At 43.3% G+C, this 502,764-nt stretch overlaps 3 protein-coding genes across 13 annotated transcripts; 2 read left to right on the top strand and 1 right to left on the bottom strand.

Annotated features, from left to right (window-relative positions):
- Positions 1-10,603: 10,603 nt before the first annotated feature.
- AARS2 (alanyl-tRNA synthetase 2, mitochondrial) lies at positions 10,604-130,265 on the bottom strand. 7 transcript variants are annotated; one of them, XM_033939983.1, is made up of 23 exons: positions 120,760-120,984; positions 118,534-118,821; positions 112,396-112,584; positions 100,160-100,305; positions 99,834-100,025; positions 98,832-98,976; positions 91,024-91,169; positions 89,550-89,658; positions 89,185-89,223; positions 87,878-87,989; positions 79,796-79,923; positions 79,240-79,387; positions 78,004-78,173; positions 69,129-69,242; positions 58,917-59,057; positions 58,344-58,481; positions 50,844-50,953; positions 39,480-39,588; positions 18,611-18,733; positions 18,183-18,293; positions 14,604-14,687; positions 12,036-12,146; positions 11,352-11,531 (listed from the first exon to the last, which is right to left on the bottom strand). In XM_033939983.1, exons 2-23 carry the CDS (start codon positions 118,747-118,749, stop codon positions 11,367-11,369), a joined length of 2,946 nt encoding a protein of 981 aa, XP_033795874.1. In that variant the 5' UTR covers positions 118,750-118,821; positions 120,760-120,984; the 3' UTR covers positions 11,352-11,366. The 7 variants fall into 7 exon arrangements, with proteins under 7 accessions (XP_033795876.1, XP_033795874.1, XP_033795877.1 ...); XM_033939985.1 differs by lacking the exon at positions 120,760-120,984 and having other exon boundaries at positions 10,604-11,531; positions 118,534-119,395; XM_033939986.1 differs by lacking the exons at positions 118,534-118,821; positions 120,760-120,984 and adding an exon at positions 130,136-130,265.
- A 104-nt stretch (positions 130,266-130,369) lies between these two features.
- RNF8 (ring finger protein 8) lies at positions 130,370-177,091 on the top strand. Of its 4 annotated transcripts, XR_004538984.1 has the most exons (9): positions 130,370-130,501; positions 139,451-139,579; positions 140,877-141,620; positions 143,056-143,118; positions 148,753-148,842; positions 150,504-150,611; positions 156,816-157,020; positions 174,854-175,752; positions 175,921-177,091. XR_004538984.1 is itself a non-coding variant. In XM_033939993.1 (8 exons), exons 1-8 carry the CDS (start codon positions 130,397-130,399, stop codon positions 174,882-174,884), a joined length of 1,470 nt encoding a protein of 489 aa, XP_033795884.1. In that variant the 5' UTR covers positions 130,370-130,396; the 3' UTR covers positions 174,885-177,091. The 4 variants fall into 4 exon arrangements, 3 of the variants coding, with proteins under 3 accessions (XP_033795884.1, XP_033795882.1, XP_033795883.1); XM_033939993.1 differs by having other exon boundaries at positions 174,859-177,091; XM_033939991.1 differs by having other exon boundaries at positions 174,854-177,091.
- A 35,324-nt stretch (positions 177,092-212,415) lies between these two features.
- CMTR1 (cap methyltransferase 1) lies at positions 212,416-502,393 on the top strand. 2 transcript variants are annotated; one of them, XM_033935381.1, is made up of 25 exons: positions 212,416-212,776; positions 237,812-237,901; positions 248,671-248,805; positions 260,278-260,426; positions 262,346-262,504; positions 293,685-293,777; positions 296,947-297,018; positions 315,137-315,231; positions 337,952-338,024; positions 354,832-355,030; positions 358,789-358,907; positions 359,066-359,162; positions 376,744-376,876; positions 399,414-399,593; positions 407,835-407,891; positions 408,963-409,020; positions 422,057-422,125; positions 436,359-436,490; positions 438,099-438,221; positions 441,280-441,371; positions 461,961-462,029; positions 469,086-469,133; positions 482,759-482,871; positions 493,699-493,807; positions 501,121-502,393. In XM_033935381.1, exons 3-25 carry the CDS (start codon positions 248,676-248,678, stop codon positions 501,251-501,253), a joined length of 2,502 nt encoding a protein of 833 aa, XP_033791272.1. In that variant the 5' UTR covers positions 212,416-212,776; positions 237,812-237,901; positions 248,671-248,675; the 3' UTR covers positions 501,254-502,393. The 2 variants fall into 2 exon arrangements, with proteins under 2 accessions (XP_033791272.1, XP_033791273.1); XM_033935382.1 differs by lacking the exon at positions 237,812-237,901.
- Positions 502,394-502,764: the final 371 nt, after the last annotated feature.

The following is a 502,764-nucleotide window of genomic DNA, read 5'->3' as shown; positions in this document are numbered from 1 at the left end:
CCAAGTGGCAAAACAAGATATACAAACTCGCTGAATCTGGTTAGTGCATTCTATCCCATCCAACAGAAGGGAAATGGCTCATCCCATCCCACTGGGTAAGCTCTCCTGAGATGTGGATAAAACTCATCCTGTCCAATGGGTCTTGCACATCCCAGCCTACAGACCAAGCAGTGGAAAGATATAAGCCTATCCTATCCAATGAGGAGGGCGCATGCTCTCCCATAGGATAAGGGATGTGGGTACAGTGAACCCCATTCTAGCAGTTAAGCTCTACTGAGACACATAGCAAATATCTCATTCCCTAATGCAGTACTGTTGGCAGGCATGTAGGCTATATCCCATCTCATGAGGGTGGAGGGGCTAAGCGAAATGAAATTACAGCACTAGAGGTCAAAAAGCACAGTTACTTACCGTAACAGGTGTTATCCAGGGACAGCAGGCAGATATTCTTAACGCATGGGTGACGTCACCGACGGAGCCCCGGTACGGACACTTTTAACTAGAAAGTTCTAGTTGGCCGCACCGCGCATGCGCGAGTGCCTTCCCGCCCGACGGAGGAGAGCGTGGTCCCCAGTTAAGATAAGCCAGCTAAGAAGCCAACCCGGGGAGGTGGGTGGGACGTAAGAATATCTGCCTGCTGTCTCTGGATAACACCTGTTACGGTAAGTAACTGTGCTTTATCCCAGGACAAGCAGGCAGCATATTCTTAATGCATGGGTGACCTCTAAGCTAACAGAGAGGGAGGAGGGATGGTTGGCCATTAGGAAAATAAATTATGTAACACAGATTGGCCGAAGTGTCCATCCCGTCTGGAGAAGGTATCCAGACAGTAGCGAGTAGTGAACGTGTGAACTGAGGACCAAGTGGCAGCCTTGCAGATTTCCTCGATGGGCGTGGAACGGAGGAAAGCCACAGAAGCAGCCATAGCTCGGACCCTGTGAGCCTTGACAGCACCTTCCAGTGAGAGACCGGCCCGAGCATAACAGAACGCAATGCAGGCAGCAAGCCAGTTGGAAAGCGTCCGTTTAGAGACAGGGCGACCTAGACGGTTAGGGTCGAAGGACAAAAAGATCTGAGGGGACGAGCGGTGAGCCCTGGTACGGTCAAGGTAGTATGCAAGGGCACGCTTACAGTCCAGCGTGTGCAACGCCTGTTCCCCAGGATGAGAATGGGGCTTAGGGAAAAAGACAGGCAACACAATGGATTGGTTGAGGTGGAAGTCCGAGACCACTTTGGGAAGGAATTTAGGATGGGTACGCAGAACCACCTTGTCATGGTGAAAAACAGTGAAAGGTGGGTCGGCAACCAGTGCATGTAGCTCACTAACCCTCCTGACAGAGGTGATGGCAATGAGGAAAAGCACCTTCCATGTCAGAAATTTGAGTGAAGCAGTGGCAAGAGGCTCAAACGGAGGTTTCATGAGGGCTGATAAAACCACATTCAGGTCCCAGACGACTGGAGGAGGTTTCAAAGGTGGTTTGACATTGAAGAGGCCTCTCATGAACCAGGAAACCAGGGGATGAACCGTAAGCGGTTTTCCGAGGATAGGCTCATGAAACGCAGTGATGGCACTGAGGTGGACTCTGATTGAGGTGGACTTGAGGCCAGCATCGGATAGAGAGAGCAAATAGTCCAGTACAGTTTCCACCGCTAAAGAGGTGGGATCGTGGTGATGCAGTAGACACCAAGAGGAGAACCTGGTCCACTTCTGATGGTAACATTGGAGGGTGGCCGGTTTCCTGGAGGCATCCAAAATGCGACGGACAGGCTGAGACAGATTCTCTAGGGAGGTCAGTCCGAGAGAAACCAAGCTGTCAGGTGGAGCGAGGACAGATTGGGATGTAGTAGAGACTGATGCTGCTGCTTAAGTAGAGTAGGAAACACAGGAAGAGGAATGGGCTCCCTGGAGCTGAGCTGGAGCAGGAGGGAGAACCTGTGTTGGCGAGGCCACCGAGGAGCGATGAGAATCATGGTGGCTCTGTCCCTGCGGAGTTTGAATAGCGTCCGCAACATTAGAGGCAGTGGAGGAAAGGCATAGAGGAACCGATCCGTCCAATCGAGCAGGAATGCATCCGGGGTCAGACGATGAGGAGAGAAGAGTCTGGAACAGAACTGGGGCAGCTGATGGTTGTGAGGAGCTGCAAAGAGGTCCACCTGAGGAGTGCCCCAGAGAGCAAAGATGGAGTGGAGTGTGGGAGGATCCAGGGTCCACTCGTGAGGTTGAAGGATGCGGCTGAGATTGTCGGCCAGGGAGTTCTGTTCGCCCTGGATATAGACAGCCTTGAGGAAGAGACTGTGGGCCGTGGCCCAGGTCCAGATGCGGATGGCCTCCTGACAGAGGAGGGGCGATCCGGTGCCGCCTTGCTTGTTTATGTAGTACATGGCGACTTGGTTGTCTGTGCATAGGAGAAGAACCTGAGGGTAGAGAAGGTGCTGGAAGGCCTTGAGAGCATAGAACATGGCCCTGAGTTCCAGGAAATTGATGTGATGTTGACGCTCCTGAGGGGTCCAGAGTCCCTGGGTGCGGAGATCTCCCAGGTGAGCGCCCCATGCATAGGGGGAGGCATCTGTGGTTATGATCATGGAGTGAGGGGGTAGATGAAAGAGTAGACCCCTGGAAAGATTGGAGGAGTTCAACCACCATTGAAGAGATTGCTGAAGAGACGATGTCACAGAGATGGGATGAGAAAGAGGATCCGTGGTCTGTGACCATTGGTTGGCCAGAGTCCATTGGGGTGTCCTGAGATGGAGTCGTGCCAGAGGAAGCACATGGATCGTCGAGGCCATGTGGCCCAGGAGGACCATCATTTGCCGAGCTGGAATGGAGCGACGAAGGAGCAGCCGACGGCAGAGGTGGAGCAGGGTCCGTTGGCGGTCTGAGGGGAGAAACGCCCTCATCAGGGTGGTGTCGAGGATGGCTCCAATAAACTGAAGTCGCTGTGTGGGAAGCAGATGCGACTTGGGGTAGTTGATCTCGAACCCCAGGAGGTGGAGGAAGGAGATGGTGTGCTGAGTGGCTTGTAGCACAAGAGGAGACGTAGGTGCTTTCACTAACCAATCGTCCAAGTAGGGGAACACCTGGAGGTTGTGGGACCTGAGAAAGGCCGCCACCACAATGAGGCACTTGGTGAACACCCTGGGTGATGATGCGAGGCCAAAGGGTAGCACTTTGTACTGATAGTGACGGTGCTGAACCTGAAATCGAAGGTAGCGACGTGACGTCGGATGGATTGGAATGTGAGTGTAGGCCTCTTTGAGGTCTAGGGAGCATAGCCAGTCGTGTTGAGAGAGAAGAGGGTAAAGCGTGGCCAGGGAGAGCATTATGAAGTTTTCCTTGACCAGACACTTGTTGAGGTTTCTGAGATCGAGGATGGGACGGAGGTCTCCAGTCTTCTTGGGAACCAAGAAGTAGCGGGAGTAGAAGCCCTGACCCCTTTGGTCTGGAGGTACCTCTTCGATGGCATTGAGAAGAAGGAGGGATTGGGAGGAGTGAGAAACAGACTCTATGGGAGGATTGTCTGGTGGAAGAGTCTGGAAGTTGAGAGAGTAGCCGTGGTGAATGATGTTGAGGACCCACAGGTCTGATGTGATGACTTCCCAACGGCTGAGGAAGAGTCGAAGGCGTCCTCCGATCGGCTGAGGAAGAGGCAATGATGGTGGGAGGCTGGCTATGCCCTGGAGAAAAGAGTCAAAAGGGCTGAGATGGTTTTGACGGAGGGAGAGGCTTGGCAGGTTGGTGAGACTGTGAGCGCACCTGAGTTTGGTGCTGTTGACGAGGTCGGCGAGGCTGTTGTTGAGGAGGGTTGAGAGGTCTGGCCGAGAACCTGCGTTGGTAGGAAGACTGCTGTCTGTAGGTGCGAGCAGGTGGAGTCTTCTTCTTGGGTTTGATCAGGGTATCCCACCTGGTCTCGTGTGCTGAGAGTTTCTGGGTAGTTGAGTCCAGGGACTCCACAAAGAGTTCATCACCAAGACAAGGTGCGTTAGCCAGGCGGTCTTAGTGATTAATGTCGAGGTCAGAAACTCTCAGCCAGGCCAGGCGCCTCATGGCAACAGCCATGGCAGATGCTCGAGAGGTCAGCTCAAAAGAGTCATAAATGGAGCGCACCATGAATTTCCGGAGTTGGAGTAAACTGGAAATTTGTTGTTGAAAAACCGGGACCTTACGCTCAGGGATGTACTTTTGTAAGGAGGAGAGTTGTTGCACCAAATGCTTCATGTAGAAGGAGAAGTGGAAGGTGTAATTATTAGCCCTGTTGGCAAGCATGGAATTCTGATAAAGGCGCTTGCCAAATTTATCCATCGTTCTGCCCTCTCTGCCAGGAGGGGTGGAGGCATAAACACTGGAGCCCTGGGTTTTCTTTAAGGTGGACTCCACTAGAAGGGATTCATGGGGTAGTTGAGGTTTGTCGAACCCCGGGATAGGAATGACCCTGTATAAACTATCCAGTTTTCGAAGGGCTCCCGGTACCGTGAGAGGGTTTTCCCAATTTTTGTAAAAAGTTTCCCGTAAGATGTCGTGAACGGGTAACTTCAAAAATTCTTTGGGGGGTTGTTCGAAGTCCAAGGCGTCAAGGAAAGCCTGGGACTTCTTAGAGTCGGATTCCAACGGGATAGAAAGAGCCGCCGACATTTCCCTTAGAAATTTTGTGAATGAGGACTGTTCAGGTTTGGAACTGGTATCGACCATCGAGGGTTCCTCGTCCGTTGATGAAGCCTCATCATCGGTACCGGGTGGGGATTCTTCCCATAAGTCCGGGTCCCTGACGTCGGTGTGCGCAGGACGGGACAGTGGTGTGGATGGCTCAGTGTGGCGAGTCTTAGAGAGAGATTTGCCAGAGCGCATCGAGACGGTACTGGGGGAGGAAGACCGGTGTCGGTCCCGGTCTTGGGGGGACTGGTGTCGGTCTTGATGTCGGGGAGGGTCGGTGTCAGAGCGTGGTTGCATGGGAGGATTGAGTGGTTCAGCCACAAGTACCGGCATGGACGTGTTCAACGGTACCGATGGTGTCGACACCGGTGGTATGGTGCGAGGCTCGGGCCGGTCCAGTACCGGAAGGAGCAGGGCCAACATTGCTGGCAACAAGTGTTGGAGTTGTTGTTGTAGTTGCTCCTGCAATTGGCTTTGGAGTATGGCCGCAATGCGGTCGTCCAGAGGAGGCACCGGTACCGCTTTTTTCTTTTTCGGTACCATAGGTGCCGCTCCATGCCCCGGCGATGAGGAGGCCGATGACGAGGCACTCACCGAAATCAGGGCAGAGCGCTTACGGGGTCGGCGTGATGCCGGGAGAACCGGCGTCGCCGCTGTGGCAGGAGGGCGCTCAAGGGAAGTGGAAGGCTTCTTAGCCGGCTTACCTGGTGCCAGCGACCCCGAGGAAGGATCAGGCGTCGTCAAAGTAGTCGGTGCCAACTTTTGCGGTGCCGTTGACGGCGCGGCCGATTCCATGGCAGATCCGGTACCGAAAAGGATATTCTGTTGGATCTGTCTATTTTTTAATGTACGTTTTTTAAGAGTAGCACAGCGGGTGCAGGTGTCAGCCCGTTGCTCTGGACCCAGGCACTATAGGCACCAATTGTGCGGGTCAGTGAGAGAGATCGGGCGTGCACACCGCTGGCACTTCTTAAAGCCCGGCTGAGGGGGCATGAAGGGAAACACGGCCTCCCCAAAATCAATACCAGAGGCCTGTATGGTGGCAACAGGCCCCGCCGGGGCCGGCCTGAAAAATAAAGAAAAAAGAAAAAGCAAAGTTTTTTTTTTTTTAAGAACGGAAAAGAAACCCGAAGGGAAAGGAACAAAAAGGAAGACAATTTCGCGAGCGGGAAGGCAAAAATCAGATTTTTCAACAGCCATTAAAAACACATGCGTCTTCTTCGCTCCGCGGAAACAAAGAAACTGGGGACCACGCTCTCCTCCGTCGGGCGGGAAGGCACTCGCGCATGCGCGGTAACAGTAACAGGATTCAGCAGTGTGGTACGGTGAAATGGTTTTTGAGGGTGCCCCGAGACAATTTCTGTCCTCAGTTCGACTCTCTCTCTCGTATGAAATTGTCTCCCTTTTTCCTTTCCTCTGACTCTTGCAACATTAACTCCCCATGTTTCTTTGCCAGTCTCCTCCAGGAGCTGTACGATTGTAATAGTCTGTAGTATCACTGGTCAGAAAGTCAATACTTTGGGTCTTGATTGGTCTGGTGCACTGTCCAAGGAGAGCTAACCTCAAGTCTTAGCTCGGCGAAGGACATCCGTGCCAAGATCCTCTCCCAGCGGATCTCTCTAAGTCAGGGGTGTCAAAGTCCCTCCTCGAGGGCCGCAATCCAGTCGGGTTTTCAGGATTTCCCCAATGAATATGCATGAGATCTATTTGCATGCACTGCTATCATTGTATGCTAATAGATCTCATGCATATTCATTGGGGAAATCCTGAAAACCCGACTGGATTGTGGCCCTTGAGGAGGGACTTTGACACCCCTGCTCTAAGTGAAACATAGAACATGACAGCAGAAAAGGGCCACGGCCCATCTAGTCTGCCCACACTAATGGCCCACCCCCTAACTACCTCCATGAAGAGATCCCACATGCCAATCCCATCTTTTCTTAAAATCTGGCACGCTGCTGGCCTCAATTACCTGTTGTGGAAGATTATTCCAGTGATCAACCACCCTTTCGGTGAAGAAATATTTTCTGGTGTCGCCATGAAATTTTCCGCCCCTGATTTTCAACAGATGCCCTCTTGTTGCTGTGGGTCCTTTACGGAAAAAGAGACCCTCTTCCACCTCAATACGGCCTGTGACACATTTGAACAACTCGATCATGTCTCCCCTCTCTCTGCGTTCCTCGAGTGAGTACAGCTGCAACTTACCCAGTCGTTCCTCAGACGGGAGATCCTTGAGTCCTGAGACCATCCTGGTGGCCATTCGCTGAACCAACTCAACTCGGATGTGTATGAAACCCTTATTTCACCTGCTGGTTTTCCAAGTTTATTATAACTTTGATATACCGTCTATCAAAATTATCTAGACAGTTTACAGTTATTAAAAGAATTTAAAAACAAAACCGATAGAAAAAAAAAATCCACCACATAATCTGTAAATGTGGAGGGGGATATAACATTTAAGAGGTGGTAAAAAATAGAGAGAGATATAAAGGAGGGAGGGGGGTGGATAGAAAAGAGTTAATTCTTATTTTCACTGTTCAATGTTTCCAGCTTATTGTCAATAAACCTTTTCCTTGCTTAACTTCGTCAGCAACCCAAAGTAATTTTATGTTTATTTCTAGGAACTACTGTATATGATCTTTGTTTAAAAAAAACCTCTCAGGTGCCCTGGAAACCACCAGGAAATAATTTGTAGTGTAGATGCTTGCTCAGAAATGGGAACACAGTTGGCAGGCAAGTGCTGAGGTAAAGGTGAGGTAATGCACTCGATATGCCGCCTTTCCATAATACAATCAAAGCAGTTTACATATAGCTACTCTCTTTGTCCCTAGTAGGCGCAGAATCTAAGTTTTGTATCCGGGGCAATGGAGAATTGAGTGACTTGCCGTAATGAGACTTGAACCCATCTTCCCCCCCCCCCCCCCCAGTTCTCAGTCACTGTATTAATTTAGATTGCACCTCCACAGAGGACCTCTAGTGGCAAGATGATGGAAATGCAGCACTAGAGTAACCTACATGGTACAGCGGTTACAACCCTAAAAGGTTTGGGTGAGGGAATCCAGGGCCGAGGGGGACTGGATAGTGAGTTCCAGATGGAAATTTGTATGCATGTTGAAGTAAAAGGCTGCTTACTTTACCTCACTGGGGATCTGTCGTGAAGAAAACTCCCCCCCCCAAAAAAAATAAAAATAAAACCCACAAAATTACCTTGTATATTCCAAAGCAAATAACTTTTTATTCTGTAATAAGTATTTTAGCAGGATTTGTCAAATCAGAAATAAATCAGTTTGGACATATACAATGGAGAGAAAAAAAACCCTCATACAAGCAGTGCCAGTATATTTCTGTAAGTATGGCGCGGCTTCTCTCAAGAAACTCTACCAAAGCATGGAGGTTTTATACAGAAAGTGTCTTTGTCTTAGACCATTCCCCTGGCTGTGAATATGTATCACCCTATTGGAGCAGATAAGCTTCCTATCTAACCCTCTCCTATCCACGCCTTCATTCTTCCCTGGCCTTTAGCTATTGCAATTTTATCACCGTACTATGATATGCAGGAAGGGCACAACCTATTCCACAGGTGGAACTTTCTTCTTGAAGTTTCCATTCTTCACACGAGTACGAGTACATGCCTCAGCGCATTAGCCTGGCATCACTTTATCAGTTCTTAGGTTCCCGGATGGCGTGTCCTGCTCACTTGCATTTGCTTTCAGCACTGTCAAATAGCTCATTGTCTTTCCAGCACTGGTTGGTGTCCTTGAGAAACTTCACAGCAAGAAATTTACACACTCACATGCCACACATTAGCATCTCAGCAGCTGAACTGAAACCAGTTTGTACAAGCCCGTGACTTCAACAACTCCAGCAAAACGCAGGAATAGATCTCTCACAACCTGTAAAAGTCTCCCATGGGCTCCTGTCATCTATCTCAATGTCTACCCAAATTATCCTAATTACTGCAGGGCAGACTGGAGAGGCCTCACTGGCCTTTCTCTATTGCAATTTTATCACCGTACTATGATATGCCGGAAGGGCACAACCTATTCCACAGGTGAGCTCTGCATTCCGACTCAAGAATGCCTATGTATGAGCTCTCTGGCTGCCTCCTCGACTTCCGCAGAGACAAAATAAAGAGCCATTCTCAGGCAAGGAACAGCAGGAGTGTCGATTTGTTAATATAGAAGAAATTTTTCTAAGCCACTTAAGTGACTAGAAAGCACTTGGCCTGTGGTTAATTGGCTGTCTATAAACTGCCCCCTGTCAAAGCTTGAAAACTGCTTCCACTATCATCAGCCTTGAGATTCTGCACACAGTTCTCTGGCTAAATAAAAGCAGAACCAGTTATCTAGCAGCAGCCTGAAAAGTACCAGGGAATGCTATAGAAAGCTAAAAGCAGACTGCAAACCAAACTAAACTAAACTAAACCTTAGGTTTATATACCGCATCATCTCCGTAGACGCAGAGCTCAGCACGGTTTACAGGAATTAGGATGAGAAAGGAACTCCGGTGGAGGTTTAAGGATTAGGTGTAAGAGGGTGGGGATGGGTGGGAGAGGCCAAAGAAGAGGAAGTGTTACAGTTTTGAGAATAGCCAGGTTTTTAGGTGTTTGCGGAAGAATTGGAGGGAGCTTGAGGTTCGGAGCGGGGAGGTAAGGTTATTCCAGAGCTCAGTGATTCTAAAGGGGAGGGATGACCCTAGTTTGCCTGCATGCGAAATACCTTTTGTGAAAGGGAAAGATAGTTTAAGAGTTTGGGAGGATCTGGAGGAGGTAGGAGTTGCGGAGTTCCAGGAAAGGGGAATAACGGCAGGAAGGATGCCATGTAGTATCTTGAAAGCTAGGCATGCACATTTGAAGTGGATCCTGTGGATTATTGGGAGCCAATGGAGCTTAGACAGGAGTGGCGAGACGTGATCAAATTTGCTTTTTGCGAAAATAAGCTTAGCCGCGGCGTTCTGAATCCGCTGAAGTCTATGGAGACTTTTCTTGGTTAGGCTGAGGTAGATAGAATTGCAATAGTCTAATCTGGAAAGGATGATGGATTGTACTAGGACGGCAAAGTGTTTTTGATGAAAGTAGGGTCTGACTTTCCTTAGCATATGAAGGCTGAAGAAGCATTTTTTTTACCAAGGAGTGGAGATGGTCATTGAAGGATAGAGAGGAGTCCAAGGTGACACCCAGAACTTTGCTTGAGAACTTGAGCTGTAGTGAGGAGCCGGAGGACAATGGGATGGAGGAGGGTAAATGGTCTAATTTTGGGCCGAGCCAAAGGAGTTTTGTTTTGGATTCGTTCAATTTCATTTGTACTGTGAGTGCCCAGGATTGGAGGTTTGTTATGCATGAGGATAAGTTTGTAGAGAGGTTAGTGAGGTTCGAGTCGGTCTCAAGGAGGACAAGGATGTCATCAGCATAAGTGTAAAGTGTTTCAAGGGGGGATAGTTGGAGGAGTTTCAGGGAGGACATGTAAATGTTAAAAAGGATTGGAGAGAGAGGTGAGCCTTGCAGGACATCACAAGTCGGGATCCAGGGGGAGGATGAGGTGCCATGTAGGAGCGGGAACGTAAGAATTTGGAGAAAGGATTTTAGTCTTTTCTCACTGCGCAACAAAAGTTGTGAAAGCTTTTAATACAACTGGCTTTAAAACTTTTACCAGGTAGACTTGGAAAAGGCACCACATGTCTTTCGGTAGGATTCCTGTCTCTGAAAGTGGCCAGTTCAGCTCCCACTCCTTACGATTCATACCTTCTTATGCATTAGTTGGGGGCCTCCCACCCCACCTCTTGCTCTGATCTTCCACTGTCCAACCGTTCATCGAACTTCATCCTCCACTGGGGATCTTTGTAGAAGCCTTACTCCTTGCAGCTCACAGCACATTTTAACTAGAACAGCCTCCTCTCTGTATGTTTTGTCTCTATTAGACTGTAAGCTTGAAGAAGCCAGGACCATCTGGTACATAAGCCTGTGAAGTGCTGAGTAATGGTTTATTTAACAACAGGGCAGTAAACAAAATGAATAAAACCATATCATTTAGAAAAAAAAGTAAATCTCAAAAAGAAAAAAATTGTAGAGAGCATAAAGTAAAAAAAAATTAAATTAAAATTAAAACTCAAGGCAAAGGAAGACCGTGTGCAGCTGCTGTTCTTATCACAAAGAAGAACCAGAAATTCAAGAGATCGATGGGAAAACTACATTTATAATAATAGGAATAGTCACAGTGCTATATAAAGAGGCACGCTGCCACCTCTGGGAATTATGAGACGATTACACAGACAAGTGCGTAAATGAAGGACTAAGGCCATGACAGAGGTTTCTATTGTGGCCCGGGGCGCTAAATGCTCCGACGCTCATAGAAATTCTAGGAGAGTGGGAGCATTTAGATACCTCTATCGCAGTTTTGTAATAGGGAGGAGGGGGGCTAGTTCATAAAAGTGAAATTAAAACTCAAGGGGTCCAGGATTTCTTCCGATTCTCAGGTGCAAGACTTTCCTCAAATGTCCTAGGCCGGCAGGGCAATGTATCTCTTAGTCACAGCCGCTGCTTAGGCCACTCACTTGAGAGGCTAAGCCCCAGGTGGAACGCTGGCTTCCGATCTCGTTATCTGTATCAGCTTCTGTGATTTCGCTGTTGGAAGTGCTCCCTGACCACCGGGCTGCTCAGCGTCCACAGTCTGCATCCGAGGCTCATGACTGGAGCGTTGCACAGATGTCTAAACAATGCCTCTCAGAGTTTAGTCCTTGCAAATGTGGAAGCCGCGGTCAGGACTTTGTCCAGATCAGCGGCACTCCCAGTTCCTTTGGCCACCACGCTTGAACCCCCTGCATTGCCTCCCATCTCAGCACAGACGGCCAGGGCCCAGTCAGCAGCCGACAGCGTCTCTGTGGAAGTCTGAAAATGGAAGACATGAGAGATCTTTTATATTAAGGAAAACTCGTACTGCAGACCCTGAGAAACAGAGACCAGCACTTCCCATTCTAAGAGCAGGACAGGAGGGGAAACACAATTAAGTGTGGAGACATTTTACAGCATTGGCAGTTTTTGACTTTTAAGTACTGGGAAAGCTAGGTTACGATGAAGTCACTGAGGATCACAGAGTCATTGCAGAGCTAGCGTGAGAAATGTGGTGACTCGCACACATTCAGAGTCAGCGACAAATGTCAGCAAAGGGTCTTCATCCTCGTGCACCATTCATTCACACTTAAAGAGTTTATTTCTCTGAGCAGTAGACCAGCCAACCTCTAAAAAATAATAATAATAATAATGTACCAAGAAAAATGTTTACGTTTAAGAGGCAACACTGCTAACATCTTCCAACCTGAATTTGCGGAAAGGACAATGAAAGGAGCAGGTTAGGATGATGAACTGAAGGTCTCTTCCCGAGACAAACTGTACCTTTGCCACCTGACATGCACAAAAGACTTTCCCAGAGTCTTGCTGGCTGAGGAGCATGACAGATGTGCCCGGAGACTTCTCACACAGCTGGTTCACCATCTTCATGAGAACCTGAAAGAAAGGGAAAGGAGCTCCTGAAGTCACAGCTGTTTAGCGGATTCACTACCTACGCCATTCAAATACTAATACTAATTTATTTTCTTATATACCGCCCCACCAGCAGTTCTGGGCGGTTCACAACAAGAATAAAACTGAGCAGTTCAGCGAATAATAAACAATTCCACAGTGGTAATATATCGTAAACAATCAATACAGCAATAGCTAATATACAACTCTTTGCTAGGCTGGTATCTCAATGCATTCTGCTTCATTTTCTCAATCAAGTTCCTTACATTCAACTTGATTTATTTGATCTGTTCTATGTATTACTTCTTTCCCTGTCATGCCGGTATTTTCTGCATTATATTGTAAATGCTTTCTGTCTTTATCTGTTTTTAAGTCCATTATTCTAATTTGCATTTTATCTGTATCCCATGTATTAGCTCACCTTGTTGTGAACCGCCTAGAACTTTTTCGGGATGGCGGTATATAAGAATAAAATTATTATTATAATCTAATAGAAAAGATGCATAACATAAAAAACAGCCTATAACAAGTTCTACTAAAGACTGGTTCAACTCTAGTTAAAAAAAATTTAGAAAATTTTAAAATTTGAAGGTAAAGAAATACTAATTAAACACATCGCAGTTAAAATCATCATTCTAATTTATCAAATAAATACATTTTTAAACATTTTCTATATGTTAAATAGGAATAAGTTTGAGCAATCAGTGGGTGTAACCAGAAATTCAACTTCCCGGCCTGATACTCCAATGTCCTATCTAAAAAAGTTTTATAACGGCAGGACCTTGGGGTAGGGAGGACGAAAATGGCTGAATTTCTGGTATCTTCTACTGAGCGAGACAATTTCAGGTATGAAACCAAATAAGATGGCAATGTTCCAAAAAGTGTCTTATAACATATACACCCAAACTTGAAAAACACTCTGTCTAAACCCAGGAGAGATCCAAGATCTAAATAGTAAATTTAACCAAATCAGTCAATGGCTAAGTCAAGACATGCTCGCCCTAAATACTGAAAAACACCAAAGGTGTCCTGTTCCCTTGTACTGACAAGGAAGATCTTACCTCTCCAATAAACCTATCAAAATGGATTCTAGGATAAAACTACTCAAAGTCATTCTCCATAATAAACTTTCCTATCACGACCAGATCAGTTCTGTCATCAAGAAATCCTTCTATAAACTAAAAGTGATCCGCTTTGTCTCCACGCTTCTAGACGCCCCTTCTCTAAACATCCTTATTCATTCCCTTGGTATCTCACAGATAGATTACTGCAACTCCCTATACCAAGGTTTGACCCAAAACAAATCCACAGACTTCAAATTCTCCCAAACATTGCCATTAAGCTTCTAAATAAAGCTAAAAAACATGACCATGTGACCCCTCTCCTGCAAAAAGCTCACTGGTTACCCATCTCTTATCGGCTCACCTACAAGCTGCTTCTCCTCACCTTTAAAACAAAACTCACAAATTCTCTGGCTTTCATTGACAAACTTATAATTCCTTACTCCTCTTCTGGAAATTTGCAATGTAACTCTCAAAACCTTGTTGCTACCCTTGAGGATGAGCACTAACCTCCAGACTCTCCACCAGATCTAAACTTGCCTCTGGAGAAGAGAACACCTCAGATTCTGGGGTTTCCCCACCCCTGGGAGAGCTGGTAACCTGAGGCTGCGGGGGCGGGGCCCTGACATCGGGGCTAGGAGTAGTATCAGGCCCAAGAGGATCCACTAGGGGTTCGCCTCCCTGTGTCCTCAGCGGGCTGCCATCCGATGGGACCGAGACCTCCTGCATTCGCCTCAGGAGTTCTTCAATGTTGCCGAGACCTGGAACTCTGGGGCGTTGCGAGGCAGAAGCAGCGCTCCGGCCTCTTCTCTTCGGCATCGCGGTAAGTAATTACCGCTAAGAAAATTCCTTTGTAAGAATCGCTATCCTGATGCAAACAACTCAGCACGTCCAGCTTGCAGCAGCCATCTTGGATCGATTAAATCAAATTTTAAATAAAACTTGAACTTGGAAACTTGCTTAGAAAAATAACAAATAGAGAAATGATGGGAGGGGAGGGTGGTAATTTTATGTATTGTAAGATAAATTAGAAAGATTGTCAAGTGATGTGTTTAATTGTATTGTTTTATTGTTTAAGCACTTGATGTAAGATTGAAAATGAATAAAGAATTTAAAAAAGAAAAAAGAAAAATAACAACAAAGGCCCCCTGAGCAGCATTTGGAGCAACACTGACATCTTGTGGCGACAGAGTGAAATGTAACCCAGCAGAGTACAGAGACATGCCCCCATCCCTTTAACTCCCATAAATGCCAGGTATACTTTAGGTACGAGGGCTGCTGTGGCAGAAACCAAGATAAAATGTAGTCCATCAGAGGTCATCCCTAGTCCAGGTGCCCTTTGACAGGAAGCCCTGGGAAACATACTAAGTTGAAAACTCACCGAGGCAGAGTCAGTGGAGACTGTGTCAACTACCAGCGTCTTCTTACTGTGTTTTTCCAGCAGGTTTTGGGCCATCCGTGCAGCCTGCAGAGAAAGAAGAGATGGTGTCAGCCTGGGACTGGAGCAGTGCAAACCTGCTGTGTAGTGGTTGCAGAGACCACTTTCCTGGGCAGAATGTACAGTGCGTCTGGAATATAGGTTTTACATCCGACATAAAGGAATCAGAATTGCAGGTACAGCGGAACCTTGGTTTACGAGCATAATTCGTTCCAGAAGCATGCTCGTAAACCAAATTACTCCTATATCAAAGCGAGTTTCCCCATAGAAAGTAAGGGAAATTCGCTTTATACGTACCCACCCATCCCTATCCCCAAGGCCAGCGGCGCTGCTCCAACCCCTCGAGAACTGGCATTGCTCCCCCCCCCCCCCCCCCACCCGAACAACATTCAGTCTTACCCCCCCATCTGGCACCAGCACGCTGCCCACAGGACGTGCCAGTGCAAGAAGTTCCTGCCTCTTGCCTGGGCCTTGAGCATCTGCGCATGCTCAAGGCCTTCTGGTTCTCGCTCAAGGCCCAGGCAAGAGGCAGGAAATTCTTTCACCGGCACTGTGGACTGCATGCCGGTGCCAGTTGGGGGGTAAGACTGAATGCTGTTCGGGCGGGGGTGCCGGCTCACGAGCAGGGGGGGAGTAATGTCAGTTTTCGGAGGGGGGGTGCTCACAAATTTGAGTCAACGCTTGGTTTGCGAGACAAGATTTGCGAGAATGTTTTGATTGTCTTGCAAAACAGTCGCAGACTGTGTTACTCGCAAACTGAGGTTTGACCGTACTCTAATTAGAGCTGCAAATTCCATCTTTAAAAGAGCTGAGGCTAACAATGTCTAGGGATAGTATATTCCGTTGTAGAGGGCCTAGGGAATGGAACAGTCTCCCGAAATACATTGGTCAGCAACAGAATATACAGAATTTTAGAAGATTTCTGAAACAGCATCTTTTTTGCCAGATGAAATACTGTGTTGTTTATAAGGAAGAGATGATGACAGTAAGGTGCTGGTCGCCTATCTATTTCATGGTTTGTATTTGTGCTGTTAATTGATGAGCCTTTTGCTGTATATCCTATAGTTCCCTATTAAAGGCAACCTTTTCATGCTGTAAAAGTCATTCTAGAATCCAGTCTAGTCTACTTAAAAGAATATAATTTTGAAAGAAAAGCAACTCCAAATCAGACCCAAGGAATTAATGGGAGAGAAAGTGGCACAGTGATTAAAGCTACAGCCTCAGTACCCTGAGGTTTTGGGTTCAAACCCTCCCTGTGACCTGTAGGTCCATTACATAGATTGTGAGCCCACCAGGACAGACGGGGGGGAAATGCCTGAGTACCTGAATAAATTCATGTAAACTGTTCTGAACTCCCTTGGGAAAATGGTTTAGAAAATTGAATAAATAAACAGTGTGAAGAGTTTCAGCCTCTGATAACCAGAGCTGGTGTTGTGACGTCATAATGCCTCATTCCACCAATAAGAGCCAACTTCATCAGTGATATCACAATGGCTGGATTGTCCTCCACTTTGATTTCTAGAGCGGTACAGTGGTTAAAGCTCCAGCCTCAACACCCTGAGGTTGTGGGTTCAAACCCACGCTGCTCCTTGTGATCCTGGGCAAATCACTTAATCCCCCCATTGCCCCAGGTCCATTAGATAGATTGTGAGTCCACTGGGACAAGGAAAAATGCTTGAATACCTGAATAAACTCATGTAAACTGTTCTGAGCTACCCTTGGAGAATGGGATAGAAAACTGAATAAATAAATAACCCTCAATCTAGTGTTTCAGTCCCAATTTGGCCCCTTCATCAGTCTGCAGTTCTCTGAGGTGAATGTGTCTTTTTCTTCACATTTTCTGCATTTAAGAGCAATTCTCTTGCCATAACCTGACAGTTTTTTCCATTTCTTCTAAATTTGTGAAGCTCAGACATGACGTCTCATATCCAGACTCAGAGCTCAGCCTGCCCCTTAAAAGGGATACATCCCAATATACAAATCAACTAATCAATCCATATGGATAAACTCCAAGATCAAAATTGGCGGAGCTCAAATCCTTTGGAAGAACTGGATTATTGCAGGCATTAGATCTATAGACGATGTTATTTCAGAAGGTAAACTGCTGGATTTTTCACAATTGCAACATAGATTTGGTCTTAATAAAACACAAAGTTTTAAATGGTTGCAATTGAAGCAGGCCATTCAGGTTGGGTTCCCTGAATGGAAATCATTAAACAATCAATATAGTTTAAAGTTCTTATGCTTTAAAGCAGACTTCCTAGGACATCAAGCCGCATTGTGGTATAAATTAATATCTGGATATCTAAATAAAAAACCAAAAAATGGTCTAAGAGACATTTGGAGCATTGAGATTGGACATCAAATTAATGCATCTCAATGGCCACTAATTTGGTCTTGGAGAATGGGATGTACAGTGTCAGCGTCTATGAGACAAACATGGTTCTTTTTATTACATAGAGCTTTTTGGACCCCTACTCGTTTGCAAAAATTAGACAGTTCTAAGTCTAATAGATGCTGGCACTGTAATCTAGAACCAGGGACATTAGATCATTTATTATATCATTGTCCTTATATTAAAATTTTTTGGAATTCAATTTGGCCACAAATTAATAAATTAATGGAAAATCATATTGCAATATCATATGATACAATTTTATTTGGAACAATGATGAGAAAAAAAAGTCAAATTTCACCAGAAAATAATAAGCTTTTATTAATTATGACAGGGGTTGCCATTCAACATATAACTAATAATTGGAAAAATTACAACAACCTAAATTACACATTTTGGTGGAATACAATATGTCATATTTTTAAAATGGAAAGAACAATAGCAATACAAAAGGGGACATATAATAAATTTATAAAAATATGGGGGCCATTGACAAAATACTGTAATGAATAAATAATATGATGTTTTCTTCTTCTTTTCTTCTTTTAAGGATTTTTTTTTTTTTTTTTTTTTTATGACACACATAAAGGGGGGGTAAGAAAAATTAATTTATATAAAGTATGTTATAATATATTATACAAAATGTAACGTATGAATAAAAGGTAATAAAAGGGTGAGAGGAGGGAAATGGGACAAAAATTGTTTTGATTATATTATATTAGATATAAAAAAGTTATTGAATATTTATCAATTGTATTCTAATATGTTGTATACTTTTTATAAAAATTTGAAAATTAAAATATTATATTAAAATAATGAAAGGGAGGGGGGAGGGGGAGGGGGAAAATCAAATTCAGATATATAATGTATTAGATATAAAAGTGATAATATGCATTTATCAATTGTAATTTATTATTATGTACACTTTATGAAAAATAAGAAAATAAAAAATAATGGAAAAAAAAAAAAAAAAAAGGGATACACCCAATAACTGCTGTGTTTTTCATAATTGTAATATTTGGCTTCCTTCTCCTTCAGCTTTGGTTCCGATAGGTATAAAAAGATTAATTTTTATCTACCCCAGGATGAAAATAACAACATCCCTACAGCCCCCATTCTGCTCTCACCTGGCTAGTTTCCAGTTTGCGTATAGCTGTATTAGCCGAGCGCTGCAAGAATTTTAGGGTATCCTGTAATTCCTTTCTCAACCACTGGGGCATTGGAGTGCCATCCACAACCTACAGCTCAAAAAAAGAAATTCCAAAGACACTGGGTTAGAGCTTGTATGCTCAAAGGAAAACCTACAGAACGTTACAGCCCAAGGCCCCCTTCACTAGTTTCCTTAAAAACAACCCTATGTGCCCTCTGCTCAAGCAGTGATTTTCAAACTGGTTTTCAGGGTCTCGCTTTCCCCCCTAGCCAACACAGTTTCCTTGATGAATATGCATAAGACAGATACAAGAAGGAGAAGCTCATACTCAAGTGGACACGGTAGTGACTATGAACAGACTTCTGAGAATAACCCAATTATGGGAGGCATGCAAATTCTACTCACATCTGACAGCACCCCCACTTCTTTGGACAGTCTGTGAGCATCAGAGAGGGAGGAGTTTCCCATCTTCAGCCGAACAGAGATGGACTCTACCTCTGCAGCTAAGGACTGCCCTGTCTCACGAGCCTGGAGAGAAAGCAGAGTAAGGCGACAGACTGAACCCACTCCAGAAATAAGTACTTACAAACTAAGGAGAAATGAGGTCTTACTTGATAATTTTCTTTCCATTAGTCCTTCACACTATTCCAGACCAGTGAAATAGTTATGTCCATTGACCAGCAGGAGGAGATGGAATACACAAGAGATGTATAGGTCCTAACCATCCCCACATCTCCTCACTATTAACATAGACAAGCTGAGTGAAATCCAGAATCAAGAGTCTAGCAACCACTCTAAGAACTTTTTTTTTTTTAATGTGAAGGCAAACAAACCCCCAAAGGGCCAAACAGAAAGGCTGCACCATAGCTCTAAACAGCAGAAAACCAGAAGAGGGAGGGCTTCTGGAATAGTGTGTTTCAAGTTTATTAGTTTTTAATATACCGACCATCAACAAATATCTGGCCGGTTAACAATAAAATTTAAAAGGTAAAAAAGATAAGAAAAAAAAATAAAATAATTGGCGTTTTAAAATAAATAGTGCGAACATAAATGTTATCGACAAGACAAACTTAAGAGTGAGGTGAGGGTAAAAGGGAGGGGAGGGGAAAAGTTACATGTTTAAGAAGAAAAGGAAAAAGTAGGAATAGGGTAACACGTATAGGGTAGGGTCGCTTTATTAAAGCGGTTGGATGCTTGAAGAGAAAATAGAAGTAAGTAAAAGAATAGAGGAAGGAAAAAAAAAGGAAGAAAGGAAAAAACAAAAAAAAAAAAGAAAAACAGAAGATAAATCTAAGCACAGCCAAATGCGTCACAAAATAAAAAAGTCTTTAGGCCTGTCTTGAATTTGTCTAGATGTTGTTCATCACGGAGTTGCTGTGGCAAAGAATTCCATAGAGTTGGAGCAGCTACAGCAAAATTTATTTTCCGTGTATAGTCGAAGTCCTTTATGGAGGGAATATAGAGAAGTTTTTGATCAGTTGACTTTAGAGTGCATGGGGAACATTGGGGGATGAGAAGTTTATCAAGGAATGAGGTCTGGTGAGAGAGTTTTATTTTGAAGGAAAGTAAGATGATTTTATAGGTGATACGGTGAGTGATGGGGAGCCAGTGTGCCTCTTTTAGAAGAGGAGTGACATGGTCGAATTTGCCTATTTAATAAATGAGCTTTATTGCAGTGTTTTGTATTAATTGTAGGCGTCGGATTTCTTTTTGAGGGAGACCGTTGAGCAGCGAAAGCACAGTTACTTACCGTAACAGGTGTTATCCAGGGACAGCAGGCAGATATTCTTAACGTATGGGTGATGTCACCGACGGAGCCCCGGCACGGACACTTTTAACTAGAAAGTTCTAGTTGGCCACACCGCGCATGCGCGGGTGCCTTCCCGCTTGACGGAAGAGAGCGTGGTCCCCAGTTAAGATAAGCCAGCTAAGAAGCCAACCCGGGGAGGTGGGTGGGTCGTAAGAATATCTGCCTGCTGTCCCTGGATAACACCTGTTACGGTAAGTAACTGTGCTTTATCCCAGGACAAGCAGGCAGCATATTCTTAACGCATGGGTGACCTCCAAGCTAACAGAGAGGGAGGAGGGATGGTTGGCCATTAGGAAAATAAATTTTGTAACACAGATTGGCCGAAGTGTCCATCCCGTCTGGAGAAGGCATCCAGACAGTAGTGAGTAGTGAACGTGTGAACTGAGGACCAAGTGGCAGCCTTGCAGATTTCCTCGATGGGCGTGGAACGGAGGAAAGCCACAGAAGCAGCCATAGCTCTGACCCTGTGGGCCGTGACAGCACCTTCCAGTGAGAGACCGGCCCGAGCATAACAGAACGCAATGCAGGCAGCAAGCCAGTTGGAAAGCGTTCGTTTAGAGACAGGACGACCTAAACGGTTAGGGTCGAAGGACAGAAAGAGCTGAGGTGACGTGCGGTGAGCTCTGGTACGGTCAAGATAGTATGCCAGGGCACGTTTACAGTCCAGCGTGTGTAACGTCTGTTCCCCAGGATGAGAGTGGGGTTTAGGGAAAAAGACAGGCAATACAATGGACTGGTTGAGGTGGAAGTCCGAGACCACCTTGGGAAGAAATTTAGGATGGGTACGCAGAACCACCTTGTCATGGTGAAAAACCGTGCATGTGCATGTAGCTCACTAACCCTCCTGGCAGAGGTGATGGCAATGAGGAAAAGCACCTTCCATGTCAGAAATTTGAGTGAAGTTGTGGTAAGAGGCTCAAATGGAGGTTTCATGAGGGCTGAGAGGACCACATTCAGGTCCCAGACGACTGGAGGAGGCTTCAGCGGTGGTTTGACATTGAAGAGGCCTCTCATGAACCGGGAAACCAGGGGATGAGCCGTGAGAGGTTTTCCGAGGACAGGCTCATGAAACGCAGTGATGGCACTGAGGTGGACTCTGATTGAGGTAGACTTGAGGCCAGCGTCGGAGAGAGAAAGCAAATAGTCCAGTACAGTTTCCACCGCCAATGAGGTGGGATTGTGATGATGAAGTAGACACCAAGAGGAGAACCGGGTCCACTTCTGATGGTAACATTGGAGGGTGGCCAGTTTCCTGGAGGCATCCAAAATACGATGGACAGGCTGAGACAGATTCTCTGGAGTGGTCAGCCCGAGAGAAACCAAGCTGTCAGGTGGAGCGAGGACAGATTGGGATGTAGTAGAGACTGATGCTGCTGTGTAAGTAGAGTAGGAAATACAGGAAGAGGAATGGGCTCCCTGGAGATGAGCTGGAGCAGGAGGGAGAACCAGTGTTGGCGAGGCCACCGAGGAGCGATGAGAATCATGGTGGCTCTGTCCCTGCGGAGTTTGAATAGCGTCCGCAACATTAGAGGCAGTGGAGGAAAGGCATAGAGGAACCGATCCGTCCAGTCGAGCAGGAATGCATCCGGGGTCAGACGATGAGGAGAGTAGAGTCTGGAGCAGAACTGGGGCAGCTGATGGTTGTGAGGAGCTGCAAAGAGGTCCACCTGAGGAGTGCCCCAGAGAGCAAAGATGGAGTGGAGTGTGGGAGGATCCAAGATCCACTCGTGAGGTTGAAGGATGCGGCTGAGGTTGTCGGCCAGGGAGTTCTGTTCGCCCTGGATATAGACAGCCTTGAGGAAGAGACTGCGGGCCGTGGCCCAGGTCCAGATGCGGATGGCCTCCTGACAAAGGAGGGGAGATCCGGTGCCGCCTTGCTTGTTTATGTAGTACATGGCGACTTGGTTGTCTGTGCACAGGAGAAGAACCTGAGGATAGAGAAGGTGCTGGAAGGCCTTGAGAGCATAGAACATGGCCCTGAGTTCCAGGAAATTGATGTGATGTTGACGCTCCTGAGGGGTCCAGAGTCCCTGGGTGCGGAGATCTCCCATGTGAGCTCCCCATGCATAGGGGGAGGCATCTGTGGTTATGATCATGGAGTGAGGGGGTAGATGAAAGAGTAGACCCCTGGAAAGATTTGAGGAGTTCAACCACCATTGAAGAGATTGCTGAAGAGACGATGTCAGAGAGATGGGATGAGAAAGAGGATCCGTGGTCTGTGACCATTGGTTGGCTAGAGTCCATTGAGGTGTCCTGAAGTGGAGTCGTGCCAGAGGAAGCACATGGACTGTCGAGGCCATGTGGCCCAGGAGGACCATCATTTGCCGAGCCGGAATAGAGCGACAAAGGAGCACCTGACGGCAGAGATGGAGCAGGGTTCGTTGGCGGTCTGAGGGGAGAAACGCCCTCATCAGAGTGGTGTCGAGGACGGCACCAATGAACTGAAGTCGCTGTGTGGGGAGGAGATGTGATTTGGGGTAGTTGATCTCGAACCCCAGGAGATGGAGGAAAGAGATGGTGTGTTGAGTGGCTTGTAGCAGAAGCGGAGACGTAGGAGCTTTCACCAACCAATCGTCCAAGTATGGGAACACCTGGAGGTTGTGAGACCTGAGGAAGGCCGCCACCACAATAAGGCACTTGGTAAACACCCTGGGCGATGATGCGAGGCCAAAGGGTAGCACTTTGTACTGATAGTGGTGGTGCTGTACCTGAAATCAGAGGTAGCGACGTGAAGTCAGATGGATTGGAATGTGAGTGTAGGCCTCTTTGAGGTCTAGGGAACATAGCCAGTCGTGATGAGAGAGAAGAGGGTAAAGCGTGGCAAGGGAGAGCATCCTGAATTTTTCCTTGACCAGACACTTGTTGAGGTTCCGAAGATCGAGGATGGGTCGGAGGTCTCCTGTCTTCTTGGGAACCAGGAAGTAGCGGGAGTAGAATCCCTGACCCCTTTGGTCTGGGGGTACCTCTTCGATGGCATTGAGAAGAAGAAGGGATTGGACCTCCCTCAGGAGGAGGGGGGATTGAGAGGAGTGAGAAACAGACTCTATGGGAGGATTGTCTGGTGGAAGAGTCTGGAAGTTGAGAGAGTAGCCGTGGCGAATGATGTTGAGGACCCACAGGTCTGATGTAATGACCTCCCAACGGTTGAGGAAGAGTTGAAGGCGGCCTCCTATCGGCTGAGGAAGAGGCAATGATGGTGGGAGACTGGCTATGCCCTGGAGAAAAGAGTCAAAAGGGCTGAGATGGTTTTGACGGAGGGAGAGGCTTGGCAGGTTGGTGAGACTGTAAACTGTGAGTTTGGTGCTGCTGACGAGGCCGGCGAGGCTGTTGTTGCTGAGGCGGGTTGAGAGGTCTGGCCGAGAACCTGCGTTGGTAGGAAGACTGCTGTTTGTAGGGGCGAGCAGGTGGAGTCTTCTTTTTAGGTTTGATTAAGGTATCCCACCTGGTCTCGTGTGCTGATAGTTTCTGGGTAGTTGAGTCCAGGGACTCCCCGAATAGTTCATCATCAAGACAAGGTGCGTTAGCCAGGCAGTCTTGGTGATTAATGTCGAGGTCAGAAACTCTCAGCCAGGCCAAGCGCCTCATGGCAACAGCCATGGCAGATGCTCGAGAGGTCAGCTCAAAAGAGTCATAAATGGATCGCACCATAAATTTCCGGAGTTGGAGCAAACTGGAGATTTGTTGTTGGAAAACTGGGATCTTACGCTCAGGGATGTACTTTTGTAAGGAGGAGAGTTGTTGCACCAAATGCTTCATATAGAAGGAGAAGTGGAAGGTGTAATTATTAGCCCTGTTGGCAAGCATGGAATTCTGATAAAGGCGCTTGCCAAATTTATCCATTGTTCTGCCCTCTCTGCCAGGAGGGGTGGAGGCATAAACACTGGAGCCCTGGGTTTTCTTCAAGGTGGACTCCACTAGAAGGGATTCATGGGGTAGTTGAGGTTTGTCGAACCCCGGGATAGGAATGACCCTGTATAAACTATCCAGTTTTCGAGGGGCACCCAGTACCGTGAGAGGATTTTCCTAGTTTTTGTAAAAAGTTTCCCGTAAGATGTCATGGACGGGTAACTTTAAAAATTCTTTGGGAGGTTGTTCGAAGTCCAGGGCTTCCAGGAAAGCCTGGGACTTCTTAGAGTCGGATTCCAAAGGGATCGACAGAGCCGCCGACATTTCCCTTAGAAATTTTGTGAATGAGGACTGTTCAGGTTTGGAACTGGTATCGACCATCGATGGTTCCTCGTCCGTTGAGGAAGCCTCATCATCGGTACCGGGTGGGGATTCTTCCCATAAGTCCGGGTCCCTCACGTCGGTGTGCGCAGGACGGGACGGTGGTGCGGACGGCTCAGTGTGGCGAGTCTTAGAGAGAGATATGCCAGAGCGAATCGAGATGGTACCGGGGGAGGAAGATCGATGTCGGTCCTGGTCTCGGGGGGACTGGTGTCGGTCTCGATGTCGGGGAGGGTCGGCATCAGAGCGTGTTTGTACTGGAGGATTAAGTGGTTCAGCCGCGAGTACCGGCATGGAGGTGTTCAACGGTACCGATGGTGTCGACACCGGCGGTATGGTGCGAGGCTCGGGCCGGTCTGGTACCGGAAGGAGTGGGGCCAAAATTGCGGGCAACAAGTGCTGGAGTTGCTGTTGCAGTTGCTCTTGCAATTGGCTTTGGAGTATGGCCGCAATGCGGTCGTCCAGAGGGGGCACCGGTACCGCTTTTTTCTTTGTCGGTACCATAGGTGCCGCTCCATGCCCCGGCGATGAGGATGCCGATGACGAGGCACTCACCGAAATTGGGGCGGAGCGTTTGCGGGGTCGGCGTGATGCCGGGATGACCGGCGTCGCCGGTGTGGCAGGAGGGCGCTCAAGGGAAGTGGAAGGCTTCTTAGCCGGCTTACCTGGTGCCAGCGACCCCGAGGAAGGATCAGGCGTCGTCGAAGTAGTCAGTGCCGACTTTTGCGGCGCCGTTGATGGCGCGGCCAATTCCATGGCAGATCCGGTACCGAAAAGGATATTCTGTTGGATCTGTCTATTTTTCAAAGTACGTTTTTTAAGAGTAGCACAGCGGGTGCAGGTGTCAGCCCGATGCTCTGGACTCAGGCACTGTAGGCACCAATTGTGCGGGTCAGTGAGAGATATCGGGCGTGCACACCGCTGACACTTCTTAAAGCCCGGCTGAGGGGGCATGAAGGGGAACACGGCCTCCGCAAAATCAAAACCGGAGGCCTGTATGGTGGCAACAGGCCCCGCCGGGGCCGGCCCGAAAAATAAAGAAAAAACAAAGTTTTTTGTTTGTTTTTTTTTTGCAAGTTAGAACGAAAAACGAAATCCGAGGGAAAAAGAACAAAAAAAAGGAAGAAAATAGCGCGAGCGGGAAGGCAAAAACAGAGATTTCAACAGCCGTTGAAAACACATGCATCTTCTTCGCTCCGCGGAAACGAAGAAACTGGGGACATCGCTCTCCTCCGTCGAGCGGGAAGGCACCCGCGCATGCGCGGTGCGGCCAACTAGAACTTTCTAGTTAAAAGTGTCTGTGCCGGGGCTCCGTCGGTGACGTCACCCATACGTTAAGAATATGCTGCCTGCTTGTCCTGGGATAATTGCAATAATCTAAATGGGAGATAACTAAGGAGTGAATTAGGATATTGATTGAATCGGTCTCGAGGATTGGAATTAGCGACCGAATGATGCGGAGTTTGTAGAAACAGATTTTTGCGACCGAACTAATATGGTCATGGAAGGTAAGATCCCTATCAATGATGACGCCTAATAGTTTTATTTTTGTTTCCATTTGTAGTGGAGTGGATTTGATAGAAATTTTTTCCAATAAGGATTCGCATGTTTTGATTGGAAGTAGAAGGCCTTGGGATTTATCTATATTAAGGGAAAGTTTATTTGAATAGAGCCAATCATTTATGATGTCCAGTTTGTTGTTTATGTCTTTTATGTCTGAGATGTTTGAAGTGTTGACTGGGTGAAGAAGTTGTATGTCATCTGCATAAGCAAAGATTGTGAATCCGATAGATTGAGCCAATGTAAGAAGAGGGGAAAGAAAGATATTAAATAGTAATGGGGATAGAATCGAACCTTGTGGGACTCCATAGGATTGTGATATAGCTGCAGAGGTTTCATTATTTACATAGACTTTAAAGTTGCGTTCGTTAAAATAAGATATGAACCATGAAAGAGCTGGACCTGTAATACCACAGTCTTTGAGTCTATTAATAAGAAGAGAGTGGTCGATAGTATCAAAGGCTGCTGATAGGTCAAGAGAAATAAGGATGACAGATTTTTGATGGTCGTGGTAATAATGTATGGTAGAGATAAGGCCTAGCAGTGACAATTCTGTTGAATGTGAAGAACGGAAACCAGTTTGGCATGGATGTAAGGCATGGGTTTTTTCAATAAACTCTGTGAGTTGGGAGTGAATGATTTTTTCAGTTAATTTGGAAATCAAGGGTAGATTAGCAATAGGATGGTAATTTCTAGGTAGAGAGGGATCTAGGTTGTGTTGTTTGAGTTTCGGAAGAACAAGGGATGTTTTCCAAGCAGTAGGTACTATACTATCGGAGAGAGACTTGGATATCATTTCCCAAATAAATGGGCCGAAGAAGGAGAAAAATTTTTTAAGAAGCGAAGGGGGAATACTCTCCAAAAGATTATTGGAAATGTTTAAAGATTGTAAAATAAGAAGGAGATTTGTTAATGAGGGCATTTTAAAATTTGAACAAGAGCTAAATGATAGTTGAGTAGAATCATTAAGAGTGTGAGGAGAGAAAGCTAGAAGTGAAGGTCCAAGTTGTAATCTTATGTCCTTGATTTTAGTATCAAAGAATAGTGATAGTTCGTCAGCAGAAGGTTGAGTAGTAAGGGGTAGGTTTTTTTTCTTAGAATATCTTGAGAGTGATTGAGTAATGTTAAAAAGGGTAGAGGAATTACGGGTGGTAAAAATGAGTTTAGAATAGTATTCTTTTTTAGTTTGTTGAATAACTTTTTTATAATGAGAAACTTTTTCCTTGAACGTAATGAGGAAATTATTGAGGCGGGTTTTACGCCATTTATGCTCTACAGAACGAAGTTGTCTACGGAGGAGGGCGAGATTTTCGTTATACCAAGGTTGTTGTTTTTTATGGGTCTGATTTGGGGTGGGTTTTTTTCCTAATTGAGGTGCCAGAGAGTCTAATAAAGATTTTGTGGAAGTTTCCCAGAGGGAGTACTGTTCTGAAATGGGGAGGGAAGAGAAGTCTTTGAGGTTTAAGTCAAAGGAAGTTTGGATGGCAGAAAGGGTTAGATTATTAGTGTTACGGGCGATATAATTATTCTTTTGTTGGTCTTGCCTGAATGGTGCTGGGAGATCTAGTTGCCAGGTAATTAAAGTGTGATCCGACCATGGTAAAGCATGAAATTGAAAGTTTTGAAAGAGAGGTTTAATAGAGGTAGAACAGAAAACCATGTCGAGGGTATTACCGGCAGTGTGTGTAGGCATAGAAGTGAAGGACTAATGGAAAGAAAATTATCAGGTAAGACTTAATTTCTTTTTCCACAGTGCCCTTCCTATTATTCCAGACCAGTAAGATGTTCAAAATCAGACCCTATCGAGGGAGGGTAACTGGAGCTGCCGATTGCAAAACCGTGGCCCTGAATCTGACATCCAAGCACAGCGCTACATCCACCTGGTAATGCCTAACAAAGGAATGGAGAGAAGACCATGTTGCCGCCCTACAGATATCCATCAGTGACAACAAGATGGGCTCTGCTGATCATGAGGAAATGTGCCTTGTCGAATGAGCCCGCAGGAGGCCCGGTGGCTGCTTCCCCGACCACAAGTATGCTAAGGCAACCACCTCTTTCAGCCATCTCGCTATCATGGACTGCCAAACCTCGTCTGTGCCCACCCAACAGCAAAAACAACTGATCTGGTCACCGAAATTCATTGCTAATCTCCAAATACCTAAGAAGCAGGAGCCGTGGGTTCTCAAACTGATCCCCAGAATCTTGCTTCCGAAAGGAGAGGAGTCCTACCACCTGATTAAGGTGGAACTCGGCTATAAAACTCATTTCCAAGGATAAGAAATTCAATCATATGACCCTATTATTTAAAGCTCATTGGTTACCCATCAAAGAGGATTTCCTATAAAATCGCCCTATTAACCTTTAAAATACTGCTAACAAAATCTCCCGAATTTATAGAAAAATACTTAATCCCCTACGAACCATCCCGTCTTCTAAGATCTGCGGACCATAAACTACTAACCGTGCCATCTTTACGTATTATAGGCACCAAGTGTCAGGGCATCTTTTCAGTGGTAGCCGGGGGGGCTGCTTTGGAACACTATTCCCACCGCTGTCAGAGAAGAAAAGCTCTTCTTAAAACTTACTTATTTAAAGATGCCTTTAATACTTAAATCCTCTCATAGGGATGTTCCTGCTTTCCTTTCAATAGACTCTCACTCTACTTCTAAAAGAATCAGATCTTGTACCCCCATCCCTTTTGTTTTGCTCCTTCTATATCGATTGTATTTCTACCCCAATTCCTTCTGTATCTTGTTAGTTCTCGTTAATTGTGCTTTTTTGTAACGCCATTTACTGAAGTTGTTTTATTCTTTTAAATTGTACTGTCACAGGCAGTTTTTATTTTAGTTTTGTTTTCTCGTCTTTATCTATAAATCGCTTAGAAATTGTATAAGCGATAGCATCAAATTTTAATAGAAACTTGAACGCTGAAACTAGAGAATGACACGGGGAAAAAAATCTAACTCCGTCTTCGCCCCATCCCCATCTCTGCCCCCGTGAACTTGGTCCCCGTCCCATCCCCGCAAGCCTTGAATAGTTGTCATTTTATATTGAACTTATTTTTTTTAAAGTATAAAAAGAAACAATATTCTATACAATTGTCATTTTATAAACACAAATAATATAGAGCAAGGATCAACAAAACCCCTGTCTTGCCTCCCCTTCCCAAAAATCCCCTCCACTATTGAGAAATCTGAATAAGCCAAATTATTACAGAATGCTACACAGAAATATCATGCTAACAGAATACCGCAGTCGCACAAGACAGGAATAGTGTTAGGAGAGTGCAACAAGGGCAACTGCCCCCTGATCAGAGAGAGCCCTAAGCCAGCTGGAAGCTAAAGAAGCACAGTCTGGGCTTTGCAGTCCCCAGTTATGTCTAACACCAGCTCTAGCAGGATACATATTTCAAATCTGATATATAAAAACTTTTTTAATAAAGGAGATCTATAACCATCAGATCTAAGGACTACATAGTCTCAACGCCCTTTTCTTTCAGTCTTTTCTCACAGATGGGATTGCGCCTCACGTGTTAACCTTTATTGTCTTAACATAGCATCATATTTCTATACTGCATAACCTTAAGATCAATTTGGTTTACAAAAATTACATAATGACAGAAAAAAAGAACGTTGGGGGATCTAATCAACCAAAAATTTTGAAAAAAGATAAGTCTAATTGTTTTCTGAAATTTTCATAGGAGTAAGATGTGGACAACAGCGGTGGGAAATCCTTATCATGAAAAGCTGCTTGAAATGAAAGCGTATGCTCGTGATGTTTCTTGCCTTTACAACCCTTGACATAAGGAAATACAAAGAGGGCATGCGACTTTCTACTATTCTTTTGAGATGCTACTAGAAATCTATCGGCTAAATATAGAGGAGCTAAACCATAAGCAACCTTGTAACATCGACAACCAAGTTTAAAGAACATTGTACGTGCCTCCACAGGGAGCCAATGCAGCTCATGGTAAAAAGGGGTTACGTGATCGAACTTTTTCAGACCATAGATCAATCTCACCGCGGTATTCTGAATCTTTGTATATCTTTATTAATTTTTCATTCTAAACACAGTGCATAAAAGCATACATACAAATAATTTTAAAACAGCACTTACATCCATCAATAAATACATGAGAAACCATTTTCTCCCCCCTCACCCACCCTAATTCCAATGTATACATTAAAACCATACAACAGTACATACATGTAATTAATAAACAAATCCTAACATACTATCCCTCTCCCTCCCCCCTTCCCTGGATGTGCAAATCAAACCGATAATAGGGGAATAATCCATTTAATTAAAATTAATAAAATTGGTCAATGGACCCCACGTCAGTTTAAACAACTTATTATTACCTATTTGTTCAGAATTCATTTTCTCAGATTTATAATACAAGTACAGTGGAACCTTGGCTTACGAGCATAATTCGTTCCAGAAGCATGCTCGTAAACCAAATTGCTCGTATATCAAAGCAAGTTTCCCCATAGGAAGTAAGGGAAACTGCTTTGATTGGTTCCACTTTCTCCCCCCCCCGAGGCTACCGGCGCTGCTCCATTCTCCCCCCCCTTGAGGAATCCGATGCTATTCCAACCCCCCCCCCAGCGATCCGGCATCTCCCCCCCGCTCGCATTGCCCCCCCCCCACCGTGATCCTACTTCTCCCCCCCCCCCCCGAGCAGTCAATGATACCCTTTACCCGACTTGGCACCAGTGCCGGAAGATCCTCCCTCTTCTGGCTCGGCTGGGCGGTGCGTCGGAGATCCTCCTTCTTCTGGTCTGGGCTGGGCTGGACTGGCTTTGAGCATTTGCGCATGCTCAAAGCCTTCTGGTCTCACTCTCAATCTCGGAGAGAGCGAGACCAGAAGGCTTTGAGCATGCGCAAATGCTCAAAGCCAGTCCAGCCCAGCCCAGACCAGAAGAAGGAGGATCTCCAACGCACCGCACAGCCCAGGCCGCACCAGAAGAGGGAGGATCTTCGGGCACTGGTGCCAAGTCGGGTAAAGGGTGTCATTGACTGCTCGGGGGGGAGGGAAAGTAGGATCGCGGTGGAGGGGGGCAACGCAAGCGGGGGGGGGGGGGGGCTCGTACAGCGAGGCAAGCTCGGTTTACGAGGCACCAAGTTTGCGAATGTTTTGCTCGTCTTGCAAAACACTCGCAAACTGGTGCACTCGTAAACCGAGGTACCACTGTATAATGAATTCCACCAAAAAGTGAAATTTAATCTATCAAAATTCTTCCAATTTTTAGTAACCATTTGCATGGCTACCCCAGTCACTATATCAAGTAATCTGCTTTGATGTCTATCCATTGGAGGTGTAGGAGATAACAATGTCCCACAGATTACTGCTCCATACAACAGCGGAACCAAAGTCTCCAGAATCAAATTAATATGTCATCATATAGATCTCCTAAAGTTGAGTATCAAAGGACAATAGAACAACAAATGATCCAGTGTCCCTACATCAAGGTGACAGTGCCAGCATCTATTAGACTTGGAACAGTCCAACTTTTGTAAACGAACAGGGCTGACGCTGTACATCTCATCCTCCAAGTCCAAATCCGTGGCCATTGAGTAGCAGAAATCTGCTGCTTAATCTCAATGCTCCAAATGTCTCTCAAGCTTGTTTTTGGTTTTTTATTCATATAGTCAGATATGAATTTATACCACTTGGCTGCCTGATGCCCTAGCAAATCTGTCTGGAAGCACTGGCCCAGCAAGCTATACTGATTATTTAAATTACGCATCTCAGGGAACCCCTTCTGAATGGCCTGCTTCAACTGCAACCACTTATATGCTTGAGACTTTGCAATGCCAAATGATTGTTGCAGTTTTGAAAAATCCAGCATTTTCCTATTTGATAAGACATCATCCAAAGTATGTATACCTGTCTACAGCCAATGCTTCCAGAGGATCTTAGACTTGCCAATTTGAACCTTGGAGTTCAACCATAAGGATTGACACGTGGATTGTTGTACTGATACAGATGTTAAATTATCAATAAATTTTAAGGTTTTCCAGGTGGCCAAAAGAATGCTATTGTCCTTATAAATTCTGGGTAACTTGATATTCAATATATGACCTAACAGTAATGCTCCAAGACTAGGAAGGATCCAATACATATCCTGACGCAATATGAAAGCTTGATGGTATCTATAAAAATTTGGCAAATTTACCCCACCCACCGAAATGAGTTTTTGCTAAGATACTAAAAGCTATTCTAGCCGTTTTACCTAGCCAAATAAATTTAGTGAGAATTCCATTCAATTTTTTAATAAAAAGGACCCCTGAAAATAAACTGGTAGCAAACTACAGACAAAATCATCATCTTGACAGTCTGGACTCTCCCCCACCAAGAGAGATGTAATGGGTTCCAATGCTCACACATTTCTTTGACTTTCAGCAATAAAGATTTTTCATTTAATGTCATTGTGTCTTCCACAGTTTTTTGAATCACGATACCTAGGTATTTTATACCCTCTTCCTTCCAAAGGAATTGATCAAATAATCATTTTACACTGTGCACATTTAATGGAAGAACCTCCGATTTGCTCCAATTTATTTTATATCCAGAAAATTTTCCAAATTTATCAATCAATTCCAGTAAATGCAGAATGGTAGATTCAGGATTCTTCAAATGAAGCAAAATATCATCTGCATAAGCAGAGACCTTATACAGTATTCCTGACCTGCATAAGGAATTCCCTGTATCTCCTTTGCCTGCTGAATGGCCAGTAACAAGGGTTCCAAAACAATATCAAAAAGCAAAGGAGACAAGGGACACCCTTGTCTAACTCCCCTCTTCAGACAGAAACGCTACAAAAATGAATCCATTTCAGTCTGGTAATGTTTTTCTTGGTACTTGTTAAATAAACAATATTACAGTAGTCCAGCAGATTCAATAATAATGACTGGACCAAAATTCTAAATGCAGAGATCTCAAAGTAAGGTCTAATAAGTTTGTAATATTTATAAAATGGAGAGAGTGCTTGCTATACAGCAAGGAAATTATAATAGTTTCAAAATGATTTGGGGGCCATTGATTGCATATTCTAATGATTAGACACCTTGGATACCTTTTTATTACATAGGACTATATTTAATGTGGGGATGGGGAGGTGTGTTATGTGATTTAATGGATTTATTCATGATGAATGGGATGGGCGGGGGAGGGGTCTTTTTTATATGCATTTGACAATAATTGTTAGAATGTCAAGTGATTTGTACGAATTATATGATTGAATTTTGTACACTTGTTGCAAGAGTTAAAACTGAATAAAGAATTAAAAAAAAAAAAAAAAAAAAAGTAAGGTCTAATAGTCTGTAACTTCCATAGTGTATAGTACCCCCTTTTGGACTATGGCATCGATCTGGTTTTTCATTGTTAAAATTCTGGTCAAAAATGATTCCCAATATTTTAATAGACGAACAAATCTGGTATTGAGTTGTATTTACCACGATAGAAGGTTCATGGGAATTCTTATGGGAAGAAGCGAAAAAGAACTTAGTTTTGTCATGATTCAATTTCAGTTTAAATTCTGACATCCATGAATCCTTCAAGTTCAGAACTAGTTTGTTAATGTGAGTGATATGGGCCAGTGTTGAATTGCAAGGAATGATGATTATGATGTCATCAGTGTAACTGAATATTTTTATTCCTAGGTTGCTCAATTTGCAACCCAGAGAAGATATACATTAAACAATGTAGGTGAGAGTGGTGAGCCCTGAAGGACTCCACAGGGATTCTTCCAAATAGTGAACAAAACATTGTTGAATCTAACCTGATATAAATGAGATTCAAGGAATCCCTTGAGCCATGAGAATACTTTACCATGGATCCCAATGGCATCCAGACATTCCAGCAATTTAGTGAGGTCGACCAAGTCGAAGGCGCTCCTCAAATTAAATTGGAGAACAAGTGCATTACTGCCTTTGCTCAGTAAATTATTTTGATGATCCAACAATCTAGCTAATACTGTTTCTGTAAATGAGATCTAAAGACTGATTGTGAATCATGTAATAGAGAGTGTTGCTCCAGATATTTTGTTAACTGTATTTGGACCAAGCCCTCCATGATTTTTACGAAAAAAAGGAATGGATGCAACTGGTCTATTATTGGATGGTAGGGAAGGTGATTCTTTAGTATTTTTAATTATTGGGGTAGTGATTATACTGCCTTTGTCTTGTGGGAACTTTCCCTTACTTAAAGAATCGGATATGCATTCTAAAACTTCCAGTTTGAAACTTTGGGGTGCTTTTGCCATAAGATCTGGAGGGCTGGAGTCTAAAATGCAATATGATTTTGCATATTTATGGAATAGCTTGGAAAAATCTTTCCAGTCAGAAAGTCCAAACTAAGTCCACCTTGATATCATCTCGGTTTTTACTTGGACCGTGTTCTATACCCTTTGATTGAGGTGGACAGGAGATCTTAGTCCCACAACCTTGGAACTGAAAAAGTTGCTAGGTCATTTGAAGTAGGTGTTAAAATGTGGGATGATTGTGTACATGTATTTACATTAAATATGTTGTTAACCAATTGGAATAGCTTCTTTGTATTTGTATTAATTGTACCAACTTTGGCAGAATAATAAACCTTTTGTTTCTCTTTTAGCATACCATATTTTTCGCTCCATAAGACGCACCAGAATATAAGACGCACCCTAGATTTAGAGTAGGAAAACAAGAAAAAACCATTCTGAACCAAATTGTGTACTAATATATATCATGCTCTGCACCCAGCCCACCTCACTCCATGTCAGGCTCTGCCCCAACCCCACACTCCTCGCCAAGCTCTGCACCTTGTCCCCCCTTCCCTGCCAGGCTGTCACCCCACCCTCCCAAACCCTATACACCCCAAATATGTGAAAACTATTACCCCCATCAGGGACCTGAACTCTTATGGTCCCTGAGGAAGAACCCCCTCCACCCCCTCCCAAGGGGCATTAGCAATAAGATCTCCCACTTTATTCCATTGAAGCAAAAGATAATTTAATCCACAACAAATTTCATCTCTGTGTCGTTAACCACGAACCATCCTTTGTTTTTAGTTTTATCATGACCAGGTTTGGTCTATTATTCAAGCTCTCTGGTTGCAATTTTGACTATGCCTGACACCTTCCCGTGCATATGCATCCCTGTTACGTCACTACATGTATTCATTTTAATAAAGTCACCGTGCACAAGTTTCCCTTTTTCCCGTGATTTGTAGCGGTTCACAGCGGCAATAAAGGTACGTGAGCCCTCAGTTCCCTTATGAAAGCTCCCAGGATCGCATTGCAGCCCCCCACGTCTCTGCAGAACCCACATCACATTGGTCTCGGGCTCTAGTTTCTGTTTCCATCTGTGTACTCTTAACTCACTTGCCAGGGTCTCCTGACCATCTGACATTTCTTCTTTCTCCATGCTCACCATTCATCGTCCATCTCATGGAAACATAGAAAATGATGACAGAAAAGGGCCACGGCCCATCAAGTCTGCCCACTCTAATGACCCACCCCCCTAACTTCTTCCCCTAAGAGATCCCACATACCTATCCCATTTTTTCTTAAAATCTGGCACGCTGCTGGCCTCAATTACCTGCAGTGGAAGATCAATCCAATGATCAACCACCCTTTGATGAAGAAATACTTCCTGGTGTCGCCATGAAATTTCCCACCCCTGATTTTCAGTGGATGCCCTCTTGTGGCCGTGGGTCCTTTAAGAAAAAAGATATCATCTTCCACCTCGATACGGCCCGTGAAATATTTGAACGTCTCAATCATGTCTCCCCTCTCTCTACGTTCCTCGAGTGAGTATAGCTACAATTTACTCAGTCTTTCCTCATACGGGAGATCCTTGAGTCCTGGTGGCCATTCACTGAACCGATTCAGCTTTCAGCACATCTTTTCGGTAATGTGGCCTCCAGAATTGTACACAATATTCCAGATGAGGTCTCACCATGGATCTGTACAACGGCATTATGACTTCGGGCTTCCGGCTGATGAAACTTCTACGGATACAACCCAAAATTTGTCTAGCCTTGGATGAAGCTTTCTCCACTTGATTGGCAGTTTTCATGTCTTCACTAATGATCACTCCTAAATCTCGTTCTGCTGCAGTCCTAGCTAAGGTCTCACCATTTAGGGTGTAAGTTCTGCACGGATTTCTGCTGCCAAGGTGCATGACCTTACACTTTTTGGCATTGAAGCTTAGTTGCCAAGTCGAGGACCAATGTTCCAGTAAGAGTAGGTCCCGCGTCATACTGTCGGGCAATGTGCTTTTGTCTACTACTGTGTATGTTTTTTTCCCCCCCATGTTCAGCAAGCATCTCCCTTCTCTGTCTCCATCTCCCTGTCTTCATTATCTCACTATTCTATGATTTCCTCCTCCTGGGTACAGTATCACCCCTCTATATCCCTATGCCCTTTGTGTTCAGTGTCTTCCTTCTAAATTCTTATTCTGCCCCATGTCAAGTCATCTCTCTGTGGCCATATACCTTCCCCATGCAGATACAGCATTCCCCTTTTTGTCCCTGTTACCAATGCACCCATCCATGTCAACCATCTTCCCTCTTTTTGTATATTTCCTTGTGTCCAGCTTCTTTCCTCTCTTACATCAATATGTCTCAAACTCTCTCTTTCCTCCCTCCATCTGCTATTCAATGTCCCTTGGTTCAGCTTTTCTGTTTCCCTTTCCTCTCTTCCTCCCTGCAGGTCCTGCACCTCTCCCTCTTCCCTCTAGTTCCCTTCCCTTGGGTCCATCACCTCTATCCCCTCTCTTCAGCACCGAAGTGTGGATCTGGTACCTCTCCCTTCCCTCACCACATGGGCCCAACACCTGTTTCCCTTCCCCCCCAATCCCCAGACTAGATCCAGCAACTATCTCCCTTCCCTTCAGCTCCAGTCAATCCACGTCCAGCTGCCCAAGCAACTCCCTCCCCCCTTCGTGGGTGCAGCAGCAGCCCCATCCTCGTGAGTCCAGCATCCCCCCACCCTATCGCCGGTCCAACAGCCCCCTGGACCCTTGAACCCTCTCTCCCGATGGCAGATGGAATAAAAATACCCTGCCAGAAGTTACATCAGAAGGGATTCAGCGGCAAGAAGGTTAGAGTCCGAGCAGCCCTGCGTCACCGGGAGGTGTGAAGGGGCTGACCCAGGAATTGCACTTGCAGGTTTTTATTTCTGTCCGCCATCAGGCAGGAAGGTACGAGGGGGCAACTCGCAGCAGATACTTCACTGCGGGGACAAGGCCATTCACCGCTCCATGGGGCAGTGAATGGCCTTGTCCCCATACCCGCGACAACCAGCTGTCCTCCCCTCCCCCGTTCCTGCGGGTTACCATATTATTCTCTAACCCCCAGTGCCAACAGGGTCGCAAAGGTAACTGGATTCATAGATCCCTTGTTAACCAAGTATATGTGACACATCCCATTAATAAAATCAGGGAGAAACCCATGCCCCAGAGGAGCAGATGACCCCTTTGGATCCTGTTTGAGCTTTTGCGGGATTTTGGTGCCAAACTGCAGCTGAGCTTTGCTGGGGACGTACCTGTGCTGTTCCCTTGCTCCAACTTGGACTTTTTTGGATTGTCCTCAGATGGACTGTGAACCAGACGGGGTGGGCTAAAAAAGAAACTACCGCCTCCCCTCACACACCGTGCAGCATGTGGAAAATGGATGTGCCTCCAAAAGCCATCTATCGCAAATAGAGCATTAATCCAAAGTATCTTGACTGAGAAGTCCATTTTACCTGTTTTCTTTCAAAAATGAGGTGTTTTGAGGCAGATAAAAAGCTGTTAAATTCAAATTGGGAAATCTAAGATAGCTACCACAAGAGCAATTTTAGCGCTAAAATGGCCTGGGAAATCCACAGTGAAAAATTTTTAAAACGGCGATTTTAGGATAATTGGGGTGGGGGGACCTTGGACTAACCTCCAAACTACTCAAAAACCTGATTTTGGAGACCCCAAAAAAATCGATCTCACAGGCTATCAGCCTGTTACTCACTGTGCCATGCTGTGTGCTGGAAGCTGCAAGATGGAAGCTGTAACAGCTTACAGGGAGATCCTCTGCCTCAAGAAGCCTGGAACCTGGACTGTCTATTTCTTCTCACTGCCTCTTGGGCCCAACGTACCGGCCGGAGACCTCCACCCCTCCTGGAATCTGCGCATACTAACAGGTGAAAGACACATTCGGCCCCATTCCTGGATAAACTGCCAAGGAGCCTGCACCAAAACCCACTAGCAGATGAACCTGGGGTGAGCTATGCTCCCAAGGGAACAATCCCCAAGCTCCCGAACTATAAAATGTAGGCTGACCACGTGGGTGCACTGTAAAACAGCCAACCCCCTGGAAACAGACTACATCTCAGAGTCTGCAATCTTCACAGCCAGAGCTGTCCTCCAAAGGGATCCTCTGCAGCACAAAAAAGAAATCACATCAACTCGCAAAAAATACTGAAGTTAAATAAAAATAAACACAAGCAGAAAAACCTAGATCCTACTGTCTCGCTTGTAGGAAGACAACTGAAAGTTGGAGGGCAGTCCATAGGTAGAAGAGGTGGAGCAAAACTATGCAAATGAAGCATCCTACAAGAGATCTCACAAGATGGGTTGACTATCCGTTTGTTCAGGAATAGTGTGAGGTTGGACAAGAAATGCATCTTGCTTTTTTTGGAGAGGCTGAAGAGTCAAGAGCACACCAGGAGTGGAGTTGGGAGAGCATTCTCGGAGAGAACGAGAAGCCAGAAGGTAAGTCGGAGAGGCACGATCTTCGGGCACCGGCACCTCCTATGACTTGGTGCTGCGTGCTGGTGTCACATTGGGGGGGTAAACTTGCAGTTTGGGCAGGCGGGCGGGGGATGCCAGTTCGCGCAAGGGGGGGGGGCGATGACGGTTAGCGGGCGGGGGGGACTCGCAAATCGAATCAATGCTCGGTTTGCGAGAATGTTTTGCTCGTCTTGAAAAACAAACAAACACTCGCATACCGGTGCACTCGTAAACTGAGGTTTGACTGTATTTCCTAGCCATCCCCACAGCTCCTCAGTATTTTCTATCTCCAACTGCTGGTTGAGGGACATAACTATCGCACTGGTCTGAAAGAGTGGGAAGGATGATAAGGAAGAACAAATTCCTGCAATAAACTCAATTCAAGAGGATGATTATCCAGAAATTAGAGAAGAAGGGTCAGCCACCAAGTTATAGGTGATAATTTTTCTTTGACTGTCACCTACAACTTAGTTGATGACCCTTTTTTCACATATTCAAGTGGACCAACACGGTAATCACAATTCTCACCTCAGAAATAAGGGGAAATCTAACTCAGTTCTAGCAATTCCAGTTCTGCATTTCCCACTACTCTGGTCCTCAGAGGCATGCCCATCTTATGATGCTGGTTATCCAATGCTTTCTCCCCTCATTATGTGACCCTCACCATAGTAACAAAACCTGTCAAAGCCATATACCTGAGAAACATTAATAGGGTTCAAAAGCAAACAACAGATGATTACCTACACCCAAAACACATTCTAGCTAATAAAAGAACTCAAACATGGGTCCTTCCCTTCTGTATAGCAGAGCGCCTCACAGGAGATGTTCTCATATCAGGGTGGATCTTGGAGTTTGTGGCAGGTGATGTTCTTATTCTGAAGTGAATCTAAGTATGTCATTTGGAAGACAGCTAGAGTAGCTACTGACCTGTTTGGCTTCCTCCCCTGTGATGGCAATGAGACGAGTCACTCCTTTCACCAGTTGTCGCTCTGAGATTATCAACAGATCCTGTATGGCTCCAGTGCGCAGCAAGTGTCTAAGAAAACAAAGCATTACTGAATCCTGTAGTAAAATAATGCAGACATGTTTTTAAACCTCAAGTCGGTACACCAAACCTTCATTTCAGATTCCTGCTGATATTAGGCTTTACTTTTTTTTTTTTTTTTGTCCTGGATCTAAAATACTGATAAATATAAAACTTAGTATTTTACCAGAACTTTAGATCTGATATATCTACTCTATATCTATATTATCTTTGTCTTGAATCTAACTTCAGGCCAATAACAGAGTGGATGAGTGTATTTACTTATGGGCAGACTGGATGAATTGTTCAGGTCTTTATCTGCTGTCATTTACTATGTTACTATGTATCTATATAGCACAGTTACTTACCATAACAGGTGTTATCCAGGGACAGCAGGCAGATATTCTTGACTGATGGGTGACGGCACCGACGGAGCCCCGGTACGGACAATTTTAGAGTGATTGCACTCTAAGAACTTGGAAAGTTCTGGTAGGCCGCACCGCGCACGTGCGAGTGCCTTCCCGCCCGACAGAGGCGCGCGGTCCCCAGTTATGATAAGCCAGCTAAGAAGCCATCCCGGGGAGGTGGGAGGGACGCAAGAATATCTGCCTGCTGTCCCTGGATAACACCTGTTACGGTAAGTAACTGTGCTTTATCCCAGGACAAGCAGGCAGCATATTCTTGACTGATGGGTGACCTCCAAGCTAACAAAAAGAGGGATGGAGGGAAGGTTGGCCATTAGGAAAACAAATTTTGCAAAACAGATTGGCCGAAGTGTCCATCCCGTCTGGAAAAAGCATCCAGACAATAATGCGATGTAAAAGTATGAACTGAGGACCAAGTAGCAGCCTTGCAGATTTCCTCAATAGGAGTTGAACGGAGGAAAGCTACAGATGCTGCCATAGCTCGAACTCTATGGGCCATGACAGAACCTTCCAGTGTCAGTCCGGCCTGAGCATAACAGAATGAAATGCACGCTGCAAGCCAATTTGACAGCGTACGTTTAGAAACAGGACGTCCCAATTTATTCGGATCAAAGGACAGAAAAAGTTGGGGTGACGATCTGTGGGGCTTAGTACGGTCTAAATAGTAAGCCAAAGCCCGCTTACAGTCCAAAGTATGCAGAGCCTGTTCTCCAGAATGAGAGTGAGGTTTCGGAAAGAAGACAGGCAGAACAATAGATTGGTTGAGATGGAATTCAGAGACAACCTTAGGGAGAAACTTTGGATGTGTACGCAGAACCACCTTGTCATGATGAAAGACTGTAAAAGGTGGATCAGCAACTAGTGCATGTAGCTCACTGACCCTCCTGGCAGAGGTAAGAGCAATAAGGAAAAGTACCTTCCAAGTGAGAAACTTGAAAGGAGTGGTAGCCAAAGGTTCAAATGGAGGTTTCATTAAGGCGGAAAGAACCACATTAAGATCCCAGATTACAGGAGGGGCTTTGAGAGGCGGTTTCACATTGAAAAGACCCCGCATGAATCTGGACACCAAGGGATGAGCCGAGAGAAGTTTTCCATGAACTGGCTCATGAAAAGCAGCAATAGCGCTGAGGTGGACTCTGATGGAAGTAGACTTGAGGCCAGAGTCAGACAAAGAAAGAAGATAATCCAACAAGGTCTCCACTGCAAGGGAAGTGGTATCATGATGACGAAGAAGACACCAGGAAGAAAACCGTGTCCACTTCTGATGGTAACATTGCAGAGTGGCCGGTTTCCTGGAGGCATCCAGAATGGAACGAACGGGCTGAGACAAAAGAGCATCATGAGAGGTCAGTCCGAGAGAAACCAAGCTGTCAGGTGCAGAGACTGAAGGTTGGGATGCAGAAGGGTCTCCTGATGTTGTGTAAGCAGAGAAGGAAACAGTGGAAGAAGAAAAGGCTCCCTGGAACTGAGTTGAAGTAGAAGGGAGAACCAATGTTGCCTGGGGCACCGTGGAGCAATCAGAATCATGGTGGCTCGTTCCCTCTTGAGCTTGAACAAGGTTCTTAACATGAGAGGCAGAGGAGGGAAAGCGTACAGGAACAGATTGGACCAATCGAGGAGAAATGCATCCACTGCCAGACGGTGAGGAGAGTAGAGTCTGGAGCAGAATAGGGGCAGCTGGTGATTGTGGGGAGCTGCAAAGAGGTCTATCTGAGGGGTGCCCCACTGAGCGAAGATGGACTGTAGAGTTAAAGGATCGAGTGTCCACTCGTGAGGTTGGAGAATTCTGCTGAGCTTGTCCGCTAAGGAATTCTGTTCTCCCTGAATGTAGATAGCTTTCAGGAATAGTTGGTGATCTGTGGCCCAAGTCCAAATTATCTGGGCTTCCTGGCACAAGAGGCGAGAGCCTGTCCCACCCTGCTTGTTGATGTAGTACATTGCAACTTGATTGTCTGTGCACAGCAGGAGGACTTGAGGAAAGAGAAGATGTTGGAAGGCCTTGAGGGCATAAAACATCGCTCTGAGTTCCAGGAAATTGATGTGATGCTTCATTTCCTGGGCTGTCCAAAGTCCTTGCGTTTGGAACTCGTTTAAATGAGCTCCCCAGGCATAAGGGGAGGCGTCGGTGGTGATGATAAGTTGATGAGGAGGTAGATGGAACAGAAGACCTCTGGAGAGATTCGAGGATATCAACCACCATTGTAGAGACTGACGAAGAGATGATGTCACAGATATGTGTCGTGAGCAAGGATCCGTTGCTTGGGACCACTGGGTAGCTAGGGTCCACTGAGGAATGCGCAGGTGAAGATGTGCGAAGGGTGTGACATGAACTGTGGAGGCCATGTGACCCAAGAGTATCATCATTTGCTTGGCAGAGATGGAACATTGTGGAAGCACCTGCTGACATAGAGACTGAAGAGTTTGAAGACGGTTGGACGGCAGGAACGCTCTCATGAGGACTGTGTCCAGCACCGCTCCAATGAATTGAAGTCTCTGAGTGGGGATGAGATGAGACTTGGGTAGATTGATCTTGAACCCCAGAAGTTGTAGAAACAGGATGGTTTGGTTGGTGGCCAGGAGTACTGTCTGAGATAAATTGGTCTTTATCAACCAATCGTCCAGGTAAGGAAACACCTGAAGGTGGTGGGAACGTAGAAAGGCAGCCACCACAATCAGACATTTGGTGAACACTCTCGGAGAGGAGGCAAGACCGAAGGGCAACACCTTGTATTGGTAATGACAATGATTGATCATGAAGCGGAGGTACTGTCTGGAGGCCAGATTGACGGGTACATGAGTGTATGCCTCTTTGAGATCGAGGGAGCATAGCCAGTCGCCTTAATGGAGAAGAGTATAAAGAGTTGCCAGAGAAAGCATCTTGAATTTCTCCTTGACCAAGCATTTGTTGAGATCGCGAAGATCTAGTATGGGTCTGAGATCCCCTGTTTTTTTGGGAACCAGAAAATAACGGGAGTAGAATCCCTGCCCCTTCTGATCTAGAGGAACTTCCTCTATGGCGGTCAGAAGGAGGAGGGATTGAACCTCTTGAAGAAGGAGAGAAGACTGAGAGATGTTCAAAGCAGACTCTCTTGGCAGACTTTGTGCAGGAAGTGTCTGAAAGTTGAGAGAGTAGCCGTGGCGGATGATGTTGAGGACCCACTGATCCGATGTGATGTTCTCCCAACGGCTGATGTAACAAGAAAGACGTCCTCCTATGGGTCGAGGGAGATGGGTAGATGGTGGAATACTGGCTATGCTTTGGAGAACCATGTCAAAAGGGTTGGGTAGACTTTTGTGGTGGAGGAGGCTTCACCTGTTGCTGCTGGGCTGGCCTAGCAGGTTGTCGCTGTTGTTGGCGCTGACGTCTAGGCTGTTGAGTAGCCAGTGGCAAGGGACGAGCAGCATAGCGGCGCTGGTAGGCGGATTGTTGGCGAAAAGGCCGAGCAGGTGGAGTCTTTTTCTTAGTCTTCAGGAGAGTATCCCACCGAGTCTCATGGGCAGACAGTTTTTGTGTAGTGGAATCCATGGACTCTCCAAAGAGCTCATCACCTAAACAGGGAGCATTTGCTAGGCGGTCTTGATGATTTATATCGAGCTCCGAGACTCTGAGCCATGCCAACCGACGCATGGCAACAGACATAGCCGTGGCTCTAGACGTCAATTCAAAAGTGTCATAAATTGACCTAACTAGGAATTTTCGTAACTGGAGAAGAGAGGAAGAACAGGCATGAAAAGCAGATTTTTTGCGGTCAGGGAGATACTTTTCAAACGCAGCCATGTTTTGTATGAGGTGCTTTAAATAAAAGGAAAAATGAAAAGCATAATTCCCTGACCTATTGGCTAACATGGCATTTTGATATAAACGTTTGCCAATTTTGTCCATGGCTTTTCCTTCTCTGCCAGGAGGGACTGAGGCATACACACTAGCTCCCGCTGATTTCTTAAGAGTGGATTCTACCAAAAGAGACTCATGCGGGAGCTGAGGTTTGTCAAAACCAGGAATGGGGATAACTTTGTACAAGGAGTCCAATTTACGAGGAGCTCCTGGTACAGTCAGGGGAGTCTCCAGATTTTTATAAAAGGTCTCCCGTAAGATGTCATGGAGAGGAAGTTTGAGAAATTCCCTTGGAGGCTGGTCAAAGTCCAGAGCATCAAGGAATGCCTTGGATTTCTTAGACTCAGCCTCCAAGGGAATAGAAAGAGATTCACACATCTCTTTTAAGAAAGAGGTAAAGGATGTGGAATCCTGTTTAGAAGAGGGATCTGCAACAAGTTGATCCTCTTCATCAGAGGAACACTCACCCTCAGACAGAAAAGGCTCTTCGGAGTCACCCCACAAATCAGGGTCCCTAATATGAGAGCTACGGTCTCGAGACTCCGGAGTGGAGGGTTCCAGGTGTCGGGATTTGCGCACCGACTTACCCGACCTCATAGACACGGTACCGGGAGATGTTACATGCTGCGTCGGCACTGAAGTCTGGACCGCCTGGTGTTGAGCTCTCGGTTCCGGTGCTAAGATTGGCATCGAAGTCGATGAAGCAGTGTGGACCGGTACCGACAAAGTGGATGCCGATAAAAGAGGGCGCTCCACTGTCGGTACCGGTGGCTCAGACCGGACCGGGACTGGAAGGCTCGGTGTCAAAAGTGCGGGAAGGAGTTGTTGTAACTGCTCCTTAAGTTGCACTTGCAGGACAGCAGCAATCCGCTCGTCCAGCGAAGGCACCGGTACCGCCTTTTTCTTCTGCGGTACCTGCGGTGCCGTTCTACGCCCCGAGGATGAGGAACCCGATGTCGAGGGGCTCATCTCAATAGGGGCGGAGCGCTTCCGTGGGCGCCTTGAGGTCGGCAGGACTGGACTCGCTGCTACTGAGACCGGAGGACGCTCCAACGGGGAAGGCTTCTTAGCCGGCTTACCTGCGGGATGCGACGCCGGCGTGGTATCGCGCGGTGTCGACGAAGTAGGTGCCGACTGAGATGGGGCCGATGTTGGTGCCGGTGCTGCGGAATCAGACATCTCGGCGCCAAATAACAACCACTGTTGGATCTGGCGGTTTTTTAGAGTTCTCTTTTTTAAAGTCGCACAGCGGGTGCAGGTGGACGCTCGGTGGTCAGGACCAAGACACTGCAGACACCAGTTGTGCGAGTCTGTGAGTGAAATTGGTCGAGCGCACCGCTGGCACTTCTTAAACCCGGGTTGAGGGGGCATGAAGGTAAAAACGGCTTCTGCCAAATCGAAGGCTGAGGCCTCGATGGTGGCAACAGGCCCCGCCGGGGCGAAACCGAAAAAATGAAAAAGAAAACAAAATTATTATTATTTTTTTTTTTTTTTTAAACAAAGAAAAGAAAGCAAAAGAAGGAAATAATATTTCCGAACAAGTTTACGCGAGCGGGAAGGCGATAAGGAACAAAAGTTTTCAACAGCCGTTGAAACGTGCGTCTTCTTAGCTCCGCGGAAACTAAGAAACTGGGGACCGCGTGCCTCCGTCGGGCGGGAAGGCACTCGCGCGTGCGCGGTGCAGTCTACTAGAACTTTCCAAGTTCTTAGAGTGCAATCACTCTAAAATTGTCCGTACCGGGGCTCCGTCGGTGCCGTCACCCATCAGTCAAGAATATGCTGCCTGCTTGTCCTGGGATAAATCTATATATAGGAAGATTAGGTTCTTACCTCAATAAACTTCTTTCTAGTAGAAAGGCATGTGAGACAAACAACTGTGTTTTATTCTCCATTCGTCACAAAACCTTGCAGAAGGCATCAAATCACATTCTTTTCTCCGCCTCCTCCCAGTTCCACAGTTCATACCAAAGCAAAGCCAAACTCAGTAAGAATAAACATAATAAGAAGGGGTACAGGAAACTTCCCCATCTACATCCACTCTGTTCTGCTCTGTAAAGATTAGTGAACAAAACACATCAATTTCAAAATGATTGGTAAATAAGGTGGAAATACTAACAGGCCACATAGCTAAGCGCAAGATGCACTAAACTATGGAGCTTTACACTCCCTCATTTGTTTCTTAGAAACTTAATTTCATCTGGAACTTCAAACCAGCTTGACAGTGAAAAAGCAACCATCTGGCAATATATGCACATTCAAGGCAGTAAGCAAGCTATTGAAAAACTGACAGGGTGGGCCTTCAAGACTCATATACTATTCTACTAGAAAGATTGAGGTAAGAACCTATTCTTCCCTTCTAGTGTAAAAGGAATACGAGTCTTGAACAACTGGGACGTACCAAAGCAGTCCCTTGAGTCTAGGGCGGGGCAGATGAGCATGCTGATAGCACAGAGGAACCAAAAGCAGCGTCCAATCATGCTGCCAGATCTACCCTATAAAACTGTGAAAGTATGAAGAGTGGACCATGTGGCTGCCCTACAGATGTCTTTGGGCACCACAGCCTAGCCTCTGCCCAGGAAGAGGCCACACCCCTAGTCAAACACACTCGCAATGAAACCAGCGATGGTTTCCCACACCCGATATACAAGACAAGATTGCCATGCAAATTCATCAGGAAATGGTAGCTTTAGAAGTCGGTCTACACCCGCGACTTGGATTCGTTAGCACAAAGATGATCAGACAAATGAGACAGCACAGAAACAGATGAGATAGCACAGAAAAGTTCTTCTGACATTCAGTCTCTTCAGTCTTGTCCTTTCTCTCTGAGCCTGTAGAATTAAAAGAAGTCAGATGAATTTCCACATTGACATGGAAGCCCAAAATCACTTTCAGGAGGAAGGAAGGGAGCGCCACGTCAGCCTCCATGAATCTGAGAAAAGGCTCTCTGAGATAAGGCCTGCAGCTCTGAAACTGTTCTTGCTGAAGCTGTAGTGATCAGGAACACTGTCTTGACCATAAGATCCATGAGTGAAGCTCTTTCAAAGGTCCATCAGGAGCTTTGCCGAGAGCTTGCAGCACAATGTTGAGGTTCCACATTGGAAAGAACTAGCACATCAGGAGATGGCAGCTGTAAAGCTCTCTTCAGAAATCTGGACACATCAGAATAAGATACCAAAGAAAATTTCTCCACTCAAACCTGCGACTTTAACTTTGATAAAAAAGGGTTCCCTGATTGGAAGAATCTTAACACTCAATATAGTTTACCAATCCTTTGTTTTCAAGCGGATTTTCTAGGACACCAAGCCGCAAAATGGTATAAGAAAATAAACGAATTTTTAAACAAAAAAAAGAGATCAGGACTTAGGGATATTTGGAGTATTGAGATAGGACAGATAATTTTTCCATCTCAATGGCAAAAATTTTGGTCCTGGAGAATACATACTACAAGATCAGCATCTATGAGTCAAACATGGTTGTTTTTATTACATAGAGTTTTATGGACCCCTACGAGATTACAAAAATTAGATAGTAATATATCTAATAGATGCTGGCATTGTAGGATAGAAGTGGGGACATTGGACCATTTACTATTCTTTTGTCCCTGCATTAATTCCTTTTGGAAATTAATTTGGCCCCAAATTAATAATTTATTAGAAAATCATGTTGGACTATCATATGATACAATATTATTTGGAACAGCAATGAGAACACAAAGTCCGATTTCAGCTAATAATAATAAACTTTTATTAATTTTAACAGGGGTCGCCATACAGCAAATTACTCAGAACTGGAAGGATTACACTAAATTGAATTACACTTTTTGGTGGAATTCAATTTGTCATATATATAAAATGGAAAAAGTATTGGCATTACAACAAGGTTATATTAAAAAATTTAATAAAATATGGGGACCATTGACAAATTATTCTACTGATCAGATATAACAACACATGTATAGAACATATAGAAGGGGTAGGGAGGGAAAACTATTGTAATATTAATATGATATAAAATTCTGATAAAGGGTTTATTTAATTCACATTGTAAGAACATTTAATAATAATTTCAAGTGTTTTTTCATAATTGAATGTATTACATGTATTTCACTTGATGTAAGAATTTAAAAAAAGAATAAAAAATATTAAAAAAAAAAAAAAAAAGAACTGACGGCCAACCCCAAAAGGAATCCTCATTCCATATATTGCACCAGTCCGTGAAGTTCTATGTGGTTTACAATGATTAAAAATAGTATAAATTGAGTGGAATTGAGAAGTTAATACTAGTGAATCTTGGTTCTAGGGATCAGTTAAGTGGGAAAGATTGTACAAATCAGTTGCCGAAGTAGTTCAGGAACAGATATGTTTTTAGGTGTCTCCTAAATTCCCCATAAGTATTAGCGAGCATAAGTAATTGTTCCAGATCTTTACCCCATAATACTGCTTGATATGAGAGAAGATGTTGGTGGTGATTTTTGAATTTACATCCTTTAACCGGTGGAGATACAAAATTCACTAGTTAAGCCATATTAATTTAAGAATGCAGCACAACGATAAAGTTTGTTGAATTAAAAAACAGAAAACTAAAAAACCAAATGATATACTCGTATATATGAAAATAATGAGGATCAATGAAGAGTGGGGCTATAAGGAGAAATTAGAACATAAGAATTGCCGCTGCTGGGTCAGACCAGTGGTCCGTCGTGCCCAGCAGTCCGCTCATGCAGCGGCCCTTAGGTCAAAGACCAATGCCCTATTTGAGTCTAGCCCTACCTGCATACATTCTGGCTCAGCAGGAACTTATCTAACCCTTTCTTGAATCCCTGGAGGGTGCTTTCCCCTAGAACAGCCTCTGGAAGAGCGTTCCAGATTTCTACCACTCTCTGGGTTCTTACCTGCCAATCTACTTTCTTAATAGCAATCATATATTTATAAAGTCTGTCACATAGTGATATTTTGATCTAGGTAGCCTTACTAAGTGCAGTACAGTTTGACTCTACCATGGGAGCAGGCATCGCCAGAGCTGTCTCATGACTGCTGGGAACCTCTGTTAATGCCGATAGCCTCGAAATTCAGATCAAACCCCCCCCCAAATAAAAAAGATGATCTCAGAGCAGATCAGACCTTCAGTCTCGCTTGAGAAGGAAAAGACTGAGGAGCTGGGGTATATAGCCCACTCAGAAAGGAGGTGGAGAAAATAAATGTGACAGATGTTTTCTGCAGGGTCTTACACCCAATGGAAGATAAAAACCAGTTGTTCAAGACTCATATGCCTTTTGCACTACAAAGATATATATTGAACCTGGAGTCACTTTTTTACTGATTCCAACTCTAACTCCAACACCCTCGTTAATAAACAAGCCCCCCAAAAAAGAATGAAATTTCAAAATCTAAATGAGAAGAGAGTATGAAGATGTAGGTGGTGATGGCAGTGAAAGTCGTCCAGAAGGATGACATGCATCAGGCCCAAAACAGTGTTCTTCAACCGCCGGTCCACGGTGCAATCGATGCGGCGTTATCTTCGAGCCAGCTCCCTCTTCCTAACTGATTCAGTGCACAAAGCCACGGGCAGTGGCTCCTACGGGCGTCCTGCGCCTGAATCGGAACCCTTCTCTCTGACGTTGCAACGTCAGAGGGAAGGCTTCCAGAAGAGGCAAGGGATGTGCAAGGTGCAATTAGTACTATTATGGGGGTGGGGTCTGGGGTGGAGATTGGGTAGAGATGGGCAGGGTCTGGCCCATGACTTAGCCCAGTGTTCTTCAACCGCCAGTCCACGGACCAATGACGGTCCACAGAATAATTATTTTATTTCTGCCGGTCCATAGGTGTAAAAAGGATGAAAAACACTGATGTAGAGGACACCCCCAGAGAGAGAACACAATATAAGAAATGATCTACAAAAATTAAGCTTTAATGCAAAGAAAGATGACCTTGAGGATCCCAGTGGACATGATAGCTTGTCGGTTTGTTTGAAGACTTGCAATTATTTTTCTCAAGTCGTCTTCCCTGATCTTTTGATACTTTCTTTCTGACGACTGGGTTGGAGAGCTTGGGAAAATGTTCTGATCTGATAGATATTCCAGCAACTGCTGCCAGCTTAGGCCTCAGAGGTTGCCGAAAGACAAGCAGAGGGTGTTTAAGGTCAGATCCAAGCAAGGAGGTTTATGAATGCATTGTGTTATCTGGGCAAGAACTCTCAGCTCAGGAGTCCTGATTTTTAGGCAAGTTGCAGGTGATACAAGAGGCTTTGCATTTTCCATGGCTGCCAGAGATCAATAATGGGCAAAAGGGTCCTTCACTGAGCAAGCAGAATGATTCAGTGGGTGCTCAATGTCAAAAGGAGGTTAAGCCCTGCAATTTTCCTACCATATCACTGGCACCTTTTTATTAGCTCCCCCTGTGAGCCCTGATGAAGAAAGTGGCAGCAGAGGCCATGTTGGAACAGTTTCCTAAGTCTGGCAGCAGTGATTTCGTATAACAAGGGAAGAATGGGGCAAGGGCACTTACTCATTTCCCTTGTGGCTCCAAAAAAGGAGGGTTCTTTCTGAACCATTAAAGACGTGAAGTGCATGAATTTAGCACTGCCCATCCTGCACCCCCAGATGGAAACTCTGTGCATATGCTTATTGTGGCTGTGGGATAGGGAGAGTTTCTCTCGAGGACTATTTCCATATTCCCGTTTGGAAGGAACACCAAAGATTTCCTGAGATTTGTGGTTTTGGGTTATCACCGTCAGATGGGGCACACTCCATCTGATGCAAGAAGGGCCCAACCAAGATCCCTAAACCTGCTACTTCTGTCTGTGCAAATTCCTACAGTATTGCATTTCCTTCTCTCTGCCCTGAAAATGGGTCTCATCTGCTCTCAGCAGCTCAGTCGCCACATCTTTATATTTCAGCCCAATAAAAGGTAGCACAACTGACAACGATTTCTAAGGAACACAAGAAAGAGCAGCACCAAAGAAAAGCCTCAACTGTTCCCTGAGTTACGAGTGTAGAAGGAGCTTATTACGTTCCACAGCAGAGCTCCACAGAAGTCAGTGTTCCTGCTGCTGAGTCTGGTTCCAGTAAACTGCTCACAGGGACTCCAACTGACACCACTCTCACAGGGTCTGGGTACACCTGTAGGAGAGAGGGAGGAATAAAGGTGTGTCAACAGTCCCGAAAGACCACATGGCAGCTATCTAGTACAGTAGAATCTCAGTTATCCGGCACCCATGGGGATTGGTGGATGCCTGATAACTGGTTTTCTGGTTGATTGACAGTGCTGTGTTAGAAACCTTGTCTAACACAGATCTCAATTCCCAACCCTCCCTCATGCCCTGAAAGCACCAGAACGGCAGCGGTCCTGAGCCACGAACCCTTTCACTCCCTCTATCCCTTCCTTAACTGAAGTGGCAGCTGGTCAGCAGGAGGCAGCGCTTGTGGCTGCTTGTGGCCAACCCCGGCAGAGCCTTTCCTCTGATGTGTCACTTCTGATGTGACAGAAGAAAGGCCCTGCTGGGGCTGGCTGCGAGCAGCCTGTTTTCAGCACTGCCTCTGCTGACCAGCTGCCACTACTGCTTTGGTGAGGGGGGAGAGGGTCTAGGCGGCCAGTCCTGTGTGGAGAAAGGACAGACAGGGAGTGGGGGGGGAGGGTCCAGCAGGGGAGGGGAGATAGATGAATGCTGGACCCATAAGTGGGGGAAGAAGGGAGGTGGAGAAAGTGATCCAGAAAGAAGGGAAGACCAGATGCTGGAGCTACAAGTGGGGTTGGGGGAGATGATAGAGTGAGGTGGGAAGGGAAACAAAACTATTTGTACAGTAACTTTCAAGCAACCAGAAACTACAGTCATCCAGCATCCACCAATCCCCATGGGTACCGGATAACTGAGAGTTTACTGTACAAGGGGTTCAGAAGTGGTTTAGTTGTGTAAATTAACTGCATAGAAATTGCCTTCCAGTTACATTTTTTGTGCTGGGACTGCGTTTAGGTTCAGGAAAGAAAAAACACAGATGTAAACTTCATTTATAACTCTGTGTGCTTATTTTTCCAGCAAAATTCCACCCACTAAAAAAGGCAGTTGACACGTTTCAGTGGAGAAACACCTGTATTTTCACTCTGAAATGTGGGGACATGAGGTGCTGTAAAACAGTGAAGAGGAGGAGCTGGCAGCAAGCATTTCTTCTTTTAAAAGACAGGAAGAGGGGAATAGGAACACATAAGGCAGAGTGAGGTAAGAGGCAACATTTTTTCAGGTGCTAAGAAAGCACAGTTACTTACCGTAACAGGTGTTATCCAGGGACAGCAGGCATATATTCTCACATGTGGGTGACGTCATCTACGGAGCCCCAGCGCGGACAGCTTTTCAAGCAAACTTGATTGAAGTTTCAAGTTTGCACACTGCACCACGCATGTGCTAGCCTTCTTGCCCACTAGAGGGCGCATCCCCACCTCGTGGTCCTCAGTTCCATATCATAGCAAAGAAGCCATCCCCGGGGAGGTGGGCGGGTTGTGAGAATATATGCCTGCTGTCCCTGGATAACACCTGTTACGGTAAGTAACTGTGCTTTATCCCAGGACAAGCAGGCATGATATTCTCACATGTGGGTGACCTCCAAGCCAACCAAAAAAGGGCAGGTGGGAGGATGGCAAATTAAGAAAACAGGTTACGTAACACCGACTGGCCAAACCGGCCGTCGCTTCTGGACAAAGTGTCCAGACAGTAGTGGGAGGTGAACGTATGAACCGAAGACCAAGTGGCAGCTTTACAGATATCCTCCATAGGCGTGGATCGGAGGAAAGCCACGGAAGCTGCCATCGCTCGGACTTTATGACCCGTAACTCGACCCGAAAGCGGGAGATCAGCCTGAGCGTAGCAAAAGGAAACACAAGCAGCTAACCAGTTTGACAAGGTGCGCTTTGAAACCGGGTGTCCCAACCGATTCGGATCAAAGGACTAAAACAATTGAGGAACCTTCCGATAAGACTTGGTGCGTTGAAGATAAAAAGCCAACGCCCTCTTACAGTCAAGCGTATGAAGCGCCACTTCACCAGGATGAGAATGGGGCTTCGGAAAAAACACCGGAAGGACAATAGACTGATTGAGGTGGAAATCAGACACAACTTTAGGTAAAAATTTTGGATGGGTGCGAAGAACCACCTTATCATGATGAAACACCGTGAAAGGAGGATCCGCCACCAAGGACTGCAGTTCACTAATCCGACGAGCAGACGTGAGCGCAATCAAAAAGACCACTTTCCAAGTGAGAAATTTTAGATGCGACTTGTCAATGGGCTCAAAGGGAGGCTTCATCAGCTGAGCCAAGACCACATTAAGATCCCACACCACCGGAGGAGGTTTCAGAGGAGGATGGACATTCACTAAACCCTTCATGAAACGAGTCACCAGAGGATGAAGAGAGAGAGAACGACCCTCAAGGTGCCGATGGAATGCAGCAATGGCACTGAGATGCACCCGAATAGAAGTCGTCTTCAGGCCAGACTCAGATAAATGCAATAGATAGTCCAGAACCGAAGACACAGGCACCGAACTCGGTTCCAGACGATTCAAAGAACACCAGGACGTAAACCTGGTCCACTTCTGGGCATAACAAAGCCGAGTCGAGACTTTGCGCGAGGCCTCCAAAATCTCCCTCACGGACCGAGACACTGGAATCGAAGTCAGGGGGAGAGAAACCAAGCAGTCAGATGTAAAGACTGAAGATTGGGATGTAACAGCGAACCCCGACTCTGAGACAGCAGAGAGGGAAACACCGGCAGAAGTAGAGGTTCCCTGGTACTGAGTTGAAGAAGCAGGGAGAACCAGGGCTGCCTGGGCCAACGAGGCGCAATGAGGATCATGGAGGCTCCGGTCGATCTGAGATGAACCAGCGTTCTCAAAATCAGAGGAAACGGCGGAAACGCATAAAGGAACCTCCCCTCCCATTCGAGAAGGAAGGCATCCGCCTCGAGACGATCCGGAGAGTAAATCCGAGAGCAATAGAGGGGCAGTTTGCGAGTCTCCGGAGAGGCAAACAGATCCACCTGAGGAGTCCCCCAGCGGTCGAAGACCTCGCGAAGTACTCGGGAGTTCAGAGACCATTCGTGCGGCTGGAGAAGACGACTGAGTTTGTCTGCCAGCTGGTTCTGCTCTCCCTGAATGTACACCGCCCGCAGGAATATGTTCTGGGAGATCGCCCATTCCCAAAGGCGAAGAGACTCCTGGCACAGAGGCCAAGAGCCCGTACCCCCTTGTTTGTTGACATAGTACATCGCCACTTGGTTGTCGGTCCGCACGAGCACCACCTGGTCTCGCAGCAGGTGGACAAAAGCTCGTGCGGCCAGAAAAATGGCGCGAAGCTCCAGCACATTGATGTGACATCGGCGGTCCTCTGCCGACCACAGACCCTGCGTCCTCAGGCCGTCCAGATGGGCTCCCCACGCGTACTCGGAGGAGTCCGTGGTCAGGACCTTGCTGTGAGGTGGAACGAGAAACAGCAAACCCCCGGACAGATTGGAAGAGCCGGTCCACCAACGGAGCGATCGACGTAAACAAGGAGTCACTGATATCCTGGAAGACACCGGATCGCGATCCTGCCGCCACTGCGACGCCAGAGTCCACTGCGCGAGCCGTAGGTGCAAGCGAGCGAAAGGCGTGACGTGAACCGTCGACGCCATGTGACCCAGCAAAATCATCATGCTCTGGGCCGACACCTCCGACTGCCCTTGACAGTGGCGGCTCCACCGAAGCAGAGCCTCCCGCCGAAGCGGGGGGAGAAAGGCGCGGAGGCGAACCGTGTCCAGCACGGCTCCAATGAATTGAAGAGACTGTGCCGGGTACAATTGAGACTTGGGAAAGTTCACTTCGAACCCCAGGTTCTGCAGGAGACTGATAGTCTGTTGGGTCGCTAAGATAACCCCCTCCCTGGACGAGGCCTTGATCAGCCAATCGTCCAGGTAGGGAAAGACCTGTAGACCCCGCGAGCGCAGGGCCGCCGCAACCACTACCATACACTTGGTGAACACCCGAGGGGACGACGCCAACCCGAAGGGAAGAACCCGATACTGCAGGTGCAAATCCCCGACTTGAAAACGCAAGAACCTGCGGCAAGCGGGATGCACCGGAACATGGGTGTACGCTTCCTTCAAGTCCAGGGAGCACATCCAATCCCCCTCCTCCAATAGTGGATAGAGAACCGGAAGCGATAACATACGGAACTTCTCCCGGACCAGGAACTTGTTGAGCTTCCGGAGGTCCAAAATGGGGCGCAAGTCCCCGGTCTTTTTTGGGACTAAAAAGTAACGGGAGTAAAACCCCTGGCTCATCTGTTCGCGAGGTACCACCTCGACCGCTCGGAGGCTCAACAGGGCCCTGGCTTCCTCCAGGAGAAGGGCCAACTGGCTCCGATTGGGAGGGCAAGCTCCAGGAGGCAAGTCCGGAGGCGGACTGGAGAAGTTGAGCGAATAGCCCTCTGAGATTGTCCGGAGCACCCATGCGTCTGACGTAATCGCAGACCAGGCCCCGGCAAAAGCCGTCAGCCGACCCCCGATGGGAAGGGGGTGGCACGATGTCGCGGCGGGGGCCCGCCCCCGACCGCCCATCCCGTCAAAAGGACGGCGCGGCCTTGGCCGCCCCCTGCGCAACGGGCTTAGAGGGGCCACCTCTATTCTGTTGGGGTGGACGCCGTGGCGGCGGTCTGGAAAAGGCCGGCGTAGACTTCTGAGGGTACCTTCTCGGGGGCTGCCGGAAGGGACGCTGGGTAGGGGCCTTAGGCTTCGGGCGCACCAGAGATGCCAGAGAGCGCTCCTGTTCGGAAAGCCTCTTGGTCGCCGCATCCAAAGATTCGTCGAACAATTCCGACCCAACGCACGGCAAGTTAGCCAGGCGTTCCTGCAAATGCGCCTCCATCTCGAGGGTACGGAGCCACGCCAACCGGCGCATGGCCACCGCACAGGCCGATACCCTCGAGGCAAGTTCAAATGCATCGTAAACTGCGTGGAACAAATATAGGCGCAGCTGGGCCAGATTAGAGCTGAAGGTGGCAAACCTGTCCCTATGCGACTCAGGTATCACCTCACGAAAAGAGGGGAGATCCTTGACCATCGTACGTAGGAAGGACGAGTACGAAAAGGCGTAGTTCAGGACCCTCGTCGCCATGAGAGAGTTCGCATAGAGACGACGCCCGAATTTGTCTAAGGTCCGGCCCTCCCTACTCGGCGGGACCGCGGCAGAGACCCTGGAGGGCTGCGATTTCTTAACCGCCGATTCCACTAGGAGCGAATTGTGAGAAAGTTGGCCCTTCTCAAAACCCTTGATGGGGAGGGTGCGATACTTCGACTCCATTTTTGAGGGGACCACAGCGACCGTTAAGGGAGCCTCAAGATTCCTCAGGAAGGTCTGGCATAGGACCTTGTTAACCGGAAGGCGCGGGGATTCCCGAGGTGGGGCAGGAAGATCCTGCTCCTCCAAAAACTCCTTGGTGTAAGTGGACCCTTCAGACAAGTCGACACCCAAAGCCGCCGCCATCTCCTGCACGAACCTCGTAAAAGAGGAAGGTTTAGCAGGAGGAGAGGGAGATCGAGACTTCCCGGCGGAGCCGAAGGGAGAGGCCTCGTGAGAATATCTGGGCTCCCTACCAGACCCCGACCCCAACGAGGCACAGGCCTGCGACCTCGACGGAGTCGGAGACCGGGTGTGTCTAAAGGAACCCCTCGGGGATCCCCCCGGGGTCCTAGGCACCGAAGCCCGACCCTTCGGTCCCGGCGAGGAGGCCCGGGAGCTCTCCCTGGCCGGAGACCGGAATAAGACAGGGTTATCCACCCGCAGGTCTCTCACCTGCAAGGCCTCGGCCCCGGCCGGTGACGAGCGACCGCGCCGCCGAGGCGAGGCTCGAGACCTCTTGGCCTTCCTCGGCCGGCGCCTCGCCCGAGACCTGCCCGAGGGCGACGACCCCCGTGAGGACTCCGAGGACGAAGACGAGATCCTCCGCACCCGGCGCACCTTGTCTTTCGGGCGCACACTACGCTCCGGCGGATCCCGCGAAGCCGGGTCCGAGGGTACTGCCGAGGTCGAGGCCGTGGGCGCCTCGGGAGCCGAAGCCCCGGTACCCGAGGCCGAGGTCGTCAACTGCGGGGGCACCGAGGCCGGAGCCGCCGAGGCCGAAGCCTGCTGCAGATGTTCAATGGCCCCGGTGAGCTCCGAGGCGATTAACGCCCGGAGCAAGTCTTGAAACACGGGGATTGACATTCCCTGTGGCAAGACCTGCCGCTGCTCCTCGGAGGGCGACCTCGGTCTCGAGTATTCCCTCGGGGCGGCGGACGCGGGCATCTTGGGCTTAACAGAGGAGGACCCTCCCGCCGAAGAGCCCGAGGATGGCTTCTTGGATGATCCAGGAGCTGAGGAGGGAAGTGGAGACTTACCCGAGGCCTTGGATGAGGCCGGCTGCTTCGATGGCAACGAGGCCCGAGGCGAAGCCGATGGTCCCGAAGCTGAGGTCGAGGCCGATGTTGAGGCCGAGGTCAAGGCCGGGGCCGAAGCCGAGGCCGAACTCGAGGCCTTCCCGGGTGGGGACTCGACCGAGAAAAGTTCTGCCATGCGGGCTTTGCGGCGTTTGAGTGCCCGCTTCTGGAAGGTGGCACACTTCTCGCAGGACGCTGTAGGGTGTTGGGGCCCCAAGCACCTCAGACAGCACCTGTGTGGATCAGTGATCGATAAGAGCCGTTCACAGCGCCCGCACTTTTTAAAGCCCGTTACGGGCCGGGACATGGGCCCAAGGGAGGCCGGGAACAAGCGAGGTTCCTCGGCCACGGCTACCGGGAGCCCCCGGTAGCGATAAAAATCGAAATTTTTTTTTTTTTTTTTTTTAAACGCAAGGAAAAAAAGAATAAAGAATAAAGAAGACAAAAAAAACGCAGCGACCGCGCGAAATACCCTACACAGCCGCGGCGACAGAAGGCACAAGAGCACAATTTTTTCCACAGGGCTTCTGGCTCCGCGGATGAAATTGAACTGAGGACCACGAGGTGGGGATGCGCCCTCTAGTGGGCAAGAAGGCTAGCACATGCGTGGTGCAGTGTGCAAACTTGAAACTTCAATCAAGTTTGCTTGAAAAGCTGTCCGCGCTGGGGCTCCGTAGATGACGTCACCCACATGTGAGAATATCATGCCTGCTTGTCCTGGGATAAAGTCATATTAACATGAACACCTTTGTTTTCTACAAGTAAAAGGGACCTCTCAAGTGGAAGGCAGTGACAAGTACAGGGATTAAAACTGAAGCAAAAGAATAAAGGAACAGATAAGTAATTTATCTTACATTATTGTGTGTGTTTTTTGTTATTTTTTTATTGTATTTTATGTATGCATTTCTGTAGGTTTTAAGCAGGATATAAGTTTATTTAATTTAATTTATTTATTTAACAATGTTACTAAGTGTGTGGCATAAGAAAATTTTTTGTTAAATTTTCTCCTGTACCACATTTCACTGCCTAATCTGCTCCCCATGAAGCCCTGATATGAAACATCTCTATCACCTCATCCACCATCCTGAGACCCTGTATGATGCTGGCCAATCTGAGAGACACCTCTGCCGTGTGGACATCCTCATCCTTCCCAATCACTTCCTGGATTACACACTCCACTTCGCGGAGCTGTTGAGGAGTCAGTGGAGCCTAGAAAAAGGAGCATTTTCAGTGAAGCAGGAGCATATGCTATTCCCAGATTTTTCTTCAGAAAGGAGACCCATTACTTTGTTACCATGGTAACATAGTAGATGACGGTAGATAAAGACCCGAATGGTCCATCCAGTCTCTAAATTACTGATTCAATTTTAATTTTTTTCTTTCCTTCTTAGCTATTTCTGGGCAAGAATCCAAAGCTCTGTCCGGTACTGTGCTTAGGTTCCAACTACTGAAGTCTCTGTCAAAGCTCACTCGAGCCCATCTAAACCATCCCAGCCATCGAAGCCCTCCCCAGCCCATCCTCAACCAAACAGCCATATACGGACACAGACCGTGCATGTCTGCCCAGTACTGGCCTTAGTTCTTCAATATTTACTATTATTTCCTGATTCTAGATCCTCTGTGTTCATCCCACAGTGTGCTTACCCTGACACTGCAGTCAAAGCGTAGACGAGTGGCAGCAACGTGGGACCCTCGCTGCTCAGTCCCCTTCCCCAGCACTCGCCTCAAGGCAAAACTCAGCAAGTGGGTGGCTGTATGTCTCACCATGCAGGCCAGCCGCTGCGCCTGGAAAGAATGTGGTAAAAGCAGTTAACTTAGCAGGGTTTAAAAAAGATTTGGATAATTTTCTAAAAGAAAAGTCCACCAAGTGAACTGACCCTTTTAACTCTAGGGCACACATAAACCAACTACCCTGAAGTGGGTACCATTAAACTGCATATGGCTGGTGGCCATCAAGAACCTTTTGGGTTTACAGTTAAACACAGAAATCAAAAACAGGATCCAAGTCATTTTATCCGACTTCAGAAAGCTATGGCCAACCTCATGGGAAAGTATATCACAGATAAACTGTGCCGATAGGATGCCACCCATAGTGAAACAATCACCTCAACTAATGGAGCACAAAAGAACATAAACTTCACAAATACCAAGAGAAACTTTAAAAAGCCATCACTTGCGATAAATCTGAATCCCACCCAACAATAATATCCATATCATGCGGCTACACAATTGCAAGATCCATATGCAACAAATCTGACCTGATTAAAAGGCATGATAGTGGAGTCCGAACTAGGAATAATGTTTATCACAGAGACATGACTAAAAAATAAAACTGATCCTGTAACACTAGAGATCTGCCTATCAGGCTATAATTTTATACAGGTCAACAAAGACAGAAAAAAGGGAAGGACAGAAGCAATGATGTATAAAGGTTTTCTGGAAATCGAAAGAGTCAGCACCCTATGAGGAAAGGCTAAAGCGGCTAAGGCTCTTCAGCTTGGAGAAGAGATGGCTTATGGGTGATATGATAGTGGTCTATAAAATACTGCCACATTCCTGCAAGCTCCGCCCTCATGTGCACAAGCCTCAAACAAACACTTTACAATCATAAGTGTTCAAGGCTTGTGCAGTTAAGGCAGAGCTTACAGGAATGGGGCAGGGACAGGGACAAAACTCATGGGGATGGGTGGGGAAATTGAGTTCCTGCGGGGCAGGGAAAAATTTGTCCCCATGTCATTCTCTAGTGGAAAAGGGTAGATGTGAATCGCTTGCTCACTCTTTCCAAAAAAAAAATTAGGACTAGGGGGGCATGCGATGAAACTACAAAGTAGTAGATTTAAACAAACTAGAGAAAATATTTCTTCCACACACAACATGTAATTAAACTCTGGAATTCATTGCCAGAGAATGTGGTGAAATCAGTTAGCTTAGCAGGACTTAAAAAAGGTTTAGATAATTTCCTAAAAGAGAAGTCCAGAGGCCATTATTGAGATGGCCTTTAGCACTATATAAGTGATTAGTAGTAGTTATTCCTAGGATAAGCAGAATAAAATATGTTTTACCACTTGGAACTTGGTTTGGCTACTGTTGGAAACAAGACACTGGGATTGATGGAACTTTTGTCTGTCCCAGTTTGGCAATTCTTATGCCCTTAGGTTACTTTTGAATTTTCAAAACTGTATACTGGAAAAAGCATTCTCAAAACAGGAGGTTCAAGTGGCTGAGGTTCTCTTTCTTTCAGCAACGTCCAAAGTGGAGGAAGACAGGCACTTTCACTTTAAATACTGATGCAATGTGCACAAGTGAATAGTAACCAGGGGCTTTGCACCTATGTAGGAAATCAAAATTGCCCCCATATATCAAAACACAAAATGAACCCAAGCCACTAATTTCACTAACAAGAAAGAATACATATGACTAACTATAGAACCTGTATGTGTTAAGAGCATAAGAATTCAAAACAAAGAGAAATCTAACGGATCTGCAGTAAAAAACAAACACCCAAAACAAAAAGGGAAACTGCAGATGGAAATGTACAAGGATGGGAATCTTTATTGAAAAAACATGTAAATTTGTAATCCTTTGAATATAACTCTCATATGCATGGACTGCGGACCCTACATGGTCTGTGTTTTGGAGAAGCACTCTTTTCTCAGGGGTCCAAGATGTCCAATCTTTCACATATAGAGAGTGATGCAAAAAACAACGTAGTGATGTGATCATCAAAATTTTCAAAACTGATGCCAAAGGGGCGTGGCTTGGACGCGAACTCGGATGGTTGGATAAACGAGTAGCTCCACATAGACAAGCATATATATAAGAAATACTACCAATATTTTTTAAGAAATTACAAAAATATAATACAACATGACTTCTACTAAACAAAATAAAGCTGATTTGGGAGCCGGAATATCGGGAAGCAACAAGAGGTCGAAACCAGAGCCAGGTACACCCTCTAAAACCCCGCTGCCAACAGAAAAAAACCTCGACGTTATGGAAGAACTGAGACAAATCAAAGAAATTGTCTTAGATAGTAACAAAAAACTACAAAAAGTGATAGAAGAAGCTGCAATACTTACAAAAAGAGTGGACATGACAGAAAACAGAATTTCAACATTAGAAGATAACACAGAACAATTAAACATAGATATGAATTACAGCAAAATCATATGGAAAGAAGTGACAGAAATAAAAAAAAATCTTGAAGACAGCAGGAATCGCGAACGAAGGAATAATTTGAGAATAATTGGATTACCGGAAGGAGTGGAAAAAAATGATCCGATTGCCTTTCTGGAGAAATTTCTACCTAAAATATTGCCACTAAAATTCAAAACAGAACTAGAAATAGAAAGAGCACACAGGATTCCAACACAAAGAAATAACACTCAAACGGGACCGAGAACTTTAATATTTAAACTTTTAAGACATCAACAAGCAATTGAAATATGTCAACTTGCCAAGGAAAACAAAAATCTAAAATGTCAGGACTCAAAAATACACATTGTCCCAGATTTCGCGAAAGAAACAGCAACGAGAAGAAAACAATTTTTGGACATGAGACCACAACTAAGATCATTAGGAGCTAGATTTGGGCTCCTTTACCCAGCAGTAATGAAAGTTACTATCGCTAACAAAACTCAAAACTTTAATGACCCCAAAAAACTACAGGAATTTTTAAATCAACATGAGCAACCAATGACAACATAAGGATAAGATGACTATTTTATAAAAATTACAAATATATATATACAAATATATATATACTTATATGAATGACAAAACTTTAATAAGGAAATTAAAAACTTCGGTTGAAAATTGGAACTTTCAGAGCAACGGAAGAAGAATACACGAGGATCAAATTAATATTTGAACAACAAATAACATTCTAGTTAAGAAGCAGAAAAGAAATAAAAATCCGAAGAAATACACAAGATTCAATTCTAGAATTTTAAACGGAACAGACTTACATGCAGAGAAGCGAAGTGGACAGAGATCCGTCTTGAATGATGACGAAGGAGGATTTCCTATACAAAAGACTAAGAGACATGCTGATTGGACAGAAAATGCTAGGGGTGGAGAAAAGAAGGAAACGAGAGATTGGTTCAATCAAGCTATTTCCTGTGGAAGGCGGTACTTCCGGCTAAACTTGCGTTTCAAATATATAATATTGCGTTTCAAACACGATAAACTAGGAAAAATAAATAAAAAGATCTTAATTTGAGACGCAAGTTTGCCTAATAAGTTTTAAATATGTTTTGTTTTGAGGATTCTATTGGGCCCATGTTTATTCTTCATATAGAAAAATTGCAACAGAGGATAAAGAAAAATTCTGATGATTTAGAAGAATTATAATGATATATAAAAAGAATCTTTTTGATCTCAAATATTTTTAAATATTTTTAAAATAGGAATATATGAAAAAAAAAAAATATTAGAGAATATTTAAATATTGATCTTAATAGATTGTTTCATCATATATAATAATATATACAAACATTTATATAATATGATGATATATTATATATTAGATGATATATATATTAACCAAAGTTTTTAATAAGCTCCTCTGATTTAAAAAAAAAAAGGTAGTAATTTAGATAAATTATTAATAGCTTGGGGGAGTTATTTAAATCTAACCTCAATCTGCGTATCCAAGTTTTCGTAATTAATAAGGGAGGGAAGGGAGGGATGGGAGGGAATAGAGGGGAATTATATAAGAAAATAAGGGATTTAGGGAAGGGAAAAGATATAAAATATATAAAAGATTGGGAAATTTTTATTTTTATTAAAATTATTTATTGTATATTATCCAAAAAAAAAAAAAAATTTTAATAAAATAAATGGATTTTAAAATAATGTCCTTAATGGTCTAAATCATATGATAAAAAGGAAAAAAGCTCTATCATTTTTAAAGAGACAAAATTCAGATATATGCTTTATACAAGAGACCCACCTTTCACATATTGAATCTAATAAGCTGGAAGGAGGTTGGGTCAAACACTGTTTTTTCTCACCAGCTATAGGGAAAAAAGCAGGTGTTGCTATTCTAGTTAGTAAAAAATGTTCTGCTTCATTCAAATTAAAAGCTTCAGATACTCATGGAAGATGGGTAATAGTGGAAATGAATATGGGAAATACTACCATGATGTTGATTAATATATATGCCCCTAATTCGAACCAAAATGAATTTTTTAAAACCCTTCAACAACTGATCTTACCACTAGCTACTTCAAATCTAATAGTAGCAGGGGATTTCAATGCTGTAATGGATCCTTTATTAGATAAAAACCCAAGTAGAGTTATGAAATCTATGGGATTAGAAAATTTGATACAATCTTGTGATTTAACAGATATTTGGAGAATACTGTACTTCATTTTAATGATCGGGAATTTTCTTTTTGTTCTCATGTTCACAATTCTTTTTCAAGAATAGATTATATATTTATTTCAAATCATCTAGCACAGCAAGTGACACAAGCAGCCATTGATCCTATTATTTTATCTGATCATGGTGGAGTATGGATAAAAATTAAAATTATAGATCAAAATAATAATAGACCAATTTGGAAGTTCGATAATACATTGTTGGCTGATCCAATTTTTTGTGAAAATCTTTTAATAAAAATGAAAGAATTTTTTCAAATGAATGATAAAGATGAGATTAATAGAGAAATTTTATGGGATGCTTTTAAAGCATCAATTAGAGGACAAATAATTTCCTATTCGGCTTTTCTCAAAAAACAAAATAAAAAACAATTTTTAATTTTAGAAAAAGAGATTAAAAATTTAGAAATAAAATTAATAGAAAAATGGGAATATTCAATTCAACAAGAATTATTAAAACTAAAAGTTAAATATAATGAAATCTCATCTAAAATGATTAGGAAAGAATTATTCTCTCAGCAAACGTTGTATTATGGTAACTCAAATAAGTCGGGAAGAATATTAGCAAACTATCTTAAAACAAAAAAAAGAAAAACAAAATTAATAGCTATAAAAGATGAAAATGGAGACACATTTACACAAATTGAACCTATATTAAAACAATTCCTAAAATTTTATAAATCTCTTTATTCTTCCGAGACTTATATAAATAAAGAAAAAGATGGTTTAGAATTTTTGAAAATGTTAGAGGGTCCAAAAATTCCTGAACATATAAAACGAAGTTTAGAAGAACCAATATCAATAAAATAATTAGGAACAGCTTTGAAATCCCTTAGAGTTGGATCCGCTCCAGGTGGTGATGGATATACAGTTGAATTCTATAAAACATTTCAAAATTTTTTACTACCCTATTTACTAAATCTTTATCAATATCAACTTAATAAAGGTTGTATTAAAGGCACTATATCAGAATCTTTAACTATTGTTTTGCCAAAACCTAATAAAGATCCCACTTTGGTCTCAAACTATAGGCCAATATCTTTAATAAATGTAGACGGAAAATTATTAGCAAAAATACTTGCGTTAAGATTGGCTAATGCTCTCCCCCACATTATAGGTATGCATCAAACAGGATTCGTTGCTCAAAGACATTCATCTCACAATACCAGATTAGCATTCTATATGCTATATTTAACAAAAAAAATGAATGAACCTACTTTTGCTATTTCATTGGATGCAGAAAAGGCTTTCGATAGAGTAGAATGGCCTTTTATGTATCAGGCAATGGAATGGTTTGGTATAGGTCCTGGATTCATACAAATGATACAAACATTGTATAGCTCCCCTTCTGCAAGATTATATATCAATAATACTTTTTCAGAAAAATTTAATCTACAGAGAGGAGTTAGACAAGGATGTCCCTTGTCTCCTTTGCTGTTTGATATTGTTTTAGAACCCTTAATATTAGCTATCCAACAAGCAAAGGAGATACAAGGTATACCTCATTCAGACAGAGAATATAAAATATCTGCTTATGCAGACGATTTATTATTATATTTGAGGAATCCAGAATCTACCATTCCATATCTACTTGAACTAATTGAGAAATTTGGAAGTTTTTCAGGATATAAAATTAACTGGAATAAATCAGAAGTTCTTCCTCTAAATGTATATTGTACAAAAGGTTTATTTGATACATTCTCTTTTGTTTGGAAGGAAGAATCTATTAAATATCTTGGAATTTGGATAACAAAAACAGTAGATGAAACAATGAAAATTAATGAAAAATGTCTAATACAGAAAGTGACAGAATTGTGTGAACAATGGAATCCTTTACATTTATCTTGGTGGGGAAGAGTACAAACCGTTAAAATGATGATTTTGCCTATAGTTTGCTACCAAATGGGGATGATACCAATTTTCTTTCAAGAATCTTTTTATACAAAATTAAATAGAATTTTGACAAAATTTATTTGGCTTAATAAAAAACCAAGAATTGCTTTAGTGTCGTTGCAAAAACCAATTAAGGAGGGAGGGGTAAATTTTCCCAACTTTTATAGGTATCATCAAGCCTATATTTTACATCATGGTATGTATTGGATCCTCCCAGAGCCCACTGATAATATTCCAGACTGGTTCTGGCTGGAATGGAGACTTATATTTCCATTACGTCTTAGTCATGTAATTAGTATCAAAATGCCAAAGTTATACAAAGATCATAAAATATTTATGGATACCTGGAAAACTCTAAGATACATAAGTAATCTAACTAAAATTCCAATTAGTAAATCAACTACTCAAACAATATGGCTAAACCCCAAGATCAAAATTGGCGGTTTTAAAGTCATCTGGAAACATTGGATGACAGCAGGTATTCGTATTTTGGATGATGTAATAAAAAATGACAAGTTGCTGGAGTTTTCACAATTGCAACATAAATTTGGTCTTAATAAAACACAATATTTTAAATGGTTGCAATTGAAGCAATCTATTCAGGAAGGGTTCCCTGAATGGAAAAACCTTGCTAAATATCACAGTTTAGAATTCTTATGTTTCCAGATGGACTCAATAGGACATAAAGCCGCACAGTGGTATAAAATAATATCTGGATTTATAAATAAAAAACCAAAAAATGCTCTTAGAGACATTTGGAGCATTGAGATAAAACACCAAATTAGTGCATCTCAATGGCCACGACTTTGGTCTTGGAGGCTAAAATGTACGGTATCAGCATCTATGAGACAAACTTGGTTTTTTCTTCTTCACAGAGCATTTTGGACCCCTGTTCGTTTGCAAAAAATAGATAGCTCAAGGTCTAATAGATGCTGGCATTGTCATATAGAAATTGGGACATTAGATCATCTTTTATTCTTTTGTCCATTTATCTTATCATTCTGGAAATCAATTTGGCCCCAAATTAATAGAATATTAGAAAATCCAGTAGCCTTGACATATGATACTATATTATTTGGAACAACCATGAGAACAAAAAGCCAAATTTCATCAAGTAATAACAAACTTTTATTTATCCTAACTGGAATAGCAATACAACAAATCACATTCAATTGGAAACAACATGATAGATTGAATTATATGTTCTGGTGGAATTCTGTATGCCATATATATAAAATGGAACTCGCTATTGCAACACATAAAGGATATATGAATAAATTTCAAAACATATGGGGACCATTAAAAGATTTTTGTAAAGAATGATAAATTTTCTCATGAATAGAATTTGGAAAAATCTGAAGACCGTTAACAGATTTCTTTAATGGATGATTAACTTTTCCCAAGATAAGATATTTGAATAGAGGGGAATAGGGTGGGCTTTTAATTCTGATTATTATATATTAATTTAATATTTGAATGAATTTACAATAAAATTGATTTATGTATTAATGATTGGGAGGGAGGGAGGGAAAGGGGATTATTATATCCAATAAGAATTATATAAATTTTGATTTCTTGCATAATATTATAACTTTATATAATATTAAATTTCTAATGAAATGTTAAATTCGATATTAGTATATGAGTTAATCAAGTGTGTATATTCAAATTTCTAATGAGTTTATTGAAACACTTGTTGTAACATAAGAAAATGAATAAAGATTTATAAACAAAAAAAAAAAACTGATGCCAAAAAAATCTCCTTCTGAGCTGACGCACTTGGTGAGTCCGGCTGCTGAAACTCTCGGACCCCTGAGGAAGGAGTGTTTCTCCAAAACACGGACCCTATAGGGTCCGCACTCCATGTATATTCAAAGGATTACAAATTTACATGTTTTTTCAATAAAGATTCCCGTCCTTGTACATTTCCATCTGCAGTTTCCCTTTTTGTTTTTAAGAGCATAAGAATTACCAAACTGGGACAGACCCCTACGTTTTTCAGTTTTTGCACACAAGTATCAGTCTTGCAGGAAAACATTATTTTGGTCTGAAGATTTCAACTACCTGACCTGAATGTTTGGTTGCTGTAGAGCAGTGATCTCAAACCTGCGGCCCACCAGGTACTAATTTGAGGCCCTCAGTATGTTTATCATAATCCCAAAAGTAAAATAAAACAGTTTGTTGATCAAATGTCTCTTTAGCTATAAATTACAATATTATTATTAAGACGTAGCTAAAAGGAAAGATTTATAAACTTTTTATAAAGAGTTTTACCTCATGCAAAATTGTCATTTCTTTAAGAAGACATTAACTCTTTTTTATGAGGCCCTCCAAGTATCTACAAATCCACAATGTGGCCCTGAAAAGGGTTTGAATGAGGAGATACTGAACCTGATATTCGGCGTTTTAATGACCACCACTTGCGATATACTCAGAAATTCAATGCTGGGCCATGTCTGGACTTCAGTACTGAATTTCCAGGTTTGTAGAGCTGGTTAACGCATATCTGGTTAAGTGCAATATTAGGTAGGGAGAACGAGAGGGCACTCTCGTTAAAAGGGAATAGATTCCATACAAACATAAGGAAGTTCTTCTTCACCCAGAGAATGGTGGAGAGCTGGAACGCTCTTCCGGAGTCTGTTATGGGGGAAAACACCCTCCAGGGATTCAAGGCAAAGTTGGACAAGTTCCTGCTAAACTGAAACATACACAAGTGAGGCTGGACTTTGACCTGGGGGCCACCGCGTGAGCGGACTGCTGGACATGATGGACCACTGGTCTGACCAACAGTGGCAATTCTTATTCAACATTTAACCTGTTATGAAAGACTGACTTGTTTGCAATCTGACTAAGTGCTGAATGTCAAGTGCTGACTCTGCCCCAGCTTTCAGTATTTAATGGCACTTAACCAGTTAGCCCTGAACAGGCAATTTAACCGGCTAAGAGCCATTTCTGGCTGATTACATTGTTTTGAATATCAACCTAAATATGTAAGTTATATTTGGAAGAAAGCAGTAATTTAATTTAGTAAATGTAATTTAGATTCAAAACAGAAACTAGAAAACAATCTGAAGGGCAGAAAATGCTAAGAAATTGTCCATAAAAGTAGAGTTATGTATAAAGACAAAGCCTTTCGGGATGGCAGGGTTTTATGCAGCACCTTCAAAGTGCAGTTCTGAAAGCCACATAAGTGCCACTTTCTCCCTGGTTTGTAACTTCAGCAGCAGTTGCTTCCTGATCACAGCTACAGATGTTTGTTTATTCAATTTTCTATACCGCTCTCCCAGGAGAGCTCAGAATGGTTTACATGAGTTTATTCAGGTACTCAAGCATTTTCCCCTGTCTGTCCCAGTGGACTCACAGTCTGTCTAATGTACCTGGGGGCAATGGGGGGATTAAGTGACTTGCCCAGGGTCACAAGGTGCAGCGTGGGTTTGAACCCACAACCCCAGGGTTCTGAAGCTGGAGCTTTAACCACTGCGCCACACTCTCCTCTATCATTCACAAGTTCCATCCAAAGGGAGAGTAAAATCCACAGGATTAAGTCACAGATCCCTACGACCTTATCACCCATCACACCTCATCAATGAAGAGCTGGACCTGGTCCCCAACCTGCAGCGGTGCTGGAGTTACAACCTCATGGACTACATATCCTCCACATTTTTGTACCATCTCCACTGGAAACATGATGTCCTGCAGTCAAAGACCAAACAAATTAATTAGCTCTCTACTTGCCCACAGCCAATGAGAGTCACTAACAGGAAAAAGGAAAGGTTCGTTTCTTACCTTGTTAATCTTCTTTCTTGTAAACAGGAATGGTAGTCTTGACCATTGGGTTAAACCCCCATTAGATGGAAGGGTTGCAGAGAGCCCATTGTTTGTTTTCCTGCCCCACCTCCCATCACTCTGGGATGAGCTCCTCCCCCTCAGTTGGTGCCAAAGCTTCTAGTGAGTCCTAGACTGCAAACAGAAGAGAGGAGTGCGGGGAAACTCCCCAAAACTACAGAAGTCTGTTCTGCTCAGAATACAAACATTGAACAACAACAGTTGTAAAACCACTTCTAAATGAGACCTAGAAGGTGGTAATAAAAGGAACCACCTACCTGTGGGCCCTCTGCAACAATAGTTCTATAACTCATATGAGCAAATTCTTCTTCATTCCTGACCCTACCGGGCAGGTGACAGAAACAAGACATCTGACTAAGCAGACATGTCTGAAACAGAAAGCAGGCTAGTATATATCAGGCAGGGTGGGCATCAAGACTACTAGTTAGAGAATGACACAGGGAAAAATGTTTCCCTGTCCCCACGGGAACTCATTTTTCCGTCCCAGCAAGTTCTTTTCCTGTCCCTGTCCCATTCCTGAAAGCTCAATCCTTATTTGCACAAGCCTCAAACGCTTTAAAATCATAAGTGTTCAAGGCTTGTGTGGTTAAGGCAGAGCTTACAGGAATGGGACAGGGACAACAACAAAATTCACGGGGACGGGATGAGGAAATTGAATTCCTGCGGGGACGGGGGGACAAATTTGTCCCAGTGTCATTCTCTACTACCAATCCTGGTTACAAGAAAGAAGATTAACAAGCTAAGAACCTAATCTTTCCTTCTTGTGCAATATGACTGGTAGTATTGTCCATCGGGACATAGAGCAGTCCCCGGTTCCTATGGTGGGATATATGAGCCTGCTACCAACATGGAGAACCCAAAAGCGGTGCCCAATCTGGCTGCCACATCCACCCTGTAAAACTTAGGTAATGTGTGGAGATTGGACCAACTGGCCAACCTACAAATCTCTGCAGGAGAGACTGCTCTACTCTGCCAAAGATGATGCGATGCTACGAGTGGAGTGCACCTTCACTGTCACTGAAAAACATAAGAATTGCCGCTGCTGAATCAGACCAGTGGTCCATCATGCCCAGCAGTCTGCTCACGCGGCGGACCCTAGGTCAAAGACCAGTGCCCTAAGACTAGCCCTACCTGCATACGTTCCAGTTTAGCAGGAACTTGTCTAACTTTGTCTTGAATCCCTGGAGGGTGTTTTCTCCTATACCAGCCACAGGAAGAGCGTTCCAGCTTTCCACCACTCTCTGGGTAAAGAAGAACTTCCTTACATTTGTACGGAATCTATCCCCTTTTAACTTTAGAGAGTGCCCTCTTGTTCTACCTTGGAGACCTCTTTGTGCTCCCAATGTAGGCAGAAAATATGGCCAACCTGATCCACCTGGATATGGTCACTTAGACGTCAGCCTCCTCTGTCGTGCTGCATTCATAAGCACAAAGAAGTGATCAGGCAGATGGAATTTGTTGGTCACCTCCCAAGTAACAAATCAAAATTTGTCACATATCCAGAACTTTCAACAGTTTATCTGTATTCTTCACTCCCATAGGTGTGAAAGCTGGGAATCGCACCTCCTGGTTTAAGTGAAAACTGGACATAACCTTTGGTAGGAAGGAAGAGACCATTCAAATTGAGATACTAGCCTCTGAGATGAAATGAACGGGTTCCCTGTAGGACAGAGCATGCAGCTCTGACACCATTCTTGCTGACATCACAGCCACTAAGAAAACTGTCTTAACTGTTCAGAAACGCCTCCTCTAAAAGGTTCATATGGGGCCTTCAGAAGTGCCCACAGTATCAGATTAAGGTTCCAAGACAGAAAATGCTGTCACACTGAAAGGCGAAGACACAAGGCTTCCTTCAAAAATCTGGATACATCCGGATGAGATGCCAAATTGGGTTATTGAACTGTACTCTGAAGCAGGAAAGACCAGCTATCTGTACCGTGATAGAGCCAACCACCAGGCCCTTCTTCAAACCTTCCTGCACGAAGTCAAGCACTACCGAAACTGGTGTGGTCACTGGGTCCCGAGCAATGTTACTTGCACCAGGTACTGAAGCACTTCCAGGCCTTCACCAAGGACACTAAATAAGAAATTAAAGGCATGGACTTTGAACCTTCGTCCTTGAGTCCACCAGAGCTTGGGTCCCCGAGAAATCAACATGGCTCCTTGAGGTGGATCCTGCACCTTTAACTAAAAATTCTGATACTACCTCCGCTGAAGCCCCCATGGGGGTTAGGTCGGCTTTTAAAATCTAAAAAGGCTTCATACATCGTGTGTATGAATTTTAGAGCGAACCACGGCGTAGGTTGCCCCAAGAGTCCTGGCAGGGTCTCCCGCAGTGGCTTCTTGCATTTATCCACCGATATGCAGCTGTGCTTTGCCAGGAACACCAAGTCTGCTTTCTCTGGCTTCAGATAGGCATCCACTGCAAATATGACATGAATCCGAAGTATTTCCACCTGAGAAGTCCATCAATACTATTTTCAGTCAAAATAAGGGGGTATTGAGGAAGATAGAGACTTAAAAAAAAAAAGAAATAATTCAGAAATCCAAGATGGCTGCCATAATAGCGATTCTCATGCCTTAAACAGCCCAGCCCGTGGAGAAAAAAATACAACTCAAAAAATGCAAGGAAGGGAGAACCTGAGCCCTATCCTCATAAACCTTCAAAAATGAGTTTTAAAGGACCCCCCCCCGAATTTTTCCCATAGGCTGCAATAGCCTTACTCACTGTGCCATGCTGTTGTACTGTGCTGGAGATAGGAAAGTCTCTGATCAGAGATTAGAGAAGATTTCTGCCTCAGACAAGCCTGAAGTCCAACAAATGGCTTGTTTTTTCGGACTGCCGTCCAGTCCCCGACATGGAACTGGACCTCAGACTCCCATTGGTGCAGGGCAACATCATGGGGGGAGGGGAGGGGGAGAAACACAGTTGGCTGTGATCCTGGATAAACCGCCACAGGACCCGCTCAGTCTGTGCTCAAGCTCACTGTGGACAGAACCTGGAGATTGCTCCCAAGGGTATGGACCCCGAGCTTTGGAAACTACTGATGCAGAGTGGCCACATAGAAATCATGCGAGGCATGTGCATTTGGGCTACTGACCTCAGCCCCTGAATGGCTAATAAAAATCTAAAAAAATAAAGATCGAACTCAAGCAGAACAGCCTGGCTCCCTATGCCTCGCTTGTAGAGAGTAAGACTGAGGGGGGTGGAGCGCTTCCCAGAGTGATGGGAGGTGGAGCAGGAAAACAAAACAGTGGGGGTTAAAACCCAATGGTCAAGACTACCAGTCCTGCTGCACAAAAAAATAATCCTTCACACAAACATAAACATCAAAGTCTTCCATGGAAACTGTAGAGACAAGGACCATTATCTGAACTCAAGAGAGCACAGGGCAATTGCAGAAGAGAGTATGCACAGATGGTACGGATGGCTTCTGTTTCAGCGTTTCTATCTGTGAAATGTCAGCAGATTCTATTAGACCAGTGTATCGCAAACTGTGTGCCACCCCCCACTGGCGGCTCAGGGCCCTATCTGGAGGGCCTCTGTGCATGTGCTTAATGTCAACATCCACGCACATCTGGGTGCCCTCGAGCCGCGGCCACCGGTTTAGTGTGCTGCAGCTTGCAAAGTTTGCCAAACACTGTATTAGACCATGGAGTGCAATTCAGCTCATAAAATAGTGCTACCAGAGGAAACTGACAGGTACAAAACTGAAAACATAACATAACATAATACTTATAAGACCGCATTACCAAAAAGTTCTATGAGGTTTACAAAAGATTATAAACATTAAACACAATCGTATATTTGAATGAGTCAGCTAGTCAGGTATTTGGAGAAAAGATAGGTTTTCAGCTGTTTTCTAAAATGTCTGTAAGAAACAGCTGTGAGCAACAATGATCGAAATTTTTTTTCATGAGAAGCTGCCTGAGATGCTAAAGAGTGATTTAGGAACTTCTTGCTTTTACAACTTTTTACAGAAGGGAAATTGAACAGAGCATGAGTTTTTCTACTGGGGGACAACTGGGGACAATGAGGAGCAGGAAGAGGAAAGAGATGGATCCAGGCCCCTTTGAGCACTGTCTCAATCTTTTCCTAACTACATATCCCTTATCTCTACACCTGCACCTAGAGAAAAATAAAGACCATTTGCCCCAAGGAAACAAAGGGGTACAGCTATCAGAGCGTGATGCTCTGCTCTATCTTCAGCACCAGGGAAAGAAACATAGAGTATGATGGCAGAAAAGGGCCGTCGGCCCAACAAGTCTGCCCACTCAAAGAACCCTCCCCCTAAGCATTTCCCCGGAGTGAACCCACATGTTTATCCCATCATCCCTTGAAGTTGAGCACGTTACTGGCCTCAACTACCTGACGTGGAAGTTACTCCCTGTCCTCCCACCACCACAGAGACCTACAGCATCGGGGAAGCACCAGTCACAGAGTTAGTGGCATGCGCATAAAGTTATTTGAGTCTAGGCTAGTGCTGCCCGATTCATGAAAAAACATTTCATTTCGATTCAATTCGATTCAGCCTATTGAATTGGTTTTTCAATTCGATTTTCCTGTCCAATTGGGTGTTTGTTTGTTGTTTTTTTTTTTATTGATTTTTTTTCATTTAACAACAAGTGTCATAAATTTTCATACAATTATCTTAATAATACACTTGATATTTCTATAATGTATTTTATACATAACATTTCTTATCTTATATTTCTTATGATTTTATATATCATATAACTGTAATTATTTTTCTTATAAAGTTATACAACATATATATTGTAATGATTTTATCAATTATTTTTTAAATTATTAACCTTTTTCCCTTCCCTTTATTACATTGTTTTCATGTAAGAATACCATCTATTAATAATATTTTATTTATAATTTATAATAAAGAGTATAAACCCCCCTCCCATATCCCCTCCCTCCCTTTCTTCTTTAACTATTTTCTTATTATGGGAAAATGAAATTCAATTATTACAATATTTTGTTAATGGTCCCCAAATCTTTTTGAATTTATCCATATATCCTTTTTGTGTTGCAAATGTATGTTCCATTTTATATATATGGCAAACTGAGTTCCACCAAAAATTATAGTTCTTTTTTTCAAACATCCTGGTGGGTTTATTTTATAGCCTCTTCACCCCCTTTACCTTCTCCTAACCACACTGGCGCTGTGGTGTAAACAAAATAAACAAATAAAAAAGACTTTTCCTCTCTCTGTTAAATCCTAACTCATGTTCGCGGTCTAACACCAGCTCTGGCAGAATGCACATTTCAAATATGACATATTGTAATCACAAAATGGATAATAAAATTAGTTTTTCTACCTTTTGTTGTCTGGTCATTATTCAAATCTTGTTGGTCCCAGGCTCTGGTTGTCTTCTGATAACTTGCTTGCCAGGGTCTCCTTTCTCCGTGCTAACCATCCATCTGCCAACTCTGTCCTCCCTTTCCATTTCCCTTCCCTCCCCAGGAAGTCTGGTATCTTTCCTTTTTTTCATCTCCCTCCACAGATCCACCTTTTTTTAACTACCCTTTCATCCAGCATCTCTCCCTCCTTCCCCACCAACCCAGGGTCCACCATCTCTCCTTTTCTTTTCCCAACTACCCTCCTATGCAGTATCTCTATCCCCCCTCCACACCATCCCTTGTGTCCAACTTCTCTCCCTTTCTGTTCCTTCCCTCCCTAAATCCCATGGTCCATCATCTCTCTCCCTCTGCTTTATTTTCAGACCCATTATTTCTTCCCCTCCAAAGTCCTGCATATGCACGTCTCTTTGAACCCCCCTTCCCTCCCTTCGTTTACTTCTACACCAGGGCCCCCCTCTCCTGAAGGCCTGTTCCCCCTTAAAGGTCTGCATCCCACCCCTGAAGGCCTGTCCTCCCCCTTGAAAGCCTGCACCCCCCCTGAAGGCCTGTATCTACCCCCTTGAAGGCCTGCCTGCCTTTACCCCCTGAAGGCCTGTCTCCCCCCATGAAGGCTTCTCCCCCCCCATGAAGGCCTGTTCCCCCCTTGAAGGCCTGCATCCCTTGAAGGCCTGCCTGCCTGTCCCCCCTGAAGGCCTGTTCCCCCCCTGAAAGCTTGTCCCCTCCCTTGAAGGCCTGCCTGCTGTCCCCCTTGAAGGCCTGCCCCCCCCCCAAGGACTACTCACTCCCCCTCGGGAAGGCCTGTGTGTTCCCCCTGGCCTCCCCGCACCGTTTACCGTATAGAAGCAGCCTGCAGCAAGATCGGGATGCCAGCGATCTTTGCGCTGCTTCGGTGCTGTTTCCTCCGTCGCGGTCCCAACCCTCCTCTGCGTCAAAGGAGGGGCGGGACCACGGCAGAGGAAACAGCACCGAAGCAGCGCAAAGATCGCTGGCATCGCGATTTTGCTGCAGGCTGCTTCTATATGGTAAACGGTGCAAGGCGGCCAGGGGGGAAGCGAGATGCCGGGGGGAGGGAAGCCAGACACCAGGGGGGAGAACCGGCGCCGGGGGGGAACCGGACAGCAGCACTAACCGGCTGACAGCGGCCGGCCAGCTTGAGCAGTGCTGCCGCTGCCTGCTTTAGGGGGCGAGGGTTAGCCAAATCAGGAAGCCGATTTTTTTTTTGTTTGTTTTGAATCGATTTGAATCGATTCACCCGAAGTGAATCGGTGAACCAATTTGAATCGTGAATCGGGCAGCACTAGTCTAGGCCCCCATAAGTCCTCTCTGGCATCTTTTCTGGCTCCCTATTCCATTCAGAGAACATAAGAACATAAGAACATAAGCAGTGCCTCCGCTGGGTCAGACCACAGGTCCATCTTGCCCAGCAGTCCGCTCCCGCGGCGGCCCGAACAGGTCACGGCCTGTCTGAGACACCAGAAGGGGCCCCCTTGCCACCTTGGTTTCCCATTGAGTTTTATCTTCCCATCGAAGTCCTAACCCTCCGGTCTTGCACATGCACTACCTGGTTGGGTTTCTATACTTATTACCTGGTTAGCTTTCTATACCTGTGTTACATCCCAGCACCTCTCTCAGTATCCCACGATCCCTTTATCCCTCAGGAATCCGTCCAATCCCTGTTTGAATCCCTGTACCGTACTCTGCCTGATCACTTCCTCCGGTAGCGCATTCCAAGTGTCCACGACCCTTTGGGTGAAAAAAAACTTCCTTGCATTTGTTTTGAACCTATCTCCCTTCAGTTTCTCCGAATGCCCCCTCGTACTTGTTGTCCCTTTCAGTCTGAAGAATCTGTCCCTATCCACCCTCTCTATGCCCCTCATGATCTTGAAGGTCTCTATCATATCTCCCCTGAGCCTCCTTTTTTCCAGAGAGAAGAGCCCCAGCCTATCCAACCTCTCGGCGTATGGGCAGTGTTCCAGCCCTCTTACCAGTTTCGTTGCTCTCCTTTGGACTCTCTCAAGCACTGCCATGTCCTTCTTGAGGTACGGCGACCAATATTGAACGCAGTATTCCAGATGTGGACGCACCATAGCTCTATACAATGGCATGATGACTTCCCGCGTCCTGGTTGTTATGCCCCTCTTTATGATGCCCAGCATCCTGTTGGCTTTTTTCGAGGCTGCTGCGCACTGAGCAGATGGCTTCAGTGATGCATCTACCAGCACACCCAAGTCTCTCTCAAGACTGCTGTCTCCCAATAATGCCCCCCCCAATTTGTATTTGAACAACGGGTTCTTTTTACCTATATGCATGACCTTGCATTTTTCCACGTTCCACTCATCACAAAGGCCGAGTAGATATCAAAACTGAAGGGGAGAGGTGGAAGAGCTGCTCGAGGTGCTGTTGGTAGCAGACTGGAATGAATTGAGAGAGAGTGGTGGGAAGTGAAGGAGGCCTTTTCTTGAGGGAGAGAGGAGGTTCTCCAGTACTGTAAATTCTGGTTTTGTGGCTCTTTGTATGTGAGAGATTTCCACTTCTGTCACAAACTGTCTGGCAATTTATACATGAGGTGATGGGGCAGTTGCAGGAGGATAGGTTCTGGAAGTAGAGGCCATTTGTGGGGCGGTGGGGCAGTTATTAGGTGATAGTTTCATTTGTAGGATGGTGGCTCATTTGTCCTGTTTGTCTGTTTTAATCAGCCTGTAAGCTCTACTGAGCATGTGGCCTCATCTGTAGTATTGCGTTCAGTTCTGGTATCCTTATCTCAAGAAAGATATAGTGGCGCTAGAAAAGGTTCAAAGAAGAGTGACCAAGATGGTAAAGGGGATGGAACTCCTCTCGTGAGAAGAAAGACTAAAACGGTTAAGGCTCTTCAGCTTGGAAAAGACACGGCTGAGGGGAGATATGATTGAAGTCTACAAAATCCTGAGTGGAGTAGAACGGGTACAAGTGGATCGATTTTTCACTCCATTAAAAATTTCAAAGACATGGGGACATGCGATGAAGTTACAGGGATATACAGTGCTCCCCTGCAAATTCGCGGTCAGCAGTTTGCAGTCCCGGTCATTCACGGTATTTTCCAACCGCAAATGACCGAGCAGGGGAGGCAGGAGAGGGCAGCTGGAGAGGCAGGAAAGGGCAGCAGGAGCGCCGGCGAGTGAAGGAAATCACTCACTGTATGCTCCGACCGCCTCTTCCTGTACTAAAGTCTGGCCTTACCAATCAGGAGCTGCTCACCTGTTGACCAATTCGGATGAAGTAGCCCTGATCATAGCACTGTCCACCCTCCTCTGCATAGAAGCTGGTCTGGTCCAGGACAACACCACAGCGCTGCCCCTCAGGAACCTCCGACAGTAGCAACTGGTCTTTATATAGCATAAGGATGGTGGCCTGGCAAGGACCGAAGACTGATGGCAAATAAAACACAGGCTTTCAAAATACGCACTCTTTTTCTAGCCCTCTTGCTATTCACTTGCTTTCCCTTTCTTTAGGACGGGAAGGAAAAAGGGGACCATCAGAAAGACCCAACCCCACCTCCTGGACAGAATCTTTAGGTCTAAACATCAGAGGAAACACACAATTTAGAGGGCTACATTTCTACCCAGACAAATGCCCTTTTGGATTATAAGGGTTTAAAAAATAAAGTACTGGACAAGTTCCTGGAAGAAAACTTTGCAAGTCATTATTAAGGCTGATGTGGAAGTAAACTACTATTTATTTCTAGTATGAGTAGCATGGAATTTTTGGGATTCTGCCAAGGACTTGTGACCTGGACTCGCCACAGAAACAAGATGGACTGATTGTCTAGCTCAGTAGAGCAGTTCTTATGTGGTTGGGGCTTTAATTACATAACACCACACTGGTATGAAATCTTCATTTTACATATCAGATCCCTCCTTTTTTGGTTTCATACCATTTCCCCCTTTCTGTCTATAGATCTTATATTTATTAGTCCCCAGAGAATGACACGGTGACAGAATTTGTCCCCATAGGAAACCATCCCGTGTCCTTCTTTAGTGTCTATCTCAACCTCAGTCCTTCTACACCAACATTCTTCAATGCAAGGCTTGAGGGTCAGTGGCTGAGCCCATTCATACTCTGATTCTTATGTGAGCTAAATAAAGGATAATGAAGCCATTGTGACATCACTGATGAGGTTGGCTCTTAGGCATTGGTGGAATGTGGTATTATGACATCACAATATCTGCTCTGGATACCAGAGACTGACATTCTTACGTGTCTATCTCAGCCTCAATCCTTCTATACCAACATTCTTCAATGCAAGGCTTGAGGGTTAGTGGCTGGGCCCATTCATATTCTGATTCTTCCCTCTCTCCTTAAAGAATGATACAGGGATGGTTTCCTGAAGTTAACAGTGGGGAAGTGGATGAACCTCATACAGAAAAGCAGTAAATCACCATAACTATATAGTAAAGCTGGTTTACCCCCCAGAGTCCACAGCAGCCCTCTCACCATATCTGCCATCTACTCCCAGGGTGTAGGCATATTTTGGAGACTCATCAGTGGTGGGAATGGCTCGTCTCTGCAGTTCAGCCAGGGAGTGAACATCAAGCTGCAAACCTCTGCCTAAACCTTCCCTCTGCTGGTTCTCACCTTTCTTCTACACAAACACATATTAGGGCAATGTTAGAACATGTTTTGCTTATTAAAAATACATTTTGTTCACTCAGTACAAAGACACTCATAGTACTGATATCACCCACCACCAGGAGCCTCCTTCAACCACTGACCTCACTCACACAGAAAAAGCATCTTCCGTGGTCCTCATACTACCTCACACCAAGAACAAATTGACTTGGCATAAAAGAGTGACTGAAATTTGTTTTAAAAATGATTGTGCGTATATTTCACAGTCAACATGTCATATACTGCTTAGGGTCCTTGAAAGTGGCCGAGATCAAGCAGCGTAGCAGATTTTAGCCACTTAACTATAAAACAAAATTTGCTATTGGACTCAGGCAGCCCCACTCACACCCTTACATGCACAACTTCTCTCCCACTCACTTGCCTGAGCCTCCTCCTCTGCCAATTGATCCAGCGCTGTTAAATTGAGTCCTATGTCCTTCTCTTTCAGCATGAGATTGATCAGATCCAAGGGGAAGCCCAAGTTTCTATGTAAAGACCATGCCACATCCACTATATCATGAAAGAAAAAGACACGTGCATTAGAGCCATCCCCCAAATTGACCCAACACACACAGGATCTCTGTACCAGGAAGAATTCAGGTTTAACATGTGTCCGGTTTCTACCTTATTGCAGTAAACCTCTCTTTGGCAGATTAGTCTTTCCTGTCCTCCTGCCCCTCCATTCTACCTCTTCCTCTATCATCTTATGTGGGCGTTCTTCTCCTCCAACCTCTGTCCCCTAGATAGATAATTCCCCTCGCCTAATGGTTTATTAAGAAATTTACTATACCACCTTTAGTGTTACAACAATAAAGCAAGTTATAGGCTAAAATAGAGAAGGGAAGGGAAAGAAATGGCCAGGTACTAGTGACCTAGATTGGCCACCGTGAGAATGGGCTACTGGGCTTGATGGACCATTGGTCTGACCTAGTAAGGCTATTCTTATGTTCTTATCAGATAGGAAAGAAGCGTAAAGACATACACTAAACACAAAAAAAGGCTTAATACTATGAATACCTTCCTTCTTCCCATCTTCTCCCACTTGATCTACTCTTTGGAAATGGTCTGTGATCTTACTTTGTAACCCTCCTTCTATAACTCTTTTGTAATCCACCTTGAAAAATGCAAGGTAATGGCGAAATAGAAATCTCTAATGTAATAATAACTTTATTCTTGTATCCCGCAATACCATGGAAGTTCAATGCGGTTAACAATAGAAGAGACTGTACATTTACAGCGATGATACATATTACAGTGTTATTACATTTACAAAGATGTTACATAAATAGCAGTAATAAAAAGGCATATACTAAAGAAGAGACTGTACGTATACAGCGATGTTCCATGTTAAAGCGGTGGTACATTTACAGTGAAGTTAAATGTGAGGCAATGAAAAGGCAGGGCAATTAGATAAAACAGAGCTTGAGAAAGAGAGGCCGTAGTGGCTTGGGAGGGGGGCGTAGTCAGAGGGAATGGAGGCATGTCGAGGTCAGGAGGGTGCAGGGAAGGGGGGAAGGCAGCGTTAGCGGAATTTGTCGAAGAGGTAGGTTTTTAGTGACTTCCTGAACAGGTGGTAGGGCGGGGAGTTGGAGATGAGGGCGGTAAGGCAATTGTTCCATTTGCCCGCTTGGAATGCTAGGGTTCTATCAGTGAATCTCTTGTAGAGGCAGCCTTTTAGGGAGGGAAAGGTGAATAGGTGGGCGTTTCGTGTGCGAGAGGGGCCTGCTATTTCAAGGTGCTCAGACAAGTAGATTGGGGAAGATCCTGTTAGAGTTTTGAAACAGAGGCAGGCGAACTTAAAGATGATCCTTGCCTCTACTGGGAGCCAATGGAGTTTGGTGTAGTAGGGGCTAACATGGTCGTATTTTTTGAGATCATAGATGAGGCGGACGGCCGCATTTTGGACTGTTCTAAGACGTTTGATGGTAATGTAATGTAAAACAGTCTAAAAGTATAAGATAAGTCAGTTGATAAAAACAAAGAGTATTACAGAGACAAAAATAAACCAGGTGGCAGAACCTGAGCGTCACAAATCCTGTCATTGAAATAGAGGGGCCTTACTTAATCCAGCTTTGCTTTGAACTGTGTCGCATGCCTCATACTCTGCCAATGTCGCTATGCCCACATTATCCCTCTCCTCAAGTCACTTCATTGGCTCTTTCTGTTTCCACATACAGTTAAAACTCATCTTAATGACATGCAAAAGTGTATTCGCTTTGCAGCTCTTCAGTATTTCAACTCTCTCGTCTCTCCCCCCACTTTCCTCGAGCACTCCACTCATCAGGTAACTCTCTCTTATCTATACCCTTCTCCTCTACGGCCAACTCCAGACTCCGTCCCTTCTACTTTGCTGCACCGTCTGCCTGGAACAAACTGCCTGACTGGGTACGTCAAGCTCCATCTCTTATTCAAATCCAGACTCAAAACCCACTTCTTTGAAGCTGCTTTCAATTGCAAACTCCAACCCATCTTAGCACCAATATCTGTCTTATCGTTCCCTCTGTAAATTTCTCCACCTGAGCACTGTGTATAGATGCACCTTCTTGTCCAGTTTGTCTGTCTTGACTAGATTGTAAGCTCTTTTGAGCAGGGACTGTCTCTTATGTATTGATGTACAGCGCTGCATATGTAAAGTAGCATTACAGAAATAATGAGTAGTCTTTATCTGCCGTCATTTACTATGTTATTATGTTTTAGTAGGAACTTCACATCTATTACTCCCAGGTAATCCAGGATGAACATTTCCCTGGAGAAGCGAATGAGGCTTTAATCATGTTGATATTGAAGCCTGGCAAAGACAGTTCTGCTCCCGAGTCCTATCGTCCAATTTCTTTGCTGAATGTAGACATCAAAATTCTGTCCAAAATCTTAGCTGATAGATTAGCGACCCTTCTCCCCGATGTGATTGCATCCACACAAGTCGGCTTTGTACAGGGTAGACAAGCAGTACACAACGTATGTAAAGCATTGATAGCCTTAGCGCACATGCAATTCCATCACACTCTTATGCTTCTACTCAGTTTGAATGCGGCACAGGCGTTCGACCAGGTCAATTGGACGTACCTCTTTGAAGTGTTAAATTGTATGGGGATATCTGGCTGGTTCGCCTCGGCATTACACACTTTACATTCCACTCCAACAGCAAGACTAAATGACATTATTACTGACCCAATACCTATTGAGAGGGGAACTCGACAGGGCTGTCCCCTGTCACCCCTCTTATTTCTATTGTACCTCGAACCCTTTCTTCGCACAGTGTCTCAGGACCCCGACATAGTGGGTGTGGACTTCGGGACTCATTCACTCAAAGTGTTGGCCTTTGCAGATGACCTATTATTTTTGCTAACTGACCCCGTTCACTCTGTTCGATATTTATTGCAAGCGTTTAACGAATTCAAATTTTATTCGGGATTTACGTTGAACTACCAGAAATCTATGGCCCTAGTTAGCCCCCTGACACTACAACAGACTTGGAGCGGTCACTTCCCATTTACGTGGGCTCAGACTTCAATTCGCTATTTGGGGGTACAGATCCCCCGAGACCTTACGACCCTGTACACCAGCAATATCACCCCATTGCTTCAAGACACCTCACAACATCTACAGAATTGGTCCACTTTTCCCTTATCGGTGCCAGGCCGGGTAGCCCTTTTTAATATGGTGCTCTTTCCCAAATGGTTATATCGCTTTCAGGTTTTACCTCTGCTGCTGTCCCATGCCCATAACATTCGTTTAACGAAAGAGCTATAGCGTTTTCTATGGGGTGGTAAGCGACCACGTATGCCCTTGCTACGGATGTGTCTGCCCAGGGATAGGGGGGGGCTATGGTTTATTAAATGTACGTTGGTATGCTATGGCTTATCAGATGAGACATATTAATGATTGGTTTAGAGGAACATCTGATTTTTCTGCTACACCACTGGAGTTATCTTTGCTGGCTCCGTTCCATGTGAGCTATTTTCTACATGTGGCGGATCCGAGGATGCGTCCTTTGGTGTCTCACTACCCCATTTTTACGCCAGCCAGAAGGACATGGAGATGGGTCTGTAAAACAGCCAAATTGTCTTCTAGGGTGTCTTTATATTTGCCTATACAGGGCAATGGAGATTTCCAGCCAGGCATGCAAAATGCCACCTTTCTTAGGTGGCAAGCACAAGGTCTACAATATCTTTTTCACCTGTTTTCAGAGGAGGGGAGCCTGGTCACATTTGCCGAGCTGCAACGAACTTTTGATCTACAGGCTAATGATCTCTTTGCCTATTACCAGATCCGTCACTATGTTCAGTCCCTCCCAGTGGCTACCCTTACTGATGTCTGCAGGGAGGCGCTTTCGGAACTCTTCAGCCTTTCAGCCCAACAGAGGATTCCTCTACGATTTCATATTGTGGGGATCCGGGATTGCCAACCAAGTACGAATTTGGATATATTAGCGACAGCGTGGGCTGAGGACTTGCATTGCCAGTTGATGGCTCAACAGTTACAACGGGTCCTGAAGAACATTCAGAAGGTGTCACCCAATATTACTCACTGGGAAATGCAATTGAAAATTGTTCTTAGACTTTACATTCCACCGGAACGTGCAGCCCGGATGGGGATTACTGCGTCGCATTCTTGCCCGAAATACAATCAGGCTCGCGCATCTTTGAGTCACATGTTTTGGGCCTGCCCCGCAATCCAACAGTTTTGGAGACATCTGGGCCTATATACCACATCGCTTTGGGGAAGGCAATGGCTTCCGCAACCAAGGGCGTTATTTGGATTTTATAATATAGCCTCGCCCAAACCCAGGAGAATGTCAGCATTTATCTCCAGAGCCCTTTTGATGGGAAAAAAAGCCATCTTCACCAACTGGCTCTCCCGTGATCCCCCGTCATATGCACAATGGAGATCCCTAATGATAGTGCACGCAACACTGGAGAGACGCATGGTGGGAGACTTGACTCTTGGCCCGGGTCGCAAATTTTGTCAGGTGTGGGAGCACTTCTGGCAGGACCTCACACTGCGTTCTCGCAGTAGACTTCTGAATCTTTAAGATTTTATTCCCACATGGATTCTTGGGGAGGAGAGGGGAGGGGGGGGATGGGAGGGGAACTGATTATATTGTTGAAAATGTTATTTCCTGAATGGTACTACTGTTTGTATTTGCTTCTTACTGCTGGAATAATAAAAATCATTTAAACATAACTTCACATAAGAAAATACAGATCTTAATACTAGAGGCAAAGAGTTTCATAGTTTGTGGGCCAATAAAAAGAATTCAGCACCTTTCGTTGAATCTAAGAAGGCAAAACAAGAAGACATTGAGTAGAGTAACAGAGATGTTGAGTAGGACAATAATTAGTAATAGTTATGGTCAGGTATACAGGAGAACCCACTTGCAATGCCCTGTGGGCTAAATACTGCTTAGAGCTACAGCCTCAGCACCCTGAGGCTATGGGTTCAAACCCTGCACTGCCCCTGGTAACCCTGGGCAAGTCATTTAATTCTCCACTGTTCCAGGTACATTTGACAGACTGTGAGGCCACCTGGAACTCATTGCCAGAGAATGTGGTGAAATCAGTTAGCTTAGAGGGGTTTAATAAAGGTTTGGATAATTTCCTGAAAGAGAAGTCCATAGGCCATTATTGAGATGGTTACTTATTCCTAGGATAAACAGCATAGAATCTGTTTTGCTACTTGGGATCTAGCTAGGTCTTTGTGACCTGGGTTGATCACTGTTGGAAACAGGATACTGGGCTTGATGGACCTTTGGTCTGTCCTAATATGACAATTCTTATGCTTGAGTACCTGATTTGTAACCCATTCTGAACTCCTTTGGGAGAATGGGCTAAAAAAAAAAAAAAATCAAATAAAGTCAGACAATCAAATTGAATGTAGTTGATAAAGAAGAGGTGAAATATGCCATGTTCAAAAATGTGATCCAAACAACCTACTGTAATTGCTGCTTGCAAATGAGAAAGATCCAATTCAAAATCAAAGAGTGATACGCCAAGAGAACCTACACCATGTTCATCCTTCACTATAAGATTCTATTTGTGGCTTGGCAGCTGCCAGGTCAATGAGAACAATCCCTTACTGCAGGGGTAGGGAACGCCGGTCCTCGAGAGCCATATTCCAGTCGGGTTTTTAGGATTTCCCCAATGACTATGCATTGAAAGCAGTGCATGCAAATAGATCTCCTGCATATTCATTGGGGAAATCCTGAAAACCCAACTGGAATATGGCTCTCGAGGACCAGAGTTCCCTACTGGCTACCTGGGGATTCTCATTAGTAATCCCTTTCCATATATCCCAACATGAAGACTGCCAATCAAGTGGAGCAAGCTTCATCCAAGGCAAGACAAATCATAGGTTGCATACGCAGGATTTCGTCAGCCGTAAGCCTGAAGTCATTATGCCATTGTATAGATCCATGGTGAGGCCCCACCTGGAATACTGTGTGCAATTCTGGAGGCCGCATTACCGTAAGGATGTGCTGAGACTGGAGTCGGTCCAGAGAATGGCCACCCGGATGGTCTCAGGACTCAAGGATCTCCTGTACGAGGAACGGCTGGATAAGTTGCAGCTGTACTCACTCGAGGAACACAGAGAGAGAGGTGACATGATCGAGACATTCAAGTATCTCAAGGGCCGCATCGAGGTGGAAGAAGATATCTTCTTTTTTCAAGGGTCCCGCGGCAACAAGGGGGCATCCGTGGAAAATCAGGGGCGGGAAACTGCACGGGGACACCGGAAATTCTTTTTCACCGAAAGGGTGGTTGATCGCTGGAATAATCTTCCACTTCAGGTTATTGAGGCCAGCAGCGTGCCTGATTTTAAGGCCAAATGGGATAGACACGTGGGATCTATTCACAGAGAAAGGTAGGGGAGGGTCATTGGGGTGGGCAGACTAGATGGGCCGTGGCCCTTATCTGCCGTCTATTTCTATGTTTCTATGTAATCTTTCTCTGACCAGAAGTGAACGAACCACATGTGCCTCTGGCAACCAGTTGAAGGTGCTGTGAACACCAACTCTCTTAACAAGAACTGTCGCAGAACGAGACATGGGTGTAATCATTAGTGAAGATATGAAAACTGCCAATCAGGTGGAGAAAGCTTCATCTAAGGCTAGACAAATGCTGAGTTGCATCCAAAGAAATTTTATCAGCCGAAAGCCTGAAGTTATAATGCCATTGTACAGGTCCATGGTGAGACCTCATCTGAAGTACTGTGTTCAGTTTTGGAGGCCATATTATCAAAAGGATGTGAAGAGAATGGAGTCGGTTCAGCGTATAGCCACCAAGATGGTCTCAGGACTTAAGGATCTCCCATATGAAGACCGTCTAAGCAGGTTGCAGTTATATTCTCTCGAAGAACGCAGAGAAAGGGGTGACATGATATAGACATTCAAATATCTTACGGGAAATAATTGAATTTATCCCCATTTAGTATGTATAGGGTGGGAGGGTGGATGGGTGGGTTTTATGACATTAGGATGAGTAGTTACAAAAATATTTGGAAAGGGAGGGAGGGAAGGTAATTTATGGTATAAGATGATTGTAAAGTTTCAAGTGAAGAATGTATAGTATGACTTGATTTATTGTACACTTGTTTGTATAATGTAAAAAGGAATAAAGATATATAAAAAAAAAAAATTTAAGAAAGAAAAAAACAAAACAAAACAAAAAAAACCCCAAATATCTTACGAGCCGTATTGAGGTGGAGGAAGATATCTTTTTCCTTACGGGTCCCACGGCAACAAGAGAGCATCTGCTCAAACTCAAGGGTGGGAGATTTCATGGTGACATCAGGAAATACTTCTTCACCGAAAGGGTGGTTGATCGATGGAATGGTCATCCATGTCAGGTAGTTGAGGCCAGTAACGCACTCGACTTCAAGGGACGATGGGATAAACATGTGGGTTCGCTCTGGGGAAATATTTAGAAGGAGGGTTCTTGTTGAGGGAGGGTTCTTTGAGTGGGCAGACTTGTTGGGCCGACAGCCCTTTTCTGCCGTCATACTCTATGTTTCTACTCCCTCCTCCCAAGCCTTGACTAGTCAAGCAACAGATGCTGGACTCAGGAATCAAACTGGTCTCTAGCCCATGGTCCTGCTGCCAAATCACAAGGCTTACCCACAGAGCTCCTTTTGGCCAAAAGCCAGAAAGAATGGCTGTCTCCTGAGCCCAATACATATACATCCCCAGTCTGGTCAAGAAGGGATGCTACTGAACAGCGGCTGGGACTCTCACTTTCTCCCCTCACATCATCCTGGCTGGGCCCAGGAAATGAATCTGGGTTTCCCCAAATACTCTGCCACTGAGACAACAGAACCCCTAGAAGTATGAGACTTTCTGAGACAGTGACAGGGAATGGATAGCCATCTAATGTTTTCTCTGTTGAGTCAAGCTAAATTGGGTTGATGAGGCCTTCCCTCAAATTTCCCCCATTTGCTACCACTGGTTATATGCTGCACACAGCCTCACCTGGGAACTCCTGAGCATGTGGTGCCTGCTGCAAAGTGTGGTCAATGATTCGGCATCCGCGCTGCAGCGAGGCCAGGAAGTCAGCCTCATTCTCATTAATAATGTTCACAATCTGCAAAGAAAAAGCATAATCAAATCACTGCAGAAGGCAACGTCTGAAGCCCCCTTCATTCTGCACTAGATGCAAAAGTCACCACCACCACAACGGAACGTGAGAAGGGCAATCACACATGAGTACGCACCGTAACAGATATGTTATATTTCACCATGGAAGCCCACTGGCTCCAGCTTCCCCACATTCCTGACCCTCTCTCTTGATGCTAGTTGCTAATCACCTCCTCTTTCGATCTCAACCTCCCAACTGCTATAGACCTGCACTTCTTCCCCACCCCCACAGCCTCTCCCTCCTGTTTCCATGATATCCTTGTGGAGAGTTAATGTCCAAGATGATGGCTTTATTAGAGCAATTAGATAATCCACATAAAAATGTCTAGGGCCTAGACCACTGGAAACACGGTCCATGTTTTGACACTACTGTCTTCCTCAGGGGTTCCTATAGGTCCTATAAGCAAGCTTGTGGATTAAATACTGAGTGCATCTCACCAGCGCTGGAGTTATCATTTTTATTATTATGTAATCCACAAGCCTGCTTATAGGACCTATAGGAACCTCTGAGGAAGACAGTAGTGTCGAAACACGGACCATGTTGGGTCCCTATGTTTGCAGTGGTCTAGGCCCTACACATTTTTATGTGGATTATCTAATTACTCTAATAAAGCCATCATCTTGGACATCAACTCTCCACAAGTCTTTTCTTTTTGGTTGCATTCCCTTTTGTGGAGGGATCAGGGTCAACTTTCTTGTTGTTTCATGATATCCTTGCCACCACCATCTGCATTTTATCTCCCAGATCAACTTGCTTCTCCCTTGTCTCTGATCCTTTCATGGCCTATGTTTCCCACCTTAGTCACCATCTCTCTACCTGTCTCATATGTACCTGGTTGGTTTCTCCATCTTTCTGTTTTCCTTCCCACCACACTGAAGCCTTCACCTTCATATATGTTGCATTCACCCTCCTCCTCTCCCCACACACATGCACTGTGCTCAGTATCCCCTGCCCACCCCCACCACACCTCTGATCCCTTTCACTCAACTACAGGAAGCTCTTTGCAAACATCTGTGTATGAAGTAAAGTCTCAAGTGTGAGCACAAGTCAGGATTAGAGGCAGATATGCACATCGGCCACAGTTATAGCTGCAAATCCAAGCACCTGTCTAGCAGAAGATCCCAGTATGATCATGGCTCACCCTGTCTGTGTTTTGCTTCAGCTCCGGGTAGGCAGGACCCTGTGGAAACAGTGACAATCAATGAAGATTTTTACAAGCCAGTCCACCCCATAACATTCAGCTTTTGTCTGGACATCAGTATACACAGCCTCCTTCCATTCAGCTCTCCTTAAAGGCCACCACCACACTCATCCTCTCTCCTTATTCCAGGGAACATTATACAGAAATCTGCCAGAAACTGCAAGAACTACAGAGATTGGTATCTCACTCATTTGGCATAATCACTGCTGTTCGACTGGTGTGCGACAGGAGCCCCCAGGCCTAAGGAATAAGAGGGGAAGCCAAGTTCCCTGCAAGTAAGTGGCTACCACATTAGAGACTCTTACCAGAATTTCAGCCACAGTGGGGACAAGGCTGGCCAGAAACCCTGGAGGTGCCTGCAGGACTTCAGAGGCAAACCTCACTGCCCTGCGCAGAATACGACGCAGCACCAGTCTGCAATAAATCATTTTATAATTCACAACAAGTGTACAGTAAATATCAAACAATTAGAATACAATATCACTTGAAAATCTTCCATATCATACAACAAAAAGATATATCCCCCACCCCCTCCCACTTCCATATACAACAAAAAATATACCACGTGAATATAATATCTTATCATTCATATATTATTAATAGAAATCCAACCCCCCCCTCCGATCCACATGTAAGGGAATCAAGGCCGATATTTACTGGCAGGGTCTGAGCACTGATTGGCTCAGGCACTGACAGGAAAATAAAGCAGCTCAGACCTGCCACCAGCCCTGATTCTTGTAGCCTAGTGCCCCACTCGCCATTGCCATCCTCCGCTGATGCCTCCCCCCCACCCCATGTGGAAGATCAGCAGGAGGGCTGCCCACTCCCTCCTGCCACAGGCTTTTTTTTTTTTTAAATGGGCACAGCTGTTGTGTGTGCACAGCACACACGAGCTACACAATTAACCCTACCCCCACCACACTAACCTGTTGGTCTAGCAGGCCATACCCCCCCAAAACCTTTTTAGAAGACTGGCAGGAGGAAAGCTCATTCCCTTCCACCAGCAGGCTTGCCTCTTCAAAATGGTGGGCCTTCCCCTTCTCAGAACTTCCTGGGATGCACTGGGAGGCCTAAGACTACAATTGGCCCTGGCACATAAGGCCCCTCAAATGGGTGAGGTCGGATGCTTGAGCCAATCAAGGCCTTAGGCCCCTCCCCATATGCACCGGGAAGGGGAAGGTTTTCTATTTTGAAGAAGTGGGCTTGCCGGCAGGAGTGAGCTCCCCTCCTGCTGGTCTTCCTTTTTAGACCAACAGGAGGGGAGCTCATTCTCTCTTGCTGGCAGGCCTGCCTCATACCTTCTAAAAAAAAATATGAGGGGAGGATTGGGAGTGTTTTGTGTTGGGTTTTTTTTTTTTGGGGGGGGGGACAACCCACTAGACCACCAGGCTTGTGTGGTGATGGACTGTGGGAGACCTATTAGTAGTAAGAACTCTCGTATACCATAAAAAACAATGTTCACAGCAGCTAGGGACTTTAACTAATGGGAAGGTTTTTCCATGTGGTTCTGCAAATGAATCAGGGATTACTGTCCAACTCCTACACCAGGTGGGAAAAGTATCAAATCAACATTCTGGAATGTCTAGACTTTATTTCAACAACAAAAAAGTCCAAGGCGGCAAACGGCATGGCCCTGCTAAAGCCAGCACTAGATCGCCCTACCCAATGTGTCAGGGTCAGCTGCCATACCTTCCAAGAGCATCCCCACTCAACCATAATACAACATAAGCATTACACTAACTCCCTGTATTTTATAACAGGCCCAGACCACCTACTTACTCCGCTCCAGACATGCCTGGATATGCGCCATCAGCAATACACACAGCCAGGGTGCGCACGTGATCTGCCACAACACGGTACGCCATGTCCATGTGTCCTGTGTCTGCATTCCCCAGCAGACCTTGGTATGGAGGAGCACCAGAGCTCTGCAGAAAGGGTGGCATAAGGAGAGAAAGTATCAGTGCAGGCAAGCATGGGAACACAAATCTGATATTCTAAAAGGTTACTGCTGCTATTTCTCATTCCTATAGCGCTACTGGAAACACACAGTGCTATATATATACACAGAAGACACTGTCCTCAACTCCATGGTGGCTGCTTTCAGAGGGAGACCTACAAGCACTGGGGATGAAGACTTCAGTCTAATAGGGCCAGCAGACTTGTAAACCCTGATTTCCTGCAATGATGCTTTTGCATTCCACCCTGCAAAACACGGATGTACAAGAGCAGGGGTGCCCAACACGTCGATCGCGATCGACCAGTAGCTCAGGAAGGCAACGTGAGTCGATCGCAGACTCGTGTTGCCGTCCTGATCTACGGGCCGATCAGCCTTCCTCTCCAGTGTTCTCCCTAGGGCCTTTTAGCTGGGCGGTCCGCCCAGCTGTCATCTGCTGCTGCTGAACATAAACACCCCCCAAAAAAAAAAACGGCTTGGAGATTTCAGCCCATAGCGAACTTATGCTCCGGGCTCTAAAGTGTGTGTGCCGGCTTCTCTTCTCTCTGAAACCGGAAGTTATGTCCGGGGGGAGGGGAGAAGGGATGCTGACACGCACATGTTGAGAGCCCTGAAGCAAGCGTTCACTACGGGCTAAGGCGGGAGACAAGTAAATGAAGCATTTCCTCTTCTTGCTGCCGGGTCCTGTCTACTTTCAGTTTCCGCGAAGGCAGGACCCGGCAGCATTTCCCCAATAGATTGATCACGATCTTGGGCTGATCAGCCTTCCTCTTCCCGACGGCAGAATTGACGTAGGGGAGAGGAATGCTGGTTTGCCGAAGCAGGGAGAGCTTGGGGCCTGTTATTGGTGGCGTTTGGGTCCTGGTCCCCGATGGCAATGGCAGTGGCAGTGGCTTGGGGGAGGGCAGGGAGAAAGAAAGAAAAAGGGCAGGCAGGGAGACAGAAGGAAAGAAGAGAAACAGAAAAAAAAAGAAAGCGAGGCAGAGAGAAAGAAAGGGCAGGGAAGAGGAAGGAAAAGTTGGGGGAAGGAATGAGGTCTGGAGGAGAGGAAGCATACAGGCTGAAAGAAGGGAAGAAAGATTTGATGTACAGTCAGAAGAAGAAAGTGCAACCAGAGACTCATGAAATCACCAGACAAGGTAGGAAAAATGATTTTATTTTAAATTTAGTGATCAAAATGTGTCTGAATTTATATCTGCTGTCTATATTTTACACTAAGGTTCCCTTTTACTAAACTGCAATAGAGGTTTTTAGCTCAGGGAGCCTATGAGTGTCGAGAGCAGCGCTGGGCATTCAGCGCAGCTCCCTGCGCTAAAAACTGCTATCGTGGTTTAGTAAAAAGGGAGGGGGGTATATTTGTCTATTTTTGTATGGTTGTTACTGAGGTGATAGTGCATAGAGTCATCTGCTTTGACCTCTTTGAAAAACCCTGGAATAGGAATGATAATTAACATTTTCTCTGCGTACAGTGTGCTTTGTGTTTTTTTTAAATTTTATTGTTGGTAGATCATTTTGACTTGGTCATTTAAAAAGTAGCTCGCAAGCCCAAAAAGTGTGGGCACCCCTGTACAAGAGGATTAAAAGATACAACAATCCTCACATTCCCTCCAGTGCTGCCTATGGTCTTCAGCGTTTGATCCCACTTCAGCTCCTTGTGACCCTGGGCAAGTCACTTAATCCTCTACTGCCCCAGGTAAGAAAAAACACCTTAAGATTGTGAGCTCACTAGGGCTGAAAAAGTACCTGCATATAGTATATGTATATGGCTTTGATTGTACCCACAGAAGGGGTAATCAAATTCATGACCCTTGACCCTTTTGTCCTGCAGACCAGGCAAGAACACATGCATCATGCCTGTCAGACATAGACCTTTGAGCTCTGACAGCTCCCCAGTAAGAATACTCAAGCAGATAGTGATGGGCATTCTATATGGCAGCCATAGGTTGATCTGGTGAGCAAGCTCTTGGGCCCTGTTGATCAATCAGATGAGCAACCTTGTTAAAGGTAGATCCAGAGTCCTGCCAAGCGATCCCTAGAAGAGTCCAGGCACTGAATCTAGTACCCTTCTTCCTCAATTTCCACCCCCTCCTTTTTCTGTTTAATTTTTTAAAAAAGAGAGTCTCCTTGGTTTTTACCATTGTCTGTAGCATTTGGTTATGTGTTTTAGATCAGCATGGTACAGTGGTGGGAGTGAGCTCCTTGACTCATGCGTCATCTTCCCTCCCAGTGGGAAACTACCAGGTCCAGAGCAGTGAGACAGCTTCAGATTGGAATGATCAACAGGTTCAAGGCAGATCAGAAGTAGGAGTATCCCATGTTTTTTTCCCCAACCTTCCCTCTTCTCCCCCACTACAGCTTGTTTGCGCCAGAAAAGGGCTGCTGAGTTGGTGTTTTTGATTGGCTTTGCAGCAGGCCTGATTGGTCATGGTTGCTGCTCACTGGCTGCTATAGGTTGATACAACATGTTGTTCCTGTTGCTTAAACAATTCAGGACAATGTAGTGTTTGACAGGGGTGTGGTGCTCTGTATTGGCATCCAGAGAGGCAGCTTTTAGGAGGCAGCTGCTTCTTCAAGGCTTGCCCAGGGTCATGTAGTCTCAGGAGAATCGGCCATCTTGTCCCCTCAGCAGCTGGTGACTCAGGGACCTGTTTCACATTCCAGCATGGGCCTGAAGGGAGCTAAAGCTTCCTCTGCAAGATTTCCCAGGATCTTTATTGAAGGGGGCAGATTCTCAGGGGCAAGTCAGGGATTTTGCCCTGAATTTGCATTTTTGCTACATAAGACCTTTTTAATCAAAGCAGATTAAAGGAGCCAAAATAGGTCAAGGAGCAACCTAGGCAAACAGGGATGTTTTTGTTGCGCTCAGCTCCAGAAGGATGATACAGAGGAAGACAAATGGAGCCCTAAGAAGTTAGCTTGCTTTATGTGGTAGATACCATTTATGAACTTAATAGAGAATCTTGCCCAGGACCACAGCAGTGTTCATCTCAACTAGGCAGCTTCTGTGGTTTAGAAATTATAAGAACATAAGAATTGCCATATTGGGACAGACTGAAGGTCTATCAAGCCCAGTATCCTGTTTCCAACAGTGGCCAACCCAGGTCCCAAGTACCTGACAGAAACCCAAAGAGTAGCAACATTCCGGAGCTGAGATTCTGATATCACAATGCCTCATTCCACCAATGCCTGAGAGCTAACCTCAGCAGTGATGTCACAATGGCTTAACTGTCCAATACTTGGCTCACATACATAGGAACATCAGAATTTTCATACTGGGACAGAGCAAAGGTCCATCAAGCCCAGTATCCTGTTTCCAACAGTGGCCAACCTAGGTCCCAAGTACCTGACAGAAACCCAAAGAGTAGCAACATTCCAGAGCTGAGATTCTGATGTCACAATGGCTCATTCCACCAATGCCTGAGAGCTAACCTCAGCAGTGATGTCACAATGGCTTAACTGTCCAATACTTGGCTCACATACATAAGATCATCAGAATTGTCATACTGGGACAGAGCAAAGGTCCATCAAGCCCAGTATCCTGTTTCCAACAGTGGCCAACCCAGGTCCCAAGTACCTGACAGAAACCCAAAGAGTAGCAACATTCCAGAGCTGAGATTCTGATGTCACAATGCCTCATTCCACCAATGCCTGAGAACCAAACTCATCAGTGATGTCACAATGGCTTGAATGTTCTATATTTGGCTCACATAAGAATTGTGATACTGGGACAGACAAGGTCCATCAATCCCAGTATCCTGTTTCCAACAGTGGCCAACCCAGGTCCCAAGAACTTAGCTAAATCCCAAGTAGTAGCTAGATCCCAAGCTGTTTATCCTAGGAATAAAACAGTGGATTCCCTCAAGACATCTCAATAATGGCCTATAGACTTCTCTTTTAGGAAATTATCCAAACCTTTTTTATTTATTTATTTGTTCATTTTTATAGCCCGCCCTCCCCAGGAACCCAGAACCGATTACAATAAAATAAAATTAGGTACTTGGAACTTCCCTAACTGTCCCGAAGGCTCACAATCTAGCTAAAATACCTGAGAAAACAATTATTAAATAGTAAAGATATAACAATTCAAATAATAAAAAATAAAAAGAATAATATTAAAGTAAATCAAAACCACAAAGACCCAAAGCCGTCCAAGCAAGACAGAGTAGAAGTCCAATTGGGCTCTAATCAGTGTAAAGGCAACAGCAGGATACAATGGCCAAGAAGAACCCTCGATGATAGTTTATCACTGGCCGAAGATGATCTCTAGATCCCAACCATGGGCGAGGGCTAACGGCCGAAGTTTGCAGGTAGATAGGAGGAGGCAGGTCACAGCTGATATTGAAATCCGCCATCAAAATCACTGCGGAGCAGGGACAGCCGCAGGCCCAATGGACATCAGGGCAATTCGCCGGGCTCTCTGGCTGTGTGATGTCTCAAGGCCACACAGATATCCTTCCTCATCAAACCAGCCTTCTTGTCTTCAGCGTTCGATCTTGGCCCTCTCGCTCCACATGGCCTGAACTTGCTGCTGTTATTTCTTGTTGACTGAATTGGGCAGAGTCTACTTCAGCGGAGCCGGAAGACCTGATGTCAGGAAATTGCTGGTGGAGCCGTGAGGCATTCTGGAGAATCAGCCAGAGAGCCCGACGAATTGGCCCTTCCAAAGGAAACTTGAAAATAAATTCAAAAATAAAAAAATAAGGAAGGGAGACAGCACAGCTGATAACTGGCTGCCATCTTGAAAAAACAAAAACAAACCCTGGTCTGGTTTTTAAATCCTGATAAGCTGATTTCCATGTTGGAGAAGTTGGACTGGAAGACTAGCAGTGACACACTCAGGGAACAGGGTCCTGCACATCTTTCTTGATGGTTTTCCTGCTGCTACCATCACCAGGATTACTGTGGGCAAGAGGACACAGGTCATGGTTGGGGGGCTGAAGAATCAGCAATCCAGCAGTGGTGGTGACAGTAGAAGAGAGAAAGGTCACAGTTGGGGCTGGGGAGATGCTCTGCATCCCTTGTTGATCTCTCTCATACCCTAATGTGTTGAAAAACTGTACCCTACAGAACACAGTGGACTCCCTCCCCACCCCATCGTCATAAGAATAGCCTTATTGGGTCAGACCAAAGGTCCATCTAGCCCAGTATTCCATTTTCATGATAGTCAATCCAGATCACAAGTACCTGGCAAAAACCCAAATAGTAGCAACATTCCATGCTACCAATTCAGGGCAAGCAGGGCTCCCCCCATGTCTGTCTTAATAACAGACTATGGACTTTTCCTCCAGAATGTGTCCAACCAGCTACACTATCCGCTCTTACCACATCCTCTGGCAAGGCATTCCAGAGCTTAAATATTCTGAGTGAAAAAATATTTCCTCCTATTGGTTTTAAAAGTATTTCCCTGTAATTCCATTGAGTGTCTCCTAATTTTTGTAATCTTTAGTCTTTTCTCATATGAGAGGAGTTCCATCCTCTTTATCATCTTGGTCGCTCTTCTTTGAACCTTTTCCAGTTCCGTCATATTTTTTTGGAAATAATGCAAGCAGGATTGAACACAATACTCAGGTGAAGTCACACCATGGGGCAATACAAAGGCATTATAACATTCTTAACATAAGAACATAAGCATTGCCTCTGCCGGGTCAGACCAGGGGTCCATCCTGCCCGGCAGTCTGCTCCCGTGGCGGCCCCCCAGGTCCATGACCTGTAAGTGTTCCCTACCTAACCTAAAACGTCCATACCCTGTTCGCTTAATGTCCTGTATGGTAAACCTCTATCTGTACCCTGTAATCCCCTTCGCTTCCAGGAAGTCATCCAGTCCCTTTTTGAACCCCAGAATTGTACTCTGTCTTATCACCTCTCCAGGAAGCGCATTCCAGGTGTCATTGAGTGAAGAAGAACTTCCTTGCATTCGTTATGAATCTGTCTCCTCTCAGTTTTTCTGAATGACCTCTTGTTTTTGTTGTCCCCGCTAGTCTAAAGAATCTGTCCCTCTCCACCTTCTCTATGCCTTTCATGATTTTATAAGTCTCTATCATGACCCCTCTCAGTCTCCGCTTTTCCAGGGTAAAGAGCCCCAGCTTGTCCAACCATTCGGCATATGAAAGGTTCTCCATGCCCTTTATCATCCTCGTTGCTCTCCTCTGGACCCTCTCGAGTATTGCCATGTCCTTCTTGAGGTATGGCGACCAGTATTGGACGCAGTATTCCAGATGTGGGCGCACCATTGCTCGATACAGTGGCAGGATAACTTCCTTCGTTCTGGTAGTGATACCTTTTTTGATAATGCCCAACATTCTGCTCGCTTTCTTTGAGGCCGCTGCACTTTGCGCCGCCGGCTTCATTGTGTTATCCACCAATACCCCCAGATCTTTTTCTTGGTTGCCTTCCCCCAGTTTGGGCCCCCCCACCCTCCAACACAGGCTTTTAGCTATTCCTTAAATCTTACATAGAACTGGCCCTAAACATGATAATGAGCAGCAATGCAGCACAACAAAGAAAAAGAAGACCCAATGATCCACAGTGAAAACAATCCACTGATAAAAACAAAAAACTGTGGATACAGATGTTCTGGAATGGATTTATTGTATGCTGTCATATAAAACCATAAAACTACATTTTATTTAGTGGTAGAATAGCTTGCTGAGGAAACTTAAGTACATCCATTAAATATTTTTTGAAGAAATCATAAGGGTTTAATAATAATAATAAGAACAGTTTATATACCGCAGTACCGTTAAGTTCTATGCGGTTTACAAAAGATTAGTGAAGTACAAGTTGAGAGAACTTAAGGGAAGAGAGAACAAGTGGGGGAGAGGTTAATGATTTAGGAAAGTTCAGTACTCGAATATTTAATCTTCTGTTATGATTTTCAAATTGTTCTAGCTTTCGATGGACCACGATCTTATCCTTAATCAAGGTTGTTGTTGTTTCTTTTAGGTCTTTTATATCAGTTTTAACCTGCAGCATTTGCTATGTGGAATCTTGTTTAGATTTCTCAAAGTTTTTAGAAAGATTATCTACTTTTACAGATGTTTTGAAATGTTTTTTCATATACATAATGTACTCTTTAAGTTTTTCTGCAACAAGTGTATTACTTGTATATTACTGGAAATTCAATAAATAAAGGGAGCCCCCCACCCCCTAAAAATACAATGATAAAAATCCAAACGGACCCTACACGGTCCGTGTTTCAGCAAACACGCCTTCCTCAGGGGTCCAATGGTTTGCAAACGCATATATAAAGAATTGGACTGAAAACAGTCTATGATCTTTAAACGTGTGAGCAAAGAACATCGTAGACAAGCTAAAGTAGCATTAAACACGCTATGAGCAGCAATGAACAGAATCCAAATGGACCAGAAGAGTGAAAGGGACTGGTATGAACTGTTTACTCATCGTGAACCAAGAATTCACAATGGAGATTAAGGACTTATGCCCCATCAGTGAAGTCAGACCTGTGACAGCTCAGTAGTGCTGGGCACCTCTAGAAGCGCACTAGAAAAAAGTAATAAGGCCAGGGCTAACTCAGCATCATCCTTCCCTATGCATTGGGTGAGCAGAGCACTCGGTGATGAGAAATAGAAGGAAGTCTCACGGTTTAAGTTAGTGGCCCTAAGCCAGCGCTTACCTGCTGAATGGCAGTCAGGATGGGGCTGAAGAGGTCTGTGTCGTAGTTGGACTGTTTTCCTTCCAAGACTGTTAGCAGTCTTTCCAAGCCCATGCCCGTGTCCACATGACGCTGGGGCAGAGGACGTAGGCTCCCATCCCCTTCTCTGCTTCCACATGTAAGAAGGAGAGAAAAATAAATGTCAGCCTGCTGTCCCAAAGGCTCAATGCTAAGACATGCTAAGGACCAAATAAATTCCTTGGTCAAGAAATGCTTCTTTAGTTTGTGAGGAAGGTTAGACATCACCATCATTTTTCCATCTTAGTTCAATCAATTATATTATCTCGTCTTGATTACTGTAACACTATCTACCTCGGCATAACAAAAATTTGTTTTCATAGATTACAATTAATTCAGAATACTGCTGTGAAGCCAATCTTTGGAAACGTAAATTTGACCATGTGACCCCTTTGCTTCAGAGTCTTCATTGGCTCCCGGTTTAGTTTAGAATTCAATTTCTTTTAGAATTCTACATGGTATCTTTAATCCTCTCATTCCTTTATTTTGGAACGTTTACCGATTCTCCTTTGCAAGAGGTATCCAACCATTGAAACTCTCCCTTCCTTCTAAAAAAGGGACTAAAGGAGTCAAGATCTTCAGTCAATCTTTGGTCTTCAAACTCTCCCAACTCTGGAATGATCTCCCCCTTTTCTTAAGGAATTCCAGTTCGTTTCAATTTTTCCGTAAATCTTTAAAAACTACTCTATCTGCCAAATATTTTGAAAATTAATTCTTTTGAAATTTTGCTATTATCTTCTATTTATCATTTCTAAATCATTCCCTGTTTATTTAATTGCTGTAAACCGAGTCGAGCCTTCTCAGAATGATGACTCGGTAGACAAAGTTAAGCTTTAGTTTAGTTTACCATGTGTGAAAGCAAGATTCCAACCCCCAACTCCCCCCCCCCCCCGGGAGATAACTGTTTAAAAGCAGGAGGATAGAGCTCTGGATTCTCACAGTCACCTGTCATACTGCATGAAGACAAGGTTCCAAACCTCCACCACATCTGGGCTGTCCTGGTTTACTAATGCAGATGCATTTCGCCCACCCATGTGATCGTAGTGAATCTCTGTGCAGGGGCCACAGGGGCCTGTCTCACCCATCTCCCAGAAGTTCTCTTTCATACCGAATGGCAGCAGGTGGCCAGCAGGCACCCTGGAAAAGAGATCAGTGCCCTGTTACCGACTCTTCAGTTATTTGGGATGTGCCACTGGGTCTCAGCGTGTAAAACAGAGGTTGGGCCTGTCAGGAAACGATGAATCTCCATTCACTGATTACCAAAAACTTACCCCAAACTGAGCCATATCTCTCTGCTGACATCATCCGCTTCCAGTCCTAATGCCAGATCCCCCCCAAAATATGTCACATAAAGACGGTCCCTAGGGATCCCGTACACCTGGGTAAGAAGCTCCCATGCCATGCTGCAGGCTTCTTCCTGGGGGAAGAGGGTAGAGAAAGGGCATCACAGCCATCCATCTAAATCCAGCAACCCTTGCTAGAGAACGCTGTTTAAACCCACATTCATACAGCCACGTGCTCAGTGTGGCTCTTACCATTAAGAGAACAGAGTAAAGTAAGACAGCAAGAACACTGAATACAAACAGACAGCCCTAACCTACACAACAACCCCTCCTCACCCACCCTTGTCTTACACCCAAATCCAGTGAAGCAACATGAGCCTTAGATATAGTAAAAAAAAACAAACCAAACCTGGTTAAACGTACTTCTTTAGAAAAATTACTATTTTATAGCATCATTCATAGTACAAGACCAAACAGTCTGCCTGTCCCTTCTTCTCTCCAAAATCCTCTATATTTGTCCCATGTTATCTCGACCATGTTAACTTGGAGGCTTTTCCACGTATTCACTACCCTTTCCACAAAAAATATTTTTGTGATATAAATGCATATTTCCTCTTTCCCTTCTCTCCACCAGGGCATACATGTTTAGGTCTTTTAAGTCCATCCCATTTGATGTATAGCAAAGATCATGAGCTGTTTTAGTAACTGCCCTCTGGTTTATATTCTTTTAGAGTATGATCTCTGTAATTACACACAATGCTCCAAAATAAGGGTTCATCAGAGACTTATAGCCAGCAGGAAAAAGGGGGGCGATGGTGTCTCCAAATCCCCTCCTAGGCACCCAAACATCTTTCTTGCTTTTGCCATCACCTAATGGTTAGAGCAGTGGGCCTAGAACCAGGAATGCCAGGCTGAAATCCGACAGCAGCTTCTTGGGACCTTGGGCAAGTCTCTTAACTCTCAGATACAAACTTAGATTGTAAATCCTCCCAGGCAATGGTGTAGTGGGGAGGGGGGTGTGCCCCTTTGCTTCCCTCGTACCTCTTTAATTTTTCCGACACAAGTCATCACAAACTTGCTGCCTGTGTCAGCTCTCTACAACATCACTTCCGGGTCCCGTGCCTAGGAAGTGACATCAGAGTGAGAGCTGACACGACGAGAGCAGCAAGTTTGTGATGCTGCTCACGCTGGGAAAATAGAAGAAGTATGGGGGAAGCCAAGGGGGGGGGGGCGGGGAGGCGGAGAAGAGGGCAGGGAAGGGCACTACCATCCTGGGCGCCACTCAGCCTTGCTATGCCACTGCTCCCAAGATAAGGAAATATCTAAAGCAGGAGTGTCAAAGTCCCTCCTCGAGGGCCGCAATCCAGTCGGGTTTTCAGGATTTCCCCAATGCATATGCATGAAATATATGTACATGCACTGCTTTCAATGCATATGCATTGGGGAAATCCTGAAAATCTGACTGGATTGCGGCCCTCAAGGAGGGACTTTGAGATCCCTGATCTAAAGTAACCTATTAAACTGTAACTAGAAAAAGCACGAGCTAACTCCAAGATCCCTTCCTTCCCACTTTTCCAACTCTTTGGCCACCTTAAACTTATCTTATATCAGGGGTGTCAAAGTCCCTCCTTGAGGGCTACAATCCAGTCGGGCTTTCAGGATTTCCCCAATGAATATGCATGAGATCTATTAGCATATAATGAAAGCAGTGCATGCAAATAGATCTCATGCATATTCATTGGGGAAATCCTGAAAACCCGACTGGATTGTGGCCCTCAAGGAGGGACTTTGACACCCATGTCTTAAAGGATCACTCCCAGATCCCACTCTTTTTTTTTTTTTTGTGCATGCAACTATTTCATCCCCTATACCAGGGTGCCCAATACGTCGATCGCGATCGACAGGTCGCTCGCTCAGGCGACCCCAGTCGATCGCAGAGCGGGTTCCCTTCTTCCCTTCTCTTTTTTCCCCTCCTGACTGGCCCGCTCCTGAATTCTGCTGCTGCCGCCGCTGCTCAACATTAAAAAAAACAAAAAACAGCTTGGAGAACTTATGCTCCGGGGGCTAACGTGTGCTTGTACCAGCTTCCCTTCTCTCTGAAACCGTAAGTTATGTCGGGGGGGGGGGGGGGGGGCTCGAGGAAGTGACGTCGTCACGGAATATGGCCGCTTAAACTTGGAGCTCTGTCGGGGCTCGCGGTTGAAAGTACAATATTTGCTTATTGGGGTGAAGTGAGCGCTATCTTTTGGAGCCAGAGACCGCGGATTGTATGGCGAGTCGGAAGAAGTTGGAGAAATTTCACTTTTCTAGCGCTACGAGTGTGAAAACTCAATCGCTCGTTCCCGGCTCCCAGACGGCGCCTCCCAAGATGGCGGAGCCGATCGCGCCTTTACAAATAGCGTCTTCTCAGACCAGCGCCTTACCGAATGATTGCCACATGGAAGGGAAAATTGAATCGTGGTTCCAAGATCTTAAGGCAGAAATGGTGGGGCTGAGATCTGATGTGAAGGCAGCGCTGGGAGAGCTTAGGGCGGAAGTGGGAGATCTGAGCGGCAGAGTTCTTGTAGCTGAGAAGAGGTTGGGCCACATGGAAGTGTTGGCGGAGGAACGCTCAGCTGCTATGGACACAGCAGTGGCACAATTGGATGATCTTAAGAGACAGGTCGAGGACCTGGAGAATCGCTCCAGGCGAAATAATTTACGTTTCAAGGGAGTGCCTGATTTGGATCGCTATAAGGATGCCAGGGAAGTGGTGTCTGACTTTTGCAAAGCCCTACTTGCTGAAGAAGGTCAGACAATAACATCAGTGATTGACTTGCAGAGGGCACACAGAAGCCTGGGTCAGACAAGGGGGCCTGGCAACCGCGATATTGTAGCCTGTTTTGGTGATTTCCAATTGAAAGAAAAAGTTTTACAGGCTGCACGGCGTCGCCCTGATTTTGTATGGCAGGGGTTGAAAGTGGGGGTTTATCAAGATCTGGCCCTTGCAATACTCCAGAAATGCAGATCTTTTCGGGAAGTCACCCAACTATTGCGTGCTGAGGGTTACAGATACAGGTGGCTTTTCCCCTTTGGCTTGCACTTTACCATCAATGGGACACACAGGAAGGTGGATAATGTAATAGACGCATGGCTGGCACTGAAAGACCTCGGATGTCGGATGCCGCCGGATCCCTCTGCTCGAGCTCAGTCTGGCCCAGTATCGGAGATCAGAGCTGGTGATTCTCAGAACAATGTTGCAGCTAGCCAACCTTCTACTTCAGCTACCTGATCCGGATTTCCAGAAAGAACTTTAGCTTTTATTTTTTGCTTGCCACTGTATCGTTTGGGGCTATGACCCCTATGTTGAACTCTGCCAGTGTTTTTTTGCTATCCTCTGACTACAGCATGTTGGGTTGATGATTGAGGGAATAGCTGTTTAAATTATTCTGAGTGGTTCTATTTTACAGATAATGTTGGTCATTTGTGTGTACAGGTTTGGATGGGGTGCTTATTGAGTGTGGGTTTTCTTTTCTTTTGTATAATTGAGAGCATGGCAGTGTGAGTGATGAGATTAAGCATTGCAGGGTGCTTTCTATGGGCCTTTTCAGTATGACTCATTTCTTATCATGGCTGATTCGAAACTTGGAGAATCAGCTAATTGGAGGGGGGGGAGGGGGGAGGGGAGGGGATGTTCGTAAGGGGTCTAGCAGACAGCGGAATATAGGTACTGGGAGGTCTCCAGGGAAGGATCCAGAATTGATCATAGGCTCCTGGAACGTAAATGGGCTTAATAGCCCGGGCAAAAGGAGCATAGTCTTTCGTGATCTTCATCTTATGAAGTGGGACATTTGTCTCCTGCAGGAGACGCACTTAAGGCCTCGGGATGTTTCCTTGCTCCAACGGCCACAGTTTGATATGCTCTGGACCCATCAGGGAGAGGGGGCTACTAAAAGGGCAGGAGGATTGGCTATATTGGCACGTAAGGGCCTGGGACTGCAGGTGGAACAGGTATACAGGGATGGAGAGGGTAGGTGTTTAGCGGTAAAAGGTGTTCTTCAGGGTCGCCCTCTGACTGTTATCAATATTTATGGTCCTAATGCAGGTCAGGAAGCTTACTACCGGAATTTAAGGGTGGCTTTGAGTACTTTTGTAAAAGGGGCGATCTATCTGGGAGGGACTTTAACGTCCCTCCAGAACCTGCTGTTGACCATTCAGGGGGAGGGCGTAGATCATTACGGAAGTCAGCTGCTGCATTTCGGGCTCTAATGGGTTCGGTTGGCGTCTGCTACACGGTACTCAAAGATCTTATACTTTTTATTCCCATGCTCAAAACACTTACACTAGATTGGATGGGTTATGGATTCACAGGAACCAAGCAGGGGGACTGCGAGAGGCGGAGATAGAACCGATGCATGTCTCGGATCACGCGCCGGTTTGGTTATCATATACAGGCATGTTAGATCCAGGGGGTTGTACATATTGGAGACTTAATGAATCCCTGCTGAGTTCCCCCCAGGTGGTTTCCGCGGTGGAAAATACTATGAGAGATTATTTGACATTGAACGATAATGGGGAAGTATCTGATGCTATTTTATGGGATGCTCTTAAAGCGGTAGTCCGGGGAGAATTTATTAAGTGGGGGGCTAGATTTAAAAAACAGAGAGCCCGAGCCTTTCTTCAATTGAGAACCCGCCTAATCCAGTTGGAATTACACCACCAGAATACGAGGGACTCCCGGACATTGACTCAGTTGCACAGAGTCAGGGACGAATTATATCAGCTTCAGGTAGAGGAAACAGAGCGAATGCGCGAGAGATTTCGACTTAATATCTATGAACATAGCAATAAAGCTAGTGCACAATTTGCCAGATATATTCGTATTAAACAAACTCGGACCACTATTACTCGTATTAAGGGAGATGTAGGGGGGAATTACATGTTACGGACTCTACTATTCAGCGGGAGTTCAAAGCTTTCTATTCTGGGCTCTATGGACACCCGGGGCCCTTGGATGAGGGAGCGCAAACTGGTTTTCTGGATTCGCTGCAGATACCTGCGCTGTCCGAGTCGGATCAGGAGTATTTAAGGGAACCGATACAACTCTCCGAGATCCTAGGGGTGATTGCGGGGTTGAAGAAGGCAAGTCCCCAGGGTTAGACGGGTATACTAGCCGATATTACAAACAGTTCTCGACGCAATTGGGGCCTCTCCTGGTCAGAGTAGCTAATGGAATTTCTACTGGTGGTCGGTTGCCGCCTACGATGGGAGAGGCTGGGGTGGTTATATTGCCCAAGCCGGGCCGCGACCCTTTACTATGTGGGTCTTATCGACCCATATCATTGCTAAATTTAGATGCAAAAATTTTGGCTAAGGTTCTAGCTCAATGCTTGGGGAAGGTATTACCGTCCTTGATCCATCAAGACCAAGCGGGGTTTATACAGCGGAGACAGGTGAGCGATAATATCAGACGAACCCTTAATTTACTTTGGGAAGCGGGTACTGGTCGAGACAAGGTGGTTTTGATTTCGGTCGATGCCGAGAAGGCATTCGATCGGGTTCTTTGGGGGGTTTTATGGGACGTGATGGACCGGATGGGGCTGGGGGGCACGTTTGGAGATTGGGTTCGGGCTATGTATGTTGATCCGAGGGCTTGTTTGCGGATTAATCAATCGTACACTGATTTCTTTTCCATCTTCAGGGGAACTCGGCAGGGATGCCCACTCTCTCCATTATTGTTTGCGGTGTCACTTGAACCCCTTGCTTTAGCCATTAGACATCATATATCGCTGGTTGGGATTGTCAGTGGAGGGGTAGAGCATCGAATAGCGATGTTTGCGGATGATATCCTTTTATATGTGGGAAGACCTGAGCTTTCTATACCCCATCTCTTACAGCTATTTGACACTTATGGGAAGGTTTCTGGGTTTAAAATAAATCTAGCAAAAACAGAAATCTTGAATCTGAAACTGATAGAGGGAGGTGGATAGACTACGGGACACTTTCCCCTTTAGATGGGCTGAACATGGGATCAAATATCTGGGAATCCATATTCCTTCGGATCTTAAGAGAATTTACGAGAAAAACTATTTGCCTATTTATCGCCGTATACGAGCTGACTTACAGCGTTGGCATGGACTGTGGTTGTCATGGTGGGGCAAGATAGCGATCATTAAAATGAATGTACTTCCTAGGTTGCTATTCCTGTTTCAGACATTGCCTATACCGGTTCCTTTGGGGGATTTGCGGAGATTGGGCAGGGAAATCCGTACTTTTATTTGGCATCGTAAATCCCCAAGACTCTCCCAATCCCTATTGTGGGCTCCTCGGGAAGTGGGGGGCAGGGGGTTGCCTAATCTGGTGTGGTATTATCAAGCGGCACAGCTGAAGTTAGTGCTTGATTGGGAATTGGGGGAACACAAAAGTGGGGTACAGCTAGAACAGCGTCATAGTAGCATGGAGCCTTTGAAATACAAATTGTGGTCTTCTGGGTCGCAGCGTTTATGGATACAGAGCATATCTAACCCTTTTGTGCAATATTTGGCATGACTATGGAATCTAGCGCGTACTCAGATGGGTGGTGGGGCTTTGGTTTCCTCCCTGGCTAATATACAGACTGAACCTCTGTTTCCTGCAGGCCGAGATAATTGGGTCTTTCAACGTTGGTCTCAAAGGGGGCTACGAGTGTTTCGAGATCTAGTTGGGACGACTGGGCTCATTCCATTTCAAACACTCCAACAGAAATATGATTTACCCGATGGTGACTATTTTGCCTATTTTCAAATCCGACATTTCATGCTAGCCCAGGGTTGGGGATCTGGATTGCTGCTTGATAAGGAACCTCTGGAAAATCTGTGGTTGTTATTGAAGAAGGTTCCTAAATCACTGTCGGTATTATATCAATATAGGAGGGGATGTTCACCTGCTATTTATTCTTTTCAAAAGCAATGGGAGAGGGACCTAGAATCACGGTTGTCTGCTAAAGACTGGGAGGTAGTTTGCAGGGAGGTTTATAAAGCTTCTTCCTGTGCTTTGGTTCAGGAAAACGCCTATAAGGTGCTCACACGGTGGTATTATACCCCAGAACGTCTGCATAGAATGTTTCCTGGAGTGTCTGATCAATGTTGGAGATGTGGCTTACATGTGGGGTCTTTTCTACATATCTGGTGGGAATGCGTGATCCTTCAATCCTTCTGGAAAGCGGTGATTGGCACACTATCTGAGTGTCTGGGTGAATGTGTTATTCTGTCCCCTCAGAGTTGCCTTCTGGGCTTATATAATAACAGGGAGCATACTTGGCAAACGAAGTTTATTAGATGGGGTTTGGCGGCTGCAAAATGCCTCATTGCCAACCACTGGAAAAATAAAGAGGCTCCCTCTCATACTGCATGGGTAAACCGATTGTTATCGATGGGGAGGATGGAGATAGCAGTGGCTAAGAGGCGCCACACCTATATCACTTACTTTCCTTCTTGGAGTAAGTTGGAAGAACTGTTGGACACTCTTTAGGGGATCTCCTAGTATTAGTTGCTTTGTTGTCTGCTAGGTGAATGGGGTGGGGGGGGATTGTGGAGTGTTATCAGTTGGGGAATTTGTACTTGGGTGGGAGCATGGGATGGGGGGGATAGACCAGAGGAGATTGGCTGGTTCTGCTTTGGGGCTTGGTTTTATTGATTTCTTACTGTATTATCTAAATTATGCTTGTATTTGATACTATTTGTTCTATGTGGTATTGCTGTTATTGTATAACACCTGGACAAACAAAATTTTTCAATAAACATTTATATATGAAAAAAAAAGTTATGTCGGGGGGGGGGGAGAGAAGGGAAGCCAGCACGCACATGTTAGAACCCCGTTCGCGGGCTAAAGCTGGAGACAGGTCAGTGAAGCTTGCGATTTGCTCTTCTTGCTGCCAGGTCCTGCCTACTTTCTGTTTCCTCAAAGGCAGGACCCGGCAGCATTTCTTCCAATAGGTCGATCTTGGGCCGATCAGCCTTCCTCTCCCCAATGTCAATTCTGCCGTCGGAGAGGAAGTTCTGGCCAGCGGAACTTCCTCTCCGACGGCAGAATTGACGTCGGGGAGAGGAATGCTGGTGGGCCCGAAGCAGGGAGAGCTTGGCCGGCGGCGGACGGCTTTGGGGGCCTGTTATCCGATGGCAGTGGCAGTGGCTTGGGGGAGGGCAGGGAGGGAGAAAGAGGGCAGGCAGGGAGACAGAAGGAAAGAAGAGAAACAGAAAAAAAGAAAGGGGGCATGAAGAGAGAAAGAAAGAGAGGGCAAGGAGAGAGGAAGAAAACGTTGGGGGGGGAGAATGAGGTCAGGAGAAGAGGAAGCATACAGGCTAAAAGAAGGGAAGAAAGATTGGATGCACAGTCAGAAGAAGAAAGTGCAACCAGAGACTCATGAAATCACCAGACAAGGTAGGAAAAATGATTTTATTTTAAATTTAGTGATCAAAATGTATCTGAATTTATATCTGCTGTCTATATTTTACACTATGGTCCCCTTTTACTAAACCGCAATAGAGGTTTTTAGTGCAGGGAGCTTATGAGCGTCAAGAGCAGCGCTGGGCATTCAGCGCAGCTCCCTGCGCTAAAAACTGCTATCATGGTTTAGTAAAAAGGGAGGGGGTGTTTGTCTGTTTTTGTATGGTTGTTAGTGAGGTGACAGTGCATAGAGTCATCTGCTTTGACCTCTTTGAAAACCCCTGGAATAGGAATGATGATTAACATTTTCTATGCGTACAGTGTGCTTTGTGTTTTTTTTAAATTTTATTGTTGGTAGATCATTTTGACTTGGTCATTTTAAAAGTAGCTCGCAAGCCGAAAAAGTGTGGGCACCCCTGCTCTATACTGTACCTCTTCCTTGGAATTTTGTAGCTCAAATGCATAACCCTGCATCTTGTAGCATTAAGTCATTCCTCCTCCTGTTTTCCATACCTTTCAGGATGTCTGTCTTGTTTGTCTTCTTGTGCACAATATCCAAGATTCCTGCAATGTTATTTACAAAACTAATGAAAAGGACACTCCCTGAAACACGCCATGATAAACGCCATTATTCTCAGAGTGAACTCCATTAGTTGTTTTATTTCATCACCTCCTACTCAACCTGTTTCTAACCCAGTCAGCCACTTCTGAGCCCATTCTAAGGGTGCTCAGATTATTTTATGTCATCTATGTCTACCATGCACCCAAAACTCTAACAAATGGGATAGACTCCCAACAGAAACTGCTCTTCCACATCTGCAAACGGGCACTCTGGATCCACAGAAATTCCTAACAACTGGAACCGAAGTAAGGATTTTCCCTCCATATATGTCTCTAGTGAGGCTTCATTTGGAGTACTGTGGACCTTTAAAAGGATACAAGCTGTATCGAGTTGATCCAGATGGCAGCTACTAAAGCAAACAGGTACAAAGATCTACTTTGGAGGTGAGGCGAGATGGAAGTACAATCCTCGCCCGTTGAGATCTCAGTCTAAACAACTACTAGTTGTTCCATCTATTCGATCTACTGGTTAAGGCAACCAGTCGTTCTAGTGTTTTTGGTGTGGTGGGCCTTCAAGTTATGGAACTCTCTCCCCAATTCAGTTTGCCAGAGTTCTGCCATTTTATTTTTCTGTAAGAATTTGAAGACGTATGTTTTTTGTTTATATAAGAACTAGTCTTATAGCTCGTTACATTAATGAGTGCTAGAATATATGTGTGTGTGTGTGTCTTTATTTCTTTCTCTCTCTCTCTCTCCTTAGCCGCTTTCTGTATTTCTTTCTTTCTTTTTCCTTGGCTGTCCACCACCACCCCTTGCCTGCTCCCCCTGTCCATTCTCCCTTCCTTTTACCTCCCCTGTGTCCACCACCATCCCTTCACTGCTCCCCTTATCCAGCAGCAGCCCTTCTCCCTTTGTTTTACCTCCCCCCGTCCATCATCACCTCTTTCCTGCTTCCCCTGTCCAGAGCATGGCAAGGCCGCGAAGCAGCATCTTTAGTGTGATGCGGCCGCTGCTGGAGCCAGGAAGTTTGTGCGTTTAGCGGGACAGCCTGGACTCGAGGGGGTCACAGCACACCAAGCGACGTATTAGAGGCAGATCTTTCTTGAACTTCCACGTTTCCCCCCACCCCACCCTCGACTTAGCGCTCCTAATAATTAAATCTCGCCACCTCAACTTGTTCCAGACGGAAAGTTTACTTTAAAGATTATATATAATTTAAAAAAAAAAAAAGAGTGAAAGCGAGTTGCCATGTTGAGGGGCAGAGGCCTGAGGCGGGCAGGAAGGAGGAGACTGACGGTTGAGGCTCAGGAAGGCGACGGCAGGACTCCGCGTTTGCTCCCTCCGCCACCATCCGCATCTCCTCGCGGCCCGATGGCATCTCGCGAGCTGGACTGCGACATGTCTCAAGAAGGTAAGGTGCAGGCCGTTTATGGCTGTTGTGTGGTGCTGTATTAAGCGCGCATGCGCACTCTTGCCGGCCACAGCCCGACAGATTAGGGATCAGGGAACACAGGGTAAGAGTGCGCATGCACGCTTAGCATTTTATTATAGTAGATGATTCTTGGGGCTCCTTTTACATAGGTGCACTAGCGTTTTTAGCGCAAGCGCTACCTGAAAAACTACTGCTTGCTCAAGAGGAGGTGGTAGCGGCTAGTGCTCGTGCTATTCCGCATGTTAAGGCCCTAATGTACCTTTGTAAAAGGAGCCCTTGGTTTTAAACGATCTGCATGTTGTTTGTATTAAGACATTGGAAATGTGTTATTCAGGACATCTGTCAAGACAAACTAAAGCTATACCTAATAATTCCTGATCCTGAATAAGTCACAGACCTGTAATTAGTTCCTGATCATGTAATTCACCTGGATATGTCCACACTACCTTTTGTAATCTGCCTAGAACTGCAAGGTTAAGGCAGAATAAAAGAAACTAATGTAATTTTAGTATGCTGAGATATGTTTGTACAATTTGATTTATGAATCTTATTTTTTGTAACCCGCATAGATCAACCGGAGTCCAATCAGGTTTTCAGGATTTCCCCAATGAATATGCATGAGATCCATGTGCATGCACTGCTTTCAATGCATATTCATTGGGAAAATCCTGAAAACCCGACTGGATTGTGACCCCTGCTCTATTACAAAAGCCAGATAGGAAGTGGTGAAATGAAACACCTGTGAATAAGAACATAATAGCCTCATTGGGTCAGACCAATGGTCCATCAAGCCCAGTAATCGTTCTCATCGGGGCCAATCCAGGTCCCTAGTACCTGGCCAAAACCCAAGGAGTAGCAACATTCCACATAGAATCTCAAAGAATAGCAAGATTTCAGAATCCCCAGAGAGTAACAAGATTCTAGAATCCCCAAAGAGTGCAACATTCCATGCAAAATCCCCAAAGAGTAGCAACATTCCATTATCGCAGAGTAAGCAAGATTCCAGAACCCCCAAAGAGTGCAACATTCCATTATCTCAGAGTAAGCAAGATTCCAGAACCCCCAAAGAGTGCAACATTCCATGCAAAATCCCCAAAGAGTAGCAACATTCCATTATCTCAGAGTAAGCAACATTCCGGAACCCCAAAGAGTGCAACATTTCATGCAAAATCCCCAAAGAGTGCAACATTCCATTACCTCAGAGTAAGCAAGATTCCAGAACCCCCAAAGAGTGCAACATTCCATGCAAAATCCCCAAAGAGTAGCAACATTCCATTATCTCAGAGTAAGCAAGATTCCAGAACCCCCAAAGAGTGCAACATTCCATTATCTCAGAGTAAGCAAGATTCCAGAACCCCCAAAGAGTGCAACATTCCATGCAAAATCCCCAAAGAGTGCAACATTCCATTACCTCAGAGTAAGCAAGATTCCAGAACCCCCAAAGAGTGCAACATTCCATTATCTCAGAGTAAACAAGATTCCGGAACCCCAAAGAGTGCAACATTCCATGCAGAATCCCCAAAGAGTAGCAACATCCCATGCTACCGATCCAGGGCTCCTGAAAGCCAGACAAAAAAACCCCACTACAGAATGAAAAGCATCCTTGTAGGAGATAATAACAGAAAAAGAAACTAAAGGTACTGAAAATACAGAATGACCCACCCCAATGCAATGAAATTCTTAGGGCTCCATGAGAAATCTTTGGGATAGTAGCCCAATTTTTATATCTTTGGAAGAGGGGAGTTAGTGTTATTGAAACAGTGTGAAGGACTGGTGTTCTCTGAAGTCTCACAAAACATGCAGACAGCTCTGTGGAAAGAGCCTTTACCTTAAAGTAATCTCCGAAGGACCAGTTTCCCAGCATCTCAAAGAAGGTGTGATGGTAGACATCTCTGCCCACATCCTCCAAATCATTGTGCTTCCCTCCAGCACGCACACACTTCTGGCTGTTTACCACCCGGCGGTACTGTGCCATTTCACTGCGTGGATCCACCGTTCCAAGAAAGATTGGTTTAAACTAAGGAAAAGCAGATTCAGCCAATATCCTAAATAGATATTACTCTCTACATTAAATAATTCATATAAACAGCAAATTATACTCACTTATTTTTCTTTCAGTTATTTTTATCCAATTGAATGCAAATTATACAGACAATCACTCTAATCTTAATTTATCCTGTATAACTAGAAATGAGAGAGCTGCATGGGAATGGGGATTGCGGGAATCTTGCAGATCCTGCAGGAGTCCTACATGGATAATAATAATAATAACTTTATTTTTCTATACCGCCATAGTCAAACTGACTTCTAGGCGGTTCACATAGAAAGAAGGCTGGACGATCAGGATGGAAGAAGTTGTCAGGGATTCCCATGGGAATATAATGAATATTTCTGCTGACTCCAGAAAAAACGAGGCAGTTAGAGCACCAGAATGAGGCTTGGAAGGAACAGACAGAGGTAGATGTAACGACAGAATAAGAGTTAGAACATTCAGAGAAGTAGCTGGAACATCTTCCACACAAAAATAAACCATGGAAAACCCTCTGAAGAGACACCACTTTGTAGTGGTTGAAGGGCTTGTGTGTTTCAGTGACTTGCGGGGCTATGCTGTAGGGTCACCCAAATCAGATAGGCCTCCGAGGAGAAACCAGACACCAAGAGGGGCATAATCGAAAAAAAATGTCTAAGTCCCTTTTTGGTCTAAGGCGCTAGATGCCCAAAGTAGGCAACAAGGAAATGTCCAATCTCAAAACGTCCAAAATGTGATTTTTTTTTTTTTAAACGAGAATGGCCTACCTGTACGTTCAGCTGTTTAATCATCCAGACCAAAAACAACCACACTCTCAAAATGTTTGCAGCACAGTAAGCCACCATGTTTTTTTGACTCGGAGCTTCACTAAGAGATTGGTTACCTGTACGTCCTGAGGCAGCTTTTTTGAAGTGAAATGCTGGCCATCGTCAACGGGTGGTACATCTCTTTCAGACACAATCAGTATTGCTCTGATGAAGCATTAGCTGCTTAATCATTATAGTCTCTCAATGTAGTTTAAACAACTTAGGGATTCTACTACATTGCATAAGGCTTTTATATAGTGAAAGATTATAGAGGAGGTTTTTTATGCCAGTGATTATATTAACCCCTACAAGGTGCAGGTGATCGAGGCAAACAGCGTGCAAGAATTTAAGAGCAAATGGGATGCCCATGTGGGATCCCTTAGAGGGTTAAGCCAAGGGAACCTGTCACCAGGAGTGGGATCCCTAGGATAGTAGACTTTGGGGTGGGTCAGTAGAGTGGGCAGACCTGATGGGCTATTGCCCTTATCTGCCGTCATCTTCTATGTTTCGGCCTCCTATTTATCTACAATTTTAACATATTGTTGGGTTGGAGGAGGGGATATGAGGCTTTTTCCTACCTTGTGATAATTTTCACAATATTAAGCCATTTAGTTAATGCTTGCTAATCCCTATTTTGTTTCTATGTAGACTCTTGGGAAACTATTTGTGGATCACTCCTTAGCATTTATGTGGTGTGTGTGTTTACTGTGCTGCAAACATTTTGAGAGTGTGATTGTTTTTGATTTTCTAATTTTGTCTCATATAGGCTTGTGTGTGTTGAGCTAATCATCCAGACTGCCATAATAATTCGCCCAAGTCCCAAACGCCCAAAACAAAACCTTTTTAGGCATGGGAGGGACCAATTCTTCGCCTAAAACCACGATTCTCTAACCGGCATCTGTCATAAACGCCTGTTAGAGAATTGTGGAACCACCCTCCCTCCCCTCAACGATTGCGGCAGGAGGGATGCCCAGTCCCTCCTACCCACTGCGACCTCCCCGCAACAATCACCGGCAAGAGAGGTGCCCAATCTCCCCCCCCCCCCCCGAAAGTTTGCCAGCAGGAGGGATGCCCAGTTCCTCCTGCCACAAGCAGCTAGAAGAGCTGGAGTAGTCTGAGGTCCGAGGCTGTTGGTGACTGGCAAGTGACCGGCAGAGGGACCAGTGGTGATCGGTGGAGAGTCCAGTAAATGGTACTGGGAGCTGCCAGAAGACCCAAGAGGAAGAAGCCTGTAGACCCTGAGAACAATGACCAAAGGTGACCAGCGTGACCAATGACAACTGGCGGAGAGACCAGTAAATGGTACCGGGAGCTGCCGAAAGACCCGGAGGGTCAATGAGGGTCAGGGAGTTCCCAGAGATGACCATGAAGGATCTGGTCATGTTTTTTAACAGTGTCTATTATTGTTTCAGCAGAGCCTGAAGAAGGAAGGCCAGAAGTACTTCGGAATAGGTATGTGTCGGGTAATGATCGCGCAGCCCAATCATACATAGTGTTGTGTCCCTTATAGGGCAATTTGGTATAGGATGGGCTAAGGAGGACATTGATGGGAATTCCAGTAATTTGGAACACGGGGACATTGTTGGGCAGACTTTACAGTATGTAGTTAGAATATAAGCACAGAACTGGGTGAATTTTGCAGTCTATGGCCCAGAAATATCAAAGAAAAAAGACATTTAAATTTATTCATGCATGTAACTAATGGGCAGACTCAGTGGACCGTTCAGGTCTTTTTATCTGCTTTCATATACTATGTAACAAAAAAAAACCCCAACAACAACAAACCCCCCCAACATGGGAGGCTGTTGAAGTTGGAAGGAAACAGAGGGTTGCAAGCAAATGAATAATGGTGTCAACTCCTGTGGGTATGGGTGGGAATGGAATAGGAGCTAGCAGGTACGGGTGGGTATGGTAGATTCCATTGGGAAGGGGTGAAATTTCTTCCCCTGTGCAGGTCTCTACTAGAAATACTTACTGATTTAACTGATTCATTTACAGGCTATGCCCAAGTTTAAATACAGCTTTAAAACTTAAAAACAGAACTTTGGCATTAACTAAATCAAAACTATATTTAAGCCATTTCAAAAATGATGCAGGGAGTGAAACAGACATTCAACTAGATGTCACTTCCGAGATTAACTAACATTCCAACAGACAACTTTCAATATAGTCACAGCAAAGGAATTAAGACCGATAGTAAACAGACTAACTAGACCCTTGCCCACTACAGAATGACACGGGGAAAAACTTTCTCCCCGCAAACTCGGTCCCTGTCCCTGTGAGCTTGGTTCCTCATCCCCGCGAGCTCGATCCCAACGAGCTCAATCCCCGTCCCAACCCCGAGAGCTTGATCCCTGTCTCCGACCTGTCCCCGCGAGCTCAGTCCCTGTCTCCTCCCCATCCCCGAGAGCTCGGTCCCTGTTTCCTCTCTTAAACATGTCATAAAAACTAAACTACTACAGTTCAGGTTACAGACACATTTGATTTCACCATCTATCACAATGACATATGGAATCCATTGCAACACTGAGAAATCCTCCAGTCTTGGGAGTCATCCTACACAGTTTGTTGACATTTGAAAATCACATCAACAACCTAGTATGAAAGTCCTTTGCCACACTACAACAGCTCAGAAGGATTAGACCTTATTTTCTCCACCAACACTATAGAATATTAATGCAGTAGACAACCTTGTCACTACTAAACGCTTGAAAAAATTAACAAAGAAACTTCAACTAGCACAGAACACAACAACAAGATTTAATATTCTACAAATCAAGATTCGATCCCAGTTGACAAACGGATCGACTTCAAACTCTGCTGCAAACATTCAAAATCCTACATGGAGAAATTCCCAATAATTTCCCCAGATTTGCGGAACTATTAGCAAGATACACCAGACAACATAACACAAACTGCCTAATACTATCCTTTCCATTCCTGAAAGTATACAAAGGTTTCACTCTTTCAACTATCAAACTACAAAAACATGGAACTCACTATCCACAGAGATTCGCACCTCCACAACGTACATCCTGTTCCATAAATACCTGAAAACACGGCTCTTCCAAAAATCATGCTTAGGAGTCTAGCTTGACCTAAATCTTGATCGTGTACCAAATACACTAACTTCATGATATCAATAGCCCAATTCAAACTAAACTTGACTATAAATTAAATACACTAATTCACAAATTTCACTATATTAATAACTTAAATTAAAAGTACAACTAGACTTTTTCCTGCCCTGTGTATGTATATTATGCTACTATAACTGCCACTGTACCTGTGATGTACTAATTGATGGTGTAAGGATGTTTGAGATCATGCTATCATAACAGATGTTGTAATGTTTGTGATGCATGAATAGATATTGTAACCCACCTTGAGCTCCATCTTGGAGGATATAAGACCACCAGTAACAAAACATAACATAACTTCTGCATTCATCTGCCACTTTGATCCTACTTTCCCCTCCTGAGCCTCAAGAGTAGAGAATGACATGGGGACAAATTGGTTTCTGTGGAGGTTGTAGCTCCATTTTCATCTGCACAAGTGTTCAAGGCTTGTGTAGATGAGAACAAAGTTTGCAGGAATGGGGAAGGGACCGGGATAGAGACAGATCCCATAGGGATGAGGACAAATTTGGACCCATATCATTCTCTACTCAAATAACCCCTCACCTCCTCCACTTCTATCTTTGGGTCCATGATCCTTCCAACACTCTCCCCTCCCCCATGTGCGTGTTCCTAATATTATAAATTGACTCCAGATTTGCCCGACAGGGTTTAACTAGCCCAGACTTTGCCACTTTGCATGCAGGGATTTCTGGTTTTGCTTATCTGCGGCAAACAGACTTGAGACTTCAAAACTACAAATCCCTGCATGCACTGGGATAAACCCAGGACTGGATTACAGCCTAGCGGATAAGCGAACTGTCAATACAACTAAGGCCAGTACTGGGAAGACTTGCACCATGGGCTGGGGAGGGTGTGGATGGGCTGGAGTGGATGGAGACTTCGGCAGTTGGAACCCAAGCACAGTACCGGGTAGAGCTTTGGATTTTTGCCCAGAAATAGCTAAGAAGAAAAAATTTAACTTATAACATTTTTATTGAAGGAATCAAATCAATATACAATAATAAGATACAAAAAGATATTCATTGCAATTAAATTAATAATAATATTTGCATACATATTTTTATCATTCCTCCAAAATATATTTCTATATACCTAATCCATTCTTTTCTATATCCCACTCCCCTTCTCCCCCCTTCATTCTATTTATTTCATTTATAATATTTTAAAGAATTACTTTAGTACTGTGTCCAACACTGGTCTCCCTACCTAAAGAAGGATATAACCCTACTGGAGAGGGTGCAAAGGTGAGCCACGAAGCTAGTTAAAGGTATCGAGAATTTGAGCTACAAAAAGCGCCTCGGAAAACTGGGATTGTTCACCCTCAAAGACTGCGAAGGGACATGATAGAGACTTTTAAAATACTAAAAGGATTTGACAAAATAGAGCAAGAAACATCGTTATTCACATTGTCAAATGCGACTTGGACAAGAGGTCATGGACTGAAACTGAGGGGCACCAGGCCCAGGACAAATATCAGGAAATTCTGTTTCGCACGAGTGGTAGACGCTTGGAACGCTCTCCCGGAGGAGGTCGTGAGGGAGACCAACATTCTGGGATTCAAGGGCAAGTTGGATGCACACCTTCTTGCAAATCACATTGGGGGATATGAGTAAACAAGGTCGCCGGACTGGATGGACCTAGGGTCTGATCCGGCGAAGCCATTTCTTATGTTCTTTGATTGTTGTTGGTTTTTTTTATATTATAATAAATTAATTAAACAGAAATACAGTTCAAGTAATTTCACATATATTAAAATCATCTTTCCTATTTCCCCCTACCCTGGAATGACAGGTGACATGAAATACTAAATATATAAAAAAACAAAGAACATTTACTTAAATTTAATATAAAGTATTAAGAATCACACTTCTTGCTTTCGAGGATAAAAAACGTAAATGGGCAGACTGGACGGGCCATCCGGGTCTTTATCTGCCGTCATCTACTACGTTCCAAGAACGTAGCGCCTCCCACTCCCCCCCCCCCCCCCATACCTGATTCATGCCGGCGTTGACGAAGAGCAAGCTGGGGTCTCCCCGCGGCCGCACGGAGGAGGAGGGCAGGCGCAGGTGCCCGCCGCGGCCCTCGAAGAAACGCAGGAAGGTCTCTCGGACCTGGGTGGAGAGCGGGCGGCGAGCAGCGCACCGAAGGAACGCGCGAGCCCTCCGCAGTCTCCGCCACCCGAGGCGCCCAGCCAGGAGCGCCGCCATCTTGCGATTGGCGCGGCGGCCCTACGACTTCCGCTCGGGACGCCGATCGTTTGGAACAGGGGGCGGGACTTCCTGGCAGGAAAGAGAAGGGCTTGAAGGGTTAGGTCAGGGCAGCCCCCTGCTTTGAGGGATAGGTTGCAGCGCTTTGCTTTGCTTTCCTATGTTTCTTCTAGAGCTGGACAGTTCTTCTGATCCAACTCCTCAGCCTAACACTGTCCCTGATGCCTTCAAACATGCATAGGGTTACAAGATTTCCTCTTTAAAAAAATACAGAGGGCACATGGCCCCAGCCCCCTTCCCCCAACAAAACTTCCCCAAATTCGGGGCCGCATCTGGAGGGCCTCTGCACACACACGGATGTCAACGTGGTAATGCGCGCATGCATGCAATGTTATCCCGTTGACACGTGCATGTGTAGGATGTCATCACATTGATGTCTGCACATGCGCAGAGGCCCTCCTGACGCGACCCCAAGACAATTAGAGAATGACCTTGTGACGGAATTTCTCACTGTCTCCGTTCCCATGGATAACCACAGGAAACCATCCCGTGTCATACTTATGTGGCTACAACCACCTCATTCCTTCTACACCAGGGGTGTCAAAGTCCTTCCTTTGAAGGAGTCTGGGACTGGTTTTCCAAGTACTGAAGGAGTCTGGGACTGGTTTTCCTAAGTGTTGAACTAAGTTTTCTCTTTAATAAAATGCTGAATTATGTTTGGCTGCAGACCTAACTTATCTCATGTTCTAGCCTGCCTGTACTGGGTGTTAGCTTAGACCAGTGATTCCCAACCCTGTCCTGGAGGAACACCAGGCCAATCGGGTTTTCAGGCTAGCCCTAATGAATATGCATGAGAGAGATTTGCATATGAGGGAAGTGATAGGCATGCAAATTTGCTTCATGCATATTCATTAGGGCTAGCCTGAAAACCCAATTGGCCTGGTGTTCCTCCAGGACAGGGTTGGGAACCACTGGCTTAGACATTCTAACTTCTTATGGCTATCTCAGCATAAACGACATGCAACAGAAAGACTGCAGGGCCTAGATAAGTGACTTGCTAGTGACCTGCTAGTGTGAGCTGAGGACCAATGATTGTTAAGAAAAGTAACACGTGAAAAGTTTTTTCTAGAATTCAGTTGTATAGCCAGAAGAATGTATAAATATCTCTGTAACGTCCTGTTTTCGGCACTTCTGAAGCCAGCTTGGAGCTCGGGAGTCGCATACGTATGCTAATAAACTATCTGTGCCTTCTTCAAGTTTCTAGGTTTTTTGGCTGCCCAAAGTGACCTTTCACCTTGAGGGCCGCAATCCAGGCGGGTTTTCAGGATTTCCCCAATGAATATGCATGAGATCTAGTAGCATGCAATGAAAGCAGTGCATGCAAATAGATCGCATGCATATTCATTGGGGAAATCCTGAAAACTCGACTGGATTGCGGCCCTCCAGGAGGGACTTTGATACCCCTGTTCTACACCAATATTCTTCAATGCAAGGCTTGAGGGTCAGTGGCTGTGTGCATTCATACTCTGATTCTTCCCTCTCTCCTTAAAGAATGACACGGAGATGGTTTCCCATGATTATCTGCGAGAATGGGGGTGGTGACAAATTCTGTCACTGTGTCATTCTTTACGTTGGGGCTTTCCAAAAGCCAGACAAACTGCTGCATTTTGGAAATCCCTCTGGGCACCCAGACAGTCCTCTAAAAAGAGGATATGTCTGAGTTTTCGCAGGCATCTGGTAACCTTAAACATGCAGTAATTACAAAACTCCCCCAAAAAACTTCCTTGGACCCTACCTGCCCTTCCACCTATTGTCCCATGACTCCCATCTCCCTCCTCCCCTTCTTATCCAAACTACTTTAACCTGTTGTTCAGCACCATTGCTTTGACACTCTGTCATCCCTAGGTATTCTTGGCCCAATCCCAGTAGTGTAGTATGGGGTGGCAGACCGCCCTGGGTGCTATCTCTGCAGGGGGCATCGATGCCTCTCCTTTCTGCTCTCCCACATACCTCTATAAATATTTGGTGGTACAAGCAGCATTTTCCATTTGCTGCTTGCACTGGCCTCTGCTCCCCTCTGATGTCACTTCCAAGGTTATACACTGGATATTGTTACTGTAAATGAGCATAACTTATTATCTTTCATCAAATGGTCAACATTAATCTCGATAGGTCATTACTATGCAATTTCACACTAAACTGCAGATCACTTTAACAAACCCCCAAGCCAATGAGAAAGATCAATATTTAGTCATTCTGGGAAAGAATAAAAACAACCCTACAAACACCAAATCAGAACACCAACTTAAACCATGCAGAATGGCAAAAATCCATTCAAATTACACTAAACTCCATAGTGCCTCTCACTGAAAAGAAAATATCTAGGAATGAGAAAACCCCCTGGCTCACATCCAAACTAAACATAAAAAAAGAATGCCGAAAACTAGAAAGAGCCTGGAGAAAAGCAGAGGACCAACAGCTTCAAGATAAACAGAGAAAAGCCTATTAACAATATAACACTCAGATTAAAGATCACAAATGCAAACACTTCTCTGAAATAAAAGGAACTGATAAACCAGATCAGAGAAACTTATCTGACTATTAAATATATTAATTGACTGCACTCATATGTGCTACAAACACAAATTCCCTTACATCCAGTACACTAGAAAATCTAATTCGTTGCCCTTTATTCTTGCGGATGGGCAGACTAGATGGGCCATTTGGCCTTTATGTGCCATCATATTTCTATGTTTAAGATGGTTCAGCTTTAGTACATCTGCACTTTCTAAATTCCAGGCCCATTGCTATCCTTCCCCTGAATTTGGGTCAGGTTAGAGGCTTTTTTGTTTTTGCAATGGAGGTAAAACTAAAAGAGGCTCCCTTTTCTATTAAAATTTTAATCTGGAGCAGTTTTAAACCTAAATGACAATAAATATAGAGATACCAAGTCTCATGCATTAGGAGTGTGTCACATTCAACTGAAATCTTCCTTACTCTCACACTCTTAACCTATGTCTCGCTCATCAGAAGTTTACTACCAGTGCATTGATCTTGATCACTGTTTTCATGAAGCTTTTTAGAGTAATAAACCAAATGATCCAACCAGCAGGCAGAAATCTAAGCACACCTTCCTGCCTACTGCTTCCCCTTGCACTGTCCCTTTTCCTTTTATTTCAAATACATGTGCTTCGAAACTGAAGTACATAATTTTCTCTACTTTTATTTATTTTATGCTTAATAAACCATTGAAACTGTACTATACAGGCCTAAGCAGTTTACAAACTAAAGGGAAATCAGAAAGGAATGCCAATATTTTAATAGGAAAGTGTATCAGTCATACAGAGGTAGGGGTTGAAGCGCAAGAAGAAGGGACTGGATGTACATCAGTCACATAAAGACAAAGGGAAAAAGCATGGGATGAGGGAATTGGATGTGCAGAATATCTACAGGAATAGTCAGATCCTGCTGGAATCTCAAAGCTAGAGGTTGTGGTAAGAGCGGATAGTGTAGCTGGTTTTAAGAAAGGTTTGGACAAGTTCCTGGAGGAAAAGTCCATAGTCTGTTATTGAGAAAGACATGGGGGAAGACACTGCTTCTGACCTGGATTGGCCAACGTGATAGCAGGCTACTGGGCTTGATGGACTAATGGTCTGACCCAGTGAAGCTATTCTTATCCCAGGACAAGCAGGCAGATATTCTTGACTGATGGGTGACGGCACCGACGGAGCCCCGGTACGGACAATTTTAGAGTGATTGCACTCTAAGAACTTTAGAAAGTTCTAGCTAGGCCGCACCGCGCGTGCGCGAGTGCCTTCCCGCCCGACAGAGGCGCGCGGTCAGGCTACTGGGCTTGATGGACTATTGGTCTGACCCAGTGAAGCTATTCTTATGTTCTTATGCTATGCTAACCAGTGGAAAAGACCTGGGAGAACAACCAAGTTTTCAATGCTACTTTTAATTATTTGAGAGAGGGAATGTTACAGATGGGGAGAGGAAGGGAATTCCAGGTTGAAGAATACTTGGTGCCGTGTTGATTCTAATTGGGCCTGTTGTGGTCCTAGCAGCCAGGTGGAAGACAATTTTCAGCTAAAAAAATATATCCAATTTGCGCTCCACTTTGTCTGAATTCTTTCAGAGGCTTCGAATAAAAGTCAATATCATTTAATGCTGCCTTGATTCAGTTGCAAAGCAAAACTGCACTTTTAGGTCATGCTGGCTTTATACTGAGATAGATGACAGGAGCCTGTGGGAGACTTTTACAGGTTGTGAGACCTATTCCTGCATTTTGCTGGAGTTGCTGAAATCACAGACTTGTACAAGCTGGTTTTAATTCAGATGCTGAAATGCTAATGTGTGACATGTGAGTGTGTAGATTTCTTGTTGTGAAGTTTCTCAAGGACACCAACCAGTGCTGGAAAGACAATGAGCTATTTGACAGTGCTGAAAGCAAATGCAAGTCAGCAGGACACGCCATCCGGGAACCTAAGAACTGATAAAAGTGATGCCAGGCTAATGCACTGATACTGATATACCCATGTGAAGAATGGAAACTTCAAGAAGAAGAAAATTCCAGAAGCTATGCCTGTCCAGGGCCCCCAGGAAAGAATGGAGGCGTGGACTAGGAGATGGTTAGATAGGAAGCTTATCTGCTCCAATAGGGTGATACATATTCACAGCCAGGGGAATGGTCTAAGACAAAGACACTTTCTGTATAAAACCTCCATGCTTTGGTAGAGTTTCTTGAGAGAAGCCGCGCCATACTTACAGAAATATACTGGCACTGCTTGTATGAGGGGTTTTTTTTTCTCTTCATTGTATATGTCCAAACTGATTTATTTATGATTTGACAAATGCTGCTATAATACTTATTACTAGAATAAAAAGTTATTTGCTTTGGAATTTACAATGTAATCTTGTGGGTTTTATTTTTCCTTCACTACAGATCCCCAGTGAGGTAAAGTAAGCAGCCTTTTAATTCAATACCCTGAATGCACCATTTGAAAAATCTTACTTTGGAATGATTCATCCCTAGCCACTCTGTACATGTATACATATTCTTAATTTGTAGGGTTGCCAAATGTCCAGATTTACCCAGACATGTCCTCTTTTTAGACAAAAATAAGGTGGAGGTGTTTAGACAGCCTTCTTTTTAGCCACAGGGAGAGAGAGAAACACCATCATATGAGGGAGGGGGGGTATGGAGGGAGAGAGAAAGAAAAGCATCCATGAGGAGGGTTACCAGACATCCAGCAAAATCCGGACATGTCCTCATTTTAGAGGACATGTCAGGGTGCCCAGAGGGTTTCCCAAAACTGTCTGCCAATAGCCAAATGTTGCGTCTTCAAGGGCCTGATGCTAGTGTTCAAATCCTTGCATGACATGGCGCCAGGCCACATGACCAAGCCTCCTCCGTACGTGCCGAACAGGTCCTTCCACTCCATGGATGAAATATGCCTCAAAACTCCCACTGACAAAGGGCAAAGGGGGAGGGAACTGTGTAAACAGTTGAGTGGGAGGAGTATAAAGACGCCGGGGTTAGAGCTGCCGCCATCTTTCTCTCATATTTTGGAGTCGGATGACGACAGCACACTCGGTGAGTTATTTTGTAACAACTTTTGAAATGTGTAGGATAGGCAGCTGTGTATGAAAGGGTTTTCACAGCACTTTTCCTTATATTGTTTTACTATAGGGGGATCCTTGATAAAGCATTGCATGCGAAACATGTCAGGTCAGATTCCTGAGTTTTGGCTGTGATTCAAGCTGAATAATACAAGCTAAGTAACATACAAACAAATGCATAAGCATAAGCACTTTATATTTATTGAACTACTTATATTTATTGAAGTATTTATTCGAATGATAATATAATATAACAGAGCATTATAAAATAAGGATGGCCAATGATGAAGCGCCACATAAAGCTTCTCGCAATGAGATAGTACTTTTGCGGTGGAGTGGTGGGGCTGAGGCTTCCTTTTGAAAGCAGATTACCACGCATAGTCTAGGTTGGAGCACATTTATATAGATGGTATTTGTGCATACAAATCAAAACTCCCACTGGTCATGCAAACTGCCAAACGACATTCCTACTCCCACTTCATACTGACTCACTGGAATCAACTACCCCTGCAGATTAGATCCCTTGAAGGACTCCAATTTTAGAAAGCAATAAAAACATACTTGTTCACCTAACTCCTCAGCCCACGACCGATAGATTACAAAGAAATGTACATTGATACAAGATTGCATTAGGATAAAAACTTGGATTGAAATATCTTGCACTGTAACCACTGTTCCCTCTAAGCTGTGCGCATGTGCGCGCGCACACAACTTGCCGAACCCGCGCACACAAATTAAAATAGCGCGCACAAAAAACTAAATTTTTGCCTAAAATGATTTTCACTGCTAAAATGAAATGTTGCAGAAGACCAGCTGTTCCGATTTCCCATTTATCACATTTATTGAAGCGCTATAATATAAATTTTAAGTCATTCACGTGATTCCGTTATATTTGGCAGTTGAACTTGATACGTTACGTGCCCCATAGGGCCATAGCCTATGGCCCATAGGATATGAAACACTTCCGATTCTTTGACTTCCTGAAGTTCCGCCATATTGTTTATTTCGTGGAATCGTAGTGTGCAACGTGGTACTGCAGTTGTATAACTGTATTCGTTTATTAAATTGCAACCAGATATAACTCTTAAAATGTCTAAACCGCGAATGGTGAAAAGTGTAAAACGCAAGAGAGCTGCAACAGCTTTTAGGTCTGAATGGCTTGAAGAAATTGTTGAAACGGAGACACCGGAATCTCGAAATACAATACGTGTTCGACTGTGTGAAATATTTACCTATGACGAAGACGATGGAGTTGTGTGTTGTTATTGTCAAGATGCCAAAGCAATTGGAAAATTCTCTACTGGAAAAATATGGGATGATGTTTGGAAACTGGATTTTCTGAAACGCCATCTATCAAGTAAATCTCATACCGACGGTATTAGGAAACTCAGAAGTAAAAATCCGAATTTAAGAGGGAGACTGGTTAACATGTTGCTTGAAAGCCCAACCAAAAAAGAAAACAGGCAAATTAGTAATGAACGGAAGCGTTCCAGTCCTGATGAAATTAAGGTTCTTGTCGACAGTGTTGTGCTGGCCATTAAGATGAATATCTCAATGCGCTCTGTTCAAGATATCAATGAGCACATGGCGAAGTATGTTAGTATACCTGATAGCTGGAGAAGCAAAAACTATATGTTTGAATTTCTTGGAATTATCAATGGCATCGTGCAAGATGATCGTATGGCAGACATTAAATTAGCAACGTATCATACGTAAACTGTTACTATTATTATTATACGTTAACTGTTGATGAAAGCACAGACATTTCTGTCAACAAGTACTTAATACTCTACTTTAAGTATTGGCCAGTCAATTCAAATGAGTATAGGACATCATTTGGTGGGATGCTACAGTTGGAAGCATGTGATGCTACATCAATAGTAACAGCAATTAGGGAATTCTATTACAGTGATTCCCAACCCTGTCCTGGAGGAACACCAGGCCAATCGGGTTTTCAGGCTAGCCCTAATGAATATGCATGAGAGAGATTTGCATATGATGGAAGTGATAGGCATGCAAATTTGCTTCATGCATATTCATTAGGGCTAGCCTGAAAACCCAATTGGCCTGGTGTTCCTCCAGGACAGGGTTGGGAACCACTGCTATAGGAAACATGAACTTGACCTGAATAAAATGGTTATGTTCACCTCTGATGGTGCCTCTGTTATGTTGGGCAAAATAGATGGTGTTGCAGCACAGCTGAGAAAAGACATTCCACATTTAGTGCAGCAACATTGTGTTGCACATCGGGAAGATTTGGGACTTTCTGATTCATGGAAAGAAGTAAAATTGATGAAAGAAGTAGAAACTGTAATGAGAACTGTGTACACGGTGTTCTGTCGGTCTTCTAAACGATGCAAATTCAAGAAATAGCAGATGCATCTGAATGTGAATCAATTGCTTTCAAACCTCTGAATGAAGTGTGCTGGTTTTCTACACACTTTGCACTTGACGCAATTATTCGAAATTATGATCCCCTGTTAAAATATTTTGAAGAAGACAAAGATAATGATCCTATTGCAAAGTACTACTATAAGAAGCTGAACAGTGAACAATTTCATATTACACTTGAAGTTTTGAATGATGTCTTATCAGAACTAGCTTCCTTAACCATGGCATTTCAAAAACGTGGTTTGACACCATTGGAAGCTTATCATCTTGCACAGGGTAAATTGAACAAACTTCGAATGCAATACTTAGGTGACAAGGTTAAGTGGAGTGATAAAGTCAACAGTCTTCTTGACAACAGGATGAGGTCTGGAGAAAAAGTTTCAGTGGATACTAATTCCATATTAACCTTCATCAACATCCTATGTTTGCATCTGGGTGAAAGATTTCCTGAAAATGAAGTTGAGGAATGGTCTGCTTTTGACTGTACAGCAATATCACAATGTGACTTTGACTTCGGAAATGGACATATCAAATGTCTTTGTTTAAAGTATAAACAATTTCTTCCGGAGGAAAGTGTTATTATTCAGCAATACAACTTTAAATTCCTTGTTGCAGAAAAAATCAAAAGCAATCTGATAAACAGCTTTCCAGATGACGAAATTTGCATTTCAGAATGATCAATTTGCAGATTTAGCAAAATTAATGGACATTGGTGCCACATTTTTAGCATCTAGTTCAGATTGTGAGCGTGGTTTTAGTCTAATGAACAATTTGAAGACTAAACAAAGGAATTGTTTACATTTAGAGCATTTGGAAATGCTGATGCGTGTTAAGAGTCACCTTCAAGATGGAGGCTCAACAGATCTTGACAGAATTTATTCGGACTGGATAAATATGAAAGATCGCAGGGAAAAACTTTGAAAACTAAATTGCTGTTATTTTCTAAATTTTAAGTATAAAGTACAATGATACCTTATTTATAGGTAGCGCTCAATGAAACATTTCAATGAAACATAATTTATGTTTATTGAAATGAGACTTTATGTTACATAAAGTGTAACTAAAATTACATTGTGTTTTAGTTAATTCAGACTAAGCTCAAAGACCTGCCCATAACTGAACTCCGGGCCCTCTGGCAATCATTTTTATAGTGCACACAAATTTAGTTTTTCTTTAAATTGCGCACAGATGAATTTTTTTGCACACACAGCCTATGAAAAATTAGAGGGAACATTGACTGTAACTATGGCAAATTGTAACCTGTTAACTGTATATTATGTATGTTAACCTGTAACCCATCCTGAGTTCTGTAGGGAGGATGGGATAGAAAATGAATTAAATAAATAGTTTGTCCAGGTTTTGGAAGTCTCCGAGCTTGGGGCTGCATATGGAGGCGCTTTGCATGCATGGACGTTGACACAATGATGTCATATACGCAAGCGCATGCACATAACTTCATTGTGTCAACATCCGCGCATCACAGACGCCCTCCAAACCTCGTGGAAGGAGACAGGAGGTTCGTTTGGTGGTGGTGCCAGGTGTCCATTTTAAAAAAAAAATGAGATCTGGCAACTCTAGGAAGAGGGGAGGGAGGGAGAGAAGCACTAAAAGAGTACAGAGGATGGGAAGGGGGCCTAAAGAAATGAGTGAAAGATGGGGCGGGAGTGAGACTGGTGAAAGGTAGGGGTAGGATTTTCAGATGTCCGAATTTCCCCAGACAGCTTTTCAAGACCTGGCTGAGAGCAGGCAACGGGGGCGGGGCTAGGTCAGGTGTAATGGGTCTGGGATGCGTGGGGTGGGGTGTAATGCGGTCGGGATGCATGGAACTGAGCAGGCCAGAGGGGCAGGTTTAGGGCTCTGGATTTTATAAAGTAAAATCTGGTAACCCTAGGTAGGGGGTGGGGTAGAAGTGAGACTGGTGGGAAGCTGGATCATAAGTCCTCTTTTTTTGACTTAACAAATACAGTAACTAGTGGCGTACCAAGGGGCGGGGGGTGCACTCCATAGGAGGGGGCACAGCCGTCTGGGACCGGAACCTCCCACCCTACTGTGCAACAGGACCTGCACCTCAGCACGGTTGCCGATCCACCCCATCCGATGTACTTGCTCTGGAGCAGAGTTGGCAGCCGCGCTGAGGTGCAGGAAGGTCACACGATGGCTACATCTGCCGGCTCTGCTCCGGAAGAAGTAAGCTATGTCGGAGGGGGTGGACCGGCAGATGCAGGGAGTTGCGGCAAGGTCCCAAGATGACTGCGTCTACCGGGTCCACCCCCTCCGATATCAGGTACTTCTTTCAGAGCAGAGCTGGTAGACGTAGTCATTGCGGGACCTTCCTGCACTTCTGCGCAGCTGATGATTCTGCTTCAGAGCAAGTACGTTGGAGTGGAGTGGACCAGCAGCTGGCAGCTACAGTCATCACGGGACCTTGATGAATGAAGGGAGAGAAAAGAGCAGGACTGCTGGTATGGAAGAGTGGTGGAGGGAGAGAAAGGTGGCAGGGTGGTATGGAAGTGTGCTGATGGAATTGGTATGCAGGGAAAAGGGAGAGAGACATAAGGGGGAAGGATACTGGAAGGAATTAGATTGTAGGGAAAGGGGACAGATGCTGATGGAAGTGGGGGGGGGGAGAGACAAGGGGTAGATGCTGATTGAAAAGGGGTGGATGGAGGGAAAGAAAGGGCAGGCATTGGATGGTAGTGGGGAGGGTAGAGGGGGAGCCTATGCTGGATGGAAGTGCGGATGGGAGAGATAAGGGAGCAGATGCAGGAAGGAAATGGGGAGGAGAGAAAGAGGGGAGCCGACGCTGGATGTAAGTGGACAGAGAGAGAAGGTACTGGATGGAAGGGGTAGAGAAAGAGGGCACATGATGGAAGGAGGGCATAAATAAAAGGAGGGCACATGATGGGGGGAAAAGGATTGAGTTAGTGAAATACTGGAGAAGGTGAGGGAAAGAGGTGACGAGCTATAGGTAGACAGTGAAAAAGGAAATTGATGACAGGGTAGTAAGAACATAATCTAGACAGATGCAGAAAATAAATTGAAAAGGAAAATGAGGGAAAAAGGGAGAGAGATGTAAGAGGAGAGATGGGGCTGATGGGAGAAATGGAAGGGAGAGGCATAAAGTATCTGGAAGGGACATAGAAGGAGAGAAGATGCCATATAGTGGCTGAGAGAGAGAGAGGGCAGACAATGGAAGAAAGAGAGTAACAAGATGAGAAAAGCAGAAACCAGAGAAGACAAAGGTAGAAAAAAAATTTCTATTTATTTATTTTTTGCTTTTGTCACTGTTTCTGTGGTGTTGCATTGTATGCAGAGTCCAGCTTTGTCTATGTATTTCTATTTGATTTCTCTGTTAGGATTGCTCTGTACTAGCCTGGCTTGTTTAGTTGCGGCCAATCCTGGGGTGTCACATCGAACCGATTTCCTCAATGCAACCAAAAGCCGCTCCCTCGCCCCTCTTCAGCTTAGAGCGCAGAGGCTCCGCCCCCTTCCCGGGAGCTGGGCGGGGCTGGCTGGGCCGCGCGTGCGGCGGTGGATTGCTCAGGCCTGGCTGCGGGGAAGGCGCCGCGGGCGATTGCTTCGGCCTGACGCTTAACCATGGCGGCGGCCGAGGAAGCCCGGGCCGCGGCCTGAAATGCGCGCGAAGCCCGCGGGGGCGATGGCTGCGAGCGGCAAGTGCTGGTGCCTGCGGCGCCTGGGGCTGAGCGGCGAGTGGCTCCTGCTCGAGAACGACGCGGAGGTGAGCGGGGCTTCGGGGACCCTCAGGGCGCCTTCCTAGACGCTTCCACTGCGCGTCGCCGGCCTCGGAGCCAAGGGCCCCTCAGGCGCTGCCCGGGTTTATAGGCCCCGCCCAGTGCATCCCAGGATGCACCGGGCAGGAGGCAGAGCACGGCCATTTTGAGGAGGTGGGCTTAGAAATGATGGGGAGGGGTTAATTAGCTGCTGCCCTGCCAGCTGGCCCACCCACCTGGGGGGGGGGGGGTGAGGCCACACTGCTACACCACCAGGGATAATGGGGGGGGGGGGGTTCGCTGGCCTACCAGTGATTTTTTTTTGAGGGGGGGCGCTGGCCTACCAGTGATTTTGAGGTTTTTAGGGCAGCCGAGAGGTCAGGGAGGGGGTCCTATTTTGGTGGGGAAGATTAGGGTTCCCTGTACATGCACACCAGAGTTGTACCTACTACCCATCTCTTGTAGGCATGTCCCAGGAAGTTCTGACTCCCTTAGGTGCCGCTTCTCTGTCTCAATCATAAGTTTTCCTGTAGCAGCAATTGACACAGCCGCAAATATTTGTACCTGGCTGCACCTTCTACGTTGGAACATCTTTTGGTAGACCGTTTACAAAGGGGCACTGAAAAGTTCTGAGCCAATTTGCAGAATCATAATGCTGTGTTTTGACATTGTTTCAGGTCATTGATTGAACCATGTCAATGAAAAGTATAGAATTTTCAAGTGTGGAACTCCGAGCCATCATGAAGCTCCTATTATTGCTGAAGAAAACGCCAAAGGAAATCCATGAATGTATGACACAAACATTGAGTGACAACTGCCCATCATATTCCACAGTGAAGAAGTGGTGTGCAAACTTTCAGTGTGGAGATTTTGAGACCGAAGAGGCAGCGAGGCCTGGGAGGCCTCAAACGAGGTTAACTGAGCTACTGGAATCAACTGCTTCCTTGAACGACTCATTGACTTTAAGAAAGCAATAAAAACATACTTGTTCACCTAACTCCCCCACCCACAACCAATAGATTACAAAGAAATGTATATTGATACAAGAGTCTCGGTATGTGTCATGTTAGGATAAAAACTTATATTGAAAAATCTGCACTGTAACTATGACAGATTTAACCTGTAAACTGTATATTATGGATATTGGTATTAGATCCCTAGTATGTGTCAAGTTAGGATGAAAACTTGCATTAGAAAAAACTTGTATTGTTAACTATGGCAAATTGTAACCAGTTAACTGTATATTGTGCATGTTCACTTGTAACCCGTCCTGGGCTCTTTGGGGAGGATGGGATAGAAAACAAATAAATACATAAATTGTTGACCTGATTTTGGCAGATCAGCAAATTTCAGTTAAAACAATTGAGAGACTAGAGATACCCAGGGAACGTGTTGGGTGTATAATTCACAAGCAGCTGGGTATGCATAAGCTGTCAGCCAGGTTGTTTGAATGCCGATGAGAAACGACATTGAGTGGACACTTCCAAGTTGATTTTGCAGCACTTTCAGTGAGCTGGTGCCAACGTTTTGATGAAACATGGTTACATCACTGTGATCCAGAGACAAAACAACAGTCCATGCAATAGTGCTACTCAGATTTTCAAAGGCCAAGGAAATTCAAGATCCAAAAGTCAGCAGGAAAGTCCATGGCCACAGTGTTTTGGGAAGGTAAACAAACAAACCACAGTGGAGATTTAAAGAGATGTTGGTGTGCAGTTTATTCAATAATCATAAAAGTCTGTGTGATGGCTCAACACACACGTGTTTCGGCCAATAGGGCCTGCTTCAGGAGCCTATAACATACAGTCGACTCCACCTAAGTGCATGTCGGTTAAGCAAGCTCTTTGGTTATCCGCAGCCTACCACCATGGTCCTGTTTTTTTTTTTTTTTTACATTAAAATCAATGGACGTAAACTCTGGCTAATTGCAATTCTGATAAGCACACAATCCGCTTATGCTCACTGATGTTATAGGTCCCACCTCTATTCGTTTACGTTACGTTCACTCCGGTTAAAAGCAATGACGTTCTCATGTGACTGAGCCACATATTTCGGATCAGAAGTCTAGGCCTGGTCTGGTGTTCGAACTTTCGGAACTGCACCATGGCGTTGCATGGAGAAAAATCTTTGTCTTTGGCTGAATGTGTTGATGTCTTAAAGAGACTTGGCCAACGGAAGAGTCAGGTCTCTATTGCAAAACATTACAGTGTTCATCCTAGCTAGATTTCTCAGATTCACAAAAAAAAAAAAGCAAGCCATATTGAAAGACTGGCAAAATAACAGCAATCCTACCAGAAAACAGAAAAGAACTGGGAAGGCTGGAGACATTGAACGGGTGTTGCTGCGATGGTTTGCTGAAACTACAAGTCGTCAACTGCCATTCAGTGGGCATCTGCTGATGGAGAAAGCAGCACAGCTATCCGAAGAACTTGGTGTAGAAGACTTCAAAGCAACAAATGGTTAGAGAGGTAGAAAGTTCGTAACGGCATAAAATTTAAGAAGCAGCATGGTGAAAAACAAGATGTGGATGAGTTTGGTGCAGAAAGATGGGTCATGGAAGTGTTGCCATCAGTTATTGGTGGATATGAACCATGCAATTTTTTTCAACGCTGATGAGATGGGCCTGTACTGGCATGCCATCCCTAATGGAACATTGGCTTTCAAACGCAGCAAAACTGTTGGCTTCAAGGTGCCAAAGGAACGATTGACATTGCTGCTTAGTTGCAATATGGACAGTAGTGAAAAGCTCGAGGCACTGGTGATTGGGAAGAATCGAAATCCTTGATGCTTCAAAAACATTTAACGCCTACCTGTTGAATATGAAAGCATGGATGACGGTGACACTGTGGATTGAATGTTTGCAGAAGCTTGACAATCTGATGAGAAGGTGTAGGAGGCACATTGTTATGCTGTGTGATAACTGTGCAGCACACAGCAATGACTTAAGACTAACCAACATCAGACTTATGTTTCTGCCACCAAACACGACCTCTTTGATCCAACTGATGGGCCAGGGGATAATCACCAACTTCAAAACATCATTACAGGTAGCTCGTCTTAAGATATGTGATGGCAGTGATTGATTGCAAGCACGGAATCCAGCCTCTGAGCTGCTTAGCTTGCGAGAAAAATGACGGTGCTTGACTTTCTTCACATGGTACAGGAGGCATGGAGTCAAGTCTCATCATCAATGATTTCAAATTGCTATCGACGGGCGAGCTTCGTTCACGCATCTGATGAGACAACTGAAGCTGACACTTCATCCATTGAATTCCCGGTTGGACTTTTGCCACAATAGTTTGAGCAGTATGTCATCGTTGACAATGATATGTCCACATCATCTGATAGCACTAATTCTGATATATGGGTCTGTGGCAGTCAGTTATAAGTTTAACACCTTGCTTGGTCATTATTAACTCTCCAAATTTAAGTTTTTCCCATGAATGACACAGCCGTTAATGATGAGTGGGTGTATTGACCCATTGCTTTAGATCAGGGGTGTCAAAGTCCCTCCTCAAGAGCCTCAATCCAGTCGGGTTTTCAGGATTTCCCCAATGAATATGCATGAGATCTATCTGCATGTATTGCTTTCATTGTATGCTAATAGATCTCACATATTCATTGGGGAAATCCTGAAAACCCGACTGGATTGCGGCCCTCGAGGAGGGACTTTGACATCCCTGCTTTGGATTGAGGACTGTTAGTTAGGACAAGAAGAATTTTCCTTGTGAGTGATTTGGGTCATTGATGTGAATATTAAAGTCTCTGAAAATGGTTAGGGAAACCTATGGATGCATCCGCAATAGCTTGTAGGCAGGAGTCCCAGGTATATGTTGGGAGGGCCAGAGGGCAGTAGAATAGCAGAATGTGTAGTGGCTCATGCCAGTCAACTTTCAAGATGAACAAGATAATTAAAGGGGGCGGGATCTCTTTGACAGGCAGGGTGTTTTGAGTAAATGACTGCAACTCCACCCCCTGCTTTGAATGAACATGAGATGGAGATGGCTTGATATCCTTCTGCATCAAATCATGCACTCCACTAAGGACTAGGTCTGGAGTTGTTTTGCCTCTTGTTGATTCCTTAATCAGTTGCTCCATAAAGCAGTCCTGAATTTCATCAAGGAATTTTATCTCCCTAGCATGCCCTGATCATACATTTACCCAGTCAATATCAGGGTAATTGAAATCACCCATTATTATTGTGTTACCAAGCTTGTTAGCCTCCCTAATGTCTGATAACATTTCTGCATCTGTCCTTCCTAGCCTATACACTTATCGCTATCCTTTTTCCTTTACACATGGAATTTCCACTCATAAGGATTCCAATGTGTGTAACCTATCACTTTCCAACCATATCTCTCAAGTAGTGCTGCCCGATTCATGATTTGAATCGATTCACCGATTCGAATCGATTCAATTTGGGAAAAAAATCGGCCTCCCGATTCAATGGCCAACCCTTCCCCCGTGCCTTCCTAAAGCAGGAGCTGCAGCTCTTGCTGGCCGTCCGCTGCTGCTCCTGCTTGAGGGGGGAGGGTCGGCCAGAAAGGCCTCCCCCAGCTTCCCTGCTCTTGCCTCCCCCAGCTTCCCCGCTCTTACCTCCTTATGCTACACAAGGGATAGGAGGGAAGGATAGAAACTGGGCAAGGGTTATGCTGCACAGGGGGACGGGAGGGGAGGAAAGATGCTGCACATGTGGGAGAGAGAAAGGAAAGAGGAAGAATTGGGGTGAAGGAGAGGAAGGGAAAGATGGTCATGTCCATACCCCGAAAATAAGACCTAGTGCCTTTTTTGGGCCCCAAATGAATATAAGACACTGTCTTATTTTTGGGGAAACACGGTAGACAGCTGGGACCCAGCATTCCAGCACATAGGCTGATGATATTATATTTGGGGGGGGAATTTTTGGTATCTTTGTTGGTTAATCTGAAGTGGGTGCTGCATATTTCTTTGTCTCACTCATTTCCATGTGAAATCTGTTTTTTTGAACTTTGAAAATACTCAAGACCACGATTTATGTAGCACAGAAAATATTATGCATACCAATACACTGAATCGTCCAAGTAATTTTAGTTTAATAAGTCCCCTGCTCCCCCGAAAAAAAAATTTACTTCCACAAATAAAATGGGAGAAAAAGCAATAAACATAATTATCCCTGGAACTGTAACCAAAAATACAGGAAGTAAGGGTCTATGTTCTTATACCTCCTGTCAATTAAGGTGGATAATCCACTAAACCATCTCTGTCCCCTTCAATCTGTTCATAACTCTGCTGCACACCTCATATTCTGCCAATGTTGCTAAGCCCACATTATCCTCTCCTCAAGTCGCTTCATTGGCTCCCTATACATTTCCACATACAGTTAAAACTCCTCTTACTGACCTACAAGTGTACTTGCTCCGCAGTGCCTCAGAATCTCTTCTCTCTCTCCCCCCTCCCGGGCACTCTGCTCATCAGTACCCTTCTCCTCTACGGCCAACTCCAGACTCCATCCCTTCTACTTTGCTGCACCGTCTGCCTGGAACAAACTGCCTGACTGGGTACGTCAAGCTCCATCTCTGTATTCAAATCCAGACTCAAAACCCACTTCTTTGAAGCTGCTTTCAATTGCAAACTCCAACCCATCTTAGCACCAATATCTGTCTTATCGTTCCCTACCTGAGCACATTGTATTGATGTACTTTCTTGTCCAGTTTGTCTGTCTTGATTAGCTTGTAAGCTCTTTTGAGCAGATATGCCTCTAGGGTTTGATGTACAGCACTGCATATGTCTAGTAGCACTATAGAAAAGTAGTACTCGTATAATCAGTAGGAATAGTATTTATTTTTTTAAAATTTTTCTATACTGCTTAAGAACTAAACGGTTCACATGAGTTAAAACAAACATAATTATGACAAACTAAAGTCTTAAAATCAGCAGGGGAAAACTATTTTTTCTTTTCCAAAGGACTGTTAAGTCATAAGAATGTGGTGACAAAATTGGGTTTTTTAGCTGTTTCTTTTTAAAAAAAAATTCTTTATTCAATTTTAAAATTTACAATAAGTGGATACCTGGAATGCGCTGCCAGAGAGCGTAATAGGGCAGAGTACGGTACTGGGGTTCAAGAACGGATTGGACAATTTCCTGCTGGAAAAGGGGATAGAGGGATAGACCTGTTGGGCTGCCGCGTGAGCGGACTGCTGGGCACGATGGACCTCAGGTCTGACCCAGCAGAGGCATTGCTTATGTTCTTATGTTAACCATTTTACACTTTAAAATCACTTAAAATTCCATCAAAGTCTCATTCAGACCAAATATCCCTCCCCCCCCCGACTTGGAAACCGATCAATACATTGTTGCAACGGACCCACCAAAGCATTCCACGTCTTAACATCAGCTATTCATTGCTCTGGTGTCTTCATAGTAATCTGCGTTCATTTTTATTTTCAGATCGTAATGATCAGCTTGGTTTATAGTTCGCAATGACGTGTTGAAAATACCACGGTGTTTGACGAAAAACAGTTTGATGGACCACGGAAATAACCTGGTAACCAGTGTCATTTCTTCAAAATTGGTGTCATATGTGGCATCCTATCTACACCCGCAGCATTTTGTATCGATTGTAACGCTCTTCCTCTTGTCTTGGAAACTCCAAGACAGAGTGCGTTGTAATAGTCCAACCTCGACAAAACCATCCCTTGTACAACAGTTTTAAAATCATAGGTTGAGATCAATGGTTTAAGGCGATGCAGCCTATGACGTTGACCAAAACATGCCTTCTTCCAACTGTGTCTACACATGATCTCTCTTTCCCACAGCTTAACACCAAAGCAACACAAATCAGACAGACTTAACAAATTAGAAAAAAACAAACCCTTAGTGGAAGGGCAGCATGGGGACTCCATCCATGTTAAAAACTGAACTGTTTGTGAAGGCTTTTTTGAGTTGAAATTTTATATTCAAACTGGATTTGAAGATTTATAATGTTTTTCAACCATTTTTAAGTGTTGTTTTTTAACAACTGAACTATGTATGTTTGTTTAACATTATGCTTATTACTATGGAAACCATGTAGGTAATATATGGTATATAAATTTTTAAATAAATATCTGTTAAAACACAAAATGAATTAAGAATTAGGTTGCGTGTCTTCTGAGGTAAGGTTTGTGTATATAGATATATTTCCCAAACTGGTGAGAATGGCTTTTTCCATTTAATAGAGGATTTAACTTGATGTTCCAGAAGCATTTGTCTCAATCATTTTTAAGTACAGTTTGATTTTGAGGTTTAGGTGACTGCCCAAGATCACAAGGAGCAGCATTGGGATTTGAACCGGGATCCCTAGATGCCAAGCTCAATGCACTAAGCACTAATGCTGCTCCTCCACTTCGTGTGTTTCTTTTCAAGGATATTTCATAAGGTGGGTATTAATTGAGGGCTCAGGATTGCAAAGAATTTGGGGTATTGGCTCTTGTAGTTGGATAGAGTGCAATCAGTTGAAAATTGAAAACCACTTCTACATTCTCAACTTTTTCTGTTGCTGTATTTGTAATATTTAAATTATCTTCTTAATCTATTTGTTTCTGTTTGTGCATAGATTTCAAATAGTTTCTAGTGCAATCAGTGTGTATATATATATATATATACATATATCTCCTATATAATAAAACACTAGCCACGCATGTGCACTCCTATCTACGTGTTCCGTATGTCTGTGGCTGCAGGAGTGTGCATGCGCGCTTAACAGACCCCACGCTCGTGACAGCAGAAAACACTCCTTTGCTGGCTCCCCACTCGTAAAGGTTTTTTCGCCGGTCTGACCCTCCCATCCCTTTCCGACATCTGGCGGCTCACTTAGTCCTTTGCCGCCCCCACTTCCCTTCCCGCGGTCCTGACTACGAACCTGGCGATTCCAGCAGCGTGTGCAGCAGTCTTCACACGCTGCTTCAGGCCCTTCTACTGCCCTGATTTGCTCTGCCGCATCTCTGATGATGTCATCAGGGACATGCCAGAGTAAATCAGGGCAGTAGAAGGTCCCAAAGCAGTGTGTGAAGACTGCTGCACATGCAGCTGGAATCGCCAGGTTCGTAGTTGGGACCACGGGAAGGAAAGGGGGGGGGGCCATAAGGGACTAAGGGAGCCGGACAGACCGTGGGAAGGGAAAGGGGGGTAGAAGAAACGCTATTGCTGCTGCACAGGGAAGTGGTGTGGGGGGAGGGAAATGGAGGGGGAGGGAATGCTGCTTTGGCTGCTGCACAGGGAAGTGGTGGGAGAGAAATGCTGCTGCATAGGAGGCAGGGAGAGAGACAGATAGATAGAAAGACAGACAGACAGACAGACAGTGGGAGGAAGGGAGACATAAAGAAAAGAAGAAAGACACAGGGGCAGGGAGATACACAGAAACACAGACAGACAAAGGGGTCCAGGGACAGAGACAGACAGAAAGAAAGACAGCGGGAGGGAGAGAAAGACAGAAATAAAGACAGACAGACATATATTCTAGCACCCGTTAATGTAACGGGCTAAAATACTAGTATATATATATAACATTTATAGCCCGTTTTAATTTCTAAACAAATTCTAGGTGAATAAAAATATTTAAAAATAATATATCAAATTTCTCAGCAAATTTACAATAAATCTATTAAAATAATTAGTTTAAAAAATTTGTCAAAACATATAATATGAAGAAACTTTCCTTAATTTAGTACAAAGATCATTCCAAAGTTTGGTTCTTACATATTCGAAGATTTACTCATCAAGAGCTTCAAATGAATATATTTACTTGTTAAATAACTGAGCTTCAAAGAATGTTGGAAACGAGAAGCAATCCTATTTAGTGGAAAGGATAAATATCTTAATAAACCTTCAGGTCCCATACCATATAAGAGATGTTAGGCAGAATGTTATAATAGAGCCTCGAATAGATTGGATTTTAAATTAACTGAACCCTGCTGACAATTTTTTTTCTGCACTCTTAGGTGACCATAGGCCGAGGATTTGGTGTGACGTACCAGCTAATATCAAAACTATGTCCTCTCATGATTTCTCGCTACCATTGCACCTTCAAGCAGAATGCAGAGGGCCAGTGGACAGTTAAGGATAACAAGGTATAACAGACGCTTGCTGCAGTGTCTCCTATCTACATATCTTTAAGCTAAATTTGGAGAGAGATCCTAGAAATACAAATGATGATGGAGTCCATACAATCGTTATAATGCTAAGACAACACAGAATTTTCAAAGAGGGAGCAAGCCCTTTGTGTAGGCCAAACCATTCATTGGTGGTATTGGTGCTTCATAGCTGTGGTAGTTGCGTAGCGAGGGTAGGAGGCACCTGGGTGGTGGCACCCTCCCCACCTCGTTAAATCTTCACCAGCATGAGGAGCTTCTCCGGCCTGCTGCTCGTGCTAGCATTAGCTTTCCCTCTGATGTCACTTCCTGGCCCCGTGAACTGGAAGTGATTTCAGAGCCAGACCAGCGCAAGCAGTGGACCAGAGTAGTTGCTAGCGCTGGCAAAGATTTAAAGAGGTACAGGGAGCGGGGAAAGGAGGACACGAGCATGGCGTTGGGGGGGGGGGTCTGTCTCTTCCCTTTACTATGCCACTGAGCTGTAGAGAGGGATTATCACTTTTACACCAATAACAACTAATTTAGTGTATTGCCAGTAGGAGCCAGAAGCTTGTTCCAAATAGGGCAGATGTATGAGGATGTGAAACTACACATTCTTTAGTGTCTCTCCAGACCGGCACAGCTTACCACGACCAGCAGGTGGAGACTGAGACATACACTTTTGGCAGTAGTACAAGTGGGCTGTGCAGTCCCTAATACACTCAGTCTGCTGTGTGTCCAGCAGGTGGTGGTAAGCTGTTGCACTCTTCCATGGTTTAGTGTTGGGCTGTTGGAATTTGTTTAGTGGCCTTCTGGTCCCCATCTCTGGTACCGGGCTGAGCTTGGGGGGACCCTTTCGGGGGTCTCCTTGCTTTTCCTCCTGGTTAAGCAAAATAAGCAGTATTAATTCTGGGTATATAGTAGTACAGTTATTATATAGTTTTGTATGTAATATTTGTGTTGATTCTATGAATGCTTTATCGTATTCAGGTGAAATATAAGTTGCTTAAATAAATAAATCATGTAGGTAATAATATTGGGCCCATTATCATGGCAGTATCTTCCTCCATTATTAACACTTTCTTTTAGTCCATAACCTCATATACAGTGTTTTTTAAAAAAACTCTTTTGTGAAAGCTGTTTGTTTTCAGAGTTGGTTATAGCCCTCAATTTTCCATTGAACTCATACAATTATTTTACAGATAAGAAGTTTACCTTCCATTTTTTCCTCTTGGATATATTTTCCATATTTGCTTGTAAACTCAGAGCACTCTTTCTCTCTCTTTCCCTTTACCAGAGTCTTAACGGAGTATGGCTGAACAAGGAGCGATTAGAGTCTTTGAAAGAATACCCTGTCATGGAAGGGGACTTCATTCAGCTTGGAGTGCCATTGGAAGACTCGGAGAAAGCAGAGTATGAGTATGAGCTGATTCATAAAGAACTGGAGGTGATCTGTCCATTTCTGAGTATACAGTCATCAGACAAAGTGAAAGGCCCAAGAGCAAAGCGGAAATTCAGCATGGAAGATTCGGATGCATCTGGAGCTGAGGGTCCCTCTTATTCCAAATCCAAAGTTCATCGCTTTTCCTTGGATAATGAGAAGGCCAACAAGTCTTCATGCAAGGCACAGTTGGCTAAACAAGCAACAGAGAAAATGGATCCTAAGTTGCCATCTGCAGGGCCAAGCAGGGAGAGGACGGTCTTTGAGAGCTGCACCCAGGATTGCAGGGAACTTGTGTCTGACTCAGAAAGCCAAGCAGTGCGCAGCCAGACACAGTCTCTTAGCACAAGGGAGCTGGTCAAAATGCGTGAGACCATGCTGGAGATTAAGAGACTGAATCAACTGGTACAGGAGAAGCAAACCGCAATCCTGAGCATCAAGCAGCAAAGCAAGAAGAGCACACAGGTGACGGCCCTGGAGCAGGAACTACAGAAACTACAAGAACAGCTGCGAGCAGAGCAAGAGGAGCAATTGCTACGGGTGAGGCAACTGGAGAGGACTTTCCATGAGGAAGAGGACCAGGAGCAGCAGCAGGAAGAGGTAAGCAAAGGCCTTGTCAAGTACAGGGGCCTAGAATGCTGCTTTCATGCCTTATACAACATCCCCTAATTCCCCCCCCCTCATATCCAACCCTTCCCACCCGACACCAAAACTCACTGTCCCCGCTACGACAAAAATGCAGGTTATACAGTGATAAAGGGCCTCTGCCACACGAAACCAAGGGGAGATGTGGCACAGTGGTTAAAGCTACAGCCTCAGCACCCTGAGGTTGTGGGTTCAAACCCAAAGTTATGTAATTTTAGTTACACTTTATGTAACATAAAGTCTCATTTCAAGAAACATAAATTATGTTTCATTGAAATGTTTCATTGAGCGCTACCTATAAATAAGGCTCCTTTCACATAACTTTGGGAGTCGGATGACAGATACAGCCCCGGGAGCCCCTTGACAAAGCACTAAGTGTGCGAAACATGTTGGGGCACAACTCCCATTCTAAGGCTGAGCTAAGTGCTTTATATTAATATTTATCAATACAAGTATATTTTGTTATACTATTTCATGCTATTTATACTCTATAAATGACCTAAACAACAAAGCTATATTTACATGTTGGGACCAATGATGAAAGGCACCACGTGATTCTTCCCGCTTTTGAATGATCTACAGCGATGGAGTGGTGGGGCTGAGGTCTCCTCATAGTGAGATATTGGATACTACTAGTGGTGATAAGATTACATTTGGAGCTTCGGGTTAGAGACAGACATATAAATTGGTGACAGTAGGGGCTATGCCTATATCTACCCCCTGAGTCTGCAGAAATAAATGACCACCAAATGAAAAATAATTATGGGGAGGGGGGAAGGGGGTATCTCTTTTGTTTGGTTTTATTCCCTGTTTGAAAATGTTGGAAGGGAGAGGGTGTTTATTCTTTCTATATTGTTACTGATTGATCATAAGTGCTTATGATTATTTATATATATATGTATGTATATTGTTATGCACTTTTTGTTAGCTTTGATTATGGGACAATATCAACGGAGACAACTGCATTACAAATATTCTAGTACAAGTACTCTAATTGGCATAGATCTCTTGTGTAGGATGTTCACAATGTCTAAGGCAGTTTGTTGTGGAATGTTGTGTAACTCCTAGAAGATGTGCAAGAAATGTGTAACGTCTCATACAAGAGATTTGGTTTGACTAATGGCTTAAAAAATCAATTTGTGATTTTGTATGTGATTTTGTTCCTCGCTTAGATTTGTGGATAAGCGGGTTATAAATAATTTTAAAGAAAAAAATTAATAATCCACAAATCGTGACAATAGTTCCAAAATTGTACCCCTCAAAGACACAATTGGGTGCCCAGGGTGGGTTTTTTCCCCAATCAAAAGAATTGTAGACAATCAAAAACTGAGTATTGTTGCATGCTGTCCATTCTTTCTTGCTAACATGATGGTGCATTGTTTTTCTCCAGGATGGAAGATGGCCAAGTGGTGAGGAGAATCTGAAGGAGCAACTGGCACAGGCTCTGCGGGAGGTACAGTATTTGATCTCAGTGCATTACTGTCCCATCAGTTTTGCTGTTGGCACCTTTGACAAGTGCTGATCTATCAGTTAATGATACAAGCCACATTGGAGCTACTGATTAGCAATTCCTTGTCATCAGCAGCAGATGAATCCAGAGACAAGTGGGTTATGACGATCTACCAGCAGGTGGAGATAGAGAGAACAAACTGAGCTCTGTCTTATAGGATGCTAAGCTCACTGGTTAGCCAGTATTCTCTGTCTTCAGCAGGTGGCTGGATTGTTTCTCCAAAGTTCCTGGTTTCTTCTTTGTTTTGGGTTTACTAGTTCAGTTAGACTGGGGGCATTTAGGCTAGATGTCTGTCTATGCTAGGGGAACATCTAGTGGTGCCAGATCCAGTGGTGCCTCTCAATTTCCCCATCTCATGTTGCATCCTTCTCCCTCTACAAAAAAAAAAAAAAAAAAGAAAGAGCAGTTCTACTGCTTCATTAAGTGGGAGTGGGGACTCTCTTGCATGTGTGGTGCTTTATTCAGCTAGTGTATTATGGCATGCTAAGGAGATCCTATACATTTGTGAGTATGCCTTAGCTTAGAAACCCCCCCAAAAAGAAATGAGCACAATGGCAGGTACTAGGGAGTCTCCACATATTGCCAATGCTTCTTAACAGCTTTCTCGTGTCTCAGGTGCTGCTCTGGCTGCATTCTCCTGGTTCAGATCCTTCTCTCTCATATCTCGGGTGTTGCTGTTCTGATGGCACTCTCATGTCTTCGGTAATGTTTCTGATGCTGCTGTGGTGGTGCTCTTGTTCCCGAGTGCTGCTCTCGCTCCTTCATGTCGGGCAGCTCTTGTATCTCTGGTATGTCCATGTTCTATCATTGTGGCTTTCTGGGATCTTTGTCCCTTGGCTCTTTTTCTAATCTCTAGTGGTGGATGGAGTTCATTTCTTGCTTCAGATCTTTCCCTTTCTACATGGCAGCAGCCTCTTGTTCCCAGGGGCAAGGCTGGTTAACAGGAAGTTGACTGCAGATTTATGAGCCAGCAGTTTGGTGTGCTTTCTAGGGAGTTGGGTGGTCTCCTATTTTTCCTTTGATCTGTGGGGCTTCACAGTTCCATTGTTCAGGGCCTTATGGAAGTGGTGGGCTTTTGTAGTACTGCCTTTGGCTCTGCCGGTGGCCTCCATCTCTCTGCAATGACCATTTTGTCTGCAACTGGGTGATTTGATGCACTGGCCTGTCTTTCTGCAACTTTTGGTCTCTAGGGGGCTTCAGTCCCCTCTGCCTTTATGGGTGTCTCTTGTCAATGCAGAGTTTATAATGTTGGTGGGACCTTGGTTGATGAGGCTTTTTTTGTTTTTCCTCTGCCTTAGGGAAATTTGTTTCCTGGATGGTCACTGCTAGTGTCTCTGTCATTACTTTTTAGTCTGGTTGATAGTCCTGGGCAGGGGCGGCTTATTGTGCCACTGTGGAGGCTCTTTGTTGGCTCTGGCTCTATGAGAGGTCCACGGATCATGTGATGGTCCTCTTGTGTGGGGTACCTGTCCTCTCATGGAGGAGCTGATATTGCTTCCATTATATATGGTATTTTTTGGAGCCTTTTAATTGCCATGAGGCATGGTTGCCTCACTGACTGTAGCACACGTTCACTCAGATGGTAATCACTAGCTTGCATGGGATTCACTCCATCTCTATAAGTCCTGAGATTGAATCTGTGTTGGACATTAATGGGTCCTTTCCTTGACCCCAAGACATGTCTGCTGCTGTGTCTGTTGTATACTTTCCACATTGGGTTGTCAATGCAGCTACATTTCTGCACGTCAAACACATTTCAATCTCTGTTAAGTATAGCTGCACCTCTGGCTGTTGGGTGTGGCCCCATCTCTGGCATAGGGTTGGTGGCTTCTCTGTCTTTGGATGCTATGTACCTGAATTTAGTTTAATTCCACATTTATAGCCCGCTTAACCATAAAGTTCCAAGTGGTTTACAAGTTAAAATATATAACATCTAACATTTTCTTATAACAAAGTATGCCATCAACATGAAGTATACATTTAAAATGTCATTAACATCAATCTTAATCAAAGTACATCTAAAATAACTATCAGCAGATAATATACATTTATAATGTCAATCAAGGTACTTCTGAAATAACCATGTCTTTACTGTCTTTTCTAAATAACCCAATGTTGGATAGATTTCTGATTTCATTGGGTAAAATGTCCCATAGTTCTGCAGCTCTACCCAGAAGCAGTTTCCAGAGGAGAATAATCTACAATCTTTAATGGATGTTATTGCAAACCTGAGGAATGCAAATCTGTTGATTTGCATACAATTATCAAGTCTGTCAAATAATTAAGACATAACCCATATAAAATCTAAAAAATCAAAATCAAACTTTTAAAATCTATTCTTGCTGCAATTGGCAGCCAGTGTAGTTCTTGTAACAACGGAGTAGCATGATCACATCCGTTTCCCCTTAAAACTAATTTAGCTGCAACATTCTGCATAATTTGCAGTCGTTTCATCTGTTTAGCAGGAATACATAACAAGCAATTACAGTAATCCATGGAAGAAAGTACAAGAGACTGGACAATAACCTGTAAATAATTTCTCTCTAAGAAATGTTTCATTCTATACAACAATTTTAACTTAAACCAGACGCTCCCGCATGTTGGGTGCATGGTTGGTGGCTTTGGACGCAGTGCACCTGCTTTCCTCTTTGTTGGTGCAAAGGACTCGGTTGATTCATATGGCGTGCCCTTTTTTTGGTTGGCCTTTGGCTCTCTTGTATGCCAGTCTTTAGTCTCTTCTCGGGTGAGGGGGTGGACTGGTTTCAGATGGGCCTCTGTTTCCTCGAGGAGCCACCTGGCCTGGTGGCTTGGTCTTTGGTCCCCTGTGGGACTGTTCATCGATTTCCTTAGAGGGCGGCCTGACTTAGTGGCTTGGTCTTTTCAGAATTCTTTTTTTTTTGCCCTGTCCTGTTTTGCTACATCCCACTCCTCTTTAGATTCATCTGCTGCTGATGACAAGTAAGGAAAAATCAAGTCTTACCTGATAATTGTCTTTCCTTTGGTCACAGCAGATGAATCCAGAGTCCCATCCTTTCTGACTGACTTACTTTCTCTTTTTGTTCATAGGTGGTGGGCCATCTGGCTGCTTGATGTTGGACTGATTGTTAGCCTTCTGTTTCTGAACTGTGAGCAGGGTGTTCAATGCCTATTTGGGCTCAATTGTTGCCCTTCTGCTTTGTTTTGAGAAGTTCTGACTGACCAGGGAGCTTACCATCCTATAAGACAGAACTCAGTTTGGTTCTCTGCTGTGACTAAGGAAAATAAAATTATCAGGTAAGACATCATTTTTTCCAGAAGATGGTCAAGGAGCCCCCATTTTCATTTTTAATCAGTTGGTTTTTCTGAGGTATCGTGACATAAGTTAAAACTGTGCAGGGTAAACATGGCTCCCAATTAAGTCATTTGAGCTGTCCTTCAGCTTCATGGTTTATGCCTGATTTTCCTAATTGTTTTCCCAATGTAGTAAGAAATGATGTTTAGTGCCTGAAAATGCTGCATACAGAATTGTCCTCCAAGGGTGGAGGGGAAAACGATGCTAAAATCTTTCATGTCTTTCCCTTTATAACACTGAATCTTTATTCCAGCTCAGGTCTTTAGTAAAAATGCAGAGCAGGAGCAAAAGGGTCATCTGAGGTAAAGCATAAAACTTCAGATTACCCAAGGTCCCTGATGCCCCCCCCCCACCCCATGTCTAACTCTCTCTCTTCTCCCCCCCTCAGGTCCAACTCTCTCTATCTCCCCTTACCCCTAGGTCCAACTCTCCCCCCCCAAACCCCAGGTCCAACTCTCTCTTCCCTCCCACTACCCCCAGAGAGGAAGGGTGATAGGAGACCACAAGGAAGGGGAGGAATGATAGAATAAAAGCCCTTGGTTTTTATTCGACTTACCATTTTTCCCCTAAAATGGTATCTCAGTTTATATTTGGATGGGTTTATATTCAAATATATGCAGTAATGAACATATGACATATTACATATAAGTTAAAACATTAAAAACAGAAGTACATTAAGTTCTTTCTTTGGAGGACAATGCTTATTAAATACTGGGTAACATCCTGTTTAATATGTGTTAAGATGTTATACAATAGTATTCTTGTTGCTGTTACTTGGCCTGTTTGTAATCTGTTAATAAAAAACTCTATAAATAAATAATCGCAGGTGGCCCAGTAGGCCATGCACCCTGCTTCCCACCCAACAACCATTCCCTGCCCCTTAAGGACTATAGCTATATAGTCCAAGGTAGTCCAGGACAGGCACCTTGGCAGAGAGCAGCTGTTGACCACAGAACCTCCAGTGCCGGACTAGACCAATGATACTTACCTGATCCAAGGTGGACCAGAGGGTAGGGAGAGAGAGAGTTGAACCTGGGGGTAGGGGAAAAGAGAGAGTTGCACCTGGGGGTAGAGGGGAGAAAGAACTTGGGGGTAGGGGGAGGAAGAGAGTGAGTGAGTTGGACCTGGGATGGGGGAAAAGACAGAGTTGGACCTGGGGGTAGGGAGGGAGAGAGTTGGACCATTACATATTCCATGTTTATAGAAATGTTTGTGTCTGTCTCATCAACATTGAATACCATTTCTGGCACTGGTATCTCCCCAACTTCTTCCTTGGTGAAAACTGAAGCAAATAATTAATTCTCTCCACTGTGGCCTTAGTCATCTAGCAGTCTACCGGCTTCTTACTTCTAATATACCTAAAATTGTTGTTATTCTTTGTTTTTGCTCCAAGACAATTTCTTTTTCAAAGTCTTTTGGCCTTCTTTATCGATGCATTGCGTTTGACTTGCCATTCCTTATTCTATATGCTATTATTTTCATTTGGATCCCTATATTTTCTAAAGGATGTTCTTTTTAGCTCACTTTTTAACCATGCCTGCTGTCATTTTTCCACTTTTTTTTTAATTATGTTATATTTATCTGAAAATATATTCGAGTATTCCAGTGGACTGACACAGCAACAGCATTGTGCCATGTTTTTGTCATCTTTTTAAATGGGTTGTCTATACTGTATATTCCAGTTTTAAATAATTAATCATAAGGACTGTCCAGAATGAGATGTCCAGTAAATGTCCCTTCATCTTTATAGCTTTCCGTGCTTTTAGGGGTCCTTTTATCAAGCCGCACTAGCGGGATTAGCGCGTCGGACATTTAATCACGTGCTAACCCCCGCGGCCAGCTAAAAAACTAACGCCTACTTAATGCAGGCATTAGCGGCTAACGCGGCAGGCGGTTTAACGCGCGGTATTACGTGTGTTAAACCCCTACCGCAGCTTGATAAAAGGACCCCTTAATGTAGTCTAGAACAATTTTAATTTTAAGGATTTTGTTTCACCTTGCAGACTGTGGATAAGAAAAAGTTAGATATGCCTTCTAGAATCTCTTTGAATAACCTGCATTCAAGAAAATCATCCAAAAGTGAGCCCATGCTTTTGACACAGTGCTGACATTGAGAGACTCCAACATTTTCTGTTTAAAATCCCTTCCTTTGGCTCCTGTAGCTATCAGGAATAATTCTGATTTGTATTTATAAATATCTCTTCTGTGCTAATCTAACTTTGAAGACCTTTCTTTTAATCTTGCAGCATATGCTGTTAATGGAAGAGCTAAATCAGAGCAAGAAGGACTTTGAACAGATCATTAAGGCCAAGAATAAAGAGCTCCAGGAGACTAAGGTACTATATTTCAAAGTAGCAGTCATTTACCTTTGAACTGGTTATACTGACTCAAACTATCGATAGAGTATGAATTGGCAGGTGTACCTAAGCAGAAATGAGTGCTACAGAGCACAATCCCAGTCATGCATATGGAGCTAGTCACACCTAGTGGCTGTAATCATAGCTTTTGATTACATTGTGTTTTAAGATAGCAGGATATGTTCTCTTAGGCTTCCGTGGCTGGTGTCATGATTGCTGCAGTTGTCCAATGAAATTTCCCTCCAAAATTCAAATTTGTGACTGCTGAACTTTCCTGTCAAAACCTTCTTTCCTTTCTGAGGAAACCACCCACCTCAAACCCCAGCCAATCAGGTTTGAGAAACCACAATATATAAAGACTAAGTGCAGACCTCATAGCATACTCTGAAGAAAGCCACACACAGCACAATGGCTGAAATGGTGGTTCCACTTACTAGGGCATGGCAAGACCATAGCAGAATATGCACTAAGTCAGACATGGGCAACTCCAGTCCTCGAGGGCCGGAATCCAGTTGGGTTTTCAGGATTTCCCCAGTGAATGTGCATTGAAAGCAGTGTATGCAAATAGATCTCATGCATATTCATTGGGGCAATCCTGAAAACCCGATTGGATTCCGGCCCTCGAGGACCGGAGTTGCCCATGTCTGCCTTGTACAGCAAATGGAATTTTTAGGAGCTCAGAATGCTTTATTTAGCTACAAGGCACATTTTAGTAAACTTGAGTGTTCATGCTTTCACTGTGAAAGGACCTGAAATAAGTTATTTGATTTGCCACTGGATATCCTTCACAGCTAGAACATAAGAATTGCCGCTGCTGGATCAGACCAGCAGTCTGCTCCCGCGACGGCCCTTAGGTCAGAGACCAGCGCCCTAACTGAGTCTAGCCTTACCTGCGTACGCATGTGTAACTTTGTCTTGAATCCCTGCAGGGTGTTTTCCCCTATAACAGCCTCCAGAAGAGCATTCCAGTTTTCTACCAACTTTTCCTCTGTCCGCATGTGTCATTTTAGGATTCAAACTGAATTTGAGTTGTTGACTGAAAAATTGCTCTTCTAGTCGTTCACATTTTTTTACAGCTCTCCTGTACACATTCTGTTCATAGCCTGGAAGACTAAGTGACACGGGCAATTAATTTTCATATGTATTAAGGAATTAGGGAGATAATTTAAAAAAGGGTTAAAGTGCATTTTTTATTTATCTGAACTTTCATTTTTGAGCTGGAAAGCATTTCACAGTACAGAAGGGAAAGTGTTTCTTATTTTTCTTAAGCAGAAAGGCTTTACAGAGCAGAGGGTATTTATAGTACAGGAGGCATTTTATAACCTTTGCTTATGGCCATTCACTTATATGTAGAGGTCAAGGGCCTAAAGTCTCCTTTTTCCATATCTGATTCAGTCCATTTAGAGAATTGCTTGCACAGCCAGCTTGCAGTGTATCTAGAAAATTATCTTTTCATAGCTTGAGTTGTAGTATTGTACTTATGGTTCAGGCGGAGAACAGGCATGACATTTATTCAGCTGTTTTCTTGGGCTGCCGCCAGATGCTAGCAGTTTGGTTCTTCAGCAGGTTTCTCTTCATCTTCCATACTTCCAAACCTGCAGAGAGCTTTCTATGCCTGATTGCCCATCTTCTGTCTGCAGGAGGAAAAGGAGAAAGTGAGAGCACAGAAGGAGGAGTTCCTTAGTCAGATGAATGATGTGCTAGAGAATGAGCTGCAGTGTATCATCTGCTCGGAGTATTTTATTGAGGTAAGAATGGGCTGTGGCATCTAAGGGAACTTACTGCATGTACAATGAACTAGGGGCTACATTTTGTGTTAATAATTTTGGCATCTCGCCTTCCCATAAAAGAAAAGGAAACTTCTGCAGTAAGTTGCCCCTTCGATATGGTGTGGGAAGAGATCCTGACTGGAGCTGAGAATACAAACCTCACATCTCACCTGACCCCAGAAGACATCTATTCTTGATTGCATGAAATGAACTATTCTCATGGAATTGAGATGAAATTAGCTTTTTGAATCCCAAAGAATAGTGGTAATTAACCCTCCTTTATCTTTGGGGAGTTCAAGTATTTTAGAGGTGATTCTGGGGGTTTTGTTACTCCATAGAAATTGAAACAGCAGTTCTTAAGCACTCTCTAGACTGGTATAGGCTCTTACAAGCGGGTATATATCTCATCATGACCAGCAGGTGGAGACTGAAACAAAACTGCAGCTCGCGAGCCGCATGCAGCTCTTTAGCTACTTGAGTGCGGCTCGTGCCCAACCTGCTTCCCTTCCTCACTGCCCCCCCCAAGCCACCGCCATTGGGAAATAGGCTGCCACCACCACCATCCGGGAACAGACCGCCGGGAGTTCTCCCTGCTTCCCCGCAGAAGTGCAGGGCCGACCAACTCTCGCCACCCGATGTCAATTCTGACTTCGGAAAGGAAGTTCTGGGCCAGCCAATCGCTGCCTGGCTGGCCCGGAACTTCCTCTCCAATGCTAGAATTGACGTTGGGTGACGAGAGTTGGTCGACTCTGCGCTTCATCGGGGAAGCAGGGAGAGATTTTTATAAACAGACTACCTTTGCTAACAGATTAAAAAAAAGGACTTCAGTTTTGGGATTCACCTTTTCAATTAGACATGCAACACTATACTTGTGCCTTTGAGAAAGTCTGTTTTGTAGAGATGACAGTCACCATAGATATATTTTCCAAAGCCAAGCTAAAAGTGAGTTGTTTTAATGACAGGTTATCCCAGGACAAGCAGGCAGCATATTCTCTACATGTGGGTGACATCACCGACGGAGCCCCCTAGCGGACATTTTCACAAGCAGACTTGCTTGAAGACCTTCAAGCTTGTGAATGGACCGCGCATGCATGAGTGCCCCTCCTGCCTGACCTAGGGCATGCGTCTCCTCAGCGTGGCCTCAGTTCTGTTTTCCGCGGAGCCAGAAGCACTGCTCCCTTGCTGCGCGCGATCTCGTCCCTCTTGCACCGCGGCTTTCTTTATTCTTTTCATTTGAGTCGCTGTGCTTGCGTCTTTGTTTTTTCTTATTTTCTTTCGTATCTTTTTGACCAGGTCTCCGGGGCTGCAGCCGTGTTTTTTCTTATGTCCCAGCCTTGCACCGGGTTCAAGAACTGCACTAAGTGCAACCGGGTTATCTCTATCACCGATCCTTATCGTTGGTGTGTGGAGTGCCTGGGTGCGGAGCACCGCACTGAGTCGTGTCCGCGTTGTGTGACTTTGCAACCGCGGGCTCTTTGTCAGAGGGTGGCCAAGATTCTTCAACTTTTTGGCCCGATGGATCCTGAGGGAATGGCCTCGAGCTCAGCCTCAGCAACAGTGTTGGGTGCTTCAGCCTCGAAGTCCCCCTCGACCTCCAAGGCTCCAGCATCAGCTCCTCCTGCTACTCCAGCCTAGGGTAAGTCTCCTCTTTCCTCCTCAGGTGTGCCGGCAAAGAAGCCTCCCTCTGAGTCTCATGCGAGTGCCGCCTCGTCGGCATCTTCGAGACCTCATACTAAGCATGCCTCCTCATATAGGGAATACTCTTCCTCGAGGTCGCCCCCGAAGGAGTGCACTGCTGCACCTGTGACCCAACATCCTTTGGTCTCGGTGCCTAAGTTCGAGGACATGTTTAAGGCTATCCTTATATCACATTTTTCCTCGTTGGTGAGCCAACTGGGCCCGACCTCGACATCTATATATACCCGCTTGTAAGATCCTATACCGATCTGGAGAAGCTAAAAGAAAGTAAATTAGCAGATAAGAACCTAATTTCTCCTTCTTCAATATTTTTGTAATAGTGCTTGAGGAATCGAAGGGGTAACATATGTAATTAATGTTGGGGATTAGGGTAACTTTAGTAGTTTCAAGTCTACCCCATCAACTGAGGAAAAGAGGTTACCAGTTAGAAAGAGAGTGCTTTTTTTATTGTCAGTTGTTTCTGTTATGGATTCCCAAACGATAAAAGAAGTTTGTGATTTAAAGGGAAAGGAAATCAAATCCTGAGTATTAATTGACTCTGTGGGAGGCATTCAGTTTTGTGTCAATTTACTTTGTACATGAAGGATAAAATATGTGGAATGGATTCAGTTAGTATGTAATAAGAAGAGATCATCTGTGTAGACTGGAAGTTTAATTTGGACTGAGCAAATTTAAAACCAGAAATATGAGGCTGCTGTCGAGAGAGGACAGCCTTGCCATGTTCCTCTGGCTGCAGACAGGATGCCATTAACCAAAGATTTTGCACTAGAGTATAAATATAAAATCTTTAGCATGTTTATGAACATTGGGCCAAAATAAAAATGATGTAATACCTGGAAAAGATAATAATAATAATAAAAACAACAGTTTATATGCCGCAGTACCGTGAAGTTCTATGCGGTTTACAAAAGATTAAACGAAGGTACAAATTGATTGGACTTAAGAGAGGTGGAAGAAAGTGATTAATAGGTCAAGAAAATCATTATTGAGGAGAAAGATGTACGGGTCAGCTGTCTAGATACTTCAGGAACAGGTGTGTTTTTAGGCGCTTCCTGAATTCCTCATAAGTAGTGGGCGAGAGCAATTGTTCTAGGTCTTTACCCCATAATGCTGCTTGATGTGAGAGAAGGTGTTCATGGTGTTTTTTTCAGTTTACAGCCTCTAACTGTGGGGAAACGAAGTTCGAATGTGAGCTTCTCTTGTGTCTGTTGGCTGAAAAGGAGAAAAGGTCAGTTATGTATTTAGGGGCTAGTCCGTATAGTACTTTAAAGCAGAGGCAGGCGAACTTAAACTTTACGCCTGCTTCCATCGGTAGCCAATGCAACTGTCGGTAGTAGGGTGTCACGTGATCAAATTTCTTTAGCCCGAAGATTAGTCTGACCGCTGCATTTTGCATTAATTGTAAACGTCGCATATTCTTTTGGGAAATTGCTCCATTCAGACCTATTGAACGCCTTCTCTATGTCCAAAGAGCAATTAAAGGTTGTTTAGATACTTGAGTAATTGAGAGTATATTGCAAAATAACCTACGTAGCGTTATCGGTTGTTGCTTGGCTAGAAATGAAGCCATTTTGATCTGGGTGAATTGGGTAAGGAGGAAAGTATTTAATAATAATAATAATAATAACAGTTTATTTATATACTGTAAAGCCGTAAAATTCTATCATTTAAAATAAGTTGGAGAAGATTAGAGAGTTATGAACCAATAGCTTAAAAACCCTAAAAATCTAATAATTACATAGTCTAAAATTTAACTACCTAAGTACTTCAAAAATAAATCTGTTTTTAGATGTTTCCTAAATTCCCCATAAATTTCGGTAAAAAGGAGCAATTGATTTAAGGGCTCCTTTTACTAAGCTGCGTTAGCGTTTTTAGCGCGTGCGCTAAACTCACTTTAAGTGTCTAGAACTAACATCAGCTCAATGCTGGCATTAGCGTCTAGCATGCGCTATTCCGCGTGTTAATGCCCTAACGTAGCTTAGTAAAAGTCTTTGCCCCATGCTGCTGCTTGATATGAGAGAAGATGCTGATGATGTTTTTCAAGTTTGCATCCTTCAACAGGCGGAAAAGCAAAATTCAAATGTGAGCTTCTTTTATGTTTATTGGTTGTAAAAGAGAAAAGTTCATTTATATATTTAGGAGTCAAACCAAATAGAACCTTAAAACAAAAGCAGCGGAATTTAAATTTCACGCGCGCCTCCTCTGGCAAACAATGCAACACCCGAGAAAAGGGTGTCACATGGTCATATTTCTTTAACCCCCAAATTAGCCTGACCGCTGTATTTTGCACCATCCGCAATCGTCGCATATTTTTCTGAGAGCTATTAGTTTAGTGTAAATTTTACTATCCAAATTAATCAAAGAGATGGGACTATAATTGGCCACCTTTATAGAGTCTATACCTGGTTTAATTATAACTACTACTTTGGACTCAACAAAGGTTGGTCAGTTGATATGTTATAAAATATCTGTAATAAAGAGGCAAGGTCTGTACAAAAGGAGTCTTGTTAAGTGGAAATGATTTAATAGCCATTAATATTTCTGAAACTGTAACAGGAGACTCAAGAGTCATAATTTGTTTATTAGAGAGGGTTGGTAAACTTAGTATAGATAGTAACATAGTAGATGACAGCAGATCAAGACCCGAATGGTCCATCCAGTCTGCCCAACCTGATTCAATTTAAATTTTTTAATTTTTTTTCTTAGCTATTTCTGGGCAAGCTCTACCCGGTACTGTGCTTGGGTTCCTACTGCCGAAATCTCTGTTAAAACCTACTCCAGCCCATCTATACCCTCCTAGCCACTGAAGCCCTCCCCAGCCTATCTCCCACCAAACGGCCATACAGAGACACAGACTGTGCAAGTCTGCCCAGTACTGGCCTTAGTTCAATATTTAATATTATCTATATACTACTACTGCTTATCACTTATATAGCGCTGAAAGGCTGCTTCAGATTGTCACACAAGACGATGTCATCCACTTGATTAAAAAAAACCTTCAAATCACTCACCAAAAGAGTCTCTCTTCAATTCCCTCCAGAGGACTGTCCTTCACCAAGAACTCTTAGCAATTCAGCTAAATGCAATAGAACCTATTCCTCTGCAGGAGAGGGGCCGGCAGTTTTACTCAGTATTTCCTGATACTGAAAAAGACCAGAGGCCTTTGCCCTATTTTAAACCTCCCAAGACCTAAACAAATGCTTGCTGAAGGAGAAATTTAGCATGATCTTTCTGGGAACCCTTCTACCTCTGCTACAAAAAGGTGACTGGATCTGCTCTCTAGATCTCAAAGAGGCCTACACTCACATATCCATTCTGTCTACTCACAGAAAGAATCTTTGTTTCCACATAGATCTCCAACACTTCCAGTACAAGGTTTGCCCTTTGGGCTGGCTTCTGCTCCTTATGTCTTCACAAAATGCCTAGTGGTAGTGGCTGCAGCCCTTCACACATAGGGGTTTCACGTATCTACTATTATAGTAATCTATTGATTATTTCTAGAGCGCTACCAGATGTACGCAGCACTGTACAGTCACAAAGAAGAAAAGTATTTACCTACTAGACGACTGGTTCATCAAGACTTCATCATCACAAGTAGCTCAGCATGCCATCAACTCAACAGTTCATCTTCTAGAACTGCTTGGGTTTACTATAAACTACCAAAAGTCACATCTACTTCCCTCTTGGACACTAGAATTTGTAGGAGCTCTCTTGCACACTACTTAGGGTTGAGCTTTTCTACTGAAGCAGAAAGTCCACACAATCTCAAATAGTCTCCACCCTGAATGCACTTCTGCACGCCAGATGTTTCTTCTTGCATCTGTCTTTTTCATGGCCATTTTGTTCCTCTGTTCTCACATCAATGTTCCCTAATTCAGAATGTAATGGAAAAACAGTTCTCCTTCCCACAAACACATCTACAGTGTTGGTATCAGTTGATAGCAGCTGCTTCAATTCTGTGCAGGTGCATGTCTGTTAGTGCTGGTTCTAGACTTTCATAATCTCCTTTCTAAATTCTAAAGGATTCAAAGCACAGAGGAGTGGCTGTAGACTCCAACTAACCTCTTCAGGCTCATTATGTCCTGCTGAAACTCTATCTTCTGTTCTCAGGCAGTTTCCCAGATACACCAACCATCGGCTGGGTTGCTAAGTCACATACCCGTCTTTCACAGTTTGGGATTTTCTTACAAATAATATAGCTTAGTGGGACATCCTCAGCAGTAGACTCTGTCATTACCTAATGCAGTGACTATAGCATTTCATCAGAGACATAGTACAACCATTTCACATTCATGTGTTTTCATCTGACACCCAGCCTCAGATGTACTACAGCTGGTGTGAAAATGAAGTCCGTGGTAGGTTCTAAAAGTTTCTTGCTTACCAGAATCATTCTGGGCTTCCTTGCCCTCTGTTGAGGTTCCTAAATGTGGGTGATGGATTGCAAGCTGAAATTAAAAGATGCTTTGCCCTTTTCTTCCCTTACAGGCTGTCACTCTGAGCTGTGCACATAGCTTCTGTTCTTACTGCATAAAGGAGTGGATGAAACGTAAAGTGGAGTGTCCCATCTGCCGGCAAGAAATTTTCTCTCAGACACGTTCTCTTGTCCTGGACAATTGCATCGACCGGATGGTGGAGAATCTGAGTCCGGAAACGAAGCAGCGCCGTGATGCCCTCATCCAGGCACGCAAAGGTGAGAGGTGGGTGGCCATGTCGGGATTGAGTGATTCTCTTCATAAAGGCAGTTAAGAAATCCCAATAAAAATAAATGAGGCAGGCCATCTTCTAGGTGCAGGCTAGCCACTGGCAAACTGGTGCTACAACATCTTTACACAGTAGAATATTGGCATCTGAAACACATCAGTGCATTCTTCCTGCTGAGTAAATTGGTCTTGAAGAAGAATTAGTCTTAGCCGATGCAAGGAGCAGGTTTTTAGTGTGCAGTATGTAGATTGTAGGTGAAGGCAAAGTGGGCAGGTCTTGCTTCTTTTCCAAAGCCTGCTTTTAATCCACTTGGAAGCATAGTTCTGCAGACATTGTTTTTGGGCTTGCTGATTCTTCTGGTCTCTTATTTAGGCTGCAGTATTTAATTGGGGTAGCTCTGTTAGAAAAATATGAGGTGTAAATGTAAGAGGTAAAACAAAGCCCAAAACCTTGCAAATTGTTCTTTTTCCTATCAAAGAAACAGAGAAAAATGAATCCAGATAAAGACCTATGACCTTTTCAGTCTGTCCATCCATGCAATCTATTCTCTCTTAATAATAATAATAATAACTTTATTTTTGTATACCGCCATACCCAGGGAGTTCTAGGCGGTTCACATCAATTAAACAAAACTTTTTTATTTTTATAATTCTTTATTAATTTTAAAACTTTCATCAAGTGTACAAAAATTGCAACACAATAACATAGATTTAACCACTTGTACATCTTATCTTTATAACTTATAGTTGTAAATATAACCCTCCCTCTCCCATCCTGAAATCCTTTTAGTAATTTTTATTTTTCATATAATAGAAACCCTCCCCCCACCCCACCCTTATCTTACATATTAAATATAGAAATATTAGGAAAATGGCATCAATCATGACAAAAGGACGTTAATGGTTCCCAAATTTTAATGAAGTTTTTATAATTTCCATTTTGCACCGCTATTGATCTTTCCATTCTGTATATGTGGCAAACTGAATTCCACCAAAATTTAAAATTGAGCCTACTATGGTCTTTCCAGTTATTAGTAATATGTTGAATGGCTACTCCGGTCAAAATCAATAAAAGTTTGTTATTACACATTGATATCTGACTCTTTTTTCTCATAAAAAATAAATAGAACCAAGAGAGGCTGTCAAATAAGTCTATATCCACATAGCACAACCTCAAGAGTATAGGATAACAAGTCCAAGTGTTACTCTTAAGGGAGAAAAGACCTCAGTGTCTAATAGGGAAAATCAAAGCAACCCATATAGACAGGCTAGTTGCAAATATCACTTGCAGCCAGCAGACACATCCTCGGTCAAAAACTCCCAAAAAGTTGAGGACACAATTTCACAGTGAATTTCAACAGTCTTAATTCTAAGTCTCAAAAAGTTTTCAAAAAAACACTTATCAGAAAATTGTTGTCTTCTCAATCAAATTGCAAACACAAGAACTTGATCCTGGAGCTTGGAAGCAGGAGAAAATCACTCCATAGGAGACAAACTCAGAGCATAGCAGCTACTAAATATCACCACTAGCATAATGGAGTTTTTGACCGAGGATGTGTCTGCTGGCTGCAAGTGATATTTGCAACTAGCCTGCCTATATGGGTTGCTTTGATTTTCCCTATTAGACACTGAGGTCTTTTCTCCCTTAAGAGTAACACTTGGACTTGTTATCCTATACTCTTGAGGTTGTGCTATGTGGATATAGTCTCTTTTCTCATAGACATACCAAAAAGTACAGTATCATAAGTTAATGCTACGTGATTTTCCAATAAACAATTTACTTGAACCCAGATTGAGTTCCAAAAGGCTAAGATATGGGGACAATAGAACAAAAGATGATCTAAAGTCCCTATATCCAGATTACAATGCCAGCATCTATTAGACAAAGAACTATTTAACTTTTGCAATCTAACTGGGGTCCAAAAAGCTCTATGTAACAAAAAAAACCAAGTTTGTTTCATAGACGCCGACATTGTACATCTCATTCTCCAAGACCAAATTTGTGGCCATTGAGATGCTGAAATATCATGCTTAATCTCAATGCTCAAAATATCCCTAAGAGTATTTTTAGTTTTTTTTTAACCAATTCACTAATAGTTTTATACCAGTGTGCGGCCTGATGTCCCAGAAAGTCCGCCTGAAAACATAAAAATTCTATGCTAGGTTGATTATTCAAATTTTTCCATTCAGGGAACCCTGCCTGAATGGCCTGCTTCAATTGCAACCAACGAAAAAATTGCGATTTGTGAAGCCCAAATTTATGTTGCAATTGTGTAAAATCCAGCAGCTTACCATTAGTAATTATATCATTTAAAGTTCTGATACCTGCAATTATCCAATGTTTCCAGACGATCTTAAAACCGCCAATTTGAATCTTGGAGTTTAGCCATATGGATTGATTCGTTGAATTATTAATAGTAATTGCTGTTAAATTACTGACAAACCGTAATGTTTTCCAAGTATCCATTAGAATTCTATTTTCTTTGTACAATCTGGGCATCTTGATACTGAGCACATGAGAAAGATGTAAAGGAAACATGAGTCGCCATTCCAAATATAACCAATCAGGAGTATACTCAATGAGATCCGGGAGGACCCAATACATACCTTGAAGTAAAATAGAGGCTTGATGGTACCTATAAAAGTTTGGAAAATTTACCCTGCCCTCCTTAATTGGTCTTTGCAAAGATGCTATAGCAATTCTAGGAGTTTTACCAAGCCAAATAAATTTTATAATAATCGAGTTCAATTTTTTATAAAAAGATCCATGAAAAAATACTGGTATCATACCCATTTGATAGCAAACTACAGGTAGAATCATCATTTTAACCGTTTGAACTCTCCCCCACCAAGATAAATGTAATGGATTCCAATGCTCACATAATTCCGTAACCTTTTATAACAGCCTTTTTTAATTTTCTTTTACAGTCTCATCTACTGTATTTTTAATCCATATTCCTAAATATTTTAAACCATCATCCTTCCAAACGAAAGAAAAGGACTCAAACATACTTTTTAAACAATGTACATTGAGTGGAAGAAGTTCAGACTTATTCCAATTTATTTTATATCCTGAAAATTTACCGAACTTGTCTATCAAGTCTAACAAACAAGGAATGGAGGAAACAGGATTTCTCAAATATAATAAAATATCGTCTGCATAAGCAGAGAACTTATATTCCCAATCGTTACGAGGAATACCCTGTATCCCCTTTGCTTGATTAATAGCTAATAATAGGGGTTCTAATACTATATCAAAAAGCAAAGGAGATAGTGGACAACCCTGTCTAACTCCCCTATGTAAATGAAAACGAACTGACATTTTATTATTGATATATAATCTTGCCATAGGGGAGCTATACAAAGTCTGAACCATTTGAATAAATCCAGAACCTATACCAAACCATTCCAATGCTTGATACATGAAATCCCATTCCACTCTGTCAAATGCTTTTTCTGCATCTAAAGATATGGCAAAAGCCGGATCATTCATATTTTTAGTTAAATTTAAAGTGTGGAATGTCAATCTTGTGTTACTAGAAGAATGTCTATTCGCAATGAATCCAGTTTGATGTACATCAATTATATAAGGGAGAGCCTTAGCCAATCTCATAGCCAAAGTTTTAGCCAGTAATTTTCCATCTACATTAATTAAAGATATCGGCCTATAGTTTGATACCGAAGTAGGATCTCTGTTTGGCTTAGGTAAAACAATAGTTAAAGATTCTGCCATAGTACCTGTAATACAACCTTTATTTAGTTGATATTGATATAAATTTAATAAATGAGGGAGTAACGCATTTTGAAATGTTTTATAAAATTCTACTGTAAAACCATCCCCACCTGGAGCGGATCCAACTCTAAGAGACTTCAATGCAGTTTCTACTTCTTTTAATGATATAGGCTCATCTAATCTTCTTTTTATATGATCAGGAAGTTTTGGACCCACTAATAAATTTAAAAATTCCACACCACTTTGAAGTTTATCAGCATAAGACTCGGAAGAATACAAATCTTTATAAAAATTAAGAAATTGATTTAAAATATCATTAATCTGAGTATGCAAATTTCCATTACTATCTTTAATTGCTATTATTTTTACTTTTCTTTTTTTTGCTTTAAGATAATTTGCAAGTAATCTTCCCGCCTTATTGGAACTTCCATAATACAAAGTTTGCTGGGAAAATAAATCTTTCCTCGCCAATCTTGAAGAAATCTCATTATATTTCCCTTTTACTTTTAAGAGTTCTTGTAAAGTATCTTTCTGCCAATTACTAATTAATTTAGATTCTAGAAATTTAATTTCATTTTCCAGATCAGTGAATTGTTTAACCAATAATTTCCTAGTATGTGCCGAATAAGAAATGATATGACCTCTCATAGTAGCTTTAAAAGCATCCCACAATATTTCATTGTGATATTCCACTGTATTATTGATTTGGAAAAATTCAGATATCTTTTCCTTAAATTCTTCAAGAAAAACTGAATCTGCAATCAGTGTATTATCAAATCTCCAAACTGATCTATTTATTTCCTGTTTATCTAAACTACATTTAATCCATACCCCTCCATGATCTGACAAAATAATTGGATCAATGGAAGCTTGTAGCACCTGTTTTACCAATGAATTTGAAACAAAAACATAATCAATTCTTGAAAAAGATTTATGAACTTGTGAAAAAAAAGAAAATTCCTGATCATTATAATGAAGAATTCGCCATATATCTTTTAAATCACAAGAATTTACCAGATTTTCTAACCCTAAAGATTTTATATTTTTACTTGGTTTTTTATCCATAAAAGGATCCATCACAGCATTGAAATCTCCAGCTACAACTAAATTAGAAGCAGCCAGTGGGAGTATTAATTGTTGTAAAGATTTAAAATAATCATTTTGATTCGAATTAGGGGCGTAGACATTAATCAAGGTCAAGATATTATTTCCCATTCTCATTGCCACCTTAATCCATCTTCCTAAGGGATCAAACTCCAACATTTTAAATGAAGCTGAACATTTATTACTTATTAAAATAGCAATCCCCGCTTTTTTCCTAACTGCAGGGGCGAAAAAACAGTGCTTTATCCATTCGCCTTTGAGTCTTTTTGATTCAACATCTGAAAGATGCGTCTCTTGGATGAAGTATATATCAGCTTTCTGTTTTTTCAAGAAAGTAAGCATTTTTTTCCTTTTTACAGGATGATTGAGACCATTAACATTAAGGGAAAAAATTTTAGTCTCCATTATATTTAATAATTATCAAAAATCTCTTCTCAAATGTAAAGAATAAATAACAAATTAATTCATGATTAGATGCCATTTTCCAAACCCTCTTCATTAGAATATAACACTTCCCCCAGTTATTATCAATCCCTTTGTTAATCCCATTCCCACCCATCCCCCCTAAATAATGACATATATAACTTGGAATCACACATATAAGTACAGATGAGTCCAGAAAGTTCCCCAACAGACCACAATATTAAGACAATATTATAATATATTCATCTTTTTATATAATTCTCTTGTTATTATTATAATCATTCCATAAATATCCATCAAAAACCTCAACAACCAATTCCCAAGCTGTATAGATCTAATTGATCTAATGTGAAGATAATATTAAGATTATCTTGCTTGGGTAATCAATAACTAATTATTCTTAATATCCTTTAACATATAATATTAATATGTATAAAAGGAGACAAATTATAAATCTATAATTTACTCATAATGAAATCAAATCACTTCTGCTCATATATGCACAGTAACCATCCTCTTTAGAAGTGTACAGATGTTAATTAATAAATTTTCCATCACTAAAGACATATGAATTTGATTCATATTAGAATTAGATATTCCCTATTGAAAATATATTCTATAGCTATCAATGAGATTCAATGAAAAGCAATTAAAATTTAAATTAAATATATTGAAATATTAATTCTTATACAGAATGAGTTCAGCACTAGATCAAACATAAGATCATTTTTGAAAGAATATTCCTCAGTGAAAGATCCTAGTGCGTCACATTCCCTGCGCACAAATTTACTTCCAATTGATCCCGAAATCATAGTTATAAACAGTAATGGAGTCATAAAACTCAATATTCCAGTTCTTCTTTCTCCTTTTATCTTATATCTTCCTAGTCATACTATGATAATATATTAAGGTTAGAATTTCAGGAGCTATAAGGAATGAGCAATGAGACACAAGGAATGCAATCCATCTCCTAATATGCAATAAGCACGAGACATGCCAGTTAATTATTTATATTAAATAACCGTCTTCCGGCGAGAGCTAAGTCAGGCACGCTGTGCCTTTAGACCACGGAGTCTTTCATTTAGTAGAACTGTTGCTAATCTAAATAGTGTTAAAGTTTACACTTTTCCTGATGAAGCTCTGTTAAAATTTATAAGAGCGAAACGGAGATCTTCCGTCGTCATCACACCATCAAGCTAAGTACTCCATCATTTATACAGTGGAAAATAGGAGCACTGGCTGTTAACTGGAAATCAGAATAATTAATAAGTCTTTCAATATATTTACAAAGAGAATTAAAATAATTTATAGTAAAGATATTTAGAGAGAATTTAAAAGGACCGATGATAGCTCACCCTGTGGTTATCAGCTCGTAAGACACATTGGGCTTTTAACTGTGAGCGCTTGAGATCCACATAACTTCTCTATTAGATCCAGTTTGGATTTTTCTGTCTTGTGGTTTGCCTTGTTTAAGGATTTAGTGAGTTAATTATTTATCCCAGGACAAGCAGGCAGCATATTCTTAACGCATGGGTGACGTCACCGACGGAGCCCCGGTACGGACCTTTTTAACTAGAAAGTTCTAGTTGGCCACACCGCGCATGCGCGAATGCCTTCCCGCCCGACGGAGGAGAGCGTGGTCCCCAGTTTCTTCGTTTCCGCGGAGCGAAGAAGACGCATGTGTTTTCAACAGCCGTTGAAAAATCAATTCTTGCCTTCCCGCTCGCGTAATTTTTCGTTGTTTTTCTCTTTTTTTCCCTTCGGGTTACTTTCCTTTTTATTTTCAAAAAAAAAAAAAAAATTGTCGGATTTTCTTTAATATGCAATATGCACGAGACATGCCAGTTAATTATATATGTCCTTCCCTTGCACAATAACCACTGTTCAGTCCGAAGATGATATCTGCGATGAAGATTCAAATCAATAAACAAATAGTTCCAAGAATTCCATTTTCGATGCTGGTGTCTTTTCTAAATAAAGATTCTCGTTTCACCATACCAATCGTATCTGGAAATCAGTCTCTTTCTTTCTTGAAAAGAAAGGTGAACTCCTCAGTTCAAAAGTTTTAGTATGAATGGCATATCCCCTATGCATTTCGATATGCAAGTGATCATACAACTTGGCAATGTAGTGAGCATAATATTCCACCATATTCCTGTTAATCCTGCTGTAGAATTATTCTTAGTTTCGTACTCATCTTCTATAATTCAGTCATTGTGATGAAAAAAAAAAAAAAATTCTTTCTTCTTCGAGTCAGAAAAATGTCCAACATGTGGTATCATGTACAAAGGATCCATTTTTTTAGTTTATATAAAAGGCATATCTCATAGCCCAGCACATTATACATAAAATATATATTGCATGCTTACTGCAGCTAATAATTAAAAGTTACTCCTGCAATATTTGACTAGACCTTTGTTAGAATCTTACTGCAATAAGAAAAGGCAGATAAGAATATTTTGTAAGTTGTAAATCTTCCAGAGAGGAATGTTCAGTACAATATATTACCTCATGCATTGCAATTCAAATCTTCACTGTAAACTGGGAAGATTCTTTTACCGGTACATATTAAAATAAACTTTAAAATATAAAAACAATTCTTTATATTGTATATACTATAAAGCATATAAAACAACTGGAATAAACCACTCAGATTCATTCATTCATAGGCTGCTCTCTTTGATTTAAAAATTCTTTAAGCTTCTCAGGGTTATCAAAGCTGAATGTTTTATTGCCCATTGTAACTTTCATAACTGCTGGGTACAACAACCCATATTTAGCTCCAATTTCTCTGAGTGATGGACGCAAATCTAAAAACTGCTTTCTCCTCTGTGCTGTGGATTTTGCAAAATCTGGGACAATGTGAATCTTGGCATCTTGACAGCGCAGATTTTGATTTTCTTTTGCAAGTCTAATGATTTCTAGGGCATGCTGAAATCTTAACACCTTAAAAATTATCGGTCTAGGTCCAACAAATTTATCAGGTCTTCTGGTTGGGACTCTGTGTGCCCTTTCTATTTCAATAGGGTGTTTTGCTTTAAAAGGCAGGACTTTAATAATGAAGTTTTCTAAGAAGGATATCATGTTCCCTTTCTCCACCCCTTCCGGTATCCCTATCACTCTCAAATTCGACCTCCTCATCCTGTTCGAGCAGTCCTCCAGCTCCCTGGTAAGCAAGTCTATTTTCTCTCCGTCCTCTTTAAGTTTTTTCTTTAGAAATTCAAACCCTTCAACATTCTTTTCCAGTTGGTTAACTTTATTTTCTAAGACCTCTGTTCTTCTATTTAATGTGGATACTTCATCCTGTAACTCGTTCAGCTTTTTTGAGTTTGACAAGACAATTTGGTTTCGATCGCTTTACGCTGCCAGCGTTTGTTATTGCCGCGTCATTTTTTGTTTGTTTACCGGAGGCCATCCTGATTTACTAATTTGAAAAAATTCAAAACTTTCTATTTTTCCTGACACTAGTTTATTTAATATAATGTCTGTTAATAGCAAGAGCTCCTTCCTCACCCGACCATTCGTGCGAGGTTCCAAGCCACGCCCCAATTAAACAAAACTTAATAAGAAATTACAATCAACTATATTTACAAGTAAAGAAGATATTGGAACAAAATTAACAAGAAATTACAATTGATCATAATTACAAGCAATGAGGTGATGAAGGTGAGCATGCGAGGGGGGGAATGAGTAGGTCATTGGAGTTAGTGAGAAGGGGGAGATTAAAAAAAGGGGGAGGGGACCGGGAGAGTTGGGTCGTTTGAGGGAGGGGAGAGAGAGAGATGGAAGAGCGGGGGGATTAGGGATATTGAGCGTGGAATAAATGAGTTTTGAGTATTTTTTCGGAAATCAAGGTAGGTGTGGACCTTGAGCAACATTTGGGCTAGCCAAGGGTTCTGTTTGGCTGCCTGGAAGGCAAAGGTTTTGTCAAAGAACCTTTTGAGGTGGCATAGTTTTAGGGAGGGGTAGGTGAAAAGATTGATTCTGCGGGAGTTTCTTTTTGTTGCAGTTCAGGTTGAAATGAGGGGTGAGGTAGCTCGGAGATAGCCCAAAGACAGTTTTGTAGCAGAAGCACGCGAACTTGAATAGGATTCTAGATTCAAGGGGTAGCCAATGTAGTTTGTGGTAAAAAGGGGTGTATGTGGTCCCATTTGTTTAAGCCAAATATAAGGCGAACGGCGGTGTTCTGGATAAGTTTCAGTCTCCTGATGGTTTTCTTCGTGGAGGCCAGATAAATGATGATCTTAGAGATCCTATGTACTTGTCTCAAGCTTTATTAAATTCAGATATAATTTTCGTCTCCACCACCTCCACTGGGAAGGCTGTTCCATGAATTTACAAGCCTTTCCTTGAAGAAGTATTTCCTCTGATTACTTCTGAGACTGTCCCCTTGCACCTTCATCATATGTCTCCTCGTTCCAGAGCTTTCTTTCAGTTAAAAGAGACTTGCCTCCTGTATATTTGTCACATAGGTATTTAAACATCTCTATCATATCTCCACTCTCCTGATTTTTTTTCCAAAGTATACATATTGAGATCTTTGTCTGTCCCTATATGCTTTATGATAGAGACCATTGGCCATTTTAGTAGCCACCCTCTGGAGGCTGGCAGCGAGAGCCTCGGCACTCTGGTTCATCCCTAGCCGAGGGAGGGTATTCTGTATGTCTTCCCTCCATGACCCATGATAGGCCAGCTGTTGAGAAGAATAGTGACCCACTGGGGTCAGGTGATTTTTATCGTGCCTGACTGGCAAAGGCACCTGTGGTATGCCAACTTGGCAAAGCTGTAGCTCGACCAGGGACTCGGATTTTGTCATCCTTGTTTCCTCACGCAGGGCCTGTTTGCGCTTCAGGATCCAGACCGCTTTGGTCTTACGTCCTGGCTATTGAGCACGTGGTCTTAGTTTGCAGTGGCTATTCCTTGGCTGTGTTTGCCACCCTAGCAAGAAGAAGTCCATGGTGGCAGCCTGTGCAAAATTTAGAAATGTTATCAGGCATGGTGTATCTGAAAACTCGAGGATCTGTCTGTTCCGTCGGTTCCCCAGATTCTGGAGTTCCTCCGGGACAGCCTGGCAAAAGGCCTGGCCTTGGCTTCTCTCAAGATACAGCTTGCTGGCCTTTCCTGTCGAGGCTCTTTAGCCTCTCATCCGGATGTCGTCCATTTTCTGAGGGGTATGTTGAGGCTTCGGCTTCCCCTGTGGCTGTGTTGTCTGTCATGGAATCTCAACCTAGTCCTTTGTTCTTTGGCTTGTGCACCTTATGAGCCTCTGGAATGTGCATCCTTAATGGATCTCACAGTCAAGTTTGTGTTTCTGGTGGCCATTATGTCCACCTGCAGGGTTTCTGAGCTTCAGCCTCTTTCCTGACTGGCAACCATTTCCAGGCTGGATACGTATGGCTATTTCCTGGTAAGAAGCCCCCCCTTTTTTTTGGGTGCGGCACATGTTGCCAGAGGCGTGTCTTTCTCTTGAGCAGAACCGTCGGCGATATCTTTGGAGGAAATTTGCAGGGCTGCTACCTAGTCCTCTTTGCATACTTTCACCAAGATTTACAGGATTCATGTGGCGGCCAAGCAGGATGCTGCTTTTAGTTCCTCTGTATCTGCAGCAAGCTCATCGGTCCCCACCCTGATTCTACAGGACTGCTCAGTTATGTCCCACTAGTCCAGGAATAGAGCGGTATTAGACAAGAACAAAAGATTAGGTTCTTACCTTTGCTAATCTTCTTTCTTGTAAATCCATGCTCTGTTCCTGGAACCCACCCTGTGAGGTGCTGATTCGCCGATTGTCTGCCTTTACAAGTATTGGTATAGTGGATTTCTGATTTATTGACCAGCCTTTCTAAGAGTTCCATCTTGTATGGGTTTAGCACTTTGTCTTGGGGGTTCCTAGTCTCAGCGCCCCCTTCCGTCAGTGCAGGCTGTGTCTCCTTATAGCACTGTTATTTTTATTGTTTCAGGTTCATTATGTTTTAATGACCTGTTTCAATAGTTCAGAAATTGTTCTGGTTTCATTTATGAGCAGATTAGACTTATTGGTCGGGGAGTATCCCCATATCCTCACTCTTTTGCCTTTGTCCTCTAAAGGTTTTTTCTGGCTGTTTTGTCACAATACTGGATTCCTGGAGGGCAATCCTAAGGAAGGGGGAGGGGCTAAAGACTCTATATAACGAGTTGTCTGGTGACCATAGGAAAATAACCCACTAGTGCAGGAACACAGCATGGATTTACAAGAAAGAAGCTTAGCAAAGGTAAGAACCTAATCTTTTTGTTCTTTTTGTTTCCCATTCCTTTCCTAATAATTCCTAACATTCTATTTGCTGCTGCACACTGAGCAGAGGATTTCAGTGTATCATCAATGTTTTTGTTTTTTGTTTTTAAATTCTTTATTCATTTTTGCACATTACAAACAAGTGTAGCAGATAAACTCATATGAACTTATAAATACATAACTTGATTAATTCTCAATATAACACTTTAAGTATAACATTTCATTACAAATTAATCTTCTATAATATTTTGAATATTATGTAATAAACCTAATATTTAAACTATTCTTATTAAATAGAAAATCCTCCTCTCCCATCACAATATTACATACAAGTACCATTACAATGAAACTATTGATATAATCACATATTATGAAATACTAAAAATAACCCTTCTCCCCCCCATATTTCCCCTCTAAACAAATATCTTATCTTGGGAAAAGTTTATCATTCAATTACAAAAATCTGTTAATGGTCCCCATATCTTCTGAAATTTACCAAAATATCCTTTTTGTGTTGCTATTGTACGTTCCATTTTGTATATATGACATAACAGAATTCCACCAAAATGTTGGACACCTAGATCCTTTTCCTGGATGGTGACCCACGTAGCTATAGTTTGGGTTTCTCTTTCCTACTTGTATCAGTTTGCACTTGCTCACATTAAAATGTCATTTGGATGCCCAGTCTAGTAAGGTCCTCTTGCAATTTTTCATTTTTCTTGCAATTTAACAACTTTGAATATACTGCGTCATCAACAAATTTAATTATTTCACTAATTATTTCCATCTCTAAAAGCAGCAGTTCCAGTGCAGACCCCTGGGGAATTCAAACTATTTACTCTTCTCCATTGAGAATATTGACCATTTAAACCCTATTCTATGTTTTTCTAACTTTTAACCAATTCTTAATTCACAACAGGACATTGCCTTCTATCCCATGACTTTCTGATTTCCTCAGGAGTCATTCTTTAGGAATTTTATCAAATACCTTTGAAAAATCCAAAATACAACAATATCATCTGGCTCACCTTTATCCACTTATTTATTCACCCCTTCAAAGACATGCAGCAGATTGGTGAGGCAAGATTTCTCTTGCTGAATCCGTGTTGACTTTGTTTCATTACTCTATTCCTATGTATACGAGATCTGACAATTTAAGTTTTGCAAACTTGCCTCCGTGCACTTGGCAGCACTTTACAAACAACTTGGTAAGGTTTCATAACCTAGGTATAATCAGTGTCCTCACAGCTGTGTTCGTGTCAATGGTATCTTGCTTAGTGGTGTTCATTATTGTGGTTGTGTGTTTTTGTGTGCTGTTGCAAGAATGTTAGAGCTTTAATTAGAGCAATGAACAAACATTAAGGCCCTGATTCTCCAAAGTGCCGTCCCGATTTTAGGCAGCTGTAGGCGTCCTACAGCTGTCTAAATCATGCCAATCGGGATGCACGTTTTTAAAAAAAATTCTCCCCAGGCAGGCCTGAAGGCGCCTCCGGTAGCCTAGGGAGACCAGCAAGATGCCTAAGCTCGCCTAAGGGCCCTTAGGCGAACCTAGGGTGGCCCTACGCATCTCCCTAGTAGAGGAGAAGCTTAAAATGTAGGCCAGCAAAATGCTGGTCTACATTGTAAGTCGATGCGGCCGCTATACTTATCGCGGCAAGGGATCTCTCTGCCGCTATCAGTATAGCAGGCCGCGGCCTATCTGATCGCTGGCAGGAGGGTGCCCAATCCCTCATGCCCGAAGACGCACCCTCCCCCCCCTCCCGAACAATATCGATCGCTGGCAGGAGGGTGCCCAATCCCTCCTGCCCGAAGACGCACCCTCTCCCCTCGAACAATATCGATCGCTGGCAGGAGGGTGCCCAATCCCTCCTGCCCGAAGACGCACCCTTCCCCCCCCCCGACAATATCGATCGCTGGCAGGAGGGTGCCCAATCCCTCCTGCCCGAAGACGCACCCTCCCCCCCCAACGCTAACAACCCCCAAACCTCCACCCCACCAAACTAACCTGTTCTTACGGCCAGATGGGTCTTGCCCGTCCAGCTGGCAGGCACGCCTGGTCGAAATGAGGCGGGCCCCGCCCCTTCCCGGCCCATCCCGCCGAAGTCTAAGACCTGATTGGCCCAGGCTCTAGAAGCGGGTCTGCCCATCCCCACTTAATCTAAGGCCTGATTGGCCTTAGACTTAGTGGGGATGGGCGGACCCGCTATGCCTAAGGCCTGATTGGTCCAGGCTTCTAGAGCCTGGGCCAATCAGGCCTTAGGCTTCGGCGGGAAGGGGCGGGCCTGCCTCATTTCGACCAGGCGTGCCTGCCGGCTGGACGGGCAAGACCCATCTGGCCGTAAGAACAGGTTAGTTTGGTGGGGTGGAGGTTTGGGGGTTGTTAGCGCCGGGGGGGGAGGGTGCGTCTTCGGGCAGGAGGGATTGGGCACCCTCCTGCCAGCGATCGATATTGGGGGGGGGGACATCTTCTGGCAGGAGGGTTTGGGCACCCTCCTGCCAGCGATCAGTAGTGTCGGGGTTGGAGGGAGATCGGTAATGTCGGGGGGGGGGGCGGTCGGTAGTGTCGGGGGGGGGGGCATCTTCTGGCAGGAGGGTTTGGGCACCCTCCTGCCAGCGATCGGTCAGGGGGGTCGCGGCCCGCTATACTTATAGCGGCAGAGAGATCCCTTGCCGCGATAAGTGTAGCGGGCCGTGTCTAATCTAACCCGATTCTCTAACCAGCGTCTGTAACATGGACACCGGTTACAGAATCGGGGTTTAGTGCAGGCCGATTCTGAATAGGACGCCTCTCCCGGGCGTCCTATACAGAATCAGGGCCTAGGTGTCTTGCGGGCCTCGCCTTCAATATAGGCGGCCTGCCTGGGGAGCATTTTTTTAAAAAAACGTGCATCCCGATTGGCTGATTAGACAGCTGTAGGACGCCTACAGCTGCCTAAAATCGGGACGCACTTTGGAGAATCAGGCCCTAAATTTCTTCTTAAACTTGGTGAGACTGAAAGTGAAATCAGGGATATGTTAGTCCAAGTTATGGGGATAATTCCATGAAGAAAATGGCATTGTACAAATGGATTAACCGTTTTTCTGAAGGGAGAGAAAGCATCACCGATGAAGGTCAGGGCGGCCAGTAACGAGCAGAACTGATGAAAACATTGCAAATATTTGTCAAATTGTGCATCAAAATCGTCGGCTGACTATGTGAAGCATAGCAGACCAAGTAAACATCAATAGAGAAACAGGAAAATCTTGGCATGAGAAAGGTGTGTGCAAAAATGGTCCCGAAGGAGCTCACCGATAACAAAAGCAAAGAGTCAAAGTTTGCCAAGACCTTTTGGAGAGGCAAGACGATGTTTTGGGCCGTGCTATCACTGTTGTTGAAACATGGGTGTACCAATACGACCCTGAAACAAAGTGTCAAAGTGCACGATGGAAGTAAGCCAATTCTCCACGACCAAAAAAGTTCTGCCAGTCCAAATCAAAAGTCAAAATGATGTTGCTAACCTTTTTTTGATATCAGAGGTATTGTTCATTATGAATTTGTACCAACTGGACAAACAGTTAACCAAGTTTACTCTCTGGAAGTACTGAAAAGGCTGCATGAAAAAGTTAGATTAAAATGACCTGAACTTTTCACCAACAATTCATGGCTCTTGCATCACGACAATGCACCAGCTCACACAGCACTGTCTGTGAGGGAGTTTTTAGCCAGAAAATAAATAACTATATTGGAACACCCTCCCTACTCACCTGATTTGGCCCCCAATAACTTTTTTAATTGAAAGGAAGACATTTTGATGACATTCATGACATCAATTCATGACATCAAGGGGAATATGACGACAGATCTGATTGGTATTCCAGAAAAAGAGTTTCAAAATTGCTTTGAAGGGTGGACCAAGCACTGGCATCAGTTCATAGCTTTCCAAGGGGAGTACTTTGAAGGTGACCATAGTAATATTCAGCAATGAGGTATGTATCACTTTTTCTAGGATGAGTTTGCAAACCTAATTGTCAGGCCTTGTATATTCAATAATTTTGTTCTTTTTAATAGCCTCTTCCATTTTGCCTGGTACCAGCATCTGGCTTGCTGATCTGTAATTTCCCAGGGCACCTCTGAGAACCTTTTTTAAAAATTGGATGGTGGATGCCAATCCTACCTCTTATATTTGGAGGTAGTACCAGTCTGGCAGGAAAGATAACAATCTGGCGGACTGAGCAGGGTGATGCAACCACTTGAGTCTCTCAATATGGATTTAGCCCGCAAGATCATCCGAGAATGGGGTACCCCCTTAGTAGATTTCTTTGTCACTCATCTCAACAACTAAGTCCCTCAGTTCTGCTTCAGACTTGGATCAAACTAGACTAGCATTGGATGCTTTTCTTTTCCAGTAGGGAGAGGGTCTTCTATATGCATATCCTTCAAGCCTTCTAATAGGGAACTATGGTTCTCATTGTATTTTATTGGCCATGATAGATTTGGTCCTCTCTTCTTCTGTAGTTGTCCTCCAAAAGACCTTGGAGATTGGCGTGTTTTCCACCCCTCATCACAAAGAGCTAGGTCATCTTCTGCATACTAACCTTTGATCCCTGGCCGTATGACTTGATTGTTGATAGTGTAGAATTTGCATCCTATTAGCTGCCTGTGAGGGTTGTCTCCAATGTCTTGCTGACTTCCAGAAAGATTGCACTTAGAGGTGTTACACTTTCAAACAGAGGAGGTTTGTTGTCTAGTGTGAGGGCAAAGCCCTAGATTTTTCACTTGCTTGAATATCTTCTACACCTGTCTGATGATGGGTTGAAAAACAGTTCTATAAGGGTTCACCTTGGCACGATTAGCACTTACCGTTCTCAAGTAGAAAGTAAGCATATCTCTGTAGAGCCTTTAATTATTCACAAGCATAGAGGAGAGGGTCAGGCGAGGGCTATTCCACAGTGACACACACTCTGCTTGCTTGTTTATGTGTGTCTCACTGTGGAACAGCCCTTGCCTGCTCCCCTTCCTCTCTGCTTGCTTGTTTGTATGTCTGTGTGTGTCACTGTGGAGCAGCCCTCGTCTGCTTCCTCTTTCTCTGCTTGCTTGTGTATGTGTATGTTACATGACTGATTTACTGTTATTACCACAGCAATTGTTGTAACCAGACTGATGGATGTATACCAAGATTGGTATCTCATTATGTATTAATGAATATTGTAACCCACAAACTCCACTTAGGAGGATTTGGTGGAATATAATACCACAAATTACATAACATGTGCCACTGTGGATCAGCCCTGGTCTGCTCCCTCTTTTCTCTCTGCTCGCTTGCATGTGTGTATCACTGGGGAACATCCTAGTGTGCTCCCGACTAAGAAAGCAAGTAGAATATTAGGAATTATCAGGAAAGGAATGGAGAACAAAGATTAGAATTTTATAATGACTTTGTCTCACTCCAGTGTGCAGCCACACCTCAAATACTGTGTGTAGTTCTGGTCGCTACATCTCAAAAAATATAGGGTGCAATTAGAAAAGGTACAGAGAAGGACAACAAAAATGATAAAGAGAATGGGAAGATTTCCCTATGAGGAAAGGCTAAAGCGACTAGAACTCTTCAGCTTGGAGAAAAGACAGCTCAGGGGAGATATGATAGAGGTCTATAAAATACTGAGTGGAGTGGAATAGGTAGACGTGAGTTACTTGTTCATTCTTTCCAAAAATACTAGGACTAGGGGCTTGCAATGAAGCTACTAAGTAGCAGATCTAAACAACCCACAGAAAATATTCCTTCACTCAACTTATAATTAAACTTTGGAATTCATTGCTAGAGAATGTGGTGGAAGCAGGTAGCTTAATAGGGTTTTAAAAAGGTTTGGATAATTTCCTAAAAGTCCATAAGCCGTTATTCACATGGACTTGGTAAATCCACTGCTCATTTCTAGGATAAGCAGCATAAAATCTGTTTTGCCTCTTGGGATCTTGCCAGATACTTGTGACTTGGAATCACTTTATTAGACATTGCAACATCACATTCATTAAATTGTCATCCATAGGACCCCTGTTGAAACACGGACTGTGTTGAGTCCATACCTTCTCCAGAGTTTTTTGTTTTTGACCACTGTTGGAACAGGATACTGGGCTTTGTGTTTGTGTCAACTGTAATTTAGCCCTGGTCTGATCCCTCTCTTCTCTGCTTTCTTGCTTATGTGTGTGTCACTGTGGCATGGCCCTGATCTGTTCCCTCTCCTTTTGTGTGTGTATATATATGTCGCTATGGAGCAGTCCTCACTGGCTCACTTGACTGTATTGTTTCTTTCACTGCAGAGCAGCTGAAGGTCACAGCAAGCCCTACTAAATCAGACAGCGAAGACAGTATCCTTTCTTTCATCTCTTCCATCCTATCCATTAGCAGCTTTGACAGTGATGAGGATGACGACTCCTCATCTGATACCTGAATCCACCACTGAACACAGGGTGCTTGTAGGAGCGTTTGAGACCTGAGTGTTTCCACCAAATAAATGGGAAAGTCTTTGGCCTTTTATTGAGTCTAGTTTCTGGGGGGTGGCACATTAGTGATCTCTTTTGAAGTGTCTGGTTCTGTGCACGTTCTCAGTCACAGTATTGGATGCTTGGGACTTTGGAGCAGTTGTGCCACTCTAAATGTATTAGCCAGCAGTAAGGCATGAGAGAGGAGCTTTTTTTCCATCAAAGCCTTAGCTGTGTGCTGCTGATGAAAGTGAAGATGATAGCTGTTCTCCATTGGTAGCAAGTGCCAGGACCCTCACATTACACTGATGATACTTTGCAAGGAAACAGAAGTGAAAGAACCTGGCGAGCGCTCTTAATTCCTGTCCCTTCCCTTGCTCTGTCAGCCCCTTTAGATGCCCCAAAATGTCATGGGAAGCAGAAGATCAAGACTGTGTGAAAGTACCTTCTGCACCCTCCTCCCATATGTAATGTTGGATGAGTGGGAAGGGAGCTCACGTCTCTCCCCTGAGGACAGTCTGCAAAGCTTCCAGTTACCATGCACTCTCCTCTGAGAATTAACAGAGCAGTAACCAGTAGCATCAGTTGGGCACAGCAAACCTTTCAGCCCCAGTCCTGCCCTCCAATCCCTTTGCTGTTTCACAAAGTGATGCCACTGGAATGCGAAAGTTGGCAACAACAGCAGTCATTGCTGCTTCCTCTGGGTCTGGAGTTTCTTGAAACCCAAGCAAAGTAAGGTAAGAAGAGAGGAAAAATTAGCAGCAGAGTAACTGAGCAGCATTTTGTCATTCTTAGCTGGCAGGATTGGGGTATATTAAACACATTTTATTCTTGATATTATCTTGAAATCCAGTGTGCAGAGCTGTGGGGCTAAATGAGTTTGCCATAATTGCATTTTTCCACAGGAGAGACGGTAGCACCAGAACAGCAGCTACTTCAAAAACACTGGCCACCACATCCCTCCTTTCAAAGGGGACCAATACAGAAGTGTTCTGTCAATCTCATCTACAGCTGTCTGGGCATAAGAAATGAGATTCAGAGGTTCCATAGCAGGAGTGGTTTGATTAATGTTGGCAGCAGCTAGAATATGGAAAATGCCACAGCACTCAGTTGCAGCCCATGGACCAATCCTTTTTTTCTCTCTTTGCATATTTCTACCGCTGCAGCAAAGAAGTAAAATGGGTCAGCCTTGTATTTATTCTTTTTCAGCATGTTCCCATATTTAATGAGATTTAATTTATAATGCAAAGCTTTTGCAAACTGATGGTGCAGCTTGGGATACATTGTTGGGGTTCAAACACTTTTGCAGCTAGCGCAAAGGAACCAGGAAAAACTATGAGAACTAAAAATTCCTGTGTGATGTCAATTTTTCAGCCTTTTCATTGTCCCTCTAAGTAGTGACCTAGATCGGAGGTTTTCAATCCAGTCCTCACAGACCACCTGACCAGTTGAGTTTTCAGGATATACACAATGAATTTGCAAAAAATAAATTTGCATGCACCGCCATCCTGCTATACAAATCTCTCTCGTGTATATTTAGTGTGGATATCCTGAAATCCCAACTGGCTAGATTGTCCCTGAGGACTGGCTTGAAAAGTACTGATCTAGAGAATCATCATCACACTTGCCACACAGTTTCTTTATCCACAATTCTTGGATCATTTACAGGGTCTGTAACTGGAGAGAAATGTGCCAGAGCCCTCTCAGTAACGAATCCAAAGCCACAGCTGTTCTATGAACCTGCTGCTTCTTGCCATTTACAGATGTTTAGCTCAAAGACCAAAAGGCTGCTGTTTCTGTTGTGTTCCTTTTTAGTGGGACCAGTTGTCTGTTTCTGTCTGTGCCCTCTATATAGGAGCCTCTGGGGATACTTTGCATCTGCCTTTGGATAGCAATCGATAGAAGGACACATACAGAGGACTCCAAGCTTTTCGGGGGGGGTGGGGTGTGATAATTTTTATCAGAAGGGATTGTTGACTTTTTGGAAAATAAGAGTTTTGCAGTAGTGCAAGAATAATGTTGATCATCTTGTATTGTTCTGAGCGTTTTGACTTTATTAAATCTATTTGTCCTCTTTGTGTGGTGTCTGTCTCTTACATGCACTTAAGCCAGAGCAGAGCTTATGGCCATCCTTGGGCTCTTGGGTCTGCTGCAGTCTATGCGCTGAGGATTGAATAGGGGAAGATAGTATACATTGCTGCAGCAGGGATGTAGGAATGGCCTAGGCACCCTTGAGGAGTTAAGTCTCTTAAAGCCTCCTGAGAGAACCTTAGAACTTTGGGAGCATGACTTGACACTATCCTCCTGTTGAGTCCTTAAAGAGCCTAAGAGAGGGCTGCCATCTTGTATTTATTAACTCTTAAATGTTTCAGCTGTATATCCTAAGAGGTTCTTCTGAGTTTGCTGCGTTGGGATTAATATTAGAAATCTTGAGCAGATAAAAATTGAGTTGCATATTTCCTTCTCAGGGTTGAAGTGGCATTGTTCACTTTAGATCAAGGGTGAACAACCTCGGTCTTTGAGGGCACAACCTAGTTGGGTTTTCAAGTGTGGTGTAGCAGTTAGAGCTACAGCCTCAGCACCCTGAGGTTGTGGGTTCAAATACCACGCTGCTTCTTTTGACCCTGGGCAAGTTACTTAATCCCCCACTGCCCAGATACATTTAGGTAGAGTGTGAGCCCACTGGGACAGATAGGGAAAATGCTTGAGTACCTGAATGTAAACCACTTAGGCTATAAGTGGTAAATACTAAAAATAAATAAAATAAAAATTAGATCTGTTTGTATATAATGGAAACAGTACATGCAAATCAATCTCATGCACATTTTTTTTTTGTTAAATCTTTATTCATTTTAAAACCAGCACAAAGTGCAACACATTATCAATTAACACAATAGACTGCACTCAATTCCTTCAAATGATACAATAAATACATAACCCCCTCCCTATCCCCACCCACCCTTCCTAAAAGTGTAAAAACACTTAATATAATGCAAATGATCAAGATAAACAACCTTGCAATCAAATAATAAATTAATTACATACCCCCCTTCCCATCCTGGATGTACAGAATCAAAGGGCAAAACTAAATAATAAATTCATACAAAATTTTGTTAATGGGCCTCAAATTTTCTTGAACTTCTTATAATGTCCCAAATGCATTGAGACATCATACGTTCAAACTTATAATAATAATAATTTAATAATAGTTTATTTTTATATACCGCCATACCCAGGAGTTCTAGGCGGTTCACATCAATCAATCATTATATATACAGTACAAATAGATATTTAGAATTGAAATCATCTAAAATTTTGGCAAAGTTAAAAGCTTACAGTGGAAGATACAAATAATTTAAAATAAGATAAAAATTATAAGTAAGTAATAAGATACATTAGGTTGCCAGTCTATTGAATAATTGAGTTTTTATCTGTTTTCTAAAATCAAGATAAGAGGAAGACTTCTAATGCAATTTTGGCAAAGCCATGTATTCAGTGTGTCCACCTGAAAAAGAAAAGGTTCTGTCGAGGAACCTTTTGTAATGACAGGATTTTATTGAGGGCTATGCAAACAAGTGGTCCTCTTCGAGAGCTCTTATTAATGTAACTCAGGGTAAAATGAGGGGTAAGAAAGCCTGGTAGCAGATACGTGAGAACTTCAATAAGACTCTGGATTCCAATGGCAGCCAATGAAGCTTTTGATAGAATGGAGTAATATGCTCCCATTTTTTTAAACCAAAAATAAGAAAAACAGCCGTATTCTGAACTACTCTCAATGTATCCCACCAAAAACTATAGTTTTAAACCTGCCCCGATTTTTCCAGTTCTTCATAATAAGCTGTATGACAACTCCTGTCATGCACATTAATTTTGAAAATCTGACCGTTGTGGCCCTGGAGGACTGTGGCTGTCCACCCCTACTTTAGCTGCTGTTGACATGATCATAACAAGATTATGAAAAAATTTGAAAAACTGATTTATTAATATCATGGAGCAGGTTTAAAGCGGCTATAGAAAATAGGGCCAGTACACACACTACTTAATATAACATGTTCAGTGATGGCTAGAAATTGAAAATGCTCACATCTTGTTGTATACCTTTCCTCTGGTTTATTACTGTCAGTGACTGGATGTGGGCTCAAATGGACCTTTGATCAGAATTATTTTGATCTGTATGTGTGCCCTGAGTATGAATAGCTCCAAAGTGGGATACAGTGCTGTAGAGAGCATGTTGATAGTATCCAGCAAGTGCAGTGTGAGATACTTTGGGTTCCACTTGTTTCTGATGTATATACTGATTGATTATTGTATACAGCAGTGTTTTTCAAAGCCGCGAGATGTTGCCTGGTGTGCCGTACGGTGCAGACACTGATTAGGCCTCAGGCCGGGTCCCGCACGCGCTCCCATGAGACTCCCCCGGTCCCCGCTGCTGTTCAGTTTCGATTTTCTGCTCTGACGCAACCGGAAACAGGAAGTTGCAGCAGAGCAGAAGATTGAACACTGAGCAGCCGCACGTGCGCGGCTCTTTGGGAAAGTGTGCATGTCGCCGAAAAACAAAACCTACAAACTAAGGTGAGGCGAAGGGAGAGAGCTGGCTAAACAGTAGGATCGATTGGGCAGGCGAGTGGTAGCTGCGGGGACCGTGCGATCGCTCGTGTTCCCGGCTCAAATTGGAAGGAGGGAGTGAAAGAGAAAAGGATTCTGGGCCAAGGGGATGAAGACGGAAAGAAAAACCCACAGCAGGAAAGAAAGGGAAGGACAGGCAGGTGAGCCAGATGCTAGAAGCAGGGGGGGGGGGAAGAAAGAGGGAAAAAAGCTAGATGGGGTTGAAAAGAAGAGACACACTGGTATGGAAGAGGAAGATAGGGGAAATCTGGACACAGGAAGGTAACAGAAAGAGGGGAAATTATGTGCATGGGGCATAGGGACAGAGACATAAAGGGGACATGCCATGGGGATGATATATGGACATGGGGGGGCAATGACAGATACATAGGGGAGATATTAGAAATGGAGAAAATAGGAGCACAGAAGCGAGATGGTTTGTGGGGATGGGACAGGGACCGAGCTCGCAGGCTCCAGTGGCTTGCACAAATTACATTGTAACGTGCCATGAAAATAAGAGGGAGGAAGGTAGATAGATAGGCCATGCGAGAGGAGTTGAAGGGTGGTAGAAAGGAACAGATGATAAAGGAGGGAGGGAAGGGTGGTGGTGGAAAGGAATAGGACAGACATTGAAGGAGAGTGGAGAGGAACAGACCCCGAAGGGAAATGTGGAAGACAGAGTGGGAAGAAGACAGATGCCAGACTATGGGGGAGCGGAGGGAAGAAGATGGGTGCATAGACCAATTGGGGGAGGGGGGGGTGAAGGGAGAGGCACAGTAACAGCAAATGGAAGACGTAGAGAGAAGACACACAGTGGATGGAAAGAATTGAATGAGAAGATGTGGAAAGCAGAAACCAGACAACAAAGGTAGAAAAAAAAATTATATTTATTTATTTATTTTTTTGCTTTAGGATAAAATAGTATATTAGTTGTGTTGATAAAAATTTATAAACAAAGCCCTGCCAGCTGAACATCTCTTTCTCTAGTTCAGCAGCAGGAACTTTGATTTATAAGAAAGGAATAAGCTAAATATTACAGTACTAAGGCTTATATGGATGCAGCGGGGACGGTGACGGGGCGGTGAATGGGATGGCAGTGGCGGTGACGGGGCGGTGAAAGGGATGGCGGTAACGGTGACGGGGCGGTGAAGGGAACGGCTGTTGACGAAGAGCTATGTGTGTGTCTTTCTTCGATTCCAGCCAGAATATCAGCTTTGTGTTCAGCCAAACAGGCCCAGGTTTCGCACTGAATAAAGTATTTTATAATTTTTCACTATTCTGTTTACTTAATATTTCATAATAAAGTAATTATAAAATACTTTCTTTGTGTTTATTTGATTCCTATTCAAGAGAATTACTTTATATATAGTCAATATAGGCACAGAGTTAAATTTTTTAACATTTTCTAATGGTGTGCCCTCATGATTTTTTTCATGAAACAAGTGTGCCTTTGCCCAAAAAGGTTGAAAAACACTGGTATACAGGATACGAAGCCCCATATCCTACAAGCTGAGCTGTAACTTAGTACTGATAAAATGCCTTTGCCAGAACTTGTCCTGAAGTGATCAAGCTCCATCCTAAGTCAGGACCAAGGTCCATTAAGTACAGCTTCCTATCTTCCAAAAGTGGCTAGTATAGATCACAAGTAACATACAGATCCCCAAAACTAGATTTTTTTCTCATAGTTTAATTTCTAGAGATGAACAAGGGCATCTCACAAAGTATAATGTTTTCTATAGGAACCTGGGCCAAACCTCTCATGAATCCCACTGTGTTGATTGTCTTGACCATATCTGGCAATGGATTGTTCAGCTTTAATTTTCTCCAGAACAGTAGAGGTTAATCTTACAAGCAGGTATATAATCTCATCATGACCAGCAGGTGGAGACTGAAAACAAAACTGTGGAATAGTACATAAGAGGTACCTTCCCCTATCCAATCAGTCTTCTTTCAGTTTCCAGCAGGTTGTGAGTGAGCTGTACCCATCTCCCTTGATAGAGCTGATGGAATTTGTTTAGGGTTTCTTAGTCCCCGTTTTGGCCGGATTGAGCTTGGATGGGCCCTGTTTGGGGGTCCGTCCGACCTTGGGGGTGTCAAACCCAGCGGGCCTCATGCTGGGTGCTTCCCCCCATTTCCTCCACATCCCCCCATTTTTTAGAGGAGCCTCAGCAGTACGCCTTGCTCCCTAATTCAAGCAAGGCATATTGCTTTGAGAGCCTGCAGAGTCTATTCTGTAAAAAAAAAAAAAATCCTGAAGTAGTGCCGGTCTGAAGGGTTGCTTTCCCTTTAACTTTGCTGTATTTTACTGTATTTTTTTTGTTAACACGGCACTTTTGTTATAGCTAGGTCACGTATGGAGCAATGAGCACTTCACAGGGGAAAAAGTACTTATTGTGCTCCAGACGCGAGGCACTCGTGGCCGGCTTATGCAAGTGGTGTATTGGCTGATGCGGTAGTAGAGCTCCGTTGGCAGTGACTGCAGGCGCACAGAGCTCCCTGCTGCTAGTGCCTTGTGAGTTGGCTGGAAGCAGTGGGGAAGCCCGGTCTTCCCCCCACTGCCCACGGAGAGTTTTCCTCAGCCGCCAACGGTAAGGGTACAAAGGATTCCCTTTCTGCCGGTTCTGCTCAGGACTCCCTCTCAGCTGAATTTTTAACAGCTGATGCTGGCTTGCCTGCATTAGAGGCTGGGACATGTTCAGGCTTCCCAGCCGCTATAGCCCTGGAGGAGTTGATTTGGGCGGGAACTTTGCCATTTTCTCAGTCTGACCCCTCCATTTTGTCTGCAACCTCAGGTGACCTTCCCCCTGTATTGAAAAAACAAGGGCAGGTTTCAGCTGGGTTCCCTGCTGTGGCAGGGAGTCCCTTGAGACACCAGGGTTTTTTTCCCCCAATTTAATTTTTGCATTGTGCAGAGCCTATTTACAGGCGCTGGCTCGCGCCATGTTTCGGTGGCCGACCGTGTCCTGGATCGTGAGTCTGATGACTGGTCCTTGGTGGATCAGGAGGTTGGCTAAGATTGAGATGGCTGCCTCGTTCCTCTCAGATGCTCTCTATGATTTAGTGCCGATGCCGGCCTAGTCTATGCTTTTGGAGTGGCTGTGCGACGTACCTTGTAGCTTCGTGCTTGGTCGGTGGATGCTGTGCCAAAACTAAGCTTACCAAATTTCCCTTTACGAGGGTCTTTTTTGTTTGGAGAAGAATTAGATAAGTTGATTCAGACTCTGACAGACTCTAAGGTGCCCCGCCTGCCTGAGGACTGTGCCTGCCCGGCATCTCGGGGTGGCACTGCCCGCAGGCATTCCTCAAGTAATCTCCCTGGGCATGGGCTGCTACTTTCCAGGCTTCAGAGTTTTCCCGGGGTCGGTTTTATCAGCACATGCAGTCCTTTCGGGGGGCAAGTCTGGGGGCTGGGAATCCTCCGCCAGTTCCCCCGCTGCCCATCCTGCCCAATGATTCTTTGCCAATGCCCCCTTTGGTTCTGGTGGGGGCCCAGCTGCGTGACTTTTTTCTCAAGTGGGCCGAGATCATGTTCAGTCAGTGGATCCTGGAGGTGGTGGACGGTTATGCTCTGGAGTTTGCCCGCGCTCTGCCAGATCATTTTGTAGCTTCTCCGTGTCAGGCGGCATGGAAGACGCAGGTCTTTCGCCAGACTCTTCAACGCTTGCTAGATCTCAAAGCAGTTGTTCCGGTGCCCCTCAGGAGAGCGGCACCAGCAGGTACTCTATTTACTTTGTGGTGCCCAAGGAAGGGGACCTTACGGCCCAACCTAGATTTAAAAGGGGTCAACAGGGCTCTCAGAATTCCCTCTTTTCGCATGTACCGGGCCATGGTGCATCCTCACCTGGAGTACTGCGTCCAGCACTGGTCACCATACATGAAGAAGGACACAGTACTACTCGAAAGGGTCCAGAGAAGAGTGACTAAAATGGTTAATGGGCTGTAGGAGTTGCCGTATAGTGAGAAATTGGAGAAACTGGGCCTCTTGTCCCTTGAAAAGAGGAGTGAGAGGGGACATGATCGAAACATTCAAGATAATGAAGGGAATAGACAGTAGATAAAGACAGGTTGTTCACAAGGTAGAGAGAACGAGAGGGCACTCTCTAAAGTTAAAAGGGGATAGATTCCGTACAAATGTAAGGAAGTTCTTCTTCACCCAGAGAGTAGTGGAAAGCTGGAACGCTCTTCCTGAGGCTGTTAAAGGGGAAAACACCCTCCAGGGATTCAAGACAAAGTTAGAGAAGTCCACCCGAAAGCTTGCCCTGTAGAACGGTACAGCAGATCTGCGTTCTTTTCCAGGCATAGAATCCCCATGAATGGGGTCTCAGGGCACAGAAGCCTCAGTAAAAAATTAACTTTAAATGCAAGGCAAAAAGGTAAGCAGATCAGAAACCCCTCTGCACAGTTTGAATACAGAGAAAAAACTGAGGGTGTGGACTGGTGCTCTGCCTCTATTGGGGAGGTGCTGAAAGCTGTAAGTATTCTCACTCTGCAAGTCTAGCTCGTGGGAAGGGATAAATCACCACACGTATGGAATCTGGAGTAGATTGTACTGGGTTTGACATGATTTGAATAATAAAATGACCAATCAAAAGATAGAACAAATAATTTTATTTTCTATTTTGTGATTACAATGTAAGATTTGAAATGTGTATCCTCTAGAGCTGGTGTTAAACAGTGAGCACAAATTAGGATCTAATCAGTGTTTATTTTGTTTACACATGATGGTGCCAACGTGAGGTTGGTAAGAAGTAAATGCCACTTAGTTTACCTCATTGGAATGACTACGAGACAGCATTGTATGTTCCAAAAGCAGACAATATTTGTTTATTGCTAGTATAAAAGGTTACAAAAATGGCAGTAGCAAAAGCGTAGTAAATAATATATTGTCAGTTCAGAATATGCAATGGAGAGCAGAACTAACACTTATATGCTTAGCAGGGGGCTAGCAGTTCCCTACAGCATAAGTAAGCAAGTCTCTCTCCCTCTACCTAGAATACACGTGTTTTTTATACAGAGCAAATCTTCCTTTGTTCCAAGAAAGTCCATCCCCGAATTCTGGTTATGTAATTCCCTATTGGTACATAAAATAATGTAAAGCTAGCTCCTCCCTTCTGTCCACGCCTCTCTCACCTCCACCGGGGGCCTTGCAGAAACAGAGAACTGTTGTTGAACTTTCTTCTTTCAGCACGGAGACATGCAGCTGCTAATTAGAGGTTTTACAATTCTGTGCATATTCGAGCTGGTGTCCTTGTAAGATGAAAAGTTGGCAAAGATGACCTTTCAACAATCCAGCTGTCTGGTTCCCATAGCTTGGTTGGGAGACAGGAAACCCATGGTTTGTACCAAGTTCTTTCATCTCGTTACACCCACATGAGCAGAGCTCCTTGCTCATTATAAAAGTTTTATGGCTTTCTAGGGTGTCTGGCATATGAAGTCTATGAAGTCATACAGCACTGATAACAGTTCAGCAGAGCACTGATAACAGTTCAGCAGAACCTTGAAGGGATATCCTCCCAGCAGGGAAACAAGAACATCATTGTTAGCATTGCAAAAACTGAAGATGTTTACAGATAGCAAGGTACAGGCTGGGCCTGGCTATGGGAAAAGATGTCTGTAGTTTCCAGCATACACAAGTGAAAAGATAGGTCTGTAGAGTCCAGTTGAATCATCTGTATGTCCAGGATATACATGTCATTGGAGAGGGCAAAAGAGGGTTGGAGTGGGTGAAGAGGCTGCAAAATAAACCCGCCTGCAAGTTTTAAAGCTATATCATAGAATGCAAATTGAATCGTATCAAATTGAAACATCGATTCAATTGGCAAAAACATTTTTTTCCCTGAATCATACAACTCTAGTTCAAACCACTGGGGAAGGAGGTGGAGCTTAAAGATGTGATTTGACATCCTGCTAGTTTGTGGGAGGAGGAAGATAACCTATTGTCCGGAATCCTTTGTCCTTTATTTACCGTAGTTCATTTTCTAAACCTAAATGTATTTTCCTTGGTGTACTTATGGAAATCAGTTTTGTAACACTATATAAGATATTGCGCTAAGCTGTGTCGTTCAGAGAGTCTGAATACTGAATTCCTAATCTCTCAGTGCTAACACAAAAAGACTTTCCTATAAAGCTATGAAGGTTCATAATCGAAACAGAAATACATCTAAAAACCCGCTCAATATTGGCACTTGAATGTCCTAAAAGACAGGTTGTCCAAGAGCCGATAATCAACGTATCTAGAGGCATTTTAGGCCTCTGACTGCCGCTGTGTGTCCAGAGTGAAAAAGGGCATTTTTCAAGGAGTGGTTAGGGCGGGAGGTAGGTGGAATGTGGGCCGACCAAACTTAGTTGTCCTGGAGTGATAATCGAAGGTTTGATGAGATTTCCTGGATGGAACTTATACATTGTGACTTAGGCGATCTAAAAACAGATCTAAGTGCCCAGAAGGTATTCAAAGTGACCAGATAACCAGTTGACACAAAGTACAGACCCCCTCACACTCCTCCAGTGATCACTGACCCCCCTCCACACCGCCATACAAACCGGAATATAAACGTACTTACCTGCCTCCAGAACATCAGCACCTGGCATGGAAATGCCAAGTAGAGCTGCACAGAGGTGGGCTTAAGTAGTCTGAGGGGGTGGGCTAATGAACCATAGAGAGGAGGACCCAGGCATTCATGGTGAAAAAATGTGAGTCTACCACTGCAGTCATGGTGAAAAATGTGAGTCTACCAAAACCCTACTGTATAGATGCCACCTGCAGCCATAAGAGCTATTGGGGTGAAAAACAGGTGGGTATAGTAGGTTGTCAGGGTGTTTTGGGGGGCCCACCATGACCTGCAAGGGAGTTATGAGATGTTTATGTTGCACCCTTTTTGTGAAGTTCACAGCAGTGCCCTGTTGCCATGTCTGGGTGGCCAGTCCATCAATTTGCTAGCCCCTCCAAGTGGACTCCTTGATCAGAAAGGGTTTTTTCACTCTCTGAAAACTTCGATCCATTAGAGCATATTTTGATATGTCAGCATTTAGAATTCTGGTACAATCCCTTATACTGAGTCAACTTGATTACTGTAACATCGCCTATTTAGCAATTTCCCAAAAGAATATGCGACAATTACAACTTATACAAAATGCGGCGGTAAACTGATTTTTGGACTGAGGAAGTTCGACCATGTGACACCTTACTACCAATAGCTGCATTGGCTACCGATGGAGGCACACGTAAAGTTTAAGTTTGCCTGTTTCTGCTTTAAAGCACTATATGATCTAGCCCCCAAATGCATAACTGACCTTTTTTCCTTCTCAGCCAACAGACATAAGAGAAGCACACACTTGAACTTCCTTTCCCTCCCCCCCCCAGTTAGAGGATGTAAACTCAAAAGACACCACCAATACCTTCTCTTGCACCAAGCAGCATTATGGGTAAAGATCTAGAACAATTGGCTTATGCCTTCCACTTATGGGGAATTTAGGAAACGCCTAAAAACATATCATCTGTTCCTGAAGTATCTAGACAGCTGACCCGTTCAATTCTTTCTCTTCAATAACGGTTCCCTTGAACATGTTAACCCACTATCTTTCACCTCTGTTAAGTTCATTCAATTTGTACCATCTTTTAATCTTTGTAAACCGCATAGAACTTCAATGGTCCTGCGGTATATAATTATTATATAAAATGTCTGGTTCTAGGCGTTTCAGATTTGGATGATTTTTTGGACGAGAATGTGGTATAAAGATAGATGACTTGGCGGTCTGGACAATCACGAGGCTGGACTTAGAAGTAGACAAAATTTTTATTTAATTATTTTAGATGTATTTATTGAAAATGAGCTTTAGATGCTTCTGACTTTGGGCAACTAGTGCCCTAGGCCCAAAATGGACTTATATGTATTTTTTGATTATGCCTGTCATGAAGTCTAGATATTGAATTGTCTACCAGTGTAGCCCAAAAATTCAGTGATCAGAACTTGTTAGGCTGGGGAGACAATGAACACATGACAGAATGCTATGTGAGCTTGTACTGGCTGAGGCTGATGGATAGGATTCGCTTTACTACTACTACTGTTTAAAATTTCTATAGCGCTACTTGATGCACGCAGCCGCAGAGAGTCACAAAGAGTAAGAAAACAGTCCATGCTCAAAAGAGCTTACAATCTAATTGGCAAGACAGACAAACAGGATGTCATGGATACAGTTAAGGGGATTGAAAGCTATATCAAAAACGTTTTCAGTCTGCTTTTAAACAAGGGAAGGGAAGGGGCTTGGCGGACAAACTCAGGTCATTTATTCCAGGCATAGGGGCAGCTAGATGAAAGGAATGAAGTCTGGAATTGGCAGTGGAGGAGAAGGGTAACGCTAAGAGCGACTTATCTGAGGAACGGAGTTCTCTGGGAGGTGTATAAGGAGAGAGAAGCGAGGAGAGATATTGAGGGGCAGCAGAATGAACACACTAATACTAATGTCTATATGTGCTTACACAATCTGGCTCCTATACATCTTGTTGAGAGCATTCTGCCACACCCCCTTCAATCTGCAGAACAACTGGAGCTACAAATTTCATCTGTGAGGAACCTGAAACTGACAGAGTCTAGGGACAGTATATTCCATTGTATAGGGCTTAGGGAATAGAATAATCTTCCTGAGTATATTAAATGGCAGCAAAACATACAAAACTTCAAAAAACAGTTGAAATGGTATCTTTTCTGCCAGATGAAATATAAGGTCTGAGACTATCCCCCTCTTTTACTAAGGTGTGCTAGTCATTTTAGTGTGTCTTAGTAAAAGGACTTAAGAACATAAGAATCGCCTTACTGGGTCAGACCAATGGTCCATCAAGCCCAGTAGCTCCTTCTCACGGTGGCCAAGCCAGGTCACTAGTACCTGGCCAAAACCCAAAGAGTAGCAGAACAAAACACAAAAAAAAACCCTCTCATCAATACTGGGCAAGTTTCTCAAATAGTATCTTCATATAACATTTAAAGGCTTTTAAATATTTAAATGTGCTCATAAGCTCTTCAGCAAGGCGCCACAGCAGCGGTACAATGTCGCTGGAAAGGTGCTTGAATTTTAATCATAACACATTGGATGGAGCAAGGATACTTGCTTCTATTGGAGTGGCAAATGTTATGGCTCTACAAAAGTTGTTTAACAGTAGACCACTTATCTGAAAAGGTCAGTTCATGGCTCCAACACAGTCTGGAAGGATACGCTTTTTATATTGATTTTATTTGCTGTGTGCAGTGCCTGAGTCCTTTGGTCTACACACTATGGAGTAAATTCTCTATTACTGCGTTTAACTTAGGCGTGCTTTGGACGTCCGATGTAAGTGAATAATTATGGAGTTAAGGGTCTTAATTAATGTTAATTGGGAAATACACAACACATAGACGTCCCTAAGAGGTAGTTGACGGACTGACGTCTACAGAAAGCATAGTCCTGTCTCCAGCTCTGGACGTGGGCGTTCCGTGGGCGTGCCAAATGGGGACGCTAGATAGGCGCTACCTGAGCGAACGCCTGCGTCTAAATATCGTGTATTATGTAGACGTAAGAAACCCTGGTCTAACTTGGATTTCAATGCCGTTTCAACTTTCGTAATTGCGGCTCTTTGTTAGACGCGAGGCAGACATTCGCTGTGTTTTTCATCAATAATTCCAATAGTGAGTTTGAATAGGTAATTTTCATCTTTTCTCTGTCCTAATAAATATAATGTCAATGGAACACATTATATTGCATGGATAACAAACCACATTTCTGCCCAAACAATAATATAATTTACACATGGCTTTTACAACCCCCTTTTTTTTCTCAACAAACAGCACTGCAATCGGCTCTCTTTTGAAAGCAAAGAAAAATCAGCACACATTATCAGCACTTAAAAAGAGAATAAACAGATACACACCTTAACATTCAGCTTCCCTCATTGCAAAATGGAGGTCTTCAGTTGCACAAAACTGACCTCATTGTGACCTCATCAATCTGCACCTTCAAAGTAGTATGCCACAATTAAAAGATGTGCTGGGTGTAGAACTCACAACATCTGGATGTTAGGAGCACAGGCTGGCTCCTAACACATAGAGCTACAGCTGCTTCTACTTAGGTCCATCTCACCACCCTTTCATATCATACTTGACTGAGCTGTCTATGCTCATTAGCTATCATATCAGGATGAACTCAAATAAGTTTAAGCAAAGGAATGCCTAAAGATTTGGAAGGTTTTCAAGTAGAAAACAAATATCAAATATGTATTAAAGAATTGCAGCACAAATGACGCTGATCGGTAAGGGCAAAAAAAACACCACTTTTCCGGTATGACGCCTAAACGGAACAGATTACTTACAGTCATATATCCATTAGTACAGTGCTTAGAATGAAGATTAGCGTGTGAGAAAAATGGAGCTCCACCTCACATGCATTCAAGCACACTTGGGAATATGGGTTTGGGGCTCAGTGAAAGCAGCGCTTTTAACCATTGAGCTACCACTCTTTTGTCTCAGCCTTTTGCTGTAGCTTAATGAGGAAAGGCACTCTCTACCAATCTTCCGGGCTTTGAGGGTTCAAATCCCAGCCTGTATTTTACTTGTGGCATATCTACCTTCCGGTGCACTTTGATGATGCTTTCCACTTCTTATAGGAGTTGAATATAACATTACTGTACAACTTTGCTGTGTAGCAGAAAAATAAACTTTTCCCCCTTCCATGCTAAGAATTTGAGTTCAACTCATCTTATATTTCTCCTTTTAAACATGGCATACTTTGTTAGTTTTTATCATGGTAAAGTATACATTTCTGAAATGGTGAAGAAACAATAATATACAACTGCAGTGTTTTGTCTCTTAGCAGAATTAACGGCCTATAAGAAGCGGTATAAGCAAATCCAAACTGCTATATGCACAAGAAAGCATTTCTAGCTCAACATGGTAATGCTCCTGTTCTGAGCTCTGACCTCTGAAACTCTCTGGTTCGACTCCCAACTTTGCTCATTTTAATAAGGTCCTAGTTTTTTCCTATTAGCTCTTATAACAGGGTCTACATGGTGGACTTTGCCATTTGTAAGGTGCACATTTCCCTTTCCAGGCAAACCTATTTTCAACTTACCATGGCTCGGACATCCTAAGCAGTGATGAGAGCACATTAACCAGGTGATCCACAAATGTCATCTTGCTGTCAGAGGAAAGGTTTCCTCTCATCACTGCTTAGGATGTCCGAGCCATGGTAAGTTGAAAATAGGTTTGCCTGGAAAGGGAAATGTGCACCTTACAAATGGCAAAGTCCACCATGTAGACCCTGTTATAAGAGCTAATAGGAAAAAAAACTAGGACCTTATTAAAATGAGCAAAGGTGGGAGTCAAACCAGGGAGTTTCAGAGGTCAGAGCTCAGAACAGGAGCATTACCATGTTGAGCTAGAAATGCTTTCTTGTGCTTATAGCAGTTTGGATTTGCTTATACCGCTTCTTATAGGCCGTTAATTCTGCTAAGAGACAAAACACTGCAGTTGTATATTATTGTTTCTTCACCATTTCAGAAATGTATACTTTACCATGATAAAAACTAACAAAGTATGCCATGTTTAAAAGGAGAAATATAAGATGAGTTGAACACAAATTCTTAGCATGGAAGGGGGAAAAGTTTATTTTTCTGCTACACAGCAAAGTTGTACAGTAATGTTATATTCAACTCCTATAAGAAGTGGAAAGCATCATCAAAGTGCACCTGGAAGGTAAATATGCCACAAGTAAAATACAGGCTGGGATTTGAACCCTCAAAGCCCGGAATATTGGAAGAGAGTGCCTTTCCTCACTGAGCTACAGCAACTTTTGCTCCAATGTCTCTGGCTCCCTTGTCATATCATATCTTAGTGAAGTGCTAAGGGAAAAGGAGTTTAGCTATAATGTCATAGTAGGCTGAGACAAAAGAGTGGTAGCTCAATGGTTAAAAACGCTGCTTTCACTGAGCTCCAAACCCATATTCCCAAGTGTGCTTGAATGCATGTGAGGTGGAGTTCCATTTTTCTCACACGCTAATCTTCATTCTAAGCACTGTACTAATGGATATATGACTGTAAGTAATCTGTTCCGTTTAGGCGTCATACCGGAAAAGTGGTGTTTTTTTTGCCCTTACCGATCAGCGTCATTTGTGCTGCAATTCTTTAATACATATTTGATATTTGTTTTCTACTTGAAAACCTTCCAAATCTTTAGGCATTCCTTTGCTTAAACTTATTTGAGTTCATCCTGATATGATAGCTAATGAGCATAGACAGCTCAGTCAAGTATGATATGAAAGGGTGGTGAGATGGACCTAAGTAGAAGCAGCTGTAGCTCTATGTGTTAGGAGCCAGCCTGTGCTCCTAACATCCAGAGGTTGTGAGTTCTACACCCAGCACGTCTTTTAATTGTGGCATACTACTTTGAAGGTGCAGATTGATGAGGTCACAATGAGGTCAGTTTTGTGCAACTGAAGACCTCCATTTTGCAATGAGGGAAGCTGAATGTTAAGGTGTGTATCTGTTTATTCTCTTTTTAAGTGCTGATAATGTGTGCTGATTTTTCTTTGCTTTCAAAAGAGAGCCGATTGCAGTGCTGTTTGTTGAGAAAAAAAAGGGGGTTGTAAAAGCCATGTGTAAATTATATTATTGTTTGGGCAGAAATGTGGTTTGTTATCCACATTTTTCTAATGTCCAACCCAGACCATGCTCACACCTAATCTTCATTCTAAGCACCTTCACTTTTGTTTCCTTGCATCCTAACAGTTCTCAGAAGTGGTGGAATTTGCTGTTTCTCCTCAGCATTCTGCAGCCACAAGTACATGAGATACTTTCATTTGCTCCTAACTGCAAGCCATTCTAGTAGGAATGTGTTTCTTTTGATGCAATATAGGCATTGGCCAACAGCTATGAGTTAAATCAAACTTCAGAGGGCTTGGACAGGTGTTGAAGAATGATCCAGTTAGGGGGGGATGTTTTTGGTGGGGGGAGGGTGTTCAGCATGAGAGAGAACAGGTTGCATTAAATATTAGACAATGGGCTGCACATAATAAAAGCTGAAGCAAAATATTGATATGTAAAGGCAAGGCTAAAGAGTTACCAGGTGTCCTGGCTGAGAAATGAATATAAACTATTTGCTAACCTTACTCAAGACTTGAACCCCCTGATGTATGGAAGATGAAAAAGCAATGCCTTAAGGCATAGAGCTATAGAGGTAACTTTGTTTAGAACATAGAGCTTCGTATCAAAGCTTAGAGATGTGAAGGAAATGACTACAACGTCACTACAGCTGTATATGGCAAAACGACATCCAATGCACATCCAATTAGATTTGAATCCTAACGGTTCCTATGACGTCAGCCGCTAATTAGGCGTGCTTAGTATATAGAAAGCTTTGGCACGGCCATTTTTCCTATATAAGACCCCCTCATGTGAGTTGGTGTTTGTGGTTTTCCGTTTCCTCAATGATGAAACTTTGTGCTATGACTTGGCTGTTCTCCTTTATACTCCCTTCTACCTTTGACACTCCTCCCCACCCCCATTATCTGTATTTCTTTAGTTTATGGATTTTTCTGGGTGTTGGTGTGAGGGATTGTTGAGGACTTAGGTTTTGTGTTAAGTGTGGAGGGGAGTCAATTGTTAGGGAAAAGAAGGGGCCGGGCCAGGCCAGGTTACACACAGATGCCCACACCCACCACTCTCCCTGCTTTCATAATGTCATGGTCTGCCCCACCTCCATTTTCCATATCTGCAACTCTCCATGCAAGAAATTGGATTTCCGTTTTGGAGCCATGTTGCAAGGTGAAGACATCTTTTCAGGCTACTTGTAGAACACGTTCAAACACACCCCCATAGGACAGCCAATGAGGTGTGATGGGCGTGGTTAGGAAGCGGGACAAGCAACCGCACCTGAACGGCGCCCAATAGGCATTGAGAAAGTTTTCTCGCCCTACTGACGTCAGACGCTACATAGGCGTGCATGGGTATAAGAAGGTCCAGGTGAGCAGTGTTTCCTTTCTATTCTGTCCTATTGCTTATGCAGATGTTTGAGACTTTACTCTGTCTTAGTCTTTTACATTTTTTTTCCTATCTCTGCCTCCCATTTCTCTCTATTCCACAGAGCCATTAACAAGCTACATGTCATTCTAATATGTTGTTTTATCTTTTCTAGAAGCAGCTCAGATAGTAAGTCCAGGTGAGAATGATATTTTGTAAGCTACTTAGGTGTCCTTATGATAGAACTAAAGAAACCAACCAGCAAAAACTGACTTCTCTTTATGGGCTTTCATTGTGTGCTATTGTTTATAATAGTTATTTTATTTCTGATATCTCTTACTCTCCATTCCACAGGGCTGACAAAAATGACTGAGAAGACTGATAAAGACCATGCTGGTAGAAATTTTGCTGGTAGAAATATGGATATGTAAGTAAAATGGATGTGTTCATACATCTGAGAGGGTTTACTCATAGATCTAAAGTTAATTCTTTGTAGAATCAAATTACAGGCAAGTTAAAATCAGGTGAGGAATGGTTCTGTGTACTAACTCATTGATAAGAATAGGTCGGGTGTGTTGGGGGGGGGGGGGAAACTGCCATTCAGTGGACATCTAATCAGTGTACATGGTTCAGGTGGAAAACTCCTAATGAGTGCCTAATGGCTGCCATTTTTAATAAGGAGTCTAAAGGTATGTTAGCAGCTCTGTTACTTCTAGGTGTGTGTTCTGCCACAACTTCAGTGTTTAATTTTGGAGAGGTAGGTCTTTGTTAACAGTTTCTCTCTATTCTTCATTTCAGGTTAACTCTGCTCATCACCTATGTGTTTGCCAGAGAGAGACCAGACGAGCAGCTCAGCACACCAGCTTGCACCTAGCCAAACAGTTGTAGGTGAGAATGATATATAGTAACCTTTATTTGCTTACTCTACTATTCTTCACTTGAGTCACTCTTCTGATGAGTGAAATAAATGTTTCACACTTCTATTGTTCTCTTCACACAGGTATCCTTGATGACTTTCAGGAACAATAGTAAATTGATAATGTTGGCCTCATAGAACACCATGGCACGCATTCCTGCTGTTATATGCACACAAACTTTTTGTTTTCAGTTAGTCTATTCCCTCACATGAGTTCTAAACAGTAGCAGTGGAGGATTACAGGTGATATTAACTCACACCATCAGCGAGTTAAGGCTATTGCTTTAACAACTATACCACGGTGACATCTAAGCAGCTCAACATAAATGAGGTTAACACATTGCTTCAGGGAAGGGAGGACAGATATGGACCTTGGTGGTTGAACCCCCTGTTTGTGAACCTTGTGTAAACCAGCTTCTCCTCTTTTCTGTTTTCAGGTGTCTTAGACAGGCAACTGCAGTATTGTCAGATGGAGTTTTGTATTACTGAGAGCAGTGCAGCTGTGAGCATCTTTGTGGTTTCCACACCTGCTTAACCAAAATAGTGCAGCTCAAGAACCAGGAGGATAGATTGAGGTATCTGGCCTTTACTTCCATCACCTTCCGTGAAAGGAAGAAAAACCCACATGTCTCATTTGGATTCTCCTGGTGTGGAGCCAACTCTTACTAGCAGTAACCCTATTCCTTAACAACAAATCTACCACAGTGACTTATATTCTCTTCCTTATGTAGCCATTTACTTTGGAACATGGACTGGCTTACTTTGCACATCATAGCTGAGATGTCGTCATCTACCTACAGTTGCATATACCCTTGCATTCACTTGCTTTTTTCCTAGATTCTGCAATGATTTGACATCAGAGTGGCTAGCAGGTAATAGAATGAATGACAGACCCCAATAAAGATTGTCAAACTTTCTATATGTCACCTTGTTGTTATATTGAAAAGGGCCCATTCAGCAGTCCCTCCTGAACCCCTATCTACCTTGGACTCTGTCCACTAAACTGATGATGCTACAAGGTTAAAACCACACAGGCATGTTTAAACTATAAACAATTTTTTTATTAAAATATAAAACTTTTAAAAACTTAAACTTCTTTTTAAAAAACTATTTACATATATAACATATAACGCAGGGAAAGAGGGTGGGTGCCCCCCAAGAGCAGCTTGAGCTACCTCAGGCGAGGGGGGGCGGAAGAGGTGCAGTCATTGAGAGGGTGTATGGCTGCTGGCACCATGCCCTCTTTCGGCTACCAGCCGCAAGAGGGCATGTTCCATCCTCTCCACACACCCTCTCAATACCTGCACCTCCTCCAAGATGGCAGAGTAGGCCTCCATCTCCCTGCCCGCCCCCTCCTGAGGCTGGTCGGGCTGCTCCTGGGGGGGAACAGAAAGGAAAGGAGGTGGGATGGGATCAGGAACAGGAAGGGCAGGAGAGTGATGGGAAGGGCTATGGGTGGGGGAAGGGGAAGGTCCAACAGGGGATGGTGGTGGGGGTCCTGGAGGTAGTGGTGGGGCAGGCAGTCCAGGGGGCAGTAGTGGGGCAGGCGGTGGAGGTCCAGGGGGCAGTGGTGGGGCAGGCGGTGTGGGTGGTCGTGAGGGCTCCCAGGGAGAATAATCCCCCTCCTCCTCCTCCCCTTCTTCCCTCTCCTCCTCTTCCTCCTCCTCCGCTGAGGAACAGGGTGGGGCTCCCTCCATCACCTGCGGTGCCTCCTGAGGGGGTGCCTGCGCTGCTGCTTGACAAGAGGGAAACAGGATCCAGTCAGATATGTCCACAACACTTTTGAACATAACATTCTTTACTACGTTATTTTCTTCAAATGCTAATAACAGGATGCAAAGCACCTACTCCACTGTAAACATCAAAATGTAGCATAAGTAAGTAAGGCAAGTAGAACACCATAAAGCCATTGTGACATGATATCACAATAGCAGCTTTACTGCAGATTTTATGATTAAGAATGGTTTACAGCTACTCAAGCATTTTCATCTATTTATTCTGGTAGGCTGATCACAAAGAAACACACGCTGGACTCATTACTCACCGGCTTCAGCGCGCAATTCCTCCCTCACCCCCTCAAGGAAGGCCCGCTCCTGGCGCCTCAGCAGCCGACCCCGTTTCCTGAGATCCTCAACCTGGATAATAGAGAGAGACAGAGAGAAAGAACGGAGAGGGAGGGATATGATGAGTGCCATCTAGCACTGTGGCATAACATGTTTACTTAAGTATTGACCTCTATAAGCACATAAACATGGAGTATGCTGCCCTCCAAGAGCCCCTATCCACTTTGCTGCCTGCCTCCACCCCCTTCTGCCACATGTTTTACATGAATGTATTCACGTACTCCAGCATTTTCCCCTTTCTGTGCTGGAGGCATCGCTATCTCTCTACTGTACCTGGGACAGTGGGGGGGGGGGGGGTTTGAGGTGACATGGCCAGCATCACAAGGAGGAGTGTGAGATTGAACTCACAACCCCAGGGTGCTGAGGCTGTAGCCTATCAACACTGCCCCACATTACAGCATGTCCTGGTGAGTTTACAATCATGCAGCAGGGGCAATAAAATAGTTTGGTCAGAAGGAGCAGCGTGGCTTGAAACCCCTGACGTCAGGGTACTGACGCTGTCACTTTAAACGTCATGCCACTATCTCCCTAGACCAGCAGATTGATACAGGAAAGTTGTAGGTACTTGAAATGACATAGCAGCACTTTAATATATTTGTTTTCCTTTGGCAAAGTTGATTTCAAGATGTTTCTATTACAAATGCGATGCTCGTGACACAAAAATTAATTGTGTGCATGTTGTGAATGGAATAGATGCCTTGTAGGAGCTGAATTTGTCTTTGAAATCCTACTACTGCTCCTTTGGGATGTGCTTTAATTTTAGTATTCAATGTAAAAGATTTATTATGCACAATTGTAGTTTTAAAAAGGAATCACAAAAAACATGACCGATTTGATCGAGATAGGTTTCCATCATAATTACTTTTTACATGATTAATTGTGAGGGCCTGACTTGGAATACTTACTTCCCTGGGACAGGAGGCTCTACGATTGTACCGCCGGGTCAGGCGGGTCCATGAGTCCCTGAATTGCAGGTATGACCTGCGATGGCCAGGCACTACAAAATAGTGGTGCTCCCGGGAGAGAAACAGCCTGGCCAGCAGCCTGGAGTCCTGGGTGGAAAAGTTTGGCTGTCTCCTGGCAGCCATTTTAGGAGAAATAACTGCGTATGAAGAACGGGTGATTTTATGACATCACAACGCAAAAAAACACGATGACGTTTTTGTGCCGCTTGGGCGTGCTTGCAGTGGCCGCTCCGTGCTACATCAACACTGTTGATTACATCCTAAAGCACGCCGATATCGCTGTTATACAAAAAAGTATAGCAGAACGCTTAGAAGCTTACCATGTAAACCTAATGAAACTTCATCTCCCCCAAACACAATGACAAGTTATAAATTAAATAAATGAAGATTGGGAAGTGAGGTTCACATATTTTAGCTTAGCTATGCATGTTTGGGTGGGTGGAAAATAAAAAGAATATTATGTCTTTGGTAACCTTAATCAGGACTTGAACCCCTGACCTTTGGAAGATACATGCAGTGCTTTTAAGCACTGAGCTATGTTGGGGATTTGGGAATGGGAGTCTCCAGAAATGACTTTAGATACAAGCTTACCATGTAAACCTAATGAAACTTCACCTCCCCCAAACACAATGACAAGTTATAAATTAAATAAATGAAGATTGGGAAGTGAGGTTCACATATTTTAGCTTAGCTATGCATGTTTGGGTGGGTGGAAAATAAAAAGAATATTATGTCTTTGGTAACCTTAATCAGGACTTGAACCCCTGACCTTCGGAAGATACATGCAGTGCTTTTAAGCACTGAGCTATGTTGGGAATTTGGGCATGGGAGTTTCCAGAAATGGCTTTAGGTACAAGCTTTGACAAGGGGTAATCATTGCAAGTATCTACAGGTGTATTTGATCTGAGAACACCCAATGAACGTCCAAAACGATTTCAAAATTCTAACGGCTTCTATGATGTCAGATGCTACTTTATGGTTAGGGTTAGGGCTACAGTTAAGTAGCTTGGTAGCTCAGTGAGTAAACGCGCTGTACCAATCATCCATAGATTGTGAGTTCAACTCCCGGCTTGTCTTTTACTTGATTATAACTTTTACTTGATTATGCTGCAGGAGTGTGTTGTTGGGGTGTTGCAGGGGTGTCTAGGATGACAGAGAATAGTCACTTGCATTTTCAACAATGCATTTGAATTTCTTAAGATGAAACCTTAGTGAGCCGGGGGAGGAAGGTCACCGCAGCCTCGCGCCTCAGATGAAAAGGTTAATTTTTTAGGGACTGTGTAAGCTGATCTGGGACAGTCTTCAGCGACTCGGAGCCCTCCTCCTGGCTGGGCAGGAGGAGGCTTTGGCGGTGGTGGTTTTGGTGGTGAGTGAGGGCGGGAGGGGGGAGTCGCCTGGCTGCTGCATCTGCACTCCTGCTGGCCACAGACCTACTGATCACAGAGCAGAGATCACAGAAGCACGCAGGTATGTGCGCATGCGCGGCTAGGGTTTTATTATATAGGATATACACCTATCGCATCTCATTTTCATCACAAACGCATTAGCGAGACTATACACAATACATTACAAATTTGAGCTTGGGCTTGATAAAATAAACAGCATAATTTTGACTCTGTATTACATTTATTGAACCATACTTAAGAATATGGGTGTTGTATCTGTGACAATGGTGCTTTACACCATTGAGCTACCAGTCTTTTGCCTCAACTAACTGTGATATGATAGCTAAGTAGAGTATACTTTAGCACATCACTAAGGTATGCTATGACAGGGGAACCAGAGACACAGGTGTAGTTCAACTCCCGGCTTGTCTTTTACTTGTGGCATATCTACCTTCCAGGTGCACCTTGATGATGTCACAATGAGGTCAGCATTGTGCTGCTTGCTACTTCCTCTTCCTGTGAACTAGAAGCCACATTCAGGTCTAATCTGTGTTTTGATTCTGTTTCTTTTTTTGTAACTGTTTATTTATAACAAGAGAAAAACATCTCAGCAAAACATCAGGAATATCCAACTACAATACAGGCAGGCAATCTGCAAATCAACAAATCTCCTGATGTCACCCCCCCACCCCCTCCCCCCCTAGTGACAGCCCCCTGCTCCCCCCAAAAACCCAAGAACACCACCAATAGGCACAATTACATCCCACCGTGAGGAAAAGTAGAAAAATCAGAAAAGAAGTGGTCCTAAGGTCACAGACCCCCAGTAAGAACCCCAAGAAGACACATCCCCACAAAACCCCTCCGGCCGAAGCCAATAACTCAGCTGACAACAGAACTATTCATCCCCAAACCTTCCATTGCCAGGTATCTCCCCCAAATATCGTGATATTGCTGCCATTTTCTAGTCAACAGGGCCGATAGCCGATATTTCTCACACACCCATCCCAATTTCTCTCGCACCAGAGCCAAAGTAGGTGAAGCATTACTGCGCCAGTGTTGAGCCACAGTCAGCCTAGCCGCTGTAAAAGCCAAGCGCACCAATCTATCCTGGGTGTCATCTACCCCTCCAGAGGGAAACCCCAACAAGGCCACCTCAGCTCTTTTCGCGAGAGGCACTTGAAGGAGAGCCCCCACATACTTAAACACCTGGCTCCAGAAGTCTTGAATGGAGGGGCAACTCCACCACATATGAAAGAATGTTCCCCGCTGCCCACATCCCCTCCAACAGAAGGCTGTGCCCGTGGCGGACATCTTGCTCAGAGTCACTGGAGTGAGATACCAGCGCACCAGCATTTTAAGCGCATTCTCCACCAACATAGGGGCCACAGCTAAATGATGTATCCTATACGAAATAGTTTCCCACAGAGATGCCTCAAACACCTGCCCCAAGTCCCCTTCCCAAGCCAGTAAATACGCAGGCTTCCGGCCTTTATCCTGATGCACCCATTTATACAGCAGCGAAATGCAACCTCTACGCACTGGGGACCCCAAAAGCTGCTCAAAGTCAGAACAGCTATAAGCTGCAACATCTGCCCTTTTAGCCTTCTGCAAATAACTTTTCACTTGTAGATACGGGAAGAGGTCCTTAGAATCAAGCTGATAAAGCTTTTGGATCTCTGGAAAAGCACGAATGGACTCTCCCTCTATAAATTGGCCAAAGTACTGCAACCCTTTCCTTGCCCACCGCACAAATATCCCCCCATCTCTGCCCGGTACAAAATCAGAGGCAGTGCACAATGGTAAATGATGTAACCCCTTACTACGACCCAAGAGTTTGCCCACCTCTCCCTTCCACACCCTCATTGTCCAATTAGTAAACGGGTTAGAAATGCTTCCCAACTCCCGTGCCCCCAAGTCCCCCCACATAAGCGACCCTAGGGTACGAGCCCCACCCGAGCCACTCAAAACTCCCTGCTCTACCTGCACCCACAACTTCAAAGATGGCGCATGCCACTCCACTCCCGCTCGGAGTTGAGCCGCGCGGTAGTAATGCTCCAAATGGGGGAGTCCCAGACCCCCTTCCGCTTTAAACTTGAACATGGCCCATTGAGCCACCCTGGGTCGTCTACCTCCCCACACGAATCGTAAAAGGTTCCGCTGCCATCGGAGAAGATACTGTCTAGGGACCTCAATAGGTAAAACCTGAAAAAAATACAAGAACTTTGGCAGTACCAACATCCTAATAACCTCCATGCGCCCCATCCAAGACACATATAATGAGGCCCACCGATCCATATCCCTAGCTAGGGATGCTACCAAAGGAATATAGTTAAGCTGGAATAGGGATGTCCAATCCACCCCCAACTGAATACCCAGATATCGTATAGGGCCCTTAACCCATCGAAAGGGCACCACCCTCTGAATACCCGGAATATCCACTACCGGGACCGATATATTAAGGATCTCCGTTTTTGTCATATTGGCTTTAAAGCCTGATAAAGCCCCATAGTCTGTCATAAGATCCTGAAGGGATCTAAGGGACTCCGCCGAGCCCTCCACAATTGCTAAAATATCGTCAGCAAATAAGGACAATTTATGCTCACCCCCTTGAACCCGTACGCCCTTCACCCCAGAGGCTAGTCGGATCTTTTGCGCAAGAGGCTCAATCACCAGAGCAAAAAGCAAAGGTGAGAGCGGACAACCCTGTCTCGTTCCCCGCCTGAGCTCAAAAGGAGCAGAGTATACCCCATTAATTTTCACACACGCCAGAGGTCCGTTATACAAAGACAGAATCCAAGACACATATCTGGCCCCCAGACCTACATGGTGAAGAACTGCCTCCAGAAAACGCCAATCCACGCGGTCAAAGGCCTTCTCGGCATCCACCGCCACTGCTACCCAAGGACCTCCACTGCGTCGGGCCTGCCAAATCAAATTCAAGACTTTGCGGATTCCATCTGCCGCCTGCCTTCCCCCTATGAATCCCACCTGATCTGGGTGAATAAGTGTCGGCATGTGAGGGGATAAACGATCAGCCAGCACTCGAGCCAGAATTTTGGTATCAATACCCAACAGTGAGATAGGCCTGTAGCTCCCACACTGAGTGGCATCCTTCCCTGGCTTTGGTAAAATCGTGATCCCAGCCAGCCGCATATAAAAGGGCAATTGGGCTCCCTCTCTCAGATTATTGTATAACCGCACCAACAGCGGAGCCACCAATGTAGACATCTTCTTATAAAACAACCCCGTGAACCCATCTAAGCCCGGTGATTTCCCCGGTCTCAATTGTCTAATCACAGTATGTACCTCCTCCAGCGTAATGTCCTCATCCAGCCCCTGCGCTTCACAGGCCGTAAGGGATGCCAAGCCCAAATCCTGAAGATACTTCCCAATTTCTTCCCCCGACCCCTGACTCTCTGGCGTATAAAGCTGCTGATAGAATTCACGAAATCGTGCATGAATAGCCCCCTCAGCTGTCAATGTTTGTCCCGAGCCATCCTTAATAGCCATAATATTAGACTGCGTCTGCTGCAGGCGCAGACGATGAGCCAGCAATTTCCCCGCTCTATTACCAGATTCAAAGAACCTTAAACGAAGACGTTCAAGATTGAATTGAATCTCCTCATCCTCCATCTTCCCCAATTCCGCCCGAACTTCCCTTATCCGAAGCCCAAGGGGAGCTCCCCCCTGGCCCCTCTTATGTTGATCTACCAGTTGACGTAAAGTCTCTCTCAGACTCCGTTCCTTTTGCAATTGAAGCCTCTTTTTATGAGCGGCCATAGAAATAAGCTCCCCCCGCAGTACGGCCTTCAAACTTTCCCATATTGTTATCGGAGAGTAGGAATCAACATTATTATGCTCCAAAAAGTCCTCAATAACCTGTTCCACCTTGCGGACCATCTGCGGATCTTTCAATAAACTATCATTCAATCTCCAGTAGTGATCCCCTACTCTCGAAGCTCCCCATCGCACATCCATCCAAATGGGAGCATGATCTGACCAGCCAATGTCCCCAATGGAGGACCCCATTAGTCTACCCCCCCATCCCTTATCCAGATACAGCATGTCAATTCTAGTATAGACCCCATGAACAGGGGAATAGTACGTATAATCTTTATCCATGCAATGCTGAGATCTCCACCCATCTACAATATTGAGTACGTCAACCAAGTGTTTAAGGCGTTTCCTATCGGACTTAAGCCGGTCCCCTCCAACCCCCGTAGAGTCCCACCTGGGATCCATAACTAAATTAAAATCCCCTCCCACAATCACCGACCCCTTTTTAACCTGCAGTACCTTGGCCAATACCTCATCGAAAAAAGAACCCTGTTTAGAATTCGGGGCATATACATTCACCAGGGTGACTACCTCCCCATTTATCTGCCCCACCCAAATCACCCAGCGCCCCCGCTCATCCCTCCATTCCCGTTCAGGCACGATCTTAAGACGTTTAGCAAACAAAATGCCCACCCCTGCCTTTTTCCTTTCTATCCTATTAGAGGCCCAGACCCTTCCCGGATATTCTCTATACTGTACCAGCTTCTCCCCAGGACGCACAAAATGCGTTTCCTGAATGAAGCTGATATCAATACGCAGCCTTTTCAACTCCTTCAACAAAAGCTGGCGTTTACGTGGCATATTGAGGCCCTTAACATTGAAACTGCCCAATCTCAAAGAATCAGGTCCCATGACCCAAGAATCCTGCCCCACACCCTGCATCTCTCTTCCCCTTCCCCCCACTCCAGATCCAAAAGCCCATGCTGTCACCTACCCATCCCCCTATCCCCACCCCCCACCAGCCCCACCCCCCTCCCAACCCTACCCATATCCACCTGCTCCTCAGCCCTTCCATGACTCCGGGTGACCCCCCCCCAGCTCATGAACCCCTCATCCATTCCCCCTCCCCTCCCCAGCCCCCCAACAAGCATTCATCCTCAGTCTCACTCCCATAGGCACCCTCTCACACTCACCCCCATGAAGAAAGCCCCTCACATCCAACCCCCCACACAGTCCCAGCCACACATCTGCCCAGTCAAGGCATTGACAGTCCCAATTGTCCAAGTGCAGCCAAGCAGGATCCGCCATCGTTCACTCGCCACCGCTCACTCGCCAGTGCCATTGGAAGGTCCCGCTCCGCCTCTTCCACATGGTTCCTCCACCGCTCGACCACCAGCACCCGGCTTTCGGGACCTGGTCACCCGCTCTCTCCAGCGAAATTTCTCTGACTGCTGGGTCCCTTGCCGGTCCGACATCAGGACCTCTCCAGTAAGGATCCCCTCCTTCCGCAACAGTTTGCCAGCCTCCGCTACAGTGGTCACTTTCTTATGGACACCGTTGATAGTGAAAAGGAGCCCAAAGGGGAACAGCCATCTATATCTGAGGTTGTTCTGCTTCAGGATCATCACGATCGGGCGAAACTCTCTCCTGCGTTGCAAAGTAATAGCAGAAAGGTCCTGAAACACCTCCACTTTATGGGTCTTCCACTCAAACGACCCCAGATCACGGGCCTTGCGCACCATCCGCTCCTTGTCTGCATAATTGTGGAGACATGCAATAATGTCCCTTGGATAGTCATCTCGCTTGGGTCCCAGTGTGCGATGAGCCCGATCCACTTTCAAGACCCCATTGGGCTCTCCGCCGTCGTCAGCCAGGGAGAAGAGAGAGTGATATATCTCCTGCACCACCTTCACCGCATCTGCAAAATTCGCCGATTCTGGTACACCGCGGATGCGGACATTATTCCGGCGGGACCGGTTTTCCAAATCCTCCACCCGGTGGTAACAGTCCTGCCAGTCCTTTTGGGCTGCCTCAAATGCCCCACTCAAATTTTGTACCACCTCCTCCTGCTCCCCCATTCTCCTTTCAGTCTCCTCCACTCTCCCCATGAGGTCGGCTATGTCCCTCTTGATTTCTTTCACTGCATCCCGGATTTTCCCTTTGACTCCAGCAACTTCCTGCTTAATGTCGCAGACCCATTGCTGGAGGTCTGCTTTAGTCACAGCTGCGGATGATGATTCCATTCTCCGCAGTCTCGGAGAAGACCCCCTCTCCGACTCTTCATCGGACCCGCTCTCCCCGGACTCACGCTGGGACGCGCACGAGGCTCCGCGCGACTGACGCAGGCCGCTCTTTTCTGGCGCCTTCTCGTGCGGTCTCCCTTCGTCGGGTTTCTTTTTAGACGGCATATTCTGAAGCCGCTCCGCTGCACTCGCACTGCTCACCGGGTACCCCGCTCGCTACCGCGGCTTGCCTGCTCCTGATCGGGGGAACGTTCGCTCGAGGATCAGAGCTCCGGCTCTAACCCGCCATTCAGGGTGGTGACGTCACCGGAAGTCCCTTGATTCTGTTTCTAAGTTGGGCCAGTGTAAGTTATGGGATTTACCTTTGTTCTTAAGAATGAGCTGATTGTTGCAATGTTTTAAGACCAGGAGAGTGTTCTTTTGAGCAAGATATCACTTCTAAACTATCCTCTCTGAAATAATGTCTCTGGGAAATCGAGAGAAAGCTTATTGGATGACTTAGGGTGCCTTTCCTGCCAGTCTTTGTGGAACTTAAATGAAGTTTATATGGTGTTCAAAGTCTTTCCACTTCTAATAGGAGGTGAGTATGACATTTCTGTACAGCTTTCTGTGTAGCATACATCTCCCGGTTCCCACCTTCCATACTGATAACGTAAGTTCAACACCCACTCGGTACGTTTCTTCTTCTAGTTCTCCTTTGAAACATAACATATTTTTTTTCCTTGTATTAATGGTAAACTGTACAATTCTGATATCCTAGAGGAAAAAGATACAACACAGCAGTGTTCTCTGTCTGCCATTCCCTACCTCACTGATATTGCTAGATCAACTAATATATAGTTTACAAAATGGTATACTGTGTTTTGGTTATGTTTTTCATCATCCTATACTTACAATGCTGAATGAGTGATAATAAAGAGTATAAATAAAGTATAATCTAAAAAAAAAACAAAAAACCGTACTCATGTCTATCACGGGTCCATTGGAGACGTCTTAATGACGTTTCAGAAACCTGCGTCTATCTTGTGCCACGCGGTTCTCGAGACGTCTGCCGCCCGCCTAAGTAGCGTTTGATTGACACTTGCGTTTGCCAGACGTCTAAAGCACGCCTATGTTAGACGTACTAATAGAGAATTTACCCCTATATGTTGAAAAAAGACGCCCTGAAAAGGACTCAGACACTGCACACTGCAAATAAAATCAATATAAAAAGCTCATCCTTCCGGCTTCCTGATGTAGTGTAGCGAAACACAGATTGTGTTGGAGCCGTGAACTGACCTTTTCAGATAAGTGGTCTACTGTTAAACAACTTTTGTAGAGCCATAACATTTGCCACTCCAATAGAAGCAAGTATCCTTGCTCCATCCAATGTGTTATGATTAAAATTCAAGCACCTTTCCAGCGACATTGTACCGCTGCTGTGGCGCCTTGCTGAAGAGCTTATGAGCACATTTAAATATTTAAAAGCCTTTAAATGTTATATGAAGATACTTCAAGTTTCAAGTTTATTAGGTGACTTGATTAATCGCTTAATCAAATTTCTAAGCGATGTACACATTAAAATTTACATTTGTTAGGGGACAATACAATACATACAAATACTTAAATAAGACTAAATTGCACTCAGTTTAACATATTCTAAACATTGGGTAAGGAGGAATGAAATACAATTCATAAAGTAAAGAAGAAACATTAAGGGAAAATACAAAAGGGTAATAAATAACAAAGGTATAATAAAGTAAAGTGGAGTAATAAGATAATAAAATTAGGTTGCAAAGGCATCTTTAAAAAGGAAAGTTTTTAAGTTACTTTTAAATTTCCCAAATTCCTTCTCCTCCCTTAAAGAAATAGGGAGGGCATTCCAAGTCTGTGGTGCTGTACATGAAAAAATAAATTGTCGTCTCGTGTTAATAATTTTCAGTGAGGGAATAGACAGTAAGTTTTTTTCGTTAGATCTTAAAATTCTCCTTGCAGAATATGGAATAAGTAACTTAAATAAAAATGTGGGGGTCATATTATATAGGGTTTTAAAGATGATTATACACAGTTTATAAGTAATTCTGTGAATAACTGGGAGCCAGTGAGCATTTTTGAGAAGTGGTGATACATGGTGAAATTTTTTGGACTTGGTTATTAGTTTAATTGATGCATTTTGTATAATTTGTAGCCGTTTTATTTCATGTAAAGCAATTCCTTTAAATAGAGAATTCCAGTAGTCGATTTTAGACATCACCAAAGAGTGAATCAGTATATTAAGTGCTTTGGGACATAGAAATTTAGAGATGGAGTGAATTTTACGTAACCTATAAAAGGTAGTTTTCACAATGTTACTAATGTCATGGAAATTAAGCTTATTATCGAAGATTACCCCTAAAATTTTAATATTTTTGACTGATTGTAGGGGAACGTTTTGAATTGAATACTATTTGAGAAACTTGCCCAGTATTGATGAGAGGGTTTTTTTTTGTGTTTTGTTCTATTTTGAAAGTATTGCTCCCTCAAGTGGACTGTAATTTAAAATCCCCGGTCTGTTTGGATCAAACCAATACAGGGCAAGCAGTGACTTCTCCCATGTCTTACTCAATAACAGACTATGGACTTTTCCTCCAGGAACTTGTCCAAACCTTTCTTAAAACCAGCTACGCTATCCGCTCTTACCACTGCCTCTGGCAATGCATTCCAGAGGTTAACTATTTTCTGAGTGGAAAAAAAATTTCCTCCTATTGGTTTTGAAAGTATTTCCCTGTAACTTCATCAAGTGTTCCCTAATTTTTGACAGAGTGAAAAATCGATCCACTTGTACCCGTTCTACTCCACTCAGGATTTTGTAGACTTCAATCATATCTCCCCTCGGCCGTCTCTTTTCCAAGCTGAAGAGCCCTAACCGTTTTAGTCTTTCCTCATACGAGAGGAGTTCCATCCCCTTTACCATCTTGGTCGCTCTTCTTTGAACCTTTTCTAGTGCCGCTCTATCTTTCTTAAGACAATGAGGCCAGAATTGAACACAATACTCCAGTTGAGGTCGCACCATAGAGTGATGCAGGGGCATTATAACATTCTTAGTCTTGTTCAGGGGTCCCCAAAGTCCCTCCTTGAGTTTCAAGTTTCAAGTTTCAAGTTTATTAAAAATTTGATTAATCGCTTAATCTACATTCTAAGCGATGTACATGTTATTAAAAATTACAATAAAAAAGGGGAATAATATACTAAATGAGACTGAACACATTATTGACAAAAAAAATACAAAACGAAACAAAACATAATACATAAGGAAAAGGAGGGGTAAAAGTTACAATATATGTTAAAGAAGGAAAAAACAGGTAAGGAAAATACATGAGGAAGGGAAAAAACTGAGTATTTCAGTAAAAGAATTGTTATTAATTTGTGTAGAAAGGGTTAAATAGAAAAGGCATCTTTAAAGAGAAAACTCTTCAGGTTACCTTTGAATTTTTCTATGTTTGTTTCTTCCCTTAGATAGATAGGGAGAGAATTCCAGATTTGGGGAGCTGAAACAGAAAAGATAACTTGTCGTCGAGTATTAATGAATTTAAGAGAGGGGACCGATAGCAGATTTTGTTCTGTGGATCTTAATGTTCGATTAGTAGTATATGGAATCAAATATTTGTGAATGAATGCTGGGGTTTTGAAAAGAAGAGTTTTGTATGTAAGCAGGCATATTTTATAAGATACTCGGTGGGTGACTGGTAACCAATGTGCTTCCCTAAGAAGAGGTGTCACATGGTCAAATTTCCTTGCTTTTGTAATCAATTTTATAGATGTGTTTTGAATAATCTGAAGGCGTTTAAGTTCCTTTTGGGCAATACCATTATACAGAGAATTACAATAATCTATTCTGGATAAAACGAAAGAATGGATAAGAATTTTAAGAGACTTTTCACAAAGAAATTGGGAAATAGAACGAATTTGTCTGAGCCTAAAAAAAGATAACTTAACGACACTGCTGATATGATCGTGAAAAGTGAGTTTATTATCGAATATAATCCCTAAGATTTTTATTTTTTTGACTTCTTGTAACGGGATGCCCTTGATAGTGATTGGGGAATTAATACTTAAATTATCTTTCCAGGGAAAGAGCATTATATTTGATTTATTTATGTTCAACGCAAGCCGATTGATATTTAACCAATCTGATATTTTTTCTAGTTTCGTGGTTATTGTTGAAATATCCAAAGGGTTATTAGTATCGATGGGATGTAATAATTGGATGTCATCGGCATAAGCAAAGACATTAAAACCGATGGACTGACATAGAGTAAGAAGTGATGCAAGAAAAATATTGAATAGTAGTGGAGATAATATTGAACCTTGCGGAACACCGTATGTTAGAGAGACATTATTAGAAATTTCATTATTGAATAACACGGAAGATGTACGATCGGAAAAGTAAGATTGAAACCAGGAAAAAACCTGGTCTGAAACACCAATAGATTGAAGCCTGTTTAATAGAAGCTCGTGATCGATAGTGTCGAAAGCGGCTGAAAGGTCTAGTGAAATTAATAGAACTGACTGGTGGTGATCTAAGAAATAATGTATGGATGTGGTCATACCTAGTAATGAATATTCTGTTGAGTGGTGTTGCCTAAAGCCTGTCTGATTTGGGTGTAAAATATTGGTTTTTTCGATGAAATCTGATAACTGATTAAAAACTATCTTCTCAGTTAATTTTGATAGAAAAGAAATGTTTGCTATTGGTCTATAGTTTGACATGTCATTAATACTAGTTTTTTGATCTTTAATGATGGGGCGAATAGTTGAGTTTTTCCAGAGTTTTGGCATATAGCTTTGTTTTAAGCTTTCACTAATAAGTGTAAGAATTGCTGGACCAAATATCCTGAAATAACGCTTGAGAATAAACGGTGGTATTGAGTCAGCTGAGGAGCCTTTAATGTTAATAGAATTAAAGAGTGTTTCGATCTCAGTTAAATTTGGAATTTTGAAATGGGAGCATTTCGACGAAAATGGGCTGGGTTCTGTTTGTTCATAAGTAGATAAGAGTGATTGGTGTGCGTTAAAAGTTGCCCTAATGTTAGTAGTAATTTTATTAATAAAATACGTAGAAAGATCTTGGGCAGTAAGAGTGGATTGTTCTTCATGATTTTTCCGTTTGCTTGAATAAGTAATTGAATTCAAAATTCGATAGAGTACTGAGGAATTATTAGCTTTCAAAATTTTAGTTGAATAATACTTAGTTTTGGCATCATTAATTTTTAATTTATAGAATTTAGAGTGTTCTTTAAATGATTCAGTATTAACTGGTGATCTATTTTTCCTCCATTTACGTTCAAGTGATCTTAATTGTTTTTTAATAAGAGAAAGTTCTGAATTGAACCAGGGATTTGTAGATTTCTTTGATGAGATAATTTTGGTTTGTAAAGGAGCTAGAGAATCTAATAATAAAAGAGTATTGGTAGACCAATGATTTAGAGATTCATCCAATGAAGAAGTATTAAAGTCAAAGAAATTTGGTGAGAGAGTTGCTAAAATAGCTTCAAAGGAGAGAGTATTAAAATCTCTAAATTTAACTGTTTTATTTTTTGAAGAGTGGGAATTAGTATGTGTTGTTTTATATGATAATGAGATCAAATAATGATCCGACCAGGGAACTGGCAAACAAAAGTTTAGTGAGAAATTATCGACTGAAGAAGTTGAAATAAGGGCCATATCTATTGTATGACCTAATCGATGTGTGGGTTCTGATATTAAAGGATGAATATCTAATTGTTTGATGTATGATAAGATATTTTTGGTGAAAGAGTTATCAGGGTTATCAAAATGGATGTTAAAATCACCCAAAATAAATGGATTCAAAGAAGAAGAACCAAAATCAAAAAGGAGTGACTGAAGTAGAGTTAAATTTTCACTCGTGATAGGGGGGGGCAAGTAAAGAAGTAGAACATCTAATTTTGGTTTAAATTGAAAAGAAAATTGTAAAAATTCAATAGGAAAGTTAGGGGGGGAATAATCGATATTTGTTAGTAATTGATTACGGGAAATAATGGCTAATCCTCCTCCGCGTTTTAGTCGGCGGTGATTAAAAAAGTATGAATAACCGGGGGGACAAATGTAAGATAAATACGCTTCGTCAGGTTTTCAGGATTTCCCCAATGAATATGCATGCACTGCTTTCAATGCATATTCATTGGGGAAATCCTGAAAACCCGACTGGATTCGGCCCTCAAGGAGGGACTTTGGGGACCCCTGGTCTTGTTAACCACCCCTTTTAAAATAATTCCTGTTATTAATGAAAAGGTGATGATGAGAATAAGGTGCTGGTTGCCTGTGTATTTTATGGTTGTATTTCTTGTTTTGTATGGTGGGAGCATTTATTGTTGACGATGTATGTATTTTTTGATGTTGTGTTATAGTTTTGTATATAAGTTTGTAACCCACCCTGGGTAAGGGCAGGATATAAATAAATAAACAAACAGTGTTGGTGGATGTGAATCTAGAGACCTTGAATTGGACTTTGTCAGGTTTCCGAGGGCTATTGGTTACTAGTTAGCGGTAAGAAATGTATTGTTACTCCAGTGCTGTGTAGAACGTTTTTTTTTTTTTTTGGGGGGGGGGAACCTTTCAAAGGCTACGGATCTCTCACTTTTCTTGTCTTCTGCTAGTCTACAGCCAATCTAGCATTACTGAAATGTTGAAAGTAGTTTACACTTATCCCTCCGTATTTGCGGTTTCGATTATTCAGTTTTTAGCTTGCTGGCTCCTCCTCCCCAAATTACGTCAGCTTGCATAGAGAAATTGCTGATTCCAAGCGTTTACAGAGAAAATCGTCGATTCCTGGCATTTTCTTCACCGTGTTTTGCCTCTCCTTCAGGAACAGACCAGGTCTCCCACCATGTTATTTGCGGTTTCACCATATTCACAATGCTTTTTAATAGAAAACAGTGAATAACATATGAAAAAGTTATTTGTGGTTCTGTTAATCCCCTATCACAGCTAATACCGAGGGAGAAGTGTATTTGACGGTCTGAAGGATGCTCGAGCTCACTGGATGGAAGGGCTTCGAGGTCTGTTCCATCATAGGCCACTTTTGGCAAAGTAGCAGATTAATGTTTCCAGATGACCAGCTCCGATGTGGAAAGAAATCGAAGCTAAAAGACCAACCCCAAGCAACTGCTCTTGGTTCTTTGTGCTCTCCCGCGCTCTCCAAACCCCCCCCCCACCCCCGCCTGAGCACGTGGCAGGTCACGCGACGCGGTGAAGGCGCGGCCACCGTGGCGTGACGTCAGCGAGCTCAGGCCCCCGCCGCCTGATAGCTACGAGCGACTGCACGGCTACCTCCTTCTGGTAGCCCCCCCCCCCGTCCAGCGCCAATCGAGGCAGAATTAATTGACCACCCCCACGCCCTCCCCGCGCTTCACTGCCAAAACTCATGACCAAACGAGCCGTCAGGCAGGGGGGCGGGCACGCCGCCACGTCATCGGAGCGCGCGCGATAAACCGAAAGGACCGCTGGCAGCTGCGGCCGTCGAAAGACTGGGCGGGAGCGCTTGTTTTTCTAGCCGAAACGAAAGCGGCGGTGGGGAGGGGGGGGGAAAGCGGGAGCTAGGGTGGTTAGCGGGCGCCTCCGAGATCCCGGCGGAAAAGAGGCTGGCTGCCGTTGGTCGCGAGGCTCTGCCGTGCCCTCGCGCGCCTCCTCCCTCCCCCTCCCTGTGACGCAGAAGGGCCCGGGTTCTCGCCGGGGGAAGTTGCTGGCCTGAGCAGGGGGGAGTCCCCCCTCCCCCACCGCCGCGCTCATTGTAAGTGCTTTTGGGGAGCTTTGGCCGGTTTCCTCTCCAGCCACTCAATTTCTCGCCTGGCGCAGTCTTTTCATTCCCCCTCTGATCCCTTTCCTTGCCCGGGCTCTCCAGATTTCGCTTGATATCTTTCTTCCACTCCATGCCGTGCCTGTCACATTTCATGTATCTCTTTTATTGTCCCACAGTGCTCTCAGGTTGACATTAAGGTCAGACATTTAAACTAAGACATGGGGGAAAGGTTTGGGTGATTTAGCCGTAGTTGGCTGCCTAGAATGGCTTCCCTTACTTTGCCACCCTGCTTATATTTTCTGGCGAAAAAAAGCCATGAAATCTTCCTGCTTAATAATTAAAGTAGAAACTGTTGAATGAAAATTGCTTGCTTACAGAAGCGATTCTCTTTTAATAGAATAAGAGTAGGACAAGCCATTCTGGGTCAGGCCACAGGTCTATCCTATCTGACCATGGTCAGCCCAGGTTACAAGTACTAGGCAGCTTCTTAAGGCATAATTCATTATTCCTTGTTGCTCATACCTAGATATAGGCACTGGTATTACCAAGTCTAGATAGATAACGGTGGTTTACGGGCTTGTCTAAAAGCTCCAGGAAGTCATCTAAATACTGTTTAAATCAAACTGTATTAACTGCCTTGACCACATCTGGCAACAAATTCTACAGTGTAAATTGTGTGATGGGTGAAAACATATTTTCTACAACTTGAAGCGTACAACCTATTAGTTTCATGATGTGTCCTGAGTCTTGGTACTGTTTGAAAGGGTAAACAGTAACACACATTTTTTCACCTCACTTTTGATTCTGTAAACCTGTTGTATTTCCCTCAACCATTTGTTATCCAAGCTAAAGAACCCTAATTTAGTTTTTGTTTTCCTTCATAAAAAGGTCATCATAACATAGTAAATGAGCAGGTAAAGACCTGAACAGTCCATCCAATCTGCCCAATATTCAAAAGTTATATACGTTCATGGTTAAATTGTCATTTTTTCTTTAATATTTCTGTGCCATAGTCTGTAGAAGTCCGCCTAGTACAGTCTAGGTTTCCTCTACCGGAGTTACCGTCAAAACTCATTCCAGCCTATCCTAGCAATCCTGTTTGTGGGAAACAGAGTATAAAGGCTGCCCAGCATTGTCCTCATGTTCCAAATCACTGTAACTTCTGTCAAAGCCCTCCCCTGCCCATCCTAAACCAAATTGCCATATAAGGGACACAGACAGTACAAGACTGCCTATTCTATCATTTTTTTGTTCCTTTTTAAATCTTCTAGTTTTGTTGTATCTTTTTTGGGACTGGGAAACTAGAACCATGCACAGCACCATGGACCTATCCAAAGGCATTATAATGGTCTCTTATTTTCCATCCATTTATACATAATTCTTAACATTCTGTTTGCTTGCAAGTTTGAAACAAGGTATAAACCAAAAATCGTAGCACACCACATCTCGCTTGTCTAAGGATTTCAATCTATTGTCCACAATTGACTCAAAGATCCTTTTTCATGGGGTGACTCATACTGTAGAACCCACCCTACCTATAGTTAAAATTAGTTTTCTATCTGTGCATCATTTTCCACTTGACAACATTTGTTTTTTTTGTAATCCCCTTTATATAAATGTTTTTAAATTGGTGAGAGATATAACTGTTGAAATGAATACATAGAATAAATGTATCTGCCATTTTGATGCTCACTTGTCCAGTCACACAAGATCTTTCCTGAAGTCCCTAACAATTTGTTTAACAAAGCTGAATAATTTGGTCTCCAAATCTGATTAGCACACCGATTGCTCCCTTTTTCAAGTCATCTGTAAACATAAAAAAGCACTGGTTGTAATACAGATCCCAGGGCACATCAGTATTTCTGCATAAATATTTAACCAGTTTCCAATCCACAATAGTACATTGTCTTCAACATTTATTTATTAACACCTTCAAAATAATTTAATATAAGGGTGTGCAATGTGTTGGCCAAATGTAGCCATCCTGATCTTGGGATGTGGCCCACCTGAGATCTATAGTACAGAATGACACTAGGATAAATTGTACCTATCCGTCTATCCCCCTATCCTGTCTCTGCCATATTCCTGCAAGATCTCATCTCATCTGCACAAGCCTTGAACACATAAGTGTTTGAGGCTTGTGTGGTTAAGGCAGAGTTTGCAGAAATGGGACAGGGTCAGAACTTAAGGGGATGGGGCTATTGAGATTTATGGGGACAAATTTGTCCCTGTGTCATTCTTTAAATTTCCCTAATTAGATAGCACACAAGGTCTTGAAGAGTTGCAAAGCAATGTGGTAGATATGAAGTCACAATTTCAGAAGAAATTCGTGTATTTTGATGATTGGTTATGTTGTAGTGAACTAAGATATACATATGGCCTGAACTCACATGGATTTCTTATCATGTGGCCCATTGTTGAAAAAAACTTGGATGCCCTTGACTTAAGAGATAGTAAGAGAAGTGTTGCCCTTTGCCATTTCCCTCCAGTATCTGATTTTAATGATAGGCTACAGATTACTAGTAGCAATTCATGCTCATGGCTTTTGAAGAGCAGTTTTTGTGCCATCCATTCTGGAAGATTGCTCAAGACAGTAGTATTTGAGGTGAATTGATGACCAAGTTGAAAGTTTGCAGATATCGGAGATGATGATGACTAGATTGGTTATGGAAGTTAATGTTGCTTGTAGCTGATTCTCTCAGGACCTAATATATGTTTATCCCAGGACAAGCAGGCATGATATTCTCACATGTGGGTGACGTCATCTACGGAGCCCCGATGCGGAAGCATTTTCAAGCAAACTTGATTGAAGATTTAAGTTTGCTCTGCTGCTCCACGCATGCGTGCCTTCCTGCTCCACTAGGGGGTGCATCCCCTCGTGGTCTCCAGTTCAAAATTTTCCGCGAGCCTAGAAGACGTGTTTTTCAGGCTCTGCCCCAACTGCCTTCTAGCACCGCGATTTTTTCTTGTTTTTACACGATTAAGTCGCTGTGCGCGAATTCTTTACTCCTTTACTTGATTCCTGCTTCGTTTTCGACAACCCGGAGGCTTCCGGGTCCCCGTGGCCACGTGGCTAATCGAGCCGCGGCTACTTTCGATTTAATGTCCCGGCCTCTGACCGGCTTTAAAAAGTGCACCCGGTGCGAGCGGCTTCTTTCTCTCACAGATCCGCATCGCCGGTGCATCCTCTGTCTGGGGGCGGCTCATCCAACCGACTCCTGCCCCCAGTGCGCTATTTTCCAAAACCGGGCCCTCCGCCGAAGAAAAGCACGCATGGCGGATCTCTTCACCCCGGACCAACCCTCCACCTCGGCCTCGAGGTCGGCCCCGGCCTCGGCCTCGGCCCCGGAAACCTCAGCATCGCCTCGAGACTCGACCCCGAAGTCCTCGGGACAACAAAAAGCCTCGGCTCCGGGTAAGTCCCCTCTTCCCTCTTCAGGTTCTGTAACAGCGAAGAAGCCAACCTCGGGGACAACGGCGACGCATGGCGGAAGCCCCATGCTTACAGCCCCGTCTAAGCCCTCCAAGCCTTCGGGCCGTGCCTCCACCACACGGGAATACTCTAATACGAGGTCGCCCCCGGTGGAGCGCACCGAGGCAGTGGACATGCCTTCGATGCTGTCCGTGCCCGTCTTCCAGGACCTACTCCGAGCGATGATCACGTCGGAGCTGTCCGCTGCAATCGCCCAGTTTCAATCGGCCTCGACCTCGAATGTGCCAGACCAGCCTGAGCCTCACACCGAACAACCTCGAGGAAAGGTGCGCAATCCTCGCCGCATCCCATCCTCCTCGGACTCCTCGCCGAGACGCCCGAGACGTTCCCCCTCCGCAGACCGCAGAGGGGCAAAACGTCGGGTTAGAACTACAGAAACCTCGAACCGCCGTACCTCCAAGAGGGCACGAGGTTCACCAACTCTACGAGGCCGTTCTCCCACACCTCGTACGGGACCACTAAGGGTGGCTGAGTTATCACTCTCCAACCCGCGCATCCTCCGAACTCCCCCTCGGACGCATTCTCCGAGGGAGTCCGGATCAAGGTCACCAATCCGACATCGATCGGTACCCCTAACCCCGGCATCGTCTCCGAGGGGCTCCTCGAGACGCCGCAGATCGACAACCCCGGAACACTCTCACAGTGCTTCCCCAGTCTCGGAGCATGGATCAGAGCATGAACCTCGATACTCGAGGGAAGCCTCCTTATCCTTCTCCACCCGACGAAGGTCTCGTTCCCCGACCCCGCACGGGGCCCCGGGGACATCTCGCCCATCCTTCACTCGCTTTGTCCAAGACATGGGCCACGCATTGGACTTAGACCTCCAGTCCGACTCCAGATACTCTAAGGAATACCTGGCGGAGCTGGATATGCCATCACTGCCCAGAGAGTCCCTTCGCTTACCACCTAACCCGGTACTCCAACAGGCCTTCTTCAGGAACCTGGAGACCCCCTACATGGTCACGGCCGTACCCTCCAAAATGGAGGCCAAGTACCGCACAGTACCTTACCCGGGATTCGAGCAACCACAGCTCTCCCACCAATCGCTGCTAGTAGAATCCTCCTTGAAAAAGGCTCACCCGTCCCGGGTCTCAGCAGCGGTCCCCCCAGGCCGAGAAGGCCGAACCCTGGACAAGTTCGGCAGGAGGCTATACCAAAACGCAATGATGGCCTCTAGGGTGCAAAGCTACACTTTCACCTTCACATCATACCTCAAACACCTCATTGGACTATTGAGAGCCTTTGAGACTGACCTACCGGCCTCCCGGCAGGGAACGTTCGGCCTGCTCTTAGAGTCCCTCTCCAACCTGCGCCTTCATCTATTCCACGCGGCCTACGATGGCTTCGAACTCTCCTCCAGAGAAGCAGCCTTCGCTATCGCCATGCGCCGACTAGCTTGGCTGCGCCTGGTCGACATGGACCCCAACTTACAGGACCGGTTGGCTAACCTCCCCTGCGTGGGAAAGGAATTGTTCGATGACACTATCGAGGCGGCGACAAAACGCCTCTCCGAACATGAACGCTCGTTTGCCTCCCTTGTCCGGCAAAAGCCCAAACCGCCAGCGTCCAGGCCATACAGGGCCCCTCCGCGCCGCTACCCACAAAAGTCCACCCCTGCTTTCTCGTGGCCCCCACCCAGACGTCCGCAAGCCCACCACAGGGCCATGCCCAAGTCTCAACCGCCCGCGAACACCAAACCATCCCCGTCCTTTTGACGGGACACGCGGAAGGGGGCGGGCCCCCTCCGCCATAGTCCCAGGCCTCCTTCCCATCGGGGGTCGACTCAAAGCCTTTTACCCTCGCTGGGAACAAATCACGTCGGACGCATGGGTCCTTGGCGTGATCTCATCAGGGTACTCTCTCAACTTTCGGGCCATTCCCCCAGACAATCCACCAAGGAATTGCCCTCCCAACCGGACTCAGCTACCTCTACTCCTCTCCGAGGCTCGAGACCTGCTCCGCCTGAGAGCAGTGGAGAAGGTCCCCCCTGACCAACGGGGGAAGGGCTTCTACTCCCGTTACTTCCTGGTACCGAAAAAAACGGGAGACCTACGCCCAATACTAGACTTGAGACGCCTCAACAAATTCCTGGTACGGGAAAAGTTTCGGATGCTCTCACTACCAACACTCTACCCCCTGATCGACGAGGGCGACTGGCTCTGCTCCCTCGATCTCAAGGAGGCGTACACACATGTCCCAGTGCACCCCGCTCACTGCAAGTTCTTGCGTTTCCAGGTAGGGGACTGGCACCTACAATACCGAGTCCTCCCCTTCGGACTAGCATCATCACCTCGGGTCTTCACCAAGTGCCTCGTGGTGGTAGCAGCAACCTTACGTTCCCAGGGCCTCCAGGTATTCCCCTACCTGGACGACTGGCTAATCAAAGCCCCGTCCAAGGAAGGGGTTATCTCAGCGACCCAACAGACTATTACCTACCTACAAAGTCTGGGGTTCGAAATAAACTTCCCAAAATCTCAACTACGCCCCTCGCAGTCCCTACAGTTCATCGGGGCCACGCTGGACACGGTTCGCCTCCGTTCCTTCCACCCCCTCCGCGCCTGGAGGCGTTAGTAAGTCTGAGCCGAAGGATCTCTCGGCTGACCTCAGTATCAGCTCGACAGATGATGACCCTCCTGGGCCACATGGCCTCCACCGTCCATGTCACACCCTTCGCCCGCCTCCATCTGAGAATCCCTCAATGGACCCTGGCGTCTCAATGGCGTCAAGACCGGGACCCGATCGACCACTCCGTGACAGTGACTCCTTCATTGCAACGATCGCTCCGCTGGTGGGCCGACTCTTCAAATCTTTCCAAAGGTTTGCTCTTCCTCACCCCACCCCACAGCAAGGTACTCACCACGGACTCGTCGGAGTACGCTTGGGGAGCCCATCTGGACGGCCTACGCACCCAAGGAATGTGGTCAGCACAAGACCGTCGCTGCCACATCAACGTGCTAGAACTTCGGGCCATCTACCTCGCAACTGTAGCCTTTCAACATCTGCTCCGCGACCGAGTGGTTCTCATCCGAACCGACAACCAGGTAGCGATGTACTACATAAACAAACAAGGGGGCACAGGGTCTTGGCCCCTTTGTCGGGAAGCCCTGCGCCTCTGGAAATGGGCAATCTCCAACAACACCTTCCTTCGGGCGGTGTACATACAAGGAGAACAAAACTGCCTGGCGGACAGACTCAGCCGCCTCCTCCAGCCACACGAGTGGTCACTACACTCTCAGGCACTACGAGGAGTGTTCGAACGGTGGGGGACGCCTCAAATAGACCTGTTCGCGTCCCCTCACAATCACAAGCTGCCTCTCTTCTGCTCCCGGATATACTCCCCGGACCGGCTCGAGGCCGACGCCTTCCTCCTCAACTGGGAGGGAAGGTTCTTGTACGCGTTCCCGCCGTTTCCTCTGATACTGCGGACGCTTGTCCACCTGAAAACAGTACAAGCCACCCTGATCCTGATTGCCCCTCGCTGGCCACGCCAGCCGTGGTTTTCCCTGCTACTTCAACTCAGTGTCAGAGATCCACTGCCTCTGCCTCTGTTTCCCTCTCTACTGTCACAGGGTCAGGGTTCACTGTTACATCCCAATCTTCAATCTCTTCATCTGAATGCTTGGTTTCTCTCCCCCTGACTGCTCTCCCCGTGTCTCAATCAGTCAAGGAGATATTGGAGGCCTCCAGAAAAACCTCAACGAGAACCTGCTACTCACAAAAGTGGACCAGATTCTCAACCTGGTACTCCTCCCACAGCCAGGACCCGGTGTCGGTCCCCGTCCCCCTGGTCCTTGACTATCTACTTCAACTATCTCATTCAGGCCTAAAGACCAACTCCATTCGAGTACACCTCAGTGCAATTGCGGCCTTTCATCAGCCCCTGGAAGGGAAAGCCCTCTCGCTCCATCCCTTAGTCACTCGCTTCATGAAGGGTCTGCTAAACGTCCACCCCCCTCTCAAACCTCCCCCGGTGGTTTGGGACCTTAACATGGTTCTGGCTCAACTAATGAAACCTCCATTTGAGCCACTAGACAAATGCCATCCAAAATTCCTCACTTGGAAGGTAATTTTCTTACTCGCGCTCACGTCCGCACGGCGGGTTAGTGAGCTACAAGCGCTGGTAGCGGACCCACCCTTCACGGTATTCCATCACGACAAGGTGGTACTCCGCACCCATCCAAAGTTCCTACCTAAAGTAGTGTCTGATTTCCATCTAAATCAGTCCATCGTCTTACCCGTGTTTTTTCCCAAGCCCCACTCTCACCCAGGAGAAGTGGCGCTCCACACTCTTGACTGCAAAAGAGCGTTGGCCTTTTACCTCCAACGCACTCAGCCACACCGGAAAGTCCCACAACTGTTTCTGTCCTTCGACCCAAACCGGCTAGGCCACCCAGTTTCCAAACGCACCTTACCCAACTGGTTGGCCGATTGCATCTCCTTTTGCTACGCTCAGACTGGTCTCGCGCTGCATGGTCGAGTAACGGGACACAAAGTCCGAGCGATGGCAGCCTCCGTAGCCTTCCTCAGGTCCACACCTATCGAGGAAATCTGCAAGGCTGCCACGTGGTCTTCGGTTCATACCTTCACCTCCCACTACTGTCTGGACTCCCTGTCCAGAAGCGATGGCCGGTTCGGCCAATCGGTATTGCGAAATCTATTTGCTTAAATTGCCAACTTCCCTCCATCCCTCTTCAGTAAGCTTGGAGGTCACCCACATGTGAGAATATCATGCCTGCTTGTCCTGGGATAAAGCACAGTTACTTACCGTAACAGGTGTTATCCAGGGACAGCAGGCATATATTCTCACAACCCACCCACCTCCCCGAGGTTGGCTTCTTGGCTAGTTAAGTGAACTGGAGACCACGAGGGGATGCACCCCCTAGTGGAGCAGGAAGGCACGCATGCGTGGAGCAGCAGAGCAAACTTAAATCTTCAATCAAGTTTGCTTGAAAATGCTTCCGCATCGGGGCTCCGTAGATGACGTCACCCACATGTGAGAATATATGCCTGCTGTCCCTGGATAACACCTGTTACGGTAAGTAACTGTGCTGTCTGGCTGCAATACCAACAAGGCAGATAGTTTGATACAAAGCATGCCACCTTCCTGTTGAGGTCAAGTGATAGAAACCATTGGGAGCATTTTCTGTGCTCCTTGATAGAAGAAATATAGGGGCCCTTTACTAAGGCGCACTAGCCGTTTTAGCGCATGCTAAATACTAACGCGTCCATAGACTATAATGGACGTGTTAGCGTTTAGCGTGCGCTAAAACAACTAGCGTGCCTTATTAAAAAGACTCCATAGTGAATCTTGTTTAAGAGTATGGAGAGCTGTTTCATCACTGTATATGGTTCTGGAACAAAGTGGCCAATGGAGTCTACCTGTGACAGAAATCCTGAATTGAGTTGAATGGTATGTAGAGTGGATTGTGTCCTTGCTCATTCTTCTGACAGATATGGTGGCGATGAGAGAGGATCTTCCATAAGAACTACTTGAGATGTCTAGGAGCTTGCAAGGTGTCTTCATGATTTGTAAATAAAGTTGTATGATCTAAGGATTGAAGTTATGGTTTTCTAAAGCTAGTTAAAAAAGGTATTAAGCCAGATAAGTTTTAAGTTTTTATTTATTTATTTGCTATCTCGCCCATTGGGAATCCTTCTAGGCAGCTTACAATTGTAATGTAATTAAATATACGAAATGACAAGGGCAATACAGAGACATGCTTTTTGAGGAAGGAGGGTGGAACTGCAATAAATTATAGTAAAGTAGGGTAGAATAGTACAAAAGGGGAATGCTGCTGTCAGATCTTGGTATTGTCTTCTGAATTCTGACTTGGCTGAGTGTCCAGGAGTGGGAAAGATTTTAGTTTAAAAGTATGCATCATGGAAGAGATATATTTTTAGGTCAGATTTAAATGTTTCTAAGGAGGTGTGAAGATGTATGAGTTCCAAAGTGTAGGTCTGGTTACAGAAGAAATGGATTCAAGGGGTGGGGGGTGGTGTTTTCCTTCTGGCAGGGGGGCTTGGGCTCCCTCCTGCCGGTTGGGAGGTTTGGGGTGGAGTTGCCTTCTGGCAGGGGTGTTGGAGCTCCCTCCTGCCAGTGTTCAGGGTGGGGTGGGAGGTTGGCCAGCAGGAGGGCTTGGGCTCCCTCCTGCCGGTAATCACCAGGTTTAGGGGGGATCACGGGCAGCAGAGGTTAGGCATCTCTCTTGCCGTGATCGTTACCAGTGCGGGGTGGGGGGACAGGTTGCCTGGGCTGCTGAGCTGATTGCGGCTGCCCCTATTCGGAACTTATACATGTTTTGACTTGGTCTAAGTCAGGACGCATGGGTTCCATTTAACAACCTGTCAAACCTTTTTGTTTATGGCTGCCAGACGACTAAGTCTAGGTTGGCCCACCTCCCGCCCTTTCCTCCCAAAGCACCCCTTTTCGCTCTAGGCGTACAGAGGCAGGGTAAAGGCCTAAGCTGGTGTTAGATACGTCTAAAACCAGCTTTGATTATCGATACTTGGGCGATCTGTCTTTTTGATCATCCAAGTACTGACTTAAGCCACTTTTTGCACGGTTTAAAAAATTTTTTTTTTATGATGAGCCACTTAAGCTCTGGAACTTGTTGCCAGAGGTTGTGATAAAAACAGATAGTGTAGCTGGTTTTAAGAAAGGTTTGGACAATTTCCTGGAGGATAAGTCCTTAGTTATTGAGAAAGACATGGGGGAAGCCACTGCTTGCCCTGGATTAGTAGCATGGAATGTTGCTACTCTTTGGGGATTCTACATGAAATGTTGCTATTTTTTGGAGTTCCGGAATCTTGTTTACTCTTTGAGATTCTGGAATGTTGCTACTCTTTGGGTTTTGGCCAGGTACTAGTGATCTGGATTGGCCACCGTGAGAATGGGCTACTGGGCTTGATGGACCATTGGTCTGACCCACCAAAAGAATAGCCTTATTCTTTTGAACAATTTCTCTATAAGTAGGAATTACTAAGTGATTATGTTCTGTGAGATATAGTGTATAAGGAGTCATGTGAGGTAGGATAGTTAATTTGATTATAATGTTTTGAAAACTAGTAGTATTTTATAAGTGATATGATGAGTAATTGGTAACCAATGTGACTTTTTTTTTGCAGTGGAGTAATGTCAAATTTTCATGCATTGTATATGAGTCATATAGTGGTGTTTTGAATATTTTGTAGTCTTTGAAGATCTTTGGTTCTTATGCCCTTGAATAGAGAGAATTGCAGTAATCTAGTTACTGAATTATTAGTGACTTGGGTGTGATAGTATGTGATGAGCTAAAGGTGGCCAAATAGGTTGAAAAGGTGATGGCGAAAGCTAGAAGGATACTGGGATGCATAGGGAGAGGTATAGCCAGTAGGAAAAAAAAGGATTTATTGATGCTGCTGTATAAGACTCTGGTGAGACCTCCATTTAGAATATTCTGTGCAGTTCTTAAGGATGGAGTAGGTCCAGAGGAAGGCTACTAAAATGGTTGGTGATCATCATAAGATGTATGGGGGCAGACTTAAAGATCTCTATATGTATACTTTGGAGGAAAGGCAGGAGAGGGGAGATATGATAGACGTTAAAACTAAACCTTAAGCTTATATACCACATCCTCTCTATAAAGATAGAGCGCGGCATGGACTTACATGAACTTTAAATTAAGGAATAAAACATAATAAGAATAAGTGGTTATAAAGTGAGCAGCAAAATTTACTTTTTTGAGAATAGCCAAGTTTTCAGATGTTTTCAGAATAATTGGAAGGAGCCCAGATTCTGCAGCTGGGTAGGAAGGTTATTCCAAAGTTCAATGATTTTGAAGGAAAGAGATTTCCCTAATTTTCCAGCATAGATAACGCCTTTTAGCAAGGGGAAATATAGTTTAAGTTTTTGGTTGGATCTGGAAGCATCAGGTCTCGCAGAATTCCAAGATAGTGGAATTAGAGGAGGAAGAGTGCCATGCAAGATATTGAATGTTAGGCAGGCACATTTAAAGTGAACCCTAGAAATTTCTGGAAGCCAGTGAAGTTTTGACAGAAGCAGGGAGACATGATCAAATTTGGTTTTTGCGAAGATCAATCTAGCCACAGTATTCTGGATCTGCTGAAGTCTTTGGAGACTTTTCTTGGTTAGACTTAGACCAAATTACAATAGTCCAGTCTAGAAGGAATGATTGATTGGACAAGGACAGCAAAATGTTGTTGGTGGAAACAGGATCTCACTTTTCTCAACATGTGGAGACTAAATTTTTTTTTAACTAGAGAGTTAAGATGGTCATTAAATGAAAGTGTAGAGTCTATAATACCACCCAAGACTTTGCTTGAGAATTCAATCTGCAGTGTGGGTCCAGAAGATAAGAAAATGAGCGACGGTAGCCAAGCCAAAGTAGTTTTGTTTTGGACTCATTCAGCTTCATTTGTACAATGAGGGCCCAGGATTGGAGTTTAGTTATACATGCTATTATATTCTCAGTGAGGTTAGTAAGATTCAAATCTATATCGAGAAGGACAAAGATGTCATCTGCATATGTATATAGGGGGGACCCGTAAAGGAGGTGGTAGTACTAGAGCCACTAGGAAACAGCGATCACAACATGATCCATTGCAAGCTAGAAATAGGAACACCAAAAGTAAAGAAAACCACATCGACAGCACTCAATTACAGAAAAGGGAACTACGAGGCCATGAGGAAAATGGTAGGAAAGAAACTCAGCAAGAGCTCAGGGAAGATGGAGACCGTAGAAGAAGCCTGGTCCCTGCTCAAGGACACGGTACACGAAGCACAGAACCTGTAGGTCCCCAGGTTTAGGAAAGGGTGCAAGAAGAATCGAACAAAGAACCCGGTGTGGATAACAAATGCAGTAAGAAAGGCGATAAGTGACAAGAAAGCATCGTTCAGAAAATGGAAAAAGGACCAAACCAAGGACAAACAAGATGAACACAAAAGGTACCAAAAGGAATGTCACCGAGTGGTAAAGAAAGCAAAAAGAGAATATGAGGAGAGACTAGCAGAGAAAGCAGGAAATTTCAAACCATTCTTCAAGTATGTGAAAGGGAGACAACCGGCCAGGGAGGAAGTGGGACCATTGGATGATGGAGACAAGAAGGGAGTGGTAAAGGAAGAAACAGAGATAGCTGAAAGATTAAACAAGTTCTTCTCATCAGTCTTCACGAGAGAGGACACATCCAATATTCCAGAACCCGAAGAGATCTTACATGAAGACCAGGATGGGAAACTGGTCAAACTAGAAGTAAGCCGGGAGGAAGTCCTCCGTCAGATAGACAGACTAAAAAGCGACAAATCACCAGGTCCGGACGGCATCCACCCAAGGGTACTAAAAGAGCTGAGAAACGAAATAGCAGAAACTTTTCGCAAAATATGTAACCTTTCCTTAGAAACAGGGGAGATCCCAGAGGACTGGAAAATAGCAAATGTCACGCCCATCTTCAAGAAAGGATCAAGGGGTGACCCGGGAAACTACAGGCCGGTGAGTTTGACCTCGGTTCCGGGAAAGATGATGGAAGCACTGATTAAGGACACCATCTGCGGCCACATAGAAAAAAATGGGCAGCTGAAGGCAAGCCAGCACGGCTTCTGCAAGGGAAGGTCATGCCTCACGAACTTGCTGTACTTCTTTGAGGGAATAAACAGACAGATGGATAAAGGGGAATCCATTGACATCATTTACCTTGACTTCCAAAAAGCTTTCGACAAGGTACCCCATGAACGGCTGCTTAAGAAGCTGTGGAATCACGGGGTGCAAGGGGATATCCACCGATGGATCAAACATTGGTTGGCAGGCAGGAAACAAAGGGTTGGAGTAAAGGGCCATTACTCAGAATGGCAATGGGTCACGAGTGGAGTCCCACAGGGGTCGGTGCTGGGACCGCTCCTGTTCAATATATTTATTAACGACTTGGAGACAGGGACGAACTGTGAGGTCATTAAATTTGCGGACGACACCAAACTCTACAGCAAGGTTAGAACCAAGGAAGACTGTGAAAACCTGCAAAGGGACTTAACGAGATTGGAAGACTGGGCAAAAAAATGGCAAATGAGTTTTAACACTGAGAAATGCAAAGTCATGCATGTAGGGAAAAAGAACCCGATGTTCAACTATAAAATGGGGGGATCGTTGCTGGGGGTGAGCAAACTTGAAAGAGACCTGGGAGTGATGGTAGACACAACATTGAAAGCATCAGCACAGTGTGCGACAGCCTCAAAGAAAGCGAACAGAATGTTGGGTATCATCAAAAAGGGTATCACGACCAGGACGAAGGAAGTCATTTTGCCGCTATATCGGACGATGGTGCGCCCACATCTGGAGTACTGTGTCCAGTACTGGTCGCCATACCTCAAAAAGGACATGGCGGTACTTGAGGGAGTCCAGAGAAGAGCGACAAAGTTGATAAAGGGTATGGAAAACTTCTCATATGCGGACAGATTGGAAATGCTGGGGCTATTCTCTCTGGAAAAGCGGAGACTTAGGGGAGATATGATAGAAACCTTCAAAATCATGAAGGGTATAGAGAAGGTAGACAGGGACAAATTCTTCAGGCTGTGGGGAGCCACAAGCACAAGGGGGCACTCGGAGAAATTGAAAAAGGACAGGTTTAGAACAAATGTTAGGAGGTTCTTTTTCACTCAGAGGGTGGTGGACACATGGAACGCGCTCCCGGAGGCTGTAATAGGCCAGAGCACGCTACAGGGGTTCAAGGAAGGTCTAGATAAGTTCCTAAAAGATAAGGGGATTGAGGGGTACAGAAAGAAGTAGAGGTAGGTTATAGGATTAGACAGAAACCACTTCACAGGTCACGGACCTGATGGACCGCCGCGGGAGCGGGCCGCTGGGCGCGATGGACCTCTGGTCTGACCCAGTGGAGGCAACTTCTTATGTTTCAAAGGGAGATAGTTGGAAGTTTCAAAGTAGATGTTGAAGAGACTAGGGGACAGAAGTGATCCTGCGGGACTCTGCATAATGGCTTCCAAGGAGATGACATGGCACCATTCATATTAACAGTATGAGCGAGATCGTAGGAATTTCGAGAACCAGTCTAAGACTGGAATCAGTGCTTATCTCAGAGAGTTGGTAAATTAGAATATCGTGGTGGATGACATCAAAGGCCACAGATAGATCAAATTGTAATAGAATTGCAAACTTATTACAAGAATGTAATCACTGAACCTTTGAAATTAATGAGGTCAGTAGGGATTCGGTACTGAAATTGGGTCTGAAGCCATATTGGCAAGGTAGAAGAATGGAAAATCTCTCTAGATAAGATGAGAGCTGAGTAGATATGTTAGACTAGCATTTTGGTCAGGAGAGCAATATTCGCTATAGGACAATAGCTAGATGGTGAAGATGGGTCTAGATCAGCTTTTTTTAGTAATGGGGTCAGAGCAATGTGTCCCATTTCTATAGAAAATAGGCCTGATAGTAAGGCAGAATTTATAAGTCTGGTGAGAGATGAAATAGCCTATGTGGGAATATTCTTATATAGGTATGAAGGAAACGGATCCAGGGCACATTTGCAAGATCTTACTTTGTGGCACAATTTTGAAACCTGGGCCTCGGATACATACTCAAAGACTGTCCAGGTTCTGTCTACTTAGATAAGGTTAGTGTCGCTGGACACCAGAGAATTGCAAGAGACTAATGATGGGAAAGAGCTTCTTATAGTAGCAACCTTTTCATTGAAAAATTTTGCTAGGTTGTCCGCTACTGGGGAAGAAGAGAGTATAGAGGAGTCATTATTAGAGGTTAAGGAGCGCCAGATGTTAAATAATGTACTGCTTTGGTTGTTGGATCTGATGATTTTATCACTGTTTAAATACCTTCTTGGCATAAACGCACATGAGGCAAATCTTTCATTTGAAAGGGAGCTCTGGAATGAGAGGACGTAGGATGAAGTTGAGGTGATAGGCTCAGGAATAATCTAAGAAAGCATGGTAAATTTGTGGAATAGTCTCCTGGTAGAGGCTGTGGGGATGAAGAAAGCGTGGAACAGGTACGTGGGATCTCTTAGGGAGAGGATGGGCACACTGGATGGCCATTTGGCCTTTTATCTGCCTTCATGTTTCTATGTCTATTGAACTAGTATATTTAATGTGGATGGACAGAGTAGCGGCCAGATTGAGTGTATCCGACAAAGTTTAAAAAAAGAGCTTTTGATAGTATTTGATATGTGTGTATTAAAGGAAATTTGTGAGTCAAGGGTTGCTCCAAGTATGTGTGTTGAGGTTACTTGTGGTATGGGAATATTATCTAGGACTGTTGGGATGGGTCGTTCAATTTTTTCTTTCTGGCTAAAAACAATTATTTTGAATTTCTCTGGGTAGTATCTCTTTATTTAATTTAATTATATAAGCACATACACAAAAGGATCTGAACTCTAAACATTGGAATTATTCTTACATTCAATCAATATTAACTTTATTACAAATTATCAAACCATGGTTAACTTCAACTACATATGCCCTTTTTGTCCTGGTTGGTTTTTTTTCTTAAAACCTCTCTACCCAATACATTTCTTAAACCTCTCTCCCCTAACAAGTAGCTGCACATCCTTTTGTATAAACTGCTGCTTACAAGTGGTACCTTCTGTTCCAGGTCTATTTCCCGCCATCTTCCACTATGTAGAGAATGAAACGGGATAACGTTTGTCCTCGTCCCCCGTGGACTCTGTCCTCATTTGCATAAACCTTAAACACTAAACAACTATTTATAAATCACAAATGGAGCCTTCCATTATGATCTGGTTTTGGTACAACCTTCCCAAGGATTCAGTTTCCTATGTTTTTATATCATCTGGGAAAATAAGGGCTGGATTCTTGAATATCGCCAGTAAAATCTAACAGGTCACTAGTGATCGTTTCTTGTACAATCCTACTCTATTACTAGACAAGTGAGCCATGTATCCCATCTTTTGAGATCTCTTGTAGGAAGCTTCATTTACATATTTTTGATCCTCTGCTCTTACCATTGTTATAGTAACATAGTAACATAGTAGATGACGGCAGATAAAGACCCGAATGGTCCATCCAGTCTGCCCAACCTGATTCAATTTAAAAATTTTTTTTTTTTTTTTTTTTCTTCTTCTTAGCTATTTCTGGGCGAGAATCCAAAGCTTTACCCGGTACTGTGCTTGGGTTCCAACTGCCGAAATCTCAGTTAAGACTTACTCCAGCCCATCTACACCCTCCCGGCCATTGAAGCCCTCCCCTGCCCATCCTCCTCCAAACGGCCATACACAGACACAGACCGTACAAGTCTGCCCAGTAACTGGCCTAGTTCAATCTTTAATATTATTTTCTGATTCTAAATCTTCTGTGTTCATCCCACGCTTCTTTGAACTCAGTCACAGTTTTACTCTCCACCACCTCTCTCGGGAGCGCATTCCAGGCATCCACCACCCTCTCCGTAAAGTAGAATTTCCTAACATTGCCCCTGAATCTACCACCCCTCAACCTCAAATTATGTCCTCTGGTTTTACCATTTTCCTTTCTCTGGAAAAGATTTTGTTCTACGTTAATACCCTTTAAGTATTTGAACGTCTGAATCATATCTCCCCTGCCTCTCCTTTCCTCTAGGGTATACATATTCAGGGCTTCCAGTCTCTCCTCATACGTCTTCTGGCGCAAGCCTCCTATCATTTTCGTCGCCCTCCTCTGGACCGCCTCAAGTCTTCTTACGTCTTTCGCCAGATACGGTCTCCAAAACTGAACACAATACTCCAAGTGGGGCCTCACCAATGACCTGTACAGGGGCATCAACACCTTCTTTCTTCTACTGACTACGCCTCTCTTTATACAGCCCAGAATCCTTCTGGCAGCAGCCACTGCCTTGTCACACTGTTTTTTCGCCTTTAGATCTTCGGACACTATCACCCCAAGGTCCCTCTCCCCGTCCGTGCATATCAGCTTCTCTCCTCCCAGCATATACGGTTCCTTCCTATTATTAATCCCCAAATGCATTACTCTGCATTTCTTTGCATTGAATTTTAGTTGCCAGGCATTAGACCATTCCTCTAACTTTTGCAGATCCTTTTTCATATTTTCCACTCCCTCTTCGGTGTCTACTCTGTTACAAATCTTGGTATCATCTGCAAAAAGGCACACTTTTCCTTCTAACCCTTCAGCAATGTCACTTACATACATATTGAACAGGATTGGCCCCAGCACCGAACCCTGAGGGACTCCACTAGTCACCTTTCCTTCCTTCGAGCGACTTCCATTAACCACCACCCTCTGGCGTCTGTCCGACAGCCAGTTTCTGACCCAGTTCACCACTTTGGGTCCTAACTTCAGCCCTTCAAGTTTGTTCAACAGCCTCCTATGAGGAACTGTATCAAAGGCTTTGCTGAAATCCAAGTAAATTACATCTAGCATATGTCCTCGATCCAGCTCTCTGGTCACCCAATCAAAAAATTCAATCAGGTTCGTTTGGCACGATTTACCTTTTGTAAAGCCATGTTGCCTCGGATCCTGTAACCCATTAGATTCAAGGAAATACACTATCCTTTCTTTCAGCAACACTTCCATTATTTTTCCAACAACTGAAGTGAGGCTCACCGGCCTGTAGTTTCCTGCTTCATCCCTGTGACCACTTTTATGAATAGGGACCACATCCGCTCTCCTCCAATCCCCAGGAATCACTCCCGTCTCCAGAGATTTGTTGAACAAGTCTTTAATAGGACTCGCCAGAACCTCTCTGAGTTCCCTTAGTATCCTGGGATGGATCCCGTCTGCTCCCATCGCTTTGTCCACCTTCAGTTTTTCAAGTTGCTTATAAACACCCTCCTCCGTGAACGGCGCAGAATCTACTCCATTTTCTCGTGTAACTTTGCCGGACAATCTCGGTCCTTCTCCAGGATTTTCTTCTGTGAACACAGAACAGAAGTATTTGTTTAGCACATTTGCTTTCTCCTCATCACTCTCCACATATTTGTTCCCAGCATCTTTTAGCCTAGCAATTCCATTTTTTATCTTCCTCCTTTCACTAATATATCTGAAAAAATTTTTATCTCCCTTTTTTACATTTTTAGCCATTTGTTCTTCCGCCTGTGCCTTCGCCAAACGTATCTCTCTCTTGGCTTCTTTCAGTTTCACCCTGTAGTCCTTTCTGCTCTCCTCTTCTTGGGTTTTTTTATATTTCATGAACGCCAACTCTTTCGCCTTTATTTTCTCAGCCACTAGGTTGGAGAACCATATCGGCTTCCTTTTTCTTTTGTTTTTATTGATTTTCTTCACATAAAGGTCTGTAGCCATTTTTATCGCTCCTTTCAGCTTAGACCACTGTCTTTCCACTTCTCTTATGTCCTCCCATCCTAACAGCTCTTTCTTCAGGTACTTTCCCATTGCATTAAAGTCCGTACGTTTGAAATCTAGGACTTTAAGTATCGTGCGGCCGCTCTCCACTTTAGCCGTTATATCAAACCAAACCGTTTGATGATCGCTACTACCCAGGTGAGCACCCACTCGAACATTAGAGATACTCTCTCCATTTGTGAGGACCAGATCCAATATCGCTTTTTCCCTTGTGGGTTCCGTCACCATTTGTCTGAGCAGAGCCTCTTGAAAGGCATCCACAATCTCCCTACTTCTTTCCGATTCCGCAGACGGAACATTCCAGTCCGCATCCGGCAGGTTGAAATCTCCCAACAGCAGAACCTCCTCTTTCCTTCCAAACTTTTGGATATCCACAATCAGATCCTTATCAATTTGCTGCGATTGAGTCGGAGGTCTGTAGACTACACCCACGTAGATAGAAGTTCCATCTTCTCTTTTCAGAGCAATCCATATCGCTTCTTCCTCTCCCCTAAGTATTTATTAAATGTTGGACATGTTCCTTGATGTTAGCAATGATAGATGTATCTATTGCAGTAATAGTAAGCAGCTGGGCACATGATGGAAGGATGTTGCAGATGGTAGGAGTCTGATCATTGGACAAGACTCTTGTTGCCACTTCAAAGGCAGACAAGACACAAATGATGTCATTTAACAGTAGTTCATTTAAATCCAAAAGCAGCTTCTGCAGGTTTTTTTTTTTTAATATTTATTAGAAATTTTTTGTTTGAGATTCCAGAGAGAGACCGGTGAACCCCCTCAGTCAACACGCTTGAAAACCAACTCAATACTGTTATAAGAAAAATCAAATAAAAATCCCAGCTTCTGCAGTTTTTTTAATCATTGAATTCAGTTGCCAATTGTCTAAGATGTGTTAGGTTTTTTTCATATTGACACTGGTCTCAAGTTTTTAGAAAATGATGTGAGGATAAAGTATGTCCTTGTCACTGCCCCACGCTTAACTGTGGGTACCTGTTCCTGTGTCATTCTCTGTTCAGACTTTAATTGTGTAACCTGTTCTATTACCCTGAGAGCTATAACCTGCAGATTCCTTAGACCCACACACTCCAGGAAAGAATGCAATAGTGTGTTTGCCTAGTAATAAATTCCCTCTTCATTTTTGTTCCCCTGTCCCATATTTTAAAAGCTTTATGCATCAAATTGTACTTTATTTCATGGTGGTATAGATATAACTGAAAACCTGCTCAAATTCTTTCTCTTCTTTTTCAAATTCATCTTTCCATATCTTGCCCCTTCTCCTGCTCCACTATCTCCAAGCCATCCAAAAAGGTAATGAGAACTGTCATTTCTTTCTTTAGTATGCCCCCATGAAGGTTCTTGGTGCATGCCACCCATCCAACAATTTTGCCGAGGAGAATTTAAACAGTCTGAAGTAATCTTTGTACACCCATTTCATTAGGACTGTTATTTCACAGGTCCTCAGATATGGTAACCCTAGCCTCACTCCTTTCCCTATCTGATATCAGGTTTGCCTACCTAATCTATGAACTCTTAGGAAACATGATGACAGATAAGGGCCAAATGGCCCATTTAGTCTGCCCTTCCACAGTAACCATTATCTTTCTCTCTCCGAGAGATCCCACGTGCCTGACCCAAGCCCTTTGATGGCAGCCTTGTAAAGAGATCAGATCTTTTTATCCAATTGGCAGCATTTGCAGTGGATATAACACCTTAGGCAATATTATCATTTTCAGTAATGCTTTTCTTCCAAATAGCAAAAGGGGAAGGTTTTCCCAGGTCATCTCTATTTTCCCCATAACTGATATTTAAACTCCTGCTTATATATATCCCCCAAGTAATTTTTACTATCTTTTACCAACCATACCTCGGACTCTCTCACCCCAGTCCCAATTCTCTACTGTAACGCCAGATCAGCCCAAAACAAAACCCAAATACTAAAAGACTTACTCAGAGATTTTGACCCTGGTTTCCTGTGCATCACAGAAACATGGATCGAAAGAGATGACTCTTTCACAGAAAACGAACTCTGCCCCCCTGGCTACTAAGGTCTCTTCTCACCCAGAACCAACCGGAGGGGAGGAGGCCTGGCCCTGCTTTACAAATCATTTTTCAATGTCCAGCTCCTTAAAAAGGGCAGCCATACATCACTAGAATTCTTGCTAGCCTCAATAAACGACGAACTCCATCCCTACCCATTAGGTATTCTGCTACTTTACCGCCCACCCACCCCCTGGAACAAATCCTCCGAACTCGTCCTAGAGACCATAACAAGGGCCTTCCTAAAATTCCAGAGACTATTGATCATTGGCGATATTAACCTCCACCTAGACGATATCACCAACAAGGATGCAACCGATTTCAACGACTTCCTCACCTCCCTCGGTTTCACTGCCCCTCCGCCCACCCCTACCCATGATAAGGCGCATACTCTAGATATCATCAGCTTCCTCGATCTGACGGAACACAAAACTTCTGTTGAAGAAGCGCGTTGGGAACATGTCGCCTGGTCTGATCACCTTCTTGGCTCCGTCTGCCTTCCCATTTTCATGTCCCATCTGGGCACTCCTCCCCGAGCCACAAACTATATCACCTACCGCAAAAAAATCACGAGTGAACAGTTCTGGTCCCAATTTCTCACCCAACTCCCTCCTTCTCCTGACCATACCGACCCTGACTCCAACTGGCACAACTGGGTAACCCTTTCTGAATCCACTTACCGTGCTCTGTACTAAACCTCTGTACTAAACCTGATATCTTCCATATCATAGGGAATTGAAGCAGAAATGTCGAGCACTGGAGCGTAAATGGAAAAAATCGAAATCCCCTTCTGACAGACAATCCTGGAGAGACAATATCAAGTTCTACAACACGGTATTGACAAAAGCAAGAAAAAATTTCTATGGTGACAAAATCACCAGATCAAAAAACCAAACTAGTACACTGTTCAACATCTGGCATAATTTAACCTCAAAAAATGACTCCACCTCCCCCCTCTCTCTACCATCTGCTAACGACCTAGCCACATTTTTTAACGATAAGATAATTACCATAAGAAGCTCTTTCTCCCCAACTATCTCCTACAATTCTCTACCTCCCAACGACTCCAACCCTATCCCTGCTGATAGATCCTGGACTGCCTTCGAAATAGCCTCCGAATCCCAGATCTCTAAACTTTGTCTCAAATTGAAATCATGCAAATGTATCCTAGATTCTTTCCCATCCTACCTTTATGATAACATTCCTGCGCAGGCCATCTCCTCCCTCACCAATCTTGTAAACACTGCCCTACTATCTGGCCTGTTCTCTACAGAAATGGGACACATTGCCTTATCCCCTCTTTTGAAAAAAGCTGATCTCGACCCCTCCTCACCATCGAACTACCGCCCCATAGCAAATATCCCCCTCCTAACCAAACTGCTTGAGTCCATAGTCGCTACCCAGCTATCTTCTTATCTAGAGAGATTCTCCATTCTCTCCCCCTATCAACATGGCTTTAGACCCAGCTTCAGCACCGAGTCCCTCCTTGTCTCCCTAATATCAAAGGTGCAACAACTACATTCTCGAAACAAATTCGCTGTTCTGTTACAATTCGACCTCTCTGCTGCTTTTGATGTCGTCCACCACGACATACTACTTTATCAACTTTCCGAGATAGGAATTGATTCCACCGTTCTTAATTGGTTTTCAAACTTCCTTCGCTCTCGCTCCTACACTGTCAACTCTAATGGCACCATGTCCACTCCTTGGTCTCCTTCTTGCGGTATCCCTCAGGGATCACCCCTTTCCCCTATCCTTTTTAATATCTATATGTCCTCATTGAAGCTCTTCCAGCTTTCCCCCCTTGAAACAATCTACAAATACGCCGATGATATCCTTGTCCTTCTTGAAGCAGACCAGAACCTCACCAACCTCCACGATAACATAACATCCTGCATAATGAGACTCCACTCCTGGTCCCTCTCAGTACAGATGAAACTAAATGAATCAAAAACAAAATTACTCTGGCTCGGCCCAAAGTTAGAACACCTGCCCACCCTCTTCGCACTGCCCTCAGGCACTGCCTTACACCTTGAGTTCTCAAGCAAGGTCCTTGGCATCATTATCGATTCCTCTCTCTCTCTCTCTCTCAACGACCACCTCAACTCCTTGACAAAATCATGCTTTTTCAGCCTCCACATGCTAAGGAAAGCAAGACCCTTCTTCCGCAAAAAACATTTCGCCGTCCTTGTCCAATCCATCATCCTCTCCATACTTGACTATTGTAATGCCATTTACCTATGCTTAACAAAAAAAAGCCTCCAAAGACTCCAGCTTATTCAGAACACGGCAGCCAAGCTGATTTTTGCAAAACGTAAATCTGACCACGTCTCCCCACTCCTGGCCAATCTTCATTGGCTCTCAGTGATTTTCAGAGTCCAATTCAAATGCTCTTGCCTGGCTTTTAAGATTATTCATGGCATCCTTCCTTCCCTAATCCCACTTTCTTTCAACTCCTCGTGCCCTGACTCCACCAGGACCGCCCATAAATTAAAACTATCCTTCCCCTCCCTACATGGTATTCTCCACGCAGGTAAACTGGGAAAATCACTTCTTTTCAAAATCACAGGTCTCTGGAATGACCTTACTATCCCGCTGCGGAACCTGAGCTCCCTCCATTTATTCCGCAAGCAACTAAAAACCTGGCTCTTCTCTAACATGTAATTTCTTTTCCCTTACTTTTCCACTCGATTTATAAACTTATGTAAACCTTTTCCTACCCTTTCTCATTTTTAAGTTCTTGTAAACCGTGCCAAGCTCTACTTCCATGGAGATCATGCGGTATATAAACTTAAGGTTTAGTTTAGTTTACACATTTTAACGGATTTGATCCTGTCTTGGGACCCTTGTATTTACCAGTGCCAGGTTCTCAGGTTTAGTATAATTATTTTGAGCCCTGAAGAACTGCCAAATTGATCAATTACCTACACCATTTTTGGTAGGGATTCATTGGCCTTTCTAACAGCAGCAGCATCTGCAAACATGTTAATGTGATATAGCCTTACTGGCCTTAATTGTTATTGCCAAGGACTTCTATGTAAATAAAAAAATAATAAAGGAAGTTCATTTCTGATACAGTTGATCATCTGGCATTCAATGATTACTAGAGGGTGAGATTCATTGTTAAGACACACATGGAGAGTGTCTATTCAAAATTGAGTTCTAGACTTCAAAGAAAACTATCTTTGGCAAGAATACTATTCAAATTCTACTGTCTATTATTTAAAACCATAAACGGCGACAGCCCAACCTACCTGAACAACCACCTTATCCAAACAACATCAATTAGACACAGGAAAACCCACACTCCATTCACGCACCCTCCAATCAAAGAAGTCAAACGGAAAAAAAACTATATGATGGCCTCCTAGCCACACAAGCAGCAAAACTCGACAACCAAATCTCCAATCTACTACTTATGACCCCAGACTACAAAACATTCAGAAAAGAAGTAAAGATGCTACTTTTCAAGAAATTCCTGCAAACGACTTAATACACTAGCTCTTTCCCACTTCCCAATACCTTCCTGATTCCCCAAAGCAACCTCATCTACTCTTTATCTCCTCTAGAAATTACCAGATATCTTCCTCTTGTAATATGTTTTTTTTGTAATTCTTTTGTAATCCGCCTTGAACCACAAGGCAATGGCGGAATAGAAATCTCTAATGTAATGTATTGATGGATACATCAAGGCATTAGCTGGATGGACACATCTTGTGGAAGTAGAAAAGCAGTGGCAAAACTGAAAGGAACTATTTCAAGAGCAACAAACCTTTCTTGTTGGGAAAGTAAATAAAAGTAAGAGGAAAAAAAGGCTGCTCTAATTCTTAAAAGTAGCTACAAATGTAAGAAAAGAGAGATTAGCCTTCATAAACTACAAGAGATTGCAGATGGTTTTTATTGTAAGCTGCCTAGGTTTTAGGTGGATAATAAATATTTTAAGTAAATAAACATCTGGAAAAGCTAAGAGAAAATGGCAGAGTAGTCAGGAAAGCAAGATGCAGAAGGAAGAACAAATAGCCAGCATGATAAGTGGGGGGGGGGAGGGGTATTTTTTTTAGATAGGAGGAAATGCAAAAGTGGCATTGTGAGGTCAAAGGGGAGGAATATGTAGAAGCTAATAAGGATAAAGTGGAATTGCTCAACAAATATTTCTGTTCTGTGTTCACAGATGAAAGGCTGGGATTAGAACCAAAGAAGACAAACACAAATAAGAATGGAGATGTGGTAGACCTTGAACAACTTTTAGAAGGAGCTAAAGGTAGGGAAAGTGATGAGGCCGGATGGGGGATATATCCGAGGGTATCGAAGGAACTTGGGAGATTCTGGTGGCTCCATTGTCTGATCTTTTCAATGCTTCCTTAGAGTTGGGAGTGGCCCTAGAGGACTGAAGAAGGGCAGATGTGGTCCCTCTCCACCACAATGGAAGTAAGGAGGAGGTTGGGAACTACTGGGAGATTTGATATAAGGAGACTATGATAACATGAGGAGAATAGAAAAAAGCAACTTGGAGCAGCTGCAAAAGTCAATGTTATTCAAAAATACCATCCTGGAAGTCCAGACCAGATATGTTCCATGTATTAAAGAGTAAGGAAGACCAAAAAACACCTGTCATGGTTAACAACTGAGGTGAAGGAAGCTATTAGAGCTAAAAGAAAATGGAAGAAGGATCTGCCTGAAAATAATGGGAAACAGCATAAAGAATGGCAAGTCAAAAGCAAGGTGCTGATAAGGAAGGCAAAGAGAAACCTTTGAAAGAAGATTGCATAGTAAAAACTTTTATAGGTATATTAAAAGCAAGAAGTAGGGAAAAGAATCAGTTGGGCTGCTAGACGACTGAGGGGTAAAGGGTGCTCAGGGAAAACAAGGCCATAGCAGAGAGATTAAATGAATTCTTTGCTTTAGTCTTTACCAAGGATGATGTGGGGGATGTACTAGAAATGGTATTCAGTGTTGATGAGTCTGAGAAACTGAAACAAATCTTTAACACTGGAAGATATAATGGGGCAATTTGACAAATTGAAGAGTAACAAATCACCTGGACCTGATGGTATATGAGGGTACTGATAGAAGTGAAACAATGATCTTGAAGAGCTATTAGTAATTTATCTTTAAAATCCAACATGATACCGGAAGACTGGAGGGTGGCCAACTTAATACCAGTTTTTTTAAATGGTTCCAGAGATGATTTCTTGAAATCAGAGACTGGTGAGCATATACATAAGCATAGAGTAATGAGGCAAAGCCAACATGGATTTAATTAAGGAAAATCTTGCCTCGTTAATCTACTATTTTTTCGAAGGTGTGAATAAACGTTGGATAAAGGTGAGCTGATCAACACTGTGTATCGGTGTGATTTTTAAAGGCATTTGACAAAGTACCTCATGAACGACTTCTGAGGAAATTAGAAAATCATAGGATAGGAGGTAATACCCTATTGTGGATTAAGAAGGGGAAATAAAAAGGGCTGGTTAAAAGATAGAAAACAGAGAGTAGGGTTAAATAGTATTTTGAAAAAAGTATAGAGAGTGGGGTTCCCCAAGGGTCTGCATTGGGACCACTGCTTTTCAACATACGTGATCTAGAGATGGCAACTAGTGAGTTAATTAAATTTGCTGATGACACAAAGTTGTTAAATTGAAAGAGGACCTTGTGAGACTAGGAAACTGGGAATCAAAATGGCAGATGACATAGGCCATATGATCTATATCTGCCTTTATATTTCTTTGTTTCTATCTAGTCTGCGCAACCATGATATCCACTATCCCCTCTTCTCCCTTAGAGATCCAACGTACTTGTCCCAAGCTTTCTTATATTCAGATACACTCTCTTCAACACTGGGAGGCAGTTTTAAGAATTCACTACCCTTTCGGTGAAAAAATATTTTCTGAGGTTACTTCTGAATCTATCCCATTACACCTTCATCCTATACCCCCTCATTCCAGAGCTTCCTTTCAATTGAAAGAGACTTGCCTCATGCACATTTATGCTGTGTAAGTTTTTAAACATGTGTCATATCTCCCCTCTTCTGCCTTTCTTCCAAAGTAAACATTCTGAGATCTTTAAGTCTGTCCACGTATTCCTTATTCCAAAGACCACAAACCATTTTAATAACCTTCCTCTGGACCAATTCCATCCTGTTTATATCTTTCTGAAGGTACTATCTCCAGAATCGTACACAATATTCTAAAGAGTCTTATACAGGGGCATCAATACCTCCTTTTTCCTACTAATCTTTCTTCTCCCTATGCACCCAAGCATCTTTTTAGCTTTTGCCGTCACCTTTTCAACCTGTTTGGCTACCTTAAAATCATCACTCACTATCACATTCAAGTCTCGCTCCTCTTTCGTGCACTAAAGTTCTTCACCATCTAAACTGTATCATTCACTTGGATCTTTGCAGCCCAAATGCGTAATCTTTCATTTCTTATCATTAAATTCTAGCTGCCAAATTTCAGACCATTCCTCACTTCACTATGTCCTTCCTTATGTTATCCACACCATCAGGAGTGTTTACTCTAGTCTATTACATATTTTGACATCATTTGCAAAGAGGGAAATCTTACTAGACAGCCCTTCAGCAATATCGCTTACAAAAATGTTAAAATGAACAGGCCCAAGAGCTGAGATTTGTGGCACGCCACTGGTAACATCCCTTTCCTCAGAGTGATCTCTGTTGGCCACTACCTTCAGTCGCTTTCTTCTCAACCAGTTCCTGACCCATTCCGTTACTTTGGGGCCCATACTGGAGGCGATCTGTTTATTTATTGGACATCTATGTTATGTGCAATCTTCTATCCCGCTGAATCCTCGCCAGTGGAGTTCTAGGAGGGTATAAGTAGCATATTGCTATATAGAAACTAAACATAGACTCATGCACATTCTATCTAGTTATTCAATGCATCTAAATCTGCAAACTATTTAAAAAATATTATCGTTCTATAGTGTGAGTATTTGTTAGAGTTTAAGTCTCCTTAAGCCCATAACAGGGACTTTTTGAAAACCCATGTTTTCAGACTATGTGGAACAGTGTCAAAGCTCTGCTAAAATCTAATTCTGTTGGAAAGATGGGATTCTGTACCATAGCTGTTTCTTCTCCCTAGTCGTGAACTTTGCAGAAGGGTGTTACTAAATCTTCCAACTCCTCCCCTTCTGCAATGGAGACCAGCTCCCTCTTTAGTTTTTGTATTTTGCAAGCAAACTCAGAAGGTGTGTTCTGCTGTGCTCCTCCAGAGACTTGGTTGGATAGTCAACTTCAGGGAGTTCAATTCGACACAGTGCAGGGCCATGTTTTTCTTCCCGAGCCACGCAAACAGAAGCTCCGAAAACAGATCTTGGAGATCCTGGCCCTACCGAGCCCCACAGCCTAGCATTACCTGCTGGTGCTGGACTCGAAGGTGGCCTTCTTGGAAGTTGTCCTCTGGACGAGAGCACATATGTGGCCTCTCCAGGTAGTCTGCAACACCACTACCTACAGACACAGCTTCCCTGGTCTTCGGGAGGCAAAATGCAGCTTGCTTGGTGGCTGCAGGGGTATGCCTCAGAATCACCTCATGGGTGACCCTTATGACTGATGCTAGCCTGATAGGCTGGGAATCCCACTGCTGCGGTCTCCTTCTTCAGGGCAAATGGACCTAGCTAGAGAGCAAGTGGTCAATACACCCTCTGGAATTGAGAGCCATTCATTTGGCACTGAATAAGTTGCAATCTTTCCTGAAAGAGAAAGCAGCCAGGTGGTTCTCGGACAATACCATAGTGGTGGCTTATGTGAACAGACAAGGAGGCACCAGAAGTGCTCCTCTTCGCCTGGAGGCATAGATGTTATTCCATGGACCATTTTTGCCACAAATTTTCTGGTGTCGGGCCATCTTGTAAGTTCACTTACAAACCTTCTCAGCTGCCCATGTGGCAGGGATAGAGAATGTCCAGACTGACTTTCTAAGCAGACAGGATCCAGGTGAGTGGTCTTTGTCCCAGAGATCATTCTCCCTCATTGTATAGTGTTGGGGAAAACTGGACATGGATCTTATGGCCACATCCAAGAACATGAAGTCAGATTGCTTCTACAGTCGAAGAGCCAAGCTGGGAAGGGCAGGACTGGATGCTGTCATTCAGCCCTGGCCCACCAAGTTCCTCCTTCCATGTGTTCCCACCGTGGGTCATGTTGGGCCGGATCATCCACAGAATAGCGAGCCACAAGGGGCTGGTAATCCTGGTAGCTCTGGACTGGCCTTGTTATGTGGATTTGGTGCACCTCCAAAGAGGCAGATTTCTCAGACTGCTGGTTCATCCTGGTCTACTCAGCCTGGGCCTAGTCCCCATGGAGAATCCAGAGCACTTTGGTCTTATGGGCATGGCTCTTGAGCATATGGCCCTGATTTGGAAGGGGTTTTTGGAGGTAGTTATTTCGACCTTCCTGAGAGCAAAGAAGTCTGTGATGTTTGCTGCATATGGTAAGACCTGAAAGGCTTTCCAGTTATGGTGCACCAAGGAGCAGGTAGAGCCTGAGAGGGCTTGCATTTTGTTCATTCTATTATTCTTGCAGGCCAGTCTAGAAAAAAGCCTACTGGTCTCTTCTTTCAATGTGCAAGCAGCCAGTCTCTCGTGCTTTAGGTCCTGGAGAGGTATGCAGTCACTGGCATCTCATCTAAACATCATTTGGTTTTTGAGGGGGGACATTCAGATTGCAAACCCCGCTGTGTAGGCTGTTTCTGTTCTGGGACTTGAATGTTGTTCTGAAGAATCTCTGTCGTGCTCTGTATGAGCCTCAACCAGAAGTGTCTCTCTTGGAACTTAGTAAAGACCGTGATCTTGGTTGCTATAGTCTTGGCAAGGTGGATCTCAGAGTTACAGGCTCTCTCCTGTAGAAAACTGTTCCTCAGGTTTACGGTGTAGTGTTTCTCTGCAGATGGTCCCTTCCTTTCTACTGAAGGTGGTTTCTCCCTTACACATCAATCAGATCTGCCTATCTGCCTTTCTCCCCACTGGTTCAGCAAAGCAGGATAAGATTTTGTGGAGACTGGATGTGCGCAGAGACCTGCTTCACTACCTGGAGAGGACTAATGATTCATGCCTCTTTGTCCATCTCGTTATGCTGACCAATTAATTGAAATGGGCAATTTCTTCTTCTTACATTGCTTGTGGAAAACAGCCTCCTATCTCCTTCAAGTTTCAAGTTTATTAGGATTTTATATACCGCCTATCAAGGTTATCTAAGCGGTTTTTACAATCAGGTACTCAAGCATTTTCCCTCTCTGTCCCGGTGGGCTCACAATCTATCTAACGTACCTTCATAGCTTATTTGACTAGAGGTGTGACTGTTTCTCGGGTGGAATCCAAGGCTGTTTCGCCTGATGAAATCTGTAGAGCAGCTACTTAGTCTATTCTCCATACCTTTATGAGGTTCTACCGAATTGATGTGGCGGCTCGGGAGGATGCCTCTTTTGGGTCCTTGGTTTTGCGGGCAGGCCCATCTGTCCCTCCCTAGATGTCTGCCACAGCTCTAGAACAGAATAGAAGATTAGGTTATTACCTCATTAATCTTTCTGTTATAAGACATAGAATTTTGTATGGTCTTCCCTGTACAGACATTTGATATGCCTGGTTTCTGTCTTGGACAATGCCAGTGTCTTATCACAGAACTTCTAATCCTATCTTTAAGATTCATTAGTGACTAAACTACAAGAGCATGGGGAAAGGTGCCCCCATGCTCCTGTATTTAGTCACTAATGAATCTTAGACAGGAAAAGATGCTCCATGTCAGACAAATCAAATGTCTACACAGGGAGGGCCGTACAGAATCTTATGTCTTATAACAGAAGATTAATTGATGTGGAAGGGAGAAACCACCTTTGGCAGAAAAAAAAGGTACCATCCGTAGAGAAACGGCAGACACCGTAAACCTGAGGCATGGTTCTCTACAGGAGAGAGCCTGTAACTCTGAGATCCACCTTGCCAAGACTATGGCAACAAGAACATTGTCTTAACTGTAAGATCCATGTTAATTGTGATTCATATGTTGCTTTTTATGACTTAAGAATGAAAAGATGAAAATTCTGTGTTTTCACTTTACTTATATCGCAAAATTTGACTGTCCTCATCACAAAAGCAAAGTTTTATGGAAATAACAAACATTTTCTATACATTTTAGGCATGAGAAGTTAGGAAATTACATGTACTGCCCAGGAACAAAAATCATGTTACATAGTGTAATTTCTGATGATACATGCATTCAAATAAGAACCTCCAGAGATGTAGTTGTGTTTTTTTTTTGGGGGGGGGGTTTCAGAACTACATAAAAATGGTTTTGTGTGGCAGTAGCTGCTGTTTAAAAGGTCCTTACAGCTCCTGTCTTAGTCATTTGGCAATCTGAACTTTTTTTTTTCTTCTATTTTTAAAATCTTTATTCATTTAATTTTTAACATCAAGTGTACAAAAAGTCAACAATATAATATCACATCACTTGAAACATTTCAATAATATTCAAAATATACTTTATCTCCCCACCCTTCCAACTCATCCAATTTCCCAAATATTAACATATGATAACAATTCCCCAATTTTAGTTTTTTAAATTATCATAACCCACCCTACCCCCCATTTTTTTCATTAATATCTCATAAGGAAAAGAAATAAATAAACATTAATCATTAATCATTACAATAACTTATTAATGGTTTCCATACATTCTTAAATTTATCAAAATAACCATTTTGTATTGCAAGTACTCTCTCCATTTTATATAAGTGACATACTGAGTTCCACCAGAAACTATAATTTAATCTAGAACAATTTTTTCAATTATATTTTTGATAAACGAGCATTGTATTATGGTAATTCAAATAAGGCGGGAAGATTATTGGCAAATTATTTAAAGGCAAAGAAAAGAAAGGAAAAAATATGTATAATTAAAGATGAGTTAGGAAACTCTCATTCTCAGATTGGAGCGATATTAAAACAATTTCTGAAATATTATAAAAACCTTTATTCTTCTGAGTCTTATTTAGGAAAAGAAAAAGATGGATTGGAATTTTTAAGTTTAATTGAAGGGCCTAAAGTTCCGGATCATATAAAAAGAAGTTTAGAAGAACCTATATCACTAAAAGAATTACAAACGGCAATCTGATCTTTTAACAATAACACCACAAGACTACCACCAAGGGACAGGTGATTCCATTTTAGACATTCCTCTGGACAAGTACAAATGGGGATCACTTCTGCTACTTATAGGCATCTTAGAGTTATGTCAAGGTCCTAGGGAGAGGGAGGAATAAACAGTAGGGCCATTTCTCAGATTTTTATATTTTTAAGGGATGAGGCTTCATAGGGAGGGGGGTTTCTTTATACATTTATATCTTCTGTCAGGGATGGAGGTTGACATGGTTATAGGAGCAGAAGACCCTGAGGTGGGGTTGGGAGTAGGTGTCTAGGGGAGCCTCCAGAGTGGGTCGTGAAGGTTTTTTCAAATAGAAACAGCATACCTTTGATTTTTTTTCCATGTTGCTGTAGCTGAAAATGTGCAATATTCTGGTCATGGTAAAATGAACAATTACTTGTGAAATTTAGATATATGATGCAGATGAACCAGGATCTCATTGCTAAAGTTTGCAAAAAAAAAAAAAGTGTCCTAATCCATGAAAATTTGTGAGTTTATAGCAAATTTATGACCATCTCTGGGGAAAAGGTGACTAAAATTTCAGATCTAAAATGTTGAGCATGGATGATTTTTCTTGTCATGGGTCCATAAGCAGTCTGAAAAGGTTACATTTGAACTTGTTACTTTTTTTTTGTAATTTTTTCATATAAAAGGATATTGTGTTACAAATTCTTGTACAGTAACCTCTGGAATCTACACTAGTGAGTCATTTACCTTTTCCAGCCTGGAAACTAGGGAACTTGAAACCAATCTCTAGTCCCTCCCTCTGTAGGCATCTGCTGTTACTTACTCCTGGACATTCAGTTTCGTTCACTACATGCCTAGGCTGTAGGTGCTTATTTTTTCTGCTTATGTTATATTTTCTAAAAGTTTTAGTCACATGGTTGATTGTTGGCGCGAGTCTTGCCCTGGTGCTGCGGATTCACCCCGCAGGGTAGTCCTTCGGCGGGAGATCGCAGATTTCTGTGAAAGTCTACTTCTAGGGGGTGCCCTGTTAGTAGAACTCCGGTAAGTAGGCTGAAAGCTACCCTTGACCCGATGGAGAGGCACCAGAGGCCTGGTGTCAGAACTGCTTCTTAGAGGGGGCAGGACATTTGTTGGAGGACTACTTTTTTTTTTTAATAATTTTTATTAAGCTGAAAACACTGAACAGCCGGACCTCTGAAGTGAGGTCTGGATGGAGTTCCAAAGCGTTGACCTGTCGCCCAATGTGTGGCGGCGGCCAAAAAACCAAACGGGAAGCTAGAAATTGTTAAAAAAAGGGATGGTTAACAAGACTAAGAATGTTATAATGCCCCTGTAATCACTCCATGGTGTGACCTCATCGGGAGTATTGCGTTCAATTCTGGTCTCCTTATCTCAAGGAAGATATAGTGGCGCTAGAAAAGGTTCAAAGGAGAGAGACCAAGATGATAAAGGGGATAGAACTCCTCTCATATGAGAAAAGACTAAAACGGTTAGGGCTCTTCAGCTTGGAAAAGAGACGGCTGAGGGGAGATATGATTGAAGTCTACAAAATCCTGAGTGGAGTAGAACGGGTCAAGTGGATCGATTTTTCACTGTCAAAAATGACAAAGACTAGGAGACATTCGATGAAGTTACAGGGAAATACTTTTAAAACCAATAGGAGGAATTTTTTTTTCATTCGGAGAATAGTTAAGCTCTGCAATGCGTTGCCAGAGGATGTGGTAAAAGCGGATAGCGTAGCTGGTTTTAAGAAAGGTTTGGACAAGTTCCTGGAGGAAAAGTCCATAGTCTGTTATTGAGAAAGACATGGGGGAAGCCACTGCTTGCCCTGTATCGGTAGCATGGAATATTGCTACTTCTTGGGTTTTGGCCAGGTACTATTGACCTGGCTTGGCCTCCGTGAGAATGGGCTACTGGGCTTGATGGACATGATGTGCTGGGACTGCTTTGGTGGTGTAGATTCCAGACGTTATTGTGCAAGAATGAAAGATTAGATTACTTACCTCTGCTAATCTTCTTTCTTGTAAATAGCCTCTGGAATCTACACACCCACCCAGACTTGTCTGTCCGATTCTCAGGTCGCCTGCCGAGTAACTGGTAAGCTGGATTTCTGTCCTTGACCAGCCTCACTAAGAATTCTATTCTTGTTCCCTTATGTAAGGTGGGGGGTCCCAAGGTGGTTGCCCCCTTCTGAACCATAGGCTGTGACTCCTTTCTCTGAATTTATGCTGTTTTCAAATTTCAGGTTTGTGTTATGCAATGTTTAGCCTTAGGGCCTTTTTTGCCTGCAATTGTTGTTCATGAGCGGATTTAATACGTGTAGCGGGGAGTTCCCTGTGCCCCCTCTCTTCTTTTGATTCCTGTTTTGTGCTATAGATCTCTGGCTTGTGTACTGACTGAATGTCCAGGGGTAAGAAATAAACAATAAACTGAACATCATAAGCGACTGGTTATATTTAAACAAACTCTCACTTAATATCGATAAATCTTGCGGGCTTCTTCTTCCAATCAAAACATCTGAATCATTATTAGGAACAATCTCAATCAAATCTTTACCAATACAAATGCTAACCAAAATAAAACTTCTTGGCGTCACCTTCGATAGAGAGCTTACTTTTCATGACCACATAAGTTCGGTCGTAAAAATCTGCTTTTTTAAACTTCGTATTATTCGATCACTCTGTCCCATCCTAGATACTGACTCAATCAACATCTTAACTCATTCCCTAGTTATTTCCCACCTAGACTACTGTAACTCCCTTTTAAACGGACTCCCTCAAAAAGAACTACAACGACTGCAATTAATACAAAACTCTGCTATAAAACTAATATACAAAAAAGGTAAATTTGAACATGTTACTCCTCTTCTTAAAGAGGCCCATTGGCTCCCCATCACCCATCGCATCACTTATAAAATCATCTTACTTTCCTTTAAAATTAAACTTTTCCATCAACCACTATTCCTTGATAAACTATTAATTCCACAATGTTCTCCTCGTACGTTAAGATCCACTGACCAAAAACTCCTTTTTATCCCTTCTCTAAAAGAATTCTACTACACCCGAAAAACTAATTTTGCAGTAACTGCACCTACTTTATGGAACTCTCTTCCACAATATTTACGCGACGAACAAAATTTAATCAAATTCAAGACTAGCTTAAAGACTTTTTTATTTCAAGATGCCTTCGAATGAACCTAAATCACTCTTTTGCTTCTCCCAAATCTTCCTCTTTTTTTTTTTCCTTTTTCTTTCTTTCTCTCTCTTTTTTCTGCATCTTACCGCGAGTAAGTATTTGCCTCAACAAAGCTACCCTATCCTTCATGTTCTATCCCCTCCCCATCTTCTCTTTCCTTACTAAATTATGTAATTTCTCCCCTCCTTCCCATACTTTCCTCACTTTCCAGTTCGTCTAGTCTGTCATTTACGTTCACTTCATTTTATAAATTTTTTAGCCTTTACAAAACATTGTTAACCGGCCAGACATTTGCTTTATGGTCGGGATATTAAAAACTAATAAACTTGGAAACTTGGAAACTTGGTAAGTAACAGCAGATGCCTACAGAGGGAGGGGCTAGAAATTGGTTTCAAGTTCCCCACAGTTTCCAGGCTGGAAAAGGTAAATGACCCACTTGTATAGATTCCAGAGGCTATCTTTGTTACTCTACCAGAATTCATTAGAACCTTTTTTTTTTTTTCTGGAGACTTTAGTCACCTTTTTCCAGAGATATCACATCACATTTGATCTTAAACTGAAGCAAACAGGTTAGATTTTCAGAATATCTGACTTGTATATTTAATGCTTAATGTGTTTAACTTGCATATAATGCGTTTGAATAAAAGCAATTTTTATATTTCTCAGTGTTGAAATAGGATATTCATTGAATGTTACTATTTATTTTTCTTTAGTAACAATGAAGCGGAGATTAGATTCTGAGCCCCAAAGTAATCAGAACAATATGAAGAAAAGATTTGAAGAGCTAGGACTGAATCTAAGTTCTACATCTGATGACGATATCCAGTGCAATAATCATACTACTCAAGGTAAAGATTATTTTAAATAAAACCACATAGGGTGAGTGGCTCTTATCTGAGGGCTGAAATGAAACACACTTTGATTTTACTCTGAATTTGCTTTGTTTTACTGGACCTTCTGTTTGAAGAAAGATAGCTAAAGACTCTGTGGTTGCATCTTCTTGGATCATAGAACCTCTTATACAAATTTGAGAGAGGGATAGAATATCTTCACGGACAGATTGCTAATTTGATAAATTAGTGAGAGAGACTGTAAAGCCATTGACAATCCAGTCTATAGAAGATGTAGCTGGAGAATACAGGAAAGATTCAAGGATTGGGCTGAAGTTCATACAGTCTATCTCATTTTGATGGTCAAGTTTTGAAACTGAATGTCTTTATAGAACATCATTTGTTCTTGTCTTTGATTTTAGCATTTTTTTTATCATAAGTTCAGAAAGTGCAGGTAATATTTATTTCTCAACAAAGTACTTTACTGAAACATTAATAGAATAAATAACAATTGAGCAGTGATGAGATATACATTGCCAGAAATTGCCATAGAGCAAAACCACTCCACTGTATTATTCATACCATGCAGAAAAGCTAACAGTGTGAACAAAACAGAGCATAAAGAAAGTTTTATCCCAGACCCCATATAAAGAATACAAAATGACAAGGCTGCTGCAACGTCTGGTCAATGAGGACAGGAGGGATCTATTCAGGCTGAGTGTCCCCTCCAAAGGGTGAAGATTCTCAGCCTGCAGTTACAAATAATTAGACACAAAGACTATGATATCAGATTTAGTATCAAATTTATTAATCAAAGATGGTAAATAAAATTTAGTTTTTGTGTCGGGAACACAGTTTGCCCTTCTCTCGCTATCTACTGTACTCCAAATCCAATATTCAACTCATTACATTTATAGTATTTTTTTTTACAACACATATGCACGCTTCCTCTCCTCCAGACCTCATTCCCTTCCCCAACCAGCATCCCTCTGTCCCTCCATGAGTCCAACTTTTTACTCCCTGCCCTCTTTCCCTTACCCTTCTTCCCTCCTTTCTGCCCTGCACATCCATCTCTCTCCCTCTCTCCATGAGTCCAACACTTTCTGCCTCCTGCATGCTTTTTCTTTCTCCTCGCCCCTTCCCTCAAGCATGACATCCTCCTTCCCACCCCTCATGCACCATTTATTTATCCCTCTCTCATCATTCTCACTCATCCTGTAGCAATTTTCCTTCCTTCCTTCCCTACCCCAACCCCACTCACAACTAATATGTTCTCTCCTCATGCACCATCTCACCCTCCCCTCCAGCGTGCTGCACCTTTCCTTCCCCTCCCCTCCCCTTCTGTCAGGTTCTACAGCACCTCTTCTCCCTTCCCCCAGCCTTTCCCCGTGTCCAGCAGTATCCCTCTGTGTGCTTTTAACTTCCCCACACAACTGCGGCTAGCATTAGTTTAGCCATGGTTCCATCAGGCAGCCTCGGGGTCTTTGGTAGGCCGGTCTGCCTCTGATGATGCAACTTTCTCTTATGTCAGAGGCGGGCCTGAGGCTGCCTGATGGAATTGCTGGCTAAACTAAAGCTAGCGGCAGCTGTGTTGTGGGGAAGTTAAAAGCACACAGTAAGCTGCCGCTGCTGGTCCGGGAGTGGGGGAGGCAGGTTGGAAAGAGAAGACGAGAAAGGCGGGAGATACGCAATGGCAGAAGGAAATTGTAAGACATACAGCGCTGGCGCCGCATACCCCCTGGGGTACACATACCGTGTGTTGAGAACCTCTGATCTAAAGCTTTTCAAGAAAATCATGCTTTTGTTTGATTATGAAATTCCTTTCCGTTTTCATTCATATTTACTCAGGGACATAACTGGTTTCAACTACTCATTTGGTTGGCTGCTCCATATGGGTGCATTAGACAGTAGTCCTTTCTTATTTGCTTCTTGAATCTTTTTGGCATCTCCATCACCTATACAGTGGTACCTCGGAATCCGAGTGCCCCAGAACTCGATTGCTTTGGAATCTGAACTTTTTTTTGTAGTAAATTTTGCCCCAGAATCCGAACTCTGCTTTGGAATCCAAACGTCCTGCACATTGTATATGTATGTTTGTGTCCCAGAATCTGAATGCTGCTTTGGAATATTTGTTAATAACTTAATTTGTTAAAGATTTAAAATGAATAAAGATTTAAAAAAATATATATTTTACCTTAAAATTTGTTAATACCTTAATATATTTGTTAATATTTTATCTTTCTTTTCTTTTTAATTCTTTATTCATTTTATGTTTTACATCAAGTGCACAGAAAGTAACAACAATTTAGCTTAATACATCACTTAAAATTCCACAAACTTTTTCATTAAATAAAATTTATCCCCTTCTTTCCCACCATACTAATATCAAATATCAAATAATACATATAATATATAAATTCTTCCTTCCCTTCATAACAAATAATGAAATCCAAAAACCCACTTACCCTCCCCACTCTTTCATTTATGTTAATCAGGGAAAAATGATATCTGTTCATTACAATAATTTATTAATGGCCTCCACACATCCTTAAATTTATTAAAATATCCTTTTTGAACAGCTAATGTTCTTTCCATTTTATATATATTATATTACATTACATTAGGGATTTCTATTCCGCCATTACCTTGCAGTTCAAGGCGGATTACAAAAGAATTATCCAAGATGTATTACAACAAGAACTTACAAAAAAAAAAAAAAAATTGGTCATTTTCAAAAGGAGTAAGAAATGGGTAAGGTTATTTGTTTGGGGTAGTTGGCTTTAGTGAGAGGTGGAGTTTGAGACTTGCGGTATTATTTCTTTTTTCAGAGTTTTCTTGAAGAGTATGGTCTTTATTTCTTTTCTAAAAGTCTTGTAGTCGAGGGATGCCATCAGTAGATTGGCGATTTGGTTGTCTAGTTTGGCTGCTTGAGTGGCCAGGAGGCCATCATATAGTTTTTTCCGTTTGACCTCCTTAATTGGGGTATGAGAATCGGGTGTGTTTTCCTATGTCTGGTTGCGGTGTTGTGGATGAGGCGGTTATTCAGGTAGTTTGGACTGTCTCCGTATAAAGTCTTAAATAGTAGGCAGTAGAATTTAAATTGTATTCTTGCTGGGATCGGAAGCCAGTGCGATTGGAGATATGCTTCTGTAATGTGATCATGTTTCTTTAATGAGTAGTTGAGTCTTAGTGCTGTGTTTTGGATAGTTTGTAGTTGTTTTGTTATGGTTGTAGGGCATGGGAGGTAGAGGATATTACAGTAGTCAAGTAGGCCTAGTATTAAGGACTGAACTATGAGCTGGAATTGAGTTTTCTCGAAGAATTTCCGAACTTGTCTTAAGTTTCTCATGACTAAGAATGACTTTTGTATTGTTTTATTAATTTGCGGTTGCATAGTGTAGCATCTGTCGATAGTTATTCCTAGCAGTTTTAGGGTGGTTTGTATGGGGTAGTTGATTGTGTTGATTTCAATGTTGGTTATGGTTGGTATTTTGTTGTTTTCTAGGAGGATGAATTTCATTTTATCTGGATTCAATTTCAGTTTGTGATCTTTCATCCAGATTGCTATTGATTTTAGTGTTTGGTATATTGTGTTCGTCATGGAGAGTTCAGGTTGATCGAAGGGTATGAGAATGGTAATGTCATCGGCATAGCTGTAGGAGGTTATGCCTTGTTTGTCCAGGTGAGAGCTGAGGGAGGCTTTATAGAGATTGAAGAGAGTTGGGGATAGAGGAGATCCTTGAGGAACTCCGCAGGAGTTTGACCAAGGTTCAGATTTTTGTTTGTCTGATTTTACTCTATAGGTTCTTGATTTAAGGAATCCTTCAAACCATGTGTATACTTTATCTGTGATACCTATTGTATCCAGGATTTGTAGTAGAATGTTATGGTCCACCAAGTCGAATGCAGCGGTAAGGTCTAGTTGTTTGAGCATCATTTTTTTTCCTGTGCTGAGATGTTGTCTGGCTGTGTTCAAGAGAGATCCTAGTAGTGTTTCCGTGCTGAAGTTGTTTCTGTAGCCGGATTGTGTGGGATGGAGTATGTTATGGTTTTCTAGGTAATTGGAGAGGAATTTGGCAACTAGTCCTTCTATTATTTTGACAGAGTGGAACAGAGGCAATGGGTCTATAGTTGGCTCTTTAGTCTTTCGGTCCTTTGGGGTCTTTGAGGATCGGGGTGATGATGATTTCGCTGAGGTTGGTAGGATAGTGGCCGTTTATTAGCGAGATTTGTATCCAGTTTAGAAGAAGAGCGTGGAATTTTGTGCTTGATGTTTTTAGGAGATATGGTGGACAGTTGTTGAGGTCACAGGATGCATGGCTGTATTTTTTGTAGTATTTGTTGAATTCAGGCCATTGTATGTTGGGGAATTGAGACCATATTCTATCTGCTGCAGTAGAATCTCTATCTATGGGGAGAATTGTGAATTTGTTAGGATGGGTAGAGATGTCATTGAGGGTAGCGCTTGCATTGGTAATTTTATTTTGGAAGTGTTCTGCTAATAGAGTGGCTGAGGGGGGGTAGTATTGTTAGTGGTCAGGTAGGGTTTGGTGTCGGTTAGGGTTTTTAGAATTTGGAATAGTTTTTTGGTGTCTTGGGTTTCAGTGCCTATTAGGTTGGTGTAGTGTGCTTTTCTCTTGTCCTTTAATTGTGATTTGTATTGTTTGTTGATTTTTTTCCAGGCGGATTTTGTATGATCCGAGTTCGATTTTCTCCATTTTCTCTCTAGTCGTCTACATTGTCTTTTGAGTTGTAGCAGTTCGGAGTTGAACCATTTATCTGATATCTCCTGCTTGGTCTGGATTTGGTTTGCAGTGGGGCTAAATCATCAAGGGTGTTGGAGCAAAGTCTTTCCCAATGTAAGATGAAGTCCTCGGGGTTGTTTTCTAGAATAGTTTCATCTATTTTAGACCAGAATACGGAGGGTTCGATGTGTTTGCGTGAGGTGTATGTTACTTTATTGAGTTTTGTTATAGTTTTTTTGTTGTTTTTGGTCCAGTTGATGTTGAAAGTGTAGGTGTAGTGGTCTGACCAGATGGATCTGGACCATGTTCCGTTAGATGTATGAATTTCTGTTAAGGATGGTTGGTGGGTCATGAAGGCTGCAATATCAAGTTGGTGGCCTTTTTCATGAGTTGTTTGTGGATTTAGCATTTGGAAGGCTAAGGCTTTGAGAAATGAGAGAAAGTTGTCTACTTGTTTGGATGATTGATCATCTAGGTGTAGATTTAGGTCTCCTAGGAATAGGTTGTAGGTTGCTATTAGTGAGTTTTGGTATATGAAGTCTTCCACTTCGGTTCTTGCTAAAGACTAATTTCCCGGCGCTATGTAACAGAGCATGCAGTTTAGTGTGTCTTTTAGTGTGATGCTTGAGAGTTGGCAAGCTAAAAGGTCCATGTACGGGTTAGATGTTTTCTCAATTATATTAAGGGTTAGATCTTGCTTGATTAAGATTGCTAGTCCTCCGCCTCTTTTTTTTTCTCTCTGCAGACCACCGTTATTTTGTATCCTTGTGGGCAGACTTCGGTTAATCTGGGGTCTGTGTTTGAAGTTAGCCAGGTTTCTGTGAGGAAAAGACACACTGATCTCCACCAAAAACTATAATTCAATGTGTTCCAATTTTTCCAATTATACGTTATTTGTTGAATGGCAACTCCTGTCAGAATCAGTAAAAGTTTATTATTATCTTAAAATTTGAGTTTGTGGGACCCAGGAACGAATTAATCCAGTTTCTATTATTTTCAATGGGAAAAATTGTCTTGGAACTCGAATGGGGTTCTGGAACAGATTAAGTTCGGATTCCAAGGTATCACTGTATTTAGATTCACTTACCTTTAGGAGGTTGTTGATTAGTTTTTCAATCTCCATGCATATAGTTTTTTTTCAGAATCCTCCTTTTATCTTTAGTAGATCATGGAGTTCCTCTATCCTTCCCTTGCCTCTGTATTCTTGTATCAGACATTATGTCTAGGATTTTGCGAGGCAACTCGAAATTTGAGTTTCTTGGGCCCCCAACTCTCCCTCTATCCCTTTTATTGAAACTAGGGAGTCCCATGTGTGAGAATATGCTGCCTGCTTACCAGGCAGATATTCTCACATCCCCCATGAGCTGGCATTGGACAGGAAAGCACTTGCACAAGCATGTTGTGTGCAGTCTTAAAGCTTTTGAATTCTTAAAGTGCCAGTGCACTTTTTCACTGTCCGTTCCAGGGCTCCGTGGATGACGTCGCCCACATTTGAGAATAAGCAGCCTGCTGTCTCCAGATAACACCTGTTACGGTAAGTAACTGTGCATTCTGGAAGATAGGCTCTTGTAGTGACCATGTTGAGATGTGTCCCAATAAACATGAGACAATGAACTGGTTGGAGCTTTGACTTGTTGAAATTGATTATGAAACCCAGCGCTTGCAGAGAATGCACTGTGGTCTGAATGGTAAGAAGCAACTGCTCCCTGAAGTGTGCTACTTAGGAGCCAGTCGTCTAGGTGGAGGTGTCTCCTCGGATTGGCTACTACCACCACCAAACACAGTGAAAACTCATGTTGCTGATAAGCCGAAAGGTAGAACTTTGTATTGGTAATGGTTGTTAAGAAGCATAAATCGTGGACATTTCCAGTGGGAGGGATGAATGGGGATGTGAATATATGCATCTTTGAGGTCCAAGGCGGCTAAACAGTCATCTTTTCTGAGAAGTGAGAGTATTGCTGGGAGTGAAATCATCTGGAATTTCTCTGTTTTGAGGTAAGCATTTAAGGGATGATGGTCGAGTATAGGTTGAAGACCTTGCGTTATCTTGGGAATGAGGAAAAAATCTGGAATATTTATTTTTAGTATTTATATCATAACCTAAGTGGTGTATATTCAGGTACTCGAGCATTTTTCCCTATCTTTCCTGGCAGGCTCTCACACTATCATTCAGTAGTTCGACAAAGCCAAACTACTGAATGAAAACTTCTGCTCAGTCTTTACCTGCGAGGCGCCTGGACACAGACCTCAGCTGGTAGCAAAACCAAGCGTGGAAGACCCATTTCAGAACTTTGAGTTCACACCAGCTGATGTTTATAGCGAACTGGCAAGACTCAAGGTGAGCAAAGCCATGGGACCAGACAAAGTGCACCCAAGAGTGCTCAGAGAGCTGTGCGGCGTCCTGGCAGAGCCATTAGCCATGCTCTTCAATCTTTCCCTACAGACGGGGAGAGTCCCCCTGGACTGGAAAACAGCTAACGTCGTTCCTCTGCACAAGAAGGGTTGCAGAGCAGAGGCTGCGAATTACAGACCAGTGAGTTTCACATCGATAGTGTGTAAACTCATGGAAACACTACTTAAACGTATGTTAGACATGATCTTGGAGGAGGGGAATCTGAGGGATCCCAATCAACATGGATTCACTAGGGGTAGGTCATGCCAATCTAATCTCATCGGCTTCTTTGATTGGGTAACAAGGAAGTTGGACTCCGGAGAGTCTCTGGACATAGTGTACTTGGATTTTAGTAAAGCTTTTGACAGTGTCCCACACCGCAGGCTTTTAAGCAAGATGAAATCAATGGGGATAGGTGAAACACTAACTACTTGGGTCAAAGATTGGCTGAGTGGTAGACTTCAAAGGGTGGTGGTCAACGGCACCTTCTCTGATGCATCAGAGGTGACCAGCGGAGTCCCGCAGGGCTCGGTCCTGGGTCCACTCCTTTTTAACATATTCATAAGGGACTTGACAGGAGGGCTTCAGGGTAAGGTAACATTATTCGCCAATGACGCCAAAATATGCAATATAGTAAGGGAAAATAATTTGCAGGATTTTATGACGCAGGACCTGCTTACGTTGGAGAGCTGGTCCTCAACATGGCAGCTGGGCTTCAACGCCAAGAAATGTAAGGTCATGCACCTCGGTAGCAGGAAAACGTGCAAAACTTACACCTTAAATGGAGAAACGTTGGCTAGGACGACAGTAGAGCGAGACTTGGGAGTGATCATCAGTGCAGACATGAAGGTTGCAAAACAGGTGGAGAAAGCATCATCCAAGGCAAGACAAATGATGGGATGTATCAATAGAAGTTTCGTAAGCAGGAAACCTGAGGTCATAATGCCACTGTACAGAACCATGGTGAGACCTCACCTGGAATACTGTGTGCAGTTCTGGAGGCCACATTACCGCAAAGATGTGCTTAGAGTCGAGTCGGTTCAGCGGATGGCCACTAGGAATATCTCGGGGCTCAAGGGTCTTTCGTACGAAGAGAGACTGAACAAATTGCAGCTCTACACTCTGGAGGAACGCAGGGAGAGGGGAGACATGATTGAAACGTTTAAATACATCACGGGTCGTGTCGAGGTAGAAGATGACATCTTCCTACTCAGGGGTCCCTCGGCCACAAGAGGGCATCCGCTCAAACTCAGAGGAGGGAAATTTAGGGGTGACACCAGGAAGTATTTCTTCACGAAAAGAGTGGTGGGGTACTGGAATAAGCTTCCGGAGCAGGTGGCCAAGGCCAACAGCGTGCTTGACTTTAAGAACAAATGGGACATCTACGTGGGATCCCTACAGAGGCCTAGTAAGGCACTCAGACTTGATGGGGTGGGTCAGTAGAGTGGGCAGACTTGGTGGGCTATAGCCCTTTTCTGCCGTCATCTTTCTATGTTTATCTAATGTACCTCAGGCAATGGGGGATTAAGTGACTTGTCCAGGGTCACAAGGAGCAGTGTGGGATTTGAACCCAGATCCTCAAGGTGCTGAGGCTGTGGGTTCAAATCCCACATTGCTCCTTGTGATCCTGGGCAAGTCACTTAATCCCCTCAGGGTGCTGAGGCTGTGTCTCTAACCACTGCACCCACAATCCATGATAATGTTGCTGTTTGGGAACCTATTTGATAGTGTTCCGGAGCAACAGGGAAATCTCTTCTGCCAGCTGAGGAATGTGATGATTTGGGATGGTGGAGGAAGATGAGCGTAGGGGTGGTGAGGAAGGGAGTTGAGGGAGTATCCTTGAGAAATGATAGTTAGAACCCAGTTGTCTGTGGTGGTTTTCTGCTATGCTGAGAAAAAATAGGTTAGCCACCCCCCACAGTTGAGGGTCAAAAACTAGGAGCAGAGGGAGTTGAGGACCCGAAGGCTGCGTGCAGTCTCTTGAACGTTGTTTCTGCGCATATGAGGAAGGTTGGGATCTCGGAGAAATAGTTCTGGTATAAGGAGTAAAACACCTCCGAGGATGATATTGTTGAAAAAAATCATTGATGGTATGATCTACAATAAGACGAAGCAGTGGAAGATCTGCGAAAAGGCTAGGACTGATTCTGAGGATGTGCTGAGAGCTTGCACATGGCTGTGAAATATTCCATGAGCTGTGAGACCATAGCTTTCACTTTCTCACCAAAAGGATGGGAGGCATCTGGCATGAAGATCTACTCTAAGGTCTGAGGCTTTGAGCCAGGCTGTGCGGCAACTGTTACAGTTCTAGAACTCATGTTATAGGCATCATAGTTAGTTTTGATTAAATGGTAAGTGGACTCTTATAATGCAATGTGGAGATTGGAAATTTCATTAGGAGAGTCAGTGGTCCAATTGTTGCAAAATGGAGTATTGAAAATGCAGAATTTGCAGTTGATTGGCCATGATTTTTGATGTTAGCATGGAGCCTTGATAGACTTTGCATCTGATCGAGTCCAGGAAATGATAATCTTTCTCTGGAGGTGAATTGTATTGAGACTTTGAGGATTTAGACTTATGAATAGCTGACTCGGATACCATGGAGTAATGTGGTAGTTGTTGTAAATCACATCCAGGTGCCTTTTGATCCCTGTATTCTAGCTTTAGGTGCCTGAAAGCAGTGGAATCTGAGGCTTCTGCCAGTTAGCAAACTCCTCAGATAGACCTGTTTGTGTCCCCCCCCCACAACCACAAGCTGCCCCAGTTTTGCTTCCGGCAGTACTCTCCTCACCGTCTGGAAGTGGATGCTTTTCTGCTGGATTGGATTGACAAGTTTCTTTATGCCAGGGCTGCCCAAATCTGATCTTTGAGATCTACTGGCAGGCCAGGTTTTCAGGATATCCACAATGAATATGCATGAGAGAGATTTGCCTGTACTTCCTTCTTGGTATGCAAATCTCTCTCATGCATGTTCATTGTGGATATCCTGAAAATCTGGCCTGCCAGTAGATCTCAAAGACCAGACTTGGGCAGCCCTGCTCTATGCTGTTCCTCCAATCCCTCTCATTCTCAAAACGTTTGTCAAGCTCCGGCAGGAGTCTGCCACCATGATCCTTATAGCTCCTCGGTGGCCCAGACAGCCCTGGTTTTCCCTTCTACTTCAACTCAGTGTGACGGAACCAATACCTCTTCAAATTTTCCCGTTTTTTCTCACACAGAATCATGGATCTCTTCTGCATCCCAATCTTTCAGCATTGCTCCTAACAGCTTGGTACCTCTCAGCCTAACATCAACTGATCTTTTATCTTTCTCAGCCTAATCTTGGAAGTATCCAGAAAACTGTCCACGCATCAGTGTTACCAGCAAAAATGGACATGGTTTTCCAACTGGTGTGCTCTTCATCAGCATGAGGCTAAATCCATCTTTATTGTACTTCAAGTATTCTTTCCTAAGCCTCACTCTCATCCAGGGGAAACGGCTCTTCACACTCTGGGTTTCAAACAAGAATTGGCCTACTATTTGCAGAAAACTCAACCGCATAGAACATCTCATCAACTTTTTGTCTCCTTTGATCCTAACAAGTTGGGACGTCCAGTATCCGATTGCTACATGGTTGGCCTCTTGTTTCTCCTTCTGTTATGCTCAGGCTGGGCTACAACTGGGGAGACGCGTCACAGCCCACAAAGGCAGAGCTATGGCAGCTTCAGTTGCTTTTCTTCGCTCCACTCTTATTGATGAAATCTGTAAAGCTGCTGCTTGGTCCTCAGTTCACACATTCACATCACACTACTTTCTGGAATCTTATTTCAGACAGGATGGTCACTTTGGCCAAGCAGTATTGCAAAATTTATTTTCCTAATGGCCAACTCTCCCTCAATCCCATTCTAGTAAGCTAGGGAGTCCCACACGTGTGAATATGTTGCCTGCTTGTCCTGGGATAAAGCACAGTTGCTTACTGTAACTGGTGCTATCCAGGGAGAGAAGGCAGATATTCTCACAACCCACCCACCCACCTCCCTTGGTTGACTTTTTAGCTTGCTTAACTAACTGAGGAGCCACGAGCGGTATCTGGCGGGAAGGCATTCGTGCATGCGCAGTGCGGGCAGTTCACGAACTTTCTCAAGTTCTTAAAGTGGCGATGCGCTTTTAAAGCTGTCTGTACCAGGGCTCCGTGGATGACATCACCCACATGTGAGAATATCTGCCTGCTGTCCCTGGATAACACCTGTTACGGTAAGTAACTGTGCTTTTTCTTGTACTGTTCATTGATGAGGTGCTGTATAAGTTTAACTGAACACTAGTAACATGTATAGTTCTGACCTTATGAATTTATTGATTGACATTTTTGTGTAGGGTCTTCCACAAGTGAGAGCGGTTCTGATAGTGAGAATGAGAAGAGGCCTGTATTTGGTACTTCCCGCAATGAGGCCAATGTGGACTCGCTTGTGGAGGGGACTTCCTCCCGATATTCCATGTATAACAGCGTCTCCCAGAAGCTTATGGTAAGTAGAGGGTTTCTTGTTAAATATATGTAGAGATTTTTTATGGGTAATGAAGTTTTAGTTGTAGAATCACAGAAATGCTGGTTAACAAATAAAACTGTTCGTATATGCTTAGTGGAGAATTGGTTTTACATAAAATATTTTGTGACTCATAGTAGCATAAAATATGTTAACCTTATGCAGTTATATAGATGGTCAGAAGCCTCTTTATTCACTATCAACTTTGTCATGAAGAACTTTCCCTCACCAACCCAGCTTATAGTATTGCTGTTATTGAATGATTTAGTATTAAGAATGGAAAAATGCCAAACCTTGACATCTGCAGTACAAAAAAAGCTTGATTTTCAGGATGCCCAAGTCAATATTTGTGGGCCACATTTGCATACATTAGTAAATACCATACCTTTGTGTGATTACACTTCACTCAAATGCTTGTCCTTTTTTTTTTTTTTTAATTCATTTTTCATATAACAACATGTGTATCATAAAAATTCATACAATTGCATTAAGTATACACTTGATATTTCCTTAACTTACTGTAAATACAACATATCATTATATAGTCCTTACTATAATTTTAGACATCATATAATATTTAATAATTATATCAACTATTATTCAATTATAATCCCTTTCCCTCCCCTTATTTTGATAGTTGCATACAATATAACAAATATTATGATAATTTATTTATATTTTGAAAATCAAATGCTTGTCCTGCCCCAGCTGGATTATTGCAACTCCCTCTATGCGGGTCTAAAATGTACTCTCCTGAACAAACTATTGATGATACAAAACATGGCAATCAGACTAATATTCAAACAAAAAAAATTTGACACTGTCTCGCCTTACTATAAGAACTTAAACTGACTTCCCATCAAAACTCGTATTGCCTTACAAATTCTGTATGCAAAAACTGCAGAGCTACTCATTCATCTATTTCTTGTCAACGTCACCCAGAAAACTGGAGTTGTTTCAACTACTCCTTATTATAATGGTATGGTAGGATTTCTTTATAAGGCCTAATTGAGTTTTTTAGGGTTTGTATTGCTTCACAATATGTCTGGTGCTGGATTTTGGATTTAGAATGCCTTTTTCAGTTGTAGCTTAGTATGAGATACAATCTGGTACAGTCTAAATTTGTATGTGAGGCAGTGAAGGGTTACGTGACTTCTCTAAGATCTCAAGAAGTAGAAGTGGGGTTTGAACCCTGGTTTTCCTGGTTCTCAGCCTGCTGCTCTAACCATTAGGTGGAGTTAATACAGATAATACGTATTCCAAACGTGTTTGGTAACTCAGAGGTTAACTAAAGGCCAGCAGATCTGAAGCCTGGTGGCAAATCATTTTATAATTGCCAGTAATTTGAAGTACCTGTGCATATTTTCAGGATAATGTAAATATGATGAACCAACAATGACTTGAACTTGTAACTATGACCTAATTGTATGTATGTATGTGTCAAACTGTCCATTGTAACTTCCTGGATAACTGACCCAACCTCTTGTAATCTAATCTGTCCTTGAACTGAATAGGTAAATGCAGAATAGAAAACCTGATTAATATAACATAACATATATTTTAATGTATGGTTTTATGCTAGTGCATTTTTAAAAATTTTCTTGGCACATAATTCCTTGAGAGTATTCCGTGTGTATATTATTAAGGGGAGACATTTGGTGCAACTGCACCAGAGCCACATAGCGAGGGACTCCTTCCTTGCTCTGTTTAAAATGCCTCACTATCCCTTCACTACTGCCCTCTCCATACCAAAAATCTTAGCTTTCCCTGCCCTACCCCACCCAAACCTGCCCCACATTAGCCTGCCCCAAACATCAGTGTCACTGACTGCCTATTGTAAATTTTAACCAAAGTAATTTTTATTTTGTGGCATCTAACATGGTTTTGTTTTTCTTTTGTAGGCCAAGATGGGTTACCGAGAAGGAGAAGGCCTGGGAAAGTTTAACCAAGGACGGAAGGACATTGTCGAAACCTCTACTCAGAAGGGACGGAGAGGACTGGGACTAACGCTAAAAGGATTTGAGAGAGATTTGAACATCAATTGGCAGGATAAACCTGAGGTAACTGTTTGGTTTGCCATTATTCAACAAGAGAGCACTGTCAAAAGTACCTTGTGTAAGAAAATGAAAGAGAAAATAAATGGTGGTTGCTTCTGAATTTCCTACCTTAAGGGACTGCGAGTGACCATTAGTGTTTTACGTGTGTTTCATGTTGGGACTTGCAGGATCAGATTGTGTTTTAAGCACCCATAGGCAAGAGGGGGAGGGAGGGATTCCCCTTTTCTTGTCCCTCTCCTCCTGGGCATCAATGTCTCTCTCATGTTGGTGCTGTTTATTTTCCTGTGCCAGTTCCAGCAGTAGGAGCAAGCTCAAAGTGAAAATACAACATGGAGCCTGCTTGCGTTCTTGCTTTAACAAGCCCTGTTGTGTTCTGCTTTCTCTTCCTATGTAGGTTTCTTCTAACTAAACAAACTCATGGGAAAGATGGGGATCTGCAAGGCCTGTTAGAGCAAAAATGTAGGTTCAGGCTTGCTGGTACTGCTGCAGCCAATACAGGGAGACATCATACGAAAATGTGGCGTCTACCACTCCTCCATTCCTTTTCATGTTTGTCTTCTGTGGTCCCGCTTCCTGTGCTTCAGCATGCAGATTGTGAAAAACTGTAGGCAGACCTTAGGAAATTGGAAGCCTGGGAGCCCAAGCGGCAGATTACATTACATAGTAACATAGTAACATAGTAGATGACGGCAGATAAAGACCCGAATGGTCCATCCAGTCTGCCCAACCTGATTCAATTTAAAATTTTTTTTTTTTTTTTTTTTTTCTTCTTAGCTATTTCTGGGCGAGAATCCAAAGCTTTACCCGGTACTGTGCTTGGGTTCCAACTGCCGAAATCTCTGTTAAGACTTACTCCAGCCCATCTACACCCTCCCAGCCATTGAAGCCCTCCCCTGCCCATCCTCCTCCAAACGGCCATACACAGACACAGACCGTACAAGTCTGCCCAGTAACTGGCCTAGTTCAATCTTTAATATTATTTTCTGATTCTAAATCTTCTGTGTTCATCCCACGCTTCTTTGAACTCAGTCACAGTTTTACTCTCCACCACCTCTCTCGGGAGCGCATTCCAGGCATCCACCACCCTCTCCGTAAAGTAGAATTTCCTAACATTGCCCCTGAATCTACCACCCCTCAACCTCAAATTATGTCCTCTGGTTTTACCATTTTCCTTTCTCTGGAAAAGATTTTGTTCTACGTTAATACCCTTTAAGTATTTGAACGTCTGAATCATATCTCCCCTGTCTCTCCTTTCCTCTAGGGTATACATATTCAGGGCTTCCAGTCTCTCCTCATATGTCTTCTGGCGCAAGCCTCCTATCATTTTCGTCGCCCTCCTCTGGACCGCCTCAAGTCTTCTTACGTCTTTCGCCAGATACGGTCTCCAAAACTGAACACAATACTCCAAGTGGGGCCTCACCAATGACCTGTACAGGGGCATCAACACCTTCTTTCTTCTACTGACTACGCCTCTCTTTATACAGCCCAGAATCCTTCTGGCAGCAGCCACTGCCTTGTCACACTGTTTTTTCGCCTTTAGATCTTCGGACACTATCACCCCAAGGTCCCTCTCCCCGTCCGTGCATATCAGCTTCTCTCCTCCCAGCATATACGGTTCCTTCCTATTATTAATCCCCAAATGCATTACTCTGCATTTCTTTGCATTGAATTTTAGTTGCCAGGCATTAGACCATTCCTCTAACTTTTGCAGATCCTTTTTCATATTTTCCACTCCCTCTTCGGTGTCTACTCTGTTACAAATCTTGGTATCATCTGCAAAAAGGCACACTTTTCCTTCTAACCCTTCAGCAATGTCACTTACATACATATTGAACAGGATTGGCCCCAGCACCGAACCCTGAGGGACTCCACTAGTCACCTTTCCTTCCTTCGAGCGACTTCCATTAACCACCACCCTCTGGCGTCTGTCCGACAGCCAGTTTCTGACCCAGTTCACCACTTTGGGTCCTAACTTCAGCCCTTCAAGTTTGTTCAACAGCCTCCTATGAGGAACTGTATCAAAGGCTTTGCTGAAATCCAAATAAATTACATCTAGCATATGTCCTCGATCCAGCTCTCTGGTCACCCAATCAAAAAATTCAATCAGGTTCGTTTGGCACGATTTACCTTTTGTAAAGCCATGTTGCCTCGGATCCTGTAACCCATTAGATTCAAGGAAATACACTATCCTTTCTTTCAGCAACACTTCCATTATTTTTCCAACAACTGAAGTGAGGCTCACCGGCCTGTAGTTTCCTGCTTCATCCCTGTGACCACTTTTATGAATAGGGACCACATCCGCTCTCCTCCAATCCCCAGGAATCACTCCCGTCTCCAGAGATTTGTTGAACAAGTCTTTAATAGGACTCGCCAGAACCTCTCTGAGTTCCCTTAGTATCCTGGGATGGATCCCGTCTGGTCCCATCGCTTTGTCCACCTTCAGTTTTTCAAGTTGCTCATAAACACCCTCCTCCGTGAACGGCGCAGAATCTACTCCATTTTCTCGTGTAACTTTGCCGGACAATCTCGGTCCTTCTCCAGGATTTTCTTCTGTGAACACAGAACAGAAGTATTTGTTTAGCACATTTGCTTTCTCCTCATCACTCTCCACATATTTGTTCCCAGCATCTTTTAGCCTAGCAATTCCATTTTTTATCTTCCTCCTTTCACTAATATATCTGAAAAAATTTTTATCTCCCTTTTTTACATTTTTAGCCATTTGTTCTTCCGCCTGTGCCTTCGCCAAACGTATCTCTCTCTTGGCTTCTTTCAGTTTCACCATGTAGTCTTTTCTGCTCTCCTCTTCTTGGGTTTTTTTATATTTCATGAAAACCAACTCTTTCGCCTTTATTTTCTCAGCCACTAGGTTGGAGAACCATATCGGCTTCCTTTTTCTTTTGTTTTTATTGATTTTCTTCACATAAAGGTCCGTAGCCATTTTTATCACTCCTTTCAGCTTAGACCACTGTCTTTCCACTTCTCTTATGTCCTCCCATCCTAACAGCTCTTTCTTCAGGTACTTTCCCATTGCATTAAAGTCCGTACGTTTGAAATCTAGGACTTTAAGTATCGTGCGGCCGCTCTCCACTTTAGCCGTTATATCAAACCAAACCGTTTGATGATCGCTACTACCCAGGTGAGCACCCACTCGAACATTAGAGATACTCTCTCCATTTGTGAGGACCAGATCCAATATCGCTTTTTCCCTTGTGGGTTCCGTCACCATTTGTCTGAGCAGAGCCTCTTGAAAGGCATCCACAATCTCCCTACTTCTTTCCGATTCTGCAGACGGAACATTCCAGTCCGCATCCGGCAGGTTGAAATCTCCCAACAGCAGAACCTCCTCTTTCCTTCCAAACTTTTGGATATCCACAATCAGATCCTTATCAATTTGCTGCGATTGAGTCGGAGGTCTGTAGACTACACCCACGTAGATAGAAGTTCCATCTTCTCTTTTCAGAGCAATCCATATCGCTTCTTCCTCTCCCCAGGTCCCTTGCATTTCGGTCGCTTGGATATTGATCTTTACATAGAGAGCTACTCCTCCACCTTTATGACCATCTCTGTCCTTCCTAAAAAGATTATATCCCGGTATGTTTGCATCCCATCCATGTGATTCACTGAACCATGTCTCTGTGATAGCAACAATATCTAGATCTGCCTCTAATATCAGGGCTTGCAGATCATGAACTTTGTTGCTTAGACTGCGAGCATTTGTGGTCATCGCTTTCCAGCTATTTTTCAGCAATAATCTCCTTTTTCTTATGGATTTTTGTGTCGTTTCACTTTCCGTTGCAATACTAAGAAATGAGTTGCTGATATTGCTTTTGTTGCAGCCTTTACTACTATCACATCTTTTCTTTTGCCGGGGGTGGTCTCTATAATTGTCCTTCGTACATACACCACCCCCACCTTCTAGTTTAAATGCCTGGAAAAATATTGTCTAAATTTCTCTGCAAGGTTTCTTTTTCCTGCTGTAGTAATATGTAGCCCATCAGTGCAATATAGCTTCTTGTCCTTCCATGTATTTCCCCATCCTCCTATGTACCTGAAGCCTTCTTGATGACACCAGGCTCTGAGCCATCTATTAAAGTCCTCTGTGTTTTTCACTCTTTGCTCTCCTTTTCCATATGCAGGCAGTATTTCAGAAAAAGCTAAAGTCTTTACAAAAGGTTTCACGCCCTCACCAAGCTCCCGAAAAGCTTTCTGTGCTGCAAGTGTGGAGTTGTTGGCCAGGTCATTTGTTCCCAGATGGATAACAACATCAGTGTTAAAATCCTTAGTTTCTTCCTTAATTATAGTCAGTATTTGCCTGGAACTCCTGGTAGCTGAGGATCCTGGAAGACATTTCACTATTTTGGACTCCTCGCCCTGTGTTCCAAGGTTAATGCCTCTGATGATGGAATCCCCCAACAGTAATAGTTTTCTGTTTTTGGCTTTTTTATTTGTACTTAGGGTGCTCTTGTTCTCTTGAGTTTCCTTCATTGGTTCCAGTCCCACCTCCCTTCTGTTTTCCTGAGTATCGCAGTGCACTAGTGGAGCGAAGGAATTCTGTAGAGGTAATATTAGTGAAGGTGGATGTTTCTGTGTTACATGTCGCAGTCTTCCTGAGCCTACTGTGACCCATTTATTCCTGGGCTGTTTTATTCTTTGAGGTAGAAGTGGTAAGTTGGTATGATTTTGTGGAGTGATGGAAGCTGCTTTAATTGTATTCAATTCCTGTTTAAGTTTGCAGAGCTCCTCCTTAATACTGGCAAGTTGAAGACAGATGGGGCAAGCCTTAAGCCTCCAAATAGTATGTCTTGGAATTAAAGCACCACAGTGATTGCATAGAATAAAGGTCATCTTGATTGGTTGTGAAGTCCTGATTATATGGGTCTCTATATATGAATAGTGGTCCCTGGGGTTGGTGGGACTATAAGTAAGACTACTAGTAAGGCAGAAATATAGGCTCTATACCACCTAAAACACAGTATTTTAAACAAAACTGCAGGAAGAAGAAATAAGATTTAACAGAGGAAAGAGAAGGATTTTTTTGTGCTTTTTTATATTTTTTTTTAGTAAGAAACAGGGAGGAGAAGAGAAATTAAGCAGATATAATGCTGAAAACCAGTGAAAAGAGCAGAATATGAAATGGTGAGTAACTTAGCTTTTAGAAGTTCACAGGGCAGCCTTGTTTCAGCAATGTCCCAAAGATAATTACATTACATTAGGGATTTCTATTCCGCCATTATCTTGCAGTTCAAGGCGGATTACAAAAGAATTATCAAGGAAGTATTACAACAAGAACTTACAAAAAAAAAAAAAATTGGGGGGACATATTCAAAGAGAGTAAGAAATGAGTATGGTTATTTGTTTGGAGTAGTTGGCTTTAGTGAGAGGTGGTGTTTGAAACTTGCGGTGTTATTTCTTTTTTTCAGGGCTTTCTTGAAGAGTATGGTCTTTATTTTTTTTCTAAAAGTCTTGTAGTCGAGGGATGCCGTCAGTAGATTGGCGATTTGGTTGTCTAGTTTGGCTGCTTGAGTGGCTAGTAGGCCATCATATAGTTTTTTCCGTTTGATTTCCTTAATTGGGGGGTATGAGAATGGGGTGTGAGTTTTCCTATGTCTGGTTGAGGTGTTGTGGATGAGGCGGTTGTTCAGGTAGCTTGGACTGTCGCCGTATAAAGTCTTAAATAGTAGACAGTAGAATTTGAATTTTATTCTTGCTGGGATTGGAAGCAGTGCGATTTGAGATATGCTTCTGTAATGTGGTCATGTTTCTTCAATGAGTAGATGAGTCTTAGTGCTGTGTTTTGGATTGTTTGTAGTTTTGTTGTTGTTGCAGGGCAGGGAAGATAGAGGATATTACAGTAGTCTAGTAGGCCTAGTATTAGGGACTGTACTATAAGCTGGAATTGTGATTTTTCGAAGAATTTCCACACTTGCCTTAAGTTTCTCATGATTGAGAATGGTTTTTGTATTGTTTTATTGATTTGCGGTTGCATGGTGCAGCATCTGTCGATTGTTATTCCTAGTAATTTTAGAGTGGGTTGTATGGGGTAGTTGATTGCATTGATTTCAGTGTTGGTTATGGTTGGTATTTTGTTTTCGAGGAGGATGAATTTAGTTTTGTCTGGGTTCAATTTCAGCTTGTGATCTTTCATCCAGGTTGCTACTGATTTTAGTGTTTGGTGTATTGTCTGTCATGGAGGGTTTTGGTTGATCGAAGGGTACGAGAATGGTGATGTCATCTGCATAGCTGTATGAGGTTATGCCTTGTTTGTCCAGGTGGGAGCTGAGGGAGGCTGTATAGAGGTTGAAGAGTGTAGGAGATAGAGGGGATCCCTGGGGAATTCCGCAGGGGTTTGACCAAGGTTCAGATTTTTCTTTGTCTGATTTAACTCTAGGTTCTTGATTTTAGGAATCCTTCAAACCACGAGTATACTTTATCTTCGATACCTATTGTATCTAGGATTTGTAGTAGGATGCTATGGTCCACCAGGTCGAATGCAGCGGTCAGGTCTAGTTGTATGAGCATCATTTTTTTCCTGTGCTAAAACGTTGTCTGGCTGTGTCTAAGAGAGATCCTAGTAGTGTTTTTGTGCTAAAGTTGGTTCTGAAGCCGGATTGTGTGGGATGGAGTATGTTTTGGTTTTCTAGGTAATTGGTGAGGAATTTGGCAACTACTCCTTCTATTATTTTGACATAGAGTGGAATAGAGGCAATGGGTCTGTAGTTGAATGTTTGGTTTATTGGTCCTTTAGGGTCTTTGAGGATCGGGGTGATGATGATTTCGCTGAGGTTAGTTGGGTAGTAGCCGATAATGAGCGTGATTTGTATCCATTTTAGAAGAGAAGCGAAGCACAGAATTTTGTGCTGGATGTTTTTAGGAGATATGGTGGACAGTTGTTGAGGTCACAGGATGCATGGCTTTATTTTTTGTATTATTTGTTGAATTCGGACCATTGAATGTTGGGGAATTGAGACCATATTCTGTCTGCTGCAGTTGAATCTCTATCTGTGGGGGGAATTGAGAGTTCGATAAGAGAGGTAGGGTTGTCATTGAGGGTAGCTCTTGCATTTGTAATTTTATTTTGGAAGTATTCTGCTAATAGAGTGGCTGAGGGGGGAGTGGTATTGTTAGTGGTCAGGTAAGGTTTGGTGTCGGTTAGGTTTTTTAGAATTTGGAATAGTTTTTTGGTGTCTTGGGTTTCAGTACTGTTCCGCCACTTATTTCTGTTAGATGGGATGATCAGTGACACTCAGAAAAGCACACAGACAATATAAAAGCATAGACAATAACCCTTTATTATACTTATATATATATGAATATATATATGAATATAAAAATAGAATAACTTCACCATGATCCCAGGCATCACCATCCTTCACAATCGGGAATCCCTGTCAATTGATAGGTGGGTAGGGCACAGGACGGCCCGTGGTTGCAACGAGATGGATTCTAATTTGGGGGGAAAAGTCCTGGTTCTTATATAGGATGAAAACTGATGAGTTCATTGTTATACAAGCCGAACCTGCAGTAACCAGCTTCCTTCACTACGACTCAGGCACACCCAGTCCTGTTCTTTTGTTCTTTGTTTTGGCAACACCCAGGTCACGGTGGTCAAGAGGTCAGGATAACAGATAAGCAGGCTTGTTGCAGAAACCAGCTTTCTTCACTAGGACACCTGGTCAACCTGGTTTTACTGTTCTTTTGTTCTTTGTTTTTGCAACACCTAGGTCACATTCGGTCAGGATAGCAGATAAGCAGGCTTGAGGAGACATGTCGCGTAGTATGCTGATTTTCAGTACCCCCTGGCCATAGGCATAACAAGTACCTATTAGGTTGATGTAGTGTGCTTTTCTGTTGTCCTTTAATTGTGATTTGTATTGTTTGTTGATTTTTTTCCAGGCGGATTTTGTATGATCCGAGTTCGATTTTCTCCATTTTCTTTCTAGTCGTCTACATTGTCTTTTGAGTTGTAGCAGTTCAGAGTCGAACCATTGATCTGATCTTTTGCTGGTTCTGGTTTTGATTTGCAATGGGGCTAGTTCATCAAGGGTGTTGATGCATAATCTTTCCCATTGTGAGATGAAGTCCTCGTGGTTGTTTTCTTGAATTGTTTCATCTATTTTAGTCCAGAATTTGGAGGGTTCGATGTGTTTACGTGAGGTGTATGTTACTTTATTGAGTTTTGTTATGGTTTTTTTGTTTTTGGTCCAGTTGATGTTGAAGGTGTAAGTGTAGTGGTCTGACCAGATGGATCTGGACCATGTTCCGTTGGATGTATGAATTTCTGTTAGGGATGGTTGGTGGGTCATAAAGGCTGCGATATCAAGTTGGTGGCCTTTTTCATGAGTTTGTGGATTTAGCATTTGGAAGGCTAAGGCTTTGAGAAATGAGAGAAAGTTGTCTACTTGTTTGGATGTTTGGTCTTCTAGGTGTAGGTTTAGGTCTCCTAGGAGTAGGTTGTAGGTTGTTATTAGTGAGTTTTGATATTTGAAGTCTTTCACTTCAGTTCTTGCTATAGATCAATTTCCCGGCGCTATGTAACAGAGCATGCAGTTTAGTGTGTCTTTTAGTGTGGTGCTTGAGATTTGGCAAGCTAATAGGTCCATGTGTGGGTTAGATGTTTTTTTCAATTATATTAAGGGTTAGATCTTGCTTGATTAAGATTGCTAGTCCTCCGCCTCTTTTTTTTTCTCTCTGCAGACCACCATTATTTTGTATTCTTGTGGGCAGAATCTGGGGTCTGTGTTTGAAGTTAGCCAGGTTTCTGTGAGGAAAAGACAATCCAGGTTTTCATGTGCTATCCAGGTTTTTATACATTCTGTTTTTGGGCCTAGCGCTCTGATGTTTAAGGAGGCGCATTTGAGTGTGGTTATCTCTGTGTGATAGTTATGAGTTGTATTTGGGTATATAAGTGAGTTAGGGTGCTGACGTGGTTTAGTCTTAGTGTGAGTTGGTCTTCTTCCCCAAGCTGTGGTAATGGAATGTTGAGTGTTAGATTGTAAGTTAGAATTTCTGTCAATTGAAGTTCTCCTATTTGGGAGGAGGGTTTTGTTATCCTGTAGTGGGTGTTGGGAGGAGGTTATTTGCTGTTGTCTTCCAGCTGGTTAAAAGAAGAATTATCAGTAGGAAGTGCTGGGCATGTGATGTTAGCTTCATTTTTGGTGATTGGAGGTAGGTAATAGATGGTAGGGGGGTCTTTGGTGATTTGTCTGTTGTTTTACAGTTGGCTTTAATTTGGCAATGCTGTGGGGATGGGTTGCTTCTTGATCGCTTCGCAAAGGTGCTCGCTAAGGCGCCTTTGACACGTGCCTTTGACAGCGCGCCGAACGTCTGTGCACTGTTAGGCGCTGAGCCTTTTATTGGCTCAGTGAAGTCACGTCGGGTTAGGGGAGGGGCGGAGTGTGCTCCCATGCCGGCAAGCCTCCCTGTCTGCTCCCGGTTTCAGGCGGCAAGGCCAATGAAAACAAAATTAAATTAAATTTAAAAAAAAAAAATTAATGAAATTTAATGTGGATAAATGCAAAGTGAATTTGAAACTTGAGGTATAGGTTGATGATAAGGCTGATAATAGGAGAGATGGTGATTAGTAGACGGGAAGGGATGAGATCGGAGGAACAGGTGGTGAATTTGGAGAAAGTAAGAAAAATGTGCAGTTTTCCTCCATGATTTCAGAGAAGGAAGAAAAGACAGCATGGGTTGGCGGAAGGTTGGTGAGGTGGACAGGAGGAGGGAGAGGCAGAGACGATTCAGTTGAGAACTCTTGGTTAATCTTTTTTACCTTGTCGTGGAAGTACTCAGCTATGGTCTGGAGAGAAAGTGAAGGAGTTCAAGGTTAGGACACTGAGTAGAGAGTTAAGTGTGGTAAAGAGATGGTGAGAATTGGATCCAAGAGAATCAGTCAAGCAGGCATAGTAGTCTAGTTTCATAAGCGAAAGAGTGGATTTGGAAGGAGGTCATCAGAAATTTGAAGTGAACAAAGTCAGCATCAGTATGGGATTTTAGCCAGTGACGTTTCACAGATTGGGCACAGGAATGTAAGTAGCGGATCTTAGAGGGGGTTTGGCGTGTCTTACAGGATGTGAAATGGGAGGAGCAAAGGCTTCAAGGGCAGAAGAGATTGCTTCATTGGCAGATTTTCATAGATTGCATAGTTTGAGAAAAGGGGGTGGGGGAGAGATAATGGTGGAGAGAGAACACGAGTTAATAGCCTGAAGATTCCTGAATGTGTTTGTGAGGATCAATAATGTCTGGTGGAGAGGGTATCGAGCTGTGAAGGTTAGAACATAAGAATAGCTTTTCTGGGTCAGAACAATGGTTCATCTAGCTCAATAGCCTATCCTTATGGTGGCCAATCCAAGTCATTAGTACCTGGCAAAAACTCAAAGAATAGCAACATTCCATGCTATAGAAAGCGGGAGAATTGAGGTGTAGAAATTGGCATCTGAGGAGTTAGAGAAGAGGACAAGGTCACGGCATTGGCCATTCTGACGTATAGGAGTAGTGGAGCATAGCTGAAGACTGAATGATGATATTAGAGCAAGAAACTTTGAGGTGTAGGAGTCGGAGATGCCTTCAGTATGAATGTTGAAATTACCAAGGTTAAGGGAAGGAGATGGTTTAAGAAAGATGGAGAGCCAGGAGTCAAGGTCAGTGAGAAAGGAAGATAGGGATTTGTCAGGCGGTTGATAAATAACTGCTATTCAGAGAGGGAAGGGCGCAAATAGATGGATGGAATGGACTTTGAAGGAGGAGAAGGAATGAGACTGAGGTAGGAGAAAAAGTTGAAATTTACAGGTGGGTAAAAGTAGCAGCCCAGCCCCTCTTCTGTGACCTACTGGGCGAGGCGTATAAGAGAAGTGGTAGTTTCTGTGACCTAGGCCAGCGACTAAGACAAGTTTTCAGGGCCGAGCCGGGTTTCAGTTAGTGCAAGTAGGTGGAAAGAATGAGAGATAAAGAGGTCATGAATGTAAGCTATCTTGTTGGAGAAGGAGCGGGCATTCCACAGGGCACATGAGAGGTAAAGAAGAAGGGGAGAGGAACAGATAAGGATGGAGATGTTGGTGAGGTTTACATGAATAGGGTGAGAGTTGATTAGGAGGACCAGGATTGGGGTTGATATGTAATGTAATGTAATGTAATTTATTTCTTATATACCGCTACATCCGTTAGGTTCTAAGCGGTTTACAGAAAATATACATTAAGATTAGAAATATCCCCTGCAATGAGTTAAAGTAGGAATAGAAGACTGTGGAGTAGAGTAAGAGGTGTGATGCTGGCAAGATGCTATCAGATAGGATGGGGAAGGTTGAATGAGGTGGAGAAACTGTTGAAGCCTTAGAGCTGTGAAGAAGGTGAGTACTAGAAGGGATGGTGAGATTACATGAGGACTTGAAAAATGCAGTGGTTTGGGGTGGAGGGGGAGATTGGGTAAGGTCAGTAATGAGATAAGAAGGTATAATGGAGCCATAGAGTAGGAGAGGGAAATGATATCTAGAGTGAGGTAAATTTTAGATGGGTCAGGGATTATCCTGGGGGAGATGACTGCTTGGTGAGGAGGGTGGATGTGGTATAGAGGTTACTTTGAAGTAGCAGTTATAAGTAAAGAGGAGAGGGAATGGGAGTTGTGTGTTGTATACTTGTGGTTACATATTCAAGATAGAGGGCAATGGAGGATTAAGAGACTTGTTGAGGGTCACAAGTAGAAGTGCTATGATTTGATTTCACAACCTCTGGGTGCAGAGGCAGTGGTTATACCACTAGACCAGTGTTCTTCAACCACCGGTCCATGGACCAGTGCCAGTCCACAGAAATTTCCTGACGGTCCACAGGGCCAGCACATGCATCAGGCCCAAAACAGTGTTCTTCAACCACCGGTCCACGGTGCGATTGATGCAGCGTTATCTTCGAGCCAGCTCCCTGTTCCTAACTGATTCAGTGCACAAAGCCACGGGCAGTAGCTCTTATGGGCATCCTGCGCCTGAACCGGAAGCCTTCTCTCTGACGTTGCAACGTCAGAGGGAAGGCTTCCAGATGAGGCAAGGGTCGTGCAAGGTGCAATTAGTACTATTATGGGGGCGGGGTCTGGGGTGGAGATTAGGTAGATATGGGCGGGGTCCGGCCCACGACTTAGCACAGTGTTCTTCAACCGCTGGTCCACAGACCGATGCCGGTCCACAGAATAATTTTTTTTATTTCTGCCGGTCCATAGGTGTATAAAAAGGTTGAAAAACACTGCTCTAGACCACTTAGTTTCTAAGTACAGTGGAACCTTGGTTTACGAGCATAATTCGTTCCAGAAGCATGCTCGTAAATCAAGTTACTCGTATATCAAAGCGAGTTTCCCCATAGGAATGAATGGAAACTCGCTTTGATTCATTCCACCAAACCCCCTCCCTCCCCCCCACCCAAGGCTACTGGCGCTGCTCCATCACCCCCTCCCCCCCCCCGCTCTAACCGGCATCGCATCCCCTGAACTGCCATCGCAACCCCCCCCCCGCGAGAACCGCATCGCACCCCCGTGCTGAAAGCGGCATCTGCCCACCCTTCCTCTCAAACGCACTCCTTACCCCTTCTGCTGGTTGTGAGAGTGAAAGCAAGCTCCTGCCTCTTGCCTGGGCCGGGCCTTGAGCATCTGTGCATGCTCAAGGCCTTCTGGCTCTCGAGAGAACGAGAGCCAGAAGGCCTTGAGCATATCGGAACATGCTCGGTTTGCGAGGCAAAAGTTTGCTGAGTGTTTTGCTCGTCTTGCAAAACACTCGCAAACCGGGTTACTCGCAAACCGAGGTTCCACTGTATAAGAAAAGGGGTGAATTGGTGATAGTCAAGGTGGTCACCTGATAGAGGTTTGAAAGTAGGATCTAAATTAGTTATGATTTTCACTTCTCAGGATCAGCTGGAGGACTGTTGAGATTGATTAATAGGAGTATACATGTAATATGAGCCTAGGGGGCAGGGTGGGAGGGCCTAAGCAATAGGGATGTGTATACAGTGGAGCTATGGAATCAATCTCTAATGATGTCACTAGAAGCATATTTACCAGGCTGAGAGAAATGGCTATATTGATTGTGAGCAAGGAGAAATAGTGTGGTGGCTATGTTAATCCACTCTTCAACGTAATATGTAGAAATAAAAGAAAAATATAAAGGATTAAAAAACCCTTTTTTTATTGGACTAACTTAATGTAGTTTATGATTAGCTTTCGAAGGAGCAAGAAGAGAGTCCTCACAGATTGAAGTTCCTTATTAAGCAATCAGGTTTTTAGGAGGAGTCACTTGGAAGTAGTGAGTTGCTGGTGGCAAGAGTGTGTTGAATAGACTTTTAGGAGACGGGAAGCAGGTCTTGGGAGTCCTGAAGAAGGACAGACAAGAGGATATGCAAAGCCTATGGTTAGTAAAGAGCTGAAAATGGAGCTGTAATACAGTGTACACTAAAAGCATTTGCAGGATTTATATACTGTACATTTTCAAAAACATATTTACCAGGCAAAGAGAAATGGCTACATTGATTAGTGAGAAAGGAGAAAGTCCTCACAGATGCAAGGAAGACTGTCAGTCCTACTCCTATTGATACTAGGCTTTACATTTTTGTTCAGCCTCTAAATTACTGGTAAATATAATTTTAGACCCAGTTCAAGAATATGTATATATGTTTAAATTGATAACACTATCAGATATTATAATATGTTTTCAGTCTGTATTTGGAATCGTAGTTGGTACACGTTTTCCAATTCCATGAGGTTCTTCTGACTCATTCTGACATCACAGTCCTGGAAAGAAAAAGGGCTACAAAAAAGATCAGTAGGCCACTTCTGGAAAATTAAACTACAATGTGAGCTTGAAACCCAAATATCCCATCCAAACAACCATAAAACTACTAGGCATGACCATAGACAGATGCTGCACAATGCAGCCGCAAATAAACAAAACAACTCAAAAATCATTCGCAATCATGAGAAACCTGAGACAAGTCAGAAAATTCTTTGAAAGCACACAATTCCTACTTATAGTACAATCCCTAATACTGGGAATACTGGACTACTGTAACATTCTCTTCCTCCCATGTCCGGCAACTACGATAAGACAACTCCAAACAATCCAAAATACAGCCTTAAGACTCGTCTATTCATTGAAAAAACACGACCACATCACAGAGGCCTTCATCAACTCACACTGGCTCCCAATCCAAGAAAGAATCCAATTCAAATTCTACTGCATATTATTTAAAACCCTACACGGAGACAGTCCATCATACCTGAACAATCGCCTCATCCAAGCAACCAGCACCAGACACAGAAAAACGCACTCCCCATTCATACCCCCCCCATCCAAAGAAGTAAAAAGAACAAAACTACACGACGGCCTCCTAGCCACACAAGCTGCAAGACTAGACAACCAAATCTCCAACCTTCTGATGACCACCCTAGACTATAAGACGTTCAGAAAAGAAATAAAAACCACACTTTTCAAGAAATTCCTAAAACAGAAATAACAACACGACCTCTAAAAGCCCTTAAGATCTTAATATTACCTCTCTAGCCATTCACTACAATTCACATAATTCTGTTATTCTGTAATTCGGAAATTCTGTAATTCAATGTAATTCTGTCCTTAAACTAACCTTTTGTAATTCTGTAATTCGGTAATTCTGTAATTCAATGTAATTCTGTCCTTAAACTAACCTTTTGTAATCCGCCTTGAACCGCAAGGTAATGGCGGAATAGAAATCCCTAATGTAATGTAATGTAATAATGTCACGCAAATGGACATGTCAAGTTATGTGGGACAGAAAATGTTCACTGAGATTTAGGTCACTGTCTATTGAGTAAAGTGAGGACTTCTGTTTATGTATCACTGGAATGTTTTATTTATGTGATGTGTTTACTTTTGTATTTACAACTTAATTGAGCTGCCTTGGGTCAAAGTTATTTTCTGGAGGGCAATAGAAAGTATACAGTGTCTTATTCCTGCAATCTGGTATTTCTCTCTCCACGCCTTCCCTCTCAGCTTGTGACTCAGTATCTCTATCTCTCGCTCAACTTCCCCTCTTCTGCTGGACTAGGTGAGGCACTGGCTCAAGGTGCTGGTGATAAAGGGCACCAAAATCCCAGTCTGGCTTCTATCCCTTTAGGAATTTAAAAGTAGATTGAACTAAGATCGTGGCACTTTTAATCACTGATACTCTGAGCCAGTGCCTCACCTAGTCCATAGGGTTGAATCGGCCCTAACAATAACATAACAGATGTATATAGAAAATTTTGGGGCCATAGAAGTGCTGCTAGTTGTCTGTAAGGAATGAAGTCAATAATCCGTTATCAGGTCAAAAGCGCGCCGGGACAAAGGCACGAGCAGACAACTGAGCACAGCGCGGAGGTGTGCGCCGAAGAAAAAGACTGTTTTTAGGGGCTACGAAGGGGTGTGTGCGGGGAACCCCCCCACTTTTACTTTATACAGATCACGCCACGTTGTGAGGGGGTTGTAACCCCCCACATTTTACTGAAAACTTAACTTTTTCCCTGTTTTTAGGGAAAAAGTTACGTTTTCACTAAAATGTGGAGGTTACAACCCCCCAAACCCCCCACAACGCCGCTGCGATCTGTATTAAGTAAAGTGGGGGGGGGCTCCCCAACAAAACCCCCCCGTCGCAGCCCCTAAAAACAGTCTTTTTCTTTGGCGCGCGCCTCCGTCTTGCGCTCAGTTGTCGGCGTGCGCCTTTGTCTTCCGCGTTACTGTCTATGAACCCAATAACCCCAACTATAGCACAATGGTACTTCAAAAGACATTAAACGTGCTATAAGGGAAAACAGGATGGGGCAGAATTCCCTGGTGCTACACACTTAAGTGCACTAAATATAAAGAAAATAATTAAATGTTACTTTTAATAGTAAAAGCAGGACCTTCAGTGTGAGGTGATGAGCTTTATGGAATGGATCAAAAAGAATTGAGAACTAACAGGAGAAACTGCCTTCACACCAATGAACAGCAAACAACACAACAAAGGTGACCAATTGGTGCTCAGTCTCTTTAATTGTGATTGACTCGACACGATCGTGTTTCGGCTCACAAGGGCCTGCCTCAGGAGTCTTGTCGTGAAATCTTATGAAACACCACTCCTTTGTAAACCAAAATGTGCTGTTGGCTGTGAAAATAAAACCAAAACTGCTGCTCAAAAAACCAGCTATGTTACTACCCGTAGCTGAATGAAAAAAAAGTGGTGTTTCATAAGATGATTGGAATGATTTTGTGAATTTGCATGTCTTAACTGTCATGATTTCACAACAAGACTCCTGAGGCAGGCCCTTGTGGGCTGAAACACGATCATGTCGAGTCAATCACAATTAAAGAGACTGAGCACCAATTGGTCACCTTTGTTGTTGTGTTTGCTGTTCACGGATCAAAAAGACTCATTCGATAGCTTAAACAAGAAGGCTAAAACTTAGTTTTCAGCCGCACACCATCATAGGAGCCCTGCTTATGTGCTATAACCTTGTGATATAATAAATAATACTATTTTAATAATTTAAATCAAGCCAAAAGGAAATTTTTACCCCAACCTGTGAGCCTGATGGAAAAAAAACAAATAGTGGCAATCTCGGGGAAGAATAAAAAATCATACATCGAAGTACAGCTGCAAAATCTACTTAGCTGAATATTGTGTAGAATCCAGGGATAATCGTTCCTCCAATCGAGAACTGTCCGATGTTCACAAGCTGAGAGTCAAAATAGCTAAACGTGTCCAATCAGGCTCAGTTTCAAGGCTCAACACCCCTTCATCAGGGACTGCTGAACTTCAGCCAACTACAGCTGATACGTGCTGAGAACGCTGTCAGGCTACAGAAAAGGGGAGGAGCCAAAGTGTCCATGGGAACTTTAAGCTAAAGACAGAACGTAAAACGTGCACTCAGCTGGGGAGAAACATCACCAAATTACTAACCCCAGGCTACACGTTGATTACAATATGTAAGAATGAAAGGAAATATTAAAATAGAAAATGCAAAAACAATGCAAAAATCAGGAGGGAGACCTGATGATTTACATAAAAGAGACAAAAAAAGGATTCATATGTAGGAGAGAACTCATAAGATGGAATTCTATTCAATCATGTCATTCAAACCGAGGTTTAACTGCATTCAGTTCAAAAATCCAATGTTGTTCACAAAGATGTATCTGTGCCAATCTGTCCCCTCTATAGTTTGCAGGGGATGTTCCATAATGAACCACCGCAGATCCTTAAATGTATGCTTCTTTTCTGTACAGTGGGTGGCCTTAGGAGCTGACATGGTGACAGTGTTCAATCTGCTCTTGTGTTCAGCCAGTCTGACTTTAACTTGCTGTATTGTTCGGCCCACATAAATCAGCTGACATGGGCAGATGATGACCCATTCAGATGTGCATGGAGTATCTGAAGTTATAAATCTTAGAGGATTTGGGGTGCGTCCAATGTGTACACGTTCCACAAGGTTAATGACCCCCCTGCAAACCCTGCCCCTGGCTAATATTGTTTGTCAAATTATTTGCCAGATTTTTAGGACAGGAATATGCTATGCAAGGACCATCATCAAAGATCTTATGCAAATTATAGATGGTTACAACTGAAGCAGGCCATTCAGGCGGGGTTCCCTGAATGGAAAAATTTTAATAATGAATATAGTTTAGAATTCTTGTGCTTTCAGGCGGACTTTCTGGGACACCAGGCCGCACAGTGGTATAAATTAATTTATCCCAGGACAAGCAGGCAGCTATTCTTGACTGATGGGTGACGGCACCGACGGAGCCCCGGTACGGACAATTTTAGAGTGATTGCACTCTAAGAACTTGGAAAGTTCTGGCATGCCGCACCGCGCACGCGCGAGTGCCTTCCCGCCCGACAGAGGCGCGCGGTCCCCAGTTTCTTAGTTTCCGCGGAGCTAAGAAGACGCGTTTTTTCAACGGCTGTTGAAAATTTTTTTGACTTGCCTTCCCGCTCGCGTAAACCTTTTTGGCTTTTGCCTCTTTCTTTTTTCTTTCATTTTTGTAAAAAAAAAAAAAAAACAAACTTTTGTTTTTGATTCAATTTGGCTTTTCCCCTGCGGGGCCTTCTGCCACCATCGAAGCCTCGGCCTTCGATTTGGCTGAAGCGGTATTAACGTTCATGCCCCCTCAGCCAGGTTTTAAAAAGTGCCAGCGGTGTGCTCGGCCCATATCTCTCACGGACCCACACAACTGGTGCTTACAGTGTTTGGGTCCTGAGCATCAGGCCTCCACCTGCACCCACTGTGCCACACTGAAAAAGAGAACATTAAAAAATCGCCAAATACAACAGCGATTACTTTTCGGTGCCGAGATGTCCGATCCCGTTCCATCGACTCCGACTTTGGCACCGGTTCAGTCGGCACCCTCTTCTTCGACGCTGCGAGATTCCGCACCGGCGTCCCAACATGCAGGTAAGCCGGCTAAGAAGCCTTCCCCGCTGGAACGTCCTCCGGTCTCGAGTGCAGTGAGTCCAATCCTGCCGACTGTGAGGCGCCAGCGGAAGCGCTCCGCCCCTATTGAGGTGAGTCCCTCGACATCGGGCTCCTCATCTCCGGGGCGTCGAGTGGCACCGCAGGTACCGCAGAAGAAAAAAGCGGTACCGGTGCCATCCCTTGATGACCGTATTACGGCCATTCTCCAGGAACAGCTCAAGCAGCAATTGCAACAGCTTCTTCCAACGATCCTGGCACCGAACCTTCCGGTGCCGGTCCGTACTGAGCCGGTACCGATAGTGGAGCAACCTATATTGTCGGTATCCACTCCCTCGGTGCCGATTCACTCCACCTCATCGACATCTATGCCAGTCCTTGCGCCGGAGCCGAGAGCTCAGCATCAATCGGTGCAGACTTCGGCTCCGGTACAACCGATTGCATCGCCTGGGTCGATGTCGATGAGATCGGGTAAGTCGGTGCGCAAGACCCGGCATGTAGACCCGACTACCCCTGAGTCTCGGGATCGTTCTCCCCATGTCAGGGATCCTGATCTGTGGGGAGATTCAGAAGAGCCTTTTCTCTCTGAAGGAGAATGTTCCTCAGATGAGGAGGAGTCTGCTGTACATGACCCGTCCTCTAAGCATGACACTTCATCTTTCTCCAGTTTCCTGAAAGATATGTGTGATTCTCTGTCTATTCCTTTGGAGGCTGAATCCAAAAAGTCTAAAGCTTTTCTGGACGCCCTAGACTTTGACCAACCTCCAAAGGAATATTTGAAGCTCCCTCTTCACGACATCTTGAGGGAGACTTTTTACAAGAATTTAGAGACTCCCTTAACGGTTCCAGGGGCCCCACGTAAGTTAGACTCTCTGTACAAAGTAATTCCCATTCCTGGGTTCGACAAACCACAACTTCCTCATGAATCTTTACTTGTCGAATCCACCCTTAAAAAATCTGCAGGAGCCAGTGTATATGCTTCTGTTCCTCCTGGCAGAGAGGGCAAAGTCATGGATAAATTTGGTAAGAGGCTCTACCAAAATGCAATGTTGGCAAATAGAGCTGGAAATTATGGCTTTCATTTTTCTTTCTATTTGAAACATCTCCTTACCACCATGGCTTCCTTTGAGAAATACCTTCCTCAATGGAAACAACAATCTTTCCACCATTGCTTGTCTTCTCTGTTTCAGTTGCGTAAGTTCATGGTTAGATCCATTTATGACACCTTCGAACTTACATCCAGAGCGACAGCAATGTCTGTGGCAATGCGTCGCCTGGCCTGGCTTCGGGTGTCTGAACTTGATGTTAATCATCAAGATCGGTTAGCCAACACCCCATGTCTAGGGGATGAGCTTTTCGGAGAATCCATGGATTCGACTACTCAAAAGCTGTCGGCTCATGAAACACGTTGGGATACCCTTCTTAAAAATAAGAAAAAGCCTCCCCCAACAAGGCCTTTTAGACAACAGTCAGCCTATCAATGCCGTTTCACAGCTCGGCCATTGCCAACAACTGCTCAGCAACCCAGGCGTCAACGGCAGCAACAGCGTCAGCCTCCCAGGCAACAACAGCAACAGCAGCCTGTTAAGCCAACTCCACAGCAGAAGACACAGCCCTTTTGACTTACTTCTCCAAAGTATAGCCAGTACTCCTATATCTGCTCTCCTGCCTCAACCTATAGGAGGTCGTCTCTCTCTATTCCTCAGCCGGTGGGAAGTTATCACTTCGGACCAATGGGTCCTCAACATCATCCGCCACGGCTACTCTCTCAACTTTCAGACTCTTCCATCCCAAAACCTGCCAAAAGAGTCTGCTTTGAACAGTCCTCAATCTGCCCTCCTCATTCAGGAAGTTCAATCCCTTCTTCTTCTAAACGCTATAGAAGAAGTGCCTCTAGATCAAAAGGGTCAGGGATTCTACTCCCGTTATTTTCTAGTTCCCAAAAAAACAGGAGATCTCAGACCAATTCTAGATCTTCGCGATCTCAACAAACATCTGGTAAAGGAAAAATTCAAGATGCTTTCCTTAGCCATTCTTTATCCTCTTCTCAACCAAGACGACTGGCTATGCTCCCTCGATCTCAAAGAAGCATACACTCACATTCCAATCAATGTAACCTCCAGACAGTATCTCCGTTTCATGATCAATCAGTGTCATTACCAGTACAAGGTGCTGCCCTTCGGTCTTGCTTCCTCTCCAAGGGTGTTCACCAAATGTCTCATCGTGGTAGCTGCTTTTCTGCGCTCTCACCACCTTCAGGTATTTCCTTACCTGGACGACTGGTTAATCAAGGCCACATCCGCTCCAGCAGTTCTCCTGGCCACCAACCAAACCATCCAGTTTCTACAAATATTGGGATTTGAGATCAATCTACCCAAGTCTCATCTCATTCCCACTCAAAGACTCCAATTCATTGGAGCGATATTGGACACACTCCTCATGAGAGCATTTCTACCATCCAACCGTCTTCAGACTCTTCAGTCTCTATGTCAGCAGGTACTTCCACAACATGCCATCTCTGCCAAACAAATGATGATACTCTTGGGTCACATGGCATCCACAGTTCATGTCGCACCCCTCGTACGTCTTCACCTGCGAACTCCTCAATGGACCCTTGCTACTCAGTGGTCCCAAGCGACGGATCCTTGCTCACGACACATCTCTGTGACATCATCTCTTCGTCACTCTCTACAATGGTGGTTGGTATCCTCAAATCTATCCAGAGGTCTTCTGTTCCATCAGCCTCCTCATCAACTAGTCATCACCACCGACGCCTCTCCTTATGCATGGGGAGCTCATTTGAACGAGTTCCAAACTCAAGGTCTTTGGACAGCCCAGGAAAAGAAGCATCACATCAATTTCCTGGAACTCAGAGCGATGTTTTATGCCCTCAAGGCCTTCCAACATCTTCTCTTTCCTCAGGTCCTTCTGCTGTGCACGGACAATCAAGTGGCCATGTACTACATCAACAAGCAAGGGGGGACAGGCTCTCGCCTCTTGTGCCAGGAAGCACAGAAGATCTGGACTTGGGCCATAGATCACCATCTCTTCCTGAAAGCTATCTACATTCAGGGAGAACAGAATTCCTTAGCGGACAAGCTCAGCAGAATTCTCCAACCTCACGAGTGGACACTCGATCCTGTAACTCTACAGTCTATCTTCGCTCAATGGGGCACTCCTCAGATAGACCTCTTTGCAGCTCCTCACAATCACCAGCTGCCCCTATTCTGCTCCAGACTCTACTCTCCTCACCGTCTGGCAGCGGATGCATTTCTCCTCGATTGGTCAAATCTGTTCCTGTACGCTTTCCCTCCTCTGCCTCTCATGTTGAGAACCTTATTCAAGCTCAAGAGGGAACGAGCCACCATGATTCTGATTGCTCCGAGGTGGCCCAGGCAACATTGGTTCTCCCTTCTACTTCAACTCAGTTCCAGGGAACCTTTTCTTCTTCCACTGTATCCTTCTCTGCTTACACAGCATCAGGAGACCCTTCTACATCCCAACCTCCAGTCTCTGCACCTGACGGCTTGGTATCTCTCGGGCTGACTTCTCATGATACGCTTTTGTCTCAGCCTGTTCGTTCCATTCTAGATGCCTCCAGGAAGCCAGCCACTCTGCAATGTTACCATCAGAAGTGGACGAGATTTTCTTCCTGGTGCCTTCTTCATCATCTTGATCCGACTTCCCTGGCAGTGGAGACGTTGTTGGATTATTTGCTTTCTTTGTCTGACTCTGGCCTTAAGTCTTCTTCCATCAGAGTCCACCTCAGTGCCATTGCTGCTTTTCATGAGCCGATCCATGGAAAACTTCTATCAGCTCATCCCCTGGTATCCAGGTTCATGCAGGGCCTTTTTAATGTGAAACCACCTCTTAAAGCCCCTCCTGTTATCTGGGATCTCAATGTGGTTCTTTCCGCCTTGATGAAGCCTCCATTTGAACCTTTGGCTACCGCTTCTTTCAAGTTTCTCACTTGGAAGGTACTTTTTCTTATTGCTCTTACCTCTGCCAGGAGAGTCAGTGAGCTTCATGCACTGGTTGCAGATCCACCTTTTACGGTCTTTCACCATGACAAGGTGGTTCTGCGTACGCATCCAAAGTTTCTCCCTAAGGTTGTCTCTGAATTCCATCTCAACCAATCCATTGTTTTGCCTGTTTTCTTTCCAAAACCTCATTCTCATTCTGGGGAACAAGCTCTGCATACTTTGGATTGTAAGAGGGCTCTAGCTTACTATCTAGAGCGTACGAAACCCCACAGATCAGTTCCCCAACTCTTTCTGTCCTTTGATCCGAATAAATTGGGACGTCCTGTTTCTAAACGTACGTTGTCTAATTGGCTGGCAGCGTGCATTTCATTTTGTTATGCTCAGACCGGACTGACACTATTGAGGAAATCTGCAAGGCTGCTACTTGGTCCTCAGTTCATACTTTTACATCTCATTATTGTCTGGATGCTTTCTCCAGACGGGATGGACACTTCGGCCAATCTGTTTTGCAAAATTTGTTTTCATAATGGCCAACCTTCCCTCCATCCCTCTTTTTGTTAGCTTGGAGGTCACCCATCAGTCAAGAATAGCTGCCTGCTTGTCCTGGGATAAAGCACAGTTACTTACCGTAACAGGTGTTATCCAGGGACAGCAGGCAGATATTCTTGCGTCCCTCCCACCTCCCCGGGTTGGCTTCTTAGCTGGCTTATCTTAACTGGGGACCGCGCGCCTCTGTCGGGCGGGAAGGCACTCGCGCGTGCGCGGTGCGGCATGCCAGAACTTTCCAAGTTCTTAGAGTGCAATCACTCTAAAATTGTCCGTACCGGGGCTCCGTCGGTGCCGTCACCCATCAGTCAAGAATATCTGCCTGCTGTCCCTGGATAACACCTGTTACGGTAAGTAACTGTGCTATCTGGATATATGAATAAAAAACCCAAAGACTGGTCTTGGAGACATTTGGAGCATTGAGATTAAGCATCAAATTACTGCTTCTCAATGGCCACGAATTTGGTCTTGGAAGATGAGATGTACATTGTCCACATCTGTGAGGCAAACATGGTTTTTCCTGTTGCATAGAGCATTCTGGACCCCTGTTCGTTTGTAAAAATTAGATTGCTTTAAGTCTAATAAATGTTGGAATTGTAATCTCGAAGCAGGAACTTTAGATCATTTATTGTTCTATTACTCTTTTATTTTGAATTTTTGGAAATCAATATGGGGCCAAGTAAATTGTTTGTTAGAAAATCATATGGCCTTATATGATACAGTTTTATTTGGCATGTTTATGAAGAGCCAAATTTCATCCAATAATAATAAGCTTTTACTTATCCTAACAGGAGTTGCCATACAACAAATAACATTTAATTGGAAAAATTGGAGTAGATTGAATTATAGTTTTTGGTAACATAGTAACATAGTAGATGATGGCAGATAAAGACCCGAATGGTCCATCCAGTCTGCCCAACCTGATTCAATTTAAATTTTTAAATTTTTTCTTCTTAGCTATTTCTGGGCAAGAATCCAAAGCTTTACCCGGTTCTGTGCTTGGGTTCCAACTGCCAAAATCTCTGTTAAGACTTACTCCAGCCCATCTACACCCTCCCAGCCATTGAAGCCCTCCCCTGCCCATCTTCCACCAAACAGCCATACACAGACACAGACCGTGCAAGTCTGCCCAGTAACTGGCCTAGTTCAATATTTAATATTATTTTCTTATTCTAAATCTTCTGTATTCATCCCACGCTTCTTTGAACTCAGTGTGTCATATTTATAAGATGGAAAGAATAATGTATATTGAGAAAGAAAATTTCAAGATGTGTAGGGGCCATTAACAACTTATTGTAATGAGTAAGAATCATTTTTCTCAAAATAGTGCAAATGAAAGGAAGGGAAGGGGGATAGTTTTTGATTTTTCATTATTTGAATTGAATAGAATGAAGAACCTTGATGTATATGTTATGTGATATATGAAAGGAGGGGGGTGGGGGGATTTCTGATTTTTTTATATAATATATTTTGAATGGATAGAGTATGATAGGGATGGGAGGGTGGGGGTTAAATGTGATTACTTTATCTGCATTTTGATAGAAAATCAAGTGATGTTTTTAAGTTCAATTATTAATTTGTGATACACTTGTTGTAAGTTGTAAAATGAATAAAGAATTATAAAAAAAAAAAAAGATCTTATGCATAGCCAAAACTTTCCAATGTTGTTTAATTATATTAGGCACAGATTTGACACGGTCAGAATAAATCAGAACAAACGCCTGTTTGTCCATTATTTCTCTAGGAGAGAGGTGTAGTAACAAATTAGGGTTGGCATATTTTGCCCAATGGTAAGCCTGCTTGATTGGCCATTCCGGGTACCACCTGTCTTTGAAATTCCTCAGAGGAACAAATTCTTCGGATTCTCAAAAATTGGCTGCGGTGGTTCATTATGGAACATATCCCTGCAAACTATAGAGGAGACAGATTGGTTCAGATACAGCTTTTACGTTCTGGCTTTAGCTTAAAGTTCCCATGTCCACTTTGGCTCCTCCCCCTTTCTATAGCCTGACGGTCAGTGACAGCGTTCTCAGCACATATCAGCCGCTATTTGATTTTTCCGTCGGGCTCACGGGTTGGGGTAAAAATTTCCTTTTGGCTTGATTGAAATTATTAAAATAGTATTGTTTATTATCCTAGGACAAGCAGGCAGCATATTCTCAATATGTGGGTGATGTCATCGACGGAGCCCCCTAGCGGACGTTTTCGCAAGCAGACTTGCTTGAAGACCTTCAAGCTTGCGATTGCCTCGTGCATGCGCTTGTGCCTCTCCCGCCCGACCTAGGGCATGCGTCTCCTCAGCATCGCCTCAGTTCTATGTTTTCCGCGGAGCCAGAAGCACTGCTCCTTTGCTGCGCGCGATCTCGTCGTTCCTCTTGCACTGCGGCTTTCTTCGTTATTTTCATTTGAGTCGCTGTGCTCGCGTCTTTGTTATTCTTCTTTTCTTTTGTGTCTTTTTGACTGGGTCTCCGGTCTTGCTCTGGCCGCCTGGCCTCGCGGGGTTGCGGCCGTCTTTTTTCTAATGTCCCAGCCTTGCACCGGGTTCTAGAACTGCACTAAGTGCAACCGGGTTATCTCCATCACTGATCCCCATCATTGGTGTGTGGAGCACCGCGCTGAGTCATGTCCGTGTTGTGCGACTCTGCAACCGCGGGCTCTTCGTCGGAGGGTGGCCATGATTCTTCAGCTTTTTGACCCGATGGATCCTGCAGGACAGGCTTCGTGCTCGGCCTCAGCACCTATGTTGGGTGTCTCGGCCTCGAAGTCCCCCTCATCCTCCAAGGCTCCGGCCTCAGCTCCTCCTGCTACTCCGGCCTCGGGTAAGTCTGCTGTTTCCTCCTCAGGTGTTCCGGCAAAGAAGCCTACCTCTGAGTCTCGTGCGAGTGCTGCCTCGTCAGCATCTTCGAGACTTCATTCTAAGCGTGCCTCCTCACATAGGGAATACTCCTTCCTCGAGGTCACCCCTGAAGGAGCATGCTGCTGCACCCGTGACCCAACATCCTTTGATCTCGGTGCCTGTGTTCGAGGACATGCTTAAGGCTATTCTTACATCACAGCTTTCCTCAGTGGTGAGCCAACCTCGACGTCTCTGACCTCTGTCTCGACCCAGCCCCGATCTGACCAGCCTGAGCGTCCTCCTCTTGTGTCTCGGGGCCATGCCCGCAAGACTCGCAGGGTTCCCTCGAGCGATTCTTCATCTCCGGAATCGGGGCCTGTGACGTTCCGGGGACCCATGACATGGGCCCGCTTTTCACCCGCTACTTTGCCGAGGTTTGTCCCTTCTAATAAGCTGCGGTCTTCTCTGCCCCTGCGGGGCAGGTCTCCGACTGCGAAACCTTCCAGGCACACCCTTGTCCTCAAGTTGGACTCTACTGTGCATTCCCCCTCGGTGCTGATGACCACCTCTCAGGGGTCTTCTTCAAAACTGGTGGAGGAGTCTTCTCCGAGGCTCCACAAGATGTTCCCTCAGACTCTGGGATCCTCCCCGACCCACCCTATACGGGGTCGTTCCTCGACGCCCCCGAGGCGATTTAGTCGAGCCTCCTTGATCTCTCATTCGTGGGACTCCAAGGCTCCGGCATGCTATTTGAGGGAAATTTCTCCCTCTTTCTCTGCTGCCCCCAGATCATGCTCGAGGTCTCCTCAGGAGGATGAGTCTTCTTCTCGAAACTCCTCCTTCACTCGTTTCATTTCTGACATGGTCAGGGTCTTGAACCTGGACCTCCAGTCAGAGTCCCGTTATACCCAGGAATTCTTGGCGGAAATGGGTGTTGCTCATTCGCCCCATGAGGCACTGCGCTTGCCGTTGCACCAGGTTCTTCGGCAAACATTTCTCCGGTACCTGGAGACCCCTTATGCGGTCCCGGCTATTCCCTCCAAATTGGAGTCCCGTTACCGGACGATCCCTGTCAAGGGGTTTGAAAGTTCTCAGCTTTTGCACCAATCCTTGGTGGTTGAATCTTCCTTGAAGAAATCCAATCCCTCGAAGGTATACGCAGCTGTCCCTCCAGGTTGGGAGGGCCGTACGATGGACAAGTTTGGTCGCCGTCTTTATCAAAACGCAATGATGGCGAACCGTGTCCTCAATTATAACTTTATCTTCACGTCCTATCTCCGGTTCTGTGTGGAAGCCCTCCACTCGTTCTGGGCGGACGTGCTGGATTCTCGATGTCAGGAGTTTCGTCTCCTTGAGGAGACGCCCTCCCAGCTCCGCCTCTATATGTTTCAGGTGGCCTATGATGCCTTCGAGTTATCCTCGAGGGTCACGGCCTTTGCTATCGCCATGCGTCGCCTCACTTGGCTGAGGATTGTGGATATGGATCCAAATCTCCAGGATCATCTAGCCAATCTCCCTTGCGTGGGTCATGAGCTGTTTGATGATTCCATAGAGGCGGCCACTAAGCATCTCTCAGAACACGAACGGTCCTTTGCCTCTCTGGTGAGACTTAAGCCGAAGACCCCTCCGTCTCGGCAATACAAAATTCCTCCCCGGAGGTATCCGCAGAAATCTACCCCTGCGTTCTCTTGGCCTCCTTCAAAGCGGCCGCAGCAACAGCAGCAGCGTCAGGCTAAGGCCCAGGTTCCGGCGAAGCCTGGGCCGTCTTTTTGACAATTCCAGTCTGAGCCTTTGGGCTCCCTTCCTCCTGGAGCCTTCCCCCCTCCCCATCGGGGGTCATCTCCATCATTTCTATACCCAGTGGGAAAGTCTTACCACCGACAGTTGGGTGCTTTCCATCATCTGGGAGGGATACTCCCTTCACTTCAGTCACGTGCCTCCGGACCTTCCTCCAAGAGAGTTTCCTTCTGCCCGGTCTCAGCTGCCTCTCCTTCTGCAGGAAGCTCAGGCCCTTCTTCACCTTCGGGTGGTCGAGGAGGTTCCTCCGGACCAGTGGAATACCGGATTTTATTCCCGGTACTTTCTGGTACCCAAGAAGACGGGGGATCTGCGTCCTATCTTGGACCTCTGTGCTCTGAACAAGTTTCTGGTCAAGGAACGGTTCAGAATGCTCACCCTTTCTACGTTGTACTCCTTCTTAGACGAGGGGGACTGGCTGTGCTCGCTGGACCTCAAAGAGGCATACACGCACATTTCGATACACCCGGTCTCTCGCTGGTATCTGAGATTCCGGGTGGGGAATCTCCATCTCCAATATCGTGTTCTTCCCTTTGGCCTGGCGGCCTCTCCGAGGGTGTTCACAAAATGTCTCGTAGTAGCTGCAGCCCAGCGTCTCCGCGGCCTGCAGGTGTTTCCCTACCTCGATGACTGGTTGATCAAAGCATCCTCTCACCATGAAGTTGTGCGAGCGCTGAATCAAACCATCTTGCTACTTCAAAGTCCCCAAGTCTCACCTCTGTCCGTCTCAGTCCTGGACATGGTTCGTCTCCGCTCCTTCTTGCCTCGGCCTCGTCTGGAGGCCCTTGTTCGTTTATGACGGAGGGAGGCCCATCTGTCTTCAGCCCCAGCTTGGCTCCTGATGGTCCTCCTAGGACACATGGTCTCCACGGTTCATGTGACTCCTTTTGCCAGACTTCACCTCCGTATTCCTCAATGGACTATAGCATCCCAATGGAACCAGGATCGGGACCCTGTCTCTCGACTCATTGTTGTGACTCCTTTGTTGAAGCAGTCTCTCCGTTAGTGGATGCTCTCTTTCAATCTTTCCAGAGGTTTTCTGTTTCATGCTCCTCCTCCGCAGAAGGTCCTGATGACAGACTCGTTGGCCTATGCTTGGGGGCCTCATTAGGACAGTCTTCGCACTCAGGGTCTTTGGTCCAGTGCCAACTGCCTTTGTCACATCAGTCTGTTGGAGCTTCGAGCGATTTTCCTCGCCCTGAAAGCTTTTTGTCACCTGCTTCGCGACCGAGTGGTGCTGGTCCGCATGGACAACCAGATCGCCATGTATTATATCAACAAACAAGGGGACACGGGGTCCCTGTCCCTGTTCCAAGAGGCGATGCGGCTCTGGGATTGGGCCATCCGCCGCAACATATTTCTTTGAGCGGTCTACATTCAGGGCCAGTACAATTGTCTGGAGGACAAGTTGAGTCGTCTTCTGCAGCCTCACGAGTGGTCCATCCATTCCTTGACCCTGCGTCAGGTGTTTGCTCGTTGGGGGACTCCGGATGTCGATCTGTTAGCGTCCCCTCTCAATCACAAGTTGCCCCGCTTCTGCTCCAGGGTTTACACCCCTCTTAGGCTTGAAGCGGATGCTTTTCTGCTGGATTGGACGAACCTGTTTCTGTATGCGTTCCCACCATTCCCTCTGATTCTGAAGAGTTATCAGGCTCAAGTCCACAAGTGCCACCATGATTCTGATAGCTCCTTGGTGGCCCCGACAGTCGTGGTTCTCCCTTCTGTTGCAACTCGGTTCCAGGGAGCCTCTTCTTCTGCCTGTTTTTCCTTCTCTGCTTACGCAGGGTCGAGGTTCTCTACTTCATCCCAACCTACAGTCTCTGCACTTGACGGCTTGGTTCCTCGAGACTTAATGCCCTCGTTCCAGTTTTCACAGTCTGTGCTGGACGTCCTGGAGGCATCTCGGAATGAGTCCACTCGCCAATGTTACCATCAGAAGTGGACCCTTTTTTCTTCCTGGTGTGCTACTCGGCAGCTGGAGCCACTATCTGCCTCCTTATCTGCTGTCCTGGATTATCTGTTACACTTATCTGGCGCTGGACTCAAGCCCACCTTAGTGCCATTGCTGCTTTTCATCAGCCGATTTGACGGGAAGCCTATCTCTGTTCATCCTGTGGTTTCCCGCTTCATGAAAGGCCGTTCATCTGCCCCTTAAACCTCCTCCTGTGGTTTGGGATCTTAACATGGTCCTTGCTCGCTTGTTGAAACCTCCGTTTGAGCCACTAGCGCGGGATCACTTGAAGTATCTTACCTGGAAGTTTGTGTTTCTGAGTGCTCTCACTTCTGCCCGTCGAGTCAGTGAGCTTTCAAGCCTTGGTAGCGGACCCACCTTTCAGTTTTCCATTATGATAAGGTGGTTCTCTGTACCCATCCTAAGTTCTTGCCTAAGGTTGTTCCTGAGTTTCACATCAACCAATCCATTGTTCTTCCTGTGTTTTTTCCGAAGCCCCTGGAGAAGTGGCTCTGCATTCTCTTGATTGTAAGCGTGCGCTGGCCTTCTACTTGAAGCGTACCGCTCCTCATCGTTCTGCTCCCCAGCTGTTCCTCTCTTTCGATCCAAATCGCTTGGGTCACTCTGTTTCTAAGCGGACCATTTCTAACTGGTTGGCCGCTTGTATCTCTTTCTGTTACACTCAGGCTGGTCTCTCCCTGCCTGGTCGAGTCACAGGCCACAAGGTCAGAGTGATGGCGGCGTCTGTTGCTTTCCTCCGCTCAACTCCGCTTTAGGAAATCTGTAAAGCTGCCAATTGGTCCTCGGTTCATACGTTTATCTCGCATTACTGTCTGGATACTTTCTCCAGGCGTGATGGCCATTTTGGCCAGTCTGTTTTGCAAAATCTGTTCTCCTAAATTGCCAACTCTCCCTCCATCCCGTTCTGGTTAGCTTGGAGGTCTCCCACATGTTGAGAATATGCTGCCTGCTTGTCCTGAGATAAAGCACAGTTACTTACCGTAACAGGTGTTATCCAGGGACAGCAGGTAGATATTCTCGCAACTCACCCATCTCCTCGTGGTTGGCTTCTTTGCTTGCTATATGAACTGAGGCCACGCTGAGGAGACGCATGCACGGGACAATCGCAAGCTTGAAGGTCTTAAAGCAAGTCTGCTTATGAAAATGTCCGCTAGGGGGCTCCGTCGGTGACGTCACCCACATGTTAAGAATATCTGCCTGCTGTCCTTGGATAACACCTGTTACGGTAAGTAACTGTGCTTTATATCCCAAAGCTATCACACTTTATAGCACACAAGTAGGGCTCCTATGATAGTGTGCGGCTGAAAATATTGAGTTTTAACTTTCTTGTTTAAGCTATTGAATGGGTCTTTTTGATCCGTTCCATAAAGCTTATGACCTCACACTGAGGGCCCTGCTTTCACTAATTATTAAAGTAACATTAAATTATTTTTTTTTATATTTAGTGCACTTAAATGTGTAGCGTCAAGGAATTTTTGCACCTATCCAGTTTTCCCTTAAAGCAAGTTTTTTTGATATATAGAATGAAGAGCATTTTAAAAACTTTTTTGACTGGAGGGCTATTGATCAGTTTGAGAGACAGAATATTTTCTCTCATTTTTCTGACCTTATATTCTCAGGCTAAAGCCTATGAACAGGTGGATTGGTTCCCAGATTGCACCACAAGAATCCCTGATGCTGAAGAACTAAAAGATTGGATGACTGTGGGAAAGGTATTCCATCTATGAATTTGTTTTTCACTAGTTACTTTTAGCTGTAAAGATATGCAACGTTTCAGTCTTCTGTTCAATCACTGTTTTGAGCCAAACAATTTTTTTTACAGTTAATCTTTAGTCTTCTATTTGGAACGACTAAATCCCTTAGAAAATTCATGCAACTTTGCTGATGGCAGCCACATAACAGTTTAATTGGCTAGCAGACTGCATTTCCTTTGCTTTATACCTAGGCAGATTTGATTCTTAAAGGTCATGTCAGGGCTCAAAGCGCGACTCATGGTTGTGTTGGTAGTTCCATGGAAGACATTTACAGAGCTGTGACATGGGCATCTGTCCATGTATTTGCAACCCAATACTATTTGGAAAAGCACTCCTAACATTTCAGTACATTTGGCAAGTCCTCCTTAATGTCTTTGGGATAAGAATCTAACTCTACTCTCCAGGCCCATTTTCTTTTGTACTCTAGGCTGCCTTAAAAAAAAAAAAAATATATATATATATACACACACACAAAAGGCTAGTTTTCCCTTTTATTTATTGAAGTCAGCCTTTAGCTAGGGAGTTCCATGGTCTTAAGTTTTTGATATTCTGCTTGGCCTCACAATAAAATAAGTTACTTACCTGTAGCAGGTGTTCTTCATGGACAGCCCAAGTCCTCGTATGCCTTTCCACCTCCCCCTGGGGCCATATTCTGCTCAGACTTTATAAGCAGACTGAGGCAATCTTGAAGAACAGCAGCAGGTGAGAAGTGGCAATCATACATGATGAAGTAGCTCAAAGCATTCTAGTAAATATACTAAACTGAATTAGCTTTTCTGGACAAGCTCCAACAATGATATCACATTCTGTGAGGACTTGTATCCCGCTGTTCATGGAGAACACCTAGTAAGGTATGTTGGTTTTCTCTGATTAATTGTTTTTACATTTTTCTCAAGACTATGAAGCATATTTTCAAAGCACTTATACAAAGTTCCATAGTAATCTATGGAACTTAGTAAGTCTAAGGGCTCCTTTTACAAAGCTGCATTAGCGGTTTTAGCGCACGCAGCTTTTTAGCACGAGATAAACCCACACTACATGGCTAGAAATAACGCCAGCTCAATGCTGGCATTTGCGTTTAGCGTGGCCAGCAGTTTAGTGCGCACTATTACGTGCATTAAACTGCTAACACGGCTTCGTAAAAGGAGTCCTAAGTGCTTTGAAAATGAGCCCCTATGTGTTCACAGCATTAGCCTTCTGTCTAGAGTAGAATGAAGCCCTTAGAAAATCCATCCAGTATTTTGTTTCTTAACAGCCCAGCACATATGCTATAATTCTATAATCTGTTGCACAAAAATGTCCAACTGGTATATAACTGCACTATTCTATATACAGACAGTCCCTGGGTTAAGAACGAGTTTTGTTTTTAAAACCGTTCTTAAGTTGAATTTTTATGTAACTCGGATCTTATGAGAATCTGTGTGTATTTATGTTCTCCTGTACAGTACAGTCTATAAAAACATTAAACAGTCTTCAAAATAAAGTACTGTAGTTTAAATAGAAAGAAAAGATAGGATGTTTACACTTACACACTTGTTTCTCTTCACAGAGCCGCGGGCAGCGTTTCCTATATGCTGCCTGCGGATGACTCTCAGAGCATAGAGTAGTGAAAAACTTTTTTTCTCTCCCAAAGTCTGATCCTAGTAATCTTCCCACCTTCTCTACCTCCTTGAGGCCCCTCTTGCATCCCTTTCCATCCATTCCATTGTTTCCTCTCCACCACCACATTGAACATTTCTCCTCCTCATCTCTCTCTTCCCAATGCATCTCTACCTTACTCCTCTCCCACCTCCATATCCTATAATTTTCTCTCCCTCCCTATGCCCAATAATTCTCCTCTTTCTTCATTTCCCCTTGTGCACCATCGCTTTCCCTCTGACACTCATGCCCAACAATTCTCCCTTTCTATTCCCTCCCCCACCCTTAGCCTCTCTTTCCCTTACTCCCTCCATTCTTCAATCATGCCCAACAATTCTCCCTTTCTATTCCCTCCCCCACCTTTAGCCTCTCTTTCCCTCACTCCCTCCATTCTTCCATCCTATGTCCCAAGTTTATGCTCCCCCTGGCTCCTTCCATTTTGTGTCCCAAGTTCATGCCCCTTCCCTCCTTCCTTCTTTCATCTTAAGTTTGTGCTCCCTCCCTTCCTTCTGTGTCCCAATGCGCACCTCTCCCTCCATCCATTCTGTGTCCCAAGTTCATGCCCCCTCCCTCCTTCCTTCTTTCATCTTAAGTTTGTGTTCCCTCCCTTTCTTCTGTGTCCCAAAGTGCCCCTCTTCCTTCCTTCTGTGTCCCAATGCGCACCTCTCCCTCCATCCCTTCCTCCATCCATTCTGTGTCCCAGGTTTGTGCCTCCCTCCCGCGGATGTTTATTCTGGCTGACTCCCTCATTCTCCTTTCTTCCAGCTGCATTTGTTTCTCTTCACAAAGCCATGGGCAGCTGCTCCTACATGTGGCCCGTGGCTGTCCTAGAAGCCTTTCCTCTGAGGGACCAGGGGCAAATGGTTGTGCTTAAATGTTGGGTCATAAATGCAGACTTATTCCATAATGGAATCTGGCTGTACACGTGCTGTTAGAGAATAGTACTTAGTGCCCACTGATTTGTTCACATTAGGGGCCTATGAGGGGTGTTCAATAATTTATCTAACTGAATATGAAAGAAAGTAGCAAGAGTGTTGAAAATAAATATTTGCATGTTGTGGCATGTCTCAAGGTTATGTTTCTCCCAAAAAACCCACTGTATATATAGTGGCTGTGCATATATAACCAAAACTTTCAAAATTTATTCTTCATAGTCTAACAAATATCTGCAAGCAACTGACAGCTAAAAGGCAGACCTGGAAGGAGGAAAAGCCTTAGAAATTATCAGGGTTAATTATTTGTATCCAGTACCCCTTCGTTCGATCATCGGCATTAAAACCTCCTTCCTTCCACTTTAAATGTTTAAATGCCTTTTCTGTCCCCAAGAAATCTTACATATCTTCATTCAAGCTTGGTTCAGTGACATCACCCATGTTTGCAGACTAGTATTTTGATTTCCTCTGAGAATACTATGACACATAGGCAGTTTTGTTTTGGATGTCAGTTTCTTGGGAGCATTTGTTTTCATCTCTCCTGTACTTTCTTATAGAGGAAGATGGTGATAGAAGATGAGACAGAGTTTTGTAGAGAACATCTTCTTCATAGTGTCCTCCAATGTAAGGTGAGGTTTTGTAATTTGGACCTGTCTTGTGTTAGTTAAATAAGAGCTGGCAAATAGCAAAAGGTTTGCATGCTAGAGAACTGAATGAAAATCTATTTTTATGCTTAAATACTATCTTTTTCCTCCAGAAAGGGAACCATGAGCAGTTTACATCAAGAACATAAAGGTGAAAATCTAAATGTTATAGTAAATTACCTCCCAAGTGAGATTCAGTAGGGAGAGTATTACAAAATTTATTCTCCTAAGTTCCCAACGCTCCCACCATCCCATTCTGGTTAGTTTGGAGGTCACACATATGTGAGAATAGGCTGCCTGCTTGTCCTGGGATAAAGCACAGTTACTTAGCGTAACAGTTGTTATCCAGGGACAGCAGGCAGCTATTCTCACAACCCACCCTGGTTGGCTTCTCTGCTAGCTATCTGAACTAAGGAGATTCACCCTGTGCTGGGCGGGAAGGCACTCACGCATACGCGGTACGGCTGACTTGAAACTTCTATGTTTCTACAAGCAACTCTGCTTGCGAGGTTGTCACCCATATGTGAGGATAGCTACCTGCTGTCCCTGGATAACAACTGTTACGGTAAGTTACTGTGCTGTATAGGTAAGATGAATTTTGACCTCGTTGAAGGAGTTTAAGGATATATGGTCTCACCCTAGATTTCTGGGACTGCTTTTATACGTTCCTACTGTCCAGAATGACACACCTATTGCATAAGAAAAAGAGATTAGGTTCTTACCTTGCTAATATCTTTTCTAGTAGATAGGTGTGTCATTCTAGAACTCCGAACTGTCAGTATTCTCCGCCTGTCTACTGTTTCAGTCAGGAAGTTTGAGTCAAAACTGGGATTTTTATGTCAGTCAGACCTCAAGGGTATAAAGAATAATGTATTGCTATAACACATTGGGGAATGTTTGAGCTCCATAAATATTTCTGATTGGTATGGTTATTTTGATGTTTTGATCATTTTAGTTATACTTTCAGAGCAGAACAGATTTGTAGTTTAGGGATTCTCCATGTACCTCTCCTTTTTATGTGTTCCTAGATAGGGCTATCACCTGTTTTAGTACAAATTGAAGTGGGCAGCAGAGCCCTCTGGTGAAGGAGGATGAGTTGAAAAGCTGGGATGGATTCCTTTTGCAAGGCTCGTGAGCATGCGGAGAAATGCCCTACTGTCCAGAATGACACACCTATCTACTAGAAAATATATTAAAGAACCTAATCTCTCTTTCTAGTGCAATAGGTGTATTATTCTGGACTGTAGGGTATTCTCCATGGTTGTGAGCCGTGCAGAAGGAATTCACTCCAGCTCCTTCACCATAGGGCTCTGCTGCCCCCTTCAGTTTTTCCTTTTGTATGCAAGCCAGAGGGAGTCTTTCTGATCTTCTCTGTATTTTTCAGTGGTGCATGTAGCATGAGTGGACAATGTCCAGGCTGATTACCTCAGCAGACAGACACTGGATCTAAGAGAATGGATGCTATCTGCCACAATCTTCCATCCATCATTTTTCACTGGGGTCTCCCAATGTCTGATCTGATGATGACAGCGAGAGACAAGAAGGCGGGCTTCTTAAGTTGAAGATCTGAGCCTGGAAGTGCAGGTCTTGGCACTCTGGTCCAGCTAAGGCCAAAGAATGATCTCTTGTTTGTGTTTCCTCCGTGACCCATGATAGGGTGGATACTCCACAGGATTGCAAACCATCTGGGGAAAGTCATTCTTGTGCACTAGATTAGCCATGTGGATCTAGCGCATTGGTATGTGGATCTAGAGCATCTGTTGAGGGGCACAAATCTCAGCTTGCAGGTGCAACCAATCCTTCTTTTTCAGGGGCAAGTGGTCATTGAAGATCTGGATAGCTTTGCTCTTATGGCATGGCTCTTGAGCGTGTGGCATTAGGGCGCAAATGATACTCAGAGGTAGTGATTGCTACACTCATCAGAGCTAAAAAGCATATGACTGTCTGCTTATGCTAAAGCATTGGAGACATTTCAGCACTGGTGCATTAAGAAGACAGAGCCATTCCTTGTTCTGATCTCGGTGGTGTTAGGTTTTTTTCCAAGTTGGCTTTGACTAGGATCTTGCAGTGGCGTTGCTCAGGGTCCATGTGATGGGATACTGTTGTTTCAGGGCCCAAGAACGTAAAGCTTCCCTGGTGTCTTATCTGGACATTGCCAGATTCCTAAAAGGGGCATTAAGGCTCAGACCACCGGTAAAGCAACTATTTCAATCATGGAACTTTACCATGGTTTTGCAAGGCCACAGTAGGGCTTCACTCTTATGATCCACTTAAGGAAGTATCTTTGATGGATCTTGCAATTAAGACTGCTTTCCCCGTGGCTATTACATCAGCGAGAAGAGTCTGGGAACTACAAGACTATTGTGCAGAGAGCCTTTCCTCAAAATCACAGAGACGGGAGTTTTTATGTGCACGGTTCCGTCCTTTTTGCCGAAGATTGTTTTGGTCTTGCATGTCAATGAAGAAGAAAGATTGCCAGCGTTCCAGTCCACAGGATCAAAGAAGGATTGGATTCTGAAAAAGTTGGATGTGAGAAGAGTCCTCCTATGATATCTAGAGGTTACTAATGTATTCTGAATGTCTGACCTTCAGATCTCAATCCAAGGCCACAATTTCCAGATGGATCTGCCTGGCTATTTCATCAACATATATTGCTTGTGGAAAGCAGTTGCCAGTCTTCGTGAAGGCACATTCGACTAGAAGCATGGCGTCTTTATGGGTAGAAGCTTGGGCAATTTTGCCCAAGGAGATTTGTAGGGCAGTGACCTGGTCCACTCTAAATACATTTTCCAAGTTTTACAGAGTGCATATGGCAGCAAGGGAGGATACCACTTTTGGGTCCTCAGTGTTACGTGCCGGTGCAGAGGTCCCGCTGTAGATTTCTGAGACTGCTTTTGTAGGTTCCTATAGTCCAGAATGACACACCTGTTGCATTAGAAAAAGAAATTAGGTTCTTACCTTTTTAATATCTTTTCTTGTAGATAGGTGTGTCATTCTGGAGCCCTGCCCTGTCAGTTATCTCCTGAGACTGCCTTCTGTTTCTATCTGAAAGTTCGAGTCCACCTGAAATTTTTGATGTCGGTCTGACCTCAAGGGTATTAACTATGAAGAATAATCTTTTGCTATAACCCATTGGGGGAATGTTTGAGCTCTATGAATGTTTCAGTCTAGCTCAGTATTCTGTTTCCAACAGTGGCCAATAACAGTTTATGGACTTTACCTTCAGGAATTTTTCAAAACCTTTTTAAACACAGCTTCCTTAACTGCTTTTACCCCACATCCTATGGCAACGAGTTCCAGAGCTTAACTGTGTGTTGAGTGAAAAATATTTCTGCCTTTTTTTTTTTAATGTACTATTTAGCAACTACATAGTGGAGGACGCATGATGTGCATTCATTCATCAACTCCTGGCTTTGTGATCTCTCTGGGGTGGGGGGTTGGAGGAGGATAAAGGAGAGCTACTAAAGCCTGCACCTATGCAAGAATTTTGTTCATGTAGGGAATTTTGCCCACATTCTTTATTGTGTAGTTACAATTCCCCCAGGAGCATGTCTGTTATACTGTACATGTATACTTAGGGGAGTGTGTGGCGCAGCCTCAGCACCCTGGACAGATAGGGAAAAATGTTTGAGTACCTGAATGTTCACCACTTAGGTTATAAGTGGTATATAAATACTTAAATTTAAATTTTTTTTTAAAAAACCCCAAAATTATGAAATTATACAATGGTGTATGTGTGTGTATATATATGTATATATATGTTGTGACACACTTATCCCTTTTCTCTAACCAGCAGAGGGACTAAGTGTGTTGAGTTTTGGCCTGTCAGCGTGGCCTCCTCAGGTTGGAGGAAGGCTTTTCAGGGTAGAACAGACCTAGGCGCCTGCCACACTGAGAGTCACTTATAAAGAGAAGACCACACAGGTAAGTCTTGTTACAAAAGAATGTTCTTGAGCTTTATTGAACCCGGGGGTCTGAATACCATCAGCCACCCGTATGTCATGGCAAAAAATTATAAAATACAAAATAACTTGCAGTTGTCAGAATGGCTTGCTATAAATGCCACATACAGTTCAATACCCTGGACTTTCCAGTTTAACTACAGTCCTCTTCACCAGGGAAAAAGGCAAATGAACAATATCAGGAAAATAAAACTTTCAAACTTTGCACACCTTGTGACTACAGCCAGAGTAATTACAGTTTCAAAACCTAGCACTGCCTTTCTTAAACATTTCAGCTTACCTAGCTGAGACATGGACAGGTTTGCAGAGCAGGCTTCACAGCTCGTTATTATCAGCTGGGCTTCCTGGCCGAAGGAACACAGCAAGGCATTATGTAAGCTGTGAACTTTACTTGGGTTTTTCCCACGGAGCTTTCACACCCCTACAGATAAAAGTTCCTTGAACAAACAAAGCTCTCCGGGCAGTCATACAGAGTAGCGGAGAGATTTTCCTGCCCTTCGCCTAGTCTCTGTCAGCTGGGCTTGGGTTACGGGAGACAGCACAATCACAGCCTTGCTTCCTTCCCCTTAACAACTAACCTCCATGTCAGTGGGGAAATGGCTAGCTTCCAGCAATGGCTCAGCTACGTCCATAGCCTCTGTCTGCTCAGCAGCCTCTGGGGTGGAGTTGAGGTAGTCCTCTGTCATCTCCACGTCCTCACTGCTGCGGGCTGGAGGAGAGAGACTTCTCCCCTCATCTGCCTCCAAGCTCTGCTGTCTCTCCTGCCGCTGCCTGAGCTCGTTAGCCCCTGCTCCGTCCCGGCTTTCCCTGCCCCCCATACTGAGATTCCATACTCTGTTTTTATGTTGGTTAAAGCCCCACCCCTCTCTCCTCAGAGCAGCTGTGTTAGGCAGGAAATCCCTAGGGACATAACTCAGGTTTCTCCTAGGCTGGTAATGAGCATACCTTCCAGCCCTAGGACTCCACTTCTCAATAAGAGTCCTCCCAGGCTTTCTAGGGTACCTGTCCTGAGATGGCGCTCTCTGCTGGATGTATCTACAGTCTCTACGCAGACAGAGGAGCTAGGAAACTTAGGTGAGGATATCTTGCAGGAACTACTGAGCCTCAGGGAGGAGGTAAAGCGCCTGAGGGGCATCAGGGATAACGAGGCCTTCATCGACGACGCCATCCTGGAACTGTCACACATCACAGAGAGAACCCACGACAGGTCCATCCTTGACACGCCCAAACCTACAGCACTAAACACAACGATTGGAGTAAAGGAGATGATTGGAGATGCTGGCCCCTGGCAACTAGTAACATCCTCTACGGGCAAGCTAAGTAAACCCACCTCATTTTCACTCTCTTCTTCTTCTTTTTCTCTTCAACAGGATAGCCGTTCATCAATACCACAGCTAACTCTCAGAAATAGATTTCAGATCTTACAGGATGGAACCACCGAGGAAATAGCAGAAGGGACTCATGAGGATACCCAGCTCACAATGTCAAATCCAGAGCACGCAGACCGGCCCCCTCGGAATGAACGAAGAGTGGTAGTCATTGGTGACTCCATGCTAAGGGGCACCGAGGGACCAATTTGCAGGCCTAATTTGCAGTCAAGAGAGGTCTGCTGTCTCCCTGGAGCCAGGATCCAGGATATTACCACTAGCCTAGACAAAATTTTAAAACCTAATGATCATTTTCCCATGTTTCTCATCCATGTAGGCACAAACGACACTGCTAGGAATGCCACAGAGAACATCCCCAGAGATTTTGGAGCGCTGGGAAAGAAGTTGAAGCAGATAGGAGCACAGGTGGTATTTTCATCAATTCTTCCAGTAAGAAACAAAGGCAGAGCTAGAGAAGAGCATATTCAACGGACTAACGAATGGCTCCGAGAATGGTGCATAGAAATGAACTTTGGATTCCTAAACCACGGCGAGACGCTTCAGGGACTACAAGGACCAGACGGACTCCACCTAACCAGAAGAGGTAGAAACGTATTTGGACTTCGATTGGCCCGCCTACTCCATAGGGCTTTAAACTAGGTAAGTTGGGGGAGGGTACATACTTATATCCCAGAGCAGTAAGAAACCACCCTGAGGAGGCAAGTCGCACTCACACTACCAAGTCTAAGGTAAGTACCAATGATATCCACAATAATTCAGGGAAAAATATCACTGATAATTTAGGAGCCACACTAGCTCGTAAAGGAATCTCTTCACAGATATGGAGGGCTATGTATGTTAATGCACACAGCTTGGGCAATAAAATTCTAGCATTAGAGACTGAGATAACAAACGTCGATCTTGACGTGATAGCGATATCCGAAACCTGGTTCACAGACTCGCATGGGTGGGATATGGTTATACCAGGGTACAACCTACTTCGTTGCGACCGAGAGGGTAAATTGGGAGGAGGAGTAGCGCTATACACTAAGGAAAGCATCAAAACCACCAGAATCACAGATGTTAGATACATCGGGGAATCCCTCTGGGTGAACCTGGCCAGAGGGAATGAAAAATGCTTATACCTTGGGGTGATATATAGACCTCCCAGGCAACAGGAGGACAAAGACATGGAATTAATCGAGGACATAGAGAACATCACACTGCGCGGGGACACAGTAATGCTAGGAGACTTCAACATGCCAGATGCAGATTGGAACACACTCTCCGCGACTACGGACTCCATAAAGGGTGCACGTCTCAAGCAATTGGTATTGGAGCCCACCAGGGACCAGGCGTTACTAGACCTAGTTCTCACCAACGGAAATAGCGTCACGGAAGTCTCAGTAGGAGACACACTGGCCTCCAGCGACCATAATATGGTATGGCTCAACCTCAAGAAAGGTTTCCCTAAGAAAAACACAGCAACAAGGGTTCTCAACTTTAGAGGCACAGACTTCAACCGCATGGGAGATTTTGTCCATCAGGAGTTACACAAACAAGCAATATCTGACAATGTGGAGGATATGTGGTCGTCTCTGAAGTCCATCCTACACGAAGCAACAGACCGATACATAAAGACAGTAAGTAAATGCAGGAGAAACAAAAGACCCCAATGGTTCAGTAAAGAAATTTCAGACCTAGTTAAACAGAAAAAAGACGCATTTATCACCTACAAACATTTAGGCAGAGAGGGGGCGAAAGAGGACTATCTAGACAGATCTAAAGCTGTCAAAACAGCAGTCAGAGAATCCAAACTCCGAATGGAGGAAGAGCTAGCACGGAAAATTAAGAAAGGGGATAAATCTTTCTTCAGCTATATTAGTGACAGGAAAAGAAACAAAGATGGGATAGTACGCCTGAAGCAATCGGACGGTAACTTTGCGGAATCAGATTCTGAGAAGGCAGAACTACTAAACAAATACTTCTGTTCAGTGTTCACCCGCGAAGCACCGGGAGCTGGTCCACAGCTGCAGACGGGAGATAACCAGAAAGACCCGTTTCAAGATTTTGAATTTACGCCCAGTAGCGTCTATGACGAACTATCAAGACTCAAAGTAAACAAAGCCATGAGACCGGATAACCTAAACCCCAGAATGCTCAGGGAGTTAAGGGAAGTCCTGGCAGAACCATTATCTGTTCTTTTCAATCTTTCCCTAAGCACAGAAAGGGTCCCCTTGGACTGGAAAACTGCCAACGTAATCCTACTCCACAAAAAGGGCTGCAGGACAGAGACAGCAAACTACAGACCAGTGAGTCTCACGTCTATAGTGTGTAAACTCATGGAAACACTGATCAAACAGAATCTTGACACAATCCTAGACGAAGAAAAACTGCGTGATCCACACCAACACGGGTTCACCCAGGGTAGATCCTGCCAATCTAATCTGATTAGCTTTTTTGACTGGGTTACTAGACAACTGGACGCCGGAGAGTCACTGGACGTGGTATATTTGGACTTCAGTAAAGCATTTGATAGCGTCCCTCATCGAAGATTACTGAACAAGCTGAAATCGATAGGATTAGGAGACACTCTAACTACATGGGTTGGGGATTGGCTGAGCGGTAGACTTCAGAAGGTGGTGGTGAACGGTACCCCATCCGAAGCATCGGACGTGATCAGTGGAGTGCCGCAGAGCTCGGTCCTGGGCCCGATTCTATTTAACTTATTCATAAGAGATATGACGCAAGGACTTAGAGGAAGGGTATCACTGTTCGCCGACGCCGCCAAACTTTGCAACATAATAGGCAAAAGCTTATTACCTGATAATATGACACACGACCTACTGTTGCTGGAACAATGGTCAACTACTTGGCAGCTAGGCTTCAATGCTAAAAAATGCAAGATAATGCACCTGGGTAAGAGAAACCCGCGTAGAACTTATGTACTAAATGGTGAGACCTTGGTTAGGACCACAGCGGAACGCGACCTAGGGGTGATCATTAGCGAGGACATGAAGGTTGCCAATCAAGTGGAAAAGGCTTCCTCCAGGGCAAGACAAATGATGGGGTGTATCCGCAGAGGTTTCATCAGCAGGAGACCTGAAGTTATGATGCCGTTGTACAGAGCCATGGTGAGGCCTCACTTGGAGTACTGTGTTCAGTTTTGGAGACCACACTACCGAAAGGACGTGCTGAGGATCGAGTTGGTTCAGCGAACGGCCACCAGGATGGTCTTGGGGCTCAAGGATCTCACGTATGAAGAAAGATTAAAAAAATTGTGGCTGTACTCACTTGAGGAAAGAAGAGAACGGGGAGATATGATTGAAACGTATAAGTACATCACGGGACGCATCGAGTCAGAAGATGATATCTTCTGGCTCATGGGACCCTCGACCACCAGAGGGCATCCGCTGAAGATCAGGGGAGGGAAGTTTCATGGCGAGTCCAGGTAGTACTTCTTCACCGAAAGAGTAGTGGATCATTGGAACAGACTCCCACTCCAGGTGATAAAGGCCAGCAGCGTGACGGATTTTAAGAGAAAATGGGATACTCATGTGGGATCTTTAAGGGAGTAAATTCAGGGGAGGGGATACTTGGAATGGGCAGACTTGGTGGGCTATAGCTCTTTTCTGCTGCTTTTTTCTATGTTTCTACCTATGTTCCTGCCTCTCCTGCTCTACCTCACTGTCTGAGGGGTAGTCAGCCAAAACCAAACTTTTACTTTTAACCTGGTCAGCCCTTCTGACCAGGGACCGTGTTTTGCTTTTATCCCTTATAGGGACAAAGCTGGCCACAGGTTTGTCACAATGTGTGTGTATGTATATATATGTGTGTATGTATATATCTATATATCTATATCCACACACACACACACACGTGTATAATTTCATAATAGTATATATATATTTTTTTAATTTAAGTATTTATATACCACTTATAACCTAAGTGGTGAACATTCAGGTACTCAAGCATTTTTCCCCAGCTCAGATAGCATATATATGCAACCTTAGCCCGCCCTCCGCATTACAATGTAATTGGGCAACTTGTTAAAGCCCTGGGTAGGAAATAAATGGCTTTGGTGGGTGGTGGGCTTTTGAGCAACTTCTGGTCAAATGCTGTTTTTTATTGACTGGCTTTTTGGAGCAGATGCAGATGGTCGAAGTACATCTGTACTCGGACTACAGGGAAGATTCATATGTGCCGACACTTGGAGCCCTGATTGAGATTCAGAGCAAACGAATCCAGATCTATGCAGCCCAGCTCAAATGGGCTATTTTTTTGGGCGGGTGTTTGATGCCCCCAGGTCTCTGTTCCTTCCTTCAGCTGTGACCGCTCCAGGGGATGGGAGGGGCGCTCGAGCGTGTGTACTTGCACACGAACAGCGAGCAGGGACCTCCTGCTTCAAGTGTCAATGAGCTGGTCCACCTCCCTTGACTGAGATAAAATGTGGGGGTGGACAGATCTAACATTTCCAGCTTGCCGGCGTTCACGTTGGGGGGCAGGGACAGCAACAGTAGAGGCTTGTCTGGCATTTTCTAGTCAATCAGCTATAATCTAACTAGAGAAACTATCTTTATTTTTGTAATAGGAGGGGTTTGTTTGTTTTTGTCTTTTAAAAATATTTGTTGAAAGTGCATGTCAATAGGGTTTTTGAAGGGGTAAAAGGCCAGTGGGTAAGGTTTTTCTTGCAGGACCCCAGCTATGTCTAATGCTTGCTCTGGAAGATATACGTTTCAAAAATAAGAATCCCCTTTTCTGTCTTCATCACCTGGTCATTTAATTTTTTTCATCCTTGAGTCCCCAGGATGGTCTCGGGACTCAAGGAGCTCCCATACGAGGAGCGGTTAGGGAAGTTGCAGCTCTACTCACTCGAGGAACGTAGAGAGAGGGGAGATATGATCGAGACATTCAAGTACCTCACAGGTCGCATCGAGGTGGAAGAGGATATCTTCTTTTTCAAGGGTCCCGCGGCAACAAGGGGGCATCAGTGGAAAATCAGGGGCAGGAAACTGCACGGTGACACTAGGAAGTTCTTCTTCACCGAAAGGGTGGTTGATCGCTGGAATAGTCTTCCACTTCAGGTTATTGAGGCCAGCAGCGTGCCAGATTTTAAGGCCAAATGGGACAGACATGTGGGATCTATCCGCAAAGATAGATAGGGAGGGACATTGGAGTGGGCAGACTTGATGGGCCGTGGCCCTTATCTGCCGTCTATTTCTATGATCCTAGTCTCTGTTTTTGTTTTACTTTTCCCTGTCTTCTTTTAGCTCTCTGGCCAGGGTATATTTGGCATTTCTTCTTTCTCCATGGCTGCCATTTATCTTGCTTCTGCATTGCAATCACTCTAGCATTGTCCCTTGGCAATGGCGCCCTCTTCTCTCCCAACCCACACCACATGTGCGCTTTCCTCCCCCTTCCCTCCCATACCTCTCTGGCTATTTGCTGACACAAGCTGCATCTCCAACCTGTTGCCTGAATTGGCCTCGGCTCTTTCTCTGATGTCGCTTGCTGACCCTGCGACCAGTGTTGCCAGTTTGGTGGTTTTCCCTCCCAATTTGGCTACTTGTTAAAGCCCTGCAATAAACATGCTGCCTGGAAGCTTTCCCTTTGCTACTGTCCCCATTTAGGAACGAAGCAATAGCAGAAGGAAAAATTCCAGGCCGTCAAAGATAGTGTGCTTACTTTATTCTGACGGTGGCCTGAAAAATGCAAGTACATAAAAACATAATTGCCATACTGGGATAGATCAAAGGTCCATCAAGCTCAGCATCCTGTTTCCAAAGGTGGCCAACACCTAGCTAGATTGAGAGTAACAAAACAGATTCTATGCTGCTTATCCTAGGAATAAGCAGTGGATTTCACCAAGTCATCTCAATAATAGGTCCTCGACAAGTGGCGGTCACAGCACGGAAGATGACATCTCTCGCAGGGTGCAGGAAGCAGCAGAGGTAAGGCCCTGCCTGTCGCAAGGTCCCTGACAGGATGGTGATTGCCATAGAGACGCTTTAAAAGGACCTTGAGGAGGGGTGGGAAGTTTCAAGTTTCATTTAAAATTTGATAAATCGTTAATCAAACTTCTAAGTGATGAACATAAATAAAAATTCAAAGGGTATAATATATCAGACAACAGTGTTCTCCCTAGGGCCTTTCAGCTGGGCGGTCTGCCCGGGTAATTTAGATGACCGACCAGCTAAATTCTGCTGCCTCCGCTGCTGCTCAACATTAAAAAAAAAAAAAGCTGGCTTGATGATTTCATCTTAGCCTGTAGCGAACTTATGCTCCGGGGCTTTAATGTGTGTGTGCCGGCTTCCCTTCTCTTTCCTCTGAAACAGGAAGTTATGTCCGGGGGGGGGGGAGGGAAGAGAAGGGAAGCCGGCACGCACATGTTAGATCCCCGAAGCATAAATTCACTACGGGCTAAGGCGGGAGACAGGTCAGTGAGGCTTTCCATTTGCTCTTCTTGCTGCTGGGTCCTGCTTACTTTCAGTTTCCGCGAAGGCAGGACCCGGCAGCATTTCCCCCAATCGATTGTGATCTTGGGCCGATCAGCCTTCTTCTCCGACGGCAGAATTGACATCGGGGAGAAGAATGCTGGTCGGCCCGAAGTAGGGAGAGCTTGGGGGGGGGGGTGCGGCGGCCAGCGGCTTTGGGGCCTGTTCCCCGATGGCAGTGACATTAGCAGTGGCTTGGAGGAGGGCAAGGAGAAAGAAAGTAAGAGGGCAGGAAGAGAAACAGAAAAAAAGAAAGGGGGCATGAAGAGAGAAAGAAAGAAAGGGCAGGAAGAGAGGAAGAAAAAGTTGGGGGGGGGGAGGGGAATGAGGTCAGGAGGAGAGGAAGCATACAGGCTGAAAGAAGGGAAGAAAGATTTGATGCACAGTCAGAAGAAGAAAGTGCAACCAGAGACTCATGAAATCACCAGACAATAAGGTAGGAAAAATGATTTTATTTTAAATTTACTGATCAAAATGTGTCTGAATTTATATCTGCTGTCTATATTTTACACTATGGTCTCCTTTTACTAAACCACAATAGCAGTTTTTAGCGCAGGGAGCCTATGAGCGTCAAAAGCAGCGCTGGGCATTCAGTGCAGTTCCCTGCGCTAAAAACTGCTATCGTGGTTTAGTAAAAACGGAGGGGGTATATTTGTCTATTTTTGTATGGTTGTTAGTGAGGTGACAGTGCATAGAGTCATCTGCTTTGACATCTTTGAGAAAACCCTGGAATAGGAATGATTATTAACATTTTCTCTGCGTATAGTGTGCTTAGTGGTTTTTAAAAAAAATTTTATTATTGGTAGATCATTTTGACTTGGTCATTTTAAAAGTAGCTCGCAAGCCCAAAAAATAGCCAATGGTAGACTTCAGAGGGTGGTGGTTAACGGTACCCTCTCTAAAACGTCAGAAGTGACAAGTGGAGTACCGCAGGGCTCAATCTTGGGCCTGCTCCTTTTCAACTTATTCATAGGGGACCTGACTCAGGGGCTTCAAGGTAAAATAACACTATTCGCCGACAACACCAAACTATGTAACATAGTGAGCGGCTCCGATTTACACGATAGTATGACGCAGGACCTGTTTTTGTTGGAACGTTGGTCATCTACCTGGCAGCTGGGCTTCAGCGCCAAGAAATGCAAGGTATCCATATTCAAGTTTCATCACGGTGCTCTGGTTTTGGCTCCAGTATTTGTCACTTCCGTTCACCAGGTCCGTTACCATCTCATATTTTAAAGACTCCCTCGTTATAATTAGTGGTGATCCACATGTCTCTTCGTAATGGACATGTCCGATTTTAGCATTTGGATCTTAGTACTATGGGTTTGGTCTTTTCTGATTTCCTTTCTATAGTATGCTTTTCGTCTGGAGTCTTTTGAGTTTAGAATTACATTTTATGACGTATTTTTGTGGTTATAATTGTATGATATGTCTAAAATCGGTCAAGTTATCCATTCTTTCTATTATTTTTTGTCCCCTCATACAGTGGTAGACCGCCCCGGGTGCCAGCCCTAGGGGGGTACACAGCCGGCTGGATCCAGAACCTTCCAAGCTGCTCTAAATAGCACCTGCACCTCAGCACGGCTGCCGTACTTATTCTGAAGCAGAGTCGGCAGCCGCACTGAAGTGCAGGAAGGTCCCACGATGACTGCATTTGCTATCTCTGCCTCCGGAAGACGTAAGTGACGTCGGAAGGCGAGGACCGGCAGCTGCAGTCATTGTGGAACCTTGCTGCAATTCCCTGTGTCTGCCGGCCCACCCCTTCCAATGTCACTTACATCTTGCAGAGGCAACAGAAGCAGTCATCATGGGACTTTGCTGGTTTGGAGGGAGAGAGGAGCATAGAAGGGTGGTGGAAGGAGAAAAAGGAGGTCAGGGTGGTATGGAAGGGTGGTGGAGGGAGAGAAAGGGGGCAGATGCTGATGGAATTGGTGTGCACGGAAAGGAGAGAGAGACATAAGGGGGAAGGATACTGGATGGAATTGGGTTGGAGAGAAAGAAAGGGGGCAGATGCTGATGGAAGTGGGGGGAAGGGAGAGGAGATTGAAATGCCAGACCATGGGGGTGTGGGAGAGGGAAGGGAAGAAGAGGAGAGAGATGCCAGACCATTGAAGGAGGGAAGGGAAGAAGATGGATGCCAGAATAATAGGGGTGAAGGGAGAGATGGAAGGGGAATACAAGGAGAGAAGATGCCATATAGAAGGGGCAGAGAGAGGGTAGACAGTGGAAGAAAGGAAGAGAGTGTCAAGACTATGAGGAAAGCAGAAACCAGAGAAGACAATGTAGAAAAAAATTATATTTATTTATTTTTTTTGCTTTAGGGAAGATGCATCGCTGTTTCTGTGGTGTTGCATTGTATGCAGAGTCCAGCTTCTTGGTAGTTCAATTTAACCTTTGTTTACATTTTTCTATTTTATCCCCCCTTTTACAAAACTGTAGAGCTTTTTTTTTAGCACTGGCCATGATGGTAATTTCTCAGAATTCTATGAGAGTCTGAACTGTTACCACCATGGCTAAAAACCACATTACAGATTTGTAAAAGGGAGAGGGGTTAGTTTGTGATTACCGTATTTTCTCGCATATAACGCGCGCGTTATACGTGGTTTTTACAAACCGCGCATACCCTTGCGCGTTATATGTGTGAGCGTGTTGTACAAAAATTTTTTTACATAGTTCCCCCCCCCCCCGACGCCCGATTCATCACCCGGAAGGAGCGCTCGCACTCCCACCCCAAAGGACCGCTCGCACCCCCACCTGAAGGACCGCTCGCACCCCCACAGCCTCCCCCCCTCCCCCATGGAGAAGCTGTCTACCTTGTTTCCGAATGCCAGCCCAGCTGCTTCCTCTGCCGGCGGTCCTGCCCCTTCTCAGAGCCCTGTGCTGCGCTGCTTCCTCTACAGGCGGTCCCGCCCTTTCTCTGATGTCAGAGAAAGGGCGGGACCGCCGGAAGAAAAAGCAGCACAGCAGGGCTCAGAGAAGGGGTGGGACCGCCGGCAAAGGAAACAGCTGGGCTCGCTGGCATCCGGAAACAAGGTAGACAGCTTCTCCATGGGGGAGGGGGGTGAGGCTGTGGGGGTGCGAGCGGTTCTTCGGGTGGGGGTGCGAGCGGTCCTTCGGGGTGGGAGTGCGAGCGCTCCTTCGGGGTGGGGGTGCGAGCGGTCCTTCGGGGTGGGGGTGCGAGCGGTCCTGCGGGGGGGTGAATCGGACGTCGGGGGGGGGGCATCAGGCTTTCAGGGTAGGGACAGGACTTCAAGGAGGAAAGGAGAGTCGGGGCGGGCGAAAACAGAGTCAGGGTCTCCAGAGGAGAGTCGGGGCGGGCGAAAGGAGAGTCGGGCAGCATGCGCGGTATAGGGTGTGTGCAGTATATAAAAATTTATGTACATAAATATGTGTTTTTTGCGCGCTATACCCGTGTGCGCGTTTTACACGGGTGTGTGTTATCTATGTGAAAATACAGTACATATTCCATACTAGGCGAAGGTGTGTTCGAAAGACATGGTTTTCAGTTAGGATTGACTGTGCAGAATGGATCTGTACTAGTCTGGGTTGTTTAGTTTTACAATGGGTGTATTGATATACTGCTCACTGCAATATGCAAGATGCTGCCTTTTCCTAGGTACACTCTTGTGTGATGTGTGGATTCTTACTAAAAATCATGTTTTTCATACAGATGGGGGGGTGTCAAAAAATGATGGGCAAATGATTTGCTAGGTACCCCACTGCCTTCATAGTTTATATATAATCTGCAAGCCTGCTTTTAGGACGTACAGGGTATATATCCCTCTGATTCATGACAATTTCACTTCTCATGTTATCTTATCCATTCTTTTTATTATACAACTGCCCAGATAAGCATCAGTCTTTGACGTGATTGAACCTTGAAAACTAAGGGCATCGGTGTTCTCCCCAGAAATTTTTTCCAGCCATGAAAAACATTTGCTGCATTTAGTGTGCCACAAAAAACATTTGCTCTGTTTATTGTGCCGGAGTTAAAAAAAGTTTGAGAGATGCTGCTCTATACCATTTGAAAGAGGGCAAATATCTAATTATTCACTTCTAGAATTGAATACTTCTTAAATTTAATAAAAAATTATGGAACAAGTGTCAAACCTTAAGAAAGGCCGTCATATTGAGCATTGGAAAATAACTAATAATAATTAACTAATACAAATAGTACACATTTAGGGCTCCTTTTACTAAGCTGCGATAGCGGTTTTACCGCGTGCTTAGCTCGCGCAGAATTGCCGCACATGCTAGACACTAACACCAACATTGAGCTTGCGTTAGTTCTAACCGTGTAGTGTAGCAATTCTGCACGCGCTAAAAACGCTATTGCAGCTTAGTAAAAGGAGTCCTTAATTTTCCCCACCACCAAATTTCCCTGTCCCGCCCCACCCGGCTACTTTTTCATGCCATCCGGCTGGAAAAAATTTCTGGGGAGAACACTGGACAAATAATGGACCTACAAGACTTACTGTGCCAAAAGGGAAAGAGGTTTAGAAATACAATATTTCAGTGTTTTTCAACCTTTTTTGGGCAAAGGCACACTTGTTTCATGAAAAAAATCACGAGGCACACCACCATTAGAAAATGTTAAAAAATTTAACTCTGTGCCTATATTGACTATATATAAAGTAATTCTCTTGAATAGGAATCAAATAAACACAAAGAAAGTATTTTATAATGCTGCCACCGCCAACAACACCGTTGGCGGCGGTGGCACTCAAGTGGCTAAAGAGCCGCAGTTTGCCGGCCTAGGGACAACACTGGAGGGTGGCCAGCTGTGCACCCCCTTGGGACGTAAACCGCCCCCCCCCACCCTGGTATGCCACTATCTGTACCTCACTCCCTCCCTATGACCAAAAATTCTCCTTTCTTCTATTCCCCGTGTACACAACCATCTCTTTCCCTCCCTTCCTCTCTCCAAAGTCCATGCCTTCTGTGTCCAAACACTCATTCCCTCCCCCACCTCAGCATCTCTTTCCCTCCCTTCCTCTCTCCCAAGTCCATTTCTTCTGTGTCCAAAAACGCATTCCCTCCCCCACCTCAGTATCTCTTTCCCTCCCTTCCTCTCTCCCAAGTCCATTTCTTCTGTGTCCAAAAACGCATTCCCTCCCCCACCTCAGCATCTCTTTCCCTCCCTTCCTCTCTCCCAAGTCCATTTCTTCTGTGTCCAAAAACGCATTCCCTCCCCCACCTCAGCATCTCTTTCCCTCCCTTCCTCTCTCCCGTCCATGCCTTCTGTGTCCAAAAACCCATTCCCTCCCCCACCTCAGCATCTCTTTCCCTCCCTTCCTCTCTCCCAAGTTCATGCCTTGTGTCCAAAATGCACTCCCTCCCCCCTTTTGTGTTCCGTGTTTGCCTACCAGCCCATCTTTGCAACTTTCTCAGCAAAACGAAGCTCAAGCCGCGAGGCTTGTCTTCTGCTTCCTGTCTGCCCTGCCGCACACAAATAGCCGAACGGAAGTATTCTCCGACGTCAGCGCTGACGTCGGAGGGCAGGCTTTGCTTAAGCCCTCCCTCCGACGTCAGCGCTGACATCGGGGAACGCTTGCGATCGGCTATATGTTAGCTGCAGGGCAGGCAGGAACAGAAGACGAGCCTCGCGGCTCAAGATGTATTGAACTCTGCGGGTCCCCCGTCCAGCTCTCTCCTGTCCACGTGGGGCGGACCGCCCCTCTCCCTAGACTGGTGGTACTGCCCTGATGGCGGCCCTGACCGTACGGCACACCAGGCAACATCTCGCGGCACACTAGTGTGCCGCGGAACAGCGGTTGAAAAACACTGCAATATTTGATAGGAAAGAAAACAAATGGGGAAAAACAACTGGATGGGGGAATAGAAACCAAAGAAAAGCAGAGAGAACAGTGATTAGGAAAGGAAAGAGATTGGGAGGCGGAATAAAAGAAAGGATGAGAAGAGCCAAGGAGAGTGATTCTGTAGAAAGAATGGAAGTCAAGTGGAATGGTGGAGATCTATCAAGCAGAGCTAAAGGTCAAAGGCATCTCTGAAAAGAAAGGTTTTTAGGTTGCTTTTAAATCTATCCAGAAAGCAGACTTGAACCAAAAGACCAGGCAGATGCTAGATTAATAGTGATATTTTTTTGCAGGTAAATATCTTTTCACTTGTAAAATGCTTTGTAAAATTAGTATCTCCGCAAATATCATGAAAAGTAAATATCAGATGGACACTAGTTTTTGTGTACTCTGATGCTGCTCCCTGTTGAATGTTCAGAGACTTGCTATCCTACTATATCTGACAAGTGTTTTTAAATCTGCAGAGTGTGTTTGATGAGCTGGATGGGGAGGAGATGCGACGAGCTCGAACAAGATCCAATCCATATGAGACAATTCGTGGAGTTTTCTTCCTGAACAGGTCTGAATGGTACTTAGTTTGACTGCCTCTAGTGCTTCTTAATGGAACTACAACATTAGCTTATATCCAGAGATTGAACTAATAAAGCTGTGTTCTCCCTAAGATCTCTGGATTTACCTGGACATGTCCTCTTTTTTAGAGGACTATCCGGATGGATTTAGAAAACCTGGCATTTTGGGTATTTGGATGGCCCCTGCTCTGCTAGAGCTTGGGGCCACGTCTGGAGGGCCCCGAGCATGTGCGGATGTGACAAATGACATCACATACATGCAATTATATTTGTTTAATTTCTAGACTATAAAGAGAACAATAATTATGTTACTTGAAAACTGCTCTAAGGATTTTGATGAAATGGGAAGAGGTTACATTTTAGGGTACCAGAAAGTGATTTAGTCAAGTTTGGGAAAATTAATTGGGGGGTCTTTTGGGGATTTGAAAAGACATTTGGAGCACCTCCAGAATGCACTGAGAAGGACTGTTGGAATGCCAGAGTGAGGTTTGGAATGCACTGAGAAAATCTATTGGAACACCAGAATGAGGCTTGGATTGCATAAGACTGCTGGAGCATTAGATCAGTGTTTTTCAACCTTTTTACACCTATGGACCGGCAGAAATAAAATAATTATTCTGTGGACTGGCATTGGTCTGTGGACCGGCGGTTGAAGAACACTGGGCTAAGTTGTGGGCTAGACCCCACCCATCTCTACCCAATCTCCACCCCAGACCCCGTGCCCATAATAGTACTAATTGCACCTTGCATGTCCCGTGCCTCATCTGGAAGCCTTCCCTCTGACATTGCAACGTCAGAGAGAAGGCTTCTGGTTCAGGCGCAGGATGCCCATAGGAGCCACTGCCCGTGGCTTTGTGCACTGAATCAGTTAGGAAGAGGGAGCCGGCGGTTGAAGAACACTGTTTTGGGCCTGATGCATGTGCTGGCCCTGTGGACCGGCAGGAAATTTCTGTAGAACGGCACTGGTCCATGGACCGGTGGTTGAAGAGCACTGAACTAGATTGAGATCTGAAAGGCTATTGAAGCACTAGAACAAGGCTTAGAACATACTGAGAAAAATTTCAACACTCAGCTTGAAGAAAAGGCAGGAGGGAAGTTTAGCTGATAAAACCATGAAGTTGGGTACTTCACACAAAACATACAGTTCACAAACACACAAGAAGGAAGTTAGGCTGATAAGAAAAGACAGGAGGGAAGTTTGGCTTATAAAACTATGAGGTTAAGCACTTCACTGAAAACACACAGGAGGGAACCACAAACACACAATTCACAAACACTGGGGAGTTGGGCTGATAAAATCATGATTTCAACACATCCTGTGAAAAATTAAACAATGAGGTTGGGCAAATCAGATAGGAGGGAAGTCGGGCTGATAAAATCATGATTTCAACACACAACCTGAGGAAAAATAAACAGATAATGACACAGCACCATACTACAGCATATATGTGCCCACATCACAGTTCACAGGAAATATCATCTTTTCAGTATCAGCTGCAAATATACATCTTGTAAAGGAAACAATTTACTAATCAAGCCTTAAGAAACAATACAAATACACATATTCCAGAAAAAAATTGACAAAAACTTTTTTCAAACACATACATGAAAAATTGTCTTTCGTATGTAAAAATATCATAATTAACTATAAACAAACATTGTTACCATTAGCACATAGCAATTGTGTCAGATTATCACATGTGTACTTACCAGTAGGCAGTACTATTACTGTTTATCATTTCTATAATGCTGAAAAGTGTACATTTAACATTTAGTAGAATGCTCCCTATTCAGAAGAGCTTACAATCTAATTTGGATTCTGGAAATCACTGGGAACCAGTGGAGATTGGTCAGGAGTGGAGAGACATGGTCAGATTTGCGTTTTGCAAAGATCAGCTTGGCTGCAGTATTCTGGATAAGCTGGAGTCTTTGAAGACTTTTTTTTGTTAGGCATAAGTAAATGGCATTACAGTAGTCAAGCTTGGAGAGGACGATGGATTGGATGAGGATGGCGAAATGTTTTTGTCGAAAGTAGGATCTTACTTTCCTCAGCATGTGGAGGCTGAAAAAGCATGATTTTGCCAAGGAGTTGAGGTGGTCGTTGAGGGAGAGAGAAGAATCAGCAATGATGCCAAGGACCTTGCTTGAGAACTCAAGGTGCAGAGCAGTGCCTGTGGGTAGTGCGAAAAGGGTGGGCAAGTGTTCTAACTTTGGGCCGAGCCAGAGTAATTTTGTTTTTGATTCATTCAGTTTCATCTGTACCAAGAGGGACCAGGAGTGGAGTCTCATTACGCAAGATGTAAAGTTCTCATGGAGGTTGGTGAGGTTCTGGTCTGTTTCAAGAAGGACAAAGATGTCATCAGTCTCCTGAACCTCGATCGCGGCATCACTCGAGGCATTCTACTTCCAAGCGGAGTTAGAAGTCTTCTCTCAAGCAAAAAGGCTCTCCTCCTCCCAGTACTGAGTCTTCTATGCCTCGTTTATCAAAGGCCGTCGAGACTCCTTCAAAAACTAAACATAAGTCTCGGTCTCGCAAAGATTTTACACCTACTGCTTCGCTTCGAAGCCCGTCCAGGTCGAAGACTCCTCCATCGAGACCGCCTCCGAGGGAGCTTTCTCCTTCTGCCTCGACCCACTCTTCCCCGAACCCCGGGGACTTCACCATTGAGGCTTCTCAAGCACAAACACTCTCTGACTCTTCCTATCACAGGTAGTGGAGCTTCCTCGGTGACCATGGTGCTGGACTCTGAGCTTCCTCAGTATTCCAGAGAGGCTTCTCCATCCTATTCTGCGGCTCCTAGGTCTTGTTCTCCCTTCTCTTGAGGAACCGTCTACCTCCAAGTCTGCCTCATTTGCGAGATTTGTCTTTGACATGGGGAAAGCTCTTCAGCTGGATCTCCACTCTGACTCTAAGTACACTCCTGAGTACTTAGCTGATATGGAGTTACCTCATCCACCCAAGGAGACCTTGAGGCTTCCCATGATTCCTGTCTTAAAACAAACTTTCCTTAGGAATATGGAAACTCCTTACTCTATTACGGCCATATCTTCTAAACTGGAATCCAGGTATCGCACCGTCCCTTATAAGGGGTTTGAGAAATCCCAATTATCTCACCAGTCCTTAGTTGTGGAATCTTCATTAAAGAAAGCTCAACCATCTAAGATCTACGCTGCAGTCCCTCCAGGCAGGGAGGGCTGTACCATGAACAAGTTTGGCCGCAGGCTATATCAAAATTCCAATGGCCAATAGAATTCTCAACTACAATTACATTTTCACTGCTTATTTTAATCACTTCCTCAAAATAATGCCTAAGTTTTTTTCCAGGCTCTTGAGGAGCAGTGTCTTCCTGAGTTCAAACAGATTATTCGTACTCTGTCACAACTTCGACTCTTCATGCTACAAGCCACGTGCGATGCCTTTGAGCTCTCATCCAGAGTTTCTGCCTTTGCGGTGGCTATGCATCGCCTCACTTGGCTTCGCATTGTGGACATGGACCCTAATTTACAGGATCGTCTAGCGAACTTGCCTTGCCAAGGGACTGAACTTTTTGATGATTCCATCGAGGCTGCTACAAAGCGTCTCTCTGAACATGAGCGTTCTTTTGCCTCCTTGATTCGTCCGAAGCCTAAGACTCCTTCTGCTCGGCCTTACAAGCCTCCACCACATCATTATCCTCAAAAAACGACGCCAGCTTTCTCCAGGCCCCTGCCTAGATGTCCGCCACAGCAGCAAAGACAGCAGAAACCTCAGACTTCTGCTGCGGCTAAACCAGCTCAGTCTTTTTGACATTCTCAGTCTGAGCATACCAAGCTCCCTCCATCAGACTTCTCTTCTGCCCATTGGAGGTCAACTTCACCAATTTTATCACCAGTTGGATCTGATCACCTCATATCTCTGGGTTCTCAACATCTTTCGGGAGGGATACTCGCTTCACTTTCTTCAGGTACCTCCAGATCTCCCTTCAAGAGAGTTTCCTTCCAGTTTGTCGCAACTTCCCCTTCTCCTTCAGGAAGCTCAGGCTCTTCTTCGCTTTCGAGCGGTCGAGGAGGTTCCCTTGAATCAATGGGACACGGGGTTTTATTCCTATTATTTTCTAGTCCCAAAGAAGACGTGGAATTTGCGACCCATTCTGGACCTTGGAGCCCTCAACAAATTTCTAGTCAAAGAGAAGTTTCGGATACTTTCTTTACCAACTTTGTATCCCCTGATGGATCAGGGTGATTGGTTATGCTCTGGATCTCAAAGAGGCTTACACTCATATCCCAGTCCATCCAGCTTCTCGCAGATACTTAAAATTTGGGTGGGGAATCTTCATCTACAATACAGAGTTCTTCCTTTCGGACTCGCTTTATCCCCCAGAGTTTTCACGAAGTGTCTGGTGGTGGTGGCTGCAGCCCTCCGTACCCAGGGTCTTCAAGTTTTTCCATATCTGGACAACTGGCTCATCAAAGCCCCCTCTCAACAAGGGGTTATTGCAGCGACACGGCAGACTATTATGTTCCTCCAATGTCTGGGGTTCAAACTCAATTTTCCAAAATCCCAGTTGCACCCCTCTCAAACTCTTTAGTTCATTGGGGCCATTCTGGACACTGTCCAACTCAGAGTGTTCCTCCCTCAACCACGCCAATATACTCTCATTCGCCTTTGCCATCAAGTGTCTACTCTCGTATCAATTTCATTGAGACAAATGATGATTCTACTCGGTCACATGGCCTCTACAGTTCACGTGACTCCTTTTGCCAGACTTCACCTTCGCATACCTCAGTGGACCCTGGCATCTCAGTGGCAGCAAGCTAACGACCCACTCTCTCAACACATTACAGTAACTCCTTTGTTGAGACAATCTCTCCACTGGTGGATGCTCTCTTCCAATCTTTCCAGAGGTTTGCTTTTCCACTCTCTTCCTCATCAGAAGGTTCTCACGACAGACTCGTCAACCTACGCATGGGGAGCCTATCTCGACGGTCTCCGTACTCAAGACCATTGGTCCCCCTCAGACTGTCTCTGTCACATCAATCTGTTGGAACTCAGAGTGATTTTCAATGCTTTCAAAGCTTTCCAACATCTTCTTCACGACAAAAAGTAGTCCTTGTCCGAATGGACAACCAAGTCGCCAAGTACTATGTCAACAAACAGGGAGGCACGGGATCTTACTCCCTTTGTCAAGAAGCTCTAAAGCTGTGGGATTGGGCAGTTAATCACAACATCTTTCTCAGAGCTGTATACATTCAAGGTCAGCACAACTGTCTGGTGGACAAATTGAGTCGTCTTCTGCAACCTCACGAATTGACACTCAGTTCCTCGCCTCTACGTCGGGTCAGCGTCTCCCCTCAACAACAAGCTGCCTCAGTTCTGCTCCCGGATATACTCGCCTCACCGCCTCGAGGCAGATGCTTTCTTCCTGGAATGGACAGATCGGTTTCTCTGTGCCTTTCCTCCATTCCCTCTGATTCTCAAGACTCTTGTCAAACTTAAAATTGAACATGCCACCACGATTCTGATAGCTCCTCGGTGGCCCAGACAACCGTGGTACTCCCTTCTTCAGCTCAGTACCAGGGAGCCTCTACTTTTACCAGTTTTTCCCTCTCTGCTTACACAGAGTCAGGGGTCTTTGCTTCATCCTAACCTGCAGTCTCTACACTTAACAGCTTGGTACCTTTCAACCTAACTGCCTCTCTACAGTTTTCTCAGTCTGTACAGGACATTTTGGAGGCTTCCAGAAAGCCGTCCACTAGGCAGTGTTACAATCAGAAATGGACTAGATTTTTTGCTTGGTGTGCTACTCGCAACATGGAGCCAATATTTTTCTCCTTGTCTTCCGTTTTAGATTATTTATTTCACTTATCGCACTCGGGCCTCAAGTCTACATCTATCCGAGTCCATTTTAGTGCGATTACTGCTTTCCATCAGCCACTTGAGGGGAAACCTCTGTCTGTACATCCTGTAGTTTCCCGCTTCATGAAAGGACTTTTCAGTGTTAACCCACCGCTCAAAGTTGTCTGGGATCTCAATGTCGTCCTCGCTCAATTGATGAAGCCTCCATTTGAACCAATTGATAAGGCTCATCTCAAGTATCTCACTTGGAAAGTCGTCTTTCTCATTGCCCTCACGTCTGCTCGAAGAGTCAGTAAGTTACAAGCCTTGGTTGCAGATCCACCTTTCACAGTTTTCCACCATGACAAGGTGGTCCTCCGCACTCATCCAAAATTCTTGCCTAAAGTTGTCTCAGAATTTCATATTAGTCAATCTATTGTTCTTCCAGTATTTTTTCCAAAGCCTCATTCTCACCCTGGAGAAGTTGTGCTTCATACTTTGGACTGTAAACGTGCCTTGGCTTTCTACTTGCAACGTACTCAACCTCATAGAACAGCCCCACAACTTTTCATTTCCTTCGATCCTAATAAATTGGGGCATCCTGTCTCGAAGCGAACCATATCCAACTGGATGGCTGCTTGCAACTCTTTCTGCTACGCTCAAGCTGGTCTCCCTCTGCAGGGTTGAGTCATGGGCCACAGAGTTAGAGCAATGGTGGCGTCTGTAGCTTTCCTCAGATCAACTCCTATTGAGGAAATCTGCAAGGCTGCAACTTGGTCCTTGGTTCATACTTTCACCTCTCATTATTGTCTGGATACTTTCTCCAGAAGGGACGGCCATTTTGGCCAGTCCGTTTTACAAAATTTGTTTTCTTAATTTGCCAACTCTCCCTCCATCCCATTATGCTTAGCTTGGAGGTCACCCACATGTTGAGAATATGCTGCCTGCTTGTTCTGGGATAAAGCAAAGTTACTTACCGTAACAGTTGTTATCCAGGGACAGCAGGCAGATATTCTTACATCCCACCCACCTCCCCTGGTTGGCTTCTTAGCTAGTTATCTGAACTGAGGTACCTCGGGCAGGAAGGCACTCGTGCATGCGCGGTGCAGCACTCGTAAGCTCTTAAAAGATCTTCAAGCAAGTCTGCTTGCGAGTCTGTCTTCTGAAGGGCTCCGTTGGTGACATCACCCACATGTTGAGAATTATCTGCCTGCTGTCCCTGGATAACAACTGTTATGGTAAGCAACTGTGCTTTTTCGTCACTGAAAGAGCATGGGCAGGAACGAGTGGGAATTGCTCCTGCCCCAGTGTGCCGCTAGACCACAAGGAAATAAGGTAGGCCTTGGTCGATAACTTTGTGGGGAAGAAGGCTCCCATTTGCCTGATTTAAGAATTAGTATGATAAATGAATGTTTCCATGCTGAAGGAAAAAGCCATAACTCAAGACTTTGGTTAATCATAAGACGCAAAAGGCCATGCCTGTCCATTTAAATCCAGGGTAAAGGTAATGGATTGTAGCAAGAACATAACCTTAGAAATTAATTTTGATAAATATGTTAAGAAGGAGGTTTCAAAGGAATCAAACTTGGACATGAGCAAGTCTATTGTTTCCTGATTCCCGTTGTCCTGTGCAGCAGGAGCAATTTTTGGTAAGGACTCTCAGAGAGAACTTTATCTTCAAAAAATTTTTCCAGCAGTGTAGGAGATGGCCTATGAGAATTCTTGTCACTGGACAAAAGAATTAAATAATGAAAAATGCCATTTAGAACTATTATCACTTTGTGCTATCTGCTTATTAAAATAGATCTTTGCTAATTTTAATTGTATGTTATAAAAGTATCACTCTTTATCCCAGGACAAGCAGGCAGCATATTCTTAACGCATGGGTGACGTCACCGACGGAGCCCCGGTACGGACCTTTTTAACTAGAAAGTTCTAGTTGGCCGCACCGCGCATGCGCGAGTGCCTTCCCGCCCGACGGAGGAGAGCGTGGTCCCCAGTTTCTTCGTTTCCGCGGAGCGAAGAAGACGCATGTGTTTTCAACGGCCGTTGAAAAACAAATTTTTGCCTTCCCGCTCGCGTATTTTTTCACTTTTTTTCCTTTTTTCTTATCGGATTCCCTTTATTTTTGTTTTAAAAAAAAAAAAACAACTCATCGAGTTTTCCTTATTTTTTCAGGCCGGCCCCGGCGGGGCCTGTTGCCACCATACAGGCCTCCGGGTTCGATTTTGCGGAGGCCGTATTTCCATTCATGCCCCCTCAACCGGGTTTTAAGAAGTGCCAGCGGTGTGCACGCCCGATCTCCCTCACCGACCCACACAATTGGTGCCTCCAGTGCTTGGGTCCAGAGCATCGGGCTGACACCTGCACCCGCTGTGCTACGCTTAAAAAGCGTACTTTGAAAAATCGGCAGATCCAGCAAAATATTTTGTTAGGTACCGGATCTGCCATGGAACCGGCTGCGACGTCGACGGCACCACAAAAGTCGGCACCGACGACATCAACACCACCGGACCCTTCCTCGGGGTCGTTGGGCCCAGGTAAGCCGGCTAAGAAGCCTCCCACTTCCCTTGAGTGCCCTCCTGCCACGGTTGCGACACCGGCCCTCCCGGCACCGCACCGGCCCCGCAAACGCTCCGCTCCGATCTCGGTGAGTGCCTCATCATCGGCCTCCTCAACGCTGGAGCGTAGAGCGGCACCTATGGTACCGAAGAAGAAAAAAGCGGTACCGGTGCCTCCCCCTGGACGACCGCATCGCGGCCATACTCCAAACACAGTTACAGGAGCAGCTGCAACAACAGCTCCAACAACTGTTGCCGGCGTTGCTGGCACCGCACCTTCCGGTATGGGACCGGTCCGAGCCTCACACTGTCCCATCGGTGTCGACCCCCTCGGTACCGATTAATACTTCCATGCCGGTGCTCTTGGCAGAAACACCTACAGTACATACCCGTGATGCTGCCGACCCTGTTCGGTCCCAGGAACGACATCGGTCTTCCTCACCCGGTACCGCCTAGGTGCGCTCAGGCAAATCTCTTTCAAAGACCCGCCATGCCGAGCCCTCCACACCGATGTCCAAACGTACGCACCCCGATGTTAAGGACCCAGATTTGTGGGAAGACTCCCCTCACGGTACCGAGGAGGACGCTTCGTCTACCGACGAAGAACCCTCCATGACCGACACCGTCTCCAAACCAGAGCAATCCTCTTTCTCCAAATTCCTTAGGGAGATGTCAGCAGCTCTTTCCATTCCCTTAGAGTCCGACTCTAAAAAGTCTCAGGCTTTCCTCGATGCCCTAGACTTTGAGCAACCTCCCAAAGAATTTCTGAAGTTGCCCGTCCACGACATCTTACGGGAAACTTTCTATAAAAACTGGGAAGCTCCCCTCACGGTTCCTGGAGCCCCTCGTAAATTGGATAGCTTGTACCGGGTTATTCCAATCCCAGGGTTTGATAAACCTCAATTGCTCCACGAGTCCCTCCTGGTGGAATCTACTTTGAAAAATCTCAGGGTTCCAGTGTATATGCCTCCACCCCTCCTGGCAGAGAGGGAAAAACCATGGATAAATTTGGTAAGCGCCTTTTCCAAAATGCCATGTTAACCAATAGAGCCAACAACTACACCTTCCACTTCTCCTTCTACATGAAGCATCTGGTGCAACAGCTCTCCTCCTTACAGAAATACCTTCCTGAACGTAAGGTCCCTCTTTTCCAGCAACATATTTCCAGCCTCCTCCAACTCAGGAAATTCATGGTTCGCTCCATCTACGACTCATTTGAGCTGACCTCTCGCACATCTGCCATGGCGGTGGCCATGCGACGTTTGGCATGGCTGAGAGTCTCTGACCTGGACATTAACCACCAGGACCGCCTGGCTAACGCACCTTGTCTGGGTGATGAACTATTCGGAGAGTCCCTGGACTCCACAACCCAGAAACTCTCAGCACATGAGACCAGGTGGGACACTCTGATTAAACCTAAAAAGAAGACTCCACCTGCTCGCACCTACAGACAGCAGTCTTCCTACCAGCGCAGGTTCTCGGCCAGACCTCTCAACCCGCCTCAACAGCAGCCTCGCCGACCTCGTCAACAGCATCAATCTCAGGCTCACTCACAGTCTCACCAACCTGCCAAGCCTCTCCCTCCGTCAAAACCATCTCAGCCCTTTTGACTTTTTCCTCCAGGGCATAGCCAGTCTCCCATCATCATTGCCTCTTCCTCAGCCTATCGGAGGTCGCCTCCAAATCTTTCTCAGCCGTTGGGAGGTCATCCCATCAGACCAATGGGTCCTCAACATCGTTCGCCACGGCTACTCTCTCAACTTCCAGACTCTTCCACCAGACAATCCTCCCGTAGAGTCTGCTTCTCACTCCTCCCAAACCCCCCTCCTCCTGAGGGAGGTCCAATCCCTCCTTCTTCTCAATGCCATCGAAGAGGTGCCTCCGGACCAAAGGGGTCAGGGATTCTACTCCCGCTACTTCCTGGTTCCCAAGAAGACAGGAGACCTTCGTCCCATCCTCAATCTCAGGGACCTCAACAAGTGTCTGGTCAAGGAGAAGTTCAGAATGCTCTCCCTTGCCACGCTTTACCCTCTTCTCTCTCAACACGACTGGCTATGTTCCCTGGACGTCAAAGAGGCCTGCACTCACATCCCAATCAATCCGACTTCACGTCGCTACCTACGGTTTCAGATACAGCACCGTCACTATCAGTACAAAGTGCTACCTTTTGGCCTCGCTTCATCGCCCAGGGTGTTCACCAAGTGCCTTATTGTGGTGGCGGCCTTCCTCAGGTCTCACAACCTCCAGGTGTTCCCCTACTTGGACGATTGGTTGGTGAAAGCACCTACGTCTCCACTTGTGCTACAAGCCACTCATCACACCATCTCTTTCCTCCATCTCCTGGGGTTCGAGATCAACTACCCCAAGTCGCATCTGCTTCCCACACAGCGACTTCAGTTCATTGGAGCAGTTCTCGACACCACACTAATGAGGGCGTTTCTCCCCTCCGACCATCAACGGACCCTGCTCCACCTCTGTCGTCAGGTGCTCCTTCATCACTCCATTCCTGCCCGACAGATGATGATCCTCCTGGGCCACATGGCCTCGACGGTCCATGTGCTTCCTCTGGCGCGACTCCACCTCAGGACACCTCAATGGACTCTTGCCAACAAATGGTCACAGACCACGGATCTTCTTTCTCATCCCATCTCTGTGACATCGTCTCTTCAGCAATCTCTTCAATGGTGGTTGAACTCCTCAAATCTTTCCAGGGGTCTACTCTTTCATCTACCCCCTCACTCCATGATCATAACCACGGATGCCTCCCCCTATGCGTGGGGAGCTCACCTGGGAGATCTACGCACCCAGGGACTATGGACCCATCAGGAGCGTCAACATCACATCAATTTCCTGGAACTCAGAGCCATGTTCTATGCTCTCAAGGCCTTCCAGCACCTTCTCTGCCCTCAGGTTCTTCTCCTGTGCACAGACAATCAAGTCGCCATATACTACATAAACAAGCAAGGCGGCACCGGATCTCGCCTCCTTTGTCAGGAGGCTCTCAGCATCTGGACCTGGGCCACGGCCCGCAATCTCTTCCTCAAGGCTGTCTATATCCAGGGCGAACAGAACTCCCTGGCCGACAATCTCAGCCGCATCCTTCAACCTCACGAGTGGACTCTGGACCCTTCAACACTCCACTCCATCTTTGCTCGCTGGGGCACTCCGCAGGTGGACCTCTTTGCAGCGCCTCACAACCATCAGCTGCCCCAGTTCTGTTCCAGACTCTTCTCTCCTCATCGTCTGACCCCAGATGCATTCCTGCTCGACTGGACGGATCGGTTCCTCTATGCCTTTCCTCCACTACCTCTGATGTTGCGGACGTTATCCAAACTCCGCAGGGACAGGGCCACCATGATTCTCATCGCTCCTCGGTGGCCTCGCCAACACTGGTTCTCCCTCCTGCTTCAGCTCAGCTCCAGGGAGCCCATTCCTCTTTCTGTGTTTCCTACTCTACTTACGCAGCAACGTCAGTCTCTACTGCACCCCAATCTGTCTTCGCTCCACCTGACAGCTTGGTTTCTCTCGGGCTGACCTCTCCAGAGAATCTGTCTCAGCCTGTCCGTCGCATTTTGGATGCCTCCAGGAAACCGGCCACCCTCCAATGTTACCATCAAAAGTGGACCAGGTTCTCCTCTTGGTGTCTACTGCATCATCACGATCCCACCTCATTAGCGGTGGAAACTGTACTGGACTATTTGCTCTCTCTGTCCGACGCTGGCCTCAAGTCTACCTCAATCAGAGTCCACCTCAGTGCCATCACTGCGTTTCATGAGCCTATCCTCGGAAAACCTCTCACGGCTCATCCACTGGTTTCCCGGTTCATGAGAGGCCTCTTCACCTCTGAAGCCTCCTCCTGTCGTCTGGGACCTGAATGTGGTTTTATCAGCCCTCATGAAACCCCCTTTTGAGCCTCTTGCCACAACTTCGCTCAAACTTCTAACATGGAAGGTGCTTTTCCTCATTGCCATCACCTCTGCCAGGAGGGTTAGTGAGATGCATGCACTGGTCGCCGATCCACCGTTCACTGTTTTTCACCATGACAAGGTGATTCTGCGTACCCATCCTAGATTCCTTCCCAAGGTGGTCTCGGCTTTTCACCTCAACCAGTCCATTGTGTTGCCTGTCTTTTTCCCTAAACCCCATTCTCATCCTGGGGAACAGGCGTTGCACACTCTGGATTGTAAGCGGGCCCTTGCATACTACCTTGACCGTACCAGGGCTCACCGCTTGTCCCCTCAGCTCTTTCTGACCTTCGATCCTAACCGTCTAGGTCGTCCTGTCTCTAAACGGACGCTTTCCACCTGGCTTGCTGCCTGTATTGCGTTCTGTTATGCTCGGGCCGGTCTCTCACTGGAAGGTGCTGTCACGGCCCACAGGGTCAGAGCTATGGCTGCTTCTGTGGCTTTCCTCCGTTCCACGCCCATCGAGGAAATCTGCAAGGCTGCCACTTGGTCCTCAGTTCACACGTTCACTACTCACTACTGTCTGGATGCCTTCTCCAGACGGGATAGACACTTCGGCCAATCTGTGTTACAAAATTTATTTTCCTGATGGCCAACCATCTCTCCTCCCTCTCTGTTAGCTTGGAGGTCACCCATGCGGTAAGAATATGCTGCCTGCTTGTCCTGGGATAAAGCACAGTTACTTACCGTAACAGGTGTTATCCAGGGACAGCAGGCAGATATTCTTACGTCCCACCCTCCTCCCCGGGTTGGCTTCTTAGCTGGCTTATCTTAACTGGGGACCACGCTCTCCTCCGTCGGGCGGGAAGGCACTCGCGCATGCGCGGTGCGGCCAACTAGAACTTTCTAGTTAAAAAGGTCCGTACCGGGGCTCCGTTGGTGACGTCACCCATGCGTTAAGAATATCTGCCTGCTGTCCCTGGATAACACCTGTTACGGTAAGTAACTGTGCTTTTTTGAGCCGAGACTTAAGGTCCTTTGGCTTATGTTTACACCATAGGTACTCTGTGTATCATAATTGTTTCTTAGAAATTCTTAACCCACTATGATACACCTGTTGTGCGTTTGCCTTGTCCACTTAACTTGAACTGGTGGGGTGGCCTAGTCTATTTCATTATGTAATGTGTTATACCATATTTAGACCAGTTGTTCCAGAGACAAAATAAATTTTTTTCAGGAAGGATAAAAAAATACATGCTATGTTCTCTGGATCTACACTTTTAAAGTTTTGAGCTTTAAATGAATTATCATAAGGTCTTGCCGATGGTATTGTAGTGTAAAATTGTCATCTTAAAAAGAAATAAGTTTATGATCCATCCAAGAGAAATCAAAGTCTGTAAACTTAGAAAGAGATGCCTGACTGGACAGTTTGAATAATATTAAGTCAAGAAAGTGACTGACATTGTGTGTAGGAAAAGTAAACTATTGCTTCATTTCTGAATCAGAAAAATTGATTGAAGAAGGAAATATGAGGATTACTGTATTTTCACGTAGATAACGCGCACCTGTGTAAAACGCGCACACGGGTATAGCGCGCAGGGAACACAAATTTATGTAAAGAAATTTTTATATACCGCGCATGCCGCCCCGACTCTCCCGTCGCCCGCCCCAACTCTCCTCTGGCCACCCCGACTCTCCTTTCGCCCGCCCCGACATTCCTCTCCCCCTTGAAGTCCTGTCCCCACCCTGAAAGCCTGATGCCACCCCCCCCGACGTCCGATTCACCCCCCTTGCAGGACCGCTTGCACCCCCAACCCGAAGGACCGCTTGCACCCCCACAGCCTCCCCACCCCCCCATCATGGAGAAGTTCCTTCCGTTCTCCTGCTGCTTCCTCTGCCGGCGGTCCCGGGCCTTCTATGAGCCCTGCTCTGAAATGCTTCCTCTTCCGGCGGTCCGAGCCCTGCATCTGTGCTGCTTCCTCTTCCGGCGGTCCCGCCCTTTCTCTGACGTCAGAGCAAATGTAGTCATACTCCGGGATCTCAGCAAACGGAGTCCCGCAAAACACAACAATTGCAAACACAATCAATCTAACACTTCCTAACATTCTGTGAACTTTTCTTCATAGAAATGTACTTTCCCAGTATCTAAATGTAGGCACCTCCCCCCCCACACACACTTGAGAGTATTACTCTCTATATCAGTGGGTTTCAACCCAGTCCTCAGGGATCACCTTGCCAGTCAGGTTTTTAGGATATCCACAATGAATTTGCCTGGAACAAAATACCTGACTCGGTATATCAGGCTCTGTGTCTGGCAGTATTCAAATTCATGCTTAAAGCCCACTTTTTGGACGCTGCTTTTAAGCCCTAACTTCAACCCACTTGTAAAGCACCCTTATCTGTTTGTCATTCTCTTCCCTATCTGCCTTGTCATTCCCTACCTTAGCAGCGTGTATAGATTTCATCCTTTTTGTCTGTCACAATTAGATTGCAAGCTCTCTTGAGCAGAGACTGTCTCTTGCGTGCTAATGTACAGCATTCCGTGTGTCTGGTAACACTATAGAAATAAGTAGTAGTAGTAATATGCATGAGATATGTTTGCATGTACGGTCGTCTTTATATTCAAATATCTATCATGCATATTCATTGTGGATATCCTGAAAATCTGACTGGCCAGGTGGTCCGTGAGGGCTGGGTTGAAGACCATGGCTGTATATTGCATTGTATTGAAAACCTATTTATAACCTGCCTTTGCCCAAGATGGGGAACACATCAACATACAAATTCCATTGTCTGCCACACACTATTGGATAAAATGCAACAACAAGTTAAGAAAAACAGCAGGAACAAATGATCTATATTATGCCTAGTCATAGATTTGGGCAAGTAGATAATTTTTCAACATTATTTTAAAAGTAAAGCACATGCTTTTATCTCGGTATGAGTTTCAAATTTTTTTTTTTTACTTATCTTGTAGATTTTTTGGCTGTCTGTTTAGTTGGAACCAATTTTTGTTGAGTTTCGATCATATGAGCTTCATTTGCTACTGCCAAAGGATTTCCTCTCCTATTTTTATTCCCTCCCCCCTCCAAATTACTTAATTCAGTCTGCTGCGGCAGCCTTGACTAAGGGCCATGCACCCAGGCTCTTCTGCACTCCTGAATTCACAAATATATATGAAACTCCCCTATATGTTTCTCACGCAATACATTTTTGGCAAGTTTGAGATGAAATTCTATGAGAAAAATAATATGCTCAGAGTCCTGGAGGACCACGACAGGGAATGATCCCCAAATGTAGCCTCACTATCCAATCATAGCATATATTTCCCCTGGTGTTCTTGCTCTTAATTTTAGGTAATCACAGATCTTAGAATAGTTAGAAAACTTTCAAAAAGCACTTATCTACTTCCAGATTCCGACGTGCCACGTTTCGATTCTGCTTCAGGGAAGCCCAAGAAAATTTTTAGAAATATATTAAACTTGTGTGATAGCTAGGTGATAGCAAATGATGTTATGACATAACCTCTGTCAAAATCCCAACCAATGGGATCCCATTGGTTGGGATTTTGACAGATGTCATCATGCCATTTGCATTATGCCGAAGTTCCCTTTTAAGTGTCAGGCGGCGTCTTTTCGCTGTTTTCAAGTCACTTTGAGTGCTAGGAATTGTTATGAGGTACCCTCCTTTTTAGCCTACAAGAATATACATAGTTATGTACATCACAGAAGTATTCAAATATGGTGTAAAGTTTAGATATGTATGTTTTATGTTTCAGAGACCTGGCTATCGCACAAGTTTAATATATTTCTAAAAATTTCCTTGGGGTTACCTGAAGCAGGATCGAAACGTGGCACGTCAGAACGTTGAAGCAGATAAGTGCTTTTTGAAAGGTTTTTTTTTTTTAAAACTATTGTAAGATCTGTGATTACCTAAAATTAAGAGTGAATGAACATCAGGGGAAATATATGCTATGAATATTTTTCTCATAGAACTTTATCTCAAACTTGCCAAAAATGTGTAGCGTGAGAAACAACATATAGAGGAGTTTCATATATATTTTTGAATATTAGGATTTGTTCTCTTTCTCATTTGAGAAGGTCTTTTTCCCCTCTTTGTTTGGCCCCTGAATTCATAAGCTTTAGTATGGCCACTAAAGTGTGACAACTTCCTTTTTCCTTCTCCTCCTCACCCAGAGGCTGTTAATGTAACTTATGCAACATTCCCAGTGTTAGCTAATTTGCAAAATGAATTGAATTCATTGCCACTGGGCTGACCTGAAAATAAGCTTAATAAAATGATAAAAAAGCACATGTTTGTGGAGGATTATTTTATACCCATATCCATCCATGGAGCTGCTTCCATCTAATAATACACATGTGAGTTAACTGCTTTGAAGTGGTGCAGTAAATACTTTATCCCAGGACAAGCAGGCAGGTATTCTCACTAGTGGGTGATGTCATCAGACAGAGCCCGATACGGACGTCTCACAAGCACGTGTTGCTTGTAGAAACTTAAAAGTTTCGAGATGCCCGCACCGCGCATGCGCCGGTGCCTTCCCGCCCGGAGAGCCGGGCGTGTCTCCTCAGTTCTTTTCTTTCCGCGGAGCTGAGAAGTTCAACTTCATCATGCGCTAGCTGAATTCAGTTAAATTTGCCTTCCTTGTCCGCGTTTTTCGCTTTCTTTTAATTCTTAATAGTACATTTCTTTATCAGTTTAAAAAAAAAAAAAAAAAAAAAGAGATTATTTCCTCCGGCGGGTCGAACGGGCCGGCCACGTGGCTCAGGCCTACTAGCTTCGACCTCGCGGCGGAGATTTTCCGGCCTATGTCCCGGCCAATCACCGGGTTTAAAAAGTGCAGCAAGTGCCAACGCGCGATTTCACTCACGGACCCGCACCGACGCTGTTTGCAGTGTCTTGGTCCTGACCACATTCCGAAATCGTGCAGGCCTTGCTCTACCCTTACGGCACGCTCATTCAAACGGCGTTGCCTATTGTGGGAGTCGATGTTCAAGATGGACGCAGCTAAGGATCCTTCAGCTTCCACTTCATCTGATACCTCCCCGGTTCGTGCGAAACCGGTATCGACCCCTCCTGCATCGAGTGTGGTGAAACCGGCATCGTTCATCCCGACACCATCCACGAGCTCGACGTCGGTGCCTGCCCCGGTCTCCTCGGTTCAGGTACCTCTTCCTTCCACAGTACCACCAGTGGTCATCAAAGTGCCGAAAGCTACCAAGCAGAAGCACTCGACCTCGAAGGAACGCGATGACCGTGCAGGAGGACCCCCTTTCGGTGCGGATCCCTCCTTATCGGCTTCGCTACGGTCCATGCTGGAAGCTCAATTCGTTGAGCTCATGCAGACCATCGGACCCGGGCTCATCGCTGCCATACAGGGTGACCTCCCGGTACCGGTCCAAAGGGGCGGTCCGCCCCCTCCCCCACGCCGTTCGACCTCGACAACCGACGAGGACGAACGGGGGAGGGCGGCGATGCCCATGCGGCAAGCCTCGCTTACTGATATGCCGCCATTAGAGCCCATTACGCCTCCGCGCCAACATGGGACCAGACCTCCGATCGATAATCAAAGCCCTGGGCATAGTCAGGAAGAGTTCTTCCGCACTCCTTACCAGACTTGGGTAGCATCGCAAGAACCCGCATCGCAACCCCAGTTGCGATCCACCGATTCCAGCCCTATCCATCACTTGGGGGCCTCGGGAGACCATGCGATGCACAGACGATCCCGATCTCCGTCCCGCCACCGAGACGGACATCGATCCAGACACTCATCTTGGCACTCTTCACGCCATTCGGAGGTGTCACCACAGAAAAAACTGCAACGTATGGGATACTCCTCATCAGAGGTATCCCCTCCGGAGGGACCGGAGTACGAGGAAACACCCGTACCCGATTCTCCTTGCCATTCCCCGATGTCCATGGACCCGGAGGCCTCTTCCTCCTCCAGCCCGTCTCACAAACCGACGCTGGCGGATCAATTGTCTTTCTCATCATTCCTCCGACAAATGGCGGATGATCTGGATGTGACTCTTGACACGGGCTCCCGATACTCCAAAGAGTATCTGGACACCATGCATTACCATGCATTACCTAACCCTCCAACGGAGTCGCTTCGGCTCCCTCTGCATAAATTGCTGGATCAGACCTTCATGCAGTGTTTTGAAACACCGTACTCCATACCGGCGATTCCCAGCAAACTCGATGCTCGATACCGCATCGTGCACCATAAAGGGTTTGAGGGCCCTCAACTCTCTCACCAATCCCTACTGGTCGAGTCCTCTCTCAAACGCTCTCATCCCTCTCAGGTCTACGCCTCTGTACCGCCAGGCCGAGAGGGGAGAACGATGGACAAATTTGGTAGAAAATTCTATCAAAACTCCATGATGGCGTCACGGGTGCTGAACTACAATTTCTTTTTCTCTTCCTATCTGGAGTTCTTCTTGCCGGTGCTCCGCAAGTTCACTCCTTTCATAGACACCCAAGCTCGATTCGAGTTCGAGGAAGTGGTAGCCTCCCTCTCCCAATTACGCCTCCAGCTGATGCAATCCTCCTTTGATGCATTCGAACTCTCGGCACGTGCTGCCGCAAGCGCGGTAGCCATGCGTCGCCTGGCATGGCTCCGTACAATCGATATGGATCCCAACCTCCAGGACAGACTCGCCAACGTACCATGTGCGGGAGCTGATCTGTTCGATGAGTCTATCGAAACTGTTACCAAGAAGCTGTCGGATCACGAAAAATCCTTTCAATCCATCCTGCGGCCCAAACCCAAACCTCAACAGTCTCGACCTTCCAGGCCACCCCTGATTTACCAGCGGCGTTACATGCCTCGACAAACGCCCGCTGCGAGGCAACCTGCGAAGAGACAACCTCCCCAGAAGTCTCAGCAAAAACCCCAGCCACCGGCTGCACCTAAGGCTACCCAGCCCTTTTGACTCCCTTCCTGGGAGCATAACCGACACCGTTCTGCACCCCTCAGCCTCTCCCATAGGGGGCCGCCTCCATCTTTTTTACCATCGATGGGAGGCCATAACCACGGACCTATGGGTCCTCACCATCATAAGAGACGGATACTCTCTTCACTTCCATCGGGTCCCCCCGGACCATCCTCCAAGAGAGTATCCTTCAAGCTCGACACAGACCGCCCTTCTTCTTCAGGAAGTCCAAACCTTGCTTCAGCTTCGGGCCGTCGAGCCGGTCCCGTCAGACCAATTGAACCGAGGGTTTTACTCCCGGTACTTCCTCGTCCCGAAGAAAACGGGCGACCTGCGACCCATTTTAGACCTTCGGGCCCTCAACAAGTTCCTGGTCAAAGAGAAGTTTCGTATGCTGACTCTGGCTTCTCTCTACCCACTCCTCGAGCAGAACGACTGGTTATGCTCCCTGGATCTCAAGGAGGCCTACACTCACATCCCCATTCACCCGGCCTCCCGAAAGTTCCTCAGATTTCGGGTGGGAAATCTGCATCTACAGTACCGAGTGCTACCATTCGGCCTCTCTTCGTCCCCCAGAGTCTTCACAAAGTGCCTGGTGGTAGTGGCCGCGGCACTCCGGGACAGGGGTCTACAGGTGTTCCCATACCTCGACGACTGGCTCATCAAGGCCCCGTCAGCCCCAGAGGTCACTTCGGCGGTCTTGACTACAACTTACTTCCTCCAGAATTTGGGCTTCGAGATCAACTTTTCCAAGTCTCATCTACAACCCACCCAGTCCCTCCCCTTCATCGGGGCAGTCCTGGACACCATTCAACTTCGAGCATTCCTGCCTCTTCAACGCATGGAGGCTCTTCTTCATCTCTGCCAGTCGGTGTCTACTCGCCAAACCCTACCGGCGAGACAACTGATGGTGCTCCTGGGCCACATGGCCTCCACAGTACATGTGACACCCTTTGCCAGACTGCATCTCAGAATCCCCCAGTGGACCCTGGCATCACAGTGGAATCAGACGTCCGATCCACTAACCAAACACATCGTAGTCACACCTGCTCTTCGGCAGTCTCTACTTTGGTGGATGACCTCTTCGAATCTATCCAGAGGTTTGCTGTTGCACTCTCCCCCCCATCAGAAAGTTCTCACAACCGATTCGTCGAACTATGCATGGGGGGCCCACCTGGATGGTCTCCGCACCCAAGGATTCTGGACCAGTGCGGACAGACTACATCAAATCAATCTACTGGAGCTCAGAGCCATCTTCAATGCTCTCAAAGCTTTCCAACACCTACTTCACGACATGGTGATCCTCATTCGCACAGACAATCAGGCTGCCATGTATTATATCAACAAGCAAGGAGGCACGGGCTCGGCCCTCCTTTGCCAGGAAGCTCTACGAGTCTGGGACTGGGCGGTGCGCCACAACGCCTTCCTCAGAGCTGTCTACATTCAGGGGAAGAACAACGTCTTAGCAGACAACCTAAGTCGTCTTCTACAACCTCACGAATGGACCCTCCATTCCAGCCCCCTTCACCAAATCTTCACACAGTGGGGGACGCCTCAGATAGACCTCTTTGCGGCTCCCCACAACTCCAAACTGCCTCAGTTTTGCTCCAGGATCTACACTCCTCATCGCCTCGAGGCAGATGCTTTTCTACTGGACTGGGGGAAACGATTTCTATATGCGTTCCCACCATTCCCACTGATCCAGAAGACTCTGGTCAAGCTGAAACTCGAACAGGCCACCATGATTCTAATAGCTCCTCGGTGGCCCAGACAACCTTGGTTCTCCCTTCTACTTCAACTCAGCAGCAGGGAACCAGTACCACTTCCAGTGTTTCCTTCACTACTTACTCAACATCAAGGATCACTGCTTCATCCCAATCTGCAGTCTCTCCACCTGACAGCTTGGTTCCTCTCAACGTAACCCCTCACCAATTCTCACAAGAAGTGAGGGAGGTCTTGGAGGCTTCCAGGAAGCCAGCCACTCGACAATGCTACTCCCAGAAATGGACTAGATTCTCCTCATGGTGTGTTTCTAAATCAAAGGAACCTCAGCGAGCTTCCTTATCCTCCGTACTGGACTATCTCCTACACCTATCTCAATCTGAGCTCAAGTCTACATCCATACGAGTCCACCTGAGCACTATTGCGGCTTTCCACCAGCCTCTACAAGGGAAACCCCTCTCGGCCCATCCGGTGGTCGCCAGATTTATGAAAGGACTCTTTCATGTTAACCCTCCTCTCAAACCACCCCCAGTAGTTTGGGATCTCAATGTAGTCCTTTCCCTTCTCATGAAGCCCCCGTTTGAGCCACTCAACAGGACTCCTCTTAAGTATCTCACCTGGAAAGTGCTTTTTCTTGTAGCCCTTACGTCTGCTCGCAGAGTCAGCGAACTCCAGGCATTGATGGCGGATCCACCATTCACAGTATTCCATCATGACAAGGTGGTCCTCCGCACTCACCCGAAATTCCTGCCTAAAGTGGTCTCCGAATTTCATCTCAACCAATCCATTGTACTTCCAGTATTCTTCCCTAAGCCCCATTCTCACCACGGAGAATCGGCCCTTCACACTCTGGACTGTAAACGTGCTTTGGCTTTCTACCTGGATCGTACCAAGCCACACAGAACCACTCCTCAACTTTTTGTCTCCTTTGATCCTAATAAGTTGGGAAGACCCGTATCAAAGCGCACCATCTCTAATTGGATGGCGGCTTGTATCTCTTTCTGCTATGCCCAGGCTGGATTATCACTTCCCTGTAAGGTCACAGCCCATAAGGTCAGAGCAATGGCAGCCTCAGTAGCATTCCTCAAATCAACACCAATTGAGGAGATTTGTAAGGCTGCCACTTGGTCCTCGGTTCACACTTTCACCTCACATTATTGTCTGGATACTTTCTCCAGACGGGATGGACAGTTTGGCCAAACAGTGTTGAAAAATTTATTCTCTTAAGTCGCCAACTCCCCCTCCATCCCACTGAGGTTAGCTTGGAGGTCACCCACTAGTGAGAATACCTGCCTGCTTGTCCTGGGATAAAGCAATGTTACTTACCGTAACAGTTGTTATCCAGGGACAGCAGGGAGCTATTCTCACGTCCCACCCACCTCCCCTGGGTTGGCTTCTCAGGCTAGCTACCTGAACTGAGGAGACACGCCCGGCTCTCCGGGCGGGAAGGCACCGGCGCATGCGCGGTGCGGGCATCTCGAAACTTTTAAGTTTCTACAAGCAACACGTGCTTGTGAGACGTCCGTATCGGGCTCTGTCTGATGACATCACCCACTAGTGAGAATAGCTGCCTGCTGTCCCTGGATAACAACTGTTACGGTAAGTAACATTGCTTTGTTGCCCCCAGCAACTTCCAGTGAAGTTGGATGCTTGCTTGGGGAGGGCATTGCTGGCCCTTCATGTCTTCAGTCTTGGAGAGAGAACCAAAAGAATGGTGAGGGTTAATGTAGCATTTATTTTTGTTTGTTTTCCAGAGCTGCAATGAAAATGGCAAACATAGATCATGTGTTTGATTACATGTTTACAAATCCCAAGGATTCTGAGGGGGTGAGCATCTGCATGTTTTATAGCTCAAGTTTTTGTTAATTACCTGCCTCTATAAAGGTAACTGGTTTCCTGCCACCGTTTAGCGATAGTTTTTGCAGTATGGATTAGAAAATGTTGTGGAGTACTTATATAAACTTGCATTGTGCTCTTCATTCCCTAGTATTCACTAAATCCCAATTGGGGTGGCAAACAGATATCTGCATAAATACTATTTATTTATTTAATTTCTATACCGTTCTCCCAGGGGAGCTCAGAATGATTTACATGAATGTATTCAGGTACACAAGCATTTTCCCTGTCTGTCCCAGAGGGCTCACAATCTATCTGATGTATCTGGGACAATGGGAGGATTAAGTGACTTGTCGAGGGTCACAAGGTGTACAGGATGCCAAGTCTTTACTAAATAATCATAAAAAAGTCATAAAAGATAAGATCATAAAACAAAAGGACTGATAAGACTGGACCCGAGGTGGTCCGTGTTTTGAAGAAACACTCCTTCTTCAGGAGCATTAACAGCTATTCACTGCTGATTCCATTTTTTCTTCAGTTGTTATCAATCGGGTTTTCTTGTATTGATACATGTTAGGACCCCTGAGGAAGGAGTGTTTCTTCGACTCACGGACCGTGTTGGGTCCGGTCTTATCAGTCCTTTTGGCTACAAACTGTTTTATGATCTTATCTTTTATGATTGTTTAGTAAAAACTTGGCGTCCTGTACATCACTACTGCAGTTTCTGCTTTGGCTTTAACCACTGCGTCATACTCTCCTCCTTCTCCACTGAACCCGGTATGGACAATGAAAAAGTGTAAGGTCACATTTACATTTTAGCACCACCATACTGCACGCATGCTTGTGTCTAGCCTGATGTCGGCTCGCAGGTCCTGCAGTTCTCAGTTTTCCATAGAGCTGAGAAGTTGTGTTTTTCAGCATTCTCAGCACGTCAGTTGTTTGCCTTTTTGGTGCCTTCCCTTTATTTTTTTTCTTCAGTTATCATTTATTGTTTTTATTCTTTCTTTATACTTAGTTGAAGGTTTGTTTTTTTTTGGGGGGGGTGTCCTTCAGGCCTTCTTAAGCCTTTATTCATCCCGGGAACCTTGAACAATTTTTGGGATAGGTCCTGCCAATCCAATCTCATCAGCTTCTTTGACTGGGTAACAAGAAAGTTGGACTTGGGAGAGTCTTTGGACGTCGTGTACCTGGACTTCAGTAAAGCTTTTGACAGTGTCCCACACTGCAGGCTGCTAAGCAAGATGGAATCGATGGGGTTAGGAGAGACACTAACTGCATGGGTCAATGATTGGCTGAGTGGCAGACTTCAGAGGGTGGTGGTTAATGGTACCCTCTCTAAAACATCGGAGGTGACCAGTGGAGTGCCGCAGGGCTCGGTCCTGGGTCCACTCCTTTTCAACATATTCATAGGAGATCTGACTCAAGGGCTTCAAGGTAAAATAACACTATTCACCGATGACGCCAAACTATGCAATATAGTAAGTGAATGCAGTTTACAGAATTATATGGCGCAGGACCTCCTTACATTGGAAAGTTGGTCCTCAACCTGGCAGCTAGGCTTCAATGCTAAGAAATGTAAGGTCATGCACCTCGGAAGCGGAAATCCATGCAGGACGTACTTCTTGAACGGAGAAACTTTAACTAGGACTTCAGCAGAACGAGATTTAGAAGTAATCATCAGTGCAGACATGAAAACTGCCAATCAAGTGGAGAAGGCTTCATCTAAGACAAGGCAGATATTGGCTTGTATCAATAGAAGTTTCGTCAGCCGAAAGCCTGAAGTCATAATGCCGTTGTACAGGGCCATGGTGAGACCTCATCTGGAGTACTGTGTGCAATTCTGGAGGCCACATTACAGTAAAGATGTGCGCAGAATTGAATCGGTTCAGCGGACGGCTACTAGGATGATCTCAGGGCTCAAGGGTCTCTCGTACGAAGAGAGACTGAACAAATTGCAGCTCTACACTCTTGAGAAACGTAGGGAGAGGGGAGACATGATCGAAACATTTAAGTACCTCACGGGACGTGTCGAAGTGGAAGATGATATTTTCTTTCTCAAGGGACCCTCGGCCACAAGAGGACACCCGCTCAAACTCAGGGGCGGAAAATTTCATGGCGACACCAGAAAGTATTTCTTCACAGAGAGAGTGGTTGATCATTGGAACAAGATTCCAGTGCAGGTGATCGAGGCAGACAGCGTGCCAGACTTTAAGAATAAATGGGATACCCATATGGGATCCCTATGAGGGTCAAGATAAGGAAATTGGGTCATTAGGGCATAGACAGGGGGTGGGTAAGCAGAGTGAGCAGACTTGATGGGCTGTAGCCCTTTTCTGCCGTCATCTTCTATGTTTCTATGAGTTCTCTGTGCCATTGAGCCCTTTGTCTTAGCGTCGGCAGTTTTCTGCCTGATGTCCAAACGCCTAGCACAGGGGTGTCAAACTCAATCAAATAAGGGGCTGAAATCTAAAACATAGGCGAAGTCGCGGACCAAAGTTTTTATTAAGATTCTTAGGGATTCTTTTATTAAGGTACGTTAATCGATTTAGCGCGCGCTAAATGTGCACCTTAATAAAAGGACCCCTTAGTCTTAGTAAAAGTATAAGGTTACAACCTCTTCAATCCCACACCGGCTCTGTGATGGGCCAAAATTAAAAACAGAAGCCTAAAATAAATGGGAGGTTGCAGGCGACCACGAGCGGCGACAGTGAAGGCAGAGGAAGGTGCCCATGAATGCCAAAGCCACAAAAAAGTGGTATACAAGTCCCCATTCCACTTCTCTTTTGATTGTAGCCACAGAAAAGCAGTATATGATATGCAGTTAAGCTGCTGGGAGGCCAGGGTTCAGGCCACTCATTCCTCATATCCAGTATCTTTGTCCCTCCCTCTGTGCATCCAGTTTTCCCTCTTTCATCCTCAAGTCCCCTCACTGGATCTCTCTCTTCCCTCCCCTCCCCAAGTTCAACACCCCTCTCCCTCCTTGCTTACTCCTCCACACCCCATACATCATCTCTTTGCCTCCTTGCATCCCCCTACCCACCGATTTTAGTGATCTTCCTCTTACCCGATCTGACGCTCCCGTGCCAGATACACAAGAAGCTATGGTGTCAGTATCGGCGTGTTTGTGCTGCTGCTGGTTCTGTCTGTCCCAGGGTGCATGCAGCAGGGAGGAACAGTCGGACCCAAACGTCGACGGCAGTTGGGAGGACCAGGAAGCAGGAAGAGTGCAGGCCACTGGGAGGGCCAGCCGGGAAAATGCAGGCATCCAGCCAGGAGAGTGCAAGCGGACCCGAATGTTGAACATGAAGAGCGGCGGGAGCACAGCGTAGCAAAGCGTGGCAGACTCCTGGCGGGCCAGCTATATTGGAAATTTTTATTTGTCTGGCGGACCAAATTCTAGTACACCGCGGGCCAGAGTTTGACACATCTGGCCTAGCAGCTTCAAACAGTGCACTCGATGTAAGGACCATTTTGGGAACTGATCACCACAACTGGTGTGTCCAGTGTCTTGGTCTTGACAATGAAGACATTTCCTGCACACTGTTTTCTCACATGCAGAAGAGGTTGCTTAAGGCCAGAAAACTTCACTTTCAAATGCTTTTTGGTATTACTTCAGAAGCATCGACCATGCCTAGGGATTCTGACCTCGACACTCAACCTAGATCTACTACGACATTGATACCTGCACTGCCTGCATCAACAGCACAGTGCAGGGACTCCATGTCTTCATCATCCTTGCTGCCGCATCGAGAGAGCCTCGTATGAGAGCTAAGAAGTACAAACATTTCCCCTACCAGACATGCTTAATCTTCTTCCCTGGCTTCCACAGCCTTGATGCAATCTAAGATTCAGTGCATAGGTAAGTGATCACCATCTCTGCAACTTGTGTCTCCTCGCAGACATTCCTCTGCATTGAGGTTCCCAACACCTTGTCATGCCCAGGTTTTGATAAGCCGCAGCTGCAGCACCAGTCTTTACTGGTTGAATCTGCACTTCAAACTGGTTGAATGTGCACCACCAGGCAGAGAGGGTCGCACATTAGACGTTGCCTTTTCAAAAATTCTGTGCTGTCTAGTAGACTTCTCAACTGTAACTTCTTTATGACCTTCTGTTTTAAACAGCATTTCAAGCAGTATGTTCCATCTAATCACCTTCCAAAGTTCCATGTAACTACTCAATCTATTTCAAACCAGAAAGTTTATGATTAGATCGATTTTTGATGCATTCAATGTTACATCCAGGGCATCAGCTATGTTCATAGCCATGAGGATCGCCTGGTGAATATTCCCTGTTTAGGTGAGGAGCTCTTTGGAGACAAAGTGGAAGAAATTACACAAAAGCTTACTCTACATGAGCAGAGTATGACTACTCTGTCTTCATCTAAGCCTTCCAAGACGCAACCTTCTAAGTCTTTCCAAAAACAATCTTACACTCCTTACAAGAGGGCACTATCCTCTTCCAAGGCTCCACCACAAAAGAGACAAAAGACTCGGCAGCCTCAGAAAGCTCAACCATTTGCTCCACAAAAATCAGTGGTCTTTTTGACATGCTTCTAGAGAGCATAGCCAAAATTTGTCCCTCTCTACCCCCCTCCACAACCTATCGGGGATCATCTTCTCTTATACCATTGACGATGGACTCTCATCACAACAGACACTTGGGTCCTGAAAGTATTATAGGAGGATTACTCTCGCAAAAGCTTTCTGAAAATCTAGATACACTACATCAACTGGCTCACCTTTATCCACATGTTTATTCAGACCTTCAAAGAAGTCAAGCAAATTGATGAGGCACGAACTCCCTCGGCTGAACCCATGCTTGGCTATGAGTCTCTGACATAGACATCAACTTGCAGGACTGTTTAGCTAATATTCTGTGCCTTGGGAAAGAGCTTTTTGGAGACAGAGTAGAGGCAGCTACCCAAAATCTCACTCAACATGAACAAAACTAGAATTCTTTGAATAGGACTAAAACCAAATCTAAATCAGCTACAAGACCACCTGCTTATGCTTATAAGAGGCGGTTTCCTGCTACATCCTCTTCCTCTAAATAACCACCACTGAAGAGGCAAAAACAGCAATGTCCCCAAAAATCAGTCTGCTGCTCCTCAAAAATCAACGCAGTTTTTTTGACATGCTTTTAGAGAGCATGGACACTTTACAGCCTACACTTCCTCTTTCCCATCCTATTGGAGGTCGGCTACAAATTTACCATTAACATTGGGCTCTTATTACAACGGACGCTTGGGTCCTAAAAGTCATCAAGGAGAGTTATTCTTTTCATTTTGAAACACACCCTCCAAGAGAGTCCTCTTTCACATCACAACAGGAAATCAAAGCTTTTCTTCAGCTAAGTGCCATAGAGGTAGTTCCCCTTTCTCAGAAAAATCAGGGGTTCTACTCCAGGTATTTCCTAATCCCAAAGAGGACAGGAGGTCTGCATCCAATCCTTGACCTCCGCAATTTGAACAAATACCTAGTCACAGAAAAGTTTTGCATGCTATCTCTAGGGACTCTGTATCATCTGTTAGAGTGAAATGAGTGGCTATGCTCTCTAGACCTCAAAGACGCTTACACTTACATACCCATACATCTTGCGCACAGAAAATTTCTAAGATTTTGTGTGGCTCATCAACGTTTTCAGTACAAAGTTCTGCCGTTCGACCTGGCATCTTCTCCAAGAGTATTCACCAAGTGCCTGGTGGTTGTAGCAGAAGCTCTGCATACTCACGGTCTGCAAGTATTTCCATATCTAGATGACTGGCTAATAAAAGCAGCCTCACCTCGAGAAGTACTGTCAACAACAAAGCTGACAATAACTTTTCTTCAGCAGTTAGGGCTTGAAGTCAACTTTCCAAAGTGTCAACTTCAACCCTCCCAAAGTTTATTGTTCATAGGAGTCATTCTCAACACAATTCAGTTGCGAACATTTCTTCTTCCTCAAAGACAAGATACTTTGATTCACCTGTGCCAGCAGGTTTCTCTTCTGCAAACCATTTCAGCCAGACAAATGATGCGTCTTTTGGATCACATGGCATCCACAGTTCATGTTACTCCTTTTGCAAGACTCCACCTCAGACTAGTTCAGTGGTCCCTAGCCTCTCAATGGTCTCAAGCTTTTGACCCCTTCTCTCAGAAGGTTGCAGTCACCTCAGGCCTTCGTAAGTCTCTCCAGTGGTGGATGGAACCGACCAATCTTTCCAGATGCCTACTATTTCACACTCTTTCACATCAGAAAGTGATCAGCACAGATGCTTCCATGTATACGTGGGGAGCTCATGTAGACGCACACAAGGTCAGTTCAAGAAAAAACACTCCACATTAATCTGTTGGAACTCAGAGCGATTCGCTATGCTCTTCAAACTTTTTGGAGCAACCAATCCAATCAAGTCCTCCTGGTTTGCACAGACAATCAAGTAGCGATGTATTACATCAACAAGCAAGGGGGAACAGGGTCTCTCCTTCTTTGTCAAGAAGCCAAATACATTTGGAACTGAGCAATTGCTCGGAACATTTTTCTCACTCTCTAACTGACAAACTCAGCAGATTTCTTCGAGCACACAAGTAGACTCTCAACGCCAGAGAATTATGCCACATTTTCTCACTAGGGGGACTCCTCAGATAGATCTATTTACTTCTCCCCACAATCACAAATTGCCTCAATACTGTTCCAGGTAGTATTCTCCTCAACATCTGGAAGCAGATGCTTTCCTTCTGGACTGGACAGGCAAATTCATGTACGCAATTCCTCCAATCCCTCTTATTCTCAAAATATTAGTCAAACTCAAGACAGAATCTGCCACCATGATACTGATAGCTCCTCAGTGGCCCAGACAACCTTGGTGCTCCCTTCTACTACAGCTGAATACCAAAGATCCATCTCTACTCATTCAGTCACGGATCGATGCTACAGTCTAATCTGAAATCGCTACACCTGAAATCGCTATAGCTTGATACTTTTCAGCCTGACTGCAGCAGGTTCCAATTATCCAAGCCATAAGTGTTTCTAGAAAACCTACTCAGCAGTGCTATCAACAGAAGTGGACATATTTCCATACATGGTGTACTCTCCAACATTTGGATGCTACCTCTACTTCCATAGCCTCAGTATTGGATTATCTCCTACATCTTTCCAATTCTGAACTACAAACCACTTCTTAGCTTGCTTACTGAACTGAGGTACTGTGAACTACATTGGGCTGGAAGGCACTTGCGTGTGTGCAATGCGGGCAGTCGCAAAGTTTCTTAAAACTTAGTGACAGTTCACTTTTCATACTGTCCATACCAGGCTCTGTGGATGATGTCACCCACATGTGAGAATATCTGCCTGCTGTCTCCAGATAGCACCTGTTATAATAAGTAACTGTGCTTTCCTAGTGGATTGTGGCTTTATGGATGTTGGGGCTAGGACCTGCTAGTCTCAGCATTCCTTATCTGGATGACTGGTTAATCAGAGCTGCAGCACCTCAGGCAGTCCAGTCAGCTACACAGGTGACTAACTCTTCTGGAACTTCTGGGCTTTGAAGTAAATTACCAAAAGTCTCATCTTCAACCAGCTCAAATATTGGAGTTTATAGGAACGGTACTCAAATATCATTCTCTTATGAGGCAGAACATATTGCTTCAACTTTGCAAGCATGTGTCTACTCTTCAGAAAATTACAGCAAAACAACTGATGCATATCCTGGGACTCATGACATCCACAGTTCATGTGATCCCCTTTACTTGTCTCCACTTCAGACTAGGCTCAATGGAATCTGGTATCTTAATGGTCTCAAGCCACAGCTCCACTTTCCCAGCAGATCAAAGTATCCTTATCTCTATGTCAATCTTTCCATTGGTGGTTACAGTCAGCAAATTTATCTAGGGGTTTGCTGTTCCATGTATCTCCACACCAATGAGTGCTCATGACAGACACCTCCATGTATGTGTGGAAGGCTCACCTTGATGGTCTACAAACTCAAGGAGTCTGGTCCATTTGAGAGAGAGAGACTACACATCAACCTGCTAGTGTTTTAGGTGATCCACAATGCTCTAAAAACTTTTCAGGATCATCTTCTCAACCAAGTCCTCCTTGTCAGAATGGAAAATCATGTAGCAATGTATTATATCAAACAAGAACGTACAGGCTCTCTTCTTCTGTGTCAGGAAACCCTTCACATTTGGAAATGAGCAATCTCACTGAATATTTTTCTCAAGGCAGTATTTGTGTAGGGGAAACAGCATACTCTGGCTGACAAGCACTGCAGATTTCTTCAGTTGCACAAGTGAACTCTCAATTCCAAGGTATTGTGCCACATTTTTTCTCTTTTGGGACTCCGTAGATAGACCTGTTAGCATCTCTCAACAATCACAAGTTATCTCAATTCTGCTCCAGACAGTTCTCCCCTCATCGCCTGGAGGCAGATGGCTCTCTTCTGGATTGGTCACAGAGGTTCCTATGTGCATTTCCTCTTGTTACAAAGACATTGTTCAAACTCAAGGGAGAACTAGCCACCATGATCCTCATAGCTCCTCGGTAGACCAGGCAACCATAGTTCTCCCTTCTGCTTTAGCTGAGTATCAAAGATCCTATCCCACTACAGATCTTCTACATCCCAACCTGCAGTATCTACATCTCACAGCTTGGCACCTTTCAACCGGAGCATGGAGAATTTCAATCTCATTGCCCCAGTTGCAGCTATTATAGCTGCTTCCAGGAAACCACCTACTCAGCAGTGCTACCGCTTCAAGTAGACACACTTTACCACATGATGTAATCTCCATCTCTTGGATCCTGCAACATCCTCCATTGCTTTGGTGTTGGACTACCTTCTGTACCTCTCTGACTCTGGGCTTAGTCACTTCTGTCAGAGTTCACTTCAGTGCTATTAGCGCCTTCCATGTCCCTTGTAATAATAAACCTCTAGCTACTCATCCGCTAATTTACAGGTTTATGAAAGAACGCGAAGGCTCCACTCAAATTGCCTCCAGTTGTTTGGGATCTCAATGTAGTTCTCACCATTCTTTTGAAGCTTCCATTTAAACCTCTTGTAACTACTCTTGTAACTACTCTTGTAACTACTTGTAAGTACCTTAAGTACCTAACTCTGAAAGTAATTTTCTTGATATGTGTCACTTCAGCTCGATGAGTGAGTGAAGTCCAAGCACTAGTCTGTGACCCACCTTACACAGTCTTTCACCATGATCGGAGAGGGTCATAATGCCGCTTTATAGAGCAATGGTCAGACCACACTTGGAATACTGTGTCCAACACTGGTCTCCCTACCTAAAGAAGGATATAAAACTGCTGGAGAGGGTGCAGAGGCGAGCAATGAAGCTAGATAAATGTATGGAAAACTTGAACTACAAAGAACGACTTAAAAAACTGGGACTATTCTCCCTTGAGAAGAGGAGACTGCGAGGGGATCTGATTGAGACTTTTAAGATAATAAAAGGAATCGACAAGATAGAGCAGGATAAAAAGTTATTTACGATGTCAGATGTGACCAGGACAAGAGGTCATGGACTGAAGCTGAGGGGGGCCAAGCCCAGGACAAATGCCAGGAAGTTCTGCTTCATGCAGCGAGTGGTGGACACCTGGAATGCTCTCCCGGTGGAGGTTGCTGCAGAACCCACCGTTCTTGGTTTTAAGGGCAAGTTAGATGTACATCTCCTCGAAAGAAGCATAGAAGGATACGGGTGACTAAATTTTTTTTTTTTTTTCTTCTTCACCAGGTTACACCTGGCTGGGCCTCCGCGTGAGCGGATCACCGGACTTGAAGGTCTGATCCGGAGATGGCAGTTCTTATGACAAGGTGGTCCTGAGAACTCATCCTAAAATCCTTCCAAAAGTAGTCATGGAATTTCACCTTAATCCATTGTGCTACCTGTTTTCTTCCAGGCAATGGCAGAATCGGTGGCCTTTCTGCATTCCACTCCCATTGAAGATATTTGCAAAGCAGCTACTTAGTTCTAAATTCACACATTTACATAAGAACATAAGAATTGCTGCTGCTGGGTCAGACCAGTGGTCCATCCTGCCCAGCAGTCCGCTCCCTTGGCAGTCCCTAGGTCAAAGACCAGTGCCCTAACTGAGACCAGCCCTACCTGCGTACGTTCCAGTTCAGCAAGAACTTGTCTAACTTTGTCTTGAATCCCTGGAGGGTGTTTTTCCCTATAACAGCCTCTGGAAGAGCGTTCCAGTTTTCCACCACTCTCTGGGTGAAGAAGAACTTCCTTACGTTTGTACGGAATCTATCCCCTTTTAACTTTAGAGAGTGCCCTCTCGTTCTCCCTACCTTGGAGAGGGTGAACAATCTTTCTTTATCTACTAAGTCTATTCCCTTCAATATCTTGAATGTTTTGATCATGTTCCCTCAGTCTCCTCTTTTCAAGGGAGAAGAGGCCCAGTTTCTCTAATCTCTCGCTGTACGGCAACTCCTCCAGCCCCTTAATCATTTTAGTCGCTCTTCTCTGGACTCTTTCGAGTAGTACCGTGTCCTTCTTCATGTACGGCGACCAGTGCTGGACAAAGTTCAGCCAAGCAGTACTACAGAATTGATTTTCTTCTTGAATACTCTCTCCATCCCTTTTCAATTATGCTAGGGAGTCCCACATGTGAGAATATGCTGCCTGCATGTCCTAGAATAAAGCACAGTTACTTACCATAACAGATGTTGTCCTAGAACATGCAGGCAGCATATTCTCACATGTGGGCGATGTTACCCACAGAGCCTGGTATGGACAGTGGTAAAAGTTTATTGTCACTTTAAGGTTTTTAGAAAGTTTGCAACTGCCTGCACCATGCATGTGCAAATACCTTCCTGCTCAACGCTGGCTCACGGCACCTCAGTTCTTTGTTTCCCACGGAGCAAAGAAATGCTTTTATCCCAGGACAAGCAGATGGCATATTCTCACATGTGGGCAACATCATTCATGGAGCCCTGGTAAGGACAGCTTTAAAAGTGCAATGCCACTTTAAGAACTTGAGAAAGTTTGTGAATTGCTCGCACTGCACATGCGCGAGTGCCTTCCTACCCGATGTCGCTTGTGGATCCTTAGTTCATAGTTTCCCACGAAGCTAAGAAGTCATGTCTCTGAACGTTCCATTTTTTGTCATTGTCTTCCTGCTCACGTGGGGTTCTTTTTTTCTTTTTAAAAGAAAAAGAACAATTTTTCCTCTTTTTTCCTTAAGGGGCTCCAGCTGCCAGAACCTTAATTTTTTCTTAGTCATTGATGTGGCTAATGTGGTCTTTTTGACCATTTTTCAGGACACTAATGGGCAAAAAAAAGTGTTGCAGGTGCCTGAGGCCAACTTCTCTTCCTGACAGTTGGTGTTTCATATCCCTTTGGAACTTATGCCTGGTGCACTACCCTGCAGAAATGTTCGAGAAACTTCAACAGGAAAGATTGTTCGGGACCAGCATGGGCATCGATCAAAAATCTTCTGCATCAAAAACATCGACAGTGACATCGAGACACATCGCTCTGTCTGGTAAGCTAGTTCAGAGGTAGCCAGCTTCCCAATCAATGTCGCAGGTCTCATTGCATCGAGTCTCTTGATGCCGACCAAGCAGCGATGCCGACCTCAACCTCGAGGGTGTGCATCCTTATTAAGGTCATCTTCAAGGCAAGCTGCGTCACCGATGGTACTGGCAGATAAGCCTTCTGGGTACAGTTCAATGCGCTGTTCTGAAGGAACTTAGGTGATGCATGTAAACTGCTTACCCCAGTATCAACTCCCTCGGTACCAGTCAAACCTAAGTACAGGGCTACCAAGTCTTATAGTACCGCAGCTGCTTTCTCCGGAGCTACATCAACAGGCATGTCTAGGTATTTATCTTCTCACCACAGTTCTTAATCGACAATCCAATGAGCATCATTCTTCCTCGGATGCTACGAAGAGAAAACATCGCTCCCTCATATTCTTTGAAGAGAATAACAGCTTTGCATCATATATCTTTCTAGCATTGGACCGGTACCGGTCTCAAAGTAAGCATCGATCTTTTTGACTCATTTCTTCATCGAGGCCCTCATATCCCTTGGGCTTAGTCTGATTCAATTCAGGACTTTCTGAGTCTACAACAAAGTTTCCACTCAACTGTCCACCAATGGCTAAATCTTCTTCTGAAAAACTTTTGCTGCTGTTCCTCTTTCTCAGCCTCTTCCTCAATCACTCGGACTCGGCTCCAACTGTATTATCTCCATTGGAAATTGATAACCACATCTGGATTCTAAAGGTCATTCGAGAGGGATACTCTCTTTATCAGAGCTTAGAAATGCCTCTTACTATTATGGGGGCTCCCAGAAACTCAGACTTTATATATAAACTAGTCTTATAGCCCATTACATTAACGGGTGCTAGAATATATGTGCGTGTGTCTGTCTTTATTTCTTTCTCTCTCTCCTTAGCCGCTTTCTGTATTTCTGTCTTTCTTTTTCCTCGACTGTCCACCACCACCCCTTCACTGCTCCCCTTATCCAGCAGCAGCCCATCTCCCTTTGTTTTACCTACCCCTGTCCATCAGCACTTCTTCCCCTGTCCAGCAGCACCTCTTACCTCCATTTGCTTCTGCCCTCCGCCACAGTCGCCTCAAGCTGCCGCGGCCTGCAAGCGCCGACAGCTGCCTAGGTAATGTTTCCGCCATCCCTGCTACCGCCGCTGCTTGAGAGGCCCGCAGGACCGAAGGCGATCAGCGTGTCTGGGGCTCGGGAGGAGGAATCCTGGTGTCGCGCATGCGCACTCCTGCCGACCACTGACATACAGATCAGGGAACACGTGGTAAGAGTGTGCATGTGTGCTTAGCATTTTATTACTATAGATGCCAGTCACTTGTGGTAGAGTTGATTAAAAAAAAAAATCTACTCTATTGAGACTATCTGCCTCAGTGCCTTCAGTGCGTGAAAGGCACACTATGGGCACATTTGGCTGTCCCTTCTACCAGTACTCCATGTTGGCGATCAGAGTGCCAAATCACAATTTCTATATTTCCTGCTATGTGAAGTATCTTGTTCAGAAATTGCCTTCTTGTGATGGATACCTTCCTTCTCAACGTCTACAGGAATTTCATCATCATATCTCGATCCTTTCCCCTACCTAGAATGTATTGGGCTGGATCCGCTTATCCATGATCTAAGGAGGAATCTAACATAAGGGTGTGGAGTCTGTGAAGTTAGATTCCTCCACATGGTATTCAGCAAGCAACTTGACATGCATAAAACGACTTGCGACTGCTTCAGGATTCCATCATGGGGCATAGAGCCTGTAAGGTGGCTCTTTCCTGTTGTTTCGATACAATTATACATGAAATGGTGAGATCTAACAGGGATGTAGAGCCTGTAAGTTAGATTCTCGCCATATTAAAACCATCCACTGTTTTATCCTCAAAGCAGGATCAACCAGGTATTTTTTTTCTTGCAACATGTCTTCCACTGTTCTATCAATGTTTATACAGTACCTTTTAGAAGACATCTATTAGAACATAAAAACATAAGAATAGCCTTACTGGGTCAGACCAATGGTCCATCAAGCCCATTAGCCTGTTCTCACGGTGGCCAATCCAGGTCATTAGTACCTGGCCAAAACTCAAGGAGTAGCAACATTCCAAACTACAGATACAGGGCAAGTAGTGGCTTCCCCCATGTCTCTCTCAATAATTATGGACTTGTCCTCCATGAACTTGTCCAAACCTTTCTTAAACCCAGCTATGCTATCCGCTCTTACCACATCCTCTGGCAACGCGTTCCAGAGCTTAACTATTTCTCTGAGTGAAAAATACTTCCTCTTATTGGTTTTAAAAGTATTTCCCTGTAACTTCATCAAGTGTCCTCTTAATCTTTGTAATTATTGATGGAATGAAAATCGATCCACTTGTACCAGTTCTACTCCACTCAGGATTTTGTAGACTTCAATCATATCTCCCCTCAGCCATCTCTTTTCCAAGCTGAAGAGCCCTAACCATTTTAGTCTTTTCTCATACGAGAGGAGTTCCATCCCCTTTACCATCTTGGTCGCTTTTCTTTGAACCTTTTCTAGCACCACTATATCTTTCTTGAGATAAGGAGACCAGAATTGAATGCAATACTCCAAATGAGGTCGCACCATGGAGCGATGCAGGGGTATTATGATATTCTTAGTTTTGTTAACCATCCCTTTTTTAATAATTCCTAGCATCCTGTTTTCTTTTTTGGCCGCCGCCACACATTGGGTGGAAGGTTTCATTGTATTGTATACAATGACACCCAGATCCTTTTCTTGGGCACTAATCCCCAAGGTGGGACCCTAGCATCCGGTAACTGATTCAGGTTATTCTTCCCAATATGCATCACTTTGCAATTTTCCACATTAAATTTCATCTGCCACTTGGGCGCCCAGTCTTCCAATTATAAGGTCCGCCTGCAATTTTCACAATCGACATGCATTTTAACGACTTTGAACAGTTTAGCGTCATCTACAAATTTAATCATCTCACTCGTTCCAATTTCCAGATTATTTATAAATAAGTTAAATAGCACCGGTCCCAGTACAGACCCCTGTGGCACTCCACTGTTTATTCTCCTCCATTAAGAAAAATGACCATTTAACCCTACCCTCTGTTTTCTATCCGATAACTAATTCCTAATCCACATCTGAGCGGTATTCACAATTAAAGTTGCTAATCTACTGAACCAGTTTTTTTTCTATCTATATCTTTTGGAACTCGGAGCAATCTGTGATGCTCTCAAAACATTTCAACACATTGTGATTATTTACATCCTCCTAATTCCCATGGATGTTCAGGTTGCAATGTATGGAGGCACAGGTTCTCTCCTTCTTTGTCAACACGCCCAGAAGACTTGCAATTGCTCTCAATATATTTTTGAAAGCAGTACGCATTCAAGGGAAGCAATATTCTTTCACAGATGGATTCAGGAGGTTTCTTCAGCCACACGAGTGGACGCTCAACTCTATAGTTCTGCATCACATATTCTTTCTTTGGGGGGATTACTCAGATAAACCTGTTTGCATCCCCCCCAAATCACACATTGCCTCAGTTTTGCTCCAGGAAGTATTCTCCCCAATGCCTGGAACCTGATGCGTTTCTTCTGGATTGGACACACAAGTTTCTTTATGCATTTCCTTCAATCCGTCTCATCTTCAAGATGCTTGTCAAGCTCAAGCAGGAATTGGCCACCATGATTCTGTTGACCCTTGGAGGCCCGGGCATCCTTGGTTCTCCCTTCTTCCTCAGCTTAGTATCAAGGAACATTAGGTCTAGGTTTTTGTGAGTTCTTGGAACCCAACTCTCCTTCCATCCCTTTTATCAAAGCTGGGGCGTCCCATATGTGAGAATATGCTGCCTCCTTGATAAAGCACAGTTACATACCGTAACAGGTGTTATCCAGGGACAACAGTCAGATATTCTCACAAACCACCCACCTCCCCTTGTTGGCTTTTTTACTTGGGCATAGAACTGATTACCTCGCGAGCTAGTGTCGGGCAGGAAGGCATACATGCATGCGTGGTGTGAGCAGTCTAAAAGCTTGCACTGTCCGTACCGGGCTCCGTGGATGACGTATGGACAGTGCAAGCTTTTAGACTGCTCACACCACGCATGCATGAGTTCCTTCCTGCCTGACACCAGCTCACGAAGTAGTCGGTTCTGTGCCCAAGTAAAGAAGCCAACAAGGGGAGGTGGGTGGGTTGTGAGAATATCTGCCTGTTGTCCCTGGATAACACCAGTTATCCAGTAAGTAACTGTGTTTTATCAGAGCACTTTTCAGTAATTTGTGTATTTTTCCATAATTTCTTAGAAATCCCAGATAGGTAAATATTTAAAGCTAGTTATTGTACCATTGTTTCACTAGTGCTTTTTAAAATTGACATCTCCAAAACTGACACATTTTCTTATTTGTGATGCTTGATTAATATATTCAGATATTTTACTGTATATTCCATCAATAAATGCATGGGCCATGTAGTCTTTACTGTAAGTTTTATTGGACTATCACCACTTGGTTTTGCTCTGGATATTTTCTGCTACAGAACACTTGCAGGACAACTCTTACGTGCACAAAGTAGGTTCTGAAAGCTATATGGCAGTGGTATGCAGCTTTTATCCTTCAGTGGGCTGCTTCAGTAGGGAGCTGAGCCAGTGAACTGTTATATAAGTTCAGTATTACACTTCCCCCTCCGTATTTGCGAATTCCGTATCTATGGATTCGCTTATTCGCGGTTTTTGATCAAAACATACATTGTCAGGCTATTTTAAGCCCTGTAAGCTCCCTCTTAAGCCTTACCTGGTGGTGTAGCGGGTTTTTGGGGCAGGAGTGATCTTCCCACGCTCCTGCCCCATGCAGATCGCTCACAGGAAATGGCTCGAGAGACTACGGGAGCTTAAGGCAGCCATTTCCTGTGAGCAATCTGCACGGGGCAGGAGCATAGGAAAATCGCTCCTGCCCTGAAAACCCGCTAGACCACCAGGTAAGGCTTAAGTGGGGGCTTACAGGGCTTAAAATAGCCGGGGGGGGGTTAGGGGCAGAACCGGGCCGAATATTATTTGCCATTTTTTAATATTCGCAGGCCGGCTCTGCCCCCGAAGCCCCACAAATACGGAGGAGGAAGTGTAATTATAGGTAAAGTAACTGCATTCTGAGCTGCTTTAAATAATTTGGGCCCCTTTGTGTTACGAATTACTGTAAGTTGTAAATTGAGTGATTTTGTAGAGGTTCCAGGAGATTTTCCTGTTTGAGGTCTGGAAAACTATTAAATTAGGAGTAGAAATCCTTTTTATCCACATCTGCTGATTTCTTTTTTCTGACCCTTTCCCTTGCTTTAGAAGCCACAAGTGAAGGAACGGGATGCAGAGCTACTCTATTTTGCAGATGTGTGTGCTGGACCTGGGGGGTTCTCTGAGTATGTCCTCTGGAAGAAGAAGTGGCATGCAAAGGGGTTTGGGATGACACTGAAAGGACCAAATGATTTCAAGCTAGAAGATTTCTATTCTGCATCCAGTGAACTTTTTGAGCCATACTATGGTAGGTTATAGATGAGTGGAAATGTGTTTTTGCAAATGCTCAACTTTCATAAGAGTTGATGAGCTTTTACTGGCAAATTCTATAAATGGCACTTAAAAATAGGTGCCGTTATCTGATACGCCTAACAAGATAAGCACCTTTATTAACGGAATAACAAGAAGGCTTTAATGACCGATAATTGGAAAATATGTGCCTATTAAGAAAATACAATTCGTAAAGAGGCCACCTAGAAAATTATAGGCGCACTAATGGGGAAAAGCGCCTATCGAATTAGGTATGGGCATTGCTTCCATTTTAGGCAGCCTCTTAGAGAATCGGTGGTTGTAAGCATCCTTATGTGTTCCTGAAGTATTTAGGCAACTAACCTGTATGTTCTTACTCCACAATAACTGATCTCTAGCTTCTAACCTTGTTAATTCTAATTAATTTGTAACATCTTTTAACCATTGTAAACCACATAGAACTTCACGGTCCTGCGATATATAAACTGTTATTATTATTATTATGTGCTGATCTCAGCTCTTAAATATTAAGCGAGCTAAGATATGGCCTACATTTCAGGCACTTAATAGTGTGATTCATTATAGTGTGCCTATGTACTATTTCTTTTGTTTTATCAATTTTATCTAAATATAGTTTTTTTAAATTTTTAAATAATATTGTATTTCATTTTTTCTTATAAAATGTTTCTCCATACCTGCTGGTTCTTCTGTTGGCCTGTCCTCTGGGACTACACGTTGGCCTCCAGGCTGAGCCTTCAGCTTTAGCTGCAGGGCATGAATACACAAAATCAAATGAGAAGGATATGTTTCATAGTACACCTTATTCCCAGAGATAACACGCACGTTTGCTATTGATCAGAATAAGTGGACAGTTTGATGCTCAACGTTGACATCATCAATATGCACCCAAGGATCTCCCGTACGAGGAACGGCTGGATAAGTTGCAGCTGTACTCACTCGAGGAACGCAGAGAGAAGGGTGACAAATAGAGGGTGGAAATAAGGGTGTGTCTTATGGAACAAATACCCAACCCCCTCCCCTTACCTTTTTAAAATTCTGAAGCCTTCTCTAGCTGGACGCAGCTACCTGCCTGGTTCCCCAAGCACTGACAGCTGAAGTGGCTGCCTCCGAGTCATCTTCCCTTGCGGCAGAGCAGCGCACAAGACTGCAGGCCTGGCCAACGCCGCTTCCCATGAGAGTTCTTAATTGAATTCTCACGGGAAGCAGCTTGGGACCAGGCCGGCAGCCTTTTTAAAAAGGGTAACTGTGGGGGGGGGAGGGAGGCTGGGAGCTGCCCTGCCTAATTAAAAATAAGAACGGAGGGGAGAGGCCTGCCGGCCTGGGGGAAGTTGCCTGGAGGAGAGGAGGGCGCCCGCCCGCCCCTACCTGCGGGACCTGCCTGCCCCTACCTGCGGGACCTGCCTGCCCCTACCTGCGGGACCTGCCCGCCCCTACCTGCGGGACCCGCCCGCCCCTACCTGCGGGGCCTGCCTGCCTGCTCGCCCCTACCTGCAGGGCCTGCCTGCCTGCCCGCCCCTACCTGCAGGGCCTGCCTGCCTGCCCGCCCCTACCTGCAGGGCCTGCCTGCCTGCCCTGTCCCCACCTGCCCGCCCCTCCCTCCCTACCCTGTCCCCGCCCGAGTGCCTTTTCCCTCCCTGTCCCTGCCTGCCCGCCCTGTCCCTACCTACCTGCCTGCCCCTACCTATCTACCTATCTACTCCTACCTATCTACTCCTACCTGCCTGCCCCTATCAAACATGCCCGCCTGCCCTGTCTGCCTTGTCCCTACCTGCCCTCCCTGTCCCTACTACCTTCCTGCCTGTCCTATCCCTACCTGCCCTCCCTGTCCCTACTACCTTCCTGCCTGCCCTGTCCCTACCTGCCCTCCCTGTCCCTACTAGCTTTCTGCCTGCCCTGTCCCTACCTGCCCTCCCTGTCCTTACTACCTTCCTGCCTGCCCTGTCCCTACCTGCCCTCCCTGTCCCTACTACCTTCCTGCCTGCCCTGTCCCTACCTGCCCTCCCTGTCCCTACTACCTTCCTGCCTGCCCTGTCCCTACCTGCCCTCCCTGTCCATACCGGCCTGCCTGCACTGTCCTGTCCATACCTGTCTTGTCCTGTCCCTGCCTGCCTGCATGCCTTGTCCTGTCCATACCTGCCTTGTCCTGTCCCTGCCTGCCGTGTCCTGTCCCGTCCTGGCCTACCACTAGACCACCAGAGGGGGGACAGGGTGCAGAGCTTGGCAATGAATGTGGGTTGGGTGCAGAGCCTGCCAAGGAGAGTTTGGTTCAGAATGTTTTTTTTTCTTGTTTTCCTCCTCTAAATCCAGGGTGCGTCTTATGGTCAGGTGTGTCTTGTGGAGTGAAAAATACAGTAGTTTATTTTCTGTTGGAATTCTGTTTTTACATTTTCTCCTTTTCTGTTAAAGGCAGACTGTAACTAGGAATTTCCACTAGTGAGTAGTATATATCCTGTTTGTCCTTCAGAGAAAATGTAGCAGATGTTTAGTATTTACAAAACCCATCCAGGAGTTAGTTTCTCCTAATATTTGCTATATGTGGAACTGATGTGTCTGCATAAGGGCACCAGTGCAGAAGAACTGCACACAAACAATTCATGTAGCAGCTCTTAAAAAAAAAAAAGAAAAGCTATGTTCACATTTCTCCAGCCCAGGCTCTATCAGATGATATCACCTACTTGTAAAGAATGCCATCCTGTTGCCTTTAGAAAGCGCCTGTTACAGATAAGCAACTTTGTTTATCTGATGGTACCTATTATCCATACTCCTCTGAAGAACAGTGATTAATGATGATTTTTAGACTTTATAGAATACAGGTTTACTGTGTACTTTTAAGCTCTGAATCAGTGATCAGATCAGGGATCTTCCACATGATAGTGCATGCAACTAGCCACCTGAACCAGCAAGCCGGCCTGTATTTCTAAATCTAGCGTTTTTAAAGAAAAATTGCTCAAAAGCAGTTATTGTACTTAGCAGCTCAGGTTTGAGAGTACTGGAAATGGTTACTCTCTAGTAGGGCGGAAACAGAAAGTAGATGCTGGCCTCACAAATATATGAACACAAAGGTGAAGGAAGAAGTGAGGTATAGAACAGAAGGTTCCTTCCGGTCAAACATTTTTATTCAGTTATAATTATGGGACAAACAGTCTCAAGGTAGTTTCGACATGGCTGTGTTTTGGCAGAACAGCCTGTCAGGAGCCATAAAAGACATTCTAAATACAATAGTGTAACTTCTAAATAACTGTGAACCAAGGGCACTTGAATCACAATCTTTTGGCTAGATACTATTTTCTCATGCGATATGTGCTGCTTGCTGAGCTCTGATTTGTTTCTACGTGTCCGCGGGTCACAGTTATTTAGATGCTACGTTGTTGTATTTAGAAGTTCTCTTATGATTCCTGACGCAGGCTGTTCTGCCGAAACACGACTGTGTTAGTCTGTCTTGCATGTATGATTGAGACTGTTTGTCCCATAATTAGAATTGAACAAAACTGTTTATTGACTGGAGCCTCCTGCTCTATGCCGCTTTGAACTGCAAGGTACAGGCGGAATAGAAGTCACTATTGTAATGTAATGTAATGTAATGCCTCACTTTTTCCTTCACCTTTGTACTTTCTAGTAGGCCACTTCTCATAATTTTTGTTGTGAAAGAACAGCTGTAGTCCTCTAGAACAGAAAGCAGCATGGGTACAGTGACAGCTGTTGCATTATACTAGCTGCAACTAATCTTCCCGACAGGTGAGGGAGGGATCGAAGGAGATGGAGATATTACACGTCCAGAGAACATCACAGCCTTTCGCAACTTTGTGTTAGACAACACAGAACGGAAGGGGGTACACTTTTTAATGGCTGATGGGGTAAGTTTTTCCTCCTTTGCCACGTCTTCCCTCCTGTTTTTCTGAATGTTTTTAGGGTTACTGTTCTAAAAAAAAAAAAAAAAAATAGTACTGTTGTTTTTATTACATTTAAAAAAAAAAAATTTCTTAGACTGAATGGTAATGTATGTTTTGTTTAGGGTTTCTCTGTGGAGGGTCAGGAGAACATTCAGGAAATTCTTAGCAAACAGCTGACATTGTGCCAGTTCCTCATGGGCTTGTCAGTGGTGCGGACAGGTGAGTTCACTCGGTGCCTCTAACTGTTTTTATCCTTAGACAAACAGGCACCATATTCTCACATGTGGGGCATGGACAGTGAAAAGTGTAGTTTCACTTTAATCTTTATCAGGCTTTTAGATTGCCTGCACCATGCATGCCGTGAGTGCCTTCCCACCCAACGTCAGCTCGCAAAGTCATTGGTTTTTCATTTTCCACAGAGTGAAGACGGCGTATTTCTTGTTTCTCTGTCGAGTTGCCTTCCCGTTTTAATTTTTTTTAATGAACTTTCTCAAATATTTCAGTTTCTTCTTCTGTTCTTTACTTTAAAAAATCAATGAAGAATAGTAGTAGACAGAAATTTTGGACTTTATTTAAAAATAAACTTCTTAACGGCCCTCACGCAAACTTCCATCCTTACTTCATACCGTGACCATCGATGGATTTTTGGTCTCATTTCTATAACTCGGTTTGCCCTCTCCGATTGTATCTGACGCCAGGGCTATAGATTGGAAGAAGATAAATACTATTGATGTCAAAATTTTTCTTTTTTTTTTATTCCAACATATAGGTCTGGAATAGGATTTCCAGCAACTGGGACTTACCGGTAGACATCCATACCTTCATCAGTGGCATATTAGCATCTAGTCTATTTGATGCATGCCTTCTGTACCGATGTTTCAACCATGACAACGCAGATGTATCACAGTGACATATTAGCATCGAGTCTAGTTGATGCATGCCTTTCTGTAACTGATGTTTCTACAATGTTGACACAGGTGCATCGCAGTGAACAGTGCCCTGTCAATTAAGCATAGAGTTCATTTAATGCATGGCTTTCTGAGAGATACAGGTTGTTATTTCTGAAGCGCATTGCCTTTCAGGTACTTGCGCTTCGATGCCTGTGGCACCTTTGATACCACTTGATGTTACATTGTCATGGTGCTTTCTCTTCATCGATGAACATCGGTGCAGATTATTGTTTTTGAATCGGTACCGGCCCATGTTAAGTGTAGCATATTCAACAACGGTACTTTCTTCTTACATCGTAGCATCGATGATCATTGAACCTGTATGCAGTATTTTCTTGCGTGTAGCAGTTTTTCTTCAGTACTGCGGTGTCTACATTGATAGTACTTGTCCAGGATACATCGTCGAAGAATAGCTCCATATCGACACTGATGTCTCCTTATGTGCAGGTCGTGTCTCCTATGGGACGTACATCCTCTTTGAGGTCTTCTACTCCCTCGACACCCACCCGCTCATTCTCAGGTATTGGTACAGGATATTGGCTCCAGGGTTGATGACTTTATGCACATTACTTTGCATCATTTTCATTGGCAATAGTCTACTTACTCTTCACAGAGCATCAGTTGTTATTTGAGAGAGTGTTTCATCAGAGCGGTACCGAAGACATCGGTTCCATTTCAGCCTCTTTTCTTCAAGTCATCATCAACGTTCATTTTAGAACATCGGTATGTATCCAGAGGACACTACTGATTCAAACATCGGCGATCATCTTCATCGGAGCATCGTCAAAGCATCTTCATCCATCTGCACATAAACATTGTTGCGTTGAAGTTCTTCATCTAAACTCTGATGTTCTTCTTTACATCGAGGCATCGAAGGTTTTTCATATGGGATACAAAAAGCTTTTTATAAAAAATTTGAATTTGCCTTTAGCCATGGCACAGCATTCCAGCTCACGTTTCTTAATTTCCAGCATTCCAGCTCACGTTTCTTAAATTCCAGCTCACGTTTCTTAATAGTCTTTGAACTATATTTTCCTATGGATTCTGCTGCACAAACTCACATAAGAAAAGAAATTGTTTTGTCACAGATGGCATTGTTGCTTATCTTGGAACATTAGTATGGGTTCAAAAGACATTGAACCAAGATTCTACAACAACATCAATGATTTTTCATCGGGATACTATGATAGGAGCCTGTAAGGTGGGTTTTTTCCTGTGTCTGGACTCGATCACGCAAAGACTAGGATATTTAAGGAGTTCCAGTAGAGAGGTTCCAATAATGGTGAAAGAAAGCCAGAAGGGTTTAAGAGGAAGGCAGAGTAGAAGACTCAAATTTTCCCTGTCTTCTCAGCAGCCTGTAGTTACAAGAAAAAACCCCCCACAATTTGAAGTGTATGTATACAAATGCTAGAAGCCTAAAAAATAAAATAGAGAGTATATAGCACTGAATGATGAGATAGATACAAGGCATTTCGGAGACCTGGTGGAAGGAGGACAATCAATGGGACACTGTTATCTGGGTACAAATTATATCATAAGGATAGAGTAGATCAAATTAGAGGAGGGGTTGTGCTATATGTTAAAGAGGGAATTGAATCAAATAAAATAAACATTCTATATTACATAGATAGCAGTGTGGAATCCTTATAGATAGAAATTCCATATGTGAAGGGAAGGAATATAAAGGTAGGGTTATACTACTATCCTCCCGGACAAAATGAGCAGACGGATAAGAAATGTTTTCAGAGATTAGTAAAGCTGGAGAATTGGGCAACAGTATAATAATGGGTAATTTCAATTACCCCAACATTGACTGGTTGTTACATTGGGTAGTGCTAGGGAGGTAAAATTCCTAGATATCATAAACGATTGCTTCTTGGAGCAACTGGTCCGAGAACCGACAAGAGCAGGAGCTATTTTAGATTTGGTCCTTAATGGAATGCAAAGCATAGTACAGGAGTTAACTTTGTTTGGTCCGCTGGCAAACAGTGATCACAATGTGATCAAATTTGAGCTGATACCTAGAGTGACGTCGCAAAAGAAATCTACTCTAGAGGCGTTTAATTTTCAAAAGGGCGACTATGATAAAATGAGGAAAATGGTTAAAAAGAAGCTAAAAGGATCAGTTACAAAGGTTAGGACTGTAAACCAGGCATGAATGTTATTTGAAAATACCATTTTGGAAGCTCAGACTAGATGTATTCCACGTATCAGCAAAGGTGGAAAGAAGAGGAAACGAAAGCCAGTGTGATTAAAAGGTGACATGAAAGAGGCTATTAGAGCCAAAAAAAATCCTTTAAAGCAGGGGTATCCGGGCCGCATGCTGTCCAGCAAGGAGTTTTGTGCGGCCCAAGCTTCTCCCTCCCTTCCTTCTGTGACTCTCTCCAGTGGGTATTTAGTTTTCTGGCTGGCTCCTCGCGAGCGATTCACAGCTGTTTCAAAAGCTTTCTCGCATTCCCTTCCTTCTTTGCCTCCCGGCGAGTGTTTATTTTATGGTCGGCTCCCTTCTGCAATCCTCCGCGTGCGGCGTTGACTCCTCCCGTGCGATCTGCGGCTGTGTCGGAAGCGTTTTCCCTCCATTTCATTGTTCAGCATCAAAGGAGGAGGGAAGAAAAAAACCAGAAAAGAGAGGGAGCAAAATGTTGGATCATGGGGATAGATAAGCAGAGATGGACCCATGGGAGGGCAGGAGGGAAGAGAGCTGGAATAAGAAGATGCTAGGAGATGGAAAGAAAGGGACAGGGAGTTATAGCCTGACCAGATGAGAGAGAGAGGGGGATTCTTGAAAGTGGTGAACCATGTGGATGAGGTCAAAAGGGAGATGACAAGATGAGTGAGAGAGCAGTGAGTACAGTGGTAGAAATGTAGTAATGAAGAGTAGATAGAAGGGAATAGGAGGCTGTGAAAGGAGTGAGATAGAAAATGAGAGAGCTAGGGACTGAGAGAAGATGGAAAATTGAGAAGTAGCTCAACATTTAAAAAGAAGAAGGGTGAGAAAGAAGGCAAGATTTTAGTGGACAGAGGCAAAAAAGAAAAGAAAAAGTTAAGAAAGCTGAAAAGGAAAAATCAATACGTTGGACAGGCATAAGAAGGAAATGGAACGAGAGAAGAGAAAAATAAAATGGACAGCAGACACTGGAAACAAAATTAGTTGAAGATAGAGAAAAAGCAGAAAGAGAAACTGGGACCATGATGGAAAAACAAAACATCCAGACAACAAGGTAGAAAAAATTGTTTTATTTTGAATTTATTAACTAGAATATGTTAGCTTTGGGATATGTGCATCACAATTATTTTTGTGTTCAGTGTCATAGTCATATACAGCTGATTTTGAGGAGGGACTGGAGCCCAAAATTAGTGGATGGGCACCAAATTTCTCCCCGCCTGAGTGCAATTTATAAATACTTGAGCTAGTGGGGATTCCCAAGCCCTGCCAACTGAAGACATCTTCCTCCAGTCTGGCAACTCAAAATCTCCAAGCTTTGCAGCCAATGGCAATATCCTCAAGTTGCCCCTGCTTTCATGCATGCATGAAAGCCAAAGGGGGGGCAGGGAGGAGGGAAGGCAGCAGCTCTGCAATGTTGCTGCCAGCTGCAGAACTTTGGAAGTTGGAGGGGGAGGAGGTGGCTGTCAGTTGGTGAGGTTTGTGGATCCCTACTAGCTACAACAGGGGAGATGTTCATTTTGAGGGAGCCTAAGCTCAAAGTGGGAGGCCCAAAAAAGCAGTAATATTTACCCTGATTAAACGATCCTCCACACGCGCTCCAGGCTCACCGTAGCTGTAATAGAAGTGAATGGGAGAACCAGGAGCGCGTCATCCCTGCTCATCAGAATGGGCATGTAGAAGCCTGTGGCTGCTTCCACTGTCAGTGGTGCATGTGGAGGATCACTCAGTCAGGGTAAGCATTACTGTTTTTTTGGGTTCCTCTCCACAGTGTCCCTTTAATGAAGGTTTATTATTAGATATGTACATCTTCTATATTAGTGATTGCAAATTTGGGACCTGCTCAACCTTTTTTTTTGCTCATCAGCTAGTGTTAGTGTTTGTGCGGCCCCAGAAATTTATTTTTCGTCCATTGCGGTCCAGGGAAGCCAAAAGGTTGGACACCCCTGCTTTAAAGAATGGAAAAAGGATTGGAATGAAGAAAATAAGAATAAACATAAGCACTGGCATGTTAGATGCAAAGCATTGATAAAGACAGCTAAGAAAGAATATGAAGAGAAACTTGCAAAGGAGGCAAAAACTCTTAACAAATTTTTAAAATACATCAGAAGCAGAAAACCTGTGAGGGAATCTGTGGGACCGTTGTATGATCAAGGAGCAAAAGGGGCGCTCAGGGAGGATAAGTCCATAGTGGAGAGACTGAATGAATTTTTTGCTTCAGTCTTTACGGAACAAGATGCAAGAGATCTACCTGAACTGGAAATGGTTTTCAAGAGTGATGATGTGGAGGAACTGAAAGAAATCTCAGTGAATCTGGAAGATGTACTAAGCCAAGTCAACAAAAGTGATAAATCACCAGGACCAGATGGTATACATCCCAGGGTACTAAAAGAATTCAAAAATGAAATTACTGACCTGTTGTTATTATTCTGTAACCTGTCGCTAACATCATCTGTAGTACCTGAAGATTGGAAGGTGGCCAATATTACGCCGATTTTTAAAAAGAGCTCCAGGGGATGGGGGCGTGGCTTGGGAGTGCACGAGGATGGTCGGGTAGGGCAGAGGCTCTGTACATACAGACATTAATGACATAAAATACTGAAATAAAATTTTCATTTTAACGGAAGAAACGAAGGAAAATACAACGTGATGGCTTCAGGAAAACAAAACAAGTCTGAAATGGGGATTTCTAATACCGGCAGTGTTAAGAGATCTAAGCCAGAGCCGGCAACACCCTCAAAGTGTCTGTTGTCAAGAGAGAAAAGTGACATTGATTTCTGGAAAGAAATACAAGAGATAAAAGAAATTCTTCTAAAAAACGCCAAAAAGCTGGATGAAATACAGGAAGAAGTAATGACTTTAAATAAAAGAACAGAAGTGCTGGAGATTAAAACAACAAAAATGGAAATGAGAATGGACAGTTTTGAAGCAGAAAAAAGGCAATATAAACTGGACAGAGAAAAAATCTTTACACTCACCAGGGAAGTCGAGGATTGCCAGAATCGCATGAGACGGAGTAATTTGAGACTTTTGGGCGTACCGGAAGGGGTGGAAAAAAATAATCCGGTTTCATTTGTGGAAAATTTTTTGATGAAAGTCCTGCCCCTCAAATCCAATTACCCGATAGAAGTTGAACGTGCACATCGCATACCAATGAAAAGACTGGATACTTTAAAAGGTCCTCGCCCCATAATTTTCAAGTTGCTAAGACACCAGCAAGTTTTAGAGGTGTTAAGAATGGCTAAAGAACATGCAAATTTAAAATGTCAGGATGCCAAAGTCCACATCGTTCCTGATTTCGCTAAAACAACGGCAGATAAAAGGAAAAAATTTCTAGACATGAGGCTGAAGTTAAGAGAAATCGGAGCTAGATTTGGCCTGATATACCCTGCGATTATGAAAATAACTATTGACAACAAAACTATGAGCTTTGATGAACCTGTGAAGTTGGAAATGTTTTTAAATCAAAGGGAGCAGCCGATGTCAATTTAATTTGACTTATTTACTTCCTGGAGTTGGAGTTGATTCTTCTTGGTTTTTATTTGATTTTATTTGTTATTCATCTTTAATACATTTGAGAATCTGCTAACTGACAGTTTGGCTCTGTTTATTTTGAATGGAAACTGTGAAATGGAATGCTGATGAAAAAGGCATTTTGTTTCTCTGTGAGCCTTTAATATCTCTTTCTCAAAGGATGACTTTTAAAGTTGAAATGAATTGATCCTTTGCTGTTACATATCTTAATAAGATATTAGAATATCTGATATATGTTATTACAATATATTCATGAAGATAAGATATTAATATACAGAGCTTATAGTGGCAGATTTAGATCATAGGTTATGATGAGTTAATGGAGGTTTTGATAAAAATTCAGTACAAAAGATTTCAGTTAGCAAAGATTTTCAAGGGACTCTAGTTTAAGGTTTAGTAGGCTTCTTTGAGAATATTTAAGGGGAATATATGTATTTAAAAATAAATAATAATAATTAAAAAAAAAAAAGGAAAATATATTATTAATGCTTAATTTTCATTTATAGGTTTCTTACAAGTCTGATACTTTTAGCAGACATATAGAGTTTTACATTCTTTTTTATCATTTATAATGTGAGTGGAAGATCTTTATTTAGTTTCTTATTTTGATTTTTTAATATTTTGAGAATATTACATAAATTATTTATAAAAATACATATGATTATTACATACAATATTGTTTTATAATTGAAGTCTGTATAGAGCTTTTAGTTTAGCTTTACTTGGTCTTGTATGTGCAGTTCCAGGTTTTATCAGCCAATATTAAGGGTGGGAGAGGGAGGGATGGGAGGGGGGTTAAAGGGATTTGATAATTGGGGTAGGGATGTTGGATTGGGAGATATAAATGAAGGTGGTGTTTATTCATTTCAAATGATTTCAGTTTTTTGTTCAGATATAATAATTGGAAGAACTTTTGTAAAAATTATTTGGATTGATGGAGATTAAAATTTTTTCACTCAATGTTAATGGCCTTAATCACCCAGTAAAGAGAAAAAAAATGTTAGCATTTTTAAAAAGGCAACAGGCTGATGTGTATTATATTCAAGAGACACATTTATCAGTGGTTGAATCCAAAAAGCTAGAAGATAATTGGGTGAAACACTGTTTTTTCGCTCCCGCAATAGGGAAAAAGGCAGGAGTGGCTATATTAGTGAACACAAAATGTTTAGCTTCATTTAAAATGATAGATTTTGATCCTTTAGGGAGATGGATACGAGCGGAAATGAGAATGGGAAATAATACTTTGACTTTATTAAATATCTATGCCCCGAACTCGAATCAAAATGATTTTTTTATTAATATACAAAAATTAATACTCCCACTGGCTGCTTCTAATTTAATAGTAGCTGGAGATTTTAATGCTGTTATGGATCCTTTTTTGGATAAAAAACCAAGCAAAAATATAAAATCATTAGGGTTAGATAATTTGGTGAATACTTGTAATTTGAAAGATATATGGCGTATTCTTCATTTTAATGATCAGGAGTTCTCTTTTTGCTCACCAGTTCATAAATCTTTTTCAAGAATTGATTACATATTGGTATCAAATTCCATAGTGCAACAAGTGACACAAGCTTCCATTGATCCAATTATTTTGTCTGATCATGGAGGAGTGTGGATTACACTTACACTAGATAATAATGAATACAATAGATCATTATGGAGGTTTGATAATACATTGGTTTCAGATTCAACTTTTCTTGAAGAAATTAAGTTAAAAATTTAGGAATTTTTCCAAATAAATACCTCAGCAGATATTAATGCGGAAATCTTATGGGATGCATTTAAAGCTACTATAAGAGGTAATATTATTTCTTATTCTGCGTATATTAAAAAACAACTTATTAAACAATTTTCAGATTTGGAAAAAGAAATTAAATTGCTGGAATCCAAATTAATAGATGATTGGAATCACGAAAATTTGCAAACTTTATTAAAGGCTAAAGGCAAATATAATGAAATTTCTTCAAAAATGGCAAGGAAAGATTTGTTTTCTCTGCAAACCTTGTATTATGGAAAATCTAATAAGGCAGGAAGTTTACTTGCAAATTATCTTAAAGCAAAAAAGAGAAGAATAAAAATAAGTGCAATAAAAGATGAGAGAGGAAATATGCATAATCAAACTAATAACATTTTAAATCAATTTTTGGCTTTTTACAAAGAGTTGTATTCTTCCGAGTCTTCTATTGATAAAGTTCAAAAAGGTATGGAATTTTTAAATCTTCTTGAGGGTCCAAAGCTTCCTGATCATATAAAAAGAAGTTTAGAAGAACCTATATCATTAAAAGAATTAGAAACAGCATTGAAGTCTCTTAGAGTTGGATCCGCTCCAGGTGGGGATGGTTTTACTGTGGAATTCTATAAAACATTTCAAAATTCTTTATTACCCTATTTACTAAATTTATATCAGTTTCAACTTAATAAAGGTTGTATTAAAAGTACTATGGCAGAATCTATGGTGATTGTTTTGCCAAAGCCAAATAAAGATCCCACTTTGGTTTCGAATTACAGGCCAATATCATTAATTAATGTTGATGGAAAATTAATGGCTAAAACACTGGCATTAAGATTGGCAAAGGCTCTTCCTTACATAATTGATGTACATCAAACAGGTTTCATTGCTAACAAACGTTCTTCTAACAATACAAGATTGACATTTCATACATTAAATTTAACTAAAATGATGAATGAACCAGCTTTTGCTCTTTCATTAGATGCAGAAAAAGCTTTTGATAGGGTAGAATGGTCATTCATGTATCAGACTTTGGATTGGTTTGGTGTGGGTCCTGGTTTTGTTCAAATGATTAAAACTTTGTATAGCTCCCCTATGGCAAGATTATACATTAATAATAATTTATCTGAGAGTTTTAAATTACATAGAGGAGTTAGACAAGGATGTCCATTATCTCCTTTGCTGTTTGATATTGTTTTAGAACCCTTATTGATAGCTATTAATCAGACAAAGGGGATACAAAGAATGGGAATACAAATTATCTGCTTATGCGGATGATATTTTATTATATTTGCGCAATCCAGGTTCAACTATACCATGTTTGTTAGAATTGATTGAAAGATTTGGAATGTTTTCAGGATATAAAATCAATTGGAATAAATCTGAAATTCTTTCGCTTAATGTGCATTGCATAAAATCTATGTTTGATTCATTTCCTTTTGTATGGAAAGAGGATGGATTAAAATATTTAGGAATTTGGATTAAAAATTCAATAGAAGATACAGTAAAAGAAAATGAAAAACTTTTATTAAAAAAGGTTTCGGAATTATGTGAACAATGGAACCCATTACATATATCTTGGTGGGGAAGAGTTCAAACCATAAAAATGATGATATTGCCTGTGGTTTGCTATCAAATGTGTATGATTCCGGTATTTTTTCAGAACTCTTTTTATAAAAAATTGAATGCAATAATTATTAAGTTTGTTTGGCTTGGCAAAACACCTAGAATTGCTTTGGTATCTTTACAGAAATCAATTAAGGAGGGTGGGGTAAATTTCCCAAATTTCTATAGGTATCATCAGGCCTATATTTTACGTCAAGGTATGTATTGGGTCCTCCCAGATCTCATTGAATACACTCCAGATTGGTTATACTTGGAATGGCGACTCCTGTCTTCTTTACATCTTTGTCACATTCTCAGTATCAAGATGCCCATATTGTATAAAGAAAATAAACTTTTATTAGATACATGGAAAACTCTAAGATATGTAAGTAATTTAACTGAAATTCCTATTAGTAAATCGACAAATCAATCTATATGGCTAAACTCCAAGATTCAGATTGGCGGAACTAAGATTGTCTGGAGGCATTGGTTAAATGCAGGAATACGAACTTTAAATGATGTTATTTCAAATGGAAAAATGCTTGAGTTTACACAATTGCAAAATAAATTTGGACTGAATAAATCACAATTTTATAAATGGTTGCAATTGAAGCAGGCCATTCAGGCAGGGTTCCCTGAATGGAAAACTTTAAATTTTCAATACAGCATGGAATTTTTATGCTTCCAGGCAGATTTTCTGGGTCACCAGGCCGCACAGTGGTATAAAGTTATTAGTGAATTGGTTAATAAAAAACCTAAAAATGGTCTTAGGGATATTTGGAGCATTGAGATTAATCATCAAATTTTGGCATCTCAATGGCCACAAATTTGGTCTTGGAGAATAAGATGTACACTGTCAGCATCTATGAGACAAACTTGGTTTTTTCTTTTGCATAGAGCATTTTGGACCCCTGTTAGATTACAAAAATTAAATAGTTCAATGTCTAATAGATGCTGGCATTGTAAGCTTGAAGTAGGGACTTTGGATCATCTTTTATTTTTCTGTCCCTATATATTAGCCTTTTGGAATTCGATCTGGGATCAAATAAATTCTTTATTAGATAATCCTGTAGCATTAACTTATGATACTGTGATATTTGGCATATCTATGAGGAAAAAGAGTCAGATATCGGCAAGTAATAACAAACTTTTATTGATTATGACAGGAGTTGCCATGCAACATATTACTACAAATTGGAAAGATCACACAAGACTTAATTTTAATTTCTGGTGGAATTCACTATGTCACATATATAGAATGGAACGTTCAATAGCAATACAAAATGGAAATTATAAAAGGTTTAATGAAATATGGGGGCCATTGACATTGTTTTGTAATGAATAAACACCATTTTCTTAACATTATTTATGATTGGAAGGGAAAGGGGAGGGTTTATATAAATGAAAAAAAAAAAAAAAATGTAAAAAAAGAAATATGACAAAGATTGATTCAATTAAATAATTGTATGGAAAGGGAGGGGGGAAGAAGGGTTTAGATATATATACCTTTGTTATGATCTTGATAGATTTATCAAGTGATGTTAGTAAATCTATGCATTACTTATATTGTGCACTTGTTGAAAGTTTAAAAATGAATAAAGAATTATAAAAAAAAAAAAAAAAAAGAGCTCCAGGGGACATCCATGAAATTACAGACTGGTAAGCCTCACTTCAGTGCTGGTTAAAATTGGTGGAAATAATTATAAAAAAATAAAATTGTGGAACACTTAGACAAACATGATTTTATGAGACAGAATCAGCATGGGTTCAGCCAAGGGAGAACTTGCCTCATCAATTTGCTTGACTTCTTTGAAGGTATGGATAAAGGTGAGCTGGTTGATGTAGTGTATCTAGATTTTCAGAAAGCTTTTGGTAAAGTTCCTCATAAGAGGCCCCTGAGAAAATTAAAGAGTCATAGGATAGGTGGCAAAGTTCAGTTGTGGATTAGGAATTGGTTATCAGATAGAAAACAGAGGGTAGCGTTAAATGGTCATTTTTCTCAAAGGAGGAGAGTGAACAGTGGAGTGCCGCAGGGGTCTGTACTAGGATCAGTGCTATTTAACTTATTTATAAATGATCTGGAAATTGGAACGAGTGAGGTGATTAAATTTGCAAATGACATGAAACTGTTCAAAGTGGTTAAAATGCATGCGTATTGTGAAAAATTGCAGACTGATCGTAGGAAATTGGAAGATGAAATTTAATGTGGACAAATGCAAAATGATGCACATTGGGAAGAATAACCCGAATCACAGTTACCAGATGCTAGTGTCCACCTAGGGGGTTAGCGCCCAAGAAAAGTATCTGGGTGTCATTGTAGACAATAAGATGAAACCTTCCCCCCAGTGTGTGGCAGTGACCAAAAAAGCAAACAGGATGCTAGGAATTATTAAAAAAAGGGATAGTTAACAAAAACTAAAAATGTTATAATGCTCCTGTATCGCTCCATGGTGCAACCTGATCTGGAGTATTGTGTTCAATTCTGGTCTCCTTATCTTAAGAAAGATATAGTGGTGCTAGAAAAAGTTCAAAGAAGAGCAACCAAGATGATGAAAGGGAAATGAAACTCTTCTTTTATGACTAAAAAGGTTAGGGCTCTTCAGCTTGGAAAAGAGATGGCTGAAGGTAGATATGACTGTAGTCTACAAAATCCTGAGTGATGTAGAACGGGTACAGGTGGATCGCTTTTTCACTCCATCAAAAATTACAAAGGCTAGGGAACACTTGATGAAGTTACAGGGAAATACTTTCAAAACCAACAGGAGGAAATATTTTTTTCACTCGGAGAATAGTTAAGCTCTGGAATGTATTGCCAGAGGTTGTGGTAAGAGCGGATAGCATAGCTGGTTTTAAGAAAGGTTTGGACAATTTCCTGGAGGAAAAGTCCATAGTCTGTTATTGAGAAAGACATGGGGGAAGCCACTGCTTGCTCTGGAACGGTAGCATGGAATGTTGCTACTCCTTGGGGTTCTGGAATCTTTTGTTACTTTCTGGGATTCCGGAATCTTTGGGATTCTGTATGGAATGTTGCTACTCCTAGGGTTTTGGCCAGGTACTAGTGACCTGGATTGGCCACCATGAGAATGGGCTACTGGGCTTGATGGACCATTGGTCTGACCCAGTAAGGCTGTTCTTAGGGGGGAATCTAACATGGGTGTAGAGCCTGTTAAGTTAGATTACTTTCCATGTTAAAAAATCAATCAATCAAATGGACATTCTCTTTCTCCATATTAACCAGTGAAGCTGAATGGTTCTCTGTTTTATCCTCTAACCAGGATTATCTAGTGTCGATCTACGTTGCAACTGCCTTTCCATCCTACTTCAGGAATCCACCATGGGTGTAGAGCAGGGGTGTCAAATTCTGGCCCGCGGTGTAATAAAATTTGGCCCACCAGACAATTACAGATTTGCACTTAAGTTGGCCCTCTGGCAGACATTTTTTTTACCCAATTGGGTGCAAGCGCCGCATCAGCTGTAGGTTCCACTGCAGGTGCTGTGCTCCCACTGCAGCCAGCACGCCTACAGCTTTCTACTGCTGATTCAATTGCTCACCTTCATTTATAAGGGTTAGTGATATTATAATGGAGTATATTTAATTGTTCTTCATACATTGTAATGCCTTTTTTTTGTGTTATCATTTGATAAAAAATAAATTCTTATTAAAAAAATAAGCAAAGAAAGAAAGAGTTGCATGCACTCTCAACATTGACTGAAATCTTTCCCATTTGTATTCATGATAGCTATCCTGAAATACTGACTAATAAGGTGTAGCTCGTGGGGAATATTGGACTAAGAAAAGTGAGGGGGGTTTGTTGTGCTGCCTGTGATGTCACACTTATTTTCTAGCCACACAGCCCAATATTTGTTATCTGCTGTGGCCTCAGACTCAGGGGAACTGGGTTTAATTCCCAAGTCACTTAACCTCTATTGTCCCACTTGTGAGCACACTAGGTTGGAGAGGTTGTAACCCTATACTTCTACTAAGACTAAGGGGTCCTTTTATTATTGTTAGCTGGATTTATAAATAAGAAACCAAAAACTGGTCTTAGGGACATTTGGAGTATTGAGATTAAGCACCAAATTCCTGCATCTGCCACGAATCTGGACTTGGAGGGTGAGATGTACAGTATCAGCATCTATGAGACAAACTTGGTTTTTTCTGTTACATAGAGCATTATGGACCCCTGTTCGGTAAATGTTGGCATTGTCATCTCAAAGCAAGGACTTTAGATCCCTTATTGTTCTACTGTTCGTTTATTTTGGCTTTTTGGAAATCAATATGTGGCCAAATAAATTGCTTGTTAGAAAATCCAGTGGCATTATCCTATGATACTGTGCTTTTTGGCATGTCAATGAGAGCTAAAAGTCAAATATCATCTAAAAACAACAGGCTTTTATTAATAATGACAGGAGTTGCCATACAACAAATTACGAGCAATTGGAAGAATTGGACGAGGCTTAATTATAGTTTTTGGTGGAATTCATGAACCATGTGTATAAAATGGAAAGAATATTAACCATTCAGAAAGGGCATTTTAAGACATTTCAGATTTGGGAGCCATTAGCAAAATGCTGCAATGTTTAATTAATGTTTTTCCCTATGTCATGCACATCCGGGAGGGGGGAGGATTGGGGGTCTGTTAGATTAATGAAGTTAGATATATTGGGGTTCATTATAGAAATGTTATGTGATTGCATTGTGATGGTTTAGGAGGGGGGGACTAATTCTGAAATGGATATAAATGGAATATTAAGTGTATTATTGATGTATAAAATGTGGTATTTATTGTTACACTTCTGTAAGTTTTGAAAATAATAAAGAATTGGGAATAAAAGGTGCGCATTTAGTGCGCGCTAAATCGGTTACTGTACCTTAATAAAAGGACCTCTAAGTATCTTAATAAAAAATTCAGCCCGCGACTTAGCCCATGTTTTAGATTTCAGCCCCTTATGCGATTGAGTTTGACACCCCTGGTGTAGAGCCTGTTGTCTAGATACAAACATGCAGAATCTAACATGGGTGAAGAGCCTTTTAGTTAGTTTCCTTACCATGTTTAAAAAAAAAAAATAAAAAGACAGGGTTTACTCTTGTACTTTCTCTCGATTAGTCATTGAAGCAGAATGGTTCTCTGCTTTATTTTCTAAGCAGGATCAGGTTGTTTTTTTTTACTGAAACATGCCTTCCACTGTACCATCAATGTTTTTACAGTACTGTCCAGGAGGCTCATATAATTACTTTGAAGTATCTTTCCCTACATGCGTTTCTGCTATTGTTTAATGAACATTATCCACAATGCCCTTTATTTTGGACCGAAGATTTCAGTACACGGTCTAAAGGTAGAGAGCATTATGTTTGAACAGCTCACTCTTCAGGTACTCTCCCATTTTACTAAAGTACGTACATACGTTTGAAATCTTGCCCTCCTCTTTAGCTGTTATATCAAACCAAACCATTTGGTCGCTACTTCCCAGATGAGAACCCACTTGAACATTAGGGATACTCTCCCCATTTGTGAGTACCAGATCCATTATCGCTTTTTCCCTTGTATGTTTGCCACCATTTGTCTGAGCAGAACCTCTTGAAGGGCATCCACAATCTCCCTACTTCTTTCCGATTCCGTAGATGGAAGTTTCCATTCTGCATCCAGCAGATTGAAATCACCCAACAGCAGCACCTCCTCTTTCTTTCCAAACTTTTGATTATCTGCAATCAGATCTTTATCAATTTGCTGCGATTGAGTTGGGAGGTCTGTAGACTACACACTAAAGTAAAATTTAAGATTTGCTCCTTTATATTTAAAATTTTTTATGGGATGGCTCTTGGTTATATGAATGATTTAATCAGGTAAGACACCTTTCAAAGCCCAAGTGGTATGTGATATTTGAAGATTTTTGCCTCTTCCTTTTTGTATCTGGCAGCAAAAAATTTTCTTCCCACAACAATAACTTCAACAAATTATTCACTTTTTAGGAAGGCGTTAAGACCTGTTTTTGCAATATTAAGAAAATATTATGACTTGTATTGGGTCCTGTAATTTGTTCTATTAATATTGTTGTAACTCCAAGGTAAATATCTTTACCTTTTAGTTTGATCAGTGTTGCTCGTCTATGGGTATAGGTGGAATATCAAAATATTATTATTATTGTCAAATTCTGAATCTCAAAAAACCTAAGCAAGTTTGTGTTAATTAAAGATCTGAATTTGTACAGACTGGTGAGAGGTGAAATAGAGAGATCCTTTTTTCAAGCAGAACAACCAACTCCAAATTTCTTTAGCTCAGTCCTATTAATGATTGTATGATATATTTGGAGTATTGAGATAGGACAGATAATTTCTCCATCTCAATGGCAAAAATTTTGGTCCTGGAGAATACATACTACAAGATCAGCATCTATGAGTCAAACATGGTTGTTTATATTACATAGAATTTTATGGACCCCTACGAGATTACAAAAATTAGATAGTAATAGATCTAATAGATGCTGGCATTGTAGGATAGAAGTGGGGACATTGGACCATTTACTATTCTTTTGTCCCTGCATTAATTCCTTTTGGAAATTAATTTGGCCCCAAATTAATAATTTATTAGAAAATCATGTTGGACTATCATATGATACAATATTATTTGGAACAGTAATGAGAACACAAAGTCCGATTTCAGCTAGCAATAATAAACTTTTATTAATTTTAACAGGGGTCGCCATACAGCAAATTACTCAGAACTGGAAGGATTACACTAAATTGAATTACACTTTTTGGTGGAATTCAATTTGTCATATATATAAAATGGAAAAAGTATTGGCATTACAACAAGGTTATATTAAAAAATTTAATAAAATATGGGGACCATTGACAAATTATTCTACTGATCAGATATAATAACACATGTATAGAACATATAGAAGGGGTAGGGAGGGAAAACTATTGTAATATTAATATGATATAAAATTCTGATAAAGGGTTTATTTAATTCACATTGTAAGAACATTTAATAATAATTTCAAGTGTTTTTTCATAATTGAATGTATTACATGTATTTCACTTGATGTAAGAATTTAAAAAAAGAATAAAAAATATTTAAAAAAAAAAATAAAATAAAATAAAATGATTGTATGATCTGTCAATGGATTTATACTCCTGGTCATGTGATCTTATTGACATTGTGCCAAAGGAGTTTCTCAAACTGTGACCAAACAGAAATAAGATATACTCTAACCCAGTGTTCTTCAACCACCGTTCCATGGACTAGTGCCGGTCCACAGAAATTTCCTGCCGGTCCATAGGGCCAGCATGTGCATCAGGCCCAAAACAGTGTTTTTCAACCGCCGGTCCACGGTGCGATCGATGCGGCGTTATCTTCGAGCCAGCTCCTGATTCAGTACACAAAGCCACGGGCAGTGGCTCCTACGGGCATTCTGCACCTGAACCGGAAGCCTTCTCTCTGACGTTGCAACGTCAGAGGGAAGGCCTCCAGATGAGGCACGGGACGTGCAAGGTGCAATTAGTATTATTTTGGAGGCGGGGTCTGGGGTGGAGATTGGGTAGAGATGGGCGGGGTCTGGCCCATGACTTAGCCCAGTGTTCTTCAACTGCCGGTCCACGGATCGATGCCGGTCCACAGAATAATTATTTTATTTCTGCTGGTCCATAGGTGTAAAAAGGTTGAAAAACACTGCTCTAACCTACTTAGGGAAAAGCATATTTGAATGCAGGTTTTCAGCTGTGTACGGTTCTTCTTTGCTGTGTACAGCAGTATGTGTGTTTATATATTGTTGTTGTACATCAATTTGACTTTCTTTATTCTTTGGATTCAGGAGGACATTTTGTATGTAAGACCTTTGACCTCTTCACGACATTCAGTGTGGGCCTTGTGTATTTACTGTATTGCTGTTTTGAGCGGGTGTCTCTTTTTAAACCTGTTACCAGCCGTCCTGCCAACTCAGAAAGGTACGATTTGAAAAAGGAAATTCATAATTGTTTCATTCTTGTACCAGAGTCATTGTAAGAGGCTCTTTTATATACACTACAGAAAATATATTAGGTGAAACAAATGTTTGCTATATCCTTTCTGTTTGAATCTTAATATTTAAAATACTTTATTAAAAAGTAAGTGGAGTGGAACAAATAGATTTGAATAGCTTGTTTACTGTTTCCAAAAATACAAGGACTAGGGGGCATACTAAGCACTGCATTTAAAACAAATCAGAGAAAATATTTCTTCACTCTGTGTGTAATTAAACTCTGGAATTCATTGCCAGAGAATGGGGTAAAAGCTTAGCAAGGTTTAAAAAAAGTTTGGATAATTTCCTAAAATAAAATCCATAAGCCATTACAAATATGGACTTGGAAAATTCATATCATTCCAAAGATAAACAGCATAAAAATCTATTTTACTCTTTTGGGATCTTGCCAAGTTCTTGTGACCTAGATTGGCCACTGTTGGAAAGAGGATACTGGGCTTGATGGGCCTTCAGTCTGTCCCATTATAATAATAATAACTTTATTCTTCTATACCGCCACAATCGAATGACTTCTAGGTGGTTCACGTCGAAGAAGGCTGGACAATCAGCGAATTACAGATTGCAAGAAGTGAGGGTACAACTTGTTACAAAAGAAATAGATTAAAGGAAAATATGAATCTTAAGTATGTAGTATAGATCTCTTATATGCAACCCAAGGAATAAAGCTGGACAATCTGCAAATTTTAGAATATGGCAATTCTTATGTTATATAATTGGAAATCTTTCTTCCTTCTATCGTAGGGTACATGCTAGAAATATATTTTTGTTTTAATATAAATTTTTAGCATTCTTGGTATTATAAGAATGTGTTGTAATCAGGGAAACAATAAGAGGGCCTTTTTTGCTACATGTGGAAAAAGGCTGTTAGAAAATTGTGCAAAGATAGATACTTGTGACAAGTAAGGGCAGCGAAAGGTGGTGCCCACTTTTACATGTCTTATGTTTGTTGGTTCCCAGGGGGACAATCTAAAGGAAACTAGGGCAGAGTTGCAATATGCATGTGTAGTTTTAAAAATATGTATGTATATTTACATCTGCCTTGAACAACAAGCAACAAAAGTGAAGTCTGGAAAAGAAAATCCAGGAAAATAAATCTTTAAAACAAAACACACTTTATTCCAAATTGTCAACACTTGTACTAAATGTCCAGTCTCTGAAAGTCCAAATATTTCTTGTCTGTTTCAAATGTTTTTATTGAAGTTTTCCAAAATACATAGAGGACCATTTTCGATAGGATGTCTGAATCCAACTTTGGACGTCACCTGCAAGATCAGAAAATCACGGCAGGAAAATGTCCTTTTTCGAAAACTATTTAGATATCTTGGCCTTTAGCACACCAAACGTTTTTTAGCCATTTTCAAATACACAAAAGGCCAAATTCAAAGCATCCAAATCAAGCCCATTTGGATGTGGGTGGTACTGGCATCTTAATGAACAGGCCACACAGACATACCAAAAGGACAGTGAGACACTTTAGGGGGCACTGCTGTAAACTTCACATAAAGGGTGCCAGGTACATATTTTTACCAGAGCCCCCTTTTGGGTCATTCCATGTCAAATGGACCAATACTGAAAACCGCCCACACTCAATCCCCTTGAAATCAACCAAATTTTACAGGTGTGTTGTCTAGGGTCTCAAATGAAACACTGCAAAGTTTTTTGGATCTATCTCAATTTGGTCAGGAGCTAGGGGTTGTTGAACAAAAGCAATCGATCCACTCCCATGCATTGTGTGACCTAAAACGCCAACTTTGCTTAAGCACTGCGGCAGAAGGAAACTACCTAGGAGTCTGAAATTTTGCAGTTTGGTACAACACCTTGGGGCAAGTTTCTGTGCCTAGTTTGAAATCTTTTGTGAATGTGCTTCCATTTCCACAGGTCAGCAAAGTAGGCAAAAAAATTCTCGAATGAAATTTTTTGGCAAAGTTTGGCTCCATACTGTTGCTTGTAGGTAAGTCAGCTGAGGGTACAACTTTACCAGCAGACATGTACCATGAGGTACTTCCAAGATTTGCAATACGAGCCTTTACAGTCAAGTGAAGCTGAAGATATGACCATCCAAAAAATATGGCTTTATGCATTTATGCAAATTTTCACTTTTTCAGATTCAAATATCTCAAATGTGTAGGTTTTTAAAAAAAATTTTATTTTGTATATCATTTGAAAGAGCATGTTTTTTGCTACAGAAGCTATCCTGTTTCATCTTGGACCCAATCTTTCTTTGAGAATTGATGGTTTAAAGATAAGTATTACTTGCTTGAGTAAACATTATGTTGAAGGGTCATTGGCACTTCATTGTGAATGTGCAGTGGAACTATATGGATCTGAAAACTCATAACCAAGCTTTGCCAGCCACAAATACTTGTCTCTTACTATGCTTAGTGTTTGACAAACTTACTGTGCACTTTTGCAAGATGACAGTCAAAACGTGCATTGGCTTGCACAAACTACGTACTGCGTGCAAGCCCAAACGCATAACCATGTGATTCACAAGCATGTACGCATAGCTGTAGTAGTATGTCTGATACCTGCAGCTTTTCTGAACATGTTCTGATTTGCAGCTATCACAGCACAGTGGCTGTATGAACAAGTCTGGTTTTAAGATTCATCATGACCTTATAACACAATATGACTTCATTATTTGACAAAGCCTTTGGCGTGTTGCTTTCCATCTGTTCTTTCTGTGCAGCATCTGGTTCTTTCCAAAGTTAACTAGGCTATGCCTGTGTTGTTTTTTTAAGCTTAATCTGCACTTGCTGACATGTACAACTTGTGTTCTCACACTGATATTTTTCATCTTACTTTTATTCTGTATTTTTAGGTGACTCTTATCTTTTGGAGACTAATAATAAGCTAGAGCCCTGCAGTATTGGAATCTATGATAGTTCTGAGTGCCAGAAACCATCTTCCTTCTATTCTGGAGAAAGCTGCTTGAAGCTTATTTCTGATTTCTCTTTGTCTGACCATGAATTAATTAAAAGACGCTCTAGACTTTCTACTTTGTCTGTGGAATCTAATATTCGTACTCTGTCCGTGGAATCTAATATCTGTACTCATCATGAAGCCTTGATTCTGACGAAGTTTGAATTTCTACAGAAAAACTGCTGTAATCCATTCAGAAAACAGAATCATGGTAATATCAAAGGTCTGTGCCCAATTGATCTTCCTGCAGCTGATAATTTAAAAGCTACCACAAAGCACAATTTAAACCAGGCCAAAAGCTTTGCCCAAGATGCAGGCAAGACTTGCATGTCAAACTGCAAGATCTAAGTAGCCCTAAGTCTGATTCTGACAGTGATGACCCTACCATTGTATCTGAAAACCTCAATGCCAGCTTTTCACCACTAGGAATCTCTCCTCTAAAGATTCAGCAGATTAGCAAGCAAAATTCCTTAAGTTATGCTAAACGCAAACACTCTGAAGCCCATAATGCAATAGCAGACCAAATTGCAATTATTGGTGACTTAACTCCAGCTGATATCGAATTTTTTTTCTTTTTAATAAACTGAACCCAAAAGTTATTCTATGCCAAATACACTGCTGGTAACAATTCATGATAAGGAATTAAATAGCAGTTTTTCTTTAATATTAAACATGAAAAATGTGTTTATAAATCTTTATTCATTTTCTTATGTTACAACAAGTGTTTCAAATAAACTAATTAGAAACTTGAATATACACACTTGATTAACTCACATATTAACATCAAATTTAACATTTCTGATATCAGCTGATATCGAAGCAGAACCAGAAAGTGGCCAATGTAAAAGGTGTTAAGCAATTGCAGTTCCAGATGACTACAAGGTGCTTCTGAATAAAACTGTCTGTGATATGAACTTAAAAAACTGCATGTTGCAGTGATGTGAAATATGTCCTGGGCAGATCCCTCTGGAGGAATATTTTACTGAGTTTTTTGGTGAATATGATCCTGATGATATCATTGAATTTAAGCAGTAGATTCACACTGATCGGGATACACTGGAAACTCGACAATTATCCAAATTAATTGGAAAAATTTCTAATTTGGCCAGCCACCATTTTATTTCCAAGTACCAAGTGCTTATCTGAAGGAACTGAAAGCAAATATAAAGCAGGGGCATGCTATTGTTTTGATGAACTTAGCTGAAAATTATTACTTCATCATTCAGGATGCAGTACAGGGGTTTCGCTGGGAAAATAGCCAAGCGACATTACACCCTTTCGTTGTCTACTTCTGCAATCCTGATATCCAAAGCCTACGCATATGATCAGTGATCAGTGACTACTTACGTTACAATACGTTACGTAAGAAAGTCTTGCCTGTCTTAGGCCATATTCACTACTTTAGTGATGGTTCTGCTGCACAATATAAAAACTTCAGGAATTTCATTAACTTCTGCAGCCATGATACTGACTTTCAAATTTCTGCTGAGTGGAACTTCTTTGGCACCAGCCATGGCAAATCTTCATGTGATGGGATTGGGAGAACAGCCAAGCGTTTAGCTGCACATGCCAGCTTACAACTTCCTCTCAATAACCAAATTTTGACACCAAGGGATCTATTTGAATTCTGCGATAAATCTGTCTCGGAAATCAAATTTTTGTTCATTGCTAAGGAAGATATTGAAGCTCAGGAGCAAAGGTTTAGTATACATAGAAACATAGAAATTGACGGCAGAAAAGGGCCATAGCCCATCGAGTCTGCCCATACAAATGTGGCTGGAACAAGAGAAAATCACCAATTTAAGCCCATAGACACTACTAGACTCAGCATTAGCAAAATTTCAAGTGACACCAGCTCATTCATTGCCAATGTCTTAGAGTCTGATACTGATCCTGAACCTGTCCATACCTTTCAAGCATCCAGCTTTCAACCTGGACAATACTTAGCTTGCATATATGACAATTCTTGGTGGATTGGTCATGTATGTGAAATTTCAATGGAAGAATGCGACATCCTGGTTAATTTTTTGCATCCACAAGGTCCTGCAAGGTCATTTCACTGGCCTCCCCGCAGAGACATATGCTGGATCCCTGAACAGCATATTATTGCAGGCCTTAATGCACCTATGACCACTTCATCAGGCAGACAGTACACTTATCCACAAGCTATTTTGGCAAACATTGACCAGACTTTTAAAACCATGTGCAAGAAACTGAGTTAAAAGTTGAATTTATGCAATTTCCTGATCTTTGTCAGTATGTATGTGCATTTTAAGTGTGTTTTTTGCACTTTTCTTTTTTGTCTTTAATAAAGCTTAGAAATTTATATGGTATTATCTGACTATTGGGAATGTCTTTCAGACAATGGATCAATAACTGATAAATATGTGGTCTCAGTGCATAATACACTTGTCATGATCTTCACGACCAATGGCAGTGGGTATATGAAAATGCATGGATACAGGGAAGGGGATCGGACTCCTAGGTAGTTTCTTTCTGCCGCAGTGCTTAAGCAAAGTTGGCGTTTTAGGTCACACAATGCATGGGAGTGGATCGATTGCTTTTGTTCAACCACCCCTAGATCCTGACCAAATTGAGATAGATCCAAAAAATTTTGCTGAGTTTCATTTGAGACCCTAGACAACACCCCTGTAAAATTTGGTTGGATTTCAAGGGGGTTGTTCATGGGCTCCTGGTCCACTTGACATGGAATGACCTTTTTAGTATATGGTGAGCCCTCCAAAAGTCCCCCCAAATACCCATCTGTGTACCACCTGAATAACCCTTATTCCTGCAGGTCTGTCACCGGATTATGTTTACCCACACTTCAACCTGAATTACAACAATACGAGCTCCCGCAGAATAAATCTGTTCGCTTTTCCCTCACTGAAATCGTGTCATCTTAAAAGATTCTTCGAAAGAACCTTCTCTTTTAAAGCGGCCAAATTAAACTCATGGCTCGCCCAAATTGTGCTTGATGCCTCTTCTTATCTCAATTTTAGAAAACAGATTAAAACTCAACTTTTCAACAGACCAAATCCTTAACGCTCTCCATCACTATCCCTCCCCATTCTTTTAAGATTGTTGCTCCCTCCTATTGGCATGTATGTACCTTTTTTTCCCTTCACTTAAATTGTAGACGTATAACTTGTTTGACTCTATGATTGCTTTGTTATGTTCTTCAATTCCAACTACACTGTTTGTACTGCCTTTAACTGTTGTGAACCGCCTAGAACTCCCTGGGTATGGCGGTATACAAAAATAAAAATTATTATTATTATTATATGCAGTATGGTGGGTTTTGATGGGTTCTTACTTTCTACCATAAATATAGTGGGTACTGTGGGATATGGGCATGGATCCCCCTCTCTATGGTTCACTACACCTTCTTGCCGCTCTAGTAGGACAGGTCATACCATCTTAAGCTGTTCATATCTTTTGGGGGTGGGAAGGGGTCAGTGACCACTGAGGGAGTGTGGGGGGCATGCTTTTGTTCCTTAAGCAGTCATCTGGTCAGTTTGGGGTATGTGTGGCGCATACCCCAAGCAGTTTGGGGTATGTGTAGAGCAATTTGGTGTATGTGTGATGCAATGGTTAAAGCTACAGCCTCAGCACCCTGAGGTTGTGGGTTCAAACCCATGCTGCTCCTTGTGACTCTGGGCAAGTCACTTAATCCCCCCATTGTCCCAGGTACGTTATATCGATTGTGAGCCCACCAGAACAGAGAAGGAAAAATGCTTGAGTACCTGAATAAATGCATGTAAACCGTTCTGAGCTCCCCTGAATAAATAAATAAATTTGTGGCACTTAGACACTTTTAAAACAGGTCTAGCTTAGGACGTCTAAATGGCATCCTGGACTTTTTGGAAAAAAGCTTGATTATCCCTGCAAGACATCCAAGTACTAATCCCGCTCAAAACACATCTTTACACGCCCCTTAACATTTAGACATACTGGAGGGTGAATGCCCTGCAAGACATCTAAAAACTTGGTTTTGAAAATCGACATTTATACGCTTTGGTGATTAAAATGTCCAGGTGCCGGTTTATGCCGTTTTTTGGATGTCTTTATTTTTTGGAAAGAAGCCCCATAATATCCATTATAGACAACAGTTACAGTGTTAGAACAATCTGCAAAACATGATGCAAATACAAGGATAAATATTTACTGGAAGGCTTGGACTCTTAAAGCCTCCCACCTCAACGAGTATAGTCCATAGTTTTTAGTTTTGCTGACAAGTGTCCTAACATGGAAAATGCATATTTTAATCAGTGGAAATTGTGACCCAACACGGACCGTGTTTTTCCATTGATGCGTTAGGGATCCTGCACACGTTGGCTGCTGTTCAAGATTGTGTAGAAAATTTTTTTCATATAGAAAGGAAAACCTCTGGAAATAAATGTACCTTGTCTGAATGAAATATCTCAAATTCTTTCTATCATAGATGTGAAAAGCATTCTTACATTTTATTCTTTTTCTGCAGTCATTGTGTTCAGTATTTTGTGTTTTCAGTATAGAAACATAGAAACAGAAGATGACGGCAGAAAAGGGCTACAGCCCATCAAGTCTGCCCACTCTGCTTACCCACCCCCTGTCTATGCCCTAATGACCCAATTTTCTTATCTTGACCCTCGTATATGTGTCTTTTTAAAAATAACAGTTTAATAATAATAATAACAGTATATACTGCAGGACCGTGAAGTTCTATGCAGTTTACAATGATTAAAAATGCTACAAATTGAGTAGAACTGGCAAGTTAAAACTAGTGAATAGCGGCTCTAGAGATCAGTTATTGTGGGAAAGATTGTGCAAATCAACTGCCTAAGTACTTCAGGAACAGATATGTTTTAGGTGTCTCCTGAATTCCCCATAAATATTAGCAATCATAAGTAATTGTTCCAGGTCTTTACCCCATAATGCTGCTTGATATGAGAGAAGATGTTGATGATAACTTTTGAAGTTACATCCTCTAACTGGTGGAGATACAAAATTCAGGTGTGAGCTTCTCTTATGTCTGTTGGTTGGGAAGGAGAAAAGGTCAGTTATATATTTAGGGGCTAAACTGAACAGGACATTAAAGCAGAAACATCCAAACTTAAACTTCACATGTGCCTCCATCGGCAGCCAATGTAGGAGTCGGTAGGAAGGAGTCACATGGTCAAACTTCTTCAACCCAAAAATCAGTTTGACCGCTACATTTTGCACCAGTTGTAATCGCTGCATATTCTTCTGGGTAATTGCCAGATAGGCGATATTACAGTAGTCAAGTTGGCTCAGTATAAGGGATTGAACTAGAATTCTGAATGATGAAGCATCAAAATATGCTCTGATGGACCGAAGCTTCCAGAGAGTAAAGAAACCCTTTCTAACCAAAGAGTCCACCTGGTCTTTCATGGTTAGGCCCTGGTCCAGTATTACACCCAAAACCTTCATAGTAGGTTTAGGGTAGCTAAGTTTATTGATGCACAGTGATGTTTTTGTATCAAGTGGGTGAGATGAAGCTACAAAGAATTTTGTTTTTTTCTGAGTTAAGCTTCAATCTAAATTCAGTCATCCATTGTTCCATCAAGTCTAGTACTTCTGTTGCCATAGGAGTAACTTCAAAGAGAGAGAGGTAGTGAATGGGATAATGATCGTAAAGTCGTCTGCTGACTCGTAAAGCCATCAATAGCCAATCGTAAAGCCATCAACAGCCAAATTCAAACACCTTTATTCAGTTGATTTTGTTTCCTGAATGTTTGGACACTATGTTGTCTTAAGTCAATAAGAAAATTTGTTTAAAGACAGCTTAAAATACACAGCGGGAAGAAGAACGCTATTAATGAGTAAACTTTTCCATGCAGCTAAGGGTGCCATGAAACGCTGACAGTGTTGTGCTACATTTTAAAACTTGAGTTGAGGCTAGCTGTTTCTTTAGACCACATTTGGAAAATACCAACTTTGGAAAATATTAAATTGTGAATTTGAGCTGAAGCTGGCTGTCCTTTTAGAACATAAGGGCTATTTTTCAAGCTAAGTAAAAACATCTTGTAGACTTATGTTGTAATTTAGATCAGTGTATCGCAAACTATGTGCCAAGGCACACTTGTGTGCCACCTAAGATTTCAGGTGTTCCATGACACACTGGGGAGGAGGAGAAGCGCCAACTGATTGCTTACAGGACATGCCTCTCACAGTGAGAGGCACATCCTATAGGCAATCAGCCGGCACCAGTGCCTCTCCTCTCCAGCCCTCTTTCCTGCTGGCACCCCTCGCTGGCTGCTCACGGCAATGTCCACTCACTTCGGGATGCCTTGGGCTGCAGCCACTATGTTTAGTGTGCTGCGGCTCGACTAAGTTTGTGAGACACTGATTTAGATTACTCAGAGTATGAGCCCTTCTGGGGTAGGAAAATAGCCTGAATGCAACATGTACTAATGAATGGTGGTGGTGGGTGTCTTCAGTACTGTTTCCTTACTATGTAAACTTGTGGAAAGGATTTTTGGAAAGGACAAACTGGCAGCATATTCTTACATGTGGGCGATGTCATCCATGGAGCCTGGTATGGACAGTGTTAAAGTGTACTCTCACTTAAAAAAAACTTTCAAAGTCTCTAGACTGTCCGTACCATGCATGCACCGGTGCCTTCCTGCCCAGTGTCTACTCACAAGATCATCAGTTCTTATTTTTCCGCAGAGCTAAGAAGCTATGTTTCTTGGAGTATCTCTAAGCAAATCAAACTTTTGAATTTTTGCCTTCCTGTTACATTTTTTCTTCATTTTACTTTTTATTGTGTTTTTTGTTATTCGGTTTCAAAATGTTTTTTCAATTTTTTCCTAAATTTTTGTTTGGGGTCTTTGGACTCCTCTCAGCCTGTTTTCAGACTGGGAGCATTGATCTATTTTCAGCTTAACATTTACTCGACCCTCCCTGGCTATTGTTGTCTTTTGACCTTGCATAAATGGTGTTCCCCTCCATGTCCAAGGCTCCAAGCAGCTTTAAGTGGTGCACCCGGTGTAATTGATCTATATCAGCAACTGACCCACGCAACTGCCTAGGTCCAGAACACCATGATATTTCCTGCACCCTCTGTTCTAAACTTCAGAAAAAGTCGCTGAATGCAAGAAAAGCTTTTCGAGTCACCGAAAACATCGACCATGTCTGCTGACTCTGATGCTCACTGACCACCTTCAATATTGAAACTGAGAGCATCGATGCCTTGAACAACACTAGTTCATCTCCTTTGCCTTTATCAGGGAAGCTTCGTAATATGGCGAAGAAGCTTAGACATCCTTCCCCTTCCAGGCTTGCCTCTTGAGTTGTCCAAGGTGTCTACGCCATCAACGCATTCAAAGCGTAGGTGTTACAAGGCTTGATCACTGTCTCTATAACTGGTGTCCTCCCAGAAGCATGCTTTGACATTGAGGTCACCAATGCCTCGATACCAGACAGTCCATTTCCTCTACCAACTATACCATCAGTACTGGCATCATCTTTACAGGATCAGATAAAAGAACTGGTGCAAAAAGAATTGGCTGTGATGTTGAAGTCGCATATGGTTCAGGTACCAGCTTGCATCATCTTTTGTCATCCCATTCTGAGCAACATCCTCAGCAGCCATTGAGAGCTTGGCCTCAGACACCACTTTATTGTTGCTTCATGTTTAGAGGACATTTGTCTTCTAGAGCAATGGTTCCCAACCCTGTCCCGGAGGACCATCAGGCCAGTCGGGTTTTCAGGATAGCCTTAATGAATATGCATGGAGCAGATTTGCATGCCTGGCACCTCCATTATATGCAGATCTCTCTCATGCATATTCATAGTGGTCCTCCAGGAGAGGGTTGGGAACCACTGTTATAGAGAGCATACGACTTCTTGTTCCAGGCACTCATCAATTCTACATCGAGACACATTTCATCAAACCATCAGGTAATACTCTCCCCATCGATACAGTCAGTGTTCTCCACGTCATACTTCTCTGTTTATTCCTCAATGGTCACCTTGACGTCCTTCTAGGCATTAACCATCTCCAGCTGTGTGAGCGGACTGCTGGACATAATGAACCACTGGTCTGAACCAGCAGCGGAAATTCTTATGTTCTTATCTGTCATAGTACTCTTCCTCGTACTATCCAGACCTCTTTGCTGAGGAATCATATGGAATACCATAAGATCCATCTCCATCACAACCTGAAAGTTTATCTTTTACAACTTTTATCAGGCAGATGGATCATACTATCCCCATTAAAATTGTATCTGAAGCAGAACCCAGAGCTGAGTTGATGGATGCTTTGGATTACAAACAGTGGCCAAAGGACTGCTTAAAACTACCCTTTCATAATCTAATGAAAGAAGCAATGTTAAAGCCAAAGAAGGAGTGGGGAAGGGACATAGTCACCCAACTTAAAGGACAATCAATTTATTGGTAACATATAAATAGCTAACACATATACAAAAGATGATGCAAGCTTAACAGAGTCTTTTAATCCTTTTAGTACTGGACCCCAACACGATTTGTGTTTTGGCTTAGAAAGCCTTCCTCAGGGGTGTATAAAAGAAGCCTATAAAACAAAACAGCAAAAATGTATATACACATAAAAACGAAAAACCATGGCGATCTGAGAGCAGGACGCGGGAGATCCAAGATGGCGATCTGAGAGCAGGACGCGCTGAGCTGCGTGTCCCAGGATCGCATTTGTTGGAACTTTTCTAGCGGTTTTCACTTACCGCGATGCCGAAGAGACGGGGCCGGAGTGCCGCTTCTGCCTCGCGGCGTCCTGGAGCCCCGGGTCTCGGGAACATACACGAACTCCTGCGGCGCATGCAGGAGGTCACAGCGACGTCGGATGGCGGCCCGCAGAGGACACAGGGAGGCGAACCCGTTGTGGATGCTCCTGGGCCCGATACTATGCTGAGCCCCGACGTTAGGGCACCGCCCCCACAGCCCCAGACGACCAGCTCTCCCAGGGGTGGGGAAACCCCGGATTCACTGGTTTTCTCCTCTCCAGAGGCAAGGAAGGATTTACTGGAGAGCTCGGAGGTTGGGGCCCACCTTTCCAGGGCCCCCATGGAGATGTCTGGGGGAACACCATCTCAATATGAGGGGGAAGGACAGAAGACTCCCCTCGAAGGACTTCAGGACGGTGAGCAATTTACACTTACACAAACTCCAATTGTACTGATTAAACCTGCAGAAGTGACTTTAGACTTTATTTGGGACTTAATGGCTGGTTTTGTTAAAAATATTACTCCTACATTTCAACAAATTGAAGGGAAAATTAAGGAACATGATAAGGAACTGAAGAACTTAAGAGAAGAAACGAATACTTCTAACTCATCTATTCAAAAAATAGAAAAAGAAATTGAATCATCGAAACAAATTCAAGAGACCTTAGTTAAAGACAATATTAACCTAAGGAAGAAGATTGAAATGCTTGAGAACAACTCACATAGCAATAATTTAAGGTTAATTAACTTTCCAAGACTCGAGTTAGTAACACCTAGAGATATGCTTAAGAGATATCTAATGGAGAATTTAGAGATACCAGAGGATTCATTACCACCATTCTCAAGGGTTTATTATTTGCCTGATAAAGAACAAAATCAACAACCAAAAGTAAAATCTTCAGATCAAGAACCCTTAAACATTTCACAGATTTTAGAAACATCTGAGAAGGATTTAGCATCACCAGCCACTATGATTATTACTTTAGCTTTGCCAATTGATAAAACATGGTTGTTAAAACTTTACTTTAAAAATAGACAAAAAAGCTTTCTTGGTTATAAAATACAAATGTTCCCAGATTTGGCACGGGAGACGCAAAGGCGCCGCCGTGAATTTCTTCTTTTGAAACCTGGGGTTTTATCTTTGGGGGCAACTTTTTATTTGAGACACCCGTTTAAGTGTATTGTATATTACCGTACTTTTAAATATGTGTTTTTTGAACCATCACAATTGAGCAACTTCGTGGCTATGTCTCGTCTGAATGTTAACAATCTTTGAGCCCTATAATTTGGATATTGTGACCCCATCTCAATGCTATAGCTCTCAGTTTCTTGTTATTACTGTTTTTCTATATAATTTCGCCAAGTTTCTTTAATTCTTGGATCTTAATTTGTGGACTTGAGCATAAATAGTATATTTGTTAACTTAGGAATTACCGTATATTACTATTGTATTTGATATCCATTAAGTTGAAATTAATAAAAAAAACAACAAAAAAAATGAAAAACCATACATGGAAATGAATTTGGATAATAAAGGATAATCTGGTGGGCAAACTTAGGCTCTATTTACAAATATGAAAAAATGAATGCGGAATTGTTAGGGAATAATAAGGCATTTAAATTAGTGTGGGCCTGTTGGCAGCTTTTATTGCATCTATATAATTGATTTCTCTCTTTAATATAGGTTTGTTTTCCATGCACATCCAGGGTGGGAGGGAGGGGTGGAATTTAGTGTTACTATAAATAAGAGTAGGTTACTGATAAATTAAGTATATTTACATTATTGATTAAGTAAAAGGGATGGGGAAAATAATGACTTTAAATTCTGTAAGTTAAATGTGCTTCTTTCTGTTTTTGTTATGCATTGTTCACACTTGAAAATTAATAGATTAATAAAAAAGAATACTCAGCTATAACTTTTATATGACATTCTACTTTAAATCTCTGGTTTAGAAACTTTCTCACAATACATATCCACAGAATATTTGGAATCTTTCCAACTTATTACCAATGATCTCCTTGAAACACATAAATTTATGGTTTGAGGGAAATCCACTGCTTATTCCTAGGATAAGCATCTTAAAATGTTGTACTACTTGGGATCTAGCCTAGTTACTTGGGACCTGGATTTTCTACTGTTGGAAACAGGATGCTGGGTTTGATGGACCTTCAGTCTGTCCCAGTGTGGCAGTTCTTATGTTCAGTCTTTGATGCATTTGACGTCACATCAAGAACATCAGCAGTGTTTTTAGCCATGAGAAGACCACGAGTCTATAGCCATGAGCTTCAGTCCTGGATGCCAATGTTTGGCCAATATTCCATGTCTTGGAGAAGACTTGTTCAGAGACAAAATAGAGGAGGCCACCCAAAAAATTAAGACATGAAGACTCTATGGTCACCTTATCCTCTTATAAATTGTCCAAACATCTAAAAGGTTTTTTACCCTAGACACGCCTCCTATTACAACAAGAGAAGATACACTCAACCTGCTACGTCCTCTAGAGCAGTGATTCCCAACCCTGTCTTGGAGGACCACCAGGCCAATCGGGTTTTCAGGCTAGCCCTAATGAATATGCATGAGAGAGATTTGCATATAATGGAAGTGACAGGCATGCAAATCTGCTCCATGCATATTCATTAGGGCTAGCCTGAAAACCTGATTGGCCTAGTGGTCATCCAGGACAGGGTTGGGAACCACTGCTCTAGATGTCTTGGACAAATGCAAAGATGTCTTGGACAACAGAGGACTCAGAAATCTCAAACCCAGGCTCAGCAAAAGTTCCAACAGTCTTTTTGACTTTCTTCTAGAGAACTTAGCTAGTGTGTCCCAGCTTGTCTCTCACACTCAACCTGATGGAGGCTGTCTAACTCACTTTTACAAATGGTGAACCCTTATAACCACCAATCATTGGGTTTCACAAATAGTAAGACAGGCTATGCCTCTTTTTCCAGAAAAAACCTTCAAATCATCCTCCACTAGAGTCATTATTTATCTACCATCGGAAAACCCTACTCCACCAGGACCTCTCAGCCCTTTTCCATCTCAATGCCATATAACAAGTTCCCTTGCAAGAAAAGGGCCAAGGGTTCTGTTCCAAATATTTCCTCATACTGAAAAAGACCAGAGGTCTCCGTCCAATCCTAGATCTTGAGCTCTTAACAAATATTTGGTAAAGGAGAAATCTTGCATGGTCTCTCTGTGAGCCCTGTTACCTCTGTTAGAAAAGAACAACTAGCTTTGTTTTTACTACTACTATTAATTATTTCTATAGTACAGTGGTGCCTCACACAACGAACTTAATTCGTTCCAGGAGCAAGTTTGTTATGCGAAAAGTTCGTTATGTGAAACGCGTTTTCCCATAACAATACATGTTAAAAAAAATAATTCGTTCTGCAGCATAAAATATGCTAAGATGACATAAAAAAAGATAAATTTGTCAAAATGGTGGTCTTGCTGAGGCCAAACTCTTTGACGAGGTCACACTGTTTTACCCCACATTCACTCCTTCTAATTATTTCCCGTTTCATTTCAACAGAAATCACCTTCCTGTTTTTTTTAGAAGCCATGATATATAAAAAATATTGAGTTTATCTTAAAAGGACGACTGTATACAGTGAGAGAGGGCAGTTAAGCGCAGTGACTAACGACTGCCTGCAGTGCCTGCGCGGAAGGATGCAATACATCGGCAGCTCGGGCGACTTCGTTGTGTGAAACGAAGTTCGTTGTGTGAAGTTCGTTGTGTGAAACGAAGTTCGTTGTGTGAATCAAGACATGAAGTTCGTTGTGTGCAGCGTTCGTTGTGCGAGGCGTTCGTTATGCGAGGCACCACTGTACTACCAGATGCACACAGTGCTGTCACAAAGAAGAAGAAAACAATCCCTGCTCAAAAGAGCTTATGATCTATTCTAAACAGTTAAGGAGAATGGTTATCAGCTGGCTGGGTTGGAGGGCAGTCGAGTAGGGTTAAGGATTGAAGGCTATATAAAAAAAGTGGTTTTCAGTCTGCTTTTAAACAAGGGAAGGGACTTGACAGACAAACTCAGGTAATTTATTCCAGGCATAGGGAGCAGCTAGATGAAAGGAACGAAGTCTTGAATTGGCAATGGAGGAGAGGGGTAAAGCTAAGAGTGGCTTATCTGAGGAATGGAGTTCTATGGGAGGTGTATAAGGAGAGAGAAGCGAGGAGAGATATTGAGGTGCAGTAGAATGAACATACTTGTTAGGTCAACAATAAGATCTTGAACTGTATGCGATGGCAGATAGGGAGCCAGTGAACTGACTTAAGGAAAGCAGTGACATGAGTGTAATGAGGTTGGTAGAAGATGAGTCATGCAGCAGAGTTTTCCACATATTGCAAAGGGAAGAGGTGACACTGAGGGATACCAGTTAGAAGTAGATTGCAGTAATCTAAGTGTGAGGTTACAAGAGCGTGGACAAGAGTCCGGGTAGTGTGCTCAGAGAGGAAGGGGCAAATTTTTAGACCTCAAAGAAGCTTACACACACATTCTCATTTCTCCCAGCCCACAGGAAATATCTGCTTTCGAGTGGGAACACTCCACTTTCAATGCAAGTTGCTTCCATTTGGACTCACCTCAGCACCCAGAATATTCATGAAATGTTTAGAAGTAGCTACTTTCAAACTCTGCTCTTGTGCATTTCATGTATTCCCTTATTTGGATGACTGGTTGATCAAGGCCTTGTCACCTCAAATTGCTCAACTGGCCATGGATTCCATTCTACGTCTTCTGGAAATTCTTGGTTTTGCAGTCAATTACGAGAAATCCCACTTATAGCCTACTTAAACTCTAGAGTTCATTGCATTTCTGGACACCACTCAGGCTTGTGCCATCCTCCCACAGCAGAGACTAGATACTCTCATACAGATATGCCAAAAAGTCTCCAGTCTCCAACTATGTGGTAGGGTGGTATATAAAAATAAAATTATTAAAAAATTATTATCACTGCATGCCAAATGATGCATCTTCTGGGTCACATGGCATCTACAGTTCTGTGACTCCATTTGCATGTCTACATTTCAGGGAACCACAATGGTCTCTCGGTCTCTGTTCTCCAGAACCTTTTCCCAAAAGTGACAAAGTTCTGAGATTGCTGGATGTTCACAGTGTTCTCGAAGTGACAAATGAGTTTCAACAGTCGGATCATCTTTGTGCTGGAGGGTTCTAATCGCCAGGGCCAACAAGCTTCAAAAATGACTATTTCTAGATGGATTTGTATGGATATTTCTTTTGCTTATATCGGAAATGTAACATGACCTTCCATTAGGAGGGTAGCATCCTCCTGGGTGCGTGTAGAACAGTTTCCCCTGAAGAAATTTGTAGAGCAGCCACATAGTCCTCTGACATACTTTCACAAAGTTTCATAAGGTGGACATAGTGACCAGACTGGATACCACATTTGGGTATTCAGTACTTTCCGCAGGCTCATCTGTCCCACCCTATATTCTGGGCACTACTTTGATACATCCCACAGGTTCAAGAATAATGTGCCTATTTTACTAGAAGGGAAGATTAGGTACTCACTTTGATAATCTAGTTTTGACTACCTGGCTCATTGGAAGATTTTCCAAGGGCTGCCGAGCAGGGATGGTGTGCATCTATCAAAGAAAGAAAGAAGTGTTTTTGGCAGCAAGCTGGCTAATCTACTGAAGAGGGATTTAAACTAGAAGCGATGGGGCAGCAGTCCTGGCGGAGTTATGCTGTCTTATGGTGCATTTCGAAAAGCAATTAAGTCAGCGTTGTTTGATAAATTCATTTCCTAAATGTGGATATTACGGTTAACAAAATTTTACATTGAACATATTTAAGAAACTTGTTGTATTTTAATTATTTATTTGTATTTTTAATTATTTGTATTGTATTTCGCTGATTGTCCAGCCTTCTTTTGTGTAAACCGCCTAGAAATTGTTTGATTATGGCGTTCTAGAAGAATAAAGTTGTTATATAAAGTCCTCAAGTGAGTATAAGCCCTCAGGTAAGTAAATCACTGAATACCTCTACACGGATGAGAAAAGAGGGCAATATCTGGAAAGAAGGATATACTAATGCTCGAAGTCTGGGAAACAAGATTCTGGATCTAGAAACTGATGGAAGAAGAGGAGTTGGATATAGTGGCGATCATGGAGACGTGGTTCACGGAGAACCATGACTGGGATGTAATTATACCGGGCTATAATCTGTTCAGGAAAGACAGAGAAGGAAGAAAAGAAGAGGGAGTAGTGTTACATGTTAAAGATCATATTAAAGCCACACTGCAGGATCTGCAGGACCAGGAAGAGGCACTATGGATCAATTTGGAAAGAGGGAATGGTGAATATATTTACATTGGTGTGATATACAGGCCTCCTTCTCAGACAGAAGTGGATAGAGATTTAATAGTAGACATTCATAATATATCTCTAAAAAAGAGGAAATTTTCCTAATAGGTGATTTTAACATGCTGATTATTGATTGGGGTATCCCTATTGCAGGGTCTTCTAGCAGTAGGGAGATTCTGGTTTCTCTACAAGGAGAACTGTTCCAGCAGTTGGTAATGGAACCCACACGGGATGGGGTCATATTGGACTTAGTGCTTACAAACGGGGAAAGTATTTCTGATGTTACAATGGGTGATCATCTGGCATCTGGTGATCACTACATGTTACAGTTTAATATTAAGATGGGTATGGAGAGGGCTCATTCAAAAATAAAGGTTCTAGACTTTAAAAAAAAGCTAACTTTGTTCAGATTGGAGATTACGTCAATGAATTGTTGTCTGAAAGGAGTGGAAATGCAGTGGACAAAGCTGAAAGGAGTAATGTAAGAGCAACAAACCTTTTTGTGAGAAAAGTAAGAGGAAAAGAAGGCCGCTTTGGTTGTCAAAAGTAGTAGCTGAGAAGGTGAATACAAGGTTAGCTTTCATAAACTACAAAAGATTGCAGAGAGAAAGACAGGCAAAAATATCTGGAAAAGTTAAGAGAAGCTGGTCATGTAGTTAGGAAAGCAAAGATGCAAATGGAAGAAAAAATAGCTGACACAGTAAAATGGGGAGACAAGACATTCTTTTAGATATATTAGTGATAGGAAGAAGTGCAAAAGTGGCATTGTGAGACTCATTTTTCAGATTCTTGTTTTCTCATTTGATTCCCTATTCACTCAGGAGGGAGCTGTGTTCCTCCAATCAATCCTTACTGTCTATTCCATCCTTTAGGCAGCTGTTTTTGGATATTTACAGAGTCTCTAGTTTTTTCTGTAATGGCTCCAACTCTCTGTAACTTTCTTCCATTATATCTGTGAACAGAGAAATCTTTTAAGTCTCACTTGAAATCTTATTATTTCAAAATGGTATTTGAACCTAGTTCCTAATAGTTAGTCACTTCACAACTTTTTGACATGACTTGTGACTACAGAGTCTTTGCTACTTTTTCTCAATAATTCTGACTAGGTTGTTAATTTCCCTGTAACTTTTTCAGACTACTTGTGACCAGGTAGTCACCATCTTATGCTTATCTTTACTTTTCTTTCTTCCTATTCTTTTCGTATCCTATCCTTTTGTTCCTATCCTGCTTGTTTTTCCCTTAAGATATTGTAAACCTTTCCTGCCCTTTTCATCTTCTTTTGGTTAATTTGTCTGTGTACATTCCCCTTGTTATATTTTTATTTTAAATATAGCCCACTGTTTTTATTTATTGTATACTGCTTTAATTTGACTTTTTTGTTAAAAATGGCAGTATATCAAAATAACTAAGAAATTGCTTAACAAATATTTCTGTTCTGTGTTCAGAGGTGAAGTGCCGGGAACGGGACCACAGAAGAGAAACGTAAATAGGGATGGAGAAGTGGTAGACCCTGATCGATTTTCAGAGGGTTGTGTTTGTGAGGAACTAGCTAAAATAAAAGTAGACTAACGGCCTCTTTTACAAAGCCGCGCTAGCAACTATGCTAATGGCCCCAAAGCCCATAGAGATTTAAAGGGCTTCGGGGCTGTTGCCGCGCAGCAACCACTAGCGCGACTTTGTAAAAGAGGCCGGTTGGTGTACATCCGAGGGTGCTGGAGGAACTTAGGGAAGTTCTTGTGGCTCCGTTGACTTATCTTTTCAATGAGTCTCTAGAGTCGGGAGCAGTACCGGAAAACTGGAGAAGGGCGGATGTGGTCCCTTTCCACAAAAGTTGAAGGAAGGAAAAAGTAACATAGAAACATAGAGTATGACTGCAGAAAAGGGCCATCAGCCCAATAAGTCTGCCCACTCGAAGAATCCTCCCCCCTTGACATACCCATGACCCACCCATAAGAACATAAGAAATGCCTTCACCGGATCAGACCTTGGGTCCATCTAGTCCGGCGACCCGCACATGCGGCGGCTAAGCTAGGTGTTGCCTGTTGAAGACCCATATCCCGCAATGTGATTTGCAAGAAGGTGAGCCTCCAACTTGCCCTTGAATCCCAGAATGGTGGTTTCCGTCACAACCTCCTCCGGGAGAGCATTCCAAGTGTCCACCACTCGCTGTGTGAAAAAAAAACTTCCTTGCTCTATCCTTGTGTACATCCCCTTGGAGCTACATGTTAAAGCAGTTACATATACCTTTATAAATTACCACATAGTGCACATAACTCCATGCACCCAGTTATAGAATTGCCTAGCATTGCTAGTTCAGTAAGTGCATCTATAGCTATAAATATACCTTCCAGAATGGGTAATTGCTGATTTGCTTCCAGCTTTGATTGAAAAATATTTTCTATAATAACTCTCTAGGGAATTACAGGCCAGTAAGTCTGACTTAGAGAATGACATGGGGGAAAACTTTATCACCATCTCCGCCCCCGTGAGCTCAGTCCCCGCCCTGTCGAGCTCGGTCCCTGCAAACCATCTGATCCCATCCACACAAGCCTGGAATAGTTTTGTACTGAACTTATTTTATTAAAGTTGAAGTAGGCCGCTGTCCAGGCCTACCTCGAAATGGAGACCTCACACGCTATATACTGGTTTCAATAAGTATATATTTATTAGCAAATCAGTAACAGCTTACAAGAATAAATCATTCAGCATATAGAGTAACAGAATGTGATCTTCAGGCCTGAGGATCCTCTGATGTCTGTTCTGATTACTTCTGCTTATAGGCCTGGTTTTATACATTTCTTGGTGGTCAACACCACGTTGGCCTAAATCACATGATACATCTTTATTGGTTATTTTCTTATACGTCATTACATAAGTAGATTCATTTATTGGCTTATATATTTGTGTCATGCTATACGTCTGTTCAGTTTACCGTAAGGCCTAACCTTTTCCCGCAAATGCCCCTTTCCCTTACCATATAAGCAATTCCGAGTCTCAAACCCCCTGTATTACACAAGGACTTACAAGGATTTTATACTAGAACTTTCCATGATTTTCTTCTTCTTTCCATCTTCCTTTTCCTCTCAAAGTATAAAAAGAAACAATATTCTGTGCAATTGTCATGATTACAGTTGACTACACCTAAGTGCACGTTGGTTAAGGGAATGCTTCGATTATCCGCAGACTACCACTGCCGTGGTCCAGCTTTTTTTTTTTTTTTTTTTACATTAAAATCAATGGACGTAAACTCTGGATATTTGCAATTCTGATAAGCACACAATCCACAGGTCACTCGTCCTAAGATATGTGATGGCAGTGATAGATGCAAGCATGGAATCCAGCCCCCAAGCTGCTGATCTTGCGAGAAAAATGATGGTGCTCGACTCTCTTCACATGGTACTCTGATTAAGCGCATGCTCCATTTAAGCGCACGTGGGCTTGCACTTAAGTGGAGTCGACTGTATACAAGATTAATTGCATTCATAGTGATATTACTACATTGATATTATTTGAAAATTGGTGTAATCAACTTGCAGTTATTTAGTCCGATATCCTCTAACAAATGTAAGCTCATGTAAACAAAAGTGAAACGGTATGGTGTCTGTGTTAGTCCAATCTTCAAGGTAATATGGTAATATGTAGAAATAAAAAAAAAGAATAAAAACACCACCTTTTTTATTGGACTAATTTAATGTAGTTTGATTTGCTTTCAAAGATAACTCCTTCCTCCTCAGATCAGAAATAAGCAAATGTTGACAAAATCAGTATATATAAGGGAAATGTGAAAGCATTTCAGTGATAGTTGGAAACAGAGGTTACAAAGCAATTTAATTTCCTTTGTAGTGAGAAAGAAAGCCAAGGTCTTTGTTAAGTAGGACTGTTCAGTTTGGTTTCTTTTTCTATACATTTGCCTTTTCATGTGACCATATGCAATATATTCCATCTTGAGTGAAATGGTATAGTGGCCATGTTAGTCCACTCTTCAAGGTAATATGTAGAAATAGAACAAAGTCAGTCCAATAAAAAGGTATTATTTTTTCCTTTATGGTTTTGTTTTATTTCTACATATTACCATATAAGCAAAAAAAAAATATTCTCAATAATTTTCTAGAGTTAAGGATAAGACAATACATTGGGAATATTTTAAGTTGTTACTTTTACACATTGGTATATAGCCTTTCTTGTTTTTTCTCATATCTTCTAAGGAGAGTCAGTTGTCTTGAATGCAAATGTCAACCTTTTACAAAGCAAGATGCTCTTCTGGTCATAGATCTCCAGCCTTCAAGGTTTTACAGACCATGGAAGTATTTCTCTTGATTAGAAAAGGCTTTTAATTATGAACTCAGAAGAGAGAGAGAGAGAAAGGCCTAAGAATTCAGATTTGAGTTTCTGTTATATAATAAAGAGAAAACCCAGTTTTTGCTGTTAGTGAACCTCGGAAAAGTTCAGGAAAATTTCTTGACTACTTTACTTTATATCTATCTTGTTTTTTTACTTTCAGGTATATAGTGTGTCGAAGTTTGAAGCTAGGCATTGATGATGTGCGGGATTATCTCTTCTCTGTGAATATGAAACTGAACCACCTACGCAATTCTGATCAAGATGTCAATCTCATTGTTCCCATCAAAGTAATCAAGGAAGACCATGAGTTTTCTGAGTATATGATCAAATCAAATGAGAGGTAAGTATAAGCAACATGGTAGATGTCGTGCGTGCAGAATAAAGCTGTGTGCAGATGATGTAAACATTTATAACTTGTATTATTATTATGATGATACCTTCATCTTCTACACTTAAGTTTTCATCAACTGCTTCTGACCATTTAATACCCAGCTCAGTGAAGCTGGTTTGACTCCATATCTTACTTGAAATTCAAGGATTATTTTTCTTTTCTGGCTTCCAGATCATGGCATGCTTTGGTAGGTGCTAAACTAAACTAAAATTTAGTTTTATAGACCGAGTCATCAACCAAGAGGAGCTCAACTCGCTTAACAACAATGTAAAACATAATACATAAGTTTGACAAGGAAAAGTAGACTGAGATAGTTAATTTCCCAAAATGTTTAGCAAACAAAAAAGTTTTCAGAACTTTCCGGAATAAAGCAAAAGGTGCTGTGTATCCTTTCTTTGTAGGTGCCCAAATCATTTGAGTTAAAATTCCTGCTGGGTCATTTCATGTCAAGTGATCCAGAGCTCCTCACTTGACCATCTCAGAAATCAATAAAAAAAATTTTCAGATGTTATGTTAGGATCTCTAATGAAGATATCTAAAGTTTTGGGACATGATCTCAACTAGGTCCAGAGTTAGGAGGCCACTTTATTTGGGCCACTTTTTTGAATCCGCAGAAGATACTAAAAAGATATCCTCTTTGGATTCAGGTTATAGAAAGAACATTTGTACTAATTTAGTGACTTTATTGCATAATCCTCTTTCTAAATATCAAATGAGAAATCTTTATCAACTAAAATTTCCTACAATTTACAGTCAAGAAAGTGAAATCTATTAAACAATTTTCTTTGTCAATTCAATATCAACTTTTTCATTTTTAGAATCTTGGACCCTCAGTGTAGGGATCTGTAGCTAGCAGGGTTCTCCAATTCAGAGTACCTGCATAGCCATAATAATAGCCTTACTGGGTCAGACCAATGGTCCATCAAGCCCAGTAGCCCATTCTTACAGCCAATCCAAGTCACTAGTACCTGGTCAAAATCCAATGAGTAGCAATATTCCATGCTACCGATCCAGGGCAAGCAGTGGCTTCTCCCATGTCTTTCTCAATAACAGACTATAGACTTTTCCTCTAGGAACTTGTCCAAACCTTTCTTAAAACCAGCTAAGCTATCTGCTCTTACCACAACCTCTGGCAATGCGTTCCAGAGCTTAACTATTCTCTGAAAAAAATTCCTCCTATTGGTTTTAAAAGTATTTCCCTGTAACTTCGAGTGTCCCCTAGTCTTTGTAATTTTTGACGGAGTGAAAAATCGATCCACTTGTACCTGTTCTACTCCACTCAGGATTTTGTAGACTTCAATCATATCTATCCTCAGCCATCTCTTTTCCAAACTGAAGAGCCCTAACTGTTTTAGTTTTTCCTGCATTAACAGTTGTGGGCACTCAGAGACCATTCCCATGGAAGCAAGGTTTGCTCCTGATTTTGTCTGAACTTGAGCACAGGCTGTGGGATCCTGAGTCGGTCCTGAGGCCAGAATGGGTGCCAGCTGCATTTTTTTCTCCCCTCCCCCCAATCGACGCAAGTGATGCTGCAGGTGAGGTCTCAGTCCACCTCTTTGCGTCAGCTGTCAGCCCAAAGATACAAGCTTCAGGAATTTCCTTGCTTGTCTGAGATAGAAATCGTCTCTCCTCCTTAGCTGCAGGGGCAGCTGCAGCAGTTCCCAACACAAGCAGCCTATTCTGGTGAGGGGGGGGGGGAGGAGGGCACTGTAAATGGTGATTTTGAGGGTTTCTGGGCCAAACATTTTTTGACGTTAATTTTTCTGCTTTGAGCCATTTTTGGCGCCAAAATCATTGTTGTGGCAGCCATTTTTGGATTTCATGATTTGAATTGAAAAGCCTCTATCTGCCTTTATTTGCTTTTGATTTTGCAAAAAAATAATTAAATTTGGACTCCTCCAGCTCTGATACCCCTGATTCAGATTTTCTGCTGGATGACCGACAAAGGACTCTCCTTTTTTCACGTGCCACGGAGCATGTAAGGGGGCAGGTGCCACTGGCTCAGCTCCCTTGAGAATTTTAGGATTGCAGATGGATTGTTCTGGAAGAGTTAGGACCTTCACAGAGGTGGTGTAGTCAGACTTCTTCTAGTTTCCTCAGTGAAGAACTGCCACATAGAGGACATGGGATTCTTGAGGCAAAAGGAGCATCTGCAGGGGAAGATGGCTCTGATGGGCATGTTTTTACTCCAGAATTTGTGAGTCTGTTGTATGATGCCTAATTGAATTAAAAGAATCAGTCCACCTGTTCTGTGACCGCTCAGGTGGTAACGTTGGGGGTGGGGGTGGAGGACATTCCAGGAGTGCTGGATCTAGTAGGCAGGGTGCAGCCGCAGAACCAGAAGTCCAGTCGGAAAGAGACTGGGATGATTCCCTCCCAGAGTGAGCCTTCCATTTTTTTGCAGGCTCAGAATCTCACATGGAGTCAGCAGGTCGTGGTGGCTTTGGACCAGAGAGATGATCTGACAGTGCGCAGGATTTTTAAGTCTGCTGGTCTTAGTTGTTGTCACAGAGGCTTTGCAGGAATTGAAGCTAGAGTTTTCACAAGCCTCTGCTGCTCAATCTTCAGTAATGAGTTGCTCTTAGGCTCAGACCACATGCTTTCCTTCACATCTAGATGTCATTGTACTCCTCACAGAGCATTGTGAGACCCTGGAGGGGGTCCTTGAGGTTGGCTAAAACCATGACAAAGCTGAACCCAATGGCATTGGAGTTTCAACATAAGAACATAAGAATTGCCGCTGCTAGGTCAGACCAGTGGTCCATCGTGCCCAGCAGTCCACTCACGCGGTGGCCCCCAGGTCAAAGACCAGTGCTCTAAATGAGTCCAGCCTCACCTGCATATGTTCCAGTTTAGCAGGAACTTGTCCAACTTTGTCTTGAATCACTGCAGGGTGTGTTCCCCTATAACAGACCCCGGAAGAGAGTTCCAGTTTTCTACCACTCTCTGGGTGAAGAAGAACCTTCCTTACATTTTGTATGGAATCTATCCCCTTTCAACTTTAGAGAGTGCCTTCTCGTTCTTCCTACCTTGGAGAGGGTGAACAATTTGTTTTTATCTGCTAAGTCTATTCCCTTCAGTATTTTGAAAGTTTCGATCATGTCCCCTCTGTCTCCTCTTTTAAAGGGAGAAGAGGCCCAGTTTCTCCAATCTCTCACTGTACGGCAACTCCTCCAGCCCCTTAACCATTTTAGTCGCTCTTCTCTGGACCCTTTTGAGTCCTTCTTCATGTATGGCGACCAGTGCTAGACGCAGTACTCCAGATGAGGGCGCACCATGACCTGGTAAAGCAGCATGATAACCTTATCCGATCTGTTCGTGATCCCCTTCTTAATCATTTCTAGCATTCTGTTCGCCCTTTTCACCGCCGCCGCACATTGCGCGGATGGCTTCATCGACTTGTCGATCAGAACTCCCAAGTCTTTTTCCTGGGAAGTCTTTCCAAGTACCTCCCTGGACATCCTGTATTCATGCATGAGATTTTTGTTACCAACATACATCACTTTACACTTATCCACGTTGAACCTCATTTGCCATGTCGATGCCCATTCCTCGAGCCTGATTATGTCACTTTGCAGATCTTCGCAATCCCCCTGTATCTTCACTACTCTGAATAACTTCGTATCGTCTGCAAATTTAATCACCTCACTCGTCGTAGCAATGTCCAGATTGTTTATAAAGATGTTGAAGAGCACGGGTCCAAGCACTGAGCCCTGCAGCACCCCACTGGTGACGCTCTTCCAGTCCGAGTATTGTCCATTTACCCTCACTCTCTGTTTCCTATGCTCCAACCAGTTTGTAATCCACGTATTTCACCCTCGATTTCATGGCTCGCAATTTTCTGAAGTAGTCGTTCATGTGGAACCTTGTCGAATGCCTTCTGAAAATCCAGATATATAATGTTGACCAGGTCACCCTTGTCTATCTGCCTGTTTACTACCTCGAAGAAGTTCGTCAAACAAGATCTGCCTTTGCTGAAACCGTGCTGGCTGGTCCTCATCAGATTGTGTCCGTCAAGGTGATCAATGATGCTGTCCTTTATCAGCACCACTACCATCTTTCCCGGTACTGAGGTCAGACTCACTGTGTAGTTTCCTGGATCTCCCCACAAACCTTTTTTGAAGATCGGCGTAACATTCGCCACCTTCCAGGCTTCAGAATCTTTCTCAATTTGTTCGACAGATTGATGACCCTCAGATGGATGCCATCCGGTCCCGGGGATTTATCATTCTTAAGCCTATCAATCTGCCTGCATACCTCTTCTAGACTGACTGTCAACCCTGTCAGTTTCCCGTCTTTATTTCCTCCATATAGCCTGATGAGTTCCGGTATGCTGTGTAGATCCTCTTCGGTAAATACAGACGCAAAAATGTCTTCAGTTTGTCTGCGATTTCTTTGTCCTCCTTTAGCACCCTTTATACCATGGTCATCCAACGGTCCCACCGCTTTCTTCGCGAGTCGTTTCCCCTTAATATATCGAAAGAACGGCTTGAAGTTTTTCGCCTCTTGGCTATTTTTTCCTCGTCTCCTCCCCTTTTACTGCCTTATTGCACCTGTGTTGATGTTTGTGCTTTTTCCAGTTTTCGTCCGTTCTTGACCTTTTCCATTCCTTAAATGAAGTTCTCTTGTCTGATCTCTTCCTTCACCTCTACAGTGAGCCACGCCGGTTCCTTGTTCTTTTTCCTCTTGGATCCCTTGTTGATACGAGGTATATATAGATTTTGCGCCTTGGTGACTGTGTCCTTATAAAGGGACCTTGCTTGCTCTAGCGTTTTTACAGTGCTTATCCGCTTAATCTTCTTCCCCACCATGAGTCTCATCAATTTCTTGTCACTTCTAAGATTGACTCCTCAGTAGCGCAGGTTACCAAATATTGTTCTCTGCCCAGCAAGGGAGGAGTGGTTCTCAAAGATGCTGTGGATTGCAGACTGAATTCAGTCCTGAAAAGGTAATTTGAGGCTTTAGCATAAGGATTGAAAGCGGCGGCAGCAGCAGCATCCTTTGTTGTATGTGCTTGTCATACCAGTTTGTCAGCTTCTTGGTTGGACGATGACACTTACCTCCCAATTAGTTCTGATGGGAGTGGCTCTTATAGCAGATGTATAATATGTCATGTTCAGGGTGATGAGTAAGGTTGCTTCTTATTCTTTTTCCGCCTGCAAAATGCAACGGGCAAGAGATTCAACATCTGAAGCCACATTGAGCAAGCTACCTTTTAAGGGGTCAGTGCTCTTTGGGAAGGGCTTGGATGATCTGATGTTCTCCGGAGACAAGCAGGGGAAAAGCAGGCACACTTGTTGGTTAAGTCCTCTGACTGAGTCTGATTGCCGGTGCTCTCCCCTAGCTAGGTAAGCTTTTGAGCTTACTGGGCATGTGCAAGAGTCCCTACACCTAGAGCCCTTCCCCTCCGCTTGTTAGGTTTTTCTTTGGCCACTCCTAACAGGTCACAGCTCGTTCCTATTTTCCTTAAAAAAAAAATTTAAAAAAATTTTAAAAAATTCTTAACTAAATTTAATTTAATGTTAGGTTTTTCCTTAGTTAAAAAAAAAACCCCAGGAGAAATGGGAGCTAACTGAACTAGTAATAGTAAATCTTTTTCCTTCAAAATAAAATTTAAAAAAAAAAGACTGGAGAGGAGCCAACAGAAATACTAAAGCATTGGAGGTTTTTGTTTTTTTTAAAGCAACAAACTCTGCTTGGCAACGGCGTCTGTTTTTTATTGGCAGGTGCTAGGACCTTGAGGGCGCTTTTTCCCTGACAGGAATACCTCAATGGATGACGCTTTGCGAACAGCGGCTCTCTGGACCAGAACTCCCAAGAAGGTGATGAAACCACCCACCGTTTTGCTTGCTCCCTCCCCCCAGGGTCCTATCTCAGTACCACAAGGGGAGGGAAGCCAATTTCTGCTGAAGCCGTCAGAGAAGAAAAAGCCAGCAGACTCGACAGGCCAACAGAAAAAGCTCCCAGTGCTTGACCACTGCAGTATGCCACTGCTGGCAGAATCAACGGCATGGAGCTCGATTTGTGAAGTGGAAGCAGCTGATATTTCAGTGAAAGCTCCCGCAGGCTCAGTTTCGGCCTCGCGGTCGTCTCCTAGCCTAAATCAGAAGACTTCATCCTCAACTTCAGGTACCAATTCAAAACTTGGTAAGCCCATTCTAAGTCAAAAAGGTAAGCTTCTCCAACTGCTCGCCTTGAAGACACTGTTCCTTCTAAGCGTCTCTCTCTCTCTCTGGTCTTGTGTCGGTTCTTCCTTCTCAAGGTTCAGAGTCCATTCAGTCCAGTTCATATTTTTCCTGCTTTTACAACGGTTTATGCAGGACACTGCTGCTTTGCTTCAGCATTCTCCTCCTATTCCTCCAGTTCTGGAGGCCCAGCAATGTTCAGCCTGTATGGAACAAATTCCTTCAGAAGACCATATGCTTTCAGGGTCCTTTAGTGTCATCTACAGACATGACTTGGGGTCCCTGCACTCCTGTCTGCTCCTCTCCAACACAAGGTGCTCCTTCCCTTCCAGATTGGTCAGATCCAGATGCAGTTCCTAATTTGGATCCTGATCAACCTCCTCAATTGTTACTCTCTATGCATCCAGTTCCAACAGAAGAATGCTCTTATGCAAAATTTTTGCAGAAGCTATACTTCAATCCTGTAAGACTCCAGTAAAGGAACTGGTCGCTCTTCTAATACATCAAGTTCTATAGGTCCTCCAGTTAGCTAATTGGCAAAAAAAATGTAGAAATGAAATAGGAGGTCCAAAAAGCACCTGGTCATGACCTTCAACAGCTCCCTCATCACTCAATGGTCTCTGAGTTGGCTATGACAGTGTTTCTCAACCTCTTCAAGCCAAGTATCCCCTAAGCCTAACAAATACTAACCGAGTACCCCCGCCCAAGCTCCATCCCTGACCCCACCCCCCATAATAATAGTACTAATTGTAATGCAGTTTCTTCCATCCATTTTTCATATACACACAATATAATCTTAATAATACATAATGATAACCATAAAATTAAATAACCACGAAGCAAACTGTAAGCACAGAAAATGTTAATTATCATTTATATTTGGGGGGGTTTTCCAAAGAGGTCAAGGCAGATGACTTTAAAATATACAATCAGTAACAACTTTAGAAAAATAGACAAATATAGTACAAAATATAGATAGCAGATATAAATTCACAAAACTGACTCATTTTGAGCACTAAATTGAAAATAAAATTATTTTTCCAACCTTTTGTTGTCTGGTGATTTCATGAGTCTGGTTTCATTTCCAATATTTCTTCCTTTCTGCCTCCTGCATGCTTCCTCTCCTCCGGACCCCATTCCCTCCCCTGAAGCCAACACGCTCCATTCTTCCCCCCCCCCCCCCCCAGCAGCAACTCCTGGCCATGGCGTGTGCAGCGACCGGCCCTTAAGCCTTCCCCCTGACAACAATTCTTACGTTGGAGAGAAGGTTCCGGGCCAGCCAATCACTAGAAGATCATGTTGGGGCTTATAACATTAGAACCATGGCAGTGTCCGCACTCCACATTCATTAAGAAGATTTGCAAGGCTAGGACCTAAATGTCCATGCGTTTACATTTTCTTGCCATTTTAGACATGGAATCTCAACGTAACAGATTTGGTTGATTTATCCCACAGGACCCAATTTTATCCCTCCTAGGGCCTACAGTTTTGTGGTTTGTTTTATATTAGAAAAGAAAAAGGTATTTACAAAAACATGTTCTTTGACTGTTGCTGGCTTATGTGTTGGGTTTTTTGTTTGTTTGTTTTTTTACCTCTTTGTTGCTTAGGGCAAAAGAAAAAAAGCCTTTAGGTGGTTGACATCACTCACTTGTGTGAATGATTATTTTGCTTTAAGGAGAAACTCTTCATTACATTTAAGCAACTGATTTTCACCAGTGCTTTGATGGCATTTTTTGTATTATTGGTTATTCTTTTTTTTCCATTACCTTTCTTTGCTGCAGAAATAAGTGAGAATATGTACTTACTCTCTTGGTTGTAGTTTATTTCTTGAACATCTTAAGCTGGAGAAGTTCTTAAAGTAGTGGGAAGAAATTGCAAAGAAGAATAAATTTTTCCTTCTTATGGATTCTATTATATTATATTTGATAGTGTTGACTACTGTTACTACAGTTTTTCTTAGCTGTCAATTTTCTGTTAATTTCATTTTTTACTTTTTTTTTTCCAGTCACTGTGAAGTTCAGATCAAAGCCTTAGCCAAAATTCATGCTTTTGTTCAAGATCCGTAAGTAAAAATTATTTCTTTTAAATGAAGGTTGTTGTGCATTCCCCTGGCTCATAATTGCTTTGAGTCCCATCATAGTTTCCATCAGTTTAAGGCTGTGGTTAGTTCTAAGCGGCATAAAATAGAAGACAGATCCACCTCAGATCTGAAGACAAACAACAGCGGAGGAGACTAAGAAACGTATAATCTATGGTGTTCAAGCAGATGGATTTATTAATGCAAAAGGTCGACTCGGCATGATTCTTGTTTCAGCCGCAAGGCCTGCCTCATGAGTCTGAAATGTTGATGAGAACTGTTATTGTAAATATGTAAATCAACACCTTATCAGAAAAGCCAAAATAAATGTATAACGGATGCATTGGGTTCCTCAGAACTGAGCCACACATTAGCCCTGCAGACCCTCTGCTGTCCTTTCACAATCCCATAGATGCTTCTGTCCAGACTCTGGCACAGTCAGCAGCCTGAGTGAATTACAGAGGTGCTGTAGGACCTTCAGCAGGAGGCAGCTTTTCCCAGTTCAAATTTTTCTCTGAGGATAGATTCCCCCCTCCTTCCAGGTTTCCTGAGGTGGTCCATCAGAATCCAGGTATCTTATGCAAGCTGTGTAATGGGAGATCCTGCATAAAAGATGAGCAACCGCAATGGACTTGCAGCTTGATTGCAGGGAGATCTTGAGCTGGTAATTAGAGAGGAATGCTGCTGCCAATGATGATGCTAGAGGTAAAACATTCCACTCTATTCCGAGGAGCCCAGTATGTATATAATACGTTTATTTGGCATTTCTGATAAGGTGTTGATTTGCGTTTTTACAATAACAGTTCTCATCAATATTTCAGACTCCTGAGGCAGGTTTTGTGAACAAAACACAAATCGTGTTGAGTCGACCTTTTGTATTAATAAATCCGTCTGTATGAATGCCATAGATTTTGCGTTTCTTCATCTCCTCCGCTCTTGTTTGTAGTTCTAAAGGGCAGCCATGGAAGTAGGAGTTTCAATTAACTATACTTGTAAATGTGGTAGGGCGTGAGGTATATGGGCACCATCCTCTAATAATCTGACCCTTTTGCTTAGGATCCTGAATGAGCCCCGACAAGCAGAAATCCGAAAAGAATGTCTGGAACTCTGGGGGGTGAGTACCATGCTGGGAAGCAAAGAATCTCATAGTGCTCCAGATTGCCACTTGCTCTGTTAATTCCTTGCTGCCCATTGCATTCATGGCTCTCAATATTAGTACTTCAGTGGGTATTCCTTGTCATCAGCAGTATATGAATCGAGAAACTGATGGACTATGTCTGTCTACCAGCAAGTGGAGATAGAGTTCAGTTGTGCTGTCTGTCTTATAGGATGGTGAGGCTTCTAGTCTGTTAATATACAAGGGGATGATGAAAAATTCTCAGCTCAACCAAGAAGAGAATAACTTGGAGCCACGAAACTTACAAGTTATTCCACATATTCACCACTAGGTTCAACACACTTGGCACATCGTGTCTGAAGTATCTGTAAACCCTTCCAAAAAAATACTGTTTAGTCACAAATACTGCTCCACTGCTGCAATCACCTCCGAATCACTCGAAAATTGTCACCCTTTCAAACTTCTTTTTTTTTTTTTTAGAATAAAGACACCACCCACTTCCAATTAACCAATGCCAAAACATACCCCCCTCCCCAGATGTACATGTTTTCCTCATTTATATAAATAAATTAATCCTTACAATATTTAGTTAATGGTTCCCAAACTTCCATAAATTTTTTATAATATCCCTTTTGAATGGCCATAAACTTTTCCATTTTAAAGACATAACATAGGATTTCCACCAGAATGAATAATTTAATCTATCCCAATTTTTCCAATTCTTTAAAATAAGCTCTTTTTAAGGTTTGGAATCAGAAAATAGAGTAGGGTGGATGGTCTGTGCACTGAAACCCCAACTGCGTCAAAACATCCATGTGAGCAGGTGCAGTGTCTTGCAAAAAGAGAACTTTGCACAGCTTCCTTCTCCTTTTTCCTTATAATACTTCCTTTAATCAGCACAGCAAATTACACTAGTATTCTGCACCTTGAAAGATAGTCAGTCAGTCATTACAACATCTTCCTGATCCCAAAACACTGTGGCCATGACCTTTCCTGCTGACTTTTAGGTCTTGAATTCCCTTGGCTTTTGAGGCCATTGCATGGACTGTTGTTTTATATTAGAATCATAGTGGTGTTTCATCAACAGTAACTAGTCATTCCAAAAGGTTGGTACCAGCTTGCTGAAAATGCTGCAAAATCAACTTGGAAGTGTCTACTCAACATTGTTTCTTGTCGGCATTCAAACATTTGGGCGCGTCTACATACCCAGCTGCTCATGGATTATACACCCAATACATTCTCTGTTTCAGTAGTTGTTTTAGTCATATTCGCCTATCTGTCAAAATCAGGTCATGAACATGGTCAACAATTTCAGGAATTGACACCATTTGAGGCCTCCCAGACCTTGCTGCATCTTAATAGAAACATGAAGGCAGATAAAGTCCAAATGGCCCATCCCCAGTAACCATTATCTCTTAATCTCTCCGAGAGATCCCACGTGCCTATCCCAGGCCCTTTTGAATTCAGACATAGTCTCTGTCTCCACCACCTCTTCTGGGAGATTGTTACATGCATCTACCACCCTGTAAAAAATTATTTCCTTAGATTACTCCAGAGCTTATCACCTCTTAACTTCATCCTATGCCCTCTCATCGCAGTTTCCTCTCAAATGAAATAGACTCGACTCATGCACATTTACATCTTGAAATCTCCATGCTGAAAGTTTGCACACCACCACTTCACTGTGGAGTATGGCGGGTATTTGTCACTCAATGTTTGCATCATACATTCATGGATTTCCTTTGACATTTTCTCCTGCAGGAATAGAAACATAGAAACATGATGGCAGATAAAGGCCAAATGGCCCATCCAGTCTGCCTATCCGTAGTAAATCATTCTATTATCTATTCCTCTCTCTGTGAGATCCCACGTGACTATCCTAGGCTTTCTTGAAGTCTGACACACTTCATGAGACTCAGAGTTTTACACTTGAAAATTCCACCCTCTCCATCGATCAATGATCTGAAACAATGTCAAAACTTAGCATTATGATTCTGCAAATTGGCACTGCAAAATAAAATAACACTCTTCAGCTACAGTGGCAAAATAACACTCAGAATGTAGGTTCAGCATTATCCGGCTCATGTTTCTGGTCCTGGTTCAGTTGAACCTGTGGGTATTAGGCTGCTACTGATGCCTTTTGGAGTACACCTAGTGATGGTAGGTTCCCTCCCCCTCTGGACATGCTTTCTCCTTTCTCACAGTAAAAACAAAAACAAAAAAATTCTGTCTTAGCACAGTATTATATTGTGAGTGGCCGTATTAGGAGGGGATTGAGTTTTTGGTCCAAATCCATCACTTGGCTATACAGAGAAACTGACTGCTTCCACTGCTCCTTTTAAAATTTTTATTACTGTTGGCTCCCTCCTTGTCGCAGTTTATTTTTTAGTTACCTCTCCCTTTGGAAACTGGCATTTTTCGCTAGCAGTTCAACCAGTAAACAGCTGTTCTCTGCGTTAGATCTCTCAGGGGATACTTTTATTTTTCCATTCCAGGTAATGGTGTACACATCAGATTCTCACACGGTGCTTTCCTCAAGCTCTTCTCTGGAGAAAACTTTGGTGACCATTTTAGAATCCTGTGGTTTCTCCTCTACACTAATTCCTCTCTAATTTCTACAGCTAAGCCTTCTGTAGTGTTAGTCTTCTCATGCTGCCATGTCTTTTTTGGTGGATTCTGATTCTCTAGTACTTTTTTCTCCAGACTTAACGAGTATTTAAGAACATAAGAGTTGCCATACTGGGAAAGACTAAAGGTCCATGAAGCCCAGTATCCTGTTTCCAAAAGTGGCCAATCCAAGCACCCAAAATAGTAAAACATTTTATGCTGCTTATCCTAGAAATAAGCAGTGGATTTTCCCAAGGCCATCTTAAAAATTGCTTATGGACTTTTCCAGACATTTTTAAAACCCTGCAAAACAAACTGCTTTTATCACATTCTCTGGCAACAAATTCCAGAGTTTTAATAATAATAATAATTTTTTAATAATTTTATTTCTTATATACCGCTATACCATAAGTTCAAAGCAGTTTACAACAAGATACATGTAATGAGAGTATGCGATGTTTACAACAAGAAACATATGTTTACAACAAGATACATAAGTTCAGAGCAGTTTACAAGAAGATACATGCAATGAGAGTAAGAGATGTTTACAACAAGATACATGCAGTGAGGGTAAGAGATGTAATGGGAAGAGAAAAGAACTTTCAGGGATACAAAATTACAAATGGAAGAGACTCAAGTTGGTTTGAATCAAAAGGATGTCTGTCAGAGATAGGGGTGCGGGGAAAAACAATTTGGGTGGAATACAATTACAAATGGAAAGAGCATGAGTTAATCTAAGATCAAGAGAAATTGGTGAAAGGGAAAGATGGCTGAGCAGATAGGATAAGAATTGGGATTAGTATGTGTTAAAGAAATGGGTCTTCAGTGATTTTCTGAAGTCAGCATATGAAGCGGCCTCGAGTATGGGTTTTGCGAGCCATGTGTTCAGTTTGGCTGCCTGGAATGATAACATTCTGTCAAGGAACTTCTTGTAGTGACATGATTTCAGTGATGGGTAATTAAAGAGATTTATTCTGCGAGAGCTCTTATTAGAGCAGTTGAGGATGAATTGAGAGGCGAGGTAAGTTGGTAGCATCCCAAAGACCGCTTTGTAGCTGATGCAGGCAAACTTGAAGAGTATTCTGGATTCCACCGGCCCTCACCGGCTCACGCGGCGGCCCTCTGGTCAAAGACCAGCGCCCTAACTGAGACTAGTCCTACCTGCGAACATTCTTGTTCAGCAGGAACTTGTCTAACTTTGTCTTGAATTCCTGGAGGATGTTTTCCCCTATGACAGATTCTGGAAGAGTGTTCCAGTTTTCTACCACTCTCTGGGTGAAGAATAACTTCCTCACATTTGTACAGAATCTATCCCCTTTCAACTTTAGAGAGTGCCCTCTCGTTCTCCCTACCTTGGAGAGGGTGAATAACCTGTCCTTATCTACTAAGTCTATCCCATTCAGTACCTTGAATGTTTCGATCATGTCCCCTCTCAATCTCCTCTGTTCGAGGGAGAAGAGGCCCAGTTTCTCTAATCTTTCGCTGTACTGCAGCTCCTCCAACCCCTTAACCATCTTAGTTGCTCTTCTCTGGACCCTTTCGAGTAGTACCGTGTCCTTCTTCGTGTACGGCGACCAGTGCTGTACGCAGTACTCCAGGTGAGGGCGCACCATGCCGGTCCAGCGGCATGATAACCTTTTCCGATCTGTTCTTGATCCCCTTCTTTATCATTCCTAGCATTCTGTTCGCCCTTTTCACTTCTGCAGCACATTGCGTGAATGGCTTCATCAACTTATCGATCAGAACTCCCAAGCCCCTTTCCTGGGAGGTCTCTCCAAGTACCGCCCCAGACATTCTGTATTCGTGCATGAGATTTTTGTTACCGACATGCATCACTTTACACTTATCCACGTTGAACCTCATCTGCCATGTCGATGCCCATTCCTCGAGCCTGATTATGTCACGTTGCAGATCTTCGCAATCCCCCTGTATCTTCACTACTCTGAATAACTTCATATCGTCCGCAAATTTAATCACCTCGTTTGTCGTACCCATGTCCAGATCATTTATAAAGATGTTGAAGAGCATGGGTCCAAGCACCGAGCCCTGCAGCACCCCACTGGTGACACTCTTCCAGCCTGAGTATTGTCCATTTACCCCCACTCTCTGTTTCCTATGCTCCAGCCAGTTTTTAATCCAGGTGAGTATTTCACCCTCAATTCCATGGCTTGCAATTTTCCGAAGTAGTTGTTCGTGCAGAACCTTGTCAAACACCTTCTGAAAGTCCAGATATACAATGTCGACCGGGTCGCCCTTGTCTATCTGCCTGTTTACTCCCTTGAAGAAATGCAGCAAGTTCGTCAAACAAGATCTGCCTTTGCTGAAACCATGCTGGCTGGTCCTCATCAGATCGTGTCCGTCAAGATGATCAATGATGCGGTCCTTTATCAGCGCCTCTACCATCTTTCCTGGTACCGAGGTCAGATTCGCCGGTCTGTAGTTTCCCGGATCTCCCCTCAAACCTTTTTTTTAAGATCGGCGTAACATTCGCCACCTTCCAGTCCTACGGAATCTTTCCCGATTTGATCAACAGATTGGCTACTGGTTGAAGCAGTTCAGCTATAGTCCCTTTCAGTTCCTTGATGACCCTCGGATGGATGCCATCCGGTCCCGGAGATTTATGCTCTTAAGCCTATCAATCTACCCGCATACCTCTTCTAGATTGACCGTTAACCCTGTCAATTTCCCGTTTTCACTCCCAGCATATAGCCTGATGGGTTCTGGTATGCTATGTATATCCTCTTTGGTAAATACAGATGCAAGAAACGTGTTCAGTCTGTCGGCGATTGCTTTGTCCTCCTTTAGTGCTCCCTTTATTCCTTGGTTATCCAACGGTCCCACCGCTTCCTTCGTGGGTCATTTCCCTTTAATATATCGAAAGAATGGCTTGAGGTTTTTTGCCTCCTTGGCTATTTTTTCCTTGTAGTCTCTTTTGGCCCCTTTTACCTCCTTATGGCACTTGCATTGATGTTGTCTGTGCTTATTCCAGTTTTCGTCCGTTTTTGATCTTTTCCCTTTTTTGTCTCTGATCGCTTCCTTTACCTCTACAGTGAGCCATGCTGGTTCTTTATTCTTTTTCCTCTTTGATCCCTTGTTGATACGCGGTATATATAGATTTTGCGCCTCAGTGATTGTATCCTTAAAAAGAGACCAAGTTTGCTCTAGCGTCTTTACAGTGTTTATCCCCTTCTTAATCCTCTTCCCCACCATGCATCTCATCCCTTCGTAATTCCCTATTTGGAGGTTTAGCACAGTGACCGTCGTCTGAACCGATGTTTCGCCCCTATTTCCAGGTTGGAGCGAATCGTATTGTGATCGCTGTTTCCCAGCGTCCCTTCTACTTCTACATCTTGTGCTGGCCCTCGCAGTCCATTTAGAATTAGGTCCAGAATTGTGTTTCCTCTTGTATTTTCCTTGACAAGTTGACATCTGAGAGAACCAAGTTCTCATCAGGAAAGCCATCATCGATGAAAGCTTTATGAAAAATAGTAGTTGTATATGCAGTGGTGTATTGACACAAAGACTGAATAGCAGTACGACTATAAAAATTGAAACCCCAAACGAAGTTTTAATAGTGAAACGACAAGAGCTCCCGTTGGGTGAAAGCTAAGTATTAGCTAAATTTGATTAGTTATATTTTGGAATCTAAACAGCACAGTCTTGGTGGGAGTTTTGAACTGATGATGATATTCATTACCCCCCAAAAAACACCAGTGTATTGTGGGTGTTTGAGGTTCATTCCCCATGCTAAAGTGATATCAGTGTGATTGGTTTAACTTAACTTGACTTAGATTTGTGTATGGAGTGTAATTTTATGACATCTGAGAGAACCAGGTTCTCAAATACTTGAACATGTGGATCACATATGCCTGGAGGAACCCTACAAGACTTTTTCCTCAAACCCTGTTCATCATCAGATAGCGCATTTTCTTTGTCATGATCAAAATATAGGGTCAACTTAAATTTGCCTATAAACTTAAAAAATTCACCCAGAAGTTAAGCTGATCAAATTTCCTCATAGGGACGAATGAGAATCCTTTATTTAAAAGAGATATTTCAACTGGTCAGAGAGATCTGTGGGATAAATTGAACACCCCAGAGGGGACTACAGAACTGGACCTCAATGAGAATTCTTTCACCCTCTCATTGGAGGCTGGTTGATGAAAATTTCTGGAGTTTCCATCAGACTGTAACTCATTAGTTTTCCTGGTGACTTTCTTGGAGACTTGCCTTGTAGTACGTTCCTCATCAGAAGTATCCATAGAAGTATTGGTATATGTAGAAGACTTAGTAGGTTTTAATTTTCTGTTTTTATCCATCCAACTATATACATAACCTTTAGCATAATTGTTCTCATCAAGCCTGAATTTCTTAATTTTCATCTGTTTAAGCTCTGTACGAAACTTGTCCATCTCCACTTTAAAAGACGACATGTTCATTGAAAGTCTCTAATGCCACAGAAGACTGTAAAATATCTAGTGTATTCTGATAATCATCTTGATAATGGATCAGTCCTGAATGGGTGGTCTCAATAATGAGTAACATCAAATCAAGGAAACACTTATTGAGCACTGCATTCCATTTGTCTATAAAGGTAGTATTATCCAGAAATAATCTAGGTTCTTTCTGAATGTGCAGCCCTTTGGGATGCGTTTTGCTCTACAATATTTTGCCAAAGTAACTGCGTGCAGTTCTGCACGAATAATGTGTTTCTGTAAAAACCCAAGTTGATCCCAGTCCAAAGGTGTCTGTGCTTCTTCCTGTGTAGAAAAGAGTTTGAACTTTGAAAGTAAAGTATTAGCTTGTAGATCAAAGGACAGGACATTTTCCCATCCAAAAGACGCCATGGATACACAAACCCCTACAGCTGCAGGTGTATTCCAAAACAAACAAAGGGGTATAGCAGGGTGTAGATCTCTGGGGGTAATATAATATAAATTCACTCCAAAAACCCCCAGGAACAGAAAATCACTTTAAAAATCCCAACTGTAAAGCTTTTGTGTGCTCATAAATCAGTAATTCACAGGTGCCATGCGGTAAAAGAAAACTTTCATCAGAGGTGCTGTTCACAGCTTAATCATTTTAAAACAGATCGAATTATGGATGAATGAATTCAAATTAAAACTCAACTCACACAAAACCAAATTTTTCTTAGCAAGCCCAAATGATAAAATTATAGACAACGATTTTTGTGAATGGTCAGGCTTGCATATGCTTCAAACTAGTATGGGGACTAGCCCCCACATACTTATTATCACACTTCGTACTATACAGTCCCACAAGGCAAACCAGAAATTGCAATCTATTCGCATATCCAAGCATTACCAGCTGTAAATACAAAACCTTCCTGGATAGAACTTTTATGTACCAAGCAAACAAACAACATTGGCTGGACAACTACATAAATGGAGCTAGACTGATCTATGTTGCCTTTAGAAAAACCATAAAAACTGCCTTATTCGACAAATATATCACCTAAACTTCAACTACACTAATTACTATTTCCTTTTCTTTTTCCTAATATGTCCCCCCTGAAAAAATTCTAAACAAACTGTACTAAATATTTCGCCACTTTACCAAAAAGGACTCCTCTGAATTTCTAAACAAACTGTATATTGTAATTGCTGCTTTTCCATGATTCTGTATCCTGTAATTTCATTAATTATCTGCATATTGTAACTCACTGATTGTCCAGCTCTCTTCAGTTGTAAACTGCCTAGAAGTCGCACGATTGTGGTAGTATAGAAGAATAAAGTTATTATTATTATTATTATTATTCCCTATTGAAGGTTCCATAAAAATTCTGGGAGTGACTCTGGACCGACACCTTATCCTAAATGAACACACGGATTTATTGGTTAGGAAATGCTTTTCGACATTATGGAAACTCAGAACCATCAGAAAATATTTTGACGCAGTATCTTTCCGCTTATTAGTTCAATCTTCCATCCTAAGCATACTGGACTACTTTAACATCATTTATTTGGGAACCTTCAAAAAAACCCTCTAAAGGCTCTGAGTCATTCAAAATTCGGCAGTTCGACTGATTTTTGAGTTGAGAAAATGGGAACACATTATTCCCTATTATCAAAAACTCCACTGGCTGCCCCTAGAAGCACGAGTTTTGTTTAAATTTTTTTGTCTTTGTTACAAATCAATATTTGGCCTGGCCCCTATGTATCTGGTTTTTCAATTTAATCTGGACTATGCCATTAGGCCCACACGCAGAATTCACATGTTCACCTATCCATCATTAAAGGACTGTCGCTACAAAAGATTCCTGGACAGAACTCTTGCCTCCCTGGCAGGTAAATGGAATGATTGGCTGGGTAACATTATCATGCATTCCTTATCCTACTTCAATTTTAGAAAATCAATTCAAACAAATTTGTTTAATCAATTATGACCCAAGAATCTTACAGTGTTTCACTACTCCCATCCTGTACCTTATATTCGATGACTTTGTAATGTAACCAATTCGCTGATTGTCCAGCACCTCTTGTACCTTCAATTCGATGACCTTGCAATGTAACCAATTCGCTGATTGTCCAGCACCTCTTGTACCTTCAATTCGATGACCTTGCAATGTAACCAATTCGCTGATTCCAGCACCTCTTGTACCTTCAATTCGATGACCTTGCAATGTAACCAATTCGCTGATTGTCCAGCACCTCTTGTACCTTCAATTCGATGACCTTGCAATGCAACCAATTCGCTGATTGTCCAGCACCTTTTGTACCTTCAATTCGATGACCTTGCAATGCAACCAATTCGCTGATTGTCCAGCACCTCTTGTACCTTCAATTCGATGACCTTGCAATGTAACCAATTCGCTGATTGTCCAGCATCTCTTATTGTAAACCACCTTGAACTATTATGGCTTTGGCGGTATATAAAAAAATAAATTATTATTATTATTAATAGGTAAAGCTTTTCTCATAGTTCTGATGAACTTGGTAAAAGAAAGTCCCTCTGGAGATCTATGCCTGGGAGGTGGAGGAGATGGATCCAAGGGATTCCATATGACTCTGGAGCAGATAAAGTAGGCTCATTGTCGGTATCAGTATGCTGAGATAGGTCTGTATCAATGTCTGGTGCAGCAGGTGACTCTCTATAAGATGGAGAAGGCTGCTTCTTAGACGAAGAAGTGTGATGAGAGCGTCAGGAAGGACTTCTTTTACGATGCCGGTACTGATCCAAAGATGAAATGCATTGTCTAGATCAAGTTCCATAAAGCCTAGCATACTGTAGGATTGTCTGGATCTTGATCTGCATTGAGAGGAGGAAGAATCAGTACCGTGGGATGCTCACTTAAACTTAGAACAGGCATAGGTACTATGCAATGTTTCTTGATGCTACACTGATGGAGAACGTTGATGCGTTGATTGATGTATCAATGCAGATCGTTGATGCAGAATGGCACTGCCTCAATATAGACCTTGAGCTGGTAACATGTGGCCTCAAAATGATATGCTCTGGTTGGGCCAGTACCGAGGGAGTCTATGTATGCACCAGTGCAGAATCGAGCTTAAAGATGTCACGAGCTCCCTGCTAAGGAACTCCTTCAGTTAGTCTCTGAGGATTTGTACCGGTACCATTGGCTCAACAGCTGGTACCATCGGTGCTGCAGGGTGTTGAGGGTTGGGTGACCTTCAGTGCAGGCGGTGTAACCTACAAGGTTTCATAACTGCAAAGCTAAGTTTTAATTCATTTCTTTTTTTTGAAACTTTGTTTCTTTTAAGAGATTCAACTTTATGTTTGGTGTCTAGAATTCAACTCTACCCTCCTAGGTCCAGTTCTGTTCGAGGCTACACCTTCACAGCTAGTTTGTATGTAATTTAGGGTTGATTGACTTCAATGCCTTGTCGTAGTGTTGTTTTCATGGAGCTTGGTAGCTAAAAATATACAGATGTGAGAATATTAGTGACTTGCTTGTCCTTGGAGAAAGTGAAGTTACCTGTAACAGATGAACAGAAGGCCACGCCTTCTCACATACCCTCCCATCTCCCCTATGAGTTGTATTCAATCAGCTATATTAAAGGAACCTTCATAGAAACATGATGGCAGATAAAGGCCAAATGGCCCATCTAGTCTGCCCATCCACAGTAACCATTATCTCTTTCTCACTCTGAGAGATCCCATGTGCCTATCCCAGACCCTCTTGAATTTGGACACAGTCTCTGTTTCCACCACCTCTTCCGAGAGACTGTTCCATGCATCTGCCACCCTTTCTGTAAAAAAGTATTTCCTCAGATTACTCCGGAACCTATCACCTCTTAACTTCATCCTATGCCCTCTCATTGCACAGTTTCCTTTCAAATGAAAGAGACTCGACTCATGCGCATTTATATTATGTAGGTATTTAAACGTCTCTATCTTATCCCCCCTCTCCTGCCTTTCCTCCAAAGTATACAGATTGAGATCTTTAAGTCTGTCCCTCTTACGCCTTATCACGAAGGCCACTCTTACGCCTTATCACGAAGGCCACTCTTACGCCTTAGCACGAAGGCCACTCTTACGCTGGACAGGAAGGCACCCATGCATGTGCGATGGGATGCTGCTAGAATTTTCTATTTGCTATATACACTAGTCAATGTCTGCACTGGTCTCCATTGGATAACATCACTCAGATGTGAGAATACTTGGCCTGGTGTCCTCAGAAAACAGCTGTTACAGGAAAGTTTCTTCACTTCCTTTTAGCAGGTGTTCTCCAAGGACAGTAAGATGGAAATCTTCATAAATTCCCCAAGGAGTTTCATTCTAATAAAGCTTGAAAGTGATCTCACACAACAGAGGCCACTGGTAACAGGTGTGCATTTTGTGAACCTGCCGGTACCAGGCTTTGAGGTTGGCTACCGGACAAGGCTCAACAAACACAGTTCTTGGCGTGCCTTCAAAAAAGGATGAAAGTCCTGCTGGGTTCTATAATCAATGTGACAAAATAACGTCAAAATAACGTCAAAAATGATTCCAACTTTAATTCTAAGTACAGCTTCCAATAGCAAAGCTGCCACAGTTCAAACTTCAAACTCCAATAAAACCATGAACAGAAAATAGGGCCTTGCCAAAATATAGCCCACACTTTTCTTCCAGGTAAGTGTCCAACAGTGCTGATACAGCTTTATCTTATAGTCCCAACACATTCAAGGGGAAAAAATAAAGGCTGAAAAAAACTTGCACAGTTTTATCTTAGAGCTCAATAGAGTTCATAAGCCCTAGTAATACACACTGAATACGCCTGGGTTTTACCAGGCCTTCCCAGCCAACTTAGCAAGTTGGTGGGGGAGGAGAGTAGCTGAATCCACAATATAATGCTTTGCCAAACTGGCCCCACGATCCCAACCACGAAAAGATCTTCTGTGGATTCACCCCCCACTACTACCCCTCTAACACATTCAGCAGCAGAGTCACACACAAGCAGGAAAAGGCAAAAAGAATGCAAAAACAAAGCTTCATTCAAAGTCCCAAAAATAAGGCGCTGTTTCCAGCAGTGAGCCAAACAATGCTCACACGGCCAGCACTAGTCCCATCCTTGCAGACACAAAAAGGATTTAAAAAAAAAAACCCCAGTAAGGAAACGAAACTTAGCTTTCATCCATGTAAACTTCTGAAGACTCCATAGAAGTGTCCATGTCCTCTACTGCTGTAGTGCTGGCTGGCTGGTTCACCTCAGGGAGAGTTTCCACATCTAACATCTCCACCTCATTACCCTGCTTGCACTCAGGAGCACTGGCCTTGGTGACTCCTTCCTCTGCTGGTTCAGGACTGACTGACTTACACTTCCTAAGCTCTGCTTCTATATTTCTGAGTTGGCCACGCCCTAACCTGTGTGGGGGAAGAGCCAACTGCTGCTTTTGCTGAGCTTCTTGTGACTTAATTAGCCTCAGCAGCTGTGCACCCTCAGAGTTAGGAGCCTGCCTCTTAGGCTGTTCCTTCCTTAAGGTTACTCCAGGTTTCTCAAGGCTGTTCTCCCGGTGTTCCTCCTCCCCCCAGAGTTCCTGCTCTTGGGCAATCATTCTGAACTCAGAGCCTGACTGCCTGTCTGTGTTAGAGCTGCTACATTGATCAGCCCTTTTCAGTTTTAGACCTGAGTTCTGAGGAGTTCTATCGGGAACAAGCCTAGCTCAATTTGTACACTGATCACTCTCAAAAGTTCTGTCATCGGTGCTGGAGAAAAGTTCCCACATGAGCTTTGATAACATCGCCCATCTGTGAGGATTTCTGTCCTGCTGTTTTCAGCACCTACTACAGATAAGTAGTTTGTATATTATTCTTTGAAATAAGCTGTACGACATTGATTTTTTTTGTTGTTAATTTTCATGTTTTGTGGCTGGATTGTCATCACTAGATTTATGGAACTTGATCTAATTCAACATGACATATTTTGTTCTTATGTTTACTGAAGTGAGAAATCCTCTTGTTACAGATTCCAGATAGAGCACGCGTCGCCCCTTCATCCTGTGATCCCAGATTCATGTTCTTTCATCTAATTCAGGTGAGACATTTATATTACATTTGACCTTACTTAGGGAATCATAATCCTCTGGCAATAATATTCTAGTCCAATAGGCACATCATTCTTGAACATATGAGTTGTCAATCCCTGATCACAAGATCCTGTGTAAAGTGCTTCATTTATATTTTTCTGCTCCACCTCCCTTCATTCTAGGTTGTCTTGTAATTCCTCAGTTTCTCTCTCTACATGCGTGATTGTAGTGAGCCTGTCTCATCTACTCTTGTTTATTTTTCTTTAATTTAATATCCGGTTGTGAGGCTTTTTAGTGCTGCAGATGTCCGGTTTCAGGACATCTCTGACTGCGGAAGGACGCAGACTCAAAGGAAGAAGTCTACAGTCAAGGGGCAGCCTGTTTTGCAGGACACCTGCTTGGGAGCCTGCATTAACAGTCCAGATGCTTAGAGACTGTTCCCTTGGGATCAAGGTTGGCTCCAGGTTTTGTCCTCAGAGAGCTTGAGCACAGGATGAGTAGCTCCATGGAAGTTCTTTGCCAGGATCGGGGCTAACTCCTCCCTAAGGAAGTCCCTGATTGGCTGATTGCCTTTTGTTCTTCAGCAGGGCATCGGGGGGGAGGGGGGGCAAGCATCAGCATGGGGGCATCGGCACAGGGGGGCGGGTTAAAACCATGGGCTGGGAATGTGTTTTACAGAATATATAAAAAAAGAAGAATTCCTTTTTTATGTATTCTGCAAAAGCGCATTGCCAGCCCTTGGTTTTAAAGGGCAGGAGAGTCGGTAAGACGTGAAGCGACTGGTTCTCAGCAGTCGGTTCACTTCGGATCGGCAAGCCCAATTGCTCTTCCTTCTTCTGTTTAGTGAATTGTGTCCCTGCCTACTTTGCATGCCGTTTCCCCTCATTTGCATGCACAGATCGGAATTGGATCGGCACAGAGGTTAGTGAATCGGGTCGGAGGGAAATCGAGTCGCAAAGGGGTCGCAAACCAATCGGTACACGATCGGTTTGCTTAGTGAATCTAGCCCTTTGTTTTCTTAGCCAATGTTGCACACTGAGCAGAGAGATTCATCATTTCACTAACAATGACACCTAAATCCTTTTTCTGATCGTTGACTCTTAATTTAGTACCTTCTATCACTTAGCTATAGATCGGGTTCCTATTTCTTATATGCATCAGTTTGTACTTGCTCTCATTAAATATCTTCTGTGATTTGGATGTCCAGTCTTAGAAGGACCTCTTAATTCTTTTGTGACTTAACAACTTTGAATAACTGTGTTGTCAGCAAAGTTGGCTACCTCACTTGTTCTTATTTCTAAACAGAATCCTGGGGAACCCCACTATTTGACAACCACAAATATGGTTCACTATTTCCTTCACTATCTCAGCCTACAAAAGGATCACTTTTATTTGGAAATTATTTAATTAGAAATCATAATTGCAGGGTCATTAATAAAGGAAGGAGGAAAAGCCTCAGACTCCAGGCTGCTACAAAAATAAATATGTGGGCAGATTACACTTAGGGAGAAATTTCACAGTTGTTAGGAAGCATCGTTTGGATTTCTTGTGCAGACAAGGGGCTTTTCTGGAGAGTTTGTAGAGAATTTTCATAATTAGACATTGACTTTAGAAAAACGCATAACATTTTTGAAGAGTATATAGCTCACACTATTTATAAAATAAGTCCTTTAAAGGAGGAGGTTTCTCCCTAAGTGTAATCTGCCTGCATATTTATTTTTGCAGCAGATTGGAGTCTGAGGCTTTTCCTCCTTCCTTTATTTTTTTTTTTTTTTCAAAATTCTTTATTCATTTTTTCATCTTACAAGTACACAATATTACATCATTTAAAACTTTTACCCATCACTTGAATTTCTTTCTATTGTCATCGTAAATACATAAATTTATTCCCTCCCCACCCACCCTTCCCTCAAATATTTTAATCAAAAATATCATGTAAATATTGTATTCTTTTTTTTTTCAAATTCTTTATTCGTTTTCAATCTTACATCAAGTGCACAAACAATAAAACAATACAATTAAACACATCACTTGACAATCTTTCTGATTTATCTTACAATACATAAAATTACCACCCTCCCCTCCCATCATTCCTCTATTATTTCCCCAATAAGAAAAATGTAAAATAAACCTCCCCCTCCCCCCAATCATTAGACGGTGTATAATGATTAGACACCTTGGACACCTTTTTATTACATAGGACTATATTTAATGTGGGGATGGGGAGGTATAGAAACATAGAAATAGACGGCAGATAAGGGCCTCGGCCCATCTAGTCTGCCCACCCCAATGACCCTCCCCTACCTTTCTCTGTGAATAGATCCCACGTGTCTATCCCATTTGGCCTTAAAATCAGGTACGCTGTTGGCCTCAATAACCTGAAGTGGAAGACTATTCCAGCAATCAACCACCCTTTCAGTGAAAAAGAATTTCCTGGTGTCCCCGTGCAGTTTCCTGCCCCTGATTTTCCACGGATGCCCCCTTGTTGCCGCGGGACCCTTGAAAAAGAAGATATCTTCTTCACCTCGATGTGGCCCGTGAGATACTTGAATGTCTCGATCATGTCACCCCTCTCTCTGCGTTCCTCGAGTGAGTACAGCTGCAACTTATCCAGCCGTTCCTCGTACGGGAGATCCTTGAGTCCCGAGACTCAATGGGTTAATTCCTGATGAATGGGATGGGTGGGGGAGGGGTCTTTTTTATATGCATTTAACAATAATTGTTAGAATGTCAAGTGATTTGTACGAATTATCTGATTGAATATTGTACACTTGTTGCAAGAGTTAAAACTGAATAAAGAATTTAAAAAAACCCAATAGAAAATATTGTATTCTTATCTATTGATTAACCTTTAAATAGAACTTCATACCATCCCCCCTCCCCCTATGTATAAATATACTGTCAGTGGAAAATGATGTCTAATCATTACAATAATTTGCCAATGGCCCCCAGATCTTTTTAAAATTATTATAATTCCCTTTCTGCAAAGCAATTATTCTTTCCATTTTGTAAATGTGGCACAACGAATTCCACCAGAATGTATAGCTAAGATTATTGTAATTTTTCCAATTACTGGTGATATGTTGCATGGCGACTCCTGTCATAATCAATAGAAGTTTGTTATTGCTTGATGAAATTTGACTTTTTTCTAATAAACAATTTATTTGAGACCAAATTGATTTCCAAAAGGTCATGATACAAGGACAATAAAAAATTAAATAATCCAAGGTCCCCACTTCCAGCTTCCAGTGCCAGCTTTTATTAGACTTAGAGCTATCTAACTTTTCTAATCGAACTGGGGTCAAATGCTCTATGTAACAAAAAGAACCAAGTTTGTCTCATAGATGTGGACACTGTACATCTCATTCTCCAAGACTAAATTCGTGGCCATTGAGATGCAGAAATTTGATGCTTAATCTCAATGCTCCAAATGTCTCTAAGACTAGTCTTTGGTTTTTTTATTCGTATATCCAGATAACAATTTATACCACTGTGAGGCCTGGTGTCCCAGGAAATAATAATAATAACAGCTTATATACCGCAATACCGTGAAGTTCTATGCGGTTTACAAAGATTAAGCAAAGGTACAAATTGATTGACTTTAAGAGGGGAGGAAGAAAGAGGTTTTTTTTTTGTTTTATAAATCTTTATTCATTTTCTTATGTTACAACAAGTGTTTTAAATAAATTCATTATAAACTTGAATAATCACACTTGATTAACTTACAGATTAATATCAAATTTAAAATTTCTTTAGAAAATCAATATTTTATAAAGTTATAATATTATGTAAGAAATTTAAATTAATATAATTATTATTGAATATAATAATCTCCCCTCCCTCCCTCCCTATCAATACTGAATGAGAAATCTTTATTCATTTTCATATGTTACATCAAAAATATAAATTTGTACTAATATTTCAGAACACTAAATTTATATAATTCTTAGTTAATATAATAATATCCCATTCCCTCCCCCCTCCCTTCTATTCAGTAATACATGAATAAAATTTTTATATGCTATTCTTTACATATTTCATATTATAAATCAAGTATTAATATATTATATAATATTTAGAGATATGATCCCTTCCATTTTCTTCTAACCAAATTCTATACATGGGAAAATTAATCATTCTTTACAATATTCAGTTAATGGTCTCCATATTTTTTGAAAATTACCTATATGTCCTTTTTGTGTTGCTATAGTGAGCTCCATTTTGTATATATGACATACATATATATATATATATATATATATATATATATATATAACAAGAGGGTTAATAGGACAGGAAATCCATTTTTGAGGGGAGAGTGATCAATAGAACAAGTTAATCGTTATAGAGGGGAGAGAGAAGAGAGGATCAGTTGTCTAGATACTTTAGGAACAGGTGTGTTTTCAGACGTTTCCTAAATTCCTCATAAGTAGTGGGCGAAAGCAATTGTTCTAGGTCTTTAATAATAATAATAATAATAATATTTTATTTTGTATACCGCCATACCCAGGGAGTTCAAGGCGGTTCACAACAGGTAGATGAATTACATACAGTGCGATTCGAAAAAAGAAGAACATAACAAGGCAATCGTGGGGACGAACTCGTTTACATAAACGATTTAGGAGGGGGAAGGGCTAAATACGGGATACATACAGTGTGCTGCAGTAGGATACAATACGGGATACATACAGAGTGCTGCAGTAGGATACAATAGAGTTTAAGAGAGGAAATTAGATAAGAGCATATTAGATGGAAACAGGGGGGGGGCAACCAACTTGGAGGGGGGGTGGGAAAGTAAGGGGGGGAGAGGGGAGAGGAGGGTTTAGATGGGGGAAGGGGGGGCTAAGGGATAGGTCTGTTGCAAAGGAGGGGTTTCATCAGTTTTCTAAGGAGGAGAGGGGGTAGCGTTACGGCGGAAGAGGGGAGCTGCTTGGTGCGAGAGAAGATGTTCATGGTGTTTTTTCAGTTTACAACCTCTCACTGGGGGGGAAACGAAGTTGGAATGTGTCTGTTGGCTGAGAAGACGAAAAGGTCAGTTATATATTTAGGGGCAAGTCCGTGTAGTGCTTTGAAGCAGAAGCAGGCAAATTTAAACTTTACGCGCGCCTCCATTGGCAGCCAATGCAGCTGCCGGTAGTAGGGTGTCACGTGGTCAAACTTCCTCAGCCCAAAGATCAGTTTGACCGCTGCATTTTGCATCAATTGTACACGCTGCATGTTATTTTGGGAAATTGCTAAATAGGCGATGTTACAGTAGTCATATATTAGCCTGAAATCCGCCTGAAAGCATAAGAACTCCAGACTATACTGATTATTGAGATTTTTCCATTCAGGGAACCCCTCCTTAATAGCCTGCTTCTGTTGCAACAATTTAAAACTTTGTGATTTATTAAGACCATATTTATGTTGCAACTATGAAAAATCAAGCGGTTTACCATTTGAAATAACATCATTTAAAGTCCGTATACCTGCAATAATCCAATGCTTCCAAATGAATTTAAATCTGCCAATTTGAATCTTGGAGTTTACCCATAGAGATTGATTTGTTGATTTATGTATTGGATTAGGTGTTAAATTACTAACATAACGCAATGTTTTCCATGTATCCATTAATATTCTGAATTCTTTATTCATTTTAAAACTGACAAACAAGTGATTAATATTAAAACATTACATTACTAATAAAATATACAGCACTTGACATTCTTATACATATAATCCATTAAAGTAGAAATTATAACCCTTTCCCCCACCCAACAATTCTTCAACAGAAATCCAATCATTAAATAAAAATATTAATCATCCAATTTCCCCCCTCCCCCCAATAAAATACATGTATCCATCAGAAAGGAAAACGATGTTCATTCATTACAATAATTCTCTAATGGCCCCCAGATCTTTATAAAGTTGTTATATTTACCTTTCTGTATAACAATTGCTCTTTCCATTTTAAAAATGTGACAAAGTGAATTCCACCAAAAAGAATAATTAAGATTTGTATAATTTTCTCCATTAGTCGTAATGTGCTGAATTGCCACCCCTGTCATTATTAATAGAAGTTTGTTATTATAAGATGAAATTTGACTTTTTTCCCTCATAGCCATGCCAAACAGAATAGTATCGTAAGACAAAGCAACATGATTTTCAAGTAAACGGTTAACCTGCGTCCAAATTGAATTCCAAAATAATTTAATACAGGGACAGTAAAAAAGTAAATGATCCAATGTCCCTACTTCCAGATTACAATGCCAGCATTTATTAGACTTAGATCTATCTAACTTTTGCAAACGAACTGGGGTCCAAAAAGCTCTATGCAACAAAAAGAACCAAGTTTGCCTCATAGATGCAAACACTGTACATCTCATTCTCCAAGACCAAATTCGTGGCCATTGAGATGCAGAAATTTGCTGCCTTATCTCAATACTCCAAATGTCTCTAAGACCATTTTTTGGGTTTTTATTCACATATCCAGATAATTTATACCACACTGAGGCTTGATGTCCCAGGAAATCTGCTTGAAAACAAAGGAACTCCAGACTATATTCAGATTTTTCCATTCAAGGAACCCTACCTGAATAGCCTGCTTCAGCTGCAACCATTTAAAATTTTGTGATTTATTAAGACCTAATCTATGTTGCAGCTGTGAAAATTCAAGCAGTTTACCATCTGAAATAACGTCATTTAGAGTTCGAATGCCTGCAATGATCCTGGTTTTCCATAAGATTTTAGATCCGCCAATTTGAATCTTGGAATTAATCCATAAAGATTGATTTGTAGATTTACTTATTGGAATAGGTGTTAAATTGCTAATATATCTCAATGTTTCCATGTATCTGATAAAATTCTGTTCTCCTTATATCTAGGCATCTTAATACTGAGAAAATGACATAAATGTAAAGGAAACATGAGTCGCCATTCCAAATACAACCAATCTGGTATATTTTCCATGAGCTCTGGGAGGACCCAATACATACCCTGGCATAGAATGTAGATTATGATTTCTAATGAAGGAATTTCCAATTAAAAGTGATCCTTTTGTAGGCTGAGCTAGTGAAGGAGTATTTGTGGTTGTTTGATAATTTCACTCTTTTTTTCTGTTTTTTTGAGAATAGCCTCCACTTGGGCATAATGTAATGGAATTTTTCTTTGGGAAATTTGTAAGGCAGCTTCATGACCCATTAACTGTCTGGTAAGCCATTGAACACAATACAAAGATCTGTGATGCATATATCCCAAAGATAACATACTTTTTGTCTACCTTTGTTGTCTTGACATTTTATTTTTCCATCATGTTAGGCCAATTTTGTGTCTTTGCTTTCTTTAGTTTTCTAATAATTCCCTTTCCAGTGGTTGCTGTCCATTTGTCTTTTCTCTTCTCTCATGTCTTGTTTCATTCCCTGAATACACCCGTCTCCGATAACTGATCTTTCCTTTTTAGTTCTTCCTTTTTTTTCTTTCCTGCCTCTCCATCCACTCAAATTTCACCCTTCTCCTTTTTACTTTTCAGTACCTACCAACTTTCCATCTTCCTTTCTCATGCTCCAGCTCTCCTATTCCCCATCCTACTCATTTCCCAGCCTCCTATTCCCTTCTATCTTTCAATTCACTCTACTCCTCATTACCATATTTCTACCTTAATACTTGCTAACTATCCTCATGTCCTCTCCCCATCTCTCCCACATGATTCCACTATTTACTGTATATCCCCTCCCTCAATTCTTCTAGCCCAACATCTTCTCTCCCTCTCTTCCTCATGGCCTGACATCACCTTGTCCTTTTTTCTCCACCATCTTCCTATCCCATCTCTTTTCCCTCCTGTCCCTTTCCCCACATTCCATTATTCCACTCCCTCCTGTCTCTCCTCCTCCTCATGGTCCAAATTTATTCCCACTCTTTTTATATTATCTTGACTAGATTATTGTAACGCTAACTATTTTGGCATCACAAAGATCTGTCTCCAAAGATTACAATTAATCCAGACTACTGCTGCAAAGCTGATCTTTGGAAAAAGTAAATTTGACCATGTGACCCCTTTGCTCCTGAGTCTTCATTAGCTTCCGGTTTATCTTAGAATTCAATTCAAATGTGCCTGCATCACTTTCAAAATTTTATATGGCATTTTTATTCCCCTCATTCCCTTATTATGGATTGCTTACAGATTTTCCTTTGCAAGAGGCATCCAACAATTCAAACTCTCCCTTCCATCTAGAAAAGGCATTAAAGGAGTTAAGATCTTCAGTCAGTCTCTGGCTTTTAAACTTTCTCAACTATGGAATGAGCTCCCCTTAATTCTGAGGAGCCCCAGTTCTTACCAATCTTTCCGCAAACTTCTAAAAACTTTTCTTTTTGCCAAACATTTTGAAACTAATCTCTTTGAAACTTTTGCTATTACTTTCTTTAGTTTTTATTTAATCATTGTAAACTTTCTTTAGTTTTTATCTAATTGTTGTAAACTGAGTTGAGCTTCCTTATGTTGATGACCTGGTATATAAAGTTAAGCTTTAGTTTAGTTTTCTCACGTCCTTCCCTCCTCTCGTCCCATGGTCTAGCATCTATCCCACCTGCCTGCAGGTCCAATTTTTCTCCTTCTCATCCTCCCTCCCTCCCTCTCATCCCCTACTCCAACATATTTCTCTTTTTTTCAGATTGCACTTCCATTCAGTATCTTCTCCCTTGGCTTGCCTCTCTGAGACCAACATCTCTGCCATTCTATTCCCTCCCCCATCCCACTGTCCACCATCTATATATATATATATATATCTTTCTTTCCCTCTCCCTCTCTCTTTCCTTTTGTTTCTACTACTACTACTTATCATTTTTATTTTATCATATAACATACAATAGATGGTCCCTGCTCGGAAGAGCTTACAATCTTTTTTTTTTTTTAAATTTTTATTTATAAGTTTTCCATTCTTACAATATTTGAGTAATATAATATACAATAAAGTTTTTTTTTACATATTTAAAATATTATCATTAATAATACATCGTATTTAAAATATAATATGATAAAGATTATACATTAGCATATAAAATATAATTCCCATCCCCTTTTTATATAGTATATTTCCATTAATTAGTCAAATCCCACCCCATTCATATATAATTATTTATCATTGTGCTAAGAACTAATCATTAGAATATTTTGTCAATGGTTGCCAAATTTTATTAAAATTAAGATGATTTCCCTGTTGTAACGCTATTATTTTTTCCATTTTATAAATATGACAAACAGAATTCCACCAGAACGTATAATTTAATTTGGTGTAATCTTTCCAATTTTGAGTAATTTGTTGCATGGCGACTCCTGTTAGTATTAGTAATAGCTTATTATTGTTTGCTGAAATCGGACTCTTAGTTCTCATTGCAGTACCAAATAATATGGTGTCATACGAGAGTCCTACGTGATTCTCTAGTAACTTATTAATTTGGGGCCAAATTAAATTCCAAAATGCGTTTACAAAGGGACAAAAAAAGATTAAATGATCTAACGTCCCTATTTCCAATTTACAATGCCAGCATCTATTAGATCTAGTACTATCTATTTTTTGCAGGCGCGTTGGGGTCCAGAATACTCTATGTAATAAAAATAACCATGTTTGATTCATAGATGCTGACCTTGTAGATCTTAATCTCCAGGACCAAAATCGTGGCCATTGAGATTCAGAAATTGTCTGACCTATCTCAATACTCCAAATATCCCTAAGACCTGTTTTCTTTTTTTTATTTAAAAATCCATATATCAATTTGTACCATTTTGCGGCTTGGTGACCCAACAAATCCGTCTGGAAACATAGAACCTGTAAACTATAATGATTATTTAGATTTTTCCATTCAGGGAACCCTACCTGAATGGCCTGCTTCAATTGCATCCATTTAAAATATTGTGATTTATTTAATCCAAATTTATTTTGCAATTGTGAAAAACTAAGCAGTGAACCTTCTGATATGATATCATTCAATGTTCTTATTCCTGCATTTATCCATTGTTTCCAGACGATTTTAAATCCGCCAATTCTGATCCTGGAGTTTATCCATATTGATTGATTTAGAGATTTAGCAATAGGTTCAGGTGATAAATTACTAATATATCTCAATGTTTTCCAAGTGTCAAATAAAATTCTGTGGTCTTTGTATCTTTTAGGCATTGTTATAGTTATTAACTGTTCTGGATATAAGGGGAACAGGAGCCGCCATTCTAAATATAGCCAATCTGGTACATTTTCTAGAAGCTCTGGGAGAATCCAATACATACCCTGTCTTAAGATATAGGCTTGATGATACCTATAAAAATTTGGAAAATTTACCCCCCCTTCCATAATTGGTCTTTGTAATGATACTAAAGCGATTCTTGATCTTTTCCCACACCAAACAAATTTTGTAAGAATATTGTTAAGTTTTTTATAAAATGACCCCTGAAAAAATATTGGAATCATACTCATTTGGTAACAAACCACAGGCAATATCATCATTTTAATTGTTTGAATTCTTCCCCACCAAGAAAGATGTAATGGATTCCATTGCTCACACATTTCTGTTATTTTTTTCAATAAAAGTTTTTCATTCTCTTTGACTGTGTCTTCAATTGTATTTTTGATCATAATTCCTAAGTATTTTATACCATCATCTTTCCAAATAAATGAATATGGGTCAAATAATCCTTTGGTACAATGAACATTTATTGGGAGAATTTCAGATTTGTTCCAATTAATTTTATATCCAGAAAAAGTACCATATGTTTCTATTAAATTAAGTATACATGGAATAGTAGTTTCCGGTTTTCTTAAATATAATAATATATCATCTGCATATGCAGATATTTTAAATTCAAAATTGTTAAATGATATTCCCTCTATCTCCTTAGTTTTGTTTATTGCAATTAATAAAGGTTCTAGAAGAGCTTACAATCTAATTTTGACAGACAGGACTTTATTCAAAGTTTTTTAATTGCAGGAAGATTGTGAGAAGTTGCAAGAAGTCTGTGCCATACTGGGAAACTTGAGTATCCCAATGGCAGATGAAATTTGAAGTGGAGAAGTGCAAAGTAATGCCTGTAGGGGAGATCAAACCCAAGCTATAGTTACATGATGCAGGGTTCCTTGTTAGGGATTACCACTCAGGATCTAAGTGTTGTCATGGATAATACTTGACATCTGCTCAGATGTGGTAATGGCCAAGAAATTTCTAGGCCCTTAAGTTTTTGTTTTTTTTTCTAGTCCTCTCCTCTACCTCTGGTCCAGTGTTTCCCTTTCTCTCTCATCCCTCCCTACCCCCCCACCCTTGGTCTAACTCAGGGGTGTTCAACCGGCCCAAGGGCTGCATGTGGCCCCGTGAAGTATTTTGTGCGGCCCTGGTCGAGGGTGATGAAGTGTTTTTCTCTGCTGCCCCCAGGTGTTTACCGTCTTGACGGCTCCCTCCTCTGTCTTGCTGCAGCGTTTGTGTGGCCCCAGAAAAGTTTTTATCGGCCCAGGGAAGCCAAAAGATTGGACACCCCTGGTTTAACTTAAAACAGCTCCGGGGGCCCCACAGTCCAGGTATCTCTTCCCCATCTCCCTCCCTTCTCCTCACCTTCCCTGTCTTGTTTAAAAATCATTCTCCCTTTTCAGAGGAGCCCCAGTGCAGCTGCTGCTGGGAGCTTGAGTGAATGGCTGCCGCAAAGTTTTTCCTCTGCTGCAATCTGCCCAGGAAACAGGAAGTTGTATTTCAGGGAAAAGCTTCAAAACAAAAAACAAGGAATTGACCCCAAAATATCCACAAAGAAGAAAATCCAGAGAAAACCAAAAAAACTCTGTGGAGTGATGATGTTCCTAAATGGACTTTATTTGAAAGTGTCAAAGTTCCAAAGGTACACTGAAATAATTGCATCCACATAAAAATAAATCATCCACATAAAAACCTTAAAAGACCTAGTCCGCTAGGGATACAGGACTCAACATGGTCCGCGTTTCGACAAAAAGTCTTCTTCAGGGGGTCCTATAAATAATGAGGGGGTACATTAAGAATGCATGTAAGTTATGAATAGTAGTGGTGATAAGATGTGAGACTGTGAATGATATCCGACTTGCAAAGAGTATGAAAGATATGTGATAAAGGACACAGTGATGTAAATGGCACTAATAAAAATGAGTTGGTGAAAAAAGCGATAAATATCATAAATATGTGAAAACAGAAAATATTTGAGTCTATGCAAAATGCAGAGTGAAGTGAAAAATTTAAATGTATTATAAAAATGGTGGACGTGCGAAGACCATGCTAAACAAATGATCTGTGAATACTTGTGTTTAAACAAGCTAGAAAGACACAAAGGGAATTATATAGGACAAAAATGAATGAAGAATACATACCTGGGGGTCCTATAAAGGTGAATACGTGGGAAACTAAAATAACATTGAATTTAAAATTTCAGGAGTTAAAACCATATATAAAACTCTATACTACTGCCAAGTTTAAAATTAAGCATATTAGCAAAGCCATGTAGAATGTTTTTTTAAAAAAGCCACGTAGAATGTTTTAAAACCCCAAAACTGATACAGATGATAGATGATAGAAAAAAGGGATACGCAATAAAAAAGAGGGGGTGAGAACTTCCAATAAAGAGGCTAAATTGAAAACCTAAATGAAAACCTAACAAATCAAAAGCCATACAAGTTAGCATACCCAGTGAACTGTGATTGAAAGAAAAACAGTGAGAAGAAGCCACAGAAAAGTGATAGTGGGGGATGGGCTCAGAAAAGGAACCATGCTACACATTACTAAATAACACTAAAAAAACTATGCAAAGTAGAAGGGATATAAAAATACATAGCTGAATACTGCTAATTAAGAGAAAAAACCAAAAGAGGGTCATCCAGTAAATAATATGGAAGACATCCAGTGAAAGTTAGAGGAAGAACGAAATCTAGAAGAAATCAAAGACCCATGACATCCTTGAAAAGTGCAGTATAAAAGAGCTGTGCAGGTTTAACAGAACAGAAGCAGAAACCAAAATATAAACCAAAGTAAACAACGAGTGAGAAGTTGTATTTCAGGGAAAAGCTTCACAACAGCCATTCGCTCAAGCTCCCTGCAGCTGCTGCACTGGAGCCCCTCTGAAAAGGGAGAACGATTGTAAAGAATAAAGGGAAGGGAATGGAGGGAGATGGACCATGGTGGGGAGAAGGGCAGCTCCCCTGTTTGCCCCCTACTAACACCAGCCCTGGAGCAAGTCACTTAACCCTCAATTGCCTCAGGTACAAATTTAGATTGCAAACAGGGACATATGTACTGTATCAGAATGCTAATCTTTATTGAATCACAGCTCTCTTTGAACTTTCAAACTTATATATAAAAAGCTAAATGCTTATTCTTTGCAATACTATATTGATTCAATTTCCAATAACGCTGAAGCAGTTCATGCGGCTAGATGTTAAGCCATATTTTCTTCTTTAAACTTCAGCCATCAAAAATAAAATGGCGGGACAAATACAAACATTAATAGCAGCGTTAGTGGATTTGTGCAACTAGTGCAGATAATGTAAACAGTTGTATAATGTGCTAAAGTGCTATTAAAGTGCCTTGTGCAAATTACTTCAATGCCTGGCCCCCCGACCCAGGTTTCGTGTTCTTCATCAGGAGGGGTCTAGGTTAAAGAAAACTAAGATTAAAAACATTTCAGAATTAAAACCAATACATACTTACTATTGTAACTGAATCACTCTAATACATAGTTAAACTTGTCTTATAACATTGTAAGGCTTATAGACATACCTGCTCGGATGAGCTAAATGCTGCTATTAATCCACTAACGCTGCTATTAATGTTTGTATTTGTCCCGCCATTTTATTTTTGATGGCTGAAGTTTAAAGAAGAAAATATGGCTTAACATCTAGCCGCATGAACTGCTTCAGCGTTATTGGAAATTGAATCAATATAGTATTGCAAAGAATAAGCATTTAGCTTTTTATATATAAGTTTGAAAGTTCAAAGAGAGCTGTGATTCAATAAAGATTATTATTATTTCATCACAGAGTATTATTAATTTTCTCCCTAGTAGTAAATATTCTGTATCAGAATGCAACATGCCTTGTATTTATCTGGATTTTTCCCAAGCCTTTTCAGTAATAATTAATTTTCTTATCCTGTGTTAAACATCTTTTAAATCCCTAGATTCCCCACTTATTGAACATTTTGAAGGAAGAAATGTTGTCTTGATAATGTACATACTCTGCTCATTTTATGATGTTTTTTCTGCTTCGTTTTCAGAGCACTGACATTGATATTTTCAGTCACAAACCAACGCTGCTCAACTCTAGCACACTGGAAAAGATCAAGCATGTGCTAGACTACAGATGTATGGTGTCAGGCAGTGAACAGAAGTTTCTTTTAGCCATGGGGGTAAGCCAATGCCTTCTGCTTGTGAGAACAGTGGAGTGGAGGAGGGAAGCCAGGGCTTGTTGTGAATATAACTTCCCAGAGTTTAAAAATAAAAGTTGCTCACACACTTGAACATTCTTCCTTCTTTTCCTTACCTTCCTGGAGCATTGGAAGGTGAAGGCTAGTTGGGTATTGAATTGTGGTGGGAGTTGGAAATACAGGATCATTGGAGGGTAGAGACAATGGGGCCTTTTTCTTTCTCATCATCCTGCTACTCCATCCAAGTCATCCACTCACTGTCCGAGATTTCCCCAGTGATCTTAGAGCCCCCGAATTACAAACTCCTATCTCTAGTAGTTCTTGAACCTCACATGATGAATATTTTTGCCTCGTGTTTGTGCTGAAATCAGCTGGCTTTTTTTTTTGCAGCCCCATTCTGTTTGGGTAAAAAAGCATTCAAACACTTTTTTTGAACTGGCTCTGTATGCACCAGCTGGTCATAGCTCATAATGTTAGGGCTATGGCTGAATTATTAACACTATTGAGGTCAGCCTCCATAAAGGAAATTTGCAGAGCTGCCACGTGGTCTTCGTTATACTACATTATTATTATTTGGAATAGGACTCTTGATGCAACAGTTGGTTAGGTCAGAACCATTCTTTATCTCTGGAAATGAGATATGAATAGTACATCTACGTTTTTTTGATCTGTACTTGCATTATTGGCTGGCCCCTGTCAGAGATGGGCTCCCAGGTTTAATGGACCTTGGTGTGACACAGTGCAGTTTTTCTTTCGTTCTTACATTCCATTATCTCTCATTCCTTGCTCTATGGTTTCCTGTCAGCAAGCAGATTCTCTTCCTTTGAATTCCTGAAGCTAGAACCATATAAAGCAGTTTGGTTGCATGAGTGTGTAGGGCTCTATGCAGTTCTGACTTCAGAAGGAAAGTGACAGAGGAGAAAGCAGCAGCAAGTAAGGAGTGCTGCTTGACTAATTCTTCTTCCCAATGGGAGGCCATCCTAGGGATGGGTGGGGAAGATAATGTTGATGGCTTAAAGTGTAAAGGTAGAGAGGATGATGCTGGGAGTGGCAGAGTACCTGTTGCCAGGTGTGCTGTTATGAAAAAAAGGTTGGTAACTACTGGGGCAGATTACAGAAATAGCGTGCAGTAGGTAGATTGAAGCTGTCTGATGTGAATAGTCCGAGAGGTGTTTTTGCAGTATTAAGTGACTGGGGAAGAGTGGTAGTGGTAATTTCTAAACTTATGGCTAGCTTGCAGGTAATTTGCATTTGTAGGGCCTGTAGGAAAATTTCCCCTATGGCATATGTCTCTGAAAATTCAGGCGCATGGGACTTGTTACCAGCAAACTGCATTTGCTCTACTATAGCAGGAGTAAATGTTGGTACCATAAACCACATGTACAGGTTCCAAAGTGAAGAGTAGAATGCTTATGATAAGACCAAAATATGATGCTCAACGAGCAGAATAATACTCACGGTGTGGTCAGGTGTATTGCCCTGTTTAGGGCCATATGAGTTAGCAAACAGAGATAGAAATGTCTAAACAAAAATGAAGGAAGGAGAGAATTCTATCTTTAGCTTCAAGTGGCTTGTTTTTCTTTCCTATAGAAGTCACAGATATACACATGGGATGGACGCCCATCAGATCGCTGGACTAAACTAGACTTAAAAACAGAACTTCCACGAGAAACTCTCCTCTCTGTGGAGATAATTCATGAATTAAAAGGCGAGGTGAGATATTAAAGGGCATTTGTGCCTTCTCAGTTAAAAAATATTTGTTGTATTTTGCATTATAGTATAACAAAAAATAGGCAGGTGGCTGTTTTCATTCCTCCTTGTTATGTTGCATTTGTTAATGAGCTGTGTTTTCTTGGAGAGCAGATCAAAAGTATGTGATTGGGGAGTTCCCTGTGCCTCTCCTTGTTATTTCTCATCTTTCAGGAGTTCTCTGCTTTGGTACAAACTGAAGAGAGAGGACAGTGCCTGGTGATGCAGAGAGGTGGAGTTGAAAATGTAGATGATGCCTTCTGCAGTATTCATGGGTGAAGATGCACACTACCCACAGGTTCAGGACTTATGTGCTTTTCTACTGGAAAGAAGATTATCGAGGTAAGAACCTAATCTTCCATTCTAGAGGTGGGATAGAAGCCCTCAATAAACCTGAAAGTTATAAAATTGCATCTCATGCAAGTAATATTCTTAGCATTTCTGTTGGTAAAATGCATTTTTTATCTCAAAAATTGTCCACCTTTTCTGTGGGTAAACTATGAATTTGTATTTTAGTTGTTTGAGGATATTTTTATTATAATAATAACTTTATTTTTGTATACCACCACACCAACAAGTTCTAGGCAGTTCACAGCAAAAAGATACTGAACAATCAGTGAATATTGTACATACACATTACATAAAACAATCATAAATACAATGCAGATAATCAGGAAAAGAATTTATCAAACAAATAGGTTTTCAGTACTTTTCTAAAAGAATAGTAAGATTGAGCTTGAGGGATTAAGGTACTCCACCTGGTGTTCATTTTACTGGCCTGGAAAGCAAATGTTTGATCCAGAAATCTTTTATAGCGACAGGATTTTGGTGATGGAAATGCAAACCAATAGGCTTTGCTTGTGTTCTTATTCAGCTTATGCAATTCAAACTGAGATGTGAGATAAACTTGTAACAAATACAACCAAATTTGAACACAAATGTGTGTATTATATTTTTATGGAAAATGTAAGTTGTATTTTGCTCCAAGTGCCTAGTAATCTAGCAAGTCACATTGTAATAAATATATGTACAGTTCACAATGCTTGAAGTTCATTCACATATAGCAAAAGTATGGTATGGATATCCATGTGTAAATAGCGACTTTCTGAAGTTTACACATAGATGTTTCTAAAATAATGGCCTAAGGGGAAACTGTATAACTGGCTGTCCCCTTATAGGCGCCCCAGTGCTGTGCGTAGAGAACGCTTATTGAATGGCATCTGGGCACCTGGATTCCATTATAGAATACTATTGTAAACCTGCACTGCACCCTTTTATATGCAGGTATAAATAGGTGTGTTTAAGTTGCGCATGTCTTGCCTGTTACAGTTTATAGCACTTACACTGGCTTAGACGTATTCGTTCAATCAGTAAGACCTCAGTCTTTGACACTATTCGTTCATTAATTCATGCCCTTGTATTATCAAGGTTAGATTATTGTAATTCAATATATTGTGGAATCTGTGCAGCACTTTTATGTAGTTTACAGATATTGCAGAATTCAGCAGCTAGGCTTCTATGTCCCCTCCCTGTTATACTGTGTTAGCTATTTTTTTCTTCAATTTATATCTTTGCTTTCCTGCCTACTCGACCAGCTTCTCTTAATTTTTCCAGATATTTTCACCTGTTTTTCTCTTTCTACAATCTTTTGTAGTTTATGAAAGCTATCCTTTTTTTCCTTATCTTTTCAGCTACTACTTTTGAGAACCAAAGCGGCCTTCTTTTCCTCTTCCTCTTCCTTACTTTCCCCAGTTTCTAGTTGAAAAGCTGCTCTATCTCCTTTTTAAATGTTGTTGTCAGCAGCCTAGTTCCACCCTGGTTAAGGTGGAGCCCATATTTGTGGAATAGGTTCCCCCTTCTCCAGTATGTTGCCCAGTTCCTAACAAATCTAAAACTCTCCTAGCTGCACCATTGCCTCATCCACGCATTGAGATTCCAGAGCACTGACTATCCCCTGGGTCCTGCATATGGAACAGGGAGCACTTATGAAAATGCTACCCTGGATTTTAACTGTTTACCTAAGAACCTAAATTTGCCTTCTAGAACTTCCCTACCACATTTCCTCATGTCGTTAGTACCTACGTGTACTGAGATAGCAGACCCCTCCCCAGTACTGCCTGAAATCTTATCTAGGTGACATATGAGGTCCACTAGCTTCGCACCAGGCAAGCAAGTGGCCAGGTGATCTTCACGTCCATCAGCCACCCAGCTATCTACATGCCTAATGATCAAATCTACCACTATAACAACCATCCTACCCCTTCCCTCCTGGGCAGAAGCCCCTGGAGATAATCATTGGTGCAAGAGGACATTGCATCCCTTGGTGGGTAAGTCCTGGCTACAGAATTGCCTCCTACTTCACGAGGGTGATGCTCTCATTTAAGGCAGCACAAAGGTTGCTAGACTGGAGGTGGGACTTTTCTACAATGCTTCTGTAGGTCTCTTCTATGTCCCTTTCTATCTCCTTCAACTCATCCAGGTCTATTATTGTAGCCTCAAGAGATCGGACCCGTTCCCTGAGTGCTAGGAGCTCTTTGCACAGAGCACACACATAAGACCTTTCACCAACAGAGAGATAATCAAACATGTGACACTCGGTGGAAAAGACTGGATAGCTCCCATCTTGCTGCTGGACTGCTGCCTGCATCTTAATATTGGTGATTTTTTTGTTAAGTTGTTACAGGAGTTGGATAATGTACACGAAGGTCCCCTAAGAATGCTAGTTATATGTTAAGACCATGAAATTGATTTGCATACATCGCTCCATTATATGCAGATTTCTTTCATGCATATTCATTGTGGGTATCCTGAAAATCTGACTGGCAAGGGGTACTCCAGGACCAATTTGGGAAACAGTGCTTTAAAGTACCTGTACCTTTCTAAGGAAAAGCAATTAACTTGGGTGATGAGATGCCAGTTGCCATTTTTGAGAAGTAATGCTGTGATTATACTGTAGTGCTGAGAATATCATCATGGGAAACCTGTGGAAGGTTTGTCATCATTTCCTTTTTTTTCTTTGCAGGGAAAAGCCCAGAGGAAAATAAGTGCTATCCATATACTCGATGCTTTATTTCTTAATGGTTCTGATGTCCGAGAGCAACACTTTAATCAGCGGTAAGACATTACCAGCTCCTAAAATATTTTACATCGTTCCAAGCAAAATCATGACATCCTTGCTTTCTCTGTTCTGATTTTTATTCATGTGTAAATTATGAACATTTTGAAAGCTCTTTCCCCACTCATGAACTCATTGTTATGCTAACCCTTCTTAGAATTCAAGATTTGCATAAAATGTGAATACAGTACAACTGTCCTGACAGCTCTATTTGAGACCTGCTTTTCCTCAGTTCAGAAAAGCTTTACACTCCCCTGATCATGTGTAGGGATTCCCATAGTGATGACTATTTCTCTTTCCATTGTCTAGGATTTGGTTTGTTTGTTTTCACTGTTTTTAGTGGTCATGGCTCTCACCAGGCTTTATAAGCAGCATAAAATTGTGAAGCATCTGTGGGTTTGTGATAGCAGTGGCAAGAGACATGGACCCTTTGGACTGTCTTTCAGCATCTCAGTCCCTAATACTACTATATAGTAAATGACCAGTCCATCCAGTTTGCCCTTTTTCTTTGACCATAAAGTCCACCCGGTACTGTCCTTGGGTCCCAGCTTCTGGAGTTGCCATCAAAGCTAACTCCAGCCCATTCAACTATTTTGTCCATAAAGTCTGCCCAGCAACATCCTCTTGTTCCAGAGTTCCTTGGATTCCCATCAATGTCCTCCCTATACCAAATTGCCATTGGCCATGCAAGTCTGCCCAGAATCAACCTTAGCTCTTCAATACAAATTGGGGGGGGGGGCATTGTTGGGAGACAGCAGACTTGAGAGAGACTTGGGTGTGCTGGTGGATGCATCACTGAAGCCATCGGCACAGTGCGCAGCCGCCTCGAAAAAAGCCAACAGGATGCTGGGCATTATAAAGAGGGGCATAACAACCAGGACGCGGGAAGTCATCATGCCATTGTATCGAGCGATGGTGCGTCCACATCTGGAATACTGCGTTTAGTATTGGTCGCCGCACCTCAAGAAGGACATGGCGGTACTTGAGAGAGTCCAAAGGAGAGCAACGAAACTGGTAAAAGGGCTAGAACACTGCCCATACGCCGAGAGGTTGGATAGGCTGGGGCTCTTCTCTCTGGAAAAAAGGAGGCTCAGGGGAGATATGATAGAGACCTTCAAGATCATGAGGGGCATAGAGAGGGTGGATAGGGACAGATTCTTCAGACTGAAGGGGACAACAAGTACGAGGGGGCATTCGGAGAAACAGAAGGGAGATAGGTTCAAAACAAATGCAAGGAAGTTTTTTTTCACTCAAAGGGTTGTGGACAGTTGGAATGCGCTACCGGAGGAAGTGATCAGGCAGAGTACGGTATGGGGATTCAAACAGGGATTGGATGGATTCCTGAGGGATAAAGGGATCGTGGGATACTGAGAGAGGAGCTGGGATGTAACACAAGTATAGAAAGCTAACCAGGTAATAAGTATAGAAACCCAACCAGGTCGTGCATGTGCAAGACCGGAGGGTTAGGACTTCGATGGGAAGATAGGACTTCAATGAGAAACCAAGGTGGCAAGGGAGCCCCTTCTGGTGATTCAGACAGGACGTGACCTGTTTGGGCTGCCGCGGGAGCGGACTGCCGGGCAGGATGGACCTATGGTCTGACCCGGCGGAGGCACTGCTTATGTTCTTATGTTATGTTCTTAATATATACCATTCATTTTCTTTTCTTTTTTTTTTTTTTTTTTTTCCATTATATTTTTATTTTCAAATTTTACAAAAAGTGTACATAATAATAAAATACAGTTGATAAATGCATGGTATCACTTTTATATCTAACACAATGTATGTCTGGATTTGATTTTTCCCTTCACCCTCCCCCCACCCTTTTATTGCTTTAATATAATATTTTTAATTTTCAAATTTTATAAAAGTATACAACATATTAGAATATAATTGATAATTATTCAATAACATATTTATATCTAATACAATATATTCTGGATAAATTTTATTCATTTTCCCTCCCCCCACCCTTCTATTATTTTTTAATCATATGTTACATTTTGTATCATATATTATAATATATTATATATAAATTGTTTTCCTTACCCCCCCTATATGTGTGTCATAAAAAAAAAAAAATCTCGAAAAGAAGAAAAGAAGAAAAAGTATTCTATTATTTAATCATTACAGTATTTTGTCAATGGCCCCCATATTTTTATAAATTTATTATATGTCCCCTTTTGTATTGCTATTGTTCTTTCCATTTTAAAAATATGGCATATTGTATTCCACCAAAATGTGTAATTTAGGTTGTTGTAATTTTTCCAATTGTTAGTTATATGTTGAATGGCAACCCCTGTCATAATTAATAAAAGCTTATTATTTTCTGGTGAAATTTGACTTTTTTTTCTCATCATTGTTCCAAATAAAATTGTATCATATGATATTGCAATATGATTTTCCATTAATTTATTAATTTGTGGCCAAATTGAATTCCAAAAAATTTTAATATAAGGACAATGATATAATAAATGATCTAATGTCCCTGGTTCTAGATTACAGTGCCAGCATCTATTAGACTTAGAACTGTCTAGTTTTTGTAAACGAGTAGGGGTCCAAAAAGCTCTATGTAATAAAAAGAACCATGTTTGTCTCATAGACGCTGACACTGTACATCCCATTCTCCAAGACCAAATTAGTGGCCATTGAGATGCATTAATTTGATGTCCAATCTCAATGCTCCAAATGTCTCTTAGACCATTTTTTGGTTTTTTCTTCAAATATTCAGATATTAATTTATACCACAATGCGGCTTGATGTCCTAGGAAGTCTGCTTTAAAGCATAAGAACTTTAAACTATATTGATTGTTTAATGATTTCCATTCAGGGAACCCAACCTGAATGGCCTGCTTCAATTGCAACCATTTAAAACTTTGTGTTTTATTAAGACCAAATCTATGTTGCAATTGTGAAAAATCCAGCAGTTTACCTTCTGAAATAATATCATCTAGAGATCTAATTCCTGCAATAATCCAGTTCTTCCAAAGGATTTGAGCTCCGCCAATTTTGATCTTGGAGTTTATCCATATGGATTGATTAGTTGATTTATATATTGGGATGGGTGTTAATTTATCAATAAATCTCAATGTTTTCCAAGTATCCATTATTATTTTATTTTCTCTGTATCTTTTAGGTATATTAATACTTGGTAAATGAACTAAATTTAGGGGAAACATAAGGCGCCATTCCAAATATAACCAATCTGGTGCATTGTCTATAAGTTCTGGGAGGATCCAATACATACCCTGACGTAGAATATAGGCTTGATGGTACCTATAGAAATTTGGAAAATTTACCCCTCCCTCCTTAATTGATTTTTGTAAGGTTACTAAAGCTATTCTAGGTGTTTTACCAAGCCAAAGAAATTTTGTTAAAATTCTATTAAGCTTCTTATAAAAGGACCCCTGAAAATAAATAGGTATCATACTCATTTGGTAGCAAACCACAGGCAACATCATCATTTTAATAGTTTGAACTCTGCCCCACCAAGATATATGTAATGGGTTCCATTGCTCACATAACTCCGTTATTTTTTTTAATACATATTTTTCATTTTCTTTTACAGTATCTTCAATTGTTTTTTTAACTTGAATGCCTAGATATTTAAATCCTTCTTCTTTCCATATGAATGGAAAAATATCAAATAATCCTTTTACACAGTAAACATTCAAGGGTATAATTTCAGATTTATTCCAATTAATTTTATAACCTGAAAATTTGCCAAACTTATCAATTAATTCCAATAAAGAAGATAAGGTAGACTCTGGATTTCTCAAATAAAGCAAAATATCATCAGCATAAGCCGAAATTTTATATTCCATATCTGAATATGGAATTCCTTGTATCTCCCTCGTTTGCTGTATTGCTAACAATAAGGGTTCTAATACAACATCAAATAACAAAGGAGATAAAGGACAACCTTGTCTAACTCCCCTCTGCAATTGAAAACCATCAGATATCTTATTATTAATATTTAATCTTGCAATCGGGAAGCTATACAATGTTTTTACCATTTGTATAAATCCAGAACCTATACCAAACCATTCTAAAGCCTGATACATAAAATTCCATTCTACCCTATCAAATGCTTTCTCAGCATCTAATGAAACTGTAAAAGCCGGTTCATCCATTTTTTTTGATAAGTTTAGCATGTGAAATAATAGTCTAGAGTTATTGGAGGAATGTCTTTTAGCAACGAAACCCGTTTGATGCATATCTATAATATGTGGGAGAGCTTTGGCTAATCTCAAAGCCAAAATTTTCGCCAAAAGTTTATTATCAACGTTTATCAAAGATATAGGCCTGTAGTTCGAAACCAAAGTAGGATCTTTATTTGGCTTAGGCAAAACAATTATTATTGATTCAGCCATAGTACCTTTTATATTACCTTTTATAAGTTGTGTCTGATATAATTTTAGTAAATGTGGGGAGAGGATATTTTGAAATGTTTTATAAAATTCTACTGTGTAACCATCACCACCTGGAGCGGATCCAACTCTAAGAGATCTCAATGCTGTTTCTAATTCTTTTAATGATATAGGTTCTTCTAAACTTCGTTTCATATGATCAGGAATCTTAGGTCCATTTATTAAATCTAAAAAATTTTTTCCATCTTTTTGTTTCTCCAAATAAGGTTCGGAAGAATATAGATCCTTATAAAAATTTAAAAATTGTTTTAATATTATATTTGTTTGATTTGTTATTATACCATTATCATCTTTTATTCCATTAATATTAGTTCTCCTTTTTTTTGCCTTAAGATAATTTGCTAATAATTTTCCCGCCTTATTAGAATTTCCATAATACACCGTTTGTTTGGAAAACAAATCTTTTCTTATCATTTTTGAAGTTAATTCATTATATTTACCTTTTACTTTCAAAAGAGCTTGTAAAACTTCATATTCCCATTTACTTATCAATTTAGCTTCTAATATTTTTATTTCTTTTTCTAATTCTATATATTGTTTTTTAATTTGTTTCCTAATAAAAGCTGAATATGATATGATATTACCCCTCATAGTTGCTTTAAATGTATCCCATACATTCTCTATAGATGTATCTTCCACTAAATTTATTTGAAAAAATTCATTAATTTGTGTTTTAAAATTTTCCAAAAATTTGTCATCCACAAGCAATGCATTATCAAATCTCCAAAGAGGTCTATTATTTTCTAATTGATCTAATTGTAATTCTATCCATATTCCCGCATGATCCGAAATGATAATAGGATCAATAGAGGCTTTAATCACCTGTTGCACTTTATTTGTTGAAACAAAAATATAATCTATTCTTGAAAATGATTTATGAACCTGTGAACAAAATGAATATTCCTGATCATTAAAATGAAGAATACGCCATATATCTTTCAAATCACATGATCGAACTAAATTATCTAGACCTAAAGATTTAATATTTTTACCTGGTTTTTTATCCAATAATGGATCCATTACAGCATTAAAATCTCCAGCCACCACTAAATTAGAGGCAGCCAGTGGTAATAACATATTTTGTAGCTTTTTGAAAAATTCTGATTGATTCGAATTAGGGGCATATATATTAAATAACGTCAGGGTATCATTTCCCATACCTATATCGATATGTATCCATCTTCCATGTGGATCTGAATTTTTTACCTTTATATTGGCCATACATTTTTTATTTATAAGGATTGCAACCCCTGCTTTTTTACCCACTGCTGGAGCAAAAAAACATTCTTTTATCCATCCACCTGATAATTTCTGTGATTCCTTCATATTAAGATGGGTCTCTTGCAGACAGTAAATATCTGCATTTTGTTTTTTTAAAAATGTTAATATTTTTTTCCTTTTAATTACGTGATTCAGGCCATTGACATTAATAGAATATATTTTAAAAGACATTATATATTTTAATACTTTTCATTATCTTATTCTTCCTCTCCTCTTTCATATTTAATATCCAAAAAATTTTCTTCACGACACACATATTTAACCCTAATGTATCTCCCTTAATTATTCTAATAAATATTCTCCTTATCCCTCCCTTTCCCACCCAATACATTGGCTGCTTAAGGATACACATTGGAACTGTAATCCTAACATTCTCCCCATTCCAGGCAATCAATATTCAATTGTTTAAACAAATTTCCCTTCTATCTATCTATATTGATCTTTTATATTTATTTAATCATTTTCCATAACATTTTATTAATGTATCATTTTCCATTTAACAATATGTTAATTTATATTTCCTTAGTATTATGATTTCAACATATAATTATTTTAAACATATATGCAGTGTATTATTTAATAATTTTCCTATATTCTGTTCTTTCTTTCATATAATTATTATTATCTTTTCTTTGTATTGTTTTCCTCCATTTCTTCAAATATTTCGATATGTTATATTTTCTAATTTTTCATAGAGTCTTCAAAACCATCTTAATATATTATGTTAATATATCATAGGTTCTGGTTTAGAGAGAAAATCTTTTAGTTTTTCGGGATCATCAAAATATAAGGACTTGTCTCCAGATGACACTCTCATTTTCGCCGGGTAGTATAGACCATATTTAAATCCTTTTTCTTTGAGTAGAGGTCTCATGTCTAGTAGTCTTTTTCTTTTAGTTGCTGTGTTTTTGGCGAAGTCTGGTAAAAACCATAATCTTGATCCTTTATAATTTAGGTTTTTATCTTTTTTTGCTGCATTTAGTATCTCTAGTGCTTGTTGGTATCTCAGCATTTTGAAAATTATTGGTCTTGGTCTGTTTTTGTTTTCTAAATTTTTAATTGGGATTCTATGCGCCCTTTCAATTTCAATTGGTTGTTTCAAGTCTAATTGTAGTATTTTTGGAATTAAATTTTCAAGGAAAAGGATAGTATTTTTTCCCTCTAAGTTTTCTTGTATTCCAAAAAGTTTGATGTTTTTCCTTCTTCCTCTATTCTCGTAGTCCTCCAGTTGATCTTTTAATTTATTTAATTCCAGGCTGTCGTTTTTACATCTTTTTGATTCACATTCTATAGTTTCCATTTTTGATTCTAGTTCAGTTGTTCTTTTGTTGTTAACTTCCATTTGTCTATGAATATTTAAAATTTCTTCTTTCATTTCCGACATATTAGTTATAGTTTCCTTGAGCATTTGTTTGATTTGTTTTAGTTCTTCCATGACTTCTGCTTTGCTTAATATGTCTGGTTCTTCAATAGGAAGTGGTATCTTGCTTGGTGTTATTTGGTCTTGTTTCTGTCTTTTTGCAGATGTACCAGCCTCATTTTTGTTTTGTCTGGTGCTTGCCATATTGTTGTTTTTAATCCCTTTTCTTCCAAAATTTAGTTTTATCTTTTAAAGTAGAAATTTTCTTTTCCTTTTTTGCCTTTTTTCCTTTTCCTTTTCTCTTTCTCAGTTATCTGTCTCAATCTTAAATACTCCTTTTTTAGTGTCTTTATCTCTTTAATATTGGTGAAAAGGTTCTTTGAAGTAAGTGTCAGTTATTTGTTTCCAGTTCTATTGATGTGAGAAAAAAAAGAACTAGTAATTCTTTTTTATGGTTCTTTTCCTTTAAGCCCCTTCACTGTTTCAATGAAAGAGGGGGATATTCAATCCAACAGCATTTCCTTCCTTAAATTTTTCGCAGACTTGTCGGGTTCTTCCACAGATTTAATTCATTACCTCTGGCAGTCACTCTTTTTTTTTTTTATGACACCCCGCTTCAGCGCTGAATAAATAAAAAAAAAAAAAAAAATTGTTTGGTAGTCCTTTCTTTTAATCCTCCTCTCATAAGCCCAATCGCAGCCCTGATCGAGGAGAGCAACCTTTCATCTAATTTTCTTCCCTTGTTTTGACAAACTTGAAGCAACTGTTTTCTGTTCACTCACAGCGTCTCTCAACTGCCTCGATGTCTTGCCGCTTCAGCTTTTTTCCAAAAGTTCCGTTAATCCCTTCCTCTGTCTCCTCTCATACAAGCCCAATCGCAGCTTTGTAAGAGAAAAGCAATTTCAATTCAGTATTTTGTTTATTTAGTAAGTTGATATTCTTTCTCTGTCTTCAGCGTCTCAGTGTTCAATCACTGAGAGAAAACGCCGGTATTCCTTTCTCTCAGTTTTCTTCAATCAATCCCCCCTTTCAGCGTCGTCGCCGAAGGGCTATTCACATATATTGTCAGCTCTTTTTCCCTCTAGCTCCGTTCAGCTTTACTCTCTCCCAATATCTATTCGTTTTAGCACGGAGGGAAAAAGTTTTTTATCAGCCTTTTTCAGCGCTGGCAGGAGAAGGCTGTATCAAACTGTCACAGCTCCACAATCAACCGTCAGCAGCCTCACATCAAAATCGGCTTCCTTTTCAACAGTTATTCAGCGCACAGAGAAATAACAACACTTTTTATATTTCAAGCTTCTCTTTCAATATCTTACCCAGGCTTGGCAGTTTATAATATCAGGCTGATGTCCCCTACGCCGAGTTTACTTCAAATATGCCCCGTTGCTCTGGCTATCAACTTCCTGTCATGAAAGAAATCAGCATAAAGAGAAACAAACCCTCTTTCTTTACTTTCCTCCTTCAGACTATTGTTTGATTATCAGGCAGTATACTTTTAATCAATCTTTAAATTTATATCTTTCAACTTCTCTTCGTTTCAGTACTGAGAAAAAAAAAAAAACGGTGCTCTGAATTCTCAGCTCTCTCTCTTTCAGGCTTCAAATCAGCTCCATTATAAGCGGTCACTGCAGTTAATAAACCATTAACTGAGAAATATATTTTCTTTTTATTTCCCCTGTTTCAATTTTTTACACAGTTATAGCACTGAAACTTTTCCTCCGTTAGTCAATTCAAATTTTATCAGCCTTCATACACTGCCTCGTCTTTTCAGCGCATATAAAAGCCGGTAAAAGATTCAATTACCGTCCTCTCAGCTTTCTTTTGATGTCGGCGATTTTCAATTTATTTTTTCAAAACATTCTTACTATTTCTTTCCTTTCAGGTTTTCTTCAATATCAGCAGTATTATCAGATAATCTCCGTTGATAGATTTTTCCCCCCCTTTTTTTTTTTTCGTCGGTTAAACTTCCCGTTGTCTTGCTGATTCAGCTCTGAAAAACCGGCACTTCTACCTTCATCTCTTTCAGGATTTCCCCGATTCTCCACCCCAGGGCTCTGACTCAGTGCTTGATCCCTGCCACTCTAGAAACGACTTGATTTTTAAAAGTTTTATCTTACACGAATCAGCGATTCAAACCTCAATACCGCTTCGCTCCAGCACTGAGGAAAAACGGCACTCTGACCTTTCAGCTGCTATTTCACAGACTTCAACTTCAGCATAAGAGGGTAACATCAATAATAATTATTATTTTTTTTTGAAATCTTCAAGAAGGGAATAATATTTTTATCTTCTTTGCCTAGATGAAGAGGAGCTCAGCGATTACCCGTCCATTCGTGTTCGCGTTAAGCCACGCCCCTTCTTTTCTTTTTTTAATTTCTTTATTCTTTTTCAAACTTACATCAAGTGCACAAAAAGAACAACATGAAATACTATCATATAACACTTGAACATCATACATTATATTCTTAATATGTAAATTAATTAAAAACCCTCCCCCCCTCCCATCTTTCTATACAATCATTAAAACTATTATATTCCTTCAAAATTTCAATTTTGCTACATCTTATCTTCCAATCTCCCCACCCCCCTATGCATATTATCAAAGAAAAATGATGCCTATTCACTACAAAAATCAACCATCGGTCTCCATATCTTTAAAATTTTTTTATAACTTCCTGTCTGTATTGCAATTGCTCTTTCCATCTTGTAAATATGACACAGGGAATTCCACCAAAACGTATAATTGAGATTACTATAATTTTTCCAGTTGTTAGTAATATGTTGCATAGCAACACCCGTCATTATCATCAAAAGCTTATTGTTATGTGCTGATAATTGACTTTTTTTCCTCATAGACATACCGAACAGAACAGTATCATATATTTCCACATGATTTTCCAATAAGCAATTTATTTGAGACCAAATTGAATTCCAAAAATTCCTAATGCAGGGGCAATAAAAAATTAGATGATCCAATGTCCCCACTTCTAGATTGCAGTGCCAACATCTATTAGATTTAGAGCTATCCAACTTTTGTAAACGAACTGGGGTCCAAAAAGCTCTATGTAATAAAAAGAACCAAGTTTGTCTCATAGATGCTGACACTGTACTTCTCATTCTCCAAGACCAAATTCGGGGCCATTGAGAAGCAGAAATATTATGCTTAATCTCAATGCTCCAAATGTCTCTCAGACCAGTTTTTGGCTTTTTATTTAAAAATCCAGATAATAATTTATACCACTGTGTGGCTAGGTGTCCCATGAAATCAGCCTGGAAACATAGGAACTCCAAACTATATTGAGTATTAAGAGTTTTCCATTCAGGGAACCCCTATACCATTCATTTTCTAATTAGAGACCTTCTTTGCTTATCCCATGCTTTTTTGATTCCGTCACCGTTTTTCTTTCCACCACCTCTCAGGAGGACATTCCAGGCATGAACCACCCTCTCCGTATAAAAAATTTCCTAACATTACTCCTAAGTCTACCTCCCTGCATACTCAATTTATGCCCTCTAGTTTTACCATTTTTCCCTTCTCTGGAAATGATTTGGTCTGTATCATATCTCCCCTGTCCCTTCTCTCCTCTAGAGTATACATAGTCAGGTTTTCCAGTCTCTTCTTATACTTCTTTTGGCTCAGACCCCCTACCATTTTTGTCACCTTCCTCTGGACCGCTTCAAGTCATCTTATATCTTTGGACAGATACGGTCTCCAAAATTGAATACACTATTCCAATGGCCTGTACAGGGGCATCAACACCTTCCTTTTTCTGCTGGTTATTCCTCTTTCTATACAGCCTAGCATCCTTCTGGCTACAGCCACCGCCTTGTCACACTGTTTCGCCACCTTCAGACCCTCAGGCACTATCACCCCAAGGTCCCTCTCCCTGTCCGTGCATATCAGCCTCTCACCTCCCAGCATATATTGCTCCCTTGGATTTCTACTCTTCAGATGCATCACTCTGCACTTCTTTGCACTGAATTTTAATTGCCAGACATTAGACCATTCTTCTAACTTTTGCAGATCCTTTTTCATGTTTTCCACTCCTTCCGGGGTATCCACTGTTACAAATCTTGGTATTATCTGCAAAAAGCAAACCTTACCTTCTAACCTTTTGGCAATGTTGCTCACAAACATATTGAATAGAATTGACCCTAGCACTGATCCTTGAGGCACTCCACTACTCACCTTTCCCTCCTCCAAGTGAATTCCATTATTTACCACCCTCTTACATCTGTCCGTTAACTAGTTTCTAATCCAGTTCACCACTGGGCCCTAACTTTAGCCCGTCAAGTTTATTCAAGAGCCTCCTTTGAGGAACCATGTCAAAGGCTTTGCTGAAATCTAAGTAAATTTCATCTAGCGCAGTTTCTCAGCTCATTCCTGGAATACCCAAGTTTATTAGAAAAATTTGATTAATCGCCTATCACATTTCCTAGGCGATGTACAATCTCATTAAAAATCAGTTGGGGTGACAAATATAACAAACAATATAATTACAGACATTGATATACATAATTTCTACATATCATTTCAAAGCAAAGGAAGGTTTATTAAAGGGTTACAATCATTATTAATTTAATTTAATTACATTTAAGGAAAAAACGATAGGAGGGGTAACAAATAAAATTTATATTTAATATATAGAATAAAAAGTGAAAAGTAAAAAAGTTTTAGGATATAAAATTTATACATTAAAAGCATCCTTGCCAGTCAGGTTTTCAAGATATCCACAATGAATATGCATAAACCTGATTTACATACATTACATCCATTGTATACAAATTTCTTTCATGCATATTCATTGTGGATATTCTGAAAATCTGACTGGCAAGGGGGTACTCCAGGACCGAGTTGAGAAACACTGATCTAACCCACAGCCTTGATCTAATTCTCTGGTTGCCCAGTCAAAGAATTCAATCAGGTTTGTTTGACATGATTTACCTTTAGTAAAGCCACGTTGCCTCGGATCTTGTAACCCATTGGTTTCTAGGAATTTCACTATCCTCTCCTACATCAACACTTTTATAATTTTTCCAATAACCGAAGTGAAGCTTACTGGCCTGTAGTTTCCTACTTCATTTCTGCGACCAGTTTTGTGAAGAGGGATCACATCTGCTCTTCACTAGTCCCGCAGAACATTGTCCTTCTCTAAGGATTTATTGAATAAATCTTTGAGGACTCGTCAGAACCTCTCTGAGCTCCCTCAATATCCTAGGATTGCGCAAATTTGGCACTTTTAGAGCGTCCTTGTGCTATGTACCACATGGTTCAGCTGGGGGGGGGGGCTGTAGGGACCTGCTTAGCTTTCCCCCCGCAGAAGCAGGTGATCAGATTCTCAGCCAGCCCAGCGGGGTGGCCTCCATTACTTTTGGGGCTCGGTATGGCTGGTTCTTCGGTCAGCCTGGCTAGAGACTCTCCGCAGTCTAAGACATGCGAATTTAAGTCATCTAAGGGTGACTCCATGCCTCAGGAGCCAGATACCTTCTCTAAAATCATGAGGTTTTGTACTCTTGAGTTAAAAAAAAAAAGCATGTTCTCCTGAGCAGTCTCCATTCCATACCATACCATTTCAGTGTTCTCCCTAGGACCTTTGAGTTGGGCAGTCCGCCCGGGTAATTTAGATGACTACCCGGCTAAATTCTGCTGTCGCTGCTGCTCAACATTAAAAAACAAAAAACAAAAACCTGGCTTGGAGATTTCTCGCCTTAGCCCGTAGCGAACTTATGCTCTGGGGCTCTAACGTAAGCATCATTCTTTGACGTGAATGATCCTTGAAAACTAACGGCAACCGTGTTCTCCCCAGAAATTTTTTCCAGCCATGAAAAACATTTGCTGCATTTAGTGTGCCACAAAAAACATTTGCTCTGTTTATTGTGCCGGAGTTAAAAAAGTTTGAGAGATGCTGCTCTATACCATTTGAAAGAGGGCAAATATCTAATTATTCACTTCTAGAATTGGATACTTCTTAAATTTAATAAAAAATTATGGAACAAGTGTCAAACCTTAAGAAAGGCAGTCATATTGAGCATTGGAAAATAACTAATAATAATTAACTAATACAAATAGTACACATTTAGGGCTCCTTTTACTAATCTGCGATAGCGGTTTTACCGTGTGCTTAGCTCGCGCAGAATTGCCGCACGTGCTAGACGCCAATGCCAGCGTTGAGCTGGCGTTAGTTCTAGCCGTGTAGCGTGGCAATTCTGCATGCGCTAAAAACGCTATTGCAGCTTAGTAAAAGGAGCCCTTAATTTTCCCCACCACCAAATTTCCCTGTCCCGCCCCACCCAGCTACTTTTTCATGCCACCCGGCTGGAAAAAATTTCTGGGGAGAACACTGCCATTTGGTCCCATGGCTTTGTCCACCTTCAATTTTTTGAGTTATTCATAAACACTTTTTTTCCGTGAACAGCGCAGGGTCTACTCTGCTGTCACATGTAACTTTGTCAGCCATTTGTGAACCTTTGTATCCCGTCCCCCCAGAAGAGCTGTAAATTTACATACATAATAGGGTTTATCCCAGGACAAGCAGGCAGCATATTCTCAACATGTGGGTGACTGAGCCCCCTAGCGGACGTTTTCGCAAGCAGACTTGCTTGAAGACCTTCAAGCTTGCGATTGGCCTGCGCGTGCTGCTCCCGCCTGACCTAGGGCATGCGTCTCCTCAGCGTGGCCTCAGTTCTATGTTTTCCGCGGAGCCAGAAGCACTGCTCCCTTGCTGCGCGCGATCTCGTTGTCCCTCTTGCACTGCGGCTTTCTTCGTTATTTTCTTTTGTGTCTTTTTGACCGGGTCTCCGGTCTTGCTCTGGCCACCTAGCCTCGCGGGGCTGTGGCCGTCTTTTTTCTTATGTCCCGGCCTCGAGTGATTTTCCTCGCCCTGAAGGTTTTTTGTCACCTGCTTCGCAACCGAGTGGTGCTGATCCGCACAGACAACCAGGTCGCCATGTATTATATCAACAAACAAGAGGGCATAGGGTCCCTGTCCCTGTGCCAAGAGGCGATGCGGCTCTGGGATTGGGCCATCCGCCGCAACATATTCCTTCGAGTGATCTACATTCAGGGCCAGCACAATTGTCTGGCGGACAGGTTGAGTCGTCTTCTGCAGCCTCACGAGTGGTCTATCCATTCCTTGACCCTGCATCAAATGTTTGCTCATTGGGTCTCCGGACGTCGACCTGTTCGTGTCCCCCCTAAATCACAAGTTACCCGCTTCTGCTCCAGGGTTTACACCCCTCTCAGACTCGAGGCAGAAGAACCTGTTTCAGTATGCATTCCCTCTGATTCTGAAGACTCTCGTCAGGCTCAAGTCCACCAGTGCCACCATGATTCTGATAGCTCCTCGGAGGCCCTGACAACCGTGGTTCTCCCTTCTGTTGCAACTCAGTTCCAGGGAGCCTCTTCTTTGCCTGTTTTTCCTTCTCTGCTTACGCAGAGTCGAGGTTCTCTACTTCATCCCAACCTTCAGTCTCTGCACTTGACGGCTTGGTTCCTCAAGACTTAATGCCCTCGTTCCAGTTCTCACAGCCTGTGCTGGACGTCCTGGAGGCGTCTCGGAAAGAGTCCACTCGCCTATGTTACCATCAGAAGTGGACCCGCTTTTCTTCCTGGTGTGCTACTTGGCAGCTGGAGCCACTATCTGCCTCCTTATCAGCTGTCCTGGATTATTTGTTACACTTGTCTGGCGCTGGACTCAAGTCCTCTTCGGTTCGAGTCCACCTTAATGCCATTGCTGCTTTTCATCCGCCGATTGACGGGAAGCCTATCTCTGTTTATCCTGTGGTTTCCTGCTTCATGAAAGTCCTTTTCCACGTCCATCCGCCCCTTAAACCTTCTCCTGTGGTTTGGGCTCTTAATGTGGTTCTTGCTCGTTTGATGAAACCCCCGTTCGAGCTGCTAGCGCGGGCTCACATGAAGTATCTTACTTGGAAGGTTGTGTTTCTTATTGCTCTCACTTCTGCCCGTCGGGTCAGTGAGTTTCAAGCCTTGGTGGCGGACCCACCCTTCACTGTCTTCCATCATGATAAGGTGGTTCTCCGTACCCATCCTAAGTTCTTGCCTAAGGTTGTTTCTGAGTTTCACATCAACCAATCCATTGTTCTTCCTGTGTTTTTCCCGAAGCCCCATTCTCACCCTGGAGAAGCAGCTCTGCATTCTCTTGATTGTAAGCGTGCGCTGGTCTTCTACTTGAAGCGCACAGCCCCTCACCGTTCTGCTCCCCAGCTGTTCCTTTCCTTCGATCCTACTCGCTTGGGTCGCTCTGTTTCTAAGCGGACCATTTCTAACTGGTTGGCTGCTTGTATCTCTTTCTGTTATGCTCAGGCTGGTCTCTCCCCAGGTCGAGTCACAGGTCACAAGGTCAGAGCGATGGCGGCGTCTGTTGCTTTCCTCCACTCGACTCCAATTGAGAAAATCTGTAAGGCTGCCACTTGGTCCTCGGTTCATACGTTTACTTCGCACTACTGTCTGGATGCTTTCTCCAGGCGTGACGGCTATTTTGGCCTGTCCGTTTTGTAAAATCTATTCTCCTAAATTGCCAACTTTCCCTCCATCCCATTCTGGTTAGCTTGGAGGTCTCCCACAAGTTGAGAATATGCTGCCTGCTTAGCCTGGGATAAAGCACAGTTAGTTACCGTAACAGGTGTTATCCAGAGACAGCAGGCAGATATTCTCGCAACCCACCCACCTCCCCGTGGTTGGCTTCTTTGCTTGCTATCTGAACTGAGGCCACGCTGAGGAGACGCATGCCCTAGGTCGGGTGGGAGGGGCTCGCGCGCATGCGCGGGTCAATCGCAAGCTTGAAAAACATCCGCTAGGGGGCTCTGTCAGTGACGTCACCCACATGTTGAGAATATCTGTCTGCTGTCCGTGGATAACACCTGTTATGGTAAGTAACTGTGCTTTCCAGTGCAATAGGTGAGACATTCTAGACCAGTGGTTCCCAAACCCTGTCCTGGGGGACCCTCAGCCAGTCAGATTTTCAAGATATCCCTAATGAATATGCATGAGAGAAATTTGCATATAATGGAAGCGACAGGTATGCAAATCTCTCTCATGAATATTAATTAGGGATATCTTGAAAACCCGACTGGCTGGGGGTCCCCCAGGACAGGGTTTGGGAACCACTGTTCTAGACAATAGGGTTATTTCCTCATACTCGCATGCTCTGCAGAAGGAATCCACTCTGGATTTTTCATTCTGCCTCTAGTACTTCACTGATTGATTTAGCATCCTCTACAGTCTTTCCTTCTGCACGCATGTCTGCAGCTGTGTGTGTTCTGTTCTCCCCATTTTATTGTTTTAAATTCTATGCAGTTTTGTCCCCTTTGCGGGTATTTTCACATTTGAAGCAAATTTGGAGCTCTGCTTGCTTGAGAATTCACAGACTTTGGTCTGTAACTGACAGGCCAATCCCTTTTGGGTACCTGTTAGCCAGTTTGCATAGTTTTCCTTGGATCTGAGGGCCGTCCCTGAAATAGTCTCACCTTCTGTTAAGCAGGGGTCGAATGCAGACTATTAGGCATGCTTAGGGGGCTCAGCAGTGTTCTGAAGCATACTGGCTACGTTTTCCAAGTTTATTTAGAATTTCTTAAACCACTTAATCATATTTTTAAGCAGTGTACAAGTGAGGTGCATCCAGTGGTCACTGGAGTGGAGGCATAGTCAGACAGTGGAGTCTGACCGTCAGCCCGAAAATTAGCTTTGCGAGAGCATTGTGGCAGTTCTTATACAGCTACTGAGTAAGAGCTGTGAGCAGGTGGATTTCAGTATATCAGGTCACACTGAGTACAAGGAGCTGACAACTTGTGAGAAACATTGGGAAAAGTTTAAAAAGTGGGGCTGAGTTTCTGCATGTACCCCTGTGTTCCCCCTCCTGAAAATCCTAAAATTGCTGTTTTTGGACTTTGGGAAGTGTGGGAAATATTGCATTTTTTGGTGCAAATTTGATGCTAGCGGCCATCTTGGATTTTTAGTGATCTTTTTTTCTTCTCCCTGCTTTTTCAAAACTGTGAGTTTTGCATGGAGAACTGCTGGGATAGAGTCCTTCAGGTCTCCCATGTGAATTCATGCCAGGATTGCGCAAATTTAGTGCTTTTAGAGCATCGTGCCATGTGGCGCAGCTGGGGGGGGCTGTAGCAACTGGCTTAGCTTTCCTTCCCACAGAACCAGGTGATCAGACTCTCAGCCAGCCTTGTGGGTGGGCAGACTAGATGCCATCATGTTTCTATGGAAATAGCAAGATTGGTACAGACATTTTTAAAAACCCTCTTATAATAGGATTTTATTTGTCTTGCTGAATTATGTATGTAGCAATATGTAAACCGTTTAGGTTTAAACAGTATATAATTTTTTAAAATAAATGTGTAAGGGTCCATAACACTCTATGTAATAAAAACATCCATGTTTGATTCATAGATGCTGACTTTGTAGATCTAAATCTCCCGGACCAAAATTGTGGCCATTGAGACGCAGAAATTGTCTGTCCAATCTCAATACTCCAAATATCCCTAAGACCAGTTTTCTTTTTTTTATTTAAAAATCCATATATTAATTTATACCATTTTGCGGCTTGGTGACCCAAATAATCCGTCTGGAAACATAAAACCTGCAGACTATAATGAGTAGTAAAATTTTTCCATTCAGGGAACCCTTCCTGAATGGCCTGCTTCAATTGCATCCATTTAAAATATTGTGTTTTATTTAAACCAAATTTATTTTGCAATTGTGAAAAAATAGATAGTACTAGATCCAATAGATGCTGGCATTGTAAAATAGAAGTAGGGACGTTAGATCACTTAATTTTTTTCTGTCCCTGTGTAAATGCTTTTTGGAATTTGATTTGGCCCCAAATTAACAAATTATTAGAAAATCATGTAGGACTCTCATATGACACCGTATTATTTGGCACTGCAATGAGAACTCAGAGTCCGATCTCAACATATAACAACAAGCTACTATTAATATTGACAGGAGTCGCCATGCAACAAATCACTCAAAATTGGAAGGATTATACTAAATTGAATTATACGTTCTGGTGGAACTCTGTTTGTCACATCTACAAAATGGAAAAAGTATTAGCGTTACAACAAGGGAATCTTCACAATTTTGAGAAAATTTGGCAACCATTGACTAATTATTCTAATGATTAGACTTCTTAGCACATTGATAGTAATTATATAGGAATGGGGTGGGATATATATAATTTTTGGAAATAAGAATTGGGAGAATGGGGAGGGATTTATAATTTATGCTTATATATAATTTATAATATATAATGTTTATAAGTTAGGATGTATTGATGATAGATACAATGATATATAGTATTTAATTATATTAATTGTGATTCAGTTGTTGTAAGAATGGAAAATTTAATAAATAAAATTTAAAAAAAATAAATAAATAAAAATAAATGTGTAAAATATGGCTTCAGCGAATCCAGTATCTTTCCGTTTCCCTTACTCTCCTCCCCTCCCCCCCCCGACCCTCAGAGTCCACTGTGCACCAGTGTCCCTCCCCTGTTTCTCACTTTGTGGCTTCATTCTCAACCTGGCATCTTCTCTCACTTAGGCTGGCAGTGGGGCTGTTGCCTTTGGGGTTCCCTGTTTTTTCTCATTTTCCCCCCTACACACATGGCAGTCTTCATTACTTAATTTAGGAATCCATTCTAATGGCAATTCTAATAGGCATCCTTGTGTATCATTAGATCCTTTCCTCCTCTGACACAACTTCCTGTGTATATGCCGGAGGAGAAAAGGCCCTTAATGACGTGCAAGGCTGCCTGTTGAAACAAATTCCTAATACAAGTAAGGAGGACTGCAGGGAGGGGGAAGGAGAGTCTGGTTGTAGGGCTGCTGCCTTTGGGCTCCCTTCTGACCGAAGCAGGAAAGGATGTTGGAAGGGAATGAGTCCATTATATGGAAAGGTCAAGAGAAGCAGGCGATGCTGACGCATGGAGGGCTCCTGGGAGGGGGAGGAGAGGAAGGGAAAGGAAGAGATTCAGCTGGCAATGTAAGAAAAAGCATTGATTTAGCCCGCTCACATATATAGTATGCAGAGAGATCTCTGGGTTTGTAAAAACACATAATGTATACAATTATATGTGTAAAAATAAGGTATTTTGCTGGAACAGTTCCTAGAGAGGTTGAGTCTGCCCATGAGGCAGTGGGTGCAATAGCTCTGGAGATAGCCAAAGGTTTCCATCAAGCTCGGTCCATGCCTGTGAGTCCCAGATTGAAGGATAAATACTCCTGGATCCCCGGAAGTTGTAAGGGAGAACGAATGAACAAATGACACTTGAATCGCTGAGGACTTGGTGTCTAATGGCATTTTGAGCCCAAGAATCAGAATCTCCAGCTCGCTTTAACTGTAGAGAACATAAGAAGTTGCCTCCGCTGGGGCAGACCAGAGGTCCATCTTGCCCAGCGGTCCGCTCCCGCGGCGGCCCATCAGGCCCACTGCCTGAACAGTGGTCTCCGACTAATTTTATAAATTACCTCTAATCCTATCCCTATAACTTTGCCAGAGACTGCTCAGTGGTGGAAGAAGACTACGTTGATGGAGGCTTCTCATCTGGAGATACAAAATTGTGTGATTCAAATTGAGCTTAAGAAAACCCTCCCTCAAGCCTTGAAGTTTGAAGACTTTTATTCTGAGACTCCAGATCAGGCAGTTAGAAAACAGAGTTGGTACTGAACAGCTCAGGTGTGTCAGAACCCAAGTGAGGCAAGCCAGACTGGAAGTAGGAGTCTTCCCTTAATTTAGTGGGTATGATCACAGGTTTCTAACATCAGACCGCTTAGTCTTAACTGCAAACTCATAAAGCACAGATCCAAAATATGAGTTTATCCTCAAGAGCATGCAAGAACGTTGCTATTCGTATATTGTTTCACAACAATCTACTTGGCATGTTAAAATCTCCCAAAAGAATTGTGTGTGCAGAGTCTACCTTATTCTCTATGAACAGCTCAAGCAGTGATGACGTACCATAAGCCAATATACCAGGTGGGCAGTAACAGACCTACAATATTTCACATGTTGACCTACCAGTTTTGGCGTGTGTCGCAAAGTCTCTCTTTTGAACTGTAATCCTTTATGTCAGAAAACCAGTCTTATGCTGATCTATCAAACTGTATTCTTTGAAAGAAGTGGTTATAAAATATTTTATAAGGAAGGAGCTATGTAAATAATTGCAATTATTACATTAAATACTGCTCCTTTATACTGCAACTGAAAGGGAGCCAGGAAAGAAAACTGCAGAAAGAGAGAGATTTTGAGGCATTAAGGGAGGAAACAGCAGTCATTCATTAGAATGGATGAGGAGAGTAGGTATGAATGATTCTGGTTTGTAACACTACTATCTTATATTGCTGGAAAATTGTGTGATGATTTTTTTCAATATGTGATACAACTTGTTCAGCATCTTGCTTTCTACTTGTTGATAATAAGATGGTGGGAAAAATTTGACAGCAGTTTAGAGGATTACTGATGATCAGAAATATGTCTGTCTCTTCCTTAGAATTCAACTGGCAGAGAAGTTTGTGAAAGCAGTTTCTAAACCAAGCCGGCCAGATATGAACCCCATTCGGTGAGTCTTACCTTTCACAAATCCTTGCTCTTTTTGATATTTTGCTCTTACCGTTCTTTTTCTTAGAATTTTATGTTCTGGAACAATCTTAGTTTTCTACTTTGTGTAAGAAGGCAATTGGGTTGTATTCCTGTTCTTTTCTTTTTTTTTTTTATAAATTCTTTATTCATTTTTTTATGTTACAACAAGTGTAGTAATTAAACTCATATGAACTTAAAGATACACACTTGATTAACTCTCATATAAGCATAAAGTTTAACATTTCATTACAAATTAATATTCTATAATATTTTAAATATTATGTAAGAAATCTAAAATTTAAATCATTCTAATTGAATATAATAATCCCCCACCCCTCCCTTCCTATTCAATAATACATAAAATCATCCTTACTGTGAAAACTATTCAAATACTCATGTATTATATAACAACAAGTAAAACCCACCCCTTTTCCCCCTAATCAAATATCTTATCATGGGAAAAGTTAATCATTCATTACAAAAATCTGTTAATGGTCCCCAGACTTTCTGAAATTTACTAATATAACCTTTTTGCGTTGCTATTGTGAGTTCCATTTTGTATTCCTGTTCTTTTCTACAGTAACTTAGCGTGTCCTCATGAACCTGACGTTACAAAAAAAAAAAAAAAATCTCTACTTCCAACCTGTATTGTATGGATGTTAAAGATTTGCAAATAGGGCTCAGACTGACTCTTAAATCCAGAAGATATAAAACCTACATGAGTTTTGTCTTAGAAGAAGGCTCAGAGTGACTATTGTATTCATAGGGGATGTTTATCTATGTGTGCGCACATAGTATACAGTGACTAGCCAGAGGGGAACACATCCTGTATTGGGTAGGTCTGTGTGAACAGAGCTTATAGTGATTGAGACTTTTATCTTATATTGAACCCAGGGATGTGTTTCAGTGTGTAAGTGAATTAATAAGCTGATGGGGGTCACTTGTGCAGGGGATCCCTACAGGGCTCCTGATCTCAAGGAACCAGAATGTAATGGTATTAGGTAAGATTCTGGATCTAAATTCTAACCCTGCACAGCCCAATCCTAATAAACAATGATCCAGGCTGTGTATTATAAAAAACCCCAAAACAAAACACAGAAGCTTTTATTTACAGTGCAGTCTAATGTAAATATATGAGCGGCTTGGGAGAATGAAAGGCACCTATTCTTATCTGCCATGTAGTTAGAGAAAGCATACACACACCAGCCCTCACTAAGCCTGAAGATGGGCTGCAAATACTATGCTGTAGCAATTACCATTCAGCAGCAAGATCTCCTGGAGAGGTGTGTGGACAATGGGAAGCAGATGATGTCTTCCAAAGCTAGCTTTGATGTGCAGCCTTGCTTATATAGAGTGGGGAAGGCTTTGACCCTCCCCCTATTTCGCAATGCAGTGTTTTGGAAGGTTCATGAAAGACTCTGATCTTAGCCTCAGAAAGATGATAGTTTTGCAAGATATCCTGCAAGTTATATCAGCTCAGTAGTTCAGTCCTAGTTGGTCACATGTATGTGAGACGTGGCCTCAGTTGCAATGTGTCCTTGACAATGTTTAGCTGACCAAGAGGCAGGGGAAAGAGGGAGCAAATTCTGAATGTGGGAGTGGGATGGAGTAAGAGGATTGGGGAAGTAAAATAGGAGAGGCAGAGCGAGGGAAAGAAATGGCAAACTGTAGATAGATAGTGGAAAAAGGGTCATTGAAAATTGTAGTAGGAAAAGCTGAAAAGAAAAGGAGAAAAAAAATTGAAAAATGGTCAAAGAATTGAGGAGAAGCTCAGTGACGCTGCCGGTGACCCAAAGATTGCAGGCTGCAGCGTGGAGAAGGAACCAGAGCACCTCTTTATGATCTGCAACTGAGGCAGACCACCCCCACTGCTCCGCCCTTGATACACCACTGTCAGAGTAAAAGGGGCAGAGAGAATTCTTTGCTTCAGTTTTTACTGGAGAAGAAGTAAAAAGGTTTGCCTATTCCAGAAATGTTTTTCAAGGGTGATGACAGAGGAATTGAAATAAACCTTGATGAACCTGGAAGATGTACTGAACCAAATGCACAAATTAAGAACATAAGAATAGACCTTGCTGGGTTAGACCAATGGTCCATCAAGCCCAGTAGCCTGTTCTCACAGTAGCTAATCCAGGTCACTAGTACCTGGCAAAACCCAAATAGTAGCAACATTCCATGCTACTGATCCAGAGCAAGCAGTGGCTTCCCTTTCCTAGAACCAGCTACACTATCTGCTCTTACCACAACCTCTGGCAATATGTTCCATAGAAACATGATGGCAGATAAAGGCCAAATGGCTTAACCATTTTCTGAGTGAAAAGATATTTCCTCCTATTGGTTTTAAAAGTATTTCCCTGTAACTTCGAGTGTCCCGTAGTCTTTGTAATTTTTGATGGAGTGAAAAATCGATTCTCTTGTATCCGTTCTACTCCACTCAGGATTTTGTAGACTTCAATCATATCTCCCCCTCAACCATCTCTTTTCCAAGCTGAAGAGCCCTAGCCTTTTTAGTCTTTCCTCTTACCAGAGGTGTTCCATCCCCTTTATCATCTAGGTTGCTCTTCTTTGAACCTTTTCTATCGCAGCTATATCTTTATTAAGGAGACCAAAATTGACCGCAATACTCAGGTGAGGTCGCACCATGGAGCAATACAGAGGCATTATAACATTCTTAGTCTTGTTAATTCCTAGCATCTTGTTTGCTTTTTTGGCCACTGCCGCACATTGGGCAGAAGGTTTCATTGTATAACTTCAAAAGGTTCAAAGAAAGACACAGTTTCAAAATAATTCCAAACAAGGCCTCCCTTAGGCCTATGCCTACCCTAAGGCAGGTCTTCTCTCTCTGTAGTTCAGCTCCCTTAGGCAAAATGCCTTTCAAAACAGGGAATTCATTCTGCTTAGAACTACAACTTCCACTTTAAACATTCAAAGCATTCTTCAGTTCCAAAAGACTTTTACTGGATTTGCCACTCTGGGCTCTTCTGACAGAGGCAGGAAGGAACCTCCTCCCGCAGTGATTGATGATTGTGGTCCCTCCCCAGTAGGAAAAAGAAAGGAAAAAAATAATACCAAAAGACCACTGCCGGTGCTGTGCAGTGCAGACTGCCATAGCCTAGAAAAACAGTTTATTTTCAAAAAGTAGCTGAAAAACATTCACATTGCATTAAAGCACTAAAGCAAACTTTCCCAAACTTGGGTTTACTTGGACAGCTAGCCAAGTTCTAAGTTTGCTATATGGCAGAATTTCAGCATGAACTCAGTTCAAACAAAGTCAGTTTCCATGTCTCACAGGTCAGTTTCAGCATTTCCTTCGCTAAAATCAATGACTTCCTCAGGGTCTAAATACGTATCACTCTCAATATCTTCTGTCATAAGAACATAAGCAGGGGTCAGACCAGAGGTTCATCGTGCCCAGCAGTCCGCTCACGTGGCGGCCCATCAGGTCCTGGACCTGTATAGTAATCCTCTATCTATACCCTTCTATCCCCTTTTCCTTCAGGAAATTATCTAATCCTTTCTTGAACCCCAATACTGTACTCTGTCCTATCACACCCTCTGGAAGTGAATTCCAGGTGTCCACCACCCTTTAGTTGAAGAAGAACTTCAAAGCATTGGTTCTGAATCTGTCTCCTTTTAATTTATCCGAATGGCCTCTTGTTCTTGTAGCTCTTGAAAGTTTGAAGAATCTGTCCCTCTCCACTTTCTCTATGTCCTTCATGATCTTGTAAATCTCTATCGTGTCCCCTCTAAGTCTCCACTTTTCCAGAGAAAAGAGCCCCAGTTTTTCTAATCTTTCAGCGTATGAAAGGTTTTCCATATCTTTTATCAAACGTGTCGCTCTCTTCTGAACCTTCTTGAGTATCGCCATATCCTTCTTAAGGTACGGCGACCAATATTGGATGTAGTACTCCAGATGCGGGCGCACCATCGCCCGATACAATGGCAGGATAACTTCTTTCGTTCTGGTTGTAATACCTTTCTTGATTATACCTAGCATTCTATTCGCCTTCTTAGCGGCCGCTGTGCACTGTGCCAACGGCTTCATTGTCTTGTCCACTATTACCCCCAAGTCCCTTTTTTGGGTACTCTCACCCAATAACAGCCCTCCCATTGTATAGCTGTACTTCGGGTTTCTGTTTCCTACATTCAGTACTTTACATTTTTCTACATTGAACTTCATCTGCCATCTCGTCGCCCACTCCCCTAGTTTGTTCAGGTCCCTTTGTAAAGCTTCGCAGTCCTCTTTAGTCCTAGCCCCACTAAATAGTTTGGTGTCGTCTGCAAATTTTATTACTTCGCACTTCGTCCCTGTTTCTAGATCATTTATAAATACATTGAACAGCAGCGGTCCGAGCACCAACCCCTGCAGAACACCACTCATGATCCTCCTCTAGTCCGAGTAGTGGCCCTTTACTCCTAACCTCTGCTTCCTACCTACCAACCAATTCTTGATCCATCTGTGTACGTCTCCTTCCACCCCATGGTTCTTCAGTTTCCGAAGTAGGCATTCATGGGGTACCTTGTCAAAGGCTTTTTGGAAATCTAAGTATACGATGTCTATGGGGTCCCCTTTGTCCATCCGTTTGTTAATTTCTTCAAAGAAGTGCAATAAGTTCGTTAGGCATGATCTTCCCTTGCAGAAGCTATGTTGGCTTGTTATCATAAGTTTATTCCTTTCTAGAAAATCCTCCAACATTTCAGTATCATTAATAGAATTAGATCTGACCTGTGTATTCTGCTTCTTGTCCGGGTCCTGGTCTCCCTTCACAACTCCATTTCCTTTCCAGCTTGAGTTGGTTCAGTAGCTGCCCCCCTTTGTGAGCACTGGTGCTGGCTCTTCTAAGCCTCAGGATAATAAGCTTCAGATGTGGCCTGTTCCCTGCTAATGTGATGACTAGAATGTTCCTAGTGTTGCCTCAAAATGGGTCCCTCATGATTGTTGTGAGTTACCTGGTAACTGTTCCCACTAATAATAATAATAACTTTATTTTGTATACCGCCATACCCAGAGAGTTCTAGGTGGTTCACAACAATTAATAAGATTACAAACGAAGATAACATTGGAATTAACAATTTTTGGAATGTACATGTCATTGAAGTTGACAGGAATTAACAATTTTTGGAGTGTACAGGTCAATGAAGTTGACAGAATATACAATAGTGTACAATAGGAATATACAAGAGTGTACACAGTATCCACAGCTCTACTGGTTCCCTTAGCTTTTTGTTCCTCACTCCTTAACCCAATTCTAGGTGAATACAAACGGGTATTAAATTCACTTTTAGAATTTATCTTGCTGTTTTTGGTTCTGGGCTGAGGTATTGGTGTTATTTCATTTAAGAGTTTTTTTTTCCTTTGCCTGACACCAGGAACAGGTGTTTTTGTACTATTCTTCCCATGCACAGGGTCTTCGTGTGACAATACGCAATGACATTCCCTTCAGTGGTTATCATCAGATATTCCCAGATTCATTATCCAGGATTCCTCATCAACTGCTTTAGGCTCTGTTCACTTGGGCTAACATTGGCCAAGGGGTAGTAAATTCAGATGCCTTTCAATTATCCTGAAAAACAATATTGCCTTCCTGATGCTAAGGTCCACCTTAGGAGTCACTGAAATCTTCTGCCCAGTGTGTGGCAGCAGCAAAAAAAGCAAACAGAATGCTAGGAATTATTAGGAAAGGGATGGTAAATAAGATCAAGAATATTATAATGCCTCTGTCACTCCATGATGCATCCTCACCATGACTATTTCTTATAGTTTTAGTTACCATATCTCAAAAAAGATATAATGGAATTAAAAAAGGTTCAAAGAAAAGCGACTAAAATAATAAAGGGGATGGAACGCCTCTCGTATGAGGAAAGGCTAAAGAGGTTGGGGCTCTTCAGCTTGGAAAAGAGATGGTTGGGGGGAGGGGATGATTGAGGTCTATAAAATTCTAAGAGGTAAGAGTGAATCAATTTTTCACTCTTTCAAAAAGTGCAAAAACCAGGAGATACTCAATGAAATTACATGGGAATACTTAAAACAAATAGGTTGAAATATTTTTTTATTCAAAGAATAGTTAAGCTCTGAAACTTGTTGCCAGTTAGCATAGCTAGGTTTAAGAATGGATTGGATAATTCCTTGAGAATAAGTCCATAGTCCGCTATTGAGACAAACATGGGGGAGCCCTAGATCGGTAGCATGGAATGTTACTACTATTTGGGTTTCTGCCAGATACTTTGACCTGGATTGGTCACTATTGGAAACAGGAGACTGGGCTAGATGGACCATTGATCTGATCCAATATGGCTGTTCTTATTTCTGGAGTATCTTGTTTCCTTAGAAAAACATATTCTTGTAGCCTTGAGGGCTTAAGACTTCAATCCCAGTGCCAAGATCTCCCATTTCTATAATCTTCCAAGAGAATGGTCCTTTCTGTAGATCCTGGGCTCCAGAACAATGGATCTTTGTGTTGTACTTTGGAAGTAACCACTCAATATAAGGATGTCACAGGTGTATATGTAAAAATGATGTTATTCCTAATGCATAATCCATCATTTTCCCCCTTTTTTAATTGGACATTTTTTCTTGTGGTTTTTACCCTTTGCTGTTTATTGTACTTGGCTAAATATGTGGCTCTCCTGGTTTGAACTCATTTCAGGGTGACCTCCATAGTCCAGCATCATAGGGCTACTGCTTTTGAGCGAAGATTTAGAAAAAGATTGTTAATGATCTGGGAGTTACTATCACTTTTGAAAGATTTAAAATGCATTATTTATTGCAGTCTTTTTGTTACATTTGTGTTTAAATTGGTTGGAGGAGGTGTCTAGACCGTGATGTGGATAATGGTGAGAAGCTTATGTGGAGGTAGACCAGATATTGGTTCCCTTTTCAAATCATCCTGTAACAGCCCAGGAAACAAACTCTTCTTTACTAGGTTTCTTGGACATTCTTGAGCGGGTCTATCAAGCTGGTTGTATCTGTAGAATTCAAATTTCTGTTTAGAAGTATTAACTGTAGACCCTTTTTGTTGTTCTCATCTTGTACCAGGGTAAAAGAAGTGTACAGGCTGGAAGAAATGGAAAAAATTTTCTTAAGGTAAGAAATCAGTGCTTGCAGCAGGCGCTAGAATGTAAAGAAGAGAAACATCAATCACATCAATCCCTGGAAATCTACAAAATCTGAAATAAAAGATTTTGCCATCAATTCAAGCATGTACAGAGACAAAGTAGTGTTAACCTTATAACTACTGTATCTTTTAGCCTTGTTTTAAGAAAATTCCAATACAAATAACTGGAGAAGATTGCTGCTGCTACTACTCATTTCTGTAGCACTGCTAGACATACGCAGCGCTATACACATTATACAAGGTAGATTTTTGTATCTAGGTCAGTGGAGGATTAAGTGACTTGCCCAGGGTCACAAGGAACTGCAGTGGGAATTGGACCCAGTTCCCCAGGATCTCAGTCCATTGCACTAACCATTTGGCTACTCCTGTCTCATCAATGACAGCTATTTTTGTTGGTGATCATGGGACAGCTAAGGCATAGGACTATATCTTTTTTAAAAAATGTAGAAATAAAACAAAAACAAAGGAAAAAAAATAATCACTATTTTATTGAACTAACTAAAATGTAGTTTGATTAGCTTTCGAAGGTAACCCATTTTTACTCAGATAAGAAAAGCTCTGCCCGCCGCTGGCTCAATATATCAGACATAGTTTATAAAAGATAGGACTTCTGTTTGAGATTGCTGCCTTGGCAGCTTTCTTTGACTCAACTGGCCTGCAGAGCAGAAGACATGATTTGGGGATTGAACTAGAGCAGGTTTGTCCAATTGTTTTCTATCGGGGGTCACATTTTATATTTTGCAACATTTGGAGGGCCTAATCATGCACTGTTGTATTTTGTCATATGTTTCATCAAGTAGTGGCACAATACAACGATTCATTGTCTTCTCCCCAACCTTCACCTAGTCTTAAAGGCACACTCACTCACTCACTCACTCTCTCTCCCTTTTATGCACCCCCCCCCCCGACTTCACCTAATCACTTTCCCGGCTTTGGATGAAAAAGAAATAGCAGAATTTCTGTGTTTAGTGCAAAAGGCATATATGTCTTGACCAGTGGGTTGTGCTGCCCTACTTCAAAGTTTGTTTGGAAGGCTTCATCTACATTTTTTTGGCTCATCCTCCTCTGACACAGCTCTGTGCTTCTCAGTTCATCCTTCTACTTGCAAGTTGAAGGTGTCATTTTTTTCTCTGTTCTGTTCTTTGGTTTTTATTCATTATTTTTTTACCACTTTAGAGGCTTTCTGGTACCTTGGAATAGCTCAGGGTTCCTGGAGCAACTCTGCCTTGGTGGAGACACAGACCGTCTCAGTGTCTATAGCTAGGGGTCCACCCTGTTTCAGGGCACCTACCTGGCCAGCCTGCACCAACATTGTGACAGCTCAGGGACTGTTCCCTTTGTAGCACTGCTTGCCACTTGTATCTCTTGTACCCAAGAGGAGTGAAGAGCTGTGGGGTTCCTGACCCCCCTCCTCACCCTAGGTCAATCCATAGGCTTTACAGTATTCACATGTGCTGACCACATTCAACTACTTCATCCGCTAAATTCTACATTCCCTGAAGAAATAAGTGAGATCAACCTCAAACTTGACAAAATCAGTTTCTGGCTCCAACAAAATAAACTGGCACTTAACATTTCTAAAACTACAGGTGTCCTCTTCCCCACCTCTACAAATGAATATCTCTGTGCTCCCATTAGCATTGATTCCTCTCCTATTCAAATGGACAGCGAAGTTACACTTCTTGGCGTTATTCTCAATAAAGATCTTACATTCCATCAGTAAATCAGTGCCGTAACACAAAAATGTGTTCACAAACTACGACTCATCGGTTCTATCTCTTCCCTTCTCGATTCCCCCTCAATTAATATACTGATCCATCCCCTTGTCATTTTGATCCTAGACTACTGTAACACTCTCTACCAAGGCATAACCCAGAAAGAAACTTGTCGTATCCAATTAATACAAAACACTGGTGAAACTAATCTACCATGGAAAAAAATTTTTTTTTTTTTTTTTTTTCATCTTTATTCCTTTTTATTTCTTTCAACAAGTGTACAATATTATTACAAGTAATTCACATCACTCACTTGACATTCTTAAGCAATATTATTACACATGTTTTAATTCCCTCCACCCACCTCCCATCCCCTCCCCTATCAACAAAATATTTTATCCAAACATATACATATTTAGACTCTCCCTCCCCCCCATTTTTACAAATTATCCCCTAAGGAAAAAGAATAACCCTTAATCATTACAATATTCAATTAATGGCCTCCACACCTCCTTAAACCTTTTAAAATATCCCCTCTGTACGGCAAGAAATCTTTCCATCTTATATAAATGACAAACTGAGTTCCACCAAAAACTACAATTCAATCTAGAACAGTCTTTCCAATTAGTCGTTATTTGTTGAATTCCCACTCCAGTAAGAATCATCAATAATTTGTTGTTTGCTGCAGATATTTGACTTTTGGCCCTCATACACATTCCAAAAATCACTGTGTCGTAGGATAATGCTACATGATTTTCCATCAATATATTAACTTGATCCCATATTGATATCCAAAATGCCTGAATACATGGACAATAAAATAAAAGATGGTCTAAAGTTCCAATTTCAATTTTACAATGCCAGCATCTATTAGACTTAGAGCAATCTAATTTTTGTAATCTAGTAGGGGTCCAGAATGCTCTATGCAACAAAAAGAACCATGTTTGCCTAATAGATGCCGACATCGTACCTTTAATTCTCCAAGACCAAATACGTGGCCATTGAGATGCATTAATTTGATGCTTAATCTCAATGCTCCAAATATCTCTTAATCCATTTTTTGGTTTCTTATTCAAATAATTAGATATCATTTTATACCACTTTGCGGCCTGGTGTCCCAGAAAATCTGCCTGGAAACATAAGAATTCTAAGCTGTAATGATCATTTTAATGGAAAAAAATTTGATCATGTCACTTCTCACCTCCACAAAGCACACTGGCTGCCCATTACATATTGCCTTACCTATGAAATACTACTTCTTGCTATCAAAACAAAACACTCCCAGCAACCAGCTTTCATTGATAAACTTCTAATTCCGTATGCATCCTGTAGGACTCTTCAATCTAGTAATCAAAATCTGTTCACCATCCCTTCAATAAGAGAACTCTTCTACGACACTACCCGTAAATCCTTCTTCTCTGTTACAGCTCCCACCCTGTGGAATGCCCTTCCTGCCGATCTTCAATTAGAAAATTCTTTAGATAAATTTTAAATCAAACTCAAAACCTTACTTTTTTAAAGATGCCTACACTCTGTAAACCTACACTCTGTAAAAGATGCCTACACTCTGTAAATCGTTCCTCTCTTTCAGAACTTTTGACAATCAAAACACTTCTTTGAAACGGCGCCTTACCCAAATGTACTTTCCTTTTCTGCTTTCCTCCCTTTATTTTTATTTTCCATCTCCCCATTTTTCCCTTTCATATCATGTACGTTCGGGTCTCGCAGCCCAGGGGCCATATGAGGCCCGCCAAGTACTATTTTATGTTTATCATAATCAGAAAAGTAAAATAAAACAGTTTCTTGATCATATGTTTCTTTAGTTATAAATTACAATATTATTATTAAGACTTAGCCAAAAGGAAAGATTTATACACTATAAAAAGTTTTATCTCATGCAAAATTGTCATTTCTTTAGCACTCTCCAGACCAGTAGAGGTTAATCTTTACAAATGGGTATATATCCAATCATGACCAGCAGGTGGAGACTGAAAACAAAACTGTGGGACAGTATATACTATACTCCCTTCTCTATTTCCCTCAGTCTTCTTTCAGTCTCCAGCAGGTGTTGATGTGATCTGTACCCATCTCCCTTGGTAGGGCTGTTGGAATTTGTTTAGGGGGTTTATAGTCCCTGTTTTTGGCCGGACGGAGCTTGGGCGGGCCCTGTTTGGGGGTTCATCCGACCTCGGGGGTGTCAAACCTGGCGGGTCTCGAGCGGGGTCCCTTCCCCCACTTCCTCCACCTCCCCACATTTTTTTAGAGGAGCCTCAGCAGTAAGCCTTGCCCCCTAAATCAAGCAAGGCATATTGCTTCGAGAGCCTGTGGAGTCTGTTCTGTAAAAAAAAAAAAAAAAAAAATCCTGAGGTAGTGCTGGTCTGGAGGGTTGTTTCCCTTTAAGAAAACTGTAAATTACTGTATTTTTTCATCTAACCGGCACTTTTTTATAGCTAGGTCGCGTATGGAGCAATGAGCACTTCTAAAGGGAAAAAATGCTCATTGTGCTCCAGGCGCGAGGCACTCGCGGCCGGCCTGTGCAAGCGGTGTTCAGGCCGGTGCGGTGGAGGAGCTCCGTCGGCAGCGGCTGCAGGCGCCCAGAGCTCCCCGCCGATGGTGCTTCGCGAGTCGGCTGGGAGCAGTGGGGAAGCCCGGTCTTCCCCAACTGCCCACGGAGGGATTTCCCGAGCTGCCGACGGTCGGGTTGTTGGGGATTCCCTCTCAGCTGATGTTTTGACAGCTGATGCCGGCTTGCCTGTTTTAGCGGCTGGGACTGTTCAGGTTTCTCAGCCGCTACAGGCTATGGAGGGAGCCTTTTTGGCGGGAAAGTCGCCATCTTCTCAGTCTGGCCCCTCCATTTTGTCTTCCACCTCAGGTGACCTTCCCCCTGTATTGGAAAAACAGGGGCAGGTTTCTGCTGGGTCCCCTGCTGTGGCAGGGAGTCCCTTGGGACCCTCGGGGGGGTTTTCTCCTGATTTCTTTTTTTCCTTGTGCAGAGCCTATTTTGATGGCGGCTGGGGGTCCCGGTTGCGCTCAGGGGGTTTCGGGGAGTGGGGTTTCCTCCGCGCTCCCTGCGGCTTTGCCTCTCTCGTCCGTTGTGGCGTCCCCTCCTCCGCCTCCCTTGTCCAAGCGTCCGCGGGTGTCGTGGGACGAGGATTTATGGTCGGAGGAGCGTGTCGGTCTGGATGAGGACCTGGACCTTTCTGAGGATTTCCAGGACCTTCTCAAGGGGACGGCCGCTGGCGGCGGGTTGTCGGGTTTCCCGTCCTCTGGCGAAGAGGCGTCAGTGGTGCGCCTTTTTCAGAGAGATGAGCTGCCGGACCTGATTCAACAGGTTTCTTCGGTGTTGCGTTTTGAGGATGCGCCGCCAGAGACTCCGCATGTGGGGGACCCTCTGCTACGGGGGATCCGTTCCGTTTCCCGCTCTTTTCCTATGCATCAGGATATTCGGGATATTATACTGGAACAGTGGAAAACGCCGGAGGCGCCATTTCGTTTGGCGCACAGCATGGCTCGTTTGTATCCCATCCCAGAGGGGGATCGGGTTACTTTAGCATCGCCAGTCGTAGACGCGGTGGTCTCGGCGATTTCTAAGCGGCATACCGTGCCTGTTGAGGGCGGTTCTGCCTTGCGGTACTCTGAGGAGCACAAGTTGGAGAACATCCTTAAGCAAAATTTTCAGGTCTCTGCTTTTGGGGTCCAGGCGGCTATTTGTGGGGGGCTGGTCGCTCGCGCTGTGTTCCGGTGGGCTGAGCGTGTCCTGGATCGGGAGTCTGATGACTGGTCTCTGGTGGATCAGGAGGTGGCGAAGATTGAGATGGCTGCCTCGTTCCTCTCAGATGCTCTTTATGACTTGGTGCGGATCTCGGCTAAGTCTATGGCCTTTGGCGTGGCCGCGCGGCGTATTTTGTGGCTGCGCGCTTGGGCGGCGGATGCTGCGTCCAAAGCTAAGCTTACTAAGTTTCCCTTTCGGGAGTCCTTTTTGTTTGGAGAGGAACTGGATAAGTTGATTCAGACTCTGACGGACTCAAAGGTGCCCTGTCTGCCTGAGGACCGTGCCCGCCCTGCGTCTCGGGGTGGCGCTGCCCGGGGGCGTTTGCGGGAGTTTTGCAAGTATCGCCCTGGCGTGGGGCTGCTACTTTCCCGGCTCCAGGGTTTTCCCGGGGTCGGTTCTTCCAACGCATGCAGCCCTTTCGGGGGGCCCGTCGGGGGGCAGGGAATCCCTCCGCCGGTTCCCCCGCTTCCCGTCCTGCACAATGACTCCTTGCCGGCGCCCCCTTTGGTTCCGGTGGGGGCCCGGCTGCGTGAATTTTTCCCCAATTGGGCCGAGATCACGTCCGATCAGTGGGTCCTGGAGGTGATGCGGGACGTTTATGCCCTGGAGTTCACCCGCTCTCTTCCGGACCTTTTCCTCGCCTCTCCATGTCAGACTCCTTGGAAGACGCAGGCTTTTCGCCAGACCCTTCAGCGCTTGCTAGATCTCAAGGCAGTTGTTCCAGTGCCCCCTCCGGAGTGGGGCACCGGCAGGTACTCCATTTACTTTGTGGTGCCCAAGAAGGAGGGGACCTTTCGGCCCATCCTGGATTTGAAAGGGGTCAACAGGGCTCTCAAGATTCCCTCTTTCCGCATGGAAACTCTGCGGTCAGTCATTCTGGCGGTTCAGCCGGGGGAGTTTCTCACTTCTCTCGATCTGACGGAGGCCTACTTGCATGTTCCCATTCGGGCCTCTCATCAGCGCTTCCTTCGCTTTGCGATCTTGGGTCGGCACTATCAGTTCTGTGCGCTTCCCTTTGGTCTGGCCACGGCTCCCCGGACGTTCACCAAGGTGATGGTGGTCGTCGCGGCAGCCTTGCGGTCGGAGGGCATCCTGGTACACCCCTACCTGGACGACTGGTTGATTCAGGCAAAGTCGTTGCAGGAGAGCTCCCGGGTTACAGCTCGGGTGGTGGAGTTTCTCCGGTCGCTGGGCTGGGTGGTCAACCTTTCCAAGAGTCGGTTGGTCCCGGCTCAGCGTCTGGAGTACCTTGGGGTTCTGTTCGACACCTCCTTGGGGAAGGTCTTCCTTCCAGAGGCCCGGGTAAGCAAATTGCAATCTCAGATTCGCCTGCTTTTGGCGTCCCGGTGTCCTCAGGCGCGAGATTTCCTCCAAGTCTTGGGGTCAATGGCGGCGTCCTTGGACGTGGTGAGGTGGGCGCGGGCCCACATGCGTCCTCTTCAGTATGCTCTGCTCCGGAGGTGGTCTCCCCAGAGGCACGGTTTGGATGTTCCTGTTCCCCTGCGAGGCATGGCGCGCTGCAGTCTGCGCTGGTGGCTCTGGACCCCTCACCTGGTTCAGGGGGTGGGTCTGGATCTCCCGCAGTGGACGGTGCTTCTTACGGATGCGAGTCTCCTCGGTTGGGGGGCTCAGTGTTTGGGTCACTCAGCTCAGGGCACCTGGTCCACGGAGGAGGCCTCCTGGTCGATCAACGTGTTGGAGACCAGAGCGGTCCGTCTGGCGCTGTTAGCTTTCCACTCCCTTTTGTTGGGCAAGTCGGTCAGAGTCCTGTCGGACAATGCCACGGCGGTGGCTTATGTCAATTGTCAGGGGGGCACCAAGAGCACTCAGGTGGCGCAGGAGGCGGCTCGGCTCATGGTTTGGGCGGAGTCACATCTTCTGGACCTCTCGGCCTCTCACATAGCCGGGGTAGAAAATGTTCAGGCGGACTTCCTCAGTCGCCACTTCCTGGATCCAGGAGAGTGGTGTCTCGGCGCCGTAGCGTTTCAGTTGATAGTTCAGGCTTGGGGGCAGCCCCTGATGGACCTGATGGCCACGAGTGGCAACGCCAAAGTGCCCCGCTTCTTCAGTCGTCGCAGGGACGGTCTGGCCGAGGGTCTGGATGCTCTGGTCCAACCGTGGCCGACGGAGGGGCTGTTGTATGTGTTCCCTCCTTGGCCATTGGTGGGCAGAGTACTTCTTCGCATTGTTCACCATCCGGGTCTGGTGGTTCTGGTGGCTTCGGATTGGCCTCGACGTCCGTGGTATGCGGATCTGGTGAGGCATCTGGTGGCGGATCCTCTTCCTCTGCCTCTCTTGGACGATCTTCTGACGCAGGGTCCCATTCCCATGTTCGACCCGTCTCCCTTCTGTCTTACGGCTTGGCTCTTGAAAGGGGTCGCCTTAGTAAGAAGGGATATTCAGATAAGGTGATCTCTACACTCTTGGGGTCCCGGAGGCTTTCTACCTCTCGGGCTTATGTGCGGGTTTGGCGTCTCTTTGAGGGGTGGTGCCAGGTGCGGGGAGTGGTCTCTTTTCGCGCTTCCCTGCCTAACATTCTAGAGTTCTTGCAGGATGGCCTGGATAGAGGCCTGGCTTGGTCTTCTCTCCGGGTTCAACTTGCGGCCCTGTCGGCTTTTCGAGGGTTGGTGACAGGTCAGCGTTTGTCGGCCATTCCTGATGTGATTCGCTTTTTGCGGGCGGCCAAATTGCTCAGGCCTCCCCTACGGCCCTCGGTTCCCTCTTGGGATCTCAATCTGGTTCTCTCTGTTTTGGTGCGCCCGCCTTTCGAGCCGTTGGATGGCTGTTCTTTGAAGGACCTTACTCTGAAGGCGGTCTTTTTGGTGGCCATTACTTCCGCTAGGCGTGTTTCTGAGCTACAGGCTTTCTCTTGTAGTGCTCCCTTCTTGGAGTTTTCTAGGGAGCGGGTTGTCTGCCGAAAGTAGTTTCTCCTTTTCATGTCAATCAATCGGTGGTCCTTCCGGTCTTGGGTGGTCGGGAGGGCTCTTCTGAGCAACGGCAGCTGCGCAAGTTGGATGTCGGTCGGGTCCTCCGCTCTTATGTGCAGCGGACCCGGGAGTTCCGAAAATCCGATCATCTCTTTGTTCTTCTGGCGGGTCTTCGTCGGGGGGCTGGCGCTTCTAAGGCTACTATTGCACGCTGGATCAAGGAGACGATTGCTTCCGCTTATCTTCTGAGACAGAAGCCTGTTCCAGAGTTTCTCAAGGCTCATTCCACTCGGGGTCAGGCAGCTTCTTGGGCTGAGTCGTCGCTCGTGCCTCCAGTGGATATTTGTAAGGCTGCAGTTTGGTCTTCCTTGCATTCCTTTGTTAGACATTATCGGGTTGATGTGCAGGCGCGTCGGGACGCGGTGTTCGGTGAGCGTGTTCTGGTATCGGCCCTTCGGGGGTCCCGCCCGTGAGAGGGACTGCTTTGGTACGTTCCATTTGTAAAGATTAACCTCTACTGGTCTAGAGAGTGCTAAAGAAGGAGAAATTAGGTTCTTACCTGCTAATTTACTTTCTTTTAGCTTCTCCAGACCAGTAGAGGTCCCCACCCTGTCTGTCTGTTGTTGTTGTTGTTATTGGGGCTGTTTCGCGGGCAGTTTTTGTTTTTTGCTGCGGATTCTAGTATTTTTCTAGGGCCGGGGAGAATTGAAGAACAGCGGCTGTGGCTCGGCTGGCTTAGCTGGCGAGCTGTGGGGACATTTTCCTTCAGGTATTTCTCCTCTGCATTTTCCAACAGCACTTGGGTATGTTAATTGTTACTCCTTTTCGGAGTATTGTTTTCTTTCTGTTTTTCCAGTTCTTGGTTCTGCTTGGCTATTCGGCAGACTGAGGGAAATAGAGAAGGGAGTATAGTATATACTGTCCCACAGTTTTGTTTTCAGTCTCTACCTGCTGGTCATGATTGGATATATACCCATTTGTAAAGATTAACCTCTACTGGTCTGGAGAAGCTAAAAGAAAGTAAATTAGCAGGTAAGAACCTAATTTCTCCTTTTTTAATAAGACATTAACTATTTTTTTCTGAGGCCCTCCAAGTACCTACAAATCCAAAATGTGGCCCTGGAAAGGGTTTGAGTTGGAGACCACTGCTGTACGTCAATGCGTAAGTGCTTTCCTCCTTTTAGCTTAGATATGTTTTTATTTTTATCTTTTAATTTTTATATTCTATTTTATTGTTAACTGTTTAGATACCTGTATGATAAACAGTATATCAAAAATAAAGAAACGTGAAACTTCAGGGATTCAGGCTCTTACCCAGTCTGAGTAGCAGCCAGAAGATACAAGCTGTTTCCTTTTTTGTCTGGTTTTTGTGCTTATATCAAGAAATAATTCCACCATGTTCCAGCTTGCCTGAGAGAGGCATAGCACTAGCTGCACTGAGAGTACTGATCCTTTATTGTCTCTGGAGCACATCACGAGGTCTCTAATTCCCAGTTTGGGGCATGTTTTGGGTTCCCCACCTCCAAAAATCAGTTCCCTGTGACTTTCATGCTTTTTCTTCACTGCTGCATGCTGTTTTTGGCACCCTCATGCAGCTGTAATGACCATCTTGGATTTTTGGGCCTGATTTTAAAAGCCTCTTTTTTTTTAACCTCAGAACTCCTTTATTTTGTTCTCATCCCTTCTACCAGATCTCAAGGTGATCAATGCAGCTCTCTTCACCAAGATGATGGTAATGGCAACAGCACATCTATACAAGGAGTGAATTCAGGTTCATCTGTACCTAGACGATTGATTAATTTGGGTTCCATCTTAGGGAGTTGGCATTGGCACAAGTTATCGAACTCTTGCAAGATCTGGGTTGAATGATCAACTTCCGGAAGAGTCATCTAATGCTGACACAGTTCCTGGAGTATCTGGGAGTCCGCTTTGACACAATGGAAGACTGTTTTTCTTCTAGAGCTATGCAAACTGAAATTGTGATGTCGGATTCAAGAGATCCTTGCTTGCGAAGCTCCAACAGCTTGGCTCTGTAATTACTGGGGTTGAAGGTGGCATTCATGGAGGTTGTCCCTTGGGTGACAGCTCACCTGGGCTTTCCAGAATTCCCTGCTGTCCCACTGATTTCAACAAATAGACTCACTCCAAATGGCACTGCCCTAAACTCTCGAGTCACATTACAGGATGCAGTGGTGGCTCAAACTGGAGTCCCTGGCAAAGGGCATGCCCCTCTACATTTCTTTCTGGGTAATTCTAATGATGAACGCCAGCCTCTTTGGCTGGGGAGGACATTGCAATAGCTGTCTGGTTTAGGGTCAGTGGTTGCCTTCCTATTGGAAATGGTCCATCAACAAATGAGCTGCATGTGATTTCATTGGTGCTGCAGTGCCTAGCAATGGGCTTGGACGTTAAGACTGTCAGAATTTTCTCGGATAATATCACAGTATTGGCTTACATCATACAATGGGGCATCAGGGGTACCTCATTAATGCAAGAGGACAGGCGGAAGCCCACCTGCTAGCACTGTCAGCGCATGTGGCGGGAGTGGGCAACGTGCAAACTGACTACCTCAGCAGACAGATGTTTGATCTGCATGAGTGGTCTCTGTCCCGGAAGGCATTGTCCATGATAGTAAGATGCTGGGAGATTCTGATGCTTGATCTGATGGTATCAGCAACCAATAATAAAGCTCCTCGTTTCTTCATCCAAAGATGCAAGCCAGGAAGTGATGGCATGGTCCATGATCGGCAGGATCATCCGGATTGATAGCAGACCATCTGAGGTTGGTGATTCTTGTCACCCCGGATTGGACTCGTCGTCCCTGGTATGTGGATCTGGTCAGGCTTCAAAAGGCTCATTGATTCATGCTTCCACTGCATCCGGGTCTTCTCTTTCAGGGTCTGGTAGCCTTAGAGGATCCAAAATGCTTTGGTCTTACAGAATGACTCTTGAGTGCATGAGATTAGCATGCAAGGGGTATTCAGATATAGTCATTGCTACTCTTCTAAGAGCCAAGAAAGAAGCTACTGTGCAAGGCTGAAGCCACTGATGCGGTAGCCTTTTCCGATATGGAATCTTAACCTTGTCCTGCTTTCCCTGTGCAAGATGCCTTGTGAGCCATTAGAGGAAGCAATGCTCATGGATCTCATTACCAAGACTGTATTTCTGATGGCTATTTCCTCAGGGAGAAGAGTGTCAGAGCTTCAAGCCTTGTAATGCAGGGAGCCCTTTGATTCACTGAGGCAGGTGTTTCACTTTGTATGGAGCCTTCTTTTCTTTCAAAGGTTGTTTCTGCCTTCCATGTGAATCAGGAGGATCAGCTACCTGCTTTTCATTCAAAAGAGATAAGGTATTGACTTTCCTTGGATGTCCATAGGGTTCTCAACCAGTACTTGGAAGTGAAGAATCCCTTTCATCTTTCGGACCATCTTTGTGTTCACTAATCCTAGCCATTTAGGGAAGCCGGCCTCTAAGGCTTATGTTGTGAGGTGGATTCGGGTGGCTATTGCCTCAGCATATGTTAAGTGCGGAAAGCAGTATCATTATCCTTGCAAGCATGCCCTTCTAGGGGGCTGACTTCTTTATAGGCGAAGTCCCAAGTGGTGCCGCCTTATGAGATTTGTAGGGTGGCCATGTGGTCCACTTAATTTTATAGAGTAGATGTGGTGGCTCATGTGGATTCTGCTTTGGGGGCTTCCATTTTGTCAGCAGACTCCTTTATCCTGCCCTAGACTTAAGGGACTGCTTTAGTGGTCCCATTTGTTCAGGATTTGTATGCCTTTTGCATTAGAAGGGAAGATTAGGTTCTTACCTCGATAATCTTTCTTGTAGAAAAGCATATAAGTCTTTAAGACTGCTCCATCAGTTTTTCAGTAGCCTGCTAACCATCTCAGACATAGGTGTACTTGATCTGCTGCTGCTCAGGGGTCTGCAGAGTGTGGAATATGCTGGAGAACTCAGCAGTTTTTAGGTGGATACTTCCGAGGGAGTGACTATCACACTGATAAAATTCTTCCTGTTTTGTAATAAAAAAGAATACATGAAGTAAGAAAATTCCTATGCGACCAACTTCAGGGTATGGTTGTTATTTCAGTGTTAATGCCTGTTATGCTGTTATAGTTTTTGTTATATGTTCATTTTTTTCTAATTGATTTTCTTTACAGTCGGAGCAGACTTGGGCTGGACGGGGAATTCCCCGTACCCCTCCTCTTTCTTTGTATTGCTTTTTCCCACTGCTTTGGTATGAACTGAGGAGCACAGTAACAGAACAAAGGAGCTGAAAAAAATAGATGATGCCTTATACACAAACTCATGAGTAGGGGTACACAACCAACTGATCAAGACTCCTATGCCTTTCTACTAGAAAGAAGATTATTGGGGTAAGTACCTAATCTTCCCTTCCCCACTATGACAGCTCTCTGCAAACTTGAGCTGTGTGGTGTTAGAAGTGGGGTTAGTCTTCTGGTTTCAAATTTCATAAAACTTGAGAACTGCAAGACATTGGAACTTCCATCACTGCATGGCTCAAGCTTATAAAGAGCTGAATTGTGGGGAGGAGCAGGAATCCCACTTAAGCACAACAAGAATTGCCAAACTTCTGAGAGCCACAAAAAGCACTTGGTGGGGCTAGATTCTGGCCCTCAGGTCAAAGGTTGGACAAACCTGAACTAGAGATTTTCCATAATGCAAGGTGCAACACTGCCACTAAGCCATTGAACTGGCCCTAAAAATAACATTTTAATAGTACCATAGTCTATTTCCTCCTTTATGGTTTATCTGTAATTCCATCATGTTACCATTATCAAACCAAATCAGGTTCTGGTGGCTCAAATATTAACTAGTGGTTTGTGAATTTTGAGAAAGGTCTAGAGTAGGAATACCTAATCCTAGTTCTTTAGGGCATAAATGATTCTGGTTTTCAGGCTTTCTGCAGTACATGAGCTACATTTCCATATATTTCATCTAGTGTATTTAGAAGAGAGCTATTTGTGGCCTTGGAGCACAAATATTGACCATATTCATTCAGAGGTCTGAAGAAAAGCTATTCTAGACTCAGCATGTGCTAAATTATGAAACCTATCCATTTGACTGCTGGGCTGTGACCTTGAAGCTGCAGGAGTTAATAAGCAACTATTTTAATGGCTAATGTCTCTCCCACCTTTCTATTTCTCTTTGTGCAGGTTAGAAATGAAGATTATAAAGAGCTCCGGTGGAATTCCACGGCTTTCCTACACAGGGCGAGATGACAGACACTTTGTGCCGATTGGACTATACATTGTTAAGACTGTGAATGGTAGGTGGAGTCTTATTTGCATGGCCTTTTTTCTCAATTTTCTGTGCTTTGTTTTATATATTCTGCTAGAATTAGGTTGAAACAAACTGAAATATTCTGAAGCCATGCCCAAATTTTTGAAATGTCCAGCATTCTTCCATAATTGTACAGCGATATTCACTTGTTACCCTTGTGGCTAAATTTGTCTCACTATGGGATTTTTTTCAAATCTCAAACCATAATCCATCACTTCTAACTTATTGAATGTTTGAGAGACATAGTGAGAAAGATTGGGAACTTGGGACAGGGCTATCAAAAATAATGTTTTTTGTTGGTTTTTTTTTTTTTTTAATTTTTGTTCGTTTTCATCTTTCAACAAGTGTACAATATTCAATCAATAAATCGTACAAATCACTTGACATTCTCAATTATTATTGTCAAAAGCATATAAAAGAACCCCCCCTCTCATCCAATCCATTAGAAATAAACTAATTAAAACATATAGCATACATCCCCATCCCCCCACTGAATATATTCTTATGTAATAAAAAGGTGTCTAAGGTGTAATCAATGGCCCCCAAATTTTTTGGAAACTATCATAATTTCCTTACTGTAAATGTTTTAAAAATACACCTAGCTGGGTTCACCTTTTATCCCAGGACAAGCAGGCAGCATATTCTTAACACATGGGTGACGTCACCGACGGAGCCCTCGGTACGGACCTTTTTAACTAGAAGTTTCTAGTTGGCCGCACCGCGCGTGCGCGAGTGCCTTCCCGCCCGACGGAGGAGTGCGTGGTCCCCAGTTTCTTCGTTTCCGCGGAGCGAAGAAGACGCGTGTGTTTTTTCAACGGCCGTTGAAACCACTTTTTGCCTTCCCGCTCGCGCTTTTTTCCATTTTTTATCTTCCTTTGCCTTCGGGTTTCTTTTTTCTTTGCTTTGTAAAAAAAAAAAAAAAAAAAACTTTGCTTTTTTTTCCCCTTTTTTTCGTTTTGCCCCGGCGGGGCCTGTTGCCATTATACAGGCCTCGGGGTTCGATTTTGCGGAGGCCGTTTTCCCCTTCATGCCCCCGCAGGTCGGTTTTAAAAAGTGCCAGCGGTGTGCACGCCCGATCTCCCTCACTGACCCACACAATTGGTGTTTGCAGTGTTTGGGTCCGGAGCATCGGGCGGACTCCTGCACCCGCTGTGCCACTCTTCAAAAGAGAACCCTTAAAAACCGAAGAATTCAACAAACTCTCCTCTTCGGCACCGGGTCGGCGATGGACTCCTCGACATCGACAACGGTACCACAGAAATCGGCACCGTCTACCTCGACACCGCCCGACCCCACATCGGCGTCTCTGGCGCCAGGTAAGCCGGCTAAGAAGCCTTCCTCTTCCCTCGAGCGCCCTCCAACTACGGTGGCGACGCCGACCTTGCCGGCATCGCACCGGTCCCGCAAGCGCTCCGCCCCGATCTCGGTGAGTGCCTCGTCATCGGCCTCCTCATCGCCGGGGCGTGGAGCGGCATCTAAGGAACCGAAGAAAAAGAAAGCGGTTCCGATGCCACCCCTAGATGACCGTATCTCGGCCATCTTAAAGGTTCAACTCCAGGAACAATTGCAGCAGCAACTCAAGCACCTGTTGCCCACTATCCTGGCACCGCTCCTTCCGGTACCAGACCGGCCCGAGCCCCGTACCGAGCCCCCGGTATCCACCCCTTCGGTACCCATCAACACTTCCATGCCGATTCTTTCGGCTGAGCAGCTTCATGCCCATCCAGTGGTTCACTCCCATACCACATCGGATCCTCCTCGGCACCAAGCAGTGCGTCATTCTTCCCGGGACCGGGATCGACGCCAGTCTTCCTCTCCTGGTACCGTTTCGGTGCGTTCTGGGAAATCTTTATCCAAGACCCGCCATACCTCACCTTCCACCCCGGTGTCTCGACATGCACCAGAGGTCCGGGACCCTGACTTATGGGAGGAAACCCCTCTCGGTACCGAGGAGGATCCCTCCTCATCTGATGAGGACCCGTCGGCACCCGATGCCACCTCCAAACCGGAGCAGTCCTCATTTTCTAAATTTCTGAGGGAGATGTCTGCAGCCCTGTCCCTTCCTTTAGAATCTGACTCAAAGAAGTCTCAAGCCTTCCTGGAGGCTTTAGATTTCGAACAACCTCCTAAAGAGTTCCTCAAGCTCCCCGTGCATGACATCCTACGGGAGACCTTTTACAAAAACTTAGAGAATCCCCTTACGGTACCGGGGGCTCCACGTAAACTGGACAACCTCTATCGAGTCATCCCTATTCCAGGGTTCGACAAGTCTCAATTGCCCCATGAGTCCCTTCTTGTTGAATCCACCTTGAAAAAGACTCAGGGCTCCAATGTCTATGCCTCTACCCCTCCTGGCAGAGAGGGTAAGACCATGGACAAGTTTGGCAAGAGGCTCTACCAGAATGCCATGCTGGCCAACAGGGCGAACAACTATTCCTTCCATTTTTCGTTCTATATGAAACATTTGGTCCAACAGCTGTCTGCCCTTCAAAAGTACCTGCCGGAGCGCAAGGTCCCACTGTTCCAGCAGCACATCTCTGGCCTTCTTCAGTTGCGCAAGTTTATGGTCCGCTCGATATACGACTCATTCGAGCTCACCTCCCGTGCCTCTGCCATGGCCGTTGCCATGCGCCGCTTGGCCTGGTTGAGAGTCTCCGACCTGGACATCAACCACCAGGATCGTCTAGCCAATGCCCCCTGTCTCGGGGATGAACTTTTTGGAGAGTCACTGGATTCCACCACCCAGAAACTCTCCGCCCATGAAACCAGGTGGGACACCCTGATCAAACCAAAAAAGAAGGCTCCGCCTGCCCGACCTTATCGACCTCAGTCATCTTATCAGCGCAGGTTCTCAGCCAGGCCACTCAATCCGCCTCCTCAACAACCTCGGCGGCCCCGTCAACAGCAGCACCATGCCCAGGCTCGTTCTCAGGACACTCAACCCTCCAAGCCTCTTCAGCCTGCTAAGCAATCCCAGCCCTTTTGACTCTTCTCTCCAGGGCATAGCCAGTCACCCGCCCTCGCTACCTCTTCCACAACCAATCGGAGGTCGTCTCACCATATTCTCCAGCCGTTGGGAGGTCATCACATCGGACCAGTGGGTCCTCAACATCATCCGCCACGGCTACTCTCTCAACTTCCAGACTCTTCCACCGGACAACCTTCCCGTAGAGTCTGCTTCACACTCATCTCAAACCCCCCTCCTCCTGAGGGAGGTTCAATCCCTCCTCCTTCTCAATGCCATCGAAGAAGTACCTCCAGATCAAAGGGGTCAGGGATTCTACTCCCGCTACTTCCTGGTTCCCAAAAAGACGGGAGACCTCCGTCCCATTCTCGATCTCAGGGACCTCAACAAGTGTCTGGTCAAGGAGAAGTTCAGAATGCTCTCCCTTGCCACACTCTACCCTCTTCTTTCTCAACACGACTGGCTATGTTCCCTGGACCTCAAAGAGGCCTACACTCACATCTCCATCAATCAGAATTCTCGCCGCTACCTGCGGTTCCAGGTGCTGCACCACCACTATCAGTACAAGGTGCTACCGTTCGGCCTCGCTTCCTCACCCAGGGTCTTCACCAAGTGCCTTATAGTAGTGGCGGCCTTTCTCAGGTCTCACAACCTCCAGGTGTTCCCCTATTTGGACGATTGGTTGGTGAAAGCACCTACGTCTCAACTTGTGCTACAGGCTACTCATCACACCATCTCTCTCCTCCACCTCCTGGGGTTCGAGATCAACTACCCCAAGTCGCATCTGCTTCCCACCCAGCGACTTCAGTTCATTGGAGCAGTTCTGGACACCACACTAATGAGGGCTTTTCTCCCCTCCGATCGTCAGCGGACCCTGCTCCACCTCTGTCGTCAGGTGCTCATGCATCTCTCCATTCCTGCCCGTCAGATGATGGTCCTCCTGGGTCACATGGCCTCGACGGTGCATGTCCTTCCTCTGGCACGTCTCCACCTTCGCACGCCTCAGTGGACTCTCGCCAACCAATGGTCACAGACTACGGATCTTCTTTCTCATCCCATCTCTGTGACATCATCTCTTCAGCAATCTCTCCAATGGTGGTTGAACTCCTCAAATCTTTCCAGGGGTCTTCTTTTTCATCTACCCCCTCACTCTATGATCATCACCACGGATGCATCCCCCTATGCGTGGGGAGCTCACCTGGGAGATCTACGCACCCAGGGACTTTGGACCCCACAGGAGCGTCGTCATCACATAAATTTCCTGGAACTCAGAGCCATGTTCTACGCCCTCAAGGCTTTCCAACATCTCCTCTGTCCTCAAGTCCTCCTCCTGTGCACAGACAATCAAGTCGCCATGTACTACATAAACAAACAAGGCGGCACCGGATCTCGCCCCCTTTGTTTGGAGGCTCTGCGCATCTGGACCTGGGCCACAGACCGCAATCTCTTTCTCAGGGCGGTATATATCCAGGGCGAACAGAACTCCCTGGCCGACAATCTCAGCCGCATCCTTCAACCTCACGAGTGGACGTTGGACCCTCCGACTCTGCTCTCCATCTTTGCTCGATGGGGCACGCCGCAGGTGGACCTCTTTGCAGCACCTCACAATCATCAACTGCCCCTCTTCTGTTCCAGACTCTTCTCTCCTCACCGTCTGTCCCCGGATGCATTCCTGCTCGATTGGAGGGACCGGTTCCTGTATGCCTTCCCTCCACTTCCTCTGATGTTGCGGACCTTGTCCAAACTCCGCAGGGACAACGCCACCATGATTCTCATCGCCCCTCGGTGGCCTCGACAACACTGGTTCTCCCTCCTGCTCCAACTCAGCTCCAGGGAGCCCATTCCTCTTCCTGTGTTTCCTACTCTACTTACGCAGCGGCATCAGTCTCTACTGCATCCCAATCTGTCTTTGCTCCACCTGACAGCTTGGTTTCTCTCGGGCTGACCTCTCCAGAGAATCTATCTCAGCCGGTCCGCCTCGTCTTGGACGCCTCCAGGAAACCGGCCACCCTCCAATGTTACCATCAGAAATGGACCAGATTCTCCTCGTGGTGTCTCCGGCATCATCAGGAACCCACCTCCTTAGCGGTGGAAACTGTATTGGAATATTTGCTCTCGCTGTCCAATGCTGGCCTCAAAACTACCTCCATCAGAGTCCACCTCAGTGCCATCACTGCGTTTCATGAGCCTATCCTCGGAAAACCCTTCACGGCTCATCCTCTGGTTTCCAGATTTATGAGAGGGCTCTTCAATATCAAGCCGCCTCTCAAGCCTCCTCCTGTCGTCTGGGACCTGAATGTGGTTCTCTCAGCACTCATGAAACCTCCGTTTGAGCCTCTTGCCACAACTTCGCTCAGGCTTCTTACCTGGAAGGTGCTTTTCCTAATTGCCATCACCTCTGCCAGGAGAGTTAGCGAACTGCATGCACTGGTTGCTGACCCACCGTTCACTGTTTTTCACCATGACAAGGTTGTTCTGCGTACCCACCCTAAATTCCTTCCCAAGGTGGTCTCGGCTTTTCACCTCAACCAGTCCATTGTGCTGCCCGTCTTCTTCCCTAAGCCTCACTCGCACCCTGGGGAACAGGCGCTGCACACGCTGGACTGTAAGCGTGCCCTTGCTTACTACCTTGATCGTACCAGAGCTCACCGTGCATCCCCTCAGCTGTTTTTGTCTTTCGATCCCAACCGTTTGGGTCGCCCTGTCTCCAAACGGACACTTTCGAATTGGCTTGCTGCCTGTATTGCATTCTGCTATGCTCGGGCCGGTCTCTCACTGGAAGGTGCTGTCACGGCCCACAGAGTCCGAGCTATGGCTGCTTCTGTAGCTTTCCTCCGTTCCACGCCCATCGAGGAAATCTGCAAGGCTGCCACTTGGTCCTCAGTTCACACGTTCACTACTCACTACTGTCTGGATGCCTTTTCCAGACGGGATGGTCACTTCGGCCAATCGGTGTTACAAAATTTATTTTCATGATGGCCAACCATCCCCCCTCCCTCTTTGTTAGCTTGGAGGTCACCCATGTGTTAAGAATATGCTGCCTGCTTGTCCTGGGATAAAGCACAGTTACTTACCGTAACAGGTGTTATCCAGGGACAGCAGGCAGATATTCTTACGTCCCACCCACCTCCCCGGGTTGGCTTCTTAGCTGGCTTATCCTAACTGGGGACCACGCACTCCTCCGTCGGGCGGGAAGGCACTCGCGCACGCGCGGTGCGGCCAACTAGAAACTTCTAGTTAAAAAGGTCCGTACCGAGGGCTCCGTCGGTGACGTCACCCATGTGTTAAGAATATCTGCCTGCTGTCCCTGGATAACACCTGTTACGGTAAGTAACTGTGCTTTTTTGTATCTTAAGGCAGATTTTCCCAGACTAGGTTTGGACCCTAAATGGGGGGTCACAAAATCTGCATTTGCGGTTATAACCTAGGTGGGCTTACCATAGGTAATCATTATTCAGCACCTCCAGGTAGTCTCACTATTTTATTTGGCTGCAGTCATGGGGTCACAGCCACAAAAAGATTGGGAAGCACCGTCGCAAAGCAAAGTGGGATTTAGTTGCGTGTGCGACGATACTTTGTTGGTCTAGTTCCATTAAAGGCTTTTCGGGGACAGAGCATAATGCCAACCCATTAAAGAAACATCTGAAAGAGGAAAGAAAATACTCCGCACAAAATCGATCAAAAAAGATGAGCAAAGATGACAAGGGAATCCAAACTTATATCACCATATTTTGAGACAAATAAGAAATTCATGAAATATAATGAAACAACAAAAATACAAAGAAAATAGAATTAATAATATTTCGCCCACATCTAGGCAATTGCGATCCAAAATTTAGGAAAATAGGTCCCACTTAAAATAACATAATTTTAAAAGAATGCTCCGAGACCCTTCCCAAGCCAGTCAACAGCAAACGTATGGGATTACACTATGACATTAGTATCTTCCCTAGCTATTATAAATCCTTCAAGTTGCTTAGGGTCAAAAAAATTGGAATTGTTTACATTCATGAACAATATGACAGTTGCAAGGAAATCTTAATACAAAGTTAGCAGATAGAGCCTGTACCCTAGCTCTCATTGCCAAATAAATACTCTTATTTTAGACCCTAAAATAAGAGAGTCCAAATGTCTAAAGGAAAGTTTCAAAAGTAATGTAGTTCTGAGAGTAACCACATCCAGAGAGTACTCCAAAAAAGCAGTGAGTCCCAAGACTTCTCTCCCACCTATACCTTCTGGATCAATAGAACTTCTTAAACCCTGAAGGTATTGAGCTCCTGTAATAGGGGGGAGTACCTCCGATGGCATCCCCAAAACATCCATCAAAAATTTCTTAAACATATCCACAGCTGGGATTAGTGGAGATTTGGAAAGTTCAGGAGTCTTATATTGTCGTCTAGACAGATTTTTCTAAGCATTTTGTAATATACTCGTAATTTCTATCTTTAACTGCGGAAGATTCAAAAGTTTCCACCATTTCTTGTCCATGTTGAGTGGCAATCTGTGCCTGAACAAGCACTGCATCAGAAATAGTTTTGTCTACCTTCTTCAAAGTGATTCAAGTGTCACAACAGCTGGTTTTAACATTACATTACATTACATAGTACAAACCTACTATGGACTTTTCCTCCAGGAGCTTGTCCAAACCTTATTTAAAACCAGCTACATTAACTGCTCTTACCACATCTCTCGCTTTTCTGGAACCAGAGATACCCGGGTCTTAACTTTCATTAAAATACTCACTGTTTCCTGACCCAAGGTTTGGGAAGCAGCTTGTAACAGTTCTTCTTCTGGAAAAGGCTCCAAACTTGCAGCAGATTGCCCCCCCCCCTCCCCTTGTTTGCGGGAGTTATCTTCCTGTAAGGGTTCCTCTGCAATAACGCCAGTCTGCTGGGGAACTTTCACCCGGTTGCGGAGGAGCCGTCTGTTCTACAGGGCTCAAAGACACCCCGATCAAACTGCTGCCCAAAGCTAAAGTTCCAGGCGTGACTGAAGGGAGAAGAGGTCATCGGTCCCACTGGCGCCACCGGAGTGAGATAACTGATTCACATCTAGCCTTTCCACTCCACTCAGTATTTTATAGACCTCTATCATATCACTCCTGAGCCATCTCTTTTCCAAGCTGAAGATCCCTAGCCACTTTAACCTCTCCTCATAGGGAAGTCCCTTTTATCATTTTTGTTGCCCTTCTCTGTACCTTTTCTAATTATGTTATATCTTTTTTGAGATATGGCAACCAGAACTGCAGATAGTATTCGAGGTCCAACTGTACCATAGAACAATACAAGGGCATTATAACACTTTCATCTTTGTTTCCATTCCTTTCCTGAGAATTCCTAACATTCTATTTGCTTTCTTAGCAGCTGCCACACATTGAACTGAGGGTTTCAATGTATCCTCAACAATGACACCTAGATCCTTTTTCTGAACAATGACTCCTAACATAGAACCCATCATCACGTATAGTTCAGGTTCCTCTTTGCCACATGCATCACTTTGCACTTGCTCACATTAAATTTCATCTGCCAATTTGATGCCCAGTCTGAAGATCCTCTTGCAATTTTTCACAATCCTCTTGCGATTTAAGAACTTTGAACAACTTTGTGTCATCAGCAAATTTAATTATCTCACTAGTTATTCCCATCTCTAGATCATTGATTAATATGTTAAAAAAACAGTGGTCCCAACACAGACCCCTGAGGAACCCCACTATTTACCCTTCTCCTTTGAGAATATTGACCATTAAACCTACTATTGACTTTTCCTCCAGGAGCTTGTCCAAACCTTTTTTAAAACCAGCTACATTAACTGCTCTTACCACATTCTCTGGCAATACATTTCAGAGCCTGCTTGTGTACTTTCCTCTGCTGGGTCCTTGCATATAACACAACTTCCTGTCTTCATAATAACAGGAAGTAGCATCATAAGGATGGGGCACAGCAGAGGGAAGACCACGAGTAAGCTTATGTGGGATTGGCTGCCTCCAGAAGATATGTGGTGGCAGGAGAGAGGAAGGAAACCTTTTTACTGCTCCCACAGTGAAAAAGCTTTGCTCCCACACCTGTGGTTTTGCCATGGTTTACCACTGGAATGGGTCACCATGTCATTCTCTAGTCTACATGAGATTCTTTGCTACATGCTCACCCTGAGCTCTGGAAGCCCAGCAAGGATCACTTAGAACTTACATGTTGAGTAGGAAAATGTATTCCAGCAGCCCAGGGCATAGACACATGCATTCATGCTAAGCCACTAAGTTTGGGCTGTCTGCATAGTATTGCTCCAGTGGCCAAGGAACAAGTATCCAGCTAAGGGAATCAAGTTGAGATCTGGGAGATGGCTGCAGAGTTTTATCGAGGATCAAGGATTTAGCAATTAAATACGAGGAATGTCAGGGAGCCAAACCAAGAAACGCAATTTGTGAGAGAATATTTCCCTTCTCCCCCTCCCTCCAATTTTGTCAGTGATCTCCTGCCACCTCTTCCTGCTCTGCTGCTGTTGTGCATTTTTTTAGGCTCACATAGACCAGTGTCCATTTCTACCTCCTGTGGGATTTGATGGGGAATAGTATTTTTTAATTTTTGTGAGAAATTGGAACAGTGCTACTCTCCATCCCCCTCCCCTCAGTTCAATCTCTGACATAGGCCCAGATGCACTAAACTCACCAATGTGTCTTAACGATCATTGCAAAACCAGTTGAATCGGTCTAGCGTTGATGTAATTTAACCGACTGATGCATACAAAGGCCCACCGCGGGCTTTTCTGTGTGTTCTTTGCAGTCTCTTAACTCTGCCATGCAAATGACCTCACTAGTATTAAAATGAAGTCATTGATATTAAAACAAGCACTTCAATCGATGCTCCAACATCACTAAGGCATGCACTAAATCTAGCAATGGCTACTAATGACCTGAAATTATAGACTGGTCTAGATCAGTCGGTAGCTGTTACCAACAAGTTTTTCATAATGCCCTGAAACCCCCCTCCCCCCCCCCCCCCGGTGAAGGTCATAGCCACACAAACCCCCCACACTCTCGATCCCCTCCCTCCTCCTTCCCCGTGAAGATCATCGGTAGGAGGAATGCCCACTCCTGCCTTGGTCACCTGGACCATTCCCACACCTTTGACTGCCCAAAACCTGGACCCACTCCTCCCCCCTCTGACACCAAGGCCCCCTTCTAACCCCACCACCCCTCAAAGTCCCCTGATGGTCTGGAGGAGTCAGGTTTTTTTTTGTGGCCTAGGGTACCAGATCTCACATACTACTAACTCACCTCCTCAAGGAGTTTTATTCTGTTCTCAGCTTATTACTAGACTGAGGAGGTCCTGTACAAGAGTGGCAGGTGAGAAGTGATGTGAATTAGCAGTAAGGTAGCTCAGAGGCTTTGAGGGGATTGAATCTGGGGCAGTATTCCTGCACGTGGGCCCAGTCAATGATGTCACCTATGCTCTGAGGACTTGTATCTTCCTGTCCATAGAGAATTTCTCCTATACAGGGAAGTAATGTAAAATATACACACACAACATTGGAAATATTGTAAAATTTCTATATGGCAAGGAACAGGTATAAATGTGTGTTTATACAGTATTGTTTGTGGGATCATTTTCAAAGGGGGAAAGTGTGTGTGTGTATATATATATATATATTTATATATATATATATATATATATATATATATATATATATACATACACACACACACACACATACCTGCTTTCTTTTTGAAAACATCTGTTTATATCTGCCAAACAAGTTAGGTGACCTGTTGGAAATCTTTGGGTTCTAGCTTCTGTTCTTTGGCTCCCACTGCTTCTGTTTAATTCTATTTTTTCTCTGCAATTTTTATTTCAGACCCATGGATAATGGGATTCAGCAAAAGTTCTAACAGAAAATTTTTCTTTAACCAAAGGACAAAGGCATCAACTTTTCAACTTCCTATGGACTCCATTGCACCCTTTAAGTAAGTCAGAATGTGCTGGAAGCTGAGAGAACCCCCACACACACACTCACACTCTTTTGTGGTTCTCTTGATATAATGAACAAAACAAGGGGGAAAAAAAAGCAAACAGAAGATGCAATGTGAGCATGCACTGCCTTTCTAGTTTATTTCCACAAGTAAGAAAGATGTTGCAGAGAATTACAGCATGTTAGATCCAAATAATCACATCCATTGACTAGAATTTGCTGGTTGAGATAATATAGACCTAAGAACTTAGTTCACAGCACAACAGCAGTCCAGATCACACTCAGATTATTTCTGTGCTGGTCCACTTAAAACTATCAGAACCTGAAGCAATCTGAATAAAGATAAAGCTTCTGATTTGTCAGTTTGTGCTGTCATGATCCATTAGGCTCTACCTGCTGGCTCATGCCCACATAAGAGGCAGGGTTTGACTGAACTCTCCAGTCTGTCAGGTGGTGGTGGGAAGTATGTAAAAGTTTTTACCTGTAGGGAATGGTGTACCATTTCAGAACTTGAGCATAGAAATCTGGTGGAAACCCATGGTTGGTCAAGCCGTATTGTAATAAATACTTGGTTAGATTCATGCCCCAGTGACTATCTGGGGTTATGAAAACCAACAATTCTGTAGCTGCATCTCTGTTTCTTTCCTTTGGCTGGACTGCACGACTGAAAGAGAAGCAACTTCTTAAACAAGCATTATCTCAATTTTCTGGTCATTTAACATTTTGTCATTTTTGTTGTGGCAGATAAGTCCAGCAAAATGGCAAGAATTGTATTATGTTTCTTGAGGTATCCTGTATTTATTTTAAAAAATGTATATACCGCTTTCTAAGCAGTTTACAATCAACGCACAAAGTATTTAAAACAATACATCTTATATCTAATAAAAGCTTCTGCTGCCCGCATATCCCTAATTATTCACAAAATCTCATAGATAAAACACTATAAAGAAATACCACAAATCCCATTCACATAAACACATCAAAGGACTTGTTTGAGGACAAGGAATCTCTTTGGGGGTTTAAAATCCAACTTCTTTCTCCCTAAGGCTTCTCTTTCATGTCCAGGCTGCCTTCCAGCAACAAAAAAAAGACAAAATGTTAAATGACCAGAAAATTGAGATAACAATGCTTGTTTAAGAACATAAGAATGACCAATGGTCTATCTAGCCCAATCAGTGTCTAATCCAGGTCACAAATACCTGACAGAAACCCAAGTAAATATTTCTCATCCCAAAAAAGTGAATTTCAGCTCCTATTAGCTCAGGACCCTAACATGGTAGTATGAAAAAATAAAAAAAAAGTTTACTGAAAGTCCTCAATTCTGCATCCTAATTTTACTTAAATATCTAAGATGCAAAGAAATACTGGCATCAGTATTGTTAAAGGACTTAGGCCCAGATTCTCAAAACTTTAACGCTGTCGCTAAACTGTTTTCCGACTGTTTAGCCTGAACGCATTTTAGCGGCGACTTATCTCTGTTTTTAGCGAGGTTTCTAGCAGTCTCCGACACTGACATGCAAATGGGCTCTTCATCGTTAAAATAAGCACTCCAGTGGATTCTTTAAAATCGCTGAGCCATTTTCTAAGAGCAGTGTCGGCTTTTGGCAACAAAAATCAGCGACTGGTCCAGGGGTGCTGGTACAGTGACAGCACTGTTTAAAACCCTGGCATGACAGTGTCGGAGACTGCTAGGAAAGCCGTTTTGAGAAACGACCCCCCGTCCCCCAAGCAATGGGAGATATGCCCATTCTCTCCCGCTGCATCACAACACCCCCCCACCTTAGCCTCTGACACCTTTCCTCCGTACCTTTCTTTAAATGGCTGGCCGGAGTGATGGCCCACCTCTTCCAAAATGGGCCTGCCCCTCCTCGGTGGTTTTAGTTTTTCAATAAGTTTATTTATGTTCTCACGGTCACTGCAGTGTTTTGGTACTGTCCTTTCCTAGGTAGATGCTTCTATGACTTGTGAAAGTTACTGCTATTATGGTATGTTGGATTTGCTCTAAGGTCCTGAGTGACATTTGCAGTATTTTGTATTAAGTTCACACTTTCCCTGATATTGGATTTTAGATTTTGAGTTAGATTATATCTTTCTCAGTAATGGCTTAAGGCAAGTTACATTCAAGTGCAATAGGTATTTTTCATATCCCTAGAGGGCTTATAATTTTTAAGTTTTGTATGTCGGGCAATGGAGGGTTAAGTGACTTGTCCAAGATCTCAGACATCATCAATGGGATTTGAGCCCTGGCTTCCCCGTTTCTCAGCTGGCTGCTCTAACTGTATTTGGTAATCATCAAACTAAGGCTAGTGGAGCTGAAGCCTGGTGGCCCTTTGGGCAACCTACCAAAAACATTTATAGGTAAATTATTTTATGGTTGTAGTGCAGTGTAACATAGTGCAATAGAAGGGAGAATCAGAATGGATGGCTAGGTCAAATCTTTTTCACACTAATGTATTCCTACTTTTTAATATTGTTTTAATATTTTATGTACAGCTTTATTTTGTTTTATTTGGCTCTATCCTATGATACTATATTATTTGGAATGTCAATGAGGAAGAAAAGTCAAATTTTTGCAAAGAATAATAAGCTATTACTTATTATGACAGGAGTTGCCATTCAGCAGATTACATTTAATTGGAAAAATTGGAATAGATTAAATTATAGTGTTTGGTGGAATTCATTATGTCATATGTACAAGATGGAAAGAATGTTAGCCTTGCAGAAAGGAAATTTTAATAACTTTCAGGAGGTTTGGAAGCCATTAATAGAATATTGTAGTGAGTAATTATTGGATTATCATTTTTCCCTAATAGGTATAATTGCAAAGTATGGGGGGGTGGGATTTCTGATTTGATATTAAATGATTAGATTAATAGGACAGAATATATAATATATTATATGATATATGTACTACATATGAATTAGTAGGGTTGGGAGGGAGGGTTTAAATATTATGATTTAAGTTAAATTGATAGAGAATCAAGTGATATTGTATAAGTTCAAATGTTATTTTATGATACACTTGTTATAAGATGTAAAATGAATAATTAAAATAAAAAAAAGAAATAATTTAACTTCCAGTGCAATAGGTGAGACATTCTAGACCACAGTTGTCAAAGTCGGTCCTCGAGGGCTGCAATCCAGTCGGGTTTTCAGGATTCCCCCAATGAATATACATGAAATCTATTAGCATACAATGAAAGCAGTGCATGCAAATAGATCCCATGCATATTCATTGGGGAAATCCTGAAAACCCAACTGGATTGTGGCCCTCGAGGAGGGAATTTGGCACCTCTGTTCTAGACAGTTTGGTTATTTCCCCATACTCGCATGAGCTGCAGAAGAAATCCTATCTGGATTTTTCACTCTGCCTCTGTATCACTTCACTGAACAGTCTGGCGCCCTCTTCAGTCAGTACCCAAGCACCAAGAGTCACCTGTAAGAACAGGCTAAACAAAATGTTCTGCTGAAAGGGATAAAACAGTACGAAGGACGCCAACACAGGCTCCAAAAGAGTGTGGCACAACTCCTCAACAAGTTAAACATACATACAAATCCTATCCAACCCTCCGAGGCTAAGAAGTCTCCAAGACACAGCATGGAGAAGCAAAAAAGAACTGAACTGTAAACAGGCACAGAAAAGTCAGGGCAGGGAGTCTAGAATGTCTCACCTATCTACTGGAAAAGAGCTTACCAGGGGAAGTGCATAATCTTTTTCCAGTGCAATAGGTGAGACATTCTAGATAGCTGTGGCGAACAAAAGCAGTCCCCGGAAGATCTTGTTCTTGATTTTTTTTTTTTTTTTTTTTTAAATATACCATATATATTCAAACTAGTCTTATAGCCCATTACATTAACGGGTGCTAGAATATATGTGTGTGTGTCTGTCTTTAATTCTTTCTCTCTCTCTGTCTCTCCTTTGCGCTTTCTGTTTTTCTTTTTCCTTGGCTGTCAACCACCACCCCTTGCCTGCTCCCCCTGTCCATTCTCCCTTCCTTTTACCTACCCTGTCCTGCAGTAGGCCTCCCTTCCTTTTCCCCCCTGCTCTGGAGCACTGGGACACTGAATGGTACATCGAGCAGAAATCCTGTGTGATGGATGCATTGTAAATACTTGAAACTTGATTTTTCATTCCCTGCAGCTCTCCCCTGTCTGTCCAGCCTAGTCTCTCTATTTTCTTCCCTTCACCTATTCCCTTCCTTCTACCTTGCAGATCCGGCATCTCTCTCTACCTCCTTCTTCCTCTCCCTAGCCCACAGTCATCAGTTTGGGACTTTTCCTCTGAAATATCCTGCCCACATGACAACTGGAAGTTGTAACAAAGTGAAGGTCCCCATGGCAAGCTAGAAGCAGTTTGATTTAATTGCCGCTGGTGAATATAGCAAGTTTGGAAGGCTGTGTGGGGTGGGGTGAAGGGAGGGCGGGCAGAGTGAAGAAGCAAGACTTGCCCAAGTTGAGCTGCGGCCCCTTCCGTTGCCTCTCACCGAGCCTACATGACCAGATTCGGCGTGCGCAGTTGGGGGGGGGGGGCTCCAGCCCTGCAAACACTGAAAAAGTTCAAGATCCCTGTTGGTGGCGGAAATGCTAGCGGCGGAGGCTGCAAAGCGTGCACATAACAGTGGTATCGGCGGCGGCAGTAGCAGGAAACTGATGACCTCAAACTCACACAGGGAGGAAGGAAGGAGGAGGAAGGAAGGAGTCCGGGCAGCTTTTCCGATTGGGGAGAGCTCTTCTTTGCCGGCTCCAGAACGAAGGCGAGTCGCGAGTGTGGGGCCGTTACTGCAGTGGCGCGAGGTGGAGAGCAGGGAGGCTGTGGTGACGTACTAAGCGCGCATGCGCACTCTCGCCTAGCGTGACAGATCAGGGAACACGCGGCAAGAGTGCGCATGCGCTGCAAGCATTTTATTATTATAGATATAAACTGATTTTTTTGGCCAAAAATGGCCCAAAAATAGGGGGGGGGGGGTTTGTCTTGTTTATATTCAGGTCAGCACTGATCCAGCCCCTCCTGGACCTGGTGGTCCTGCGGTGACCAGGACAGGAGGGATCCCTCCTGCCTCCTATTCCAGCTGATTCTAAGAATTTTTACCTGCCTCCTGTGCGGACCTTTAGTAAACCTGATGGCTTGCGGTGAATTGCAGCAGGAACGACCTTCCTTTGTCCTGCCCGTGCAGAGCCGCTAGCTGATTGGCTGTCGCAAGATGGAGTCATGGTGACCGCAAGCCTCAAGCACTTTAAAATCATAAGTATTTGAGGCTTGTGCGGTTAAGGCAGAGCTTATAGGAATAGGACAGGGACAGCGACGAAACTCACAGAGGCGGGGAAATTGAGTTCCTGCGGGGCTGGGGAAAAATTAGTCCCTGTGTCATTCTCGAATAGCCAAACTGGGTGAGACCAGCAGTGGAGAATCCAGGTCACAAGAAACCCAAACGCTAGCAAAATCTAATCTTCTATTTATGTGTCGCTCTTAACTATTCAGGCTCTAGGCGATTTACCGGGGCATGGGGGAGGGGAGCGGGAAAGCAGCGTCGGAGGGCAGTCAATAAATGTATTAAATGCCTGGGATTAAAATGAATCGTTTTATTCCAAACCGTACCTAGAGGGATTCTGAATGCGTTGCATAGAGCATTTAGATCATTTATTTGGCAGGGGAAAGCACCGCGGATTGGGCGGCCAGAGAGGAGGGTGGTTGCGCTGTCTCAAATCTCCACTGGTACTATTTAGCTGCGCAGCTACGCCTGGTATGGAAACACTGGATGTGGGCGTCTCACTCGGAGGTGGATAGACCGCGTGGGGTGTCCAATCCTGTTTTTAATCATTTAGTACGCATGTGGGGAAAATTGCGTCGGAGTGAGGGGCGCAGTGATGGAATCTCAACGCTGGCTCCTAATCGGGGTGAACCACAATTTGGGGGGGGGGGGCAGGCTAGAGGGGTGTTTTGCGCATGGGAGGCAAGGGGGTATGTTATTTTTAGGGATCTGCTTAGCGGAGGGAAAATACCTACTTTTGGTGAATTGGTTAGAAGGGATGAACGGTTTAGCAACGATTTTTTGGGGGTTTATGCAAATTAGTTCTTTTATGCTTAAAGTGGGATGAGGGAGGGGACAATATTTGGAAGGGGAACATTTGGAAAATCTATGGGAGTTACTGCATAGTGTCCTCCGCCCCATTTCAATAATATATCGGGGTCGAAGGGTGGTCCATTTTTCTTTTAGGGATCATTGGGAATCTGATTTGCAGACATCGTTTCAGGCAGATGAATGGGTTCGGATTTGTGAGGAGGTACAAAAAGCATCCCCTTGTGTTTTAATTCAGGAAAATGCCTATAAGGTATTGACTAGAAGGTACTATACCCCAGATCAGGTACATCTTATGGATCCCCAGGTACCTAATATCTGCTGGCGATGTGGGGTGGCTTCTGGTTCATTTTTTTCACATTTGGTGGGACTGCCCTGTTGTCCAGGTTTTTTGGCTTTTGGTAATTACCGAGTTGTCCCAGTGGACACAGGAGCCAGTTCCCCTTCTGCCTCAGGTATGTTTATTGGGGACCCAAAATCTGCACACATGGCCTTGGCAGACTAAACTGATGCGCTTTGGTCTTGCCTATGCTAAATATCTTATCGCTCTATATTAGAAGCGCTCTGTTGCTCCTACCAAGGAGGAATGGGTCCTTAAGTGTAATAAGTTGGCACAAATGGAACAGCTATCAGCCAAACATTTAGGAACTTTTGAACGGCAAGAGCACACTTGGGCGTAAAGTATTCAAATGCCTTTGAAACTTCGTGAGCACCTATTGAGTGGTATGTAAAGTCTATAGAGAGGTTCTGATATGGGATAGTTTTCTGCGCAGGGTGGGGAGGGAAGTGGGTGTTTGTGAGTTTGGAAAGGGAGGGTTGGGGATGGAGTTTTTTCTACTGGGATTCTTTTGATTTTCTGTTGATCTGTTTAGAGGGGTACGTTAGGATTTTCCATTCTGTGCTGTTGTAGAGTGGTCATTTGAAGGAGGTAGTGGGCTACAATAGCTCTGGTAACTGTATTGTGCTGCTTTACCACTGATTGTTATGTACCTTGACCTGTTGCTTTTATGTATATCAAAAAATTTTCTAATTAAAAAAATGTATGAAAGCTGTTCTGCAGCCTGGGCAATAGCATTTCTTCTTCAAGAAGCATTGTTCACTGCTTTCCCGCTTGCTTGTTTTCTGAATTTGTCTGTTACGGGTCTTTAGTACAAAGTGATGTTAGCCTTATTATGCTGTTTTAGGTTTGTGTTGGCTCCTTTGTTGATCACCTTTATCTCTCTTCTGACAGCGTTTGCTTCTGCACACGTCTCTTCTGGGAGTGGGAGGATGGTGTTAAGGTGCATGACACGCAGAAGAAGCAAGAGCCAGGCAAACTTTCAAAGGATGATGTGTTAAACTTCATTCATTCACACAACCCCTGATGATTGCTCTCGGCATCTTCAGGAGACCGGCTGCACTGCCAGACTGGGGGATCAAAGGGATCTATTTTCCGTAGCCTCTACCAATGGGAAAGAAGAAGAGCCTTGGCCCCCCCACTTGATCACATTTGAAAAATGTGACTCGCACGTTGTGTGTATAGAGCCATATATACAGCAACACACAGACAACAAGACTCTGCCCCTACAGCATCATGGGAATTTGCTGTAACAGACTAGAAGCAGATAGACTTAATGGACTAGGTGCAGTCTAGCACAAACTCTTTGCTTTTATTGACCTTTGCATCTGCAAGAAAAGTAGATGGCAGTACTGCGTTTACTCATTATTTACTTTTCCTCTGTATGTAATGCAGAAAGAAAAAAATAATCCCCCCCAAATAATTTGTTTCCTCTGCTGGGACTTGAAAAGTGGGTATAAAAATAACTGGGATGCTTTAGTTTCTACAGCACTGTGAAGACAAAGGCTGACTTCAGGTCAGCAGGAAAGTAAAGCCTTGTTTTTTCTGATTCATTTTTAAACATGTTATCCCAAGATTTCACCATTTCTAAGTTAATACCCATGCACTAAAGAGCAGATTGCACTGCGATGGTCACGGAACTGGTAGTTCTTTATGATTGGAAGTTCAGTTGATAAGTGAGACTAGAGTGAAAGCAAAATATTATCATGATGTACCATGGTTTATTTGTAAAAATGGTCTTGTTTTTCAGAACTGCCCTTTGATCATGTTTGTGAAAGGTCTCCAGCAACACTCCTAAAATCGAGTTGTGTGCAAATTTTTAGGTATCCCTGGTCAAACACGTATAAACGTTTCAGTGATTTGCTACACGAAATAGAAGTTGGCATTCTCTATTTCATACAAAGTTAAATGACATATTTCTGCAAAATGTAATTCATAATTACTGTTTGTTTGCTGATTTTAACAGATTGAAAATAAATCATAAAGTGGATAGGCAGTTATAAAAATGTTGACACCTTTTCAGGTCCAGAAATTCTAGTGACTTATGAGGCCTTCAGTTTGGAGAAAGACAACTTTATTGCCTCGGGTCCAAACTTAAACTGTGAGCCCTCGAGGGACAGGGAAATAGCTACTGTTCCTGAAACAATAAAACATTATTTGGACCCTTGTGACCTCTCAATTTATGACCAATTTACTTTCAGCAACAATGGGTTTCATTTTAAATGAAGATAATCCATTCTTACAAAGCAGGGGAAGGCTATGGCAAATAAAAATCCTCTGAAGAGCTGGCAATTTCAATGGTCAGAAACATGGTCGTAATATTGACTTTCATATCCTTTCTGAATTTATGTTCCATCTCATGCATTACATTCTGTGATTACTGTGAACTTGTGCTACTAGACTTTTGTTCAAAAAAAGAGTATTTTTATTGTTGGCCCTGTAGAGTAGTGATTTGACATGAGAAAAATCTGAGAAGCTTCATCTCTTACATTTGATATAGGGCCAGTCCTGATTGTCCTATTGTGATATATTTGTAAC

The sequence above is a fragment of the Geotrypetes seraphini genome, chromosome 3, assembly GCF_902459505.1.
Source record: "Geotrypetes seraphini chromosome 3, aGeoSer1.1, whole genome shotgun sequence".
NCBI classification, from domain to species: domain Eukaryota; kingdom Metazoa; phylum Chordata; class Amphibia; order Gymnophiona; family Dermophiidae; genus Geotrypetes; species Geotrypetes seraphini.
This window is presented reverse-complemented; position numbering and strand designations above follow the sequence as displayed.

Bases quoted from the DNA above. Each gene is read 5' to 3' on its own strand.
- AARS2 (XM_033939983.1), bottom strand. From the start codon at position 118,749: ATGGCGGCGCTCCTGGCTGGGCGCCTCGGGTGGCGGAGACTGCGGAGG. The intron at 89,224-89,549 runs GTAAGAGTCTCT...CTGTTTCCACAG, and splicing joins CCACTGTGGCTGAAATTCTG to GGTCCTGCCTACCCGGAGCT. The intron at 78,174-79,239 runs GTGAGAGGGCTG...ATTTGCCATCAG, and splicing joins GGGAGTAGATGGCAGATATG to TCTTCGGTCCTTGCCAGGCC.
- RNF8 (XM_033939991.1), top strand. From the start codon at position 130,397: ATGCGCGCGAAGCCCGCGGGGGCGATGGCTGCGAGCGGCAAGTGCTGG. The intron at 139,580-140,876 runs GTATAACAGACG...TCCCTTTACCAG, and splicing joins GGACAGTTAAGGATAACAAG to AGTCTTAACGGAGTATGGCT. The intron at 141,621-143,055 runs GTAAGCAAAGGC...GTTTTTCTCCAG, and splicing joins AGGAGCAGCAGCAGGAAGAG to GATGGAAGATGGCCAAGTGG.
- CMTR1 (XM_033935382.1), top strand. From the start codon at position 248,676: ATGAAGCGGAGATTAGATTCTGAGCCCCAAAGTAATCAGAACAATATG. The intron at 248,806-260,277 runs GTAAAGATTATT...ATTTTTGTGTAG, and splicing joins CAATAATCATACTACTCAAG to GGTCTTCCACAAGTGAGAGC. The intron at 262,505-293,684 runs GTAACTGTTTGG...TTATATTCTCAG, and splicing joins ATTGGCAGGATAAACCTGAG to GCTAAAGCCTATGAACAGGT.